Consider the following 576,716-nt stretch of genomic DNA (forward strand, 5'->3'; position numbering starts at 1 on the left):
ACAAAAGACTGTAATAGCTCTCTTAAGGGATCTTTCAAGGCCCTTCCAAGTAGAAATATAAACTCTATATGCCCAGCCCTGTAATGCTGACAGTGCTTGGGGCAGATTGGAGGCAAGGCAGGAAGTTACTTCACCGCACACATAGGACTGGAATGGCCTCAATGGAATATGGGGCCATTCACAGGATCCTCATTCAAGGAACACAAAAGTGTCCTCAGAAATATCACTCTTTCTCTTTGAAGGCCCTGAATTGCCAACATTCTAGATTCACTCATTTCACTTCAAAGCTGGAATGCTTTGACTGTCAGGAGGTCCTTACTGAAAAGCAGATTATTTTTGTGCAAGGTAAAACCCCTCTACAGTTAACACATAAGTGAAGATTAGTTGGGCCTTTGCTGAAGAGAATTTGAAGGACAAGATAGTGTCTGGATTACCTAGCAGCAGAATGAGAACAAATGGAGAAAGCCTAAGTTTTATAAAAATTCAATTTGTCTAGGATCTAGTTTTTGCAGGGGCTGATACTCTGCTTTTATTCAAAATATCTGTTACTGGTGGCTTCTCAGGGATTACAAAACTATGATTTGGGCCTCTCAAAATAAATATAAAGGCTTTAGGAAATATCTTATCTTCTCCCTAATTGACAGGAACAGGACATGTTCTGCATTTGGATAAACTGCATTCTGATATCTATCATGGAGATTTCTACTAGTCTAGTTTTCAGGAGCATCACAGCGTTGAGATAATTCATTACAAAAGGGAAGCACATCAAAAAGCAAGCAAGAAGTTAGTGATAAACCTGAGTCTTGTCATTCCTATTGCAAAGCTTTTCACCTCCATTTTATTATGAAATATTTCTTAATATTTGTAGTTTCATTAATCGGTAAACCTTCATTGTCTGGGTTAATAGGACATAGCCTACCTGGCTGGATTCTGACTAACTTCTCTGTGTTCTACAACTGTGGGAAGAGATCATTAACAGAAAGGGTGCCAGCTGGGAAAGATTATTATAAAAGGAGACACTAAAACATTGCTGCAGACTTCCTCTCTACAAAGCTCAAACTCATGTAGGTGTGTCCCCGCTTCCAGGGGCAAACCAGTTCCACTATTCTTAACATTTTACCCCCTAGAAAAAAACGCGATATTTACTGAGCCAATTTCAAGAAGGTGATCTAGCCATCCTATCTAGGGTCCATCATTCTCTCTTAGGGCCCCAACTTGAGAACAACTATTGGTGAATTAAATACTTAAAGGATGAGAGATTGTTCTCATCTGCTTGGAGTATAAACTTCTTTAAGATATCAGCATCTCTACACACATTACATTTGCTATCTTACTATTCCCTTTGTGAAGAAGGGAGTCATTGAACAAGTTTCTCTCCTCATAAAACTCTTCAATTAGATTTTTGACATTTCAACTTTTTTCATCTGATCCAAGTAAGAAAAAAATGTCAGAACCCCCAAAATATGGGTAGGATTTCTTTCTCTTCTACTTGGATTAAATGATTTCTACTCTATTTCTAACAGCCTGGATCAGTTTATTGCTGTCCCATTTGGTTGCAGATAATCCTGGATTATATTTTTAAAGCAAAGAAAGAAGACCACAAATATTGGTGTACAATGTGTCACATTTCTGAAACTTTTTAATAGGAGATTTATTGTCTGTTCAAATTTGGGAAAAAATGCTAGGAACTTCAAAGCTTAAAATGCTTTGTAGATTCTTGCCGAAAGGTAACCAGAAGATAGGTAACAAATACTGAATATTAGATTTAGTTGATAAATGTTTCTTCAAATAATGTAAAGTGTTTATCAAATTCTTTTCATCCTAGCTATGTAATGCTAAATTTGCAACGTTTGAAGTTGTGGGTTCCTAGTTACTGAAGCAACCAGTCTGTGGTGCTCAGTTTTGTTTACATTTGGCAAATGGTGTCTTCCTGCTTTCAGGAAAAGAAGGCTTAAGTAGGCTTATGACTACCTAGACATCAAATGGTTTCTACAGACATCTTCCTTCTTAAATATAAGTTAGATATGTATGTAATAATTAGAAAGTTGAACTAAAATGGTCAGAACAAAATGCAGGAGATACTAGTCCAATCAACTCTTACATATTTGAAAGCTCTCTTGAGGGGTTCACAAAATCAAAACTGCAACTGAATTCCCACTTCCTTCACATAACACCATCTTGGCTATAAAAACTTAGCTTACTTCCAGAAAAGGATGTTTACTGGACCAATCCCAGGAATACACAGTGAGTAAACTCTGAACTTCATTCTCAAGGGTTCTTCAAGCCCAGAGAGCATGCAAATGAGACTTTTTAAAGTCTAAAATGATTTTAGTTGTTAAAAATGTGTACAGATTCATATAAATATTTAAATTATAATTATAAATACATATAGCATTATATTATAATAGTTCCCGATAAAGATTGATAACAATTTTATTTTAAAAATATATTAAACTTTTAATCTCCCATCCTTTAGTTAACTCCTTTTTTTAAGCATCTGGCAACTTATATGCAGTTTCTGAAAAGAAAACCTAAGATTCAACACCTGTCTATGTAGGTCGGATTGTCTATCCATGGACAAATGGCATAGCAAAGGAAAACCAAATGAATCTAGACACTGTTAAGGACCAATAAGTCCACCAAGACTAAGGAAAATGCTTGCCACAAGACTTAGCATTCCTTCATACAGTAAAATTTCCCTCATTCAGACTGATATCAAGATGCTTTTAACAATTAAATCAGGAAATTTATGTCTGTGGCAGTTGCAAATATTTCTATCAATCCTGACAGAAGAACAGAGGCCTGAGAAAATCTGAAGAAATGAAAAGAACTCAATCAAACATGAATCCAAGAAGCTCTGAGGATTGTGTGAGATTAATTCCAGGAAGGTGAACAGCAAAATCTAAAATGTCTCTACTCTCAAAGAATTCATGTTCCACCAATGTAATGAATCTTTAAGATGGCCGTCATTTGGATTCAGCCTTAAGATGAAAAACTATCATGCATCCAAAAAAGGTGTTTTTTTCATTAATCTCACAACAGAACATCAAACAAAGCAATTCAAATGGATCAGCTCCAATCCATCTGGAGTGGTCAGACTGTGGGAAGGATTTCCAATCACACAGTGAAGACCATAAATAAAAGCTATATCAAAATATGGTGATCTCCTTCCTCCGTACGCCGTCCTTTCCACCAACTACCTTACCCCATGACCTCAAATAATCACCGAATCTGGGAAACATTAGTAGAGTTGCTCCAGCTGACCTCCATTACTGTCCCCAGTAGGTGAAGGTAGTCTCTGAGGTAGCGAATGTCAAAGTTTAGTGTGAAGTGTAATGTTCATTTCAGACACAAAAACACTCGGTTAGAAATAAAGAGGCCATTGATGGAGAAGTGCATAAATGTCTTACAAGCCTAGAACAATATCCTGGGTGAGGAAGTGATAAATAATAAGTTATTCTGACAACACCTGCTACTCATTAAGTGACAGAAGCCTCTTGGCCACCATTAATACTTGCAGCATCAGCCAGAGGAAATACAGGGCTTTGTAAAGGGAAAAATGTTTTTAAACGGTGGTGGTAGAACTGAGCAGATGTGCATCTATTCGTTGATTACATTATAGTGGGATTTAGTGAATAAAGGTTTAATAATTAAAGCTGAGGCATAAATGACATAGATCAAACACAAGGTATCTAAGAAATTAAAGACGTTCAGTTTAACTCAGAAAGACTTTGTTCTAGTACTCACTCTGCAGTTAACACTGTGTAATTAAAAGTTATTTATTGACTACTGGGACATTCTTCAGAGTTTCTATAAAATGAGATTTCCTATACATAGTTTTTGGATTTAGGGGTTTAGGGTGAAAATGAAGACTATAAATAGGAGCCAATCTTTCCTCCACAAAATGGGAAGTTCACTGCTTGAAGAATGTATATTAGCAACATGATGTGGCCCCATAGCCTCTTACAAGGTGCTGTCACTGGGGAAAGAGAGCAGAGGTGTGGAGATAAGTCCTCTTCATCTTCTCAGACTGAATATGGAAGCTACCCCAAGAATGGTCTCACTGTGCTTGAGAATGAGGACAAGGGAACCAGCAAAAGTGCAGACCTCTGGGAACACTGAAATTTGCACATTTCTCTCTTTCTAACAGGAATCACTGCTGGAACCCAAAATAAAAAAGCTGCATTGGAAAACAGACCCCAGACTGGAGTTCTGTCATCCTTGTGAGGCTACTTCCTTGAGAGTTTGACTCCAACCCTGGATTGAGTCAGAAAAAGAAAAGGAAATGTAGTAAATCTGCAGTGAATTAATTTTCTATTAGAAAATCATTTGGCCCAATTTGTCAGAGTCTGACTTTCTTGAAAAAAAAAAATTAGTAGGAGCTTTAAGTCTTTAGGACCACTAAGGGATAATTTTAATCATTACTGCTGAGCTGCTCTCTGGCTCCAAATCTATCTCTAGTGGCCTTTCAGTGTGACTGACTTCTTCCCAGTGTCTCCATGGGCACTGAAGGAAAGCGATTTGATCACTCACTATTGAAATCTTGATTAAAAGCAAGTGTTCTCTCAGCGTACTTTAGCTCTCTCTCAAGGATCTGATTTTTTTGTTGTTGTTCTATCTCAACAGCTAAGCTTTAATTCTAACTCCTAAATACAACATTTGCTATTTCCAGTTGCAACCACAAGATAGCAGGATAACTTAATTTGAGTTTCAACTGGTGAGGTAATGGATTCTAAAACCTGATAAGATGGGAGGCCCTGGCAGATAGATCACCTAAGGTCAGGAGTTCATGACCAGCCTGGCCAACATGGCAAAACCCCATCTCTACTAAAAATACAAAAATTAGCCGGGCGTGGTAGCACATGCCTGTAATTTCAGCTACTCGGGGGGCTGAGGCAGGAGAATCACTTGAACCCGGGAGGCGGAGGTTGCAGTGAGATGAGATAGTGCCATTGCCCTCCAGCCTGGGCAACAAGAGTGAAACTCCATCTTAAAAAAAAAAAAACTGATAAGAGCAAATTATAGAAACATGATTATTATGTGGTACAAGATGAAATACAATTAGATAAACTTCATTGTTTAAAAAATGTTTTTAAAAATACAATGCCTGAATGTATTATTTTATTAATAGTCAATGATAAAGAAATATTAATATATAGAAATTTATAAATTACATAGCAAAGTGAGTACATTACTAATACAATGATAGCCATTAATATAAAAATCCCTTTTAAGTTGTCAGAGATAAAAATAATATATGTTAATATGTGTGTTTGTTAATAATTTCTAGCCTTTATTATTGGGAATAAGTGTTGCTGTAAAATTTGTAGCTGAATTATAGAACTGACATTAAAAAGAAGAGAATATTATATTGGTTTTTTTTTAATTAACTCTTGAACTGATAAAATGTTCTGTAAGAATATTTGAGCAGAATAAAATGGCTCATCTTAATAGTCATGGATGATTCTTCACAGAGCTAAACTATAAACTTGTCTCAAGAATTTCAGCCAGTCCCTGGAGATTTCACAGAGCTTCCTTCACATCTCTCCCTAAGAAGAGAAGCCTGAGAAAACAGATGGGTCTTCCTCTGTGACTCTGAGATCAGCAGCCCAGCCTCTGGCAACTAATCAAGGGGAAGAATTCCAGGGCCAATGGCCCTTCTGAAAAAAATATTCTGCTTCCTTTTTCCCAGAACTCAAAGTGAAACTCGAATTTATCGAGTTGGTTATCTTGTATCTCAACAAATCACTAAATGTTTCCCCAGATTTAGTACAAAAGAAGAAAAGAAAAAGATAGACAAAGATGGGAGAGTGCACATACACTTAGGTAATACGGTCACTCTCAGGAGAAGCCAAATAGCTCATAAGATTATGTTGCAATTATGAACTGAAGTAAAATAAGAATAAAATGAAGCAAATTAGCCTTGATTGATATCAACAAAAGTGAAGGTACTAAACTTTATAAGAATGAATAGTCAGTACCACAGTTGGGGGCTTAAGTATATGAAGTATACAATATGATGGAATATTATGCAAAATATTTTCTCAGCTTAAGGATTTTTGAAAACATTTGCAAGGATGAGCCAATATATTTTTTTCTCTACATTAGAAAAAAAAACTCAGTAAATAAGTCCTGGAAAGACTATAACCATCTTTATTTTTATTTCTGTCTCCAGAAAGACTTGATCTCCTAAACAATATATAAGAAAAAAGTTTGAGCCTATGACCTGTTTTACAGAATCACAAATGGAAGTAAGGAACCAAAAGATTGTGTTCTACTTTTATCAAAAATGTCTCCTCTCATTGCATTTTAAATACATTATTCTTCAGACACTAACACAAATTATCTGTCATTTCAACTAGTAATTAGAAAAGAACAGATATTATGGTCTCTCTAAAATGCTGTGTGTGTGTGTGTGTCTGTGTATGTGCTGAAAAGAACAATATTCATACTTGAAGGAAACTAATTTCATCTTTCTTGCTCTAAGCTATATAAAAAAGGAAGGAAGAGTTTTGAAGAAAGACAATCTTTTTCTATATTACCTAGAGCAAACGAGATGAAATTAGTTTCCTTCAAGCATAAATATTTTTCTTTTCAACACACACACACACAATGACAAATCACGTCACAGAAAGACTTTAGGCCAGCTTCTCCCTGCATCGTTTTCCCACAGCCATGTTTGTATTTTAATCTAAAATCTGATGAACCCCAAATTACACCTCCAGCTCAGACTGCTCTCCTGCAATCATATTTCTATGTTTAGCTGCCTCGTGGATACCTGGAAGGTCTAGAGGCTCCACAAGTTCAGCCAGTCCAAAGCTTTAAGGAATGAATGAGTACATCTTTTCCTGCCAAAGCATTTTATCTTCATTGTATGTTTTCTTCATTAACTCCATTTCCATTCACTTACCAGTCATTCATTCCTTGGGTTCTTTCTCCTCTTCCTCTCTGCCCCTGCATTAAGATGATATCTCTATGCCTATTGTATTCCATCAAAATTTTAAGTTACCTCTGCTGCTTCCCATTTTGAATCCTTCCATTCTCCTACCAAAGAGGACTTTCAGAAAAGCACATCTAGAACAGTTACTCTCTACTTAAAACTCTTAATGGCTTCCGTATAGGAGAAAACCAAAACTTCTTAAGATGGTATACAAAGTCCTCCACACATGCTTACAATTAAGGCTTCAGGTCTAATCCACTCCCTTAACACTGCCCTTCCTTCTTTATGCATTATTCACCTTGTGTTCTAGACACTCAGAATTACATGTAGCTTTCCTTGTGTCATGCTGTTTCACACCTCGAGGCCTCTGCTCAAATTCTTCAGGCTCTTTAGGATTTCATCATTTTTATACTCCTGGATAAACTTCCTTCGAGTACTTTAAGATCCAGATTTCCCAGGATTTCTTACTCTACAAAATTGTCCTTAAGTCATCCACTCAGATTTTATTACTCTTTCCTTTGTGCCAGACTGTACCTAGAACACAATTTAATATTCAAGCATACATTGTATTTTAAAATAATTTCCAGAATGTCTTACCTGATAGGCCTTGAAAACCGTATAACAGAGAAATGTCTTTGTTTCCCCTGCGTATTCCCAATACTTAGAGATGGGTGGTATATAAGAAACACTAAAACAATTTAAATTAAAAAATAGTTAAGAACTGAATAAGATTATATGAGTTTTACAATTTGTATGTCATTATTCTAAGTATTGTGTGGAATATAAATAAAACAGTGTTCTACTCTTCATGAACTAATAGCACATGTTTATAAATAAAAATATATAGCAAGATAGAAAGTGACTCTGCTGTGGGAAATTAGAGAGAGGGTTTTTTTGTTTGTTCTGTTTTGTTTTTGTTTTTGTTTTTGTTGTTTTGTTTTCAATCAAAAGTTCTAGAAAGTTTTCATGGAGAAAGAGGAATTAGGGTAGAGATGGGAATTGAGAATCATGAAACCCAAATCTGGACTGAAGTACATGGGCTTTACCTGGAATTAATCATGAGCCCTCAAAGTTTCACAGCATGAGAATAAATGTTCAGAGCTAAGCTTCAACATGGTTAATTTGAGAGCAGTAGTTAGGATAAATAGAATCAGTGAAGGCTGGAAACAGAGGCCATTTAAATAATTATTATAATTAATCATTATTATTAATTGTTAATAATTATTGTATATTTAATTATTTGATTATAATTATTCAAACTGTTCTAAAGGACTTGATATTTGAATCTCAGAAATGGGGTTGGAGAGTTCTCGAGGGGAAAATGGCGGATAGGAGGCAAGACTAGATTTGAGACTCACTCGCATTATGAACTTTTGCTCCAGAACTACTGCAGGAATATACCAGGAAAGCCGAGAGAATCCACAGATCCTCTGAAGGAAGCGGATTGCTCCTGCAGGACTGGGGAGAAAGCCCAAATACTTGTCTGCCTAGTCGAGGAGGAGTGCCTCCCAGGCTTGGAGGGCTGGTGTCGAGTTGTGGACCTCACCGTGTTGACCCTACCTACCTCACATGTGTCAAGACTCTCATGTCACAAGCGTATCTTGCTGCCCCACCTGCAGCACCATGCAGGACGTGGATCAGCTGAAGATGCTCCTCAGGAAAGAGGAGAGTCACAGCCGACGTCCTGGCCACGAAGTGAGAGAGCACTGCCCAGAAGCACAGCTCGGTTGGCTTCTGAGAACGGGACTCTGTGCTTCAGGGAACATCTGATGGCTGAGATTTGTTTGCACGGCAGCTGCGGGACAAACCGTTGATGCTGAATCGGCAGAAATTGTCACAGAGGGCAGCAGGGACAGGACTGGCAAGGACTTGCAGCCTGGAGACCCCGTCTGGCCCCAGCTGGCCCCAAGCTGATCAAGTGACGGGCAAGTCATGTGACCTTCACCAGACTCTGCTTCCGAATCAGCAAAAGGGAGGCAGAGGCTGCCAGGCTGGGCGACAGAGCAAGACTCCATCTCAAAACAAAAAACAAACAAACAAACAAAGTCTTTGATTCTCAGAGAGCATTTGTCTAATATAATAAAAAAGTGGCTTTCATAAAACCTCAAAACTGTTAAGGCATCTTCTAGGCTTCATGGATTCTTGACATTTAATCGTTCTGTTCAGAAAAGTTTATAGAAGTCAAATAATTCTGTATAAATTATGGAAATCCGCAATACTTTTTTGTTGTTGAGATTTAAAGTTCTAAGGGATTGTCAATAGATATCAAAATATTAATCACTGGACAAACGCTCTTCAAAAACTTGTGGGTTTTTTTCTTCTGTTGTATACATTTGAGTCCTGCATGCTGCGAAATTCTGAGAATAGAAGCATTAAATTGGTTTCTCTCGGGGGAAAACACAAAGAAATGGGGTTGCAGCTGGGAAAGCAAAGAGATAGGAACACACGTGGGACATATGGAGGACAGGATCCTTGAAACTCGGCAAAAGATTTCACAGAGTCAAACAAAAGGCATATGCACCCAAGAAGAATTAGAAGTTGTGAATCTGAGGAACTGAAAGAATCTCCATGCCATTAAGAGAAACAGGGAAAATGTGAAGAAGAGCTTTGGAAAGAACATTACCTCTGTTTTTTGTCAGGAAAAGATTTTGGCCATTCGTACAAAGATATTTAAAGACATCAGAATGAGTGTTAATGCCCAGGAATAAAATGTAGGAAATGTACAAAAGAAGTCTGGGAACAACTTACATGTAAGAAACTGGAGGAAGAAAGGAACCCCAGAAAAGGAGGAGAAAACAGGAAAACAATCATGAGATCGTGATCATTCAACCAAGGAAAAGCAAAGTGTCAGCATGAAGGTGCTGTTGACAAGATCTAGGGACGCTGAGGTATTGAAGCTGTACAGTCCAATACAGTAGCCAATGGCTATGAGTGCCTGTTTAAATGTAAATCAGACTAAATTTAAAATGTATTTCCTCAGTTGCATTAGCCACATTGTAAGTGTTTAATACCCACAAGAGGCAAGTGGGTTGTGTATAAAAATAGTGCAGCTATAGAACAAATTTATTTTGGCAGAAAGTTCTTTTAGATAGTATTGGATTGAGGAATATAAAGACTGAAATAAAAGTCAACATGAAGGTGGTCTCTCAAGGCAGTTAAGGAGTTAAGATTAGATCAGAATTCCTTACTCACTTACCCTAAGTGTGTCCTTCCACAAATTACTTGATCTCTTTAGACCCAATTATTAGCATTTACCTCCTGGAGTTGTTTTTTAAGTGATTAAATAGTAATATGTATGTATTTTATTGTTATTCCTGGACCACTGTTAGTCCTCAATAAAAGGAAAGAGCAGCTGCAGCAGTGGAATACAGAGGGGTTAGAAGCCCTATTGCTATTGATTAAGAAGAAAGTCGGAGGTTAATATGTGGATGCCGCAGGCCTAGACCACACTTTAATAGATCCAGAAAGCTAGGAAGGCAGATTGTGCGGGTAACAGTTTGGGGAGGAGTTCTTTTCTGGTAAGTGTCCCAGAGGAAGTATGGGCATGAGGGGATAACAGAGAAAGTACAGGAAGAGGGAACAAATAGGAAGAAAGCTGGAAAGGATGTGTAAGCATCAATCTATGTCTTCTGATTGTTGAAGGGATGGTTGTGTTGTCTGACAAAGATAATATCACACATCAGTGGGGAGATTGGATAGGGGAATTTTTACTGGGAAAGGGCAAGGAGGAAGTCAAAGTAGGAGCAAGAAGTGTTCCCCATTCTCCCTGAAATTGCATTATTACAAGGGCAAGAATTGGTTTTATTTCTAAAACCTTAACCTGACTTTGTTAGTATTTGCCACCGCCTGAAATCCTATGTTAACAATCATTCTGAGGCTGTATTTGGACTCACTGGGAAGTAGTGCATGAATAAAGAACCATTTCATGGACATAGAAATCTTGCCCTAAGGTCAACAGTGCATATGAACCTGGTTTAACTGGTTTCAAGTGGCCAAATGATCACAGCCAGAAAGAACCATCCTTGGCTTTTTCTGCCCTGAAGGTTTCTTGCTTCTGGGACACACGGACTTCAAGGACTTAGATTCTGCCTCTGGAGAACTGTGCTCTGGTGTCTCACACCCATGTAACCCACAGGTCATATCCTGTTCCTTCACCAAATCATAGTAAATTCCAAGCCCCAATTCCCCATCCTTCCTGTGCTTCAAGACTTTAGATGGCCTCGATGCTGATATTCCTTCCAAAGAGCATTAGTAGCCACTTGAACCTTGAAAGACAGAGAATAGTTCATTGAACCAGTTAAGAACACCTAAGTCATGGAAGATGGAGGCTGGGATGAAAACAGAGTAGTGATACAAAGGATTTAGTCTAGACCCTTTTTTGTTTTCTTGCATTTCCATATAGGAATGAAAATGATGAACGTTGAACTGATATAAAGAAATGCCTCATTAAACATGATTTTACAAATTCAGAACCTAGAAAAGGAAATTTTAAATATTCTTTATTGCAGTCTCCATATATTATTCATTTTTGTATGAACTTTAAGTACCTACTAATGATCAATCAATGCATTTGACACTGGTGATAAAATTATGAACAAGATGCCACTTCTGACTTCAGGGCAATTAAGGCCCTGCATCTAGTGGGCACACAATGATTTCTGTTGCTTTTAAATGAATTAAGGAAAATAATGAGGGTTTTATTTGACTACACATATGGGGAAATTAATTGCAATAATTATGTGATCGTTTACATATATCGTGCCTAAAAACTTCCTAGAACAATAATCATAGTGATCACTAAATGTGTCAAAACAACTTAGTCATAAGATATATTTGATTAGAATATCTAATTCACTTTAATGTATTAGATTCTCTTCATAATTTTTAGTCATAGTCCAGTATCCCCCATACTTGAAGAAAACACAGAGAATATTGCTCACATCTTAGTTCCCAATCAATTAAAAGCCCAGCATAGCTGCTTATTCCTACCCCCTCCCACCCTCTCCAACAAAATATTCAGTTTGGGAAGAAACGCTAATTTTGACCTGAATTAGGTCAAGGTTTGCCAAAAATATAGTGGCGAGACATTAACACACATTTAGCTGTTCTGCTTTCATATTATTGTTTTTTCTTAAATGGAGTCATTTATGATAGGTTCATGGAGAACTCAGAGAAAATGGAAGAATTGGTTTGAATGATTCTGTTCAGTAGGAAAAAGACGGGAGTATGGCTAATCCTTAAGGTTTTATTCTCCATGATCAAATGACTTTGAAAAATTAAAGAGTTTGGAAAATGAGACAAGGAGTATTTAAACTAAAACAGGGAACTCTCAGAAGTTTGTTGAGCTAGACTAAAAAAAAAAAAAAAAAAAAAACAGGGGAATGTGAAATTCAAAGAAGCCTTGCTCTTTGAATCTCAGTGCTGTTACACAGGAGCTAGTGGCTTTTGGAGTCCAACAGAACCTTTCATTTCTCTCTGAGGCAAAATGTTTACATGTAGATACAAGAGCTCTGTAAATCAACCAAATCAGTGCATCAACTCTCTTTCTGTTTATATACACTAAGCATATGCTTCCTGTGACCACTTCAAAAGAAATATAACTTTCTTGAATATTATTTAAGTGCAGCTCGATGGCTGTGAAAGAGAGAAAGTATAACTGACTTTGAATCTTTTACTACATGGGTGGAGAAAGAAGGAAGGAGTGATTGAAATGTTACACTGACCAGTCTAGGAAATGGGTAATAACTTGTGATTAAATGCAGATGTTAACCTGAAAAATTCAGTTAATCACAGATATTAAACATGCCTGGAAGCCATAAAAAGGCAGAAGGTAAACCAATGAATAACCTTGCGTTGAAATCGTGTAGTGACACACAATTCACATTGGAATAAAATAATGGACTAAATTTAAATTACTTCAACTTTTCCATCTTGTATAAATGTTTATGTACAAATGAACAGACCAGTACATGGACTAGTAACCAGGGAACATTGGCAACTTGAATATATCAAAATCAAAATGGAAAGATCCAGGAACAACAGGTATGTAAGTACCACTTGGAAAGGAACAAGCTGAAAAATATTCCATTTGAGTAAGCATAAACCACATTAGAAACAAACATTATAAATAGGTTTTAAAATCCAGAATACCTGTTACATCTAGCGATACTGCACTAATATAAAAAGCAGATCATAATTTTCCATAAGTGGTGCTTGGAAATCACAACTAGGCATTTCATAGCTAATGCTCCACAGTCTAGTACTGGACTTGGGATATAATAATCGACACTCAATAAATGTTGGTTCTGATTTATTGTTAGCAGTGCTCCTCAAAATAAAAAGCCAGAATGTTCTATAAATAAGAAGACTTCAAAAACATTGAAATAAGCAAGTATAATTGCTACTATAATACATATATTCATACATTTTGCCAGCAGTCACCACTCTTTGCCACCTCAAGTTACCAATCTAACATTGTTGACAAGCACCTATATTTCACTTTGAGTTCCAATCAGTCTCGCATTCATCATTTTCAGCTGCTGATTTATCACTTTCAGCAGCTGGTTCTTCAAAGCCCACTGTAAATACAGGCAGGAGCTTGGTGATAGAATAGGATAACCACAAGTTGCAAAGTGGCTTTTGCAAACAGAAAATAAAACGATTTCCCACCATTTCTGCTTTCCAAGCACCCTCCAAGATGTAGTCTAGCAAAATGTGGGGACTCCCCATGTCCATATTTCAAAAAAGTTCAGTCTTGCGAGCCACAATCTTGGTCAAATTACATTAGAGAAATTGAAAGAGGATTTCAAAGTTATGAAGTAATGGACAATCAAAATAAAAAGGAGTTTAATGTTGAAGGAAACCACTGAGACTGAAAATTGTGAATTCCTACTATTATTGATCCAATTGCTTATGGAGTTGAATTTTTTTTCTGGTAGATTAAAAGATTGAGGCAGTGTTGTTGGTGTACAGAGAGAGTTTTGTTGAAAAACAAATGGAAAGGGTAATCAACAGAATTGGCAAATAGTGATTATAATAATAACAGTAATAATGAAAACAAACCCTAATTGCACATGTAATTCTGCATAGAATATAAAGGAAATGGGGTCAAATGGATGACTGAGTGGAAGGATAAGAGCGTTTAAGTAGTCGAAGAACAGTGGCTGTACTAGTTAAGAGTGTAACCACACAGATTCTCTGACCCATGAGACACATTGAATGTGAAGAAGGAAACGGCAGTCTTTTTGTGGCAAGAATGGAAGATGAAGAACATGAAAGTTAAAAGTTAAAAGTTAAAAGTCACGTCTGATCTCATACCTACAGTCTTTTTTTTTTGGAGACAGACTCTCGCTCTATTGCCTGGCTGGAGGGTAGTGGCGCAATCTCGGCTCACTGCAACCTCCGAATCCCTGGTTAGAGAGATTCTCCTGCCTCAGCCTCCTAGTAGCTGGGATTACAGGCACACACCACCACACCTGGCTAATTTTTGTATTTTTAGTAGAGACGGGATTTCACCGTGTTGGCCAGGATGGTCTTGGTCTCCTGACCTCATGATCTGCCCACCTTGGCCTCCTGAACTGCTGGGATTACAGGAATGAGCCATCGTGCCTGGCCACCTACTGTCCTTTAATAATAACCGAAAAGAAAAATTTAGTTAATGAGGCACATGGGACTCCATCAAATGTAATTTCTTGCCCATTCAAGCATACAAACATTTTTGATGGGCCAATGACTGGCAAAGTTCGTAATGTTATCATTGTGTTTCTACAGATCACAGGAAAAAATACTCCACAAAACAGGCTGAAAAAAAAACTGCAAAACAAATTCCAACTCATTTCCTGTGTTGAATTGGAAAACGTAATACCAAAGAGCATTGGTCATCATTGTCACAACTGGAGTCTTAAATGTAACTTCATAAGTTTCAGTTTCTCATTGAGAATCTATGCCTATCAACAAGGAAATATAAATACATTTGTTCAATTAGAGAGAAACTAATTCTTCTGACATTTTTCTTCCTTGTTATTCCCCTGGGCACAGTCCTGAAATAAAAATAGAATTATTCCCATCATCTTTTATTCAATTTAAGTTTAAACTATAATTGGGTATATCCAGGGATAAAATAATGAGTGTATTTAAGGATAGAAATAGAGTCTGTAACCTCTTAAGAATTTAGTGAAATTCTATCCCTTGTGAGTTGCGGTTTACCCAGGCAGCTTTGCCAGAAGATCCCTATTCCATTTGATGAGGTGAGTCACCTTGTTTATCACAGGCTTCTTCACGTTTAAGACTTTTCTTGGTTCATCAATGCTGGCTCCATCACCAGAGATCTTTCCGTGTTTCTTCACCCTCTAAAATCTTTGTAGATTTTGATGCTTATATTTGATCTGAGGTTTCTTTATCTGAAAGCAATGATTCTGTTTGAAGGGATCAGAGTTCACTTTGATGCATCATAACATAAAATAAGAAAGTATCGATGAAGCAGCCTGCAAATATTAGCAAATTGAAATTATAAATCCAGTTGATCTTAGCATACCACAAATGCTTTTATTCAGAAAATACATTCATTAAAGCCAAGAACAAATATATTGTTTGTAACTCCAGTGCCTATAAGAGTGCCTAATTCACAATAGGTGCTCGACAACTATTTATTGACTGACAGTGAATGACTGTTGACAGAAAAATAATTTAGATTTAGAAATGGCCTTAATTGAAGGATCCTGATGCCTATAACATTAACTTGCTGTCCTAGAAAACTGATTGGGGTAGGGGATGGTCGGGGGAAAGTTCTAGATGATTATTTATGATCTTGTCTGAGATTGCTAACTCAGTAAAAGATACAAAGTGAAGCCCAAAACACTCAATTGTGTTTCCACCATGTCTTTTTAAAAAAAATTATTTTGAAATAATTGTGACTCATAAACAATTATAAGAAAAAACAGTCAGAAATTGCACTGAACATTTACCCAGTCTCCCCAGCACTGTAAAATTTCCAACCAGGAATTTTACAGTGATACAATCAATACACCTTAGTTTTACATGCATTTATTTGTGTGTGTATTTAGTTCAATGCAATTTTATCACGGGTGTAGATTCGTGATCCACTTAGATATCTTCTATTATTTTTAACACAATTTTATATCAAAGAAATTTCTGCCAGGGGTGAAGGTACCCTTACGGAAATGACAGAAATCAGAGAATCTACTACTGGATGTGGGTATGTGAGTAAGCACAAAAGTCAAAGTTCAGCTAGATTGTCTGCAGTACTATAAATAGAGGGAGATATGAACAGAATAAGATAAAACCTCCCTGGAGCTACACAGATAAATTAGGAGCTGGTAAAACTCTTATGAAGGAATCACGTAAACTGCAGAATATGAGAGAGGATAGGAACTCGGAAATTTGTTAATATGAAAAAGGCAGGACAGATAGAAACAAAATCCAGATGTTGGTCAATATGGGGAAAATATTGAGGGAAAGATTTAGGGCAATGAAAGAAGGTAATAGATACACAGAGAGAAAGATAGCAAGAGAGATTGATTATAGGGACTTTTTCATTTCTTCAAAAAAAACAAAAATGGGATACATGTGCAGAAGGTGCAGGTTTGTTACATAGTTTGCTGCACCTATTGACCCATCCTCTAAGTTCCCTCCCCTCAACCCCCACCCACCAACAGGCCCTAGCATGTGTTGTTCCTCTCTCTGTGCCCATGTGTTCTCAATCTTCAACTCCCACTTATGAGTGAGAACATGCAGTGTTTGGTTTTCTGTTTGGTGTTCCTGTGTTAGTTTGCTGAGGATGATGATTTCCAGCTTCATCCATGTCCCTGCAAAGGACATAATCTCATTCTTTTTTATGGCTGCAGAGTATTCCATGGTGTATATGTACCACGTTTTCTTTATCCAGTCTATCATTGATGGGCATTTGGGTTGGTTCCATGTCTTTGCTATTGTAAATAATGCTGCAGTAAACATATGTGTGCATGTGTCTTTATAGACACAGTAGAATGATTTATAATCCTTTGGGTATATACCCAGTAATGGATGGAATTGCTGGGTCAAATTGTATTTCTGGTTCTAGATTCTTGAGGAATCACCATACTGTCTTCCACAATGGTTGAACTAATTTACACTCCCACCAACAGTGTAAAAGCATTCCTGTTTCTCCACAGCCTTGCCAGCATCTATTGTTTCCTGACTTTTTAATAATCGCCATTCTGACTGGTGTGAGATGGTATCTCATTAGGGTTTTGATTTGCACTTCTCTGATGATCAGTGATGTTGAGCTTTTCTTCATATGTTTGCTGGCCATGTAAATGTTTTCTTTTGAGACATGCCTGTTCATATCCTTTGCGCACTTTTTGATGGGGTTGTTTTTCCCTTGTAAATTTGTTTAACTTCCTTATAAATTCTGGATATTAGACCTTTGTCAGATGGGTAGATAGCAAAATTTTCTCCCATTCAGTAGGTTGCCTATCCACTCTGATGATAGTTTCTTTTGCTGTGCAGAAGCTCTTTAGTTTAATTAGATCCCATTTGTCAATTTTGGCTTTCGTTGCAATCACTTTTGGCATTTTTGTCATGAAGTATTTGCCCATGCCTATGTCCTGAATTGTATTGCCTAGGTTTTCTTCTAGGGTATTTATGGTTTTGGGCTTTACATTTAAGTCTTTAATCCATCTTGAATTAATTTTTGTATAAGGTATAAGGAAAGGGTCCAGTTTCTGTTTTCTGCCTATGGCTAGCCAGTTTTCCCAGCACCACTGACTGAATAAGAGATCCTCTCCCCATTGCTTTTTTTGTCAGGTTTGTCGAAGATCAGATGATTGTAGGTGTGTGGTGTTATGTTCCGAGGTTTCTGTTCTGCTCCATTGGTCTATATGTCTGTTTTGGTACCAGTACTATGCTGTTTTGGTTACTGTGGCCTCATAGTATAGTTTGAAATCAGGTAGCATGCTGCCTCCAGCTTTGTTCTTTTTGCTTAGGATTGTCTTGCCTATATGAGATCTTCTTTGATTCCATATGAAATTTAAAGTAATTTTTTCTAATTCTGCTAAGAAAGTCAATGGTGGTTTGATGGTAATAACATTGAATCTATAAATTACTTTGGGCAGTATGGCCATTTTCATGATATTGATTCTTCCTATCCATGAATATGGAATTTTTTTCCATTTATTTTTGTGTCCTCTCTTATGTCCTTGAGCAGTGGTTTGTAGTTCTCCTTGAAGAGGTCCTTCATATCCCTTGTTAGCTGTATGCCTAGGTTTTTTATTCTCTTTGTAGTATTGTGAATGGGATGATTTGACTCTCTGCTTGCCTATTGATTCATGATTCGACTCCCTGCTTGCCTATTGTTGGTATAAAGGAATGCTGGTGATTTTTGCACATTGATGTTGTATTCTGAGACTTTACTGAAGTTGCTTTTCAGTTCAAGAAGTTTTGGGGCTGAGATGATGGCATTTTCTAAATATAAAATCATGTCGTTTGCAAACAGAGACAACTTGACTTCCTCTCTTCCTATTTGAATACCCTTTATTTCTTTCTCTTTCCTGATTGCCCTGGCCAGAACTTATAATACTATGTTAAATAGGGGTGGTGAGAGAGGGCATCCTTTTCTTGTACCAGTTTTCAAAGGGAATGCTTCCAGCTTTTTCCCATTCAGTATGATATTGGCTTTGGATTTGTCATAAATAGCTCTTATTATTTTGGGATATGTTCCATCAATACCTAGTTTAATGAGAGTTTTTAACATGAAGCCATGTTGGATTTTATCAAAGGCCTTTTCTGCATCTACTGAGATAATCATGTGGCTTTTGTCTTTGGCGCTGTTTATGTGATGGATTACGTTTATTGATTTGTGTATGTTGAACCTGCCTTGCATGTCAGGGATGAAGCCGATTTGATCTTGGTGGATAGGCTTTTTGACATGCTGCTGGATTCAGTTTGCCAGTATTTTACTGAGGATTTTCGCATCAATGTTCAACAGGGATATTGGCCTGAAGTTTTCTTTTTTGTTGTTGTGTTTCTTCCCAGTTTTGGTATCAGGATGATGCTGGCTTCAAAAAATCAGTTAGGGAGGAATCCCTCCTTTTCAATTCTTTGGAATACTTTCAGAAGGAATGGTACTAGCTCCTCTTTGTATTTTTGGTAGAATTCACCTGTGAATCTGTCTGGTCATTGGCTTTTTTTTGGTTAGTAGGCTATTAATTACTGCCTCAATTTCAGAGTTTGTTATTGGTCTATTCAGGGATTCGACTTCTTCCTGGTTTAGCCTTGGTAGGGTGTATGCGTCCAGAGATTTATCTATTTCTCTTAGATTTTTCTAGTTTATTTGTGTACTGGTGTTTCTAGTATTCTCTGATGGTAGTTTGTATTTCTGTGGGGTCAGTGATGATATCCACTGACATGATTTTTTATTTTGTCTATTTTATTCTTGTCTCTCTTCTTCTTTATTAGTCTAGCTAGAGGTCTATTTTGTTAGTTTTTTCAAAAAAAGAGCTCCTGTATTCATTGATGTTTTGGAGGGTTTTTCGTGTCTCTATCTCCTTCAATTCTTCTCTGATCTTAATTATTTCTTGTCTTTTGCTAGCTTGTGGATTATTTTGCTCTTGCCTCTCCGGTTCTTTTAATTGTGATGTTAGGGTGTTGATTTGAGATCTTTGTAGTTTTCTGATATGGGCACTTAGTGCTATAAATTTCCCTCTTAACACTACTTTAGCCATGTCCCAGAGAATATGGTATGTTATCTCTTTGTTCTCATTGGTTTCGAAGAACTTCTTGATTTCTGCCTTAATTTTATTATTTATGCAGGAGTCATTCAGGAGCAGGTTGTTCAATTTCCATGAAATTGTGTGGTTTTGACTGAGTTTCTTAATCCTGAGTTCTCATTCGATTGCACTGTTGTCTGAGAGATTGTTATGGTTTCCGTTCTTTTGCATTTGCTGAGGAGTGTTTTACTTCCAATTATGTGGTGAATTTTAGAATAAGTCCCATGTGGCACTGAGAATAATGTATATTCTGTTTATTTGGGGTGGAGGGTTCTGTAGACCTCTACTAGGTCCACTTGATCCAGAGGCAAGTTCAAGTCCTGAATATCCCTGTTAATTTTCTGTCTCATTGATCTGTCTAATACTGACAGTGGGGTGTTAAAGTTTCCCACTATTATTGTGTGGTAATCTAAGTTTCTTTGTAGGTCTCCAGAAACTTGTTTTATGAATCTGGGTGCTCCTGTATTGGGTGCATATATATTTAGAATACTTAGCTCTTCTTGTTTAATTGTTCCGTTTATCATTATATAATGCCCTTCTTTGTCTTTTTTTATCTTTGTTGGTTTAAAGTCTGTTTTGTCAGAGACTAGGATTGCAACCCCTGCTTTTTTGTTTGTTTGTTTGTTTGCTTTCAATTGCTTGGTAAATATTCCTCCACCCCTTTATTTTGGGCCTGTGTAAGATGGGTCTCTGAATACAGCACACCAGTGGGTTTTGACTCCTTATTCAATTTGACAGTCTGTGTCTTTTAATTGGGGCATTTAGCCCATTTACATTTAAGGTTAGTATTGTTATGTGTGAATTTGATCCTGTCATCATTATGCTATTTGGTTATTTTGCACACTAGTTGATGCAGTTTCTTCATAGTGTCATCAGTCTTTATATTTTGGTGTGTTTTTGCAGTGACTGTTACCAGTTTTTCCTTTTCATATTTAGTGCTTCTTTCAGGAGCTCTTGCAGGGCAGGCCTGGTGGTAACAAAATCCCTCAGCACTTGCATGTCTGGAAAGGGTTTTATTTCCCTTTCGCTTATGAAGCTTAGTTTGGCCGGATAGGAAATTCTGGGTTGAAAATTCTTTTCTTTAAGAATGTTGAATGTTGGCCCCCCATCTCTTCTGGCTTGTAGAGTTTCTCCAAGAGGTCTGCTGTTAGTCTGATGGGCTTTCCTTTGTAGGTGACCTGGCCTTTCTCTCTGGTTGCCCTTAACAGTTTTTCCTTCATTTCAACCTTGGAGAATCTGATGATTATGTGCCCTGGGGTTGATCTTCTCATGGAGTATTTTAATGGTGTTCTCTGTATTTCCTGAATTTGCATGTTGGCCTATCTTCCTAGGTTGGGGAGGTTCTCTTGCATAATATCCTGAAGTGTGTTTTCTAGCTGGTTTCCATTCTCCCCATATCCTTCTGGTACTCCAATCAATCGTAGGTTCAGTCTTTTTATGAAGTCCCATATTTCTTGGAGGCTTTCTTCATTCCTTTTCATTCCTTTTTCTCTATTCTTTTCTGCACATCTTATTTCAGTAAGGTGGTCTTGAAACTCTGATATCCTTTCTTGCACTTGGTCTATTCAGCTGTTGATACTTGTATATTCTTCACAAAGTTCTCGAGCTGTGTTTTTCAGCTCCATCAGGTCATTTATGTTCCTCTCTAAGCTGGTTATTCTGGTTAGCAATTCCTCTAACGTTTTGTCAAGGTTCTTATCTTCTTTGCACTGAGTTAGAACATGCTCCTTTAGCTCAGTGTAGTTTGTTATTACCCATCTTCTGAAGCCTATTTCTGTCAATTCGTCCATTGGATTCTCCTCCAGTTCTGGGCCCTTGATGGAGAGACATTGTGATCATTTGGAGGAGAAGAGGAACTCTGGTCTTTTGGGTTTTCAGCATTTTTTCGTGATTCTTTCTCATCTTCATGAGTTTGTGTAGTTTGGTCTTTGAGGCTGCTTACCCTTGGATGGGGTTTTTGTGGGGGCCTTTTTTGCTATTGTTGTTGATGCCATTGTTGTCGCTTTCTGCTTGTTTCCTTTTCTTTCAATAGTCAGGTCTCTCTTCTGTAGGGCTGCTGCAGTTTGCTGGGGGTTCACTTCAGGCCTTATTCATCTGATTCACTCACATGCCTGGAGATGTCACTCAAGGAGGCTGGAAAACAGCAAAGATGGGTGCCTGCTCCTTCTTCTGGGACCTCTAACCTTGAGGGACACCAGCCTGATGCCAATAGGATCGCTCCTGTATAAGGTGCCTGACAGCCCCTATTGGAGGGTCTCACCCAGTTTGGTCGCACAGAGAGCAGGACCCATTTAACGAAGCACTTTGTCCCTTGGTGGAGAGAGTGTGTTTCGCTGGGGGGAAACCCACTCATCTGGGCTGCCCAGATTCCTCAGAACTACTAGGAGGAGAGGCTAAGCCTGCTGGTCCACAGAAACTGAGGCCACCCCTACCTCTAGGGGTTCAAGCCCAGGGAGATACAAATTCTGTCCCTGAGCCTCTGGCTAGAGTTATTGGAGATTCTGCAGGGAAGACCTGCCCAGTGAGGAAGGATGGGTTAGGTTTAGGCCTGAAGAGGCACTCTGGTTGAATACTGCCACAGCCAGTGTGTTGGGCTGTGGGGACAAGTCTTAGGACCAAGCCGTCCAGCCTCCCTGGCTCCAGCAGGGAAAAAGTACACCCTGGAGCTATAGAAATGGGCACCATCCTTCCCCCACCAAGGCAGCTTAGCATGTTAGGCAGTTGCCAGTCCCAGTGCTGGCTGCTGCCCCTCCCCCAAGGAGCTCAAATGGCTTAGACAGCAGGCAGCCACACCCAGTGCTGGTCGCCCCTCCCCCCGGGAATTCGGTGGGCTTCAGCAGATTCCCACTGAGAGGCTGTCAGAATCTGTGCATTCCAAGGTTGGGATGCTAGGCCCAGGAAGCATAGGTTTGCGAGTGGGATCTTCCGATCCATGGATTGCACAGTTCCGTGGAAAAAAGCACAGTTTCCCTGGGTGGGTAGCAGGCTCACTCACTGCTTTTCTTGGTTGGGGGCAGGGGGTTCCCCTTCCCCGTGTGGCTTTCAGATGGGCAGCCACACCACACTGCCCTTCCTTCTCTCCGTGAGTCACAACGCCTTCTAGTCAATTTTGATGAGAGAACCTGGATATCTTGGTTGCCAGTGAAGGATTCACATGCTTATTCTTTTTTTTTTTTTTTTTTTCACTTTTCATTTTCTAAAGTTAGCATCTCTCTTGTCCCTTATAGTCCTATTAATTGCATACCACATTTATTTTTAAAGACCTAGTCAACAAAACTATTGGGTTTAGTGAAATAATAAGGCATAGCATTTCATAAACCAGACAAGATATGAGTCACGTCTTTTTTGAAGATTCTTACACACACACACACACACACTCCCAGATACACACGCATGCCGCATGCACAAACAAACTTGGAACTACCCTTTCAAGTAGAAGACTAAACACATCAGGGTAACATCCTAAAATTATTGGTATCTTGTTAGTGTTCCTTCCTTTATTTTTGCATGCCAAAATGAGAGGTAATAAGACAACTGCTATCTCCCATAAAAAGGCTATAAGAACTGGAAAAATGGTGTGTTTATAGAAAAGTACTCCATAAATTTTAATCGAAATAGTATTCTGCTTCCTAAATCTTAGCAAAAATAAACATTCATTCTTTTGATCTATATTTTTCTTCTTCATGAAACTGCAGTTTTATCTCTAAAGTTTTGCTTCTGTAGATCACTTAAGTTAAAAACCTGAAGCCATGCCATTCCCTAGAGTTTTTGCAATGTTCAGATATTCCGACTTCCTAATCAATCTTGCTTACTTGCTGTATAAGAATGTTTGGGGCCAGGCATGGTGGCTCACGCCTGTAATCCCAGCACTTTGGGAGACCGAGGCGGGCAGATCACCAGGTCAGGAGATCAAGACCCTCCTGGCTAACATGGTGAAACCTCGTCTCTACTAAAAATACAAAAAATTAGCCGCGCATGGTGGCGGGTGCTTGTAGTCCCAGCTACTTGGGAGGCTGAGGCAGGAGAATGGCGTGAACCCGGGAGGTGGAGCTTGCAGTGAGCTGAGATAGTGCCTCTGCACTCCAGCCTGGGCAACAGAGCAAGACTCCGTTTCAAAAAAAAAAAAAGAATGTTTGATAGCTTTTCCTGGGCAATCTATTGGCTCTCTGCTCACCCATCAGTCATCTCCCACAGCAACTGATGTAAAGAAATTATTAAACATTTTGTTAATTTCTGCATTCTTTTTTCAACTAATATTCTTTCATTTTTATAATAGCCTATCACTTCCATACTTCTGATCTTCGACCACATTTATAATTAACTATTCACATTCTTGAGGGATTAGACATACAAATTCTTGGGAAGCCAGTACACAGTGCTCTTTTTATCCTCCTAACTGAGCTACAAATAAAAAAAAATTCTTATAAAAATAAGATTTGGCCCTGGGTTTAGAAGAAACTAAAATAAACAAAATGACATTCAGAGTGGGTCCACCAAAAAATAATATGTTAGTGTCATCTTGAAAACTTTGGCTTTCCAAATTCTACAAATTGCACATGCATACACACACACACACACACACACACACACACACATAACCCTAACTTTTAAACAGATAATTAAAAGAGGGAAAAATTGACACTAAAATAAAATGTCACTCATATAGTATAGAAAATTGCAAAGCAAATCACAAAAATTTATTTTAAAAAATACTGGACTCCTAGTACAATTAAGTGTCCCCTGAGGTTCAGGACAATTGGACCTAGGATAAAAATGACTTATAACAGAGTTGTTTTAGTACCTTTAACAGTCTACTTAAGCATGGAAGGAGGTGACATGCTCTTACACACTGTTTCCCACCTTTCGCTAAACCCATGAAACAAAGTTTTAAAAAACTTTTAGAAAAAAATGTTACCCACTAGACTGGCAAAGTAGTAAGAATGCTTACCAAAGTTCAGAGCAGTAAGAAAGGGAAAAGGATTTAACAAAATGTATCAGGAGCCCAATCCTATTCTCTGTGTGAGTTTAAAATCTAATTCACACCAAGCAAAAATTTATTATAAAAACTAGCCCGGAATCAGAGAAACTCATGGAGGTCTACTGTAAGCAAATTTAATCCATCCTTTAGCCCTGAGTACCAGTACTTATGGGTCAATAGGAGCTGAAGTTGTAGCTGCTACCAAATGACTGCATACAGGGCAACCATGGGAGAGAACCAGCAGGCTCAAGAAGTAGCAAATTTTGTACACAAAGGACAAAAAGTATTCTTTTTAATCAGAGAGAAGCTCTAAATAAGTAAATTTAGAATATTATAAGAAAGAAAGGAATAAAATAGAGAAATAATAAAGTGTCTCCATAGTAATAGGAAAATGTAAAAAAAGACTAGAAACTGGTTAAAATGGAATGTTTAAAAAAGAGAAATACATACGTGTGTCAGGGATCCCCAAGACCACCCTCAGGCTTGGTGATTTACTTGAAGTATTTACAGGACTCAGAAAAGCCACTACACTTTTGGTTACAGTTTAATACAGCAAAAGAATACAGATTAAAAGCAGTAAGAGAAAAAGGCACACAGGGTGAAGTCCAGGAGGCACCAGGCACATACTTCTATGTGTCTTTTCCCAGTGGAGTTACACAAACCTGTTTAATTATGCCAACAATAATGTGTAATGACACGTGTGAGGTGTTGTCAGTCAGGAAAGCTCACCTGAGTCTTGTGTCCAAGGTGTTTATTGGGGGTCAGTGATGTAGGCATGTAGTCACATAAGCACCTCAGCTACTCAGATTCCAGCCCTGCAGAGCAAAAACAGGTGCTTGACATAAACCACAGTGTTAGCATAAACTATCTGATCAAATTGTGTCCCTTGCCTCAGGCACACAAAAGCTATCAGGCAGAATATTCCAAAGATTCAGAGTTCATCTCCAAGGAGCTGTCCAAGAGCAGGTTCTGAAGACAATTCCTTTCTGAAGGTGTAAGTTTTGAGCAACTCACACCTGCAAGTTAACCCTTTCCTGCACAGATTTATAAAATTTAAAGAAAAAAATATCAGTGAAAAAAACACAAGAATAAGACACAAAGAAAATATAAATGGATAAATTGAAAGACAAATCCAAGGACGCCTCCCAGAATTCAGTACAAATTGACAAAGGTAAATACAGAGACATGTGGCCCACAAGGAAGAGCTATGAAAAGATAAAATAGACAGAATTAGAGAAAGGCTCTCATTGTGCAGAGAGATGCGAAGAACAATAATCTCAGTGTAAGGGAGAGCACCAAGTCGCCAGCAGAGTAAGAGAAGCAAATTCATATCTAGACCCATCTAAATACTCCTGCAGAATATTATGGAAGAATCTTTAAGCTTACCAGAAAGAAGAGACTCATTATCAAACGAGGCAAGATAATTAGACCTCATATTTTACATCAGTAAATGTCAGCTAAGAATAGAATTTTAGAAAAGGAGAATTTTACCCTTCAAATTATATTATTCCATTGTCTTGGGCATTCTCTGTTGGCCACTTTTAAGAGTTTCCCTGTCTGAGAAATTTATTTATCAAATCTGCAACTCAGATTCCTCACTTATCAAATGGAAGTAATAGCTGTAGCTTTATAAAATAGAATCCAGACATTTTCAAATACACATAAAGTAATTATGGTTTGGTAGGCCTTTATTAAAAGAAATGCTAAAAGAGGTGTTTCAACAAGAATTGAAACTAAAAGAAAAGAGAAGAATGTAAGAAATAAATGTATTTTCAAGCTTGTTGGTAAATATAAATAAGTATTGACTATAAAATATGTTAATGATGAAATGAGGAGGCAATGTTAAAATAAGTTGGAATTAAAATATTAGACAATAGTAATATGAGACAAATCAGACTTAAATAGTTGTAAGATGTTTATATTACATGAATATTATATAGGAGAGGAGTAAAGACACTGAATAATTTCAAACATCCTTGAGTCAAACAAATTCAAATTTAAGATAAACCAGTATTTAAAATGTTTAGTGAAATTAATAACCTCTAATCCAGTGGAAAACAGGAAAAGAGAGACAGAATAAAGAAAATTATGTCAATGAAAATGAAGCAAGAAGAGGAATAAAATAAAAAGGGAGGAGAAGGAGAAGCATCATACAATTAAGCAATTCAACAAAATATATTAAAAATGCAAATTAAGCTGCAACAAATATCTAAATATGTCAGTAACTACAAAGAATGTTAATGTATTGTCTACCCAAAAAGATAGACTATCACATCTGCTTATAAAAACAATCCAGTTATATGCTACTTATGACAGTCACATTTCCCAGTGACGTGGATTTCTGGATTTCACCTATTGTTCTAGCATACTCTTCTTTTTACTCTCAGAAGTTCTGGTTTGGATGATAAATGACACACTAAAAGAAGCACTATATAAGGAAGTTGAAAACAAATGTATGCAAAAATAGATTGACAAAATAGATATTTGCCAAAATAATGCTGGTATGGAAATATTAATAGCAAAAAAATGGAATTTAAGATTAAAATTATTCATAAAGATAGAGGAACATTTCGTTAAGCTAAAAGGAACAACGCACCAAGGAGATTAAGCAACCATTAGTTTGTAAGCCTTCTACAACTTAACCCTAAAATGCTGAACGCAAAAAACAACAGAAGTGCAAATAAATAAGCAAACTTATAATAATGGGAGATTTGAGTAGTCCTCTCTGAGAAACCAATGGATACATTTTTTAAAGTAATAAAGATAAAGATATTTGAACAACACTCTTATAAACTTAATTTTTATAGAAAATGTACACTATTGGCCAGGTGTGGTGCCTTACACCTGTAATCCTAGCACTTTGCCTGAGCTCAGGAGTTTGGCACCAGCCTGGGCAACGTGTTGACACAGTCTATTACCATGAACTGCATAATTTTCTAAAATTATTAGCCTTTCCCGGTAAAGACCTCAATAAGGTATTGTACAATCTTCCCTAAACTTGTACAGCATTAGCATTCTTGGGAAATTGGGTGCACACTATAAAATTTTATTTCTTAGCATAAATCAGTGGTTCTCAAATGTTAGTGTGCAACAAGGAGCTTGATAAAACACAGATTGCTTGGTTGGTCTCACCCATGAGTTTTTGATTCAGTACATCTGGAGCAGAGCCCAAAAATCTGCATGTAAAATAAGTTATCAGTTGATGCTGATGCTGATGGTCTGAAGGCCACAATTAAGAACCCCTACATAGAAAATTTTAATGTATGCTTTTCACATACATGAATGCTTTATGGTTCATTTGGAGGACATGAAAAACATTCTCAGTTTTGCAGGACTCCCCCATTGTTGCATGAAGTCTATCATCCCTAGCACCATTCCCTAAATGCCAGGGTGGTTAGCTTTCTCACATAGTAGTTCAGTACTCCAAGCACGGGTGTTCTAAGAGAGAGGAATGGAAGCTATCAGTCTCCTACATCCTAAGCCGGAACCTGTGGAGTCAAAGATGCTGGCAAGATTCAAGAGGAGAAGTCGATCCCACCCCTCCATGGAAATAGCAGAAAATAAATTGCACTCATCTTTAATCTACCACAATCTACCCTCTCACCACAAATTATTCATATTTTCCCATATGCAACATTAATTAACTGCCCCTTCTAAAATCCCCACTCCTCAAGTCTAAAATCTTGTCTCCATCAGGTCCGGGTGCAGAGGAAACTCCTTAGATAAAGTTTCTCAAGTACAGCTTTCCGAGTACTATTCCTCTCTATGTGAAATCTGCCCGTCACCCACACCTATCATATGATGTTGGGACAGAGGTAAGATAACGTCAAGATATTACCAATCTGAAAGGAGAGAATAGAAGGCACACTGCAGTCACTGGTTCATAGCAATTCTGAAATCCATTGAACACATATTGCTAGTGTACTATGGACTGAATTGTGTCCCCTGTGAAATTAGGATGTTGAAGCCCTAACCCCTAAAGTGATATGTATTTGGAAATGGGCCTTTGTTAGACAATTAGGTCATGAGGGTGAATCCCTCATCATGCCACTAGCGCCTTTATAAGAAGAGACATGAGAGAGATCTCATTCTCTGTGTCTCCTCCATCTCCACCATGTGAGGACATAGCCAAAAGAGGGCCATCTGTAAGCCAGGAAAAGCACACAGCTGAACTGGCCAGTACCTTGTAGCTGTAAGTACCATTGTTAAGGCCTCAGAGGCCATAGATTAGATCAGTGCCTTGAAACCATTTCTTACTTTGATAATATTTTGTTGGAAGAGACTAGGATGAGAAATACCTTTCTTAAAAAAAAAAAAAAACTGACTGTCCTGAATCCTCTACATATCCTTTAAATTCCCCTCAAAGTTTTAACAGTTCTATTTCTCTCATATGGCTCTTTTCCCTATCTTTCATATACAGCTAAAATAAACAATAGGCACTTTTGACATCCCACATCAACACTTTATGTGATCCACCAGTTTATTAGATACAATTTTTACTTGCCATGACTGCAAACAACAACTTCACTAAACGTTCTGCCACTACCATCACAACAGACATCTGTCTCCAGCTTCCAATAACATTTTCTCCACTGTCCTTGAATCCCTCATCAACAGCCTCCTAAAAGTCCCTTCCATTTTAACAAATAGCCTTCTTGGGGCCTTTCCAGTTTCTACTCACTGCCTTGTCATAAAACCAATAATCCATGAATTTTAGGTTTTTATTACAGTATCACCAGGTGTTGAGTACCAAAATGTGGGCGCGTTATCTTTGCCAGATAGCAAACCAACCCCAAATGTTAGTGGTTCCTTCACATACCTATAACCTTGGCAAGGACAGCCAGAAACTGAGCTCCTTTGGGCCTCTCTTCCCATACATTCTCCGAGTCTTCCCACTGGTCTCGCCAGACCCCATGTATGTCGAATCAGGGTTCCCCAAGTGAGTGCTCCAAGAAAGAAGGGAAAGCCAGTAGTCTTATAAGACCGAGGCCCAGAAACCAGTACAATATCTGTTCTGTCAAGCACTTGTAAGGCTCACCCAGATTCAAAGGAGAGAAATAGGGCTCACCTTTCTTTTTGTGTGTGTGTGTGAGACAAGGTCTCATCCTGTTGCCCAGGCTGGAGTGCCGTGGCATGGTGTGATCGTGGCTCACTGCAGCCTCGATTTCCTGGGTTCAGATGTTCTTCCCAACTCAGCCTCCCGAGTAGCTGGGACAATAGGCACAGCCTGGTTAATTTTTTGTATTTTTAGTAGAGACAAGGTTTCACCACGTTGCGCAGGCTGTTGTCTAATTCCTGGGCTCAAGTGATCCTCCCTCTTCGGCCTCCCAAAGTGCTGGGATTACAGCCATGACCCTCTGCCCCAGGCTGGCCTCATCTTTCAATGGAAAAAGTAGCAAAGAATTTGTGTCTGTACCACACCTCCCATCACTAAGACAAACAAAATGCCTTGCCAATTTCAAAACTGCCTCCCAGGGAAGGGAGCACACCCATCAACCTGATTTCAGGAGAATTAGCATTCCCAAGGACCTGAGGTCTTACATTTCCTTTCTGTGAAGGAGCTGTTATCTCTGGGGAAGTGACCACACCCACAATCAGTCCTAGGGTCCTGCTAGGGATACTTCTACAGGGGAGAAAGGATTTTGCAAGACTAACAAGTGCTCTTTTCCTCAGGGTTAATTTTTACTGTTCTTGAGGTATTCGAAGGCAAAAGCTGAAGTGCTTCTATGTTGGCTGACAAATACATTCCTGGCTTATCTCAAGGGAATTCCCAAAGTGAATTTCCTATTTATAAGCTGAATGTCTAGTCCTATAAATCTTCCTATATTTCTCAGGAAAAAGGTAGGGGGCAGGCTGCTCCGAGCTCTGGGTGGTCTACTATAAACTTCCTTACAGAGGTTATGCTTAAATGTTCTTCTTCTTCTGCTCAGCTGGAGTTAGTTGCCTGAGCAATGCTAGGACAAGACAAAATTATTAAAAGCTTCCAGGGATTTAGACAAAAAGAAAGGTGCTGAGGTCCTAAGCTTCTGAGGAGCCATATCTAATGCCACAGCCCAGGATTGGAGATAATCGGCCATCCTTGCTTGTTGATGGAAAAGAAAAAAAATACTGAAGAAGATTCTTTAGGTATTCCTGTATGAAGTCTCCTTTAGCAGAAGTCTTTCAAAACTTCTGCTAAAATACAGACTTTATAACCTACATTTCAGTTGTGTTAACTTTTCCTGAAACTAAGTGTGACCACAGACATTCGTGTAAAGCCAGAAACTTCAGAATTTGGGAGTGTCCCAAATGCAGTACCCTTTTCAAAATGCATGTGACAAAACACCTTTCTTCCCTGAGCTATGAGCTGGAAGAATTTTCTCAGCCTTCATGTAGGTGAGTAAGCTCTTTTCATTTTTTGGTTGTACCTCTTTTACTACTTAGAATTTCATTGTTGTGTCCAGTGAGCTATGATTAAATATTGAGGTCAGCTGCCCTCTGCAGACTGGGGTCACTAAGTTAAATCCTGTCCACTTGCTGGAAATGTGCGAAGTTTCCACTCCAGTTACATATAGCTTCTGTTTGTGACTAGTAAGCACTGAATAAATATTTCTAAGCTGCTTACTAATCCAGAATTGCATGTTTTTCTGCAGATCTATTTCTTCTTTTCCAGGCCTACTAATTCCACATTAGTGTCTCAGTCAACATATTTCAAGCCATCTCGAATCTAATCGCCCCTTGGTGATTCAGGGGACTGAGACACAGGGAGAATGGAAGGTATTGATATTTTGTATCCCTTTGTGTCAGGTCTTCCTTTTCACATTCAGAAGGACGCAGCTGAATCCTGAGTGTGGTCTACAAAAACACACAGACGAAAACAATTAGCAATTTTAAGTCAGTTAGAGGTGCAAAGAGAAGTTGTCTATTTGTTTCTTTAACAAAGAAAAACCTTTGGTTTTCTCTCCTAAGCCCTTAATCATGCTCTAGGCTCTCCCAAGCACCAGGTTGTCACTCATGAACACAAACTACAATGACTGATTTTCTTAGACTTGTTTGGTTCTTGTAAAGTAGCCAATAAACTAATTGCATGAAAAATGACATGTTAAATTATCTCTACTTTTTTGGAAAAACAGCAGATTGATTTTTTTTTTTTAAGCCAAGCAGAGATGAGGCATTTTCTAGAAAGGCACAAGTTTTAATTATAAATTAATGCACAGGAATTTTATCTGTGCCAACTTGAGCTTGGAAGAAAATAGTATAGAATTACTTGTCTCTTTGTGCAGGTCATGTTACAGTGCTTCTCAAAGACTGATCCAATATTCAGTGTGTTGTACAGTAACATCTACAGTGAGAAAGGGGGAATAAAAGCTGAGCTGGTCAAATGCAGTGTCCTCTTTCATGAGGTCAGCCAATAGGAATTTTAACAGCTAATATTCTAGACAGTGGGAATGCAGTAGAGGCTTTTTCCCTTCTTTCCCAGGAGAAAAAATAAATATCAAGGCAGTCATTTTGAAATCCAGAAAAATCACACTTGGAAACACAAAATAAACTATCCTCAACCCTCAGATTCTATCATTTGATGTATTATCTCCTTGAGAGTCCAAATAAAGTGAGACATTAGCTTTACATGGTTTCATTCTGATTTCTAACAGGACCCCAATTAGAGGTAACTTGCTGTTTAGATTAAGGTTTGTTGTATAACTTTTAAAGTTCAATATCACTTATAAATAATTTCTATCCCCTTAGATTACCTTTCAGCAACCTGGCTTTTATTATCCTTTTCTCCTATTCAAGTAAGTTTTTGTGAAGTCAAACCTAGATGCTTTTCTGAATTATAGATTTCACACCTGACATACTTTGCACACATGTGTCTGTTCCCATTCTTCCTCCTTTAAAAGCCCAACTCATCCTCTTGCCTGAGGAAATAGAGCTGAAATGTAAGGATCTTCAAAACCGTTGCACAATCAACCAACTTTTCTGCACAAGCTGTGTCTACTGCCCTTGCTGCCTATTCTGTTTGGAAGCAAGAGAATAACAGAAGAAACAAGTGACCAAAGAATGAATAACATGTCCAGCCTTTTGTATTACTCCTGATATCATAATAAGACATTGTGTGTTTTATTCACATGGATCTTGGCCATATATTGAGTACAGTGAAACCTCACTGGCTTCAATGTACACTAGACCAGGCAAAGAGCAAATAGTGGCACCAAAGCCATCCCTACCGCCCATCCCATGCCCCTTCTGAGCAACACCTGAAAACCTCTGTAGCATATTCCTGTAAATTCTACCAGGTAGTTAACATCTGCTAAAAAATGTTCTCTTCTAAATTGTTGATGCTTATAGACAATTTCAGAAATTCATTTTAATAAAAGCATTCTCCCTGTAATAGTGGTACACAATTTTATGGCACTAACCAGGTACCAGGTTCTTCACATACACAAACTCATTTGAACCTCACCACATTGCTGTAAAGTAGGTATGAGTCCCCTCTCAAGTTATGGTACAAATGAGGAAATTGAGTTACACAGGTATGCAATAAACAACAGAGCTTAGGTTTGAATTCAAGATGTCTTGATTTCAGGTCCATGCTCTTAACAGCCACACTGTGCTGCCTGTCTGGCCACCAGAGGTCAGCTTCCCTGAAGGAATTAGTATTTGACTGAGGTGTGGTGCTTTCCACAGGGAAGCAGAGAAGATTTTTGGGGAATCCCATAGTGTTTTTAGCATCAGTGTTGTACACAAAAGGAGTACACTAACAACAGATGAAACAACACAAATATCTTTTGACTGAGAAAGTTATGGCTACCCAGCTCTGCTGAGGCTTATTTGTGCTAGAAAGACACATAAAACTTACCCATGAATATTGAAGATTTGAAGGCACGAAGGGGATACCCAGATAACAAAAGACCAGAGCTATACATATATGTCTTCTGCTGTTCATCAAGTTAATTCTCCAAACATTTATTAAGCATCTATTATGCATAGCATAATTAAGCATCTATTGTACATGAGACACTAGACTAACAGGGGGATGCAAAGATGAATGCCATTTGTTTGGAGGCTGGAGTGGACATGCCTCATTATTTGATTCAACTTGTAGAGCAATGGTTCTTGAATTTGCCACATATTATAAGCACCTGGGGGAGTTCCAATGAAAACTTCCGAAGGAAAACATTCCCAGACCAGTAAATTCAGAGTCTCTAGGGTAGAACCCAGGCATGAGGATTTTTTTAAAGCTCCCCAGGATTTCCAATGTGAAGCCAAGGTTGAAAATGCTGAGAACTACTGTTTAGAGTAACCCATTGTGTCAAAGCCTAAATGACCTCAGAAAAAAGTTCACTTTTGCCTTGGCATTTTCTTTCTTCTTGAACTGATAGATACTAGGCTGTAGCTTGCTTATTGCATTTTATGTAACCCACTTAGAGTGCCTTTTTCTGGAGCACTTTGCTTGCTTCTAATTCAAAACTGGCAGCAGGGGAGTGGTGTGAGGGGAGGGTGGTCACTGCCAACTGCTTTACATGTCAAACAGTGGAAGATTCCATTGGGAGGTTAGGTGGGGAGCAGCAACCTGGGCTCTGAAGAGAGATGTATCTCAATTTCTCTGCTTGACATTATTACCCTGGACAAGTCACTTAAAAGTCTTGGTTTCCATATTTGTAGAATGGGGTAAACGATGCCTGTTTGTGAGAAGTAAACTAAGTAACTTATGTGAAGTGTGTGGTACAGAGCAGATACTCCACGGAGGCATCTTCTACTTTACTATAATTATCCTGCTAATTCAAGTGAATCCTGCCCTTCTTGAGGCCTTCCTTGCCAGGTTCTTCTCATAACTGCCATGCTTCCTGGGGAATGAAGCCAAGGGGCTACTCTCCCCAACTCAGACAAAAGTCCTTGAAACTCTCCATTTCCTTTAACAGCAATTTCCCACACTGGACCGCTGAAGTCACATCTTGGCTTCATCCTAACAATTTTCAATTCTTCAGATTCTTTTGTCTCTTTCACTTTTTTTCCCCCATATCCTTAGACTTGCCATTTAAAAGTTGTCTTTGCTTCAAGATTTTTCCATACCGTTCCTCCCTGTTAGCTTCCTCTCCCTTTCTCCTTTCACTAGGCTCTCACAGACATAAAATGGACACTAAAACTCTTTTTATTCAAGTTTTTTACTTCGGCTTTTACTTTAAAGGTTAAAGCTATAAACCCAATGAATATTTCATGTGGAACACTTTTCAGCCCTCATTCGCCGAGGTGGATGCAATAACTACCAGAAAGGCTGTAATAAAGTAAAATTGATAAAGATAACCAGACAGAACATATTAAAAGACACAAATTTATGACTGCTTGATGAGGCAAAATGTTCTCGAAGAAGATTTGCAGGTTCCTTTTTCATTTCACCTTCCTTCATCTCCTTTCTCAGTGCTGTTTCGCATCATCCTTTACTCCTCCAACCTCTACTGGCTTCCTTTTTTCTTTTTAAATCTGTAAGTCCCTATTCTAAATGCTTTCTCTTTTATTGATTTTGGAATAGGCTGGAAGCCGTGATCCACTGTGTCCCTCTCAGATGTCTCCTAATATCACAACCCTGGCCGCATTTTATGCAGCAGCTCTGCTTCTTTTCATTTCTCATTTTTCCCACAATTCTAGCCTGATGACGGCTGGAAAATCCCAGTAACAGGTAACACTTGGCCTCCTTTTCATATATATAGCAGAGTCTCCTGGGGGGAGTTTAACTTAATCCTGGTGCCTTCCTCTTTTTGCCAACCCACCCATTCACCAAGGAGATGCCAGGTATAAATTTGTGAGGTGCCAGAGTGACTGACATTTAGATAGCAATGAGCTCATATTCACCATTTTAAAGAAAGCAGCATCATCAGCCTGCCTAATGCTATTTGGCCCATTAATCTTCTTGTTTCTAATTTAGCCATCTTTTCCCGTTTTCTCAGCTTCTTAATGTAGTTTGCAACCTTCCTCAGACCACTGATATCTGTGTCTGTATCCACTGTTGTTTCTGCAAAATTCGGTTTCCATCATAGCTTGTAAAGTAACATCTTCAATTCTCTTTCTCATAAAGTCAGTGAGACGTTAACCTTTCAGGTAACTGTTTTTAAATAATCTGTTTAAACTATTCTATTAATAACTTAAAGATCTTTTGAATTGTGCTCTTTTTGTTTCGGTCTTTTTCCCTTTCTTTAGAGGACTGAAGCATGCATGCCATATACACAGCCTAAAAGCAGATTATCTTTAAGGTAATGCCTTTGGATAGCTGACAGCTGCTCAAATAGGTCCTAGTTCTGGCAATGTTCTCGAAATTCTTCAAGATTATAAATCTTCACTATGTTCAATTTAAGTTGTTCTTGGGAAATTTTGGATAACACTTATCAAATATAACCTCTAAGAACCAGAGATGAATTAATCTACCCAGGCTTACTTGTCCCCAGAAATTTTATAAAATGCATTGCTCCTAGCGTACATAATACTAAATATATTCTCGATGTCTATGTGGTGCCAGAATTGTGGACAGTAGAGAGGAGCTGTAAAAGATCTCTGAACAGGAAATTCCAAGGTGTCAAGGGAAAAATTTCAGTTGGGAAATCATAACATCAACATAGTTGAATGTAGTGAAAATGCCACCTATTTTATTTTAGTCCCAAATACTAAGTAATAAAGCACAGAGCTGGACACACAATAGAATCTTTAAAGAGTATGCAATAACTTGTTTTAATTTGGACAATGATATTTCAGCTAAAATAAATATTGATGGGAAGGTTGGCATCAGTTAAGCTGTGGTCATAATATAAAAATAGAATTGATTACAAATAAAAAAAATACATTCAATGTCATCAAGTCCAGTCAGTGAAAAACCTAAACAAAATAAGAGAGCCCTTTATGCTAAAGACACAATAAGGGATAAAAACAGTGTTTCCAGGCTTGAAGAATGAAAGAGAGACAACAGAGTCTCACATGGTAAGCCCACCCCATCCTCTCCATCTCCATAGAGACTTGCTTGAAAATAACTGATCTAATTCAATATGTTTACTTATGAATGAGGGTACTAAGGCCTAAACAGTCTGTACACCTCACCCAAGGACACAGACCTTGTTAGCAGTGTAACATAAAGAAGAACTGAAGGCTTTCCATTTCTGGCCCACAGGGCTCTTAGTATATCATGTCTCCTTGTCAAAGAGACCTATTTTGGAAACCACACATTTACTACAAAAGAGGCAGTAGTGGAACATGTCAAGATTCTGCTCAAAATTGAGAAGTGTGCACTCCAAGAAAGCAAGTAGACAAGGCCCATCACTGTGTCTGCATACATCCTGTGCTTTTTGCACTCTGGCATTTGTATCCATTCTTATACACCAATAACAGACAAACAGAGAGCCAAATCATGAGTGAACTCCCATTCACAATTGCTTCAAAGAGAATAAAATACCTAGGAATCCAACTTACAAGGGACATGAAGGACCTCCTCAAGGAGAACTACAAACCACTGCTCAATTAAATAAAAGAGGATACAAACAAATGGAAGAACATTCCATGCTCATGGGTAGGAAGAATCAATATCGTGAAAATGGCCATACTGCCCAAGGTAATTTATAGATTCAATGCCATCCCCATCAAGCTACCAATGACTTTCTTCACAGAATTGGAAAAAACTACTTTAAAGTTCATATGGAACCAAAAAAGAGCCCACATCACCAAGTCAATCCTGAGCCAAAAGAACAAAGCTGGAGGCATCATGCTACCTGACTTCAAACTACACTACAAAGCTACAGTAACCAAAACAGCATGGTACTGGTACCAAACAGAGATATAGATCAATGGAACAGAACAGAGCCCTCAGAAATAACGCCGCATATCTACAACTATCTGATCTTTGACAAACCTGAGAAAAACAAGCAATGTGGAAAGGATTCCCTATTTAATAAATGGTGCTGGGAAAACTGGCTAGCCATATGTAGAAAGCTGAAACTGGATCCCTTCCTTGCACCTTATACAAAAATTAATTCAAGATGGATTAAAGACTTACATGTTAGACCTAAAACCATAAAAACCCTAGAAGAAAACCTAGGCATTACCATTCAGGACATAGGCATGGGCAAGGACTTCATGTCTAAAACATCAAAAGCAATGGCAACAAAAGCCAACATTGACAAATGGGATCTAATTAAACTAAAGAGCTTCTGCACAGCAAAAGAAACTACCATCAGAGTGAACAGGCAACCTACAAAATGGGAGAAAATTTTCGCAATCTACTCATCTGACAAAGAGCTAATATCCAGAATCTACAATGAACTCAAACAAATTTACAAGAAAAAAACAAACAACCCCATCAAAAAGTGGGCAAAGGATATGAACAGACCCTTCTCAAAAGAAGACATTTATGCAGCCAAAAGACACATGAAAAAATGCTCATCATCACTGACCATCAGAGAAATGCAAATCAAAACCACAATGAGATACCATCTCACAGCAGTTAGAATGGCGATCATTAAAAAGTCAGGAAACAACAGGTGCTGGAGAGGATGTGGAGAAATAGGAACACTTTTACACTGTTGGTGGGACTGTAAACTAGTTCAACCCTTGTGGAAGTCAGTGTGGCGATTCCTCAGGGATTTAGAACTAGAAATACCATTTGACCCAGCCATCCCATTACTGGGTATATACCCAAAGGACTATAAATCATGCTGCTATAAAGACACATGCACACGTATGTGGCACATATACACCATGGAATACTATGCAGCCATAAAAAATGATGAGTTCATGTCCTTTGTAGGGACATGGATGAAATTGGAAATCATCATTCTCAGTAAACTATCGCAAGGACACAAAACCAAACACCGCATGTTCTCACTCATAGATGGGAATTGAACAATGAGAACACATGGACACAGGAAGGGGAACATCACACTCTGGGGACTGTTGTGGGGTGGGGAGAGGGGGGAGGGATAGCATTAGGAGATATACCTAATGCTGAATGACGAGTTAATGGGTGCAGCACACCAGCATGGCACATGTATACATATGTAACTAACCTGCACATTGTGCACATGTACTCTAAAACTTAAAGTATAATAATAATAAAAATAAAAATAAAAAGAAAAAACAAATGGGCTAGACGGCAGCCTATAGCTAACTCCCTGGTTTCATATGTGTGGGAACCTGTTACTGTGGCTATAGTAACAATGATGGAATTACATAAATTTGTTATGGGACCATTCAGCTGTGTTTAAGATAGGCAAGCTTTAAAGAGCCTGAGAAAGAATATTTTCAGATATATTCTATAACAATCACTGCCCTATAGCTATGACCTAGCCAGTGGTATGAGTTCAACAAATAAACAAATTTCTATAAACTATATATTTCCTGAGAGTGAGACTTTATCCTAAAGCCTCAGGAAGACATTAACAGGACAAATCATGGAAAAAAGACTATGAAAACTTATGTGTATCATTCATAATGATTAAAAGAATGACCCAATTAATCTGAACACCACTGAATTAAAAACCTACAACATGGGCAGGGTGTGGTGGCTCACGCCTGTAATCCCAGCATTTTGGGAGGCCAAGGCGGGTGGATCACGAGGTCCAGAGTTTGAGGCCAGCCTGGCCAATATGGTGAAACCCCATCTTTACTAAGAATACAAAAAATTAGCCAAGCGTGGTGGCACATGCCTGTAATCCCAGCTCCTTGGGAGGCTGAGGCAGGAGAATGGCTTGAACCTGGGAGGTGGAGTTTGCAGTAAGCTGAGATAGCGCCACTGCAGTCCAGCCTGGGCGACAGAGCAAGGCTCCATCTCTGAAAAGAAAAAAAAAAAAAAAAACCTACGATACTTCTAATTAATGTGCATTGTCTTAGTCAGTTTGGGCTTCCATCATAAAATACCATAGACTGAGTGGTTCAAACTATAAAAATTTATTTTCTTACAGTTTTGGAGGCTGCAAGTCCAAGATCCAAGTGCCAGAAGGGTCAAGTTCTGATGAGGGCCCTTCCTGGCTTACAGATGTCTGCCTTCTTGGTGTGTGCTCACATGACACAGAGGGAGAAGGAGCTCTCTGGTGTCTTCTTCTAATCCTATGATATCAGTTGCCATCTTCATGACTTCATTTAATGAGAATTACATCTTTAAAGGCTCTATATCAAAGTATAGACACAGTGACAGCTAGGGCTTCAACATATGAAGTTTGAGGGGACATATTAATGTTTCTCACTGAATATAAAACTTGGAATAAATGTCATAACAAGCCTTTTACATGTATTACAGTTATAAATTATTTTATGTATTACATAATTATATTGAAACCCATATTATAACTATATTTACAATATGCATAATATAAGGGCAAAAGTCATTTTTCAAACATCATGTGGGAATAAACTATTTAGTACATGTGAATTTTTCAGATAAGTAAAAAGTACCATTATAAAAGTGGATGGATCTTTAATATGATAGACATTTAATAAAATTATTTGTAGCATGTTCACAAGTCTTATTTACAAGTTGTAGAGTATATTTTTAAAATAATTCAAAATTATTTTCTGACAATGCAAGGCCATAATTTGGAAGATCAAGTTTTATACTTTAACAATAAAGAATGCAAAAAGGGTGTAAAACTGTTTCCCCCTGCTGATGGAGACCCCAGATTTAAGATCTCCACACTCAAAAATAAACAAACCCAGAGAAAAACAATTCTCATACTTCAAGATAACAGACCTTCTAATGTGTTGTTCTATACTATTATTTATTGGACAACCTATTATATTCAGTTGTTATGTTTCCTTTAACATTCAATTCTGAATCAGTAGAATGTGGCCTAAGAGCCTGAAGTTTCATCCCTGGGATTAGAATATGAAACCTGTAACTTTTAAATTTGTTGCTACATTTAACTTATTTATTTGTACTTTCCAAAAGTTTTGTCTCAAGTATTAAAGTTACTGAAAGCCCAATCATATCTGAAGAGTCATTTTATTTAAAAGTAAAAGCTACTTTAAATTTAAAATATTCTTAAATTCAGTCTTTTTACTAAATGTACTGTATTCATCAGCATCAGTTGGGTTTAACTTAGCATTAAAAAAATGAATGGGAAGCATTATGTTAACATGATTATTATTATTGAAATATAATCATGTAAATAACTCAGTTCCATTGGGAGTAGACTAAGTGCTATTTTTAATGTATGTACTTCCTTTTCTCATAGACTGTACATATTTAAATGATTTAAACTAAATAAAAGCAAATGTTTTTTTATAATCACAAGAATTTAACTTAGCTTTTTCATTACAACAATGCCATTGTATATTTTTTCAATCTTTATTTTATTTTTACTGAGCTAACATGGCTTTGCTAATTCTTTTAAAGTTATTTTGATATGTTTTTATTACAATATTCAAAGCTAAGCCTTAAATTGTATTTTGCATATATGATATTCAATAATTTAAGTAAATTCAAGTATGTATTAATATATAATATATCTATTCATATTTTGGAGTTTAAGAACATACTTTTCCTTCCCTTTTGAAATTCAATATGTATAATTCCAAGGAAATATAAATTGAAATAAAACTATTAGTTATTAATATTTAAGAAGAGATCAGTTTCAGGTAAACAAGAATTTATTTTAAAAGAGATTTGGCCTGTATTTATGTTGAGATTTGACTGAAACTTCTGATTTATTTTCTCTCAAGAATTGTACTAGTGTTTCACTAAAATGTCATTCTTGTTGAGTAAAGTTTGGCCTTAATTTTCACTCTGCCAACCCCAACCTGGTGAATCAAAGCACTTATATTCCAATATAATCACAAAGTAAGCTGTCACATAAACTTTATGGACAGTGATTTAATGAAAAGGTAGTTTCTTTAAGATTATTTCATTGTCACAATCATTGGCAGAAGCAATATAGTATAGTAAAAAGGTTTAAACTTAAATGTCAGAAATTTTGTTTCAACATCATTTGAAAATATGTATCAAGAGATAAAACAATTCATTTCTCTTGACAATATTTTCTCTTGAGGCCCTAATATTGAATATGAAAATATTAATATTAAAACCATATAAATCTTTTTACCCAAAGATAAGAATTGGAACATTATGTTATCAATGCCTGCAAAAATTCAATTTATTGATAGATTACATCTTCATAAAAATGTGGTGTAAAGTCTAAAATTAAGGTCCAATATTATGTCTACCTTGATGTCTGGTGAAATCAGGAAGGCTTCAAATGTCATAACCACAAGTCATCCTCCCCACTCTGCCTCCAGTGATAAGGTTCCAGATCCAAACCTCTTTATCAATCTCTTTATCTTATTAAATCTCTTTATCAAGATGGGAGGAGGCTGGGTGTTGTTTCTGCCTAGCCTTGAGTAACTTTTCAGTTTCCCACCAGCCGCAGAAAATTATTCAAACAAGCAAGCCAATGACATCCTCCTGTGGGAACCAGGGGACACCTTCCCTCTTAATACTACAAAGTCCATCTCCCACAGTTCCTATTACTTATACCGTTCTTGATTGTAACCTTCATGTGGCCCTGCATGGCACAGTGTCCTCCTACCCTGGGCTCCGAGTTTAGGACACCAGTAAACTGCTACCAATCTCATCTGTCCAGGTTGGGTGCCATGTATTCAGCCATCCCATAACCTGGATTCATCCCTCACCAATGGTGTGACTAGCAGGAGATTTAAAACAAACAAACAAACAAAAAAATTCGTATACACACACAAAAAAATTGTTGTTAAATGGGAAAAAGAAGTTATAATAATAGATTAAAATGCATGGCCAAAAATGTATACCAAATACATACTTAATATTTTTTAAAAAATATTTTTCAAAGAACTAGAAAGATGCAACTAATGTATTAATAGTAGTTTCCTCTACACAGTGGGATTCTGTACTTCTCCTACTTGCTTTACTTAACAATAATTTAAAATTTAATATATAAGAACACTTAAAAATAAGAAGCCAATTTTTTCCCCTAGCTAATAAAACTTGGACTGTTAAACTTGCTTTATTCCTCATTTTATTCTCCAATGTGGGGTGTAATACTACCTTCCACAGTCATGGCTACATTCACTTCAGGGTACTTTGAGTCTATCTTATGAATTTTAAAAGGTTAGATAATGTAAGTCATTTTTGTTGTTAATTATTACAGTAAAAACAGAGTTCTTCCATTAACACAGCTAAAACTGGCTAGTTGCGTAAAAATAGTTTCCTGTCTTTCTCTGCCAGCTCTACAAAAAACACCACAGTCATAAGCTGACTTCAGTATGTCACTGCCCTCTCCCAACAACTCAGTGTGAACCTCTCCATGTTCAGGGCTCCCGGTTTTCTCTCAGACAACCCACAAAGGCTCTCACTTCACAATGCAGCTTTTCCCTTCTTCCTACTACTTCTCATCTCATAACAAAATGTACTGAATTTTATTCAAGGCCCTCTAGTTCCTTTTTTCTGCTTTTCATGATAGCAATCAGAAAATCACCCAAACCATCTTTATAATGGATTCAAATGTGTCAATGGCTTATCCAGCCTGGGTAAGACATGTGTGTTTTAACAATGCCTTCTTATAACCTTAACCCAAAGAAGTGACTCAAATGGAATTCATGTATTTTATTCTAAAATTATCATTGTATCTTGTTACTGATTACCTAATGACAGGGATTTGTGGCACCAAAGTTAATCAATGTGGCAAATAACTAAAGGTAGAAGGAACCTCCTTCTCCACCTTTGCCTAATGTATGACTGGGTCCCTCAAGGAGAAAGTCATGGAGGAACTGTGAAAGAAGGCATTCCACAAACTGCCTGAGACAGACTGTCAAGTAAGGGGCTAAAGTGGCCAAACTTCTAAAATTATTACCATGTGTTATATTTTCCAAACACATTAAAAAATACATACTGGGGAAGGGAGTTTTAAAAAAATACTTCTGAGTATGTTAATTTAGTCACATACAAAAACATACAGTATTCTTAAAAGTAAATGAATTTATATTTTCATGTTCATTTTTGCTTGTTATTCTTTTATCTTGAAAAATGTCAGAAAGCTACACTTTTCAGGTAAGTTGCGACTGCTTCAGAACTGGAGCATACACTGTGATTATATGCTACACGGTCGACAGCTGAAGTAGAGAATGGCCATTTATAATGCTATCGGCAACACGCTTCTTCCTTTGTGCTCGGAATTCAGGTGCTTGTATTCTGCCACAATTATTACTTGACATTTGCAATGGGCTGAGGTTTGGGTTATTTTTTTTTCAACTACTGATCATCAAAAGACTACACCAATGATAATTTTGAACATCTGAGGAGGTCTGTTTCCATCTTAATCATTTGATCTCATGTAACTATAGGTTAATACTCTATGTAGAAAGGCTTTGGAAACTGTGGTTCAACACATTCACAGATGTACCTGCTCCATCATACTGGACAATATAACTCTGGAAAAGCAAGGTTAATAACGATAAATAGTTGACCAGAAGATAGTTTAAGTGATAATAAGCTGCTGAGTGAAACTAACTGAAGCAAAGGGGAGTTGGAAGAAAACAACAAAAAGCTGTGGGACCTATTTCAAAGCAAGCTACCACCAAATTGTTTTCTTCACTAAAATGAGACAGATACAGAAAGAAAAAAGCATATAATAATTAAGCAAAATATGTGCCAAGTGATATATTACCTTCTTGCTTTTCTCTCCTTAATAGGTATTTGCTTTTGTATAGAGCTTGCAAATTAATTTCTTTCTGTTAGGAATAAAGGGTAGAAAGGGTCTCTTTTTCCCACATAAATACCACCAATTATCACTTATGTAGGCCAATAGGCCAGTGGCTATTTTTAGTATTGTTTTGGCTAATTTTCTTTTTGTAAAAATGTAAAAATTAACAGAAGTAACTTGGGAAGGCATGCAAATATTTAGATATTTGACTTAAAAAGAGTTCCAAGGGGCAAGGCCCATCTCATGAGATGGCCTCTGCCATCTGATTTATAGGGGTCCAGGCCGACCTCCTGACTCTTCATTTGCTGGTTCACAACACCAAACTCACCACTTTGCCTTCTAGGAAAAGGCTTCCTAGAGTCCAGTGTCTCTAATATTAGGGGCATAAAGTCTTATCTGCAGATACTTTGGGCAGAATTATAATAGGTACCCTTAAATAGGACTTTTCACAGGATAGAAGCTCAGGAGAAAGGAGAGTATCTGGTAAGGAAAACGATGGGGGCTTGAAAGGGAAAGACGTTGACTGTATCAGTTACCTTTCACGGGTTTCTATCAATGCCTTGGATACAAGTTCAGACATAAATATTAAAGTCACACACACACATTTTTTGACACTAATTCCACAATTATTTTCTGATCACTAAGATCATATCAATTGGCTCACTTCAACCTCTAATAATAGATTTGCATTAGTAGTCAGCTCTAGGCATGATATTCATTAAGGCACAAAGACCTGCTATTCTTTCCTAGGCTCAGGAACTGGGACCAATGTTAAAATGTTATCGTAGCCAGAAATGAGTCGACTTAAACTTATGTTAGACAACTCAATGAAAAAATCTGAACAATTATTTCCTTGTTAGTTTTCTTAGACCTGCAATAGCACTGGCATTTGGTATTGCTTTGTTAGGTATATATAGGTGCATCTAGTTGAGTTTTTTTTTGGAACAACTACCAATAACATCCTTTTCTAGATCAATACCACCCTTTTGTTATATCAATACTACTTTTTAAATATTCGTATAAAAATGGTCAGTACTGCCATATATTTTTGAGATAGGCTTCAGAGAAACTTTAAGTCTGTGTACACGCATTACAAGCTTCAATTAAATAATTTATATTTCCATCGATTCACATGACAGAGCAACTAGCAAAGGCTGGAGGAGAAGTTCTCAGTGGAACAAAAATTTGGGTCTTAATGGCAAAGTCCAGAGTTTACACAAATCCCAAACCATAATTCCAGTTCATGCTCATTATGGAAATTCTACATTTTTCTCACACCTCTGCACTTCCAGTTGTCTTTACCACTGAACATGGAAGTGCTCAAATACCAAAGGCATGATTCTTTCATGTTATTTATGGCCTGACCATGGCAGGAAGTACCAGAAACCTCATGAGGATTTCCTCCCTTGTGTTATTTTCAACTTTGTGTTCATGCTGTAAAGGTCTAAATAGTTCACAAGCCTTTCTCAAAAGCAAATGAACCTGAATATTTTTTCAAAAGCAAATTGTAGGGGTCTTCATAGTTGCATTCTCTAAGTCCTGTGAGAAGCTAAGAAGATTGCATCCCAGAAAGCCAATCAAGATTTCCTGACCTATAAACTTAATTCAATAAAAATAGGTTAGCTTAGATTTAAAAAATCTGAGCCTTACTCAAAGTAAATCATGTAACTCACATATCTATGACCCAGGGACCCAAGCTGATACAGAGCACATAGCTAAGTATGCTAATCTCTTTTCTTATTTGGCTAGTCAGAGATTTCTTTAATTCTATCAAAAATACCACGTCATAAAGTTTCCTTTGAATGGAGGCTGTGGAAGAGTGGAACCAGGTTTCACCATTAGCAATCATAAAGGTACAACAACAAAAACTTGGCAAAATGATAAGTACAATAATTCTAACCAAGGCCACTGCTAGTGTTGAAGGGATGAAATAGAACGGATACCTCCACTGGGAAAGATACATTGGAGAAACGATGCCCTTCCTCCAGATAAAGGCATTGGCATTTGAGGGCAGGTGACCTGGGGGGTGGCTCGGGCTGCAGAATCCCACCCTCACCTATCCCCTGACTCTGCTTTTGGACTCAACTACACAATCATAGCACAAGCTCTGCTTTTTACACACAGCCCAGACCCTTATTGTGCCAGACTCCTATTAACTTCAGTAGGGATGGCACCAGGTTCAAGAGTCCAAAAAAGAGACTCAGAAACAGCAAAGGATACACAGGGTTTTACTAGCCTGAAACTTACATAGAGGGGCAGTCCAGTGGCAGTGTGATGGACAGGAGAACTGCAACCGCTTGAAAAAAGCATGCAGTTTATACAGCACCTTCACTGAGCACCCTCCCCCAACAACCTCCACCTGGCAACGTTCATTAAACTCAAAACAAAGGGCCTCAATCCCCTGCATGGCTCTCATTCCATGCGATGGGCTGGGGTGGGGGAGAGGGGCTCAGATGTTTCTAATTGGTAAGGAATGACTCTCCAGGTTGGCTACTCACAGATTCCTTAGCTCGGAACGCTAAACCCTCATTCAGGTGCATCTGCCATACAGGGTCATTCTCAGGCTGTGCTTAAGTTATTGCTGTCAGGTATATTGACCATACAAGGCTGTACAGAGATTTTTTTCTCTTAAAAACAAAAATTGCTATCCTTAACCTAATAAGCTATCTCTTGACACAAATATGAATTGCTCAACAAATCCCTCTACACAAACATGCATCCTCTATGGTTCTCAAATACATATAAAGTCTGGAGAGATTTCCATTTGTCACAGCTGTGTATGAAGGATGTGCTATTGGTATCTAATTAGTAGAAGCGAGGGATGCTGCTCAACAGCCTACACCCCCCAAACATACATAAATACACATGCACACCAAAAAATCATCCAGTCCATATGTCATCAGTCCCAAGCTTGAGAAAATCTGATCTAACTGAAGTCATGTAACAAATCAAATGTAAAAGAAAGTTTGTAGTAAATAACCAGTCTGTCACACCTGGGAAAAATGGACACAAGGTGACTTCGTTTAAATTTTAAATAACTATTCTTTCCTAGTATTTATCTTAAAGACACTGATATAACTATGGTCAATTAATTCACTCATTAAACCCCTCTTTACTGAGCAGCTCCTATGTGTAAAGCACTGTGATAAACACAGAGGATAAAATGGTGAGAAAAACAGACACGGTTCCTCCACTGATAGAGCTTATAGTACAGCAAGAGACACTATTTATCAATTCAGTGACTAGAGTTGTTTGCACTTCAAGTTTTTGTTCTTTACTTAATGTGTGTTTGCTTTGGCCTTACTGAATCCTAAGTACTGGGCTAAATGTGGCTGGGTGAAGTGCAGACCATACACCCTCTGCCTCCATAGAACTTATGAATAATGTGATATGACAGAGGTTACAGGATGCTTTGGTGGTACACGAAGTTTACCCCAGGCTTGGGGAATCAGGGGAGGCTGTCCAGAGATTGTGACATCTCATTAAGACCTGAAAAATGCATGCGAATTGGCCAGGTAAAAAAGACGGAGGAGTCAGGCAAGGTGGAAGAATTTCAGAGAACTGTCAGCACTTCAATGTCATTGAAGCATCAAGGAGCAAGCCTGACAGGTCAGCAGGGCCAGATCGTAAAAAGGTTATATAATATATGCAGATAATTGACTTTTCCCCAAGGACAATTGAAACTATTGAGCATAAATTTCTTTTTTGTTGTTGTTTTTTAGAGTTTTTCCATCTGAAACTTCATTTTGCAATCAAATAAAGTTACTTTTGTCTACTGTATTCCTACCTTAACCCCAATGCTAGAAATAAATAAACACAGAAAAGACATTTAGGATTGGTCAGAGTAGGTAAGTGTGGCTATTTCTATAAGAAAGTGGAGAAATGCCACAAACTAATTTTATTAGCCGTAGTACTGAAAACATTCAGTCTTTCAGAGACAAAAGGAAATATGACTTTTTTTAAAAGCTCACTTCTTCCCAAAACCTGCACATTTTTGTTGTAGATATAGATGAATTACTGCCAGATTCTACTTAAAATGACAAATACACTCAGATAACTGTTGCCTGAGTATTTCAGTGTCATCCCTATGTTAGTAACATTTTTCTCCAGAGTGTCAGACATAACTCTTCACTCAGTACTTGGGAAAAAAAAAATTACAGGAAGTTTCAGAGGAACCAGGGCAGACAAAACAGTGATCCACTGCTCTTTAATTTCCATTCTCATTTTCCCATTTTAAAAAGCAAAACATAAGTGAGCCTTCACGTTTTTGTTTCCAACATTTACTAACTTTTGCACATTAAAAATAAGAAAAGAAAAACTGCAAAATATGGGGGCAAATGGCTCACTAAGAGAGGTGAACAAAATTATTTATTTGTAAAGCCCACCAAACATTTTGTGGTTTGGGTTTGCAGGTGTTAACTTCCTCCCTAAATATAATTTTCTGCTAATAATTATGCCTATTATGTAAAGGAAAAGTTTTTGTCTGAAGTAAAAATGAATACTAAGAATCAAAACAGTAATAGAAGTAAACTTTATTGCTTGCTATTTGGTTACTTATTTTTATTCTACTCTCAAATTCAGTGAAAGATGATCTGGCATATTAGATTTTCTTGCCTATTTTAAAATAAAAGTTGTAGTTGATGGGCTTATACTTTCTTGGGCTAAGGATGCATACTGTGCACATATGAGAATACTTTCCATGGTATCCTTTTTGTGTGTCCATTATTCCTAAAGTAGCCACATGGAAAAATCACATTTATTCAGCTTGTAACAGACATGTATTGCACAACTACAACATGCAAGTCATGGTTATAGCTTCTGAGTTAGATTCAAATATGAATAAGCCATAATTCCTACCCTCAAGAAGCTCAGAGTTTACCAATTTAGGTAATAGATCTTACTGTCCAATAGGTTCCTGTGTCTTTCATTCAACAGATCAGGAATAAAAAGATATTTAAGGGACAGAAATAAATTTTCTGGCCCAAAGTCACATACATGTAAAGAAAAAGAACAAAGAAGCGCAGGCCCCTTCAAAGCTTTAGAGGTTTCCCACAAAACCCACATTGCTTGACCTAGCAGCAACAATGACTAATGGAGGTAGTTAGTAAAACACTAGACATCCTGTCAGATCTTCCCTTTGGGTAAACTTCACAACAAACTTTAGAACAAGGCATGCTATTTGTTCAAGAGATCACTGGTGCTTTCCTGGAAGACACCAACGAGCTGGGCTGAAATGTTCATTTCCTCCTACTGGACTGTCCGGAAGCAGATCACTTGTCCTTCCCACGCACTGTTTAGCTGAAAAACAGCCGGGAACCTTGGCCTCACGGACCCACACATAATTCCAGGACTGAGCATTGCACTCTTCATTTTTATTTTCAAGTTTTACATAATCCATTAAATATGTATTATAAGGTAAGGTAGCAATGTGTACTGCTCTTAGGGTTTCTCCAAGACTCCCCAAGAATGTCCATGCAGAGCAGATGGAAAATTCAAATTCACTGGGATCAAAGGACCTCCGCCTCTCAAAGATCTTTCCATGGGACCCCTCCTACCATCCCCATTTAAAGATGCTCTTCCAGTATTTCCTTACCCCTTTTCCTGTTGCATTTCATTTTTTCTTCTTAATATTTGTTGCTCTCTTACAGGCTATACAAAATGTCCTTCCTTTTCTTTACTGTATCGCCCGGCTAGAATATAAGCAGGACAGATTTCTGTGTCAGTATTGTTCATTGCTGAATCCCCAGCATCTAGATTAGTTCCTCATCTCTAATAGTGCTCAGTAAATACTGTTTAATGACTCATAAATAATCTTATACTGGAAATTGTTGTGTCTGTATTGAATACCATCCATTAACCTGAGAAAGTGTATATAACACGGTGGACCTCTTTCATGAACAAATTTGTTTGAGGAAGTGGTATGGTATGATTGATTATTAACTGCATGACCTATAAACTCAGCCTGTTGAATTTAAGTTCCAGCTCCACTACTACTTGCTATGTTAGCTTGTCAGCACCTGTGTTTTCTCACCTATGAAATGGAATGAGGATGTTATCACTGACTCCCTAGTAGTGAAGATTAAATGAAATATACATTTTGTGTATGACATACTTCTGTTATTTCCAATCAAGACAGTGTCAGTATTTGGCCAAGCTATATTTACAATAGCATATTTTATTCTGTAATGCAAGTATTTTACTATGTAATCTACTAACAGTCACAGTGAGTGACAGCCTTATCTTTATCCCCTCAACTGCCAGACTGACATAAAATCTGGGATCAGTGACCAAGCAGAACACCTGTTTCCTGGTGCCCTTAACAGCTTCAGAAAAGATCATATTCTTTCTAGCAACTACCTTTCCCAAGAACCGTGCCCCTTTTTCAAAAAATAAATCTAGAGTTATAGATTTTCACAGACAAAACAAATTTCTTTTAGATTTTATCTAGGCTGCTCACACCAACCACTATTCTACTCACTCCCATGTATAAACTGGATACCTTTTATAATTTCCCTGTATAAGGCAGCCATGTATGCAACCTCTGCTTCATCTCTTTCAGTTGACTCCCACCCCTTTACAAGGAAGTCTGTCTCATATATGCACAGTATGCATTATTAGAACATCCTTCCTCATACTGAATTAAATCTAGCCACTGGCTTAGTTCTGACTTGCAGGGCCCAGAGTAATATGGCTGCACCGTCTTTATCATGTTTGTGGGATATTTGAAGACAACCTACAGTTCTCTTCCTCTGATGAAACATTCCTGGTTCCTATGACCATTACTCATACAGCAAAATTTTCCAGATCCTTTTTTATTTTGCCTATGTCCGCCAAATTTATTACTCTGAGTGACCTTTTGAATTATGATCCACAGGACATGACCCCAAACTCAAAGAATGTCATGACCTGGTCTATGGCCTGGAATTCCTCTATGCAGGATTTGATATTTTAACCTCTTTAAAGACTATGTGGTCTTGGATAGATATTTCTAGAAATGATGTCATGCTGTTGGATCAGAGCAAGTGTGTGGACACATAAAATCCCCAAATCCATTTTGTGGAAGGTGCTATTAAGCCGGGTTTTCTAGCTTCTTGGTAAACTTGGGCCAGTGCTCTATTTTCTCAGAAGATCAAGAGATATGCTGGATTCACACATGATTTTCTTTTGGCACACTATGCACTATGCTCCAGCAACAAGATTGTATATAAGAAGCCAGGCCAGAGGTTTGGTGTCAGGAGGAAACAAACCTGAAATTATCTAAAGACACTAAAAGGGAAGGTCTGAGTTAGCACAAATAATTGAATAATATTCATGGTTCTGAAATGATTTTGGAAATTCTATCATATAGAAATACAAAGTTCAAAAATTTTTTCTGTCCAGTCATTCTTACCCTTAGATCCATATATACTTCAGGAAGTCTATAACTCTCCTCAAAGGCATGCAAAATTCGTGTAAATATATATTCCTAATATTTTTTCTGGAGAGAGAATTTATAGCTTTCATTAGACTCATAAAAGGGCCAATAACCAAAAGAGCGATTAAGAACCACTGTCAACTTAAAGGCATATTTGGTCATTCTAGGTGTTAAGAAAAGTACTCAGTCACATAGCTGATAGGTGATAAAGTATGAACTATAACCAAGGTCCTCTAAATCCCAGCCAAAGCTCCCTCCACTGCCAAATGCAATGGTAGGAAAGCATTACCAAATACAAGAAAAATATATGTGTGTATGTAAATGAATATATATATTTGATATATACATATTTAACATTGTAAAACTTACATTAGTCAATTTTAGATTAGCATATTCAAATTGCTAATTGAAAAGGATATTAGGCACTGCTAATGGAAGACAGACATAATTAAAAACATGGCTAGTGATACAATATAGGAAATAATGTCTTCTCATGGTTGTTATATAATAGTCTTCTCTGTGCTTTGTAACTGATGACTTGAACATCGTAAGCTTCAAAGTGAAACCTGTACTTCAAAAGTTCAAAGGGATTAACACCAAAAGAGTACTTAAATATAATCAGCTTTGTTTTATTTCTGTGTATGATACATAGTGCTTAGAAATATTAAGAATCCACACCACATTGTTCTAAGTAAAGGGTGGGTGCCCTTTCTACTGGGGAAAAGTAAATAATAGTCCTGTGGTATTTGCAATTTACGAATTTAACACATACTATTTCACAAGTAGGAAATTTTATATTTCCTAGTTTTATTCTCATGTTAGTTTGAGTTTTTAATAATATATTGTTTTACTGTGAACCTCATGTTTCTGTTACCCACTTTGAAAAGCATGCATACTGATATAGTACTTAATGGTAACTTATTGGACTTTAAAACTCTAAGTTACAAAATCACTTAAGAAAATAACCTACAAAATGAGAGAAAATTTTTGCAACCTACCCATCTGGCAAAGGCCTTATATCCAGAATCTACAAAGAACTTAAGCAAATTTACAAGAAAACTACAAACAACCCCATCAAAAAGTGGACAAAGGATACGAACAGACACTTTTCAAAAGAAGACATCTATGCAGCCAACAGACACATGAAAAAATGCTCATCATCACTGGTCATCAGAGAAATGCAAATCAAAACCACAATGAGATACCATCTCACAGCAGTTAGAATGGCGATCATTAAAAAGTCAGGAAACAACAGGTGCTGGAGAGGATGTGGAGAAACAGGAACGCTTTTACACTGTTTGTGGGACTGTAAACTAGTTCAACCATTGTGGAAGACAGTGTGGCGATTCCTCAAGGATCTAGAACTAGAAATACCATTTGACCTAGCAATCCCATTACTCCCATTACTGGGTATATACCCAAAGGATTAGAAATCATCCTGCTGTAAAGCACATGCACACATATGTTTATTGTGGCACTATTCACAATAGCAAAGACTTGGAAGCAACCCAAATGTCCATCAATGATAGACTGGATTAAGAAAATGTGGCACATTACACCATGGGATACTATGCAACCATAAAAAGGATGAGTTCATGTCCTTTGCAGGGACAAGGATGAAGCTGGAAACCATCATTCTCAGCAAACTAACACAGGAACAGAAAACCAAACACCGCATATTCTTACTCATAGGTGGGAACTGAGCAATGAGAACACTTGGACAAAGGACAGGGAACATCACACAACTGGGCCTGTTGGGGGGTAGGGGGCTGGGAGAGGGATAGCATTAGGAGAAATACTTAATGTAAATGATGAGTTGATGGGTGCAGCACACCAACATGGCACATGTATACCTATGTAACAAACCTGCACGTTGTGCACATGTACCCTAGATCTTAAACTATAATAAAAATAAAGAAAATATCTTTGACAGTAATGAATAGTTCAGACATGAATCATAGATTTCTACAATCTTTTATTTGGGAGGGACTGGAACGATGTTTGGCTGTGGCCTCTTATTTCATAAATGGGAAAACTAATACCTGAAGAGATAATGTGACCCACTTTAGCAAAGTCACACTAAATGTTAATATCAGTGATGAAGTGGAAAGTCAGATTTCAGTCTAGATTATAATAATTCCAATGATAGTAAACTGTTTAGTCTGTCAAGGTATATTTGAAAAGATAAAAGTAGTAATGTCATTGGCATTTATTTTATCTTAGTCTCATTATTTTGATGAGGTCAGAAATTATACAAGTCCTCAAAATGGGCTTCATTGCCAAAGGAATATGCACCACAAATAGTAAAAGTTTCAATCCTCTAGATGTTGACCTAAATATGTGTTCAAAGTTTCTGAAATATAAATGATCTTAGGATAATAGGTTATTAACAATGGAAAAAATGCTGTAGATTGATCACCCAAACCAAAGACTTCATTTTATAGATATGTGGCACCTGAAATACCAAAGAGTTGCATAAATACCTCAAAGTCACAGTAGAAGTAGCTCTGCTCGCTATCACTACCAGCAATTCTTTCGGGGAATTTGTGCTTCTTGTTCTCATAAATATGGACTTCGTAGGAAGAGCTCCATCAAATCTTAAGCTACAGCTTCTCGCTGGTCACCTTGAACTCAAGGTTTTGAGAGACCAGCAGGCAAGGAAAGGAATAACCCTTCTCTCAGAGGTATTGGATACTAAATCATCAAAAGCTGCTCTTAAACAATGAATGCAGGAAAGGTTTGTCACTGAGCTGACCCACCTGACAATCTCTTAGTACTCGCATGTGCAATTTTTCAAGTCTTTATTTTTAGAACAGTTTTATGTTCACAGCAAAATTGAGAGCAAAATATGGAGATTTTCCATAAACTTTCTTCCCCAACACATACATTGCATCCCCTAGTATTAATATCACCCATCAGAATGATACACTTTTTGCAAATAATGAAACTATGTCAACATATGCAACCATATGTCGATATAAACCATATTGAGTATATGGTTTTAATACTCAAAAACCATAGTTCACATTAGGGTTCAATATTGGTGGTGTCCATTTTATGGGTTTAGACAAGCATGTAATGACATGTATCTATCATTATAGTACATTCAGTGTAGTTTCAATGCCCTAAAAATCCTCTGTGCTCTGCCAATTCATCCCACCCTGCCTGCTAACCCCAGTAACCACTCTGGCAATGTTTTTATTGTCTATATATAGGTTTTGACTTTTCCACAAAGCCATATGGCTGGAATCATACAGTATGTTGCCTTTTAAGATTGGCTTCTTTTACTTAGCAATGTGCATTTCAGTTTTTCCCAGTACTGTTCATGGCTTGGTAACTCATTTCTTGTTAGCACTGAACAATGATATATTTATCATTGCCTAGGTATACCAGTTTATCCATTTGCCTACTGAAGGACTTACCAAACCTTGATTCCAAGCTTTGGCAATTATGTATAAAGCTGCTACAAATATCTGTATGTAGATCTTCGTGTGGACTTAAGTCTTCAATTTGAAAAATACTAAGGAGGCCAATTGTTGGATCATATGATAAGAGTATGTTTACTTTTGTAAGAAAATGCCAAACTGTCTTCCAAAGTAGTTGCATCATTTTGAATTTACCAAAAATGACTAAGACTCCCTGTTCCTCCATATCCTAGTCAGCATTTAATATTGTCAGTGTTCTTTATTTTGGCCCTCTGATAGGTGTGAAGTGTCATCTCACTGTTGTTTTAATTTGTATTTTCCTGATGAAATATGATGTGGAGCATCTTTTTATATACTTATTTGCCATCCATATGTCTTCTTTGGTGAGATGTCTTTTAATTTTTTAATCAGGTGGTTGTTTTCTTATTGTTGAGTTTTAAGGGTTCTTTGTATATTTTGGAAAACAGCCTTCATAAGACATGTCTTTTGCAAATATTTTCTCCCAATCTGAAGCTCTTCTTTCATTCTTTTCACAGTGTCTTTTACAGAGCAGAAATTCTTTATTTTAATGAAGTCTGGTTTATCAATTCTTTCTTTCATAGATGTGTCTTTGGTATCATATCTAAAAAGTCATCTCAATTTTTCTTCTATGTTATCTTCTATCTTCTAGAAGTTTTACAGTTTTGCATTTTACATTTAGTTATGTGATTAATTTTGAGCTAATTTTTATAAAGGGTATAAGGTCTGTGCCTAGATTTACTTTTTTGCATGTGGATGTGCAATTGTTCTAGTACTATTAGTTGTAGAGTTTTTCTGCAATTTCTTACTATTGCCCCTTTGTCAAACATCTGTTGACTATATTCATGTGGATCTGTTTCTGTGCCTTATAATAGATATCATTTATTTATTTATTTATTCTTTTTCTAATACCACACTGCCTTAATTACTGTAACTTTATTGTAAGCCTTGAAACCAGGTAGAGCCAATCCTCGAACTTTGTTCTTCTCTTTCAGTATTGTGTTGTCCATCTGGGTCTTTTGTCTCTCCGTATAAACTTTAGAATAAGACTGGCAATGGCCAGGCAAGGTGGCTCATGCCTGTAATCCCAGCACTTTGGGAGGCCAAGGCAGGTGGATCACCTGAGGTCAGGAGTTCAAGACCAGCCTGGCTAACATGGTGAAACCCTGTCTCTACTAAAAATACAGAAATTAGCCTGGAGTGGCAGCAGGTGCCTGTAATCCCAGCTACTCAGGAGGCTGAAGCAGGAGAATCACTTGAACCCGGGAGGCAGAGCTACAGTGAGCCAAGATCATGCCACTGCACTCCAGCCTGGGTGATAGAGTGAGACTCTGTCTCAAAGAGGAAAAAAAAAAAAAGAGTAAGATTGGCAATATCCACAAGGTAATTTGGTGGTATTTTTATTGGGATTAAATTTAATCTACAGATCAAGCTGGGAAGAACTGACATCTTAACAACATTAGATTCTTCTACTCATGAATATGAAATATCTCTCCATTTTTTATTTAGGTTTCCTTGACGTCATGCATCAGAGCTTTGTAGTTTTCCTTATATAGGTCTTGTCTATATTTCATTAGATTTATACCTAAGTATTTCTTTTGAGGGGGTTCTAATGTAAATGTTGTTGTGTTTTAAATTCTAAATTCCAATTGTTCATTGCTGCTGAAAGTGAATGACTTTTGTATATTAACCTTATATCCTGCAACATTGCCATAATCACTTAGTAATTCCAGGAGCCTTTTTGTTGATTCTTTAGGATTTTCTGCATAGATAATCATGTTATCTGAGAACAAAGAGAGTTTATTTCTTTCTTCCCAATCAGTATGCTTTTGTTTTATTTTCTTGTCTTATTGCATTAGTTAGGGCTTCCAGTTCAGTTTTGAAAAGAGTGGTGAGAGATGGTATCTTTGTCTTGTTCCAGATCTTAGTGGGAAAGTTTCTAGTTTCTCACCATTATGTACACTGTTAACTATAGGTTTTGGTAGATATACTTTATCAAGTGGAGGAAGTTGACTTCTATTCCAAGTTTATGGAAAGTTTTTATCATGAATGGATGTTGGAATCATATATCATGTGATTTTTTTTTTGTTGAGCCTGCTGATGTGACAGATAACATTAATTGATTTTTGAATGTTGAACCAGTCATTCATATCTAGGATATATTACACTTGGTCATGGTACATAATTATTTTTATACATTGTTGGATTCCATTTGCCAATATTTCATCAAAGATTTCTGTATCAATGTTTGTGAGAGGTATTGATCTGTATTTTTCTTTTATTATAATGTCTTTGTATGGATTTGGTATTAGCGTAATGCTGGCCTCATAGAATGTATTAGGAAGTATTCCCTGTGCCTCCAACATTTGGAAGAGATTATAGAGAATTGGTACAATTAAAAAAATATATATTTGCTAGAATTCGTTAGTGAATTCATCTGAGTCTAATGCTTCTGGTTTGGAAGGTTTTAACTATTGATCCATTTTTTTTTCACTGTCAGAGCACTATTAAGATTGTCTATTCCTTCTTGTGTGAGTTTTGGCAGATTATCTTTCAAGGAATTAGTCTACTTTATCTAGGTTATTAAATTTAGGGGCATAGAGTTGCTCCTAGTATTCCTTTATGTTTTTTTAATGTACATGGGATCTGTAGTGATGTCCCCTCTTTCATTTTTGATATTAGTAATTTGTTTCTCTCCCTTTTTTTCTTAATCTGCCTGACTAGAGGCTTTTTAATTTTATTATCTCCTCAAATAGCCAGCTTTTATTTTTATTGATTCTGTTAATTTGTTTCTAATTTCATTGATTTCCGCTATAACTTTTGCTATTTATTTTCCTTTTACTTTGGAGGTAATTTCTTCTTTTTCTAATTTCCTAAGTTGAAAGCTTAGATTCCTTCTTTCTTTCTTTGTTTCCTTCTTGTTTTCTTTCCTTCTTGTTTTCTTTCCTTCTTTCTTTCTTTCTTTGTTTCTTTCTTTCTTTCTTTGTCTTTCTCTCTCTCTCTTTCTCTCTTTCTTCCTTTCTTTCTTGTTTTGAGATAGGCACTCACTCTGTCACCCAGACTAGAGTGCAGTGGCACTATCACAGGAGGGGCAGACTGACACCTCACACAGCCGGGTACTCCTCTGAGACAAAACTTCCAGAGGAACGATCAGGCAGCAGCATTTGCAGTTCACCAATATCCGCTGTTCTGCAGCCACCGATGCAGATACCCAGGCAATCAGGGTCTGGAGTGGACCTCTAGTAAACTCCAACAGACCTGCAGCTGAGGGTCCTGACTGTTAGAAGGAAAACTAACAAACGGAAAGGACATCCACACCCAAAACCCATCTGTACGTCACCATCATCAAAGACCAAAGGTAGATAAAACCACAAAGATGGGGAAAAACAGAGCAGAAATACCGGAAACTCTAAAAATCAGAGCGCCCCTCCTCCTCCAAAGGAACGCAGCTCCTCACCAGCAACAGAACAAAGCTGGACAGAGAATGACTTTGACGAGTTGAGAGAGGAAGGCTTCAGAAGATCAAACTACTCCGAGCTAAAGGAGGAAGTTCGAACCAATGGCAAAGAAGATAAAAACTTTGAAAAAAAATTAAACGAATGGATAACTAGAATAACTGATGCAGAGAAGTCCTTAAAGGACCTGATGGAGCTGAAAACCATGGCACGAGAACTACGTGATGAATTAACAAGCCTCAGTAACTGATGCGATTAACTGGAAGAAAGGGTAGCTGCGATGGAAAATGAAATGAATGAAATGAACAGTGAAGAGAAGTTTAGAGAAAAAAGAATAAAAAGAAACAAACAAAGCCTCCAAGAAATATGGGACTATGTGAAAAGACCAAATCTACGTCTAATCGGTGCACCTGAAAGTGACGGGGAGAGTGGAACCAAGTTGGAAAAGACTCTGCAGTATATTATCCAGGAGAACTTCCCCAATCTAGCAAGGCAGGCCAACATTCAAATTCAGGAAATACAGAGAATACCACAAAGATACTCCTCAAGAAGAGCAACTCCAAGACACATAATTGTCAGATTCAGCAAAGTTGAAATGAAGGAAAAAATGTTAAGGGCAGCCAGAGAGAAAGGTCGGGTTACCCACAAAGGGAAGCCCATCAGATTAACTGCTGATCTCTCAGCAGAAACTCTACAAGCCAGAAGAGAGTGGGGGCCAATATTCAACATTCTTAAAGAAAAGAATTTTCAACCCAGAATTTCATATCCAGCCAAAATAAGCTTCATAAGTGAAGGAGAAATAAAGTACTTCACAGACAAGCAAATGCTGAGAGATTTTGTCACCACCAGGCCTGCCCTAAAACAGCTCCTGAAGGAAGCACCAAACATGGAAAGGTACAACCGGTACCAGCCACTGCAAAAACATGCCAAATTGTAAAGATCATCAAGGCTAGGAAGAAACTGCATCAACTAATGAGCAAAATAACCAGCTAACATCATAATGACAGGATCAAATTCACACATAACAATACTAACCTTAAATGTAAATGGGCTAAATGCTCCAATTAAAAGGCACAGACTGGCAAATTGGATAAAGAGTCAAGACCCATCAGTTGCTGTATTCAGGAAATCCATCTCACGTGCAGAGACACACATAGGCTCAAAATAAAGGGATGGAGGAAGATCAACCAAGCAAATGGAAAACAAAAAAAAGGCAGGGGTTGCAATCCTAGTCTTGGATAAAACAGACTTTAAACCAACAAAGATCAAAAGAGACAAAGAAGGCCATTACATAAGGGTAAAGGGATGAATTCAACAAGAAGAACTAACTATCCTAAATATATATGCACCCAATACAGGAGCACCCAGATTCATAAAGCAAGTCCTTGGTGACCTACAAAGTGACTTAGACTCCAACACAATAATAATGGGAGACTTTAACACCCCACTGTCAACATTAGACAGATCAATGAGACAGAAAGCTAACAAGGATATCCAGGAATTGAACTCAGCTCTGCACCAAGCAGACCTAATAGACATCTACAGAACTCTCCACCCCAAGTCAACAGAATATAAATTCTTTTCAGCATCACACCACACTTATTCCAAAATTGACCACATAGTGGGAAGTAAAGCACTCCTCAGCAAATGTAAAAGAACAGAAATTATAACAAACTGTCTCTCAGACACACAGTGCAATCAAACTAGAGCTCAAGATTAAGAAACTCACTCAAAATTGCTCAACTACATGGGAACTGAACAACCTGCTCCTGAATAACTACTGGGTACATAAAGAAATGAAGGCAGAAATAAAGATGTTCTTTGAAACCAACGAGAACAAAGACACAAACATACCAGAATCTCTGGAACACATTCAAAGCAGTGTAGAGGGAAAATTTATAGCACTAAATGCCCACAAAAGAAAGCAGGAAAGACTGAAAATTGACACCCTAACATCACAATTAAAAGAACTAGAGAATCAAGAGCAAACACTTTCAAAAGCTAGCAGAAGGCAAGAAATAACTAAGATAGGAGCAGAACTGAAGGAAATAGAGATACAAAAAACCCTTCAAAAAATCAGTGAATCCAGGAGCTGGTTTTTTGAAAAGATCAACAAAATTGATAGACCGCTAGCAAGACTAATAAAGAAGAAAAGAGAGAAGAATCAAATAGATGCAATAAAAACCGACAAAGGGGATATCACCACCGATCCCACAGAAATACAAACCACCATCAGAGAATACTATAAACACCTCTACTCAAATAAACTAGAAAATCTAGAAGAAATCGATAAATTCCTCGACACGTACACTCTCCCAAGACTAAACCAGGAAGCAGTTGAATCTCTGAATAGACCAATAACAGGCTCTGAAATTGAGGCAGTAATTAATAGCTTACCAACCAAAAAAAGTCGAGGACCAGATGGATTCACGGCCAAATTCTACCAGAGGTACAAGGAGGAGCTGGTATCATTCCTTCTGAAACTATTCCAATCAATAGAAAAAGAGGGAATCCTCCCTAACTCATTTTATGAGGCCAGCATCATCCTGATACCAAAGCCTGGCAGAGACACAACAAAAAAAGATAATTTTAGACCAATATTCTTGATGAACATTGATGCAAAAATCCTCAATAAAATACTGGCAAACTGAATCCAGCAACACACCAAAAAGCTTATCCACCATGATCAAGTGGGCTTCATCCCTGGGATGCAAGGCTGGTTCAACATACGCAAATCAATAAACGTAATCCAGCATATAAACAGAACCAAAGACAAAAACCACATGATTATCTCAATAGATGCAGAAAAGGCCTTTGACAAAATTCAACAATGCTTCATGCTAAAAACTCTCAATAAATTAGGTATTGATGGAATGTATCTCAAAATAATAAGAGCTACCTAGGAGAAACCCACAGCCAATATCATACTGAATGGACAAAACCTGGAAGCATTCCCTTTGAAAACTGGCACAAGACAGGGATGCCCTCTCTCACTGCTCCTATTCAACATAGTGTTGGAAGTTCTGGCCAGGGCAATCAGGCAGGAGAAGGAAATAAAGGGCATTCAATTAGGAAAAGAGGAAGTCAAATTGTCCCTGTTTGCAGATGACATGATTGTATATCTAGAAAACCCCATCGTCTCAGCCCAAAATCTCCTTAAGCTGATAAGCAACTTCAGCAAAGTCTCAGGATACAAAATCAATGTACAAAAATCACAAGCATTCTTATACACCAATAACAGACAGAGAGCCAAATCATGAGTGAACTCCCATTCACAATTGCTTCAAAGAGAATAAAATACCTAGGAATCCAACTTACAAGGGATGTGAAGGACCTCTTCAAGGAGAACTACAAACCACTGCTCAATGAAATAAAAGAGGATACAAAGAAATGGAAGAACATTCCATGATCCTGGGTAGGAAGAATCAATATTGTGAAAATGGCCATACTGCCCAAGGTAATTTATAGATTCAATGCCATCTGCATCAAGCTACCAACGACTTTCTTCACAGAATTGGAAAAAATTATTTTAAGGTTCATATGGAACAAAAAAAAGAGCCCACATCGCCAAGTCAATCCTAAGCCAAAAGAACAAAGCTGGAGGCATCACACTACCTGACTTCAAACTATACTACTAGGCTACAGTAACCAAAACAGCATGGTACTGGTACCAAAACAGAGATATAGACCAATGGAACAGAACAGAGCCCTCAGAAATAATGCCACATATCTACAACTATCTGATCTTTGACAAACCTGACAAAAACAAGAAATGGGGAAGGGATTCCCTATTTAATAAATGGTGCTGGGAAAACTGGCTAGCCATATGTAGAAAGCTGAAACTGGATCTCTTCCTTGCACCTTATACAAAAATTAATTCAAGATGGATTAAAGACTTAAACGTTAGACCTAAAACCATAAAAACCCCAGAAGAAAACCTAGGCAATACCATTCAGGACATAGGCATGGGCAAGGACTTCATGTCTAAAACACCAAAAGCAATGGCAACTAAAGCCAAAATTGACAAATGGGATCCAATTAAACTAAAGAGCTTCTGCACAGCAAAAGAAACCACCATCAGAGTGAACAACCTACAGAATGGAAGAACAACCTACAGAGTGGAAGAAAATTTTTGCAGCCTACCCATCTGACAAATAGCTAATATCCAGAATCTACAATGAACTCAAACAAATTTACAAGAAAAAAACAAACAACCCCATCAAAAAGTGGGCAAAGGATATGAACACTCTTCTCAAAAGAAGACATTTATGCAGCCAAAAGACACATGAAAAAATGCTCATCATCACTGGCCGTCAGAGAAATGCAAATCAAAACCACAATGAGATACCATCTCACACCAGTTAGAATGGCGATCATTAAAAAGTCAGGAAACAACAGGTGCTGGAGAGGATGTGGAGAAATAGGAACAGTTTTACACTGTTGGTGGGACTGTAAACTAGTTCAACCATTGTGGAAGTCGGTCTGGCAATTCCTCAGGGATCTAAAACTAGAAATACCATTTGACCCAGCCATCCCATTACTGGGTATATACCCAAAGACTATAAATCATGCTGCTATAAAGACACATGCACACGTATGTTTATTGCGGCACTATTCACAATAGCAAAGAATTGGAACCAACCCAAATCCTCAACAATGATAGACTGGATTAAGAAAATGTGGCATATATACACCATGGAATACTATGCAGCCATAAAAATGATGAGTTCGTGTCCTTTGTAGGGACATGGATGAAGCTGAAAACCATGATTCTCAGCAAACTATCGCAAGGACAAAAAAACCAAACACCGCATGTTCTCACTCATAGGTGGGAACTGAACAATGAGAACACATGGACACAGGAAGGGGAACATCACACACCGGGGACTGTTGTGGAGTGGGGGGAGGGGGGAGGGATAGCATTAGGAGATATACCTAATGTTAAATGAGGAGTTAATGGGTGCAGCACACCAACATGGCACATGTATACTTATGTAACAAACCTGCATGTTGTGCACATGTACCCTAAAACTTAAAGTATAATAATAATAATTTAAAAAAAAAAGAATAGAGGCCAGTACGCTGGTGTCACATCACAGGCACCCATCAAGCTGATGAGCAGGTTCACGTGAGCTCATAGGAGTATAACCCTACCAAAATGAAAATCCATGTGGTCCAGGCCCAGAGATGTATTGTCTTTAAATATAGGCAGAATGGGAATTCCAATATTTGTTTGCATCTCTCAAAAACATCTAGAGGGATTCTAGTACATTATGCATTCCCAGCAGTTCTTAATAATATCTGATCCTCATCTTTCTTTCATCCCCAATAACTCTCAAATGCTTTATATTCTTCCTTCCCATATGAATTCAGCATGGCTTGCTACCTGATAACCTCCCACCTTCAAACAATATCTTCCCCCATGAAATACTCCCCTAACTTGCTCAACACTTAGAGGTTAATTTTTTAAAAAAATCCTGTACACACTTATTTGTCCTTTCTCTCTTCAAGGCCAGTTGTCTGTGGTGAAGGAACAGTGTTGTGAAACTCCTAATTATTAATGTTGTCTCTTCCTACTAGTTTTGACCAACGTTGTAGCTGGAGCTTTTATTCCTTTTGGAAAAACCTTATCACTTAGGATCAATTGGCCCTAATGGCCTAAGGCATCCATTGTAAGCAATGAATTAACTCAATCCTCTATGCATGTGAAGTGGCACCCACGATCTACCATTCTTGGAAAAAACTGAGAAAATAGTCACTCAAACCATGTCTGTACAGACTAATTCTTATGGAACTAACTGAGAAATGCTGTTTTAGAGGGCAGATGAAGGTTGTATACAATAGCTACTCTACAAGATCCATATCTAGGAGTTATGACTATCAAGTTTCTCACAATCCTGAGTGCCTGACCCAGTGAACAGCATTCAATAAATACTTGAGGCCAGGCATCGTGGCTCATGCCTGTAATCCCAGCACATTGGGAGGCCAAGGTGAGTGGATCACCTGAGGTCAGGAGTTGGAGACCAGCCTGGCCAACATGGTGAAACCCCGTCTCTACTAAAAATGCAAAAATTAGCTGGGGGTGGTTGTCCCAGCTACTCAGGAGGCTGAGACATGGAGAATTGCTTGAACCTGGGAGGCAGAGGTTGCAGTGAGCCAAGATCACGCCACTGTACTCCAGCCTGGACAACAGAGTGAGACTCGGTCTCAAAAAGAAAAAAAAAAAAAGACTTGAAGGAATAAATTAATGATTCAGGACTTGTGATTCTATCTAGATAAACAAACCATAAAAGTCACAGTCCTAAAGTAAAGGGATAACAGAGAACACCTGAAAAAAATTCACTTGTACTTTAACCTGTGCCAAGAAATTTTTAAACATCACACCTTCCTTGTATTAAACCATGGCCATAGTGTACTCCATTGTTCCCTTTCTCTGCAGAAAGGTTTAGTTGTGAACCTGGACAGATTGACTGTATGAGCTGGAACACAGTGTGTGATATCAGACAAGGGACGTGTTCCAGAGAATAGAGCAGGAGAAAACCCCAAACTTAAGTGTTTGCTTTTGATAGATACTTGTTCTATTTTTACTCTGGAACCTAGTACATGAGGTTGGGGGTGGGGTCAATGTCTGGTATTATGACATTTCTAAACCAGTCACTGCTTGCTGTTTCACCTCAGCTATCAACAGCTTCCTGTTGTTTCATGCGTCAGATGCAGTCTGATAAGCCCAAGGTGAGCCGTGTCCTGTTTCTCATCTCTGATATATGGGAATCCATCTTCATACAGGATGCTGTGGTATGTAAAACAAACCACGGTGAAACAGTCAAGGAGTTGCTGCAATGTTTTAAGCTTCTGTATTTTGCAGCATTCTCTCACCACGTTTTGGAGTCAAGGCAATGAATACTCCTTAACCTTCTTCTTCCTCTACACCCCTATTAGCCTGTGAATTCTTAAACCTTCAGTACAACATGGACCTGCAAGAGGTGCTGCACCTGTGCTTTTGATCAGATTCAACAACATCAATAATTACAGAAACAGAACATTAAGTAAAAGGAAGGGCTATAAACAATGGGATCCTTGAAGGCAGCCAGTCCCTCGGCCTTGAATCAGTGCTTACCACAGTATAACGCTAATAGCTGAACACAGGTGGAGCACAAAAGGCTCAAGCTGCCCAACAGGGTCTCCAAGCAGCTGCTAGCCTGTAAGGTCAAGTACGGCAATATGTTCAGACTTTCCAGAAAGTTCCACTTCTGTGTGGAAAAAAAGTCCCACATACCACACTTTTCAAAAAGTGGAATAGGCTACAGCTTAACAAATGAGTTCCAGCTGTTTAAAATTAGACTGCTAAAAGAAATTCCATATAAGAATATTCTCTGGGACTATCACATTTTCATTAATTAGAACCTGGATAATTCCTTCACTTAAAGAACTGACCTCTCCAAATTGAAGGTTGAGATAGTTAAATAATTGTTGATAGGCATGTTGGTTGTATTAATGCCATCTCCGTTACTTAAATTGCTTACATTAGTTTTAAAGTTGTATGTTTTTAAAAGTGAAATGCTTGCATTTCCATGCAGAAGACACTGACCACACTAAAACCATTTGACTCATGGGAGGGCAACGGAGTGGAAACTGGAAGAATTTTGCACCAGCACTTAGGAACCTGGGTGATGATTCCTATTTTACCATTCATTGTTTTCATGCACTGGGAAAACTCTCTTCAGCTCCTCTGTTCAAGTATAATATTGAAATTATGTGTATGGAACATCAGGGTTGTCCAAAGTCCATCCCAGCTCTCAAATTGAGAATGCCATGACTTTTCTGGTATGAATTGTATTTTTAATATATGTCTTAATATCAAACATAGACATGTGTAACTTGGCCCCTTAAACTAGGGTAGGGGTTTCTCTAGATATACCTCATCCTTCTTCCTTCTTTCATGTCTATTTAATGCAATAAAGTGACAAGATCCTTTCTAGTTTCTATTTCCCTGGTCTTAGAGTCTGATCTTATGGTGATATTGGTCTCTTCTAAATCCAAAACCCACCACTCTTTGACACGTTGAAAAGTATCCATTGTTACTCCTCTCCCATTTAGGAATACTTCAGTGGGAAAGTTTGAGGGGAATAGATCTAAGGAAATCTGAGAGTGTCTCTTCTTTGAAAAACAAAAGGACTTACATAATACAAAATATACATATCCATTTTGCTCAACAATATAGATAACTTGCATTATAAGCTTATGTCTGAGTACATATTTTTAAGTCCTTGGAGTTCTCTCTGCCATTGAGCTTTTTACTGCCTGCTCACTTGTGCTGTTCATCTCTTTGATATCTTCCCCAGCACACCATCTCAGAGCCTTATAAGGCTACCCAGATCCTGACAAGAGATTAAATGTTTCTTATGCAATATTTTTCATCTTTGTCAAAGCAATTATCTTTAGTTTAGGAAAAGTGCAAACCAAGTTTTTCCATATGCTATCAGCAAGATCAATTAACATTATTTATATAATGTATGATTTACTTCAGTTTAATTTTGTGAAAATGAAACTGTCAAGGATTTCAAATTTTTCTCTATCTGTAATAATAAAAAAGAAAATTATTTATCTTTGTGCATGCACAGAGTTTCATACACAATATAATTCTTAGAACAAACAAAAAAATTATCCTGAGATAGAGAGATAGTTCCTGAAGGGAACAGAATAGCAAGATAAATATCACCAGGAATTTGGCCTTTCCCTCACTGTCTAATTTCTGGCATACAATAACTTTCTCTAAAAATGGCATGCAAGCTTTCTCTAAAAAAAAGTTTTGTTTACAGAAGGCCAGAATAGGTCTGGCAATTGTTTCTCCTTCATATCAATGAAGCTTCGGTCACAGAATTTACATGGTCTGTTCTTTGTTTGGAGAACAACGCTGGCACACTAGGTGTGGAGACGAAAGGAGAGAGGATACCAGAGAACAGCGCCAGTTTCCCTCTGAGTCAGACACTGAAGGGCTGTGGGAAAGGGAGCTGGTCTCGAGGGCCTTCCGATCTGACCACTTTTCCAAGCCACTCCTTTATCCTGCAGGAAGGAGGAGGCTGAGCTTTCTTGCCACCAGAGAAGATCAATCAGGATCCCTTTAAGGCAGGGAGAGCCACATATCCTAGTCTTCCAAAGACACAGGATGAATTTCAAAGGAACAGAAATGGCAAGTCACCAAAAAATAGATCCATATGTTGTTGTTGTTGTTTTTTAAAGTGAAAATAGCTTGTTTTTTTTTTTAGTAGAAAAACTACCACATGCTTATTATGAAAAATTCAGACAACACATAAAAAGACAAAGAGTAGAGCCAAAATTTGAACCCAGGCAGCCAAGCTCCAGAGTTTAAGGTCTGTACTTTGTAGTAGTTAGTTACTACTGCCCCTTGGGTCTTCCCAGAATTAAACAAGAGCTCCAAGCTGCTATTTGAATCACAGTTTGGTGAAAGGGAGTGAATTTTTTAGAAGCTGGAGACCCGGCACCAAAGAACAGACTTATAAAAAGGGTTATAATAGTAATGACTCACATGCTTATCAGGCGAAAGGCTGTTAGCCAAATAATATGTATGTGTATGTGCATACACTGTGTATGTGCACATACACAGTGTGTGTATAAGAAATCTCATTTAATCCTCACAATAATCTGTCAGTTACAATTTACTCGCATCAATCTAGATGTGGAAGCTGCAGCTCAGAGTTTTAAACAATTTTCTAGAATCACAAAGCTTATACTCTGTAATAACGAAGTTAGGACTACAATCTGTCTGACCAGATTCCCAGCTCTCGACATGAATTTGTTGAGCGTCAAAAGTATGCAGGTATTGTTAAAAAGAAAATAAATATAGAAAGGAAAGGAAAAGTCACAGATTATTTCCCCTACAATGTGCAATAATGACTGAACACCAGGACACCTGCGTTTCAATCTTAAGTTAGCCATGAATGAACTACACGGTGATGGGCAAATCACTCAGTGTTTGTACTTTGGTTTCCCGTCAAAATTGGCAGAGTGTGATAGGTTAGTGGTTCTAATTTTTGGTGATCATAAACCATTTCCATGAATTCAATGAACTCTCCCTCCAGAAAAATGTATAAATGAACACAAGACGTAAAACTGCATTCAATTCAGTAATGACTTCCTAGTATATATTTATTGTCAGGCCTTCCCACTGAAATGAAATATGAATGAGGGCAAAGGACTCTGTGTTTTCCTGTCTATATCCCCAGCTACTAGAGCATTACTTGGAACATCATAAGCTCTGGAAAACTATCAACTGAATGAATACATAGATGAGGGCTCCTCATCTCCTTGAAGTGGACCCATACTCGACCCAGTTAAAAAACCCATGGATTGAATTATTTATGAGACCCTTTTTGGTTCTGAAAGACCTAAGCTTCAACCAAATGAAACAGCCAAACACTCTACTTCTTTTGACCAGTAATATTGGTAATAACATGTGCTTCAACCTAATATGTTAACTTGCAATTTTACCAACTTGTCTAGTAGTGAGCATGCACACACGCACTATCATACATGGCACTAGTTTTTTAGCATTAGTCCTGCTCATCTGTGACAGCTGTTATTTATCTTGCATTTACCACATGATAAAACCCAGGCAAACAGATAAATGTGTAGTATTTTCTGCTTCTTGGAAACTGCCTGTGAATGCAAAGTCCCTTACTGTTTAAAGTACAGTTCAGTTGTATTTTCTTCTTCTTTTTTTTTTTTTTTGAGATGAAATCTTGCTCTCACTGCAAGCTCTGCCTCCCGGGTTCACACCATTCTCCTGCCTCAGCCTCCTGAGTAGCTGGGACTACAGGCACCTGCCACCATGCCTGGCTAATTTTTTTGTATTTTTAGTAGAGACGGGGTTTCACCTTGTTAGCCAGGATGGTCTCAATCTCCTGACCTCGTGATCCGCCCGTCTTGGCCTCCCAAAGCTTATTTTCTTCTTAAATTACATAATTTAAAATTTATCATGACCTAAATAATTCCAAATGCTTTCTTAATGAGTTACAACTAAACAGATTACAATTGAATTTAATATAAGTAGGTCAGTGATATGGTTCGGCTCTGTGTCTCCACTCAAATCTCACCGTGAATTGTAATCCCCATAATCCCCACATGTCAAGGGCAGGACCAGGTGGAGGCAACCAGATCATGGAGGCAGTTTTCCCCATGCTGTTCTCATGATGGTGAATGAGTCTCATGAGATCTTATGGTTTTGTAAGTGTCTGGCATTTCCTTTACTTGCACTCACTCTGTCCTGCTGCCCTGTGAAGAAGATGCCTGCTTCTCCTTTGCCTTCTACTATGATTGTAAGTTTCCTGAGGTCTCCTCAGCAATATGGAACTGTGAGTCAATTAAATCTCTTCCCTTTATAAATTACCCAGCCTCAGGTATTTCTTCATAGCAGTGTGAGAATGTATTGACACAGTAAATTGGTACTGGGAGTGAGGTGCCACTGTAAAGATAACTGAAAATGTGGAAGCGACTTTGGAACTGAGTAACAGACAGAGGTTGGAACAGTATAGAGGGCTCAGAGGAAGACAGGAAGATGTGGGAAAGTTTGGAACTTCCTAGAGACTTGTTGAATGGCTTTGAACAAAATGCTGATAGTGATATGGACAATGAAGTTCAGGCTGAGGTGTTCTCAAATGGAGATGAGGAACTTGTCGGGAACTGGAGTAAAGGTGACTCTTGCTATGTTTTAGCAAAGAGATTGGCAGTATTTTGTCCCTGCCCTAGAGATCTGTGGAACTTTGAACTTGAGAGAGATGATTTAGGGTATTTGATGGAAGAAATTTCTAAATGGCAAAGCATTCAAGAGAAAGCAGAGCATAAAAGTTTGGAAAATCTGTAGCCTGACAATGCGATAGAAAAGAAAAACCCATTTTCTGGGGAGAAATTGAAGCCAGCTGCAGAAATTCACATAAGTAACATGGAGCCAAATGTTAATCACCAAGACAATGGGGAAAATATCTCCCCAAGAAGGGCATGTTAGAGACATTCATGGCAGCCCCTCCCATCACAGGCCCAGAGGACTAGAAGGGAAAAATGGTTTCATGGGCCAGGCCCAGGATCCTCCTGCTATGTGCAGCCTCAGGACATGGTACCCTGTGTCCCATCTGCCTCAGCTCTAGCCAAGGTTAAAAGGGACCAAGGTACAGCTTGGACTGTGGCTTCAGAGGGTTCAAGCCCCAAGTCTTGGCAGCGTCCATGTGGTGTTGAGCCTGTGTGTGCACAGAAGTCAAGAATTGAAGTTTGGGAACCTCTGCCTAGATTTCAAAGGATGTGCAGAAACACCTGGATGTCTCCCAGGCAGAAGTTTGCTCAGGGGTGGAGCCTTCATGGAGAACCTCTGCTAGGGCAGTACAGAAAGGAAATGTGGGGTCAGAGTCCCCACACAGAGTCCCCACTGGGGCACTGCCTAGTGGAGTTGTGAGAAGAGGGCCACCATCCTCCAGACCCCAGAATGGTAGATCCACTGACAGCTTGCACAGTGCATGTGGGAAAGCTGCAGACATTCAACCCCAGCTCATGAAAGCAGCTGAGAGGGGGCTGTACCCTGCAAATCCACAGAGGCAAAGCAGCCCAAGGCCATGGGTGTCCACCTCTGGCATCAGCATGACCTAGATGTAAGACACAGATTCAAAGGAGGTCATTTTGGAACTTTTAAGTTTTAATGACTGCCCTATTGGATTTTGGATTTACATGGGGCCTGTAATCCCTTTGTTTTGGCCAATTTCTCCCTTTTGGAATGGGAGCATTTACCTAATGCCTGCACCCCCATTTTATCTAGAAAGTAACTAACTTGCTTTTGATTTTACAGGCTCACAGGCAGAATGGACCAGCTTTGTCTCAGATGAGACTTTGGACTGTGGACTTTTGAGCTAATGATAAAATGAGTTAAGACTCTGGGGAACTGTTGGGAAGGCATGATTTGTTTTGACAAGTGAAAGGACATGAGATTTAGGAGGGGCCAAGGGTGGAATAATGTGGTTTGGCTCTGTGTCCCCACCCAAATCTCACCTCAAATTGTAAAACCCATAATCCGCACATGTCAAGGGTGGGACTAGGTGGAGATAATTGGATCATGGCAGCATTTTACCCATGCTGTTCTCATGATAGTGAGTGAGTGAGTCTCACAAGATCTGGTGGTTTTATAAGCATCTGAGATTTTCCCTGCTTGCACTCACTCCAACCTTCTGCCCTGTGAAGAAGGTACCTGCTTCTCCTTTGCCTTCTGCCATGATTGTAAGTTTCCTGAGGCCTTGCCAGCAATGCAGAACCGTAAGTCAATTAAACCTCTTTCCTTTATAAACTACCTATTCTGGAGTATTTCTTCATAGCTGTGTGAGAACAGACTGATATAATCAGACTTCCAAAATAATTTTTAACATGAGAAAACAGTGTGCTCAACCAGAAGCAAAGCTTTTTAAAATGCATGCTGAACATAAACTTTGGGTGAAAGTGTAGACTCACTACTCCATTGTGTGACTTCTGTATTTGATCATGAGACATCAGGTTTAGCATTTATTCAGTTCTCATTCCAGGTATTCTGTGATCTCCAGTGTCCACTGCTCAAGCATTGCACATTATGAATTTTTTTCTAACATAGTCTTTTTATGTTGTCCAGGCTGGCCTCAAACTCCTTGGCTCAAGTGATCCTCCTGCCTCAGCCTCCTGAGTATCTGCGACCACAGGCACATGCCACCATGCCCAGATCTTCATAAATTTTTAAAGACCTCGAAAGATATCTACTGTAGAAGACTCTTAGTTTTTTTAAAAAATTTTTTTAATTAAAATTATTGAAGTGAATAGTATACACTCTGAGTTAACTTGATGTAGTATAACCATTGTGATAGTATTTCTAAAATATGCTATGGAATATGTTGGCTAATTAAGTCTTACTTATTATTTACCTGTGGCAATGGCAATTTATTTGGATTTGTGAGAAAAAAAATTTACAGTGTATGAAAGTTCTAACATATGCTAAGACTACTCCTGCTCCTTCTTAACCACAAAAATTTAATGTAAGGTGTTTCAATGGGAATTCCACCAGCCTCCTCCAGCTAAATGTTTTTCTTCTAAAACACTGTTTTAGGGAAGTTTCCATTAAGATGGGTTGAGGTAGAATTAGGATTAAAATAATAAACCAAAAAAACTTTATGCAGAAAAAGTGAAAGCTAAGGGAAGTCCAGGGTATGTCAATGATTGCCGAATAAAAGAAGAACGGAAATGTGATATGAATGTGTAACTTTTAGCATGTATTCCCCTAAACCATTCCTACCGTCTGCTATATTCATTATCAACTCCAAAGTGGGGAAAAAAGAAGTAAAAGGTTTTGTTGTCTTGCTCTACTAGCTGCGTTTTTAAAATAGTTGGCTTGTCCTCGCTAGTTGGAGGTGTCCAAAATATCATAGAATTGGATGAAAGAAATGAATATTTGAACCCTAAAGCAATTCACATTCCTGAATTGTGTGTGTGTGTGTGTGTGTGTGTGTGTGTGTGTGTGTGTATGTGAGAGAGAGAGAGAGGGTACTAAGACAAAAATTAAGTATGTTTATTTAATTAATCTAGTAAATAGTAAAATTATCCAAAGATACTGAATAAAAAGGCACAGGCACAGGAAAAACAAAGGAATTGTATTATCTAACCCACAATTACCAAACTGAGTAGTCTTTTTTTAATTCTTTATAGATGCTCTCCTATCATTCAGTTATGGAGAGGTCAGTCTGAATTTATTTTCTAAGAAAATAGATCTTATTAACATACCATATAACTCTTCAAGGCAGCTCTTTCTAAAAACAGTATTACCACCATGCAGTCTTAAGTACCCATACTCTGGGAACTCTTAGAGGGAATGAGATGATTAGGGGAAAAAAAGATGGAAATCAGATCTACTCGAAAGAAAGACATTATGAGGAAACTTGAAACTATTGAATACAGAGAAGTTTGAGAATCTTTCTTAATCTTAATTATTTGTTCTGTATTTACCTCCTTTTATCACTGATAATGTAGTTTTCTGTACCCAATAAAGGTAAATGTAAGCATTATGTTTAGAATGTAATTGTATATTTCCTCAAGGAAATGTGTTTCTTTCTTTTCCTTTTTTTTTTTTCTTTTTTCTTTTTTTTTTTTTTTTTGAGATAGAGTCTCGCTCTGTTACCCAGGCTGGAGTGCAGTGGCACAATCTTGGCTCACTGCAACCTCCACCTCCCAGGCTTAAGCACTTCTCCTGCCTGAGCCACCTGAGTAGCTGGGACTACAGGTGCGCATCACCATGCACGGCTAACTTTTGTATTTTTAGTAGAGATGGGGTTTTGCCATGTTGGCCAGGCTGGTCTGGAACTCTTGGCCTCAAGTAATCTGCCTGCCTCGGCCTCCCAAAGTACTGGGATTACAGGCATGAGCCACCATTCCCAGCCATGGAAATGTCTTTTCATAATAGAGAGTAGAGTTTAGATTGTAAAATTATTAACTACTTTAATGGAGTATATGTTACCAAGTGTCTTGAAAACCAGTGGTCTAGAATTCCTTTCTAACGTACACTCCTACTTCTCTCTGATCTCCTTAGGTCATTGAAAATTCTGAAGAAATACAATAAAGTGAATTATTTTTGGAGTTTATCAACATTAAAATTATAAAAATATTAAAAGGATAAGAGGAAAAATAGAAAAGTAGAATACAGGAGATTTCTGCATAACCCCGTCTTTATTATAGAGAGCCACAAAAACCATGAAGATGTGCTTTTATGAGGTCATGTGAGAGAAGGAAGAAAAATTGTGAGAAAATTTAACATTTGCAAATTGGAAGCAGGAGCTAGAGCCCCTCTGGAGCAGTGATGTCTCTCTTCATTACCTTATCTCCCAATATGAAAGGGAGCAGAAACAAAGGCCAGGGTCTCTCCATAATCAGTAGCCAGAAAACCAGCTATAAAGGAGAAAAGATACAACTACCCTGGAGGAAGGTGTAAAAGATTTCTACTACATTGAGAGAGAAAGGTTACTGATCAGTGCACCATGGTTTACATTTTTTAAAATGTCTCAAAAGAATCAAAGAAAGCAAGGGGGAGAGTAAGGAATGCTAAAACAGAAGTCTCGTAGACAAAATACTAAAACTTAAATATATTTCGTCCTCATTTGACCTAATGAATAGTAAAATTATAAAGAGGTACTAAATAAAAGGGTGAATTAAAAAAAAACAGAAGTAAAATATAAAAGCAAAAGGCATCATTAAGTCTTTTCCTCACGATCAGTTGGCAAAAACTATAAAGAGGAAAATAGAGTCTCAGACGATGAAATGGCAAAATAATCTTCAACTTGAAACTGCAAAACTCCATTGCAGAAAGCATCTCAGATTACACTGTGCTGGTTGCCTGCAATGGTTCCAGGCTCAGATTGTCATAACGATTCATAGGAAAAGTTTGTTTCCCTTCCCCAGATCATGACCATCAAGATAATACAATGCCTTTGAGATTTTTATCAAAAGAGTGAACCACAAGAGCCACTAAACTCTCTAATTTAGAGATGAGAATGACCTGAGGAGCTTGTTAAGCATTCTGATTCACATGATCCCTCCTTGCCAGGGATGCTATTTAATTATCTGAGAAGGAGGCCCAGGGATTCGCATTTTTAACTGGTATCTAAGGTGATCCTAGAACAGGAGGCTCCTGAATCTCACCTTAAGAATCTCTGCATTCGAAGTTGCTATAGTAATCTCTTGGTTCTTCTTTTTTTTTTTAATTATTGTATTTTATTATTATTATACTTTAAGTTTTAGGGTACATGTGCACAATGTGCAGGTTAGTTACATATGTATACATGTGCCATTCTGGTGTGCTGCACCCATTAACTCGTCATTTAGCATTAGGTATATCTCTCCTAAAGCTATCCCTCCCCCCTCCCCCAACCCCACAACAGTCCCCAGTGTGTGATGTTCCCCTTCCTGTGTCCATGTGTTCTCGTTGTTCAATTCCCACCTATGAGTGAGAATATGCGGTGTTTGGTTTTTTGTTCTTGCGATAGTTTACTGAGAATGATGATTTCCAATTTCATCCATGTCCCTACAAAGGACATGAACTCATCATTTTTTATGGCTGCATAGTATTCCATGGTGTATACGTGCCACATTTTCTTAATCCAGTCTATCATTGTTGGACATTTGGGTTGGTTCCAAATCTTTGCTATTGTGAATAGTGCCGCAATAAACATACGTGTGTATGTGTCTTTATAGCAGCATGATTTATAGTACCTTGGGTATATACCCAGTAATGGGATGGCTGCGTCAAATGGTATTTCTAGTTCTAGATCCCTAAGGAATCGCCACACTGACTTCCACAAGGGTTGAACTAGTTTACAGTCCCACCAACAGTGCAAAAGTGTTCCTATTTCTCCACATCCTCTCTAGCACCTGTTGTTTCCTGACTTTTTAATGATCGCCATTCTAACTGGTGTGAGATGGTATCTCATTGTGGTTTTGATTTGCATTTCTCTGATGGCCAGTGATGATGAGCATTTTTTCATGTGTTTTTTGGCTGCATAAATGTCTTCCTTTTAGAAGTGTCTGTTCATGTCCTTCGCCCACTTTTTGATGGGGTTGTTTGTTTTTTTCTTGTAAATTTGTTTGAGTACATTGTAGATTCTGGATATTAGCCCTTTGTCAGATGAGTCAGTTGCGAAAATTTTCTCCCATTTTGTAGGTTGCCTGTTCACTCTGATGGTAGTTTCTAAGGACTTCATGTCTAAAACACCAAAAGCAATGGCAACAAAGCCAAAACTGACAAATGGGATCTAATTAAACTAAAGAGCTTCTGCACAGCAATCTCTTGGTTCTTAAGCTGCCCTGGGTAAGTTATGTTGGTGAACCTAAGGAATGTTAGTCTGTTCCCTCTAAAAAACAGTGAGCACAAGTTTAGTTGCTCCCATATTTGCGTAAAGGAAACAATTTAAGGTATTTCCCAGCAACCTGTGCAACTACTAGCAGGCCTTCTCCCTGCTAAAGCCAGATATTTTGCAAAATTTACCAGACTAGTATTTTCCAAGGTTCAAAGGAATAGTGTGCTTTGAGAGCCGTTTTCAGATTACGTCTTAAGATGCTATGAAAACAACCTATGTAAGTGTATATTTAAGTACATCGTGTTAAGGGCAAAATATGCTACTCGTTAAAGTCACCACATGAGGTTTTCAGTACCATATACTGGCTTGATTTGAATGAAAATTTCTAGAAATAGGATCTTAGAAGATTACCTTCAAATAATTAAAATTCCAAAGAAAAAAATGGACAGTCCTACATTTGTTTCAACTTTACTTGTTTCTGATGACTCTCATCTCTCTAGATTTTCTTACTGTTTTATGCCCCTGACTTTCTAGTAAGGTCTTCTGAGGTACAGTGGGCTGTTTACAGGCATTTATGTTTGTGAGAATATCAGTACATTATCAACCGCAGATCAAAACCCCCAGATAACAGTCTTGTTTTACTGACTTAAAAGGAACTTGTAATAAAAAGCCCCTTTTCAATGGGGGCCTCTGTGTGTTACTTTGTTCCCTTCATCACTGTTAAGGTATATTATTTGGCCTCAGGTTAATCTACCTTTTTAGAGACCAAAAATGACTTTCTTTACACTCTGCTGTGTTTTTTCAATTATGGGATCTTACAGTTTTCGTGTTAGCTCTCCATGTTGTACTGAATGCTCAATGACAGATATTTTCTATAAAATAAAATATAAAATATTACTAGACTAATTAGGTCTTTGTTTTGCTGTGGTCATGATGGCCTATCCAGACATTTCATTCTTGGTTTAATATCAGATGTGTTAACGCATTTCTTTTGTTGTTATTGAAACAGTGGATCACATTCAACACTTTTGGGAGAATCTGAGGTTTATATTTATATGATAATTTTGCATGTTACTTAACATCACTCTTCATTTTTCTTATGTCCTATCCGTGGTAGCTGCAGCAAGTGTTTAGCCTAGATTTTCTGAGATAGTCCTAATATTAAATATTTTTCTCTTATTTTCAGACTCTTTATTACAGTGTCAAGACAGGGATGGCAAATTTTTCTTTGGAAAATAAAATTACAAAGTCAATACATGCCTTAGAAATGACTGACCTAATTTGAGCATTTCTGGGGCAACCTTCTTCTTACTTCTTCTCCCATTCTTGGGCTCTGTTAGGATGCCGACTTGTAGAGGTTGGCATTGACCTTAATGCTCAAGGCCTTGGGAAGCTCTTGATCTGTAAATAACATCATCTGTTTCCTGCCTCTGCAAGAGGAGATTTTCTGCTGAATAGACTGTGCCTTGGTTTCAAGGCTCTCTTATCTCTTGGACAAGTGTCTGCTGCTGCTCTCCTGGTAATTTTTCTAACTGTGACCTGGAATTGAACTCTGGTTTTCATCTTTTCTCTTCTTCCTCTTACTCAGCCACAGCCTCCTGGTTTACATCATCAGGGATTTTTCCATCTCCATTACTCTGGCCCTTCTGGTTCAAGCTTTTAGCCTTAAAAACCAATAGCATCCTGACTTGTGACTCAGCTCAACCCCATCACCTGCTTTCAAATTCTCCTCCATATTAACTCCCACCTACAGACTTTCTCATGCTCTCTCTCACTACACAAAACCCATTTCCTTCCTTATATTTTCTGTTCCAATCTTTGGTTTTCTCTTCTCTGCCACTGCATCTATGTTTCTCAGATGAATTTCAGACCATTGAAGCTACAAGTAACAGAAGCAGAGATCTACTCAGAAATTAGCATTTAAAAAGAAATATATGTAATCCTGAGAAAAATGTTGATATTGAACTTTGAGAGTTCAGCTTCAAAAGATGAGTGCTACACATTAATATATTTAGCTTTTTTTCATACACAAACCAGTTTGTTTTAATTTATTCATTAGTGAAAAGAAATACCAAGGTAGTAAAAAGGCTTGTAAAGTTAATTATTCAACTGACTTGAGAGCTTTTCTAAAACCAAATTTTGCAGGCAATTTGATCTGAATACCAAGCTTGTTTGAACATATGGCCCAGTCTCAAAAAAATACACATATCATAGCCAAGAGCCTCATATGTTTTTAAACTATTAAGTGTTAGATAAACTTATTAGCCATCAATAATAACCCAGGTAGTTTCCAGCTTTTCTAATTGTGAGTACTTTCCTATGTGCATATATTGCTTATTTTATACCTTTTTATTCCCCAACAATATCTAGCCTGACCTGTAGTTCATGACAAAAACACTAATGTCAACTCCCCTTATTTCACATACCAACATGGTTTTTCAGTAGCTGTCCGTCAAAACACAAGGTGATTGTATAATAAAGATGCTATTTCCAATGAGATAAACCACTTATATCAATAAGGAAGCAAATTGCACTCAAATTAATGAAGAAAAGAAATCAATCACCTGGCCTTTTTAGTAGTCTGCAGACTATATTGGTTTCATTTGAAATATATGTTTTTGGGCTAGGGCTTTCTCTGGAAGGCTAGAGCTTTGAGGAGTTACCAATATGGTAGTTGAAGTCATGGGGTTAGATGATATTTCCAAGAGATACTCATTGTTTGGCATTAAAAGAAAAGTCAGTGTTTCGTTGGTAGGAGATAAATTTAAAACAGGTAGGATCTTTTGTAATCTCCCAAAGTCACATTACTTTATCCTAACTGAGGTCAACTCTTGAAGTTGAAATGTCTGTCTCTATGTGCAGGCCTCTGCACACACACAAGTGCACACATACTTATGCAAGTGTACATGTGTGCACAAATACACACACACATTACATCAATCATTTGAATTACTTATACACATAAAAAAGTATGGCATATTTATATAAGACTGTTGAGCAGAGAGGCAAAGTCAAGCCCTCATAAATATGGGTAGAGAAGGGTAAGCATTTGTTGAAATCCCTGTGGTAATCATGGTTGAAATGCGGGATAACAGAAGAACCCAAAATAAATAGCCTTAAATATTATGAATCTTTTTATATGCTGTGTGGATACCAAACACACACACACACACAAACACAACACAAACACACACACACACACACACACACACACACAAAGGCTCCACAACTGCGTTCTTAGCTGAACATAGATGTTTAATGGTCTTAGCCCCTAGTAAAATTGTAATATGGCTAAAATGCATCCCTGGCACTTCAGAAATACAGAGCTGAAAGTACCTAGCAGTCATTTAACCTAAATATTAATTTTACAGATAAGAAAACTAACAATCAATATGATGAAATGATATCTCAAATCTCACACAGACCATTGCTTCCTCAATCCATGCGACATTTTCCTCTTGATGACAGGAAGCAGCTGTCTTTTGGGATTTTCCCTAGGGCAAAAGCCACATCTGATTTATATATGTTCCTCTACCCCAGAGTGTTGGCTAATTTTAAAGTCCACACTTAGTTTTTGTAATGGAAAAATGCCAGCACTTTACATTTTCCTCATGGGTGTAACAGTAGCTGCCACTCATTGAGCATTAAATTGGCCAGGCCTCGTGCTAGGCACTTGATTCATTGTGTCTCATTTCATCCTTACAATAATCTTGTATATTGGATATTGTATTGTAATTTTATAAATAAGGACAATGAAGCTGAAAAAATAGAGATTATGCCTCAGACAGTATACTAGAAAGGTGATAAAATCAAGATGTAAACCCAAGTCCATCTGATTACTAAGGCTTTTCTGTGCTTCTTTCATCACTGGATTCTATTACCAGGGACCAGGGATAAAAGAAGAGCAACAGAGGGCACCCAAACAGAATCACCTCTGTAGAGTGCTCAGAAGAAACACTGTAGAAGCTCTCCTGACACAGCTACGTGGCCGGCCAGCTCTTATTTAGGAGAATGGTAGGTAATGCTGTTCCAGCACTTAGAAACACATGCTTGATGGAAAGGAGTGGGGAGACACTCCAACAAAGTCTCTCATGATATCACTGGGTTCAGTTTTACCAGAGCAGACTTCAGTGCCTGCCTACATCAAATTGACTGGTAGAACAAAATATCCTGCTACAAAATTCTAATAATTCTGAAAAAGAATAGATACCAATTTGGGATATTGCCTAATTGAAATTATTTACATATCTGAATTTAAGTATCAAACCTAATCCAGCATGGGTTTTTTTTGTAATAAATTCTCAAACTCCCAAATATTAGGAAATATTATCCACAAATTGTTGGGGACAGCTGGAAAGTAAACATTTTGGGCTTTAGCAATTTCTTTGGCATGTCCTTTCAGGAGCCTTAAGAAATGGATTGCACCTTGATAAATAAGAGGTAAATTTCACACGGAATCTGAAAAGTAACGAAGAGTAGGTGGGATCAGATCCAAGGAATTATTTGGTAGGAGTTATGGATTTCAGTTTGCCAATATGTAAAATATACCTCAGAATGTGGCCAAGGAAAAAGATAATGTTTGTCCCTCAACCTTTCCACTGAAGATCAAGAATCCAAATCCCTGTGAGAACATCATGCCAGCTGACATGCTAGATTCTGTCACTCCTTGGCTTAAAACCCTTCAGTAGTTACTCATGGTTCTTAGAATAAAATCTAAACTGTTACGTATGGATTTATGGCTCTCCCTTATTGTCTCTTCTTCTTTATTTTCAGCCACACCACTTATTCTACTCTCCAGTCATAGTTTCTTTCCTCTCCAGTTTCTGTCTCTTCTTCAAGCCTTATCTTACAATATTCCTTCTTGCTGGGACATTCTCTGCTGCAACGCTCTCCTGCCCTCCATATTCCTTCCATTACCCACACAGCCACTCCTGGCTGGTAAGCCCCATTCATCCTCCAGTTTGCACTTGGACACCACTTTTTGCAGAAGCTCTTCCCTGACTCCCCGGGTCTGGATTAAGTGCCTCCCTGTGAGGCCCTCACTTCCCTCTGTAATTATCATAGTTCACTATAACTTCTTGTTATATGGTTTCTTTTGCCAGTTAGACTGTAAGTTCCAAAATGGCAAAGACATGCTGCCAATTAGCAAATATTTTTCATGTTCACTCTATGCTAGACATTTGGGATACTGTGGCACACTAAATATAAAGTGTGCCCAACATTGCGTCTTAAAATGAGGCTTTTCCTCCCAGATGTGGTGCATTTATGATAGAAGACATGCCTAGGGATACCATGGACCTTTTTGTTCCATGCATATACATGAGGCAGGGCAATTTCTAGAGGATGGAATCACATTCTCCTGGAAGGTAGAATTAGGGTGCAACCATTGGAAATTGCCTCTGCCTGGGCTAGATAAGGCGGTGCCAAGGGTAAAATAACTTTGGTGGATTTTTGAAGTACTATGTGTCAAACCCTATGCTGAAAACAAGAAAGAGATTATTCTTGAACTGAAGCCAACATGTCTCAAAATACTCTGAGCACGAATCTTAGTGGTCTTTATGGTGACAGTGTTTGATAGTACTAACCCATTATAAGATTACTTTCCTGTATGTACTTCCTGCTAATTTATTTAACAAAAATCCTGATATGTGATATACCTGCCAAGCAATTAACGAGATTAGAAATGAAGTAGTCCAGGAATATAAACTGCAGAAGAAAGCAATTTTCACCCCAAAAGTTTACATTTGGCTGAAAAGCCACAATTTAGACCCCATCTCACTGGTCTAATAACACCTGAACTAAAGGAGGCATTTCATTTAATTATCCAAACATATTGGCATGTAAATTCAGGCTATCAGTAAAAATGAAGCGAGATGATGAACTCATCCCTTAGGACTCGTGATTTTGAACAGCTTTTCTCTTTTTAGGATAATTTGTGCTGCTTTATCATCTCAGAAAATCTTTCATTTGTCATGGATGAACTGAGATAAGGGAAGTTATTGCCACCTGGGTGCCTCTCTAATTTTCTAGTATAACAATTGGTATATATTCACCCAGTGAGCAGATTATACAATTTTACCTCTTTCCCTCAATCTAAGGGCCACTGGGAAAATGGAAAAAGTTGAGAGAAAGGGAGAGACAGGCAGAGAGAAGGTAAAAAAAAAAAAAACCCAAAAGAGTAGAATTTTATATTAGATGTTTGACATGAGATTTAATGAGTCTACCTCTGTGGTGGCTTTGTGAGAGACATCTGTTAGTCTTAAGTCCAGAAGAGATAAATTTATTATTATTAAGAGGAATTTGGGGCCTCTGAACATACATGTTAACTTCTTTTTCTTTATTAAATTACTTTAAAATTATAATGTAGAAAAAGTGGTATTGATACTGCAAAGTAGATATAGGACTGGTTACTGACTGAATAGAGCAAAGGAAGTGACTGCTGAAGTCTCCACAGGGGAAAGGCACCAAAGACCGTGAGTCATTTCCCTCTGCAGAAGCCTTGAGGGTCTCAGGGTTTAGGGCCACTAGAGATCAGGATAAGCAAGGCCCTGGGAAGGCACTTAGCTAAAAATAGAGTGATTATTCAAAGTCTGCATTATAAACTGAGGTCTTTTCAAAAAGGCAATGATTAACTCTAGGAAAAGCCAAAAGTTGTCTGAGAAATAAACTTGGAAAAGCGATGGATGTTATTTATGTAACCATAACCATGCTAACATGCTTGTTTAAAGAGAATGTGTGGTAGAGCTATGCTGGGAGGCTGAAGAAAAGGCAAGTCGGGGTGTGGTGATGGCAAGGGAATGCTGAGAAGCGCAACATTTTTCAATGACTACCAAAGGAAGCTAGTAAATCATACATAATCGTGACATATGAAGACATATCAGTAATATTATCTATAAATGTGGAGGAAATAGGGTGAAAAAGTTGAAGAGTTGAAAATGGTTGCTCTGGGGCCTAAGGCTGGAGCATTGGGTAGAGTGGGTAGGAGAAGGGACCACTGCTTTCTAACAGGGCACTTTTATCTCTATCTGATTTCTTAAACTCTGTACATGTATAAAAACAAAAACGTTTTTAATAATTAAAAAGAAGAGAAGTGGGTGGCTTAGGTTGCTGGAGTAGTGGGGATATTAGCCTGGAAGAAATTTTTGATCCCATACCTTTTATTCATTAGCTTTATATACTCAGAATTTCAGGATCTTCTGTGTCAGTAAGTAGGTGATACATACTCAAGCCTGAATTGGTTCATCACTAAAGTAATCATAGCAGTTTGCAGCAAAGAGAAGACAGCACAAAAATTCAAGCCACAAAAGGTTGCACTGTGACTCTTCTGTAAACCTCAACCCAGTGTCAGACGGCTGTTTTTTCCTTTCTTACTGCTATATTTTCAGTGCTAGCACAGTGGCTGACTCACATGGGTGCCTCAGAAGTAGTTGACAAAAATGCACAGAGATTACAGAAATGTTAGTTAAGAAAAGATTGATGAATTAATTGGCATGGATTGGGAGGAAGGAAGTTCTAAGGAAGACTCAACTTGCAAAAGGCCAAATATAACTGGGAGCTAGGCCAAATTTTATCCCTTTTAAGGAATCAAAACCAAGGTTAAGCCAGGGTCAAACCACTAATAAAGGAAAATGAGAACAAAATAAGTTCAAACTGGTATATCTGTGAATTTAATTTGCTTGCTAAGCACGTTGTGTATGAAGTGGGTGGAGTTTGTGAACTGAGGGTGTTCCGTATCTCATATATAGTCCATATCTCATATACATTATTCTAGTTGATATTTCAAAATATAGAAAAATGACAAAGTTTTCATCATTCAACTTATTTGGATGGTCAAGAAAATATAGAGACTATGTGATAAGTGACATAATCAATCAAGTTCAAAATATAATTTTGAAAAAAAGAAGTGGTCTTCTGTCTAACTAGGAATACAAATTTTATGTTTAACAGCATGCATTGTTTACTAGGTCTGCCTTAAAAAGTACCGCACACTGGTTGGCTTAAACAACAGAAATGTATTGCCCTGAAGGTTTGAAGTCTATATTAGTCCAATTTCATACTGCTATGAAGAAATACCCGAGACTGGGTAATTTATCAAGAAAAATAGGTTTAATAGACTTACAGTTCCACGTAACTGGGGAGGCCTCACAATCATGGTGGAAGGCGAAGGAGGAGCAAAGTCACTATCACAAGAACAGCACAGGAGAAACCCACCCCCGTGATTCAATTACCTCCCACTGGGTCCCTTCCACAACACATGGGGATTATGGAGCTACAATTCAAGATGAGATTTGGATGGGGACACAGCCAAACCACATCAAAGTCCAAGATCAAGGTGTTGGCAGGTTTGGTTCCTCCTGAGGTTTCTGAGAAAGAATCTGTTCCATGCCTCTCCCCTAGCATCTAGTGGCTTGCCAGAAATCTTTGGCATTCCTTGACTTATAGATGCATCACCCCATCTCTGCCTTGATGTGCACATGGTATTCTTCATGTGTGCATTTATGTATCTAAATTTCCCTTTTTGTAAGGACACTAGTCATATTGAATTAGGGGCCTACCCTAGTGTATTAGTCAGGGTTCTCTAGAGGGACAAAACTCTCTCTCTATATATATATATGGGGAGTTTATTAAGTATTAACTTACATGATCACAAGGTCCCACAATAGGCCATCTGCAAGCTGAGGAGCAAGGAGAGCCAGTCTGAGTCCCAAAACTGAAGAACTTGGAGTCCAGTGTTCAAGGACAGGAAGCATCCAGCATGGGAGATAGATGTAGGCTGGGAAGCTAGGCCAGTCTCGTCTTTTCACACTTTTTTCTACCTGTTTTATATTCTAGCCATGCTGGTAGCTGATTAGCTTGTGCCCACACAGGTTAAGGGTGGGTCTGCCTTTCTCAGCACACTGACTCAAATGTTAATCTCCTTGGCCACACCCTCATAGACACACCCAGGATCAATACTTTGCATACTTCAATCCAATCAAGTTGACATTCAGTATTAACCATTACACCTAGTCTACTATGACCTCATCATAATGAATTACATCTTCAGTGATGTTATATCCAAATAAGCTCACATTCTGAGGTACTGGGGTTAGGACTTCAACCTATAAATTTGAGGAGATACCCACTATAATGAAGAAATCATGTAGTCTAGGTTTTCTAAAACAATAATCTTAGAGATAGACAGACTATCCAAAAGGGTAGATGACTGGATAAATGGAAGTGTCTGATTCTGATTGTTAGGCTGGGTCCAGCCCAGAAGATGATGATGATGTGTGTCCTTGGGAACAAAAACTAGTAGAGTAAGTGTCTCTTATCTGGAAACAGCACTAACAGCCAGGTGAAAAAAATGCAAAATATTTGAATAAAATGAATTGGGAAAGGAATAAGGTCCAACAGCAGAGGATCCAACTGCAGATCACAAAATCAAGGAGAGCCTACAGCTGAGACACAAGACAAAATGAAAAAGCTAAAGAACTGAAGAGCTGGTGAAATGAAAACAGAATACCGAAGACTGAGCACAGAAATCAGAGAGCTATGGGGAAATACCTTAGTTCAAGCTATAACCTGCTATCATCCTTTGCATGTCTGTGGCAAGCGGTGTGAGCAGATTAGGTATATTTAAAAGTCCAGAACCAAGAAGCATAATAATTATTTTTCTGTCCAACCATAAGACTCATAATTTTCATATCAATGTGATATTTGAAGAACTTAATATCAAATTGCATCTGAAGTTAATTTTTCCCTTGAGTAATAAAAGCAACTTAGAGAGAATCATAATTTGTATGCTTTGTGCCCCAGAAAACCTCTGTGTGGCTACAAGTAGCAGGAAGCCAGACCTAACAGAGTTATGATCCTTGTCTCCAATGTCCCTCAAATTGCACCACAGTCTAAACGGCATGTACTTCTGACCCCACATGAATATCAAGTTATTACAAACTTATGTGACTTTAATGACCTTTCAAAGATAATGCAAACATGAGAACATTCCTAAGTACATGCCATGAAAACTTATATCCAAATGGATGTTGCACTTCAAAGTCACCCTGCAAAGAAGTTATTTTATTTCACAATAGTTCAACATAGTTGCAGTGCTCCTAGTTTGGAATTTATATCAGAACCAGTGTTCGAGGAGTGACTCTCATCCTACAAAGTACTTAAATAGGCCAGAAGTGTCACATTACTTTGCTTTCTTTAAATTTAATTAAATCTAACAGAATACTTACCAACATGGGCTTGTATGACAACCAATATTAGTTATTTCTGGAGGGTTCTTTCACAGTATTCTCTAATACTAATACTGACCACAAGAACATGTAGATCTTGGAAATGTTATATAGGAAAAATATGCACAGGAATCTTCGCAAAGAGTGGGATTATAAATACTCAAAACCCACTCACCACATATGTGCTGTGAAACAACCCCTCCTTCTGCTGTCAGAGAACAAACTAAAAGCTCTCCTAAGACAAAAGAACCAAAAGAGCCTGGATACTCTTTAGAAACTGGAAAGGAAAAGATAACCTTAGAACTAAGCATGCGTTAATATTTCAATACATTTTCACTATACCAATTTCCAACTACCATTAAGAAAGTAACCTCAATAAATTATACTTTACTTCTTTTAATAAGATTGTAATGACCTTTAAAAGATACCACAAACATGAGAACATTCCTAAGTCCATGCCAGGATTTCTGAATCCAATTCTGATACGAGAAGTTTAAGAAATTTCTTGACCAATAGAGGTGTCATTCATCATTGAATTTAAGTCTCAAGAGTGATTTTGTGAAATGATGGTTGTTGATTAAAGAAAAAGTTGCTTTAAAGTACTGGATGTTGTCATGAATTACTTATGAATGACTTGAATCTTTTTGATTATAAATAAAATTCATTTTCCTATCTCCTGACTTCTACCAGGAACTTCCTTTTCCTTTCACCATTTTTTTCGATCAACCCCTCAATGCCTGCCCCTCTCCTACTACTACTTCTAGATATCAGGTCTGATGATAGCAACCATTCCCAGAACAGGCAGCAGCAGGTTCTGAAGTTGGAGATGTGGACCATGGTAAAGAGAAAATAGCACAAGAGAAACTACAAAACATCGTTGAAAGTAATTAAAGACGACCTAAAAAATAGAAATAATTCTTTGTTAATGGATTGGAAGACTTTATTTTACTAAGATGGCAATATTCCCCAAATTGATCTACAAAATCAATGCAATCCTTATCAAAATTCCAACTACTTTCTTGTTCAGAAATGAACAAGCTGATCCTAAAATTCATATGGAAAGACAAGAAATTCTAAATAGAAAAACCAATCTTGGAAAAGAAAAACACAATGGGAGAAATTTTGAGAAGTTTCCTGATTTCTAAACTTGCTACAAAGCTACAGCAATCAAGACAGTGAGTGTGGTCATGGCATAAGGACATTATATAGACCAATGGAATACAATTGAGTGTTCAGAAAAAAACCCATACATTTGTGACCAGTTAATTTTCAACAAGAGTTCCAAGACCGTTCAATGAGGGAATAATAGTCTTTCTAACAAATAGTGCCAGGAGAAGTAGATATCCACATTCAAAAGAACAAAGTTGGACCTCTACTTACACAAAAACTAACTCAAAATGAATCACAAACCTAAATGTAAGAGCTAAAACTATAAAATTCTTAGAACAATACATAGTTGTAAATCTGCATGGACTTGGATTAGCAGTTTCTTAGATATGACACTAAAAGCCCCAAAACCAAAGATAAGTACATAAATTTGTCTTCATCAAAATTGGAAACTTTTGTGCTGCAATGAACACTATCAATAAAGTTAAAAGTTCTCAGGATGGAAGAAAATATTTGCAAATCATATATCTGAGAAGGATCTGGCATCTCCAATATGTAAAGAATTATTATAACTCAACAATAAAGAGACAAATAACCCAATTAAAAATGGGCAAAGCATTTCAACAGACATTTCTCCAAAGAAGATATAGAAGTGACCAATAAGTACATGAAAAGATACTCGTCTTTATTAGTCATCAGGAAAATGCAAATCAAAACCACAATGAGATAGTCTTTCACACCCACTAGGATAGCATCAAAACAGAAAATAACAAGTATTGGTGAGGATGTGGAGAAACTGGAGTCCTTATGCATGCTTGTATAAATGTAAAATTGTACAGACCCTTTAGAAAACAGTCTGGCAGTTTTTCCAAATGTTAAAGACATATTTGCCATTTAACACAGGGTCCCACTCTTATGTATGTACTCAAGAAAATTAAAAACATATTTTCACAGAAAAACATGTGCATAAACGTTCATGGCAGCATTGCTCACTACAGCCAAAAAGGAGAAACAACCCAAATGTCCATCAACTGATGAATGGATAAACAAGGTGTGGTATAACCAAACAATGTAATATTATTCAGCCATAAAAAGGAATAAAGTACTGTTTCATGCTACAGCATGGAGGAATCTTAAAAGCATTACACTAAACAAATGAAGTCAGACGCAGAAAGCCACATATTGTATAATATCACTTACATGGAAATTCCAAAATAGAAAAATCCATAAAGAAAATAGGTTAGTGGTTGCCAAAAGAGATGAGAGAAGGGGAAAATTAGGACTGGCTGCTGAAGGATAAGTGATGTTTTTGGAGTAGAATGGAAATTAGTGTTTGGAACTGGATAGAAAGATAGCAGCACAATATAGTGAACATACTAATAACTACTAGATTGTGTACTTTAAAATTATGAACTTATGATGTGAATTATATCTCAATTTAAAAAAAGAAGTAACAGTTCATTTTGTGCTCCTGCATCATAGTTATTTGCCTACATTTTAAACAATAAAATAGAAGTCATGTTGTCCATAGGACCTACATAAGAGTTACTGAAAAAAAGTTCCTATATGAGCCTGAGCCAGGTGGCTACAATGATACCTATCTGGGTGCCCAAAGACCAAATGTGGAGGAAAGAGGATATCACACTTAGTATAAATAATATAAGGAATATAAATGGAATTCAGGCACTATGTGTGTCACCCACACATGCTTTGAAATATGACCAAGAGTTGCTCTTTTGAGTTTCCCTGGGCTACTGGCTGTCTCTTTCCCTGCACCCAGTGGTTTAGATAGATGTGCATATTAAAGAGCAGCTAATTCAACTCAAGCAAAGAACAAAAGAGATTTCATGCTTAAACTTCAAAATTAACATGAGAGCAATTCTAGGAATCTGTCTCTCTACCAAACAACATCAAGAGACTAATAAGACAGAACAACTTTACTGGCTTTTACCCACACAGTTATAGACAAACTGAGAGAGAGGTACAGAGGGGTTTTGAAAACAGAATTTAGGGAGCCATAGATTGCAAAGTGCTGCCCCTTCCCATTTTTCTCTATTGCCTTTTACCGTATTTTCTCATACAATTTGGCAATGGTTTGGGCCTCTCTTAGGGAAGATTCCTCAGAAACAGACTCTGAGATGAAAATTTGCTGCAGGAATTTTACAGGTAAACACCCACGGATTAACCTCTGTGGTGATGGAGGAGGCAGGTAAGGATGAGGTGAGTTGTGGTAAACACACATGGATTAACCTCCGTGGTGACGGAGGAGGCAGGTAAGGATGAGGTGAGCTACAGTGCAGTGCAAGATAGGCTTTGGCCAGTCCCAGGAGAGTCAGATGGCCTAGGGGGAAGGGGCTGTGGCTTTATATGTCCACACCAACCTGCCGTTACTCATGAGTGAGCAACTTTGGGTTGAAGGTAATTTTTGGAGAGCAACTCAGTTAACGGCCATAAGCCACCTAAATTTCTACCAGCTGGGAGAATGAGCTCTGTCATCCTGAGGGGAACCTGGATAACGAGCTACAGGATCCACCACAGAGGTGTCTATATACCAGAAAAAAATGGATATCTCATTCGCAAGTTGAATTGTGTTATAGAGCAGTGTCTGTGGAACACAGAAAAGGCCTAATTATATTTGATAGGATGTTATTGTAGTCTCCTTTCTCCATTTTTTTGTGGACCAAACATTGGCATTGTGGGGAGACCTGGGTTTCCTAAAAGCTGAGAGAAAGTTGTAAGTAGAGCCCCCTTGGTGGGAGAGCAAAGGAATGGGGTGAATCCATTCCCTATATGAGTCTGAGCCAGGTGGCTACAATGATGCTTATCTGGGTGCCCAAAGACCATCAAAAAAAGCAACAGGACAGACCAGTATGAATTCCCAGGGTTCGAGGACTGCGGCAACCAGACCCATAAGGAAAGGAAATGAGGAAAACCCACATGAATCCCCATTCTCACTGACATGCTCCTCAAACCCCTCAAGAATGCACACTCTGCTCCTCTCCTCTCTTACTAAACTTGTTGCAAGAAAATAGTGTATCTGAGGCTCTCTGGGAGTTTTAAGTCAGAATTTATTAGGTTGATGCAAAAGTAATTGTGGCTCTTGCCATTTTAAAATGACAAACCTAATAAAAGGGAGGAAGGATCCAGGAATTATTAACATGAACTAATAAAATGATAATAGCAGAATTTGACTTAATATTTACCTATGAGTAACTGATTATAAATAGAGTGACTGAAATGGAGTTCCTGGAATGGCCTGTCTACATATTAGAAGAAATTTAGTTTTTCTGCTGCCAAGTGGGGATGAGGGATTGCCCAATAGGAGCATGATTATATATGTATGTGTGTGATTGTGTGTGTGTGTGTGTGTGTGTGTTCAGCTTTAGGTTTCTACATACCTGAGGTGTACTTGATGTGTGTCTGGTCATTTATATCTGCTGCATCCAATGTGGTCCTTACGAATTCCTTCTATGCAGAAAGGAAAATGAAGACATAAAAAAATTTTCCCTTTGTCAAAATGGCTAGTAAGTGACAGAACTATGATTCAAACCAAGTCTGTCTAACTCAAAAGTGTTTCAACTATTCTAAGGTACCTTTTTGGGAGTTTATTGACATCTTAAGCTGTCCAAGTATCTTAGTCATTTGTGCTGCTATAACAAAATATCACAGACTAGGTAATTTATAAATTAATAGAATTGGTTTTCACAGTTTTGAAGGCTGAAAAGTCCAAGATCAAGGCCCCAGCAAATTTGGTGTCTGGTGACGGCTGCGCTCTCTGCTTCCAAGATGGCGCCTTGTTGCTGCATCCTCCAGAACGGACGAATGCTGTGTCCTCATATGGCAAAAGGTGGAAAGGCAAAGGGGACAAACTCTCTCTGTCAAGTCCTTTAATAAGGGCACCTAAATCCCATTCAATCACTTCATAAAGGCCACACCTCTTCATACTATTGCATTGGGTATTAAGTTTCAACATGCAATTTGAAGAGAACAAAAACATTCAAACCATAGCACCAGGTAAAAATAAATACAAAGGATAAGAAAGGGTCAGAGGACCTCTGGGCCACCTCTAAATCTTACAGAGACCTCTCAGGACATCCCAGGACCAGGACTTTGTGTGAGACATGTAAAAATGGACCATGCACAGTTAGCCTGCTTGTGGCTGCTACAGGTTCCAGCTCTGGGCTATGAGTCTTGTGAGGCAGCTGCCTAGAGAAGCATTCAACAGAAGATCACTAGGAAGGAAGAATGAATCAAAACCCAAAGCACAATTTCTATCTTTGGCCAAGTTTAGTAAAGGAAGAGGGTGGGGTGGAAATATATGGAAATAATTTTGGTTTTGTAAAGACCATTTTTAATGTACTTAATTTCATATAAAGAAATGAACTAATAACTATGTATCATCCATTCTCTGGTCATTTTTGTTATAACCTTTAAAAATATACAAAATCAAAAAATCATAAAAGACTGATTTAACATTGCCATATCATTTTCTTCTTTATTTCAGAAATGTTTGATCTAGTTGTTTGGCTATTTTTGCTCTCCTCATGACAGTATTTATTTCATCAAGCAGTTGTTCATCACTTTCCATTCTCTGAAAGGCAGTAGTGTATTCTGGGCTCTTGTGCTCTGACCTTTCAAATAGTTTATAATTAAGCTAGTTAATGCTGTTCCCTATTTTCCAGCCTCAAAGTTAGCAAGCAACTGCTAGACTAGTCTCTGACCTATAAGAAAGAATGTGAAAAAGCTTATAATTATTACAGAATTGTCCTCTTTTGCAAAGCAACTAGACGCAGAACTTCTTGTTCTAGAGAAAGTAAATACTAGAATAAAAAATTCTCTGTAAAATTCTGTACGATTTATGATTAAAGTTATACTTTAACTCAATCAGAAAACATTTTGTCATTTATCATTTTCAATATATGCCCACTATGTGCCAGATACTCTGCTCAAGACAGAGATTTGGAATGAATAAGGACCTCAAAGTTTAGGGGTAGAGAAAGACATATAAACAAATAAATTTAAATTCATTTTGATAATCGTAACAACAGAACCATGCACATAATACCGGAGGAGGGGCTGCTTAATTCTGAAGAATGTCAACAATATCCCCACAAGGTCACATTTTGTAATTATAGGATTGCATGGCACTTTGACTATCATGACAGCACTGGTCACAGGGGCATCCCTCCATTTACCCATAGATTATCCGATTAATGCCTATCTCCTCCATTAATAAATAAGTTTCATTTGGGCATGAAGCATGTTTGTTGTTGCTCGCTATTAAATGCTCAACACCCAGGATAATGTGTACAAAAGTCTTTCAATTAATGTATCTTAAACATTGTCGACTATATGTAGGAAACATATCCTTAAAGGAATACATCCGGATACCTGACTTAGCTGTTGGAAGAGTTAGGAGTTTCTCATGAGAACAAGGCAAAAAGAGGAGGACATTGCAGGCAAGGGGTAGAGGCAGTATGTGCAAAGAGGTGGAGGCATGTGTGCTTGGTGCTGGGTGTAAGATGGGGTTTGAAGGTGAGTGTGATAGGGAGTGAAAGAAGGAGTGTGCAGAATATGAGAAATGTCATACTAAGGAATTACAGCTTTTATCTCACAGGTGTGTGATGGGGAGTCAGTAAAGCATTATATGCAAGTGACAAGCATAACTAGACTTTCCTTGAAATGTTAGAAGGACTAGTTTTTTGCAGTGCTCTGGTCATTAGGTTTTTTTTGTTTGCAAGTAACAGAAGCTCACTCAAGTTATACAAATAAGGGAGGTTTATTATAAGAATAAGCATGACAGTCGGGAGGGGTAATATTAACAACCAAAGAGAAAATACGGAGAAAAATTGGATGTCTTCTTTGACTTGGCAAGAGAAGTTACATTGATGGGAGCAGACCCCTGATTATAAGTAGAAGTCTTAATTGATGGGAAAGAAATGGAGATACTGCAAATAGACTACTTTTTCAAGAAGCTTGAAAAAAGAGAAGGAGGCTTCTGGGCCAACAGGATGCTGAGAATGTATGCTTCAAGAAACCTTCTTCCTAACACAGCAATGAATGATAAAATGTTAAACACACACACACATGCACACACACACACACCACACACCACAGCTGGACTCAAATATAAGACAAATATCTACATGGGTGAGAAACAGAACAGAAACAGAGTGGTGAATCAAAGCTGAAGTCACAATTTTCTAAGTTACGTAGTTGTGGCAAAGCACTAAGCAATGGTAGCTCAAAGGTCAATAATAGTAGTCCTCTCATAATTGGGGAGACTTGAGCTTCACTTGCTGCTGAAATCTGGTGAGCTGCCTCCCCTTGCAAAAGGAAGTAGGAAGAATGTAATGTCTATTAAACGTTATTAAATGTAGCTGAATAGAGCTAAGGGCACATAGAAATTGTGGGTCCAAGGAGTCACCGAGGAAAACAACCACAATTTCATTCTCTAAAACTGAATCAAGCTGCGTTCAAGCTGCAGCCTAGATTTCTCATATTCCTCACTGCTCCATAGGGCTGCTAACTCCAAACTGTGATGATAAAACCTAGTCCTGTATTGGAGACTAAAAGTGTACAGAGGCAACCACAAAATGCCTAGACCAGGAAGAGTGAGCAGCATGGGAACCGGGCAGAGGAGGGTGTGTGTGTGTGTCTGTGTGTGTGTGCGTGTGTGTGTGTGTGTGTAGAGTGAGAGAGAAAGAGAGAGAGAATATTCAAAGTAAACCAGCATACAAAAATTTTAAAACATATGTAGAAAATACAGTCAACAAAATCAACAATCAAGCTAATGAAGTTTTCTATATGATATGTATTTCGAAGAAGAGTTTGGCAAAGACTTAAAAATGTTGAGGTTGTCAAAGAGATAACAGAAAATATAGCTATTTAAATAGAATACAAAATTATTGAATAAAAGTAAACATGAACACAGCAAGAACAGAAATGACAGATGATAGATAGATAGATAAATAGATATGCTAATTAGAAATTTTGGAAAGAAAAAAAACTGTCAATGAATTTGAAAATGCAATAGATGAGAAATTTTCTGACAAAATAAAGCCCAAGAATAAATTAATGAGCTGGAACATAGAACTGAAGAATTCTAGCATGAAAAGACAAAGAGGTAAATAGGAAAATATTGTTAAGAAGCCAGATTGAGAGTCTCCAACATTTACAAAATAGGAGTTCTTGAAGGAAAAAAAGTAATAGTGAAGATGTAACCTTTAAGGAAATGATTATTGAGAAGTTTTTATAATTACAGAAGGACTAAATTTTCAGCTTCAGAGGGAGGCAAAGAAACAAGGCTACTAAATAAAAAATAAATCTCTGCAAGAATACATTATAAAAATCATGAAGATATGATCTCAAAAGTTAGCAGAGGAAAAAGAATGATTACTTATGGATAATGACAGTAAATTTAACAGGATATTATTTATTAGCAAAATGGAGGCCAGAAGAAAATAGGTAAAAGTAGGCAAGGGAAAATCAATGCCGAACTATAATTTTATACCCAGTCTAAAAATCATTCAAAACTAAAATATCTTTAGATATTTTCACATATACAAAGTCTACATACACACGCACACACATACATAATCCACTCAGTCACACTCATATACACTCACACATACAGATACACTTATGCTCACATTCACACACACACACACACACACACACACACAGTTCTTATTTAAGATGTGCTTTAGTTGGTGGACAAGTGAATCTGGAAGAAGAAATATAAAACAATGATAAAATATGTTAATTGGCTATTGATTATGAAAAATAATTTCTAAAGTTTAAAATAATGTTTAAATTTCGGCAGGGCCCGGTGGCTCATGGCTATAATACCAGCACTCTGGGAGGCCCAGTGGGTGGATCACCTGAGGTCAGGAGTTTGAGACCAGCCTGACCAATGTGGAGAAAGCCCGTCTCTACTAAAAATACAAAATTAGATGGGCATGGTCGTGAATGCCTGTAATCCCAGCTTCTCAGGAGGCTGAGGCAGGAGAATAGCTTGAACCCAGGAGTCGGAGGTTGCAGTGAGCCAAAATCGCACCATTGCACTCCAGCCTGGGCAACAAGAGCTAGACTCTGTCTCAAAAAATAAAAATAAAAATAAATAATGTTTAAACTTCAATAAAAACATAAAATTGAAATTTCAAACAACAGTAATGAAGTGACGGGGTGGAAGGTTATTCACTGGGTAAGTAAACCCTGACAGCTCTTATCATAGTTGAGAGAAGAGAGAATTACTGCACTGGACAGCGATAAATTTTTTAGATGGTTTTATATTTTATTATGCATATCCAAGTGTAGATAGTAAAAGAAAAAAAAATCAATCATGAAGCAGAAGAGATTTTGCTGAGATAAACCATTATCCCTGATCAGCAAGTTTTCTCCAGGTGGATACAAGTTTTCTCAAGGACAAAGTAGAGGTTGGTTGATCTTAGAGAAATAGGGGGCTATTCGGGCAGGGTGACAATTAGATGTTTCTTTTAAAAGATAGCAAGCTTCAAGGAAGTGAATTTCTGTCTTCACCAGTGAAGATACCCTTTGAAGTTGGCCTTAGAGCACTGTGATTGACACTGGATGTTTTTGCAATAGTTGCTACCATAGGGTGCTGGAGTGGAATTTTCATAGGGTTTCTTTAGGAAAAGGGAATTTCCCAACTCAGGGATAGGGCTTTCAAGCTCTCCCTGCCCAGAGTTCACAGCTTGAGGTGAGCTCTTGGGTTTTCCCTCAAAGCCATGCATCAGGGCCTGGGTCTGTCCTTGGAACACCAGGTCAGACTGAATCAATAACTCCCGTCACACTAAGACACAACTCTGTTGTTTCCTCCCATTCTCTTGGAAATCCATTTTTTCAGTGGAGAGAATCAGGCCAAAATGGGTCTTTCTATAGAGCTCCCACCCCCAGACTCTCACAGTAACTGTCATTTATTTATCTTACTGGAGCCTACCCTCCATGGTGCCGGGGTAACATTCTGTCCCTGTCTATGCTGTGATTGGGGGTCATATAGAATGCTACAGAGGAGAGAAAAAGCTGAAGCAGTATTTTGAGCCCTCCCTGATGACACTGCTGACCCCAGCTGGTTCCAGGCACTGCTGCAGGGGGACATAGAACACTTTGAGGAAAGCATTTTAAAGTACATGGCTCTGTGAGGCACAGGGTCCCTGCTTGCTCAGGTCTAAGGCCAGTACTGTGCAATGAGGAAAATGCTACGTAAATGTTCAGGAATGAATTTGACCCCATTTCTCAATTCTGGCTGGGTTGAATGGCCATAGGGCTTAGGACTTAGGTTGGTGAGGGCAGTAATAGAATCGTTCCTCCTGGAGCACCAGAAGATGGGATATGATATACAAGGCTGCGGGTTGGTTATGAAAAGAGAAATAGGACACTTCAAACACATTGTTCTTATTTTGCATTATCACTGGATGTTGATTATTTCAATATTCATGTCTAAGATTCTGTTGAATGCAAAATCATTATTACCACTTCAATAGCTGCTATTTACTTACTTTGCCTTTCAATAAATTTACAGGAAGATTTAATTAAGTAAGAAGGCCTTGACAAGACGATATATTTCTGAGACATTGTAGCATGCTACAAATGGTGACATAAGGTCAAATGCCGATGATTTTATCCTCAAATGAACTATAATAACTTCCCTGACATGCACTCCCTGGAATTTTCAATTGTTATGAAATGGAATTTATAATTAAAGGAAGAAGCTAATACCATGTGCTGGACTAGAATAAAAATAACAAAACCTCTACTTATTAATATTTTTAAGTGAAAAGAAATACAAAGAAGGAACTAGAAAAGAACTAACATTTATTCAGAGCTTATTATAAATCAGAGTGTGTATTAGACAATTTAACTTTGAACACTTAAGTTAGAATTCACAATGACTCGATATAGCATGTTCATTAAAAGGACAGGAGATTTCAGATTTAAAGGCATACCAGCAATGTTCCCCAGTGAATGGATTTGTCAAAGGGGTTTGTGGGGATAAAGAACAGGAAATATTTTCAACAGCCTGATGACCAGACATCATTCAAGGAATTGAAGGACTGTAATATCATTTAAGATACAGCTACACACGCAAATCCGGCCTCAGGGATGACTAAAACGCCACCAATTCTCCTGTTTGCTTGCGTATACAGTTTTGCCCACAGGCACCATTTGCTCCCCTATTATGATGACTCAGGTAGACCTTGTCTCAGTTTCTACATCTCCTTCTATAGCTCATATAATATTTTCTATAGGGCTTCAAATATAAAGAGAAAAGTAGAGTAAAGTGTAATCTGTTAGAAAGAAAGCAAACATGAGAGTAAAAAAATTCCGTGTGACCCTGCTTATAGGCATGACTCCAATAAACTGAGCTTCAGTGTACTCAATTTTGAGTATACTGAATTGAGGTGGCTCATGCCTGTAATCTCAGCACTTTGGGAGGCCGAGGCAGGCGGATCACCTGACGTCGGGAGTTCAAGACCAGCCTGACCAACAGGAAGAAACCCCATCTCTGCTAAAAATACAAAATTAGCCTGGCGTAGTGGCACATGCCTGTAATTCCAGCTACTCGGGAGGCTGAGGCAGGAGAATCACTTGAACCCGGGAGGCGGAGGTTGCAGTGAGCCGAGATTGTGCTGTTGCACTGCAGCCTGGGCAACAAGAGCAAAACTCCACCTCAAAAAAAAAAGGAAGTGATTGCATAATAATTGATGTAAAGTGAGTCGCAATGTATAGTAGGAATTTTGTAATTTAGTTTTGAACTGGTGTTACTGGCCAAACACCATCCAGTATAAGGAGTGAGCTCTACAAGCCTGGATACCTTTCAGTGTATTAGCCAACTTTGGGCCCACTGTAGACCCATCAATGATAGCCAGAGTAGTAGGGTCATGGGATCCGCTATGCTAGTAATGACTGTCTGGCGGGGCTACTTCACAAAGCTCTGGATGATGTCAGATGTTATCCTAAAGTCTGATGGCACTCAACTGTAGCTTTGCTTGCTCACTGCATTATCACCAAGGTGACAATTAGTGGTGGGCTTCCCCAGCTCAGATTGTGCCCTTTTGAAGAGTCTCAACAGTGTGTATGGTCCCTAGTTTGCAATTTACATACAAATGATAATTAATAATTGAACATTTTTACTGTAAACTATTCAACACTATCCTTTCTCTTTTTAGAAGAATTTGTTAATGATCTAAGCTCCATGAATGAAAGAAGATTTCCTGCCAAGTTTGACACCCACTCTAAATGGACAAATCTGAGCTTTGAAGGCAAAACAAAACATTTGGGATTCTGTGATACTTTACCAATGACCAAACCTAACTTCCTCTTTTGGAGAAGAAATTTAATGTAAACCTTCATGTGAAAATTCCCAAAGATTTTTCAGATACCACAGTCCTCTTCAAACCAAAAGCTGGAAGAACAAGTATAAATACACTAAAACATGTGGGATTTGTTTTCTTTAAAATGTACATTAATTTTTTTAAGTTCAGGGAAGGGTCATTTGAATAATTCTATGAGCTGTACCAAGCCAAAGCCAAGAATACCTCATGGCAGTGTGGTGAGGCTCTTGATTTCCCACGCCCACATATGCACATAAGATTGCCTTTAACAGATATTTTAAGGAATAAAGGTAAAGGCCATGTTTGTACAAACATAATAGTAATAATGATAAAATAATAATAGTGATAAAGCCCTTGGAGATGTAGCTTATGGTCACTGGCATAAGAAATTCCCAAAGATTTCCACATAAATAAGGAAGGACAACTCACCTATGGTGAAAACTTGTTCATATGAATGGCATGGTGACCCCCCCAATTCTGACTTCCTCTCACACAGGTGAGCCGCACTCTCCAATAGAACTTTCTGCAATGATGTCAATGTTCCTCATTCTGCAGTGTCTAATACAGTAGCCACTAGCCATGTGTGGCTATTAAATAATGGAAATATGCCTGGGACTAAGGAGTTGAAATTTTTGATCTTATTTAGTTTTAATTATCTTTAAATTAAATAGCTTCATGTGGCTAATGGCTACTGTAATGGGCAGGATAGCTCTACAGAGCAGGAATAAACCCTTGATTAAATCATTGTTACTCCTTGAATACATCTCTATAATTACAACCATAATAATAAATAATTAACATTTGTTTAGCACTTGGGGCTTTACCTGCTTATTCCTCACAGAGCAAATTTCAACCATCATTCATGCCCCAGGTATTTGTAAACTTACTCTGGATAAAATCCTATTGTAACAACTAAAGTGAAGACTCGGGTGATAAGTGTGATGATGGCCCTGGATCCAGGGAGACAGAGCATATAAGTTGGTATAAGGACTGGTATGAATCAGCTCAGGGCACCAGATGGACAATCACATGCAAGGGTAGCAAAAATCAGAGAGAAATTTATGGACCATATAGGATAGGAGGATGGTGAACTCATAGGAGTAGATAGTCCCCTTGTAACCCAACAGGCTGTAGGTAATCTTGATGTGGGTCCCAGTCCTGGCTCTGATCTTATTATCCTCTGAAACGAAGAGGGAACAACGGGCTACTGACAGTGAACTCCAAGGAGTGTAATATAATCACATACTTTCACAAGATGTTGAGATTTACACAGAAATATTTGCAAATAAGAAAGTTTGCCTTTGGTGACTTTGGAGTCACACTCAACAACTCTCTTTCTCTCACACCCCACATCTGATCTCTTCAAGCAAATATTATTGACTTTATCTTTAAAATACATTCAGAACCTAGCAACTTCTCATCACATTCACCATGTTCTGACCACTATCATGCCATAACAGGATTATTGAAATTGTCTTTTCACTTCTCTTTTTGTGTCAGTCCTTGCCACAGCACAGTATTGGACATATAGTATATATTTCCACCAAGCAAGCAGATGGAAATAGAAAACCTCAGCAAAGTTTATTGCAACAGCTGGATTTATCATTGATATGATTTGGATGTGTCCTCACCCAAATCTCATCTTGAATTGTAGCTCCCACAATCCCCATGTATCAAGAGAGGGACCCAGTGGGAGGTAATTGAATCATGGGGGCGGGTTTTTCCCTTGCTGATCTAGTGATAGTGAATAAGTCTCACAAGATCTGATGGTTTTATAAAGGGGAGTTCCCCTGTACATGCTCTCTTGCATGCCATCATGTAAGATCTGACTTTGCTCCTTCTTTGCCTTCCACCATGATTGTGAGGCCTCCCAGCCATGTGGAACTGTGAGTTCATGAAACCTCTTTTTCTTTTTAAATTACCCAGTCTTGGGTATTTCTTCATAGCAGTATGAAAATGGACTAATACAATCACAGACATGATCAAATGGTTGTAATTATATTTTACCTATATCTAATTATATTTTCTACTTATGCAATTTTACCTACGCTGTCTGAAAAATCAAAAATAGTGATTACATAAAATTCCACTAAAACTGTACGATATCTGGAAAGAGCACAGAGTGATGCTTTAAAAAAATGTGTCTGGCAGAGCCTCGTGTCTCACACCTGTAATCCCAACATTTTGAGAGGCTGAAGCAGGAGGATCACTTGAGTGCAGGAGTTTGAGACCATCCTAGGCAACATAGCAAGGCCATGTCTGTACAAATATAATAATAATAATGATAAAATTTCTTTAAAAATGTATCATCTAATGCTACCCTTCTACCCCAAATCCTCTACTAGCTTCCATCTCTGAATAAAAGCCAAATCATCTAAATGGCCTTTAAGTCCCTATATAATCTGACCTCATGTTTCTACCACTGTCTGCCTAAATCACTCCATTCCAAACAGAGTGGTCTTCTGAACTTCCCAAGGATGCTCTTGCCTTAGGGACCTTCTGCTATAAGTTTCTTACCCTACATTCTAGCATAGACCTTCTTATAGACTGAATGTTTGTGTCTCCCTCAAATTCATATGTTGAAATCTTAATTTCCATTGTGATGGTATCTGGAGATTGGGCCTTTGGGAGGTAACAAGGTTAGATTAGGTCATGAGGGCAGGGTCTTCATAACACAATTAGTACCCTTATTTAAAAAAAAGAAAAGGCAGTAACACAGGATCTCTTTCTCTATGCTCTCCGTTATGTAAGGTTTCAACCAAAAGATGGTCATCTGCAAGCCAGAAAGAGGGCTCTCAGCAGAAATGAGATCTATTGGTACCTTGATGTTGAAATTTTCAGCCTCCAGAACTATAAGAAATAAATGTTTGTTGTAGAGTCACCCAGTCCATGGTAATTTGTTGTAACAGCTAGAACTAAGATAGACCTTCCTCCCACCTTTGCTCAAACATCATCTTTGCAATGAAACCTTTCCTGATTACCGTGTCTTAAATTTGCCACTCACACCCCTCACATACACCCTTTTCTCTAGTTCAGCTTCATTTTCCTCCATTAAACTATTAACTATCTAAAATACTATTTTTTATATTTTATTGATTGTCTATTTCTCTCCACCAAAATATAAGCTCCATTAAGATGGGATTTTGTTTTGTTTTGTTTGGTTCATTGCTTTATCCACAACATATAGAGAATTTCTTAATAGGTAGTAGACACTAAAACAAATAAATAAAATGAAGAATAAAGCTTTCTGAGTGGAAAGTTGATGAAAAAGAAGTTTTAAACCACTAAAGGTTTGTTGTTAGGACAAAGTTTGCATGCATTTCAACTATTGCACTTGTCCTCCAATGTTTTTTTCCTCAATTTCAACAACAGAAATTAGCCCACAGCTATATTTTGTTTGTAAGAGAATTTCTCTCCAACTAAGAGGTCATGAATCTTGCTTGGCCACAGTTAAAAAATGAGAACACTTGGACACAGGAAGGGGAACATCACACACTGGGGCCTGTTGTGGGGTGGGGAGAGGGGGGAGAGATAGCATTAGGAGATATGCCTAATGTAAATGACAAGTTAACGGATGCAGCACACCAACATGGCACATTTTTGCATATGTAACAAACCTGCACGTTGTGCACATGTACCCTAGAACTTAAAGTATAATAAAAAATATGTATATATATAAAAGAAAATAATACAAACATTATACATGGAAATTATGTCACTTAGTTAAAGTAAAACATACATTTATTCCAAGATGAAAAAAAAATTGTAGACACATCGAATGTTACAGCTGGGAGAGGCTATAAGAAACACTACTCCAGTGGGCCTCAAACTATGTTCCCACAATAGCTAGACCAAGTTTTCCCACCATAAAATAAAGTAACACAATATTTTATCCAATTTTCCGAAAACATAAAGCTAATAGAAAAAGTTTTCTCAATTTTTTTTCTCATAAATTTCTCTTACGGTATTGGCACTGCAATCACTTAACTAATGATATGGTTTGGCTGTGCCCCCACCCAAATCTCATCTTGAATTGTAGCTCCCATAATTCCCACTTGTTGTGAGAGGGGTGAGGTGGGAGATAATTGAATCATGAAGGCAGTTTCCCCCATACTGTTCTCATGGTAGTGAATAAGTCTCATAAGATCTGATGGTTTTATAAGGGGTTTCCCCTTTCACTTGGCTTTTCATTCTCTCATGCCTGCCACCATGTAAGACATACTTTTCACCTTCCTCCATGATTATGAGGCCTCCCCAGCCACATGGAACTGAGTCCATTAAACCTCTTTTTCTTTATAAATTACCCAGTCTCAAGTATGTCTTAATCAGCAGCATGAAAATGGACTAATACAACTAACAAGCATTTTAAGATGTCAAAAATTAATAAACAAGAAGCAAGCAGATAGAAATAGAAAATCCTAGAAATGTTTATTGCAATAGCTGGATTTATCATAGACATGATCAAATGGTTGTAATTCTATTTTTGCCTATATTGAATTACATTTTCTACTAGGGCAATTTCCCCTACTTTGTCTAAAAAAAATTAAAAATAATGATTACATGGCATTCCACTAAAACTATAATATCTGGAAAACAGAATTCTAACTGTAGGTTCTCTAAGTTGAGACAAGTTTGAAAACATCTGATCTAGTCTAGGCCTTAATTTCACAGATGCTGCAACTTACACCGAAGGGAGGTGGCTGGCTCAAAGTCACATAGTGACAAAAATATATAACTTGACAAATCTTTTCTGCTTACCTCTTTCTTCCCGATTTCAAATCTCAAGGATTTGGTTTGTTTTTCTTTTTTTAAGATCTCACTATTTACTTTATTATAAGAGGAATATCTGCTCAAAAATCAGTCTATTAAATTGAGTTTCCCTGGAAGCCAACTCCTTTTCAATCTCCCAACAAGCCCACTTTTCTAATCACTATGTGTATTAGGATTGTCAGAGAAACAGAATGAGTAACTTTATATATATAGAGAGAGAGAACTTTATATATATATTTATATATATAATAACTCATATATACATATATAGAGATAGGTAGATATTATAAATATATGTGTGTGTGTGTGTGTATATATATATATATATATATATATGTGTGTGTGTGTGTATGGAGACAGAGAGATTATGAAAAATTGGCTCATGCAATTGCGAAGGATGAGAAGTTCCAAGATCTGCAGTTAACAAGCTGGAGATCTAGGAGAGTTGGTAATATAGCTCCAGTCTGAAAACCAGTGGTCTTGAAACCCAAGAAGAATTATTGTTTCTGTTCAAGTCCATAGGCAGGAAAAAAACTGATGTTCTAGCATGAAGGCAGTCAGGTAAGAGAAGTTCCCTCTTATTTAGGCTTTTCGTTATAATCAGGCCTTCAACTGATTGGATGGGACCCACCCACATTAGAGAGGGCAATCTGCTTTACTCAGTCTACCAACTTATGTTAATCTCATCCACAAGTACCTTAAAGACAAGGAATAATGTTTGATCAAATATCTGGGCACCCTGTGGCCCAGTTAAGTTGAAAGATAAAATGAACCATCACAATGTGTAGGTAATAAAGTCTTATTAAAAAAAAAAGAGATAGAGAGTTATAAATCTACGAAAAATATAAAAAGAAAGGGAGAACTTTAGCATATCTTCTCCAAGACATGGCTAAAAAGCTAGAAAACCATGGATAGTTTTCAACCCCCCAAATAGGTTTCCCTTGAAAAATTTTTCCTGGAGGATTTCAGGGGAAGAAAAAAAAGCACATAAAAGAAGACTTCTAATTTTAAAACATTTCAAATGTCTTTGTTTTTTAGAGCACTGGAAGATCTTGCAATACAAGCCCATTTCTTAAATGGCAGCAATCAATTGGATCAAGTAGCAACTACTCCCTTTATACAGGCCTAGAGTTTTCTGTTCACCCCAGTTCTCTCTGTCCTTTTCACCAGAAAATGTTAGTTTCCAATCAATACTAATTTGATCATCATTTTTATCTTACTAAAGTAGAATAGTTTTGTGTCTTCATGTCATCATCAAAATTGGGGAAAAAATAAACTAAGGTGATAATGAATTTAAAGAATACAGTGAGAAGAATCACATTTATTTTATAAATTAATTATATTGTATTAATTATATTATTATGTTTTAATATGCATACAATATGTTTCTGTGTAGAAACAACTAAAATTAGTTGTTTTTTTTCATATATTAGCCCATAGCCTTACTTGAGTTTGTGATTCCTATTTTATAGTCATGATTATTAACTCACTTCATATATAGTAATTGAAAGCTGTGGGCTTCCTGTTTGCTTTCTCCTCTAAAGACTATTACTAATACTCCTAACTCATAGTAGACACATCTCATGCCTAATGTCTCTGCAGCTTCCTTGCTCACCACCAACCCATCACACAACACACATTAACACCCACCAACTACACAATAAATGAAACAGTTGTAAGTTGTTCCTTGCAAAGAAGTAGCCATTCATGGTGACATTGCCAGGCGCTTGGCCTAAGGGCACTACAACTTGAACCCACTAAGCTAGGGAGTGACCTAGCTTTTTATTATGGCAACCAGACTTGCTCTGTTTTGAATTTTTGATGTTATAAGATTTTAATTTTTATATGTTTAAAATTTCAATTTTAATTTAATGAGATTGTCCAGATAATAATGAGAATAGAGGAGACAGCCAGACAGGACAAAAACAGAAAGTAAGATGAGACCACATGGTACATAAAAAAGCTGGCTGAGCATGGTGGCTCATGCCTGCAATTCCAGCACTTTGGGAGGCTGAGGCAGGAGGATCACTTGAGCCCAGGAGATCACGGATGCAGTGAGCTACGATTGTACCACTTACTCTAACCTGGGCAACAGAGTGAAACCTTGTCTCTGAAAACAAAACAAGAACTACTGAGAAATTCATGTTTTTTTAAAGCTTCCTCTGTGACCAAGAGATTATTCCCTTTCAGAATATAAATATTAGCCTAAATTAGATTATATAATTATATTTTTAAAAAGTTTACTTTTTTTTTTCCCACATCTCAAGGAACTGCCTATGCTAAGGGACTCCTAACCAAGTCGGCCTCTTGTTTCAGGTAATTTTCAACAATGACCATGTCTATTAGTCAGGGTTCTCTAGAGGGACAGAACAAACAGGATATATGTATATAGGAAAGGGAGTTTATTAAGGAGAATTGACTCACGATCAAGAGGTAAACTCCCACGATATGTCGTCTGCAAGTTGAGGAGCGAGGAAGCCAGTGGTGGATCAGTCCCAGTCTCAAAACCTCAAAAGTAAGGAAGCTGACAGTGCAGCCTTTAGTCTCTGGCCAAAGGCCTGAGAGCCCCTGGCAAACCGCTGGTGTAAGTCCAAGAGTCCAAAAGCTGAAGAACTTGGGGTCTGATGTTCTAGGGCAGGAAGCAACCAGCACAGGAGAAAAGATGAAGACCAGAACACTCAGCAAATCAGACCCTGTCATGTTCTTCTGTCTGCTTTTATTCTAGCCATGCTGGCAGCTGATTAGATGGTGTCCTCCCCGATTGAGGGTGGATCTGCCTCTCCCAGACCACTGACTCAAATGTTAATCTCCTTTGGCAAGACGCTCACAGACACACCTAGAAACAATACTTTTCATCCTTCAATCCAGTCAAGTTGACACTCAATATTAACTGTCACATCATGTAACCAGAAATCCACTAGTGTGGGTTGAATCTTTTATTCCTAAAATTGATAAAGAATATTTTTCAGGACTCACTCCAATTCTGAATCTAGGTTAACATCACCAAAGATGACTTTCTGATTTATGTTGGTAATTTCTAGGTGTTTGGCCATAAGCTGAGTATATCATTAGTTTCAAAACAGATATACTCATCTCCCAAATGGCATTAGTATGTCATCTTGTTAAGAAAAGTTCACTTACAGTTTGTCATAGTTCATTTTCTTTTGCTATAACTGAATACCACAAACTGGGCAATTTATAAAGAAAAGGAATGTATTCGTCACATTTCTGGCAGCTGAGAAGTCTAAGAGCATGGTACTGGCATCTTGTGAAGGCCTTCTTGCTGCCTCATATCATGGTGAAGGGCATCGCATGAGGAGAGGGCAACAGCATGCCAACTCAAGTCTTTCTTCCTCTTCTTACATAGTTACCAGTCTCATCAGAGGGCCCCACCCTATGACCTTATCTACTCCTAATTATCTCCTATCTCCCATCTCCAAATACCATCAACATAAGATTTGGGGAATTAAGTTACCAACACATGAAATTTGGGGAACACCTTCAAACCATAACACAGTTTCATCAGTTTCTTTGGATATTGTGGCTTATAGATATACCACATTTCTGTAATTATTAAAAAAAAAAAAAACTTGAGCTTTATTTTCCAAGAGCCTCTGCCAGAACTTAAAGTGTGTTTCAGATTTCTTGTAACTTGAGAACTTCCTCTATAACTGGGCCTTTGTTTACCCCAACATATCTGTATATCTAGGCAATCTATAACTCTACTGAATTCAGGGAATATCAGAAAAAGGAAATAAATGTGCATTGAGTCAATCCACAAGTTCAGTTTGAATGTGAATATTTCACTTCCTTAAAGAAAGCAGAGCTATTCTTGTCTAGCTTATTTGTCCCTTAACTTTAAGTTTAATCTGTGGCATTCTCTTCTTACATCAGTAAGAAACAAGAATCATACTATGAGTCCTGGGGGGTCCGACAAGTTGGTTCTTGCAGATTTTCTGAACTCCAAAAATTCCTTGGTATCAATTTGTAGTTTAAATTCTTTTCAACATGCTTTCACCTCCTATCTTCCTGATAGCACAAAAATTAGCAAATTTTTCATACTTTGCTTGAAATTCCTGCATAAACTGGTAAGATATGGTCACAGGCAGAAAAATTATTTACAATGGTGATCATTTCCTTTGTCATATAATGAAATGAACCTAGCTTGGAAAATCACAGCAAAACTTGTCTGGTGAATTTGGACACTAGGCACACCAACATTCTCTTGGAATCTGAATAAACTGTTGAAAGCTTCTTTCATCACAGTGCTCTATCTGAAAAAAGCAAAATTAATTTTTCAAAGTTTGAGCCAACTTCTCAGCTTTCTTTCTGGTAAACACTTACTTCATTATTTTGGTCTTTAAAATATTGCTAAAAATGTCAGACTGTCTGCACTGGAAGTCAGATGGACAGAGTTGACCTGCTGTAGAATATTTCTTTACAACCTCTAGCTCCTCTTATTTACCCTGAGCTTTTGTGCACCTGTATCCTGTATGCTGCAGTGTTTGTTTGCCACAATACAAATGTCACCCACCTACCCCACCCAAAATAGAGGCAACAGACAAAAGTATTGCCTCATATGCCAATAATTTCCTATGATCTAAACAAAACCCATTTATAAAATTCTAGACAACCTAAAATAAGCAAATATTAATACAATTTTGCCCACATTCCTATTTGATTTATGACTGAACTGTTGGCAGAAACATTATTTTATTTATTATTATTATTACTATTTTATTTATTTACTTATTTTTTGAGACAGAGTCTCACTCTGTCTCCCAGGCTGGAGTGCAATGGTATGACCTCGGCTCACTGCAACCTCCGCCTCCCAGTTTCAAGCAATTCTCCTGCCTCAGCCTCCCAAGCAGCTGGGATTACAGTCATGCACCACCACGCCCGGCTAATATTTCTAGAGGGGGGCTTCACCATGTTGGCCAGGCTGGTCTTGAACTCCTGACCTCAGGTGATCCGCCCACCTCGGCCTCTCAAAGTGCTGAAATTATAGGCATGAGCCACTGCGCCCTGCCAGAAATATTTTAAAGCCAGCACAGCACATCACTATTTGTGATCTAGGAATCCTAATCCCTGACTTTGAATTTTCTCTGGCTCATGTCATGATCCCTCCACAGCTGTGTTATAATGTGGAAATTTATCTTTCATGTGGGTCTGACTTAGCCTTTACTTTTTTTTTCTGTCTCTTACTTAAATCATGATGTTTGAGTCTCATCTTTCATGTTTCTTTACTATTTTCTCTACTGATCTTTGTAATTCCTGGGTTTTCCTAACTACTGGGCCAAACTGAAGGCACATTAATCCATGATTCATGATCAATCCATGATCACCTTTTGAGGTTCTATAGAGAAGACGGTATGGTTAAGATTCTAATGAGTACATATGGGAAAAACGTTGGTCAACTTTTCTTTTTTTAAGATCCCGGGCCTGGCGCGGTGGCTCACGCCTGTAATCCCAGCACTTTGGGAGGCCAAGGCAGGTGGATCACGAGGTCAGGAGATGGAGACCATCCTGGCTAACACGGTGAAACCCCGACTCTATTAAAAATACAAAAAATTAGCTGGGCGTGGTGGCGGGCACCTGTAGTCCCAGCTACTCCGGAGGCTGAGGCAGGAGAATGGCGTGAACCCGGGAGGCAGAGCTTGCAGTGAGGCGAGATGGAGCCACTGCACTCCAGCCTGGGCGACAAAGCAAGACTTCGTCTCAATAAATAAATAAATAAATAAATAAATAAATAAATAAATAAAAGATCCCGCCAAATAGTCAGGGTTTCTGGGCTATGAGGAAGTGAACTAATTTATTAACTGTAAGGTTGACCTTTGTAAGCCATAAAACAGATATCTGACCAGTTTCTTCATATGGCTTTGTAGTCATTGATCCTGTATGTCTACCTAAGCACAACCGTTATTTTTTATTGATGCAGTTTTTATATCTGACTAAAGGAGACTGTTCCTAAATACGGCACTCCAAAACATTCAAATAACTTGGTTGCATAATCAGTTCATTCAATGATAGCCAGAAAAATAGGAGAACAAGTTTTATTGTTCCTATGCAAATAACCACATTGTTATTAATATGACAGAGAGGGAGAAAAAGAGAGAAAAGAGTAGAAGATTTATTTCTGAATTCTGAGGGTCAGTGAGAACATGAAACTAAATATTGTACTAAATTAATAATTAAAGAAAGATTAAGAATAAACAAAAAGAGTGTTCAGCTTAGGTTCAGAAAAGGTGTTCGGCTTACTTTTCTTCATCATTTACAGATGGGCTTCTCAGATCTCAGCTTTGAGGTCTCATCTTGGAGGTTTCCGCTTCTGAGAACCTTTTGCTAACTTCCTTATACTGGGCTAAGTGTCCATTACATGTGCTTTTGTTGCACTCTGTGTACCCGATTAGGTACATGAGTATGTCAATTAAAACACTGTTTATGATAAGAAAAATTTGAAATTACTTAAGTGGCCAACAGAAAATAACATGGCAAATTTATGTAATGAAATGTTGTAATTAAAAATGATGGTGTCAATGTATATTCAATGGCATGAACATATGTTCATAATTAAAAACAGATTACATAGTGAAATTACATAATAAAAAACAGACTGCAAGAACATAATGCACGTAATATGGTTACATTTTTATGACTACATATATATGTATAGAACATTAACTTTTTTTTTTAATTTTAGAGATGGGATCTCACTCTTGTCACCCAGGCTGGAGTGCAGTGGCATGATCATAACTCACTGCAACCTCTATCTGTTGTGCTCAAGTGGTCCTCTTCTCTCAGCCTCCTAAGTAGCTAGGATTACAGGCATGAGCCACAGTACCTGGCTTTTGCGTAGAAAAAGTTCTAAAGGCTATAAATGTTACTAATAGAGGTTATCACTTAATGGCAAGACTATACATTATTTTCGTATTTATTTACTGTCTAATTTTTGCATTTTTTTAAGCATGGATTTATTTTGTCTCAAAAGGAACAATAAAGACTATTAAACACTTTCTTAGCAAAATATTGGTAATTTGAACAATAGAATGTGATGCATTAAATCTTCACAAAGATGCTTTAATACCCCTTACACCAAATGGAGCATAGTGTTTCAAAATGGAGTTTTGCAAGATTTGTGTTTTTTCTGCTTAAAAAAAGGAAATGCCTTTCTTTTCCCCCTTTCTTCTGGGGAAGGCTAGATTCCAGGTAATCCTCATAAACAGACATTTAAAATTAAACCCACAGGTTTTCAAAATACTAATGGATTCTCCACTCCATTTCTCAAGGCCAGGCATGGTTTTTCTGCTTGGACACTTGGCACAAGTGTTCTGGATTGTACAGAACAGCGCTGGTACAGTGCTGACTCTGAACATGAGCCAAATTCACCTGTTGTTGTTGTTGTTGTTTTTGTAATTTCAGCTTATGTACCACAAACTATAATTGGAAAACAGTTGGTTCATGGATTTTCCTAGTTAAGTTTTAAGCATTCCAGTTAGTAAGCAAATTTATTGCTGTGAGTTTTTTTTTCCAATTGTAAAGAGCTATTGATAAGTGGCTCTGAGATGGAGAATGCACCCTAACAAGCCACGGCCCACTGGAGGCTTCACATTCAGACTTCTGCGAAAGATAGAGAAACCACAGTGTAAAAGAGAAACTGATACTTTCATACTAGTTCACTCATAAAAAGAAAAGAAAAGAAAAGAGAAATCCATTGTCACTGTGAAGAGAGAGTCAGGAGGCATACAACTGGATTGTTACTCACCTCTTCTTGTTGATTAAAGAATGTTTAACTCTAAGATATACATACTCAATTTAATTCTTTAAAGTTACTTTTCACAAGATAGAATACAATTCCAGATTCTAAATAAAATGATAACACTAACTGTGGGTGAAAGTGACCTGAATCTCCTAACAGTTTCCTCCTCTCCCTACGTAAATAGCACATGCTCTTTGTTGAAGTCCTGCACTTGCTAATACTTTGCATCTTCAGGTCTGGAAGAGAGAAAGATGAGAAATAAAAGGGAATCGCTGTTTTTTTCAAGTTCTTCTTCTTCTTACAACCTCCACATATTCATGGCATGATTCATTTTTACTTTATATTTGCCTCGACAAATAACTCACCTTCAGTGCAACTTGCTCCTGGAGTTATTTCTCTAATAATACTTTTGCTCAAAATCTATACATATTCACCAGCCTTCTTGAACAAAGGTGTACACATTCATTAAGGAGGGGTAAAGGGAAATTTGGGACATTAAACAATTTTGTTTAGGTTTACTTTGTTTTTGTTTTTCAGATAAACTTAGATGATCCTTATGTGATCTTCACAAGGCTGACTTCTTGTCATTCAAAAGGCACATTAAGTGTTATTTTTAGACATGTCTTCTCTGACTATTCAAATGAAAGTGGCCACTCTTCTATTGTAATTATTTGTGTAACATTATTTCTATATGACATGTTTTCTCATTTATGTATTTATTTATTTATTGTTTATCTCCTCTCAACCACAACAAAAATTAACTTCATGAGGGCAGGGACTTGTTGATCTTATTTAATACTCAAGAATGGCTTCAGGTATAGTAGATGCCCAATAAATTCTGAAAACTAAATGAATAACTATGTGTACAAATCCTCTTCTCCAAGAGCAGCAGTCACTTAACTAGCAGATTAGTGTTAAACAAATATTGCACATTAGATAAATAATCTTCATCTCTACCCAGTCCTGCCATACTCTTGTGGACTTAATCAATGCCAACAGGGGAACAAATGTGATTAATTAATCTCTCTTATTAACTGATGGTCCAAAAACCAGAACTCAATTATAACACAGACTGCAGTAGATATATTCATCAACAGCATGTAAAATCTTGGTTCCAAAACTAAAGCTCAATAAAATGACAATATAATGTGATTTGAGTAAGCTACTGGGTTAAAATACTCCCAGTAAGTCATCAACACAGCAAAAAAAAAGTTCTGTTAAATGACAGTTCATTCTAGCAGAAGTTATATTAGAAGGCACGGATTAAGCAAGGCAGGATTTTAGATCTTAATTCTGACTTACAGAAAATTATTAGATATGAACCTAAACTATAAATGTGGGTTTTTCAGAACAAAGCTTTTCTTGGCATATATGAAACTTTATGCCTGAAAAGTTTCATAACGTAATCTTGGTTTTTAAAAATTTGACATCAGTACATTCTATCTATTAAAGGTCATTTGATTTCTTGTAAATGTAGCTCTTTTGAGTGACTGAAATAATAAGTAACACACTCAGTGATCACCAGTTATTTAGTGTCGCACTACATTATAACAAAAGCCATTACATCCTGTGTGACAGGAAAATGGGTGGAGGACCTTGTATATCAAACTTCCAGAAATCCTTGTTTACAAGGCTGAGTTTTTATGTCATAGCGTGGCAGTCCAAAACTTTTTCAGCAGGTCATGGCTTTTTTTCTAGGAAAGTTATCTTTATAAAACACCTTGATAATTGTTTCCTTTTTGCATATATAACAAAATATCTAAAACAGACACTAGCATGAAAAAAATCTTATCAAATTAAAGGAAAAATGGATATTAAGTGATATCTTATGGCAGTCTTATAATGCTTTGCATACAGTAGGTACTCTGTAAGTATTTATTAGTTTAGTGAATTAGATAAAAAATTAAAGCGCAAGCTTCCCTGATTCTCTCCACTGTTCTAAAGACTGCATGCAGGTTCCTAAATAACAAGTGGTAGAACCTAGTGATAAGCAAATTTAAAGGTTTATTGATTATATGAATATATGTTTAGAAGTTTTAAATTACAATTTCAAACTGCATTTAAATGAACTTCTTCCACTTCAGACTCTCTCTGCACAAGATTACCTCTGTGCCACCCCTCTTCCCTGCTCTGTGTCCCTGTCTCGGTAGTTCAGCTTTTTATCAGCCTCTCTCAAGTGACATAAAAGCACTGATTTATTTGTGTTCCCCTTGACCCCAGAGTTTTCACAACTGAAACAAAATTCCGGGTTTCAGAGTCCTGTTCCTGCATGGGAACGTTTCATAATCCTCTTGTTCAGCTACTCAGAAAAACATATTCATTGTCCCTTCCTTTGTGCCCTCACAGCAGGTTGTGATGCCTTTAGGTTGCGCTGATCTCCAGCTACCTCCTTTGACTTGTCTGGCTAGGCAACCAGCCCTTCCTTAACATTTCCTGCCCTTCGTCTCCATGCCCCCACCCCTGTCTCTACCACAACAATTAAAAGAAGACCTCATTGTTTATCACTGGGTTGATAAACAATCCAGTTAAAATCTGAATTTAAAGACAAGATTTCAGCTGATATTTCGTGATCTTTCTCTATATACATTGTAACAAACAAGATAATTTTGAGTACTCTGAGCCATCAAGCAGTAAAATCTCAAGGGCTGCTCATTCACTCATTCTACAGCAGAACATTCTTATGTCCTTATTTCCTCTATTTTGTAAGTTTTGAATGTTTTAAGCATTCTCTTTTTGAATTCTTTTCTTCTTTAATTTTGTCATCCAGCCTGGCCAACATGGCGAAACCCTATCTCTACTAAAAATACAAAAATTAGCCAGACATGGTGGTGGGCTCCTATAGTCCCAGCTACTCTGGAAACTGAGGCAAGAGAATTGCTTGAAATCAGGAGGCAGAGTTTGCAGTGAGCCGAGACCACGCTACTGCACTCCAGCCTGGGTGACAGAGCGAGACTCCATCTTAAAAACAAAAACAAACAAAAACAAAAATCACTATATTTTTGACTAAGAGAAAAACTACAGGACATACTGTAGTAATAGCAATCACAAATTTTTTGGTCAAAATTTTCTCCATATTTTGGAAGAATTTAATTCTGCTTAACAGCAGTACATTGGATCAACGGTGTCATTCAGTGGAAAGTAGCGGCTAATTTCCATGCATTAGCTACAGTTTTTCCCTGATCTCTTAGAGAGGTGAGTCTGATAACCTTCAAAGCATAGGCAAAATCAGATTCTTTAACAATGTTTAGTAATATTAAATTATCTTCATGTTAGCCCATGTTTACATGATACCAAACAGATCATATTTTTAAGGACTATTCCAGCATCTTGAAGCAAAACAGTTTCTTTCTTAAAATGAGAAACAGAGCAATACACAAAAGTAATACAGAAAAGTTTATTTCATATATATACATCGAAGAGTGTATACGCTCTGAACCTCTAGTGTTAACCAAGATCGAATAATGAGTTTGATATAAAAAATTTTTCATTTTATAGAAACATAATATTTTGGAGCTTTGGACAAGGGCCTTACTAGCCTGGTGAATTTTTGTCTCATTGGAATACATACACTGATGTTTTGAGCACAGAGTACCTTAGCACCTCTGGGGAGTTTCTACTAGCTGCGAGGTATGAACCAATATGATAACCAAAGTCCTTATCTAATCGAAGTTACTGGAGAGGACTGTGGCCCACATGAGTTAAAGGTCATTCTGGGAGAATAACTGGTCTCCATGAAAGTGAATTGATACCTAGTTCTGTATAAGAACCCCCAGGATCTCTCCTTCAAGATGATTACTGTCCTGACTTTGACTCATCCTGGTCAATTAACTCTGGGAAATGGGGAACCTAACTTTAGAGGGAAGTGTTGGAAAACACCCCCAAGCACCAATACCCATAATATGAGGTCTAGGGCTTGAAAGCCGGGACAGAGGGTGACCTTGCCTGCTTTCATGTTGTAGCCCCAGATAAAGGAATGGTCACTTACCTAAGCACACAGTCAGAGCTGTGAGAGGTTAGTTTGCCTGGCCAGTAGGCAGCCAAACTGAGAAAATGAAGCACTGGAGACGGGGGTTGGTTATTTTCCATTTGCTGCCACTGCCCCCTAGATCCATTCTGGACCCTTTTCCACCCAGCTTTTTGTTGCAGGAGGACTGATCCATATGGATGGGATCCCCTTGCCGCCTGGAAGCTTAGGCCAGTGGGAGCCAGTGGCAGGATATTGGAGGGCAGAAAAAGAAAGATGTCAAACATTTCTTATGCCCTCCCTAGCTCCCTCTAACCCTACACACAACTTTACCCTCCCCCATCTCAAACCACTGGCTGGCGCCTTCCACAAGGACAGCTTCTATTGGACACCCACTCCCTTTCAAGACTCTAATTCTCACTGGTAATACTAGCTCCTTCCTTTGCACTTTGAGGTCTGGGGGTGCAAAGAGTTGGTGACTCAAGATGGTTTGCTGGTTTCCTCTTATCTGTCTACACCTCAGTAAACATCTCCTTTATTTCATGTTACCCAAACTCCTGCTGCTGTAACTTTTAATACCTGTTGGGACATGGCTGACAGAGTGGGAGGTGAATACATATATAAATGCATGCATACATATATATTTACATGCATATGTTTATGTGTGTGACCAGAGAGACTTCATTCCTAGCGAGGGATCTTTGATTTCTACAAAAAAGAGCCAAAGGCTGCAGAAACTTTCCCTTGAAGGAAGTGAGAAAGGGAAGGAAGAGAGGAAAGGAAATAGAGATAATTTCATCTTTACCTTAGCATAATTTTTTAGTCCTTGATGTCTGATATGTGTTTAAATATTAATAGTTTCCATTTCAAATAAGGAATGTTAGGCATGTTTTCTCATCTAAAGAATTCTAATTTTCAAGTCCTTAAAATAGATCTTTTAAGGTGTTAAAAAATCTAAATTAATTTAGATTTCCTAATTTCTTAATTTAAGCTATCTTAATTTAGCTAGTTAAGATCAAAAGGCAAACTTCAACAAACTATTCCAAATCAAAAGTTGGCAACCTGCTTATAACATAAGATTATTTTAAAACGTACACTTGTTTAGGAATGCGTTCTGGTCCTTTAACCAACTGCGTTACCTAAAAGAAAGAATAATATATGTATATATGTTGCACACGCATGGGTGTAAACTTTTGAAAGCATCTTAAAATTAACAAAAACAATCTGGGCAAGTATTTAAGAAATGTTTAGCATTTTTAAGAAAATCACTGAGTTATTTGTTGAAACTCTAATTTACTGTTATTGGTAACCATATAATTTCAAGGTTTATTTCCTAGCTGAATATATTCAAGGTTTGCTTTATTTTATAAAAGCTTTTGAAATAAATAATCAGTTCCCACATTAGCAGTGAGAGCTGAAAAACATCATCGCTGCTGCTATTGTCATTTCTTGAGGTTTTCAAATGTCGATTTTCATTCCAAAAGCTTATAACATGATGTGCACAATGAACAGGAAACAGATGTGTCCTAGAGATTTATTTTGATATTTTGTGTATATTTACTACAAACAGACAAGAATTAAAATATCAGCGTAGTGGAAATTATCTAAAAAATGATCTTTAAAATGTTCCTAGATTGTGGGTACACAGAATTTAAAAAATATATATACGAAAAATTTCCAGATTTGGGTTTCAGTCGTAGCAATTCTATTTATTATGTTGCTCTGAATTTCTTAAAACTAGGCTATCTACCTAGCCTTCCTAATGGGAATGCTGAATTCAAATATAACTATAAATGGAACAAATTCTAAATTAATTATAAAACGTCATGCAGATAATACTTATTTTTTCTGTGAGACTTTATGAACTTCATAACTTCTTATGAACTTGGTAACTTCACAAATTTGGAAAGAGACTAAATCTTTTCAAACAATGGTGAAAGACAATATTACTTAGAAGCCTATGAACCAGTAATATAAAGTCACTAAGGGAAGAAAAAGAGAGAAATATTGCAAAGATTCATTCTAAATAGGTAAGCATTTTAAAATAACCTCATCTTGTGTTTCTGCATAGACCGTTGCCATATTGTGGGGATTATGTGCTGAGGGGTATGTGTGTGTGTGTGTGTACACACTAACAGTCATGTGTGTGTTTCAAATGTTAGGACACAACCAAACTGACTTTTAACTTGCTGACTTGATTGGGGGTTTTTTTAGCTTTGAAATTTAGAAACAAATTTTATTTAAGATATGAAATACAATTTCTAAAATATCTTTTTCAGAAAACCATGGCTACACAGTAATAATTGCCTTTATCATGTTAGAATGTTCATTAGTCTCAAATAAAAAAACCGTGAAACAAACCACCATCCTTCAACAATTTGAGCAAAGATAGAATGCCTAAGGAACAACATAGGTGGACTTGAAGAGGATGGGCTGTTTTACTTCAACAACCATTAAAAAAACAAAAAAGAGCAAAAATGCATGGGTTTTGGGGTATATACATTAAGTTGAACCTTTGGCAGTAGGAATCAGGGCATTTTGTCACATAGCATTAACACATATTAGAAAATTGTGGGCCGGGTGTGGTGGCTCACAAAATTTTTTCTAACAAATCCAACATTTGGGATTCCTAACAAATGATTTCTATTGCTGTTTTCCCCCCACTTTGTTTAGGTTATACTTTCCTATTTCGTTGTAGTATTTTTTTGTTTGAACTGGAAATTTAAAATGTTACAATATGAAAAATCTAATTCAGATTCTTCACACTGGAGCTTATTTTTATTGTTGTCTGCTGTTGCTGTTGTTGCTGCTGCTGCTGATGATGATAATGATGATTTGTGTTTATTTAGTGACTTTCCTGGACTAATTCTATAAAGTCTTTTTGTGGCTACTTAAGTCTCTCCTTCATTAGCTTAATGGTTAATTAATAATTAAATAGAGATTTTCTTTAATATCTTAAAGAAACAATCAGTCTCCTAACCTTTGCTGAAGGGCTCTCTCTCTGTGTTGCAAGTACATCTTCAATGTGCCAGTGGGCATTTCACAACTCTACCTTAGCTATTGCTTCCTGATGGCACAAAGCCTTAAGTTCAGCCAGAGGTGAGAGATTGGGATCTCAGGTCTTTCCAGGCCGTATGCACAGACCCACACATGTACATGTACTTCTTGATTTCTGGAACATGTACAACCTTTCTAAAGTTCCCTATGGACATCTTTCAGATTACTTGGTCACCAATACCTTGACTGGTATTGCTGCCTCAGATTGCTGTGGGGTTATACAGTTGCCACGGATTTTTTTTTTTTTTACTTGAAATATAGCTGCTTTTATAGAGCTAGCTCTAAGACAGTCCAAATAAAGATAACTCTTGAGAATGGAGCTTTTCAAGAAATTGCCTGCAATACAGGTCAAATAGCAATACTTTTCTCAGGATGGGGTTTTACAGGAGCTCCAAAAGTGGCTGCTTTGTCACCTCCAATGGCTGCTAGACAGACTACTGTTCCATCACCTCCAGTGGCTGCTAGACTGCTGATTTTCAGGATTCCAAGGCCATTCACCTTCAGAGCTACCACAGAGCTAGGAAGTGAGGGAAAATGGAAATACAACAAATTAAAATGTCACAGAGTTTTCTGTTTTTCAAGATTTGGCTGTTTTGCTGGATTTCTTTGTTAATTTCTTCAAGTCTTTGGTTAATTACAGAGTTCTGAAAAAGTTGATTTTGACCATTTTTGCCAATATTCTCATTGCTTTTACGGAGGAAAAAAATTTTGGAGGTTATTCCTCCACAATTCCAGAAATATTTCTATACCTTTGTTTTAATATTGCACAAATATGCCTATTATTATAGTCCATACAAGACAAGTTTTTCATTAAAATATTTTAATGAAATTAAAGTATCATTTTTATTCATAAGACTTGACTTTGATTAACATAAAGTAGAAAATTAATTCATTTCCCCTAACTCCTGGTGATATAAACTACAAAACAATCTCAAAACTAAGTATTGTGGATATAATAAGGAAAATCTAAATATTGCTACTCTAGTTAGACTGAATTTATATTTAAATATTTTATACTATTTGAGTTTTTTGTTTTGCTTTTTTTGTTGTTGTTTTTTAGCGATGGGGACTCGCCCTATCACCCAGGCTAGAGGGCAGTGGTGCGATCATACCTTACTGTAACTTCTAACCCGTGGATTCAAGCAATCCTCTGGTTTCAGCCTCCTGAGTAGCTAAGACTACAGGTGTATGTCACCACATCTGGCTAGTTTTTTTAAAAAAAATTTTGTAGAGATGAGGTCCCTCTACGTTGCCTAGGCTGGTATCAAATTCCTGGTTCAAACGATCCTCCAGCCTCAACCTCCCAAAGTGCTTGGATTACAGGGTGAGACACCACACCTGGACCTGGGTTTGTATTTTTATGAGAGGTGTGGGTCATAGTAAAAATAAATTATATGATCTTGTAAAACATTAATATAAATATCCAGTTATGATGTAGTCAAATGCCAGGTACACATTGTTCGTAACTGTCCAGGCCTTTTTTCTAAGCATTTTAATACCCAACTTTGCTAAGCACTAATAATCATTCCTAGACTAATTAAATCCATTTTTTTTTTTTTGAGGCGGAGTCTTGCTCTGTCACCCAGGCTGGAGTGCAGTGGCGCCATCTAAGCTCACTGCAAGCTCTGCCTCTCGGGTTCACACCATTCTCCTGCCTCAACCTCCCAAGTAGCTGGGACTACAGGCGCCTGCCACCATGCCCGGCTAATTTTTTGTATTTCTAGTACAGACAGGGTTTCACCGTGTTAGTCAGGATGGTCTCGATCTCCTGGCCTCGTGATCCACCTGCCTCGGCCTCCCAAAGTGCTGGGATTATAGGCATGGGCCACCACGCCTGGCCAATCCAATGTATTTTTTATAAATGTACAGCAGATGCTTTCATTCTGTCCCAAGTCAAATGAAGACTGAGTCTGGCTCCAGTCAGTCTCCTTCAAACATAGGTAGGTTGGGAGGGAGAAGTTACTTTCCTCTCTTTATCACAATCACTTTGCCAGGTGTCTAGGGCCCACTCTTAAGGTGTTTTAAGTGCTGTACACTGTTGAGAGTTATGTTATCTTCAGGGATGGTCAGATGTGAATTGACTCAAGTAATAGCCAGGTCAACACAACAGCTGGCCATGGCTGATGGCGGACTTTAGTTTACTGGGTCTTAAAATAAATGATATATTTTGCTTTTTCAAATAGCAACTGATAGCCCATGAGTAGCAAGAAGGCACTGAATGGGCACCCGAACAGCTACCAGGTGCTACCAAATGATGCTGCCGCTTTAAGTATGGTTTGGGCCATGTTTGGATGCTCTTTCCACCCTTCTCTGCAGTCACTCTCCGTCCAGATCCCCCATTACAGGATCCACCAATTTCTCTTCATTCTTACATCCCTATGAGACTCTTTTTCATCCCAAAGTGTTCAGTAACATTCTGTAGCTCCTGGAGAAAAGAAAACTCACTCTTTGGCCATGTAATCCTCCATTTTTCTTTTCTTCTCAGCAGGAATTAATTTTGTTTTTAATCAATTCCAGAAAAAAAAAGAGGAGGGAGAACACTAAATCATCTATTAATATTAGGAGCTTGAGAGAAAAATGTAGTCTTAAAAAAGTTCCCTTTTTAATACGTCTTCTTTTTCTGACCTTGAGATATTTCCCTTCTGTATAATCATGTAATTGTTTAATTAATATTATTCTCATTTTACTATTAGCCTTGCTAATATTACAATTACCTATCCTATTACTTTTTATAGCTCAGATATATTTAGCCCTAATTTCACGGTAGAGTCTTAAAACTCTTGCCCTTGTTGCTCTGTGGCATATCTGGGCCCACATTGGAGGAAAAAACAAAACAAAAACAAAGACCTGAGCAGATCCTAATATTTACAGCCTTAATTTTGAACTTTCCAAACCTTCCGGTCCAAACCTTGCTCTACAGTGCTTCATCTTCAATTCGCATTTGACTCTTCATTCTTGCTTTACCCTGGTGTCTTCAGTGGTTTTTAACTCCCAATCTGCCCCTATCCCCTTGGCTGCCTACACTTTCCTTTTCTGGGGAGCAATCAGCTAGTCATGGGTATTTTTCATGAAGAGTCCTGAGCTTTCCTCCAACCACGCAGGGCCTTTAAAAGCAGTCCCCACCCCACAAAACAAAGACCTGGATGATAATGATTTAATGGCCCCTCCATCCCAGTAATTTACTTTGCCTTCCCCTAAAAAACTTAAAATGGCCAATATTGATGGCATACATTTACTAATGTTTAAATATCTATCATATGGTGTTCAATTAAAGTGTTTAAAGCTTTTTTGGGTACCATTACGAGTTGCTTCATTTTTATCTTCTTCCAATTTTAAAAGAATCACCAAGGATTATTCTTCTAGCCTATGCTTTCTCACCAGAGACAAATGTCCACTTTTACAGCTTTATTCTGGTAATGCAAATAATTTTATTTATAATAAATAATAATACATTTATTTACAGAAGGCATTACATTAAATTTCATTGTATAAAAGTTTCACAGTATACTTCTTGCATATGATATATTTCATCCCCTCTACTACAAAACTAAGATAAAAATCAAGCCACCTCAGAAAACAAATAAGAGAGAAAAACAAAAACAGAATAAAAAACTTGTTTGTATATGTCAATAAGAACTGTGAAAATATTCTGTGCTTATAAGAAGCCCAAATTCCCTGGTATCTTTCTAAGATCCTTTCCAATCTGGTCTCAGCTTCACTCACTTTTCTTAACTTCTATTCCAGTCTCTTCATCTATTTTCATGTTACCTCTGCATAGAATGCCCATTACCTTTTTCTCTACCTATAAAATCCCCTGCCCACTCCCTGCAAGGTTAAATTTCAGTGCCATCATCTATTTGAAAGCCTTGACTTTATTTATTCTCTATTATAGGGATCAGATGCAATTAGATCATTCTATGTATGTTGTCTCTACGTAGCCTGTGAATATTCCTGAGGTTAGGGCCTAGCACTTCAACATCTCTGATTCCCCAGGATCTAAGAGACTTCCTCCTGCAGAGAAGTAACTTTGTAAGTGTTTCAGTGCATTACATGAGCACAGATGCTGCAGAGAACAAACATTAGTAATTACTATCATTGTATAGATTATGATCTAGGAGAGAAGATAAAAAATGGTCACATTATTGTAAAATAAGCTATGTAAGTGTTATTATCTCAGAGCCAAATAATAGACTCCCTTCCCTTGATGCATTTATTTTGTATTAAAGACAAATGGTATTTCCCCACACATGTGTTTAGTGACCCAGTCCTACCACAAGAAATGCCAGTCTCCTTGGTTTGAAATACTAATTAATCATTTTTTGTTGTAATTCTGGGATTTTAGAGCCCACTTACTTTATTTAACTTTTTACAAATTGGTTAAAAGAAAATAATTAAATCAACCTGTTCAAATGATCCTAGAATTGCATAACAGCTTAAATATAATTAAGTCATATTTCAAATTAAGGGACCCAGCAATGCAGCTAAAATGTTACTGCTCATCAGTGGTTGTTATTCTGAGTCATAGAATGCCACGAATTGAACATTCCTGCCAGGGCACCACCCTGGTCCACCCTCCCCTGCTGCAGCCCTGGTGTGTCACTCATGTTGAAGTCTGCCAGTAAGTCCAAGGAAGTTTCCTATAGTGTTGAGAACTGTTCCTCACCAGGATTCTGAAGTCAAGTATTTTGTTTTTTTGTTTTTTCTTAAGTACCAGTTGCCCAAATGTCTTTGGACAAGGTTTCTGGCACAGGCTTGTTCAGGAAATAGGGAGGGAGAAACACCTATTTTATATTTTAAGTGAAAAAACACACAGGAATATTACGTAATAACAAAAAACAAATGGTTGGCTCATGGTGAAGTTTAAGTTCCATATCACTGTGACTTTATTTTGGTCAGAGAGGAAGCAATCATAGGTTCTCAAGGTATATCAACAACAACTATTAGGATAATTTCACTAGACTGTTTAATTTAATAGGCTTAAAATGAAATATGCCAATGTTACAATTGAGCACAAAACTACTTATTTTCTCTTCCTAGTTACAAGTGAAAGAAATTAATGAACAGCAGGTTTGCAGTGGAATAACAACTGTTGTATCCATTTTTGCCTCTGCAGAACATAGCCCTGGAGCCCAATATATGCCAGAAAATTAAAAATTATTGAACTAGACTAAGTTTTCCATATGAGTTAGCTTTGTGAGTTAGCCCCACTGTTTTGGGGTATATTCCCCTAAGTGCTTACATACTAAAACTTAAAAATCCAAATCTTCATAAAATCTTTGTAAAAACGGAAGCAGTTCTGTACACTTCCACCTACCCCTAACACCTGAGAGTGGAGGGGATGGGGTTGGGGTAAAACCACACTTTGATGCTACCTTAAAATGTATTTAAAATCTCATATTTGACTTTTAAAAAGAAAACATGATTTAAAAATATTTCTTATAAAAATCTGTTATTTTAGCAAACAACAATTTTTAAATTATTTATTTTTGAGTAAAATCAGCACCACCCCCACTACCCAGGTGGGAGTACCTTATTTATCCTGTAGCTTTGAGAACCTATAATCTTACTGCTAAAGAACCCTGGCATACATTAGACACGGAGTTCTAGAACCTCTTCTATTCCCCCAACCTCTTAGCGGAATGTTCTTCTCTTGTAAAAAAATTAAAAAAAAAAAAAAAAAAAAAAAACCTCTGACGGCCAGCCAATTTGAAAAGCAAATTCATGTGAACGTTATAATGGGTTCTGATGTCTTCATGCATACCCATTTTATAGAACTATCTTCAAGATAATTCCCTAATCCAAGGTAAATATTTTTAAAGCGAGGATTCCAGAAATAATAATAGGAGTTGATGGAGATATTTTTAGGCGGACATTAAAGTTCCTCTTCTGATGGCCATCAAATTTCACCACTTCCTACAGGGTCTACCACACGCAGAGCCTGCCCTGTTTACATGGTCTGTTTAATACCAATTCTTCTATTTACAGAGAAGAATGATTCATACTAACCGAGCACTTACTTTAATCCAGGCATTGTGCTAAATGCTCAGAGGCTCGGTTCATTTAATCCCCACAGCAATTCTCAGACCAGAAGTAGTACAGTATTTTCATTCCCACTTTACATTTGAGAAAACTGAGGCTTAGATAAACTTGATGACGTTTCCCAAATCACACAGCTACTATATTGTGGTTCCAGGACTTGAGTCCAAGCAGCGTAACTCCAGAACCTTACTTACTCTAGTTACTTTACTCAGTATATTAGATTAACTCCAAGAAGAATACTTTGGTTTTAAGTATATGTTTTTCTTTTTGAGATTATTGGTTAATAATCTCAATTACTCTTGCCTCATTTCATAGACATCCACTTTCCAAATTCTTAATCAGTTCAGTCTCTAATCTTTCAGTGCAGCCATCCCCAACCGTTTTGGCAGAGAGACCGGTTTCATAGAAGGCATTTTTTCCACAGACCAGGGGTAGGGGAAACGGTTTCAAGATGATTCAAACACATTACATTCATTGTGCACTTTATTCCCATTATAATTATGTTATAATATATAATGAAGTAATTATAAAACTCACCATAATGTAGAATCAGTGGGAGCCCTCAGCCTGTTTTCCTGCAACTAGACGTTTTCATCTGGGGATGATGGGAGACAGTGACAGATCATCAGGCATTAGATTCTCATAAGAAGCGTGTGCAGTTCACAATAAGGTTCATGCTCCTACTCATGCTTCCAAACCCTTAAAGAGATCTGATCAAATCAAGTCTCATTTAAAATAGAAAAGTATGTAGTATAAAGTCTAGAGCTGAAACATTTGTCATCAAGTGTCTCATATCAATAACTAGTTTGTGACTCTGGGCAAGTTTCTGTCTTCTCTAAATCTTTACTCAATGACATGTCTTTCTGTCAGTCAGAATAAAATTGGTTAAGAAAATAACCGGCTTGACATTTATTTGTATTTGGGTTTATTGAAGTTCAGAAAATAAGCACTGATTCTAAAATTAATTCTCTAACCATAGTTATCTCTCAGTCTCTACATTTGTATTGACTAGACATATAAAAGATTCATAAATATGTAAACATGTAAACATAAAATTTGTAACTTGTGAAAATTAATTGTAACAATATCACTGTTAGTGATGGTTATCACCAATAATTTGTAAGTCCTAGAGGAAATAAAAATATTAAAATTGAAATTATATATTAGCCCCCAGAAGAAAGGTAAATTTCCCAGTAATTGTAAACTTGAACATATTATATGTTAACCCTACTTTATTTCAATATTTTACAATTTCTTTTTGTTTTTTCTAATGAAATATATTGCAATTTGCTAAAATGCCATATATGTATTTGCATATGTATGTATATGCTGTACATATATATGTACACATACATACATACACATGATTGTGTATATATAGACACACTATTATATGTTTTTGAAAACTAAGCAATTTGGAGAAATATCATTGGGAAAGTACTTACTATGATTTTTAAATGTCTACGAATTAATCAATATCTATTGGTTACTGTTCAAAGCACAGAGAGTCATACTGAGAGGCATAAGACATAACTGATACTACCAACAGGGAAACGAGATATACACAGGAAATGAATTCCTTGGCAGGGTATGAGAGCATTGAACACAAACAAAGGAACTTAAGTAAAGTCCAATGGGATTGAACTGTGACCCAACATAATACAATTTTTCTAGAGACTCATTTGTGTAAATTTGAAGACAGAACTGAGAAATGACATTATAAAAACTAAAAACGGGAGAACGAGATTTTTAATGTATTTACTAAATAGTGAATCAGTTCAGATACATAATAGAAAAGGAATTTCTTGATTAATGGGTCAACATACTGAGATCTGATGGCCTTCAACCTCCTTGGGTCTGCCCACCCCATTTTTGACGCTCCTTAAACTTCTTCAACTTTTGTCTTCTCCAGCTTTTAGTTGCTGTGATCCTCTATCTGGCAATGTATCCAGTGAACCCTGTGGGCTTCTTCCTTCCTGTCCCTCGTGTTACCTGTTCTGTGCTACCTGTGTTGCGTTCTGCTCAACGAACCCTCCTTTGGGTGGCACTCTTGTCCTGCCTAGCCCTAGTTCTGCTAGAGATGCTCAATTAGTTGTTGAGTTGAAGAATTGAATTGAACTGTTTCCCTCAGATTCCTCTAAACACAAATCCACTTATTCTTTCTGTCTTTGAAATTCTCAAAACCGCTAAGACACAGCTATTTTGAAAATAGCCAGCATTGGTTGAAGCTAGGGTGAATATGGCTTTTGACTCAGAGAGGTTGTTCAACTCACCAGGAAAGGGAAGCATTGCAAGTTCCTAAGCACTTCTGGACTCTTAATGCATTTTCACTCGTGAAAGTTTCAAGCAAGAAAAAAATAAAGTAGTGCCCCGAGTTCTTTATTAGATTCAATTACCAGCGTACAAACATCCTAATTCACTTAAACAAAATAGCCCACACACATTCCATTTCCAAGGAGGCTGCTTTTCTTCCTCTCTTCCCTTCTCGCTCTCCCTCTTACTGTTTTTCCTCCGTCTTGCTTCTCCTTTTCTCCCCTTATCCTAGTTATCTCAAAGAAAAGCTTATCTGCAACCACCCTTTAACCACGAATTACCATAAACGAAGCAACCCCCCCACCCCCCCATAAGCGAAAGCAAAGCCCTCAGTGGAGCCTGTCGGGGTGGTGGGGACGCCCCCTTTCGTGCAAAACGACTTCACGGTGAATTTCAAGTGTCCGCAGGGGATGGAAGGGGGGATTCCAGATCCTCGCATTTTCACAGACGGCCTAATCCCTCTGCGCAATGGACCCGGGAAAGCTGCCTCCCGTTAAGGGCGCCCAGGCACTGTCAAAGCGCCCTCCCTGCCCGGGCCGGGAGAAGTAAGGGGTGTGAAGGCGGAGCCACTGGGCTGGCAACACCCTCCCGAAGGTCCAGCCCTTACCCGCCTTCCTACCACCTTAGGGGATTTGGCCCGGAGAACGAGATCACCCTCTCAATGAAAGGCAGATGTCCCTTTAAGGTTTGCTTCTACAGCCCGTGGACTTTAGCCTAAACACGGACCCGCGAAGCTGGCTTTATTTGTCCATGTCTCGGACAGAGCCTGGGAAGCTGCCAGTGAGATTTCAGAGACCAAGAGCGCGAAGGGGCGGGCGATGTGGCAATCCGTCTGGGATGTGAAAAGCGTGGAGCGCATTTAGAGGAATTCGACGAAAACACAGGAAATCACTCCTCTCCCGCTCCTGGGCGCCGCTGCCACTGGGGCAGAGGACTGGGAACCGCGGCAGCGGGATAAGTGGCCCAGCCAGAGAGCGCAGCTCCCGCGCCCGGTCCTGCCCTGCGAACCAGCGCGGCCCCCTGGCGCTGAGGCTGCTCCGGCCATGGCCCCTCGGCCCCGCGCCCGCCCAGGGGTCGCTGTCGCCTGCTGCTGGCTCCTCACTGGTGAGCGACTCGCTTTTCTCTGAGCATCTCCTGCTCGCGGGCTTGGGGCTTGGAGCGGGGAGGGAGGTCCTCAGAGCCATGGGCCAGATAGGAAGAGAGAGCGCCCATCCACTTTCGGGCATTCCAGGTACTCAGGCCAGGCTACGGGGCAGGCAGGAGTTTCGCGTTCTGGTTTTGATATGAATTAGTTTTCGTGTCTCTCCAAAGTCCTTCACCCTAGGAGTAGGAGTGAGGCAGCACTGAAAACCTTAGAAGGTAGAATTCACTTTTAAAATTAAAGTTGTTTTTACAATACACATTGTATATTAGGACTTTGCTGAATATTTCCTCCCCTCCACCCTTTTTTATGGCATGGGATGGGAGGGTGATGCTTATAGGGCGCCTGATACATATGCAAAATTCCTACCCTCGGGTTGTTCCAGAGTGGACATTATTGAATTTTCTTGCTGTCTACTATTTAGGCTTTTTTCCCATGCAGAACAAGAAAAGGCAGGGATGCAAGACGAAACTGCCACTTGTTCCAAAATGATGTTTCTATGTCAGCACCCAAGAGGAGGGATATTTTGAAACGTAGAAAGGAATGGTGAACATTTTCTCTGTAAATATCACAGGGCAGTCTACTTTTAAGATGCAAAATATAGTATTGTTATTTGTACATAAATGTGTATTTTTAAGGAGGGGACTTAAAAACATAGTGGAAATGCAAAGTTGTATCCAATTTAGAAAAAGCTTGAAATATAGCATTTTGTAAGATTTTCCCAATAATGAACTCATGGTCAGATCTTTTTTACCAGTTACTGATTGGGGTGGGGGAAAGTTGAAATGGTGAAAAATGGAAGAAGGTGGGGGGAAAGTGTATCGATAGAATCTCTGTGTGAAAGAAAATCACCTTATTAATGGGTTAATTAACAGCTGGCTTTAACATATCATTGATATTCAATTGTTCAGTGTTTTTACTGCTGGCATGGTTATTAGTACTAGTTAATTTAGCATTTTTACCACTAAAAACAGGGTAGAGCCAGCTAGTTTAGACCTGCCTTAGATGGCCAAGCATTGTTAAGTTTTATGAAGATGATTTAGAAGTTGATTATCAGCAAGCAGAGCTTTTTTCAGAAGGGAGGTAATGTAAAGAGAGTTAATAATTAGCTACTGGCTTTTCATCCAAACATTTCCCACTACTCAGGAAATGTCCAATAATCCAAACAGTGGTAACTGCTGAACAGCATTATAGCCGGTGAGTGGTTTAACTTACCAGCTACTGCCACTACTTTTTACACATATTTGACCTATGATTCTTCTCCAACTCAAATTTTTTTAGATTGTATTTTGTTGTTTTTGTGCAAAATCTGAATACAGTAGTTTACTATCCAAGTTGTACTTTTTCATTCTACCAAATAAGCAGTCTCTAGAGTAGAAATGATGAAATGAGGTTTGCGTATCCTCTAAAAAGACAAGAGTGAAACTTGAAGTAACAGAGAAGTTTAACAAGTTACAATTTCATATATATGTTGGTGAAATATACATTGGTGAATCCAGGAAGAGACTTAAAATATTTAGAAACCTTGTGTGCACTATATTTATGCCCATTTCGCAACACATGAGGGATCTGAAATTGGACTGCTTTCCCATCAGTCATTATATTCTGTAGGCTCTTCTTTAGCAATCTCTTTCAGATTTGGAAACTTCTCATCAATTCAGAGTCCGTTTGTAACCTGGGGACTCATCACCATACTTATCCATGCACACTACTGTAGAGCTTATCTTTCTGTCTTCAATTTGAACCCAACTTCCAGTCTACCCTCCTAATACATCATTTTTACTATATCTGTTTTTAGTCAAAAATCTTTGGTGGTTCTTTGTTGCCTTTAAGATAAAATCCAAAATTCTCAACTGACTGCCCTAATCCAACACCCTCTCTCTATCTCCTACTACTCCTATGTCAGTTTCTTATTGCTGTTGTAACAACTTGCCATAGATCACCAGCTTAAAACAACATAAATTTACTATTGTACAGTTCTGTAGGTCAGAAGTATCACTGGGCTAGAATCAAGATGTCACCAGGGCTGCATTTCTTCTGGAGGTTCTAGGGGAAAATCAGTTTCCCTGTTTTCACCAGCCTCTGGCCACCACCTGCATTCTTGGCCTGTGGCCCCTTTCTCCATCTTCAACCGAGCAGGGTAGAATCTTCAGATCTTCCCCCATGACTCTGCTTTATCATCACATCTCCTTCTCAGACTCTGACCCTACTACCTTCCTAAGGATCCTTGTAATTACAATGTGCCTACCAGAATAATCTCCTCATCTCAAGATCTTTAATTTAATTACATCTTCCAAGTCCCTTTTACCATCTAAGATAACATATTCACAGGTTCCAGGCATTAGGTCATGGATATCTTTGGGAGACCATTATTCTGCCTACCACAACCCATAAGCATAAACTGTCCATTATAGCCAATCACTTTTCTTTACTTTCTCCATAATCCTCATGTTCATTTTGCCACTGAAGATATGACCTTGTTTTATACATCGAGAAAAGAATTCCACCTTTCCATCCTACCACCCTCTGACATCTAAATAAACTCTCTACAGCCTTCCAAACTGGGTTTACATCAGAACAACAAGCCACCAGCATCCCAATAAACTTCCTATTTGATTTAGACTGTCTTATATTAGCTCCTTACAACGTTTACTAAAATGATTCATCAAAAAGATGTCCTTATGTCCAAAGGATTGTTATTTTATGTATGTCAAAGTCTCAGCATAAACTGATGTCACATATAAAGGATTTAACTGAAGACAGTTTCATAAAGTGACAGTTTAGAGAGGCCTTAAAGGAACAAGAAAAGAGGGTGGAGCATCTAGCGCAAGCAACAGTAGGGAAAAAAGAACCTGAAGCAAGGTGAGAAGAAAAACCATGACCATTCCTAGGCCTGAGGAGGTGGCAGTGTTAGTTTGATTATGAACTCTAGTTATGGGAGGGTGGCCATTAGACTGGAGTTGTGGTCATAAAAAGGAATGCAGCTAGTGACAAAATTGAAGCCCAGCAGAGAAGGAGTAAGGAAAATAAATATACCTCCTTTCCTCCCACCCTCTGATGTCTTGCTCAGCCTTCCCATTGGCCATCCCCAAATGGCAAGATCCAACCTTCCAGAGAACAAAGGGCAAGACAATCAATAACAGAATAGCTAGCACAACTTAACCCCGAAATGTATTATGTGCAAGGCACTGTGCCAAGGGCTTTGCATGTATTATTTCATTTTAATCTAAAAAATTAAGTTTACTAATTGATCACAAGCAGTCACAGATTTCTTTGTTCTTTTTTCACTCCCTCAGCTTGTTGATTAGCCTTGAAAAAAAGAAAAGAAAAAATTAAAACTTTATAACTATTATCAATATTTTAGAGATGAGGAAATCAAAATATAGTATTAAGAAGTTAATTTCATTTGTCCAAAGTTGAAGAACTAATGACAAATCTACTCAATTCATATCTCTGACCTCAAATTAAATGCTCTAAAATAATATGCTATATTGGCTGCCTAAAGATAAGTTCATTCTCTCTTGCTCACTCCTCTAAATGTGAAATCCAAACATAGTTGTCTAAAATACTTGGATAAAGACCTAATTAATGATACAAGTCAATCTTTTATTTCCATGATTTTTAGGTGTACAGCATTAAGTGTAACTCAAGTAAGACTACTATTTCTCGTTATTAAGAATATAAATATAGAATTAGCCCTAATTAAACTATATGTCTCTCTTCCCTAGAAACATTTTGGTTGGCCTAGAAGCAAGGGTCTTCTTTTCACAGGCAAGATTTCCTATTCAAAATGAAATCCAGTGAGGAGATGGGAGATGGCTGAATATGGGGAGGAAGTCAGCCACTTATTCAAAACAAAGAATGACTCCCAATGGCAGACAATGTATTGTCAGGAATTGCTGAAGATGGTGAAAATTGTCTTACTCATTGTGATGTTTGTAAAGGCAGCAATGAATTCACGGGATTTTTGTTTGTTTAGTAAACAGGCAATGAGAGTAACCATGAGACACATATATATGCTATACTAGTTTAACTATTTCTCTTCCCTCCTGTCATAACACTTACCCAGCTATTTTGAAGCATGAGCTCTTGGGCCACAGCTTATCACTGATGTTCTGACTTCAGTAGATAGATGCTCCTCTAACATGTTCCTCCACTTCCAACCCAATAAACTTCCCACTAGATTTAGAACTTGCTGAATTTCCACATCTTAACATATTTTAGTAGAATAAAGTAGCTCATGTTTAAAATATATTTAGAAAAGTTGGGGACTAAAATGCTATTCTTTACCTACACTTCTCTTCTGTTGTGTGAAATACAAAATAGTGTACTCAAATTCATGTTAAGAAACTGAGATGAAAGATATTTTGAAACTGTTGCCACAGTGCTAAAGTCAGAATAGATTGCCTATTCAGAGCAGTCTGTGACTGGAGAATTGTATTCGCCCTCAAAGCAAGTACAGTAGAGTATCAAGAGATGCAAATGACTGCATATATTTCTATCTTCAAGATTATTGAGCTTCTTTCAGCTCCTTTATTATGCCAGCTACTCTAAAGTCTCCTTGGGGACTTTGCATAAGTAGTTACTCCCACTGCTACTGATCTCAATCCCTGAATAAACGTCATTTCCAAGAGATACCCTGAAGTAGATTGGACCCTACCTTAGGACATGTGTATCCCAGCACCTTTGCTTCTATTATATAATGCACCACGGTATTATAATTAACTATCTAATTGCCTGTCTTTCCAGCTTGCTGTATGCTCTGTGAGGGTAGGATCTTTAACCATAACACCTAGAAATAATAGGCACTTTTTAATTGAATGAATCGCAAAAGAATTGACTATTGACAAACTCAGAAAATACTTAAGGGATCAGATTGTCCCTTTATTATATACCTCTGCCTTATTTTATTATACCTCTGCCTGAAATATTTCTGTCTATCCAAATTTATAAATAATGGAATGGAAGACACCATCAGTTGAAAGATGCACCATTATTTTATGTACCACTAAAAAAGACAAGCCACTCCCAATCCAATTATAATTGCTAGATTGTTAGATAGTTCCTAGTTTCAGAGATGTCAAAATTGGGAAAATGTGCGTCTGAAAATTACAATCAATAATATACAGTGTATGGTACTTTTTACCATGGTACTTTTCTATTTGTTTGGACACTTAAAAATTGTGTCATAAGATTTTGAAGAGGCTAGTATGTGAACCCCATCTAGATACAGAGATATAACATTGTTCCTCTCAGTTCTCTTCAAGTGCCAAGTTTATATCTGATTTAGGGGATAATTGCTCCTCTGGCACCAACAGCCTCACCAGATCCCAAAAACAGAGCTCCCTCCAAATGCTCTATCTTTAGAAGAGAGCTTCAGGAGAAAGGTGACAATAAAGTAATCATATAATGTTCCAGTTGCACAGGATTAATGACTCTAGCTTTGGCAAACTCTTAACTTTTTGTCATGTTGGTGGTAAGCTCCAGGGTTGTGTATATAGGAAGAAGACTAATTTTAATCAAAACTTTCCTATGATTTAAAAGGAAGATAAAAAAGTCAACTAAGTTTTAAAAGGAAATTAAAATGCATATGCTGGTTGGTGTTAGGAATTCACTTTATGTGTTAAAAAAAATCAATTTTATCCAAACAGGAGATCCCTATTAACAAGATAAGTAAGAGATCTGAAATGAGAAATCATTGTAATTCAAATATGCAAAGGAGTGGATACACATACTCTTTTTGTATGAATTATATGAGATCTCCTAAAATAAATGCAAATTCTTAAATTTAAATATAGCACCTAAGTCACTTTAAAACATCAATAGTTAAGATGGTTTATATATTTTGTTACAAATCATATATCCTTACTACAAATTAAATGTACTTTCAAAATTATTTTATTAATTAGACTTTTATTTTACCAAATACTAAAGTCTAGAAATACATGGGTACTGGCCAATCCTTAAAAATATCTGTGTAACACATTTTACTTATAATATTTTTGGTGAAATGATCTTATGCCGTATAAGAATACATGCAAATAGAAATACACACACACACACACACACACACACACACACACACTTCTGTTCATAGGATTTTGTTTATTTGGTAGGAGGTTTTGTATTATTTTGTGACAACTGCAAGTAAGCACTTTCCATCATGAGAAATTTAGATAGTGAGTGAGTACAAGTTCCTTAAAAAAAAAAACAAATAAAACAAACAAAAAAAACCACTTTCCCTTTTACCCTTTTGTCTATATTAGCTAACTAATCCTCCCAGTCATCCACTTAGCTTTGCTGGTGGAGGTCACATGGGAACCTTTGCACAATCTGAGGTTTGCACATTCTCTCTAAATAAACAATTGCGTTTATCACTAGATATTCATAATTGGAGCTCTGGCTTCTTATTTTGTAAAGTTCACTTTCCAAACCATGTATAATAAAACTAATTGCCATTATGTGTTATTCTAAAATATTTTAAGAACTTTTCCTGGGGAAGATGTATTTTAAATTACCATTTTCTTACCTAAGCACGGCTATCTCAAATATTGAAATAGGCTTATACAAACTTACCTTAAGAGTAACCTTCTTTTTAAGTTTTTAGTAACATTATAAAACAGAATGTGATTTCCTAATTTTAGAATGTCAGTTACAGACAAGTTAAAAACTCTGAATTAAAGAAAAATTAATAACCATTAATTTTTGCATACTAAAAATATGAGTATGTGCCACTTGTTATGCTGTGTTCCAGGAGAACAAAGACAAATAAAAGGTAGTAAGTCTCTGCCTTTACTGGTGGAAGAGGTAGTAGACATGGAAAGACACAATGGTGGGAGAGGCTCCCAAGGTGCTTTATAAGGAATAACAAAAAGATTAGGTTTGTGTTGCAGGAAAGTAAGCCTTCCAAAATAAAATACAAGATGAAAACAAGAAAATTTATACAGCCCCGACTGTTTAAGGGTCACAAGCTAAGCAGAGGGTATTAAAACAAGATTTCCATCTTTCAGGAGCCCATAATTCCATTTCATGTCATACAAACCATTTCTTTTATATTATTATAATAGGAAAGATAGTAATTCAACTCACCAATGAGGTCCATGAACCATTTTATTCAGTAGAGCTGAATAACATAAATAACATAAATAAATGTACCCCAAAGATTATCCATCAGTCAACTCTACCAAACCAGTTATTTTTCCAAGGCTGAATAATTATGATCATGTTAAAATGAGCTCTTGTCCCTTGTTTTGTCTGATCCAGTTTTCTAGCTTCAAGCCAGGCATTTTTAGAGCTCTATAATTTATTAATATCAAGTATCATAATATCACTAGGACCTCATAAGGATGGTCAAATGAGAGAGCAGGACAAATAATCTTATTTATCATTTAGAATGAAAAATAATTAGCTTTATTGCGGTCTGGGACTTATTTCAAGTTGGTAGAATCCATCCAGGAAAGACCATATTTGAGGTCTGCCAATTCTTGGTCCACAAACAAGAAACTTTGAATCAGTCTTTCACCTCTGAAATGGGTCTTAGAAAAATCAGATTTGAAAGATAGCACGCAAAATTGAAAACAAATATGTTAGGATGAGATTATAGGTGTTGTTTAAACACTTAAAAAATATTACTGCAGCATAATTTTTAGTTAGAAATTTAATTATTGAATTCAATTCCCTCAATTCTTCAGTGAAATAAATTGGGTTCCAGAGAGACTGAGTACTGCCAAAAGTTACAGTAAAAACAATTGAAGAGTAAGAGCTACAATCCAGGATGCTTGACTTCTAGCCCAGTTCTCTTCTTGAGACACTGGAAGTGTCTCAAGAGCAACAAATTAAAAACTTTTGGAGGTAACAATACTTTTTTCCCCTTCTGGAGAGATTAATATAAATAAGACATTGTAGGGAAAATAGATATAATTAAAGTTACTGATATAAAGATTTATACTGATATAAAGTTACTGATATAAAGTTTTCTATTTTAAACAGCCAATACATAAGTATAAAATTAGTATTTAAAGCAAAAGAGCTAAAAGCCCTGGTATTTTTCTCAATACTTTGCTCATTTGGAAAAAAATGAAAATAAATATATAACTACAGCAGTTTCTGAACTACCATTATTAAGTGAAATACAGTCAATAACAATATAAGTAAGTGCCTTAAGAAATGTCTTGAAATGTCTGTAATAATGTTAAAATAGCTGCCATACTTTACATTTGACTCACCTAGCTTATCATTAATATATGAGTGCCTACTATGTGCAAAGGACCTTTAAAAGGACAAAGGAGTATAAAGATAAATCCTTCCAGAGTTCAACAAAAAAGATACATGTTTAAATTAACATGGATTCAAGTTTACATGGTTTCAAGTTTGAGATAACATTTAAGCTGGACTTTAAAGATAGGCAGCACTAAAGGAAGCAGGGATGAAAGGAAGTGACATTTTAAACAGAGAAGTTAGTATGAGTTAAGGTAGCAAACGAGAAAGTTCCTAGCATATGTAGGGAACAAAGGTTACTTTCAAGGTGGAATATAGGGTGCCCTGAGGGGAAAAGTGGGAAGTAAATTTGTAAGGCCAGTGCAAATTGGGATTGTAGACGTTAATTCATAGGGAATGGGAATCCAAAATGAATCAAAATAAAAATATAATGATTGGTCTAGAAATACTAAGCCATAAACAAAATCTGGGTGAAAACATCTAATAGTCAACTACAGGCTTAAATTACTAAGGAAAAAAAAAAGTTCCCAACTATTGCAGTTGTTTCACATACAACAGTAATTCTATGAAAGATTTTATAGTATACTGAATTATGGAGGCACACTGATATTTTTTAAAATGGCCCAAAGTGGTTTGCCTCATAACTTAAAAAAAAATTTTTTTAACCATGGATTTAAGAGTCAATAAGGGTTTTTCACAGGTTTCTAATGTACAGATAAATATATGTATATTTTTCTAAAGTAGAACATTAGATCTTTCTCTAAGAGTATGATGATGACCTAGGCTGGACAGAAGGAAAAAAAAAAACTATGTAGAAGAGAAAAGTATAATAATTTTAAGAGGTGATAAAAGAGCAGGAAAGGGACTAGTGCCTTTCAAATCCTCTAGGTTGGTTCCCAAGCTGTGAGTTTTTGTTTAGCTGGTAAAGGTGACAGTTGAGGGGAAGTGACAGTGGATAATAGCACATAATTTGCAGTGAAGGAGATGATTACAAACATTCATAATATAGGATGGTGGTAGTAGAAAGAGAGGGTATGGAGTTATGCAGGCCTGAATTTCAATGCTAGTCATGTGATCTTGAAAACATTTCTTAACTTCCCCATAGTTGATTTTCTTCTATAAAATTAGGATAACAAATATTTACCTTACAGGGGAGAATTAGAGCATAGGAAAGAACTTGATAAACATTCAATACGTGATAGCTCTTCAATAAAAACCTTTTGTTAAGATCCCACTGTGTGCTTACCACTGTGATTCTGTGGCTTTTAATCTTTGGCAGACTATGGGAAAGATAAATTGTACTTAGAAAGATGATCAAGGAGCACTTCAAAGCCCCAGTTCAAAATTATCTCCTCATTCTCTCTCTCTTTCTCTCTCACAAATACACACACAAGCACACTTTCACCCTACCAATTAGGAATTTTAAGTTAACAAGATACTTTTTTTAAAATACAGTGTCCTTTGGATAGGCAAATCACCTTCACACTTGAGTGTGATTAGTTCTTTGCTTAGTGAAAAGTTGCTGGGTTCTCCTGGAATTGGAAGAAGGCAATGTGAATTAGGAACTTCTTGAGGGTACTCAGTATGATAGGAAGGTGGGAAGAAGGAGGAAGTAAGGGGAGACATAGAGAGCGAGAAACAAAGAGAAAAGAGGCCACAAATATTAATAAGTAGTGGTTCTTATTTGGACTTTCCCCTTGGAGGGGACCTTTCCGTCCCCTGATAATCTCTTAGGAAGATAATGACACTTAAGTTTAAATTGTGAAGCCTGTCAGTTGAGAAAAATGTTGAGACAAGTCTCAATCATTTTAGGACGTTTATTTGCCAAAATTAAGGACGTGCGCGGGGAAGACAGGTCTATGCCTTTCTGGGAAGATGATTTTGAGGGCTCCAAATTTAAAGGGGAAAGGGTGGGATACTGAGAAATACAGTTTTCATGTGAGAGGGTAGCAGGGGGAAAATAGTCATTCATGCCTCTGTCTGGCTTAGTCAATCTGAATCTGCATTTTTACGTAAGATAACATAGACAAATGGGGCAGGGGAACAATCAGATATGCATTTGTGTCAGGAGGGCAGAGGGGTGACTGTACCTGAAAACAGAAGCTATCTATTTACATTGCCATGGTAAATTTTCATAGAAACACTTTATGGTAAAGATCTTGGCGCTCACTGAGAATTTCCTTGTGGGCAAAATATGAGCGAGGTGTGTAGCTTTTCATCTGGTAGCCATCTCATTTAAAAACCAAGAGGCAAGGCAGTTTTGCGTGACCCAGTTCCCAGCTTAACTTTTCCCTTTGGCTTAATGAGTTTGGGGATCCGAGATTTATTTTCCTTCCACACGCCTATGCCAAACTCAGATTCCTTCCTTTCATCCCTGTTTCATCTGTTCAGGCTGGTTAGTTCCCCTTTCCAATCCACACAGAGAAAGACAGAAAAGACAGTGAGAAGCTATGTGTGCAGGACTTCTCTGCCCTCCACTCCATCTAAGCTCTCAAGAAACTTTTAGATTCTTTTGTTTTTTCTATTCATCGGTCTCTTAAAGAGGCAATCCCACTTCTCCATTTCCACTTCCTAATAAAGAATGCTAAGTAACTTAAGGATTTTCTTTAAATTATGTAGCTATTCAATCAGGGTCAGTCCTAGTTAATAGTTTTTCCCCACTTCCCATAGCCTCGGCTTTTAGCTTAGCTTTGGCAGTGAAGATCTGGCCCTAAGCTCTTGCGACCCAACCCCCAACCTAAACATTTCACAGGCTACTGGGCTGCGGAAAGCTGAGGCTGCCAACTTTGGAGCCTAGGATTCCCAGGACATCAGGTCAAGCAACTGAGAGGTCCACCCAGGGGTAAATTCCACACATAGTTTCTTCTCTCTTGGGACCAGCGCTTTAACATCTGGGTGAATCAGATCGTGCAGACACGGTAACTAGGCGCAGAAAACAGCTGGACACGTTGCTGGGAGCCCAGACAGAACGTGACCAGTAGTTCTCAGAAACCGCTTCTAAATACCAGCTCCAACAGGCTTGTAGCGTCCGAGTGCGGATAAGGCAAGAGCAAAAACGAGCATAGTTTGGGCCGTTGGGGCCAAATCTGCACTTCTGAGAGCTACTTTTACTGCTAAGCTTTGAAATTGGATTTACCCAGAGGGAAGCGTTGCAGTGGCAGCCGCAGGCAGGTAAAACTAGTATTTGCACTCACACACTCCCCGGATTCTTCACAGACAGGGATGGAAGAGAAAACTTAGGAAGTTGAAGTTTGGCATTAAAATAAAGGACTCGCCACCACTCTGTGCACCTTCTTGAGGGAGTTCATTCGTCCGGAGCGCCTCACAGCTTAGTGCGCCTGCGCACGCGCGAACTGCGGCCCCGCCTCTCCTTTGGGGACGGGAGACGTGCGTCGGGTCGCGGGACGGGGGCTGCGCATGCGCCTTCATTTCGTCAGCCCGCTGTTGCGTGCTGCCAGCGGGAACTGTGTAGGGGTAGATTTTCGCTGCAGTGTTCCCCGAGCCTGTTAGACGCAGCGCGCCGGGAGACTGAGAGAGGAAAGGATAGAGGAAGTGCTGCCCTAGGCTGCATGAGTCGAAGCAAGCGTGTTTCCTTCCCGCCAGGCAAGTGCCCTTAGAAACCGGGCCCCGCCCCCTTCCTGGCCTGCATTCCCATCCCCTCTCCCGGGGCGGAGGTGAGGACCTCCTTGGTTCCTTTGGTTCTGTCAGTGAGCCCCTTCCTTGGCCATGAAGCTCGTGAGGAAGAACATCGAGAAGGACAATGCGGGCCAGGTGACCCTGGTCCCCGAGGAGCCTGAGGACATGTGGCACACTTACAACCTCGTGCAGGTGGGCGACAGCCTGCGCGCCTCCACCATCCGCAAGGTACAGACAGAGTCCTCCACGGGCAGCGTGGGCAGCAACCGGGTCCGCACTACCCTCACTCTCTGCGTGGAGGCCATCGACTTCGACTCTCAAGCCTGCCAGCTGCGGGTTAAGGGGACCAACATCCAAGAGAATGAGTATGTCAAGATGGGGGCTTACCACACCATCGAGCTGGAGCCCAACCGCCAGTTCACCCTGGCCAAGAAGCAGTGGGATAGTGTGGTACTGGAGCGCATCGAGCAGGCCTGTGACCCAGCCTGGAGCGCTGATGTGGCGGCTGTGGTCATGCAGGAAGGCCTCGCCCATATCTGCTTAGTCACTCCCAGCATGACCCTCACTCGGGCCAAGGTGGAGGTGAACATCCCTAGGAAAAGGAAAGGCAATTGCTCTCAGCATGACCGGGCCTTGGAGCGGTTCTATGAACAGGTGGTCCAGGCTATCCAGCGCCACATACACTTTGATGTTGTAAAGTGCATCCTGGTGGCCAGCCCAGGATTTGTGAGGGAGCAGTTCTGCGACTACCTGTTTCAACAAGCAGTGAAGACCGACAACAAACTGCTCCTGGAAAACCGGTCCAAATTTCTTCAGGTAAAACAATCTTACCCAGGGATAATTAAGAATGGGCAGAGGGATTGGTATAAACTACTCCTAAAGTTTTAGAACTGGGAAAAATAAGAAGAGAAAGTCTTTACTTAGCTGGGATTTTCATGAGATAATGAAATAAAAAGAGAATGTTAAATGTCTAGCAAATTTATGGAGTAAACTTCGCTGAAACATATGAAGCCTTACTAGCGCTTTTGGCTTTAAGCCTTTGTGAGCTGATTAATGGGTGTTCTAGGAGATTATTTTGCCTAACTTTTGTAATTGTGATTCTAGGTACATGCCTCCTCCGGACACAAGTACTCCCTGAAAGAGGCCCTTTGTGACCCTACTGTGGCTAGCCGCCTTTCAGACACTAAAGCTGCTGGGGAAGTCAAAGCCTTGGATGACTTCTATAAAATGTTACAGCATGAACCGGATCGAGCTTTCTATGGACTCAAGCAGGTGGAGAAGGCCAATGAAGCCATGGCAATTGACACATTGCTCATCAGCGATGAGCTCTTCAGGCATCAGGATGTAGCCACACGGAGCCGGTATGTGAGGCTGGTGGACAGTGTGAAAGAGAATGCAGGCACCGTTAGGATATTCTCTAGTCTTCACGTTTCTGGGGAACAGCTCAGCCAGTTGACTGGGGTAGCTGCCATTCTCCGCTTCCCTGTTCCCGAACTTTCTGACCAAGAGGGTGATTCCAGTTCTGAAGAGGATTAATGATTGAAACTTAAAATTGAGACAATCTTGTGTTTCCTAAACTGTTACAGTACATTTCTCAGCATCCTTGTGACAGAAAGCTGCAAGAATGGCACTTTTTGATTCATACAGGGATTTCTTATGTCTTTGGCTACACTAGATATTTTGTGATTGGCAAGACATGTATTTAAACAATAAACTAAAAGGAAATAATCTCCACGTACTACCATCTTGATTAAATTGTGTAATTTTTTATAGGAATTATGAGTTATCTGTAGTACTTGGAAACAGAAAATGTGTGTATTTAAAGACGATGCCTATGCAGTATATTGTTTGGGATAGATTGCAAAATTTCACACTGCATGCTTTGAAACAGTTTTCCTTAGAAAAAGCTTTTGCTATCTTATCCTGTTTACATTATTTCTTTATTTTAATTCTGCTTGGTGTTCTTGCATTGCATTTAATGATCCCTTTTCTCCCCACCTCCACACACTACATTTTTTTTAGATTTAAATAGTTTTACTATTTTAAATGATTGCCGTACAATTAGTAGACTTGAAGACAAGTTTTAAATATTTTTCTTCAAAGGCTTGTTAAACCAATCATGTTAAAAGGAAATTCTTGGTTTTGGTTTGTTGTTGTTAGCATTAGTCATATTTGATTTAGAGGGTAACTTAAATCAGTTATTTTTAGCTTTTTAGAACTTTGATCTGCTAGGGATTGTCAAAATAATCTCCTTGAGGCATCTTTATTTTTAAAATGAGATTAAAGTATGTGATTTGCTTGTTATGTGGCTAATTAGTGGCAAAGCTGGAAGTCATTCCCAGTCTGGACTTTAGTTCTTTGCGCCAAAACATGCTATATTATTTATTTATTTTTTTGCTTGTCAAAGTTATACTTAATTCTGTTTTATATTTGTATGTGGCATTAATTTGGGTTTGCACATTTTTATTGGACTATTTTAGTTGTGAAGAAGCCTGTTCTAAAGTTTAAGTCACATGACTAGTATGTGGCAGTTGACTTAAACTCCAATACTCTTTACTATCATTGACTTAAACTCTGATACTCTTTACTATAATTATGGAATTGTGCAAATACCTCTGAGTTTAAAATATTATTTTTATTATTTTTGGTGCACATTCCTAAAAGTTAAGGAAGGAGCCTCAGTAATGGAATTGCTTCTTGACCTTTTGCAAACCTCAATTTAGCAAAATAATTAGGAACGATCTAATAGTGATGATACAGTTTTTAACTGCTGGATCAGCGACGCCTATTTCAAGTAGTGATACTAACTAAACTTTCGCCGGTCTTTCCTGTGTCTGTGGGCCTTCCTCCTGGTGTGACAGACTTGGGGATTTCTTGTAAACTTCCTAACTAGTCTGAACCTTTTTATTTCTTATTGGGAACTGACACTTCCCTATACTTTAAAACTCACATATGTATATTTTTGTACATCTATCTCCTAATTCAAAAGTAATTGAGATTGTCATTTCATTATAATTCCGTGAGTATCTTTAAATTACTATCAAATATGTTACTAAATAATTTAATAAGAATATAGAAATGAAGCCACTGAGATCCTTAAAGTTGAAACCTGATTGTTATTATATTTTCAGTAAGGATTTGGAGATTTTTGGACATTTTTACTCTCATAATCTATGCAGTACTGAAATGAGGTCTAATAAATATAACCAATACATGTTAGGCCATAGGTTCTTAAATTTAGCTACCTGTTCACCTCAACTTGAGAGCTCTTAAAACCCTCAGTGTCCAGGTTGCAGCTCAGACTAGTTAAATAACGTTTTATCCCTAGAAATGTTTTTTTTAAAGCTACCCAGATGATTCCAATAGGCGTCAAGGCTAATAGCCACTGATTCAGGCCTTGCTATTCAAAAGTATGGTCCGTAAACCAGCAGCATCCCTGAGAGCTTGTTGGAAACTAGAATTCAGGGATCTTTTGTAGACCTACTGAGACAGGCGCTACCTGTACCAACATCTCTAGATGATTCCTGTGCATAATAAAATCTGATAAACAAAGGCAATAGGTTATTCTTCCTGTGCTGGTAAATCTCTGGCAGGGGTCCCCAGTCAGGAAAAAGATTTGAGTATTAAGGTCTTTCAAAAAAGTTAACTGGCCATACTCAACTGTCTATAAAACCTCTATAAATTTCTGTTTTTATGTCTATGAATTATTAAATAAAATTTAACTCATTTTTAAGAAATTACATTTTCTGTTATCAAGAATACAATTCTTACTAGATCATAGGTGAAAATGTCAATAATGATAGGAGCAAATTAAAAATTCAGATAATTATTTTTGACTTTTCTAGAAGACATAATTATCTCTGGAAAGCATATACAGTAGTCTAATTCCAACTGCTACTCATTAAGTATTGGATATGTGATAAAAACTCTATCGATAACTCCAATGTACCTTCTCTAATGTACTGTAAATTTCCATTTCCTATCATGTGCTTGCAAACAAAGATTTCCTATGCCACTAAACTCAATAAGTGAGAAGCTTGCACATTATTTCATTTTGCTATAGCTACGATACATATCAAATGACAGCTACTCCTGGTCCCTCATTTGTATGTTAAATTCCTTGTTAATTTTATGACAAGATTGTTGATCTTGGATTTCACTTTCATTACCGTCTTAGAAACAAATTGGATTTTTCTGCTCCCAGATGCCACTAGAGTAGCTTTGTAAAGCTCATTTTTCTTATCTTTACTTAGTTTCTGTCTCTAACTTTAGTTTCCTTTTTCAGCTTCCCTGACTAATTCTCTTAACCTCCAATTATCTTTAACAGAAGTTACTAATTCTGCAATTCATATATTCTGGAACTGGAATTATCTTTGTTCCTAAGCAACCAAGTATACATATGAAACGGTCTGTACATTAATGCCTCATAATAGCAGCTCTTATTTGGGAAAGGGTTATAGTACATTTAAACCATGTGGTTTTCCAAGCAAGTTAAGACTGGCTATTTGTGTTTAGTGTCAGAATATGTTGAATTAGAAGTTGAAGAGTTTCTAAAGTGATTTTAAGGGCTTGAGGAGAGATGAACCCTTTTGCTTAGAGCCAGAACTTAGATATGGGGTGTAAATATTTATATTACACTAATCATTAAGAGTAATATATTTAATTTTATCCATTTTTTTAGTGCCTTTTTTGAACCAATCACTGGGCTAGATGTGGGGAGGACAAACATGTAAGCAAATCACTGTTAGAAGTAACTTGTACAAAGTGTGTAAAAGGACACAGTGGTGAAAGGGGTGACTTTTAGGAGAAACTTTATAGAGCAAGGACCAGTAAGTTTACCTAAAAGGGGAAGAAGAAATATGGAGAAATTAAGTGGGAAGATGGGGAGGGGAAGTGTGCTAATCACCTAAGAACCTCCGTGCTACAAGAAGGAGTTTGGGTTTGACCATTAGGAGAAACAATTACAAAGCTGAAGCAGCATGCTAAACTGCATTTCACAAATACCACTTTGGCAGCATCAAGGATCGATTGGAGGAGGCAAGACTGGAGGCAGGAAGACTGGTTAAAAAAATGCATATTAGGAAGATATGAGAGAAAAATGATAATGGCCTTATCAAAGGCAGCAATAATGTTCCTTGCAATAGGAATGAACAGAAGTCAACAGGAAATATTAAGAGATGGGATCAAAAGGACATGACTGCAGATTGCTGTTTAGAGTTATGGAAAAAAGTAGAATCCAAAGGTAAATCTCAGATTTCTTGAGTGGTGGGAGAGATGATGACACAAAATGTAACTTTAAAAATGGTAATTAAAAAAAAATGTTTTATGCAGTGGTGGTTAAATTTACTAAAAGATTTTTTCAGGATTCCCATAGTGCAGGAATTAGCAAGCTATATCTCATTCAGGCCAATCAGTTACTGCTAGCGGACCCCATGGCCTTGTGCTCCCCATCTTAACATAGTATCTCTGATTTGTCTCACCAGACAAATCAGAGATACACTTCCCCTTTTATTCCGTGAGGAACCACAAGAGTCTGAACTGTGGCATCAATTTTGCAGTTGGATTTACATCTTTCTTAATGATTTGAAAATAATTTGTTTCAAAAATTGATTTTGACCAGCACACAATTTTGCTGGTATATCATGTTTAAGTAAATGAATTCTCCAGCAGTGAAGCACAACTAAAGTGAAGAGCTGAAGAGCAACTTAAGAAAGAACAATTAATTCCAATAAAGTTGGTAAAATGCTCAGTAAAATAATTTTCTTCCAATGGATGTCAGCATATTTAAACTTTGTGGTGTGATTCAGTTTATATACTCTAAGAGATTCAGTATTTTAGAAAAGTGCTCTTCAAGATTTTCCTAATGTATTATATGTATCTCTCATGAATTGAATTGATTTAGAAATTTAGTGTAAAAGTGTTACACACAGCCAACATGATTTATAAAGGATCTAGGATGCAATTATAATATTTTTGTGAATCAATTATGCCTTTTTAGGAAAAGATTTAGAAGTTAAAAATGCAGCTAATGAAGCTGTTAGAAAATAAAACCTGTATTAGTAGTCTTGGATTTAACAAGGAGAACAATCAGGAGTTGCTAAATATGGTCATCAAGTAGTAAACTTCACGTAGAAATAAAAAAATTGACCAAGTTCAGTAAAGAGATATTTATTTAGGTTAAAAATACCATTCAAAAACATTGGGAGAAGGTATTTATTAATGGAGATACCTTCTTCAGTGGCGATGATAAAGTCTCATTCATTGTTTTTCTTTATATAGTAAGAATTAGTCCTTTTTAGGAAGTGTGTGATATATATCACCATCTGTATTCTCATCCACATGTTACACTATTATTTCTAAATTTCCAAGAATAATCTGTAAAATAACTATTTTGCAGTATTTAATATCTCTATTTTCAGTAACATGTTATTATATTGTGTTGAGATAAATAACACTGATTAATAAATTGGAATATTATGAATGTTTTAATTTAAATTGAGAAATGAATGAGTTTCTGTAAGGACAAACACCTTTGTGTGTAGTATTATAGTTGCATACAAATTTGAGGCTACAGTGTTTGCTTTTTACAATGAATATTTTAACTCTATAATAATTGACATTGATATGGGAAGGTCTTAAATTTTCAGATTTCAGTGCTAAGGATGATAACATTTATGATAAATTGTGGAGACTTGGATATCAGTCTTCTTTTAAATTTCCTTTCTTTATTTCCTAAAATTGCCTACATTAAAACCCCATTCTTTAGAATGTTAGTTCAATGGAAGTGCCTGTTTTCTATAATGTCAGAGATTTAAGGAATTTAAAGCTTATTTCTATTTGGGTGCCACATTTGTTTTCAAAACACCCAATACTGAGGCAAGAGCAGTATTTGCCAAGTAGCAAATTCAAGAGCAAAATGTTTTGGCAGTCATATTGCCTGGCTTTGCCCAGGGTTGGTACCACTGTCCCCACTCCAGGAATGGACAACCTGTTATAACAAAAGTAACTGTGTGCTTATTAAGTGTCAGGTCTTATGGTAAGTGCTTTAAAATGCATTAGTCTTTCAAGAACCCAGTCAGAAGGGTTTTGTCATTACTATTTTCTGATGCAAAAAAAATGAAATTAAAGAAGATTAAATAATTTATCCAAAATAACAGTTAGTGGGTGTGATGAGGTGCTCCCTCAGCTATCACCCTAAAAAATCTAAGAATGCCAGTTCTTCTCAGCTTTCAGTTTGGAGTAGGCAAACATGTATCTAAAAATAAAAATAAATTATTTGATGACACTAAATTTTATATAATCAGCCAAAGTTTATGCAATCATTTTTAATGTTTTTATTCTATTATTTTGTCATCTTATGAAAAATCAGGAACTCAATTCTGTGGTCCTCTAATCTACCTGGATCATAGTGGAGAATTAGAAAGCAGAGAAAATGTGGCAAATCTATGTATTAAAGCAATCCCCTCAAGCACTATCCAGCATTCATTTATTGTTATTTCACACCTAGTTTCAGCAAGCTTTTTTTGTTGCTTAATTTTAAACCTACAATTAAGTCATGCACTATTACAATAAACTTTTTTTTAATGACTCACCTTAAGTAGCTAGAACTATGCTACCCCTGGGTATGCAAGGATGAATTAAGACAGTTTTCCCTGCCTTTAATCTAGAAATTAGATATCAGCAGGAGATGACCACAAGTGGCCAAGTTGACAGAATTGACAGCAGTTAAAAGTGACAGCTGATAGTGGGAGTGGATTCTGAAACACTGTCAAAAGAAAAAAAGCCTAGAGTATTATAGAGTATTTCACTGGGACTTGAGGATGTTACTGAGGACAATACCAGTACCTGGTATTCACACTGAGGAAAAGATTAAATTACATTCAGTGTATTCTGTTAAAGAAGTCAAATAAATGTAATGTCTTTCAATGATTTTCATCCAAAAATAGTGGTACTTTAAAAAATCTTTAGCTGTCATACCTAGAATGACTGTTCCAGATAACCAGAGTTTTACTATGCCTTAATAGTCTCAGTAATAAAACTCAAATAATTGTTGAAGGATGAATTTTTGTTAAGGAAAAAAATCCCAATAGATTTTAGTTGTACAATTTATTCAGAGATAGGAGGTCCTTCTGAGTTCAAGTCTACGTTCCAGAAGTTTTATGTCTGGAATTTTTCATCAAGTCCTAGTGTAAACATTGACTAGAACTTTTTGTTTGACACCATTGTGAAAAATTGCTCTGTGGATAGAAAACATTTTAATCTTGTGTTTCAGCTCATTTGATCTGATGACCATAATTTATAGTTTATTTTTCCTCCCCAAGTGTGTTGTTGACTATGGTATAATTCTTTTTTTCTTTTTCTTTCTTTCTTTCTTTTTTTTTTTTTTTTTTTTTGTTTGATGAGTTTGAAGAGGAAGCTTAAAATACATTTCAGTACATGGCTCTGAATCACTTAAAATCATAAGAGGTTAAAGCTGTAAGGAACTTTATATATCATCGGACCTAGTTCCTTCATGTTACAGATTTAAGCCAGCCCAGAGAGGGTTGGTAACTTGCTCAAACACAATAGGAGTTTTTCACAGGGTCCACATTCCTGTTTGATATATCTGATTCCAATGTCACCTACTTTTTGTCACCTATTCATATTGAGTCATTTGGGGTAGAGGAACAAGGAACAATGCAGGATTCAAAAATGCCTTAAACCCTCCTTATTTATCAAATTATCATCTTGTGGCAAGGCAGTTTTTCTCTGAGCAGCATTGCTGAGACTCAAACTCAGTTTTGAAGTCTTGTTCATTCCTTGGAGGAGTATTTATATTTCCCTATAGGGAACTCTTCCTGCCTTTCTTCTTCTGAGAACCATTTCATTTTTCTGAAAATCATGTACTAAGTACCTACTATGTGACAGGGACTCTAATAGCCCCCAGTGATCAGAAGTAAAGAAAGATCACAGTCTCTTCCTTGCAAAAAAACACAGTCTACAATGGGGAACGAATGGTAAAGCAGTAGTAATAGCAGTGCAATCTGGCACAGGAACATGGGAGCTCAGAGGGCTAACTCAGCCTGGCTTTAGTGAGGAGGTATTCCCAGAGTTTAAACTGGCAAGTTCCAGAAGCCCACACTGATCTTCCATTAGTTTCTAGAGAGATCAGGTGAAGGGACCTGAGATTATTCCTCTTTTAAGGCCTCTCAACTTTACTTTTTTTTTTTTTTTTTTTGGAGACAAGAGTCTTGCTCTATACCCCAGGCTGGAGTGCAGTGGCCTGATCTTGGCTCACTGCCCCTCTGCCTCCTGGGTTCAAGCAATTCTCGTGCCTCACCCTCCCCAGTAGCTGGGGATTACAGGTGCGTGCCACCACACCCAGCTAATTGTCATATTTTTAGTAGAGACGGGGTTTCACCATGTTGGCCAGGTTGGTCTCAAACTCCTGACCTCAAGTGATCTGCCCATCTTGTCCTCCCCAAGTGGGATTACAGGCGTGAGTCACTGCACCTGGCCTCAACTTCACTTTGGTAATATTTTTCTTCTACAGAGTGGTCTCTGTAATCCCTGATCTCTCTAAATGTTAAATATTTACTGTGGAGTCAACAAACCTGAGAGGAGACATCATGGAGAAGGAGATTCCATTACCTCCTACCCTCATAAGAAAATGAAAATCAAATACAGACCAGGGACCATGACTGAAAGGACTCTGAAAGATTGTGGAACCTTTGTATAATAGTATCCATGTTTTTGTTGTCTCCTCTGCATTTCTTACATGACTAAGCACTGACTGGTTAAACCAGAAAAGGAAGCTTAGCTTCTTTCGTTTTTAGGACAGCAAAGATGGGGATGGTGACAGGGGAGTTTGAGACATTCTGTCCCTTTCCATAGCCATTCCTGGAAGAAAGAATGTCCAGGATTAACTGGTTGGTGGCACAGCCACCTCAGGGAAAGGGAAACTGACCCCTGGGGACTGAAGTCAGGAATAAAGAAGTGACAAGGAGCTAGCTGGGGCCTGGGGAAGGCCCTGGGGCTGGACACTAGAAAGACCCACCGGGGTCTTTTCTATTTTTATATTCAACATTTTATCTTTCGTTGTAAAACTCAGGAAAACACCTTTAACAAACAAAAATAACTTCTCTCTTAAGTTGTTCATTTTACTAAATGGCCAACATGGATTGGATATGGTAGAAGGAAAGAACATTTTCTGCAGAAGGGAGAAAAAAACCACAATCTATTTTATGAGGAGGAATGAACTCTGGGAATAGTTCTCTGACCCTTTGTGTGTCAGTGTGTTCTCAGCCTGAACTGGAAGAAAATGGGATAGCATGTGGAATGTGGGAAAGTGCGAAGACTGATGCAAAATTCACTATCTGCCTCATTAAATACACTAGTAGGTTTTCAAGAGAATGAGTCTGTTATCACCACAGTAAATTTCTCACTCTGGGCCTAACTCCTTATCTAAAACTTAATAGAGCTTAATAAGTTCAAATTTTTCCTGTCTTTCTGGGAATCATTTTCACCTTTATCTCTGATCCTGTACTTTCCCTAGGTCAGAGTAAAATATAATGGGAAACGGGCAAGTAGGTAGGAAATGTGGAGAAGGTCAAGGCCTTTTTATAATGGTTCATTGTAAATTTAAAATTCTTAGATATGTATTTCATACAGATTCACATATGTTCTTCTGGATGAATTAGAAATTTTAATTGTGAGGATCAATAAAGTAGCGCAACCAGCTTTCACATCTGTATGAAATTTAGGACTTTGCAAAGGATGTTGCACACCAAAAATTACAAAATAATTCAACGATTATTTGCTACAGTTACCAAAGATTATAATATTAACATTTGCAAGAACATTGCATTTGTGAATAACCAAGTATGATACAAGGAAGAAATCATCCATGTCATTCTCAGAGGATATGGTGTAAGAACTGGCCCATGACTCATGACACCAGGCCCTGCCACTAGGTTGTGTGACTTGAGGAAATAATTTCATCTTTTTGAGAGTTGGTTTCTTCATCTGCAGAATGAGCAAAGAAGGGTGGCTCTTGACTTCATAATCTCTCTTGCAGATATCTGATTCTACTTGGTGCAGTAACAATAATTGCTTGTTATTTTTGCGATCATGTCTTTCCAGTAAAATAAATCTTTAGTGACTCTCAGGTTTAAAAAGAATCTTTTTTGCACCCTATTTTAAAAGCTGCCAGATTTGGGGTTTGGCTGACTACTAAGGAGAGCAGCCTGCTAGAAGGAGCAAATTCCAGAGCTGAGGGTCATTTATTTGGAATGCTTTGCCAAACACTCCCCTATTTTTAAAGTTGTTGGGGGACTTTAAACTTGAATATAGGGTGGTAGGACAATTGTTTGAACCACTCTGTAAATACGTGCATGAAAATCTTGAGGTTTACAAATATTTTTTAATAGTTTGCCACATTTCAATGGCATGTCAAGTTGCAGGGTCCTGCCACTTTTCTTCTTGTTATTTTCCTCTTCTATCAACTTTGCTCACTCTCCCAAAGAAATAGGCAATGAGAAAAAACAGGTCTTAATTTTTACTGGAATGCTCTTTCCATTTGGCTAGAGGTTTCTCAAACCAGGCGGCACCAATCACCTAGGGAGTTTTAAAATCATGGTGATGCCTGAGCCCTACCTCAACTAAGTCAGAATATTTGGGAAAGGAGCCCAGGCATCTGTACATTTTAAAAGCTCCTCAGGTGCTTCTTATCTGCAGCCAGGTTAAACCAGGAGTGTCATCACTGAGTAGGACTATTAGCTTTAATGTGTCCTGTGACCACAATACCAATCAGCTCTCTGGTTAAGAAAAGAGATGAACATAGACATTCTGAAAAGGCAACTTTATAAAGTTGAGGGGAATGTATTTCTTTAGCTTTAATGCCTCACTGTGGGATTTGTCTATACATTTATGTATTTTTAAATTACTATCATAAATTCACAATTAGTACCAAAACCGATCAATTTGTGAATATTTATTGATGCCATTTACATGCATATGTGTTGCTAAATACAATGGGAGGGGGCCTACAGAAAGGTAGAGAACCCAGATCCCACCCACTTCTTGAAGCTTATAATCATTTTGGGGTGCAAGGATTGTGTAAAACAAGACACAAAAATCACACATGTTACAGAAATTAAAAGCTAATATCACTGAGAACAGGAAGACATTACAATTGGCTAGAATCACCTCAGGAGATGGTACTTGGATCTGGGCACCCTTTGAATGTTTTTCACTTATCCGGTAGGTAAGGACATTAGCTCTGGACTAGAAAATCTTGGATCTCCCACAGGTGAGCTCTGTGACCTTGAGCAAGTAATGTTACCTTTATGATTCTCAAACTTAGCTTTGTGAGCTTCAATTTGTAAAATGGAAAAAATGATAAAACTGCTCTCATAGAGTTGCAAGGAATAAATGATATGATGTAAGCAAAATATCTGAAAATTCCTAAGAGCGCAATTTAAGTTCATTTTGTTCCTTCTTATCGCTTTTTTTTTTTTTTTTTTTTTTTTTTTTGCCAAATACACCACTTGGGCAACAGATCAGCCATGGAAATATGATGCAGAAGATCTGCCTCATGCCTGTTCCTAACATAAATCTCTCTCTACCAAAGCTGTCTGTCAGAGATTGTGTTCAAACCAGAACAAGTGGACCCACTCAGTCCAGAGTTACCCTCAACATGAGACAGGCTACCCAGCTGGTTCTCTGTCTTTATAATATTTTTATTTCTTTAAATTTGATGAAAGACCCACTTTTGTGAGTTTTACACACAAATGAAGAGGAGTACAGAAGAGCACATTTCAATTGTAATGTTCATGCCAGGAATAGTAACCTCTTCAAGGATACCACTGAGTGCACACAGAATGCTGGGAGGTCCTGACTCTGCTTATGGAAACCACAGAAACTCATCCCTGAAACTGGTTCTATAGCAGCCATGACCCTCATTAAACTTCCAATCAAGTAAAATTAATATTAGCTATTAGGTTAGATGTTAGGTATTGTCTTTGCCTCCATTTAATCATCTTACTTCCTATGGTACCTGTTAATTATGATTTGAATCTCCTTAACTGCTCAGCCTGGGTGTTTCAGCCATATATAAGTCATAAACAGACTACAATTATCTTACTATTTCTCAGTTACTTGCAAACAACAGGAACCAAGTCTGATAATACAAGAAATGAAGAAATTTTCTGGAAGAAGGCAAAGAGGCTCAGATAGGAACAAAGAGGGGAGGCACAGTCAGAACCCTGCTATAGAAATCACCTGTGTAAGGCAATGCAGCTGATGGAATAGCCACCCCCAGACAACCATCACCAATACACTGGGGCTTCTGAGAGACTCAACCAGAGCTTCTGAGAATAATCTCTGAGTGTGAAAATCAGATTGGCTATTGAAAGGTCACATGCCCACATTCTATGAACCAGGAGCAGGATAACGGACTATTCTATATGCCTACATCTCCTCCTCTCATTCACATCTCCTATGTACCTTCCCCAACCAGGAGGAATTTGTGGATTCTAGGTAGCCAAAACAAAAGAAAATATTCACTAACCATTTTAAAGAAGTTGAAGTAAGAGAACTAACATTTACCAAATACCTTGCAAAGCCAGCCATTGCATTGGTATTAGGGGAACTGGTAGACTGTGCTGTTATTAGTACCTTGCAGTCAGACTGGCATTGTTCAAATCCCAGCTCAGCCACTTGCTGGAAGAAACAATGGTCATGCTGAGCCTGGACTGGCAGGACTCCAGATCCTGATGACATATCACTGTTTTATGTAGCCCTGTTGGACTGATTTCACTTCTTTTTAGTCTCAGGATTTAATTCACAATGAGTTGTTTTTTGGTTTGTTTGTTTGATTTTGAGACAGAGTCTCGCTCTGTCACCCAGGCTGGAGTGCAGTGGCGCGATCTCAGCTCACTGCAACCTCAGCATCCTGGGTTCAAGCGATTCTTGTTCCTTAGCCTCCCAAGTGGCTGGGACCACAGGCATGCAACCCCTCACCCAGCTAATTTTTGTATAGGCGGGTTTTCGCCATGTTGACCAGGCTGGTCTCAAACTTCTAACCTCAGGTGATCTGCCTACCCCAGGCTCCCAAAGTGCTGGGATTACAGGTGTGAGCACTGTGCGAGCCCACAATGAGTTTTTAACACTTACTGTTCCTCATCAGAGATGCCAATTTGTTAGGAAAACAAAGTGCATCCCTTTCAGGCTTCATATCTGCTTAGAAAAAAGCACAATCCTATAAATTACGTAATCATATAAATTAGTTGAGTAATACAAAATTATTTTTCCTTTTATCTGACTTTTTTTTCTGAATAAATTACCTTAAACCTGGCTTCAGTTTGCTCATAAGCTCCTGATATTTGAACAGGTATCTGCCCAACAATCAGAGAGAATTAGTCCTCTGCACCTTCTGAGAGGTATTAAAAAAAAAGGGGGGGAAAGAAAAAGAATCAGTCCAATTGGTAGATTTTAAATGGCTCATTTAAATACTACAAGTTTATCAGTCTCTAAATTTTCAGCCTAGGAAAATTTCAGCCAGGAATTTGATATTAGTCCTGATGCATCACGAAAGTACGGAAACTCAGTTTCTACAGACCCAGGGCTTCCTGGGGTTACCTCAGGCCACTTATATCTCTTATCTGTGCTTTTCCTTAGCTGACATTTGGTTCTAGAATGAAATGGAAGTCAGGAAAGAGGAAAATGATGATGTACTTCCCCACTCCCAACACACACTTGTCTTTAGCCTAAACATTGTTTTCCAATCCAGCTGTCAAACTTCAAGTATGGAAGAGGAGGAGAAAAATCAGCTAGCAAATATATCCAGATTTCCTGCTGGGCACCAAATGCTAAGCAGGGTAGGCCAAAAACATTTAATCAAAAAAACAAGATCCACCACGGTTTTTACTCTCCTAAAGTAAAATATAAATTTGGAGGTGAGCCAAAGTTAAAAATATAAAAATATAGCCAGTGTTTCTCTCCTACTTTCCTAGGGTTGCTAGGTTTTGGGAGCCTGGGATGGGGGAAAACAGTAGAGGAGACATACTTATTATAAAACATTCAAAATAGTGAATGGGACATACTTATTCTAAAAATTTACTTGCTGTTTATCTGAAATTCAAATGTAACTGAGTATCTAGCAACCCTACATCCTGATATTCAACTTTCCTACTCCCCTGGTCATGACTGGCTTGGGCAGGAGAGATCTTTGCCTGGGTAGATGTTGGGAGGAGCCTGGTGAATGTATTCCTTCCCAGGATTGGTCTTGGCTCTAGTTCTGGAGCCTCTGTTGGAAGAATGGAGAAGGGCTCCATTCCAAAAAATGGAATAGGGATCTCCTTCCCTATGTTTGGAAAACACTGGTCTAAGGCTTTCAACAATAGCCTTGAATATCAATGAATGTCTACTTAGCAATCATCTTTTCCAGATGATTCTTATGTCTTAAAATAATGTTACTTCAAGAAGGTGCCTAATTGTAAGACATACTTACAGTAATAGTAGTTGGGTTGTGATGCAATTTGATAATGTGAGATTCTCTTAGAAAATAAAATTAGTAATAAATAACTACAGCTGAGTTTATAATCTTAATAAATTAAGGTAGCTTAATTTAAAATGTATAACTAAACAAAAACTAAGTCACAAAAACTCCTTGATGACATGAATAACATACAGCAGGGAGACAGTAGTAAGTAGTGGCTAAGGGGAAAGGCTGTGGAATTACACCACCTGAGTCTAATATCTAACACTGATTATTGAGGTGACTTACTGAAGTTTCCTCACCTGCAAACTAAGTTACAACCTATTGTGTTTTTTTAATTGATTGAGATTATTAACACTTTTTATAATGCCTGGTCCAGAGTAATGCTCCAAACATTTTACCTATTTTATATGCTAAATTTAAACTTAATCTTTTTGGGACTTAATATATATCCATGCACATCGAGCATATTTTAAATTCAGAAAGGAAACCAATATGCCAGCAGAAATAAAACAAATATTCTTGTTTTCAAATAAAGATCATTTCTTTATGAGAAAGATGAAAATTAACGATCTTTTAGAGATAGTTCAATGTTAGCCACTCACAGTCACAGGTTTAAACCGTGAAGTTAGTGTTTATTTTTATGAATCTAAAAACAATTGTTCCCAGCCATGGCATGAAGTCTTCCTATTGCCCCAACCCACATAAACACACTAGAAATTTTCATTCTTAGGGAGGGATAGGGAGGCTGGGGGCTACTGAATGGACATTTTGTTAGTTAAGAGCTCACTCACAGGCTGAAGGAGTGTGGAATAGGTCCACCATTAGCTATTCTGGCCATACCTCTCTTAGAGATTGGGGTCCTGGTTACCAACGAAGGACCATGTGGCCATATCCAGAGGGTTGGAGCAGGTCTCAGGGCCCATTGCCTGGCACACCTCCTCCCAGAATTCCTGAGGTATAACCTTCTCAGGAAGATAGCAGAGCTCTTTTCTAACACTCCGCTATTTCTGGAGAGTAGTGAGTATATTCCCCTCCAGGCCTTTTCACTTTTATTCAGAAACACAGGGAAAATAATAAAAGTCTGTCTGTATTATGACTAGCTACAACAGGTGGGGGTTTTCTTTGCAGTAATATTTTCAAGTGGTATCACCTAGCAGCTGGATTCCTTTGCCTTAACAGAATTGGCACCCTAAAAGCAAAAGAGATGGAAGCACTGGGAGTGATAAACTTTGTCAGTTTAGAATCAATTTAGATCAGTTTAAAACCATTCAAACTTGACACATTCAAAAGCTTTCAATGCTATCCACTAAGAAATCATATTTGAGGAATTTTTTTCCATTAAACATTTAGTCTGGCTTAAATATAGTAAGATGCTAATCTTTTCGAAACTTGTTTTTCTTTCTTTTTGTAAAAGTCAGTTGAGTTTAATATAACAAAAGGGCTGAATACCAGAGGTAGAGAAGGAAGTGTCCCAGGCTTGGTTTCAAGACAACTAGGTCCTGGATTCTACAACTAAGTGATTTTGTGACCTTGAGCATTACTAGCCATTGTGAGCCTCATTTATAAAGGAGGGATAAAGATTAAAATTATGAAATCTTTCTGTAAGTAATTGGCACACAGAATAGACGTTCAATAAATGTTAACTCTGTAGCCTAGGAGTGATCTGGTTACAAGCTTTGTTAAAACTCCTTCTTTAAGGAAATGTAAAAATAAATTGGTACTGTCAAAGCTTTTATGCCCAGGCCATGTAGAGATTATCTTCCTTCCAAAGAAACTAAAATGGATTGAGAAGACAAATATCATTCCAAGGAAAGGCTAGAAGTCTGCAAAATTATACAATTGTACTTTAGTGCACCAAAGATTAAAAATAATGCAGTCAGAATAACATTTATTTCATCTACCAGAATGTTACCCTATTTCTTGCCTTTGATTAGTTTAAGAATAGGAAACTAAGATAGTACAGACTTATAAAGATATAACGTATTTATAAATATGTATCTTTGCATATGCAAATTATAATATACATATTTTAAAAGTTTGCTTCAGTGAAATTTAGAGCATGAGCAGACAACCTATTTTTGGTGAAGAGTCAGAGATAATAAAGTTTTTAGCTTTTGCTGGCCACACAAGCTCTGTAGTGACTACTTGACTCTATCATGGTATGGCAAAAGCAGGTCTCAGGGCCACAGACAATAGTAAATAATAGGATATGATTGCGTTCCCATAAAACTTTATTTACATAAGCAGGTAGTGGGCAGGATTTGGTCTGTAGGACACAGTTTGTTGAACCCTGGCCTAGAGCATGATATAGAGTATGCTTACAAACTGGGCATAATTAAGATAACTATTCTAGAGGAAAAAGAATGTATATGCTTAGATTAACTCAGCAATTACATAAACACAACTGTAGTACATACATCTATTCTTTTAGCATCAAGGCTTGCTGAGTTGAAAAAAAAATGGTATGGTTCTCTAACTATATTCTGTTGAGTTGCTGGTGTGTAAATCACATTGTAACTGGCCACTATTACTTTTTGGAGTTCTAACATATGCTTATTTGCACATTAGGGTTTACTGTTTTTCTGTGATAGACAAATACTGAAATTTGATTCAGATCCATTACACAAATGGCCAAGACAGGATATTCTGTGAATTTCCTGGGAAGTATATTCAAGTATCACTTACCTGACAGCATCTGAGCCATTGTGTTATAAGGAATTTCCTGCAGGGATTGAATTAGTTAGGCTTAGCCCTCAGTGGTTTTGTAACTATTTCCCGCATTCACCTTAAACAATGCCTTTTAGAAGTGGTTTTTGGGTGATTCTTTTTCTCCAGGAAGAGATTATAAATAATGAAATGATTAGACCATTAGAGAATTTAAATCAGTAGAGAATGCTAATTTCTTTTTTTGTCATAGTAACAGAGCAAGCCAACTTAATCAGTGCCCTGACAAAGCATCCAGCACCAACACATACATTAGAAAGGTATCTAATTCCTCACCATTTTGGTATTCTAATTTTATAAATTTTAATTCTATTCCATTTTGAGAGTATCTAGGGATCAGAACCTTTATGGAAGACTAATAACTAGGTAAACACTATTACCTAGCTTAAGAGACCCTAAAATGTCAGTGACTTCATACCACAATGGTTTATTTTGCTCATGTATCTCATTCCTGTGTGAGTTAGATGACCCCAATCCCTCCTGTACTATGCCCTTGGGAACACACATCTCTATGGTTACAGTCAAAGGAGAGAGTTGTAGATAGAAAACGGCACACTTCCAAGTCTTTGCTATTGTGAATAGTGCCGCAATAAACACACGTGTGCATGTGTCTTTATAGCAGCATGATTTATAATCCTTTGGGTATATACCCAGTAATGGGATGGTGGGGTCAAATGGTATTTCTAGTTCTAGATCCCTGAGGAATCACCACACTGACTTCCACAATGGTTGAACTAGTTTACAGTCCCACCAACAGTGTAAAAGTGTTCCTATTTCTCCACATCCTCTCCAGCACCTGTTGTTTCCTGACTTTTTAATGATCGCCATTCTAACTGGTGTCAGATGGTATCTCATTGTGGTTTTGATTTGCATTTCTCTGATGGCCAGTGATGATGAGCATTTTTTCATGTGTCTTTTGGCTGCATAAATGTCTTCTTTTGAGAAGTGTCTGTTCATATCCTCTGCCCACTTTTTGATGGAGTTGTTTGCTTTTTTCTTGTAAATTTGTTTGTGTTCATTATAGATTCTGGATATTAGCCCTTTGTCAGATGAGTAGATTGCAAATATTTTCTCCCATTCTGTAGGTTGCCTATTCACTCTGATGGTAGTTTCTTTTGCTGTGCAGAAGTTCTTTAGTTTAATTAGATCCCATTTGTCAATGTTGGCTTTTGTTGCCATTGCTTTCGGTGTTTTAGACATGAAGTCCTTGCCCATGCCTATGTCCTGAATGGTATTGCCTAGGTTTTCTTCTAGGGTTTTTATGGTTTTAGATCTGACATTTAAGTCTTTAATCCATCTTGAATTAATTTTTGTATAAGGTGTAAGGAAGGGATCCGGTTTCAGCTTTCTACATATGGCTAGCCAGTTTTCCCAGCACCATTTATTAAATAGGGAATCCTTTCCCCATTGCTTGTTTTTCTCAGGTTTGTCAAAGATCAGATGGTTAGATATGTGGCATTATTTCTGAGGCCTCTGTTCTGTTCCATTGGTCTATATCTCTGTTTTGGTACCAGTACCATGCTGTTTTGGTTACTGTAGCCTTGTAGTATAATTTGAAGTCAGGTAGCATGATGCCTCCAGCTTTGTTCTTTTGGCTTAGGATTGACTTGGCAATGCAGGCTCATTTTTGGTTCCATATGAACTTTAATGTGGCACATATACACCATGGAATACTATGCAGTCATAAAAAATGATGAGTTCATGTCCTTTGTAGGGACATGGATGAAGCTGGAAACCATCATTCTCAGCAAACTATCGCAAGGACAAAAAACCAAACACCACATGTTCTCACTCATAGGTGGGAATTAAACAATGAGAACACTTGGACACAGGAAGGGGAACATCACACATCAGGGCCTGTTGTGGGTGGGGGGAGGGGGGAGGGATAGCATTAGGAGATACACCTAATGCTAAATGACGAGTTAATGGGTGCAGCACACCAACATGGCACATGTATACATATGTAACAAACCTGCACGTTGTGCACATGTACCCTAAAACTTAAAGTATAATAAAAAAAAAAAAGAAAAAGAAAATGGCACACTTGCTCTTGACTCCCTTGGCCGGAGGTGGAGGTAATACATTGTTAGTTCTGATCCTTGTTCATTGATGAGAACCAGCCCACATGGCTTCCACCTACTGCTAGGGACTCTGGGACATACAGACAAGCACATAATTATTTGGTGATATTTGGTGAGCCCTAACTGCCGCAGAAAAACTTTTGAAGCATTTAGTTCTCTCCCGAGACCAGAAATCAATCAGGTAAACATGAATAAGAAATTTATAGTATTATCTCAGTTTTTTTTTATTGGCTTTAACAAGAGCATATGCTGGGAGGATATTTGCTATATTCTGCTAGTTTCCCCAATTTAAGGTTGTCTGTTTTGATTAAAACCCCTTAGCCCAGTGGAAAGATGAAACTCTCATCTATTTAGTCCTTAATATCTCTATCACTAAATGGATAGGTTTCATGTACTCTTCAGTATTGATAGCCTACTTTCTAAGTGTGTGTGTGTATGTGCATGTGTTTCTGCCATTACAGTCATTGTATGAAACAATTATGTATTCTGACAACAGCTAGCACAGATTTATCTATTTAATAAATGTTGGTTGATTAATAGATAAAGGCACGTTTATATATACCAGCAAATACGAAGACTTGGATTCAGTAAAGTTTGATACCATTCAATAGCATTAAGATTAAGGATGACTGTGACGGCCTTTAGTTTGCATTTTTAGACTGCTTAATTTGGGTCAATGTTTCTCAAAGTTATCTCCAGTGGTCTAAACTGTTAAATCTGTTCCGAAGTCTAGGAACCTATGTCAGTCAAAAAAGTATGTTTTTAGACAGCTCTCCTCACCCCATTCCGTGTGAAGATGGCCCCACTGATATTCATAAAAAATAAGAATATTCCCTCCCAATGAATGTTGCTATAAGGAAATTTGCTCATACAGAATTGGTAAATGGAAAAATGATGTCACTATAATACATAAGTCACTATAATTCAGTTTTCCCTAGCACCTTAATGTTTATACTACCAATGCCACCACTTGAATGCCAAATACACTAAGAGTTGGACACAGTAAGCATATACTCATACAGTATTGTAAGGAATTCCCATTCTCCTTGTATTCTTCCTCTTTGCCTAGTTTTGCTGTGTGTGATTTCTTGGAAGGGCTTATATAATTGGCCCCAAACTTAGTTCATTTTGCCCTTGTCCCCACAACTATTCAGCCTTAACATTTTCTTACTTCATTCCACTGTAATCATTTATTTAGTATAGAATTTATTAGGAATCTAAATGCCTTTAAAATTATGCTAGTATTTTTATTTGAGTTGTTTCGACTTTATGTTTTAGCTAAAAAGGTGTATGGACTTTGAGTTGACTGCCCCAACTCTGTTTTTATCATAAGCTGTATGATTTTTATGTGTGATTTTGTAGAAAACACAAGATTGCTTTTAGGAATGAATATATCACATTATAATAGAAATATCTGTTTTCTTGCAACTTAAATTGCATATATTTTATGAATGGAAGAATGTCAACAACAAAATTGGCAATGGGACTATTTGAGAATTTGCCATGTGGAGGCCGTTTCCTGACCTTTTATCCTTTATATGCTAGAGTGCTTTAGAGTTTCCAAATGGTGTTCATATGTGGAATTTTATGTCAATCCTTGAACAATACTACAAGGATCATTATTAACATTTCTACTTGATAGACTTGGAAATCAAGGCTCAGAGGAGACAAATGTTTTGCCTACAGTAGATTGGTGACAACATTCTGGCTATAATTAGTTACTCTATTCAAATAAACATATTTGAGCTTCGATTTTACTTAGGGCACTGGGGATACAAAGATAATTAAAATGAAACTCAGTCCTCATCCAACCAGTTGCCTCTCTTCTTCCTCCCACTGATTCAGGGACACTTCCGTTTGGACTGGGCAGAGCTAGACAATCTCAAACTCATAGAGGCATCTGCATTGCTAGTTTCCTAGAAGAGCTGGAGGCTGAGTATCCGGACTGCTCTGCATAGGGGATATGGGACACTTAGGTGGCTCCTGGCCAAGTGGCCCAAGCCTGTTGCTGACTGGAAGTCTGTCACTTGGCTCTCCTCCCTCGCCAGTTCGTATTGTAGCCTCTACCCTTGACACTGTCTCACCCAGTGGAAACACAGCTGCAAGAGCTGCAGAAGGCCTATTACTTCTAATCTTTCTGCTTCGTATGATCGGTAATTACACCCCAGGGACACATAATGAAGATGGTTCATCACTGCTTTTTATGTGCTTCATAGTGTGAGATAGTGGACTGGGAACTTGAATCAGAGCAAGAAAATTGTTTTCTGCTCTAGGTTTGGTCACTTAAACTAGCCACAGTATATTAGGCAAAATATTTCAACTGCTTGGGCATCAGTGTTCTCATCATTTGAGGACACTGTCTCATTAGATGGTCGAATAGGGACTTTTCCAGCTATAGCCTTCTGAGATTCCTCAAGGACACATCGAGTTTGTATTGCATGGTCAAAAGAGGGCTCCAAGGAACCAGGTCTAACAAGCTTTAAGGTGAGTGAGTTCTCTCAATGGTGCCCCGACTTTCCTGACATCCTTCTGAATCTTAGACAAGCCTCGGAGAGAGATACTCATGGAATGACCAAAATGGTAGCACCAGATCTGTATGAGGTATTTAATCATTTTATTTTATTTTAATTTTTAGACAGAGTTTTGCTCTGTTGCCCAGGCTGGAGTGCAGTGGTACGATATTGGCTCACTGCAACCTCCGCCTCCCGGGTTCAAGCAATTCTCCTGCCTCAGCCTCCCGAGTAGCTGGGATTATAGGCTTGCGCCACCATGCCCAGCTAATTTTTGTATTTTTTAGTAGAGATGGGGTTTTGCTCTGTTGACCAGGCTGGTCTCAAACTCCTGGCCTTAAGTGATCCACCCACCTCAGTCTCCCAAAGTGCTGGGATTGCAGGTGTGAGCCATGGCACCTATCCAAATCATTTTAAATGGTGATGATTATGTCCAATAAGTCCATCTTATTCTCTTGGGCATCTCAACCTTTTCCTGCCTTAGGAAAATGGAGGTCCTCTAACTCCTAAGATCTTGTCACATGATCCTGCTGTAGGCAGAACCCACACCAGTTAAATGTTTATTTACTTGATCAATGTTTAGCCTGTGGTTGGCTTTTAAATATCCCAACGGAGACTGAGAAAGCAGTGCAGAGAGTGCTAAAATACAGACAAAGGAAAAGAAAGAATTGGAAACTAGGAGAAAACAAGGAAAAAAGAAGGGGAAAGTGCTTTCAGCATTTCTTTTCAACTTCCTCTACATGCTTAGAAAACAGAATTGACTTTTGTATGTCTGTGGTAGCTTTACAAATAAATTAAACATATTATCAACGTTTGCCAATTTATTTTACAAGTATACGGAATATCATTAGCACATTCTGGTGATAGTATGTCAGATATTTAAAGAGCTCTAGCTTGAAGAAAATGGGCCTTACTTTAAGAGTGCTATATTTGTTTTATGTTCTCATACTTAATGATCTGGGACCTAATTTTCTTCAGCCCTGATTATGCTTTGTTTCATGACCTTTAATATATATATATAGTAATCATTAAATCAAATAATTATAAGTCACTTACCAAAGGAATTAAATATGGAAAATGCATTTGAATATGTACATGATTCATCCACATTTTAATATCTATCCTTACTTCTGTTTCCTTTTGTCTCCCATTAATGATAAAATAGCTGAGAAGATTGTTCTCTCTTTTCTTTCTTTTTTTTTTTTTTTTTAGACGGAATCTTGCTCTGTTGCCCAGGCTGGAGCGGAATGGCATGATCCCAGCCTATGGTGACCTCTGCCTCCCGAGTTCAAGAGATTCTCCTGCCTCAGGGTCCCGAGTAGCTAGGATTAAAAGCATGTGCCACCACGCCCTGCTAATTTTTGTATTTTTAGTAGAGATGGGGTTTCACATGTTGCTCAGGCTGGTCTTGAACTTCTGACCTAAAGTGATCCGCCTGCCTTGGCCTCCCAAAGTGCTAGGATTACAAGCATGAGCCACTGTGCCCGGCCAGATTGTTCTCTCTTAATGGGCTGATAAGTAACCAAGTAAAACATATTGTACTTTTACCCCATGCTAGAGGCAGCAAGCCCAAGCTGCAGAATGCCCAATTACACAATCCTCTATTAGCCACCAAAGAGAAGATACTTTTAAATTTGTATTACATTATTTAAATAGAAAAAATAAAGACAGAAGATCCTTTAAAAAGCAAACTGGATAAATAGTACTTCAGAATTCTATATATTATTTGTTACAACTGCATGTAAACCTATAATTACCTCAAAATGAAAAGTTTAGTTTTTAAACAAAGCCTATTATTGTATGATTAAGGTGGATAATTGAGCTGCTTCTTATTTTTATTATAGTAAAATATACATAAAATAAAATGTATTATTTTAACTGCTTTAAAATTGTAATTCAGTGGCATTAAGTACATTTACAAGGTTGTGCAATATTGTGAACCACTGTCTGTTTCAGAACTTTTGTTACTACATCCAGTGGAAATTCTGTATCTGTTACTCTTATTCCTCCCTTCCCTCTGCTCCTGGGAACTACAGATCTGTTTTCTGTTCCTATTAACATGCCGCTTTAAATAATATTTCATATAAATGAAATCAGACAATAAAAAGGTATTTTGTGTCTGGCTTCTTTCACTTAGTGTGATGTTTTCAAGATTCATTCATGTCATAGTATGTATCAGTATAGGCCCATCTTGTTTTAATGCACTTCACTTTATTGTGCTTCATAGATACTGCGTTTTTCACAGATTGAAGGTTTGTGGCCCACTCTTCACTTGAACAAGTAACAGCAAGTGCTCATTTTGTGTCTCTATGTCACATTTTGGTAATTCTCGCAATTTCAAAATTTTTCCTTATTATTATATCTGTTATGGGGCCTTGTGATCAGTGGTGCCAGGAACTGTGCCTATATAAGATGGAAATTTTGATAAGTGTGTGTGTTCTGACAGCTCCACTGACCAGCTGTTTCCTTCTCTCTCTCCCTTTTCTTGGGCCTCTCTATTGCCTGAGGCACAAAAGTATTGAAATTAGTCTAAAATAGGCAGGGCACAGTGGCTCATGCCCGTAATCCCAGCACTTTGGAAGGCCAACACAGGCAGATCACAAGGTCAGGAGATCGAGACCATTCTGGTCAACATGGTGAAACCCCGTCTCTACTGAAAATGCAAAAATTAGCTGGGCGTGGTGGCGCCTGCCTGTAATCCCAGCTACTTGGGAGGCTGAGGCAGGAGAATCGCTTGAACCAGGGAGTCAGAGGTTGCAGTCAGCTGAGATCATGCTACTGCACTCCAGCCTGGGTAACAGAGTGAGACTCTGTCAAAGAAAAAAAAAAAAAAAAGGAAAGAAGTTAGTCTAAAATAACCTTACAGTGGCCTCTAAGTGTTCAAGTGAAAGGAAGTCACACATCTCTCACTTTAAATGAAAAGCTAGAAATGACTGCGCTTAGTGAGGAAAGCATATTGAAAGCCAAGATAGGCCAAAGCTAGGCCTCTTGGTCCAGTTAGCTGAGTCATGAATGTAAAGGAGAAGTTCTTGAAGAAAATTAAGTGCTACTCCAGTGAACACATGAATGATAAGAAAGCAAAGCAGCCTTATTGCTGATATATAGAAAGTTGAGTGGTCTGGGAAGGTCAAACTAGCCACAACAGTCACTTAAGCCAAAGCCTAATCCAAAGCAAGATCCTAACTCTCTTCAGTTCTATGAAGGCTGAGAGAGGGGTGGAAGCTGCAGAAGAAAAGTTGGAAGCTAGCAGAGGTTGGTTCATGAGGTTTAAGGAAATAAACCATCTGCATAACATAAAAGTGCAAGGTGAAGCAGCAAGTGCTGATGTAGAAGCTGCAGCAAGTTATCCAGAAGATCTAGCTAAGATAATTTGGTAAAAGTAGCTACACTGAACAACAGATTTTTAGTGTAAATGAAACAGCCTTCTAGTGCAAGAAGGTGCCATCTAGGACTTTCATAGCTAGAGAGAAGTCAGTCTGGATTCAAAGCTTCAAAGGACAGGCTAACTCTTCTTAGGGGCTAATGTAGCTGGTAACTTTAAGGTGAAGCCAAAGCTTATTCCAAAAATCCTAGGGCCCTTAAGCACTATGCTAAATCTACCTACACTCTATAAATGGAACAACAAAACCTGAATGACAGCATATCTGTTTACAGCATAGTTAACTGCATATTTTAAGCCCATTGTTGAGATTTACTGCTGAGAAAAAGAGATTCCTTTCAAAATATTACTGCTCATTGGTGATATACCCAGTCACCCAAGAGCTCCAGTGGAGATGTACAGAGATAAATGTTGTTTCAATGACTTCTGATACAAGATTCATTCTGTACCCATCTATCAAAAAGTAATTTTGACTTTCACGTCTCATTATTTAAGAAATACATTTCATAAGACTATAGCTGTCATAGATAGTGATTCCTCTGATGGATCTAGGAAAAGTAAATTGAAAACCTCCTGGAAAGGATTTACCATTATAGATGCCATTAAGAACTTTTTTTTTTTTTTTTTTTTGGTTTATGGGAGGAGGTCAAAAGATCAACATTAACAGGAGTTTAGTAGAAACTGATTTCCAACCCTCATGGATGACTTTAAGGAATTCAAGACTTCAGTGGAGATAGTAACTGCAGATACGGTGGGAATAGCAAGAGAACTGGAATTAGAAATAGAGCCTGAAAATGTGACTGAATTGCTGTGATCTCATGATAAAACTTTAGTGGATGAGTTGTTTCTCATGGGTGAGTAGAGAAAGTGGTGTCTTGAGATGAAATCAATTCCTGAAATCAACTCCTGGTGAAGATGCTGTCAACATTGTTAAAATGACAACAAAGAATTTAGAATATTCCATAAACTTAGACGATAAAGCAATGTCAGGATTTGAGGATTGACTCTAATTTTGAAAGAAGTTTTTCTGTGGGTAAAGTGTGATACAAAAGATGCTCAACAGCATTAATCATTAGATATTCAACCGTGGGTAAAATTGCATGCTACAGAGAAATATTTTGTAAAATGAAGAGTCAATTGATGTGGCAAACTTCATGGTTTTATTCTATTCTGAGAAATTGCCAGAGCCACTGCAGCCTTCAGCAACCACCACCCTGCCCAGTCAGCAACCATCACCATTGAGGCAAACCCTCCACCTGCAAAAAGATTATGACTCACTGAAGGCTCAGATGATTGTTAGCGTTTTTAATCAATAAATTATTTTAAGACTAAGGTATGCATATTGTTTTTGTAGAAATAATGCTTTGTGTACTTAATAGATTACATTGTAGTTCAAACACAACTTTTATATGCACTGGAAGACCAAAAAATTTGCATCACTTGCTTTATTGCAGTGGTCTGGAACCAAACCCGCAGTATCTCTGTGATGTGCCTGTACTTCATTCCTTTTTCATAGCTGAATAATATTCTATTGTATGGATATACCACATTTCATGTATCTATTTAGCAGTTGATGGACATTTGAGTCATTTCCACCTTTTTGGCTATTGTGAATATTACTGCTATGAACAATTGTGAACAAGTTTTCTCTGAACATATGTTTTCAATTCTTTGGGGGTGATATACCTAGGAATAGAATTGTTGACTTGTAGGGCAACTCTATGTGTAACTTTTTGAAGAACTGCCAAACTGTTTTCCATAGCAACATTACCACTTTACATTCCCACCAACAATATATGAGAGTTCCAATTACTACACATCCTTGTCAATCCTTATTTTCTGTTTTTGTGTTTTTTTTATTATGGCCATTCTACTGGCTGTGAAGTGATATCCCATTGGGGTTTTAATTTACCTTTCCCTAATAATTAATGCTGTTGAGCATCTTATTATGTGCTTATTGGCCATTTGTGTAACTTATTTGGAGAAATCTCTATTAATATTTACTCATTTTTTAATTGGGTTGCTTGCCTTTTTGTTGTTGAGTTGCTTCTTATTTTAAAAGAAATCAGACTCAAGAGGACTTTAGTTGCATGGGAAATATTCTAGGTCTGGGTGATGGTTTCATGGATGTGTTCACTTTGTGATAATTTGTGCACTTATATATTTCTCAAAAATGAGCATGTGTTTCCTTTCTTGAATGTATTAGTTTCCTAGAGCTACTGTACCAAATTAGTACAAACATTAGTGGCTTAAAACAATATATTGTCTCACATTTCTGGAGGCCAGAAGTCCAAAACCAAGATGTTGGCAGAGCCATACTCCTTCTGAAGCCTCTATGGGAGAATCATTCCCTGCCTTTTCCAGTTTCTGATGGTTCCTGGCAATCCTTAGCATTGCATGGCTTCTTGACACTTGATACTAATCTCTAACTTTGTCTTCACATGGTCTTCTTTCTCCCTCATGTTTCTGTTTTTGTATATAGGTATCTTAAATACTCCTCTCCTTTCTCTTATAAGATTACCAGTCATTGAATTTTGGCCCCACCATAAAAAACAGGATGATCTCATTTAGACATCCTTAACTTAAATACTTCTGTAAAGAACCTATTTCCAAATAAGGTCACATTTACAGATACCGATACCGGGGATTAGGACTTAGACAAATTTGTGTGGGGGAACACAATTCAGCCCACTATAATGAACATATATTAGGCTTCAGTTTTTAAAAGATGGCTTTAAAAAACAAAATGGAAAACAATTTTACTGGTCAGATGTGGTGGCTCATGCCTATAATCCCAGCACTTTGGGAGGCCGAGGTGGGTAGATCACTTTAGGCCAGGAGTTCAAGATGAGTTTGGTCAACATAGTGAAACCTGTCTTTACCAAAAAAAAGTAATAATGATAATAAACATTTAACAAAAAGAAAAAAGAAAACTACTTTAGAAAAATGTGGTAGTCTAGGTTTCTGAGTCAAAATATCTGTAGGTTAAGGAGGAAAAAAAATTCACGGGATGCTCACCACCATAAAAGTTAGAAATTCTTAATTTTTGAAAAATGATCTCACTGTTTAAAAAGCACAGTTAGATGGAAAAGGGGACTTATATAAAAAAGACTTTCAAAGGATATTTATCTGTTGTGGGTTTTTTTTTCATTTTTTGGAGAGGAAGCTAATGAAAACAGTTCAATACTCATTTATGTAGAGAATATCTTTCAAGACATTAAAAAGCATATTTTTAGTATTGCCAAATACAGAGATTTCTATTAAAATTTCCAGAAGACATTTTTTTGTGTGTGTTCACACTGTTACCCATGGCACATTCCTGGTTTTTTGTTTTTGTTTCTGTCCTTAAGTGATCAATAATATTGGTATTTGGTCATTTTGAACATTGTGATCCTTACCTTTGGACTTGTTAACAACTGGCTGAGGATTCAAGGCATAAAAGGAATATTATGCTTACTATTGAGCCTCAGCACCTTTGTATTTTAATATGACATGTGGCTGATGATCAACCTTGCTGGGTCTCATTTCATATATCAGTTAAATAAATATATGAATGAAGTAATATTTTCTTCCCAAGAGTGATATTTGATTCAATAGATTAAAAGTTATTTGAGTCCCTAAACATAAAAAAGCCAGTAGGGTATAGTAGCTCTGTGGCAAGCAATTTTAGTATCAGAACACATGAATTTAAAACTTTGGACAATGGCCTTATTCAGAACACTAAAAGCTTAGAAGCCTACTCTTTAGATTGTAGTGCTATTTTGGAGGCATATCTTTTTTCTTTTTTTCTCTCAGTTTTTCTTTTTTGGATAGTATTCCCTGTTAAGAAACAGATGATGAGGCTTTAATTCAGTACATTCTCAAATTGTTCCCACTACAAAACTTATTTCAAAGATAAACTTTGGAAGTTTTCATAGGTAGGACTGTAAGAATGTTTTAAATAAATCCTAATCATTTTACCAGAGAGTATACCTTAAAACAAATTTTTCTGGCTTTATTTGACAGGTTTTTTAAAAAAAATAACTTAGTCATTTTTAAGTTGATTGTAGTTCATCCAGAAAGTTACTCCATGTTGGTAAAAGGTTAAAAATTAAGAGAGTCCAATTTTTGAAAATTTTCACAAAGTTCTTTTTATACTTTTAAATTAGTCAAAGGCCAAGTATTTCATAAAGTGTTGATGTAAATTGTGTTACTGATCTTTGATCATAATGTGGAATAGTAGTTGCACTCAAGATATGAAGGAAAAATATGTTACAGGGTTTGGCTTTGAAATAACTGACATACAGCAGAGGCACTCACCCTAACATACTTTCCATCTATACGCCAGGCAGGGCTGTCAGTTTGTGGAAAGGCAAACTGGGACCTCCCTCAGCTCTGCCCTCCTAATAAGACCATCCTGACACAAAGCAGCAATTATTCTTTGATGACATCACCACCGTCTTGCCCTTATTTTTATGTGCATAATGGAAGATTTCAACTTTAAATCTGACCTAGCCATGAAAGTCAGTGTGAGTCCTGCATCATGTTTTCATCCTGCTATGTTTTTACTTTCTGGTAGTGCTTTTAACACAGAGAGTTTCCAACTTGAAATATAGAGACCTTTTAGGAAGTTTTTTACATAGGAATCACCTGTCTAATCAACTACAAGAGGTCACACTTTTTTTTTTCCTTTGAGATGGAGTCTCCTCTGTTGCCTAGACTGATGGGCAATAACGAAATCTTGGCTCACTGCAACCTCTGCCTCCTGGGTTCAAGCGATTCTCATGCCTCAGTCTCCCGAGTAGCTGGGATTACAGACGTGCACCACCACACCTCGGCTAATTTTTGTATTTTTAGTAGAGATGGGGTTTCACCATGTTGGCCAGGCTGGTCTCGAACTCCTGACCTCAAGTGATCTGCCCACCTCAGCCTCCCAAAGTGCTGGGATTACAGGAGTGAGCCACTGCACCCAGCCAGAAAGTCACACAGAGGGTTACCCAAACTAAGTCTCAAGATACCTGTTTCTAATGACTTTTAGATAGCATAGACCTCTTTATTGATTAAATAGGAAAGAGAAAAGAAAAAAAAACTCTAGAATTTTTAGGATTCATAAAATTGGCATCACAATAACAGTAATCACTTATGGCTCCTAAGAATTTTTTCTTTTTTTTTTTTAACCTTAAAGATTAGTTAATTTAATTACATCTTAAATACATCTCGCAAGTGACTACAAATTCTTTGAGGGCAGAGACAATATATTTTTTTTACCTTTTAATCCCTTAAAGACCTTCTACCTTTCCTTTCACATGGGACTTTTATTAATGTCCGCTGAATGAATATAACATATTCATAATATAGTCATGTCTATACATTGATTAACATATTTGTTATCAACTGCAGAGTAGGCCCAGTCTTTCTCTTTTACTCTCTGTCCTTTTAAGAATTTTAAGAGCTTTTTGGGGAAAATAAAGTAAGAAGAAAACAATGAGTCATGTCTTTGTAGCCATCTAGATTTCTTAGCTCTGTTGCCTCATTCTTCCTCCTCATTCTTCCCCCAGCCACGGTGGAGAAATAAAGTTGTCTGGGGGCTCATTACTGGACTACCCAATCTCAGTTCCCTTCTGTACTTTAGAACTCTCTCCTTCCCTCATCTTGATTTCACTAGGCCACACTATAACCCTGCTTCCTGGAGAGAATCAGACCCATGTAAGCTCTTGAGCCTCCTGTTCCATGGATCTCTCCACCAAGACAAGAGCCTACTCCAGGCTGCCAACCTGAGATTAGAGAGTTCATACTCTGATTGGTCCCCATAGAATTAATCAACGGTGGCCAAGAGTGTAGGTAACTAGATGGCTCATTCAGATCTGATACTCATTCCTGGACTTGTCAGCTGTGGCCTGGGTGGCAGAGTCACTTAAAAACATTGCAGCATCTTCAGAAATCTTTGGTTGGAGTAGAATAGATGCCAAAAAAGGTAGTTGTTGGCTTCTGATGAAATGGAAGGGTCAAATTAAATAATAGCTGAGGTCTCATCCCTTCTACCCATAAGATTCTATGATTTATCACTAAAACAATCACATATTAGGAGGTCATAAATAATTCTACACAAGTTCTTCTAATCTCCATATTTTCTTACACCTATGGTCAAATACATCTCTCTTGCAAGAATTATATAACCAAATATTACATACACTATGTTAGAATAAAGAATGAACACTATCACTAGAACTTGGAAGCAGATTTAAATACTGAAAAATATTATAGGTATCGAAAAGACCCTTTTTATTCTGGCAGAAATATATAAATCTGTGTGTGTGTGTGTGTGTGTGTGTGTGTGTGTGTGTGTGTGTGTGTCTTCTGGTGCTATTTCTCAAAAGAGTTTTTTTTTGGTAGATTTTTTTTGGTTACTTTTTTATTTCATTTTGTTAAGCCATCAAAAGCTTTGAGATTGGGCTGGGCATGATGGCTCATACCTGTAATCCCAGCACTTTGGGAAGCCAAGGTGTGTAGATCATTTGAGTTCAAGAGCTCGAGACCAGCCTGGCCAACATGGTGAAAACCCATCTCTACTAAAAATACAAAAATTAGCTGGGCATGGTGGTACACACTTTTAATCCCAGCTACTTGGGAGGCTGATGTGGGAGGATCACTTGAACCCAGGATGTGGAGGCTGCAGTGAGCCAAGATAGTGCCACTGCACTCCAACCTGAGTGACGGACCGAGACTCTGTCTCAAAAAAAAAAAAATGCTTTGAAATTAGCCTTTACCTGTGTGTACTACAATTTAAAAGGCCATCTTTGAAAAGACAGTAAAACAGACTTTTACTATGAAAAGCTACCATCTGGAACCCTTAGTAAACTGACTGTTGTCTCATAAAGAGTACAACCAAGCCTAATGCAACTTAATTGTTCACACAGTTATGTAAGATGTACTTCTTCTATAACTCTACAGGACTTAAAAGAACTCATAATACTATATGATTGTATTATGGGTTCCATAAAACATTATGACAATGTATTTTCTGGAAAAATGTTTCCTAGTGAACATGCATACCCCAGACATTTTACCTTTCTCTTAAATTATTCCATCTGATTTTACTACCTTGCTCTTGCTAGAGTTAAGAGTTTTCTGAAAGCTTATTCAGTGTTAACTAATGTTACTTTTCCTGGGCCATTTTTGTTGGTATTGAGTTTTTTCTTTATGTGATCATAAAGTTATAGTTTAGAACAAGGTTATTTTGTTGCAAGAGTCTATTTAGGTGTAATATTTTTTAAGCAAATTGAAGTTGTTCTGATAAATGTTTATCTAAATTAAAATATAACTCCATAAACTATGATGTGGCCATTTAAAGGGGAGGTATATTAACTTTGTGGAATTGTGCCATTAAAGACAAAGAAAAAGAAAAAAGAAAAGCAGTTGGCTGGATGAAGTAGTATAGAATTGCAAACTTACATGAGATAATAATTAGAATCAATAAGACACCTAATGGAAAAAGAATATTCATATGATATATTCATTCATTCAACAAATTTTATTAAACACATCATCTACCAATGAATCTATGAAGATCAGGTACTTTAGCAATATAGAACAATGTACAATAACACATAACATAAGACAGTCCATGTGAAGGCAGTTCATTCCTGGTGTGGTGGCTCTATTGTCAGCATAACCCTGTGTTACTTTCATCTTTCTGCTTCAGCACCTAGCACATCACTTCTGTTCAAGTTCACTTCATAGTCCAACAGGGCAGTTGAAGCCTGTCTTAGTCTGCTTAGTTGCCATAGCAGAATACCATAGACTGGGTGGCTAATATAACAGAAATGTATTCTCCCTCTGCTCTAGAAGCTAGAAGGCCAAAATCAAGTTGCTTTCAGCTTGATTTTTGATGAGGCTTCCCTTCCTGTCTTGTAAATGGCCATCTTCTTGCCGTATCCTCACACGGCCTTATCTCTGTGTACATAGTGGAGAGAGACAGAGAGAAAGGGGGTGGAGAGAGAGAGAGGGAGAGAGAGACAGAGAGAGAAAAAGAAGGAAGGAAGGAAAAAGAGAGAGAAAGAAGAAAGGGAGAGGAAGAAAGAGAAAGAAAGAGAAAGAGAGAGAGAAAGAGAGAAGAAAGAAAGAAAGAGAGAGAGAGAAGAAAGAGAGAGAAAGAAGAAAGAAAGGGAGAGAAAGAAAGACAGAAAGAAAGAAAAAGAAAGAGAAAGAAAGAAAGAAAGAGAAAGAAAGAAGGGGAAGGAAGGAAGGGGAAGGAAGGAAGGAGAGAAAGAGAGAGAGAGATCTGGTATCCCTTTCTTTTATTATAAGGACAATGGTCCTATCAGATTAGGGCCCCAGTGGTTGTGATTTCATTTAACCTTAATTACTTCCCTAAAGGCCCTATTTCCAAATGCTGTCACTTTAGCGGTTAGGGCTTCAACATATGAATCTCAGGGGACACAATTCACTCTATTGAGTGAACGCTAACTATTATACAAGAGTTCATAACTGAGAGAAGGACAAAGAAGAAAGGTAGAAGAAGGATAAAAGAGAAAGTAGAAGGACGTAAAAGGCATTCTGAGTTGAATCAGTTCTGCACAGGGGATTTCTGGGATATCCCATACAATACTTCCACTTACTTTTTTTGGGCCAGTATTTAGTCGTACAGCTATGCTATCTACCTGTTGTCTTCTGGCTGTGTACACTGCTGCCCCAAGTAAAGATTTTATTACTAATGAAAAAAACGGATATTAAGAGCTAATAAGCCTTCTTAATCATATCCAGAACTGTGCTAGGCGTTGAGAATGAGAATATAAGTTCTTATTTTTAAGTACTCTAAGGAATTCCCAGTCTAACAGGAGACTAGTACATGTAAACCAGTTACCTTTAATATAAAGCGATACATCCTATGGGATAAATGTGTACAAGTTCTGCAAAAACAGAGGAAGAATGATTATCAACGGGGGAGTTGGGGAGAGTTCACCAGGCTAAGAATTGAAGAAAGGAATTTCCAGAAGTGGGGAAAACTTTAGCAGAAGTTCGATTGAGAATACAAGATGTTTCAGGGAACTGCGCATATTGAAGGGTGGCCATTACTTGACATTCTGAGCCAGAGTAGTAATGAGATTGGAAAGGTCAAATGAGCCCTCATTTTAATGGGTCTAAAATGGTGCTTAAAAAGTGGGACAGCATTTATTGGGTGATGAATTTATAGATGTGTGTGTGTATATATTTTGATACAAGAAACCCTTCTGAAGAAATTAGTTATTAGATTCCATTGATGTCACAAGGTGTTCTTTTTGTTGTTGTTATTGGTTCGTTTGTTCTAATTTCTGCCCTTTTCAAGATTCAAATCACAACTTAAAAGCAAGGAGTTGCAAGAATATATGGAATGGTGAGAAATGATTGATGTTAGAAAGCTTTCGAAAATTGCAATACATAAGGAAAATTGTCCAATGCACATTCTTATTTATCTGCATTTATCTTTCTATATCCTGTTGAACTTTGCCGATAATTGTAGAAACACCTTGGCATTTCTTTCTTCCATCTTTATATTTTCTTGATATCATTAGAAATAGATGTTCAGTCTACCTCTTGCATGCTGACCAATCCTAAATTGGGCGATGACCTATTTATTTTGCATCTTCCCTGAATGCTTAATCTTCATGAACTAGAAATGGCCAGTAGAAAGTCAGTAAGTGTTACTTAATTTACTTCCGTATTTATTAAATTTCTCCCAGAGTAAGGAATTATGAGTTCCTGGAGCAGCACATGTGTCTCTTTCTTACAGAAAATTTCAGTTCCATGGTGAGGATTATTTGCACATCTCTGAAGAGGCAATGGTCCATCCAGACAAAATAGCACAGAGCCAGTACATAAAATAAGAAAGTGGACTGTGGACAAGTCCTGACAAAATTATGGAAAGAGGAACTAGTGAAAATTCTAGCAAGTCAGTATCTTTTCTGGCCAGTACATTTGTGTAAGCAAATTGAACTTTAATCATAATATAGTGCCAATTTGATTTCCAAAATCTTTGTCTTTTTTTGGTCCCGCCTTGGAAGTTGAATCTCAGTCATGTACACCAGAATATGAATGCGAGATGACAGCTCCCATAACAAATCACCCTTGGCCAGATTTCCGCCACTTGGTTGTTCATTTTGCCTACCTCTGAAATTAGCAAATCTCTGCCTTTGTCTACTTGTGCCTTCTCAGATCTGCTGCTCCTGGCCCATTCCTTGATCTCAATGTGGCTGAAAGTATTAAGATTTTAGAGCATGTATAAAGATAATAAAGGTCATTCAATCAAGCTCTTCTATTTTGTGCATTTTTTGCTTCTCTAAGAAGCAAGAATGGCACTGTGATTTCATTGTTGAAATAGTTAAGAAAATAGGGGACAATTTTGATAAAATTAGAAAATCTTAGAGAAGTATCCTGTTACTACGTCTTCAAATGTATAATGATAATTATACAGGAAAATTTAAAGGCATTTTTATCATAAAATGCTTCAAGCAAACGAGAAAATTATGAGGAATAATATATCAAATAGCAATGTGCCCTCTACCCAGCTTTGCAAAATCTAAACATTTTTCTGTAATTGTTTATTTTTCATAAGAAATAAAACTTTATTAGGATTTTTGAGAAAGTCCAGTAAAGACCAAACCTCTTCCTCACTTGAGATCAGAACCAATTGGGAAATGACAAAGAATCAGACTGATGAATCAGCATGGCTGATGAATTAAATTCCCACTACTGAACCGTAGAGGAGGCTGTCTACACTCCAGCGCCAGCCGAGAGCCTGACACTGGACGAACAAAGCAAAGCATTTTCTTAACGTAGGCAGGCTCAGTTCTAAAAGAAAATGAGAAAGAGAGGATGGGGCTGGCCACACAGTGTCTCCTTCCAGACTCACCAATCAATTAGTGTGAAGGAAGGGCAGGTTGAGAAATAGCCGAGAAGTATTACAACCGGTGAGGCACTCACCCCATGGAAGGAAATGTCAGAAGTGGAAAGTTAGCATTTCCCTCTAAAAACATATAAAGTTAAAGCCATGTTTTTATTCCCTTTTAGACCCTATTTTTTCCTCCCCTTCTCCCATGCAAATGTAACCTCTACCCTGAATTTTAAGATCCTTATATATAACAAATACTTAGTCACTAGTGTTGTGATTCTAAGTATCAGAATGCTTCCATTTAAGGGAAATATTGGCTGCCGGTTCTTGGGGATATTGACTATAACATCTGCAGTTACTTCAGTTTCAAGATACTCTTGTAGACTAATGGAAAGAATGTAAAAGATGATGCTACTAGATAGAAATAGAGTTTGGATCGAAGGATGTTACTGCCCAACTAATGTTCTAAGTGCTGAAAGATCATCCTGGTCTTAGCAACAGCAATTATAACTAAGAAAACAAAGTTTAGAGTTATCTCAAAACAGAAAAGAAAGCATCAAAAAGTTATCTCTTTCCTCTGAAACAAAAATAAGCATTCTAGTGACCCTTGCCTTCTGAAATATTTCAACATTCCAAGCTACTGAGACTTTTCTTATTTTCTTATAAACAAACTTTAATGCCCTTTAAAATACTTTCTGATTTCTTTTCTAAGCGTTTTCAGGTGAATAACAAGTTACATTCGTTTGGCTTATTTTCTCTTCATAAAATGGACAAGTTTTTAGTTGAGCAGAGGAACCGAAAAACTTCTGAATGAAGGAAATATTTGGTAGTGAATGATATAATGGAAAATTGCTATAATAAGTAGCTGGGAAGAAGCAAGGAAGGGAGAGAAATTATACAGAATCATTTTAGTTTAAGTGGCAGTGTATGATTAGAAGCAGTACTGAGACATTGAGAAAAATAGTCTATTACATACCATAGGAAAATCAACAATGGCATCTCTGAATATGGAATTGCTAGTTAAAGCTACTAGGTGACTCTAGGATGGACAATTTTTTTTAATAGGTTTTTGGTTTTGGTTGAGGTACACTGTCAGAGTGTGCACAGTATTTCATTTTGTTAGTTAGCTTCATGAAGACCTTAATTTATTAATGTTAATGATTGACCACTTGTGTGTTAAACCAGAAAGTATTTAGTCAGTTGAATTCCATCACAAAAGAAATGTTATGAATCCGTATATTTTGCCTCCTGTTTCTGAGAAATATGGCAAATAAAAAAAGAGAGGTCAAACTAAATCTAATACCTCTTTAAGTCCCACAGCAAAATAAAACATAGGTAGGCCTCATTTTATGTTTTGATTATGTCTTGAAAACCTTGTATACAAGTTAAAACATTTGTAAAAGTCTAGGCATGCTTCATTTTTGAAATAATGTGGTAGATAACTTAAAATGCCAGTAATTATTTTCCAGTCTAAATAATCACAACATTGAGTCAGGTGTGGTGACTCACGCCTGTAATCCCAGCACTTCAGGAGGCCGAGGCAGGCGGATCACTCGAGCCCAGGAGTTCAAAACCAGTCTGGGCAACGTGACGAGCACTTTTCTATACAAAAAATACAAAAATTAACCAGGCATGGTGGCATGTGCCTCTGGTCTTAGCTACTTGGGAGGCTGAGGTGGAAGAATCACTTGAGCTGGCGAGGCCGAGGCTGCAGTGAGCCATGATTGCACCACTGCATCCTAGGCTGGGTGACTGAGTGAGACCCTGCCTCAAAACAAAAACAACAACTACAACAACAACAACAAAGTCACAACATAATTTAATAGATTTTTTCATATGTTGGAATTTCACTAAGTGAAGAATACCTGTTATATGTTATATGTTATAGGTGATACCGTAAGGCATATGAATGATCATATTTCTAAAAAACTTTTTACTTTGGCTCCTAAATTTCAATAATCTAAATAAATACTTTGAGGTATATTTGAATATGTTTTTTGTTTTCATTCATTTCTATTTTATTTTTATTTACATCTGAATGTGTTTTCACGAAACAATTTTAGCTCCAAACTCCAAATTGCACTATTAGGGAAAGGGAGAATAGCTTTTGGCTCTTCTTGTACTATTTGAACATTAGGTAACTGGTTACTGTCTTCTGCACACTTTTAGGATGTCATTGGTTCAATCTCAGGGTCAAGTCTTACCCAACTGTCCTATGTACTCTGTCCATTCATGCCTTAAAAGAAAGAACCTGAAGAAAAAGTTGTACCTTTATTAGCAGGTTCTTTTAAATGAATTTTATTAATTAACATATAATTTCTTCTCAGTAAGATATGTGAGCTGGCAACACATTGCCAATCCTATGGTTATTTTTGTTAGTATGCACAATAGGTAGTTTCATGGGTCAGGAAAGCAGAAATAGTATACAAGGTTAAAGAAATGATTTTCAGTTCTCTAATTTCCACTGGAATTATTAAACATATAAATAAACAAAAAAGAAGTAAGATAACTCACTGTCCCTAGGTGAAGCAATGAAAGTAAGTGAAGTAGTAACTGTGTCTCCTGTTTCACCCTCATGCTTGGAACATGTGTATGCCTTCAAAAGCTCACATCCAAGTCATCCAGAAAAATTAGCCTGTTAAATAGTATAGGAGAATCAACAATGGAATCTCTTAGTGCCTGGAATTTGCAATTGCCAGTTAAAGCTAGTAGGTAAATTAAAAATAATTTATTTTACAGTGTATACTACCTCTTTGCTTTACTGACCCTCAAAAACGCCTGCTGTGTATACTAACAAAAATACCTTTATAACTGGCAATATCTTACTGAGAAAAAGTTATAAGTAAATGAATAAAATTCATGGAAAATATTCCACTAACGAAAGTACCACTTTTATTCAGATTCTTATACATGCAAAGGCTTACAATATCATATTTCTGGGTAAATACTTAAATAGGATGCCACCCTGCTTTGTTTTGAAGCGTAGTACGCCTTTCCGTATGCAGTGCTCCATGCTGTGCAGTCACGGAAATTAATGAGTTCAGCGTTCAGGATGCCAGGGCAGCTGGAGAACAGAGTTCTGTGCTCATGTGGCTTACACAAACACACGAGTTGTGTTTCCCACAGTGGGATCCAGGGACCCCTGAGGTTCTGCAGCTTTTTTATTTGGTGAAACATAGATCCGAAAGATGATGCTGATGTGGTGAAGGGGGTTGGTTTCTGAAACTGTTTAAGAATTTTAGAGATCAAGAGTAGGTCTGAGAGGAGCTGGCAAAGCAGGCATTTATTTGTGGTGGGAGGATATGGGGAAAGAGCAGATGTCTGTAGATACTACAAAGGAAAATAAACACCATGAAAGAACAAACTTATGTAGAAAAATTTTAAAGGAAGATTTTTTAAGAAAGGATGTTTGGGAAACACTCTAGGAGTTATTCTGGGTAGCACTTATAAAATGGGACAACTTCTTACAGCCAGAATGACCTTTATACTGAAAGTCTTCATTTCTTTTGATTTATTCCATCCTGTCCCATTTAACAAACTTGTATTAAACAGCTACTTTGTATCAAGAACTATACTTCCTTGCCTCCTTTCCACCAGACACAGATATACACATATACACACACTCACTTTGAAGTTCAAATACCATTTGTAATAACTGGAGACCCACAGGACTTTAGCACTAAAAGTCAAAACAATTCGCTTGCTATGGCAAGATGAAGTTAAAAAGCAGCTTCCCAGGATGAAACTTGGAAAATGCTTAAATACTGAGGTGTTTATTTGGATTTGCTTTTCTAAACTTGTTGATGGAGGTAGGTATCTTGCTGACATATTACATCATTTCTGATGAAAGAATTTTAGTAAGATTTCTTGAGCCAGATTTTCTTCTTAACATTAATTGTATTGGGAAGTTCCAATTGTTTGAAGGAGACACTGAGTTGGATATATTATTTTTTACATCAAATATAAATTTTCTGTATTTGAGATTATGATGTCATTTCCAAATGGTTGTGTTGCTTCTGTACTCATTGGCCAAGGCCCTATAATTATTTGTCATATTTTAATTCTCTTTGTTCCCCATATCTTTACCACTAGAGGTCTGTGGCTCCTCCTTCTCAAGGTTATGGTGCTATAAAAATACTCATTTCAGATTTCAAACCAACTAGAATGATGTAGTACTATAGAGTTTTTGGATTCAGTTATACTTTGAGTCAAATTTTATCTTTTACAGCAACCATATACATCCACACTGAGATCAAACTCACTTAACCTATTAAGAGTAATAAAACTGATTAAAATTTCCAACCCATAAGACTAATATTATAAAGTTGTTATACATTAAGGAAAAGGGCTTCCAACTTTCACAAACTCTTATTACTAAAATGTTTTTCTTCCAACCTCCTGTATTGCCTCAAAATGGAATATATTTCATCTGAATTTAGTAGGTAAAAGTAAATTTGGAGTTATAGAAAATACTTAATATATCACCTTTTAGTTACAGTGAGAATATATGACTTTAGGAGTTTATACCATGTGAATGGGGTGAATTAACTCTTTCCACCAGGAGGCTTTGGCAAGAGGTAAGAGCTACCAAGAATGTACCAGGGCTCAGGCTTGGGGAAGAGAGGGGCCTCTCCAGCTCTTCATTATAGAGCTCATACTTTCTAGATATGCTGTCTGATTCTCAGGTGGTTCAGGTCGGTGAATTCCTTAGTAGAATATTAATATACTAGAAAGAGTCACTGCAGGGTCACCCTGTCCTTGTAATAGACTTGCAACCCTTAAAATAGGTTAGAGGGGAGTAAATTTTCATTAGAGTGAAAGAAGGCCCAACTTGTGATTGGCTCAGATCCTAGGTGGTATCACAGATATGCATCATGTTTTGAGCAACTGAGATGAGAATCCAAGGACTCTAACTGAATGGAATGGTGTCATCTGTACTCCTCCTCCCTGGCTAGCTCTTCCACTTAGAAGGCCTGACACCCTCATCTTAGATTTTCTTCATGTATGTCATTGCAGCCAAGTTTAGAAACAGGAGATTTGCTATGAAAATAAGTCCATGAATCTGCTGTCTCATCCCCACTGATGTAACATACCTGTATTGTGTTTCAAGATACAGTCATCAAAATTAGGGAAAAGTCCTCTTTTGAAAGAAAAATCAACTGCCAAATGGTATACTGATTCTTTGGATTCTACCTACGAAATCAGTTAGCTCATTTTTTGATTATTCTCTTTTGCTAAATGCATAATTTGTATTTCTTGCAGCAATTAATACCTGAAAGTTATTTGTAAGCTCATTTCAAATGTGATAAACTGAGGTTCATAGAGGTGAAATCACTTGCTTTTTTTTTTCAGGAGCATCATCTTTTTTTTTTTTTTTTGAGATGAAGTCTCACTCTGTCACCCAGGCTGGAGTGCAGTGGCACGATCTCGGCTTACTGCAACTTCTGCCTCCCAGGTTCAAGCAATTCTCCTGCCTCAGCCTCCTGAGTAGCTGGGACTACAGGTGTGCACCTCTATGCCCAGCTAATTTTTTTTAATGTACTTTTAGTAGAGATGGGGTTTCACCATATTGGCCAGGCTGCTCTTGAACTCCTGAATTGAGGTGATCCGCCTGACTTGGCCTCCCAAAGTGCTGGGATTTCAAGTGTGAGCCACCGTGCCTGGCTTAGCATCATCTTTTTATGACTGTATTTCCAGGCCCTACCATATATTCAATTCAGAGTAAACACTTGGTTATATTTGTGGAGTAGTGGAATATATGAATGATTGAATAAATAATATAGATGAAAAGATTAGTTCCTGTATCTCCAGGGATCACTATCTTTCTATACCACCAAAGAATTTGCCCTAAAACCATTCACTGTAAAAACATAATTATGATTATATCTTGTCTTAATCTTATGTCATTATTTCATTCCTTATGTTAAAAATAATAAAAATAATGTTAATTCTATGATTTCTCCTATTTCTAAATTGCATAAACATATGTAAGAAGCTACTGAAATAAAGCAATAGCATTTTAATACATTCCCTTGTCACCATTTATTTGATACCCTCTTGCCTTGGCTTGGAATTTGCAATATTCAGAATTGCATTTGTTGTTGAATATTCCTATCTGGATATTACTAGATTGGGATTTCTGACCCACCTAGTCCAAAGACAGAATTTCTTTATTAAGAAGCCAACAACTAAACAGGCTACAGTAATACTCCTTGGAACTCAAGGATGCGTACAAGAGGGTGGCTTCCTTCAATCTGTCAACAGCCTCTGTCACCTCCATTTATCCTTTTTCTGCCAGTCCTATTCTCAAATACTCCAGAGCTACAAGATGATTAAGAGCCATCATGAGACTTTTGAGGATTGTTGTGAGCTGGGTTGTTATTTTTATTTTTATTTTTATTAATCAGACCAACTCAATAGCACCCTAGTTACAGAAATCCTATGATTTGGCCTCATAAGATCAATGTTGAAATCTTGCTTCTGTCATTAATGCAACCTGGCTTTTGGCAAATCACTCAACCTCTCTGAGCTTCAGTTTCTTAATACACAAAAAGAGGGGAATGTCTGCTGTCCTGCCTCACCTCCTCAAATTATTGAATAGCTCAATATCATTACTGTTATTATTATTATTATATTTTAAAATGTTTGTAAGCAGAAAGCACTGCAGAGCTGTAGGTTGCTTCTCCCTCTTTCTCACTTAGTTTTCTTACATATCAAATTCCATCCTGGGGTAAAGTAATTGCTCACAATTTCTTTTTATAAGAGATATCCTTCAACACCAGCAATTTCATCTTTCTCTTTTTTTAACTCTTGCATATATAGCATATATAACCATATTTGAATGGGAGCAAGTCTTTTCATTTCTTTTCTACTTGGACCTATAAGTTCTAGCTGAAGTCCTTCAAGAAGTTAGATCTGGAGCTCTGTGGCCAGGACTTTTCTCCTTACTCAGACTTTCCAGTCATTCCCCAAATCCTTTCCAGCCCATTGCTATTGTAGAAAAGTCTTCTCCCCAAATTTGCCTCTCAGGAGATGCAGTTATGCAGACTAATATGTGGCTGTCTTCTAAGCTCATCCTCATATCACTTTGTACTAGCCCTTTCTAGTTTTAGGACTAAGATGTAAAAATTGAATTAATATGAATAGTGGTTACTACTTTGGATTTGGAAGCCTGTGGAAATGTGGGCACATTTCTCTGCCTTCCCAAGCTTTCTTCTCCTTATTTTCAGAATGATGATAGTAATGGTATTTAATTATAGAGTTGCTGGCAAATTAAATGAGAGTAACACATGGTTAGTACACAATATAGTTATTATTTATAAGGGGAAAAATTACTGGTTTTCAATTGCTGGTACATGTGAAATCAGAATTTCTTTTGACATCTGTCTTATCTATGTTTATTTCCCATTATTTTTTGTATTTTTTCTATATTGTCTCTGAAGCCACCTCTGTGTTTTGCTTTTCTGGGAGTGGAAGTGGAGGCTCGGTTGTGAATAAGTACAATTTTGCTTTACTTCTGGTACATAAAATTCCAAGACAACTTAGTATAACAAAATTCACATTGAACTAAAAGTTATGAAAAGCTGCTTTTACTGTTTACTCACTCCTTTAAATCAAAAGAACTGGATGTAAACTATTTTTTTATGTCATCTCCTGTTCTTCAGGCTCTTCGGTGCCTCAGAAAACATAAAAGAGTCTGATTTACAATCATTTTGGGCAAATTGCCTGTAGAATTCTAAGGACAGGAAATGAAAAAAGAAGTACAGCACACACCCCCAGACATTCCACACAACATGTAGAATAAATAAACAGCCCCAAAAAGGAAACCAAAACTGCTTGGTCTTATGTTGAGGAGGGGGTACCACAAATGGCTTTTGGAGAAAATGTATTAAAGATGATGACATGCTAGAAAAATCCTTCAGGGGGGTGAAATTGACCCTGATTAAAGATGATCCTTTTCCCCTTTTCTCTACAGCATAGTGAGTATTTTTTATTTAGATAACTTCCATTACCTGTATTGACATTATGAAAAAGAAATACCACGTTACAGAGCTGTGCTTTCCAAACCTTAATAGGCAGGGCTGCCCTGGGGATCTCGTGGAAGCGTAGGTAGTGATTCAGGGAATGTGGATAGGGCCTGAGGTTCTGCATTATTCACAAGCTCCCAGGTGATACAGATGCTGCTGGTTTATGAGCCGTGGTTGGTTTTCGGTCATCTTCTTCAACAAAATAATTGGTGGTGATGTTCTTGTCTTCATCTGTTCAAGAGTGGTTTTCAACTGGGGACAATTTTGGCCTCATGGGAATTTGGCTGTGTCTGGAGATTTTTGATTATGACAACTCATGAAGTGCTATTGGCTTCATGTGGGTAGGGGACAAGGATGCTGCTAAACACTCTATAGTATAAAGGATAGCCCCTTATAACAAGAATTTTCTGACCCAAATGTGAATAGTTCCAAAGTTGAGAAACCCTGCTGCAGAAGTATTATTTTATGCATTTCTTGTATCAAAAAATACTTTCTTGAAATTGTTCAAAAAATAAATACACAAAACCTGTGAGAGCAAAGAATAGGAGCATCTACTACAGTCATGCATCACCTAGCACTAGGGATGTGTTCTGCAAACTGTGTCCTTAGGTGATTTTATCATTGTGCGAATATCATAGAGTATATTTACACAAATCTAGATGGTAGAGCTACACATCTAGGCTGTATATCGCCTATGTCTTCTAGGCTACAGACCTCTACAAGTGGTTACTATACTGTATACTGTAGGTCACGGAAGCACAATGGCGGCCGGGCGCAGTGACTCACACCTGTAATCCCAGCACTTCTGGAGGCCAAGGCAGGTAGATCATTTAAGGCCAGCAGTTTGAGACCAGCCTGGCCAACATGGCGAAACTCAGTCTCCACTAAAAATATAAAAAAATTAGCCAAACGTGGTGTCAGGCACCTGTAATCTCAGCTACTCAAGAGGCTGAGGCATGAGAATAGCTTGAAGCCGGGAGACAGAGGTTGCAGTGAACAGAGATTGTACCACTGCACACCAGCCTGCACAACAGAGTGAGGCTCAGCCTTAAAAAAGAAAAAAAAAGTAAAGCATTAGTGTGTCTAAACATATCTAAACATAGAAAAGGTACACTAAAGCTATTGTATTATAATCTTATGACACCACCATTGTATATGCAGTTTGTCATTAACCGAAACATCATTATGCAGTGCATGACTATTTAGTTTAGAGAGTAAGCAGCATTTAAAACTGTCTTCAAATATGTGAAAGACTATTATGCAGAAGATGGTAACCAGCTGTTCTCTATCACGCTGGAAGAATGAACAGGAAATGTACATAAAAGGACCCGTGCAATTCACCCATTCTTTTTCTGCTTCCTTCATGCCAGCTAGACAAATCTCTTCATGATCTTGCAACCATATTTGTCCTGGCCTGTGTCTTAATACTTGCAGAGACCCTCCCAAATCCTGGGTACACATTTTCTTTTCACTGCCAAATCTCATCTCTTTCTCCCTTTAAAAATCTTAATTGAAAATTTCTATCTCCATAAAATCTTCCTTAACTAAGATGAAATAGTTGCCAGTTCATCTTTAACTAGAGCTGGCATACTTCTTCCTTCAACATGTTATCTGTCAGTCTGAAAATATGTTACTGCCCATCTGTGTACAAGGAGTTGTGCTAGATTTTGATAAAGGATTAAAAAAAGGTAAGTAAGAGAGTCATTGTTTTTAGGAATTTTCCAATTTGGGGGGAAAAATCTGACACAGATAACTATATAGTATTTAATAATTATCTCCATGAGAGGTTTCTTAAAAAATAAGAAAGGAGGTTTTAGAAGTTTAAAGATTACTTCTAGGTAGGGAGGTCAAGAAAGACTTTACAAATAGATATATGGGTGTATCTTTTTTTTTGTTTCTTTGATGAATTTATTCTTCAAGGAAAAAGCAGTTACTATTGTCGCCAAAATTTAAAGATTATAAATTAGAGTAGTGTGGATTTAAAGTATATTTATGAAAAAAGTTCATAGTGAGCAAGGGTTAAAATATTAGAGTGATTTAATCCACTCACAATTTATAAGACTAGGAAAGATAATTTTTCAGGATCTATGTGGCTATATGGTGGTTTTAACAAAGAAGACTGAATTTAGCCACCTCTGAATGTACCTGATGAGGCTCTGTAATTTTATAAGACAGTGCTCTTTGGAAATAATTTTGTTTGTTTGTTTGTTTGGTTTGTTTGAGACAGTCTTTCTCTGTTGCCCAGGCTGGAGTGCAGTGGCACAATCTTGGCTCACTGCAACCTCTGTCTCCCAGGTTCAAGCGGTGCCCCTGCCTCAGCCTCCCGATTAGCTGGGACTACAGGGGCATGCCACCACACCTGGCTAATATTTGTATATTTTTAGTAGAGATGGGATTTCATCCTGTTGACCAGGTTAGCCTCAAACTCCTGACCTCAGGTGATCCACCCACCTCTCAAAGTGCTGGGATTACAGGCATGAGCCATCATGGCCCCCTGGAAAGAATTCTTAGTTACATCTAGGAGAAGAATATTTTGGAACTTCACAAGCATACTTTAAAAACCAGTACCAAAGCAGGAATTTGGCACCATCCATTTGAGATGGTGATTCTAGAACTTCTTTAGGAGACAGTCTTACTTACTAAGAGTTTCCACAACCTGTACTATGAGAAAATTAAAAAGAATTAACCCTCATCAAATATGTAGTATGTGCCAGGCACTGGGTAGACCCTTTAGATATATCATGTGATTTAATCTGGATAACAACTGGTGAATTTATCAACACCAACATTATAAGGAGGCTTCAGAGAATTAGTATAAATTTCCATCCAATTAAGGAAGGGAAACAGAGCAAATCTCAGGCCTGCATAGGAAGCCATCTCTGAGTGGAGACCATCAGCTTGCCTTTTCCTTTTGAAGCAGCAAGGACAACATCTATTTTTATAAAGCTTTACATGGTGATATGTGCATTCTCTGTAGTTGAAATGGGAAAATGAGCTGTTCAGAGTTCATTGATGGCCATGGTTTTCTGCAGGGCTCACTGCTGGAAAACTATCTGCAACTGTATTAGTCATATATGAATCTGAGTTTCTGCCTGCTCTTTTCCACACATTCTGAAAACCTCAGCTCTAGGAATGGTACAGATATTAAATTAGTATGGAATTTTTTTGAATGTTAATATTTGTGTTCTTTAAAGTCATTATGGTTTTTTATTTTTTATTGTATTATTATTATTTTTTTATTACACTTTAAGTTCTAGGGTACATGTGCACAATGTGCAAGTTTGTTACATATGTATACATGTGCCATGTTGGTGTGCGGCACCCATTAACTAGTCATTTACATTAGGTATATCTCCTAATGCTTTCCCTCCCCCCTCCCCCCACCACACAACAGGCTGCGGTGTGTGATGTTCCCCTTCCTGTGTCCAGGTGTTCTCATTGTTCAATTCCCACCTATGAGTGAGAACATGCGGTGTTTGGTTTTTTGTCCTTGAGATAGTTTGCTGAGAACGATGGTTTCCAGCTTCATCCATGTCCCTACAAAGGACATGAACTCATCCTTTTTTATGGCTGCATAGTATTCCATGGTGTATATGTACTACATTTTCTTAATCCAGTCTATCGTTGATGGACATTTGGGTTGGTTCCAAGTCTTTGCTATTGTGAACAGTGCCACAATAGACATACGTGTGCATGTGTCTTTATAGCAGCATGATTTATAATCCTTTGCATATATACCCAGTAATGGGATGGCTGGGTCAAATGGTATTTCTAGTTCTAGATCCTTGAGGAATCGCCACACTGTCTTCCACAATGGTTGAACTAGTTTATTTGGTTTACAGTTAGTAATACAGTTAAGAGTGGAGACCTTCCTTGAGTTTTCATTCTTTGAGCTTCTTTTTTTTTAATAGAAACAGCTTTCGATGGTAACCTTAACCATGCCTTCCATAACTCAAAACATGATGGACTCTTAGTTAACTCTATGTAACTGGATTTTGTTTTTCTCCTAAAGTTGTTCTACGCTGCTGCGTATCATTCAATGTTGATGTGAAAAATTCAATGACTTTCAGCGGCCCGGTGGAAGACATGTTTGGATATACTGTTCAACAATATGAAAATGAAGAAGGAAAATGGTAAGCCAGTGGGTTTTGTTGTTGTTATTTACTTATTTCACAAGGTAATGAGAAATATTATTTGACTACAGTTTCTTTTATGAATGAAACTTTAACAGAATGAATTATTTATGGTAGAAAATGCAGTCTAGTCATTTGGCAATGGAAGCTAACTTAAAGTAAAAAAAAAAAAATTCCTTGGCAATATTAGAGGAAGCGATTAGTGATTTCTGTTGATGCCTGGATTGACCTCAAGGAAGGTCTGTATCCAAAAAAGCTATTGTTCCATAATTATGTTTTTTGGCAAGAATTCTTTAATTGTTCTCATTTCAGAGTAGCTTAAATGCACTTGTTTGAAATTCAGTAGGAAGGATTCGGAGGCAAATGAGATGGTGCTCTGAAAGGGTTTAACACACTTCCGTGAGTTTGGTCTTTACTGATCTACTGAGCTTGGTCTAATGTTTATAATGAACTTTATTGGGTTTCTGGTATCTACCTTCAAACCCTTTAATATTGGTTAAGTTCATTGTAGATAGGATTTTTTTTTTTTTTTTCTGAGATGGAGTCTTGCTCTGTCACCCAGGCTGGAGTACAGTGGAGCGATCTCAGCTCACTGCAACCTCCGCCTCCTGGGTTCAAGTGATTCTCCTGCCTCAGCCTCCTAGTAGCTGGGATTACAGGCGTGTACCACCATGCCCGGCTAATTTTTGTATTTCTAGTAGAGACACGGTTTCACCATGTTGGTCAGGCTGGTCTTGAATTTTTGACCTCGTGATCCACCCACCTCAGCCTCCGAAAGTGCTGGGATTACAGGCGTGAGCCATAGCACCTGGCCGTAGATATGATTTTTAAAGTATATTTAACTTGTTGAAAATTATATAAACTGAATATTAGAGTTCTTTTGCTTAATATTTAATAGAATTTTTAGTAAATGCAATTTTTGTTTAATTGGACATTCTAGGAAAGAAGAGCAGTAGCTAAACTTTAGTTTAATAACTTAAACTAAACAAGCCTACATTTTTAGTAGCTGTAATAATAAGCAAAAAGAGATTTATATCTACTTGGATAATAAAGATCTATGAATCACTATAATTATTTCATTAATAAAAATATGTGGATTTTCTGCATTTTGTTTTATCTTTTAGACTTGGTTAATTTGATAATAATGCCCTAAAGACTATAAAAAGTAATGAGTTCTCACATTTTTTAAGTACATTATTTTATGCTAGGTATAAACTAGAATTTGTTGAGATACTTCACTCTTTTATTCTCCTTACAAATATCTCAGATGACAAACCCAATGCTACATGCTAAATTTTTAAGTTCCCTTTCCCTCCCTCCTATACTCTCCACCCATCCCATTCCCCAATTTTTAAGGTTAAATGAGTACAGCCCTCCCTCTAGACACCAGCTTTATTCTTTTAGGAATTATACCTTCAATTCAGGTACCTCTGGGAGAATAATGGTGAGTAGACCAACTGGTCAGACTTTGTGCGTAAGCTATAATAAACAGAAATGCAGTACATGTTATTCTTAAAAAGCTTAACTTTACATAAACACATATAAAAGTTAATTTTCACTAATTACTAATAGTTACACAAATTTTAAAGAGGAGTATAGCAAATAGCAAGCTTTAAGACTTAAACCACCTACTTAAAATGAAGTATCTCTTTTAAGGATGGTTAAATATTGCTAAAATATTTTATGAAATTCTCATTTTCAATTTCTGATATCAGAAAAACCTGTATGTTTTCTTTCTTATCCAGTCCTGTCTCTGTGATTTTAGAAAAATCTGATGTCAGAAGTCCTTAATTATATGAATGAACCTTAGTAGAGTGAAAAGGGGTTCATATTTCTTTTTAGAAGCCTTAGTGCCCCCATTTGATCTCTTTAGTCACTGTTTCTCATGATAAGAACCTATCCTATTGTGAGATTTCCACCCTCTAAATTCTACAGTCCCTCCTTTCAAGGCACCAGAAGTCAAAGCAATGGAAAATTGAAAAATCAGGCCTGAATGAAGCCTTGATGTCATGAGGAATGTCCTTCCTAAGGTTATTCTATCTTTGTAGAAAGTTAAGGTATGGATGAGGAAAAAGAAAGACAGCCAACACTGGTTAAGGAACAAAAGAGTGCATAGATTGGATAGTAAGAATAAGGTTGCAAGAACGATGTTGCTAATGGTCTGTCTGAATGAATCTACACTGGACTGAACCATCACAATTCTACATACATTTGTGAGGTAATGTTAATAAGAGATCGGGGACTATGCCTTATATCTTGGTTTACCCATGAAGCTGAGTTGAATTGTCTCTGAAAATATTTGTTGGTGGGTTAGGTTTTTTTTATTTAGCCATAGCATAAATGTGGGTCAGTCAATCAACATGTATTTATGTAATACATTTTATGTGTCTGGCATTATGCTAAATTCCATGGGAAATATTTATACATAAAACAAATATAAAAGCTTTAACCTAGTCAAGGACATACATGAAATGTTTAGGAATAGAGAATAGTGCCAACAACCAGTGCAGAATAGACTATAAATTCAATGGGAATTCAAAACAGGAGGAGATGATTCTTGGTTCTTGACCTAAGTCTTGAAAGATGACTTAACTTTCAATATGAGAAGAAAAATGTCACTCCAAGCTTGGGAAGCCACAAGAGCAAGGGCCCAGACTTGAGAATAAGTGAGGTGAGTGTGTTGGTAAGTAAACAGGTCTCATATTGGGATGAAAAAAGAGAAAAGGATGATGGCAGATCTTGAAAGACAAACACAGGAGCTTGGACCTAAGATGAGGACGTTGAGAAGCCATCATAAGTTGTCATTTTATGAAACTTAATTTGGGAATTTACATATAAATTGGATTGGAGAATGGAGTTCCTGAAAACTAGGAAATATATAGACTCAAGAACTATAATCTGGTACTTAAGGGATGAGCCTTCAGGCTGTATTAGGGGCAACTGGAAGAAAAAAGAAAGGTGTATTCAAGACAAATCAAGATGAATCAGTAAATCTTGGTGGAAGTTTGGAAATGGTCAATGAAGGTGTAGGAGAGGTCAGATAGATTCCAAAATTTCTGTACTGGCTCATTGGGAAATGGGTTGTCATTGACAGAGAAAGGGAAATTCACTTATCAGGAAGTGGGTAAGTCTATTTTTAAATAGCTCCAGTTCAAGGTGATTTCTAGGTAGTTGGAAACCTCAGACTGGAATGCAGGTAAGAGGGAGAAGTTAATGTGTTAGTGGAAATGCCTAGAAAACAAAGACTGATTTTGCAGCCCACTTGCAACCCTGGGCACTACCCCACATCTAGCATGAGGCCTTATACATAATATGCACTCAATCATTATTTGTTGGCTGAACAACTAAATCTAGTTTAACACTCTGTTATCATCAATTAAAAAAAAGCTGCATAAAAAATAAAGTTAAATGTGACTCTCCTAGGGAAATGCAACTACTTAGGACCAGAGCTGTAATAGATTTCATCTCTACACTCAGTCTTGTGCCTTTTTCTTCATTAGAACTATATTTAAAAGTAAATGTTGTTAAAAACTATCTTTGTGGTAGGTACCAGACTTTACATATTAATATGTGTGTAAGTTTGTAAGCATTTGAATGTAGATGATATCAGAAACCTAAATCTCACGTTGACATTTATTATTTACAATGATTTTATGGAAAAGTTGTGAAAAATCAGAGCAACCAAAAAGATGTGGGCAATTGAATTTAAAAGTAAGCAAATTACAAATACCTAAATTTCCAAACTTTTAAGGATAGCATGGTAGCAGCATATTGTTCTAAAGAAATCTGGGATCTGGTAGTGCAAAATAACCTGTAGAAACATGTTTGGATGTTCTGTAAGTGTCTATAAAAACAGATAGATTGCAGACTTACTTCGAGAAATGTGCTACAGAATAATTGACATATTTGGAGGAACATGGATTTTGTTATTTAATTATCTCTAGAGGTAGGCACCTTCATAAGTCATATTTACTGCTCATGCTTTCGAATTTCATAAACTCATATTTAAAAAAATCATCCTGACCCATCTTACGTCGTGACTATAGTACGCCTATAGAAGGAGCACTTGTTAGCCCATGACAAGTACAGTCTGTGTATTTGAAAAACATAGCTTTAATTCTTTCGAAAGAAATATAAGTTGACAGAAAAGGTAGCCTTATGTCCTCTTTACTGTTCAGAAGTTTGCTCTGAAGTGTAATTTATATCTTTTGCTCAGAAGCCACATGCTTTCTCAGTAGCAGAACACATCATACATCTGATTAAGATCAGCTGTTGTTCATTATGTTTAGCATGAGCTGGAGCATCCAAGTAATTGCAATGTGGTTCAGAAGAATTCAGAAAGAATATAATTGCCTTCATAATTTTGCTTTGAGGAAAAGAAATTCAAACATGCTCAGCACAGCACAAGCCTTCCAGATTTCCAGATTTAGTGGTAAACATCAGCATGGCCAGGTCTCAGCCGAACGGGAAAATGTGAGATGTCTGTTTGGGGCTTTCCACTCTAATCTGTTGCTGCTTTGCTTCATTCCTTCCAGCATGTGTGCCTACCCTTTTAACTGCCCTTCAAGCAACCTTTCTTGGGGGTTTCAGTGACTTCACTGGACCTGTCTGATCTCAAAGTAGATTTTCAGGATCCACCCTTGCCAACCTTCAAGCCAATGTTTATCAATTATCTTGACTTCATGCCTTTTCTCTAGAGGATCCTGCTTTATGCCAGGTCAGGGTACCAATGGGCTCATGTGATTGATGCCCTATTTCCAATAAGTCTGTGTTGTAAAAGAAAAAAGAATCCCTGCTAATGTAGAGCTATTCCAGACTGGGGAGGAGAGACATTTTAAGGGTTTACACAATTTTCTGTAACAGATTTTAATATGCTTATTTTACATTGCTTCTAACGCCTTTTGAAGTTGAAATTTCCTCATTGCCAAACTTGTCATTTCTTTGGCTCCCCTCATTTCCACCCCTCCACCTTTTATGAGCAAATCACTGCAGTTAATGGGTCACTGTGTAAGTTTCATTCTCTAAGATGAAAAAATGCTTATTCCATTTATTTAAAAAGAAATTGGCGAGCAGAATTTGCTTGGCACTCTGAGAGTGACTTTGGCTTGAACTATGTATTAGACATCAAGGCAGAGTTAGTTGAAAAGGATGTTAATGAAATAATGTAAATATAAGACACTCTTTTCCAAGAAACTATCTTTTGCAGGGAAGAAAACATAAATATGAAACAGAGACATCAGACACCACCTACTCTTCAAATAAATATAATAATGGGCATAATAACAAGATAACTATTGTGAATAGCAAATATTTCTGCTTACTAAATATTATTATAATTGTAGCTTATTCATGGAGAAAAGTGTTTCTCTCACTTTGATGATCCTTGAGTTGATCAGATGTTTCTCCAGAAATGAGTAACGATATCCAGAACATGTTTTGATCTTCTCAGTCTGCATACAGGTCATTACAAAAATGCCATATAAAAAGCAAGATCTAATAGGAATAAAACGTAATAAGTTAAAACTAACTTGCATTAAATTTTAAAATAATGATTCTCACAGTTTATAAAACAATGTGCCTGGGCCTTCACCTTGACCCTGTGGGTTTGGGCGGATATCATTGTTATCATCTGTATTTTCTAGACAGGAAACTGAGACAGAGAATGAATGTCCAAAGGTTTAATATAGCAAGTATGTCACAGGGTCAGGATATGGAACACCAGCCTTCTGACTTTTTAGCCAATTCTCCCCCTTTAGCAACAAGGATTCTCTAGCTGTTTGACCTGGAGAAATGCCTCTGGTGTCACTCAAAGGCATGTATAGCATCCCACTTAAGCTGAATATATATTCTCTAAAATGGAAAAAAAAAGATTTTACAATCCAGACCTCTTGGCTGGTCACATAAGTATAAATTCTCAGGTCTGCCTTATTCAGATTTTTAAGTACTTGACACAGTCGTTAATTCATTCATTCAATAGATATTTATTGAATGCCTATTTTGTGCTTGGTACTAGTATGAGCACTAAGGATGTGTTTGTGAACAAAATAGAAAAACCAATCCCTACTATTGTGGAGCTTATATTCTACTGGGGAATAGAGAACAAAAATTAAATAATGAAGTTAATAAACAGGTAGGTTACATCAAATGCCAGAATAGGATCAGTGTTGTGAGAAAAAACTGAGCAAGAGAGTGGATTGAGAATGCTGGAGATTCCTGAAATTCTGTAAACCCTATGCTAATACTTTTCTAGGATCTTGTTATTTTGATGCAGTTGGAGAAAAGTGAGGCTTCCTTAGGATTCAAGTGGTAAGATACACGTACTTTCAAGCTTGTTATTAAAAGTTTCATGTTTGTTTTCAAAGAAAACAGATACTAGGAAAATACAGAAAATTAGCAGTCCTATGATCTGCTAACCTGGTCTTTACTATTGGTCCCAACTCCCAAACTCCCTGTCTCAATCCTGGGCTCCTACACTCTACCACTTTCTAAGTTCTCACTCCGCAATCTTCACTTATCTCAGAATATGCAATAGGCCGTGGTTGAGATTGCTGTATCAGGTCAGTTTCCAATTATCACCATATCCTAAGTGCTTTCTCTTGCCCTAGAGATCAAACATAAACTCCAGACCTTTTCCTCCAGAGCCAAATGCTTGCCAAATCTCAAGCTCTCTGTTCCTGTCTATAAGCAAGCTTTATTCTGAGTTCTAGCCACCCATACTTTCTCATTATCTTCCCTTTTCCATCTTCATTCTCCTGTCTCCACACTTTTCCCTGGGCTATCCATATCTCCCTTTCCTTCTGCCTTACAATTCACAATAGCTCTCCTATTAGCATGCTGTACAAGACTCACTTTTCATCAGTTATCCTAGATTTTCCCCCACTTGATATTACATGTTTTCCAACTAGTGAGTCAGTTCTTCTCTACAAACTTATATTTGTTCTATTCAGATGATGGAATCTTAGAACTGGAAAGGACTTTGAGGGCCTAACTCCCATCCACTATAAAAACACCTTCCGAAACATCCCTGGCCAGCTGCAACCCACCTCATCTTGACCAGAGGAGCTGCCTGACAGACCTACGTATGCCTTATCAGTTTAAATCTTCATCGCTCTCTACAAGCCCACCACCCTTCTACCTCCTCTGTAAATCTCACTAGACAACTGCAGCTATTATTTTCCAAAGAAGAAAAAGAGACAGAGAGAGAGAGAGAGAGAGAGAGAGAGAGAGAAGCCACTAGGTCAAAATTTAATCCTCACTTCCTGTTTCAGTTAACTATTGCTGCATAATAAGTCATTCCAATACTTAGTCACTTAAAGCAGCAATGGTCTATAAATTCTCAAGATTTTTGAGGATTGAATAGGTATTCCCCTATTGCCTGGGCTCATCATCTGGTCCCTCAACTGGGGCTGGAGTGTCCAAGCTGGCTTTCCTCACACGAGTGGAAGTTCATGCTGTCAGCTAAAGCACCAATTCTGTTCCACGTGGCCTCTTATCCTCTGTTAAGCAACACTGGGCTTCTTCACATCCTGATGTTCTCAGCTTTCAAAAACAGGTAAAATGGAATCTGCAAAGGCCTTTTAAGGCCTAGCCTTAGAAGTCATAGTATCATTTGTGCTGCATTCTATTCATCAAAACAAATCCTAGATTCAATGGGTGGAAAAACAGATTCTACCTCATGAAATAATAAAAGTCAAAGTCGTGTTGCAAAAGTGTACACAATTCCAAACCATCGACCACCCTTGCAAACTGCTCAATACTGGGCTGCTCAGCGTGCTGCCTAGGGAATGGTCGCTCTTCCTCATTTTTAAGACAAACCTCTCCTTCTGGATCCACCCTGTCTACCTGCTCAGAGATTCTACTCCCTCTCCTGTGAAATCAGGATTTCTCTTGTTACTGTTTCTTTCTTGCCATCATTTAGCCATATGCAGATTGCCTCCATGATAAATTTGGACACATCTCAAGCCCTTAATGGTTTGTCATTGCCCTGAAAAAAAAAAGCCACATTTATTAACACTGCCCATCTCCCTCATTTTTAGCCAAGTTACTTGAAATGAAATCTGCCACAAACATGTACCTCTCATTCTTGCCTCCTATTCTTTATATTGTTTCCTTCTTTGGTTTCTGTGACACTGCTGTTTTCTGATTCTTGCTCCCTTTCTGATTACCCTTGCCTAGTTTTCTTCCTTTGCTCATTGAAACCTTAAGTGTTATTTCACCTTCAGATGTCAACATTTAGTGCTCTTCTCACTATATTTCGAGGTGGTAATATTTACTTTTAGGGCCTCAACCATGCTCATATCATGCTCATACATGTTCCACATGGTTTCTGAGATGTTCCCCAGCAAGACTGAGCCCACTTGCCTACAGAAGTAACTCATTATCAGTGCATCCTTTCTTGGCCTTTCTTCCTTCCCACTCTTCTTTTCCCCATCTCTATACTTATGCATACTTGGAATTGCCTCCAAAAAACTTACCTGAACCAAAGTTTTTGTCTTGGATCTACTTTTGGAGAAACCCGAACTAAGACAGCTTATATCCTAAATATTTATAGAGTTAGTCCTTCCATCCTCTGTACTTCCTGAATCCAAATCCTCATCTGGATTACTTTAGGAATCCATATCTTGTCATTTGACTCTAATTTTGTTCCTCTTCAATTTACTTATGACACTTCAAGCAAATAAGCTTTGTAAATCAAAAAGGTGATCATGTTACACCCCTCTTTAATAGCTTCATTGGTTCCCAACTTCCCCCTACATAGAATAAAGCCAAAGTTCTTAAAGCTGACTATGAGAACATTCATGATCTGGACTCTTTTTACCTCTCTAGCCTCAACTTCTACTGCAGTTATACTGAGCTACTTGGCATTTATCAAAGGAGTGGTATTCTTACTTCTAAGACTTTGCTGAAGTTGCATCAAGTTCAGACCTATTCAATATTGCAATAGTACATGTATAGTTGTGCTTCTCTCTCTAAGTTATAAGCAAACTAAAAATTGTGTTTTATTCACTTTTGTATCATTTTATATCCTCAGGACCTGGCATAAATGCCCAGCATGTAAAATATTGTTAATAAACATTAATTACTCCAGCCTCAAATTAAATACTTTCTAAAATCGTAGGCTCATTTTTTTCTCTAAACTGTTTTTAACTGTAAAACCAATTTATTCCATTACGTATTTTACAACTGAAAATATTAGGAAAAAATAATCGTAACCTCATTAATATAATTTGTTATATTCTTGATGTATTCCTGATTAATCTTTCAACATCGATGTTAGTTGTTTATTCATCTGAAATAAATACCTAATAATAATAAGAACTAACATTTAGATAGCACATACTATAAGCCAAATACTGTTCTAAGCATTTTATATACATTAACTTATTTATTTTTTTGATGATCCTCTGAAATGGATCTCCATTTTATAGATAAAAAAACTAAATCACAGATGGAGTAATTGACTTGTCCTAACCATATAGCTAAGTGAATGGTAAAGCCATAATTTGAACTCATATAGGCTGGCACCAAAGTTCATGCTATATTTCATGGAGAAGATTAAATTATTTAATACACAGAAAGCACTTAGAACAGGGCCTAGCACATGGTATAAATTCAATAAAGCCTAGCTGCCATTATCAGTGGTAGTATAATGAACATAGTAATTTGGTGTCTTTCATGTTAAATTAGGGCACAGATTTTCACTAAATTAGATAAATTTTCACTTTGAGTTCGATCATAAATAATTTTTCATCCTACCATACAATGAATGTACAATATGCTATAGAATGATCCTGAAATAATTAGTTTTTATTTACCATATTTCTTTTACTCTTTCATAATTATATATAACACTATGAGCATTATCTTTGTGCATTAAGCTTTTCCCTCTTACTTTAGGTCATTTTATTTAGGATAGATTCCCAGAAGTAAAAATTATGTATTAAAGGGTTTGAGCATTTTTGTAGTTCTTTATACAAATCAGAAATTGCTTTCCAAAGGCATTATATTAAAACCATGTTTTAGAGTCTCAATAGCTTAATATTTACAATTGTTTTATAAAATTTATTTTCATTAATACTAGCATGCCTATAGGGCCTACACAAAATAAATCCCATTTCTTTTCAATATGACAGACTTTCAAATATTTAAATTTTCAAAATGTGTGCCTAATCAATTTGTACTTCAATGCAACTTCTCAGTTCTCCTGCAGACATTCTTTCTCCATGCCGAACATCCCCAACTTTCCCAGCATCTTTTGTCTGACAAATTTACCAGACTCCTAACTATCTGAGTCATAGTCTCCTAAATACATTCCATTGTGCATATGTCCCTCTTAATTTAGATATTTCAGACATGGCCTGACCAGCACAGAACACAGGGGGACTATCACTGCTTGACCAGGGCATCTATTTCCAGCACTGCAGACTAAAGTCACATTAGCATTTTTGGCACTAAAATACGCTGTTGCTCATGTTTATGTGCTATCATCTAAATCCCCCATGCCTTTTTCACATGAACTCCCATTAAGTGAGGGCTCCCACATCCTGCACTGATATAAATAATAGTATGCAGCTGAGCGAAGTTATTTATGTAGGTTCTAAGTAAACTTTAGTTTATTTATGTTTATTGTTCCAGAATGTTGAGATTCATCTGAATTCCTAAGTATGTATATTGATATACTTGATAAGTATTTTTTTCTTGCTCTGTCTTATGGTGCTGATTGATAACTATATTTATACTTTTTATATCTTGACTAAAGTCATTAATAAAGTTGTCATCTGGCTGGGCGTGGTGGCTCATGCCTGTAATCCCAGCACTTTGGGAGGCCAAGGTGGGCGGATCACGTGGTCAAGAGACCGAGACTATCCTGGCCAACATGGTGAAACCCTGTCTTTACTAAAAATACAAAAATTAGTCGGGCGTGGTGGCGTGCACCTGTAGTCCCAGCTACTTGGGAGGCTGAGGCAGGAGAATCGCTTGGACCCAGGAGGCGGAGGTTGCAGTGGGCCAAGGTCATGCCACTGCACTCCAGTCTGGCAACAGAGCGAGACTCCGTCTCAAAAAATAAAAATAAAAAAATAAAATAAAAAAATAAAGTTGTAATCTAACACAATCCCAAGTACAAAATCTCATACTATGTAATTAAGTCCTTTGATTGCTAGCAGCCAGAGTTTTTGGATATGGCTACTCAGCCAGCAATAAATCAGCAACTGTGGATCCACCCAAGTATCTTACTATTTACTTTAGTTCATCCGATTCCTGAAGATATCATGGGAGACTTAAATGACTTGTTGGAACTAAAATCAGTTGTGATTATATGTTTTTTCCATTAATTACTGTTAGAATGGTTTTATAATTCTGTCTAAAAGGAAAGTAAGTGATTTTAACCTGGATCTCATAAACTATCCTTATTTTCTAAGCACTTATAAACTAGCACATGCTAATATTAAATCTTATGATGTTCCAATGTTTATATTTCCTGACTTCTCTATAAAATTAGCAGTTCATCATAGGAAAAAGTCACTTATACTTCCACATGTGTTTTATAAGTTAATACAGTAGCAGACTTAGCCAATAATTATTGATTATTTCAGTACCCCAATAAAAAATATGATAAAGTAATATAAACAAAATAATAAAGCAAAATCTCTGAAATATCTATCCTACATATACACACACATATACATGTATATACACACATATATATGTATATACACACATGTATATGCTATATATGTATATTGTATATGTATGTGTGTGTGTGTATATATACTTTTTAATCCACATCAATATGCAAGAGGTAGGCTCTCTGCTTAGTTTACATAACATTAAATTACTAATAGCATGATTATTATCTGATTATGAGTGTTATTGTCAATTATCTTAAAATCAGTCATAAAACAACTCATATAAACTGTTTCTCAATGTTCAAAAATGTTTACTGATTTATTTAACTTCCAGGGTGCTTATTGGTTCTCCGTTAGTTGGCCAACCCAAAAACAGAACTGGAGATGTCTATAAGTGTCCAGTTGGGAGAGGTGAATCATTACCTTGTGTAAAGTTGGATCTACCAGGTATGTAAAATTAAAAAAATCTGGTTTTAGGCCAGGTGCGGTGAGTCACGCCTGTAATCCCCACACTTTAAGAGGTCAAGACAGGCATATCGTTTGAGCCCAGGAGTTTGAGACCAGCCTGGGCAACCTGACGAAACCTCATCTCTACAAAATATACAAAAATAGCTGGATGGGGTGGTGCACTACTGTAGTCCCAGCTACTCAAGAGGATGAAGTGTGAGGATCGCTTGAGCTCAGGAGTTTGAGACTGCAGTGAATGGTAATTGCGCCACTGCACTCCAGCCTGGGTGACAGAGTGAGACCCTGTCTCAAAAAAAAAAAAAAAAAAAATCAGGTCTTAAATTATGCCCAGTATTCTCACTGAAAACAGATTTTGGGCTGGGCGCAGTGTCTCACACCTGTAATCCCAGCACTTTGGGAGGCCGAGGCAGGCGGATCACCTGAGGTCGGGAGTTCGAGACCAGCCTGACCAACATGGAGAAACCCTGCCTCTACTAAAAATACAAAATTAAGCTGGGCATAGTGGTACATGCCTGTAATCCCAGCTACTTAGGAGGCTGAGGCAGGAGACCTGCTTGAACCTGGGAGGCAGAGGTTGTGTTAAGGCAACATCACGCCATTGCACTCCAGCCTGAGGAACAAGAGCAAAACTCCATCTCAAAAAAAAAAAAAAAAAGAAAAGAAAAAAAACAGATTTTAATCAACTCAAGAAAATATTAGAAGTAATCTGTGTGTCAGAATGGTCGAGCGGTCTAAGGCGCTGAGTTCAAGAAGTAATCTATAATCATTTTTCATATAATCATTTATAATCTATAATCATTTTTCTATAATCATTTATCTTCCAGATTGACATAGAATGCCATTTTGATTCCCTCTGTCCTTAATTTGCTTTAGAAAGTCATCAAGGAGCATACATAAATTAGAATACCGTACTAATTTTATAACTTTTAACTCTCTGCATTTTTCAGAATTCTTTCTAATTCAGTGGTAATGTGAAAGAACTTCTCCAAATAAACCTGCCCACCACATTCCCTCCACAAAATTTAACTTAGTGCCTGGTTTTCAAGAGGAAATAGAATCAGAGGAATTGTAATAGATAAATTTAATTTTAAAAATAGAATCACACAAGATAAATTTATATTGAAATAGATGTATTTGACATAAATAGTAGGAATGTGACCGGAAAATTCCTACTAAAATTATCTAGAAATTAGAACCCTGTCAATGTTCTATACAATATTACATACTATGGAAATTATTTATAGCCCCACAAGTTTATTTCACATATTGTATTTTTCAGTTCTCCTTTTTTTGAATTTTCTATTTGTTTGTTTTTATGAACTTTTTTTCTTTACATGCATAAGCATACTTATAATAGCTGCTTTAATATCCTTGCCTGATAATTCCAACATCTGGAATATCTCAACATCACTTTCCATTTATTACCTTTCCTTGAGGTTGCATCACATTTTCCTGTCTTGTCTTGTAATTTTGGATCATAACCTGGATTATATTTTTGAATTACAGGTGTGGAGATTCTAGATTCTGTTATATGCCTGTGAATAGTCTTAACTTTTTTTATTAGCAGGAAATTTACTTGGCTCAACTCAATTTCCAAGCATTGACTTTCTTGCAATGACAAGTAGTTAAAATCTCTATTCAGGTTTTATTTCAGCTGGGCTATTTGAAATATACTCTGCGCATTTACTATTCAAGTCATCTAGTTATTTGGATAAAATATATATGCATATTATAGAACTGTTGTTTTGTGGCTCTTTTTCTAAGATATACTACTCTCCTCCTCATTTTGCAGCTGCTGTCATTGCCCTCAATCTCTGTTCTCTTTTTATTCAGTACAGTAAGACTAGGAGTTCTATTTGAGTTTTAGCCACTGACCAGGGCCTTCCCTAGGTTGGGGGTGGGTTAGGGGTGGGGGACAAAAACAAAACAAAACACAAAAGCACAAAACTCATTTAGTGCCAGTATCTTCTTCCAAGTATGGATTCCCCTCCATTTTCTGCCACCTTTCTAGTGCCTTCAGGTGATTGTTTCATGTATTTTTTTTAATTCTTCCTAGAATTTATAGTTGTGATTTGCAGAGGAGCTGTTTTGTTAGGAGTTACTCCTCCCTTACTGGAAATTGGAATAGTTTTAAAATTAGGCTAGAGATTTTAGCCACATCAAGTACAGTAGGGAAGTTTCCACTGTAGTCCCTAATTGTCCCAGGAATGCTTTTTCTGGGTCAAGCTTTGTATATAAAACTCTAATCCAGATTATACAAGATCAATGCATACAATCGCCCAGCTCTAGGTGCTTTCAAAGCAAACCAGACTAAACTCTTGGACAAAGGCCATTGCGCAGATCAGGAAGTCTAACTGACCATTCCAGAATCTCTGCTTCCATTCCCCACTTTAAATCCACATACAGTCTTAACATGAAAACAACCTCTGGAACAAACAGTGAGACAAATCTTTCTCAACCTGAATTTTGCCTCTTTCTAATATTCCACTCTACTAAGCAGATTTAGAAGTTCTTGTTTTTCCTGTCCAGTCTTTTTTTCTTTTTTAGTGTGAGAAAGTGAAACTTCTTGCCAATATTGTTAGGCTGGCATGCTTCATGCTTCAGGACCCAACATTCCCTTCAGAATGTCAAATGCAGTCTCTTTACTGTGTTTCCTTTATCAAAACTTTCTGGACACTGCTCTAATATTCCTCTAGTTTCCTTTGTCACCCAAAGGATGTCCTCATGATTTTGGAAGTCATGGTCAAAAAACTGGTGTTTGAGTTTTCTTTTCTGATCTTCTACCCATTTCCCCTTTTCTTGCCAAAAATCGTGTTTCATCACTGGTCATTTATAACAAAGTTATAAGATTACATTATATCTACAGTATTATGAGATTAAAAACTTTGCTTTAATTAGCAAGAACGTGCAAAAAGCAATCCCACATTCTCATTGCCCTGCTAGTTCTGCATTCTTTCACAGTTCAGCAAAACTATCTGAAATAGTTTCTGGGACATGAGCCAACTCTTCAGCCTTAGCTTGTTCATTATATTCCTTAAGAAGACTTGGAAGACTAATTAGTTGAACCAAAAGAAGAATGTGCTATGATATGAGCAAAACAAATAGAATGTCTTAATGAGAGATGCTTAAAATTTCACTTTGTGAAACTTTTCCTCCCTCATAAAATTTTGTTCTATTTTTAGTTAATACATCAATTCCCAATGTCACAGAAGTAAAGGAGAACATGACATTTGGATCAACTTTAGTCACCAACCCAAATGGAGGATTTCTGGTAAGAATGGAGAGAATGATATTTATTGACAACAGATATGCTATCATTTTAAGTCTTTGTAAGATCTGTTATATAATTTTCAGTCTAATGATTTCTAATTTTAAAACAATTTTTTAAAGGCTTGTGGGCCCTTATATGCCTATAGATGTGGACATTTGCATTACACAACTGGAATCTGTTCTGACGTCAGCCCCACATTTCAAGTCGTGAATTCCATTGCCCCTGTACAAGGTACAGATTTTATGCAATGTTCTTGCATGTTTGAAAAGCCTATGCAATGAATGAGACGTATGTATACAAAGGAACATACCAAAAAGCTTAAAGTATTTTCTTAGCTACCAGCATTACCAATTTAGGTAAATGTTTGCTTTGCCAGTATATAACAAAATCTGACTGCTATTTTTGGAATTGATATTAGTGTAAATAACTTTACAAAGTCATTTTTAAACATCATAGATAAAGCTGTCATGCTGCTTATATTTAAAGAATGAGTCTCTTTGAAGAAAGAAGTAACTTCATTTGAGATATGCTCAAAAACTGTTTTATAAAAACTTATATAAAATTCATATTGAGAAAATTTGCAAAGATAACTCTCATACAATACTAATTAAAATTCAGTAGGTATGAATTTTATCCCACACCAATTGTTATTGAAAGCAATGAATATTTTTATCATCTTTACTTTTTCGAAAACTATTTTTTATTGCTAAAACAATGTGTCTACTTTGGAGAACATCAGTTCATCTTTTAAAATGAACTTCTTTCAGCCATGAAAGCACTTCATATGCCTCTGAAAAAAATAGATTCCAAATTTGACAATTGACTCCTTTTATTGCAGAATGCAGCACTCAACTGGACATAGTCATAGTGCTGGATGGTTCCAACAGTATTTACCCATGGGACAGTGTTACAGCTTTTTTAAATGACCTTCTTGAAAGAATGGATATTGGTCCTAAACAGACACAGGTATGTGACTTTGTGTTTTGATTTCTGTTGTTCTAAAGATAAAAATGCACAAATTTTTAATAAAACCAAATATTCTGAAAGCAAATTAATCAATAAAACTAAAGTTGAGAATGAATTTTATATCCATTTCCTGTTCTTATTTCTGATAAAAAGGACATTACTTTAAGCTGTGTTATTTTCTATTTTTTTCTTTTTTCTTTTTTCTTTTTCTTTTTTAGACAGAGTCTCACTCTGTTGCCCAGGCTGGAGTGCAGTGGTGCAATCTCAGCTCACTGCAACCTTCACCTCCCAGGCTCAAGCAATTCATATTTCTCAGCCTCTCCAGAAGCTGGAATTACAGGCATGCGCCATCACACCTGGCTAATTTTTTAAATTTGTAATAGAGATGGGGTTTCATCATGTTGGCCAGGCTGGTCTCAAACTCCTAGCCTCTGGTTGATACACCTGTCTCTGCCTCTCAAAGCATTGGTATTACAGGCGTGAGCCACTGTGCCCAACCTAGGCTGTGTTATTTTCTAAACAGAAAATATTATGAAAGCTGCCATTTTTAATGCACTTGAAAAATAACTCCTATAGAGTTCTATAAACTCATAGTTTAATTTTTACTTAAAATGGATATAGCCACTTTTGGTAATGTCAGAGCCGGGTGTCAGAGTTTGTAAAAACTAATCTGACATCCCAAACAACCCATCACATTATAATCTCTCCTCTCATATTATACAAATAAGTTAGTAACTGACCAGAGGATACTACTTAAAGCCTGTTGTCCTTTCTGTTAATAATTTCTTTTCCCTAAGTTAAAAGAAAATGCCCCTGGCTATCTCTGCATAAAATCAAATAGTTGTTTGTTTATCCCCCCAATTAATATCTATTTCTAAACACATCTCCTTTATTGCCACTAAATGAAGTGGAACTTCTCACACAGCTTTTCCACTTTAGATACTGAGTTTAATTTAATTACATTTAATTAAATACATTTGACTGATTTAATGTTTATTAAACTCATATGGGCATATATATTAAAATACAGGGCAGACATAATGGATAACAGGCAAATAAAATGTCAAAATGAAGTCAATGCCTCAGGTCAGGAATTAGCCCTAGAATCAGAGCCTAAAAGATTGTTGTGTGGTTTGGAGGCTGTAGAGAGCATAGGAGACTTTAAGATTATAGTACTGCAATCAATACAGTGATCTTCCTTTTTTTTTTTTTTTTCTGAGGACTTTACTTTGGGAGAAGTTTCTGAGGCACTGAAAAAGCAGACTGACTGCGTTAATGTTTGCCACACCTACATTAAATTTGGAACATAATATGTGCACATATATATACATACATGTGTCTTCATGTGTCTGTGTATATTTATGTCTCTCTTAATATTTTGATATCTATGTATATATAATTTTCTAAAAGGATGGTGGTTGAAAATTTCAAAGTTGAACTCAAACTTCAAAGTGAAATGTATTGCTGCATTCCAAGGCTGAATAGGTCTCTGTAGAGAGTGAGTGGAAGGGTAAGGTTATAAATATCCTGCTGGACAATAGAGAACTTGTTGAAATCAGTGTAAAATCATTAAAAATGAAATGGGCTTTTACGTATCACAAAATGTAATTTTCCCTGGAAGTGACTTATTTGCAATTGACCTTCTCAAGTGAAATTACTAGTGGATGGTAGGGGACCTTTTTATCCCGTCTTGCTACAGGGTACAGGGCAGCCTGCATCTTAACAGACCAACTCCAGGATGTGACTTGCTCTTCCTTCTGGCACCTGTTCCTCATGGACCTCCTTTTTTCCCTTCTGAGACCACTCTTCCTTCCTCCTTTCCTCGCTTCCCCTATCCCTTCTCTCCTTGGCCAATAAGATAGCATAGAGTCATAAGATTAAAGCTGGAAAGAATCTTAAAGGTCATTTGGCCCCCAACCTCAATTTATGAAGGAGACACGAGAGGCTAACTGATTTGTTTAAGGTCTTTCTGCTTGCTGATGGCAGATTAGAACACACACAGCTCTCTAATTGTAGCCCAGTTTGCTGTTGTTTTTTTTCTTTCTGAGGGCTCTACTTCTAGAGAAGCTTCAGAGCCAGTACCATCTAATGCCCCTGAATAGTAGATTTCAATCCTTTTCTATTTCATGAGGATGACTGTCCTCATCCTTCCTCAGGCAGCCTCTTGGCTGAAACCGTGCTAGGCTTGGCAATGACTCACTGCCTGGACTAATACCTTAAATGAAATGGCTTGTGTTCCCGCTTTCTCCACTTTTGCCCATGATGTGCTTTCTTTCCTTCTTCTTGTTTTGTCCATCCCATTTGATCTTCTTACCTAACTTTTTCCTTCCAAAGCTAATAACATGCTTGAAATATTTTTTACAATTTATTATACAGCCATCTAAATATTTTATTTTACCTTTAAATTCACTTATGTATATTACTCTTAAAAATTAATTTATTTGTAGCTATTTGTGAAAATTAGTGCAGCTGTGACATGTCTGAAGTTGGTCCACAACTTTAGAAAGAAAATCCATACGGCTCTTTTAGAACAATAATTACAGCTTCTGTGAAGATCTATGCCAGTGACTCCATTTTGTAAAGAAATAAATAACAGTCAATTGCTTATATGCTCAAGCTATTCTTCTGCAATTTCGATGTTTTTCAGTTAGAACTATAATTAATTTACATTTCTGTGTTGAGAGTCCTAAAAGAGGAGCTATTCTGCCTGTCCACCAGAGGAATTCTAGCCTGCCAGAGTGGGCAACATGAAGTTATATGTATTTTCTGGAGGGAACAATGGCTCTATTCAGACAAATTCAGGAGGGCCCTTGGGGTCCAGATGCTACCAGTGAATGGGAGGAAAATGAACTTACCCTGCAGCAGAAGAGTTCAGTTACATTTACCAAGATCCAGGACCTCAATCCACAGAGAAGAATATTTCTGAATGAAGCACCCTGCACAGTGTCGTTTACATTATCTTCTGACTTCACCCAAGGGAACCTGATTTTTAAAGAGAGAAGCTGATTATATTTCTGAATTTTTATGTCACATCTTGCTTTCATCATTGATTGTGGAGCTTAACCATATACATTCATTCATTTATTCAGATGTATGTACTAAGGGCTTACTATGTTCCAAGCTCTATGCTATAGCTTGGGTAATAGTGGGGAAGATGACAGACAAGGGTGATGCCTTAATGGTGCTTCTGTCTAATGCCATGTTTCTCCAATTATGGCTCATGGAATTTCTGCTTCCAAATCACTGGGATGCTTGAACTATACCCCAGATTTTCAAAATCAGAATCTCTGAGGGTGGGGCTATAAGCCTGCATTATATATAAGCAACCCATATGATTCTTTTCTGTTTGTTTGTTTTTTTGACAAGGAGTTTCACTCTTGCTACCCAGGCTGGAGTGCAATGGTACGATCTTGGCTCACTGCAGCCTCCACCTTCTGGGTTCAAGCAATTCTCGTGCCTCAGCCTTCTGAGTAGCTGGGATTACAGGCATGTGCTACCATGCCCAACTAATTTTTGTATTTTTAGTAGAGATAGGGTTTCGCCATGTTGGCCAGGCTGGTCTTGAACTCCCGACCACAGATGATCCGCCTGCCTCGGCCTCCCAAGGTGCTGGGATTACAGGCTTGAGCCACTGTGCCTGGCCCCATATGATTCTTAAACAGATTAAAGTTTGAGAAACACTGGACTAAGGCATAATTATTATATTAGTGTGCGTGAGTGTGTGTCTGTCTATCTGTGTTTGCTGCATACTGTAGATAATAGGCACCTCAAGAGCAAAGTCTGCATCATCTTCTTATCTTCGTCAGTGGCCAGCCCAGTGGTTTACTGTGGCACAGTAAGTCCTCAATGAGCACTTGTTGAGTAAATGTTTGTATCATATTGAGTCCAGTTTTGTATTTTTCTCTGATTATTGGACATTTAATGAGTCTTTTTTCTATAACTGGTATTTTAAAAATTATTTTAAGTATATTACTTTATACTTTATTCTCTAGTATTCAGTCTTTTCTAATCTTTTTTTTTCTATTTTGGCTTATGTTTTATCAGTGACTAAATTCATAAATAATTCTCTAAAATGAAGAGATTGGAAAGGACATATTTACCAAGCCATTGCTTTTGCTAAATAACATTTAATAGGGTTTTAAGTATAATGCATGTGAACTCTTTTTAAAGTTTGATCATCTTTCAGTGGATTCAGAAAAGAAATCCTGTCATAGAAAATTTGGAAAGACATTTCCTTTTCAAAGAAAATATGTGCTGAAAAGCATGCTTATCTTTCATGTAGTCTTACAGTAATTCTTTCCAAAAACTGTTTACTTGACAATCAATTCTTTTTCTTGATTGGTTGCTAATGTAATTTAAATCCATTTGATTTGTTTGTTTGTTTGTTTTTAGTTTTATTTGTTTCTTTTAATGAAAGCATTCAATTCCACCCTATGATTGGCAGAATTAACTTCTGGAATTTATTCTCCCCTTTATGTATTCTATCTCTGTTTCTGAAAGGAACAGATGTAAAAATGAATTGTGAGAAAGATTACCCAGAGGAGGGTGCAAAAGATAGAAAGCTAAGAGCTGGACAGAGAACTTTTAGACTCCTCATCCATACCAAATTTCTAAAAGACTATGAATGTAGTTGTAAGATTTGTAGAGAGGATTTCTCTGTAGAAAGAGCCTACTCAGAAAGGCTTCAGTGGGGTCATACACATCTTAGTATGTGTATACTGGAGTTGGGACACATAGTTGATTGACTAATGCCTAACTCCTGTCTGAATTGTCAGAGCATGACAGCAGCTGTTATGTCTAGCTGCTGACAGGGAAGTCGGAGCAGAGGTCACTGCACTGGAGTCAGCCTGCATCCCCAGAGATTGTTAGAATGCATGTGTTTTCCCAGGATTGGCATGGGTACTCAAAAGCAAGAGCCAGTGTGAGGTCATGTCAGGGCCTGTCCTTAGGGATTACTGGAAGTGAGTGGCTGCCTCTGCAGAGAATGCAGAAGATCTCTGTAATTCTTAGGAACTGAGGCAGTGGGATGCATTCACTCAGGGCAAGGGTGTAGGTGAGATATCTCAATGAAGGGAGTTCTCCAAAGAACCCTTGAAAAACTTGTACATACCTATTAGGACCTGATTCATCTTAGGATAATACCAATGCAGTAATAATTTCTCTATCCTTATTTATCTTCCCTACCTCTGTCCCTGGAAGGTCAGAAATCACAGTTAGCACTCTAAGTGAAAACAAGTAGGAAAACAAATAAAAGCCAGTCATGCATCTTTCTCAACTACAGGCTTCTTACCTCGTGTAAGCCCTTAGTAGAAGTAGGAGAGAAGATTTAACTACAAATGCGCTTTGATGTTTCGCCTTGTTGGTTTTAATTTAGACAGAACCATATGAAAGTATTGCTGTTTGATCTTTTTTTTCCCAACCTACAAATACAGCAATTTCATTTGGTACAGCCTAAATTAAAATATATAACTTTTTAAATTAACAGACATTTTAAAACTAAGAATAAAAAAAAGTCATAAGATATTTATCTTTCCATCTAGGGATAGCAAAATACTTCACTTTAAATAAATTTTGAAGGACTGGTGGGCCACAAATAAAGGTTATATTCTAATTACACCTCCTGTATTTTTGTTTGCTGTATTGATTAGTTACACATTTGGTACAATAGATATAGATTGAATATGATTCCTATTCTCTGCAGTCATAGATTTGTCATTTAGTAATTGCAAGCAATAAAAGGCAGAGTCAAAGATATGGAATATTTCCCAAAGTAACTGTTACCTCCAAAAAACAAAAATAAAAAAAAAGAAAAGGAAAGGGGGAAGGAAGGAAGGAAACTTACATTAAGTTTTCCATGTGACAATTTAGTATACATTAGGGAAATACAACACAACGATGGAAACATTCACTCTAAAGAGTTACTCAAAATCCATTCTATGTTTCTGTGTGGCCCAATTAAGACTTTTGCAAGCATAGTCAAGGAATTTTTGTCAACCAATTTTTTACCCAAGACAGAGTAAAGGCTATAAAATTGCCTTTTAAAAATCACCTATAAAAACAAACCTGAAACACTCTGAGCTTGCCATTAAAGATATGATGGTGTAAACATTATGGAGGTCTTATTGATCCTCAATACCTAAACATAACATTGCTTTTAATAATAAATGAAGATAATATAAATATGTCAAATAAGTGTGCATTACCCTAAATAAAACCAGTAAATTGTGAGGCTTGATATAAAAGTGAAATATACTAACGGAACAATGTCTAGATTGTTCACATCAAAAGTGTAGCATAGCATTAAACCAAGCAAAATGAAACAGAGAAATTAATTAAATTTTAGGAATATTATTTATCTTTCTTTTTACTGCTGATTTTATGGCCATTTCCCTAGAAGCCTTAAATCTGGGGCCTGATTCATTGTTTGTAGGTCTGAAAAGAAGCCTGAGGGAGACATGCAGCCATACCTTTGTCAGTCTGCTTACAGTTTCCGAATGTGGGGTAGGGAATGGGGTGAATCTTCTCTCTCACTAGCCTCTAGTCTCCATTCTCCCACCCCTCCAGCCATCAGGCACTAGAATAATCATTCCGAAGTGAGTTCAGAACATTTCCCTAATAACAAACAAAAAAGAAACAAATAACTCTTCTTGTTGCCTGCTAAATAATATCCAAGCTCTCTAGTGGACTAACTGGCATCTGACCACCTGGCCCAGCCATTTCTCATGCATCCTGCTTCCCCTTACACCCGCCTCAGTCAATTTTTTTTTTTTTTTTTTGTGGGTGGAGGAGATGGAGTTTTGCTCCGATCTCAGCTCACTGCAACCTCCGCCTCCCGGGTTCAAGCTATTCTCCTGCCTCAGGCTCCCGAGTAGCTTACCCTTCAGCCATTCCTGGGCCCTTGCCTTCCTTGTTCATGAAGTGCTGTGCTCTTGTTACTTGCTTTTCCTGTGATTCCCTGCTCCATCTCAAGCGCTGTATTCTAGGAGAATTTCAAATGTCACTTTCTCTGTAATTTTCTATGATTATCCTACCCACTGTTCTTGAGAAAAATGCCTTCCTCTCCTATGTTCCCATAGCAGCTGCAACCGTGAGAGCACATTTCCTTACTGCTCTTATCACTCAGTAGCATTGCTCTTTGTTTTTTGGGTCTGTCTCTTCTAGTAGACTGAATTACATGACGACAGAATTGTGCCTTAGTCTTTTCATTTATGGAAGATAGTCTAGGGTTTTATGTTTCCTAGCACATGACATGAGCCATTTATGTTGAAAAAATGGGAGTTTTTGAATTTTCACCTTCTCATGTATAAAATCGTTGTTTTTAGTGACCTCTTTCCCTTACTTTGCTTCATAAAGTCATATTGATCCACTGAGCTGGAAGGTACTTGCTTGTGGGGGATTCCCCTGGACAACCCTTTACATTGTATTTCAGTCTTTTCTTTGCAGGTGTTTACCCACCTAGCCCTATTCCCCTCAGCCCTAATTTCTCCTATAGCCCTTGCCCTTCTCCACAAACACAGTGAATTAACTTTGTTTTAACCTCTCCTATCTTTGCATTTTTGAGCCTACGTCACTTTCATTGTAGCATCTTCCATGAAGCAAGAGTCCAGATAAAGATACCCTTTTTCTAGAACCTGTATCTATTATGTATCAACTTTATTATGTTTCTGAACACTTGTTTCCTTAGGAAATAATCATCTACCTGTAAATCAGTCCCATTTATATCCCTCTTTATAATGACAAAATGTTAAACCTAGCCTCTGCTAACATAGCTTCAGAATGGTTTGTGCTAACAGTTAACTGGGATTGTATCCTGTATTATCACTACATTTATATCCTGACTTAGTCACACTGGAAGCATGTTGTAGGGTAGGGCTTTGTACCATAGTTTGATAAAAGGAAATATACATTGGCCAGACATAAAGCCTGAGCTCTTTTCATATTAGGCAATTGTGCATCTTACAGGAACACACAAAAACACCTCATTGTTTCACCTTGTCATTACTTCTGTAAAGGAACAATTGACTTGGTAATATTAGTTATTGAATGAAAGCCCAGAAACTTAGCTTATGCTGGGCATTAAAATTTGGGTGCTGGTGTAACCCTGACTTAACAAGATAGATATAGAAGATAATAATATAATTATTAATTAATAGATAACTCCATTCCTTCATAACTCTTTGACTAAATATACTTATCCTAGTTGAGTTTCTGTTGCTATAACAAAATACCCAAGACTAGACAATTTGAAAAAAAAAAAAGGTGGATTATTTAGCTCATGATTCTGGAGGCTGGGAGGGCCAAGATAGGGTGGCTGCAGCTGTTCAGCTTCTGGTGAGGGCCTTGCGCTTGGGTCATAACATGGTGGAGAAACAGGAATGGAAGCAGCCACGTGCAAAAAGACCAAACACAAGAGGCAGCCTCGCTTTGTAACAACCTGTTCTCTTGTAGTAACTAATCCAGCCCCACAAGAGTGAGAACTCACTCCTGTGATAAAGTCCCTCTTGACTCCTCTTTTTGCCTCTTAAAGGCACCACCTCCCAACACCACTCCATTGGAGACCAAGCATCAACATGAGTTTTGGTGTCTCGGTGGGGACAAACCATATTCAAGCTGTAGCAGAAACATAGCTACTTTAGATACTTCTTTTTCTTAAACACTCTTATCATTTAAGATAGTTGTTAAAATCTTAAACATGACTTTCAGTTTCATAAGAGACTAATCCAAAAGGCCCTCCTTTCAGTGTTTTCTGATAGTGTCCTTCCTTTCATGTTCACACACTCACTTTTCTCCCTCTTTCTTCTCTGCACCCAAAAGAAATGAAGTCATTGGATAATTAATTTGCTTTAATTGAGCAGATATTTATAAAGTGTCTGGACGATCAAGTATTATGCTAGGTGTCAAGAGCAATAAAAAAAATCACTGAAATGTTGTTCCTGATTCTAAAATCTTCCAATTTAGAAATGAGGTAAAATAATATATTGGGACAGCTACAATGCATGATGGTATGTCATAAATATAATGAAGGTGAATTTAAAACACAGAACAATTAGTTGATCTTGACAAGTAAGTAAGTCTTACTGTTGTAGAACATTGTTTCCCAGTCTGAGGTGTTGAATATGATCCTCACAAAAAAATATTACTTTAAATAAGAATAAAATATACCAGGTCTTCCAATTAGTAATCCACAATGCATGTTTTTAAAGACTCTGAGAAAACTTTCAAAAGAATTTGCTTATAAGTCTAAATAGAACAAGTAGGGATAGGAGTAAGAGAAAACCTTACTCTTTTGCACCATTTGCAATTTGTGACAGTTTTCATAGTGATAGGAGAAAGGTAGAGATGGGGAGGAGTCTGCCGTAAAGATATATATTTAACTTTATTTTACTCATTGTTTTCCAAGATTATTTGACCATAGAATTCTTTTTTAAATCAAACTTAGTAACATACAAAGGGATGCTAGTATTCCCAAAAAAAAAAAAGTGAGTGGATATTTGTGTGGGGGCTTACCAGAAAATATGATTGTAAATCTCATATTTAAGTGGAATGTTCTAATAAGTGTTACAAACCTCTTGTTCATGTAACAAAATTCATAGCCAATTGTGTACCTGATGTATGCCATAGCCTGAATCAGCCTTTAGGTCTCTTTGGCCTTGGATTGTAATTATCTACCCATCTATTTATTTTGTTCTACTTAATCAAGAGGTTTAAACCACATCTCCCCAGGAGGTAAATGTATCCTTTCCAGTTGTCTCTGAAAAGGAATTTTCCTTCTGCATGTGACTCCTTATCCCCCGTGATATTATAAGAAACTGTTCTTTCTATATTCATCTACTCTTTTACTGATACCACAAACTGCTCTTTACAATCTCTGGGAAAGAATGTCCACATTTAACCCGGTTGCACCTTTTTAGCTGTCATCCCTGCATACCCATTTCTATTCATCAAAATGCCTAGGATATTTCCACCTCCATGATTTGTTGTCATCAGCTCTCTATCCAACTTCCACCATCTGACTTTTGTATCATCCCAACGTAATTGGCTACTTCAAGTCAAATATTAGGATTACTGGTTTTTTTTTTCCTTTTTCCTCTCAATTTCTAGGATGACTTAAACTCCTTTAATTATCATCTTTGACATATTTTCCAGGCTGAGGGCCACTTTGTTTCCTTCCATAGTACTTTCATAATCTCTTGGCTATTTTTGAGCTGGCTTTCAGATTCAGGAAGCTGAATCCTCCTTCCTCCTTGAGGATTTTCACGTGGGAGAGAATAAATATGCTTGTGATTTTCTCTCCTCTTGCTTCCTCACGATGTTCATCACTTGGCTCACTTTTTAACTTGCTATTTAATTCTCATACTTTATTTGATTCTGCTACATACATTTACATTATGCTTGTTTTATTAGCCTTAAATTATAAGCTAAGGTGAAATGGGAACTATCTCTGTTGAATTGAATCTCACCAATATTCAGCACAACATTACATTTGTTTGTTTGTGATTTGACCCTTGTCTGTAATGAAAATTAACACTAGGTTAGTGCCAAAGTAATTGCGGTTTTGCCATTATTTTTAATAAATGGTACCCTTTTCTGGGGAAGACTCACAGCACACCTTACTCTTTCTGGTTCCTAAGAAAACAAGCACCCCGGTATCAGCCAGGGAACTACATTGAATGTCATTTCCCTGAGACTTGAGTTTTTCCACTGCTCCCTCTTCACATTTCCCAGACTTCGTTGTATCTCTCTTTTTCTGCTTATCATTATTTCCCTGCTATCTCGGTTTTCCATTTGCTTATGCGAAATGTTACAGTCATCTAGTAAGAATGTCTTAGGGTCAGCTGTGAGCAAAGCAAAACAGCAGTGAAGGATAAGAGAATATCAAAAGCCATGACATAGTCCATACTCTTTACCCCTGCCTGTCCCTCTAAAGTTAGGATGTACTTGGGAAGATATAGTGTGCACTCAAACAGTTGAGAAGAATGCAATACTCACAGACAAGTTTGTTTCAGAGTTCCAAGAAGGGGAAGCTCAATATGGGCTATCCTGGCAACAAGGTAAGAAAAGTTTTGCAGAGAGAGTGGAACTGGAATTAAATCTTACAAGATTAGCTTAGTAGGAGGGACAAAGAAGTGCATTTGGTAGGAGTGGAGTTCATATTGGGGAGTCCTGAAGATGGGGGTGAATGGAGAATTTAGCATTGGAATATTAAGGGACTGAAGGTCAAGAGGAGAAAACTGGATTTTAACATATGGACCTAGTATTTCAAGGAGTAGCTTGAAGTTTTATCTATTTTTAAAAAATTAGAATAAAAATCTATCTTTTAAAGTATATTTCGAAGTCATTGATACAGGCAATGGAGAGTTATTGGAGGTTTTTGAACAAGTATGTTATAGGATGAAAGCAGAGTTTCAGGACAGTTAGTCTGCCAGGAATATGTAGAAGGATGTGAAGAGAGTGGAAATGAAGAGAGGGAGATCAGCAGCAAAGAGACTGACCATTGCCATGGTCCAAGTTCAAAGCAATGATGTCTGGCCTGAGCTAAGGTAATGAGGTAGGAGGCGAGACTTGACTCTGGAGTCGGGCTCCAACACCAGATCAAATTGAGGACTAGATAAAACAGGGATGAGGCAGAAGATGCCTTCCATAAACACGCCCACCAGGGTGCCATGTTAGTTTACCATTGACATGGCAACAACCAGGAGTTACTGTCCCATTCCATGGCAATGACCCAAGGACTCAAAAGTTATTACTCCTTCCCTAGAAAGTTCTGCATACACCACCTCTTAATGTACATGTGATTAAAGTTAAGTATGAATATAACTGCAAAACTGCCCTGAGCTTCTCCTCTCTGCCTGTGAGGTAGTCCTGCCTGGCAGGAGCAGTCACGGAGCCGTAAGGCCACCAGAGCTGTAACGCTGCAGCTTCAAAATAAAGCTGTTTTCTTCCACCTCTGGCTTGCCCTTGAATTCTTTCCTGAGCAAAGCCAAGAACCCTTGTGGGCTGAGACCCATTTTGGGGCTCACCTGTCCTGCATGAGTAGGAATGCAGGGACACAGTTGACAGCTGCCTTAGATCCAGCTCCCAGAAGCAAACCCTGAGAGGACGATTCACATGATAGTGATATATTTGTGAGGAAGCATTTCCAACAGAAAGCAGATGAATTGGGGAAGCAAAACAAGGTATCAACAGAGGACAAAGGAAAGTGTAATTTCAAGTGGAATCCAGGCCTCAGCTTGATATGGAAGGGGAGTTTCTACTTGAGTCAAGGGGCTGATTTCTCATTCCCTGCACTCACCATTGCCTGTGGATCAGGGTGATGGGGAGCTGAGGAGGACGGGGGACTCCCAGACACTCCTGGTTTTTTCAGTCTTTGGGGTAAAGCAGTCTAGTAGCTCAAGTGCAGTCATCTGAAGAGAGTCTCAGGTAGAGTTGTTAGAAGCAAAGTATCCAGAGCAGATAAGGGAATAGGCAGTTATAACTCATCTTATATTTTAAGATTTACAAAGAATAAGCTTTTAGAAGCCAGGCACATATTGGAGGTGGATAGATGGATGATAGAGATGTAAAATTTAAAGCACTGATTTCTGACTTACCAACATTTTGAGTTTTTTACTATTCCTAGTGTGAAGATAATTTTTCCGGACAATCCAATGGTTCATAGTAGGTTCTTTAAGATATGTAAAGTGTGTTGTAAATGTAAAGTATTAACACACATGTGGCAAAAAGCAGTCTTGTTAAGTTGGCATCTCTTCAGCTCCTCTCATGTGAGCTCATCCCCACATGTAAGTGAGATAACCCTTTTTCCCAAGGAGTTGGCAGTTTACGACAATTAGATTAAAACCAATAAATGAGAACAACGTGGACTCATTAGTAAAAAATAGTTGTAGTGTTTGACAGCGCTCAAATATGCAACCTCCTTTGAGATTCATGGTCATTCCTTTAAAAGGAGACCAGGTTACAATTTGTGTGACTTGTGTCTAGCAGCATTCAAAGCCACAGAAGCATATAGAGAGGAGGAGATAATTGGATTTAACCCGAGTTGGAAGTTAGCCAAGTGAGTCATTGGAGGGAAAAAAAGGTTAAATGAGTTAAATGTTTGCAAATAAATGATTATAGTCATTGGACCATGGAATCTAGTCTAAGTACCAAAAAAAAAAAAAAAAATGGCAGTATTAATGAATTAGTTGGAGGTCTTGATATGGTCAGGGAATTAGTGAAATGAGCCAAAGTTAATGTTCAAAAAGAAGGACATTTGAAATTGGGATTGACCTGCTGACAAGGTCTTCCAAATGACAAGGTCAAGGATAAGACCTTGGGAGAAGATGGCTAGAGGAAAGATTACTGATGCTGGGGAGGTCAAAGAAATGAGAGACTAGGGTATTCCACAGATTATCAGTGGATACTAGATTAATAGATTATTAAGTAGATGCCAAAATTTTCAAGAAAAACAACAGGAGTAGGAGGGAAAATTTTCAAAGTTCTTTAGCCTCTTAATCAAATAAAAACAAAGGGGAAGAAAAACAAAGCAAACTGTAAGATGTCCTTAATTGATGAGCAATTAACTTCCACAACAGTGTTTGTTCACTTTGATACCTAGAATTAGCCATAATGATTATCCAAGTAACAAAACCATTTTGCTTTTATTTACACTGAACATTTATATACCCAAAGACATGTGTATCCATGGATATGTCCCTTAATAATTATTCAGTGTTTCCAAGGATTACTAATCAAAAACTTTAGGGTCATTGAAGAAAAGAATTTTAAATTTATGCAGAGGGTAATAAAAATGTTCCTCACATTTTATTATAAATAAAGAAAATATCCTGAATTGCAGTCATAGATGTGTCTTTATCCACTTTATTATTTTTGTGTAATTAGTTGGCTGTATCCTATCTTGTTCCCAAAGGGTCTTTTGGTCACCTTTATTCCAAATATAGTAGCTCTCTCAGAATAGGTGGTAAAGGATATTGGGTGAAAGATAAACTCACAGAACAAGGCTAACCTGGACATGAATTGAGCAGAGTGCATGTTCATTCAGCTGATGATGTAACCTCATCTTACAATTACATATATTCTCTAGTTATTTCTTATTTATCTTATACCTAACTAAGCAACTTTAGGAGAGAATTCATATGTTCTATTATTTTTTACAAAATATGATATATGTATTTATGTGTTTGTTTCATCATATACTCTAACATATCTCAGTTAACTAGCTAGTTAAGCAAATTCATTGAGTAGCCATGAAGTGGCAGTGGCACTCAGCAGAAGCTAGCAGGTTGAGGTGACTAAAGAATGGAGGATTTTAGATAGATGCCTTTTTACTGAGAGGAAATAGGGTGATTGAAAGAGCCCTTGGATAAGGGATACACATCTTAGACTAGACCCCCCTTCCACCACTTCACTATAGGGATTGGGTGTTTTCAACTCAGTTTCCTCACTTATGAAACATTATCATGTTTCTGTTATTATAATTTAAATAATTAGAGAAGAAAGTTTTAAAAAGACCATTAAATATATATCATAGTATTCTTATTTAAGCATAAGGACATAATTGCTCCAACATAACCAGTGTACTCTAGAGGGTAACTCAAAGATGATAAAAATTGCTTTAAATTTGGGCTTCTCTTATTTGTTTCTAAAAACACACCAGAATATGCTTTTAGTTTCCAAAAAGACTTAGTGTGAAAATGTACATATAAACAGACATGAAATTAAGACTAAAGCTTTCTGACATCAGTGATTTCAGCAGAGGAGCCTGGAAACCAGTTACTGAGCCTTCATGCTACTTAAGAATAAGGTTAGACTAAGAAATAGGATTTGCTCTAAAGCAAGTAACAGAGGCAACTTCACCAACAGGCAAAGTAGGCAATTGCCTTGGAAAGAAGGCAGGCTTGTTGCAAATTACCTCCCTTACCCAAGTAATGAATCACCTGGAATTCCTGAATTAAAGAGACATTCCTTTGGGCAAATAATTTTCTGAGTCTGGATTTTGAGATAGGATGGTTAAACAAAAAGTCATCTTCAGTCACAATTTTTAATGCAGATTAGTTTATTGGTTCACATCAACCTTTAAAGGGAGATGTGGAAAAAGTGTAGGAGAGATAGCCATTACTGGGGCCAGGAGGCAGGTGGGAAGAGGAAGAATATGGAGCAAGGGAAATCAAATCTGGGGGCACTTTCCCTCCTGTATTTCACTGCATGAAGGCTCTGCAGTTAGCTGCCTGCGTTATCCAATCTGTGGACTAAAGGGAATGAAAGGAGGAAGGCAGTAGGAAAGGAAGACAAAACAAGGAAAGAAGGTGGAGTTGGGAAGGGCTGATTTGGGAGAAATGAGGCTGCAGCAAGGTTAGACAAAGCTCACTGCTCAAGTGTGTAACCCTGCAGGCTACATAACCTGATTATTCCTCCAGCTTCATGGTGCCCTCTTCTTTCCTCACAGCCCTGGCCATGGCTCACTGCCTTTCTTTCCATTCTTAGGGTAGATCTATCTCTTTCCCATCCTGGTCTTCTTCACATACACAGTTTCCCCTGTATGGACGCTCTGCCCTTCTAGCACTCACTCTTGAAGTCTCAGCTTCTGAGAAGCCTTCCCTGGACCCCCATTTTCAGTCTGGCCTCTAGATTATATTGGCTGATTAGGGATTTTCCCATACAGTCCTTTCCACAGTTTGCAATTGTTCATGTATTTGAATGATCACGTGTTTAATCTCTCTCTCCTTCTAGCTTTAGAGAAGCTCCATGAAGGCAGAGACCATATCAGTGTGTTTCATATTCTACCCACCAAGGCCTACCAGAGTTACTCTGTAAAATCTGTTGAATTAGATAAACCAATCGTTTGAGAAGTTTAGTAACAGCATGTTTGCTTTTGTTCTTTGGACTACGAACAGTCACAGAATGGCTATGCTTATTACTGTCAAAATAGAAGCATTTGTGTACTGATAGGTTTGCAAACTCATCTGAAATGTATTATATCTGATTCACATGGTTAACCTGAAGAAATCTGAACAGGAAATTTGGATTGACGTATAACTCACAGTGGCTTGGTATTTCAGGTTGGAATTGTACAGTATGGAGAAAACGTGACCCATGAGTTCAACCTCAATAAGTATTCTTCCACCGAAGAGGTACTTGTTGCAGCAAAGAAAATAGTCCAGAGAGGTGGCCGCCAGACTATGACAGCTCTTGGAATAGACACAGCAAGGTATATGGATAAAAAAATAAACTAAAGTAAAAGACTGCAAAAATAACTGCTCATGATTTAGCCTTTTGGCATATCAATTGAAAGTTTAATATGACAATATTTAAAGCCATTTTGTTTAAAATGAGATTCAGAAGATTAAATAATGGTTACAAGATCAGATGTTTGTATGACACAATCTCACCATCCTTCTTATCCTTCTCTTGTTACAAGGGTTTAATTGATAGAGAATCCATTTTAAAATATCACTGCATCTATATTTTCATGTTCTTGGGTACTAAGACAATATTAGTTAATATTTGTTTCATTTATTTTTTGTTTTCAACTTCTAAGAGTCTCAATCTAAAAGAACGGATTAAAAATAGGTCTACCTCTACTCAATATATATTTATATTCTAGAATGTCCATGTATTTTCAGTACTTGATTTACCGTTATCGAAGCTACTAGATAAGAGGTGTTAAGGCGCCAAATTAAATATTGTCTATTTAAAATCATTTTTAGTGCAAAGTTTGAAAGAAATGGAAAGGATATTATCATTTGTAATCCTCTCTCCTTTTTTACTTTCTTTAGATTCCCTCCAATTTACAACCCTTCCTTTCTTCCATCTGCAGTTTTCCTTATGGTGAACACATAACTCAGTCTGTGGTTGAATTTCATTTTATAAGAACGAACAGAATTGTCCTCTCTTACAAATGTAGAACACTTTATTTCCTGTGTGTTCTCTTATCTCATTCATTAAACTAGCAAACTTCTGAACAAATTCAAAACAATACAAAAATCACAGGAAATGTAATAAGTAGTTTGATTAATGTTAAGAATCCTTCTGTTAAATGTCTTCAACTTCTGAACTCTTGCCTTAGGTGGAAAGCTAATTACCCATGCTCTCACTTCATCTGCCTGCTAAGATGACTGTTTTAAGAAGGTTAAAAAAGTTAATAATGATCCTGCAAAGAATGGATTGGATATTCAAAATTTTATAATTTCATGTACAGCTTTTGCCTCATGAATATTAGAAAATCATCTGGCTCTAGTTATATGGGGCCCAAGAGAAAATAACCACAAACAGATGGAGGTAATTGGACATTTACCTACCTATTGGATCACCTATTGGATCACCAATTTGTATACACAAAGAGTGCACATGTTTAGGTGTACCGAATGCACCCCCATTCAATAATCAATTAAATGTGACTGCACATTCGAAGTAAGTCAAAGTGTTCTTTGAAACCTCTGAGCCTGTAGGGAGCTGTACGTTTTCCAAAGGCAACCATTTAAGAATGAATATTCATCTCTGAAAACTAACTGAAGAAATATTCTGGCTGCTTTTGCTTCTGCATAAATACGGCTCTAAATACCATGTCCCTATGTGTTTTTTGCCTCTGTGTTTCACAAAGGGTATAGCTGTGGGACACAGAGTTTATTGAATTTTGATTATACATTAAAATTCTGTAGTGATAGTACCAAGTATTTTTCTCCTACATTAATTACCTTTTCATGTTTAAGCACATTTTAATTGTTTTTTATTCCTTTCAGGCAGAAGTTGCAAACAATATTTTTAATATTTTTAGAATTCTTTACCTTCATTTTCAGTAAATCCCAGTTCAAAGTTTTGTGTGTGTGTGTTCCCTTCTTCCTATCCCAAATTTTTACTTTTGTCAATAAACTTACAGTATTTAATCATGAGGCCTGGATTCTCCTGTCTTGAAGAAAGGGACACTCTTGATATATTTTAATTTTTTAAAGCATGCAGGAAAGTCAATGCTTAGTGCCAAGAAAGGACACTGGATACTGGTACTTTGAGGACAATGACAATTTTTTAAGGAATGTAGTTGAAACAGGAAAGGTGTACTCAGGAGTTCTGTCAATGTCTAATCTTCCAATATTACATAAAGCCAGCCCTGAGTTTAGAACAGTCACATTTTATTTATGAAAGGCCTTTTAATCATCTCCTTCAGCTGATGTTCATTCAATTCTTTTGTAACCCTGATATTTAAGAGAATTAGGAAGTTTTAGTGACCTAAGGAATTTGAATTTCAAAAGTGATTGAATCTCATATGATATTCGCATACAAAGATCTGTTAAAGACTAACATGTAACGTCTGTTTTCACCTTTGTTTGTATACTTTAAAAAGTCAGAAAATCGGCTGGGTGCAGTGGCTCGTGCCTGTAATCCCAGCACTTTGGGAGTCTGAGGCGGCTGGATCACCTGAGGTCAGGAGTTCGAGAGCAGCCTGGCCAACATGGTGAAACCCCATCTCTACTAAAAATACAAAAAAAATTAGCCGGGCGTGGTGGTGGGCGCCTGTAATCCCAGCTACTCAGGAGGCTGAGGCAGGAGAAGCGCCTGAACCCAGGAGGCGGAGGTTGCAGTGAGCCAAGATCGTGCCACTGCACTTCAGCCTGGGCAACAAGAGCAAAACTCTGCCTTAAAAAAAAAAAAAAAGCCAGAAAATCTACTTGTATAGTATGTTAAAAATTATTCATGATATTTGTTAAAGATTGTAAGGAAGACATCACTCAAGAGGAACCTTTATGATGAAGGTATTGCAGTAAGGAAGAGAGATAGGGCTCAGCTTTGACTACAGTGAGGACAAGTGGGCATTTATAGTCAAGGAACAGGGCAGGGATTGGCAGTAACATCAAGGCTAGGGGGATTCTTGCTAGACTGGCTCAACAGGATTCTTGCTGAAGGCAGATAAATAGTAGGAAAAATAAACTGTTTTTCTCTTTCTATATTCTAAACACTTGACATGTCACTTCTGATGCCAGATGTGTGGGATTTTTCCCACATCGACCAGTTATCTGACATCAGCTGCATGTTCTAGAATTCAATTCAGTTCTGACACCAACTAGAGTTTATGCAAACCTCCCACAGATTAACGGCTCAGTCCTTCAAGAATTCATTCCAATTTAGAGCCAGTAGGTTTCCAGGTACCCACGATTTGTCCAACGTGGCTACAAATTAGACCCCTTACTTGGGTTTGATTATATGCTAGAGTGGATCACAGAACTCAGTAAAGTATCTTACTTACTATTATTAGTTTATTATAAAAGGATACAACTCAGGAACAGCAAGAGATATGTAGTGCAAGCTATGAGGGAAAGGTGTCAGAGCTGCCATTCCCTCTCATGGTGTACCTCCTTCCACCTGTTCAGCAACCTGGAAACTTTCTGAACCCCGTAGTTCAGAAAGTTTTACAGAGGCTTGATCACAGGCATGATTGATTATTAACTGATTCTCTAGCCCCTCAATCTTTCCTGGAGAATGAGAGCTGGGGCTGAACGTTTCAAGCTTCTGATCATGGCCTGGTCCTTCTAGTGATCAGCTCCCATTTAGGAGCCCACCAAGAGTTACTTCATTAGAACAAAAGATACTCCTATCACCTAGGAAATTCAACAGATTAGAATATCTATGTCAGAAACCCAGGTTAAAGACCATATATTAGAACAAAAGATACACCTCTCACCAGTATTGCTCAGGAAGTTATGAGAGTTTTAGGAGTTCTGCACCAGAAACCAGAGGCAGAGACCAAATATATATTTATTATTTGTTAAAGGAAAATTTTAGACAAATTAAATTTGACAGAGTTTATTTGAGCAAAGAATGATTCATGAATCAGGCAGCAGTCAGAACCATAAGAAGTTCGGAAAGATCCATTTTAGCAGTGTGAGCAATGGGCTTTTACGAGCTGAATGCAAAATCAAATTAAAGAAATGACTTGATTGGCTATAGCTAGGCATTTACCTTATTTGGGTATGATCTGGTGGAAAGTTAGAGGTTACTTGCCAGGTTCTGATTGGTAAAGTCTCTAGTTAGAAGTTAGTTGCAGTTTCTAATTGGTAATGTTTAAGTTTTGTTTTACTGTTTACATTGAATTGGACTTTGGTTTGATTATATAGGAACATACGGCACTGGAGCTGTCTCAGCCTAATTGCCTATAAATTCAATTCTTTTAAAAGATAATATCATGGAACAGCGTAATAAGATTTAGAGGGTGGGGAATGAGGAATGTGATCAGATACCAAGGATGAGGGATTTCCACTAAATTGATTAAGCCAGATTCTTGCTTAAACTGGACTAAGTGGGTAAAGAACACAGCCCAGGGTCAGAGCCCAGTCTAGAAGAAGATGTAAAGGAGCCTGACTCGGTTTTGGTCAAGGAGAGGGTCTTTGTCAAGTATAGAGGGCAGAGAGACTCAAAGAAAGTAAAAAATTAGTACAACTATATCCTGTATATCCACCACTCAGAACTGACAGTTGTCAACATCTTGTCATATTTGCTTTAAGTCCTTCGAAAGGAAAAGTCATCACATAGAATCCTTTTCCCCATTTCACCAGAATCCTCTCTTCCTGCTTAAAGATATCAGTTATGGTATATTTAGTGTGTATCTGTTGTGCAAACTCTTTGGAATGTTAGCTTAAGACAGGCGTTTCCTTGGCAAATCTATCCCAAATGGCAGCTGTTTGTCTGTACAACCAAATATCTAAATGGACCATTCAGTACAATGATTGCTGTACTTTGTACCAAAATCCTAGAAATATATGAAGTCTTTTCATTACTTTAGTCCTAAATAAAATATACTCATCTCTTCCAAGACTCCAGAGCGAAAAGGTTTGAGTAAAAGGAAATAAAGGGGGAGGGGAGAAGTGTGTGTATATATTTATATAGAATACATACAAAACAAAAATTTTCCATTTCCCTGTCTTCTGTTTCTTTCCATAAGTGCTGTTCAATTAAATTCAAATTCGGTTTTTTGTTTTGTTTTGTTTTTGAGACGGGAAGGTGTCTCGCTCTGTCGCCCAGGCTGGAATGCAGTGGCGCGATCTTGGCTCACTGCAAGCTCCGCCTCCCGGGTTCACGCCATTCTCCTGCCTCAGCCTCCAGAGTAGCTGGGACTACAGGCGCCCGCCACCGCACCCGGCTAATTTTTTGTATTTTAGTAGAGACGGGGTTTCACCTTCTTAGCCAGGATAGTCTCGATCTCTTGACCTCGTGATCTGCCCGCCTCGGCCTCCCTGAAATTCAGGGTTTTTTTGCAGTTAGGTTATAGCATTTTCCCCTCCTCTCCATTGCCATCTTCTCCCATCCTGCTCTCAGCAGCCTGTGTGCTAACACATAGTTCAGGCCAAATGTTTTGTAACTCCTTCAACCACTTTTTGCTCCCTAAAACCCAACTGACTACTCCATGGACTCAGAGCATCACCATCTGCAGTCTATTACTCCCATGTGAAAGACTGCAGATGTCCCTATCCCCAGGACACTCTCAAGCACTCACAGCCCCACTAATACTCTGTTCTCTCTCATCTCTCCTCCCCAGATTAGAGGATTTTCGAGCCATTCTACAAATGTCAGAGTAGCTGTGGGGGAAGCAAAATCTCAAGCAAAAGTTTCTGCTAGACGCAGAAGAAAAGAGGCCTGTTAAATGAGAGAAGGGGTGTTTACAGAGAAAGGAGCACCTGGGGGAGTGTTTACAGATCTGGCCTTCTCTGACCATGATGTATGCCTCAGTCACACCCTCCCTTTGAAATTTCCAAAGAATGAAATACTGCTGCCTTTTTATATATAGGATGTGTGGTGATTAGCAAAACGGAGACCTCTCCATCATCTGAAATAAATCTAAAACTATTACAAACAAGGCTCATTATGCCTCCCAACTTGAATGATGGGCATTGATGCTAATTTTGGAGGGAAGCACCAGGCTACCTAGAGTAGTCAGTGTTTTTGTTTAGTTTTTTACTTTGTCTATTGTAAAGTGGTGTCTTATCAACCTCTCTTTTGTTTGTGATTACTTTAGAAAGGAGGCATTCACGGAAGCCCGGGGTGCCCGAAGAGGAGTTAAAAAAGTCATGGTTATTGTGACAGATGGAGAGTCTCATGACAATCATCGACTGAAGAAGGTCATCCAAGACTGTGAAGATGAAAACATTCAACGGTTTTCCATAGCTGTAAGTGTGTTGCCGGAGATATTTTCAAACTCTTAGGTGTAGAGAAGAGCTGTGTGCATATTGGGTAATTTTATGAAAGTCACACAAACCAGGTTGGAAAAGAGAAAGGTCTCCATTTGAAGGTAAGCCCTGGGAGGACAGACTTGGATCTTGCTCCCTCTGGGTCCTTAGTACCCAGCACAATGCCAGGCCAAACAGACACTCAACAAACAATCATTGAAAGGAAGGAAGGAAGGAAGAAAATAAGGAAACATGAAAAGAGGAAGAAGGAAGCAAAAACATAAGAAGGAAGGAAGGGTGAGAAAAAGAGGACTGAAAAAAAGAAGAGGAAAAGAAGAGGAGGAAAGGAAGGGAAGAGGGTGGGAAGGCGGGAAAAATGCCTTTGCCTTTAAATAAGAGAGAGGATTTGTTCAGTATAACAAGAGCAGTGGCCATTGGGCTTCCCTTCCCCGTCTGAGCAATTTTCGACTCTCTTTTTCATTAATTATCTTCCCCCATCACTTAGCTAAAGTGGGGGAAAGTGCCAGTTGTCTCTGTTTAAATATTAACAACTTCTGACGTTTGACACTTGCTTTTCAGCGAAGTAGACAGGAATTGAATTTTTGTTTTCTGATGCAATTTATAAGCTCCTGGTATAGACCTTTCGACCTAAAATGTAGACATTCTAGTGGGGAACAAGTTCTGAAATAAAAAGTTACCCAAATGGTATGCCAATTACTTCAGAGCTAGCTCTAGTTTTAACAGTGTGCTTCTTCAAAACAGCTTGCAGTTCTTCTCAGACATTAGTGCATTACTCCTGTAACCTCATTATTCCTATAGCTTCATGGAACAGCAGGTGAGGGAGCTGAGAAAGAGGCAAGGGCACCCAGTGACTTGGGTGGTCCCAGAGGACAGGGGCAAAGTGGCTTAAAGTCCTCTGATGAGACGTGTGGTATTTCCTCTGGGATGGTCACTGATACTCCCCAGGGAAAAGGATGAGGGCTTTACTGAAGCAAAAGAAAAGAATTGAGAATAAATCTGCCACTGCCTTCTCTCTAGTAAGGAACATTCAAAAGCCACTGCACTGCCTTCAAGACTCACTTTCTCACATTAACATTGAGTGTACATTATAGTATTTCAGTTGCTGCTCTAAACTACTATCCATTTTTTTTTTTAAATGGAGTCTCGCTCTGTCACCCAGGCTGGAGTGAAGTGGCACGATCTCGGCTCACTGCAACCTCCAACCTCCCAGGATCAAGCAATTCTCCTGCCTCAGCCTCCCAAGTAGCTGGGACCACAGGCGCACACCACCACACTTGGCTAATTTTTTTATTTTTAGTAGAGATGGGGTTTCACCATGTTGGTCGGGCCGGTCTTGAACTACTGACCTCAGGGGATCCACCTGCCTTGACCTCCCAAAGTGCTGGGATTACAGGCGTGAGCCACCGTGCCCAGCCCACTATGCATTTAATGATACAAATAAACAAGTCTTTCGTAGATTATAAACAGCAGCACTTTAAACAGTAATTTTAGTTCTTTTCTAACTTTCTATAAGTGAAAAATCTGTATCCTTCTTAATCAAACTATCAGTTTTTTAATCTACCATTCTAAATCTAACTTTAAAAAACTACATGTAGATGTGCAGTGGGGGTGAGCTACTCAGATGGGTAGGGGGAGCCTCAGACCTGGAGGAAAGGGGTGGGGGCAGCCCTCAAGCCCATTGCCCTTGTGCCCACTATCCTCCCAGGCCACAGTGCAGAACCATGGTCGGAAGGGTGCTTGAGGTCTGTTTTGTAACAGGACTTTGAAGGCAGCACCATGGAGCTCTTCGTTTTTAATGATGCCAGACAAGGCTATTATTGGAAAAAGAAATGTGAAGCCAAAAAATTCCTGTACCTTCATGGTCACTGGAGGCCAAGACTCTCCTTCTTCTTAGAGGATTTGGATATTCTTAAAAAAAAAAATCAAGCAATAGCAAAGGGCTCAGTGTCTTTCCTTTATTTTTTGGATTCCAGGAGCATAGCCTTGAATTAATCCGATCCTTGCTTCGTTCAGGCCAAATTGTAATCATTTGTTGAAACAAACTTTATTTGTTTCTCTGTTTAGAACTATATCTGTGTATTTATTTTAATAATATTATAAGCATCCATGGACCTACCACCCAAATTGAGAGCTAGCTCTCTTTTTTGGTAACTACATCTGAGCACATTTACCACCTGCCTTCCTCCACCTGGGTAACCATCAGTCCACTTTCTACATTCCTCAACCCTGGCTCTACTTTTCAAAATAATATTTAGGCACCCATACATATCCAAAAAAATAAATTTTAAGAATATTTCATTGTTTTTAACATTTTAAAAAGAGTGTAATGCTGTATATAATATTTTGGAACTTTTAAAACTTAATACTATATTAAGATTCATCCATAATGTTGCATATCTGTATAGTTCATTCTGTTTTTAAAAATTGAAGTGATATTTACAATACAGTGAAATGCAAGGTTTCAGTGTGAAAAGTGTGCACGAAGTGAACAATTTGGTGAGTTTTGACAATTACGTGCACCCACATAAGACTTAATCAAGATATAGAGCAATTTCATCACTCCCAGAAAGTTTCCTGTGCTTTCTTTTTTAAAATGTATCTTTAATTTTTATGGATACACGATAGCTGTACATATTTACCTGGTACATGTGATATTTTGATACAGGCATACAGTGGCTAATGATCAAATCTGGGCAATTGGAATATCCATCACCTCAGACACTTATCATTTCTTTGTGTTGGGAATATTCCAAATCTTCTCCTGTAGCTATTTTGAAATATACAATATGTTTACTGTAGTTGTCCTATAGTGCTACTGAACACTAGCTCTTATTCCTTCCATCTAATTATAGTTTTAAATCCATTAACTAACCCCTCTTCATCCCTGCTCTTCCCCACTACTCTTTCCAGCCTTTGATAACCACCATTCTATTCAGTATGTCTATGAGATCCACATTTTCAGCTCACACATTTGAGTGAGAACGTAGTGATATTTGTCCTTCAGTGCTTGGCTTATTTCATTTAATATAATGTTCTTCAGTTCCATCCATGTTGCTGGAAATGACAAAGTTTTGTTCTTTTTAATGGATAAATAATATTCTGTTGTGAAGATATACCATGTTTTTTTAAATCCATTCATCCATTGATCCATACTTAAGGTTAATTCTATATCTTGTCTATTGTAAACAGTGCTGCAATAAACAGGGGAGTGCAGATATTTCTTCAATATACTATTTCCTTTCTTTGGGATATATACCCAGCAATGTTTTTTTTTTCTTTTTTTTTTTTCATTTTAAATACACACCTCCTGTAGTAACCACTGATGTGACATACCACCATAGCTCACTTAGATTGCCAATTCTTGAATTTCAAATAAATAAAACTGTATAGTATGTACTGTGTGTTTAGCTTTTCACTCAACATAATTATTGCTTGTGATATTTTGTGTACTGGGGATTCATTTTTTGTTATTGTTATCTATTTTATAGACCACAATTTGTACTCTACTGTTTATAGACATTTTGCTTGTGTCCAGTTTGAGTTATTGTTATAAATGTATCATGAACACTAAAAAAAAAAAAAAAAAAAAACCAAAGTGATAATCTTCAGGTAACACTTGCAACTATGGTAAAAACTAATTTTTTTATTTATTACAGAAGTGATTTTTTATTATAAAGTTTTAAAAAAAATATTGAAGCAAATATAAGGAAACACCTAGTGTCCTAATATACAGAAATACAAAATAATATATTATGATACACATTTTTTCACATTTTTTATGCCCATGTACTTATGTGATTTAAAAAATAGAATTAGGTCATATCTACATATTGGGGATTTTTAAATTTTTTTGCATGTTAAATTTTACATATTGTTTTAAAAATGTTTTCATTATCTTGAACATTTTTATATTAAAAACAGTTTTAACATAAAAAATTTTTACATTAAAAACTAATTTTTTTAGGCAGAAAAAGTACAAACCTCAACAAAGCTAATTAGTTGGACTTCATCAAAATGTAAAACTTCTACTCTTCAGATGACACTGTTGAGAATATGAAAAGACAATCTACAGACGGGAAGAAAACATCTGCAAAACACATAAAGGACTTGCATCCAGACTATATACAGAACTCTTACAACACATTTAAGGGAAAATAAACATCTCGTTTTCTTTTAATGGGAAAAAGATTTGAACAGACACTAACTACACCGAGGAAGAAATACTATAGCAAATAATTGTATGAAAGAGTCTCAACATCATTAGTCATTAGAGAAATGCAAATTAAATAAGACACCACTATACGCTAACACAATTGCTAAAACTAACAAGTGAACAAAAAAAACTGACAATAACAAGTATTGACACGCATGCAAAGCAGCTGGATCTCTTAGACATTTCTGATGGGAATAGTAAAATGGCAAAATGGGACGATTACTGTGGAAAGCAGTTTGGCAGTTTCTTAAAAAGTTAATCATTCACTTATTGTATGACCCAGCACTTTCATTTCTAGTTATTTACTCAAGAGAAAAGAAAATATATGTCTATTACAGAGACCTACATGTGAATATTTACAGCAGCATTATTCATAATATGTTGAAGCTGCAAACAACTCAAATGTTCTCATTAAGTAAATTGTGGTGCATCCATACAATGGAATGCTACTCTGCAATAGAAAGGACCCAACTACTGCTACATGCAGCAACACGGATGACTCTGAAAAGCATTGTACAAAGTCACAGAAGCCAGACACAAATGGCTACATACTATATGATTCCTTAAATCTGACATTCTGGAAAAATCAAAGCTATAAGGACAGATTATTTATCGGTGGTTGCCAGGGTTGAACGAGGGGAGGAAGGGATTGACTATAGGGGCAGGAGGGAACTTTTTGGGGTGATGTAAATATTCTACACCTTGATGTGGCAGTAACACAACTATATTGGTTTGTCACACTCATAGAATTGTACATCTAAACAGGGTGAATTTTACTGTATATAATTTATTGCAATAAACCTTACCTTAAAAAAAAACTAAATGTTTGAGAAAACCTGCTTGGACATCTAAATAATTATAGTTAACAATCATATATAACTCCTGCTTCTCTCTCCTCTTCATAAAAAAGAATGCCCCTGTCTCCAGCATTTGGTTTCAAACAAGAATATCTCAATTGTTTATTTTCCAGATTGCCAATTTAGATTACCACTTAGTCCAGTATGTGTTTAAAATATATATGTGCTGGACTGTGCCTTGGTAATAGTTTCAGGAAGAATTGCTCATTCAAAAGCAGGCAACTCACTTGCTGATTGCCTTTGCCAGCAGATAATGACATCACTAGCTGGAATAATATCAAAGACATTCAGAAACTATGAATATAACATTACTTTTGAACTGTCAGATTTTAAAAATACAGCTGTTAGTAACAGGGACACAGAGTACAAGAGGAGAAATTTTCACAGACATACAAAATTGCCCTTTATATTTTTCTACACCAATTGTGGTGTTTATATAACAGTTAATATTAGGGAGTCTACAAATTTTGAAAATCACTCTTCCATAAATATGAAAGTACATAAAAATTCCATTATGCTAAGGTACTCTACACTGTTGTTTACTGACAAAATGCTTGAGATCCTTTATTTAACACATAGAATTTAAAATATATTCTTGCTGTTTCTGTTGTGTCTTAGATTCTTGGCAGCTATAACCGAGGAAATTTAAGCACTGAAAAATTTGTGGAGGAAATAAAATCAATTGCAAGTGAACCCACTGAAAAGCATTTCTTCAATGTCTCTGATGAATTGGCTCTAGTCACCATTGTTAAAACTCTGGGAGAAAGAATATTTGCCCTGGAAGGTATGTCTATTTATCTTATTGCTGCATGTTCTCTCTGCAATTCAAAATCAGTATAATGGGATTTTTGTATTTATTCCTAATACATCAGTAATACTTTTTTTTTTTTTTTACTGTGTACAATATCTAGCATGGAACAATGCTCTTTTATATAAATCTGCCATTAAGATGGCTGTTTCTCACAACACTGTGTCTGCTAGAGACTCTCTTTGTAAGGGCATGGTAGGGCAGTGCTGATGGGACAGCCGATGAAGACAATGGTCAATGTAGATGTGCCAGGACAAAAATGTTTCCATGTGCTTTGTTCCTTTTCTGTTACATAGATTTGGAAAATGAGGGTACTACCTCTGGTTTGGGTTTTTTTTGTTTGTTTGTTTCTTCATTTCATATTGAGCTACTACAAGAGTGCTCTTATGCAATAACTTCTTTGTTCACTTATTTTCTCTGTATTTTGCTCCTTGCCCATTTTAAAGGTCTTCATGGAAATTTGCCTTAAAATCCATGGCAATGAAACATTGGTTCACTGTATTTGTCTAAATCATGTTACTTCTTTGCAGATTTTTCCTTGAGTTTTCAATGGTGACTGGCTGTTGAGGATAACGAGTTATGGCATTCCCTATTCTGCCTTAGGTAGAGGATGTCAAGTAGCTAATTACTTTGGAACTCGATCTTTCCTAAAAAACAAAAAAAAAAAGTCTTCAGAATTGTTATGCCAGGCAAACTGGCAAAGCTTCTTTCTTCACATTCTTTGATGATCTCTAGTCTCAGGGAACATGCGCCTTTTCTCCAACTAGGGAGAGAAACCACCAGAGAATTCTTTTCCCCTTAGGCTACATCCAAATCCAGTTGACCCTGTCCTTGTGAGGACACACTGAAAGACTGTTGTTTCTACATCTTAACAATAGAAATTTAAAAGCACTTTCTCAGTTTCCCTGATTTGATTGATAATAGGAAACAGAAAGACAAAATGGGAATGAGACACAACTGAAAAAAAGTAGACCATTTTGATTGAGCGTCAAGGGGCTGGGAAAATGCAGAAAAATTAGAATATGAAAATGTACAGAAAGGAAAGATAATTATTTAGAGTTATGGCTTTCAAACTTTTTTTGAGTGTGACTCACGATAATAACTACATTTTGCTTTTTGACCCAGTGCACATAAATATATACATATAAAAATAAGGCAAAGTTTCACAAGATAATTCTTATTACATGTGATGCACTGTGATGGTTTCTCATCAATTCCATTCTACCCTAATCTCTTTCAATGAAAAAAAAATGCTGGCTATACTCAGTCTGTTGATTTCATGACTGGGTCACAATCCGTACTTAGAACATTTGATTTAGAGGTGATAGGAATCTACAGGCCAGCCAGACTGAATTTCTGTGCCTCCCTTTTCCCCTGGCCTCTTTCCCCTGTGCCTTTAGAAACAGAACACTCTAATTGTTTATGAGTCTGGAGTCCCAGCTGCTTCTGAAGAACTCAGCTGTCTTGTGCTCTGTGTACAAGTCATTTTTAAGTGGCTTTGGTCTCTCAACAGCTCTCCCGGTGTCATTTACCAATAAACCAGATTATGAGCTTGGCTGGCCTTAAGGAAAATACATAAGGTCTTCCAACTAATTGTGTACTTTTAATTTTTAATAACATGGGCTAAGATATGATAGAAACAATCTGTAAAAATAATTTAAAAGAAAAGTTACATAGTTACATTTGATAGTTCAACAGAATACAGTGTCATTTCTAAATCTCCTTTTAAGTAAGCAAGTAACCTAAAACTGGCAAAAATGAAGCCCACTTCAGCTAGGGGAGGGGGAGATCAATTGCCTGAAATGACATTTCAGATTATTTCTAACCTAACTACACCATGGATTAAAGGTGACAGGTTGAAGAGCCCAAACACTCCAAGAAGTCTCTATATTTAAATATGACATCATTTTATAAGGAACTTTACAGATTACAAATGTCTTCTATATCATCTTTGTTGCTACACTACACCAAAAGCAGTGTTTTGACTAGACTATTTCTTATTTTTTTCATGAGATATTTAAAAAGGCTTTATTTCTTTGTTGCTCGGGAAATCTCCATTTCCTGTCAACATGTATCTTAAGATGACAAGTAGCTGTGATTATGAAATTTCTGTTTGCCAAGGACAGTGCCATCTATTGAGGCAAGTATGCCAAGGACTTGCTTAGTACATCAGAAAATAGTCTACTGTCTCCATTTCCCGTTGAGCACTGGGAGAAAATGCCAACATTTCTAACCAGAGGCTGCACAGTGGTTAGAGTGGCTGGCCCAAACACCCATGAACAGTCCAGGGAGAAGTTTGAAGCAAGAAGCCCAGGAGAATATAGTGGTCTATTACCATGATGCCACTGCAGCAGGAAGAACATCACATAGCGTCCTTCTGTCTGTTCTCAGCTGAAGGCAGAATAGCGGCAGGGCAGGTGCTGAAAATAATGCAGGTTTCCGTTGCTGCATTCTTATTGATCTTGCAGATAAGTGAGAAAACACCTGAAAGCATTGTGGACTGAAAATACATGTTTAAATTAAAGTTAAAATGCATCTCAGTCATTTAAATTACAGGGCAATTCACACAAGAGATTAAAATGATATATTTGAATTCTTCACTGCCGCGTCTAATCTAGTCCTACAAAGGTAATTACTGATGTATTTGTTCACAATTTTATCCATGTAAATAACTAACAAATAGTTACATTCACAAATTTGATTATTCTCTTGCCTCAACGAAAGGGCAGACTGACTTTCTTAAGTGCTATTTTTAACTTATCTGCAAGGCCAAATAAATCAGTAACCCCTAGTGCAAGCAAATAAATCAACATTCCATCAATTCCCTCAGGAAATTGTGGCTTTGGGTTTGTGAATATTTTGAGAATAATTTGAGAGTAGCAGACTGCCATGGAATGCTCTGAATTATCTCTGCATTTCAGTAAAGAGCTTCAAAATGGGTACAGGATCTTTTAAAAATGTATGATTGAATGGCATGTGGGCAGCCCTATCACAAAGACCCCTCTGGATCTGTGAGTGATACTTACCACCAGTAATTAGAGCAAATAAATGCATACTAAAATACCTAAACCCTTTATCACACAATGAAATTCTGACAGAATCTATGGCCTGAATATGGGTGGGACTGATGGAGTTGAGAAACCTCTTTAAATATGTGAATGAAATTTTTTTCAGTCCCATAACATATTAAGGGAGTTTAGCCTAAGGGCTCAGCAGGGTTCCCAAGGCATGAATTTGGACAGGAATTTCCTACTGTAGTACATCCAACTTGAGCCTTGTGGACCCAAAGCACCATAGGATCCACAACATGCTACAGTATAAGAATGGAGATTTCTCAACCCCTCTGGCGAGGACAGGGCTGCTAATGAACAAGAATTTGAGACATGAGCCCTTTGACTATTTTTCTCTGTCTTCTACCCAGGCCTACCTAGAAATTTTGGGTTGAGAAATGTATGGCTGAAAATGCCCTAAGATGTTTGAAGTTCTGGTTGGTAAGACCACAAGCTCTACCAGGTATCTGTATTCTGCAAGTCAGTAGTGCATGAAAAGGCATTGTTACTTATTTACAGTGATATTTTCCTATGTTATAGCCACAGCTGACCAGTCAGCAGCTTCATTTGAAATGGAAATGTCTCAGACTGGCTTCAGTGCTCATTATTCACAGGTATGTTGACCAGTTGGTGAAAAATGAAATATATGTTTGCAAGACTTCCCTTCCCAAAACCAACATCTAGCCATCAGTATGTAAGTGCAACGTGCAGTTCATAGCTTGAACAATTATGCAGGCTATGATGATGTTTTCTAATTCAAATAGGAAAATATCATTTCACAAGCTTCTTATTAAGAAAATATGTTCTCTCACACAGTTCACTACATTGTACTAATAGTTGTGAATCAGACAGTGTGAGCTTTGCCTTGTAATTATGTATCTGTCTAAATGAAATAATTTAACATATTTGCTACAGATGTGGAATATTTTTCCACAGGTCAAGGAATTCAAGGGTCTTATTAGAATTCCATGTTCAAGACCTAGGATGCTGGGCACCCAGAATAAAGTAGAAAGACAAGATTAGAAAATATATCATTTGCAGTTAATGAAAGAAAAGGCATAATGGTCCTTGCAAAAGAATATTGACATTTCCATGTGCAATTTTACTGTATAACTTGGGTAAGTTATTTGTGCCTTGATTTCCTTTTCTGTAAAACAGGTATGGTAGCAATAGCATCTAACTCATAGAGTTATCATGAGGATTATATAAGCTAACAAATGTAAAGCACTTTGAACAGTATACCTATACACATTGTTAATGGTGTTTAAGTATTTCCCCTTATTATTTTTATTAAATATTATTATCTTATTTATTTGCATGTAAGGACTGGGTCATGCTTGGAGCAGTAGGAGCCTATGATTGGAATGGAACAGTTGTCATGCAGAAGGCTAGTCAAATCATAATCCCTCGAAACACAACCTTTAATGTTGAGTCTACCAAAAAGAATGAACCGCTTGCTTCTTATTTAGGTAAGGTTTGGATATAATTATAAAAGAGTTGTTTTACTTTTCCATTTTTTACCTTTAGCATTATTTGCTTATGTTTCTATAGGCTTGCAACCATATAGCAGGATTATTTCAACAAGTTGGGTATTTTCCAGAACCCATGCAAAGTTTTAGGCCTCTGAGCAGCTTTAGTTAGTCAAAATGACATACATGGGGGTCCTTTTTTGTTAGTAGGGCTGTCTAATGCAGGGAATGGTTTAGGTTGATATGTGCCCTTTCTGATATGTTCAGTTTCTCTGTGTCTGGTATCAACTTTAACTTCAAGGAGAACTTTGAACCTGGTGGACAAGAAATGAGAGTAGAAAAGGAAACCTCGACTTCTCCTATATCCTGAAAACCAAACTCATATTGTCTTAAATGTCTTCTATCATTAATTTCTCTCTATGGGTCCTAATTTGGGAAAAGAAAAATGTATTTTGTCATGTAACTTCTTCTTTAATAGCTCCATTCACAATCAGACAAATATTGAACTTAAACCCAGTGATATAACATGATCTTGTTTCCCAGTGTCTTGCCAGAAATGAGGAGTTGTATGTCTGGTACCACTTTATTTGGGATCTATACCAAGCTGAGCAACACCTGGGGGATGCCAGGGAACTCTCCCCTCACTGAAAAAAGATATTCACCAACAGTTGGGAGGACCTAAAATAAAAAGGACCATCAGGATATGGCTTCCCAGCTCTTACTCACTCAACAAATATTTGGGGGATCCTCTTTTGCCCCAGGCATTGATCTTAGTGCTGGGAATAAAGTGATAAAGAAAACACATACCTTGGCCTGGAAGCATTCACAGCTTCACGTGTTAGCCTTCCTCTCTGGGATCTTTCTGTCCCGGAGACAAGTCTTTTTCTCTCTGTCCCAGTTGCTTTCTATTTTATCAGGAAGGTGGCAGGTCTTTACTGCGGTGTTTATACATCTCCTTATTGAAGGACACCTATTAAAGCTGTAGGAGCAGCAGGACTTAAGAAGAATAAAAGGACTAGAGTTTTAGATGACTAAAAATGTAACAGTCAACAGCAGCTGCACTGTGACTGCTAAAATCTCTTAAGACATGTAGAACTGCATGAATGAAAGTCCAGTCTGTTTCTCATAGAAATCCTGTTACATTCCACTCTGGTCAGACAACAGCTAGAGTATCTGGTTGTTCTAAGTATCACATACTACAAGGAGAAAATGACAAACTAGGATGTGCCAGTAAAATATTACACAGAAAAGTCAGCTCCCGAAGCAATTCCCTGCTACAAGTCTCACTCTCTCGAAAACTTAAAGAAATTGAAGGTTAGAAAACAAAGTGTGCATTGCATGTATTTTAGGTATTTGGAGGATTGTGATATAAAATATAGGGGTTAGGCTTAAAATTCATTTCAAATTTTAGCATTAAAAGAGATCCTATGGAGCATGTAGTCTTAATTTCCAATCAAGAAACTGAGAGATAGAACAATTATGTCCCAGCTGCCTATGGCAGGTGTGAAACCACAATTGAGGCTTCTTGATTCTTATGTCAGTGTTTATATCACGATACCAAAATAACTGATTCTGGGTTGATTAAGAAAGCACTGCACAAATATTGAGTACCAGCAATGTGCCAAACACTGAGTTTATAGGGAATAAAAAGATAGATGGGGCAGGTCAGTTCCTACACTGATAAACCTTACTTTTTTGGGTGAGAGACAATAATGAAACAAGCAATCACTATCAGTATGATATGTGCTATGACACAGAATACCTAAAAAAGAGGGCTGGGGATTAGATTAGATATCTTCTAAAAGTTCATTACATCCTAAGGTTCTATGAGACTGTTTATGTGAAATACCTTGGAATCAAGAACCAGCTTAACCTGAGGCTTCTGTTATATGTAGAATAAATATAGAACATTTATCTTCCTATATAATGGATGACATATAAATTAGTAAAACTCCTTATGAAAGGCATTTGACAATGTGTTTACAGAGCTATAAAAAATGTTCGTACCACATTTATACAGAAATTTCACTTCTGTGGACCTAACCTAGGGAAAAAAATCCAATATTTAAGAATGCCAAGTGAACAATGATTTCCATTGTATTATTATTTATGTTATTGGGGGAAATGCCATTATCCTAAATGCCCGAAAATATGCAGGTAGTTAAGTAAATAGTAAATCCACTTAATGAATATTACACACCCATAAAAATAAAAATTATAAAGCTGCTGATTCTATGATACTAAAGACTTGAAGCAGTTATGGTACAAGGTGTACAATTAGCGATAGCGATGAGGTCATAGAGACTTGAGCTTGTTTTCTGATTCTGCCCCTGGCTATGGCTTTAGGCAAATTACTCTCCCCCTCAAAGCCTCAATTTTCCTATTTCTAAAATGGAAATAATTACACCATATATATCATTTGGGTTGTTAGATTAAGTAATGACTATATTTAGTACTGTGCCTGACACACAGTTAACACTCAATGGGTGTTGTCTATTATTTTATTATGTAAATGTTATTATGTATTTTTTTATTGTGTAATGTTATATAATAAACATTCCTCTTATTAGTATTGTGGTAGGCAGAATAATGATCCCCAAAGATGTCCATGTCCTAATCCCTGGACCCATACTTTGCATGGCAAAAGGGACTTTTCAGATATGATGAAATTAAGGATCCCGAGTTGGAAGATTATCCTCAGATATCTGGCTGGACCTGATACAATCAAGCATTCTAAAAATCAGAGAACCTCTCCTGGATGTGGCCAGAGGGAGACAGAACTATGGAAAAATGGTCAGAGAGATGCAGTGTTGTTGGCTTTAAAGATGGAGGGGGGCCACAAGCCAAAAACTGTAGATGGCTCTAGAGCTACAAAGGGCAAGAAAACCGATTCTCCTTGATAGGCTCCCGAAAGGAACACTGACCTGCCAATATCCTGATGTTTAGTCCAGGAAGCTCTATGCCAGACTTCTAATAAACAGAATGGTAAGATAAAAAGTTCATGATGCTTTAAGCCACCAACTTGTGGTAATTTGTTACAGCAGCAGTAGAAAACTCATACATAATACAAAATAATAATAGTAGCTGACATTAGTACTATTACTAATAAGTATTGAGTATTTACAAATTTAAAGACACTGTGTGAAGTCCACAAAGATGTGTATGATATTGTTGCCACTCTTAGGAAGCCCACACATTTTAATTGATAACACTGTAGTTTTTGGTATTCTTAATTATATGTGATTAAATTCCTTTAAAGTAAATAAACTCTTAAGAATCCTAAATTTGTCATTCCCAAAAACCTTTGGTTAAACGTTGCTTAAAGCAGATGTGGAGAATTCAACTTAAAGATGCCACTGCAAGTAAGAAAATATTAAGAATCTTATTTCTGAGCACAGTATTTATAATATATGACTTCTCTCTGTCCAAAAAGGAAATTTTTGGGTATGTTTTCTACAGTGTGCTGAGATTTTCTTTTCTGTTTCAGAAATTATTTCATTAGCTTACTCACAAGTGAGGGTATATGACATTTTGCCAACATAAAGTCTAATACATGTAAGATTTCTTTCAAAATAGAAAAGCATTCAGAAAAGGCAGGACAAATACCTTGTGTTTTTTTTCACCCAAAATAATATTCTAAATCTGAAATGAAGTTTTCAAAATGTTTCTTTGTGGGGGTCACAAATTGAGAAGAGACTGAGTGTATTTTTTCATAAACTGTGTGGATTGCAAGTTGTAAGGCTATGAAAAATCTTATGAAGGAAGCAGAGGCAGAGGCTCTGTTAGAAAAATCCCATGCTTATCAATAAGGATCAGGAAACTGTAAGAACTCAAGCTGTCAAACATCTGTCTCAGGACATAGTCCTACCCCATCTTTCTATTACCCAAACTGCCTTATGCCAATACAGGCATTGCAAGTGAATTTGGTGGTGAAAATACAGCTGGGATTATGTTCCCCTGCCTCCTCCACCCACAGTTTGCTGAATTCTATTCCTGCCATACAGCTTCCAAAGGAGAAGGAAAGATGTGAGGCAATGTCATGGCATCAAGACAGATCATACCTGTTTCCCATTACCTCACTAGATCCTGGCCCTTTTCCCAAGAAGTGAATTATGAGAGCTGACAGAATTCATTCTTCATAAATCCATGCAAAGGGCTATGCCATCCATTTTAGCCTTTTTTTCCTCTTTTTTTTTTCTCTTTATTTGAGACAGAGTTTCTCTCTTATTGCCCAGGCTGGAGTGCAGTGGCATGATCTCTGCTCACTGCAACCTCCACCTCCTGGGTTCAAGTGATTCTCCTGCCTCAGCCTCCTGAGTAACTGGGATTACAGGCGCCTGCTACCATCCCCGGCTAATTTTTTATATTTTTGGTAGAGACCGGGTTTCATCATGTTGGCCAGACTGGTCTCGAACTCCTGACCTCAGGTGATCCACCTGCCTCGGATTCCCAAAGTGCTGGGATTACAGGCATGCACCACCGCGCCCAGCCCTTTTCTTCCATCTTATTCTTTTCTTTTTCAGGAAACACTATTAAGCTTAAATATTTATAATTATTTTCCTTCTTTTAAAATTAGGCTTTACTTGGCTCTGGCTCTCTTTTTCTTTTCTTCTTTCTTGTCTTTAGACACCCAAGCCTCAATTAGTAACTACGCTAACTGGTAGTTACTGTCCCTGAGATTATTTCAGCTAATATTTTTAGTTATCAAGTATAAGTCATCAAAGAGAGTTAACTAAATAATCTCACAACTCCTAGCCTCAAACATAATTTTTAACTCATTTTTAAAGGAGGCCTTTTATCAAGTTACATTCACAGCTCTGCAAATTACACACACACACACACACACACAAACACACACGTACTAACACTCTCATTCTACTCCCTTCTTTATATTTCTTAGCAGAGTGGCATGAAATAAAACAGCCTTCATTTTGCACATTCTTCTTTTCCATTTTATGTATGTATAAACATGGCCTGAAAGATTCATTTTAAAACAATATTGTGGTTAGTAATACAAACATGTAACACATTACATGTTCGAAAAAATATTTTAGATTCTATTATGTATAATAATAAAAAACCCTCAAAGAAAGATGAAGGAATGAGAATGTGAGGAATATTCATAAAGGATAATATGCCTGAGGAATAGTGTTCCTTTAGCACTTGTAAGAATAAACATACTGTATAAAAACTTTTGTTCCTTTTTAACATTTTTGAAAGAAAGTCAAACCTACTTTACAGTAAAATACTTGGTAAGTGAGTTAGAAAAATGATCTTTTTCTCAGTGAGAAGTGCTATTCTGTGGCATTTTGAAAAATAATCTTACTTCTGCTCCACTGAAGAAATCTGGTTATTAAAAGAGTTATTCCTTTTATAAAATCAAAATCTGCATGTGGCAATTTTTATTCATTGATATGGCTCTCTTCTCAAAACACAAAGAACAAATCTAACTTTTCACTCAAAAATTAATCTTAAAGACACAATTTATGCTCTTCCTGTAAGCAGCCTGAGATGATCTCTTAAAATGGTTTACTATTCACTTGACCCAGAACAACCCAAAAAATCATTCAAATCAAGAGATTGAAATCTTCGTGTTCACTTTAAGAACATCCATGAAGCTACCCAGGCAATCAAGGGTTATGTATATCTGAAAAGCCACCAAGTATCTGAAAGATGTGACTTTACAGAAGCAGTGTGTGCCGTTCCATCATTGCAATGGTGGAGCTGGTAGATGTGTCCAAAGCCAAACCGTGGAGCTGGACAGAGGGTTTATGGCCCCAAAAGAGTGCTGAAAGTTTGTTGCACATGCATACAAATGTAAAAAGCAGTGCTGATCTTAAAGGTTTGTATGTAGAGTCTCTTGATCATTGTGTACATCTAGGTGGGCGAAGCACCCAAGATACACTGGCTCTGTTTACAGGGCTCATGGTCAGATTAACCCATACGTGACCTCCACCCCCACTATCGCACCCACCGCACTGAAATGATGCTTACTGAAATAGAACAAATTTTTCTAAGCCAGAGGAGGAGGTTGCATAGAAGAAAAAGGTATTCCAGAAGAAACCGAAGAAACAAAAATAATGACCCAGGAATAATTTCAATATAAAATATATGCAAATAAAATCAAAAGTAGAAAAAAGACAATCAAAATTTTAAAGAGCATGGAAGCTCAATTAAAATAGAGGAGAGAACCGGGCACAATGGCTCACGCCTGTAATCCCAGCACTTCGGGAGGCTGAGGCGAGTGCATCAGGAGGTCAGGAGATTGAGACCATCCTGGCTAACACGGTGAAACCCCGTCTTACTAAAAATACAAAAAATTAGCCAGGCGTGGTGGCGGGCGCCTGTAGTCCCAGCTACTCGGGAGGCTGAGGCAGGAGAATGGCGTGAACCCGGGAGGCGGAGCTTGCAGTGAGCCGAGATCGCGCCACTGCACTCCAACCTGGACAACAGAGCAAGACTCCATCTCAAAAAAAAAAAAAAAAGGAGGAAAGATCAGATACGTGAAAAATGATTCAAGCTCTGTGTTGAATAAAGTCACATTAAAATCACAGAAAGGTACTGTTGTTAGACAATGTTTAACACCTATTAAAACATACACAAATTTAAATAATAGTGATGATACACAAAGCCTGGGACAGTTTCATGAAATTGTCTTTCATATGGCGGTTCATAGAACAAAGTAGTACAAATTTTCTGGAAACAATTTTCTAGACACTATAAGAACCATTAAAAACGTGATCCAGTGATCTATTCCTTGAAATGTACTGTCAAAAAATCCAGAAGAGGGACAAATTTAAATGCTCCAAGGTGTCTTTGAAATCTGAAGCATAATACCAAAAATATTAAAACCACCTGAATTCTAGTGTTTTATCGGGAAATGGCCATGTAATATAAATGCAATGTCTTTATGCTTTAACCAAGAGAAATCATCTTCAATTATTTAAAATTACAATTTTAAAAGCTAGTAGCAGCACAGAAAAGGTTTACATTTTCTATGATTCCAATTATATGAAAAGTGTTAATTTCTGTAGTGCAGACACATATATCCAAATGAAATACAATTGATTTATTACAAATTGGGGTGGGGATGTGCAATTTTTTATGTGTGTCATCATTGTTATATCATTTGTGATTTTAAATAATGAAAAACTCAGATTGGGGGAAAATAACTTCTCAGGAGAAAGCAGTTGTGGTAGATAGAGAGCATATTAAAAGCTTCCACCAAAACAAATTCTTACGTGCATTGAAGAAAAAATATTATTTTCAAAATATAACCATATAAAAATGATTATCTTGGCCATTTAAAAAGAGTCTTAATTTATTACATGAAGCCTTTAAGGGTCCAGGTGGTATACCTGGAATCTTTCTTTTGTTAGGTTACACTGTAAACTCTGCTACTGCTTCTTCTGGAGATGTGCTCTATATTGCTGGACAGCCTCGGTACAATCATACAGGCCAGGTCATTATCTACAGGATGGAAGATGGAAACATCAAAATTCTCCAGACGCTCAGTGGAGAACAGGTAAACTTGAAAAATATTCTTTTATTTAAATTAATCTATTCATACTCTATGTATATTTACTGTCTATTGTCCTAAACTTAAAAATGCAATACCCACATATTCAGTAACAACTGGGAACAGGGCCCTGTGTTAGGTTCTTTGGAAGGATGTATAGTGTCTGTATCTTTGTCTTCATGTTGGATGGGTGTGGAGGTAAGATATACAATAGATGTGGATACAGATGTACAAATATATACACAAGAAAAGAGATCCAAAACATTAAGAGGCATGAAATTACCAGTGGCCCAGACAATACAGTCAGAATATGATGGGATTGCTTTAAGCTAGGATTGGTGCAGAAAAGCTTATTAGAAGATGAAATTCGGGCTGAATCTACAAGGGATGATAGAATGTGGATAGGTAGAAAGAGCAGTGAAAGAGAAAGTTAAAAAGATAACATGGACCCATATGATGTGAGGTTTTGAATGGCAAATTAAGAGCTTGGATTTTATCCTGGAGGTAATGGGAAATTGTCTGTAATATTTAAAATTGAAAAATTCTTATTAGGTAGTATTGAATATTAAAAGAAGTTTGGGAAATGATACATGAAATAACATTTACATATGTATATATAAAAACTGAAAGAAACATCGTAAATATGCAAACATTTACACACACACATATTAACTGAAAGAAAGATCTAACATGCTTTTTGTTGTTGTTATTTTTGAATTGTGATAGCTTGGGAACTTTTGTTTCTAAAAAGTTTTCTGTATTTTTCAACAGTTCTACAAGGAGGATTTATTAACTTTATTCCACAGTCCTTTTACAGAGGGTGGGAGAGGGGTTCTTCTTAGCCTTCACTAAATATTCCAACTCTCTAGACTAGAGGGGCAGGACTGCATCAGCCCTCCTGCTCTGCAAGAGTCCAAGCTGCAGCCCAGCGCAGCAGTAAAGCTCAGGTGCAGGGATACTCACATTAGGCAGGTCCACAAACTGCACTCGCTTTAAAGCCCCATGCCCTGCAGGAGCAGTATCTTTTATGACAACACCATAGACATAGCTTCCAGGGTGTCTACAAAGGGCAGGCCGGCTACAAGAGTAACTGCACTCTGGGAAGTCAAAAATATGTCATCTTCATCAGGTACTTATAATTCATTTATAGTTCCACACAGCCTGAATACAATATTCCAGTAAGAGGTTATTTTTACCCCTGTCAGCGTTGCTTAGCCTTAGTGGTAAAGTTGAAATCCCAGCCACAGCAGATTCCCAGGGCAACAGAGTTAGAGTAGCTAAAGGTCAGCTCCTCAAGTATCAGGTGAAAGGGTTTTATTAACTCTTTGCCCACATTTACGCTTGGAAAACGCATAACAGTTAGAAAAAGGCTATTGTTGTAGCTCAAACTGGAGGTAAGAGAACGTAAAATAAGATGTCAGCAGTAAAAATGGAAAAGGAAGGGCCATGACAGATATCAATAATAGGAAGTTGACAATAGTAAAATGAAGCATTTTAGATGACGTCTTTGATCCATTATCACTCCATTAATTGTATACAAGACAAGAAGTGTCAAATTTTATGAAAATTTGCATATGAAAGTTGAGGAGAGTATCATGAATGATTTAAATCGTGAATGATTTCAGTTTCAAGCCTGGGAATCTGAAAGAAAGGTGGCTCCATGATTAGAATGTCAACACCTCAAGCAATTTAGATATTTTTTAACAATGACGTTTGGCTTTTAGACATGTTCCTTGTAACAGTAAGCACAAATTCAGATATTTGAAGGTGCCAGTAAAGTAAAATCAAAATAGGTAAAGTCAATGAGTAAAGCTGCTGGGCAAAAAAACACAGGAAGTGGTGGGAACCATGGCCCTGGGCAGCTTGTGAGCTTCCACTGAGCTCCAGTTGACGGTTGCCATGTGGGGAGGAAAGCCCAGAGTTGCAAGATCTTCTATTTTATTTATGTTTATAATTAATTCAACTTTTAAAAAAACCTCTCAAGGCCCTCAAAAGCCTGTGAGAAAAGTGCATTCAAAAGTCAGTGTCTTTTGCCCACATGCCTAGAAGCAATGTCTAGGACTGTAGAACTGAAGCCTTGAGAAGGAAGACAGAATGATGTTTGCAATTGCCTTAGTAGAAATTTTTAAGAAGGATTGGTCATCTAGGGTAAGAGAATGGAAAAAGGCTACAGGTCTGAGCTTTAGAAGAGGCCAAAATTCAGAAAATGAGAGTTGGGGAAGAAGCCAGTAAATATGAAAAGGGTGGTCTATGCCACAGGGGCAGAAGCAAGAGAGTAAGAGTAAAATTGCAGAAGCCAGTACAGGGAGATGTACCATAAGATAATTGTTAAGAGCATCAAATATTAAACATAGAATAATATTTGAAAAAATTAAGCATTTAGGTAATGAAGTATAAGTTCTCTGCTTTTCTCTAAACAGATTTCTATCTTTAAATGAGAAAACATATTGCTACAAGGGATGATACCCCTGCAATCCTTCCATATTTTTCTATGTCCCATAGCTGCTGGGATAAGGCTTAACCATTTCATTGAGAAGACAATCTTCCAAGACTATGAGGTGAAATATGCCACACCAGTATTCCAGGACAACTCAGCTCCTTATAATGTATTTAAACATATATTCAGCCATTGCAGCATGCATTCTACTGCTTATCTAATTTTATTTCCTTAAAAAATCACTATAGTATTACTGACCTTTTCTGATTTGTGGAGAAGAAAGAGAGGTTAGAGTGAAATCTAAAGAAATTCATTTTGTTACTGTCAAGCGATGAAATCTGTAACAGCTGTTCATCCTCAAAGATGGAACCGACTGATATTCTTTATCCTCATGAAAGAGCCAATAAATAACTTTCAGGGAGCATCAATTTTTATCTTTCATTTCCTTTGCCAACTAGCTCCTCTTCTAGATTGCTAGAAGTAAAACAAATGTAGATTTCAGTTTCCTTGAGAATTTCTGTTGTTCATTGGGCTGTTTTGTTTCATTTTGTGTCCTAGATTGGTTCCTACTTTGGCAGTATTTTAACAACAACTGACATTGACAAGGATTCTAATACTGACATTCTTCTAGTCGGAGCCCCTATGTACATGGGAACAGAGAAGGAGGAGCAAGGAAAAGTGTATGTGTATGCTCTCAATCAGGTAATGGTGTCTGAGTTTGGTAGAAATCCAGGAAAATCTCTTCCTTCTCTTCATTTTTTAATAATAAATTCCAATTTTTCACTCACTTTGAAAAAACAGAGCAAAGAAGCTATCAGGATTCATTCACTCCACCAACCCCTCAGTTTTGAAATGACCATTTATAATTCTAATAAAGTAGCTCCAACTCTTAGATATTTTCTGCTTGGAAATGTGAATTATGTTTAACAATATATAGGATAAAGGAGGTAAATATAAATCTCACTAAACTGCTAAATAAACCCACAAGGCTTATTTAGGCTGGGAGGCTTATCAGCTCTGGCTTGGAGATAGATAATAACCTCAGCAGTTAAATCGGATAGGGTGGAGGGGGAGAAGTCATGAGTTTCAAGGCAGCAACACTGCAGGCTTCCAGGAAATACTTCACTGGGCTGGAGTGAGATTTTGTCTTCTGTTCCTGACTTTAGACATCATTTTTTAAGTTAAATAATTTTTAATTTCTTCATTAGAAGAGTGTTTTGCTCTTTATAGCAAAGCCAGTGTTTATCTATTTAGCTTTTCCAAATATGTACATTCTCTCCTAAATTGATTATTTTAAATAATAAATCATGTGTCTTTCTTCCTATCATTTTTTGGCTTCCTCCTGTCAACTTTTTTTGTCCTGGGCTGTTTTGTCCTTTTTCCAAGAAAGTGTATTCTTGATTACCTTTGCTAGTACTTTCTGTCTGGGTTTTTTTTTTTTTTCCTTCCACTCTAGGCAGCTTTAGAGAAAGTTTCCTTTCTGAGCAGAATAAATTTTCGCTTTGCACAATATTGGGTGAAGAAGGGATAGTGGCACAAATTAAGGATATAATATTATTTGGCCTGAAAAAGATGCTCTGAATTGTATACTCAATTGCATTAAAAAGAGATTCCATTAAAGTATGTCTCCCACACTTCTACCATCTGCTCTTTGGAATCCCTAACTTTACTCTCAGATAGGCACACTTTTTAAGAAATTTTACCAACTTTACCACTAATGTACAAATGGCTGTTAATAGCACTGATTTAGTATACTTTAAAAATTCTACTCTGCTGTAGTAATGATGGAAATACATAAATATCCTGTTTATCTTTCTTCCAGACAAGGTTTGAATATCAAATGAGCCTGGAACCTATTAAGCAGACGTGCTGTTCATCTCGGCAGCACAATTCATGCACAACAGAAAACAAAAATGAGCCATGCGGGGCTCGTTTTGGAACTGCAATTGCTGCTGTAAAAGACCTCAATCTTGATGGATTTAATGACATCGTGATAGGAGCTCCGCTGGAAGATGATCACGGGGGAGCTGTGTACATTTATCATGGAAGTGGCAAGACTATAAGGAAAGAGTATGCACAAGTAAGAATTGAAACCTACAGATTCCCACCCTTCAGTGATAAGTCGGTTCAATGCCAGGCATTACCTGTCTAACTTCATGAGTTATTTAATTTCTTCCTCCTGACCTTATTGGGAAACTGGATTTAATTCTCTTTAAGTGTTTTTTATAGATTAGTTACTATATATATATACACACACAAACAAACTATAAATATACACATAGTATGTATATAGTATATATAGTGTATATATAATGTGTATATAGTATATATATATACACACTATATATACTATATACACACTATATACTATATATGGTATATATAGTGTGTATATAGTATGTATAGTGTTCCTTATAGATTAATTACTATATATACACACTATATATACAAATAGTATAAATATATAGTATATATAGTGTATATGTAGTGTGCATATGGTATATATAGTGTATATATACACACTATATATAGTATATATGGTATGTATACTATATATAGTATATACGGTATGTATACTATATATAGTATATATGGTATGTATACTGTATATAGTATATACACTATATATACTATATATAGTATGTATACTATATATAGTATGTATACTGTATATACTATATATAGTATGTATACTGTATATACTATATATACTATACATAGTGTATATAGTGTATATATAGTATATATAGTGTATATATAGTGTATATATAGTATATAGTGTATATATAGTTTATATATTGTATATAGTGTATATATAGTGTATATAGAGTACATATTGTATATATAGTGTACATATAGTATATATAATATATAGTGTATATATAGTATATGTAGTGTATATATAGTATATACAGTGTATATATAGTATATGTAGTGTATATATAGTATATACAGTGTATATATAGTATATAGTGTATATATAGTGTATATAGTGTATATATAGTATATAGTGTATATATAGTGTATATAGTGAGTATATAGTATATATAGTGTATATATAGTATATAGTGTATATACACTATATAGATACTATATATAGTATAGATACACTATATATAGTGTATCTAGTATATAGATACACTATATATAGTATATATAGTAGATACACTATATATAGTATATATATCTATATATTAGATACATATACTATATATAGTGTATCTACTATATATACTATATATATAGTGTATCTACTATATATACTATATATATAGTGTATCTACTATATATACTATATATAGTGTATCTACTATATATACTATACATATAGTGTATCTACTATATATACTATACATATAGTGTATCTACTATATATACTATACATATAGTGTATCTACTATATATACTATACATATAGTGTATCTACTATATATACTATATATATAGTGTATCTACTATATATACTATATATGGTGTATCTACTATATATACTATATATGGTGTATCTATATACACACACTATATATAGTATATAGATACACTATATATAGCATATCTAATATATAGATATATATATTATATATATAGTGTATCTACTATATATACTATATATACTATATATAGTGTATCTACTATATATACTATATGTATAGTGTGTATCTACTATATATACTATATGTATAGTGTGTATCTACTATATATACTATATATGGTGTACCTATATACACACACTATATATAGTATATAGATACACTATATATAGCGTATCTAGTATATAGATACACTATATATAGCGTATCTAGTATATAGATATGCTATATATAGCGTATCTAGTATATAGATACGCTATATATAGTGTATCTAGTATATAGATATGATATATATACTGTATCTAGTGTATCTACAATATATATTATATATAGTGTATCTACTATATACTATATATATTATCTATATACTATATATCTACTATATACTATATATTTCATATATAGTGTATCCAGTATATGTATTATATATAGTGTATCCAGTATATGTATTATATATAGTGTATCCAGTGTATGTATTATATATAGTGTATCCACTATAGGTATTATATATAGTGTATCCACTATAGGTATTATATATAGTGTATCCAGTATATGTATTATATATAGTGTATCCACTATAGGTATTATATATAGTGTATCCACTATAGGTATTATATATAGTGTATCCACTATAGGTATTATATATAGTGTATCCACTATAGGTATTATATATAGTGTATCCACTATATATTATATATAGTGTATCTATATACTAGATACACTATATATAGTGTATCTATAAACTATATATAGTGTGTGTATATAGATACACTATATATATAGTGTGTGTGTGTGTGTGTGTGTGTGTGTGTATATATATATATATTTTTTTTTTGAGACGGAGTCTCGCTCTGTCGCCCAGGCTAGACTGCAGTGGCACGATCTCAGCTTACTGCACGCTCCACCTCCCAGGTTCACACCATTCTCCTGCTTTAGTCTCCCGAGGAACTGGGACTACAGGCTCCCGCCACCACGCCCGGCTAATTTTTTGCATTTTTAGTAGAGACGGGGTTTCACCGTGTTAGCCAGGATGGTTTTGATCTCCTGACTTCGTGATCCGCCCACCTCGGCCTCCCAAAGTGTTGGGATTACAGGCGTGAGCCACCGTGCCTGGCCGTAATTACTTTATATTTTATACATTTATCTAGTTTCCTTTCTGTTGTTATTTTCCATATCTCCAGGATTTGACTTTTTGAAACAGTTAAAAAAAAGAATACTTTGTAACAATGCTGTTTAACATCTGTTAAATTTAGAATGGGACATTTAGTGTGTCCCGTTCTAAATAGAGGGCACTGCTTTCTGAATAAGGCAAAAATAATTGTATGACTTAACCAATAAAGGAAATTAGATTCTTGATTTTATATTTAATGTCCATGCTGTTATAATAAATTGCATTAAATTTATATTTATCCATTAAGTTGATATATTTTCGTCAAGTGAATTACGATTTCTAAAGGTTTATAATTTTCTCGCAAGTAATCCTTAGAAAAAATAAATCTGAATATTAAGTTTAAGCTGCAGGGAACTTCTGTTATTCCTGTTTGTAATTTGTTGTCAGTTAACAGCTCTAATCCATAAGTGTATTTTTTTTCCTTCATTAGAAAAATAACAAGTTACAAAAGTGCTTAATGCACTACACTATAAAAACAAAAGAATTTAAAGGAGTTTGAATGTAATTGTCTGCTCTCAAGTAATCATAGTTGGTTAGATATTGAACAACTACTTACAAATAAAACAGAATTCACTACCTTCTAGCTTATATAATTTGAAAAGAAATTAGAATATTAATTATTTCATTTTCTATTTGAGTGTTCTCTTTGGTTCTGTAGTCAACAGAGCTCTCAAAATCTATTCATGTAATGCAAACATGAGTGATTTTTCATAAAACCATAATGACAATAGTGAACAGAATAAAGGGCTTATTTCAATAAGAGCACTTGTATCCATTTGATAAATAATTTGTTTCTGTTGAAAATCTTTATGGCATTATTTACTTAACAAGAGACAGGCAATATTAATGACTGGGGCATGATGGAATTAGGAAATGCAGGAAGAGAGTTCTTTCTTATATTCTAATACTTTATTCCTTCAGCATCAATCCTGTAAATTTAATGGGGTAGCATTTGAAGTAGAAAAGGAAAGCTAAATCATTGTCAGATGAAATAGATTTGTCATAAACAACTTGTTTTCTAAATGGTGGTAAATCAAGATGCAACTTTAAACAAAAACAACAAAAAGAATATTAGAGTTGGATTTGTTTAATTACTGGCAAAATGTTTTTCCAAGGAATAGGTGAAGATGTGCTTACTCATTTCCATGAGAACCAGAGATGCTGCTTATGTATGGGATAATCCAGAATCAATCAAGCCCATAGAACCAAGGAGTCAGATATCTCCTGAATTCTTCACTTAAAAAAATGAGGAGGATTGCTGGGTGCGGTGGCTCATGCCTGTAATCCCAGCACTTTGGGAGGCCGAGGCAGGCGGATCATGAGGCCAGGAGTTCGAGACCAGCCTGGCCAATGGTGAAACCCCGTCTCTACTAAAAATACAAAAAATTAGCCGGGCATGGTGGCGCGCACCTGTAATCCCAGCTATTCGGGAGGCAGAGGCAGGAGAATCACTTGAACCTGGGAAGTGAAGGTTGCAGTGAGCCGAGATAGCGTCTCAAAAAAAAAAAGGGGGGGAAATACTTTCAAACGAGCCTCACCTGTTTAAGGATGAAAAATGTTTCCATTTGGTTTGCCTTAGTAGGCTTCTTATTTTATGTTATTTATGTGGAAAACAAGAGGCTCAGAAGACTTGAAGTTTAGGGAGGGTTTGTAAGTCCTGACTGCTTGCCATGGGCTTCTGTTAAAAGCATTAGCTTAAGCTTGAACCAATGCTAAGTCAGGAAGTACAGATATCAAACATACTATGTATGGTAATGTGCACAGATCAGTCTTCAAGACATACTCATTTGTGCCATCTCAACGTTGTGAATACATCTGAGTGGAATTGAGTCTCTTGTGCCCTCAACTTTTAGGACAATTTTTGAAAGACAGTAGAGATTACATATTGGAAAATGTATTTGATGGGATGTGTTATTTATACCCAGCCACAAAGTTCAGTGAACTCCAAATTGACCCCTAGGACAATATTATACTCCCCTCCCCCCTTTGCTGATATGATATGTTTTCAAGATTTCCAGTACCTTTAGATATGTCTGTGTGATGGGATTGGCTAGGAAGCAGAAAGCACAGAACCAATTACTCATACTGTTTCCTTTGAGGATTAGACACAATGACACTATATAATTTTTCCCTCTCTCTGGTGTCAGTGACCTTGTAATGATTTTGTCTGTACTATAAAAACAGCAATATCCTCTGGGAACATCTGAGTATTTCCTCTTATCTCCACATGAGGGACCTCTTGGGCGGATTCCCAAATTAACAAAACTGATTATTTTGTTAAACAATTTAAATTCTCAGATTTATTTGAAACTGTTTTGAACAGACTCTTCTCATATGAAACTCTTTTTTTTGGATTCTCACAGCGTATTCCATCAGGTGGGGATGGTAAGACACTGAAATTTTTTGGCCAGTCTATCCACGGAGAAATGGATTTAAATGGTGACGGTCTGACAGATGTGACTATTGGGGGCCTTGGTGGTGCTGCCCTCTTCTGGTATGTATTTTAATAACATCCTGTTAATCTGAGACTGGGTCACTTGCAGAGCTCCCAGTGTGATTGGAGCTCATGTCATACCAAATATCTATTTCCTTTTGTGTTCCACTATGCAAATACAAGTTATTCAGTTGAGTGAGCTGGAAGAGTCAATACATCTTAAGAACAAAGAAGCTATATGAAAGAAACAAGTAGAATGAACTCTTAATTTGGTGTGTCTATTATGTGGTTTACACTAAAATAGGTATTCTGTTTTAGGAGAGGTATAGGGGAAGAGAAGATCTTATAGAGGATGTATATAAACAAGAAAATATCCCTAATATTTGGTTGCTTACAAGGTTTTAGAGATAATCGACTTTGTATTCATTTACCTGATACATAGAAACAGATAATCGCGTAGCACTCTCTGACTCTGTTTATATTGTTGGTCAAGCCTAGAGGCATCTTAAGTAATATCTTCGCTCAGCCTTTAAAATGCCTAAATCCCCAAATTGGCCCAGTTCTTTCAGATACATACATTCATAATGCTTTATTAATTATGAATAAATAATAATTTAGTAGGCAAAAATAATTATTGCTTACTAAATATCCTATCTCAAAAACTAAATATCCTATTTCAAAAACTGTTCTGTTTGAAAGAAATTACTAGGAAGTCAAGAATCAACTTAATGAGAAATCCACATGATAATTTTGAAAAATATATAATAAATTTCATTAAGAAATATAAAGGAAGGGTTTCATAAATAAAATCTATTTATGCCAGGTGACTTTATGGGAAGTCCGCATGTTGATTCTCCTAAATTAATGCATTGGTTTACTGTAATTCGGGTGGAAACATACATCAATGCTCTTTTTCCCAAAAATCTACCTAGAAGAGTAATAAAGTATAAAAGAAAGGTGAAGATAGAGAGGTGAAAATAGATGACTTTGCTATAATTTAAGATAATGCTTAAGAACTAATGGTCAAATTAAAATGGTACAGTAAATTGTGCACATACAATAATCACTATTTAAAAAAAAAACCTTTACAATAGAGGGGAAAGAAGACTGAAGGGTGATACCTAAGAAAAGGGAATATTAGGCAGCACAGTGGCTGGGACTTTGGGGAGGACTCACCAGAAGCCAAGGCTCAAAACCAGAAGTCAGCAGTGTCAGGGACAATGGATATACTTCAATTTTGTTTGAAATGTTAATCCTGAATTAGTTTATTATGCTCCCTTTAGCTCACAAATATTTATTGTATTAATTCTCATATTAAAAATATGTTTTCAGGGTTTTTATGCTCCAGTTTTGTTTCAAGGCTTTCTTGCAAAGCTTTGCAAACTTATTTATGGCCTCTCCTGCCCCAAATCAAGGCATTGATGGCCCAAAATGATAGTCATTTCCCTATCATAGTCCAGGCTCCACTGACAGCAGAATGGACCAAACCGATATACTGGGACACGAAGACTAAGATTCACAATGCCTAACAAGAAGTGAGAGTGGATACAAGTGACAGATGATAGGAAAAACGTTTGGAAGCAAATAGTGAGAGTCTTGTCATGAGACCTGGACTGACTCCCAAGAAAGATCTGGCTGGGGCAGAGAGGATGTGTGGGGTGGACAATGGTCGAGGCAGCTTCATGCCTGGAGAATCCATATTACTAAGCAGGAAACTAGGCATGTTCATTCATTGCTGATGAAAGGGTAAACTGGCTAAAACTCATTCGAAGGTCTTTATCAATAAGTGTTTAAAAGCATTCCAATGTTCCTACTTTTTACCAAGGATTTAACTTCCTAAAAATGTAAAGATACAATCTAGAAGTACAATTAAAGGTGTCATCACAGCACTGTATGTAATACCATCTTTTAATAATGTTAAATTTACCACTATACTCAGAAACCTTTTTTTTAAATTAAGCTAAATATCCAATGAGATGGGATTGAATGCATAGATTATGGTATGTGCATATGCTGGTATAGTCTGCTTCCATTAAAAATAATAAATCCCATTAAAAATAATGTTCTCAGAAAAATGTAAATATTGGAAAGCTGTTCATTGTAATATAATGTTTTAAAAATTTGTAGGCATACATATGAAGATGTGCTTTTGTATATATGTATGTATGCATGTGTGTACGTGTATGCATGTTTTCTTCTGTAAAGAAAAAACCACTGAGTGTACTAAATGTTAATGATGATTATTGCTGAGTGGTAGTATAACAAGTTATTTGTGTTTTCTTTATGCATTTCTATGATGTTTATATTTTCTATGAGTCCATTGTTTTAACAGAAAAAAGAAAACCACCTTTTTTTAATGCAAAAGCATAAGTAGTGACCTCATTATTCACAACATACACAGTTATAAGGGGCTAGCTCTGGCCACAAGGCAGAAACCAGGTAAAAATGTGCAGTAATTGTTCCGGCTTGGATCTAAGACAATGACCTCAGTATCCATATATTCTCCATGTCTGAGATCTTACTCTGATCTCATTTTGGATTAGTAGACATTACTGGGCTTTCGAGTTAAAACGACTGAGTTTAAAATCCCAGGTTTTTCCTCTTAATAGCTTTTGACCTGGCATAAAATATTTAACTTTTCAGAGCCCCAGTTATCAAACGTAAAACAAAAAAATGATGTTGCTTATAATTAACCTTAAGAATTAAATGAAATAGCATCCATGTCTAGCACAATGCCTCAAATGTTATTTTGCTTTTCCTTCCTAGAAATAGAGGAAGAGCTGAACTCACAAGGACAGACAATATTACAGTCCAGACAAGAGATAGCAGGGGTCTACGGGCTGTTCAGGGACCTTTAGACTTCTTTCAAATTTGGAACAAACTCGTAAATCCCCAAAATACAGTTGATTCTGGGGTTTCACCTGGACACTTGATTCCATCTCTTTTCCATCACAGGAAAAACTAGATCTTTGGTGTTTGAACCAAAAGCCCCAAATGGTTTCCAAATATAACCTACATGTCTTAGAACATCAGATATAATCTCTTCTGTAACAATGATTAATTAAAGAAATGGAGTCCTGAGCGCTGTATTATACATGAAGCAGAACCCTCTTCCATGCACTCACTTTGCACTCCCAAGTTGATGACATTCATTAAATGTAAAAATGTGTGAGTAATCCCATTGTTTTTGTTTGTAGGTCCCGAGATGTGGCCGTAGTTAAAGTGACCATGAATTTTGAGCCAAATAAAGTGAATATTCAAAAGAAAAACTGCCATATGGAGGGAAAGGAAACAGTATGCATAAATGCTACAGTGTGTTTTGATGTGAAATTAAAGTCTAAAGAAGACACGATTTATGAAGCTGGTAAGCAAAATAATTATAGCAAGTACTTTTGGGTAGAGGACAATATATTTGCTCTAGCATGATGAAGTCCAGTAGGATATTGTATTTTCCCCACATGGTGAGCTGCACGTCATATTTGCCCCAGTGAAGATGCAGAACCTTGAAAAAAAATTCTGTTGCAAAAGGAATAGGTTATGGAACCCAGTCAATTCTGGAGCAGAAATTACATGTTTGTATGCAGTGCCCTCAACACTCCATAGTTTCTGTCTGGCTCTCCTACTTGCTATGTACAATGAGACGCTTAAGAAAAAAATACCGATTCAGAGGTAGAGTTTAGAAATTGAGCTACAAATGGGCCCAGTTTTCCTTCCTGTAGGTTTCTACCATGACTCTTCTCTCCCTTCTCTTGCCCCCTCTTGGGAAAGACTGATATTGCAGAGAACCCTAATACTTTACCATTCCCACATTTCCGAGATCCTTTGTTCCATTGAGGTGACCCTAGTTTCCGAGAGTCAGACTTGTTCTGTGTGTGTGTTCTCAGGTGCATCAGGTCAGCCTGTGCTTCCTCTTCCTCCCTCCGTTCTCCACTTTCTAAGGCAGCTTTTTAATGATGTTGAAATATGCTCGAATCAAAGCTATAAAGGCCATTGGCTAAAGAAGAGAAATTTACTCTGTAACCAAATACAAGCAGAATGAGAAAAGCCATTAATCCTTAAAATCTGTTTTTCTTGATTTGTTCCATATGTGCATGTATATGCTCTGAAATAGCCTCCTGACTAGAAAGATCAATGAGGTATAAGAACATAAAATAATGATTTTGAGTTTTATATGTAACTTTATTTCAGTCTTATTTAATTTTTGCAAAGTAATTAAGTGATCAAATAAGGAATATTGTAGCCTTCATATACAGTGTAAGATTTCATTTATTTTCTTTATTGTGGTATGCTTATTTTATTGAACCTTAATAGTGGTTTGACCATAAGCTGAGATAATGTCATTTTATATATAAATAGATTAAAATGTATATATTTGTAAATAAATAACTAAAGTATATTTTTGTCCCTATTGAAATATAACATAATCAATATTCTAAGCAGGGTTCCAACATTTCTAAACTTAAAAAGAATGTTTTAAGTGAAAATATAATAAATACAGTGGTGGCCTGGCAATTAGATGATAGGCAGGTGTGCATGTGTGTATAAGAATTATAAACAATAAATGTAATTAGACACTGAAAGCACAGTGAACTCAGAGACCAGTTCTATAGAGTTCCTCAAGGTTATCTTCATGACTGCTAATATCATTGTTATAACAGTGTGGATATGCTGAACAATAGAATCTTTTTTGATTGATTGCCAAAGAGATTTTTCTATAATGCTAATTTAATAATCTGTACAATATGAGAATCACTTCAAATAAACATTTCCATCAATTATTTTTTAAAATTTTTGTAGATTTGCAGTACCGTGTCACCCTAGATTCACTAAGACAAATATCACGAAGTTTTTTCTCTGGAACTCAAGAGAGAAAGGTTCAAAGGAACATCACAGTTCGAAAATCAGAATGCACTAAGCACTCCTTCTACATGTTGGCAAGTAAATCATATATCGTTGCTGCCTTATTCCAAATCAAGAATACAGTAGAGATGTCTTATTTCAAGTCAATCAAATTCTTACTGTTTTATTTCAAAATGCACTTATGATGTCATAAAGGAAATCTTGTTTGTTCATTTTTATCATAAAATCGCAGGTCTAATTTTCTCATTTCCAAATATTTGTAAAACTATCTCTAGTCTTCCCTGTCTGCATTATCAGACATCCATATATTATGGAACGGCAGGAAAAGACACAGTGTTCTAGTTGACAAGAAACCTTATTCATGTCTTCATTTCTTTCACTCATTCATTTATTCCTTCAACTTGAAAACATTTAATTTCTGTGGGCCTTGTCTGTCAGTTGTGGTTGGTAAGTGATTAACTGCTCTGGGGGCAGACTGCTGGGCTGTATGCTTTCTGGGATCCATGTAACTACATATCTCGCCGTTTGATTTTAGAGCGAAGGGGAAAATTATCTGGTATTTTCTATCATCTGTAGGCTTTGTGCTACTTCAGTTTTTTTTTTTTTTAATTTTAGTGGATGAGGGAGTTTTGGAAATCAAACTATTAATGTTTAGAGATGGCTGGTAAGCCAGTGTGAATCATTTAAAATGTATTTTGTTGGGACACTGTGTATATGGGGAATGTTCCCAACAGAGGGCAGGAGTTTCCTAAACATTTTCTTAAAATGTACATGAGAGTGATAAAAACAAGAAGCAGCATGAAGGTAATGAGGAAACTGATTTTAGTAACTGACATTAAGACTTAGAGACTTGACGGTAAACTTGGAGCTTTAAAGGAACCAGGCCAATTTTCCTACTTCTGACTTATTTCTGTATTATTGATATATTCATAGTCTGTATTTTGAAAATTGTAGTTCAGGGGCAGGGGAGTGACAGAAAATGTGCACCCTTTTGTGCCACATTTGTTCTTCCTCAGTGATTTTCATGTTGATATGCTTCATGATACTTATCATGAAGCTTATTCTGTCAGGACCAAGATCAATCTATTATTTGGTAAAATAACACTGGAGTTGCCCCTCCTATTTAGTTAATCAGAACTGAACACTTAGGAATTAGAATGTGGATAAAATTTGAATGGGTATGAAACCAGATATGGCATTGTCTCCAACCTGCTAAAAATCATCTCAGTCTATGTTTGTCCACAAATTCAGTGTCTAAGTTATGTCCAGGTACTGGTGTTTAAAGGACTGAAATATTTTCAAAATTTCGAAAATTGTTTTGGATTTTGAAAGAAGCACTTTGAAATTTGTTCTGGAGTCAGCCAGTGTAGAATTTGTATCCCAAATATTCCACATTCTGAGAGACTTTGGCAACGTCGTTTGGTCTCTTAGAGGGTCAATCTTTCATCTGTAAAATAAGGACAATAATAGTTACTCATCTTAGAGGACTGTTGAAATAATTTGCAATAATGTATATAAAGCTCATAATTTTGAATACTATAAATGATTATTGTTATTGGTGGCATGTTAACAGTATTAATCATATTCACATCCTTTCCAAATAATTTTACATTATAAAATTCTTGGCCAGGCATGGTGGCTCACGCCTGTAATCCCAGCACTTTGGGAGGCTGAGGTGAGTGGATCACCTGAGGTCAGGAGTTCGAGACCAGCCTGGCCAACGTGGTGAAACCCCGTCTCTACTAAAAACACAAAAATTAGCTGGGTGTGGTGGCACATGCCTGTAATCCCAGCTAGTCGGGAGGCTGAGGCAGGAGAATCACTTGAACCTGGGAAGTGGAGGTTGCAGTGAGCCGAGATCGTGCCGCTGTACTCCAGCCTGGGTGACAGAGAGAGACTCTGTCTCAAACAAACAAACAAACAAACAAACAAACAAAAACTTATAGCTGTAGGTATATATTATATTAATGAAATGTAACTCATTTTATAGAAAGTTTGCCCTTCTGAAGTTGGGAAATGTTCCCGGAAGTGTTACATAATGATCTTTGGCTTGAGGTCTCAAGAAAAACTATATTGTGATGCAGGTAGCTCCTATGTTGACACAGCCAAGTGTGATGTTGCCATCACTCCAGCAGGGCCCTCTGAGGAACTGGAAGTGAGTCAACAGGTCATACTCTGAAACCTCCACATTCCCCTATGCCCCTTGTCAGAATGCCAATCCCTCTCCAGGGAAGCAAAAGCCTGATGAGATCATATGTCAGATTAGATGCACAAGAATGCTGCAGTAAGCCTGACCCTTGGGAACAGAAGAAGGAGACATAACAAGATCAGAACACCCGGTAAATATGATACCAGTGATATATTTTATGTTTCACCCTCTAGGACAAGCATGACTTTCAGGACTCTGTGAGAATAACGTTGGACTTTAATCTTACCGATCCAGAAAATGGGCCTGTTCTTGATGATTCTCTACCAAACTCAGTACATGAATATGTAAGTCAGATTTCTTTAAAATACAAAATACCAACTTGTGAACATTTTAATGTCACTAGTAAACTGTGTTTTTTCACTACTCTGCATTGATCACAAAGAACGAACAACTAACTGGAAGAAAGAAAAAAAAGGCAAGCAGATTTTATTCCTGGTCAGGAATGGAGAAAGAGGGAGCTCTTGCTCTAAAGACCTTCTCTTCAAGCTGTGAAAACCTGGGGAATTTTAAGGAGTTAGATGTGGGGCAGGGAGGTATATGTAAGCATGTCCAGAGAGGAACTCCAGATGTACAAGTACAGCTCATAAACATGCTTCCTTATACAACATATGTTCAAGAAATGGTGGCCATTTTCTTCTATGGCAGGGACTTTAGCATTATAATGACATGTTAATGATCTAAAGGTAACAAGGGGTTGCTGGTTCTTGTTTGCTCCGTTTTCTCAATGGCTTTATCTTCCTCTGGTAATTGGCAAAGGGTCCTGAAGCTCCCAGGCCGTCTATAGTTGTTTTTCAGCAAGCTTACCTACAGATAAATAGACTAGAAAAAAAAAAACTGTTTAAGAAAAAATAATGCACTTTCTCAGCTATCTACTGTTTAACAAAATAATGAACTTTCTCAGTTATCTACTCTTCAAGAAAATAGTAAACTTTCTCAGCCATATCTCCAGGTTTGCCCTGGTAACATTAGGAAAAAGCTTGAAACCCATGCACACATAACCCTAAATCAATTTAAAATGTTTTAAAAAAGAATTAGGCTCTTCTAGACTTTTTCCAATCCTTCTAATTTCCTATTGTTGGAGTTTAAGAAAACTAATAAATGACACTCATTTTTACCTCATTTGAATTTAGGACCAATGGAAAGAAATCTCCCCCATTATTCTAATAAGCACTGGATTGCAGTGTATGGTTTAGGTATAAAGGGTGTCCTCACGCTGAAGCATGGACTTAGACCACCAGTAACCACCTAGGTCATCAGCAGTGCTGATCCATCTCTGTCCTTCTTCATGGAGCCCACCTTGTAAAACTTGTCAAATGGAGTAGAGCCAAATGTGTGCTTCCTGTGGGTACAGCTGCTCTGAGAATAGAAATGAGAGAAAGGGACTGAGTTGTGTTCACTTAGTTCCTGTTCCCAAAGTTAGAGTCCATGTGCCACCCCTGAGAGTGGAGTGAGGGGAGAGAAGAGGGAGGGTGTCACTAGCGTGGCTCCAATGGAAGAGATATGAGGGATGGGGAATTCTTTTTCCCCATACACCTATCTTCCATTCTCCCTTCCTTCCTACCAGATATATTGATTGTCTTATACATACCAGGCATTGGAGCTTACAGTCTAACACTGGAAACAGGTATTAAGTAGTAATTAGAGCATATGCTATGGAGGAGGATTTCAGAGCTCTCTAGGAACTTCCACCTAGGCTGAGAAGTCAGGACAGCCCTCCTGAAGTTGTGCCATTTCAGTGGAGCCCTGAAGGATAGGGTGATTTCCACCCTATTTAGGGGAGTTTGGGGAGCAGAGGGGATGCTAAGTGTGAAAGTCCTGAGCATGAAGGAAACAACGACATTCGCTAGTGTGGCTGACGCTAAAGAGCAAGAAAGGAGGTGACGTGAGGTGAGGCCGGAGGTAAAGGCAGGGGCCGGGTCATTCGGGACTTGGTGCCACTGCACAAATTCTAAACTTTTGAAAGAGCAGTGCAGTGCTTTTGAAGGTTTTTATTTGGTTCAGCCACACGACAGGATGCAGCAGAGTGAAGAGTGGTTGGAGGGAAACAGGTGGATGTGGGAGCCCCGTGGGAAGCTATTACTTTAGTTCAGGGAGGAAATGAGAATGCTTGGGTGTGAGGTGGTGGTGGGACTGCAGAAGCAAGAAAGGATTGGAGAGATATTTAGAAGAGGAGTAGAATGGACAGGGCTTGGTGAGTTACATATGGTGGTGGTGGAGAGGCGGTCAATGAAGAAGAATCAAGCAAAACTCCTAGATTTGTGGCTTGACCGTTTTCCACCCTCTCAACTGAGCTTTATGATATTCCTAAGTATTTGATTAATTTTAAGAGAAAAATCTCATGATTAGAGTTGAGTAGATTTAGATCTTGCAGTACTTGACTTTGTATTTCAAAACTGTCCTTCCCTGGCAGACAAAAGCCAGTGCAAAGCACCCATGAAAATTGTGCGTTCTTAAAAGGACAAGCACAATTTACATTTGTAAGTAAATGTTTACTCTTCTCCCCTATAAATTACAGGGATAAATATAAAATCCCTTAAGATTTTTGCAGGGAAATTCTCCTTATGAGTTGCTTAACTTACTTTGGCTGTATGCCATTTTTGTTACACAAATTGATGGGTAATTTTCAACAATGCGTAGCTAAATTTTGAAAAATTCTTTCCTGTCATCATTTCAGATTCCCTTTGCCAAAGATTGTGGAAATAAGGAAAAATGTATCTCAGACCTCAGCCTGCATGTCGCCACCACTGAAAAGGACCTGCTGATTGTCCGATCCCAGAATGATAAGTTCAACGTTAGCCTCACAGTCAAAAATACAAAGGACAGTGCCTATAACACCAGGACAATAGTGCATTATTCTCCAAATCTAGTTTTTTCAGGAATTGAGGTAAACTTCCAGTTTTTCATTTATTTGTTCTCTTAACATCATTTACCTGGCCTACTTTTCATGCTACTGAGATAATTGCTTTTATTAGATTGATTTTGAAAGAATAGAAGGAATTTTTTACATTAGTCCTCACCAATGGTGAAAGTATTAAGCTTTTTAAAAAAGTTTTGTTTTATTTATTCAAATATGTATGTCTTTTCTTAGATTCTGTGTGAGAAAAGGATAGCTCATGTATAAAAACTGTGTGTTTCATAAAATCCTTAAACCACTGAAACTGAAACAGAGTCAAGGAAAATAATAACAATCAAAGCCAAAACAGTTAACAGACGTACAGAGAGGTACCTCTGTGTTAAGCAAAAAAAATTTACCTGCAGGAAAATCAAGATACCATATCTCCCTTTCTATGCAAAATCCTTACTTTGGCAAGATATTTGTATTAAATAACTGTGTCTTATTGATTTGTAACAGAGGTTTCTTTTATTACATTGGCAATAAAATATATTAATCTGTGTAAGATGCTATATCAGAGGTAATCAGTGTTTCCAAATGTGAACTTTGCTCTTAATTCTGATCTCCAAATGAATCCCACTGAGTTAAAATTTTGTGTATATTTATATTAATTAATATTACATACAATTTATATTAAAAGCAATGCACTTATTAATATTATACATAGTATTAAAACACTATTGTCTACTTTCTGTAAACTCAGATTTCATGGACGTTTCTCTCTATCTGTTAGGATATCACTTAGAGACATGATGACTAAGACAAACCTAAAAATAATGTCATATATTACTATATTTTGGATTCAACTAAGAATATTAATTACAGGCTGGGCATGGTGGCTCATGCCTGTAATCCCAGCACTTTGGGAGACCGAGGCGGGCAAATCACGGGGTCAGGAGATCGAGACCATCCAGGCTAACACGGTGAAACCCCCTCTCTACTAAAAATACAAAAAATTAGCAAGGCATGGTGGCACACACCTGTAGTCCCAGCTACTCAGGAGGCTGAGGCAGGAGAATCACTTGAACCCGGGAGGTGGAGGTTGCAGTGAGCCGAGATTGCACCACTGCACTCCAGCCTGGTGACAGAGGGAGAACAAGACTCTGTCTCAAAAAATTATTATTATTATTATTATTATAAATACAAATGTACAAAGTAATCTTGGGGAAAATATTACCACAGAATTTTTCTCTAGTAAAAATTATTGCCTGTATCCTCCTATGCTGACTTAATGGCCTGGCAGAGAGGCATAGCTAAAAAATCTGACAGTGCATCTCTTCTGTGTATATTAACAGTAACAACAGTAATAATGATGGCAACCATTTCTTGAGTCACATCATGGTTTAGGCCCTGTACTAAGGATTTCACTTATTTCATTTTCATTAATTCTTTTGTAAGTAGGTATGACTGTACTGCAGAGATGCGAAGATAAAACCTTTTTTTCATGTTTCAACATTCTTGTAATTGCATTTTACAATTGATAACATGTTTATTTACGTGGCAGTGTTATTTTTACTTCTTATGGGTATGTAAAAATAATGGCATATCTCATGTTCAATGGCATTTTAAACTGGAAAAAATAGAGTATATGACTAAACCACTTGATAGAAAATCAGTCCCAGAGAGGTGAGGAATCTTAACAAGGATAAAGCTAACAGTGGTGCAGTCAGGGTTTAAATTCTGGTGGTCACGGGTCAGAGCCTATGCTCTTATCCACTGCACTAAACTCCTCCAATGACTAGCATTCACTGAAGACTGCTCTGCACCAGTCTTGGGTGTCTGGATTATTTTATCCAGCCACCGCAATCACTCTGTGAGGGAGGTGCTATTAGTACTTCCATTTTACAACTGAAAACTTAGGTAGGATTGTGAGATATGCTTTGTCTTTCAGGCACCCACAAGTGATGTTTTAGGATTTCCATGAGTGTAGAACAGCTGGTCCCAGAATTCTGTGCCTCTTCCAGCTAAATCGAGACAAAAATAGTGGCAAGGCAGTCACCAAGACACATCTGGGAAAATTCTGAAAGAACACGTATCAATATTTCACCTGCTTGTCCACTCTGATTCTGTTTGCTTTCTCTTCCTAGGCTATCCAAAAAGACAGTTGTGAATCTAATCATAATATCACATGTAAAGTTGGATATCCCTTCCTGAGAAGAGGAGAGATGGTGAGCAGATCATACAAAATACATGTAGAAATTGAATATGAAAAGTAATATGTGCAAAGACAAATATATAAATCCTTCCAATGGTAGTTTAGGATAATACGGATGAAAAATGTTCAGTTCAAAATTGTGACAGATTGGAATATGCTATGGTCAGAATGTTTGTGCCCCACCAAAATTCATATGTTAATACTTAATCCCCAATGTGATCGTAGTAAAAGATGAGGCCTTTAGGAGGTCAGTAGGTCCAGAGGGTGGAGCCCCCATGAGGGATTAGTGTCCTCATACGAGAGGCTTGAGGGAGACTGCTCACCCCTTCTACCATGTCAGAACACATAGCAGGTGCCATCTATGAGAACTGGGTGTTTCCAGACACTGAATCTGTTGGTGCCTTGATCTTGGACTTCCCAACCCTCAGAACTGTGAGCAATATATTTCTGTTATTTATAAAATGCTTGGTATAAGGTATTTTGTACAAGGTATTTATAAATAACAGAAACATATTTAACAACCTTGTAACAATTCTTACACAGGCAAACTCGAACACCAAGACAAGATTTAAAATTTATACTACATAACATATCTAATTTATACTACATAACATATCTGATAAAATGGAGCTGGGAAATTCTGTTATTGGAGTCTCCTAGGTAGTAGGTGTCTCTGGCCTTCAAGAAAAAGAATGCTTCAAATAGATTGGTTTAGAACTTAATCAGAAATTCTCCTTCCATCTCTCTCTTTCTAAAAAAAAATTGCCTTATTGAGATATAATTCACGTAGCATGGAGTTCACTCGTTGAAAGTGTGTATTTCAGTGGGTTTTAGTATATTCACCAAATTATAAATTGTACAGTCATTACGACAATTGATTTTAGAACATTTTCACACACCACAAAGAAGCCACGTATGCATTGGCAGTCACTCTGTTTTTCCTCAACAGCCTTTCTCCCAAGCCCAGGCAACCACTAACCTGCTTTCTTTTTCTATGGAACAAATTGAATTTCCAAATATCAATTGACTTTTATTGGCAATTCTAGAATCAGGCAACACCTTATTCTGTAAAATAAAATGAATGGTGGATGAGCTGAGGAGAGGAAGTTGACTTTATAGAGAGAAAAGGGCTGAAGAAAGCAGAAACAGAACGAAAAGTTGATTGGTCATTTCAAAGTTATTTTCCTTGTAAAAGTGAAAGCAGAGGGGATTTTCTTATCATGCTGTTTGAAACTGGCTTGATTGGGGATTTGGTGATTATCTCTCACTTTTCTCATCTCCCAAAAAGTCAGACAAATGACTTAATTTCGGCTTTGTGGTGTGGAACTTAAGCATTATTTAGTCTGTTGGGCCTAGAGCAAGAGCTGTCCAAACCAATGACCTCCTATATGTTTTACTTAACATGTTTCTTAGTCTATTCTGGCTGCTATAACTAAATACTATAAACTGAGTAGCTTAAAAGCCAGAAGTTTATTTCTCACAGTTCTGGAAGCTGGGAAGTCCAAAGTAAACACACTGGTAGATCTAGTGTCTGGTGAGGGCCCATTTCATGCTTCATAGAAGATGTCTTTTCAATGCATCCTGAGATAGCAGAACCAGGAAGGCAGCATTCTGAGTTACAAGGGTACTAATCCCACTCATGAGGGCTCTGCCCTTATGATCTCATCACCTGCCCAAAGGCCCCATCTCCTAATATCATCACATTAGTGTTTAGGTTTCAACACATGAATTTTGAGGGGAAACATTCACATTATAGCAATATGTAAAACATGGTAGACATTCACATTGAAAAAGAATATGTATATTATATGTTATTCTATCTATTTTGAGATACAATAAGGTTTCATTTTGTAAGACAATGTTTCTCAAATAACTTCATAATTTGAGTTTAGGTAATGTCATTTATGGAAATTGAATATTTTAGTCAAAGTAAATTTCTTATCTGTTACTAAAGACATATTTTTATTTTATAGGTAACTTTCAAAATATTGTTTCAGTTTAACACATCCTATCTCATGGAAAATGTGACCATTTATTTAAGTGCAACAAGGTTGGTTTACATGTGTATAAATGTATGTATATGAATGTATATTGCTTCTTCTGTGTATGTCGAATATTTTGCTCTATAAACTCACTGACAGTTTCTTCCAGGTTGTAGGAGATCAGTAGAAGTGGAAGGCAATTAACCACTTTGCTTCACAAAAACACCCTTAAGAATAATTAGCAAAATAAAGAAATTTTCATTTAATAGAAATAATTCACCTAGATTAAAGCAATGGTTCTATGAGCTATAGAAGATACCATAATCACACATCATTTATATCTGCCAAATTGCATTTAAATTCATAAAAAATTTACTGATAATTTAAAAACTTTCACTGGCTGCCCATCAAGGTCAAATGAATCATTAGATGGACTTAAAGTTTTATGATATCCTTTTGTAATTTAATATACTTTATTCAAATCAGTCAGTACTTCTGAAAGGTATCATAGAACACACAGACTAACAACAGCAAAGGCTCAATAAGGAAAGTGAAATAGTGGTCTAACTTTCTTCTAATTGTAATTATCCACTGACCTGTCTGCAGTGAGATGGTGTCTTTTACTGTTTTATTCACAGTGACTAGCATTGTGCCTGCCATATTATAATCACTACATAGATGTAGACGAAATGAATAAATTAGAGAAATGAATTAATGGATTAATTAATTCTGTATGTTCAAGTCAACTCAACAAATATTTATTTGACATCTATTATGCACAAGATATTGAGTTAGTCACTGTAAGGAATATAAAAATTACTAAGGGCATGAAACTCCTCATAGGGTAAGTATTACAGTAGGGGGTTGAGTCTAGTATAAAATTATTGTAACCTGGGATAGAATAAAAACACTCCATTATAGAGATAGAAAGCTTTGTCAGAAAATTAATAGAAGCTGAAATAATATCTACTTGGCAATGGGAACCCAAGAAAGCTTTATCAAGGAACTTATAATTGAGAAAGACCTTGAAGGGTAGATAGCATTTCACAGAGAGGTCACTGAATAGCACCAGGTGGAGCATTTCAGGCAAAATATATAGCTTGATTAAAAAGGTTATCAATTTTAGCTGAAATATAAAGAATACATAAAGTAGCAATGAAAATAAACAGGGAGTGTGCATTCTATCATATTACGCTAGGTACTGAATGTCAGTCAAGGTATTATTTCTTAATTGAACAGACCTTGAAAAGCCAGTAAAGTTTTTGAGAGGTAAAGTCATCTGTACAGAGCTGCTGCTTATGGAGATGAATTTAGGAAGGCTGCAGTGTGGAATGGGTGAGAGAAAAGGGGACCATTCATGCTAAGAGCTGAGTCACACAAATACCTATAATCCAAGGCAGCATGCTGCTTTCTCTGTCCTGCTGCTTATGAGCCACTTTATACATTTGGGAATAAGCAGAGCCATTAAAAAGTACTCTTATGCCCATTCTGTGAGACAATATGTTAGGTGCTTGGTCAGTTGGTGGAGGGGTATGTGTAAAATAATAATGAAAGCTAACACTTACTGAATATTTCCTATGTCCTAGGCACAATCTTAAGCACTTTATACTTATTACTAATTTAATCATCATTTATTACTCATTTGATATCCCATTTTATAGATGAAGAAACCAAAACAAAGACAGATAAGTAATTTGACCAAAGTGTATCAGTGTCCAAGAACAATCTCATTCTCTGGCCCCAGAGCCAGTGTTCATTACTCGTTATATCATTTGTATGTGTTTTCTAATACGAGGAAGTATGTATATGTGTGTATGCACATATATACATGTGTTTACATAATATATAATTTAAATGATAACCAAAATCAAGAGAATAAATCAGTGTTTAACAAACAATATGATCATCAAGTACTTAGTATGGAAAGACTATTAAAGAAGAAAACAAAAGATTTTAGATTTACTCTCAGCTGTGTGACCCTAATCACTTATCTTTACTAAGTCCTCATCTGTGATAAATAAGCATCACCTGGGGGCAGATATGTGGTTAAAAACAGAAATTCCTGCACCCCAAGTTGGAACCCCTAAATCCATATTTCTAAGGGAAGCCCAGTAACCTTTGTATTTTAACAATTAAACTGAGGGATTCTTATCAATATTGTCATAGAATTTTGAAAAACATAAATCAGTGTGATTGTCAAGTCTAGTCGCACATCAGAATCAACTTGGGAACTTTCAACCATACCAATCATCTCTGATCTCCTTCTTCACCCCAATTAAAAAAATGATTAAAAATTATACTCTTACATGCTTTTATTTAGTTGCCAGGATAAGCTTCTCTTTCAAACACTTAGAAATGTCTTTAAATAGTCAAGATTTTAATGGTTTGTCTGAATGTGCCGTGTATTTTCTAGTGACAGCGAAGAACCTCCTGAAACCCTTTCTGATAATGTAGTAAACATTTCTATCCCGGTAAAATATGAAGTTGGACTACAGTTTTACAGGTAGGAGAAAACTACATTTTTATGTGGATGCCTTTCTATTAACCCAGTGGTTCTGAAAGTGTGGTCCCTGCCTGGCCAAGGGCATCAGCATCACCTGGAAACTTGTTAGGCAAATTCTCTGGCCCCACCAGAAACCTACCAAATCAGAAACTCGGAGGATGGGGTTAAACAAGCCTTCCAGGTAATTCTCATGCATCCTAATGTTTGAGAACCATTATACTAAATAACCCAAAGTGTTAGGTGTTAGTGATACCGGATTGCATTTGCTGTCCAGTCTTAATTCCCGAATGCAAGTTGAAGACCCAGAAGTCCTTCGCAAAACACGATATTTTCTTAGAGGCCGCCAGCATATTTCTTGGTCATCGTTCTCATCCTGTGGAAGCTGATCAGTCTTCTCAATCTGGACACACAAGATTAAAGCATTTCTCATTGATAAGAGCTGTTTATTTCTTCCACCATTCATAAACCATTCTTTCTCTTAAGAACTTCTTATCTATCCCAACACAAACCATGTTGACAAACTTTCCCTCTATAATTTCCCCTGCTTAAGCAGAACTCCAAGCTTTTGCCAAATAAACATGTGCAATATACTTAAAAGGATAAGAATCAGTGGCAAGTAGGTTTATTCTAAAAGTCTTATCATTTTATTAATTTTTTAATAATAGTGGCTAACATTTATTGAGCCTTTGTGTTCTGTCTTATGTGATCCTCATGATAACACTATGGTTCAAATACAACTACTATCTCCATTTTCCAGTTGAAGAATTTGAGGTTCAGAGAGGCTAATTTACCCAAGGTTATATATTCAGGAAGTGTTAGTTTAAACCATTTCACATGCTTTTTTTTTTCTTTTAATTTAAAAACTGTTTTAAATTGACACGTAATAATTGTACATATTTATAAGGCGCTTGGAGACGTTGTGATGCAAGTAATATATAGCAACTAAACAGGGTAATTGGAACATCCATTGTCTCAAACATTTATCTTTTTTTTGTATTGGGAACATTCAATATCTTCTTTCTGGCTTAATAATTTATTATCTATGGCACTCTCTCTTTACTAAATGGAGACTACAAAAATGGCATGATTATAGGACATACATGTAGATTGTGCTAATATTTCTCAGCCTTTAAATTCTGTCTCCACTTTTCTGTATTTTTCTGTATCCACTTCTATTGGTGCACTGACTTTTCCCCAAGAGTTTTCCATTTACTTAAAATCAAATTTTGGCAAACACTTATAAATATTTTTTGTCTTCCCTTGACTGAAGTGCTGCTTAAAAACATACTATTTTACTCTACCAAGTTCATCCAAAGAACATGATGAAGCTGTGTAGAGAAGATTGAACTTTTAAGTTTAGCAGTAAATATAGGACTTTAAATTATGAAATGGTAAAAATTTTTAATCTATTTAGAATTCAGCATTACATTTTAGTTTCATTTTTCACTAGGTATAAATGGTATTAGTGAATTTACAGAAACTTTTCACTTGTTAACCATGAAATTTTAACTTTTAAAACTCATATTCTAGCATTTTGGGGTCAAATAAGCATCAGTGACTATTGAACTAAATTACATAATCCTTCTCACTCTCCTCAAAGATTTAATTTTACGTTTCAAGGTAAATGAATTCCCCTATGATTTGAAATCCCTACAAGTATTTTTGTGGAATTACATGATATGGAGAAAGAAAATAATGAGGCCAAATAAAAGTTAAACTTTGTTATGTTTTATTTTTCTTCTAATTAATTTTTTAAGCTCTGCAAGTGAATACCACATTTCAATTGCTGCCAATGAGACAGTCCCTGAAGTTATTAATTCTACTGAGGACATTGGAAATGAAATTAATATCTTCTACTTGGTAAGAAATTACCTCTAAAATAGTATTCTAAAGGAGTTATTTGTAAATATATAAATTAAAGTATTAACAGACACATAAAAATATGTTGCTTCAATGTTTAATCTCTATATTCCAGCATATTTTCTTTATAATTTCATAAATATAAATATAGACATATAATATATAAATATAATTTTCAATTTATATTTTTCTTTATAATTTCACTGAAGATTTAAATTTGTTGTAATTATATTTTCACATCAGTTTAGAGATCTAAGCCTCTAATTTCCTCAAAATAAGATACCACTAGAATGACTTTCTAGAAAAAAAAAATAAACTATGGGACTAGATAGATGCTACCGATAAACCTGTAGACTTTACTTACATTATTTTATCAGTGTGACTGAGAAAAGCACTTTTTCATTAATTATGACTATATCAGAAATTTGTTATCACAATTGTCTTGGCAATTTTTTTTACTTAACAAATAAGTATGTATCACATTCTCCTTATTGTTACCTTTCACATGCATTGTACTATAAATTACTCATGTTGGTACTACCACCTCCTTAAATGATGTTTTCTATTACATTTATTTTTCCTTTTAAATCCTTCATAACAAACTCTATACCACTATAGCAAACAATCACGGAATTTTATTTTAGGTAATGCCTAGTTACTGACACAGACTCAAGTTAAAATCACTCAAGGAAAAAAGAGAGCACAATTCAAATAATGGATTTAAATATGTATTCAAAAATATGAGATAATGCAACAAAATTATAAATGAAGACAGCCTCAATCCTTTTGGGAATTGCCAACCACAAAAAAAAGTTCTCTCATAGAGTATAAATAAACGTATACTCCCAAGATTAATTTCATTTTTTAAAATTTGTACTCTTTGCTAGAATTCCTATGACAATTTATGCTAATTTCCCTGGAAATTAGCATAAATGCCAATCACTCTACTGGATTCTAGGACAGATTTTTGGAATTCAGGCTATCAGATTTCTCCAGCCCTATTCACTTTCCCTGAACTAGAAAATTCAGCAAAAAAAGAAAGAAAACAAAAAGACTTTGTTGCAGAACTTTATATATTGTAACTTATTAGGGTCCAGATTTGAAATAGGTACTCTCTCTTATAAAAGTGTTGATATGAATTACATTGCTAAGAATATTCCTGAGCATAAAACTTTGTGTGTATCTCTGATTATTTTGCTGAAGTAAATTCTAGAATTGGAATAAAGGAGTTTTTTAAAAGAACTTTTTTTAAGGTGAAACCCGGTAAGTTTACTGCTCGGAATTTTCCCTAGGAAATTTTTGGTGATAGAAACAAAGATTTCAGGGATGTTCTTAACAATATTATTTATAATAGTTTAAAAATTAAAGCCTGGGCACAATCTAAACACTTAACACAATGAAATTACTTACATTATCATATATTTAGTGAAGAGATTATCATATATTCAATGGAGAGACAACGTAATATTTTAGAAGGCACATTTTGGAGTAAGAAACCATAATGCTGCTATTTACTAGCTTTGTGATCTTGGAAGTTCTTAATTTTCATTCCAACCTTCTTACCTCATAGATAAAACAAAGATAATATGAGGATCTGCTTCCTGCAGTTGTTAACAGGGTTAAAAGCAATAATGCATATAAGAAGATTAGCACAGCATGTGGCACATAGTCAACAATATTGATATTGTGGTTGTTATGAACAGTCATATTCTCAATAAACTTATACATTTAAAGGAAAATGCCATAGCATAATACATTTTACAGACAGGGTACAAAACTGTATTTTATTGTGTTACAAATTTTATAAATATGCATATATGCAAATAGGACAGGTAACCTACACTAAAATGTTACCAAGGTAGTTGAAGTATAGGAAACGTTTATTTTCAGTATTTTCCAATGTTTCTACAAGGAACATTTTTTAATCAGAAAAAAATGGTAATTACAGAACACAGGATTTCTTTTTTTTTTTTTTTTTTTTTTTTTTTTTTTTTTTTGAGACGGAGTCTCGCTCTGTCGCCCAGGCTGGAGTGCAGTGGCGGGATCTCGGCTCACTGCAAGCTCCGCCTCCCGGGTTCACGCCATTCTCCTGCCTCAGCCTCCCAAGTAGCTGGGACCACAGGCGCCCGCCACTACGCCCGGCTAATTTTTTGTATTTTTTAGTAGAGACGGGGTTTCACCGTTTTAGCCGGGATGGTCTCGATCTCCTGACCTCGTGATCCGCCCGCCTCGGCCTCCCAAAGTGCTGGGATTACAGGCGTGAGCCACCGCGCCCGGCCAGAACACAGGATTTCTAACTGAATATCAGGAAACAGAATTTGACTGGAAATCAAGAAGATAAGAGTTAGGGAGCATGTTTAAGGGTCCAGGTGCAGCTGGTCAGGAACCTCCAGAATTCCAGAATTAAAGGATGTATTTCGTCTTTACAAACCCAGGAAACTGCTTCAGATCTGAGGAGCTCTCAGTCTGGAAGGCTCAGTTGGGTAGATCACTGGCTTTCCTTGGGTCTATCTATGTAGATCAAGGCGTTCCCTACCCAGCTAAAGAAGCTGCACAGGGATGCCATAGGTTTCAGGCCTGCAGATTATGCTTCAGCAGTAGGAAGGGGACAACTGCATCTGGTTGTCCCAGTTCAGTTGTACCTTTTAAGCAGGGAAGGACCTCTGGATAGTGAGTTCAGTTTCCTGTTGAACTTTATCCTGCCCACCTTTCCCTCTGAGCTACACTCACTACTGGTAGCAGAACATGATACTAAGTGGAAACTTTGGGTTAGTGGATAAAATCGAATGGAGACTGAGATGAAAGTAAATCTGACTCTCATAAAACCAGATTATCAACAGCCAGTGTCACGGTAGCCCTAGCTGGGGGTAGAATTGTGAAGGGAAGCAGATGGGAGTCTGGTTTTCCTGTATAGTGGTGGCAGATCCCATCTAGCCAGGATTAGAGATGATTTATGGGTTTAAGGAATTATGGCAAACTGGGTAAAGGCAACCAAAAATCTAAATTGTTCCGTGGTCTCCCTTCTTTCCAGTTTCAAAAAGACTGGTATGTTAAAAAAAAAAAAAAGAAAGAAAAAGAAAAGAATGAGCATGGCAAGAACATAATAACAGACAAAAACTTCCAATTCTGGTCTTCTGTTAATCCTAGGTCTATTAAGAGAATGGGGGATGGAGGAACAATATGATTATAGCTGATACATACGGCTACTGACCATTAAGTGTCCATATTTTCTGCTGGCTGAATTATGCCAATTCTCTGTACAGCACCATAAAGGATCTACATTTGTTTGGGGATTCAAAATATTACACAATTTACTTCATCAGCTAGAAAACAAAGCCCTACATAAGACAGAAGAATTCTATTAAAAGAGGAAGAAAGATTACATTTCCATTTTTTTCTTGTAGATTAGAAAAAGTGGATCTTTTCCAATGCCAGAGCTTAAGCTGTCAATTTCATTCCCCAATATGACATCAAATGGTTACCCTGTGCTGTACCCAACTGGATTGTCATCTTCTGAGGTAAGTCATGTGTGCCTTGGAATTATGTCATTACTGTTATCTTTTCCACTTTATGTTTAAGCCTTTTGTTCTGCATGATACTTGTAATAAAGAATTTTACCAAAGTAACATGGAGAGGTATTTAGATAATTAAAAGCAAATAATAATAGATGTATTATTCCCTAGAGCTGCTGTAACAAATTATCACAAATTGAGTGACTTAAAACAACACAAATTTATTCTTTCACGGTTCTGGAGTCCAGAAGTCCAAAATCAAGGTGTTGACAGTGTTAATTCCCTCTGGAGGCTCCAAGAGAGACTCTTTCTCATGCTGTTTTCCTAGCTTCTGGTGACAACTGGCAACCCTAGTCGTTCCTTGGCTTGCGGCAGCATAGCTCCTATCTCTGCCTCTGTCTTCACCTGGCCTTCTCTGTGTTTCTATGTGTTCTCCTTCTCTCTTTGTGTTTCTGCACACTCACCATTAGATTTAGGGTCCACCCTAAATCCAGAGTGATCTCATCTGGAGATCCTTAATATAATTATGTCTGCAAAGACCCTATTTCCAAGTAAAGTCATATTTACTAGTTCTAGGGAGATTTAGGCATATCTTTGGGGACCACTATTCAATCCACTAGAGTAGATTTTAAATAATTCATTGTTATGAAATGTTTCTTACACTTTTCCTTGATTTGTGGTAATCAAACAACTCTATAAAGTGACTTCTTAATTGTACCTAAGCATGCACAGCTGCAAACAAAATAGTATAATTGTATTTACTCACATCCCAAATAATAGCAATATTGCACCCCCTTTATATTTTTAGCTTGAATGAGACTATATGATGGTTCATTATGGTTTAGTGCCTAAAACAAAAAATCACCATAAGTATTGAATTAATGTGTGCATGATGTCAGAATTTGGAAATCTGTCTTTTCATGCATTTTTTAAAGTGTTCCCAGAAATCAAGAAATAGCAACAATGCTAATTGGCTTGTGATCACTTAAATGTTTTCCTAAGGGCAAGGAAAAAATAAGCCTTTGGAATTTCCCTCTAATCCAAAAAAGCAGGTTTGTGAAAATCCAGAAGAGAAAAAAAAATTGTACTTTTCATACTGCTTAGGAAACTTTAATCTTATTAACTTTTGTCAAGGATATTGACAGTACTGGGGAAGCAAAAGGTTTACTAGGTTAAGTCTAGAACCAGCTATCTTATAAATATAGCATTTTAACATAATATATTAACATCTATAGGGCTGTCTGCTTACGTCTACCTCCCATGTAGACTGAGTGTCCTATCCTTGGTGTGTAGGGAATCAAAAGTATTACTGGATGAATACATAAATACAGATGAAGGTCTCTCGCTTTTCAATTGTTTCATGAGCCATAATATTGAACAAGTATTTTTGTTGTTTTTGTTTCCTTTTTTTTGAGACGGAATCTCTCTCTGTCACCCAGGCTGGAGTGCAGTGGCGCGATCTTGGCTTACTGCAACCTCCTCCTCCCATGTCCAAATGATTCTCCTGCCTCAGACTCCCAAGTAGCTGGGACTACAGGCGCCTGCCACCACACCCAACTAATTTTTGTATTTCTAGTAGAGATGGGGCCTCACCATGTTGGCCAGGCTGGTCTCGAACTCCTGACCTCAGGTGATCCACCCACCTCGGCCTCCCAGAGTGCTAGAATTACAGGTGTGAGCCACTGTGGCTGGCCGTTGTTTTTGTTTTTATCAGTAGAATTTAAATGCTTTTCTCTCTCTGTAGTATAGAATTTATAAGCTTATCTTTGATTAAGGTAATAATGAATGTATTAATCACGTAATAGTAAGTTCTATTAGCATTCTTTCTTTTCCATTACAACCTCACTAGTTTCCATTACAATTCAAAAGTAGCATGGTAAGAGTACATATTATCTTGGGGTGGATATATATGTATGTATGGCTGGTGCATAACAACCTTTCCCATACAGCACACTTACAAAGATGGATCTCTAATATATGGCAATGGCTGTCATTCACAGATTCTTTACACTACTGCAGCAAGTCATGTTTTTCCTCTGATATCTGGCATTGTCTGATAAATGTAATATTTTCATTTCTAGAATGCAAACTGCAGACCCCATATCTTTGAGGATCCTTTCAGTATCAACTCTGGAAAGAAAATGACTACATCAACTGACCATCTCAAACGAGGCACAATTCTGGTAAATTAAGACAAGTGCTATTTTTACCTTTTGCTTTCCAAATGAATAAAATTGATATCAATCTAGAAATAACCATCTGAAGAATTTAAATATAGATATTTGATAAAACGGCAAGAATACTGATATGTATCTCTGGACATTTAAACAGGACTGCAATACATGTAAATTTGCTACCATCACATGTAATCTCACTTCTTCTGACATCAGCCAAGTCAATGTTTCGCTTATCTTGTGGAAACCAACTTTTATAAAAGTAAGTAAATACATAGTTCTATGCACTTATTGAATAATATCAATAAATATTCATTTACCACTTAGAATATGCAAGGCACTGTGCTGCTTTTGGAAAGAATGTGCGACTGGAAGTATAAGAGGATGTGACCAAGCCCCAGCTCTACTTAACCAGCTATGTGTGTCTCATCTTCCTTGTCTGTTAAGAACTAAGATATTACCAAGGTCCCCTCTGGAGAGATATACTTTTTTCAATCTCTCTTATCCTTTTTCTTTGTACTTTAAGAGATAAATACCTTTCCAGTACCAAAGCTTGCACTTATCTTAATACTTTGGAACTCAGTTAATGTACAGAGTATAATAAAGTGGCAACCCTTGACCCCAGTAACAAAGGAAAGAGCTAACATATACCATAGACTTACTGTGTTTTATCAGACTGTTATTATATGTATAATTTTATAATATATAGGTATATATGAAGCCTTTTTTCTTTTTTTTTTTTTTGAGACGGAGTGTCTCTCTGTCGCCCAGGCTGGAGTGCAGTGGCACGATCTCAGCTCACTGCAAGCTCCACCTCCCGGGTTCACGCCATTCTCCTGCCTCAGCCTCCCGAGTAGCTGGGACTACAGGCGCCCACCACCACGCCCGGCTAATTTTTTTTTGTATTTTAGTAGAGACTATGAAGACATTTTTAACCCCTTATAAAGCCAAATCTGTCTGACAATAAGCTACTTTAAAACTTTTTATTGTATTTTGTATTATTTATTTCTCAGGAAGTATTTAGTTGAACATATGACTTTGCCATTTTTGAATTTGATTATAGTAAGTTGCTATTTTTATGTCATTAACTGTTAATATTGGCAATTTCATTTTTTAAATTTCAACTTTAATTTTAGATACAGGGAGTATACATGCACGAGTTTGTTACATGGGTATATTTGCAGGATATTGAGGTTTAGGGTACAGATTCCATCGCTCAGGTAGTGGGCATAATACCCAATAGGTAGTTTGTCAGCTCCTCCAAGTAGTCCATGGTGTCTACTGTTCCCATCTTTATATCCATGAGTACCCAAGGCTTAACTCTCACTTATACGTGAGAACATGTGGTATTTGGTTTTCTGTTCCTGTGGAATTTGCTTAGGATTATGGCCTCCATCTGCATGTATGTTGCTGCAAAGGACATGATTTTGTTCTTTTTTATGGCTGTGCAGTGTTCCATGGTGTATATGTACATATTTTCTTTATCCAGGCCACTGTTGATGGGCACCTATGTTAATTCCATGTCTTTGCTGTTGTGAATAGCACTGCAATGAAGATATGACCGCACGTGTCTTTTTGGTAAACAGTTTCTTTCGGGTATATACACCCAGTAATGGGATTGCTGGGTTGAATGGTAGTTCTGTTTTAAGTTGTTTGAGAAATCTCCAAACTGCTTTCCACTGGCTGAACTAATTTACATCCCCACCAACAGTGTATAAGCTTTTCCTTTTCTCTGCTGCCTCACCATTTTCTGTTATTTTTTGACTTCTTAATAATAGCCATTCTGACTGGAGTGAGATGGTACCTACCTCATTTTGGCTTTTATTTGCATTTCTGTAATGATTAGTGATAATGAGAGTTTTTTCATATGTTTGTTGGTCACCTGTATGTCATGTTTTAAGGAGTCTATTCATGTCCTTCGCCCATTATTTAATGTGGTTATTTGTTGATTGATTGCTTGCTGAGTTGTTCAAGTTCCTTATTCTGGATATTAGACCTTTGTCAGATGCATAGTTTGCAATTATTTTCTCCCATTCTGTAGGTTGTCTGTTTACTCTATTGATAATGTCTTTTGTTGTGCAGAAGCTCTTTAGTTTAATTAGATCCCACTTGTCAATTTTTGTTTTTGTTGCAATTGCTTTTAGAGACTTAGCCAAAAATTATTTGCCAAGACCAATGTCAGAGAGGGTATTTCCTAGGTTTTCTTATAATATTTTTATAGTTAAAGGTCTTATATTTAAATCTTTAATTTGTCTTGGTTAGTTTTTATATATGGGGAAAGTTAGGGGTCCAGTTTCATTCTTCTGCATATGGCTAGCCAGTTATCCCAACACCATTTTTTGACTAGGGATTCCTTTCCCCATTGCTTGTTTTTGTTGGCTTTATCAAAGATCAGACGGCTGTAGGTATGTGGCTTTATTTCTGAATTCTCTATTCTGTTTCACTGGTCCATGTGGCTCTTCTGTACCAGTATCATACTGTTTTGATTACCGTAGCCTTATAGTAGAGTTCGAAGTCAGGCAGTGTGATGGGTCTGGCTTTGTTCTTTTTACTTAGGATTGCTTTGGCTACCTGAGCTCTTTTTTTAGATCCACATGAATTTTAGAATAGTTTTTTCTAATTCTGTGAAAAATGATGTTGGTACTTTAAGAGCAACAGTGTTAAATCTATACATTGCTTTGGGCAGTATGGCCATTTAATGATATTAAATGAAAGGTTTTTTCTTTTATTTGTCTCATCTCTGATTTCTTTCAGCAGTGTTTTTTAGGTCTCCTTTTAGAGATCTCTTACCTCCTTGGTTAGCTGTATTCCTGGATATTTCAGTGTTTTTTGTAGCTTCTGTAAATGGAGTTTTTTTTTTTTTTTTGAGACGGAGTCTCGCTCTGTCGCCCAGGCTGGAGTCCAGTGGCGCGACCTTGGCTCACTGCAAGCTCCGCCTCCCGGGTTCACGCCATTCTCTTGACTCAGCCTCCTGAGCAGCTGGGACTACAGGCACCCACCACCATGCCCGGCTAATTTTTTTTTTTTTTTTTGTATTTTTAGTAGAGATGGGGTTTCACTGTGTTAGCCAGGATGGTCTCGATCTCCTGACCTCATGATCTGCCCACCTCAGCCTCCCAAAGTGCTGGGATTACAGGCGTGAGCCACCGCACCCAGCCCTGAGTTGTGTTGTTTATTTGACTCTCACCTTGAACATTATTGGTGTATAGAAATGCTACTAATTTTTGTACCCCTATTTTATATTCTGAAACTTTACTAAAGTCATTTATGAATTCTAGGAGTTTTTTGGCAGAGTCTTAAGGGTTTTCTAGGTATAGGATCATATTACCAGTGGAAAAAAGATAGCTTGACTTCTTCTATTCCTATTTGGATGTCTTTATTTCTTTATCTTGCCTTATTGCTCTGGCTAGGACTTAGAGTACTAGGTTGAATAGGAGTGGTAAGAGTGGGCATCCTTGTCTTATTCCAGTTCCCCAGGGGAATGGTTCCAGCTTTTGCCCATTCAGTATGATATTGGCTAGGATTAGTTACAGATGACTCTTATTATTTGGAGGTATGTTTCTTTGATGCCTGTCTCTACCTAGAGTTCTTGTGCTGATTCTTTCTCATCTTGGGGGACTGATGTTCTTCAACTGTGGTGTAAGTTGAGTGTAGTCATTTGGGTTTGTTTCTGGATGCTTTCAGAGGGCCAAGTCTCTGTACAGGATCTTTATTTGTGGGTGTATGCTCACAGGAGTGTTTATTAGCAAAGTAATTTTTGGTGTTGTTGTTTGAGCTGTGATCCAGTAGAGGGCAATTAAGGGTAATGGGCAGTAGATAGGCTCTTAGTCTTGCCACTCTTGTATTTGCTCATGTTTGCAGGGGTGCTCTGCAGTGGGTAGGGAGAGGCCTCCTCCAATCACTGGCACTGTACCCATGTTTCTTTTGTTAGGTGTTCTGGGCCACAGGCTCTCTCGGGCAGAGGCCATGGCAGGTAGATAGGTGACACCTTTTCCGAACCAGCCCTGTGGAGGGAGTCATGCCCTACTCCAGTGCTGGCCCACGCTGGCCCACGAATCCATGTTTGTTACCCATCTCAGTGCTCTGAGATGGGGGCTCCTCCCCTACTTGAGTGCCAGCCATAGATCTCAGCTTGGTACTCCTGAGACGGACATGCCATCTCTGGGTCTCCAGGACACCCCGCAGCTCAGAGTCAGGCTCTGGTTGCTTTGGAGGATCCAAAGTCCTCCCAGGTCACAGGGAAAGTACTCAGGTGGGGCGCAGCACCCAGGCTGGGCGGCAGAGACTGCGCTGTGCACATGCTCCTGTGGGGCAGTTAGGCAGGGACTCTGGGAGGGTCTGGCAGGCGGGAGAGGCTGCAGAACAGACATGCCCCAGTCCCATGGGGAATGCCTGCTTTCTCCTGGCTTGTGGTCACCTGGGGCTAGAGCCTCTCTGAAGGAGATGGGGAGTCCGAGGGGATGGGCACCTATGTCTGTGCTCTGCTCACAAAAGCTCCTGGGCTCCATGCTAGCTGAAGCCCTGTCTCTACCTGCTCCCTGGGAAAATCCACCTGCCAGCTCACACATCCATTGGAGATGTTGGGTACTCTGTAGCTTAGATCCCAGATGTCTGTGGCAAGAGTGAGCTGTCCCTCAGTCCCCTCCCTCACCCCTTCTCCAGGAGCCATTTAGGGCCAGGAAGTAGCCCAAGCATTCAGGTACCCTACGCAGGGTTCCCAGCTTCTCCCTCTTCAGCCTCAGCATCTGTGTTGCCTCTCCACACACTTGCGGTGTTTTCTCCCTAGAGATCAGATCTGCCCAAATTATATTATTTACTTGATAATTTGGGATCTCTTAGTGGGAGAGATGGCTGTGTCTAGTTAGCCATCTTGTCCCCCTAGATCATCAATTTCATTTTTAATCCTAAATAAGTGCCTAGATAAACTTCATCACCAGAATGTAGTTGTTTCATGTCTTGCTACATTAAAGGTAGGCAGAGTTTGAGGTTTGTTTTTTCTAATGATAAATCAATACAAAATATTTTTAAAATTTTTTTTCATTCCATAACGAGGATCTAAGTAAGGATTTTCAGTGGCAAATGAGGGAGGACAAGTGCACGGTTATTATTTGATACTACCAGTTCCATTTGGAAGTTAACAAAACTGGAATTTTTAATCTCTCAGAAAAATCTTAGCTTTTATAAATGTCCTACTCAAACATGACTAGCTCTCATTTTGATTAGCATCATATATTAAGAACAAATCCTATTTGCTTTTCAGTCATATTTTTCCAGCTTAAATCTTACTATAAGGGGAGAACTTCGGAGTGAAAATGCATCTCTGGTTTTAAGTAGCAGCAATCAAAAAAGAGAGGTAAGTGCAACATGAGTTTTGAAAACATTATGCATTTCACTCTGAATTTTGTGACATAATGTTTTATAATTGTTGATAGTCCCTTAAGCAGTGACTGGTATTGCTCTCGGTAAGTGACAGACACTATTTGCTTCAAATTATACTTCATTAGCTTCAAATGTGATTTTAGTCTTATTCATCCTTGTAAGACACTGGGAAAATCATGATATTTACAATTCACATGCCGCATTTGACTTTATCACTTATAACTATCACGGTAAATGGATGTTTTTACTTTCACTTTGATAACAAATGATGCAGTTGTAACTTTCCTCCTTAAAAGCTGACATTATAAAATGCAGCTGATATCTGAAGAGCAGCCGCAAAAAACAACTTCTTTATAAAAAGTGCCTTTATACTGTACAGGAAAACATGTACATTTTTTAAAGTTTTCTTTCAAATTTCATTGAGAAATTTGAAACAAAAAAGTGATGGTATTTCCTAATACAAATTCAGACTTGAGTCCTCAGTAAAAATAGAAAGGTTTGAGTTTTTAACTCTTGTCCTTTTTATAAATTAATAAGCCAAGGTGACGGAGTAAGACCCCATCTCTAAAAAAATAAAATAAAATAAGTACTTGTTACACATGCAGGCACTTCAGCATGATCTCCCCCCTTCTCATGGGAGACTTTAAATATCCCATGTGGATAACAGCACCATGTGAATCATAAAATTCAATTTGGAAGCTCCCTAACTTTCAGATGTTCTTTTTAAATTGCTTATTTCAAATTTTTCCAATATCAATGACTTCTGATAAGTATACGCTTTTCAAGAAAAAGGAAAATACATGCATATAATGTTTACTTATGTCATAAAGAGCGCTTAGCATAAGCAATGCAAAATGCAAAGTTGTTCCTTACATAGAATAGCCAACATTTCACTAAAACCTAAAAAATTTGAGTATGGTTTATGTTGGAAAAGTACATATGATTCCTAAATTTATGTGTTAAAATTTTATAATGAGTTTTATTTTCCCTAAATATTAGTTAAAAATTCCCCTGGAAATATTTATTCTACATTCATCCTAAAGGAAAAATTATATCTATATTGATAAAATTACTAAAAGTGATCATTTTGTAATTGTGTGATCTGAGGAAAGTCACTGATCTTATCTAGATTCCGGTTTCCATATCTGTAAGTTCAGGGAATTGTTTTACATATGTTTAAAATCTGCCTTGCTGGGCTTAGTGGCTCATGTCTGTCATCCCAGCCTACTCGGGAGACTGAGATGGAAGGATCACTTTAGCCCAGGAGTTTGAGATCAGCCTGGGCAAAATAGTGAAACCCCATCTGTGTTTTGTTTTGTTTTGTTTTAAGAAACTGTCATAATGGTCTGATGCTGTATATGTCTACATTCTTGCCAGCTCTGTCACCTACCTGGAGTGATTTGAGAGGTTTTGATTAGTATCATGCATATACAAATCTCTCCCCTGTTAGTTTCTTTTTCTACCCTAATCTTCCCTCTAGGTAAAGAAATTGAGGTGTTACTGTTAAAGGCAAATACAGGGCTTGAACTATTACTAGCCATTGATATCTACCCTAAATTAATTTTTTTCAAATCCCCCAGGGATGAGACACAGAGCAGATAGGTTTCATTGAGGTTTGAGTGCCACCCTGAGAGAGCTTGAGTAGCTGGAACACTAAAAGCGGTCCATTTTACAGCTTTGCTTCAGTTAAAACCTGATTTATACATGTGGACCCAGTGATAAGTCAAGTAGAAGAAACATTGTGGTATAATGAAGAGCACACTGGGAGTGAATACATATGCAAACATTCACTTACCCATACACTTGACATGTATGCATTATACTTTCAATTTATAAACAAAAAATTATGCACACTAGAAATAAAATAAGGAGACTTTCTCAGGTTCTTATGACAACAAACTGCGACATTCCAATCTAAACTAATGCTATTGTGATAATACAGTAGTGTACTAATTAATCTTTAACACACATAATACTTTGGTTCTCCCTGAGTTAAACAGAAATTCACTCCTCCCCTTGAGCATTCCAATCCATTGACATTTAACCCTTTATGTATAAATTTCAGAAGGATAATATTATAAATACCTTTTGGTAATAATAAATTTGACATAGTTAGAGATTTAGACTAGATGAAGAGCATTTTCTAATGTAAATCTAATGTTTTCTCATTATATAGTAACGAGATTAATGCACTGGTAGAGAATTGTAGCCTGCAAGAACTCAATGTTCCAGGAGTTCTAATAGGTGTTTATTATGTTAACAATCTTGTTTAATAATTTTCAGCTTGCTATTCAAATATCCAAAGATGGGCTACCGGGCAGAGTGCCATTATGGGTCATCCTGCTGAGTGCTTTTGCCGGATTGTTGCTGTTAATGCTGCTCATTTTAGCACTGTGGAAGGTAAACACCAAAATTCCTTTGACTCTCTACTTCAATCATCAACAGCAAACTGGAGAAATAAGCTCTGATATATTCAGACTATGTAATATAGTATTATTACAGCAATGAAACAAACGTTGAAATGATGACTAAGGGAAAGAAAAAAGAAAAATGCGTATTTCAAACACTGCACACAACTTGACCCAATTTTTGTAAAGGAAAAAAAACTTATTTTAAGTTAGAAATAGTCAAAAATTCACAAAAGTATCTTTCTAGAGTTTAGTATGATAGGGGACTTTCACATGTGTAACAATTAAAATTTTATAATAAGTATGTATTTCTTTTATAAACAGAGAACAATGAAAACTGTCTTTTATAGAGAAAGAAAAAATGAATTCCTATGTCAATTTAAGGATATATAAGCAGTAGATTCAAGGTTAAAATAAGCCTTGTTTTAATCACATCTCCATGTGTCTTAAATATCAAATAATTCTTTAATGTTTAAATATATATGGCACATTTTATGTAATAAATTGTGTGCCTGAGTGGAGGATAAGGGATCAGCTGATGTAGGGGAGATCTTAAAGTTTCACAGACTCCTATTTCAAATTCTGTGGTAAATGTGAGTAACCACCTATTTTGTGTCAAGTAACTCTGGATATTTATGTAATGTTTTGCTTAGGCTGAAATAGACATGATTTTTAAAACTCTTAGCAGCTGTATAATTTTCACATTAAGTAGAATTGAGATGACAGCTTTTGGGATAAGTTGAATAGAGAATAACATCCCATACAGAGTTGAATGTTTTTTCAATTAAATATCAAATAAGCATTTATTCTAGCATAATATCCCCCTAGATTTTACCTATTGTTTTGTTAAATAGTTAAATTATGTTAAAAATATAGGTTGTGGCTACATATTAATTGTTCTATTACCTGAGCAACATAATTATTTAATCAAATAGTTTAAATAGCAAGTTTCTCTCCCACTGAAATACCAACTGTTCCTATCCTTTCTTACTCTCCTATGACTCACTTCCTCTTTTGAGGGGCTTAGTCTCAGAGGAGATGGTGAACAAAGCCAGATGTAGGTCAGTGGCATTTAATTCAGTAAATAGAATCCATGGCTTTTCTCTAGCAAAGTTCCCCAAACAAAATTCTCCACTATAGCCAATGTCCAGCTCTTCCTTCTACTTTATAAGGGATCAGTGTTCTCTCTGTAATACCTAGCTTTGCCACACTGTGGTACCCAAGGCCTGGCTTATTGGTGTCAAGGTTGTACTTGAAATATAGGAAGTGGTTTCTTCATTTCTATGCACCTCTAATAGAGAGTGTTACTGTTGATTTTTTTCAGCATAGTCTTCTGTTCTCAGCACTGCACTTACCTCTATGGTTTTAGAACACCGCTGGCAGGAGAAGAGGAAAACCAGAGCTGATATTTGGATAGGTTCTTTCAGGCCTTGTACCTCTGTTTCAGACAAACAAATAGGAAATTTCAGTCACCTATTTTTCAGTCAGTAGTCTGAAAAAGCATAAATGTAAAACTAAGCTCATTGTTTCATCCAGATAATGATGTGTTGATACATTCTGACAGCTTCTTAGGTTATTATTAATATTATTATTATTGCAGGCCCAAAAGAAGATCATTTGACAAACTTTGGGCTGTCTTACCCGGTAGAAATAGTTCAGCCACTTCATTGGGAGGCCCAGCAATCAGAACTGTGATTCTAAGGTAGAAGGGAAGAAACTAGCTCTTATCGAATGCTTACTATGTGCAGGGAGCTATTTTAAACATTTCTGCTTTAAGCATTCCCACTTAATACTCATATCAACCTTATGAGGTCGTATGAACCTCCTCTTTTAAGTGAAGAACATAAAATTTAAGTATATTTCCCAAAGACACATAGTGAGATTCAGAGTAAGGATCTGAATTCTGTGCCAAAACCACTGACTATTATCACTCTGTGTTCTCTCTTGCTTCCATTCACTCTGGTGTCCTTGCAACAATCTTTTCGACCAAGTATTTTAACTACATTTTACACCTGAGGACATTAAAGCAAAGGGAGGTAAAGTGACTCTCCCATGATTACTAGCTAGTAAATGACTGGATTCAAGGAATGATCTACAGAGCTCTTTCTTTTTCCAATATATCCTACTGCTGCAGGCTATAGGGTAGGGCTCTTTACTCTGGAGCTCCAGGAGTTGGGTTTTGTTCAAGAGAGTCATGAACTCTCTTAAACACATAATACTGTCTTTGGTTTTGGAATGAGGGTCCCTGGTTGGATTCAGACTTTCGGTAGTTCCATTATATCAAGAAGGCTAATCCCACTTCCCCCTACTTTAAAGTTCTGTTGGAAGCTGCCTGAAGCATGAGTTCAGTTGCAGTAGGTTCAGAAGAGCTACTCTTATCCCAGACATCTTTTTTATTCTAACTAGATCTGGATCAGACACCTCAGGACTATCCCTTCTTCCTTCCTTTCCTGAATCCCACCAGTTTGGAGTTCATTGGAACTCCCAAGTCTGAGTCTCTGTGTAAGAGACAGGCCAAAAGTTTCTCTTAGAGCAGAGATTCACTTTCAAAAGACACAGTCTTTATATCTTTGTCTTCATCATACACATGGCAAAAATTAAAGCTTGACAAAGTGTTAGTAGCTGCTTAATACACTTCATGATTGATGGGAGGAATCTTGTAGGGGACGTAGGTTTAAATAGGTGGAGAAACTTGTCCTGAACTGTGGTACCACATGCCGGGGGAGATGCCAGCACACCAGGAGCCATGAGAGACTCAGAACATTCCTCTCTCCTAACTTGATGTCATAATGATGCCTGAAGTTCCTCAACTGATGATTTATTTATTAATCCTAAAGCTTTATTCTTCATCCAATATACATGTTCTGGGTGGGTGTGGATGGGGACTGGTGTCTCACCACTTTTTAGTCTTTTATACATTAGTATGAATTTATTCATTCAGCAATTATTCCATGTTATATTCATTAAGCACTTACTTTTCTGACAGTTATCACCTCATTAGAGCCTTTGCCATAGGGTTTTGAACAAGGGATCATGAAGCAAACACAGGAAGGAAAAAATGAAAGCCAGTGCTGCAAAGAAAGTGTTGGGGCTGAAAACAAACTCTATTGGTTTCAAATTTGGGCTAGGATTGGCCCAGTCCATCTTGAAGCTATAAACTATTTTCTCCTAATCTCCACTCTTTGCCACTCAACTTCTCTTAAAAACCCATGTTAATTGGTTGGGTGGAGTGCTTAGATAACAGAAGTTATTTTAAAATAGAACATTTAATGTGTAGAAGCCAAGGAGCATTGTAAAGAAGCAAAAAGAGCTGTGAGAGATCAGAAGCAAAGCAGAGTGGGAAGGAGAAAAAGTCTTAGAATCCACCACCTGCTTTTGTGAAAGCCTTGTCTGTTTATTTTTGACTCAGGACATGCAGGCACAAGTTAAGAAGCCTAATGGTTTGTGAATCTGGAACTTTTATACTTGGCTCATATGAAAAAGCCTGAGACGTGTAGGAGAGCTGGCATTTGGGGAAGAAAAACTTATTGTTTTCATGTGTATTTGTTCCGTTACCGCCTTTTCTTCATCTACCACCAACTAGATGATGGCATAATAGAAGACATGAGCCCTGAATAAAAATTTTCCAACCTAAAAGTGCATATTTTTGAGGGTTTATCCCCTCTAAGCCCTCAGTTGTTTAATAATTATTTTATAAACACATAGTTCCCTGGCATAATTTGCCATAATTTCGTGATTAAAATGATGTAGAGGTGCCACACTTTTAAAGAATTAACTCATTGCCTTTGCTCGATCTATTATAGCCCCCTCTCAAATTTAAAAAATATATACAAATTTGAAAAATCACTTACCTATGACCCTTAATTTTCTTTTTTTAAAAATAAGCATTTTAGGTTAGATAATTGCAAAGATCCCTTCTATCCCCCATACTTAGTTTTGTTATTCTATAGGATGGGAAACAATTGCAGCACTTATAACTTTTTATGATGCCCCAAATTGCAAAGCATAATGAAATATGGCTCACCATCCACCACGATGTGAAATTTTTCTTATGGTCAACAACTTCATTTTTTATTTCCAAATGATATAGTGTGTTTTCAAGAGGCTTTTTATATCAAATCTATATAAGCAGACGTCCTGATGCATTTAAAGTTAATACAGACAACTCAGAAATCTCCCTAACGCCCTAGCCATAATATACCTGTCAGATTCCCTACCATCTCTAATGACCTCAACTTATGGTCATCGATCATTTGATGGAAATTTCTCTGCCACATCCCTGAAAAAAAAGATGATGGCAAAGAAGAGACAATGCTAGCTAATTGCAGTTTGTCTCCCAAAATATTTTCCCAGAAGCTTTTAATTAGTTCAATGTGTATACTATATTTTACTAGGGGTCATGGTGTATTTAACCAATGAAAATATTAAAAATGAAACCGCGGCCCGGCGCGATGGCTCACGCCTGTAATCCCAGCACTTTGGGAGGCCGAGGCAGGCAGATCATGAGGTCAAGAGATAGAGACCATCCTGGCCAACATGGTGAAACCCCGTCTCTACTGAAAATACAAAAATTAGCTGGGCATGGTGGTGCATGCCTGTAGTCCCAGCTACCCAGGAGGCTGAGGCAGGAGAATCACTTGAACCCGGGTGGCGGAGGTTGCAGTGAGCGGAGATCACGCCACTGCACTCCAGCCTGGTGACAGAGTGAGACTGTCTCAAAAAAAAAAAAGAAAAGAAAAAAAAAGAAACAGCAATTTAATAAATGTCATTTTTTGACATTGAATATTAATAGGTCAATGAGAAAATATTTCTTAATTATATTAGTTGTGTGCCCAGCATTGCCAATATACTATTAAATTTAATTCTATCCAAAGGATTAATATTTGCTACCTAAATTAAAATAGTTAATTGTGTTATGTTTTGTGTTTTCTCAACAGATTGGATTCTTCAAAAGACCACTGAAAAAGAAAATGGAGAAATGAAATATTTTATGAAAGAAAATAATAACAATTATTCAATAATCTATCCTCAGGTTTGCCTCAAATATGTGACAAGAAATGTATAATTCATGACATAGTCATGTAACTATGTAATCCATCAGGGATTCATTACTTGGAAAATGACAGGTCATGCATTATCCAAAAACAATACCAAAAAGACATATTTTATAAAATGACAAAAAATATTTTACATAATTACTCATTTTTGTTGAGTAAGCAAAATTACAAAGTGTTTTTAAAAAAACCTGTACAAATATGTTTATGTATTAAATCACCATCCAAAATATTTAAGGAATATATAAAAAGATTTTTATGATCATAGAAACATCTATTTTCAAAACAATATAAATTAAGCTTTTCCCCTTGATTCCTGTTGGATATCCATGTTCAGCATGACAGTCAGCACTCGTAAATGCCAAGAAAAGAATTACCTGAAAAAGATCATTTCTCCCTATTCAAATGAGAATATTTTCCCTTGGTAGAATCCATATACAATATGGATTGAAAATTAAGTCACCAAGAATACATTTAGCATCTTTGTGTTGGGTTCTATACCTAAAAATTTTCCCTCCCTGCCCAAGGTGATTGGAAAGTACTGCAATTGAGCTAAAATTTTATCTAGGATGGAAAATCAGGATAGACTCGTTTAAAAACAAGTATATTAAATGGGTTAAATTAAGCTTTTACAGAACATGCTTAATTTTGATATTGAGCTCTAAATGCAAAACTCTTTTATACTGAAAAAACACTTAAAGTAGTTTTGTGTGGCATCACAGTGATTTGTCATGAAAAGCCATATATGGGGGACATGCTAAAATGGCTTCTGAATGAAATACGACAGCAGAGAAAGATGCCACTGAAATGCTGAAATTATCTTTGCTGAGCAGCTTTTGAATGCTAAGGGTTCCAGTATGTGACCCAAAGAAAGAGTTGTCTCAACTCCTTGGTACAGGGTTCATTCAAACCCCCAAGCTGTGAGAGTGTGTTTATTTTTAATTTTTTAAAAGGTATTTAATTTCCAACCACACTTCTTATTTTTTTGAAAAGACAATTTTCCATTTCAGTATTACATTTTACCAAGAAGTCACTGCTTTTTAGGTGTGTTGCATCAATATTTAAATAAAATCCCAGAAATGTATTTTAAAGAATTTCAGGTTTGAAAACTCAAACCAACAGGAAGATATCACACCTTTGTATGTGCTTCTTTGTTCTTGAAGTAGTCATTATGGTTCATTGGAATCTACTGTAGCATAAGCTCCTAGGTTGCTCCATTTCTTAGGAAAATAGCAATGAATGAATGTATAGTAGCTGCATGTGTGAACTACTGCTGTAAAGTTTGCTGACATTTCTGCAACAACATTTCTCCATCTGATTTACCAGAACCTGTAACAAGACCAGAACATGTATTCATCCAGAAACTCCTGGGCTCTGCTTTGTTCAAAGAGGAGCAAATCCACATAGAAATTAAATGTTATAAATTTATTTTTTTAAACTAATTTCCAAAGAATTTAGCTGAAGACTCAGAGTCAGCCTACCTCTTGACTCTCCACATCCGCATCTAAGATCCTGAAGGCCAAAGGAATGCGCCTGTGGGATGCCAAAGCCATCAGTAGCTGGAAGAAAGAATACCTCTTTCTAGAGGTTTGGTGTCCTCTTGCTGGCCTGTCATTATTTGGAAATACGCGCTTTTGGAATTTCCTTCATTTTCGCTATTTCCAGGTTCAGAAATCATACCTACCACTTGTTCTTTCTTTGCCCAGTAAAACTCAGGGTTTCTCTTATTCAGAGTTACCATGTTGCACACCCCCAGTGCTCAGCCTGCCCAGAAGCCCTTCTCTGATCTCAGCAAGATCTTAGTAGTAAAGCTAACGGATCCATTGAAATTCATACTCAGCATCTGTGACTACTAGACAAAGCCCATTTACTGAACCATAAGTGTGCACTTTTAAACTAAATTGTTAACTGAAAGGGAAAAAATAGAAATGAGGGCATTTTGAAGTTTTTAGAAAAGAGAGGAAGAGCTGTTGGCCAGATCAAAGAGATACTTATAAGCCCGGCACAATTTTTAACATAAGTCATTCCTGGCTATTAAGTAAAATATTTCATGAACCAGAAGTCCTGTTTCTCTAATATTATAATTTGTTGAGGTTTGTGTGTGTGTGTGTGTGCATGTGCAGACACATGTACACATATAAATTGAATACAAAAATAGCTCTATAACACCAAAAAACAGAGTTTACAGAAAATAAACACAAAAGCTATATCTGCAAGACAAGTTTGATTCATCTAGTTTCATATAGTTTCATATAGTTTCATTTTTATTAATATTTAGGTTTAACTTATAGTTCTGCAATTATTTAAAAAACAAGTACAGAGCGTTTGATTAAAAAAAGTCAACAAATGTTTCAAAACAGCTTTGTACAAATGTTATAAAACATATTTAATGATTAAGAAATGTACTAGACTCTATCATTTACTTTTAAAACATTTAATTAGAAAAACAGGTGATATTTAAGACTATTTATAAACTTATTGGCCAAATTGCCAAAAAGTTTCTTTTTCTCTAACTTTGGTATTCTAAATAATTGATTATTGCTCCCATTGTAAACTGAACCATGTATGCACTCTCTTTTCTGACCAAACTACAATGGTATATTGGTAAATTATTTAACAACACACTGTCCAGGAGGGAAAAAAAAAACAGTCTCTGATTTGTATCATTTGCCAATTTCCATGGTCCAAATATTCTCTCTCCATTTTCAAACTACCAAAGTGACCCTAATCAGCTTACAAAATTCCTGGAAATGTATCTGCCACCTCTTACCAACCAGTGTGAGCTGACTTCAGCACACCACTGAGACAGATTACACGATAGACAGATAGATAGATAGATAGATAGATAGATAGATAGATAGATAGATAGATATTGATAGAGAACATGTTGTGTCTATATACATATCCAATGACACACAGTATAATCATGTTTTAAATTATGCCAAAAGTACTGATTATATCAAGCCCAGTAAACATAATGCTACACAGCACCCATTCTTTAATTTTGATTTCTAAAATTATAACCTTCCTTTGATATTAATAAAATGTTATGAACTTGCAGGAGAAGGAAGGAGTTGAAAGAAGGAAAATATAAAGGGTGATCCACAGTGAAAATCAGACCTACACAAGCCACAAAAAAATTGTCTCATTTTCCCAAGGAATTCAAAGTCCTGTGATACACATTACAAAAGATGACACTTTGTAAATATTTTGAACTTCTATGATCCAATTTCAACTTCATTGGTCCAATTTGTCAAACTATTTTCCTCTGAGCACTAGATTCATGGGCAATTTAATCTCTGAATATTTTCTGTGTCATAAGTGTGCTTGAAAAGAGGCTTGTAGTAAACAGATATTTTTACAAAATTTGATGCTTCTGCAACCATAATAATTTTATCTATAAATGCGTATATACATATATATATATATATATATACACATACACTCACATGCAGATATTTACATATATAGATATTCTCTTTTCCTTTTATAAAATCAAAGTCTAGGCTCAATTGGAAAATGGAAATATTTGCACCAAAAGAAAAAAGTGCCATTGTTGTGATCAATGGAGTAAAGCTGGGGTATAGTAGAGGCTGGGGAATCCCTGCCCATGTTCTCTCCAAGGCCACAGCTTGCACACCGTGAATGGTGGCCCCACTGGCTCCATGGAGTGTGCCTTCACGCGGGGGAATGTCCTTGTCCAACACGCTGTAATCTACTCCATGGGAACTGACTGTCCTGCTTTTCACAACATTGAGAAACAGGCCCAGAGCCTGTCTCATGTGCCAGGTGCAGTCACATTATTGTTAAAATAAAGTGGCTTCTGACAAATCAGTTTTTCAAAATAGCATCCTATGTACTTTTCATTTCTTCCAACAACCCTCAGGCCCCCTTTTGCCAGTTTTCTCCCCCAGGGGAGATTTTCAAGACTACTGGAGAAAAATCTGTTAATAAAACATTTGCTCTGAGTACCAGCTTCAGTGACTCAATCATTTATACAGGATTTCAGTGTTTTGTTCTGCAGCGGTGTTCTAAAGGGTTCACATAGTATAATGGAGGAGGGACAAAGCAGAATATACTTCCAAGCTGGAACATCTTTAAGACATTTACAAACTGTTATGGGACACTATCAGCAACTACGCCTGGGGAAGCTAGCAGGATTTAGCTCTTCAATGGCCCTCCAAATGCACCCAACAATCGCCAACCTCACCCATGGAAATCATCTAAAAAATGAAAAGAAGGGCCTTAAAGTCCTCACATGGATGCTGTATTTATAACTAAAATGTACAGTTTAATTCTAAATAGCAGGCTTTTAAATGCAAACAGCTTCCAGGTGAGTCCTCTGGCTGCCAATCAGACTGCTGATTCTAAACCATTCTCACACAGAATTTCTGAAACCAACACCAGGTATTAATTGTTAACTGCAGTGAAAGGAAACCAAGGCACATTACAAAAGGCTAAATGCTGCTGTTTCTAAGTGGAAGCACTGTTGAACAACACTCTTAGGTGGAATAAGAAAATTAGGGTTAAACTGTAACATTGTAATCGGACGAACAAATCAGCATCTTTGATCCTCAGGTTAAAATTTAATCTTAAATTTAGAAATTCAAAGTAACAGCCTTTAACCATTAACCTTGAGGAAAATGTGAAGTAGCATCTGGAGTCTCTTAAGCCCCAGCCCTGTTGTCCCCTACAGCATCTCCACCCAGGAAGTCCAGTTCCTAACTAATGGGAATGGATCCTTTTCCCATTATAAAGGGCCGATGCTTAACCCTTGAACCCACTACTGTTCTTATGCCCCAAGATCTGCACCTTACATCAGGCACCCGGGAATGCTTCTCATTGAAATTTTACCATACCAAAAAATATGTAAGGGTGACTCATCACTCCTAACTTTGGACTCCTTGCTTTGAGATCGGTATTTTTTTCTCTCTCTTTACATATAGCAAAAGCTTTCCCCAGTAGCTGATGAATTTAGAACTTTATACAAGACTCCCTAGCATTTTCCTCCTCCCACAGGCTGGAGAATTTCAGTGCTATGAGACTGGGCAGTAGGAGCCAGAGCCAATTTGCAGGATCTCTTTTCCTTCTGCCTTCCAGTTGGCTTCTCTTCTCAGCTGCGTGGTGGGGATGATTTGGGGTTTCCTCAGCAAGGCCATTCTCTGCCTTGTGCCCATAGCAGGGCCTTGGGTGGTGACATGTTATCTTTGTTGGTGAGCAGACACTCAGAGATCCTTTAATTATCTGACACACCAGGGAAATCTTGGCAATCAACTAAGGACCTGTGACACTCATAACTATGTTTACATTTGGCTTTAGCATATTTCAGGTAATATCTTTATGAAAAAAAGATGAAGTATGGAATTGTAGGAACTCTTTTGCAATAGACTGAGATCCAATGTTTAAATCTTTTTATTTCAGTTTGATCTGTGCCTTTAGATTGGGGACAAAATTTTAAAAACAAATCTTCCAAATGACACCACAATGAAAGCCAGTTGTGGTCTTGAAAAATCTCTCTATTGCATTACTTATCCTCACCCTTGTTTTTTAAGAGGTAGAGAGAGATTACTGGGAAGCAGTGAGCCAACATAATTGTCCTTTCCTCTACAGAATAGCTGTGCAGAAGGGGACCACCACACTTAGGACCAGTGCCAGGTGACAATCTTTCCGTCATGCTGCTGCAGCATTTTGCACCTTGAGAGACAGGAAAAAAAATGGGGGTGAGGGAGTGGAAGATGATGAAACTATTTCTCTTTTATGTCTACATCCTTACTCCTCAAAATACTTTAAGCTCACTCAGACCCCATATACCCTGCCCACAATACTAACACATGTACTTTGCATAAGTAAATTGTTGATTAAATAAGAGCAAAACTATATTCTTATGTGTAGATTAACCAAGGCTAATTTCCTGGAGTTTAATACACTTTGGATTCAAGTAAAAACAATCACTTAATGCAGCAACATCTCAGACCCTCTTCACTCTAGAACCGTTTTATACAAGAGAACTCAACATTTACTGTTTTATTTCTGATATTGCCTGCCATTACTCAGGATGCAAGAGATGCTCTGCATTCCTTATTAGGAAAAATTGGCCTGTAAGGAGAATGGTATACTGCGTATTACTACTGTGAGACTGTAAAATTGTTAATGGACAGTGTAAAGAATTGTATTCATTTTATTAGCAAGAAAAATATTGCATACAAGAACTACTGCCCTGAAATATCCATCACTCCAATGAACTGTTCTGCCTGATCTAACATAAAGTTATATTTCATTGCTCATTTTTTTTTGCCTCACTAAAATGACTAACTTAAGGGAATGTGCATTTCTACAAGACTTTAATTGGATAAACTCATTAGAAGAAAATGTTTCGATTGCATTCAGGAACAAAGAAGCATAACCTTTGTTGACTCTTGTAATTTATTATATGCTTCATTTAAACCCATTTTGTAAAGAAATCAGGTAACAGTCATTTAATCTGATATAATTAGAAATAGCTGAGAGAGTAAAAAAGCATTTTGAATGTCCTATGTATGGCATATCCTGTACACCAATTGAAGGTCAGAGCTTTGGTATTTTTGTATAATTCTGTCTTATCTGGTGCATCAGCTGTGTATTTTACGTCAAGGTAAATGAGCATCCTGTTTTATATGTTAAATTTTAAAAATGACTTTTTCAAAGAAGAATGTGATTGCTGTGATTTTTAAGTGTGTATATTTTTTCCAAAATTAATGTGACTTCTTCTGAAGCTCCGACCTTTTTTTTTTTTTTTTGATGCTTTGGCAGGTTTTCACTCTAATGCTCTAAAAGGAAAAAGCAAAAAGTAAATTAAGTCTGTCTGTGGTGTTTCCTGTACAAGATTTAGCAATGTGATTAGTTTTTTTGTGAACTTGAGACAAAAACCACAGGATCTATAATACTATATATCTTCTTCTAATGAGATGTTTTAATAATAAATAGTCTGCAGTATAAACATAGATTATACCACATAGGTGATATAAAAAAAATCAAGAAATTTAAACGTAGTTATTTTCTTTATTCAATTTATACTTTATTATATAAAATTATTTAACATATTAGGGCTAGAAGAAAATACAGGAAGAAGTTTTAGTAAAAATAACACATGGTCATCTTATTTAAAATTTCACCCTCAAACTATGCTGTGGGGTGAGTGAGAAGCTATTGTTACAGAAGACACAGACTGAATTATGAAGGGGTTATTTGTCAGGTCATCTACCTAAGTTTTGGCAGAGCACATTTTCACTGCCCTATCTTTTCTCTCTTACTGTAAAGTAAGTGCTTTTTCTCTCTCTTCACCCCTTATCCAGGAAGAGAATACAGTGGAGTTACTAAGGAAGAATCTGGATATATTCACTGGAAAATAAATGGTATACCTCAAGATTTATTATTTGTACATCCAGAGAATATCACAACATTTACTTCCTTACCTTCATTTACTTTGATTATAAAAATAATGTGATCCGCATAGGCAGATGTCAAGTGTAATTTCACCAAACAGAAGTGATCATGAATTAAGAAGACTGAAGATTATGTCTATTTATTCTTTATAACAGCAATATTATTTTAATTGCTTAAAAATATGTGAATATTAATTGTTAAGAAAACATTTATGGTAAAAGGGGGATGTATACACATGTAGATAATTTGAAAACCACAAGAAATAATTTTAAAATAGCCATCATACCAGTACCAGAAATTATATGCTAAAAATCATAAAGAATATAGTACCCTGTACTTTTAAAAACTATAATATTATATTTCTTAATTTTTCTCTAGTAAAAAAAGGATGATGGTCATCAAATACTTTCCCTTGCTTTGAAGTTGACAATAAGGAAGAAAATTACCCACTCGCCTCCTTCTCCTTCTGAGCCAATAACTGCTATACACATACACATACACATATGGCACACTAGAATTCTCCATAGTCTGCATGGAGAATAATTACTTCTTTACCTACTTCTTCAAGCAAAAGTGGGATGGGGCAAAGAGCAAAGAGTGATGGGGGAAAGATGGGTAAGATAATGTCACTAAGAATGATAGCATATTTGGCCTTGTTTATTATGCAAACCAACTATATTATTTTATTAATAATCCCAGAGAAAGAAAGAATTTTTGCCAGAAACAAAAGACCTGGCATCATTACAAGCATTAGCAAAAAAAAGACAGTAAATAAGGAACAGAGGAACACATGAGACAGGAGACATATAGAAAACAAACAGCAATATGGCAAATATAACTCTGGCCATATCAATAATTACATTAAAGGTAAATGATCTAAACACCCAAATCAAAAAGCAGAGATTTTCAGACTGATAAAAGAATAAAGTTGATCTACATGCCCTCTAAAAGAGAAAGACTTTAGCTTGAAAGGTGCAAGTGGGTTGAAAGAAAAATGATGGAATAAAAATACACTACGCAAATAGTAACCATAAGAGAGCTGGAGTGGCTATATTATATCAGACAAAATAAACTTTAAGATGTGTCTAGTTCCAGGCATAGGAAGATTCTAATCTTGTGAAGGAGACAGGGACCCATGGAAATCTGCTAAGCATGTAGATATTCTAGATTTTTGCTTGGATTGACTTTGATGTCCTGTAGATTTTCAAGGACCATTGACACCTGAAATAAAACTCGGATGAAGGAAGAATCCATGGAGTCACCCCACTTTGAAATTTGTCTTAAGTTCATGTGTAGGGGGATCCCTAACCTACACAGATTCTGGTTGCCATGGTCTAATTGCTACCCCAGTGGCAGGAATAATAGAACAGGCATCATAGTCCATAGGCACCTAGGCTTCCAAGCAGTTCACAGATTTTGGTCATGTGCCAGGTCTCTAGTTAGTACTTCACTGGCAAGTGCTGGCTTGAATTAATAAAAGCAGCATTGAAATATCTGTGGGTTTTGTCTTTAGCTTCCACTTCACTCAGCTATTTTTTTGTTTTTGTAGTATCTTTCAACTGATTGTGTGGCATGAATTCATTTAGATACCACAACTCAGAATGGCATTCCAAAGGCAAGAGTGGAAATGTCTCAACTTGGTAAATAAAAATAGCAACCAGATTCAGCCATCAGACGGTAATTAGTGGAGCTGGAAGCTAGCCATTCCAAGGACTAACTATCCTTGATAAAACGCCCAAGGCTCTTTAGCTTTGCATGCTCAATCTCTCCTTTTCTGTTTTCTTCCTTCCTTTACTCAGATTTTTCTATTCTATTTCACTCAAGTACCATCTGTTATTCCTTTTCACACACTTTTCAGACCCTTCTTTTATTCCTGCCCATTCTGCATACCTCATCGTTAAAAGGCGGGTAATTCTACAAAGATTCCAATTAGTGTATTGTTTGACGGCTGATCAGGTTTTCCCCCTTTTAAGATGAACCACTGAATAAATGGTGTAAAGAATGTAGTCTTGTGTTGCCAACATCTTGTCAGAATTTTTTTTGAAGTTTGAGTTCACTATTGTCCACTTGAGTTGCCATTAAGCATAATGTATATCTCTGTGTGAACATGTCTGAGCCCATATGTGAGCAAACACGTGAATGAAGATTGTATTTTTAGATGGAAAGTCATTTGAATTCTGAAAGTGGCAGGACATGTAAGGCAGTAATACAGGGAAAGTAGGTAGTTTTGAATGAAACTGATGGTGACTGGTGAAGTCTCCCAATTTTCTATGGGGAGGGGAAGAAAGGTAAGAGACTAACATTTGTTGTCTGCCTCCCACATGCCAGGCATTGAGCTAGGCAATTTTCCAACATCAAGCCTTTTAATCCTATCAGCAACACTAAATGGTATTATTATTATTATTCCTATTATACAGATGATGTAATTGAGACCCAAAGGACCTAAGGAGCTACTTCAAGGCTATAAAGCTAGTAAGTAGTGATGTAGAAATAAAAACCAAGATCTATCTGAGTCCGAAGCTGCTTCCCCAAGGACAGGAACTTGAGAGGAAGTCACTGGAAGAGAAATGAAAACACAGAGGTAGAGGAGAACACACATCTATTTTGGTAGTACTTGGCACATAGTAACTTTCAGTAAATATTTGTTTATTGCTGAATGGATGCAAAAATTGATCAACTATATTAGTCAGAGATCTCCAGAGACATAGAGCTAATAGGAGATATATACATATATATGTGTATATAGGAGAGATATCTATCTTACACACACACACACACACACACACACACACACACACACACACACACACATATATATATATATATATATATATGGAGAGAGAGAGATTATAAGGAACTGCTTCACATGGCTATGGAGGCTGAGAAGTCCCATGGTCTACGGTCTGTAAACTAGAGACCCGGGAAAGCTGATGGTATAGTTCCAGTCCAAGTCTGAAGGTCCAAGACTAGGAGAACTGATGATGTAAGTGGTGGAAGAAAGCTGGTGGTGTAGTTCTAGTCCAAGTCCAAAGGCCTGAAAGTCAGAAGTGCCAGTGGTATAAGTCCCAGTCCAAGTGTAGGAGAAGACTGATATCCCAATTCAAACTGTCAGGCAGAGAGAGCAAATTCTCTCTTACCCTGCCTTTTGTTCCATTCAGGCCTCCAACAGATTGGATGAAGGCTAAAAACACTGGCCATCTGCTTTCCTCAGTCTACCAATTCAAATGCTAATCTCACTCAGAAACACCCTCACAAATATAACCAGAATAATGTTTAACCAAATATCTGGGCACCCTATGTCCCAGTCACATTGACACATAAAATTAATCATCACAAGTCCACCTCTGTCAACTTGTCACCCATACACATCTCCTTAAGCCATACTTAACCTCAAAATAAAGGCAATAACAAGGTCATAATTTCACCAAACATGATACAATTATCCTGCATACCACTAAAAATGCACTAACCCCTTCCCCAGAAAAGGAGGCAAAGTCTTTGAAATTCACTCTTCTCCTTGATGTCTAGTAACTGAAATACTATGATTGAAAATTAACAATACTTAACTATGATATAAAGTCAATACATCTGCAGTTACATGACAAAAGAATCAGAGAGAGTGAAAATCAAAGATATTTTCTTAATACGTACAAATATAATTATATTTAAAACATATTCACATTCTAAACAAAATAAGGAGGACTATTCATAACAATTACAGTCCTCTTTTTTTTGTAACTGGTCACTTGTAGCTGATACTTACAGCTACCTTCTTCCACTAGCCACTCTATGTTCCTTTTCCCTTCAGCAAGCTCCTTATTTGGTCATGGTTCTTCACCTGGTAGAATGACCCAAATCTTCATTCCTGAAGAGTCTGAGCCATTAGTAGTCCTTCCTGGATTGGGCTGTTGTAGCTTTCCATTGATTATAATCACAAGGTAAGGTAATACTCAGTGACACACTAAGGGATCTCTTGGAATTCAAGCATGTTCTTTCTTACCTCAATTGTGGAGTAGCAGTTGAATTTCTCTTCTGTAGCGAGGATCAGCCACCTCACCCAGTATAATATTATAACTCACTTCTTTGCCTATTGATTCAGAGTCATGAGAAGCTCAAAGGGGCCAGGTGGCAATCTTAATTTCCAGTTCAATGGAATCATTTTTGTGTCTCCTGGTGGGAGCATTCTTCCCTTAGGAACTGAGATCCCTAGGCCACCAGAGCATAAGGTTATGAGAACAGAAAGCAAAAATTTTGTTAGTGGGTCCCTGCGGGTAATAGTGAGTGGAGTCACTCCTATTTCCACCTTTGATTCCTGGACTCATGAATCCTAGTTATTGGAGAAACAGCACCATATACTGGACAGTGATTCAGAGTATATTCAGCCTTGTAGAGAATCTTGTCCATGCCCTCTGATGTACTGCCACCTAGCTGGTGCTATAGCTGAGTCTTCAGAAGGACATTCCACTGTTTCATCAGACCAGCTGCTTCAGTATGGTGGAGAACATGGTAAGACTAGTGAAGTCTATGAGCCTGGGCCCACTGCTGCACTTACTTTGCAGCAAAGTGAGTTTGTCAGTCAGAAGCAATGCCATGGGGAATACCATGATGGTGAATAACGTTTTATAGTTATATTTTTCCAGCTCACTTACATCTCTTTGGCAAGGAAATCATGAACATACAAAATGATCACTAATCATAGACTTGAACCCTTGGAGGCAGTTGAAAAATCACCCAGTACTGGAAACTTCTTTACAACATCCCAAACAGTGAAACCTGGTCTATGCTTGGGCACTTTCAACCGTAAGGTCCTCAGTATCCCAGCTGTAGCTTCTGTTCTGCTTTTGTGAAGCACTAGTTATTTGAAAGTATATCTTTCATTTCAAATTCTAATATTTGCTATGCATCAACAAAAGTCTCTGTATTTATGTAAGTGTTCTTTAACCTATTAAGTATAACTTAGGGCAATGAGTTCCATAAACTTACTACCTATCGTGCAAAGTAAGATTTTATTTAATTTTTCCATTTCCTTATTAATTTAAGATCTAAAATCGCCTCTCCAGTTAATGTCTCTCAATGTATTTACCCTCTACTAACTGTCAGAACTCTCAAACCAGTGTTTTCATTCATCCAAAACATAAAGAAGCAGTATTAGTAGACTGTAATATTAGGATAAAATATAGCAATATTAGAATTATTACTATATAGCCGGGCGCGGTGGCTCACACCTATAATCCCAGCACTTTGAGAGGGTGAGGCAGATGGATCACTTGAGGTCAGGAGTTTCAGACCAGCCTGGCCAACATGGTGAAACCCCATCTCTAGTAAAAATACAAAAATTAGCCGGGCATGGTGGCACATGCCTGTAACTCCAGCTATTCGGTAGGCTGAGGCAGGAGAATCACTTCAGCCCAGAAGGCGAAGGTTGCAGTGAGTCAAGATCACGCCACTGCACTCTAGCCTGGGTGACAGAGCGAGACTTCATCTCAAAAAAAAAAATGATTACTATATAATAAACTATTAAACTATTATAAAAATCAAAACAACATATAATAGTGCAAACATAAGTAAGGCATAGTTATGATGCATTTTGCATCTAATGATCTTTTCTCACAGTGACAATACAAGCGGATCCTTGACAGAATTATTAAAGTTATAAGGTGACAGAAATGCATTTTACAAATAACATAGTAGCTTGTAATGGTGCTGATCCAAAAAATACTACCAATTTAAGGTCTTAGATCTTTGTATTATTATGAGAATAGGTAAAATGTTTTACCTCACAACTATTTAACATTAGCCGGCCTGCTTACATCTTTAATACAAATTGAAAACTGGTGAAATTTTTAAATTATTATTATACTTTAAGTATACATGTGCAGAACGTGCAGGTCTGTTACACAGGTATACATAGGTATACACATGCCATGGTGGTTTGCTGCACCCATCAACCCATCATCTACATTACATATTTCTCCTAATGCTATTCCTCCCCTAGCCCCCCACCTCCTGACAGACCCCGGTGTGTGATGTTCCCCTCTCTGTGTCCATGTGTTCTTATTGTTCACCTCCCATCTATGAGTGACAACATGCAATGTTTGGTTTTCTGTTCAAGTGTTAGCTTTCTGAGAATGATGGTTTCCAGCTTCATCCATGTCCCTACAAAGGACATGAACTCATCCTTTTTTATAGCTGCATAGTATTCCATGGGGGCATATGTGCCACATTTTCTTTATCCAGTCTATCATTGATGGGCATTTGGGTTTGTTCCAAGCCTTTGCTATTGTGAAGACTCCTGCAATAAACATTCGTGTGCATGTGTCTTTATAGTAGAATGATTTATAATCCTTTGGGTATATACCCAGTAATGGGATTTCTGGGTCACATGGTATTTCTGGTTCTAGATCTTGAGGAATTGCCACACTGTCTTCCACAATGGTTGAAGTAATTTACACTCCCAGCAACAGTGTAAAAGCGCTCCTATTTCTCCAAAATCTGTTGTTTTCTAACTTCTTAATCATGGCCATTCTAACTGGTGTGAGATGGTATCTAATTGTGGTTTTGATTTGCATTTCTCTAATGACCAATGATAATAAGCTTTTTTTCATATATTTCTTGACCATATAAATGTCTTCTTTTGAGAAGTGTCTGTTCATATCCTTCACCCACTTTTTGATGGGATTGTTTGTTTTTTTCTTGTAAATTTGTTTAAGTTCCTTGTAGATTCTTGATATTAGCCCTTTGTCAGATGGATAGATTGCAAAAATTTTCTTCCATTCTGTAGGTTGCCTGTTCACTCTGATGGTAGTTTCTTTTGCTGTGCAGAAGCTGTTCAGTTTAATTAGATCCCACTTGTTAATTTTGGCTTTTGTTCATTGCTTTTGGTGTTTAGTCATGAAGTCTTTGCCCATGCCTATGTCCTGAATGGTAATGCCTAGGTTTTCTTCTAGGGTTTTTATGGTTTTAGGTCTTATGTTTAAGTCTTTAATCCATCCTGAATTAATTTTTGTATAAGGTGTAAAGAGGGGTCCAGTTTCAGTTTTCTGCATATGGCTAGCCAGTTTTCCCAACAACGTTTATTAAATAGGGAATCCTTTCTCCATTGCTTGTTTTTGTCAGGATTGTCAAAGATCAGATGGTTGTAGATATGTGGTGTTATTTCTGAGGCCTCTGTCTGTTCCATTGGTTTATATATCTGTTTTGGTACCAGTACCATGCTGTTTTGGTTACTGTAGCCTCATAGTATAGTTTGAAATCAAGTAGCGTGATGGCTCCAGCTTTGTTCTTTTTGGTTAGAATTGTCTTGGCTCTTTTTTGATTCCATATGAAATTTGAAGTAGTTTTTTCTAATTCTGTGAAGAAAGTCAATGGTAGCTGGAGGGGGTTGCATTGAATCTACAATTAGTTTGGGCAGTAAAGCCATTTTCATGATATTGATCCTTCCTATCCATGAGCATGGAATGTTTTTCCATTTGTTTTTGTCCTCTCCTATTTCCTTGAGCAGTGATTTGTAGTTCTCCTTGAAGAGGTCCTTCACATCCCTTGTAAGTTGGATTTCTAGGTATTTTATTCTCTTTGTAGCAATTGTGAATGGGAGTTCACTCATGATTTGGCTTTCCATTTGTCTATTATTGGTGTATAGGAATGCTTGTGATTTTTGCACATTGATTTTTGTATCCTGAGACTTTGCTGAAGGTGCTTATCAGCTTAAGGAGATTTGGGGCTGAGACGACGGGGTTTTCTAAATATACAATCATGTCATCTGCAAACAGAGACTGTTTGACTTCCTCTTTTCCTAATTGAACACCCTTTATTTCTTTCTCTTGCCTGATTGCCCTGGCTGGAACTTCCAATACTATGCTAAATAGGAGTGGTGAGAGAGGGCATCCTTGTCTTGTGCCTCTTTTCAATGGGAATGCTTCCATCTTTTGCCCATTCAGGATGATATTGGCTGTGGGTTTGACATAAATAGCTGTTATTATTTTTAGGTATGTTCCATCAATACCTAGTTTATTGAGAGTTTTTAGCATGAAGGGCTGTTGAATTTTATGAAAGACCTTTTCTGCATCTATTGAGATAATCATATGTTTTTTGTCATTGGTTCTGTTTGCGTCATGGATTACATTTATTGATTTGTGTACGTTGAACAAGCTTTGCATCCCAAGAGTGAAGCCAACTTGATTGTGGTGGACAAGCTTTTTGATGCGCTGCTGGATTCAGTTTGCCAGTATTTTATTGAGGATTTTTGCATCAATGTTCATCAGGGATACTGACCTAAAATTTTCTTTTTTTGTTGTGTCTCTGCCAGGTTTTGGTATCAGGATGATGCTGGCCTCATAAAATGAGTTAGGGAGGAGTCCCTCTTTTTCTATTGTTTGAAATAGTTTCAGAAGGAATGGTACCAGCTCCTCTTTGTACCTCTGGTAGAATTTGGCTGTGAATCCATCTGGTCTGGGCTTTTTTTGATTAGTACGCTATTAATTACTGCCTCAATTTCAGAACTTGTTATTGGTCTATTCAGGGATACAACTTCCTGGTTTAGTATTGGGAGGGTGTATGTGTCTAGGAATTTATCCATTTCTTCTAGATTTTCTAGTTTATTTGCATAGAGGTGTTTATATTATTCTCTAATGGTAGTTTGTATTTCTGTGGGATCAGTGGTGATATCCCCTTTATCATTTTTTATTGTGTCTATTTGATTCTTCTCTCTTTTCCTTTTTGTTAGTCTGGCTAGTGGTCTGTGTATCTTATTAACCTTTTCAAAGAAACAGCTCTTGGATTAGTTGATATTTTTAAGGGTTTTTCGTGTCTTTATCTCCTTTAGTCCTGCTCTGATCTTAGTTATTTCTTGTCTTCTGCTAACTTTTGAATTTGTTTGCTCTCGCTTTTCTAGTTCTTTTCATTGTGATGTTGAGGTGCCAATTTTAGATCTTTCCAGGTTTCTGATGTGGGCATTTAGTGCTATCAATTTCACTCTACATACTGCTTTAGCTGTGTCCCAGAGATTCTGGTACATTGTGTCTTTCTTCTCATTGGTTTCAAAGAATTTATTTCTGCCTTAATTTTGTTATTTACCCAGTAGTCATTCAGGAACAGGTTGTTCAGTTGCCATGTAGTTGTGTGGTTTTGAGTGAGTTTCTTAATCCTGAGTTCTAGTTTGATTGCACTGAGGTCTGAGAGACTATTCGTTATGATTTCTGTTCTTTTACATTTGCTGAGCAGTTTCCAATTATGTGGTCAGTTTTAGAATGAGTGTGATGTGGTGCTGAGAAAAATGTATATTCTGTTGATTTGGGGTGGAGAGTTCTGTAGATGTCTAATAGGACCGCTCGGTCCAAAGCTGAGTTCAAGTCCTGAACATCCTTGTTAATTTTCTGTCTCGTCAACGTGTCTAATAGTGACAATGAGGTGTTAATGTCTCCCACTATTATTGTGTTGGAGTCTAAGTCTCTTTGTAGGTCTCTAAGAACTTGCTTTATGGATCTAGATGCTCCGGTATTGCGTGCATATATATTTAGGATAGTTAGCTCTTCTTGTTGCATTGATCCCTTTACCATTATGTAATGCCTTTCTTTGTCTTTTTTGAACTTTGTTGGTTTAAAGTCTGTTTTACCAGAGACTAGGATTGCAACCCCTGCTTTTTTGCTTTCCATTTGCTTGGTAAATATTCCTCCATCCCTTTATTTTGAGCCTATGTGTGTCTTTGCATGTGAGATGGGTCTCCTGAATACAGCACATTGATGGATCTTGAACCTTTATCCAATTTGCCAGTCTGTGTCTGTTAATTGGAGCATTTAGCCCATTTACATTTAAGGTTAATATTGTTATGTTTGAATTTGATCCTCTCATTACGATGCTAGCTGGTTATTTTGCTGGTTAGTTGATGCAGTTTCTTCATAGTGTTGATGGCATTTAATATGTTTTTGCAATGGTTGGTAATGGTTTTTCTTTTACCATATTTAGTGTTTCCTTCAGGAGCTCTTGTAAGGCAGGCCTGGTAGTGACAAAATCTCTCAGCATTTACTTATCTATAAAGGATTTTATTTCTCCTTCACTTATGAAGCTTAGTTTGGCGGATATGAAATTCTGGGTTGAAAATTCTTTTCTTTAAGAATGTTGAATATTGGCCTCCACTCTCTTCTGGCTTGTAGGGTTCCTGTAGAGAGATCTGCTGCTAGTCTGATGAGCTTCCCTTTGTGGGTTACCCAACCTTTCTCTCTGGCTGCCCATAACATTTTTTTCCTTCATTTCAACCTTGGTGAATTTGATGATTATGTGTCTTGGGGTTGCTCTTCTCAAGGCATATCTTTGTGGTGTTCTCTGTATTTCCTGAATTTGAACGTTGGCCTGTCTTTCCAGTTTAGGGAAGTTCTCCTGGATAATAGCTTGAAGAATGTTTTCCAACTTGGTTCCATTCTCCTCGTCACATTCAAGTACACCAATCAAACATAGGTTTGGTCTCTTCACATAGTCCCATATTTCTTGGAGGCTTTGTTCATTCATTTTCATTCTTTTTTCTCTAATCTTCTCTTCACTCTTTATTTCATTAAATTAATCTTCAATCTCTGATATCCTTTCTTCCACTTGATCAATTCAGCTATTGATACTGGTGCATGCATCACGAAGTTCTTGTGCTGTGTTTTTCAACTCTATCTAGTCATTTATGTTCTTCTCTAAACTGGTTATTCTAGTTAGCAATTCCTCTAACCATTTTTCAAGGTTTTTTTTAAATTTTTTTATTATACTTTAAGTTCTAGGGTACATGTGCACAACATGCAGGCTTGTTACATATGTATACATGTGCCATGTTGGTGTGCTGCACCCATTAACTCGTCATTTATATTAGGTATATCTCCTAATGCTATCCCTCCCTCCGTCCCCCTACCCCACAACAGGCCCTGGTGTGTGATGTTCCCCACCCTGTGTCCAAGTGTTCTCATTGTTCAATTCCCACCTGTGAGTGAGAACATGCAGTGTTTGATTTTCTGTCCTTGTGATAGTTTGCTGAGAATGATGGTTTCCAGCTTCATCCATGTCCCTACAAGGGACATGAACTCATCCTTTTTTATGGCTGCATAGTATTCCATGGTGTATATGTGCCACATTTTCTTAATCCAGTCTATCACTGATGGACATTTGGGTTGGTTCCAAGCCTTTGCTATTGTGAATAGTGCCGCAATAAACATACGTGTGCATGTGTCTTTATAGCAGCATGATTTATAGTCTTTTGGGTATATACCCAGTAATGGGATGGCTGGGTTAAATGGTATTTCTAGTTCTAGATCCCTGAGGAATCACCACACTGACTTCCACAATGGTTGAACTAGTTTACACTCCCACCAACAGTGTAAAAGTGTTCCTATTTCTCCACATCCTCTCCAGCACCTGTTGTTCCCTGACTTTGTAATGATTGCCATTCGAACTGGTGTGAGATGGTATCTCATTGTAGTTTGATTTGCATTTCTCTGATGGCTAGTGATGATGAGCATTTTTTCGTGTATCTTTTGGCTGCATAAATGTCTTCTTTTGAGAAGTGTCTGTTCATATCCTTTGCCCGCTTTTTGATGCGGTTGTTTGATTTTTCTTGTAAATTTGTTTAAGTTCTTTATAGATCCTGGATATTAGCCCATTGTCAGATGGGTAGATTGTAAAAATTTTCTCCTATTCTGTAGGTTGCCTGTTCCCTCTGATGGTAGTTTCTTTTGCTATGCAGAAGCTCTTTAGTTTAATTAGATCCCATTTGTCAATTTTGGCTTTTCTTGCCATTGCTTTTGGTGTTTTCGTCATGAAGTCCTTGCCCATGCCTATGTTCTGAATGGTATTGCCTAGGTTTTCTTCTAAGTTTTTTATGGTTTTAGGTCTAACATCTAAGTCTTTAATCCATCTTGAATGAATTTTTGTTTAAGGTGTAAGGAAGGGATCCAGTTTCAGCTTTCTACATATGGCTAGCGAGTTTTCCCAGCACCATTTATTAAAGAGGGACTCCTTTCCCCATTGCTTGTTTTTGTCAGGTTTGTCAAAGATCAGATGGTTGTAGATATGTGGTATTATTTCTGAGGGCTCTGTTCTGTTCCATTGGTCTATATCTCTGTTTTGGTACCAGTATCATGCTGTTTTGGTTACTGTAGCCTCATAGTATAGTTTGAAGTCAGGTAGCCTGATGCCTCCAGCTTTGTTCTTTTGGCTCAGGATTGTCTTGGCAATGTGGGCTCTTTTTTGGTTCCATATGAACTTTAAAGTAGTTTTTTCAAATTCTGTGAAGAAAGTCATTGGTAGCTTGATGGGGATGGCATTGAATCTATAAATTACGTTGGGCAGTATGGCCATTTTCACAATATTGAGTCTTCCTATCCATGAGCATGGAATGTTCTTCCATTTGTTTGTGTCCTCTTTTATTTTGTTGAGCAGTGGTTTGTAGAGGTCCTTCACATCCCTTGTAAGTTGGATTTCTAGGTATTTTATTCTTTTGAAGCAATTGTGAATGGGAGTTCACTCATGATTTGGTCTCTGTTTGTCTGTTATTGGTGTATAAGAATGCTTGTGATTTTTGCACACTGATTTTGTATCCTCAGACTCTGCTGAAGTGGCTTATCAACTTAAGGTGATTTTGGGCTGAGAAGATGGGGTTTTCTAAATATACAATCATGTCATCTGCAAACAGGGACAATTTGACTTCCTCTTTTCCTAATTGAATACCCTTTATTTCTTTCTCCTGCCTGATTGCTCTGGCCAGAACTTCCAATACTATGTTGAATGGGAGTGGTGAGAGAGGGCATCCCTGTCTTGTGCCAGTTTTCAAAGGGAATGCTTCCAGTTTTTGTCCATTCAGTATGATACTGGCTGTGAGTTTGTCATAAATAGCTCTTATTATTTTGAGATACGCCCCATCAATACCTAGTTTATTGAGAGTTCGTAGCATGAAGGCTGTTGAATTTTATCAAAGGCCTTTTCTAAATCTATTGAGATAATCCTTTGGTTGTTGTCTTTGCTTCTGCTTATATGATGGATTGCATTTATTGATTTGAGTATGTTGAACCAGCCTTACATCGCAGGGATGAAGCCAACTTGATCGTGGTGGACAAGCTTTCTGTTGTGCTGCTGGATTCAGTTTGCCAGTATTTTACTGAGGATTTTTGCATCAATGTTCATCAGGGATATTGGTTTAAAATTCTCTTTTTTTGTCGTGTCTCTGCCAAGCTTTGGTATCAGGATGATGCCGGCCTCGTAAAATGAGTTAGGGAAGATTCCCTCTTTTTCTATTGATTGGAATAGTTTCAGAAGGAATGGTACCAGCTCCTCTTTGTACCTCTGGTAGAATTCGGCTGTGAATCTGTCTGGTCTTTGACTTTTTTTGGTTGGTAGGCTATTACTTATTGCCTCAATTTCAGAGCCTGTTATTGGTCTATTCAGGGATTCAACTTCTTGGTTTAGTCTTGGGAGGGTGTATGTGTCCAGGAATTTTTCCATTTCTTCTAGATTTTCTAGTTTATTTGCATAGAGATGTTTATAGTATTCTCTGATGGTAGTTTGTATTTCTGTGGGATCAGTGGTGATATCCCCTTTATCATTTTTTATTGCATCTACTTGATTCTTCTCTCTTTTCTCCTTTATTAGTGTTGCTCCTGGATTCATTGATTTTTTGAAGGGTTTTTTGTGGCTCTATCTTCTTCAGTTCTGCTCTGATCTTAGCTATTTCTCACCTTCTGCTAGCTTTTGAATGTGTTTGCTCTTGCTTCTGTAGTTCTTTTAATTGTGATGTTAGGGTGTCAATTTTAGATCTTTCCTGCTTTCTCTTGTGGGCATTTAGTGCTATAAATTTCCCTCTACACACAGCTTTGAATGTGTCCCAGAGATTCTGGTATGTTGTGTCTTTATTCTCATTGGTTTCAAAGAACATCTTTATTTCTGCCTTCATTTCATTATGTACCCAGTAGTCATTCAGGAGCAGGTTGTTCAGTTTCCATGTAGTTGAGCAGTTTTGAGTGAGTTTCTTAATCCTGAGTTCTAGTTTGATTGCACTGTGGTCTGAGAGAGAGTTTGTTATAATTTCTGTTCTTTTACATTTGCTGAGGAGTGCTTTACTTCCAACTATGTGGTCAATTTTGGAATAGGTGTGGTGTGGTGCTGAAAAGAATGTATATTCTGTTGATTTGGGGTGGAGAGTTCTGTAGGTCTATTGGGTCTGCTTGGTGTAGAGCTGAATTCAGTTCCTGGATATCCTTGTTAACTTTCTGTCTCATTGATCTGTCTAATGTTGACAGTGGGGTGTTAAAGTCTCCCATTATTATTGTGTGGGAGTCTAAGTCTCTTTGTAGGTCTCTAAGAACTTGCTTTATGAATCTGGGTGCTCCTGTATTTGGTGCATATATATTTAGGATAGTTAACTCTTCTTGTTGAATTATCTCTTTACCATTATGTAATGGCCTTCTTTGTCTCTTTTGATCTTTGTTGGTTTAACGTCTGTTTTATCAGAGACTAGGCTTGCAATCCCTCCTTTTTTTTGGTTTTCTATTTGCTTGGTACATCCTCCTCCATCCCTTTATTTTGAGCTTACGTGTGTGTCTGCATGTGAGATGGGTCTCCTGAATACAGCACACTGATGGGTCTTGACTCTTTATCCAATTTGCCAGTCTGTGTCTTTTAATTGAAGCATTTAGCCCATTTACATTTAAGGTTAATATTGTTATGTGTGAATTTGATCCTGTCATTATGATGTTAGCTGGTTATTTTGCTCATTAGTTGATGCAGTTTCCTCCTAGCCTTGATGGTCTTTACAAGTTGGCATGTTTTTGCAGTGGCTGGTACCGGTTGTTCCTTTCCATGTTTAGTGCTTCCTTCAGGAGCTGTTGTAGGGCAGGCCTGGCGGTGACAAAATCTCTCAGCATTTGCTTGTCTGTAAAGTATTTTATTTCTCCTTCACTTATGAAGCTTAGTTTGGCTGGACATGAAATTCTGTGTTGAAAATTCTTTTCTTTAAGAATGTTGAATGTTGGCCCCCACTCTCTTCTGGCTTGTAGAGTTTCTGCCGAGAGGTCAGCTGTTAGTCTGATGGGCTTCCCTTTGTGTGTAACCTGACCTTTCTCTCTGGCTGCCCTTAACATTTTTTCCTTCATTTCAAATTTGCTGAATCTGACAATTATGTGTCTGGAGTTGCTCTTCTCAAGGGGTATCTTTGTGGCTTTCTCTGTATTTCCTGAATTTGAATGTGGGCCTGCCTTGCTAGGTTGGGAAGTTCTCCTGGATAATACCCTGCAGAGTCTTTTCCAACTTGGTTCCATTCTCCCCGTCACTTTCAGGTATCCCAATCAGATGTAGATTTGGTCTTTTCACATAGTGCCATATTTCTTGGAGGCTTTGTTCATTTCTTTTTACTCTTTTTTCTCTAAACCTCTCTTCTCACTTCATTTCATTCATTTGATCTTCAGTCACTGATACCCTTTCTTCCACTTGATTGAATCGGCTACTGAAGCTTGTGCATGCGTCATGTAGTTCTCGTACCATGCTTTTCAGCTCCATGAGGTCATTTAAGGTCTTCTCTATGCTGTTTATTCTAGTTAGCCATTTGTCTAATCTTTTTTCAAGGTTTTTAGCTTCTTTGTGATGGGTTCGAACATCCTCCTTTAGCTCTGAGAAGTTTGTTATTACAGATCATCTGAAGCCTTCTCTCAATTCATCAAAGTCATTCTCCATCCAGCTTTGTTCCATTGCTGGTGAGGAGCTGCCCTCCTTTGGAGGAGAAGAGGTGCTCTGATTTTTAGAATTTTCAGCTTTTCTGCTCTGGTTTCTCCCAATTTCTGTGGTTTTATCTACCTTTGGTCTTTGATGATGGTGACGTACACATGGGGTTTTGGTGTGGGTGTCCTTTCTGTTTGTTAGTTTTCCTTCTAACAGTCAGGACCATCAGCTGCAGGTCTGTTGGAGTTTGCTGGAGGTCCACTCCAGACCCTGTTTGCCTGGGTATCACCAGCAGAGGCTGCAGCACAGCAAATATTGCAGAACGACAAATGTTGCTGCCTGATCCTTCCTCTGGAAGCTTCATCTCAGAGGGGCACCCAGCTGTATGAGGTTTCAGTCGGCCCATACTGGGAGATGCCTGCCAGTTAGACTACTCAGGGGTCAGGGAACCACTTGAGGAGGCAGTCTGTCCGTTCTCAGATCTCAAACTCTGTGCTGGGAGGACCACTACTCTCTTCAAAGCTGTCAGTCAGGGATGTTTAAGTCTGCAGAAGTTTCTGCTGCCTTTTGTTCAGCTATGCCCTGCCCCCAGAGGTGGAGTCTACAGAGGCAGGCAGGCCTCCTTGAGCTGCAGTGGGCTCCACCCCGTTCGAGCTTCCCAGCTGCTCTGTTTACCTACTCAAGCCTTAGCAATGGTGGTCGCCCCTCCCCCAGCCTCACTGCTACCTTTCAGTTCAATCTCAGACTGCTGTGCTAGCAGTGACCGAGGCTCCGTGGGCGTGGGACCCTCTGAGCTAGATGCGGGATATAATCTCCTGGTGTGCCATTTGCTAAGACTGTTGGAAAAGTGCAGTATTAGGGTGGGAGTGTCCCAATTTTCCAGGTACCATCTGTCATGGCTTCCCTTGGCTAGGAAAGGGAATTCCCTGACCCCTTGCACTTCCTAAGTGAGGCGATGCCCTGCCCTGCTTCAGCTCATGCTCCATGGGCTGCACCCACTGTCCAACAAGTCCCAGCTAGGTTGGTGTCTGCCCAAATGGCTGCCCAGCTTTGTGCTTGAAACCCAGGGCCCTGGTGGTGTAGGCACCCAGTACCTCAGTTGGAAATGCAGATGTCACCCATCTTCTGTGCTGCTCACACTGGGAGCTGTAGACTGGAGCTGTTCCTATTTGGCCATCTTGAAATCTCCCCTTTTCAAGGTTCTTAGCTTCCTTGCATTGGGTTAGAACATGCTCCTTTAGCATGTTCTACTCATGTTTGTTATTACCCACCTTCTGAAGCCTACTTCTATCAATTCGTCAAAATCATTCTCCATCCAGTTTTGTTTCCTTGCTGTTGAGGAGTTGTGATCCTTTGGAGGAGAAGAGGTGCTCTGGTTTTTGGAATTTTCAGCCTTTTTGTGCTGGTTTTTCCTCATCTTCGTGGCTTTATCTACCTTTGGTCTTTGATGTTGGTGACCTTCGGATAAGGTTTCTGTGTGGATGCCCTTTTTGTTGATGTTCATGGTATTCCTTTCTGCTTGTTAGTTTTCCTTCCAACAGTCAGGCCCCTCTGCTGCAGGTCTGCTGGAGTTTGCTGGAGGTCCACTCTAGACCCTGTTTGCCTGGGTATCAACAGCGGAGGCTGCAGAACAGCAAAGATTGCTGCCTGTTCCTTCCTCTGGCAGCTTCATCTCAGAGGGGCACCTGCCAGATGCCAGCTGGAGCTTTCCTGTATGAGGTATCTGTCGACTCCTACTGGGAGTTGTCTCTGAGTCAGGAGGCACGGGGTTCAGGGATCCATTTGAGGAGGCAGTCTGTCCCTTAGCAGAGCTCAAGCACTGCGCTGGGAGATCTGCTGCTCTCTTCAGAGCTGGCAGGCAGGAACGTTTAAGTCTGTTGAAGCTGTACCCACAGCTGCCCCTTCGCCCAGGTGCTTTGTCCCAGGGAGATGAGAGTTTTATCTATAAACCCCTCACTGGGGCTGCTGCCTTTCTTTTAGAGATGCCCTGCCCAGAGAGGAGGAATCTAGAGAGGCAGTCTGGCGACAGTGGCTTTCCAGAGCCATGTTGGGCTCTGCCCAGTTTGAACTTCCTGGTAACTTTGTTTACACTGTGTGGGGAAAACCACCTACTCAAGCTTCAGTAATGGTTGACACTTCTCCCCCCACCAAGCTCAAGCTCCCAGGTTGACTTCTGACTGCTGTGCTGGCAGCGAGAATTTCAACCCAGTGATCTTAGCTTGCTGCACTCCATGGGGTTGGGATCTGCTGATCTAGACCACTTGGCTCCCTGGCTTCAGCCCCCTTTCCAGGGGAATGAACACTTCTGTCTCACTGGTGTTCCAGGCACCACTGGGGTATGAAAAAAAAAAAAAAAAAAAAAAAAAAAAAAAACTCCTGCAGCTAGGTTGGTGTCTGCTCAAATGGCTGCCCAGTTTTGTGCTTGAAACCCAGGCCCCTGGTGGTATAGGAACCCAAGGGAATCTCCTGGTCTACAGGTTGCGAAGACCATGGGAAAAATGTAGTATCTAGGCTGGAATGCACTGTTCCTCACAGCACAGTCCCTCATGGCTTCCTTTGGCTAGGGGAGAGAGTTCCCCAACCCCTTGTGTTTCCCAGGTGAGGCGATGCCACACCCTGCTTCAGTTCACCCACCATGGGCTGCACCCACTGTCTAACCAGTCCCAGTGAGATGAGCTGGGTATCTCAGTTGGAAATGCAGAAGTCACCCGCCTTTGGCGTTGATCTCACTAGGAGCTGCAGACTGGAGCTGTTCCTATTCGGCCATCTTGCCAGCCAGCCTCTGAAACATTTTAAAATGGTGTTTAGAGGATGGGGAATTGAGGCTTTGAAGAATTCCATCACTAAAAGTGCCTCTAACATTTTTCCAAAGTTTTAAACACTATCAAAGCTATAATACCCAAATATTACAAAACATTAAGACAAATCATCTTCCATTATCAGAAAATTATAAATAAGCATTTATTTGGCCTCATATAACAGAAAATTCAATTTAGGATGGCTTAAAATTGAGTGTAATTAAGTAAGTTGTGATATTGCCATGCAATGGAATACTACTCACCAATAAAAAAGGAAAGAACTACTGATATTCAACAACATAGTTTAATCTCAAAAGCATTATGCTAACGACCACATCAAACACCACATATTGAATGATTCCATCTGTATGAAATCTAGAAAATGAAAAACTGTAGTGATAGAAAGCAGAAAGGCAGTTGCCCGTAGCTGACATAAGGACAGGATTGACTGCAAACAACCATGACAGAAGTTTTTTGAAGTAATGGAAAAATTCCACGTTGTTACTATGATGATTCTTACATGACTGTATACAAGTCAAAACTCTCTAAATTTGCACTAAAAATTAGTAAATTTTATTTTGTGGACACAAAGCTGATCCCTACAAAGCTGACCAAAAAAAAAAAAAAGAATTTTCGAAAGGAAATTCTAAGTACCTACACATCTACGAAAATCATCAGCTCAAAGTGTGATAATGAACCTGAATGTCACTATTCCCTCAACGAGATATCATAGGATACTTTATTAGTGCAAAATTCTTTTCTGACAATTCTTTGGAAGGTGCTTTTTGCAGAGATTTGAGTTAAATGTCAACTCTAGAGCTCAGATCTTCTCTTTCTCAGGGAAGTCCTAAAGCAGGTTAGTCTATGACTTCTCCCTCCTCTGAATTTCAGTGGCAATTACAGTCTGCCCCAGTCCTTATGGCATAAATTGTATTTTATTTATCTGCATTTACCCATATAATATCTATTATAGGCCCATGTGAAGGTAAAACTGGGCTCATATGAACAGTCACAAACATCCTTGGATATATGGACACTCTATGAACTGCAGTCTCCCTGCTCCTGGCCCTTAGAAATAACCTCTTCCAATTCTTTCTGCTCTTTGTTGTAGCTCACCAACAGAAGCCAGACCAGGCACTTTTCAGTAATCAAAGTAGTCCTTTCTTTCAGATTCTAGATCATTGCTTTGTCTATCTTCTTAATTAAGGTAAGTTCATCATTCATGAGGCTCCTCAATCCAGAGAGCAAGTTGACTCCCAGGGAATTCTCTCACCAATTCAGAGTCAGAGGCTGTTACTGCATGAGTATGTCTCACTCCACAGCTGATCATCAGCTTCCTGAGGAGAGGGCGCATTGCACTTCTGGTTCTCCCTCACTGTGCTTTCCATGCAGTATGTTGGCCACAATAGGAACTCAATAAATACATGCTGAATGGAAGGAAACAGGACCTACCTAGCATGAAGAAAGAACCATTTCTTACCGCACAGGGTTCGAAAGTTGGCTGAAGGCAAAAATGAAAATGAACACCAGATTTTCCAGCACATGATTGAATTGCATTTGATGGTATTGTCAGGGAGGCTTCTTTGGACTAATAGAAATAATTAAGGAAGACAGACTGCTTCAGACACCCTAGGGGCTACTTAGCTCTCCAGTGAGGCATTTTGCTTTTATGTTTAAATATTATTTTCACTGATTATAAAAAGAAACATCCGTTCTCTTTTATCACCTTCTAGTCAAGGCAGCCAAATGTGCTTAGATAGATGGAAAATGCCTTTTAAGTAAGTGATTACCTATGAAGAATTAGTCTCTCTTCTTTCCTTTCCTAGACATTGTGGCATTAATATTGGCATTTTGTTTCTTTAAATTGCATCCTAAGGTCCCGTTCCACCACAGCTCCTTCCCAGACGGCATTACTGTAGACCAGACTTTTTACCCTGCTTGTCTCCTTTTCTAAAGACTTTTATTTTCTTTTTAGTTTGCACTTTTCAAACTCCAGCCATAATTATTGGGGTATAATTTATACATAGCAAAGGTTATCCTTTTCAAGTCAACAGTTCAATGAGTTTTGAAAAATTGATATAGTCATGTAACCACCACCACAATCAAGATATAAAATCTTACTATCACTTCTAAAAGTTTCCTCATGCCCCTTTTGTCAACTTCCTCTCCCCATTCCCAGCCTCTGCAACTGATCTGATTTCTGTTGCTTTAGTTTTGGCTTTTTGAGATTGTCATATGGATAGAGTCATAAAGTACATCACCTTTTGTATCTGCCTTTTTTCATTTAGCATTCATTTGTGATCGTGATTCATGCACGTTGTTGAATGTATCAATTGTTCATTCCTTTTTATTACTAAGTAGTATTCCATCCTATGGATATATTTTGTGATTAATGTTTATTAGTTTGTTTTCTTGTCTGTAATATTTGTATGTGTGGTGAGTTGGAAGAGATTTTGTTTATATCATAGTTGGATTTTTTTCACTTTGTATTTCCTATCAGACAATATGGTCTGCTAGGAAGACTCATGCCTGGTATTGAACATATTTACATGCCTTGCATTGTTCAGGCAGATATGTACTCAGTTCCTATATGCTGTATAAATGACCTACTGCATATGTGTGATGATTCTTCCTGTAGTTTTGAAGAGTGTGATCAGGGATTTTGTATCTCAAATTGTGCAATTTAAAGATGTGCAGTTTATTATTTAGTTATAATTATATAATTAGTTATACCTCAATGCAGCTGTTAAATAAAAATATACAAAATCACTGTTAAAATCTTATTCTTAAAAGAAAAATTACACATGCAGCAGGGGTTTGTGGTAGGGCTGGAGCTGAGATGTAGTGATATATGTAATGTGGAAGTAAGTAGTTGGAGAAGGCAGAGAATGGCAAAGAACAGAAACCAAATTGCAGGGAAATATGGAGGGAAAATTCTGAGCCAGATTCAGAAATGGAGCCAAAGGTCAGGAGGAGATAGTGTTTCTGAGTCTACAGTGGTTCCTCTCATATGAATGCTGGTGACCCAGCTATTCTGGATATACACAGGTACCCTGCCAGTGGGGCGTGGGGGAATGACTACAGGTAAATAAGAATGTGTAACACATTGGGGTATACAAAAGACTTCTTTGGAATCCCTCTAAGAAAATGTTAGTCTGAGGGAAAGCAGCAGTCTCCTCATTTTCAGACAGACTCAAGAGCAGACCTGGAACAATAACATCCAGTGTCATCACAAGTTGTTGAAATGGACAGGGATCTATTCCAATTTTGTGATGGATAAGTACATGGGCCGCCAAATAACAGGCCAACAGCAGCTAGGACTGATCTCTAAGCACAGCGAGAAATAACTCAGGGGTTGAGGAACTTAGTTCATTTGTGTTGCTACAACAAAATACCACAGGCTGGGAATTTATAAAGAACAGAAATGTACTCTCTCACTGTTCGGGAGGCTGGGAAGTTCAAGATCTAGTCACCGATATCTGGTGAGGGTCTTCTTGCTGGAGCCTCACATGACAAAAGATGCAAGGACAAAAAGGAGTCAACCTTCCTCTGTCAAGTCCTTAATCCATTCATGAGAGTGGAGCCCGCACCTCAACACCTCCCCAAAGACTTCACTTCCCAACACTGTTATATTGGGGATTAAGTTTCCAACACATGGATTTGGGGGGACACATTCAGACAATAGCTGGGCCCTATATATACAAGTGGAACAGTGAGAGGAGGACATCTGGGCATTTGCATGGATAGGACCTCATTTGTACTGAGAGGCTGGTGAGGCTGATAATTTTCAGTTTACAAATGAGTAAAAGTCACTACCTCTAGGTCTATGGGCCACAACTCTAAGAAGAAAATGGGCCTCTATGTGTAGGTTACAACTACAAGAAGAAAATAAACTGCATTACCATGATATACCATGTGAAAGTTTATGGTTTTAGGGGCTTTTAAAATGTTAGTTCCTCTCAAGTTCAAGCCTTAGAATGTCTTCATTTATCTACACATACAGAGTTTTTTGATGGTGCAAGCCATCTTCCATATAACTGTACTTTTATAAAGGTTCCTGATGCATCTAAAGAAAATGTGCCTAGGCTGGGCATGGTGGCTCACACCTATTCCCAGCACTTCGGGAAGCCGAGGCAGGCAGATCATCTGAAGTCAGGAGTTCGAGAACAGACTGGCCAACATGGCAAAACCCCATGTCTAATAAAAATACAAAAATTAGTCAGGTGTGGTGGTGTGTGCCTGTAGTCCCAGCTACTTGGCTACTTGGGAGGAGGCTGAGGCAGGAGAATCACTTGAACCCAGGAGGCGGAGGTTGCAGAGAGCTGAGATCATGCCACTGCACTCCAGTTTGGGCAACAGAGTAAGACTCCGTCTCAAAAAAAAAAAAAAGGTGCCTAAACGTTCTCTCATTCCACTGAGTAGCATAAACCAGACTGAACTTCCATTTGTTCTGCTCATATCCAAGCATATTATTTCAGCTAGAACAAGACTCTGAAGACAGTATCTGGTAATGAGATTTCAAGCCCATTGAGCATAGCCACTGAGGGTAGTCATGACTAATTCTCAACACTGTGCTTGGCTCAATACTTTGCACATTGTAGATGCTAAATAAATATGTGGTAAGTGAGTGAATGTTACAAAACCGAAGAGATTGCAAGATTCTCAACTTAATCCAAATGACGGATAATGTTAGATATAATAAGAATCTGTGAGAAAAAAGAGATAGAAAGTCTGGAGAAGAATTATGCAGAGAACTCAGATTCTCAACTTAATCCAAGTGAAGGATAATGTTAGAAATAATAAGAATCTGTGAGAAAAAGGGATAGAAATTCTGGAGAAGAATTATGCAGAGAGCTTAGAGACAAATATTAGGAGACCATGAAATAGGCCACCATTTGTGAGCCAGGAATACTAGCTGTTGCTTTCTCATACTGCACAGTAGGAAATGTGAAAGCAGAAAATATTTAGATTGTGATTAAAACTGAGATTCCTGGAAAAACTGAAGTTCAAAATCTTTCTGGGCTCTCCCAGCTTCACTGATTCCATTCTTTTGATGGGCAAGCAAAGTTCACTAGTCTGCCAGTCAAATAGATGCTAATGGTAAAATTGGCTCTGTTTGACTTTTTGATGTTACACATTTGAAATGTGTTTCCATCTAAAAGGACAGGCTCCAATCTAAATGGTACCAACAAAATTACTTCAAACAAAATAGGAGTTCATGTCACTCAAGATGCACTAAAAGTTAAATTGCAAAATGGCTGAAAAGGAGAGGTCTTGGCTTCAGAAAAGAATAATAACTACCTAAAGAACAAAAGTTCGTGTTCTTGGCAGGAAATTTTAAAAAAAGAAAAATCATCTGGTGTGGTCATACAGTGTATCAAACTGAAGAAGACCCTTTCTTTACTGAGTTAAAATTAAGTCTATAGAATCCTAACTGGAGACAAGCCATGGAAAACTAAAGGCACTTGCAAGTTGAAGTTACAGGGCAATGGAAATGATGAGTAATTAAGGAGGAAGTCAGCCTACAGAGAAGACAATAGAGCAGGTACACACAGAGAAGCAAAGCCAACAAGTCATGAATTCCCTAAAAGTTGCAGAGAGTTAATTAGGTTCTTATCTTCCCAGTCTCCACTTTAAGTACCCAAGGGCTATAATTCCTGTCTTTGGGTTCTCAGAAAGTTCTTCATATCCTTGCAATTAACTATTCTTTGACTTGGGCTAGTTTAAATATGATTTATTTTTCACCCCTGAAAAATAACTGCCCTCTAACTGGAACATGCAAGTTTTCCAGACAGAGTAGAGTAGCAGATAGCCATAAGCAGCCTTAATCCTTCATATGACACATTTCTTTAAAAAAGTCTAAAGTATGGATGAACAATGTTTCCCCTTCATTGAACTTTTCCATGTCCTAAGAGATAAAATTCTTTTTTTTTCGGGTTCATCTTAACAAATCAAGACATTAGTGACTAGTTGAAGAAGTATGTTTATTCATTTGGGGAACAAACATTCATTGAGCATCAACTCTGTGTCAGGCTCTATTTTAGGAACTGTGAGTGAAAGAAGTTAATGAGACATGTTAACTTGGAAGTCCTTAAGATTTCCCAGAAGAGAGACAGATATGTCTTAAACGTAGTCTAGTACAAGGACTAGAAACCTGCTCAAATTAGCTTCAGAGAAAAAGAGAAACTATTATTAGGTTGGTCCAAAAATAATTGTGGGTTTTGCCACTGAAAGTAATAGAATGATACACAGATATTTCATGGATGTAAACCCAGGAAGAACAGTCAGATCTCACACAATGGCAAACAAAATTAAAAGACCTAGAACAATCTCTCTCCGTGTCTCTCTCTTTCTCTGTCTGTCTGTCTCATGCATGCACACCTCAGTTTCTTGGTCTCTCATATCTGTCTCTGTTTTTGATAAATGGTGCAGATTGGCTTTTTCTACACTCATTGAAGAAAATGAATGGGCTGGGCATAATTCCAACACTTTGGGAAGGTGGGGCAGGAGGATTGCTTGAGGCCAAGAGTTCCAGACCAGCCTTGGCAACACAGTGAGACCCCATCTCTATAAAAAGAAAAATTAAAAAATTAGACAGGTGTGGTGGTGCATGCCTGCCCAGCTACTCGGGAGGCTGAGGTAGCAGGATCACTTGAGCCCAGGAGTTTGAGGCTGAAACGAACTATGAATACCACTGCACTCTAGCCTAGGCAGCACAAAGCCCCATCTCAAAAAAAAAAAAAAAAAAAAAAAGGCGGGGGGGAAAAAAGAAAGAAAATGGTTGTACAAAGTGAACACAAATTTCCATTTCATGTGATCAGCAAAGATTCTAGAATCTGTATACCATGAATGTAAATCCCTAGGAGATTGATCGAGCTTGGTCAGGTGTTTGGCTTAGCGACAAGGAGGCAGGATTATGTGACTCAGTGACTTCTAGAAGGGGATCATGGAAGACTCTGAGAAAGCCCTATTGGCAGAGCTGGCAAATAGCTTTGCATGTCTGCCACAAGCATGAAAACAAGTAAGGCCAGTCAACCGTAGTTGTGCTAGAATCGAAATATGAATATGATTCATCAGTGTATTGATGGGTCCAGGAAGCTAGGAAATCTAGAATTATTTTATTTGTTTTGTTTGTGTTTAAGTTAGGAGTGTCTCTTTTATTTTGGCCATTATGCACCCCAGCCAGTGCTTAGAGACTTGTGTGTGAGTCAAGCTCAATGGATTCTAAGCTTTACTCACTCATCCCATGGATTCACTGAGTAACATTTGAGAAGCCACTGGTTACTTCACTTCAAAATTACTAGGACTTACCTAGAAGTTCATATTTACCACCCTTTTCAGGTCTAGGGAGAAGAATGTGGAATTGTTAGGAAACTCATTTCAATGTATTATAATAACTATTAATATTTATTAGAAATTTATTTACTAGGTATAGGACTAGACTCTTATAACAAAAATGTATAAGATTTCAGAGACCCAGCATTTAAATGAGAAGGTAGAATATACACATATAACTCAATAATATATTACTCTGTAATACATACAAAAGAAAGTTTATTTGGGGGAAAAAACAAAAACAAAAAAAAAAAGCTAGAGGAAACCAGAGCCAAGAAAGAAGAATGATTAGTTCTCAGTGAAGAAAATGGGAAAGGCTGGGCTAATAATATAGAATTTGACTGGAGCCTTGAAGTAGAATTTGAAACAATGGAAGAAAAAAAGAAAGCTATTCTAAGTAGAAAAATAAGGAATTGACAATGAAGAATGGGAAAGGCAGGCCAGTGAACTCGTGAATTTGGCCTAAACATAGTGTGCAAGAGGGAAAGATAGCCACGGAGCCCACAGAGGTGAGTTGGAGCCAAATCGTGACCTTAAACCCTAGGGTACTTTGAATGTCCTGAAGACATCTAATGATTTTCAGCAGATCAGTCCTGCATTTTTGGATAACTGTGACAACAGGTATAAAAGATGAACTGGAACAGGAGAGAAGGAAGCACAGAGAGATTATATGGGAGTTTGTCACCATGGTGAAAGATCAAAAGGGTTTGAACCAAAGAGAGATTAGCAGTGGAACAGAAAATAGGAGATGGCACAGAAAACCCTAGTAGGGTGTAAAGACAGAATTGGAATGGGATGTTAGCAGGGGGCTGGTGGTGCACCTGGGGAAGAAAGCAGAGGTTTCTGGTTTGGGTGATTGTCTATATGAAAACGGGATAAACAAAGGAGGGCAGGGCATGACGATACAACAGATCAGAAGGAAACACTGGGGAAACTTATCTGAGCCGTGTTCCCCAACAAAACTCTGTCTTGAGCTAAGGAAAAGAAAAAGAGGGGAAGGCCTCACTTCACCCCTGAGTGCTTTTTGGAGTAGGGTCTCTGGGTCTCTCAAGATCCTTTCAAGTGGCCAGTGAAGTCAAAACTATTTTCATAACAATACTGAGACGTTACTGCGTTTTTCACTGTGTTGACATTTGCCCTCATGGTGCAAGAACAAGGATGGGGACTGGTGGTCATTGTATTCTTCATCACTGGGCACTCACAGGAAGAGAAAGGGAGAGGGACACGGAGAGGCCAGCAGATCAATGAATTTTAATGCCACGGAATAGGAAAAACCATTGATATGGTTTCAGATTCCACATTGCAACTTTAAGAAACTACCACTTGTTGAGTTTTGGTGTAGTATCAGGGGATTATCCAGAATTATCTCCTGTTTTTCTAAGTCCATATCTGTGTAACACCAGATTAATCAATATAATTTCACCAAAACTACATGCCGTAACAGATTGGATGCAGAAGCAGATCTGAGAATCCAAATGTCTGTTTTTAAGCCAGATATTTAAAATATTAGCAAAAATGTAAAGCAATGCCACTCTTCTCCCGGATTCTTTCATTTGGAGAAATATAGTTATTTTTCATAAAATGTACATTATTTATGTTCACACATAATAGGATTTTTGTTAAAGGACTTACTGAGTAAAGGGCTCTTGAGACCAAAGAGTTTGAGAAGCCCCAGCTTAACCTTCCATATTTCCTGCTCTGAATGTGGTGTCCCTCACAACTGCAACTAGGCAGGAGAGCACCCTGGAAGGGGTTCTCAAACTACTTTGTCTCAGGAACACTTTATCCTCTTAAAATTAATGTGAGGCAGGAGTTTGTTCTTTGTTTCTAAAAGTTTTGCCTGGCTCTGGAAAATCGTAGCTCCTGACTTATTCTGCACTTCATGACAGTGTAATGTTAATTTGTCCAGTTCTGAGAACAAAAACCAAGAAGGATGCATGTTATTTCCCCCCACCCCCAGAGATAAAACACAAATTCCTGTCTCACATTAAAGGAAGTGTCCTGCCTCCCAAACACAGGTCTGTTCCAAACACTTACTCACATTTCAGTGAGTCAGAAGGAAACAGACAGATATTCATCTCCCTGAAACCTGGCTGACTTCCTTCAAAAAGTCTGTAAGGAGCGTCAAAATCGTGTCACCGGTTAGTGAGCAGCCACCTAAGAGCTCTCAGGTGATAGCCGGAGTTTTAGTAAGCAGGTGAGTACCCCAGACAATTCAGAAAAAAATGCCTTCAGGTGTTTGTCAAGGTGAGTAAGTGCAGCCAGTAAGTGACTGATAAGAAAACAGGAAAGAGCCTGGGACTATATAATTTGGGTTCAAAGGGTATTAGTCATAAGCCATCAGCAGCAACATCTGATGCATACCAATTTAATACTTTAACAATGTGACACATCAGCCCTATCTATAGTAAAGAGAAGAGCTTGATTTTTATGAATTATTAAGTCCTTCCCACCTTGAGCCACTTTGCTTCCTAGAGGCAGTATCTCAGGCATCCCATTCAGCTCATAGTAGCATTCCATGAAGATCTGGAATGATGACAATAATGATGATTATTAGACTCATAACTCCTTAAGCTTGATTTATGAAAACAGTTCGTTCCTTCACAAAAGTAGTCACTGGAAGAATTCTGGTTTCAGCAATGTGCTGGAAATTTGTGGCCAAACTTTTGGATAAAACATAAGATTCAGACAAGAAAAATTAATATCCTATTTCTTAGGTTTTTAACTAAAAATCTCGGATATAGAATGTTCTCTTTCCAGATGTGAGACTGAAATAATGGAAGAAAATGGTCACAGTCTATGTCATGGTGTAATGTAGACAGGGAGAGTCACAAGTGCATGTATGGGCTCTCAGCCTTTTCTCTGGCCTTGAAGTTAATCTCCTAAACTCAGTCATTAAATCAGCTCTTAATTATCTCGGAGGAGAGGAAGTAATGATGATTTCTCTCTCTCTGTCTCTCTGTCACACACACACACACACACACAGCTCTTGCAGCAGGTATTGCTTAAATATCACCTTGGATAATCATAACTTGTGAGCAGATCTTCTTTCCTGATGAGTTAGTTTCTAACCTGGTCATTCTGCGCTTATTTTTGTCCCTTTCTCCACCCACTTAGGAAAAACAGAGAAAGGGACGCACCGCGCAGCCCCTAGGCACTGTGGTTTAGGGCTAGTGCCCTCGGCACCCGCTGCCAGGAGCCGGGCGCTGCCAAGGGCTGCGGAGGGGCCACGTTCTCCCGGGGACTGGGGCATCTCCTGCGTGCTGGCGACAGGCTGCGGGGGCGGAGTGGTGCCAGGGCGGGCGCTCGCCCGTCGGATATGCCCACCCGTCCCGTCCAGGGCAGGAAAGCCTGCCAGGGCGCCATCCCCATCCCCACCGCCTCCAGGCTGCCGGGGCTGGGCCGCTGTACGGGAGCCAAGGTGCGGTGCCCCGCGTGTGGACGAGCCGAGGTGCAGCCCGCGGGGCCGCAGGGCCGGGGTGGGGCGGGGCGCGGCCGGAGCAGATCCGGTGTTTGCGGAATCAGGAGGGGCGGGCTGGGGCGGGCCCTCGGCGCTGCAGGAGCTGCCCAGAAACTTTTCCCTGCTCTCACCGGGCGGGGGAGAGAAGCCCTCTGGACAGCTTCTAGAGTGTGCAGGTTCTCGTATCCCTCGGCCAAGGGTATCCTCTGCAAACCTCTGCAAACCCAGCGCAACTACGGTCCCCCGGTCAGACCCAGGATGGGGCCAGAACGGACAGGGGCCGCGCCGCTGCCGCTGCTGCTGGTGTTAGCGCTCAGTCAAGGTAAGCGGGGATTTCGCTCTGCATCGGCTGCAGGAGGGACCCGCGCGGCTTCCTGGGGCTCGCTGGAGGGATTGGGCGGAACTAGGGAGCGAGCTCCGTGTGTTCCCTCGGATTCCACGTGGACTCGGGCTCCCAGCCACCAGGACCTGCTTGGAAAGAGATACTTCTTCGTTCCCTTCCTGCTATCCCAGGCCTTGCGTCCCCATTAGGCGCGTCTCGCCCTGTCTGTTAAGCACCCTCCAAAGTCATCTCAGTGAGTGCTTTGTTTTAGGTACACACACGCACACACACACACACACACACAGACAGACACGCACGCACTCAAGCATGGACAGTGTGGGGATCCGCGGGTGTCCTGGAGACCGCGAGTCCTGCAGCCCAACTTCCCCTGGCTCAGACAGGTGCCGCGCCTGCCAGAGACCAGGGAAATCCGGAATCCATTGCTGATGGCGGCCTGCAGCTCCCCAGCGCGGTGCTTGCTGGCTTTGCAGAAGCCTGCGAGCCCCAAAATGCTTATTTTTCAACCCAAGGATGTGAATAATGCCTCTATTTCTTACTTGAGGACGAAGCGCTGTGTTTCTTCCCGGGGGGACTTGGAATAAACCAAGCGCCACTTAAATACTTGGCAGAGGGGAATTCTTCCTTCCCTTCTGCCTTCCTCTTATTGTTGTAACATTGTCTATTCGACGAATGTAAACTTAGGCTAGGAAAAGTTCTTTTCACTTCTGGATCCTAGATGCCGCAATGAGAGAATAAGCCGGAGCAGCCGCTCTAACTGTAGTGCTGTGGCAGTGGGGCCCGCCCACCTCCTGAGTTCTTTTACACTAAGAGGAGGAAATAAGGCTGGGGTGGAGAGCTTTTGTGGGACCATCGCCTGAGTACTTTTTCCCTGACCATTAGGCAGAGCTAGAGTGTGGTCAAATTTAAGAATTTTAGTTTATTTGGAGGGAGAAGGAGACACGTTTGTATAATGTAGTTTGAACAGCGATCAAAACAAAACAAAAAAGTTGTCTCTGATTTTAAAGTGTGTGTGTGGTTTTTTTTTTTTTTTTTTACAAAGAAGATAAATATTTCCTAAGCTGTCCTCCTTTGAGACTGACATTCAGCCACTTGCTATTCTTTATTGTGGAGGAATGAATCCTAGTCCACGTCAACCTGGTGGCATTTTCTCCAGGTCAGAGATAAGAGAGAAATAGCACCACTGTCCCCAGCCCGAGCAGAGAATGGGCATCTTAGGTTTTCTGTCTCACCTGTATTGGGTGCTTCAGATACTTTCTCCGGGAACCAGATGAGTTGTTTTGAGGGGCCACCAACCCTAATCTACGGATTTCAGGTAAAGTTGTACTTGACATTGAAAATGAGTCTCTGGAATACAACTAGAGCTAATAGAAATATAAACCCAAGCTTTTCATCTCTCTGTAATTACCCAGTATTAAAATAAGCTGTGGAAACATAACATCATTTTCTTATCTTTGAAATGTTGAGGCTTGTTATGTAAAGAGCAGTGAGAAATTCTTTAATGGAATGTAACGCTGCAAGGCATGAAGTCAGGAACAGAGACTTAACCTGGAGTTAATAAGGACACCTCAGGGCAAGCAAGCAGAGATGATCGAAAATAACATCTGCAAAAGTTTTGTGCATTTATTCCCTCCTCCTACTCCAGCCATTTGTATACTCAAGGAACAGGTTTTCTCTTAATTTAAGATCCTCATAAGAAAGCTCTCTCATTTGTGATATCACTTGAGGTTCCTGGAGAAGCAGCATCGTTTTTTGGTACCATGAGTATCCCAGGTTAACATGAATAAGTGAAATCTCTAGCTCAGTAGTATCTAAAATTTTGTATGGCATTACCCTATCTGTATAAAATTTCTCATTCACTATCATTACACACACACACACACATAACTGTTATAAAATTATAGTATGTACAATTGCATCATATCACATACAAAAATTCAAATTTAAAAGCTATGTATGTGACAGAGCTTCATTATGATGATCTTAAATTAAGAGAAAACCTGTTCCTTGAGTATACAATATGCCGTGTTATGTATATACAATTGTATATACATATATATACCTGTTAATATGTATAAAACACATGTGTGTTTAGACATCTTGTATCATCTCTAGCATACATGCAAACCACTTTAAAAACATATCACCTTCAAATCTTATTTTAACACTTACATTCAAATTTGCTTTCCAGAAACCTTTTCACAGGTGCTTAAGAAGAAAATGTACTCATAGTTTAGTCCTATATTTATCACCTTTCAGTGCTCATTTCTAAGTGCTTAATACCATGAAAATGGTAAATGGGCAGTCTGAGGATGAAAAAGAGAGAACATAAGAGGCCTAGATAATCTATAAACTAAATATAGGCCATTAGCAGAAGGCAAATGTAATTTTGAAATGAAGGCCATCACGTATTTTCTCCAGTATGTTCACAGGTCAAGGATAGTCCTTCCACCCAGGTTCTAGACCACATCTTTTCTTACTATCCCTGAAACCCTGCCCCAGCACTCATCCCTCTTCAGTGCACGTCTTCAAATTCTCTCCCTAATGTAACTTCCCCTCAGTCTGTAAATATTCTAATTTTTCTTATTGTAAAAAAAATATTTCTTTTGATATTTAATTTCCTCCTGAAACATCCTGTACTTCTGGCTTCTGTTCTCTTCCTGTTTTTCTCCTCCTTTCCTCGCTGCTCTCCCGTCATCTCCTTCACAGGCTCTTTCCTTGTTGGTGTTTGCAGAGTTTCATCCTGAATCCTCCTCTTCATTCTGCAGATTGTCTCTGGGCCCATTCCCTGCACAGGTCCCTATCTCCAGCCAGCCTCCCCTTCTGAGTTCCAGATCAGTATTTCCATCAGCCACCAAATTTCTCCAGCTAGACAGTCTGTAAGTAAGCCAGATTCAACATTTCCAAAACTGAATTTAATACGTGTCCTCCAGAATTTTCTCCTCTATTGGCTACCATTGTTTAATGGCAGTATTATTATCACACAAACATGAAAGCCAGGAATTTGTCCCCATGTTTTCAACCTCACAGCCACTCTCCAAATTCTCTTGGCTCTCCTCCCATCCATGCAACTCCTGCCACCCAGTCAGTCCCTCATCTTATGTCTGTATGTAACTTTTAAACTGGATTTTCTTTTCTTATCTCTCCAACCCATTCTCTTCATTTTCACTAATGATATCTTTCTAAGACACTTATATGTTTCCAATTACTGCTTTGTTTCAAATGTTAGTGGCTCCCCATCTCAGGTAGGGTAAAGTGCCAATTTCTTGGCATGTCATAAAAAGGTACATTCTACCTATCCAATCTTTTCTTTACTGTATGCTTTCCTGAACACAAATACACATTCACACACACACACCACACACATGCCCACACATGTACACACTCTAAAGCCATCTATATACACCATTCTTTGTTATGACTACACCTGATCATACCATATTTAGTGTGAAAATATTTTCCAAATACTCCCTTTGCCTTCATTGCATTGTTGCTTTCACCCCTTTTCACTCATCTCTTTGCAACTGACCATTATCCAATGCTAGAAGGGTCAATCCCAAGCAAAATTATAAAGTAGAGAACTTTTACTTTTGCAACAAAAAGGAAAGCTTGAGGTAACCTACCTTTGCTGGGTCCCACCCTAAACCACCTCTCTGGTCTCATCCTCAGCCCCTTAATGGGACTTAGGCCGCCCTCTGATAAAGTAACTTTGCTCCCCTATGGCTTAGCAGTTATACCTGCCCAACCTCAGCTAAGCTTTGCTCTCTTAATACTAGGTCCTGAGCCACTGTTTGACTTAAATTTATGGACTGGGGTTTAGGATTCAGTATTTACAATGGCTCATATATTTCTGATGTATGGTCTGGTTTGGAAGTGATTGCTTAAATATCATCACTGCCTCCCCACTTTCCTAAGATTAAAATTCCAGTGTTACCTACCCCTTACCACCTTGTGGGATGATCACCAAGACAGGTAGATTTCAACATCAAGAGTTAGTGGCTGTGAGCGGCTGTGTCAGTTAAATTCCTTCCGAAGTGGATGATGACTACTCCCTGTCTTCATGTGCTGACAGCCCTGGAGATATTAAAAGGTAGAAGCTTGTTAATGTAAAGAGATGAGCTTCTCATGATGTAATTTTAGACATTCAGCAAAATAAAGACACATGTTCAGTCAATGTGTATAAAGTCAAGAATTTCAGGAAGAATGGGGAAAATATTTGGGGCCAAAAGTGTCCAGGCATCACATAAATTCTACCACTAAAGCCATAAGTCTTGACTACCAACACTGCTCAGCTTGGGATATTAGTAAAAGATTTAGCACAGCATAAAACAAGAGAAACCATGAAAGATCACCGCTCTGATTGGCAAGTGAAAGAAATGGAAGGTTGGTGGAGTTCTTTTTTTCCAGTTGTTCAGTGACCAATCATTTACCAGCAGAACATACAGAAGAGTGGCTCCCTACAGGGGAGAATCCTAGCACTGCAAATCATGAGACAATAGACTCTGTGTATGACAGTGATTCCTATGCCCCTTCAGGTGATCCATAGAGGCTTTATTGATCTGGCTACAGTGAATTTCATAAAACTAATACTTGATAATATTCTTATAAGGTATCTACTTTATGTAAGGCTGTGTGTTAGGCTCAAGGTGGAATCAGAGAAAACTTAAAACATGGCTGAGAGAGGTTGGAGTTTATTTGGAAAAAAATCCAAACATGGGGAAAGGAAATTGTCTCAGCCCTGAAGCATACTTAACCAATTTCAGCCCCTTGTCATCTTCCTTTCTAGCAGAAGTCCATTTATTGAGTTACCATCCTCTTCTGCATAGCTAAAAAATTGAGGTGATGCTGAAGGGTGATTAGGCTGGTCCCAGGCATCTGGGCTGTGTCTGATTTAGCCATGGGCATGTAATGCAAGGTTGACCAATGAGATCTGCTGGGTGACTTATGGGAAAAGAATTTTCATTCCTAAGAGAGATATTTGTTAAAGAAAATATTGTCAAGTTTATATGTGAAATTTGGAACAACTACAGCCATCTTGCAACTGCGATGTCAACTAGCTTAAGGATAAAGCTAGTATATTGGAGTTAGCCTTATGGAAAGAAATGGACTTTGATGTTGTCTTTGAACTTCTGAATTATTGGAATTTAAGACTATAGTATGTCTTGGTGTCTTTAAAATTTTCATATAATTTAAAACTTGGTTATATCATTTTCTATAACTTAGAGAGCTGTAACATCAGTTTCCATAGCATAATAGATGTCATGTGTTCACAATTAATGAGTGGTACAGATAACATGTTGAATTCAGAGGATGGAGAGATATCATTGTGATACATTGAAGTGTCTAGCCTCCTGAGATGTCTTCATGGAAACAGGTAAGAATCATTACAATTTAGATCTGCCATGAAGAACCTCAGAGATCCTGGAGTACAGTTTCTACCTTTTAAAATGGATGTAAGTGATACTAGAAAAGCAAGCAACATAACTAGCAATAGGACTCGTCTCCTAGTTCCTGGGGCAGATGTTTAGGTTCTTGAATAGAATACTGACGCAATGAAAACAGAAGGTCCTTATGCCCACAATGTGGTATTCAAGTTGTTCCCAGAGAGTGAAAGCTGAGTTGCAGCCACCAGACCTTGAAGGGCCTTGTAAGTCATGATATAGAGCAGGGGTTTTATCCTGAGAACAGTAGAAAGGTCTTGAAGGGCCTTGAGCAGGGGAGTGACATGATCAGATGAGGAGAGTGGGTTGGATGGAGGCCAGGTGGAAAGCACCAAGATCATTTAAGAAAGAATATGTTTGGGTTTTAGTTTTAGTTTAGGAGACCAGTTGTGAGATGATGGTGGTAAAAACTCAGATAGTGGCAGTAGGGAAAGAGACTGGAGGATTTATTGGAAAGGCATTAAAGAAGAAGAGTGAACAGGATTTGATGATTGATTTACTATGGAGGTGGAGAGAGAGGGAGAAGATAAGGCTGATGCTTAGGTTTCTGACATGGACAAGTCAGTTGATTTTGTGCCATTCACTGAGATAAGCAGTGCTGAAGGAGAGCAAGTTGGAGGAAAAAGATGATCAGTTCAGGTCAACAGATTGAGTTTGAGACATCTGGATGTACACCTGGATGTATATGTCTAATTAGCAAATAGTTATATGTAGTGGCGTTAGGAACAGGCAGGAAAGTAAGATGGGGATAGAGATTTAGGAGTCATTGGCACCTAGAGAATAACTGAAGATAGGACATTAACAAGATGAGTCAGGCAAAGGGACTAGAAGAGGGCTTTGGCCATGGCTCAAGGAACTGCTTTAGAGGGTCAGGTGAGGAAGAGGAAATGTGAAGGGAGAGAGTAGGAACAGCTGGAGAAGTAGAAAGACAACTGCAAGAACTGGGGTAGCACAGAACTATTTGGAGAAGGAAGAGGTAGTGAATAGGGTCAACTTCTTCAAAGAAGTCAAGCAAGTTGATAGTCTTGAAGGGCAGTCTACATGGAGTGAAAAAAGAGAAATCAGAACAGAGCGGCCAGAGGAGTAATGGAAGATGAGGAAATGTAGAGAGTGTGAGAAAGTTTGGTATGATAGTAAAAGGGAGGAGAGAGTAGCAAGAGAGGTAAAATGGGAGCAGCTGCCTTTAAGCAAACATGGGAAAGGCTTGCATAAAAATTATTATAAGGAGATTTTTTATTTCTGTTACTTATGGTGCTGCATGGTACACTTGTAATGTTTTAAAATTGCATTGAGGTATATGTATGTGGCAGAGATTCATTGCACAAGAGAAACTGAGGGAAGGGGAGGAGCTTTGATGACTATACAAAGGATATTATCAGAGAGAAAGGAGAGGAAGAGAGTTAGGTGTCCAGCACTAGTAACAGCTCTGGCAGAAAGGAGCCCCTGCTTAGAAGCTGCAGGTTATCATGGGAAGGTAGGCAAAGCAGACCCTGGGCTATGAAATAGAGAGGATATTAACTAATCAGGGAAAGGTGTGAAGTTGATCCAGGTATGCAAAGAGGGAAAGAAAGCAGAGGTATGGAAAAAGGTACCTCCCATCCTCCAGAGTGGCTGCTTAGATTGATGAGCCCATGTATACATTTTGGTTTCAAACATCTTTTCACACTAATGCAGTTATGATTAATAAGCTGTTTTTAGGGCATGTAATATATAACACTCCAATTCCAGTGGCATAATTAATATCAGTGCGTTAGTCAGATTTCCTAAAAACCAAACAAGTTCTTTTAGAAATATAGATTTATGTTTCTCCAGTTAAGCCTTCAATTCCCCTTATTTCTATCTAGTTTAATAAAGATCCCCAAAATAATCTTGTTAGAAATAACAGTCTCATATATCACAGAGAAATAGTGTTGTCTCTGAAAGATTTTGCTAGTAAAATGTGAAAGCTGTTTGCCCTGTAACTTAGTGTTGTTTTCAAAGCATTTCAAAACATTTTCATTGAATCATAAATTAGAAAAGAAGTTGATGTCTATTCTTAATTTTGTTAGTCATAATTAAAGTGCTTATATTCAAGTGTTTTATCCAGTCTATGCCTGCTAACTCTTGAACACGTAATTTACATTTTAGAACCAGTATAAACTTGAACTGCATATTTGGCTAATGTTTTCAGCTCCATAGACTGTTGGGACAGTTAATGATTTTCAAATATATTTTACTTCCTTTGAGAGACTTGTCTGTTCTGTTGCCCAAATAGGTAACAGAAACTTTGCAATTCTGTCAGCAAAGATTCCTGCATTATTATCTTGTTCTGAAAAGGTGACTGAAATTCTTCCATTTATTAAAGTGTCTAGAGACAGTTTTTGCTACAGAAGCCATATATAACTCCTGACCACTGAAAGGCTTTCTGTATAAAAATGAAGTTAATTTTTAAACAGAGCAATGGAAATAAAAGAGTGTTCAAAAAATGGAAATAAAACACAGCAATGGAAATAAAAGAATCACTGTATTGTCAGTGCAAGAGATTACTTCATTGTGTTTTGAAAGGCGAGCAAAGCTATTGCACCGATGGACGCCTTGAACATTGGCAGTTGTCATTCTCCCGGATTCATTTGAAGGTGGCCTTTGTTTGTCTTTGTGCAGGCCTGATCTCATTTCCATGGATACCATGTAGAAATGCAGACTGAACACAAGCTGGCTTCGGGTCAGTTCAGTCAGACAACTCTATTCCAAATTGTTTACCAGTTGCCTTCGAGTCCTTTAGCCAACAGCTTCTTAGATGCTTGTTAGAATAGAGACCCCAAACCATCCTGGATTTCATAACCTCTTCTAAACCATATTCTGAATGCTGGTGCATAAAAATAGATATTTCAAAATAATTGACTTAGTGTTCTATGGTGGAAGAGGGGAAGGAAAAACTTAGCCTTGGAAATTGGGGCACTTTTATGTAATCTTTATTATTTTTTCAGTATAAAAATTTAATAAATAGCCCTAATGAGAAAATCTAATGCCACATTGAAAAATGATTAAAAATTTATGGAAGTAGTCATGGTAATTAAGAAATGCCTTTATTATTACACAGTATTTAATTTTTGCCCCTCAAATAATCTGCCTTTAATATATTAGTGTCATTTTATTATTTTTTTTGCTATGGTTCAAGTGAGCTATCACCTTAACTCTTTTTAAAAGTGAAGTCCCAGACCGAGTGCAGTGGCTCATGCCTGTAATCCCAGCACTTTGGGAGGCTGAGGTCAGGAGTTCAAGACCAGCTTGGCCAACATGGTGAAACCCTGTCTCTACTAAAAATACAAAAAAATTAGCCAGGTGTGGTGGCAGGTTCCTGTAATCCCAGCTACTCGAGAGGCTGAGGCAGGAGAATTGCTTGAACCTGGGAGGCGGAGGTTGCAGTGAGCCAAGATTGGTGCCACTGCACTTCAGCCTAGGTGACAGAGCCAGACGCTGTCTCAAAAAAGAAACCCAAAAAACAAACAAACAAAAAAGGCAGAGTCCCATGAGCTCCTGCCTTTTTTCATGTCCTCTCTCTCTTTCTGGAATACTCTTTAGCCCCAGCCTCCATTCTGTGCATCGTTTAAATCTTAATTTCACTGAGATTCATGCACCCTAGGAACCCTGCCAATCTTCTAATTCAATTTAGGTATCACTCCTCACTTGGACCCTTCCATAGCAATGTTACATTCTATTTCAATAACCCTTTCAGAACTTGGCTATAGTTCTTACTGACTGCAAGCTGAGAAGACAGGCCCATATCATCTTCACTTGTATCAAGGGTTCTTGGCACCATTTTATTCAATGAGTGATGAATCTATGAGCCATGTATGACAGCTACTGTAAGGGGATTAAAGACACACTTTCTGAATGAAGGCCAAGCTGAAAAATTTCTACTTCTTTCCAATTAGTATATGCAAAAATAATTCTATTTGTAAGTGTATCTGAATTTGCTAAAATATTCCTTTAGTTGATAAATTTGTTTTCACTTCTTTGACAGAGTTTGTTTGCTTTTAAAATGTTTTTCCTTTTTCATAACATGTCTAACTAGGATAGCTCTGTTGACAAGTAACAAGATGAATGAAAGTATTAGGACAGTACAGATATCATTTTTTCCCCAAACCCTTTTCTGTTCCCCTTTTCTGTTCTCATAAAGCAACACCATAATTTATCTTCAGCTTGACTCTCTCTCCCACCGAATACATTCTTTAAGATTACCTTCTGTCCTATTTATCATTGTATTTCAGGAGCCTGGCTCATAGTAAGCACTCAGAAAATGATGTATTAAAAAAGAAAAAAAATCAAAATTCAAATACAGTAAATTTTAAAACTTTTATTTATTGTAAAATGTAACATACATGTAGACAAATGCATAAAAGGTAAATGTACAGCTTTTTAGGGCTTGGGTTTCATTTTACTCTACTTAGAATTAGTAATTTTGTTTGTTACTATTTCACGGATGCTGCCACAAGACATGAAACTTCTGGGTAAGAGACAAAGGTCTTTATTACTCATTGCACAGCAAGTAACTTGATCAGCATATCTGTGTTGATACCCTTTGCCCACCAAGACACAGAGGGGCAACACAGAGGGCCCAGATAGATGCCTAAACATGCAGTAAGTTGCATTACAGAAAAGGAACACTGAGCATGGTGAATCTGCTGTTTTGTAGCAAGTCAGAAAGCCTGTTCTTTGTCCCACAGGGAGATGTTACCTCATTCTTCAAAGATGCTCACTGCAAAGACATCCCTGAGAAATGCTATGGTAAACAGTCATCAGGGTCTTGCATCTCAGGCATACTCAGCAGATATGTAGGTGTGTTAGATCTCCATGGAAGCATGTCTCCCAACACAGCTTAACACATAATTTTTTAAAATGTTGTGTAAGCACAACTCAGATAAAAAAATAAAAATAAAAGATTTCCAGGATCCCAGAAGTCCCCTATATGTTCTTTTCCAATCACAAATCCATTTCTCTAGTCTTATTTTTTTGGCAATAATTTCCTTGCTTTCATTTATACTCCTACTAGTTAAATATACCATCTACACTCAAGGGTTTAATTTTGCTAGATTTTAAGTATACACACACACAATTATACAATACATATTATTTTGTTTTTGAATTTTTTAACATTGCAATTGTGAGATTAATCTATATGTTGCACATAGATATAGTTCTTTTGTTTTCACCACTGTACAGTAAATAGTATAGTATTTTTATCACACAGTTCTTCATCACCAGATTGCTAAGAGATTTTTTAAAGTGACAATTGAGTATTAATTTTATAAATATTTTTCTGCATCTATTGGTTATTACATAAATTTTTCTTCTTTATTAATGTGGAAAATTACATTGATTGATATTAAAATATGATGAAAACCTGGTATTTGTGGTATAAACCCAAGTTGATCCACATGTTCTTTTTATAGGTTGCTGGATTTTGTTTAGAATTTTTGTATTCATGTTCATGAGTGTGATTATCCTATAATTCTTTATGTTTCTTACTCTCTCTACTGTATTGTCCCTCCATATGTCTGCCTACACTTCATTCTGGTTAGTTTCTTTTATCCTATATTACTGTTTACTAATTTTTGTTTCAACAGTGTGTATTCTGGAGTTAAAACATTCATTGAGTTCTTAATGATGGTTATTATATTTCGCAGTTTATGAGTTTCTATTTGGTTCTTTTCTAAATTTCTTTGCTAAGATGTTTAAGTTTAGCTTGTCCCCTTCACAACTTTTGTAAAGTTAGTGCTGGTTCCCATTTATGTTGCTTTCTTTCCCCTGGTGCCTGCTTATCTTAGCTAGACGTTATATTAGAAAAAATTATTTGACAAAATTGTTTGAGGCTTGGGTGATATTTTTCTACATAAAGCATTTTCTTTTTTTTCTTTTTCTTTTTGTTTTTTTTTTTTTTTTTTTTTCTTGATGAAGTCCAGCTCTGTTGTCCAGGCTGGAGTGCAGTGATGCAATCTTGGCTCACTGCAACTTCCAACTCCCGGGTTCAAGCGATTCTCCTGCCTCAGATTCCTGAGTAGCTGGTAATACAGGTGTGTACCACCATGCTGGGCTAATTTTTGTAGTTTTAGTAGAGATGGGGCTTCACCATGTTGGCCAGGCTGGTCTCGAACTCCTGATCTCAAGTGGTCCACCCACCTCAGCCTCCCAAAGTGCTGGAATTACAGGTGTGAGCCACCACACCCAGCAATAAAGCATTTTCATTTGCTTCTATTGAGACAATACCCTAGAAGTTTTGCAGTGGCAGTGTGATGACCAATGAGGTTTATCTGAGGTGCGATTATTGCTAATTGAAGCAGTGCCCTGGAGGTACTAGAATTCCTTATCAGTTTCATACAATTTCAGGGCTTGATTTTTTATAGGTTACCCAGACAATTCATTCAAGGGCTGCTTTACTTACGGTTCACATGTCATGTAAGGAGCAGTGGTTTTGAGCATAAACTCTATTCCTGGGATTTATCAGATACCCCACTTTTGACAGGTCTTGGATTTCACTTTTCAGATCCTTTTTAGGATTGGCAAATCGCTTTCTTCACTGTCCTCTAGCAAGACAAAAAGTGATTCAACTCCCCAGCACTTTGGAAAGCCAAGGCAGAAGGATTGTTTGAGGCCAGGAATTTGAACCTAGACTGGTCAATATAGCGAGACTCTGTTTCTACAAAAGAAAAATTTAAAAAATTAGCCAGGAATCGTGCTGCATGCCTGTAGTCCCAGCTACGCCGGAGGATGAGGCAAGAGGATCATTTGAGCCTAAGAGGTCAAGGCTGTAGCAAACCTGGATGACAGAACAAGGCCCTTTCTAAAAAAAAAAAAAAAAAAAAAAAGTGATCCAACTGTCTGCCTGAGTCATTTCTCTGAACTTCTTTCTTCACCCCATCTTCTTAGCAATTTGATGCTTTAGAAGACATCTTAAATATCTTGTTTTATATTTCTTGCAATTTTTCAGTGATCTTCAGTGGGAGAGTTGGTTAAAATAACAAAGTCTTTTATTGCCAAAGGAGAAAATCTGGAGTAGTGTTTTAGAGTCCCCTTTTAAAAAAATATTGATTTTTAATTTTCCAAATTCTCCTCATACTATTTATTGATGTGGCATTTTAACTGATAGAAAATTAGATTTTTTCAAAATAGATTAAAACAATATTCAATATTGGTTAGTATTCTAAAATTTTAATTTTATAGTATAAAACATTTTTGACCAATAAATTCAACTCACTTTTTAATATATATCTGTATATTTGCTTGTATTAATTACTCCCTTTTCTTTAACTGTGAAGTAAATGTGTCCATTGAAATACTAAACTTGATTAATAATTTTATCTTGTGGATTTTCTTTATAAAGTTGAATATTTAAATATCTTTAGAGAAAAATGACACATACTAAAATAATTAACAGAAAAAATATTTATATTTCTTTTGATATTTACATGTGATTATATGAATATAATCTTTTCATAGATATACTCACTATATGCAAATGAATACTGCACTTTTATCACTTAATATATTTTGTATATACTTTTCCATGTGAGTTTTATATTTATAACTTTAATGCATCCTGCCATGCCATGGTTAACTATTGTCCCATTGTTGGATATTTAGGTTGTTTCCTGTGGGATATTTTGCCCCCCACTGTAAATAATGTGGCTATAAACATCATTGTACAAGAAGTTTTTTCTTTTCGTTTTACTTTTGGATCATTTCCAAAAGGGGCATTACTATGTCAAAGAGTGTGTGTGTTTTTTAGCTCTTGTTGCATATGGAACAGTGTAGCCATCTGTAATGTGGAATTTACCAATTTCATCAGCATTAGATTTTCATTTACTTCTTGAAGTTTGATGGATATAAAGTGGTGCTCCATATTTATTTCCATTCTTTTTATTCATGAGGGTGCATTTTTTCAAGTTACGATTTAAAAATGCCTATCTTTTGAAAAAAAATATTTTTAGATTAGGGTATTCTAGAAATTTGAGCTAGAAGAAACCTCAAGATATCATCTAGTTCAGTGTCCTGCTTTATTCTTATGATAACCAGCCTTGAAGTGACTAAAGACCATGACTCCAACCTGAACAGAACACTCCAGCCAGTATAGTGTCCATCATTTTAAGCTACCCATTGGGGCTCCCTCTCAAAATCTCTTTGACAAACTGCCCTTTGTCTTTTATTCCCCACAGGCTGATTACAATCCATTTTCACTTGAGGCATGGCAATCTTCTAGTTAAAATTTCCACACTTCCATGGGTCAGAACCCTTTAAGGGAGAGGGAAGACATTCTCTCTGCCAGAGCACTTGACTGTGAGTAACTGAATCTGTAGACTGTTCTGGTTACCCCTTGACATGTAACCAGTCACCCCAAAATTTAGTGATATGAAACCACAACCTCACTTATTATCTCTCATGGTGTCTTGGGTCAGGGCTTTGAGAATGGCTTGGCTGGACCATCTCACTCGAAGTCTCTCACATACTGTTAGAGGGAGGCAGCTCTCCCTCTTCCTGTGGTATCCTCAAGCCTCTCCACATGGTGCCCTCTGAGTAAGTTGACTTCTTGCATGGTGGGTAGGGCACCAAAGGCAACCATCCCAAAAGAAACTGGCAGAATGGATGGGCTTTTATAACCTTGGCTCAGAAATCACATAACTGCATCTATTCATCAAAGCAATCACAAAGTCTCACCTAGATTCAGGGGGAGGAGACTTAAGATTCCACCTATGGATGGGGAGTGTCAAAAGATTTCCAGACATATTTTTAAACAAAGTAGTAACTTAATAAACTTAATGGTCCTCGACCATTCATTGTTTTCTTTTTCTTTTTCTTTTTTAGAGACAGAGTCTCACGACGTTTGCCCAGGCTGGTCTTGAACTCCTCAGCTCAAGCGATCTGCCCTCCTCAGCCTCCCGAAGTGCTGGGATTACAAACTTTTGAGAGACCATGCGAGGCCCCATTTGTTGTTTAGACCAGTGTTTGGGCATGGATATTATTGACAATTGGGGCCAGATAATTTTTTTTGAAGTAGTAAGGTAGGCTGGGGGTGTCTGGTCTGTGCATTGTAGGATATTGATCATCAGCCCTGTCCTCCACCCACTAGATGTTAATAGCAATACACTACTCCAGCTGCCCTAGAGTGACAACCAAAAATATGCCCAGACATTACTAAATGTCCTCTGAGGGATAAAATTACATCCAGTTGAGCACCACTGCACTAAATGAACATATATTAAGCACATTTAATGTTCATGGCAACATAAAAGAGAACTCCAACTCTGGAGAGTAAGTTAAATCCCATCATTTTTCTGAGTAACTTTAGATAAGCCATAGGCAAACAATTCCCTACCTTGTTGGGTCATTGGGAAGATCGAAGGGGATTATAAGTGAAAAAGTATTTTTCATATTGTAAAAGCATATGGAATATTATTTAAAAAAAAATCAGTACACTTGGTATGCATCCATTTTTATCATCATTCATTTATTTAAGGGACCTTCTTAAGGGACTTTTATGGAGTGCCTATTGTATACCCACAGAGTGTCAGGCCTGGGGCACTGGAGGATTGAGGCAGCCAGCCCCCTTCCAGAAGCTCTTCTTTCCATTTCTAGCATCACCTGGACAGGAGAATAGTAGCACCTAGATCCTTAGTGACTGTAAAGTTTGACACTTAAAGCAAGGACTTTCTAAGAAAATTGCATCTTTCTTTTTTTAATAAAAGTAAGGGGAAATGTTATGCCACTGCATTCCAAAAGCAGTTGTAAGGGTCCTTTTGTGCTTTTGGTTTTTGCTCTAATGTTTTGTTTAAGGACTAGAGCCATAAACCAAACATTGCAGAACTTAAATCTTTACACAGTGTGTGGTCATTTCCAAAAGGCCTACAACTTCTAAGTTTAGTTGCTTTGTTTTTTTTTTTTTTTTTTTTTTTTTTTTTTTTTTTTTTTGGAGGGGGAGGAGAGGACTTTCTACTTGCATTACTGTCCTTTCAACATGAAGACAATGCTATTGGAAAATGAGATTTCCTGTGGTGATGTATGTGTTCAAAAGATCTAATGTGACCTATGATCATTTCCCGTTGCCATACACATTCTGAGTAATGATGAGATACACTTTAGAGTTTGAAGTCTATTTGCTTAGGTTCAGAGTCAGGGTCTGAGTAACCCCACTTCCTGTTTGTGTGACTTCCTGGAGGGTCCATGGAAGGATAATATTTTCTTGGCTTTTGTGGTGTGCTTCTCGTGTGTGTCAGCAAAATGCAGCAACGTGTCATCCTCCTAACCATTAGACAGCAATTTTCAGAAATGTGAATATAAATTTGCTCAGGATATACTTTTTATGTTAGAGATGAAAGTGGGGGCCAGGTGGGCAGATCACTGGAGGTGAGGAGTTTGAGACCAGCCTGGCCAATGTGGTGAAACCCCATCTGTACTAAAAATACAAAAATTAGCCAAGCATTGTAGCAGGTGCCTGTAATCCCAGCTAACAGGAGGCTGAGGTAGGAGAATTGCTGGAACCCGGGAGGTGGAGGTTGCAATGAGCCAAGATTGCACCACTGCACTCCAGCCTGGGCAACAGAGCGAGACTCTGTGTCAAAAAAAAAAAAAAAAGATGAAAGTGGGATAATAAATTGCTATGCCTTATTAAATTTCTCAAGAAGTGTGCCCCCCTCAGTAGTGTATAATGATACTAATCGTAAAAACAAAAAAAATCTACTAAGTACTTACCATTTGTTAGACACTGGGTTGAGAGTTTTATATGCATTGTCTGACCACAATGAGGTAAACATATACATGATATCTATTTTACAGATGGGAAAGGAATGGCTTATACAAAACAAGGAACTTGCTCAAGGTCACAGTACTATTCAAACCTCAGAGGCCAAGCTCTTAGGCACTGCGATATACTACTGGCTTTGCTCAGTAAATGGACCTTTCAGCTTAAAAAATGCTGTACATCACAAACTAACACAGAAACAGAAAACCAAACACAGCATGTTCTCACTCGTAAGTGGAAGCTGAACAATGACAAGACATGGACCCCGGGAGGGGAACAACACACACTGGGGCCTGTCGGTGGGGGCGAGGGGAGAGAGAGCATCAGGATAAGTAGCTAATGCATGCTGGGCTTAATACCTAGGTGATGGATTGATAGGTGCAGCAAACCACCATGGCACACGTTTACCTATGGAACACAAACCTGCACATTCTGCACATGTATCCCAGAACTTAAAATAAAAAGTTACAGTTGTGAAATTTTTTAAAAATGGTGTACATCTCTTAATGGTATTAGCATACTTCTGCCATGCCATCACCCCGTAATATAGTCAGTCTTCTTTTTAGGGTTCTCCTATAGCTAGATTCTTGAAAAAGTTAAATGTTCTGTCAAATTCTAAATAGAAAATACAATGTGTTTATTTGCATGAACATATGTGTATATAGGTATGTATATTTTAAATTAATCTGTCTTTTAATTCATTGATGTATATACCTGCACAGTAGCCTGCATTCAAGAGGATTTATTAGTTAATTAAACTGTTCTTTATTAATCTCCTATTATATCCGTAACTTATTGTTAGGTGGAAAGGTGAAGCAATCAGTGTTTATTCAGTAATTATTATTGAACCACGACCATGTGCAAGGTATTATTCTAAGTGCTGGGGAATATATCAGTGAACAAAATAGACACAGCCCCTCTCTGTTAGGGTCAAAGGCATATTTATTATAAAACAAGTGAAGCCGAAGTTTCAGGGGCCCTCCCTGTGCACTTCCCTTCCTCTGTTTTCACAGTGCCAGATATTTTCATTCAACATGCAAAAGGTTAAGGTCACCGTCTCTTTTCTATCCTAACACAACATATTTCAACAACAAAAACATAAAAAAAAATTCATTAATCAACTTCATCAATTCAGAGGTTCTGGATTAATCACTATAAAACAAAGCATGAGGTGCCTTGAAATGCTGTAGCTCCTATGCAGACTTAGAAAACAGTCCTAAACATGTGCATGGCATCACAAACAGGGAGGTGTGAAAGTGAAAGGAGCTTTTCCTAACTACGAATAATGATAATTTTAAAAATTCAATGTAGCATGCTAGAAGAAAAAATGAATTCTCTTGTTCTCTTTAGAGAATAGGACTTAATAAAATTGCTGTCATGTGAAGAGGTGATATAGAGCAGAGCCCCAAACTAGGAAAAAACGAGTTGCATAAGTGTGTCAGGCAATCAGTTGGATTTCCAGGAAGTACACTACAGTAAGAGCTGCCAATAGTGAGCATCAAAGAAGTTGGAAGAAAGGTATGCACAGGCTAGGATGGTCAGAAAAGACCCTAACCAAAATTTATAGAGAAGTGGCTTGTGAACAGGGTATAATAAAAGAAATACTAACTTCAGTTATGTCTGTTTTTTCCATATATTGCCTCAAGATATGTGAGACATATCCTGCTAATGAGCAAGTTAGGTGACAGGCACTGACTTGCTAAATACACACAAAATATGCTATTTTGAGAGAGAGAAACGGGGAGAGAGAGAGAAAAAAAAAAGAGAAAGTTTATCCTTTCACATAGAAGCAATTTAGGAAGAAGTGGAGAAGTAGAAAGTGACTTCATGAGATGGTATTTCTAGTAACTCTTGGGCCAACACACTTTCTTCTGTATTTCACTGTCTTCCTCTCAGCCACTGAGAGACGGCAAGTCTACCAGATGGTGGCTTACCCTCCAGCAATCTTATGAAAAAGAGAGAATCTATTGAGTTGTTAAGAAGCACTAAGTCATAATAAATGGACATTAGAGGCAATTGCAATGGGCTTTTGGAGATGTTCCTGGCCTGAAGATTGAATTTTTGAAATGTGAAAGGGCCTCCAAATGATCTAAACACATGCCACAGTACTCCAGGACTTGATGCAGTTACAAAACAAAATGAAAACAACTTTGGATTGTTTTCACACAAAATATAAACCTTAAATGATACAACTGGAATTATTGTATATCTGTCCTTATATTTATATCTGTGCATAAATGTATGGACAGAATTATCTTCAAAACCTGAAATAGTAAATTGGAATTTTCTGGTGTAATATACTTTCTCCTTGTATTAGTCAGCTCGGGTTATCATAACAAAATATCACAGACTAGGTGGCTTAAACAAGAGAGACATATTTTCTCACAGTTCTGGAGGTTAAAAGTTCAAGATCAAGGCTCTCTCAGGTTGGTGTTGGTTTCTACTGAGGACTCTCATCCCGGCTTATAGATGGGCACTTTCTCACCATGTCCTCACATCACCTTTCCCTATGTGGGTACTGAGAGAGAAAGATCTCTGGTGTCTCTTCTTCTTGTAGGGACATCAGTCATACTAGATTAGGGCTTCACTCTTAGGACCTCATTTGACCTTAACCACTTCATTAAAGGCTCTGTCTCCAAATACAATCACATTGAGGGTTAGGGTTTGAATACAGGAATTTTGAGAGACACAATTCAGTTTGTAACACCCCCTTTGGCTTAATGGTTTAAGGGGTTTATTTCTGGTCATGGAAGTGACGCTCATGTATTTCTTTGATATGAACACAAAGTAAGTGTCAAACATATGATATATGGACACACTGTAAAAAACAAATAGCCGCAAATCATGAAGCAGGATATTATCGCCAGATGTCAGCTAGAGTCTCTCTCTCTCTGCCTCTTAAAATTGAGATAAGATTTATTCAAATCCCTATTCCATTCTTATAAGAAAATGCAGTGCCCTCTCAAGATTTCCGTGAACTCCCAGGAGATGTGCATTTTCATTGACTTGGGCCCTCACTTCCTGACTGCAGAGTGTTTATTCTCCACTCTGCCAGGTCTGGTATTTGATTTTGACCCTAGGTACAGTCAATACATTAGCCTGATACTGTCTCATGGATGCTACAAGATGCCATGACATGCATGAGTCAGAGAAGGACTTTATTACTCACAGCACAGCAGGCAGCACGAGTATGAGCATGTGTCTATCAGTTCCCCTTTCCCCACTCTAGTCTCATAGTGTTACATGAAGGGGCCCAGACAGACACCTGCACACAGTGGGGTGCAAGACAGGAAAGAAACAATGAGCTTGGTGGACCTGCTGCTTTATAGCAAGCAGTCAGCAAGCCTTCTCTTTGACCTGGGGGAAGAGATTATCTCACCCCTCAATATTATTCATCATAAACACAATGCTAAGAAATGGCCCAGGTAAATAGTAGTCAGGGCCTTGCATTCTTGATATACCCATTGTATTAAGTTGAATGGTAGTCTCCCCCAAATATGTCTCTATTCTAATCCCCAACACCTATGAGTATTACCTTATCTGGAAAGAGGGTTTCTGTAGATTGCCTTGAGGAGACTGATGGTAAAAACATGAAGGCTCAAGCTACTTCTGGTGAGGGCTCAGAAGGAAACCAGGAATATGCTGTTGGAAACTGCAGAAAATGTCCTCATTATACAGCGGCAGAATATTTGACCTAATTGGGTCTTATTGTTGTTCAGAAAGCATACAACTTTTAAGTGAGGAACTTGGATATTTAGCTGAGCAAATTTTCAAGCAAAATATTCAAGGTGTAGCCTGTTTTTACCTGCTAGATATAGTAAATTGTGAGAGGAAAGAGATAATTTGAAGGATCACCACTTGATGATCTGGCAAATTCTCAGCCTATCTAGATTGATTATATATTTTATATATATATGCTGAGTGTTATGGACTGAATGTTTGTGTCTCTCCAAAATGCATGTGTTGAAATGCAATCCCCAGTGTGATGGCATTTGGAGATTGAGTCTTTGGAACATAATTAGGTCATGTGGATAGAGCTGTCTTCCTGCCTTGTGAGGATGCAACAAGAAGTCAGCAGCCTGAAACTTGGAAGAAGGCTCTCACCAGAACTTGACCATGCTGCACAATGATTTTAGACTTCCATCTCCAGAACTGTTAAGAAATAAACTTCTGTTGTTGGCCACCCAGTCTATGGTACTTTGTTATAACAGGCGGAATGAAGACACTCATATTAGGAGTTTCACTGTTAGAAAAGCATCCTCTGAAAGCAAAGGGTGTGGCTAGACATCCTTTTGTGGAAAAGATTAGGTATGTGGTTGCCAGATCCTCTCAACCATCTCAGCAACAATCAAAATAGTGATGAGGTTATCCAGGAAAGATTTCCTGTGGAGAGCTCTTTTGTTTAGTGGCATGAATCCTGCATTACCTACATAAGAAACCTGCAAATTTTTAAAAAAATGTTATCTCAGCAGAAGCATTGCCATCTTTGACTGAAGGTGATAGAGAGGCAGAGGCCAGAGGAGCTGTTGAGAGCCCAGAGGCCTATGGTTGACAGCCCAGAGAACAGAGGCTCGAACAACAGAGGATTATTCTCAGGCCTTGAAATCTAATTGAAAATTTCCTGCTAGGTATTAAATTTGTTTAAGGTTGGTGACCCTTTTACTCCTTCCAATTGCTGCCTTTTGAAATGGGAGTGTCTATCAGATGCCTGCCCCACCATTATATTTTGGAAGCAAATAACCTATTTTCTAGGCTCACAGGCTTAGAGATGGAGAGGAATTTTGCCCCAGGACAGATCATGCCTGGCATCTCACTCACACCAAATTTAGATGATGAGATTTGGGACTTTTGAGCTGACAATATTTAGATGAGATTTCGAGCTCAGAGTTAATTCTGTAATGGGTTGAGCCATTTGGAAATGTTGAGATACCTTAAAGAATGTATTTTGCATGTGGCATGAATGTGAATTTTGGGGGGCCAGGTGACAGAGTATAGTGGCTCCCAAAAAGATATGTCCATGTCTTAATCACTGGAACCAGTAATTGGAAAAGGGGTCTTTACAGATGTGGTGGTTAAGGATCTTGAGATGAAAACATCCTGGATTATCTGGGTGAGAGCTAAATCCAATGACAAATGTTTTTGTAAGAGTGGGGCAGAGGGAGATTTGACACATGTAAAGGGGAGGAGGAGATGTGACCACAGACATAGAGATTGGAGTGATGCAGACACAAGTTAAGGAATGCTCACAGCCCCAAGAAGATAGAAGAAACAAGAAATGGATTCTTCTCTGGAGCCTGCAGAGGGAGCAGAGCCCTGCCAACACCTTGATTTTGGACTTCTGACCTTCAGAACTGTGAGAGAATAAACTTCTGCTGTTTTAAACCACAACGTTTATGGTAATTTGTTACAGCAGCCAGAGAAAACTAATGTATCCATTAAGACATATAGAGGGGCCAGAGACCCATAGAGGACTGTCTTTCCCAGCTGACTAATCCTGTAGTTGTTCCTTTATTTTGCCTAAAAGGTTGAATTTTCTTCCTTAACTTTCCCACAAAATCATTCATACAATACCTTTGTGTGTGCAATGAGCTTTTGCCAAGGTGTGGTGAGATCAGAGGCAAGCCAATTACAGCAATACAAACAGACTAAAGTACTGTTAGGCATCCCTGTTGCTGCAGGTTTCCAACCCACCGCTATGTTGCTGGTCATCCTTTCTTTCCCTCTTGTCATTGTTCCTGCCTCCCTCAAAGTCCTATTCAGCTTCCTCCTTAGTGGCCCTGCCTCTTTATTACTGATGCCCTGAAAGTTTTATCTGCACCTCAGTTTATCAAGGATTTTTCTACACAAAGATAGTTTCTCTCTAAAATATAAGTATAAAATATTTTCCCCATTAAATAATAAATGATTGCATCAGAGTAATAGTGTTTAAAAAGAACTTTGAGAGATTCATTGTAGTGATGGTGAATATGTGAGTGGGGGGGAGTGAGGGGAGTGGTAATAAGGAAGGAAGGTAGGATGGGACCAAGAAAACCCGGACTCAGAAGGATGTTGGAATTAGAACCAGTCAGAGCTAGAGAAGCAAGGTCCTCAAGGCTGAGAATATGTTCTCATGCATCCAGACATCAAAGTTACAAAGTGGAAGAATTTGCCAACTTAAAATGTAAGTAATGAGTGTATTTGAAAACAAATTTGTCATCACTGATTTTAGCAAAATCTGTGTAAATTAAGTACAAAGAAATTGTCATGGTTATAAAAAAAATCCTTGGGAGCAGTAAAGGGTTATTTATATGTAAAATATCATTATAGTCTTAGGAAGTTGAGCACAGCCTGGCTTTCATTCTGCACCACAGACTAGAGTGGAGATTCCCTCAGGATGAGGACTGTATTTTAAATTTCATTGATGATTAACACTTTCTACAGGGTGGGAAAATATTCTCCTACTGTACACTCTTGCTGAGAATTTGTAAGGTTTGTGGATGCATTTGGATTTATTTGGATAAAAAAGGATGAGTTTGTTCCTAATACACATGAGATAGATTTGGTTTTCTGTTCCTGGCACCAGATAGCAACATTATATCCAAATGGTGGCTTGGATTGACTGGAAAGTTTCAAATAACATTAAAAAAATTAATTTCTATTTTTATTTTTGGAGAAGGAAGAAATGATTCTGTCTTAAGCATCAGCATTTATTGCTTTCTATTATTTTTATTTTTAAACAATACCATTGTTGGGCTACCTTTGGTGGGCATTTAGGTTGACTCCATGTCTTTGCTATTGTGAATAGCACTGCAATGAACATAGGCATGCATGTGTCTTTATGGTAAAACAATTTATAGTCCTTTGGGTGTATACCTAATAATGGGATTGCTGGGTCAAATGATAATTGTGTTTTAAGTTCTTTGAGAAGTCACCAAACTGCTTTCCACAATGGTAGAACTAATTTACGTTCCCACCAGCAGTTTATAAGTGATCCCTTTTCTCTACAACCTCACCAGCATGTTATTTTTTTACTTTTTATTAATAGCCTTGCTGACTGGTATGAGATGATATCTCACTGTGGCTTTGACTTGTATTTCTCTAAAGATCAATGGTGTGGAGCATTTTTTCATATACTTGTTGGCCACATGTATTTCTTCTTTTGAAAGCATTGGTTAATTTCCTTTGCCCACTTTTTAATGGGGTTGTTTGGTTTTTTGCTGGTAAATTTGCTTAAGTTCCATACCGATTCTGGACATTTAATCTTTTTCAGATGCATAGTTTTCGAATATTCTCTCCCACTCCATAGGTTGTCTGTTTACTCTGTTGATAGTTTATTTTGCTGTACAGAAGCTTTTTAGTTTAATTAGGTCTCACTTGTCAATTTTGTTTTGTTATAACTGCTTTTGGCATCTTTATCATGAAATCCTTGCCAGAGCCAATGTTCGGAATGGTATTTCCTTGATTATTTTCCAGGTTTTATACTTTCAGGTTTTGCATTTAAGTCCTTAAATCTATCTTGAGTTGATTTTTGTGTATGGTGTAAGGAAGGGGTCCATTATCAATCTTCTGCCTGTGACTAGCCAGTTATCCCAACACCATTTAGTAAATGGGCAGTCCTTTCCCTATTTCTTTCTTTTTTTTTTTTTGTCAACTTTGTCGAAGATCAGATGGTTGTCAGTGTAAAACTTTATTTCTGGGGCTCTCTATTCTGTGCCATTCATCTATGTGTCCATTTTTGTACCAGTACCATGTTGTTTTCATTACTGTAGCCTTGTAGTATAGTTTGAAGTTGGATAATATGATGCCTCTAACTTTGTTCTCTTTGCTTAGATTGTTTTTGCTATTTAGGCTCTTTTTGATTCCATATGAATTAGAATTAGTTTTTTCTAATTCTGTGAAGAATGTCATTAATAGTTTGATAGGAATAGCATTGAATCTATAAATTGGATTGGGAAGTATGGCCATTTTAACAATATTGATTCTTCCTAGCCACAAGCATGAAATGTTTTTCCATTTGTTTGTATCATCTAGGATTTATTTCAGAAGTGTTTTATCAGTCTCTGTAGAGATCTTTCACTTCCCTGGTTATCTGTACTCCTAGGTATTTTATTCTTTTTGTGGCTTTTGTGAATGGGATTATTTTCTTGTTTTGGCCCTCAGCTTGGACGTTATTGGTGTATAGGAATGCTACTGATTTTTGTATGTCAATCTTGTATCCTGAAACTTTGTTGAAGTTGCTTATCAAATCTAGGAGCTTTGAGCAGAGACTATGGCATTTTCTAGGTATAGAATCATATCATCTGCAAACAAATAGTTTGACTTCCTCTTTTTCTATTTGGATGCCTTTATTTCTTTCTCTTGTTTGATTGCTTTGGCTGTGACTACCAGTAATATGATAAATAGGACTGGTGAGGGTCAGCATCCTCGTCTTGTTCTGGTTCTCTAAGGGAATGCTTCCCACTTTTGCCCATTCAGTATGATGTTGGCTGTGGGTTTGTCATAGATGGTTCTTATTACTTTGAGGTATGTTTCTTCAGTGCCTAATTTGTTGAGGGTATTTAACTTGAAAGGATGTTGAATTTTATCGAAAGGTTTTTCTGCATCTATTCAGATGATCATGTGGTTTTTGTTTTTAGTTCTGTTTATGTGATGAATCACATTTATTGATTGGCATTTGTTGCACCAACTTGCATCCGAGGGATAAAACCTACTTGATCATGGTGGATTAGCTTTTTGATGTGCTGCTGGATTTGGCTTACTGGTACTTTATTGAGGAATTTTGCATCTATGTTCATCAGGGATGTTGGCCTGAAGTTTTCTTTTTTATTGTGTCTCTACCAGGATTTGGTATTAGAATAATGCTGGCTTCATAGAATGAGTTAGGAAGGAGTCCCTCCTCCTCAATTTTTTGGAATAATTTTAGTAGGAATGGTACCAGCTCTTCTTTATACATCTGGTAAAATTCAGCTATGAATTCGTCTGGTCCTGGGCTTTTTCTGGTTGGTAAGCTTTTTATTACTCATTCAATTTCAAAATGCATTATTGGTTTATCCAGTTTCAGTTTCTTTGTGGTTCAATATTAAGAGGTTGTATGTTTCCAGGAATTTATCTATTTCTTCTAGGTTTTCTAATTTGTGTGCATAGAGGTGTTCATAATGGACTCTAAGGGTTTTTAGTATTTCTATGAGGTTGCTGACAATATCCCCTTTGTCATTTCTGATTGTGTCTATTTTAATTGCCTCTCTTTTTCTTTATTAGTCTAGCTAGCAGTCTATCTATCTTGTCTATTCTTCAAAAAAAAAGAACTCCTGAATTTGTTGATCTTTTTTATGGGTTTTTGTACCTCAATTTCATTCAGTTCTTCTCTGATTTTGGTTATATGTTGCTTTCTGCTAGCTTTGGAGTTGGTTTGTTCTTGTTGTTCTAGCTCCCATTGGTGTGATATTAGGTTGTTAATTTGAGATCTTTCTAACTTTTTCATGTGTATGTTTAGCACTATCAACTTTCCTCTTAACATTGCTTTTGCTGTGTCCCAGAGATTCTCATGTTGTATCTTTGCTTTCATTAGTTTCAAAGAATTTCTTGACTTCTACCTTAATTTCGTTGTTTACCCAAAAGTCATTCAGGAGCAGGATGTTTACTTTAGATGCAATTATTTGGTTTTGAGCAATCTTCTCAGTATTGATTTCTATTTTTATTGTGCTGTGGTCCAAGACTGTGGTTGGTATGATTTTTTTTTTTAATTTGCTGAGAATTGTTTTATGGCTGATTGTGTGGTCAGTGTTAGAGTATGTACCTTGTGCAGATGAGAAGAATGTGTATTCTATTGTTTTGGTGTAGAAAGTTCTTAGATGTCTATTAGGTCCATTTGATCAAGTGTCAATCAGGTCCTAAATATCTTTGTTAGTTTTCTGCCTCAATGATCTGTCTAATACTGTCAGTGGGGTGTTGAAGTTGCCCATTATTATTGTGTGGTTATCTAAGTCTTTGTAGGTCTCTAAGGACTTGTTTTATGAATCTGGGTGCCCCTATTTTGGGTGCATACGTATTTAGGGTAGTTAGGTCTTCTGTTGAATTGAACTCTTTACATGATATAATGCCCTTCTTTGTCCTTTCTGATTGTTGTTGGTTTAAAGTCAATTTTGTCTGAAATTAGAATAGCAGCCTCTGCTTTTTTCACTTCTCTGTTTGCTTGATAGATTTTTCTCCAACTCTTTGCCTTTGAGCCTATGGGTGTCATCACATGTGAGAAGGTTCTCTTGAAGACAGCATACACTCGGGTCTTGCTTCTTTCTCCAACTTGCCACTCTGTGCCTTTTAATTAGGGCATTCAGGCCATTTATACTCAAGGTTAACATTGATTTGTGCGGATTTGATCCTATCATCAAGTTAGCTGATTGTTATACAGACTTGATTGTGTAGTTGCTTTATAGTGTCAATGGTCTATGTACTTAAGTGTGTTTTTGTGGTAGCTGCTAACAGTCTTTCCTTTCCATATCTAGCACCCCCTTAAGGACCTCCTGTAAGGGAGAGGTCTGGTGGTAACTAATTCCCTTAGCATTTGCTTATCTGAAAAGATCTTATTTCTCCTTCACTTATGAAGCTTAATTTGGCTGGAAATGAAATTCTTGGTTGGAATTGCTTTTGCTTAAGAATTCTGAATATAGGCCTCAAATCTCTTCTGGCTTGTAGTATTTCTGCTTATAAGGTTCGTTGTTAGCCTGATGGGGTTCCCTTTATAGGTGACCTAGCCCTTCTTTCTGGCTGCCTTTAACATTTGTTCTCTATTTTCGACTTTGGAGAATCCGATGACTATGTGTTTTGGGGATGATCATCTTGTCTGGTATCCTACAGGGGTTCTCTGCATTTCCTGAATTTAAATGTTGGCGTCTGCAATGAGGTTGGGGAAATTTTCACGGATGATATCCTCAAATATGTTTTCCAAGTTGCTTTCTTTCTTTCCCTTTCTTTCAGGGATACCAATGAATCATAAATTTGGTCTCTTTACATAATCCCATATTTCTTGGAGGTTTTGTTCATTCTTTTTTATTCTTTTTTCTTTATTTTTGACTGAGTTAATTTGGAGAACTGGTCTTTGAGCTCTGACATTTTTTCATCAGCTTGGTCTATTCTGCTGTTAATACTTGTGATTGTATTATGAAATTCTTGAAGTGAGTATTTCAGCTGTATCAGATGAATATTTCTTTCTTGAAATAGTCATTTTGTCTTTCAGCTCCTGTATTATTTTGTTGTATTCCTGAGATTCCTTGGATTGGGTTTTGACTTTTTCTCCTGAACCTTGATGATCTTCATTTCTATTCATATTGTGAATTCTAGTTCTGTCATTTCAGCCACTTCAGCCTGGGTAAGAACCATTGCTGGGGAACTAGTGCTGTTGTTTGGAAGTAAGGAGACATTCTGGCTTTATGAGTTGTCAGAGTTCATGGGCTGTTTCTTTGTCATCCGTGTGGGCTGATATTCCTTCAGTCTTTGAAATTGCTACTTTTTGGATGGGTTGTTTTTTGCTTTTATCTTCTTTGATGCACTTGGAGGATGTGATTGTGGTGTTTAGTGAACTGGCATTGTCTCTGTAAGATTATAGGGAGCAAAGGCTCAGCCCTGCACTCCTAGGCTTCATACTCTAACTCTGAGGAACTGGCATTGGGCCCCCCCGCTTTGTTCTCTGGTCTTTCAAGGTTAGGCATCTGCTGCACTGGAGGGGCCAAAGTGTTCATGCTCTATATTGTCCACAACACTCCGATGGGGGAATGCCAGCCAAAGCTCTTTGTTGGGGTGGTGGCAGCAGGATCCATCGTCACTTTTATGTGACAGCAGCTGTGGCAGCATGGCCGTGTGCCCATGTGTCAGCTGGGGTGGGGCTCCAGAAGGAGCAGGGTGGCAGCAACCTGCTGGCGGTGCATGGTAGCAGTACAGCAGGGGCAGGGCACCAGTGGGGATGAGGTTGCCAGTATTCCTGTGTGCATTCATGCCAGCATAGCAGGCTGCCCACACATCAGCTGGGGGTATGGTAGGATGAGCATGCACTGGCAGGGGAGGAGAGACAAGGTCTTCTGGCATGTGTGGGCCAGCAAAGCAGTGTTGGGGGGATGTGGAGGGGTGTGAGGCATGGGTAAGCGCATGCTGGCAAAATGCTGGGGAGAGGCTGCGGTTGGGGAGGCTGTGGCTGGGGGAGGCTGCAGGTAAACCATTATGCATCGGTAGGGGCTGTTCTGCTGGAGCCCTCTGATGGCCAGGCATGGTCTGTCAGTGCAGGAGCTCTGATGAGGTGCCCTAGGAAGCACTCTGGTTGGGCATCTGAAGCTGCTCTGCAAGAGGCCATGGTCAGGCTGGAGCTCCAGGAAAGGCCAGCAGACAGGAGATGCTCAGATAGGACTGGCCCCATCCCACGGGCAAGACTGCCCTGCTCTGTCCGGGTCCAACAGTCACCCTAAGGCTAAAGTCTCCTATAGGAGCACGGCAGGCCTTGAGGGATGGGCGTTCTTGGCCATATTCTGCTGTTGTTAAATCCTCTGGGCTCCCCACTGGCTGGAGTCTGCCTTTGCCACCTCTCTAAGCAGCTGTCTTTGTGTCAGCTCAGGTGTCCGTGGGGGTCGTGAGTTCCGCTGCTAGGATGCTGGAGGTCCATGGCAGGAGCAGGCCACTCCTCACCTGTTCAACTGACCCCAGAAGTTGCTGGGGACCAGGAAGGATTCCTGGTGCTGGGCAGCCTCGTGTAGGGCTCCTAGCTTTCTCCCCCTTCAGCCCAGCATCCGTGTCCTCCCTCATCCACTCTCAATGCCTTCCCTGCAAAGACCTGTTCAGAGTGTGTGCCAGCCTTCCCAATGTCCTGGTTTCTCGGTCGGAGAGGTTTCTTCGGGCTGCCTCTAGTCAGCCATCTTGGCTCCCGTCTTGGTATAGTTTTTGAGTAACACAAAGAGGATTATAGAAAGCATATAAAATATTTGTAGAAATTACATTTATTCTTGAAGAGGTCATGTCTAAAATTAGTGAAATACTCTTTAAAACATTTTGTTTTTTAGGCTGGGCACGGTGGCTCACGCCTGTAAATTCCAGCACTTTGGGAGGCCGAGGCACGTGGGTCTCCTGAGGTCAGGAATTCGAGACCAGCTTGACCAATATGATGAAACCCTATCTCTACTAAAAATACAAAAATTAGCAGGGCGTGGTGGTACACGCCTGTAATCCCAGCTACTCAGGAGGCTGAGATATGAGAATTGCTTGAACCCGGGAGGCGGAGGTTGCAGTGAGCGGAGATCGTGCCATTGCTCTCCAGCCTGGGTAACAGAGCGAGACTCCAGTCTCAAAATAAATAAATAAATAAATAAATAAACGTCAAATAAATAAATAAAACATTTTGTTTTTTAAATGAAAATAAAGGGTACTTTAAAAAAATAATTTTAAAATAAGTTGAATTATTTAAAAATGATTCAATGATTTATTGAACCACAAAGGATAAAAGAAGTAATTCATATAAATAAGCAAACTCATTAATTTTTTATCTTGAGCAAAATATATAAATTAGTTACCCACGGTCACCTGTGACCTAAAAATATTAAATGGAAAATTTCAAAAGTAAATAAGTCATAAGTTTAAAATTGTGTATCGTTCCGAGTAGTGTGACAAAATCTCACTCCATCCTGCCCAGGATGTGAATCGTCCCTTTGTCCAGCAGGCTGTCTGAGGCCCCTGCCCATTAGTCATGTAGGAGCCATCTTGGTTATCAGATCAACAGTCATGGTATTGCAGGGCTTGTGTCTGAGTCACCCTTATTTATTTATTTAGAGATGGAATCTTGCTCTGTGGTCCAGGCTGCAGTGCAGTGGCATGATCTCGGCTCACTCCAACTTCCACCTCCTGGGTTCAAGCAATTCTCCTGCCTCACCCTGCCATGTAGCTGGGAGTACAGGCATGTGCCACCATGCCCAGCTATTTTTTGTATTTTTAGTAGAGATGTGGTTTCCCCATCTTGGCCAGGCTGGTCTTGAACTCCTTACCTCAGGTGATCTGTCCACCTCGGCCTCCCAAAGTACTGGGATTACAGGCGTGAGCCACCATGCCTGGCCAAGTCATCCTTATTTTACTTCATAATGGCCCCAAAGTGCAAGAGTAGTAATGCTGGCATATTATTATAATTGTTCTGTTTTATTATTAGTTGTTGTTTTTAATCTCTTGTTGTGTCTAATTTTATAAGTTAGATGTTATTATAGGTATGTATATATAGAAAAAACAGTATATACCATATAGGGTTTGGTATTACCTATTGTTTTAGGCATCTACTGGAGGGATGGGAGGATCTTAGAACACATTCCCTGAGGATAAGAGAGAATTAATGTAATTCTCATTCCTGCACTAAGAACAATGTTTACCACATCATAAATACTCAATAAGTTTATTGAGTGAACAAAAAATAAATAGGAAAATAAAATCTGTTTATTAACTGTGTGTATAAATTCATTAGTTTTGTATTATGGACAGTTTTGAATAGAGAGAGAAAAAACATAGAATCATGGAGAAAATATCACAAGTTATCATACAGATATGAACAAGTTTATACAAGACTTATTACAAACATAGAGTTCCATGGAATTGAAGTGTTATTATGTGACCATTTGAGTTACTGAGATGAAAGACATTTATAACCATTGCACTTTTAAGTCTATAGGCATAAATGTAGGGATCCCATTCTTAGGACATGCCTAGCAAATGAAAGTAAGAGTCAAATGCAACCCAATGGGCCAGAGTTTCCTTTATATATTGTAAATTATATATTTGTGCATGTGACAATAAGATTACACACTGCAAATGATGTTGAAATAAAATAGCTCATGCTTATAGTCCTTCTAGTCCAGGGTAGGAGAAGCAATTTTCTTTCTTCATTATTTTATCCTGATTCTTATTTTTATTTTATTTTATTATTATTATTATTTTTTTTTTGGTGAGGTGGAGTTTCACTCTGTCACCCAGGCTGGAGTGCAGTGGCTCGATCTTGGCTCACTGCAACCTCCGCCTTCCGGGCTCAAGTGATTAACCTGCCTCAGCCTCCCGAGTAGCTGGGACTACAGGTATGTGCCACCATGTCCGGCTAATTTTTTTTTTTTTTTTTTGTATTTTTAGTAGAGACGGGGTTTCACTATGTTGGCCAGGCTGGTCTCAAACTTCTGACCTCAGGTGATCCACCCACCTTGGCCTCCCAAAGTGGTGGGATTATAGGCATGAGCCACCGTGCCGGCCTTTTTATCTTGATTCTTATACACTAAAGGAAAATTTAAAAGCAGCTACATTACACTCACAATTGTACTGTTTGTTGTGTTACTATTCACATATATTTTACCTTTTTCTTCTATTCTGAATATTATTTTTGTTATTTTATTTTCGTTAAGCACTGTCATCTTCTTCACAATTGCTGTTTTTTTAATGGCAGGATAAAACTCTGTCTAGTTTATATGCTACCATTTGCATATTCACGCCCCTAATCTTGGACATTCAGATAATTTTAATGGTGGTTATTAAGAACTAATTTTTTTAGATTGCTAGAAATTATTAAAGCTATTTAATATGTATAAAGTGTGTTTTCTTAGGCCACCTAAGACTGAGAGATGACATAAAATACAAAATTTTTATTAGCAAAATAGAATTTCTGTGGCCCAGCCACCTACTTACACACACAGAGAGCCTAAGTGCCTAAACACTGTTTTCTCATTCTTCCGGAGTAGATAACATTCTCCCAGACTCTAGAGCATGGTTCTCCTGGAAACCTTTGCTGCCCCTAATTGTGTCCCCTGTGTCCTGATCACTATTGCACCACGGCCCCTGCCCTCGGCATGCTCTAGTTGCTCACTATCCTCTGCCCTCTTCCCTGTCAATCCTTCTGCAGCTACTGAGGACCAGTCCCTCAGGCATGGGAGAAATGTGCTCCACCTTCTTAAAGTAATGACACTCTGTGCTCACAGTTAGAGATAGGCCTTACAGTTCTTATGTTTTTGTTCAATATTTAATGGAGACATTGTTCCCCCTAGAAGTGCAGTATGCATCTTCAGGAATGGGCCAAATTGCAATCTGAGAGGCTGTGTCAAAACCACACCTCTATTCCCAAGTCCACCTCTTGCTTTTGGCCTTTGCTCTCTTCTCTTAACCTGAATTTCTTCCTATGTATGTCCCTGGGCACGTTTTGCAAATGAGTCCCTTCTATGAAAAACCCATCCCTGCCCCTGGCCCTTCAGTATATATAGATATGCTCAAATTTGCATTGACCACAAAAGTTAGACCCTTTTATTTTGCCACCCTTTACTACAAAATGCATCCTTTAGTTCTGACACTGATATCATAGACATCAATAAACTTCCCTTGCCAAATTTTTGTGGTTGAATATAAAATGACATGTTTTGTTTTATACATTATTTACGCTCTTGTTGTTAAAAGACTTTTTCCTTTCTGAGTTTCACTGCATTTTTTTTTTTGGGGGACAGGGTCTTACTTTGTTGCCCAGGCTGAAGTACAGTGGCACAATCACAGTTCACTGCAGCCTTGAACTCCTGGGCTCAAATGATCCTCCTGTCTTAGACGGCCATTGAGATTACACGTGTGAGCTGCCATGCTCAGGCTTTGCTACATTTTTAGAACAAAAGTAGGTTAACTATATCAAATCCCCAATCATATGTTTCTCTTTTGAATTATAACTTAAAATTATGCTCCAGAAGAAAGTAGGAGAATAAATTTCATATTTACTAAAATTAATTCTTAAATTATTGTTTCCAAAAAAATTATTTCAGAGATGGTCAGGAATCCTCAGGAAAGGAGATCCTGTAAATTTTTGTTTGTTTGATTTAGAGACAGAGTCTCTGTCACCCAGTCTGCAGTGCAGTGGTGCCATCATGGCTCACTGCAGCCTGGACCTCCTGAACTCAAGCAATACTCTCATCTCAGCCTCCCAAGTAGCTGGAACTACAGGCATGCACCACCATGCCCACCTAATTGTCTATTTTTTGTAGAGATGAGGTCTCATTGTGCTGCCAAGGACGGTCTTGCACTCCTGGATTCAAGCTATCCTCCTGCCTCAGACTCTAAGAAAAATAAGAAATCTACATGAGTTAACTTATGCTTGACTATCTGGTTTACTTATGGATATTAAAATGGCAACCAGCCTGTTATAATCTAGGATGAAACAGTATCCCCTTTTTATTGTGAAAATAGAGGAAACTAGTTAGCCCTGCATGAGATAAAATGTATTTGGTGTAAGCTTTCGTGAGATTTACTGGAATACTTTGGCCTGGTTACTGTCAACACGTGTCTGACAAGGTCACCTTTGTTAAATATGTTGAGTTTGCGATGCTATTATTGCCTTTCCAGGCATTCACATGAGGACAAAGAAGGAAGATTTATACTCTGGGTGATAATAGGCTCCTGGCAAAGCCCAAGTCAGTTGAAGACTCACTGCATCTAATAGAGAACTGGAAATGTATAGATTAATGAAGCAACCTATGACTCTCTGTGCCAGACTTTTCACCATTGCCGTACTCTTCTCTTTCACACCCTATGCCTACGTTTAACATGATGTTCCCGGTGCCTGGGATGAACTTTGCCTTCCTCTTTATGTAGTGAATTCCAACTTGTCCTCCAAGATCCAGATTAATTGCCATCTCCTCTGTGAAACCTTTGAACTTAGATTTACCCTCTTCTCAATACTGAGCTCAAGGTTCTTTTTACCACTCTTTATTTTAACACTTATACATTTTGATGCCATTTTTTTTAGTAAAATTACCATAATGGAAATGCAAAGAGAACAGGGAGATTTTAGTTTTATTTATTTGCAGTATCCTCAGGACCTTAAAAAACGCCTGGTACAAAGGAGCTGTATAAACATATGTTGAATGATCCATTTTTTAAGTATGTATAGACACATGGGCATGGTTTGGAGGAAGGAAACAAGATGAACCAAATATGGTTCTTATTATCCATATGATTCAGTTGAACTATGAGGACAGACATCAGAAGATATAGGCACTGGGATTGCAAAGAAGAAATACATGTTGAATTAGACAGAATACTTCCATTAATTTTTTATGAGCTATTTAGATATCATATGCCAAGTGTGAAATGATGACAGAGATCTGAATTGTAAATACATATTAAGAGAAAAAGTATAGAGAATTGAGATTGTCCAGATTTATCAAAAGAGGCAGGATATAAAGGGAAAGATTTAAGTAGCTGAAAAGAGATTTAGTATCAATGGAATGAAGGGATGGTGATAAAGAAGGTCATGCTTTGTGAGGAAAAATGAGCAGATCATTTATGAATAGAAATTCTGGACAATAAAGTTGAGAGATGAGCCAAACCTAGACTCAGAGTGGGTGACATTGCGCAAGAAAGACATTTAGCCTTCATGAGTTTCAGTTTCCTTATTTGTAATTTGTTAATAATAGCTTGGTTTTGCTGTTCCACAGGATTGTTGTGGCACTCAAATGAGTCAGGATGATTCTGACATAGGCAGACATAAGCATTAAGAAACAGTAAGATGCGAGTTGGAATAAACATTATAATTTAAATAGAGGAAAAATACTGGAAGGAAATACATCTGAATTAACTGAACTTACAGTAGAAAGAAAAGATTATGAATGATTTTTCCCTTGAGTTTTCTCTATATTCCAAATCATTATTGAAGAACATATAGTAATTAAAATGCATTTTATTAAAAAAAAATCCTAGGTGCTGAGAAAGTAAGAGTGAATAAAAGAAACAAGGTTTGACTTCTCAAGGAGCTTACATTTTAGTAGGCACAGACAAAAGAATATGGCTATATAAGATAATTTTGGATAATTGCTCTAGTAGTGATACAGTGATGAAGAAGGGTGCTGCTGCTACACAGAGGGCCAAGGGAGAGCAGAGACCTATTTGAGCAAAGTCCTACATGCCGTATTAGGTGAGGATGTTATAGGCAGTGGAACAGGCAGCTGCAAAGCGCATAAGCAGAATGAGCTGCATGTGTTCAAAAAACAGAAGGAAAGTGAGTGTGGCTGGAACACAGGGAGGGAGGACGAGAGTGGTCGGAAGTGAAGTCAGAAAGATACACCAGGGCTCAATCATGAAGGACCTTTGAATTTACAGTGAGGACATTGGATTTTATTCTCAGTTCAATGGCAAGACATAAGTTAATAATATATATCTATGCATATATAGTAACACATATATGCCTATATATGTGAATTGCTGTATAATTGAACTGCTAAATGATAAAATGAACTCCATCATAATTTCCTGCCATTAAATGATCTGCCCAGGTCTAATTAATGGGGGAAAATGAGGTTGTTTTATGTACAGTCACGTGTCCTTTCCAGAATTAGGTATTTTAAAGGTGAAAGCAGTTTGGCATCATCTCTCCACGCTAATATGTTAGATGATTGATAACATATTCAAATAGCATTTATTGAGCTCTCCACAATGGGGTGAAGATAAATGTTGGTTGAAAACACCAGGTATTTTGCATGCCAATTCTGGATCTCTGCTTAATTTGCTGTTATTTTCTTTTGCATTTTTTTATTATTCAAAAATAAAAAGGAGCAATGGAGCATATGAAAAATAGATGTTAAGGAGAAAATTTGCAGATGTTAAGCTTTGCAGATTTTGCTATAGAGTATTTCAGAATGAGTATTTGTGTTTCTCTTCATGGCAGCACATTATTTGTAAGAAATAAAAAGCTGAATTCCTTGTGTGGACAAATCCCTGATACAGTGATTTTGGCACTTACAGAGGGACGTTAACTACTTAAAGTCCCCGTTGCTTCATCATTGACTTCATTATCATTTTGGAGCACTCTACAGAATCTGCTCCCTGAAATGCAGAGGCGCAATGGAAGAGCAAGCCTTTTTCTTCCGGCCTTTCAGTGCCTAAAACAATAGACATATGAAATACCATGCACTTGCAATGCTGCCTAGAAAGTAGGACATTTCTTTGTGAAAGCACATGTTAATGGAACTTTGATGTCAATTTTAAAGAGTCCATTCTGTCTTCAGTGTCTGCGAAGGTAAATATTGATCTTAAGCAACATGAGGCATATTCCCATCTCCAGAGAGAGCATTAATATCCACACAACCTTCTTTCTGTAGGATGAAGAACTGGCAGCATTAATGCTGTCAGTGTCATACAGAGAAACATGATTTGCCTTATTCCTTTCCTTCATTCCCTTTCCATCAGAAATAAGAATTTTCAAAAAAAATAAAATAAAATCTATCAAGGCTTTATATGCCTTGGTCTTTGTTCTGTTTTTTGAAATGATTAGCATTTCTCAATCATTCAGAAAGAAGCATCAAAAACAAAACACTTTTGACAGTTCCCACTGGAATAAAAAAGATATGACACCAATCCCTACATTTTCATCCTCAAAAATGATAATGATCACTTCTGAAAGAAAATGATAACAATTTTCAAGGAGCTGTGATTTTCTATCTCCTTTGATGTAGTCATCAATGCCTTTTCGACAGATGTTTCATATAGAGTCCATGTCAAGATGTTCAAGGTGATTCAGAATAAATAGATGATACCCTTCAGCCCTTGCCCTTGGGTGGCTTAGAGTCTTGTTGTTTTGGGAAGGACAAATATAACTCAAATTACTTAAGAATACTTAGAGATAATTTAGTTGTTTTAAGTCTTGTGTTCAAATTTTGTCTTCATCCTTTCCTCTTTCCAGCTGTGAGATATACTTGTCCCCTGGAACCTCAAAATTCTCTGCAAAACAAAGATAATATTAGTAACTATCTTCTAGCATTTCCATGAAGATTAGTAAGATAATGAATTATGCATATATAGTATTTAGCTTGGTGCCGGGCCTCCAAATAAGTACTTAAAAAGCAGTAGTTATTTTTTCTGGGTAAACGTTGATAAGTAATAATTATTAGGTCAAGCAAGTTTTCTTAAAAATGGCCTTTGAGAATTATACGACACACTTATATTCATGAATTGTAAATATGTGCTATTTCATATTTTTCTTAATAGGCATTTTAAATTGTTGTTTGGCCTACAATGTTGGTCTCCCAGAAGCAAAAATATTTTCCGGTCCTTCAAGTGAACAGTTTGGCTATGCAGTGCAGCAGTTTATAAATCCAAAAGGCAACTGGTAAGAATATTCTCTTCTTTATGATTTCAGTAAAAATACAAAATAAATTTCATATTTGACTTCAATTGCTTTTTCAAATTGGTGCCTGACTGTACTATAAATGGGTGGCCCTCAAATATCCTTAAATGAACAATCTTTCTTTGAGAGTTGACAACTGCAGACTGATCATTAATGGGATGGTATAATGGTTCATTTTTAAAAACCTGGATAGAAAGTTTTCTCTAAATATTCAAAAGCAAATTTATAATACCAGTTTTGACCATTAATACATAGGTAGGTAGATTGATAGAATGATAGATTTGTCTTCATTTCTGATCATGTAAACTGATATTCATTGAACTTTGTAAATCATTACCTAGTTATTAATGCTATCTCTGGACCATTTCTAAATGGTAGAATTGTTTCCTACATTTTTTTCTTTAGCAAGGTTTTGTCTACTTGCTTCATTCTAAGTTAGGCTTTTGCCCTCCTTGTGGTGAAGGGTCCTCACAAATATCAATGCAAAATGTACAAAGGTGGCTTTCTCTAGCATATTAACACCTTTTGTTTTTGCCCCAAAGTGCTCCCAGTTTTTACATGCTATGTGATGGTTACATTTTCAAACCATGGCTTTTCTACCCAGGTGAAAAACAACCACCTCAATGGAGATGGAAATCTAGTTCCCATAATACTAATGCAAGTGAACCCAGAGAAATGAGGTAATTTGAAAGTTGTATTTGGGAAGAAGCGCTGTAGCTCCTATTCTGCCAGAGTTCATGCCCACTGGTGGACACAGGTCCTGCCATGGGGACCTTATCTCCTTGTTGCAGCAGGAGGCTCCAACCATCCCCACTCACCCTGGAACTTCAGATTCTGAATCTCCACTCTCTAGAGCTCTTTTCAGTGATTAAATGGGCTGTTGTTGGCTTATCAAATAAGAACCGTAATGTATGGCCAAGTGCAGTGGCTCACGCTTGTAATCCCAGCACTTTGGGAGGCTGAGGTGGGAGGATCACTTGAGCCTAAGAGTTAGAGACCACCTGGGCAACACAGTGAGACCTCATCTCTATTAAAAACCTGAAAATCAGCTGGATATGGAGGTGCATGCCTGCAGTCCCAGCTACTCAGGAAGCCGAGCTGGGAGGTTGGCTTGAGCCCAGGAGTTTGAGGCTGCAGTGACCTATGTTGGCACCGCTGCACTCCAGCCTGAGTGACTGAGTAAGATCCTGTCTCAAAAAAAAAAGAGGAAAAAACCGTAACTGTAATTCATAAGCCTTTTTTTCTGTGTGAACTTCCATTTGATACTCTAAACAATTGAATTCAAAGAAAGGTTCAGGATCACATGTTGGGGCATGCCTGTCTATTTGATGAGGAAACAAAATGAAATCATCCCCTGAGAGGGCAGCATTTCTCAGCAGGCATCTTGGAGGATGTAAATCGTGAGCTGGGTTTTAAGTAGTGAGGATGAAGAGGCTGGAGATGAGTGTTAACTAATGTGAGGAGACTTAGAAAACAATGCATGTAGATACAGTTTGTCAATTGTCTAGAAGGATAAGAACATCTGGTTGGAAACCAAAGATTGGCAATTATTGTAACCATTTGGGATACGAGAGAGAGTTGCATGTCTAACAATTATCAAATGATGCTTTGATAATCATAAAGTGGTGAGGAGGCTAGAAAGACAATATGGTCGGTATATTTTGACCTTGGAATCTAGCAGATGAAGTAGCTAATGACCCACAGTTTTAAATATTCAGCCCTAATTTTTTCCCTCAGACTGCTATATTAAACAATTCATTCAACATCTCCACTTTAATGCCCAGTAGACATACCAAACTGAACTGGGAGAACACAAGTATCTGATTTTCTGCACAAGCTAATGAGGCCAAAAATCTTTGACTTGTCTTCTTTCTCCTCCCCTATATCTTATCCATGAGCCAGTCCTGTTAATCCTATCACCAAAATACCAATTATACCTGGCCGTTCCTCACTGTCTCTCCTGATGCCACCCTGATGGAAGCCAACACCAGCTCTTACAGGCACTGCTGCAGCAGCTTCTCCACCTGCCTTCAGCTTCCCTTCCTGCCAGCTTTATTCTGCTGTCTTTGCTCTAGCCAGTGTGAACTGTTAAAAACATGGCTCGGCCAGGAACGGTGGCTCATACCTGTAATTCCAGCACTTTGGGAGGCCAAGGCGGGTGGATCACTTGAGGCCAGGATTTCAAGACCAGCCTGGTCAACATGGCGAAACCCCATCTCTACTAAAAACACAAAAATCAGCCAGGTGTGGTGGCGGGCGCCTGTAATCCCAGCTACTCCAGAGTCTGAGGCAGGAGAATCGCTTGAACCTGGGAGGCAGAGGTTGCAGTGAGCCAAGATCAAGCCACTGCACTCTAGCTTGGGTGACAGAGTGAGACTCCATCTCAAAAAACAAACAAAAAACACAGCTCATTCCCTAGATTAAAATTCCTTAAAGGATGCTCTGCGATTGGGTGTCAGCCTCTCTCCTATTATCATCTTTTACACCTTCTCCTCTGCTTTCTATGCTCCAAGAACTAAGTCTTTTGTCTGTTCCTTGAACATGCCTAGCTCATTCCTGTTGCAAAGCTTTTGCAAATTATTTTCTCCTGCCTGGAAGAGTCTTCCCTAAGATCATCACTCAAATGGTTTTCATCTTTCAGTCTCAGCTCAAATGTTTCTTCCTCATAGACCTTTCAGAGCAACCCTATCTATATAGCACTCGACTGCTCTCTGAGTCACTCCAGCCTTACAGGTGGATTTATTTTCTAATGATTAGTACTATCTTAAATGATCTATACTTGTTTATATGCTCATTATCTGTCTCCTGCCACTGTCTCTGAGTTCAGGGACACTGTTTTGTTGACTGCTGCATTCTCCACACCCAGAGTGATATCTGGCACTGAGTAAAGGATCAACAATTATTTGTTAAATGACTAAATGGAAGTCCCAATTCTAAATGATTCATCCCAAGTGCTATACAAAGTGAGCTATAGTAGACTGACTTAAGATGTTTGAGCTGAAAGGGAGCTTCAGATGAACTCCACTGTTCTAGTTCATAGACATGGCCTAGCTGAGGACATCTGGCACCGAGTTTGAAGCAATTCTTTTAAGTAACAGCTTTCCTGGACAGAGTAAATCTAAGAGCCACCATCAGTAATAGACATTATTGAAGGTGATAAGCCTTTCAAGGATTGTAAGGGGCTCAACCACTGGCCATGCTGCTGGTTGGAAGTTGAACAAGACGAAAAGGGACACAGAGTTGAGAGGATCCCACCAGGCAGAGTTCTGGGAACATGAGAGGCAGCCATATCTCCTTTCTCTGTCCAGGATTACCTCTAAGTATCCAAGACATTGTTGAAAGACAAGTATATTTGTAGTTTATAGTGAGATCCTAGTGCTGGTAAGACCAGGGACACTGGACATTTCTAAATCCTGCCTGGACCTTCTCATGACATCCCTGAATGATGTATAAACACAGGACAATAGGTCTGGGAAGCAAGGCACCACTCTATTATTGGCTGGGCCAGGGCTTTGAACTCCAGTATAGAGCTTTCTGGCAAGGTGTAGCACTGAGATTAGGCTCAAGGCCTAACCACCAGATGATACAAGCATACCCCACCATGCAAGAGGAAGAGACAGCACCTGTCTGACCTGAAGGGCTGAACCATATGGAATTCAGAAGCAGGAAGGACAGAGAACAAAAGTTGGCCAAGCAAGTCTGTCTGGGTCCTTTTGTTGATCTGGTCTTATGAAGCAAAGAAACAAGAGAGGCAAAACCATGGGCATGATTTTCTAAACTACATGAGGTGCAAAAAATGCAAAACATAGTTGTTGGCCTTAAGGAGTGTAAAATAGAGTCAGTGAGGAAGATTTATATGCAGAATAGGCAACTTTGAATAATATAGAAGACATCAGTCAGTGTAAACCCCTTGCAGTTAATGGTGTTTGTTTTCTTTCAGTGTCACTAGCTATAATAACTTAAGAGCTCATTTTCTTTTCCCAAGGCCTGGGTCATTAGAGAGACAAGGTTTTCTCATGACCTCTGTCATTTGCCCAGCCCTGCCAAGGTACCTTGCCACAGAGGGCAGGGCTGTGGCCAGGATCCAGGTGAATGGGTTATCCCATTACAGTGCTAGAGTGGGCCATGTTAGGACAAGCAGTCTTCACGACTCTCAGGCTCAAGGAAAATTATATGAAACTTGGAACCCAGAATTGCCTGTTTGTTTTGACAGTGGGCCCTGTGCCCTTCTCTACTCTTAATTTATGACAGTTGCATAGGCATTATGGAAGTAGCAGATGTGGGAAGGACTGTTTAAACATTGACTTTCCTTCTGATACTAATCAAGTTAGTTTTGGACACAGAAATTGGTATGACCATGAATTATTCCTTTAGCAAATTGCGAGTTCTTTTTCCATGGATTTATCATGTAATACATGCACACACACACAACTTTGTTTTCTTTATTCCCTTACTGCTTATTCTGAAGCTGTCATTTTGGTATCTTTTTCCTCTGCTTACTTTGACTTTCTTTGTAATCTTTCTATCTAAGTCCTGACTTCACTCCTTTCCCTCAGACAACTCACTGAAGGCTCTAGTCTGAGTATTCTTAAATCACACTCTGTTATTTTTAAAGTACAATTTTAGCTCTGTCATGTGTGCCATGTTTTCTAAGAATTTATGGGCATATTTACATCAGGATCTACCAGATTTTAACAAAATAATCTTAACTCTTTTGCTAGTTTCATTTATGAGACTTTCATTGCACTATGAACTTCAACTCTAGAAACAGTGGTGACATGGCTTTGATAATTCTGGAGCCTTTTTAACAGTCTCAAGTGAGCGGGATAATTTTAAAACAAGCTGACCTCCCAAGTAGAGTACCTGGGCAGCCCTCTGGCTGTAAGTAAGGCTGTGGTCTGTTCTCTTTTCGGTGTAGGCGGAGGGCCATCCCGCTTCAGAGCCCTCACTTCACACACAGGATGTTCCAATGTGGATGATGCAATTCTTATCACAAACAATCTACAAAGGATTGAGATATGTTTAAAATCATTTCCTGGAGTTTGTGGTGATATGCACTCTTTCTGTTTGTCTAATCTGAAGGCCTGTTGCAAGAACAATCTGAGCTCATTATGTGACTCAAAAACCAGAGAGAACTGCAATCTCTCTGTGTGATGAGGACTGACTGGGAATTAGGGTATTTCCAGTTGTAGAAATGTCTTTCATTCTAACAAGGACTAGTGCATTCTTTTTCCTTAAAGAGAGAGGAGAAATAGAAAGAACAAGTGTCATAGCAAAAAATAAAAATAAAAAAAATCCACCTATATATGAGCTTATAGTTTTAACTTTTTAATTGAGAAAAACTTTAATAAAGCTCTACATGTGTTATGAATATAGCATTGTCATCCACAGATGTGCCTATAGGAGAACTTTAAATAAAAAAAAAAGTTTAATTCTATAACAGACATCAAAGATTATGTCACGTGATACTTTGATAATAACACCACCTGGTATTTATTGAGTACTCTTTCCTTGCCAAACATGTAATACCCATAATTACTCTAGGAGCTTTGCAAAATTATTACCCCCTTTACAAATGAGAGGAGTGTGACTCAGAAATGTTAAGTAATTAACCTAAGATTACAGAGCTGATAATTAATAAAGATAGGGGAAGCTAATGCAAAATGAGACAAAATGTTCCAAACGTACATATTTTTGTAAGTATCCAAGAAGGAGAGTGACAGGATGTAGTTGGCATTTATAAATAATATTTAAATTTTATTTTAACATAAACTTTATGAAGTAAGAGAAACTTTCAGAATCTTGAATGAAAAATTCTGTTAGAGAATTTCCAATGTTAGCATCATTGGCTTTACCATCAGCTGTTTCCTGGGCAAAGATGATAGTTACCATCCATCTTTTCATCCTATCATAGACAGGAATTTCTTGTATGAATATACTCAGGAGCCGGAGCACAAGGGTTTTACCCTCAGCTTCCCCACCACTCCCTGGGTGACTTTGGGAAAGTCACACAACTTCTCTGGAGCAGAAAGTATGCCATCCTTATCAAACTGGAATGTTATGAGCACCTTGTGTGAGAATAAAAGTAAAGCACTTCAGGGCTGGGCTCGGTGGCTCATGCCTGTAATTCCAGCACTTTGGGAGGCCAAGGCGGGCGGATCACTTGAGGTCAGGAGTTCGAGACCAGTCTGGCTAACATGGTGAAACCCCATCTCTACCAAAACCATAAAAAATTAGCAGGGCGTGGTGGCAGGCACCTGTAATCCCAGCTCCTTGGGAGGCTGAGGCAGGAGAATCACTTGAACCTGGGAGGCAGATGTTGCAGTGAGCTGAGATCATACCACTGCAGTCTAGCCTTGGCAACAGAGGGAGATTCCATCTCAAAAAAAAAACTGGGTCCTCCCTACCTCTTCCTATCCCCTCAACCAATTCTCATCTGTCATGGATGAGCTTCCATGCATATTGGATTAGCTTCATGAAGTCCATTTCTTCTTCTTGGCCAAGAATGCTATTCTATTCCAATCCTCTTTCCAAAATAATCATGTCTTTGTCTTTTATGATATAGCCTTTTAAATATTAGCCAATTATCATCCTTTATATCTCTTTCAAAGATAAAAGTCTCTTACCATTAGGTTGTCCTGGCAGTGCCATTTAACATGCCAACTTCATTTATTCACAGAGTTTGCTTATATCTTATTTAATTAAATTAATTAATTAATTAATTAATTTGAGACAGAGTCTCAGTCTGTCACCAAGGCTGGAATGCAGTGGCTCAATTTTGGCTCACTGCAACCTCTGCCTCCTGGGTTCAAGTGATTCTCATGCCTCAGCCTCCTGAATAGCTGGAATTATAGGCATGTGCCACCATACTAGGCTAATTTTTTTTTTTTTTTTTGAGACGGAGTCTCACTCTTTTGCCCAGGATGGAGTGCAGTAGGGCAATCTCGGCTCACTGCAAGCTCCGCCTCCTGGGTTCATGCCATTCTCCTCCCTCAGCCTCCCAAGTAGCTGAAACTACAAGCGCCCACCACCATGCCTGGCTAATTTTTTATATTTTTAGTAGACACGAGGTTTCACCGTGTTGGCCAGGCTGATCTCGAACTCCTGGCCTCAAGTGATCCCATCTCAGCCTCCCAAAGTGCTGGGATTACAGGCGTGAGCCACCGAGCCTGGCCCTCCTTTTATTTTAAATTCATAACATAAATATTCCTTTTCTTCTTCCATTCAATTTTATTTTTTACTCATAACTTAGTCCAGTGTTTGATTCTATAAAGACATTAGAAATCCAACTGTAATATATTCTTACACTTTTATTTTAACTTTAAATACTTACTGTTAAAAATTTTATAAATACTTATTATGCTATTGCTGTACAATTAAGCCATCCTCAGCACTATTAATACAGGTATCCAAAGTGGCATGTCTCATCTCAACAATGACAACCCCCCAAGAGGCGGAGGTTGCAGTGAGCCAAGATCACGTCACTGCACTCCAGCCGGGGCAACAGTGAGACTCCAACTCAAAAAAAAAAAAAATCTATAGTAGGAAGGACACTTTAAATATCTCCTGATTTGCTTCTTCGTTCCTTCACTCTGGATACAAGTTTGTGTGTGCACCTACAAACACATGAATACATACACACCCATTGTTTGTGACTTGCACGTGGGAGAGATATGTTGCTCCAGAATGTCTGCTGTGCTTTAATGATCTATAAAAATCCTCCATGCCTCACCAACAAGTCTTATAATTTTAAGCTTTCCTCTGTGGTAATGTGTGAATATCTGTTTCTGGAATAAAGTTCATTTACAAAGGTGACTGGGACTTACACACACACCTTCCTAGTATCTAGTTGTCTAAGACATTTACATCCATCTAACTCCATCTAAAGAAGGATCTGGGGAATGCTAAGTGGCACAAGTGGCAACTATTTATTAACTTGCTGTGCCCCATATGATGGGAAAGCAAACAGTGCTTCTCTAGAAGAGTTCTAAGGGAACTTAATATGGTAAAAAGAACCAGCAATTTTGAGCAAAAGGGCAGGGGTGCAGATATATAGGTTTTGCTTTCACTTAGACCCTTGAAGTCAGTTTCTTTAAATGAAAACATAAATAGTTATACACTTGACCTCACAGAGTGTTTATAAGGATCAAAGGAGATAATGCACATAAAAAATGCTTTATGAGCTATAAAGCAGTTTACAAATGTTGCTATTCCAGTTTTTATCATTGATGAAACAACCATCTGCCAAAGCACCTAGTTGAAAGGTACTAGCTCATGAGCTTTGATTTGCAAAATGTGATGGTCTTAAAATTATCCCCCTCTCTCCCTCCAATAGCCAAGAACAGGAATTTGTATCATCACAAGGCTTTAGGGTTAGTATTTTAGCTTTTGATTTTAAATTCAAGAAAACTGCATGTCGGATGAGAGGAAGTAACATAATTAGTTTTTATTGATTATATTTCTTCTAGTGCCAAAGCCAATTTCTGGAATTTTTATGAGACAGAACAGTAAGCTTAAGATGTTTTAGCAATAGTGAAGTCAGTGGACTCTTTATCGTGAAACGGAAAGATGCTGAGGATCTAGCCATCCCGCTAACTGAGGAGACAATGTGGAAGCCTAAGAAGTCTGAGGCAGCATAATGAGGCCTAAATACTAAAATTGCCTTTCAATATATGCCAAAGAATTTAACTATTAAATTTATGATAGCAGTATTTCCAAATAAAACCTAAAAAATGAAATGACTCTTTTTACCTGTCTTCCTTCTTCCCAGAGACGGGCAGCCTTCACGGGTGAATTCTTTCCATCACAAATTCATTTTATGTTTACCAGCAGAAAGCAGGTACCATTTAGAGCTCACCAAGCACCTTGTGTTGTCCGTGGCCTGGAACTAAACAATATAAGAAACAATATTTATATTTATATACTATAGACTTGGAAAATTTTTACGTGCATGTAGATACAATAAGTTTCTAATCCAAAGTAAAATATCCCCTTGGATGGCTCATAGACCTCTCAAACTTAAAATATCTCACAGTGAACTCTTGAGCTCCCCCTATCGCAAAATCTTGCTCTACTGACAGCATCCCCTTTAATCTGATGGTAGTGACTAGTTTCTTTTAGCTTCTCAGCCAAACACCTTTAGGCTGTCTTTGACTCGTATTCATTCATTCATTCATTCATTCATTCATTCATTGAAAGACCAACTCCTCAAGAAGTCCTGCTGCCCCTACCATCACACTCTATCTAAAACAAGACCACCTCTTACCACTTTCCCTTCTGCCAGCCCTGTATGAGCACTCCATCATCTGTTGCCTGGATGATTGCAGTTGTCTTCTAAGTACTTTACATGACTCACCTGTGCTTCAATACAATGATTCCCAACAGTGTGGCCTTCAAAATTCTTCTACAATATGTCAGATCACATCATGCTGTACTCAAAACCCTCCAATGGCATTCTCATTTCCCTCAGCTGGAAAGCTGAGGCCTTCTATTAATCATTACGTACAAGTCACTACATGATCTATCATTACCAGTAGGACTACCATCTCCTTCCACTATCCCCCTCACTCATTCTGTTCCAGCCACAGGGCTTTTGCATTTGCTGTTCCCGCAGCCTAGACTATTCTGCCACTAGAGTCTTAAGGTTTACTCTTTAACCTTCTTCAAGTTTTTACTTAAATATTACCTTCTCAGTGAGGCCTTCCCTGACCATTCCGATGAAGATTATACTGCTCTCCACCCCACACTCCTAACTCCAGCCTGCTTATTTTTCTCCCAAAGCACTGATCACTACCACTATATGGTTTACTTACTTATTACATTTACTGTCTATTTTCTCCCACTAGAATGTAAGCTCCTCAGGCTAGAAACTTTTTTACTGATTTATTCACTAGTATATCCTCAGTACCTAGAATGAGGTCTGGTACATAATAGGTCTGGCCACCACGTATAGACTCACAGATTGTATACTGCACAAGGCCTGGACACACCATTCAAGGAATGGTGTCCCCTGGGGTTGTGTACCATTTCAGTCCCCAAGAGCCCAATAAACATTTGTTATAAAATTGAATAAAACAAAATGTTTTGCCCTACTATTTTAAGTACATCTCTGTCAGTAATCTCTGGTAAAATCTCTAGTATTGAAGAAAACACTTGGAGAATTTACAGACTCACAGACCAAAGGAAGATATTTATAACAGCCCCTAGATTGTGGGTTTAAAACTGTCCTACCTACACCACCATAAATACTGCTTGCTAACTAAACAAAGTATTTTGAATTCCACTGGAGGTAGGCAAATTGGCTGTGTTTTGAAAGTCTACATAATCACTATTTTCCCACAAGATAATTGAACAGTAAGTGTTATTTAAAGTAGTCTTGGAAGAATTCCCAGTTTCACTGGAGGAAAAGAAAAGTTTATATCTTGGGATTTTGTTTTGTTTTGAGAATCAGCACACATGCCTGTTCATGCAACTCTTTTGTCTGGTTGGGATTAAATTAAATCCATTACTTCAAAGAGGTTTCGCCATACTTCAACAGGTATACTCACCAACATATCCAATTTCCCACCTTGGTAACAGTTTCTCTTGGTGTGTCTCTTCCTGCACGTAAAATTTCATAGAGAAATATAACAGCCTCCCTCATCTTCCTGTCTGATTAATTTAAGAATGCCACAATTTTCTTGGAATAGCCTCTTGGTGATGTCCTAGCCTCTTCTTATGAGGGTGAGTTGTCAGGAACTAGGATTTCACCGAGGCCTTAGGGTGTGAATGAGGAGGAGAGTCTGCTGGAAATGTTTCTAATAAAGAAGGTAAGCAAAGGTCAGTGACTTCTCTGTAGTCACCAACATGACCTGTAGCCTACTTATTAATGTGGTTCACAATATTTAAGAAATGAGTCATATATGATGAGGAAACCCTTGTTCTTCAAGAGTTACCAAAGTGGTCTGGTTTTCCACTATTTTCTATTGCCTTGTGTTAAGAGTTTAAGATAGCATAATACTGTCAGAGATGTATTTGCATGTATCTTTTAGGGAATTTCAAGTGCTTCCACATCCTTCTTGTTAAGTGCCACACAACTGCACAGATGCTTACTTTTCTCTTCTTTCTGATTAAATTAGAAGAGCTGCAGTTTTCACAGAGGTGGTCATGATGTTATGACCCCTCCTGTGCTGCAAGGTTATCAAATCCTGAATTCTTAGAAAAGGTGGTAGGAGGTGACAGGGAGAGTGTCCAGGGAGTGCTTAGTTGAGAGAAAAAAACCAAACAGTCTTCTCAGGAAGAAAATAGCTAGTTGTTGCAGCTTTGCTACCAGAGGCTCTGATAAAAAAAAAAAAAAACAGTTAAATTTTAGATCAGACACACTTCTCTGTTGTTTCTCAGCAAGCCTCTCTCGGGCTGTGGTGAGGATGGTTGGAAATGTGCATAATAGAATCACCTGAATTTGGTATTTGCATTTGGTATTGTCTGAACATACCCTGTTCCTACCTGTCATTGGGTTTGTATTTGGTGTTGTCTGAACATGCCTTGTTCCTACCTGCCATTGAGAACAGTGTAGCCTAGGCCCCACAGTATGGATGTACCCTCCCAGGACAGCTGTGCTTCGTGTCCAGTCTGCAGCCCCTTCATATATCACACAGCCACACACCCCTTCACATAAGTGTGGCCTGACTCCCTGTGTCTGGTTTCTAATCCATGCTAGTTCTAGAACCCACCTCATCTGCTAAGATCATTTTCCCAATCTGGGCCCTCTGCCAGGACTTCCTGCAGCTAAGAGGAAGGACACTAGCCTAAGCGTTAAGAACCTGGGCTTCCGCACTTGGTTTTCACTAGCCATGGGAACATGAGCAAGTCACTCATCAATCTGTGTCTCAGTGATTCCATCTGTAAAATGAAGTGTAAAATGGGGATAAGATCATCCCCGGTGGCCAGGCACAGTGGCTCACACCAGTAATCCCAGTGTTTTAGGAGGCCAAGGAGGGTGGATCACTTGAAGTCAGGAGTTCCAGACCAGCCTGGCCAACATGATGAAATGCCATCTCTATTAAAAAAGTGCAAAAGATAGCTGGGCATAGTGGTACATGTCTATAATCCCAGCTATTCAGGAGGCTGAGGCAGGAGAATTACTTGAACCCAGGAAGTGGAGGTTACAGTGAGCCAAGATCATGCCACTGCACTCCAGCCTGAGTGACAAAAGACGAGACCATCTCAAAAATAATAATAATAATTTCTGGCTTCTTCTGCAGATGAAATTAGATAATCTTTGGAAAGGCTTACACATAGTACCAGATGTTGTAAAATTTACTATAATTAATAGGAATTAATTAATGAATGCCAAGGGGCAGAGCCACACTTCCTATGATAGTTCCTTGCTATAAGGTGCTATTTTGTTCTCTACATTTACTCCATAGTAAGCTTTTGTTTGAGAAAAAAAATGCCAGTTTGGTGCGTAGTAGATACGCAGAGGCTGAGAAAGGAACAGATGACACAATAACACAATGGTAACAGAATGTATAATGCTTCCCTCTCAACTTGGTTGATTTGTTTTTTTTACATTTACTTGGACCAAACAAGCAAAAATACATGCTCCCCAGAAGAACAGAAATAAGGATTTTCTTTGGGAGGTGGAGGCGGGCGGATCACCTGACGTTAGGAGGTTGAGACCAGCCTGGCAAACATGGCAAAATCCCCTACTAAAAATACAAAAATTAGCCAGGTGTGGTGGCGCGGGCCTGTAGTCTTAGCTACTTGGGAGGCTGAGGCAGGAGAGTCGCTTAAACCCGGGAGGTGGAGGTTGCAGTGAACCAAGATGGTGCCACTGCACTCTAGCCTAGGCAACAGAGTGAGACTCCATCTCAAAAAAAAAAAAAAAAAAAAAAAAAGTAAGGATTTTCTGCTTAACTTTTCCTTAATCAGGAAACTCTTTTTTAAATGATAGCATAGAATCATCCATTCATTTGCTTGTTCATTTGCTGTTGTTTTTTTTAACTCATTTGTTCAACAAGTGGTTATTCATTGCTACAGGCACAGAATTCCTAGCCCTCATGTACCTTTCCTCTCTAGTGAGGGATTTAGTCAGTAGGAAGGCAGCTATGGGGCAATATGATTTTTTTTAATGGGATGTGGAAAGGTCAGAGGCTATGTAGGTACTTAGGGTTACCTCGAGTTAAAAGAGCCGGGGGACTTCCTAGAGGAAGTGGTGTCAAACAGGAGATCAAACTAATGAGTAGACATTGCCAGGCAAGAAACAGCATGTATGAAGGTTTAGAAGCAACAGAGACTCTAATTTGAAGGAGAAGCTAAATTCGATATGACTGAAATGTGATTTCAGGAAGACACATAGAAAAAGCCAGGGTTAGAGAAGAAAGAGTCAGATTCTTTCCTTTTTACACTTTAAGATATGTCCAGCATGCAAAAATCAGAGTTAATGCTGTGTAATACTACTATGAAATGAAGACCTGTACAGATGGAGAAAATCAAGGCTCTGGAAGACAATTTTCTTGGTACCGACTCTATAAGATTCCTAATTTCTTCTGAGCTATCATGAATTTGAAAGACATCAGATATGCTCAAACACGCGTTCCAATTCTGCACTGGTTCCCTCCCTTCATTAAAGTGGCTATTGGGACTTACTAACATCCAACATTCAGATTTCTATCTTTTTCAAAAGCCTTAACCTATCTGCCTGGTATTATTGTAAACCTAACTATGGTAATATTTTAAAAGGTAAATTATGGTAAATTATTAGCTCATAAGAAGAAAAAATCTTTCAACTCTAACGTTAAGGCTGACTGAATTAAAGTGTGCTAGAGTGTTCTATCTTAGTTTGAGAATAATTTTATAAGATGAACGAGGAGAGAACTTATTAATGAACTATTAACTTTCAAAATAATCTGCATTTTCCTTTTTCCCTAAGTGTTCATGCTATTCTGTCTGCTAATACTTCAGGTTAAAACCTTCATCCTTTGGTGTCCATTTTTGTAACCTTGGACCATTTTAATGTTTTTTCTACTGGTAAACTAGATCATATATTCCAGGTCATTTGGATTTTTATTTTACTTGTCACATATATCTAGTTTTACTAGATTTAGAAGACAGCAGTCTGCTTTAATCCTTTTGTATCTACCGTACCTCAACATGGGGCATATGTTGTTTAAATGATAATTATAAAATATATATACAGAAGGCTCATGAAATAATTTTAGTTTCTTTGATATTTTAACCCTTCCCAATACTGACATGAAAAAAAATGGAAGCAAATATGCTTCCGTATTAATTGAATGCTGCTGAGTAACCTGCTGCAGTTTCTAAAGATCAAACTGATACCTGGGCTCTTTCTGTGCAATCTTCTGTGGTTCTAAGTGTCAGGTGAGTGCTTCTGCAAGAAAACCCATATTCTCTAGGTGAAGTTCTGAAGGAAATGAAACTAACCGAAGGAAGGATGTAAACACCAATCTCATCCTGTATTCTAGATATATGCACTTTGTTACACATAAAGATAGCTTGTAATGTATTTGTTCTGTATTTTTGCTAAGTATCCTCTCATAAAGACAGTTAGCATAAAGCCACTAAGATAAGATATCTGCTCTCTAAATGAGTCAACATATGAAAATGCTTAGGGCATAGAAAGCACTCAGCAAAGGCTAGTTGTTGTTCTTGGTTTAAATTTGGTTTCATTCTTTAGAGCTGTGCTGAACAATACGTAGCCACGAGCCACATGTGACTACTGAGCACTTGAAATGCTACTTTTCCATATTGAGATGTGCTCTAAGTGTAAAATCTACACTGAAGTTCAAAGACTTAGGAAAAATGAATGTCAAATATCTCATTACTAATTTTGATATTGCATGCTAGTTTGGATATATTGAGTTAAATAAAATATATTTTTAAAATTAATTTCACCTGTTGCTTTTTATGTTCTTAATGTAGCTGGCTACTAGAAAATTTGAAATTATATATGTGGCTAATATTCGTAGCTTGCATTATATTTCTATTGGACAGCATTGCTTTAGAGAGACTTTCTAGGGTGTGTGGCAATGCAGCAGTGTTACAGACATTGATCAAAGCTCTTTATCAGCTAAGCAGAAAGGCAGCAGGTCAAATCATAGCTGAACAAATATAAACTGTTCACATTGAAATTTAAATGTGTTTTTCACTGTTTGTGATCAGGTTTATCTTTAAGAAACTATACTTAACACTTTGTGTCTAATAAAAAAAATGTGTTTCTAGGTTACTGGTTGGTTCACCCTGGAGTGGCTTTCCTGAGAACCGAATGGGAGATGTGTATAAATGTCCTGTTGACCTATCCACTGCCACATGTGAAAAACTAAATTTGCAAAGTAAGTTTAAATTTACTTGCAAGGCATGTGATTTGTCTTAGACTCAACTGAAAAATAACATCAGAACAATCATTGTTCTGTCTTAAAGAAATACAGACAGCTTTTTTTTGCCCTTATGTCTTTAGTAATATGGGGCACAATCATATCCAAATTTCCAAAACAGTTTGGAGACTTGACTTAACAAGATGCGTGGAAAATGTGCTATCTCCTGGACCATTTACCTATAGACCATGGACTGGTTTCCATCAACATTTAGAATAATTTTGATGATTACTTGCAGAATCAAGGCTATCCTTGAATCCGAGGCTATCCATATTTCTTTCTCTCCTCTTTGCAAAATAAACCATTAAGTTTGGAAACATCAGTACAAGGGCTGAGTTTGGAGGCACCAAAAACACTCTGTGTTTCTTGTTATGTCTAAATGATGGCATTCTAATAAAACAAATCCACAATTTGGAATTATTTGCTGTTTTAATTATCCCCATCTCAGATGCCTCCTATTAATGCCAAAAATTTACTAAAGGTTCAAGGGTAGACAGCTAAATGAGTGACATTTCCATGTAATATGCTGATACAAGTAAAAAGTCACTCAATTTGATCATCATTACATCATCAGCAGCAGCAGCCTAAAAAAACAGCCCTGAGGAATCACGGAGTTCCTCTGAAGAATTGAGGCATGAATTAGAAAAGAGTGTTGTGAAAATCAAGGGAAAGAAGAGTTTCAAAAATAGTGATTAAGACTTGGAAACAAGGGAAGTGGTGTTTCTTGCATATCTCTGTAGACCTAATATCTAGAATAATTTATGGCACATAATAGGGCTCAATAAACATATTTTCAGTGAAGTAGAAGGAATATCAGTAGTGTCAAATGCTACAGAAGTTGAAGGGGATGAGGACTGAGTAAATGTCTTCAGCTTATTTAAGCAGGTTGTGGGTGATCTAGATCAGTGATCTCCAAATTTTTTGAACACTCAGTATATATATATATATATTTCTAATAACACAAATATATACATTTGGAGTGAGTGTTCAAAGCTTTATTATATAGTCCAAAAATTTTAGTATATCACCCCTAACATTTCATATCACCCTTAACTTCTGAACACTCATTCTTAATGTATATATTTTTATTATTTTTAAAGCTATATACATGTACTGGCCTATCTTCTCAATAATACCTTCACATAAAAATAAATTTTAAAGAATAACAACATGCCCATAGAAGTTCTATTATTTTCTGTCTTCACTCTAACAGATCATATTTTGTGTAACTTACTCACCTAGAGGATAAATCCACCAGTGTTATGGGGAGAAAATAGATAACAAAGAATTTAGGAGTGTGTCAGTAGTGAATGTACAAGGAGTGAAAGTTGACCTCCATTTCCAGAAGTTCAGCAGTGAAGGGGGAGCTGGGAAAAACAATTCTATGGGATAGCAGTGTGAGAAGATTTTTCTAGTAAACAAGAGATGATACTTTTTGTAGGGAACATGGAGGCAGCAGTAAAAAGGGATGATTTGTCCAGGATAGAGTTAACTGATTAAAATTAATGTCATTTGTACCTGAGAAATAGAGTCTTAAAAAGAGTTCTTCCTTCTCTAAGACACAAAGGAAGGAGAGAAAAATTAGGAGTTCTAAGAATGATCTTTACACAATGATTAGAGAAACTGAGATTACCCTGGAAGTCTGATTCATCTTCTCTGCAGTAGTCGTTATTCACTGAGTGATGGGATCTGAGTTGAGGTTGGAGGCTTGAAAAGAAGGGGTGAACTTGGCTGGGCATGGTGTCTCACGCCTGTAATCCTAGCACTTTGGGAGGCCGAGGTGGGTAGATAGCCTGAGCTCAGGAGTTCAAGACCAACCTGGGCAACATGGTGAAACCCCATCTCTACTAAAATACAAAAAATTATCCAGGTGTGGTGGTGTGCACCTGTATTCCCAGCTACTTGGGAGGCTGAGGCAGGAGAATTGCTAGAACCCGGGAGGCAGAGGTTGCAGTGAGCCAAGATCGCTCCACTGCACTCCAGCCTGGATGACAGAGTGAGACTCTGTCTCAAAAAAAAAAAAAAAAAAAAAAAAAAAAAAAAGAAAGGTGAACTTTTACAACAGTCACCCTGGGAAATAAGGGAAGGAATCCAATTAAGAATAAGTGACAGAGGCAATGATAGCTTGGCAGAGATGAGAAACATGACTGAATGATGGTATTACTAAAGAGAATTGCAATGTTCGATAACTCAAGAATGGATACAGTGGTTGATGCCCTAGGTCAGTGGAAGACAGGAGGTGGAGAGATTTATTTAGTATATTATATGACTCGTCTAATTTCCTTTTAACATTCACCCACTATTGCTTTGAGCCAGATTCTATCATAGGGCATTCTTTGATAACACTTCAAGGATATTTTTACTGACCCAGAAAAAAAAAAAGGCATTAGATAGAGCTACTGTGACTTTCAAAAGAGAGGCAAAAATGATGTCCTCAAATGTGTTTTGTTTTGCTAGAATATTGTAAAAAAAATCATAATTAAACATCTATAAGTCATACCCTCTCCAGAGCCCACTCCTTACTGTCTTATGCTCTGCAGCCTCACACATTAATGTGCGTTACCAGATCACTGAAAGCATCGCGTTTCCCCACACTTCATTATATAACTCAAGTACCTATATTGATGACACTAAATTCAATGCTACATGCAAACATGGGTGTGCCTGTTTTCTTTTAATATCTTTAAGTAAACGAGGAATTTTTAATCACTTTTAAAAATTGTTTTCCCTTTGAAAGCTTCAACAAGCATTCCAAATGTTACTGAGATGAAAACCAACATGAGCCTCGGCTTGATCCTCACCAGGAACATGGGAACTGGAGGTTTTCTCGTGAGTGTTTACTTTACAAATCATTATTCCTCTCAAGAAAGTACATAGACAGTAGTGTCTTCTCACCATCCCTCCCAATCTGAGGATTTAGATGTTTAGAACTTGCTTTTTGATAAATTATGCTATTTATTTGGCTATCCAATGTTGAATATTCAAAATAATGTTGATGTGTAGACTTTTTAGGATATTCAGCAAAACCACTGCTACTGAATGTTTTGAAGAAAAGGGAACAAAAAGAACCCTGATTCTTTGCCCTTGGAAAGTGTGCTGAGTATTTGTTGATAACAGCAGAATCCCAAATCTCATTTCTACTTCCTGTAGGATCATTCAAGATAGTTTCAAAGCTAAAAAGTATTTTTGGTTTTTAATCATTTCCTGTAATTGTTGAGTAATCTGGTGTTATCTGAGGCATGGAGCAGTCTCTCATGTCAGTGCTCACTTTCATTTAGTTACAAAAAGAGTAAAAAGACATCACTAATCAGTGAAATAGAATGCCTTATTTAACAAGTGCTTTTGGAACAATTAATTGATTAATATTTACATATCCAAATACACTGTCAAGTGAATTGAAAGTTAATATAAAAAAACTAGAAAAAAATGGAAATTTTCTGAAGGATGGAAAAATTTCTGAGTTTAGAGCTAATAGAAAAAATAATATAGGAAATTGTTGAAAGGATTTGACTATATAAAAAAAGGGAAAAACATCACACACCAAAAAAAAAGTTTGAAGACAAAAACACAATCTTATTTGAAATTTCCATTGACTCATATAGGTATGTGTATGTATGTATAACCCTGTTAAAATTGTCTTAGAGAGGTTGGGCGCGGTGGCTCATGGCTGTAATCCCAGCACTGTGGGAGGCTGAGGCAGGTGGATCACATGTGGTCAGGATTTCGAGACCAGCCTGGCCAACATGGTGAAACCCCATCTCTCCTAAAAATGCAAAAATCAGCCAGGAGTGGTGGCACACACCTGTAATCCCAGCTACTCGGGAGGCTGAGGCAGGAGAATCACTGGGACCCAGGAGGCAAAAGTTGCATGCACTGAGCCGAGATCGTGCCACTGCACTCCAGCCTAAGCGACAGAGTGAGACTCTGTCTCAAAAAAAAAAAAAAAAAAAAAGAAAAAAAAGTCTTAGACAGCATAATTCAACTTTACACTAGTTTTATCTGAACCATTGGCACGCTTTCTTAAAAATCCTATGTTTTATAACTGTATTATTCTAAAAATGTAATCAATTTTCAACGTCATTCTATTTTTACTAATGGATATTATTATTCTGATGACTGTGCTGCCAGTAAGTGAATTAGATATTGCTTGTGATATGTGTTAACATCAGTGCATAAATGAATATTGCAATGGATCTTTATGGTTTATGATATTCCAAGGTCTTTACAATAAGGTTGCTTTAATCTTTTTGTTTTTTGATTTTAAAGTTGCAAAAATTTAAAAAAAGAACATACTGATATTTAGAGATTACAGAATGTGCCTCAAAATTTTTAATCTATAACTCCAGATAAAGTAAAAAATGAAAGGTAAAAAGCAAGAGAATTTGAGAGATTAATTAGCAGTCCAGGTAGCAAGCAGAGAGGCAGAAAGAGAGAGAGGAGGAGAAAGAAAAAAAGAAAAAACCCAAAGTTTCCTTTACATACTTAGAAGGTCAAAATCATAAGATACTCTTAAGAATTATGTGGAAAAGACTGACAATCATCACATTTTTTTGAAACTTCTTAAGTTCTGGGCTTAAAGTAGGAATGTAGTTCTGGCACTTACAATTGGCATATTTTAATTTCAACTTCTTAATGCTGTTTTCCATTGCTTTTAAAACAAAAAAAAATTTTGAATACTTCATGAGTTCTTTTTCAAAGTGATTTTAAAAAAAGCTTAGGAATGGGGATATAGAAACCAATAATTAGTATCTGTTATTTGGTAAACTAACCAAAGACATTAATAATGACTTTCTTCTAATTAATTGGCAAAATAAATCAGTTTTATAGGGAGAAAACTATGCCTTGTTCATTGCACATGAAATATGGCCAAAGCTGCTTCCCCTTTGACAGTTAAACTGGGTCAAATAAGTTTTCTTTTATTTTTCCAATTACTTCTTGCAAGCCCATACTCTTCTGTTCAGTTTTATAACTGATTCACAACTTTACATAACGTTAAATTCTGTAGGCATTTTTTAGGATCTTAATTAGATTTCTCTTTTGCACTTGTCTCCTTTTTCATGTATCAATTTTAAAGTTATTTAATCTAATGTTTCTTGTGTCATTTAATCATGATTTAATCAGGAGTTTTTGGCATTCAAGGACTCCTGAAAAGGAGAGAATTGGGATTGCATTAATGGAGATATTAAGGATTGGAGCAGGTATAATGTGAGCAAGAAGACAAGTGCCATTCAGCGTTAGTGACTGCAGTTAATTGGGAAGTGGCCAAAGTTAAAAACTGGTAGTCAGTGAACCTCATTTGTGTTTGCTTAGCATATGGAGTAATTTTGAACTGAATTTTCACACAACATTTGCCCTCTCGACTCTCTTTTACAAATTAGGGAATCTGGCAACACAACCTATTTCATACCCGTGGGCAGGCAGAAAACATAGTGGTCTGTACATAGGCATGGGTTCTTCATTCACCATGATGTCTATACCTGACCCCAAGCCCTCTTCAAGCGTTACTGCCATTAGGTTTATGGTTTCTGCTGAGCAGTATGAATGGAAGGAACTGCAGAAAACTAATGTTCAGCAAGAACAATGATAATGATGCTAGCTAACAATATTATATGGCATTTGCTATTTACCTGGCATTGTTCTTAGTGTTTTGTATCTATAGACCCATTTAATCTTTACAACAATCTTAAAAGATAGAATGTGTGGTTATCCTCATTTTACAGATGAATCACCTGAGGCCCAGGTAAATGAGAGACAAAAAGTGAACCTGCATGCATTCTCCTCCTTGGTGTTCTCTGGAAGGAAAGCACCTGTTTTATCTAGCTTGTTGGGAGACCTCATAGGCTCCTCCCTTCACTGACACCTGCTCCCAACAGTCTCAGCACTCCTCCTCCCGCAAGGCTTGCCACTGGGCACAGAGCACCTGCCACCTTCTCCATCACTTCTGCTTTCCCCGAAGGCATTACTGACTCATTGGTTTTGAGTTGACAATTATTAGTATCTTAGAAAAGAGTAGAGATGATTTCTGAGCTCCATAATGGAGAGGTAGAAGGTTTGCATTTTTCATGTGTTTCCATTGATTGTTTTCTCATTTCTTTGAAGACATGTGGTCCTCTGTGGGCACAGCAATGTGGGAATCAGTATTACACAACGGGTGTGTGTTCTGACATCAGTCCTGATTTTCAGCTCTCAGCCAGCTTCTCACCTGCAACTCAGCGTAAGTTATTAATGTGCAGATGGTCTGAGCAATGCCTTACAGTTAAAGGAGGGGGAAAAGGTTATCAACTAGTGGCACCCAAACCCTCCTTAAGTCTCATTTTTATATGGCTGTGAAATATGACTTACCTGTGGAAATCTGCTTCTTTCCTCTTTTCCTGTGTAGCCTGCCCTTCCCTCATAGATGTTGTGGTTGTGTGTGATGAATCAAATAGTATTTATCCTTGGGATGCAGTAAAGAATTTTTTGGAAAAATTTGTACAAGGCCTGGATATAGGCCCCACAAAGACACAGGTATGGCTAACAGAAATGCATAACTAACTTATGGCTTTCTTTCTGAAAAAAATATTGTTAGCTATGAAGTCTTAATTTTTGTATTTGCCAAATCCCCATTTTAAATGCATTTGATGGTAGTTTTTAAAGTTAATTGAAACTTTTACTACATTGGGTTATTCTACCTATGGCTTTGCCCAGTGCTGGTCTTTTGACCTTAGAGTTCTATTTCTGACACAAGCATTAAAGGTATGGGACATAACTTTTTTTTTTTTTTTTAAGACCAAGTCTTGCTCTTGTCACCTAGGCTGGAGTGCAATGGCACGATTTAGGCTCACTGCAACCTCTGCCTCCTGGGTTCAAGCGATTCTTTTGCCTCAGCCTCCCGAGTGGCTGGTATTACAGGCTCCTGCCACCACACCCAGCTAATTTTTGTATTTTTAGTAGAAACAGGATTTCACCATGTTGGCCAGGCTGGCCTTGAACTCCTGACCTCAGGTGATCCACCTGCCTCAGCCTCCCAAAGTGCTGGGATTACAGGCATGAGCCACCATGCCCGGCCAGGATATAACATTTTAATCTTCCTTTAGTTTCCTGTCTTTCCCTTCTAACCCATGAGTTACATTTTAAAATTCAATATGTATTTTTATGTCCATTTGGACCAATAATTAATTTCTTTTGTTTATTCCTTGCTGGTAAAACAATTATTGAATTCTGAAATTTGTATAAATAAGTCACTAAGCATAGTTCCAGCATTTATGATAATATTTTATAGTTATTTATCATATTCCAGTTTAGCTTGCCCTTTTGCCTACAGAAAAGGTCTTTTCAATAATTTTATATAGTTCTTTATATTTTAAGAAGTCTTTAATTTGCTTTTACATCTTCTTGAGGTAGGCACCTAAAGCTCAATAGTATTATTTTAAAGTTCAGTTTCTGGTTTTGGATTTTTTTTTTCCTTTCTGATTGAATCTGCCATTTCCTGAGCCATTCTGGTTGTAGCAGTATACTGAACCAGTGTCAACCCGGACCAGTTCACTGTTACCAGTGTATGCTCATGGATTGCATCTTATACTCTAATGTCCAACATCTAATACAAATTGTTGACATATTTTTCCCTAAATGCTTTCCAGCTATCTTTATTGAAATTTGCTTCTCTGCTTTCCTGTTCACTATTATAACATGTTGTTATATGTTTCTCCCATTGAAATTGCTTTTCAGTACCAAGAGTATCTCAATACCCACAGAAGCTTTGGAAATTTCCCTGTGGGCATTTTCCAGGACATTCCGCTAAATAAAACTACATATAGCACTGGTTTCCAGAAAGCACCACTCTTAAAGCCCCTTATAAGTTTTCATATGTATCTCCTTATTTCCTCTGTTTCTAAATGAGTTACCCTCATAATGTGACTAATTTTATTTAAGTCTCCTATATAGAATTCACAGTCTTCCTCTTTTGTGTCTTCCTACCACAGTGCATCTGATTCCTCTCTAGAAGTGGTTTAACTCAATCTCTTTTCTTACAGCCTAAATTTGACCTTCCTGTAAGTTCTAACCTACCACATTTCTTTAAATCTTTTTTCTTCTTTTTCACACAGAAGTCCTGGGGCTCTGTCGTGGGATTACTACCATCTTCCTCTCGTATTGGACTTTGAAATTCTCAGTTATTTTTTATTCTTTCCTCCCTCTCAAGTCTTACATCCCTAGAGAAAGGGGTCCAGGAATATTATATTTCTCACTATCTTCCCAGTGCCTAGCTCACTGCTCCCTTGGCAAAACACAGCAGATGGAACTCAGAAATCCAGTCCTCACCGCTTCCACCTCCTTACATACTGACCTGTATTTCAGAGAGCCTCTTATTGCCATTCAGAGATCCCTCACTGCCACTCCTGTTCTGGAAAGCCCATCTCCTAGGCTTAGAGGATGATCTCAATGCCTGCAAACAAGGACATTAACAGAAGGGTGTGACCTTATTGATCTCTAGGATTAGGGAATGCTCCCAAACATCTTGTTCAGAAATTCTTTCAAATAAGATGCTCTCCAGTGGCATTTTCTCTGAAAGCCAGAAACTCCCTGCCCCATATGCACATATAGCATCTTCTTTCCAGTGTTGTTGAAGCCCATAATAGAGGAAATTCAGCACAATAAATAGACCTCAATTGACTACGCTGATTAGGAGCACATTGGTTTTTGTTGTATTCAATTCTAATTATTTATTACACAGTTACCATCCTTTGATGAGATGTTACTCTTCATCTGTGATTGCTTATAGTTGTTCGCGAGCTTCTGTCCATTGGTAATTAGAAAGTTTATTTATATCAAGTTTAATCTTCCTGTTAAAAACAGTGTTCTAATAGTCATCCATATTAAAATATTATATGGCAGTATTAAAAACTACAAATATTACTCTTGGGAATCAAATCATACACTGTAGCACATCATCTTTCTTGGCAATAGTACTGCTGTTGTACACTGATGGCCTCTAACAGAGAAGAAATCATTCCATTGAAAGAAAAGTAACTATCAAGAACAAAGTTGGAAGTGATGCCTTAAAGCTACCGGCCCATGTCTAAATGTACTTTTGATTTTTATTTTATTGGTTAAGTAGAAATTATTTTTAATGTAATGACAGCCCATTAATAAATGTCTCCTCTGTTGAAGGTGGGGTTAATTCAGTATGCCAATAATCCAAGAGTTGTGTTTAACTTGAACACATATAAAACCAAAGAAGAAATGATTGTAGCAACATCCCAGACATCCCAATATGGTGGGGACCTCACAAACACATTCGGAGCAATTCAATATGCAAGGTAAGTTTTGGTGCTAATAGGCCAATGTTTTCATAATGTAAAACATTATATTTATGTAATAAATATGAAAAAGTAAGGAAAAGACAAAGAAAAATAATATACCTGGTACCTAATTTAAATCAGAACTAATAAAGAAAAAAACATCAGAGCATTCTATGTCTTGAATACTTTGAGAAGGCAGCTGGGAAAGTTAAATCTTTGATTTTAGGATATTTATAAGATATCACATGATATTTAAATGAATTTATGTGAAGTAAATGAAATGAGAAGACCTTAGATTAAAACAGTAGGAAATGGGGCAATCTGTCATAATTTGTTAATATTCATCAGAGATTCAGACAAATTGAGCTCATGGATCACTTGGTGCAAATTAACAAAGACCACAGAATCTTAAACATACGAGTTTAAGTTTATTATGCTTATTACAATCAGTGGGAAATGTGAAATTATAACTATACAGGACTCTCTTGATTCTTATCTCAATTTCTCTATTTTCTCAGATCCACTGACCTTTCTTTTCACTCTATTTTTTATTTTATTTTTATTATACTTTAAGTTCTGGGATACATGTGCAGAACGTGCAGGTTCATTACATAGTATACACATGCCATGGTGATTTGCTGCACCCATCAACCCATATCTACATTAGGTACTTCTCCTAATGCTATCCCTCTCCTAGTCCCCCACCCCTTGACAGGCCCCAGTGTGTGATGTTCCCCTCCCTGTGTCCTCATTGTTCAATGTGCTCTCATTGTTCAGCTCCCACTTATGAGTGAGAACATGCAGTGTTTGGTTTTCTGTTCCTATGTAAGTTTGCTGAGAATGATGGTTTCCAGCTCCATCCATGTCCCTGCAAACCAGATACCTTCACAAAAATGCTAAACACACTCCGGTTGTTAAACAAATTAATGAGAACAACAAGCTTGCCTTCCCTTAAACCTATTCTCTCTCTTTGTCTTGTGCATTCCTTCTTTTTACCACCATAATTCTTTTTGAAAAAAGCAACTCTATTCCCTCCCTCTACTTCCTTGAAACTTACAGTTCTGCCACTAGATAAGCATGACCCTCTTCATCCCCCAACCCTGTGGTCCCACCTTAAACCTCATCCTTTCTGGCTCCTCTGAACATTTGATAATGATGAACATACGCTGCTATTCCTAACCAAGTTGCCATGACACCACAAACTTCTCGAACTCCTGCCAAATTCTTTTGCCTCTTCACTAGCTCCTTTTCCTATTTTTTCTTCACTAAACAGAGCCCTCTCTTCTTTACTGCTCTTCTCCTGTAGGGATTCTATCCACTGTCATGGCATCAGCAGCAGCACTGTTGGGTTATCTCATTGCTATGTTGTCAGCCCTACACTCTCTCCCAAAACTCACACTGGCATCTAGCTGATGATGAATATTTTTATTTGGAGTGTTGGCTCACTTACCAAATTCAATCTGTCCCACACTGGCCTTATTCTTTTCCCTACCACTCCTCATGAACTTGCCATTTTGATTCATGCCACTGTCTCTTGCCTAGTCAGTCGAACTAAAAATTTGGTTTCCTTTATTCTTTCCACTCTTCCTTATGTCACACATCTGGTCAGTGGCCACATCCTGTCATTTCTATTTCTGCATTTCCCATTTTATCTGTCTTCTTTTTCTGTGTGTGTATTTCAGTTGCTACTTCCGTCAACTGGTGACAATCCCAAATGTCTCAAAAGCAGATTCCCCACAAGAGAAGATATGATTGGTTTGGTTCATCATTACTGTCTCTATTCAGGGACAATAAAGGTTTTTTGGGCCAGGCCATCTCATAAGCTGCTGGCCAGTCAATAGGTCAGCTGCCATTAGGTGAAGCGCCCTTTCTGGACACAGCAAACTGGACTAAAAGGACAAAGAAGTTGAGATGAAAAATGGCTTTCCTGGAGTTAGAAACTGCAACGGCCCGGTTTTCAGCAGGGAAGGTGGGAGTAGCATTTTTCCCTGGAAGGAGCCTGGGGCCCTGGCGAGCTTTGTTCTCCAGGACAATGGCCACTGTCCATTGAGGAAGGACTTGCCTGGCTTTCATCATGTTTCAAAACTTTGGTTTTCTCCCTTGGGCCATTGTCTATCTCCCTCTTCCCACTATTTCCCAAGCTAACAGGTTTTAGTCTGCCCAGTGCTAGGAGAATCACCCAACATTTTACTCATCCCTCCTAGAATGTAATTGCCTGTCTCTCTCTCTCTGTCTGTCTCTCATCTCTTTCTTTAAAACATTGAAGATAATCTGAAATTATTTCAGTAATTGTTGCCATGTTTTCATTCACCTCATTTCATTCAATGCCTACAGTTGCAGTTTATTGTTTTAAGCACTGCGGGTAATTAAAACTAAATGAGACACAGTTTCTGTCCTCAAAAACCTTAGAATCATACATGAAATTTACAGTGTATCATAAAGAGAATGTGACACTCAGAAAGGATCTGATGTGGATAGTGTAATTCAAATTTGGCCGAAAAATGCAGAATATTTTCTATGTTTCTATAGTCTACATTATAGAATACAAAAAAGATTTTAGGAAATAAAATGATATGCTCAGTTTTATAATAAACTGAAACTCATATGTTTAAGATTCTGTGGCCTTTGTTAATTTGCACCAAGTTATCCATGAGCTCAATTTGTCTGAATCTCTGATGAATATTAACAAATTATGACAGATTGCCCCATTTCCTACTGTTTTAATCTAAGGTCTTCTCATTTCATTTACTTCATATAAATTCATTTAAACATCATGTAATATCTTATAAACATCCTAAAATCAAAGATTTAACTTTCCCGACTGCCTTCTTAAAGTATTCAAGACATAGAATGCTCTGATTTTTTTCTTTATTTGATACTATCTATTAAAATTTGAATTGTGTGTATCCTGTGTCCCAATAATTTTACTGCTAAGATTTTATCCCATTTGAAAAAGTATGCCAAGATATATACACAGGGATATTTATTACAGCCTTACTTGTAAAACTCAAAATGTCCTAAGCATCCAATAATGGGGAACCGGTTAAATAAACCAGTCTTCCTTCATATGGTCCTCCAAATAAAATATTATGCAGACATTTAAAAAAAGAATGAGACCTTCATGTATATACATGTGCTGATATGGAAAGGTCTCCATCAAAGTAAAAAACAACTGTTTAGAATATGCCCTCATTTGATGCAAAGGCATAAGAATGATACAGTGGACTCTGGGGACTCAGGGGGGAAATGGTGGGAAGCGGGTGAGGGATAAAAGACTACAAATTGGATTCAGTGTATTCTGCTCAGGTGATGGGTGCAAATCTCACAAACCACCACTAAAGAACTTATTTATATGACCAAATACCACCTGTTCCCCAAAAACCTATGGAAATAAAACATTTTTTAAAAAAGAATATGCCCTCATTTGAGTAAAAGTTTAAGGGGTAGACTATGCCTGTACCTATATTACATCTAAATAAAACATTTTCTAGAAGGAAATGCAAGAAACTGATAATGGTGCTTACCTGTGGAGAGGGGTTTAGTGTCACATTTGGTTTATACCTTTCCAAATACTTTGATTTTTTTTTAACTGTGGATATCTATTACTTTTAAAAAAATAAGTATTGATAAAGTAAACACAAGACTAATGCATAAAATTTATAACAGAAATATCTTTGCTTTATTAATTCATACTGATTAATTCAACTTTCTTAGAAGAAAAGAATTCTAAGGAATACTGGGATAAATACATGCACACATATACACACATATGCCCTGACACACAAGACATTGTTTTTAATGTCAAGCAAGACTTCCATTTGTATATGTTTCTCTACAAGCTACAAATGGAACATTAAATATGTCCTCAGAATTAATATGGAGTTACAATAGATTGTGTTTAAAGAAGCTAGTTTCATGTTTCTATTTTAAACCAGAGGTTCTCATATTAACTTCATATTTTGATAGCAAGTCTTTATTTAATTTTATCTGCCACAGAAAATATGCTTATTCAGCAGCTTCTGGTGGGCGACGAAGTGCTACGAAAGTAATGGTAGTTGTAACTGACGGTGAATCACATGATGGTTCAATGTTGAAAGCTGTGATTGATCAATGCAACCATGACAATATACTGAGGTTTGGCATAGCAGTAAGTGGCTTTTCTTTTCACTTGTCTTGCCGCTATTGGGTAAATCTTTCTTTATAGCATCACTTCTCAAGGCTGCACTTTCCCATTGGCTGTTCATAGTTGAATATAAAAGAAAGTTCTTACTCTATCTCTGCTTCTTGATGATTTTCAATCCTGTCTACTAAATAAAGGGTTATGGAAATGTTGCTTGATTTACTTTTCCAGAGGGAATATTGTGTTCAAAATAGGCTAGAATGTACTCATAGGGAAAATGTACAGCAGTAATGACTGCACATTCTCTTCCTCTATTTTCAAGGTTCTTGGGTACTTAAACAGAAACGCCCTTGATACTAAAAATTTAATAAAAGAAATAAAAGCAATCGCTAGTATTCCAACAGAAAGATACTTTTTCAATGTGTCTGATGAAGCAGCTCTACTAGAAAAGGCTGGGACATTAGGAGAACAAATTTTCAGCATTGAAGGTAAAAAAAATAACCTCCTTTCAAGAATTTTCTTCAAAATGTTTAAATAATTGTTTATTATCACATATTTGCTTTACTAATGTTAACTTGTATACCATGTATAAAAAGAGCTACTACAATCAGTAAGAGAAATGGATGAAAAACATGAATAAATAGTTTATAAATGATAAAATACAAATGACTGATAAACATAAGAAAATATTCCCAATTTACAAAGTATATTTCTAAATACTTTCAGTAAGTATTTAAAAACATAAATTAAACCGACAATATGTTTTGCCTAAAAGATGACACAGAATAATAATGTTTAATCCTGGAGAGATTATCAGGAAGCAAAGAAGCTCATACACTGTTGATAGGATGATAAATTGTTATGACTTTTGGGGGACAATGTATGAATATCTATCTATTAGAATCATAAATAGTTTTACCTTTTTACACTGTGTTATGTAAGTTCTAAAATTCTTGAATTTGTTTACAGTAAGCATATATATTTTTAAAATTAGAAAAATACAGCAAAGATTTTTAATAGTTCAGTTTTTGAGGAAGCATTTTATTTATAGGACCTAAAATAATTTACTTAGGTGGCCTTGGAAAATCTAGTTAGTGCAGAAAGATCACGTGTTCAGGAGCTCACTGTGTGGGGGACTAGCACACACTTCACAGTTGGTTAAAAGAAAAAAAAAACACACATCACCCAAATCCTAGTTCTTGATGGTTAACCCGAATAACTCTTTGCAATAAAGACCATATGTTATTGGAAACCTATGTATCAGGTACAGCCTTAGAGTCTGGGGCTAAAGGAATTGCATAAATTATTCATTCATATACTCAAATCTTGATTTGATTATCCATTGGAATTACCCAAAAAGCATTATTGCTTCTTCAGTATCCCATGGTGCTTCAAAGTTGTTTAAATAACCATTTAAATCCAGCATACCCTGAGATAACACAAAATCACTAGGCTATCCACACTGATAATTGTATTTGTTTGTAGTGGAATGAATGAGAACAATTGCAATCTACAAGCTAGCTAGAAATGATTTTGAGCATTATTTGCTATTATGGACTTTGGGGAACATTATTCTATTTTATTAAAAAGTATCTCTACTCATCCTGTGTAAATTATTTTATCTTCTAAATAAGACTATGTTGTACAGTACAGTTTGTCTTCTTTTCTATATTAAAGTGTGAGTCCAGTAATTTAGCTTCCTTTTGTGAAGATTAGTGAAACGTAGCCATTTTGATCACACTGTATGGAAAATAAGTACCAATTGCATCTTACAGTGTTAGTGACACAGGCAAGCACATATACAGAACCAGAACAAACTTCCCAATTGGTAAAATTCCTACTCAGTCTTGAATTCTGATTCCTAATAGCTAACTCAGTTATCTCCCAGCAGTCTTCACTACAGATCAATTGCCCAGCCCTTCCAACTGCATCTGAGATATGTGTACATTATCAGTACCCATATTTCAAAGCTAAAAATTCAGTTAGTTTCTTAGCTAGTAATGATCAAGTTTTTAAAAAATTATCATCTCAGTTTTCACCTTACCTTATACCCTTTGTTGAGTGTCCTTTGGTATCAAGAACGTCATACATATTCTGCTAAATACATTAATGTTCAATTAAAGTTAATGCCAACTTTGAACACTACCTTGGAAGTGTTGTTATTTCCATAACCTGCTAGAACACTTTCTTAGTAATTTCTTCTTCCCAGAATATGCAAGCTCTGTATTTTTGGGTGAGTATTGGAACAGTGTGTGTTTGTGTTTGTGTTTGTAGGCATGTGTGTACATACGTGCCTGCTTGTGTTTGAAAACTTGATTTAAAATTACTGACAGTAATACAATTTTTAAAATTGAATGTTCCAGGTACTGTTCAAGGAGGAGACAACTTTCAGATGGAAATGTCACAAGTGGGATTCAGTGCAGATTACTCTTCTCAAAATGTGCGTATATCAGATAGCTTCAAGCCATGTTGTCATTTGGCATAACACTTCCAGACACAGTAGCCTTATACATAAAATGGGAAGACAGCCATCTAGGGATCAGCCCTTCTGATTCCTAGTCACGGTCATTTAGTTTCTTTGTGCTGCTGATTTACCTCTAAAATTTGAAGGATAATAATGTCTTCCCTTCCCTGTTTCACAGGGATCTTATATGGGGGAAAACTGATAGTATACCAGAAAGTCTTTGAGTACCCCAGGGCACAGACTGTATATTAACTTAAGGTATTATTCCTGCAGGAATTTTCTTTGAATCAATTAACTACTGGAAATGTTTGTTAAAAACACGTACTCTTGTCATCACCGTCATGGTCGAATTCTGAATGGTCATAGTATCTTTTTCTAAGAGCAGACAGAAAAGAGTTGAAAAAATAAGGAGGTAGGAAAAACGTGAGGTGGAATTGGAATACAACACTGTCTTTTCAGCTCGGGGAAGTCTATTTCTATCTCTCAGAAACATCCACCTCCTGGGCCCCTGATTCTAATTTGAGTCAGGAGGTGAGAGAGATAGTGAAAGGAGGCGAAAAAAAAAAGAAAGAGATCCTGGGAATTATTTAAGGAACAGTAGGAAATCCCAGGATTTGATCGGCAGGTCAGAGGACCAAGAACAGCTTGTTTTCTATCTAGAATCAAAGGAACTGACTTTTTCTGGATCATCAATCCTTAGAGATGCTCATAGAAGTTATGGATCTTTCCCTCAGAAAAAATGTAAATGAATCTATGCACGGAGAATTTTGCACACAATCCCATGAGGTTTTTGTACATACGCTGAAGTCCTTTCATGCACCCCAAATCCAGAGTCCCTCAATTTACTACAGTCATTCACATAACTTCATGGTCTCTTATCCTCAAAGTAGAACACATCTTTTCCTTACTTGCTATTTTTCATGGCTTGTATTTTTTAGTCCAACATCTTATCTTTGGTACGCTCTAAGATAGAAGAACAAAAAATTAAAAATAGTGTATCTCATCCTCACCAAATCTGCCTCGTTTGATGATTTATAGCATTGAGTGTTTAGATTGGGTTTCAAGTCAATCCAGAGTAGGCATCTTCCTTTGCCCTCCCCACAGGGCTGACAAATGGTTATTTTCCTTCCAATAGATTGAATGTCACAGCTAAAGTTGCCTCTTGTAGCTGTGCTATTATCAAATAGATGGAATATAGGAATATACTGGAACATTTGAGAAGGGGTCAGGAAGAGAGAGGAAGAAAGCTGAAAGTAGAACAGGTCAGAAGAGGGCCTCCCGAGCCGTGTCTGGGATAGCAGAAGTATCTCCGTCTCTCCCGTGTCAGTACTTCTGTTTCTCAAGCATGTCTCATATCCGGCTGTGAGCTTTCCTTATAAATATGTGGAGTGAGAGACTCACTTCTGACTCCTTTGTAAAGTTCATAAGGGTTTACCATTGGCAAATATATGCCTTTGAAAGGGAAATTTGAAGATGGCTCTGTACCTGTCCTGTACTACAGGTTATTACAAAGGTTTGTCTGTATAACATATCATACTAAATAAAGTCCAAAATAACACAGCCAATGGGAAGGCTTGTTCTCTAGCACAAATATATTAAGACAATTCTACAATATGTCAATATATGTTCATATATATTTCATCATTTTTAATAAATCTAAACAACTTATTTCAATGTTTTGCCTACCCTGCATTCTTATGTTTTAAAGGTGATTTGTTTCAATGATCTTCATTTTTCAATTATTTTAGGATATTCTGATGCTGGGTGCAGTGGGAGCTTTTGGCTGGAGTGGGACCATTGTCCAGAAGACATCTCATGGCCATTTGATCTTTCCTAAACAAGCCTTTGACCAAATTCTGCAGGACAGAAATCACAGTTCATATTTAGGTAAGGCATGGTAATAATTGGCTCAGCAAACTTAAGTTCCCTTGCTTTAAACCAGCTCTTTGTTGAATCTCAGGGTGAGTTCAGCAAAATCCTTGAACTGTCATCTAATTATCATATTTATTACACATACATATGTTGTCTCTTTGCCAATCGGGCCTTAAGGCATAACTACTTATTGGAATACTATATTATACTCACTAGTTTCTTCTGGCTGGTCAAGTGGTTGTAATTCCTGGAACATGATTGTGTTCCTCCAAAATGGAAATAGTTCCCAAAAGTCAATACAGTAAGTGATAGTCTTATAGTATTTTAGAGCTCTTAGTCTTCTTGTTCTTATAATAAGCAGCCACTGATTTTGCAGACTTACTATGGGACAGTTCCTGAGCTGCTAGTCTATCTACATAAACATTTAAATCTTTCCAACAAGTCTTTCAGGGATGTTTTGCCTTTGAGAGATAGCAAGATTAACAACTTGTCTAACGTTCAACAACCTAGTAAGCGGCAAATCCAGAATCTGAACCTCAGCCTGTTTCCAAGACCTGTGTTCTTTCTACTGTGCAACACTACCTTTTAAATACATTTATTCATTCGTTCAAGAAATATTTTTTGAATGCCAGGTTCACAGGTGGCTGATGAGAACAGCGTGGAATCTAGAGGCAGTTTTATAGGTAGAAGTCCCACCTGCAAAGGGAAGTGCTGCAGGTCAAAGGACAGGAGCAATTCATCTTAGAAAAAGGAAGACATGTCCTCAGTGATGTATTCAGGAGCACTAGAAACTTTGCATCACATCTAACACAAAAGGATCTCTGGTCACCTTTACTCACTTCTTTTAACTTTATTTTGCTCAGATAGTCAATGTTAATCACTCTGTTGCTCCTTCCCTTTTAGGTTACTCTGTGGCTGCAATTTCTACTGGAGAAAGCACTCACTTTGTTGCTGGTGCTCCTCGGGCAAATTATACCGGCCAGATAGTGCTATATAGTGTGAATGAGAATGGCAATATCACGGTTATTCAGGCTCACCGAGGTGACCAGGTAAATCTCACTGTTTAGCAGGTGAAATTAATTTTAGGGGCAACTGGGCAGGTGGGGAGTCAGGTGAACAGAAATGGAAAACAACATGGCCTGAGTGCCTACTCTGTGATTGGCTCTGTAATCTGAGTTTACTTAGTGTATTCCTTAAATCATCACAACAATACCAAGAAGACAGCCCTCCCTTTTGACAACTTACTGGGAATTTAGCTAGCTTTCTAAGGTCACACAGCGTCCATGGATTGAGCTGTCATTAAAACTCAGTCCTTTCTGGACTCAGAGGCTGTCCTGAATGATTACATCCCCTTCATGTTTTTGACTCCCTGGATTAATAATGCATGGATATTATTTAGTTGTGATGGCAGGCATGTAACCACTGCTTTGTAGGTAAGCACACACTAGGAACAAGGATTTGGAGAGGAAATAATGAGAAGAAGGGAGCAGCACAACATTATAAGGACTGAACTTTTACATCTGAACCTGTCAGAATGTCCTGTTGGTTTTGAAGATTCTAAAAGTAAAACAATTATCTTCTCTGCCACTTTCAGCTGATGGGTGACAGTTTGGTAGTTAGACCCTATGATGAATCCCAGATATGGCCCACTACAGCAAAGATCTGTTGCTAGAGCAAAGGCCAGCTGATTGCTTCCTGTTTCCTTACTAAACAGTTTTGACCCAGGGGCTTGACACACATTTAAAATGAGCATCACTAATCCCTGACAACCAACAAAAAGTGGTTTCCTTCTTTAAGCTGGAGAAACTTACAAAGATTTCTCTTCTCTGAGATTAAGTGTGATCCTGCTGTTCCTATGGATTTTCTAGGAGTAAGAAGACCCGAGTTCTTGACTTCCGTGACCACAAATTAGCTATGGTCACATACTTTTCTCTCTTTTTTAATATTTTAAAGAAGTTCTTCTTTAATTTAGAAAATAACAGTGACAGTGTTATGGAAGGAATCATTTCTTAGTCATTTCTAAATCCTCAAAAAGTGTTCACATAGGCATGCATTGAACGTTGTTGAATGGGATGAAGGTTCAAAGTCTCAGCTTTTCTTATTTTAATTTATCTCCACCTTGTCCTCCTGTCCCAATCTATCCAGCAACTACTTACCTGTCTCATATCATGCCATGTACACTTACATCATCATATGTGCTTTCCCACTTCCCTCTGCCTAGAAAACTCCATGTCCTTCTTACTTTGCAATTTGAATGATATTTTAACTTTCTAAGCCTTCCTGACTCTCCTGCTCTCTGATCACTCAGCCTTTGGGACTTGCCTCTATTACAATTTATTTTACTATAGAAGCTTAATTATTTATTCTCCCTGCCTCTACCCCTCCTGCCTTTTGCTATGACAAACCTCACATACCTACAAAAGGTTTGCCTTATAAGTATGTCTTTGACCCCCTGGCATCAGAAACACCTGGAATGCTAATTTAAATTGCTGTGTTCTGGATCACATCCTAGACATTACTTCAGAATCTCTAGAAATGGGTCTCAGGGATCTGTATTTCAAAGGCATTTTCTTGGAGATTCTTGTGCACACTAAGATTTAAGAACCAGGTGTTAGATGGTGTTAGAACCTGAGGGAAGGAACTGTGCTCTCTGTCTTCATGTTCCAAGCACTTTGCAAATAGTAAACACTCAATTTTTGTGTATTGAATGAGCAAGTAAATGTTCAGTGTAATATTAGAAGTATATGAATCCTAGGAATTCTAAGTTTAACATGTTTTATTACTCCAGATTGGCTCCTATTTTGGTAGTGTGCTGTGTTCAGTTGATGTGGATAAAGACACCATTACAGACGTGCTCTTGGTAGGTGCACCAATGTACATGAGTGACCTAAAGAAAGAGGAAGGAAGAGTCTACCTGTTTACTATCAAAGAGGTAAAAAAAAAAAAATAAACTAATAGTTTAATTTGCTTTAGTACTGGTAATTTAACTTGCATTTGGAAAGAAAAATTTATTATTATTGAATGATAATTTGCACAGATAGTATGGTTTACATTTCATCATTTTTGAGGATGTCCCCATTAAGTTATGATTTTAAAAATCACATTAACAGGAAAAACTAGAGTTGAATGTATAGTGTACTGCCATTTTCCATGAGAGGTCTTTGAATATATAGTCTCTTATGCAAATAAAGCCATTATAAGTGCACATCGTTTATTGAAATATGCACACACACAAACATTTGTGTATTTCTCTAGTATCACATGTAATTTTTTGCGATAAAGACAACAATAACAGGGCAATGCTTTCTTGTTATCAGTTGACAGTGAAAAACAGAAGTTTTACCAAGCACTTTGTAAATTCCTTGTGATCTCAGATGCTTCCTACATTAGTTTGTCAGGAAGTGTCATTGCTTAGTGTAACATTTAGGCATGTATCCAACTCTTGAAGTTTCAAGTCCTTCCACAAAAAAACACCATACATTAACATGGCAAAGCATAATTTTTCCAATTTGTGGACTGAACTCTCTAAATCCATGTATATAAGTGTAGTGAACTCCATGAAATAAAAAAAGAAAACCAAATTAAAGGCACAGATTGACATAGAAAATTATATGCTCCTTAGTATATAAGAAAAGGAGAAGCTGATGTTAAAATAGTAAATACTATGTTTAAGTATTGTGATATTTTGTACCACCTGATTTATTGATATTTATGTAAAAATTAATCTTTTAACAGAAGTAATTAATTAAAACAATTCTAAAGCAATTATACATATAAAGAATGTGTAATTGAGTATCAACAAAGGCTGGACCTAGTTACTTGTTGAAAAACTGACAAATCCCCCCTTCTTTAAATATTTCTTACTTGTGAGATATACTGAATTATCATTAATTGTTGAAAATGAACAGATCTTTTAATACCGTGTCAAACGCAGTAAAAATTTGTATAAGATTATATTAGAGGAGAAAGAACACTGACCCAGTTTCATGGTTGAGAAACATTGCTTTCTTGTGAAGTCATGAAATATTTCCATACTTGATCATAAAATTGAAGAAAAAAACTGTGTTTTACAAGGAAACGTCTTTTCCTTTGCACAGAATTATTTAATGTTTTTAATAATGGAGATATTAACAATCTCATTTTCTACTTCCTGTACCACTATAATTATGTCACTATTTGGTAATTTTTACAGAAAGCCTAAATTAAGATATTGTGTTTTATTTTGTTCTGTGTCTGCTTTAATTTCATTCAAGATATTAGTAATTTTCACCAGAAAAATTTTAAATCAAAAGGTTGGAAATAGATGAAGATCGTATTATTGAGAGGAAAATGAGACCAAGAAATGGATGCTGTTCAGCTACAGTAAAGAGAATTATCTCCTTTGACCTTGGTTTATGAGCAGATATTTATGACCTTACTGAAATTCTTATTTATAATTCTGATCATAAATAGTTCAGGTTTAAAATTCTATCCATTTTTAATATTAAAAAATTAGTTTGGTCATCGATTGCTCTGAATTTTATTTTCTTTTTTATTTTATCATATTTCTTTCACTTTTTTAAATAGATGGGGACTTGCTCTGTCACCCAGGCTGTAGTGCACTGGTGTGATCATAGCTCACTGCAGCCTCTAATTCCTAGGCTCAAGCAATCCTCCCACTTCAGCCTCCTGAGAGCTAGGACTACAGCTGTGTGCCACCACTCCTGGCTAACTTTTTACAAAAATGTTTTATAGAGACAAGGTCTCACTATTGCTCAAGCAGGTCTCAAATACCTGGCTTCAAGTAGTCCTTCTGCCTCAGCCTCTGGAGTCTTTGGGATTACAGGCATGAGCCACCACACCCAGCTGCTCTGAATTTTAATTATACAAGTTGTAAGGTTTGCTTTAATCATCCTTTTGTTTCCCCTTTGCAAGGGCATTTTGGGTCAGCACCAATTTCTTGAAGGCCCCGAGGGCATTGAAAACACTCGATTTGGTTCAGCAATTGCAGCTCTTTCAGACATCAACATGGATGGCTTTAATGATGTGATTGTTGGTTCACCACTAGAAAATCAGAATTCTGGAGCTGTATACATTTACAATGGTCATCAGGGCACTATCCGCACAAAGTATTCCCAGGTAATCCATGAGCTGTTATGGTGATGTATGTATTTGTGGGTCTTATCATATTAGACATAGAAAGCGTCATGTAAACCATGCAATCCGTCCGCCTTATTTTGTAACTTCATTCTTTCACTCAGCAAATATAAAGTGAGCCTCTACTGTGTGCCCAAGCACTGTTCTAGAGTCTGGGGATGCTATAAGAACAGGACAGACACAATTCTGATCTTTGTGTGCCTTATATTATATTGGAGGAGACAAATAAAAAGAAAGAAGTAGATAAGATAAAGTATTCCAGATAGTAATAAAGGAATTTTTAAAAAAGCAAATGAAACTAAAATAGGAAATAAAATTTCAGCAATAGGAGTATCAGGTGGTTGAAGGGGTGACTAATGAGGCCTCACTGAGCAGCCAATTTTGGAGTAAGACTGGAAGGAAAAGAACTAGGAAATTAACCCTGTACCTGAACTTGCATCAATTTGCTCCAAGTCCACTGATCTTTTCACTGGTTTATGATTTTTTATTAAAGATTTATGCTGTCCCTTCGATGAAAATGTGGCTGTAAGAGTGATGCAGAGATCAGATAATAAGATGTGATTAAAAAATGAATCTTTAGAATTTGTAGAGAATAAACACAATCTGGGACATTACTATATAGAAAATATAATAATGAAATTCAGAGGCTGCCATTTTCTGGTTCAGCTGTTGTGTACTATAATTTCGTGTCAAACCTGCTCTTTTAGAAAATCTTGGGATCCGATGGAGCCTTTAGGAGCCATCTCCAGTACTTTGGGAGGTCCTTGGATGGCTATGGAGATTTAAATGGGGATTCCATCACCGATGTGTCTATTGGTGCCTTTGGACAAGTGGTTCAACTCTGGTGAGTCAGGAAGAGCCAGACACAAACTAACTAAAAATTACCTGCTAAGAAAGCAGAACAGATGTCTGTACTGGTATTATAGAAATGCCACATGCATTCTATAAGACTATAGGGAATCGATGTATCATAGTTTGCACAAAGGAATAAATGTGTTTTTCCAAGTAGGAAAAATAGATATATTTGCTTACCATTAGAAATATAGTTCTCTCCTCATATGGTGAGTAAAACAGTACATAGAAAACATAAAGTTCTGGAAATGGTATCCAGGCTATTTCTGAATGTTATCTTCCTATAAATAGCCTTATCTCAGCATACAGAAGGGAAACCTCATGAGAGTGCATTCAAAAATACTGAAAATTCAGACCACACAAGTAAAGTGTAACTTCTATGTGACTGAATGGTATATTTTAAAATTATTAGTCATAAACAATAAGCCATTATTTAGGTTTAGCTGACCTCTCATTGACCTCCACAGGAGTTGAAGATTCAGAGAGAACAGTGTGAAGGTCATGTGATTCAAGGTCAAAAATAAGTATATTGGGCCGGCAAGGGAATAGAATCAGAAAGAAGTTGTTTATTCAATCAAGAATCTCCATTCATTTGTCTCTGTCAAAAAATGTGCTTTAAATGTACAAATATTTGAAGAACAGAAAAATAATATTCATTGATTATTTTTTATTTCTGAGTTTAATGATACTATTTACAAATCTCACTTGTGCTTTTAAAGAATGAAGTACATTATTTTTATTGCAGAATGAAACTTTTATGTGGAAAAAATAAAACTCAAGAATAATACTTAAGACTTTAAAAAAACAAGAAAATATATTTACTGAATAAATCAGTTAAAATCATTTCAGAGTAGCATATCAAGAGTAAATACACATATCCCAGAACCTAAAGTATAATAAATAACTAATATGTTAAACATGTATTGTGTTAGTGATGCAGTCACAAATTAAAAAAAAAATTATCTCTGTCTGCCATCTTAGAGCTTTCAAATATATACTACTGCTAAAGTGCTTTGATAGAGAGTAGAGAGAAAAATTCAGTAATGCTGGTACTGGGTCCTCTATGATAAAGGATATAATACGTGTGCTCAGTAATAACATCCATCCATCTGTTACTCTTTATGTCTTTTAGGTCACAAAGTATTGCTGATGTAGCTATAGAAGCTTCATTCACACCAGAAAAAATCACTTTGGTCAACAAGAATGCTCAGATAATTCTCAAACTCTGCTTCAGTGCAAAGTTCAGACCTACTAAGCAAAACAATCAAGTGGGTGCGTAGATCTGAAATAATCTGTATAGAAATTGGTTGGCTTACAGAGTTTTAGTCCTGAATATAACATATTTTGGTTTGTAGGCCAAGAGAAATAAGGGTTTTAGTTATAGACACTTAAGTTTCCTTACACTGGAGATGCCCGAGAATGGTTCACTAGTCATGGAAGATTTGTTTAGATCTTCCTTCCACATCTCTAGAAGGTTCTGCTGCAGAAAGTTGTAATCTCTATGACATAACCAAGGGCCCTCCTGCTTCCATCCTTTGAGTTTCTCTTACCTCCATTTCTCTTACTTAAAACCTTGAGCATACACAGATTATGCTGAACTGCCACTCAAATGACTATATCATGTTGGCTATGCCATGATCTATATAGGACAGGTTCAGTAAAAGTATCAAGTATTTTTCCTGTCGTTGAGGAATTAATAAACATGAAATAATGAAAGAAAACATGAAAAGCAATATATAACTTTTACCCAGTGTTTTAAATGTTCTAAATAATACAGAGAAATGAGTAAAAGTCTGAATTATGTCTCATCAGATGGGGAAGGATGAGGAAATCATTGTGGGCAAGCATCAGCAGGAATTGTTGTCTTTTCTCTTGGGCTGGCCAAGTTGTCTTTCAAGGCCTGGCAGAGGTCCTGCCTCCTCTTCAAAGCTTTTTCTAAGCACACTATCTCACCTTCATCTCTTCTGCCCCAATTATCTCACCATGCTCAATGCATAGCTTGCAATTTAACACTTGATTCAAAGCTACCTTCTTTCATTAACTGCTGCTTCATGGGTCCCAATTCCCATTCCGTCAGAATTTGGCTTTAAACTTCAGAACTTGTAGTTCCTATAGGAATTCAATTAAGTGACAAACATATTAACTTAAAGCTGAAAATACAGAAGCAGGTTATTTGCCATAATTCATACCAAGATACAAATAAGATGAGAACACAAAGCAAAATTAGATTCAAATCTTAACATGCTTTCCATATTTTCCTACTTTTCATATCCATTTGGAAGTTTTCCATGCAGATGTTCAAAGATTGACCCAATTTTGAGTAGCATATGTCACTTGACCTGCCATGTAGCACATCTAACTGAGCACACATGATAGTTAAGTCAAAAACCGTTGCTGCATAAACATTGTGGCTAGTCTGCCTAATAGGTTAACTTGGGAAATATATTATTTGGCAGAAACAGCAAACTGGTCAGCTCTTCTGGCCCCGAAGCATAGAGGTGTCTCATGTATCTTCCCTTTTTGACTATACTTCAACCCTTATGGTGATGCACACTCAAAAATTCTACTTTCAGAGAATTTCCTTCCCATCCACAGGCTGCCGAGGGTTTCTGGCCTTTCTTACTATTGGGCATCTTTCCCTTTAAATCTTTTTTCCTGATGCCTTCAGGTCCACAAAGACAAGCCAAGTGAAATGATTGTGAGCTCATTTGTCACTTCATTGCTTGGCAATAATAGTATGTAAGACGTGAATCCCATCTTCACAACTGTGGAAAGTGAATTTATAAAGCATATGGTTTCTATCATTTATTGCATCAGGTGCACACTTCACTTTAAGATTAATAACATAGCCCATGAAGCGATGTATCATTTTTATAAAGCTGCTTGAAAAAAAAAGGAAAAGCATTATAATGTGGACTAACTTTGTCCTAACTGCACTCACCTCCTTGCCATTGTTTTTCCTTTACATCATCTTCACAACTTATTTTTAGTTTATTTAATTCTTTAATATTTTATCTATCTTTGTTGGCATTGTTAAGTCACTGGAGCAAGAAAAATTGTACAACATATATGATAGATTTTTTTCAAGGTAACATGTAGAATTCATGTTTTGGGAAGTATATACAACCTTTAAAATATTGAAAATAATAAAGTAAGATAGAATAACCCCAAATAAGGCAATAAGGCAGCTGATGCTGTGAATGGCACCAGGTGTTCTCTCTCAATTTTGGACACACGGCCAGTGGACTTTAGTTGAAGGTAATAATTCTGATAGTTTAGACATCGGCTACTGACATCAGTTATTATCACATAATTTTTTTTCATGAGTTGGTATTAGGAAACAGAGGTTCAAAGAGGGTAAGTAAATTGCCCCAAGTCACAGAGCTCATAAACAGCAGAATTAGGATTCAAACCAAGTCTGCCTGACTGAGACTTTATTGCTGCAGTGTTGCATGCATTTCCCTATGTGAGCATCTAGAATAGGTCAAGCACTGTCCATGTTCCCTTAGAGTATCTCAGTTAATCTTCACAATAACAATTAATTCTTACAACTGGATGGAAGCAGAAAGAATATGAGCTCTTATTTCAAAAATACCCAACTTTTACTTCTGACTAGCCATGTGAACTTAGGTGAATTATTTTACATCACTTATTCTAGTACATTATTTGAAAAATAAGATAATAAAATTCACTTTCCAGATTCATTGTAAAACTTGTATGGCATACATGAGAATGTGTCCAGTTGCAGGCGCTCAGCAACTGTTCCTTTCCATTCTGTGTCTCCGTGTTATGAGTAATGAAACCCGTGCTTGTGGGAGTGAGCAATTTGCCCAGGTTCATCACAGTAGGTTTCCTGGCGGCAAGTCTAGTTTCCTTTCCACTGCTCCCAGCCACATTTCTCTGAATCACATTTCTTTGTATGCACAGTCACCTACGTCACATCAGAGCTAGAATGACAAATGCTTTGTGGTGCTAGCTATGGTTCACAAGCCACCAATATGAAGACTATTTCCATATTTTCTTGATGTGAGATACTTTGTCCAAGAAGACACAATAAAGCAAAGATGCTTTTTCCTATAAGTTGATTTGAAATAACATTTCTTTATGATTTTTTTTATCATAGCCATTGTATATAACATCACACTTGATGCAGATGGATTTTCATCCAGAGTAACCTCCAGGGGGTTATTTAAAGAAAACAATGAAAGGTGCCTGCAGAAGAATATGGTAGTAAATCAAGCACAGAGTTGCCCCGAGCACATCATTTATATACAGGTAAGGCCTCAGGAACATCCCTTTTGACTTTATTTCTTCCTAAAGACGAGAGAGTGGTAAAAGTCAAAAATGGAAGCTTATGAGTTAGAAAATGCTCACCCTTCCAATGAATGCCTTTCTTATGTAATTCCATAAATAAGAAGCATATTTACTTTATGCTAATATTTATGGTCACAATCTATTATATAAGTCAGCAACATCAAATTTCATTTAGAATTGCAATGAAAGGGCTAAAAATACAATTCTTAAAGAAATCATAGATACAGTGTTTTCTTAAATGTTTAACAGAGAGAACTTTCCATTGGCAATAAATGTTATTTTGATATTTTCCTATCAGGGAAAAATTTTATTTATTGTTCAGCTACTGAAAAATAACTCCAATTGTGGTTTCTACTATTAGATTTAAGTTAACATAGATGAAATATAGTAGATTATGAGATAACAATTATTTGTTCTAATCGTATGCTGTAATTACTGTATTTAACATGGATTTTGAAAATTTCCCAAGTGAGAAAAATGCTTTTCAGGAGAAAACTTCCAGCCGGAAATTTATTTTATAAATGATGTGAATATTTCCACCTTGGAAACCACATAATGGCATTTGAAAGGATAATTTACTCAGGAAATCACTTTTTTAAAAGGATATTTAAGTACTTTCTTAGAATACAGTTCTCAGAATTTAAGGTGCGAAAGAACTGCCAGGGAAACTTTTGGGAAATGTATATTCTGGGTTCTTACCATCAGAAATCTAGGTTTGAAGGCCCAAGGAATATGCAGATCTAAGGAGCAACCCAAATATTTCTGATGTAAATGGATGGTACAGAGAGATCTTACTTCAAGAAATGCTAAGTGTAAACACTAGAAAAACATAAAGTTGACGGTTAGATGAATTAAAATCAGTTGAGTTGTTTAGTTCATTTTTCAATTTGAAGGTTTCTTGTTTGTGAAGACGTAGACTTCTTTTTTGTTAAAGTGACAATTTTATAGATTCCTTAAAGGAAAAAATCTTATTTCCCTTCTCTCCCATCCTGTGCTGACTGGTGGATCAGATTATACATGCAATCCCTAGTGAGGAAATGGAGACAGCCAAGCTGTTTTTCTTTAAAGTTTAAAAAAACAAAATCCTTTTTCACTATTTGATATCAATGCCAGTTAAAGTACATCCTACTTGCTAAGCCCGCAGCCAGCCAAGGAAACATCTCCTCATAGTCCAGAGCTGTCATGGTAGACAGGCCCCCAGAAGGAATAAGTCCTTCTGGGAGGACTTCTGGGAGGCCCCCAAGAGTTAAGAGTAAGTCCTGCCTGTGAATGGACTAAAGAATACCAAGATACCGCTTCTGAGGAAAAGGCAAATTCAAATGTTAGGGTTTCATTTGTATAGACATAGTGCTTTTTTGACAAGAACTGATGAGCTTAACTAAGAATCCCTGCTTCAAATTCTTACTAGACCCAAGTCTCTTTTGGTTTCTTAGTAGAAGAGAGGCTAAAAGCAGAATTAGGATGGAAGAAAAGAAGCGAGAGTCTTGATTATTCACAACAAAGATATTCTACATAATTGAGAGCTGACTGTGCTCTAAATTGTAAACACATTTGGAATCATTTTCTTGTTTTAATGTTGCTATGCTCTAATAAACTGACTCTGTCTCCCCCTGTATGTTTGTGTGTGTGTATGTTTAGGAGCCCTCTGATGTTGTCAACTCTTTGGATTTGCGTGTGGACATCAGTCTGGAAAACCCTGGCACTAGCCCTGCCCTTGAAGCCTATTCTGAGACTGCCAAGGTCTTCAGTGTAAGTGCAGCTTACACTTCCTGGATTTAGACTGGCAAATAAAGTTCCACAGTCACTGCAATAGTGTCTGAAGGATGGTTAGGATGCAGCCTGAAAATTCTTAATTTTCTAAATGAACTACAATTACATATGCATAAAGTTCACTAACACTTAAGTTCCATGACAGCAGGGATTTTTGTCTTTCTTGTTCACTGCTGTGTTTCCACTCCCTAGAGCAGGGCCTGGCCCATTGTATGTGTTCAATATATATTTGTTGAATAAATAAATAAAAATAAAGTAAATGCCTTGTGCTCATACTCAAAAAATATTACCAATACATATGAAGCTCTGCGTATAGCTGTCCCCGCCATAGACACTTTCATCTAGCTCCCCCTGTGCAAATGATTATCTTGAATTGTGTGTTTATTAATGCTTTTCTTTATTATTTTGTTAAACATTTATATATTCCTAGAACATTGTTTGGTTTTGTACTTTATGTAAATAGAATAATATTCTATGTATTCTTCTGTAATTTGCTTTTTCAACCCAAGAGCAAATGTATGGATCTTTTTTCCTTTTTCGTAGATTCCTTTCCACAAAGACTGTGGTGAGGACGGACTTTGCATTTCTGATCTAGTCCTAGATGTCCGACAAATACCAGCTGCTCAGTAAGTTTTACTTTAAAGCTTGTTGTAAAATGTAGAAATAAAAGACATACTAGATTACTTTATTCAAACGAATGTTTATAGAGTTTTTCTACAAAAGAAACATTCATAACTCATAAATACCTTTAAAAACTAAATTTCAATGTCTACCATCCACATAGGAGTAAAACAATAAGAAATATAAAATTATCTGTATTTAAATGGTTCCATTCCCTCTAATACAATAGCAACAAAGAACAATCCAATTGCATTTACTTATTTGTTGTCAGTATCATTTTGATGCAAAGATAGTTTATTACACAGCAATTTTCTCAGTATTCTAAGTAAGTCTAAAGAGTTTAGTTTTTTAATGAGTGAAATTTTAAAATACTGGCCTTTTTATTTAACAGTAATGGCTTTTCCCCCCTCCTTTTTACTTTTAACAGAGAACAACCCTTTATTGTCAGCAACCAAAACAAAAGGTTAACATTTTCAGTAACGCTGAAAAATAAAAGGGAAAGTGCATACAACACTGGAATTGTTGTTGATTTTTCAGAAAACTTGTTTTTTGCATCATTCTCCCTGCCGGTATGTGATGAGACCCTGTACTTACTTCCACCATGCTTCCTACTTATAGATCACTGTCTTCTCTATGTCCTCTGAGTTGTTTAAAGAAGCACCTTAACCCTCAACATGATCAATCTGAACTTTGTGGCTTCCGACTAGTTAAACTGCATGAGAACATAGTCTGGCTCTATATCTAGATTCTGCTTGACAGCTTGGGTCAGTTTTTCCCTTATCCTGAGACTTGGCAGCAGTAGCCAGACACTCCCATAACTCTTCTTGAGCTATCAGTGTGATGAGGCTGCTGCATTCTGCACAGATGTGGTGCACTTGCTCTGAGACATTTGAGTCCCAAAGCTTAGCCTGAGCTTTGCAACTATGGTTGTTGCTGCTGCCAAGATGATGCACGCCAGCAAAGCCAACTAATCACATTGACTTGATCATTATACCAGGAGCACACTTGACTGTGAGTGCTCCCTGGTCCCTCCTCTACCACCAAATTATGAAGAAAAAAGGGAGAGAAGGAAAAGCTGAGATTTTCCAAATGAGCTATCTGATTAAAGGATTAAACAATGATTTCATTTAATTTAGAGTTAATGTGATCTTAATAGGCTTAGAGTTCTAAACCTAACCTGACCTTGGTGTTTAAACACCCTGTGCCAAGTGGCAACTACTTCCTTTAAAGGGAAAAAAAAACCTGAAGAAAACTAAAAAAAAAAAAAAAAAAAAAACCCTCAAATTACTTAAAATACAGACAAACACCAACATATGATTTTACTTTCTTCTCTTGAAAATGCTTCAAATAAATTGAGAAGAACATATTCCTAAAGCCAGCATTTCAAAATATTGAATTAAAGCTATTCGTGCATCTGAAAATAAAAACTATCATTTTTTTCTGGGGAAAAAATACAGTATTTAATCTTTTCTTTGTTTTGTTGGATGTTCTAGGTATCTTTAGGGTTAGCAATAAAAGTAGTATATTAGCCACCTGGGCAGTATAAAATTTCAAGTCTTGAGGTATAATAAATTATTTCAGTATGAACCAACCTTACTGCTAAAATGCCACTGTACCTCTTTTACCAGGTGCGTGCATACACACACAAATGTTGTATGCCAATTGATCATTGTTGTTTCCTTGGTCTTGTTCAGGTTGATGGGACAGAAGTAACATGCCAGGTGGCTGCATCTCAGAAGTCTGTTGCCTGCGATGTAGGCTACCCTGCTTTAAAGAGAGAACAACAGGTACAACTTGCATTTCATCCTCCAATCCATACAAGCCCTCCTTAGCACATATGCTAATTTACCAACATAACATCTTGCTATCATGATTTGATAGGCATCACAAAATAACTAGCTGCATACTTAGGGGAAGTTTTCAATATCTAAATGTTTTCTTTAAATTATTAATAAAAATGGGATTTTCTCCATGCAATTCATTCCAAAAGGTACACATACTATGGAAAGTTCTTTTTGTCTAAATATGTTGAGCAACATTGGTCAAAGCACTATACACAGAGTCACAGAGATCATTTATTAACCCCTAGTAACAAGTTTCACATCAGCTCAAAGCTTCCAAATTCAGACAGGTATATACGCCTGGATAACTTACATGTGTCACTTGGAAGTCAAGCTTCTCTAATTCTAATGTGAGGCATAGTAAAACAAGGTGGACAAATAAAGATATTCCACAAATTTGAAAGCTTAAGGTATATAAAATTCAGAATCAAATTTGAGTGAGTTTACTTTTATGAGAAACATTTTTTTTTTCACGTTGGCCTCTGAGTATGAAGCATCATAGACTGAGAAATTTTAATTTTGTCTTTAGGTGACTTTTACTATTAACTTTGACTTCAATCTTCAAAACCTTCAGAATCAGGCGTCTCTCAGTTTCCAAGCCTTAAGGTAAAACATAATGAAGTCATGAATGGAATGATGGATAGCTTTGTATTTCTCTTTAAGTAATTTCCTAATGTTTCTTTCTATAGTGAAAGCCAAGAAGAAAACAAGGCTGATAATTTGGTCAACCTCAAAATTCCTCTCCTGTATGATGCTGAAATTCACTTAACAAGGTAGGTGAAGCAGTGGGTAACCTGCTATCACTGACACCAACTCTAGATCAGAAGATTTTTGGCTCATGGCTAAAGAAGTCCTCTGTATGCTCATTCTTAACTGAAGAATTTGAATTAAAATTCTTGTCAACTAAAACAGGAGTCCACAGACATATTGGTCCCTAGGAAAACCTTGAGTGACTCGTTAGGCTTATTAAACCAATGAGAGTAGCCCAGAAAGGCAGAGAAAGATCCCCGTAGCCACACATCACAGGCACACTCCACATTGCAGGCCCTCTGAGTAGCTGCAAACATTCTCAAAATGTTGAAACAGAACTCTCAAAGGTCCTGAGAGTTGTCTTCACTTTCTTCTCACTGCCTACTTCCCATTGTATGTGAGATCTCAAGCAGTATCCCCATTCCTGGACATTGAAGCCCCAAGCACAATGTTTTGCACAGAGTAGGTCCACAATAAATATTGAATCTAGTCACTGTTTGAATATTCAAATATTGGAACTAGATCAAGTCTAGTTTCTGAGGGAAAAATTCCTCACATATCAGATTAGGGTTTTCTTCCAGCCAGGTGGAAATGAGGTTTTTTCCAAAGGATGTTATCCATAAAGAAATGCTTTGTTCCCTGTTTTTACCTGCCCAAAGCAAGCAAACCTGAGAGCAGTGGTGTAAATGTCACTGGTTGATACAGGCTGTCTTTAATTGTTCAGAGGGACAGGTGTCTTGGTAAGTGGGTAACACACAAATTCCACAGGTTCTAATAGGTCGATATCACTTTAACTCACACTTAGAAGTAAGGTGAGTTCATGGCACAGACAAACTGGAACACAGTTGTGCAGATGCACTGGGCACAGGTGATGCCCTCCTACAGGCCTGGGAACCAGAGTTCTCTACCTGGTGAAGCAATAGGACAGCTTCCCAGCACAGATCAATGACCCCTGAATAGCACACTGCAGCACTTTCCCAAGAAATCCAGTGACAGCAGGTTTGTCTAACTTCTACCACATCACTCCAGCCCCTAAGAGCATGGAATCTGTAGATCATCCAATAGCTCTCTGAGCAAAAACAAAAAGGAAAATATGTCATCATGTCTAGAGCTTGAGCCAAACAGCAAAGATGAAAAGAATGCTTCTGTATCAAGTGAGTTGCAAATAGCACAAGCAGAAACAAAATTCCGTCCAAATAATACATCTCTGAAAAAGTCATCAGTAACTGCAGACTTCAAAGGATCCCCACTTGCTAAAATAAGAAATTGGAAACAAATGCAACCAACCCAAATTGATGTTACCACATTACCTGAATTTTTTCCTTCTTATATTTGATCCTTTCTTCTAAATATTTTTTGTCAATACAGTCTTTTTATTATTCTACTCTCCTACAATGGCCAATATTTTCCCAGATATTTAAGAATGAAATAAATATAAGATTGAAATGAGACTTTACTTTTACTAATTATCATCTTAGGCAGGTATTTTTGTAATGGCAACTTGAATTCAAATGTATTCTAATGTTCTTTAAAATATATCCTCAAAAAAATTAACGTAGGGAATTATAAAGAACAAAAGTTAAAATGGGTCCTAGTCCTACTACCTAGAAAACCCAAACATTGGAGAAAGGTAGACAGTGAGAAGTCATCCCTCCCCACCTTCCCTAGTGCCACTCCCCATAAGAGACTGTTTTCAGAATATCTTCCAGATACAGGGTTGCTTATCTACCAGGATATATGCATGTAACACACACATACACATATATATACACACACATGTGCACATTTTATTACCCAAAAGGAATGATAAAACACTCTTCTGTACCTTGCATTTTACATAATCTTAGAAAAGTTTTCATATGAGGACATACAGATCTAACTTATTCCAGTCCTGGCTGGATCATAATTTATGTAACCAATTCAATATTAACAAGACATTTGGTTGTTTTGCATTTTTATTTTGTTTTGTTTAACCATCATAAGCAATGCTGCAAAAAAAATAACAAACATCTTTGCAAACTTTTGGAAAAAATCCTACACAATAACTTAGTGTATTTCTTAGCAACAACTTTGATACTGTATAACTGTACAGTTATATTGTAAAAAAAATGATGGGTAGAAATAGCGATAATAGTATTATTTCTGAAGCAGGATCCCCCTGAGTATAGATATTTACTATTATAAATATATTGATCAACACTTAAGTAACAAATGGAAAAGTGTCAGATCTCTTTAAAATGCAAATGCAGACCATATTAATTTAGAAATTGGCCCCATTTAGGATCTCACACAAAGATCTTCTGGAAGGCATAGGAAATAATTCATGCACACACATCCAAGCTTTCTGTTTCAAATCCTAGTCAGTTTTCCCATTTTCCATGTCAGGCTGACAAATCATTGTTTCCTCTCATATATAACCTTGACAAATACATCCACTCAAGTCTCCCTGTGACATATTTTCCTTTTAAGGATATGGAAAAAATCATTAAGGCATAAAAGAGGGAAAGACAAGGTTTTAGTAAAGAAACCCAAAAAATTCTACTTCAGAAAATATCCACCCCAAGTTTTTAAGAAATAGAATCAACATTCTATAATTAACGTAAATTGTCCAGTGGGAATAAATGGAAAGGATATGCACAGTGTTCTCAGACCCCTACCCTCACTGCTCATCCCCTAATCCCCCACGCAAAGAAGCTACCCTGGTTGGAATCCCACCTCAGAGCCCCAGAAATGAGTGAGGAGAGGGGAGGTCCCCAGTTTCATTCTAGTCTGAGTGGTCCTATGAGGGTTTCTCTGATCTCATCATCACTTTGCTTGCAGAACTTAGTTGGCAATCTTAAGCAAAGAAGTTAAGATCAATCCAGTGGCTTTAGGTCCAGAATACTAAAACCTCTGGATCATCCATCTTAAAGGTGGTCTCTACACTAATGGTGGAAACAGATTTGACCAACCTCATTCAGACCCAAACCATTCAAATTGGTTTGCAACTAAAGAAGGATAGGAAGAACGAATAATACAGGCATCCAATAATGAACACTGAAGGAGCTCAATACCCTATTATTATATTTTAGCCACACCAAAGTGAAAACCCCTGGCTTATAAATCCATTCATTCAACTAACAAGTACTGATTGTCTACTATGTTAACATACTAGTCAATATAACAGTAATCTTGGGAAGACTTCTACTATCAATTCTAAAGTAATACTTTTGTACTTATTTAGAAACTTGAGAATTGGTAGACATGTAATGCACAAACTCTTAGCAGAAAATCCACAAAGAAATATGTTTTCAAAGGAATTTATGTTAGTCTTAGAAACATACATTGGACGATAAGCCCATAGGCAAGCATTTCTTTTTATTTGGTGCTTTTGTAACTAAAAGTAAAATTTACTTTAACCTAAGCTATAAGATACTTAAATAAAAGAAATATTAACCTTCAAGAACAAAAGCAAACTAAAATATTTGGCTTTACAAACATCATCCAACAGATCTACCAACATAAATTTTTATGAAATCTCTTCGGATGGGAATGTTCCTTCAATCGTGCACAGTTTTGAAGATGTTGGTCCAAAATTCATCTTCTCCCTGAAGGTTGGTAAGCCTGTCATAAGGATGGCAAATCCAGGAGAAAGTGAGAAGAAAAAAAATGAGTCTGGAAATAAAAGGAGAAAGTAAAAAGAAATTGAAAGAGATCCGTGGTTCTCAAACTTGGGTGTGCATTACAATCACCTGGAGGAATTGTGAAACCACAGATGCTGGGCTTTATCTCCAGCGTTTCTGATTCAGTAGGTCTAGGGTGGGCCTACACATTTGCATATCTAACAAGCTCCCAGGTGATGCTTATGCTGCTGGTCCAGGTGCCATACTTTGATAACCAATAGGCTAGATCATAGTTAAGTAAACAACTGGGCTTTGTGCATAGTTATGTGTCTTGGGTAAGGGATACTTGATATATTTTGAAGGCAAATGTTCAACATTAACCAACAGAGCATTACTATAAAGGAAGGTATTGCTGTGGGTAAAAGTCTTTGGCATATAATTATTATGCCAATTTATCCTCAGAGACCACTTCTGTTTGAGTTTACCATTTGTATACAAATCTGTACAGTAATACTAGGTAGTATCTAAAAATATTTTTGAACCAAATTCTATTTACTATTAGTAAGCGATTATTAATCTAAAGATTACTACCAGTTAAAGATAAATTAATTTGTGAAAGAATAACTATTTTATATTGTAATTAAAGTTAAAGAAACTTTGGAAAGTAAAAAGAATTTATCCACTATCCTAAGCCAATACCATTTTATTTTTGTTCATTTCTCACTTGTTTGTTACATGGTTGCAACTCTGCAATTTTGTGATAAAAAAAATCTTTAGAAGAATCTTTATGATCTAGATACTACAATAGAATTTATAAAATGTGGATGGTATTTGGCAACTACATTCTTTAATGGGGCATCTATTCAATTCGCGGTAATAACATTCATAGAGTGTGTAATAAGTATACACCAGCCATGGTATCAAGTGCTTTACATATGTTATCCCATTTAGTTCCCAGATCGGTTATGAGCTTGGTATTATTATTCCCAGGGATGTTATTTAAAATATTTAAATAACCAGTAGTGTATGAGCCCTGGCCAATTAGAACAGAAACCCCCACCCATGAGAACAGATGCTGTACCAGTGCCCTGTGCCAGCACATACATACTGAATTTCTGATCATCTTTATTTTACAAATAAGAAAAGCATAGAGAGGTCAAGTTCCTTGCCCAAGCCACACTGCTAATCAGCAGCAGACTGGGACACAACACTCCGGCAGCCCAGCTCCACAGATGGCATTTTTAACCATTTATACCACATGTCTCACAAAGTCACAAATTACTTACCCATTAACATTGTAGATGTTGAGTTTTTTTCCATTGAGCCATTTATGCCCAGTGTTCCATTATTGGCGCACTAAGCATGTGGGAGTTACTTATATCCTACTGCTCAAGGTCATTGCCAAGGTATGATCGAAATTTCAAAAAAATTGCAACCTCAGGCATAAATGCGTTTTAAGAGGTGAGACACAGAGACCTGAAGTGTGACTATAAAGTAATGGCTGACTTTCATTTGGACTCAGTCTTACCACCTCGTAGTTGCCCTTCATCAACACGGGGTTACTGGTGAATTTCCTTGCATCATGTACATCCTGTTGCAGTACTGGCACATTTTATTCTCTACATAGGTAACAACAGGAAGTGTTCCAGTAAGCATGGCAACTGTAATCATCCACATCCCTCAGTATACCAAAGAAAAGAACCCACTGATGTACCTAACTGGGGTGCAAACAGACAAGGTAAAGATTAAAAAATTGCCTAAAAATGTGTACTTTCAAGATGTAAATAACCCATGAGATTAGGGTGATCATGTCTGACATTTTACAGATGGGAAACAGATGGTAACTCCTATGCAGCCTGGGTGCCAACTGACTAGCAGTTAATTTCATATTAGAAAAAATATTGTTACAAGAAAACAAATGGCTGAGTCTAGGGAATTGCAGGTGGCAGAAATTATTCCAAAAACCCCATTTTGGCCTGGTGAAGATCTGACTTTGACAGGCCCTGTGAAGGCTGGGAGGTAAGGGGCTGGACCTATATGGGGAGCATAGCAGGTCTTCACAGCTGTGATAAGGAGCTGGTCTTCAAGCAGCCAGCCTGGACTTTCGCCTGGTAATACTCAACCCTGGCTGTTCATTTTAATCCCTCTGTTCGCTCTTTTAAATAACAGTGCCCAGACCTAACCCAGGCAATTAAATCAGAAGCTCTAGGGGTAAGATTCTTACACCAGAGTTTTTCTTTAACCACCCCCACTCCATCCACACCATGGTTCTAACACGCAACCTGGGCTGAGAAGCGCTGCTCTAGCCAAACCTCTTGACATTGGCTCATCTTCAGTCCAACAGTTGTATTATTCAACAGTTGTATTATTTCTGTAGTGTGCATAGGAGGCTACAGAAAAATCAAAATCCTAAAATGTTCCAGAGAAAATTACCCTGAATTATTCACAGTGTTTAGCTATTGCAGATTTGCCTCATCATATGTGGGCTATAAAAACCTAGCCCACCTCATCAGTTCACATCAGGAGCATTTAAATACTTGATGTTCACCTAGAGATTATATGAAGTGTGGCCAGGTCAGTGGCGTTGAAAGAAGCCTAACAGCCCTTCCCAGACCCCTACAAGTGACAGTAGGATTTCCTAACATGTTGAAAGGAACATCATAAACTGTTTTGCTTCTGAAGTCTGATCGGGTGTTCTTCTTTTATAGGCTGGTGACATCAGTTGTAATGCAGATATCAATCCACTGAAAATAGGACAAACATCTTCTTCTGTATCTTTCAAAAGTGAAAATTTCAGGCACACCAAAGAATTGGTGAGGACAAGTTAACGTGTGAAAGCTCCCCTCATTCATTTATTTCACCTGTGATCAGGACGCTGCTTTTCTCCTACCAGCTGATATCATAGAGCTTTCTTATTTTGCCTTTGATGCTTATATGAGTCAAGATTTAGAAAATATTAGGTTGGTGCAAAAGTAAATACGATTTTGAAACCCACAATTTACGTTTGCACCAACCTAATATGTGGTCAAATCTAGGTTACTGGAATTATCTTATGCCACTTCTTACAAAATATAAGTTCCAGACTTTATGACATCAGAAAAACTCATGTGAAGCTATTGTGTTTATGCGTTGTGCACTTTGGAAACAAGGCAAAGAGCTGTGAAGGAACTAGCTGTGTGCTACAGAGGAGAAGCCCCTTAAATCCCCCTTCCACATAATACTGATGTTTTTTATTTAGCTGTGAAATATGCTGCTGCACTTCTCTGTTTTTCAATATTTTGTTATTTCCTGTTCTCAAGCTATGCCTGCTTCTTTGGGAAAGAGACTAGTCTAGCATCTGGCATGGTGCTCGGCACATATTAAATATTCAAATAAAGTAAACCTTTAGTAAGCAATAACTCCTAAACAAACCTCAGCTCTCCCCTATGAACAATATTGGAATTCTCCTGGTTTTCTTTAATTGCAGTTGTTTTATTTTGTGAAGGATGGGGAAAACAGGAAACCAGAAGAATAAAATTATTTCTTTTAATGTGTATTAATCTACAAGTAGGTAAATGCATGCTGTAACTGAAGTGGGCCACGCTACCTTTTGGCCTTGAACATAGGCCAATGTGTCATAGATTTTCAATTAATGACTTCATTTTTTAATGCAGTTTTACATTCATGGAAGAATTGAGTGGAAAGTACAGAAGTTCCCATATACCCCCTGTCCCACACAGCCTCCCCCACTATCAAAATCCCGCACAAGAGTGGTATATTTGCCACAATCGATGAAACTACATTACTATATCATTATCAACCAAAATCCATAGTTTACATTAGGGTTCACTCTTGGTGTTGTTAAAATCCACGCTGTGGAATTTGACAAATGTAAAATGACATGTATCCACCACTATAGTATCATACAGTGTATATTCACTGCCCTACACATCATATGTGCTCTGCTTATTCATCCTGCCCGCCCCACTAGCCCTTGGAACCACTGATCCTTTTTCTGTCAACTTGTTTAAAAACCTAGGGAGTCTATAATTAGGTTTAATGACAAATTGTAGTACATTTTGTGCATGTTTACTAATTTATTTAACTAGTACATTGTTGCTAAACAAGTTACAGTTTTGGGGGGGGTTGGTTTTTAGGTTTTTTTACTCTTAGAAATAGTAGTGCAATAAACAGGCTTGGGGTACTTTGTTCCACATATTGCTGATTATCTCCTGAGGCTATCTATACAGACAGGAAATGGATGGGGTAAAGAGTGTGCACTTGGTACATTTTGAGATATAGTCCCACAATCCCTTGAAGGAGGGCGGGAGAGTTAGAACTACTAATAGCTCATGAGATTGCCTGTTTCCCTAGGTGTGTCCCAGCACTGAGTTTTATCTAGCTTTAAAATTTTAGCATTTATTTTTTAACTCTTACTAACTTGCTCTCTCTTTTACCTTTGACTCAATACTATAAGAACTGCAGAACTGCTTCCTGTAGTAATGTTACCTGCTGGTTGAAAGACGTTCACATGAAAGGAGAATACTTTGTTAATGTGACTACCAGAATTTGGAACGGGACTTTCGCATCAGTAAGTATCAGTTTTATTTGTTAGATTTATCAATAGCAAGGAAACATAAGTCTGCACTGACAAGTTCTTCCCCTTTGACAAAATAAGTATTCTGGCTAATGTCTGCAATGGCCAAATAACCCAGAGCATTTTACCCTGAAAGGCAGCACACTTCCATCGCTTTCCAATGCCCATCCAATTTAGCAGTGCCTCAGAGTCATCTGGGATACTTGTGAAAGGGTCTGTTTCTCAGACTCCATGCGACCTACCACATCAATGGGAATGGTGTCAGGGTCATCTCTGCGGCCCTGGGCTACAAGGGGCAGCCTGCTTTGTCCCCCTCTAGGGGTTCCTCCACTCTCCATCTTCCCAGTCTCCTGTGCCACACCCAAATCAAAATGTCTGTGTCTCTGTCTCACTCCTTGAGCTCTCAGTTAATTGTATGATTGATCTCAAACCACCTAGTAGATGAATCTAGCATAAAGATATGTCTTCCTATATTACAGCCAGGTCATCACCCTGCTCTCCTGTTTTACCCTTTTCCTGTTGGGAGAGCCCAGTGGGCACATGACTTTCTAAATCATCTCAATCCCCATGAAAGTTTGAAGAAAAAGCCAAAACAATGTCATTGTTTTTTTCCATATGGCAACTGTGAGTCTGCTCTAGTTATATTTGCTTTCAGCAGGGATTTTGGTAGCTAGAATTTCAGTCTGGCATGAAAAAATATAAGGATAGACAGGCCTCCTTAAACTGGACTGCTTGTGTGGCTAGCATTCCTTTTACTGACATGGGCTCCAATTGAGGAAGAAAAACAGAAATTAGTCTGAAACCTCCTGGGGATCTTTGTAGCTCTTACTAGATTTTTTTTTTCTTTTTAACAAATAAATCAGTTCCCAAGGTGCTTACAACCAAACGCTACTCATTTTTTTTTCTGTTTATCATTTCATGATCTCTCCAATAAATCCACTTCCTGCTATAGAGTTTTGTAAAACTGGAGAACTCAGCACCCTCCAAACTCATCCCTGGAGTCAAATATAAGCAATATTCTTGGACAAAGACATAGAAGAAAACGGAATAGTAAAAGTTAGAACAAAATGCAGAATTGGGGGAATGGGGAAGTGAGGAGTTGAATATTTCTTCTGGCTTGCTTGCTTGCTTTTACTTTGTTTTCTTGTTAGTTGCATTTGCTTTCAAGTCTTCAGGACAATTCTAGGTCCTTTAAGACGTGAAGCGTGCCGTTAGTTGTTATCACCTTCCCAGCTGCTGCAGTGTGGTGCTCAGTTTTGCTCCATTGGTTCTTGGCTCCTTGGATTTGAGGAACAAATGTTTTCATAGCAAATTTTGCCAACTGGAAGGAACACTGACTGTTGCACATCAAAATGCACACATGCCAGCTCTGTAAAACACATTTGGATTTTCTTGAGTTTAAGACTACATCACTTTAACTGTGAAACTTTTTAAAGTACCTTCCCAACGATCTTCAGAAGCAGTTTATTTCTGGGAGTAAACTTCCTAGAAAGTGTAGTATTTATGCTGCTTTAATGTGGCTATGGTGGTTAAACTAAGAAAACACCCTTGAGATGTCAAGGTATGTCAAGTGACATACAAGGATTGTGTCAAGTCCTACATATCTTCCTCCTTCATGAAAAGTCAAATGTTTATCCTCACCTTGCTTCCAGCAATTTAAGCAGCAAAGTGGATGTTTCTCAGACCACTTAGGAGATCCAGTCTGAAATATGGATCTCATTTCCTGTATTTGAACCCATTAATGCACTGCCTTTTGTTGCTACCCTTTCTCTGATGTAGTGCAAGGCAACTTAACATTTCAAGTAATTTCATTACAAAGTGATTGATCAGGGCTCCAAATTGATGATAGAGTTGCTGCCATTTGTAGGGAGAAGCCTTGTTGAACGCTAGCAGGTGCGTTACTTCACTCTCCAGATGTGTGTGGCATGCTTACCTCTACTTGTTAACCCTGCAGGATATTGTATGCCTGTGAGAAGGGCCTATTTTGAGAATGCTATAAGAAAAATTCTTTCATCTTTAGTCTTTGGGGATTATGAAACCAGCATTTACTTAACTGCTGCTTTTTTTCTTAAACTTAAACCATTATCAATACTCTTAATGTTTCCCCCAATAATATGTTTAAGAGACTGGTGAGCATGGTTAATTTCTGATCCAATCATCTATATTGAGAAAATTAACAGTAACCAGAGACTGAGCCAGTGGAAAGGAAATAAATTGCTCAGTTTTTGGAAATACATTCTTTCTGGCTCCCAGATATTGTTTAGCAAATTACCTCACAGAGTATGTCCAATAATGTGCCCTAGTAACCAGAAAAACTGAGTCCTAGTAGCCACAGCATGTGAAAGCAGCTCTAACATCTAAGCGCTGCATTCCGCTTCACAGTAGCATCAGACCTAATGTAGAGAAAATAGTGAAATATACACATCAATAATGTTTCTATTGAAAAAATAGACTTTTTTTTTTCCCCCAGACAGAGCCTTGCTCTGTTGCCCAGGCTGGAGTGCAGTGGCTTGATCTCAGCTCACTGCAACCTGTGCCTCCTGGGTTCAAGTGATTCTCCTGCCTCAGCCGAGTCGCTGGGATTACAGGTGCCCACCACCATGCCCGGCTAATTTTTTATATTTTTTAGTAGAGTCAGGGTTTTGCCATATTGACCAGGCTGGTCTTGAACTCCTGACCTCAAGTAATCTACCCACCTCAGCCTCCCAAAGCGCTGGGATTACAGATAGAAGCCACTGTGCCCTGCTGAAAACTAGGCTCTTTTTCTGTAACTAGATGGAGGAATGAATGTAAAGTTATTTCGAATTAGTAAGTTACCAGTGACATCAGCATAAAATATCCTTCCTATATACCTGCCCCAAATTAAGTATTATTTGATAGAAACACTTAGATAGGAAATCTGAAGTTATACTGATGTGATATAACAAGCTGAAAGGTTCAGGGCCATGGGTGGTCAAGTTCAAGTGCACTTTTAAACACTATCATTTTACACACATGTACCCAGAAGGAAAGTTCTCTTACCTTTTAAATGTTGGTTTTCCATTCCATTGTGTGACTTATTCAGGTAAGTATACAAAGATGCCAAGTTTACAATTTTCTCTCATGTCACAAACTTATTTTTTAAAAAATCTGAACTGTGATCTTCCCAGTTAGAAATATTCATTTTTAAATCCTCACTTTTCAACCCAGTTCTCAAGTTCAGATCTCCTCAGGGAGATATTTTAACCTACTCATGTCTGGATCCCACCCCAGAGAGTTGATTTGTGGTGGCAAGGTGCAGACAGACATGTATTAAAATTACCCGAGGTATTTCTGACGGGCAGTCCTGTTACACAGCACTGGTTTAAGCACACACAGATTCTGGATGGGTCTTCAGAACCATTTGCTCTTGTCACATTCCACCAGGAAATAAATACATAAATCATAAGCATGCCAGCTTCTCTGCATTTGCTGCTGCTACGATAAAACATATTCCTTATTCTTATGTTCCAGTCAACGTTCCAGACAGTACAGCTAACGGCAGCTGCAGAAATCAACACCTATAACCCTGAGATATATGTGATTGAAGATAACACTGTTACGGTGAGCATATCACACCCTTCCCTGTGAGCCTCAGGGTCTGTGATGGCATTCCACTTCTAAAAGCCTGGGATAGTCACTCTTCTTACCTACATGTATGTAGAAGTATCTTACTAAAACTTTAAAGATCTGATGTTTATTATGTTGAGATTTTGGCGAGGGTGTGTGCTACTTAAAAAGTTCAGTGATACACTTGCCTTCCTCCATGCCCCCCACTCATGTCAGCAAAGCTGGCTTTCCTAGAGGTGGTGATCCAGTGAGAAGTACAACAAAAGGGGCTCTATGTTCTTTGGGACTCCATGGTGTCTCTTCTCATGACTAAGCCAGCAGCACCAGTTCTTCCTTTCTCCTCCTGCTTACACAAAATGGTCTGGAGCTTAGGCCACAAAACTTAATCATGCTTATTTAAATCATAAATTGTATTTTGAAAAATTTTTAAAGAAAGGTACTGAAGCATGCTTAATAAATAATGCATTTATTAGAGGGTTTTAAAAAATAGTTCTCCTTACAACTAGACACTGACACTGTGTGGCATGTCCATTCATTAGATCTTACATTCGGGAGGACTATAAATGGTCCCCTTGATAAAAAAAAAAAAAAAAGCTTTTACAGAGAAATGTACTTTCACAGAAAACAAAGGCTCTCTGTTCTAAGAGCTGGCATGAGATAATTTTCCTCTGCACTGACTCTGGTTAGAATATGCCATGTTTAGATACAGTGGGATTTCCATGCCCAGCTAATCTGCTGGCAGAGCCCTGAGCATTTTCCTCCCAGTGCTTGTGTTAGGAGTTGAAAGCCAGTTTAAGAGTCTGCCCCCAAGGCCAGCTTGGCAGTTGGCCTCAGTCCACTCCTCTGGCTTGGTCAAAAAGTTATGGCCCCATGAACTATGGGCCTCCTCACTCCATGCCTGAGAGTGAAGCTCACAGCACTGGAGCCCCACTCTTGTCCAAGGGAAAATGATTCTACGCAACAGAGCACACTTCTCTGCCTCTGGTTTAGGAGCCTCAGTGAAAGCCTACACCCTCTCTTCAGACACTGGGGCCTGGAAAATCAGAAATAGAGCCAAAGGAAATGCAGACTTCAAATTCAAAATGCTATGAACTTAGCATAGGGGAGAAGTATTATAGATTTTTTTTAAAAGCTCATTTTAGAAAAACATAGTGTTCAGACAATATGTGAAACTCTACTGAAGACTGTTTTTAGAAAGCAGTATTAAATATATCAATTGGAAATTCAAATGAACAATTTTAATAAATCCATTAGATTCCTCTTTTATTGGTTTCCTCTGAGCAATACTAATAAATAACAGAAGCCAATTACTAGGTGCAAAAGTAATTGTGGTATTTGCCATTAAAAGTAAAGAAAGGCTGGGCACAGTGGCTCAAACCTATAATCCCAGCACTTTGGGAGGCCGAGGCAGGCGAATCACCTGAGGTTGGGAGTTCGAGACCAGCTTGGCCAACATAGTGAAAACCTGTCTCTACTAAAAATACAAAAATTAGCTGGGTGTGGTGGTGCACGCCTGGAATCCCAGCTACTCAGGAGGCTGAGGCAGGAGAATCGCTTGAACCTGCGAGGCAGAGGTTGCAATGAGCTGAGATTGTGCCACTGCACTCCAGCCTGTATAACAGAGAGAGACTCTGTCTCAAAAAAAAAAAAAAAAAAAGTAAAGAGAAAGTACTTTTAATGGCAAAGACTGCAATTACTTTTGCACCAGCTTAATATTACTCAGTTGTGTCTATGAAAAATTTTTTAATCTAAACAATAATTTGGATAAATTTTTGAATAAGGTATGTAACCTAAATAATAACTTCACATGTTCCTAAGTATCTGTTAATTTATTTGAATGCCTGGCCCACTTAAAAATCTGATCCACAAAATGCTATAGTCATGGGTCCATAGGGATCCGTGGTTCCCTGGGTTAGAAAGCTGTGGAAAAGAGAGAAGTAGGCTTATGACTGCCATTAAGCAGTGAGCTACAAGAATTTATCATCACTTTATTCATAAATTGATAAAGCCTTACATTTTAGCTCTTGAAGATACAAATGAAAGGAAATACAGTCACCAAGGCCAGTTGCAAGTTTAGCCCAGCCCATAAATTTATGACAAAAAGCAGCTCATCTGCCATTGCAATTTAATGTTACATCAAGTAAATAAAACACATATTATCCTCTTCTTTTGCTTCTAAATACAGCTCTTTAGGAATATTTTCTAAAGAGAATGCTTGAGACACTTTCCCCAATTAATTAAATTTCCCCTAATTAATTAAAAACTGAATATACAGTTTTACTGTTAACACTCAGGGCAGCCATTCCATTACAGCATCTCAAAGATTGCCAGGAAGCAGATACAAAGAATCCTAAGTAGCCTGAAGGACAACGTTCCCACTGAAAAGGTCAACTTGACCCTTGAGATATTATTTCTACTTTTCCAACAATATCAACTTGGAATGAGGTTTAAGTGAAACTAGTATTTTAGACACCCAATACAAAGCTGCTGTTTCATCACCATGAAGTTGGGTTAAAGAGTTTCTTCGACTCCCTTCCCCAAAGCTGTTTGCTTTCACTTGATGATGCTTTCACTTGATTTGAATGTATGCCAGAAATGGAAGTTTCTATTTCATAAGTAAGATAAGCATCTGAGATTGTCAGGCATGATGTAGCCACAAGACACTGATGTAGTTAAAGCGGAGAAACTAGAAAAGTTGTATTTTTTAGCTGGTTGGACTTTGCAGGAAGATTTTCTCTAAAATTATTCTGACAATGTTTGAGATACGCCATCATGAGCAAGTCTTGTCACCTTTCTAGAGCTGTAGACCTTCACTTACAGAATTAGAGAATTGGACTAGACCATCTCCCCCCTTTTTTGTGGTATTAAAATAACTCAACTGTGAACTGACATTTCCAGATTCCCCTGATGATAATGAAACCTGATGAGAAAGCCGAAGTACCAACAGGAGTTATAATAGGAAGTATAATTGCTGGAATCCTTTTGCTGTTAGCTCTGGTTGCAATTTTATGGAAGGTAAGAAAAGCTTTATATTTTAAAATACAGGGCTCCTGAAGGCCAGCCTTGAATTTGCTTACAAAACATCAACTTCAGGTTTTATATGGTACCTTCTCTATCACAAGGAGAAAAGAAATGCAAATTTGTTTATAATTTCTTACTCATGTCATTAAAAACAACCAGTAAGGATTTTTCTTCTTTTAAACCTTCCTTTCATCCAGAGCCCTGAATGTTTTGTTCAGCTTCAAATAAGTAGACGCTGAAAAATGTAGCTTTATGCAATGCAGCTGAGCTCTCTGGATATAAATTTCCTTCTAGCAGGTGGTAGATATCAGGTCATCAGTCTGCACACCTCCCTTCAGAGCCTCAGGGATTCCCAGAGGTGCATCAGAGGACGTGGGCAGCCAAGGGGGTCAGAGGCACCTTACAAAATAAGCCACGGGTGGTAACATTCTTATATCATCACCTTTACAGCTCGGCTTCTTCAAAAGAAAATATGAAAAGATGACCAAAAATCCAGATGAGATTGATGAGACCACAGAGCTCAGTAGCTGAACCAGCAGACCTACCTGCAGTGGGAACCGGCAGCATCCCAGCCAGGGTTTGCTGTTTGCGTGAATGGATTTCTTTTTAAATCCCATATTTTTTTTATCATGTCGTAGGTAAACTAACCTGGTATTTTAAGAGAAAACTGCAGGTCAGTTTGGAATGAAGAAATTGTGGGGGGTGGGGGAGGTGCGGGGGGCAGGTAGGGAAATAATAGGGAAAATACCTATTTTATATGATGGGGGAAAAAAAGTAATCTTTAAACTGGCTGGCCCAGAGTTTACATTCTAATTTGCATTGTGTCAGAAACATGAAATGCTTCCAAGCATGACAACTTTTAAAGAAAAATATGATACTCTCAGATTTTAAGGGGGAAAACTGTTCTCTTTAAAATATTTGTCTTTAAACAGCAACTACAGAAGTGGAAGTGCTTGATATGTAAGTACTTCCACTTGTGTATATTTTAATGAATATTGATGTTAACAAGAGGGGAAAACAAAACACAGGTTTTTTCAATTTATGCTGCTCATCCAAAGTTGCCACAGATGATACTTCCAAGTGATAATTTTATTTATAAACTAGGTAAAATTTGTTGTTGGTTCCTTTTAGACCACGGCTGCCCCTTCCACACCCCATCTTGCTCTAATGATCAAAACATGCTTGAATAACTGAGCTTAGAGTATACCTCCTATATGTCCATTTAAGTTAGGAGAGGGGGCGATATAGAGAATAAGGCACAAAATTTTGTTTAAAACTCAGAATATAACATGTAAAATCCCATCTGCTAGAAGCCCATCCTGTGCCAGAGGAAGGAAAAGGAGGAAATTTCCTTTCTCTTTTAGGAGGCACAACAGTTCTCTTCTAGGATTTGTTTGGCTGACTGGCAGTAACCTAGTGAATTTCTGAAAGATGAGTAATTTCTTTGGCAACCTTCCTCCTCCCTTACTGAACCACTCTCCCACCTCCTGGTGGTACCATTATTATAGAAGCCCTCTACAGCCTGACTTTCTCTCCAGCGGTCCAAAGTTATCCCCTCCTTTACCCCTCATCCAAAGTTCCCACTCCTTCAGGACAGCTGCTGTGCATTAGATATTAGGGGGGAAAGTCATCTGTTTAATTTACACACTTGCATGAATTACTGTATATAAACTCCTTAACTTCAGGGAGCTATTTTCATTTAGTGCTAAACAAGTAAGAAAAATAAGCTCGAGTGAATTTCTAAATGTTGGAATGTTATGGGATGTAAACAATGTAAAGTAAGACATCTCAGGATTTCACCAGAAGTTACAGATGAGGCACTGGAAGCCACCAAATTAGCAGGTGCACCTTCTGTGGCTGTCTTGTTTCTGAAGTACTTAAACTTCCACAAGAGTGAATTTGACCTAGGCAAGTTTGTTCAAAAGGTAGATCCTGAGATGATTTGGTCAGATTGGGATAAGGCCCAGCAATCTGCATTTTAACAAGCACCCCAGTCACTAGGATGCAGATGGACCACACTTTGAGAAACACCACCCATTTCTACTTTTTGCACCTTATTTTCTCTGTTCCTGAGCCCCCACATTCTCTAGGAGAAACTTAGAGGAAAAGGGCACAGACACTACATATCTAAAGCTTTGGACAAGTCCTTGACCTCTATAAACTTCAGAGTCCTCATTATAAAATGGGAAGACTGAGCTGGAGTTCAGCAGTGATGCTTTTAGTTTTAAAAGTCTATGATCTGGACTTCCTATAATACAAATACACAATCCTCCAAGAATTTGACTTGGAAAAAAATGTCAAAGGAAAACAGGTTATCTGCCCATGTGCATATGGACAACCTTGACTACCCTGGCCTGGCCCGTGGTGGCAGTCCAGGGCTATCTGTACTGTTTACAGAATTACTTTGTAGTTGACAACACAAAACAAACAAAAAAGGCATAAAATGCCAGCGGTTTATAGAAAAAACAGCATGGTATTCTCCAGTTAGGTATGCCAGAGTCCAATTCTTTTAACAGCTGTGAGAATTTGCTGCTTCATTCCAACAAAATTTTATTTAAAAAAAAAAAAAAAAGACTGGAGAAACTAGTCATTAGCTTGATAAAGAATATTTAACAGCTAGTGGTGCTGGTGTGTACCTGAAGCTCCAGCTACTTGAGAGACTGAGACAGGAAGATCGCTTGAGCCCAGGAGTTCAAGTCCAGCCTAAGCAACATAGCAAGACCCTGTCTCAAAAAAATGACTATTTAAAAAGACAATGTGGCCAGGCACGGTGGCTCACACCTGTAATCCCAACACTTTGGGAGGCTGAGGCCGGTGGATCACGAGGTCAGGAGTTTGAGACTAGCCTGGCCAACATGGTGAAACCCCATCTCTAATAATATAAAAATTAGCTGGGCGTAGTAGCAGGTGCCTGTAATCCCAGTTACTCGGGAAGCTGAGGCAGGAGAATCACTTGAACCCGGGAGGCAGAGGTTTCAGTGAGCCGAGATCGCGCCACTGCACTCCAGCCTGGGTGACAGGGCAAGACTCTGTCTCAAACAAACAAACAAAAAAAAAGTTAGTACTGTATATGTAAATACTAGCTTTTCAATGTGCTATACAAACAATTATAGCACATCCTTCCTTTTACTCTGTCTCACCTCCTTTAGGTGAGTACTTCCTTAAATAAGTGCTAAACATACATATACGGAACTTGAAAGCTTTGGTTAGCCTTGCCTTAGGTAATCAGCCTAGTTTACACTGTTTCCAGGGAGTAGTTGAATTACTATAAACCATTAGCCACTTGTCTCTGCACCATTTATCACACCAGGACAGGGTCTCTCAACCTGGGCGCTACTGTCATTTGGGGCCAGGTGATTCTTCCTTGCAGGGGCTGTCCTGTACCTTGTAGGACAGCAGCCCTGTCCTAGAAGGTATGTTTAGCAGCATTCCTGGCCTCTAGCTACCCGATGCCAGAGCATGCTCCCCCCGCAGTCATGACAATCAAAAAATGTCTCCAGACATTGTCAAATGCCTCCTGGGGGGCAGTATTTCTCAAGCACTTTTAAGCAAAGGTAAGTATTCATACAAGAAATTTAGGGGGAAAAAACATTGTTTAAATAAAAGCTATGTGTTCCTATTCAACAATATTTTTGCTTTAAAAGTAAGTAGAGGGCATAAAAGATGTCATATTCAAATTTCCATTTCATAAATGGTGTACAGACAAGGTCTATAGAATGTGGTAAAAACTTGACTGCAACACAAGGCTTATAAAATAGTAAGATAGTAAAATAGCTTATGAAGAAACTACAGAGATTTAAAATTGTGCATGACTCATTTCAGCAGCAAAATAAGAACTCCTAACTGAACAGAAATTTTTCTACCTAGCAATGTTATTCTTGTAAAATAGTTACCTATTAAAACTGTGAAGAGTAAAACTAAAGCCAATTTATTATAGTCACACAAGTGATTATACTAAAAATTATTATAAAGGTTATAATTTTATAATGTATTTACCTGTCCTGATATATAGCTATAACCCAATATATGAAAATCTCAAAAATTAAGACATCATCATACAGAAGGCAGGATTCCTTAAACTGAGATCCCTGATCCATCTTTAATATTTCAATTTGCACACATAAAACAATGCCCTTTTGTGTACATTCAGGCATACCCATTTTAATCAATTTGAAAGGTTAATTTAAACCTCTAGAGGTGAATGAGAAACATGGGGGAAAAGTATGAAATAGGTGAAAATCTTAACTATTTCTTTGAACTCTAAAGACTGAAACTGTAGCCATTATGTAAATAAAGTTTCATATGTACCTGTTTATTTTGGCAGATTAAGTCAAAATATGAATGTATATATTGCATAACTATGTTAGAATTGTATATATTTTAAAGAAATTGTCTTGGATATTTTCCTTTATACATAATAGATAAGTCTTTTTTCAAATGTGGTGTTTGATGTTTTTGATTAAATGTGTTTTGCCTCTTTCCACAAAAACTGTAAAAATAAATGCATGTTTGTACAAAAAGTTGCAGAATTCATTTGATTTATGAGAAACAAAAATTAAATTGTAGTCAACAGTTAGTAGTTTTTCTCATATCCAAGTATAACAAACAGAAAAGTTTCATTATTGTAACCCACTTTTTTCATACCACATTATTGAATATTGTTACAATTGTTTTGAAAATAAAGCCATTTTCTTTGGGCTTTTATAAGTTATATATTTTACTATTTTTATCTTATACATTCACTTTGCTCACATCCAAGACTCAATTTAAGAAGACTGAGGCTATAATTAATTTGCCATAAGTGTCCAGTCTATGTTTCTAGCAGTGACCACAAGGATCTTCTTTTGTAAGACTCTTAAACTGCCTTCGAAGTTTTGAGACAGTGTAAAGCATTGCTCCTCAAAGTGTGGCCCAGGGACAGATGGTGCTGCATCACCTGGAGCCTGTTAAAAAACACAGATCTCAGGGGCCACTCAAAACTATTCAAGTCAAATTGTAAGTTCTACAGCATCCCCAGGTGATTCATATTGCATTGAAGTTGAGAAGCACTGCTCTAAAGCTTACCTTTTGAAATAAAATGTGTGCTTGGAATAGAGAGGGAAAAAAAATCAGCCAAACTGCTGCAACATGCAAAAGCAGAGTCATCTGCACAGTTTAAAAAAAATCATAATAAGCAGGAAGGTTTAAATATTTTTAAAGAGTAAATATGCTGAAATAAATATGCTGTAAGTTATAAAGTAAGTACACGTTGGGCTCACAGACTGCCATCGCTGTACAGATGGCAGAGTAATGCAAAGACAGGGTGGAAAGTGTGTGTGTGCTGCCATAAATAGCGATGCACCAGCATCTCCATTCATGTCTGCGGCGCTCTCTCACATGCCTCCCTGCCCATCGCAGTTGTGCTGAGCCGTCTCAGGAGGGCAGCTCACTGCAGCACAACCATCAATAAGTGTGTCTGCTATATATCTCACATTAAAATACAATCTTGGAGAGCTGAATGTGGGAATTGCAGCTACTTGGGAGGCTGAGGCAGGGAGGATCCTTTGAACCCAGGAGTTCAAGGCCGGCAACATGAGACCCCCCCCCTCCCAGCTCTTAAAAAATAAAATGTTAGAGAAAGAGAGCACTAAGTTTTATTTCTTTGTTTTTCACAGAGCAGGTTAGGAAATGCTGTACAGGTTAGGAAGACCTGTATTAAAGCAATCATTTATATCCCATAGTTAACTGGAAAATAATTTTATACTTACTTTTTAAAAAGTACTTCTTTTTATTTATTCTACATCACTTGTTAAAAACTACAAATTGCATTTTCAAAAACTCCTTCCTGATCCTATCATAATCTTTTAATATTTTTAAGGTGTCAATTAAAGATTGGACATCATCTTACATAAAATCAGGGCCTAATTTTCATTTCGGAACCACTACAGCCTGACTTTAAAGAAAATGGCTACTAAACTGAACTTTTGGTTCTATGCAAAATTAAATCTAAGTAAGACTCAAGTTGCTAAGAGCAACTTTACTATAACTTTTACTATGGCTCTGGCTCTACTGCCCTCTGCTGGATGATCCACCGAACTACATCACACAAATCATTCTTGAGAGATCTTCACTGTACCAGGTGCTCAGTAACTGTGTAAGATGTCTAAATCACTTATTTCTCAAAAAAGGCTGAAAATATATTGTGACTCTATACATCATATCCAAAGGACAAAAATGTCCACAAAATAAGTCACTCATTGAATATCTGCTGTTACTTTCATTCAAAGATGATAAAAATCAATTTCATTTTACCACCTGTTCAAAAATACTTGAAACATAAATAATTTGAATTTCCTATTTCTTAAGTGAACTTACCTAGCAATCATGCAAAGTCACGGCTTTAAAGTGACCAAGAAACACTGCAGGCAATCTGATTAAAGGCTAATTATTTTTTTTAGATTACTCTTCTAGTTACTTGAAGCTAAGTTACAGAGATGATAGAAAAGCTACATATCAGAGTGACAGTAGCCCCTTAATATCTGAACCACCAATTAACTCTGCCACTCCTAAGTAAGCAAGGGTCAGTAAAGATCCTATCTAAGTCAAGTGCAATGCACTAAAATCTTTCAAGGCCATTCCATCCCAGTTCTGGCATGCCCCAGGTTAACTCCTTAACCTCTCTGTTGGAGACTTTAAAAGCATAACAGTCTCAGTTCCAAACTTAGAATAAAGCCTACTTAATGAAGGCATGATTCTTTTAAAACATAAAGAATGTTCTATGTTCTTTAAAAACATCATTACCCTCAATAAGGAACTTCTAAAGAAATATCTAAGTAGGAAAGTCTTGAAATCCACATATACCTATCAACATTGCATATGACATAACATCCATTTAACAACCTATGTCCAAAATCCTAGAAATGTCCAGTGACCCAGTAACCCCATGATAATGTGCTTTTAGATATAATGCAACAGCCAACACCCACCCCTTCTCTCCAATGGGGACAGGCGGAAGCTCGATGGCAAGCCAGAGTGACACTGAACTGTGAAGGTAAGGCTGAGACCAAACAGGCAACCCGAACCCGGCAGAGGAAGTAGGCGGAGGGTTTGTCTGCCCTTCCAGTATCCTTCTGGCCCAATCTCTCCAGACGGACTAATGAACAAGCATCAACTGATGTAACCAGGTGATTCCTAAAGTCAGTGTGGCTGTCCTATGGGTCCCAGCCACAGATAAGATGCAGAGTGTTCCTCAAGGTATTTTAGGTTGGCAGAAAAAGATCACTGGGTGGGTGCCTGGCACAAAACAGGCATTCAATAAATATTTGTTGAATAAATGGGTTCCTTAGGTAAAAGATGTTTTCACTACATATAACAAATAGGATTACTACGTTTCTTATTTGTCCCAGACATAAGAAAAAAATCCTTCAATCTAAGTGTCTGAAAGTATAGCTTTTGTTCTTAATATGCATAATGCAAATTTTGTGATGATGCCGACTGCCCAAATTTTGCCTGTATTTTATTATTTTATGAGCTATGTGTTTACCTGAAATTTGCTGAGAGTAGACCTTAAATATTCTCACCACACAGAAGAGGGGACTATGTGAGCTGAGGAATATGTTAATTAGTTGGATTATGGTAATCACCTCACAATGTATATGTGTATCAAAAATCACATTGTATACTTTAAATACATACAATTTTTGTCAAGTATACCTAAATAAAGCTGGAAAAAAAAATTTAAGAACTATATGGGACTTATATGTACAAGTCTATCAAAATACTATAAAGCTTAACCAGTTAAAAATTGGGGCATTGTTTACCTAAACATTTCAACACAAACCACCTTGTTGCTAGTTAGCTTTATGACAATTTTGTGCTGATTTGTATATTGATACAAAATTAACAACTAATAAAAAACAACAAAAAGTTTTCTGGTAAGATTATAGATTCTGAAATCCCAGAAATCTCCATAATGAGAACTATTTTAGGCAATTTAAAAAAAAAGAAAATACTCTTTTTAAACTTTTGAAATCATGGGTTTTAGTTTATTATTTTTAATATATTTCTGAAAATGTATAATATCAAGACTGTCTGATAATGCTTTTTTAATACTTTCCAGTTCTGCCAACATTCCTGTCATGCATCCTTAATAACAATGCTCTCCCAGAACCGGGATGGGGGGCGGTGAGGTGGGGTTGGTGGGGGAGTACGTTTCTGAGCTAGTTAAAGTCACTGAGGAGGGCCCATACCTCAATGTGTGTTGAGTTACAATTAGAAATTAGTCATGGAAGGACATGTCTACCACAGATATCTTTCCTCACATTTAAATTATTCCATTTCTTCCTACAGTCCTCCTTCTATCTTTAGTTCCATTTTAAATAACCCTTCATCCTACATACCCATTTATCTTGCTTCCTTTTTCTCCCTTTTGTCCCACTAGTATAAGAGATTGTGCTTCAGTAAACTATCCTGATGTGGAGAGAAAAAAATCAAAATGTGATCAATAATAATAGTTTAACAAAGTTAAGATTGCATGCTCTAAAAACATAAGTGATTAACTGTTGGATGCCCAAAAGCACTCTTTGTTTCCTTTCCAAGTTGATGACTCTTCGTATATTTCCTAAAAAACAAAATCATAACAGGTATTAAAAATAGACCATTCTACTATACGAATATAAAATATATTTGAATAAATCAGACAAATGAATATCACATCTATTTCAATGGCTCCTCTTTTAACAATCATGACGAGAGACATCATGGGCAAGGTTACATAGGGGAAGACAGAAAGTCTTTAGTTTTAAACATTTTTTTTTCTTTCCAAACATACCTACTACTTCAACATTTCTAAATATGCTTTTCCAAAGGCAGATATCTTCATTAGCTGTTGAATTAAGTGGTCACCTCTCAGAAGTTCCTAAACAAGTTTGAGCTGCCCTCTGGTATGAGCTGTTCTTTGACATATGCACTCTACCTACCTGCCACCCTTCCCTATATCACAGATGATCTCAAAGCACAGGCCGAGACTAGAACCAGACTAGAAGTTACATAGTTTGTGGAAAGGAGGGGTAAGGAGAACATATCACTTTCTCTTCTCACTCTCTAGTCACATTCCATTTCTGTAGGGAGAGGAATTCAAATTCAACTGTCCTCTGAACTCCTGCACTTCCTCGGACTCTCTATGGACAAACAAAAGCAAAATACGAAGCCCAACTAGTCCTCAAAGCATGAAAACAAGAATATGCCCCAACTCCTGCTCATTACCTGTATTTCTGGGGTTGCTCCCATCTACTTTCTGTCCACTGACTGTGCACCCTTTCCTCCCTGGTGAAGAAAGCTACCCCTGCCTTCCAGGCTTGCAGCTGATCTTAGAATGCTCTTCCTACCTCTCGCTCTCTGGGGGCCTGCCTCCTGTTGTGTCAGCCTTGTTCACAGCAAGGGAACAATATATCTGAGCTTCACTAAGTTTCCTTTCACACATATTCTATCCTCTAATCCCTACGTATTCTAACAATGGGCTTCAATTTTATTCTGAAAACATGGTCATCAAATTTCCCAGGCCCTGGTTATGAGTCCAACTTGCTTATTTCTACCACTGACTGAGGCAGGTCCCCTGGGAAGGAGGGGAGAAGTGCCCTTTAAAAGCCCTGGCTCTCTGCTCTGGTCTTTTCATCTACTGAGCTGTTCATTAACTCCTCAGCTTTCTGTCAACCACAACGCTGTAGGCAATTCTAGACAATTCTAGACATTGAATGTGCAACCACAGAACAATCCCACTGTTAATGTTACTACACCAGGGGAGAAACTAGGGAGTTGGGCCTTTTCATCCCATCAGAATGCTCTATTTAACCAGAGAATTACTTGCCCTTATTGACAGAAAACATGCCAGAAGTTCCTATTTCTGTTTTTAAATCCACTCACTGCATTTTCTCAGAGGGAGCAATATCTCACCATTTTTTTTTCTTCCCTAAAAAGGACCTCTAGGAAAAGCCTCTTTCACTTTAAAGAATTTCTATTTTAGCCATTACCTAAATAGCTAATGCATTATTCTCACTCTCCAACAGAAAGACCCTCTAATTCAAGGGAATTATAATCCAAGGAAAATAACTTCATGTATGAACCCCTCCAACAGTCCAGACTAGGAATTCTCACTGTTATCACTCATTGAGGCTTACTGTGTGCCATGCATTCTTTGGGGCACATATTTTTCATGCTTAACAAATCTTGGAAAGAAGATATTTCACAGATAAAGAAAACAAGATACTACAGTCAGTAAAAAGTCCATAAATATGGGGGGATTTATCTAAAAATTCCTGAGAAAAATCAGGTCCACATGCTAAAATGTGTTATTTTCTTAACTTACCTTTTTCCATATGGGCACCTTGGCTTTTAAAGTATCAATGGCATAGCTCACAGCTTCAAGAGATGCAGCTCTGTGGGCTGAGGACACAGCAATGATTATGCTTGCTTCTGACACTGGAACCAAGCTTTAACAAGATGAAGAGAAAAAAAAATCACCATCATCTCTGAATCTACGTGTTAAAGAATCTGCTAGACAGATGAAAAAAAATCCAGGTATGCAGTCTTAGAATTATACTGTAGTTCTATTTTACGTAAACATACAGTTAGAAAAGAGTAATTAATTGCAGTAGCATTCAGCAGAGGCAGTAGATGAGGCTGATGCTACAGCTAATTTGTTAGAATCTATCCACTAAACCCTCCTGATGGGCACCAAGGAAAATCCTTTCATTGATAGAGCAAACATCTGACTCAACAAGGCACAGTGCCAAGTAATGCCTAGAAATACAAAGTTATGTCCTAACGAGTATAATACAAAATTTAAAATAATACATATCAAGTAATAGGAGTGATAATAACCATTAATAAAACTACTGGTTATTAATAACAAACTAGTAACTAACAGAGTATGATAGATACAGTCTCAATTACTGGCTTCTTTTTAAAGCCAAGAACTCTTCTCTTTTTAGGGGTACAAAAAGGCAAACCACTCTAATGACTTTCGAGGCATTTATATCAAAAAGAATCTGTCACAGATTGTCATAGGGCCTGCAAGTCTTGGCACAACTGCAGTTTGTTACAGCAACAGAGGCAACAAGAGCTCTCCCAATATCAAAACTCACTAGGCAGTCCCTAAAGGTACTAACAGCCATCCCTATTGTCCTCCAAAAATAATACATGAATATTCCTCTCATGGTAATATAGAATTACTAAGAAAGATTCAAGAATCAGAGTTAGTACAAAGATGGAAAACAATTACACTTAACTTTTAGAGTGATAAAGGAAATCATACCCAAGTCTATGGAACACTGCTATGTGTTTGACTGGCCATTTCTGCCTAATGTCACTACAAATCTTTCTGACTTCATTTTCCGCCATGGGTAGATATGCTTCATATTCTAAGCTAATGACTTTTTTCCCTTCAAAGTTATTTCTTGTAGTCCCTTTAAAAATGAAAAAAAAGAAAAAGAAAACAATTAAAATAAGGTTTTTCCCTACAAAAGAAATAGCACGTTAATAAAAAAGGAATATTTTTAATAGTAAATTAATAGTAAACAAGCAGCATACCAATTCTTCTAAAACTACTTTGAAATCTTCTAAAAACAAAATTTGATTAGGAAAATAAAACAGATCTTCACAAAGATGAGCACTGATTAAGCAAGCTTACTAAAAACACTCACCTGGCAAACCGGGCAATATTCCTCTTCTGACTAATAGATACTTAAAAGGAAAATATTTATGTTCCCAGGACTATCAAGTACATTTTTACCTTCAATTTTGGAAAATCTAGAATTCTCTCTCCTAACAATGACTTTTATCCTACTTTTCAAAATGCCTTGTAATTTAATATAGGTTAATTTGAAGGTTACTAAAACAAAACAAGAACTAAAAAAAAGTCTACCCACCATCATCGGTAATCTTGGTTTAAAGTTCAGTATTTCAAACTCCTCCGTTAACACTGAACATGGAAAGCACATGCTAATTTCTATTGTCTTATACAGTGATAGATGCAATGAAAATTACAACTCACCTACAAATAGGGATATTGCACCACAGAGCGGAGAAATCACCAACTGTGAGACTTCATCTACTGAAAGTTTCTCGGCAGTAAAGTTTATAACATCTTTAGATTTCTCTTCAACTTCATCCATATCTTTCCTAGAAATAATACATTAACAAACCTTAACAGAAGTCCTAGGGGTAAAACACTCAACAACTTATAGGCTCTTTCAATTTATATTTTTTTCTACATTATGTCGATGTAAAAGGAAGAGGCTGTGGCACAAAATATAGTTTACATGAGTCAAATCAAGGACAGTGGCCCAGGATGCTTCTAAGATACCTTGGGGAGTTCCTTTGGGGAGCACTCCCTCGGCCTTTGTTGCAAGCAGGTTTGTAAAGGCAAAGGGAACAAAAAGTGGGCTGATACAATGATACAAAGTTTCACCAAGAATTCTCACTGGCATACAGAGATAATGTTGATCACTGATTGGCTGTACACTGTTGAACTATAGGGTGGGTACAAGTTAGAGTGTCCAGCATATGGACTTTATGGTTTCTTAGCTTCAGCTAGTCTGCAGCCCTCATAATAAGTGGCTTCAAGGGACCAGTGGCTCACACCTGTAATCCCACCACTTTGGGAGGCCGAGGCGGGTGGATCATTTGGGGTCAGGAGTTTGAGACCAGCCTGGCCAACATGGTGAAACCCCGTCTCTACTAAAAATACAAAAATTAGCCAGGCGGTAGTGGCACACATCTATAATCCCAACTACTTGGGAGGCTGAGGCAGGAGAATTGCTTGAGCTTGGGAGGTGGAGGTTGCAGTGAGCTGAAACTGATCATGCCACTGCACTCCAGTCTGGGCGACAAAGTGATACCCCATCTCAAAAAAAAAAAAAGAAAAAAAAGGTAATGATGCAGCTTAATGGGGAGTGACATGACTGCCATTTCATTCCAGTGCCTTTCTGTGCCTCTTAATGTTTTATCTGACGGGCTCACATTCCTCAGATAAAAAGTTTCTTTTCTTTTTTTCCCCACCATTAAATGTGTTAGGAGGCATGATTTGATCTGAATGATAAAAATAAGCAAGTGTAAAAATTAACAAAACTCAATTATGTGTATAAATATTCATAATGAATCAGGCATGACATAAAAAGTAATCCATTATTAACATGATCACTAAAATATAATCTGTCTCAATGCCAATATATTCCAAATTCTGTAACTGCTATTCATATCTCCCATCAAGATACAGTGGAGGTATTGCCACTTTCACCTACATGCCCATCCCCTCTCACCACTATGGTACCAAGCACCACACCTAAAGCTGTCTTTTTCTTTATCCAACAAAAAAGGAAGAACAGAAGTGACAGTGATTCTACTGGAACTGGGTTCCCTTCACAAACTGGCAAAACCCCAGGTAAGTAACTGAGGAAATAAGGGAATGAACTGCACACTTACTTACTAGGTATTGTGCAAAGCCCTTTGCCATGCATTTCTCATTTAATTCCTCAAACATTACTACATACTCACTAAGGGCCAGAGACTAGGGCCAGGCACTAGATATCAATCAGGGGAGAAAGAAGCTCAAGCTCCTTTCCTCAGCGTGCTTACATTCAAATAGGAGAAACAAAGCATTACAGGAGAAACTCAGAATTACAAATAGGGATAACTTATGGAAGTAAATAGGCTTCAGAGACAGAACCTGGGGTCTGGGGGAGATTTCTCTCAAGAGCCTCTATGAAAAGTTGCGACCTGAAAGATAAGGAGGAAGTCTTGTAAAGAAACCAGGGCACAGGCCCCCAGGCAGAGAGAGGGAGTGGCCAATGCCAAGGCACTGGGACAAGAAAGGGTGTGATGTGCTCCAGAACCTAGAACGAACGGAGAGAACTGGGCAGGCTGAGGCTGGACAGGTAGGTAGAATCTTGCAGGCAATGAGGAATATAATTATTAATCCTGTAAGGTTTCATCTGAATTGAAAGACGAGAGAAAGAAGGCTCAGAGAAGTTAAGGAACTCACTCAAGGTGCTGAAATTCCAACCAAGGAGTACTAGTTAAGCCAATGTTCTTTTTCCTATCTCCTTTCCACCACGGAAACAGCACAATTCTTTATATACCACTGGATTCCAGGATTTTTCATCTGCTACACAAGCCGCCTAAGTGTCTTCCACCTCTTTTTCTTGCAATAAAATATAGGTAATATAAATATGGTCTACGAGTTTCAAACCATACTGAGTTCCCACAACTTCTGATTTTACGAGACTACTAAAACCTAGCTGGCAGGTTTTAAAAATGCATAATACCAGTCCTGCGAAACACATTCAAGTAACACACAATGCTTTTGAGTAATCTTCGTAACCTTTTCAAAGAACAGCTGTAATTACCACAAATATCCCTTTAATGGTAGCCTATAGTTTTCTGAATAAATTCGAAATTCCAAAAAACTGCATTTTTAGAACCTCCTGAAATCATGGTGGTGATATGGTGACCACAGTTTCTAAATAGCATTGAGATACATATCTGACAAGAGATTCTTCTATTATTTCCAGATAGTAGGCCTGAGAAAGAAGCCTAGTGTTGACATGAGAGGCAATCTGTTTTACAGATTGATTCTTCATTTCTTGTGGCACTGCCCTCCAGGAGGGTGGGGAAAAAATGGGTGAAAAAAGATAAAAAGGCATCCTTGGCTTGCTCCTTTCTTTAATGGAACCAAGTTTTTGCCATTAAATATGATATTTACTCCTGATTTTGAATAAAAATCCTATCAAATTAAGAAAGTCTTCTTTCATTCCTAACTTACCAAGAGTTTTTATTCAGGGATGACTGTTAATTTCTACTGTTTGTTCCTCAGCTGACAATAAATTAAGCCTCATTCTGTCTGTACTTATAAGAAGCCTGATCTCTCCACACTATACTGAACAATGTTCTTGTACATTATCCTACTTGAATATGGACTAAGTTGTTTAGAAAGATGACAAGGTAGCATGGGTCAAAGAGCCACCTGCAACACAGCCATAACAATAAAGCTATTCCTTTAGTCCTGGGCAATGATTAGCTCTCTTTTCAGGCATTATTAGCTGTGAAATTTTTCTACATTTTCCATGGCCGGGAGAGCTATTATCTAGTATTAGTAAGTGTGGTTGGAAAAAAGTACACAGACAGTCCAATAATATGAGTTCAAATGCTGTCTTTTGAAAACCTCTTGAATCCTCAGCAAAAAGAACAAAGCTGGAGGCATTACACTACCCAACTTCAAACTATACCACAGGGCTACAGTAACCAAAACAGCATGGGACTGGTACAAAACAGGACACATAGACAAATGAAACAGAACCCAGAACCCAGAAATAAAGCTTCACACCTACAACTATCTGATCTTCAACAAACCTACAAAAACAAGCAATGGGGAAAGGATACCCTATTCAATACATGGTGCTGGGATAACTGGCTAGCCATGTGCAGAAGACTGAAACTGGGCCCTTTCCTTATACCATATACAAATATTAACTCAAAATGGATTAAAGACTTAAATGTAAAACCAAAAACTAGAAAAACCCTGGAAGACAATCTAGGCAACACCATTCTGGACATAAGAACAAGCAAAGATTTAATGACAAAGAAGACTCAAAAAGCAATTGCAGCAAAAGCAAAAATTGACAAATGGGATCTAATTAAACTAAAGAGTTTTTGCATAGCAAAGGAAACTATCAACAGAGTGAATAGACAACCTACCGAATGGGAGAAAAATTTTGCAAACTATGCATCTGACAAATGTCTAACATCAGCATCTCTAAGGAATTTTTTAAAATTTATGAGAAAAAACAACCCCAATAAAAGTAGGCAAAGGACATGAACAGGAACTTTTCAAAAGAAGACATACATGTGGCCAACAATCATATGAAAAGAAAGCTCAACATCACTGATTATTAGAGAAATGCAAATCCCAACCACAATGAGATACCATCTCACACCAGTCAGAAGAGCTATTATTAAAATAACAGATGCTGGCGAGGACGTGAAGAAAAAGGAATGCTTATACACTGCTGCAGGGAGTGTAAATTAGTTCAATCATTGTGGAAGACAGGGTGGCCTAGAGACTGAAATACCACTCAACCCAGCAATCCCATTACTGAATATATACCCAGAGAAATATAATCGTTCTGTCATAAAGACACATGCACACGTCTGTTCACTGCAGCACTATTCACAATAGCAAAGACATGGAATCAACCTAAATGCCCATCAGTGGTAGACTGGATAAAGAAAATGTGGTACATATACACCATGGAATACTATGCAGCCATAAGAAAGAACGAGATCAAGTCCTTTGCAGGGACATGGATGGAGCTAGAGGCCATTATCCTTAGCCAACTAATGCGGGAACAGAAAACCAAATACCAAACGTTCTCACTTACAAGTGGGAGATAAATATTGAGTACACATGGACACAAAGAAGGAAACCATAGACACTGGAGCCTACTTGAGGGTGGAGGGTGGGAGGAGGGAGAAGATTGAAAAAATAACTGATGGGCACTAGACTTAATACCTGGGTGACAAAATTATCTGTACAAGAAACCGCCATGATACAAGTTCCCCTGAACTTAAAAGTTAAATAAATTCTTTTTAATTTGGCTCTTTCACTTATTAGCTATGTGATTAGCTATGTGATCAAAGGCAAGTTTTTTAAGTCTTCTGAATTTGTTTTTTTACCTGCAAAATATGGATATTAATATGTCACTGTGCCTGACACATAAGATCTCAATAAACCATGTTAAATGAAACATATCAAACTGATATGTTTATTGTAATTAAACTGCTTACAATAGACTTGATGCAGAAATGGTGCTAGATATTCATAAATCTGTTGGCACCAATGAAGAGTTGCTGCATCAATAAAGATTTGGTACAGACAGACTTACAAAGAATATACATTAACAGCAAACCACATACACTTTATCATCTGTATGATCCTTCCCCACACGACTGATTAAGAAAAACAAATCTCACATACCTAGATGGCTCAAAAGCACTATCCTCCACTAATGGGGGGGATAACGGCAATTTCGTCTCCAGGCTGAAGCACGAGGAGCTGATCTCCAAGCTCGACATATTCTTGACGAACAGCAAATATTATCTGATTTCTAACATCAGCCAATCTAAAGGGGAAAAAATATGACTCAAAGTATCAACGCTATGATAGACCTCAAATCGCTTCAGCTGCAATTAGAGATATTACATAGATATAATTATATAAAGCATCACCTGCAAAATTACCAATTAAATTTACACATAGTATATGGAGAAAGGACATATCCACTGAAGAACATACTTATACACCACAAAGATACGTTAAACTGCTGTCAACTCTTTATTGGATGTTGTATGCCTTGGGGAATTAAACAACAAAAAAATGCACAAAAAACCCACCAGACTGGAGGCAACACTCAAACCAGGTCAAAAGAAAAGTTTCCAATCAGTACATGGCCTTTCCAGGGTCCTTCTATCCATGTGTTCAAGCACAAGTATAACTGCCCACAAACTATGCCTGTACACATTATCCTACTCGAATATGGATTAAGTTGCTTAGAAAGATGAAAAAGATAGCATAGGTCATAAAGCCACCTGCAACACAGCTTTATTAGCTGTTCCTTTATACCTGAACAATGGTAAGCTTTCTTTTCAGGCACAGTGAAAACGTATACAAGACCTGCTGTCTCCCTCCAGGTAAAGCAGAATGGGAGACCCCACTGTGTTTTATTGATTATCAGGCCACTGTAAGAGCAACTTAAAAGATACGAAATCATGAAGTGGTTTGCTTTTAAACACTTATTATGGAGTATCTTTTACACAGAACTAGGACTTCCAGGTTAAACACCTATACAAGCTAAGTAACACCATTAATATTCCTGAATCACCCTCAAATAAGTCACTTTTATATTTTGTTCCAAAAAGAACTTGAAGTGGGAATGACATAAGTAAAATTATAGGTTTTTCAAGAACCAGAAAAAAAATTAAATATTACAAAAACTCAAATTCAGCAGCATCTAGGATTTGTTGTAACTCATTTTTCTTTCAATCTTAGAAATTTCTATGTTGAGCTCTCTAAAGAGAGGGGCAGAACAAAATGTTTAAAGCACACATTTTTAACAGAATTTGTAACAATTTCATTTAATGTTATAAAATTGCAGAAGTGACATGTGCAGTGTTTTGTAAATTATCAAAGAGAATATAATCATGTCCCTCTGCGGTTCACTGTGTTTTGGGGTAAAATATCTTTAACCTTTCTTAAAATACGGTGCACATTTAGAGTTTTTCAGGTGTTCCAAAAAAAATACAACTAACGATTCTTTTTGACATTAAGCACGGAAATCGAAATTAACCTTTTTACTTTTATCATTTATGTATTTTGAAAATATCTAAGTGTTACTCATATGCATTCTACAAATTTTTAACTACCCAGGATGTCGAGTTTCTATCTCCTTCCACAGCTGCAACGCTTTTATTTCTTGAGGCACAGAAATGGTCTCTGAACGAACTCCTGTTATTTCAGCACTTTTTGCAAAATACAATACTTCAACCTGAAAGTAAAGAAAATGCTTTTAATAACAACTCATACTCGTTTTCTGACTGTCAATGTTGAGCAGTTTTCTCATTTTCCAAATGTATTGCTTTAATCAAAGACAAATTTTATAAAGAAAATTAAATAACCCGTAAAAAATTTCAGTATACCTACAAGTTCAAATTCTGAAAACTTGTTGTTTTAAATACAATTCAGACTAATTTCTGGATGCCTTTTAGTTTTACAAACTTAAGTGTGCCATCATTAAAATCCTAAGTATTTATCTTCTAGGAAAACATGTTAAGCCTGCCTTAATTGACATAAAAGTATAGCACCTTTTATAAATATGTAAGCAAAGAACAAATGTTTGAGTCAAGAGATGAGTTACACAAATAAAATAAATGAATAAATAAGCGAAAAACCTGTTTCTCACGGTTGTCAAATGACCTTAGATTCCGGTCTGTATAACATCGTCCCCAGACGCTAAGGATTAAGTTATGCAACATAGTAAATCTGACATTTACAGAAGCAAGTAGGTTTGAAACACACGACAGACTGGAATTTGCTAGAACAAACTTGTGCCAGCAGCCTGGTATGTAAGGGATCCGACGAAGTAAAATAGGCACCTGTCACTCCGTGCAAACAACTCTTTACGAAATAATTACAGGTTTGCAAATGATCAAGGGTGTAGAAATCCACAGATGAAGCACAGTTCTTCACAAGAATTCTCCATGAGGTGCATTTCTTTTTAGATTAAAATTTTAGCTTCATCAAAACGAATAATCTGGGAAAGAGGTGGTCATAAAAGGTGGAGGCGCCTTCAGAACGAGTCCGTCCTTGCTGCCGTGAGCTGACAAGAGTTCTCGGAGAGGACCCGACTTCTGCTGGGGCAGTCGCAGTAAAGCCCGGAGACAGGAAGGGCCCGGGGGCGGGGGCGGGGGCGCCCCCGAACCCAAGACGCCGGCCAGGTTGGGGGCTAGTGGGGAGGTCCGACTGACCAAGGCTGGGTATGTGGAGGGAAAGGGCGGGAGAGACACGTCGAGGAGGGCTCCGCACCCAGGCCCGCACGCACACCCGCCACCCTTACCTGGCACAGCGGCACCATCCCGCCTAGGACAGCGGGACCGAATCACGGCCGCAAAGGCGCAGGCGCGGGCTCACCCGGAGCGCAGGCGTAACCCGACGGCGCTCAGCCCCCGCCTGCGCCTGCACGGAGCATGCGCACAACCAGCTCCGCCCCGCGCCGGGCTCTAGCTGTTTCCCTCAGGCGGCCTGTTCCACGCCAGGATTAGTTTTGCTTCGCAGATGGGCCGTGGTGGTGAGAGGAAGCAATCAGTATGGAAATGGAGAAATGGCTTACCATGCATGTCCTTCTCCCCAGGAGGGAGGTCGTGGTGCAGGCGAGCAGACGCCAGACTCCTGGACACTTGCCGCCTGCGTTATGGAGGCTTAGCTAATAACCTTGCAGGGGTCTTCAGGCTTTTCCACTGGCTCACCTTTAGGCTTCTGACACTTTTACCTACGGTATGTGAACCTCGAAAATTTGAGACAGGTCTCAGTTAACTTAGAAAGTTTATTTTGCCAACGTTGAGGACATGCCCGTGACACAGCCTCAGGAAGTCCTGAGGACATGTGCCCAAGGTGGTCAGGGCACAGCTTGGTTTTATACATTTTGGGGAGACAGGAGACATCAATCAATATGTAAAAAGTACATTAGTTCCTTCCAGAAAGGCGGAGACCGTTAAAAGCAAGCCCCGCCCCCCCCAACTGGGGGCTTCCAGGTAGGTAATAGACAGTAGCATTCTTTTGAGTTTCTGATAAGTCTTTCTAAAGGAGGCAATCAGAATATGCATCTATTCTTTGTCAGCAAAAGAGGTGACTTGGATAGAATAGGAGGCAGATTTGCCCTGAGTAATTCCCAGTTTGAAGGGGCCCAAGATTTTTTTCTTTCCCAGGTATATGATTAGTGTTTCTTAAAGACAGAATATCCGCCTGGTCAGAACATTCGAACTGTATGACTTTTCCTGTTTATTGGCTGCTCGGTAATTGTATACTGTCCGTCCAACTTTCCCAATTCTTGCCAACAAGAACTCTTGGCTTTAAATTGCTTGCGTCGTTAAGTGGATGTAAGTTACACGTCCCTTTCCTTGGAGCTCACAGTCCTGGGTAGGAGAGTTTTAAATATGAATGATAATTCCCTGTAATACTAAGGATCTGTGTTACATTTCAAGGGTGGAAGGGGAAAGTGGTTGTGTCACCTGGGGAGTGAGAAGATGCTGAGAAGGTAAATCTGCTAGAATGGTGGCAGTAAATGACAAGAGTGGGAGTAGAGCACGAAGAAATTTCACTTGCCTCTGACAAGCCACAGGGATATGAAGAAGCATAATAAGTTCACAGAAGGGCAAGTAGTTGGCAAGGCAGGTGTGCCTCCAGCAAAGGAGGTGATGAGAAGTGAGGCTGGAGAGTCCTTGGTAGGAAAAATTGACAAGGAGCAATGAATACCAATGTGTATCCTGGTAAAGTTGCTAAACATAAAGGATAAAGACTATATTCACACCCAGGCATAAAAACAAGGGAATGACAATAGTGGCCTTAGACTCCTCAGTGGCATCTGATGGCAATGTGCAGTGTGTAAAAAAGGCTGAGAACAAAAGCATGATCCCATAATATTACAGCCAAACTGGTGGGGCAGGATTCTCCTAAATCAGCAAAAACTCAAAAAACACAATACCCAAGAACCCTTCTTAAAAATCTTTCTTGGGCAAAAAGTCCACTCAATCAAGAGTAATCAAAGTAAATAACTCAGCAATAAAGGTATTAATATGGGAAAAATGAAAAACTAAAAAAACTGGCATTGAGATTTTAACCCATTCAAACGTAAAACTAAGATATCAATTATGGGATATGATTATAAAATAAAATGTAAATGACATCAGAATATTAAAAAAAAATGGAAACTGTCCAAAGTGGGAACATATAGTTACAAAATATCAATTCAGGTTTCTTAATATTTTTCATAATCTTCTTTATTTTAGAAAATATTTTAGGAGCAACTATCTTTTACAAATAAACAATAATCTGATGATTTATAATCCTATCAGTTTCACCAGTTATTTTGTTGATAAATTCAAGTAAATATAGGTCAATAATATTGCCTTGCTTTCATTTTTTTATTTTCTAATTCCTAATGAGGTGAATCTTTTCATATTTTCATTGAGCACTTATACTTCTCTGTGAAGTTTCTGTTCACATCGTTTATTCATTATGCTGTAGATATGACACAGTTCTTTTTTTTTTTACAAAATACAGCCCCATCTATAATTTGTGGATATGCAAGCAAAACTGATACCAAAATATTCCAGGCTTATTCCATAGGCTTTGATTTTACTTTTCTTATGAATTCATTAATTAAATCAGTGAATCATCACAATGGTATATAAATTATTTTAGTAATAGCAAAATGACTTTATGAACATTTGCATTTCACTTAAGCTACAATTTTTTGTGAAAACATAGTTGGAGCCACCATTTTCCCAGTTATTTTTACCATAAGGAATCCTATTTGGTTAAGAAAAAAAACAAGTTGAGGCAAAAACATTTCCATTTTGTTTTCAGATTGAAAAAAGACGAGATTCCATGAGACTAGAAATGTAGGAGCATCTCAGACCTTCACAGAACGCTCTGTTAGAAGATGAGAAACATAACGTTGCTTGTGAGAGGTGAAGCCAGCTGGACTTCCTGGGTCGAGTGGGGACTTGGAGAACTTTTCTGTCTAGCTAAAGGATTATAAGTGCACCAATCAGCACTCTGTAAAAACACACCAGTCAGCGCTCTGTGTCTAGCTAAAGGATTGTAAATGCACCAATCAGCACTCTGTAAAATGGACCAATCAGTACCCTGTAAAATGGACCAATCAGCAGGACGTGGGCAGGGACAAATAAGGGAATAACAGCTGGCGCCCCTAGCCAGCAGTGGCAACCCACTCGGATCACCTTCCATGCTGTGGAAGCTTTGTTATTTCACTTTTCACAATAAATCTTAGGGTTGCTTACTTTTTGGGTCCATGCCACCTTGAAGAGCTGTAACACTCACCACGAAGGTCTGAGGCTTCATTCTTGAAGTCAGACTAAGAACCCACCGGAAGGAACCAATTCCAGACACACGTGTAGTAGCAAATTATCAAAAATGTTCATTGCCTTTTCTGAAAAACAATTTTCCCAGAAACACCTGGCAGAATCAGAGTTCATTGTGTCAAAAGAAAAACTTTGGACAAATTAAAATGAGCAAAGAACAATTTGTGAAATGTGCCCCTCTCCCAACCAGAACAGGTTCAAAGAGACTCCAGTGCTGCCACATGATCAAAGAATTATGGACAAAAAAAGCAAATAAATTACAGGAAAAGAAAATGAGGTACAGAAACAGCTGGATTGGTTACAGCTTGGTGTTTACCTTACTTGAACAAGGTTCGAACAGTTGGCTGCCTTTGATGGGCTGCAACACAGTGATTGGTATAAGAGTAGGTTACAGCCTGTTTACACATGCAGTTAGGTTACAATTCACTGTGTGTTGAGAAACCTTTAGGCCAAACTTAAAATTTGTAAGGAGGCAGCTTTAGGCTTAACTTGATTTAAAAGTTATTAGATGTTCCATCAGTCGTTTCGCCAATAGGTAATAGGTTTTTTTGGTTTTGTTTTCTGTGCTATTAAAATAGTATATAAAACTTGTCATCATTGATTCTGATTTATCATGTTACAGTTCAGTCTCTAATTGAACTGAGCCTATTTTTTTCCGTAAAATCCAACCTATTCATCCATTTATACAGATTTTTTAAAATCTAAATATTTTATATCAAATTGCTAAAAATGTTTAGTCACATTCTTTTTCTATTGCTGCCCATATATTTTCTGCCATCATTTTCAGCTGCTAAATAGTATCTAGTCCTAGATATCTGGTTACCCATTATCAGGAACTCTTCGTGAAATGCTTTAGTGACCTTGTTTAAGTCAGTAATAAAGTTGAGATTTATAATCATATTCTATTACCAAAAAAAATACAGGTAATAGATTTTCAAATGTCAGCCCATGTCTACTCCTTTATTTCCCAGTGTGGCAGAATTTTTGAACAGTGAAAATATTTCTGTCTGAGGAAGTTTGGACTATGTGGTGTGAGATCCGTAGACATTGGACTAATGTCATTAACATATTTTAATATTTAAATTTCTTATTAAAAAATAGATAATGCAGTAGTTACTTTTTGAAGGACGACCGAAGCAGGATATTTCCCTGACCCCTTCATGGGACCCACGTCAGAGGTGTTTACTCAGCCTGCTGCCCACAACTCCTCACAGGAGGGAGCGCACAAGTGAACGAGGGTGAGGACTGGAGAGCACCAGCACTGGAACAACCCGGCCACTTCGGCGCTACTGGGATCAAACTCCATCACTTGGACACACTGTGTTCCACCCCTCGTGGGAGGGAGCATGCAGGTGAGAGGATGCAGGAGTCAGGGTGAGCACTTTTGGGCTCCAGCAGGAGCAAACTCTGTGCAGGGCCCTGCAGCAGTGACTGAGGGGCGGCCTGTGACTCCCAAAGCCCCAGAGGACATGCTACAGTGCTCTTTTAGCTCTACCATCCGTAGGTGGCTTAAGTGTAAACAGCTCAGTGGGCCCTTTGCCTTTTTGCGTGAGGCAGCTGCCCTAGGCAAGAGTAAAGGGCCAGTGTCACAGCCTTCTGTATCTGCACTCATGACTCCTGAGCTCTTGTCCTGCATTCAGGGAAAATGAGGTTACACAAAAGAATTCACAGATGGTAAATGCGGGGTATTTTATTCCCAGTGAAAGTGGCTCTCAGCAGGAAGGAGAGCAGAAAAGGGGATGGGCTGGGTAGGTAACCTTCCCCTGAAGTCCTGCCATCTCTGGCTGGATTTTTCTCCAAAGTTACACCATCAAAATGTCCCTCTGAAATCAAGCCACTTCTCTCTGACATCCAGCCGTAGTCCCTCACGTCCAGTTGCTTCTCCTCTCTGCTGGCTGAGTCTGTGGTCTTTATAGCACAGGATGGCGGGCAGGGTGGGCCATGGGTAATTTAGGAAAAAGCAACATTTGAGCAGACAAAAGGGAGAGAAGTTCTCTACTTTGGGCTGCGGTTTCAGGCTTTTTGGCTTGAGGGTGGGGTTTTGTCAGGGACCCTCCCTTTTCTGCCTAAAATTTCTCTGCCTCCTGCCTCTATCACTGTATCACTAGTTTGAAGTAAACCCATCTGGAATTACTGATTTTAACAAATCACACAGAATTTCAAGCACCTTTCTATGCAAATGACTTGTGAAGACATAGAGTATAGTATGCCGTTAACAAACAGCCCAGCAGTGTGCCTTGCACCTTGTAGGTGTACAAAATATTAAGTCAATTTTATAATTGAAGGAGGTAATTTTAAAATGCTACATCCATGTTGTGTAATTTTATTCATTGGTCATTTTAAATAAAAACAAAAGCCAGAATAAACCATATATATTGTACTTGTTAGTTTATTCAAGGAAATTTAGGTCAAAAGAAGCACACCTCCTTGTGGTTAGTTATTCCAACTGCAAATCATTCACCTTAAAATGAAAGAACATGGCTATAGGAGCTTTTTGCAAATATGTTCTTCACTGATGATTTTCTAAAATGTATATATCAAATCCCCCAGTTTCAGATGCCAGAGGAAAGCCAGATCTTGTAATTTCATTTCTGCAAAAATCTAAGATATGCACAACAAATGGATTTTAGAAACAGAAAAATATACCACACAGATGTTGAACAATGAAAACCAAAGCTCTTTTTTTTTTTTTTTTTTGAGATGGAGTCTCACTCTGTCACCCAGGCTGGAGTGCAGTGGTGTGATCTCAGCTCACTGACACGGCTGCCTCCCGGGCACAAGTGATTCTCCTACCTCAGCCTCCCGAGTAGCTGCGATTACAGGCATGTGCCACCACGCCCGGCTAATGTTTTTGTATTTTTAGTAGAGACGGGGTTTCACCATGTTAGCCAGGCTGGTCTCGAACTCCTGACCTCAGGTGATCCGCCCACCTCAGCCTCCCAAAGTGCTGGGATTACAGGCATTAGCCACCGCTTTTAAGGAGCATATTGTGGGCTCTAGAAAGCTCCTAAAACTGCCTTTTCAGATGTGTTAAGAAGGAGAGCTGTGGAAAAAAGTCTGCAATATCTCACCAAAGGGAAGTTGGTGAAGCAGAAGTCTTCATTAAAATAGAAATAAGAACTGAGGCAGTGAAGGTAAGAAAGGGCCTGAGCCCAGAGTCCTTGGTGGATGGCCCAGGTAAGGTTCTTCTAGTCTTAACAGTGCTCGGTAAGGAAGCCACATCTACCTTTTATTAGCCTTTCAGCTCTGGCCGTAGAAATGATTGATGCCTGAGTATAGGGCAAGAGTATAAACTGAGCTACATCTCCTTAAAAGTAGCAGAATTCAGAGGTCCAAGTTGAACTAAGGATTGAGGATTATCTGAATCTCAAGTTTATTCCTGGACTGAAAGAGAATATACCTGGTGATGTGATGTGTTATGAACTGCATGTCTGTGTCCCCCCAAAATGCATAGGTTAAAATCCTAACCCCCAAGCTGATGGTATTTGAAGGTGGGCATTTTGAGGTAATTAGGTCATGAGGGTGGAGCCCTTATGAATGGGATTAATGCCCTTATAAACGCGACTCCAGAGAGCCTGCTTACACTCTCTTCTATTTGAGAATACTGCAAGAAAGTTGTCCATTGGCAACTCGGAAGAACCCTCACTAGAACCCAACCATACTGGCACCCTCATCTCAGACTTCCAGTCTCCAGAACTGTGAGAAATAAATTTATGTTGTTTATAAGCCAACCAATCTATAGTACTTTGTAATGGCAGCCCAAACTAAGACACTAAGTAAACCCAGACTGAAGACCTTTAACAAAACTGCAAATGAGAAACAGCCCAGTTTGGCTAATGGAGGATGTCTTCCAAGTCTATTCTCACCCTACCCCATGCCCTTGGGCTACAGATAACTCTTCACTGCACTTCAGGGGTCAGCACAATTTTTTGTAAAAGGCCAGACTGTAAATATTTAGACTTCCCAAGCCGTGTGATCTCTGTCACAACTACTGAGCTCTGCTATTGCACATGAAAGCAGCCAGAGGCAAAGAGCAAAAGAGTGAGTGTAGCTCTGCTTCAGTGAAATTATTTGCAAAAAGAGGAGATGGGCCAATTTGTCCCACAGGCCATATTTGCTGACCATTGCAGTGTAGTTCATAAAGTAAGGAAAAGAGAAAAGAAGTAAGGGAGAATTCAGCCACATTACCAGCAGGATAACTAGGTTTGGACAAATAAGTTTCAGTAAAATGAGAAACAAACAGGAAAAACATAAACCAGTTTAAGGAGGGAAAATATATATTTCAGCCCAAAATAAATAAAGCTAATATGAAAAAGGTAGTGTGCAAATAATAGACCAAAGGATATGTTCTAGTGGAAAGCAAACCTCCTCCCAAAGGGAAAATTCCCTAGTGTACTTCACACCCCAAGAGTTTACAAGGACACTAATTTGTATAAGAAGACTTTGAGGATAAGATAAAATCATAACATAGAAATAAAAAGTTATAAGAAAGTATTAAGGACTAATATGATAACAATTACAGAAGAAAGCAATAAATAAATGAGAAAGAGGAAAAAAATGCCACCACTGGTAGAGACTCATTATTGCTTGAGAACAGCACTGTCCCGAAGAACTTTCTGCAGTGATCGTGATGTTCTGTAACTGTGCTGTTCAATACAGTATCCACAAGTGCCTACTGAACACTTAAAGTGTGGTTAGTGGAGTCAAGGAATTGAATTTTAAACTTTATAATTTATTTAATGAATTTAAATTCAAATAGCCACACTTGGCTAGCAGCTATTGATTCAACTGCAGTTCTGGAGGAAACACTGGAGTCAATTTCAATGAACACAGAAAAAAAGAAAATAGGTTAAACAAATACAGATAACATGATAAAGGGAGAATAGATACAAAACCCACAGAATATAAAGTTAACCTGTGTCCCTGAGTAAGAATAAGCAAATGGAATATGACATACATTTTAGGTTATAATAGAAGACAACTTTCTTAAATAAAGGAGGAATTTACATTACAGATTCAAAGGACAGTGTATTCCGGTAAAATTTAGAAACCTAATGAAATATTTCCTGGTCTTTATTGGATTTTAAGAATAAAATGTCTTCAGGTATCTGGGAAGAATATAAAAAGTTACACCTGAATGAAAATTGAGCTACTTTGTGATTTCTTCACAGTCACATTTATTATCAAAAGGCACAGAACATTGTCTGCAAAATGCTGAGGGAAAGAAACTGAGCCTAAAATGTCTTACATTCAGACATATTATCATTAAGCTATAAAGACAGCAGGCAAATATGAAATAATTTGGGAAATACAGTACACATAGGACTATCTTATGAAACCTTCCATATAATAAAATCTAATCAAACAGGAATTGAAGTGAAAGCCATTGTAAAAAAGACCAATGGCAAACCGAACTATTTAAATATACAACCAAGTTTAAATAAACATGGAAATTATGGTTATAGAATATAAATGCATTTTAACTTAAGAGGTGAATATTACAGTATGCTGAATTACCTTAGGCCTGGTTCCCCAGAAGTACCACCTGAAATGCGAAAACAAAGTCATTTATTAAGGAAATGCTCCCCAGAAATACTGGCAAGGAAGCGGGAAAGGTAAGTAGGGAAAGGGGAGAAAGCAAACAAGGATACAAAGGTGCAATTTCAGGCAAAACTCCAGCAGAGCAGAGATGAGGATTTCTGATTAAACACAGCAGGTTGAGCACCTGTTTACCTCTTCTCCCTCTGAAAAATGATGTTAAAAGGCATAAACCCACAAGGATGAGGAGGCCAGGAGAGAAAACAATAGAAAAATGTTGGAAGCTAGATAGTAGATGGGACAATGCCAGTTCTGGTCATGATGGAGTAGCTGGATTCATGCTTACCTTTTCACAAAAACTGTAAGAAGTGAAAAGATGTATTAAACAACTGTCTTTGATGCAGGATTTTGGCTCCTTTGCTCAGCTAGGTCCAGGTTCTTGTTTCATGACCAGGAAGAATTAGGCACACAGACATCAAAGAGTGAGGGGAGTTGAATTTATGAAGCAAAAGGAAAGCTCTCAGCAAAAAGAGGGGATGTAGGGGTTGGTTCTCCTACCTGAAGACAGGAAATTTCCCCAATATGGCTGAGCTTGGGGCTTTTTATGGGCTCAGAATAGGGAGTGTGCGCTGATTGGTTTGTGAGTATCCAAAAAAGGTCAAAGTGAAGACGCCACTCAAATATGGGCGTGACAGTGTAGAAAACTAATTAGGAAAGGGTAGATATGTGTAAAATAGGTGTAGAATGGGGAACAATCAGAGGAAAGTGCGCCAAATGGGAAGGTGGGTTCTCAATCCAGTTGGAGGATATCCCTAGGACAGTTTCCAGCTTGAAGGTCAGGTTTCACTGGGGACCCACCCCAACTGCCTAGGCATTATCTGCCTTCTGCCACTATCATCGGCAAGCACCTGATAGCAAGGGTTAAAGTTCCTGAGAGAAGGAAAACACACATGGCAAATCTCATATTCATTTTAGCTTTTTTCTTTAAGGACATTTTCTAAACGCTTGCACAGGGAAATCAAGCTAGGGAAAACAGCAGGTAGATTGAAAACAAATTAATGGAGATACATGGTGTAAACACTAACCAAAAAAGCCAATATGACTATATTCACATGGAACAAAATAGATTTTAAGGCAAGATGTAGTATTAGAGAGAAAGCATGATATTATTAATACATAATAATAAAAGGCCCCATTCAAGCAAAAGACATAACAATCCTAAATTAACTCTTTTGGGATTTACTTGTATATCTTGTTAAGCAGGATCAAGCCAGTGTTAGTCTAGGGTTAATTTTACCCACTACTGTGGCAGAATTCTTCTGAGTACTCTACCCAACATCTTGTGAATTATGAGGTTTTTCCAGTCAGCTGCCAGGGACAGGCACTAATCCTGGACCTGTGAGTTCTATGGATTTTTTTTCCTTATTCTCTACCTTGGTTCTTTCTCTGGCCTTGGGTAGTTTCCTCACACATGTACTGATCAGGACTCAGCTGAATGCTTAAAGGAGCCCTCAGCATGTCTCCAGAGCTCCCCTCCTGTTCACATCCCTCCTCTCTGGTGGTTTAGCTTACTTGGCTTCCCCAGATTCTCATCTCCTTCTTCCTAATTCAAGGAAACCACTGGTTTCTGCCTGGTTTCTCTCTTATTTGCAATCTGGAAATTCTCACCAAGCAGTGAGCTGTGCCAATTGTATTGTCTACCTCATCGGTTTTCCATCTCTCAGGAGTCACTGTTCTTCAGTCCCTGTTGGTCAGTGTCCTGCAAACTGCTGTTTCATGTATTTTGTCCAGTTTCTTAGTTGTTTAAACCAGAAGGGTAAATCTGGTCCATGTTACTCCATTGTGGCCAGACAGGCTTTTTCTACAGCATTATATGAAATAAAAGCCAAAGAGATCATTCCAGTTTGTTTCTTAGGATCTAAGGGTCTGGATACCTGGATTTGTATGCATACTGACAGGTTAGTGGCTGAGAATTTAGGGTCAATTTTTCTAGGTATATATCTTCAGTTGACTCCTATATTTTGCTCTGCATTCTCACACCCACACACCTTTGTGCTTTATCTCACACTCCAGGTTTCGGAGGCATAACCAGAGCCTTCTCAGTTGTAGCCCTTTGTTTAAACACTCTAGACTGTGTTCCAGCTCCCTCCATCCCATTCCTCCAGCTGCTTTTCCTCTTCCAGGTATCCACTGAAATCTCATTCTCTCTCTCTCTTTCTCTCTCTCTCTCTCTCTCTCCATATATATATATGTATCTCTTCTCTCTCATTGTGGATATGTCCTGTTGAAGTTTCTTCAATTTTATTTAAATAAGCATGTGGTCAGTCTGCTATATGGCCCATAAAACCCCACCTTTACATTTTTAATGCTAGTCAATTCTCCTAGCACCTTATCTATTTATTTTCACTCAGGGAATCAATCAAATTATTAAGTAGAGTGCTAAACAAAGCAAAGCAACCTAATACTTATTTAACATTATCCAAGTCCAGCCATCATCACATTTCACTTAGCTTCAGGAATCCATTTTAACATTAAGTTCTTATCACAAAAATTAAATTACAGGGTTATTGCCTTTTATGTATATTTGAATTGCATGTACTAGAAGTCATCCAAATAAAAAACAGTAAAAGTTTAGTTTTGTATAACATTTTGAACAATGGTAACTAAAATGAAAATAAATTCATTAAAATCAACAAAATTATCAAAATCAATTAAAAATTAATAAGAAATTGCTACTTTTAAAACGTGCTGTCTGAATACATGCTATTTTTGTTCTTGCCACATGGTGATACTACTTTAGCTAATAAATTACAAATACTATCCTTCAACAGTATGTCTTAAATTATGCATCCTTTGAATACTACTAAGTCTTCAGAAGTGAATTCCTAGCATGAACTGTGATCACCAAGTTTATAGACCTAACCAATTCCGTAGTTAACTGAATTATTGAATAGTCAGGGCTCAACTACCAAGGTTTCCAGGGATTCCTCACTGTAGAGAAGAGAAGCTGTTGTTTCCTAAAAGTGTTTGCTTTCAGCTTTCAGAGATGTCCTTAATGCAAAGGCTAGGGAGGTCAAACTTACAAAGATCTGCTCACACAAACATATGAGTCCAAGTTAGCTAAGAGCACTCACACTGTCTGAATCTAAATGCTGAGAGATAAAAATGTGCCCCAATCAGTAATCAAAGATTATTAGAAAAATATTGTAAAATATTAGGGAAGATGGAGATCTCGTCCCCTGATTCATCAGGTAAGGTTATCAGGGATAATCAGTGAACACAATTTAATTTCATATATGAAATATTTGTTTAGTTTGTCCCCCCTGCCCCCAGCCCCTGGCTATTAAATCCTTAAACATCAAGGACCCTTTCTGGCCATAAGAAAAGCTAGCCCAACCTGAGCAACACAGTGAGACCCCCATCTCTACCAAAAATTTTAAAAAGTAATCAGGCTTGGTAGTGCACACCTACAGTCCTAGCTACTCGAGAGGCTGAGGCAGGAGGATGGCTTGAGTCTAGAAGTTTGAGGCTACAGTGAGCATTGACACTGCACTCTAGCCTGGGCAACAGAATGAGACTCTGTCACACACACAAAAATAAAGGCTGAAGGAAGAAAAAGACAAACAAACAAAAAAGTAAAGCTAGCAGTTTTTGAGAGCCTTCTTGGATTAAGTATTATGCTCTGTGCTTCTCATTGTTTTTTATGCCATTTAATTCTTACAACAACCCTGTGAGGTAAATACAATCATTCTTATTTGACAGATATGGGAGTCTCAGATACCTAGGGCCATTCATGTAACAACAAACAGAACCAGCGTTTGAATTGGATTGTTTGTACCCCAAATCCCACACTTGTCCTTCATCTCAGGATGCTTCATGTCTCCCTTGAATATGTGCCCCTATGCCTTCTACGTTACACATTTCTCTGTCTGAATCAGCATCTCACCCTTAATTATACCTGACAATTATCTGCTGGAGATAACCTATATATTCCTTGATTATTTATAATTGTTTAAAACTAATGATTAAAGGGCCTCATGTCACTATTATGGCCGAGTTCCCTAATAAATATGCACTGGTTTGTTTTCTGTTTGTTTGTTTTTTGGAGACAAGGTCTTGCTGTGTCACCCAGGCTGAAATGTAGTGGTGTGATTATGGATCACTGAAGCCTCAACCTCCTGGGCTCAAGCCATCCTCCTGCCTCAGCCTTGCAAGTAGCTGGGACCACAGATGCACACCACCACACCTGGCTAATGTTTTTTATTTTTACTTTTGTAGAGATAAGGTCTCCCTATGTTGCCCAGGCTGGTCCCAAACTCCTGAGCTCAAGCAATCCTCCTGCCTCAGCCTCCTAAGGTGTTGGGATTATAGGCATGCATCACCTTGTCTGGCCTAATGTGCACTTTGAATGGCCCTTTGAAGGTCCTGATGGTTTACTTGAAAGAATAATTTCGGGGGAAGATACAGACCAATGCTGCAAGGACTATGTTAAAATCTTCATGACCATCTCAGAAATAAAAGAGGAGCAATGGCAGTGATTAGTTCATTCAGAGGCACTGGCCATTAGACTAAATAGAAAGGCTTTAGAATGTCAGATTGGAAGGGACCATGAAGATTATTGAGCCCAAATAACTAACTGAACTTGAACACATTCTGTCAATTGCCTACTAAGCAGTTAAACATCCTATCTTTGAATAGCTTGAGTACCAGAAAATTCTAAGCCCAAGAATTACTTTCACTCTTAGACAAGTGTGACTGTTCTTTTTTATATACTCTCATATAGGAAAGGTGACTGGCCACTAAGAAGGTGGAGGTGAGCCGGGTGTGATGGCTGATACCTGTAATCTCAGCACTTTGGGAAGCTGAGGCGGGAAGATCGCTTGAGACCAGGAGTTTGAGACAAACCTGGGCAACATAATGAAATCCTCATCTCTACAAAAAAAAAGCATGGGCATGTTGGAGCATGCCTGTAGTCCTAGCTGCTTGGGAGGCTGAGGCAGGAGGATTGCTTGAGCCCAGGAGTGCAAGACTGCAGTGAGCTATGGTCATGCCACAGCACTCTAGCCTGGATGACAGAGCAAGACCCTGTCTCAAAACAATCAATCAATAAAAATTGGAGGTAGGAAGGGTGGCTGACATTCCTGGAGGATTTCACATTTGGTCAGAACTGGTTCAGGTCTGGGTCAGAACCTATCCCCCGGGGAGGAGGCATCAAGAGAACTTTTGGCAAGGCAGATGCTAGAGGAAAAAAATACAGATAGGGGACACCACAGTTTTAAAGCTTGTAAAAAGTACTTTTATTTGTATTTCTGTGTACTTATCTAGTTCAACCTTTTGAAGTGAAATATAAATTAAAATTCTTAGACTAATTGAATCAGATGACAGCTGAAGATCTACTTAAGAAAAAAATGTCTTGAGAATAAATCTGCAGTCATCACTGTGCTGCATGTTAACATCTTCTCCTAGACTCTGTGTATAAACAAAAGTATACAATTAATTTGAAGTCATCAAGAGTGTGTGGAAAAAAATACATCTATGATAGGTGTGCCACCATGCTGCTTGTGTAAGATTTTCTTTTCCAATATCTAAAATAATCATTTCCACAAGAGGGTGCTAGTTGATATCTTATTCTTAAAATAAATTGAATCTCATTTTGGAAATAAAAGGCTCTTGTTACATTTATATTTATGTAGTTACACCAAATATTTCAACATAATTCATGTAGTATACTTGGGAAGATTACCTTCATTGTTACTGTCTCCCAAAGAAACAAAATTTTAGATCACAGAAAGTCACAGTTTTTAGTTGATATAAAAAAGAAATCTCTCAAGCATAATTCTAGTATTATTTATTTAAAAAAATAAATTTTGGTTGGGCACGGTGGCTCACACCTGTAATCCCAGCACTGTGGGAGGCCGGGGCAGGTGGATCATCTGAGATCAGGCGTTTGAGACCAGCCTGGCCAACATGGCGAAACCCCTCCTGTACTAAATATATAAAAATTAGCAGGGCATGGTGGCGCATGCCTGTAATCGCAGCTACTTGGGAGGCTGAGGCAGGAGAATCGCTTGAACCCAGGAGGTGGAAGTTGCAGTGGGCTGTGATCGTGCCATTGCACTCCAGCCTGGGTGACAGAGCAAGACTCCATCTCAAAAAATTAAAAAAAAAAATATCGTAAATAAATAAATGTTAAAAATGCATTTTAGAAAAGTGAATTTATGTCGTCAGTATTTTTACAATTTACTTAAATATTAAATTTGAGCAAGATTGCTTCGCTTTAAATGACACCACAAAAATGCCTTGATTTTCCTCTTTTTGTGGAAACATATCTAAGAGTAGAAGGCCTCAGCAACATCTTGCAGTGTTGCTAAATTCATATGTGTCTCAAATTTGGCATAGCCTGCAAAGTATCCTGTGTTACTTTTGAGAAATGATCAATGAATCTCTGCTAGCATAATCCTAGCATAAACATCTTAGTCTCACACACACACACACATCTATACATATGTATGCATGTACATATATACACATACACACATCTATACATATATATCCATATACACGTATGCAGATATATATATATGCATATACACAAACACATCAGTGCTTAAGACAATTCATATACTTAAGTCTCCTTCACCCTCCATCTCTCATACTAGGTTCTCCATTTGCTATTTACAAATAATAATAGGAGAAATGGCAGGATAATTTGCTTACTGCCTGGGATAACTATCAAATTGGCCACTTCTAGAAACTACAAGGAAAATCCTTCATAATTTAGCATGGTTTTCCACAGTATTGCTCTGTGTGCCCGGAGGAGAAAGTACTTAGCAACAAAAATAGTACTTATTGTGCATCTCCTTGTGCCAGACATTGTATAATAATATATGTTATATTATTATATAAATTGTATATTGATATGGTTTGGCTGTGCCCCCATGCAGATCTCATCTTGAATTGTAGTTCTCATAATCTCAGTGTGTTGTGGGTGGGACCTGGTGGATGAATCATGGGGGAGGTTACCCCCACCCTGCTCTTGTGATATTGAGTGAGTTCTCATGAGATCTGACGGTTTCATAAGATGGTTTTCCCTCTTTGCTCGGCACTTCTTCCTCCTGCTGCCTTGTGAAGAAGGATGTGTTTGCTTCCCCTTCTGCCATGACTGTAAGTTTCCTGAGGCCTCCCTAGCCACGTGGAACTGTGAGTCAATTAAACCTCTTTTCCTTATAAATTACCCAATCTCAGGTATTTCTTCATAGCAGCATGAGAACAGAATAATACATATATTAATATATCATATTTATTATATAACATATGTTTATATATTAAGAAATATAATAATTGTGCCAGGTATTTTATTTCATCCTTTTAACAACCCAATGATTTGGGTATTCTCAATACTCCCATTTTCTAATTGGGGAAACTGAGTCTCAAGAGAAATTAAGTACTTATCCAAGGTTTCTTGCTCTGGTGAAGCAATCATTTGGATCCAGGCCTGTCTTACTCTAAGGCCCTACATTTTTAACTAATCTTACTAATCTTTATGCCCGTCTGAAACCCAGAAATAGCTACATTATGTTACCAAGCCCATACCTTCAACTCAGGTCCTAGCATGTATCTAATGCCCTCAATTTATGTTTGGACACATTTTGATCTGGAAAATCCATGGCCTTCTTTGATGGATACCAAAAGAGGTTAGAAGGAATGGAGTGAAGTTATTTACAAACTTCAACTGACCCTCAGAGTGGCATCAGCTATCACTGAGCACTGTGAGACAATCAGGGATAGGCACACAACCCAAGTCATTTTCCAGGACTTTTGTTTGCACAACTGGGAAAGCTGGCTTGTAATGATGTGAAACTTGGGGGCCTCCGCAAGGACCCCACAACTCTTCCATCTACTATTTCTTCATCCAGAGGAAATGAAGTGGAGCTAGGGACCAGGAGATGTCCTTTGAACCAGGAATCAATATGGCCTGAAGCCAGATCTTCCCATTTGGACTTTTTAGTTAAGTGATACAACATACTTCCTCATTGCCAGGGCCATTTTGGGTCAAGTTTTCTGCCACTCAGTGGTAGACCCCAGCTGATTCAGCCAGCCTAAAGAGAAGAGTGTAACAAGATGTTGAACAGGGTTTCTCCAGACTTGGCACCAAGGCTCATAACACAGAACAACATGTGTGAAATTGTAAAGCCCCTTTTTTTCTGAAGAGAGCAGCCAATCATGAGACGTTCCTCAAGCCTTCCATAGAGTCTGCAAAGCTGAGCCTACCACATGTGACTGTTCCCCAATTTTGTCTTTATGAAAAAGGAACGGAGAGAGGAAAGTGTGAGCCTCAATGGAGAAACTGGAGAATCTGTAGGATTTGGAATGAGAGATGATTCACCTCCCCTCCCCACAGAGAGAAGAGATGATTCACCTCCTTTCTCCTCACCAAGGCAAGACAGAAGAGCTCAGAGGCTGGGGGCCTGCAAGATTGGCAACCTCAGTGGAATGGATGGATGTCCTGGTTAAACATCTGCTTAGGTCATGAACTGGCTAATTTGTCTCTACGTAAATCTGAATTGGGGGAAGAAGCACCTAAAGAGAAACACTAGGAAGGAGAGGGTTCTGATCTGCCCTACCACTGTTTGTGGCAAAGATGAGTGAGTTGACTTTGGGTCAGAAAATAGCCAGGTTGTAGACATCTTGCCCTGCCCACAAGGTGGTTGCCTGAGTAAGTGCAGGGATTGGGGGAGGGCAGTAACAAGAAGCTTTGTGGTGGGGGCATGTGCTGATGATGGTAGGAAGAAGAGGTGGAGTTCAAGCTGGATCTCCTGGTTAAGAAACTGTGGAGCAAAAGGGTCTGCACAGCCCTCTGAAAAACCATACAAGAAAGATCCAAAGGAGGGAAGAGACTTAAATCAAATTTGAGGTTGATGCTTTAAAATAACAGAGTTTTAATGGCTCAGCATGACTGGAAATTTATGGAATCTATCCCAGATAGTATAAAGTGACAAGAAACAGAGAATGAATTAGGTATGGCTAAAGGCAGTGACTGGAAGAAATAGAATCTTTATATATGTATACTCCACTGAATGGGGGGGCTGCTTAGTAACTCTAATGGGATATTCGAGAATTTATCTCTCATCATACAGACATCTGAAAATGGGCCAAAAGCCAATAGAAACTTTGTCATGAGTGGCCATGGCAAATCTAATGTCAGTATCTTTGTCCACAGTTTCGTTGCATTGTTGGTCATCTCATAAATCCTATTTCAGAAGGCTTTGCTAGAGGAGCCCGGGGTCGGGGAGGGCTAGGCTTAGGGGAAAGTCAGAGTTTATGTCCAATGGTTTCCCAGGTTGCACTAAATTGGACAACTAACCAGAATCTATTTAGATTATTATTTTGAAAATATATGAGAAGTTGGTCACTCTTTTCTATGTGAAAGTTATGTCTCTTATTGTTTTCCATATGTTGGGAGGTGTTATTTTTATTTTAAAATATAATTCTAAAAGATTTCTTTCATTGTCCTGAATAATTCTTCAGGGGCATTGGAGGGCCCTAGAATAATCTGGAAAGGATAGTGGGATGTGGGAGAATGGGAACGGAAACCATAAGTGTCACACTTAAATGTCTAGAGGGACCAGCAGGCAGGGAATTTAATGGAGCATGCACCAGGCTGGCTGAGGCTGCGGGGAACTGCAGAGCACCCTGTCAAATGACTACTCAGCTCTGGTTGACTGTTGCCATAGAATCATACACACCTGGTTTGGCCACGTCTTCCCATTTTTCAAGAGAAGTGAAAAAAAAAATCAGTTTTTATATAAACCTCATCATTTTTAAGTGTCAGCAACTATTCAAACAATTTTTTTTTTTTTTTTTTTGAGACGGAGTTTCGCTCTGTCGCCCAGGCCGGACTGCGGACTGCAGTGGCGCAATCTCGGCTCACTGCAAGCTCCGCTTCCCAGGTTCACGCCATTCTCCTGCCTCAGCCTCCCGAGTAGCTGGGACTACAGGCGCCCGCCACCGCGCCCGGCTAATTTTTTTGTATTTTTAGTAGAGACGGGGTTTCACCTTGTTAGCCAGGATGGTCTCGATCTCCTGACCTCATGATCCACCCGCCTCGGCCTCCCAAAGTGCTGGGATTACAGGCGTGAGCCACCGCGCCCGGCCTATTCAAACAATTTTAAAAGCACCGTATGGGCTAAAGAGAACACACTGTGAGCTAATATGGCTGGTATGTAGCCAGAAACCTCTGGCATAGGTAATGGGAGAAGGTGGTCAGAACTGAAAAATGGAACTAAGGCTCAAGGCCTGTCAATCATTATTCTTTGTAAAAGGAGTTCTGGATCAGCAACATCTCTCAGACTGGAAATACGAGCTTTTAAGGAGATATAAGGGGTAGAGGTAGCAAGAAAATTCAGAGAATGCTAAAGAATGAGGCACTAGTGCCCCTAGGAGGATGTCATCCACCACAGGACACATACCAGGTGCAGAAAGACTCATTTCAGGCAACAGGTAAGGAGACTGAGTTCCAAATAAAGCCAGAACTGACTTTGGTAACATATGATTGAATGTGCTACAGGTAAAACCAAAAGAATTTTTAAAAGGATGAAGAAAGAAAAAGTTACAAATGCAAGTTTCCTGCAAAAAACATTTGAAGCCCAGAAGAAAAATTTTTGAGAGCCAAAAGGTTGAATGTTTCTCCCCTAGGATGGTTTCATAGGGACTATCTTGGGTATAGTTGGATTAGGAAGAGATTGGTCCATGTACAGAAATGAGATCAGGGAAGGTTATGAATGATTCTGAGAAAATACTAAACCCAAAAGCTGGCTATGAGGTAAGCATCATGGTTAAATATCTAACCCAGACTGGACTGAATGTATATATTTCTTTCTTTTCTTTTCTTTTTTCTTTTTGAGACAGTCTCACTCCGTTGCCCAGGCTAGAGTGCAATGGCGCTATCTTGGCTCACTACAACTTCCGCCTCCTGGGTTCAAGCAATTCTCTTGCCTCAGCCTCTCGAGTAGCTGGGATTACAGGCGTGTGCCACCACACCCGGCTATTTTTTTATATTTTTGGTAGAGACAGGGTTTCACCATGTTGGCCAAGCTGGTCTTGAACCCCTGACCTCAAGTGATCTGCCTGCCTCGGCCTCCCAAAGTGCTGCGATTACAGGTGTGAGCCACCGCACCCAGCCTGAATGTGTACATTTCTGAGACAATAACTCATCTAGCATTTGCACTATTACAATGGATTTAAAACTGTTCTCCCTGTTTATGAACTTAACCCTACAGTCTGTGGCTCAATGTAAAAGTTAAAATGATCCTTTTAAAACTTAAATCTGATCATGTCACTTCACTGCTAAAAGTTCTTCCATAGCTTCCCATCTCACTTGGAATAAATGTCAAAGCCCTTAAAGTGGACACCAAGGCCCAGGTCTGGTCCCAGCTCTGTTTTATTTGATGTCATTTCCTCCATCCTCGAACACATTGCACATTCTGCTCCAGCCACAGTGGTCCAGCCGTTCCCTGAACACATCAAGCACACTCAGGACCTTTTAAATTCCTGTTTCCTCTGCCTAAATGGATCTTTTCCCAGATATCTGCATAATGCACCCCTCACTTCCTTCAGGTCCTGCTCAATGAATAGTATCAGAGCAGTATTCACTGACCACCCAATACAAAGCAGCAGCCCTCCCACCCAGCTTTCTCTTTTCCACGAACTCGGCTTGTTTTTCTCATATCACTTATCATTACTTGGTAGATTGGATTTTGTTTTTAGTTGGTCTGTTTATAATCATTTCTCCCCTCTAGAATGCACACTTTCTTAAGATTTTGTCCACTGATATGTCCCCAGAGTCCAAAACAGTGCCTGGCACATAGTAGGTACTTGATAAACACTTGTTGAATGAAAGAGCGAATGAATAAATAAACAAACAAAGGAAACTTTCAATGACATCGAGAAAATTAACAGTCATAGAGTAGGGAACTACACAAATTTGAAAGACATTTAGTACTTGGGCTCTTTCCAAAATTAAAAAAAATTATAATTACCCTCGTCTGTTCCTCCACTGTGATGAGTAATGTTAGTGACATGAAGTTGAAAGAATGGGTGATTGCTTTCTGGAAAGAAAGAAGGCCGACTCCTTGAAAACTGTTGAAAGATCAGAAAGGAGTAGATAGGGTTCCAGGCTTGCATGAAGAAATTGGCTCTGAACTTCACCAATAAAGGACCCATATGTGGGTTTACAACTAAGAGGACATTATGTTTAAAAACTGTCATTGAAATTGTGCCAGAATCTGTAATCAGGACCTATGACTTTTCTGGTTTTCTTAACTTAAAAAAAAAAAAAGTCCATGATTTAGATATATTTCTTCAGAATGTTGCCTGTCATCAAGACCTAGTAGTGACAGTGTCCTTAGGGATTACTAGTGGGCTTTCTTAATTTGCTGAGCGTTTTTTTCTTCTGTAATACATACGTATAAAATATAATAGGAAGAGAAAGACAAATATTTGAAATATTTTCTCTGAAAGCTTTTTTCCCCCCCTCTCCCTCTTTGATACCATGGATATATTTGTTTGAACATATGTATAGTGAATTTCCCCTCATGGAGTTGTTTATCCTCAGCTACCTTTTGCTGCTAGAAGTAGGTGCGAAGGGGCTAGGCACAGCATGAGTAACTTAATTTATTACATAATATTAGGCATTTAACATAACATTAATCAAACCTCTCCAACTGGAAAAGACCAAAAGACAAAAATGAAAACCATGCTGCTGTAACAAATATCTATATTTGAGATGGGCGAGGCCTTACCATTTTTAAGACTTAGATTTGCTTAATGTTTTTAATTTTAACTTTATTTAGTGTATTAGTTTGTTCTCACACTGCTATGAAGAAATACCCAAGACTGGGTAATTTATGAAGGAAAGAAGTTTAATTGACTCACATGTCTGCATCATTGGGGAGGCCTCAGAAAACTTATAATCATGGAGGAAGGGGAAGCAAACACATCCTTCTTCACATGGCAGTAGCAAGGAGAAGTGCAGAGTGAAGGGTGGGGGGAAGCCCTTTATAAAACCAACAGCTCTTGTGAGAACTCATTCACTATCACAAGAATAGCATGGGGGTAACTGACCCCATCATTCAATTACCTCCCACCAAGTCCCTCCCATGACATGTGGGGATTGTGGGAACTACAATTCAAGATGAGATTTGGGTGGGGACACCACAAAACCATATCATTTAGTTTCAAAGGTTTTTCAAGTACAAATGTTGAAAATATAGCCTTGTTTTTAGAGTAATTTATTTTAATTCAAGTTTAATAAACTCAAGATGGGAATATGACTCAAGAACAATGAAATGTGTTTTTCTAAGCAAGCATATTAGATTATAATACAAAGAAAACATGTGAATAAAACCACAAAGAATACAGTTTTTAATTAGAATATTTTATGGGCCCAGTTCTCCTTTTAGGGTTTATAGAATTATGTGCCCAGTTCCCATTAAATGTAAAAAAACAACTAATGCACAAAATCTCACCACACACTACAGTCAAAATGTGACTTGAGACCAAAGAGTTATTCCATTTCTTGCATTGACCAAAACCTCATTTTGTTGTTCTGTACCTAGATGAAACTTTTCATGACCTCTTTACAGTAATAAAATACTCTGTCCTTTGACTCTATCTATGGAGTCCTGTCTATTTCCCCACTTCTCAGTTCTGGTACTCCTAACCTACTTTATACTTTGGACACTTATTATCTGTTTCCTTTGTTCATTTATCCACTCATTTAAGAAATAAAAATTGATTGAATACCAAAGTCCAACCCCTCCCTAAGGGGAAAAAAATAATGTATCAATCCAATTTCAGTCGACTACAATTTAAAGATGAGATGACATGTTCATCAGTAATTATATTCTGGGGTTTGGTGTGATCTTTAGCTGTACAGAGCCAAGTTCCATAGGAATTCACCTGTGTAACCTCCAGACAGATCATGAAAAGTTTTCATCAGGGAGATGAAATGTAAGCTGGACTTTGAAGACTATACAGCAAGAGTAGAGACAGAGAAGGGAGGTCACTGTTGGTGGAAGAATACCAAAAAAAAGGAATTTTGAGGGGAGGAAAGAATGTTAGCTAAGCTGCTAAAGCAGGAAAGTCCAGGAAGTGTTCTAGATAATGGAAACTAGTGAAGATTTTTGTGGGGATTCAGTAGCCAAGTAAAGGTAGAGGTGTATGAAATGATAGCTTCAAATTGGATAGTGTGGGTATCTGAATGCCAAAATGAATTAGCTAGAAATAATGGCATCCATAAGAAGCAAAATCTGGCAAAGCGTGGTGGCTCATGCCTGTAATCGCGGCACTTTGGGAGGCCAAGGTGGGCAGATCATTTGAGGTCAGGAGTTTGAGACCAGGCTGACCAACATGGTGAAACTCCATCTCTTTCTAAAAATGCAAAAATTAGCCAGGTATGGTGGCGCACTCTTGTAGCCCTAGCTACTTGGGAGGCTGAGGCATGAGAATCGCTTGAACACAGGAGGCAGAGGTTGCAGCGAGCCGAGATGGTGCCACTGCACTCCAGTCTGTGTGACAGAGCAAGACTCAGCCTCAGAAAGAAAAAAAAGAAGCAAAGTCTGATTGAAATGATAAACATATTTGTTGTTTTTCTAAAAAGAAGTCCAGAATGGCAGTCCCAAGGTGTGTCAACAGCTCCCCAGATTTCTGATGGACCAGAATCTTTCCACTTATGCTCTGCTATCCTTAGGGAATTTTAACCCATATTCATTTCCTCATGGTCATAAGATAGATGCGGAAGCTTCAGGCATTACATTTATATTCAAGACAGGAAGTAGAAAAAACATAGCAACAACCACATATGTTTTTCTTATCAGAAAACCAAAGGCTTTCTCAAAATCCCTCAGTAGTTCTATCTCATTGTCCAAAAATTAGTCAGTGCCACTTGTAGTTGAAAGATAGGTAGAGAAAAAAATCTATCTGCTTTCCAGCCTTTCTGGTGAGAATGTCAGTGAAGAAGTGTTGGGAAAGGCTGTTGCCCTAACTAGCCAACCTGCCCAAGCTAGGGGGAACTGTATGGAACTTGTAGACAATAGGCAGTCATTAATTTTCAGAAGAGAAACAACACAGAATAAAGCTATAATATGATTGATTCAATGGTGTTGTTGAAGAATGAATTAGAGATCTGAGAGGGTAGAGGCAAAAAGAAACATTAAGAACGTTCTTCCTTTTAGACATGTTACATTTGAAATTTTATTGAAAATATATCCATTGTTGAACTATATATACACATATATGTATATATACACACACACACATATATATATATATATCTCCCCATTGAAAATATATCCCAGGTGGGACAGACTTTGAAAGTATTCATAGTATTTGAAGAATTTGAAGGTAGGAATATGAGTTTGTGTTAACTTTTGTCTTCTGTCTTTGAGTAGGTTGAAATCACACTATGCCCACCACACTTTGCTGTAGGTGGGCAACACAGAACCAATGTTATAGATGCTTACCTCTCTGGCTGCAGACATTTCCACCTGGATATTCCACTATAATTTGCCATTTATCACTTCAAAAATGGATTTAAATGGCCACTATGACTAAAATAATATATGGCTTAAGGCATATTTTTGTACTCTGTTGAAGCATTTCCATTATTAGAATGACTAGGGATTGCATTTGCATCTATTTTAGAGAAACATAAAATAAACACGAGTAACACTTAGGCCAAATTTGAATGGGAACAAATTTTAATCATTCTTTGTACTATCCACAATTACAATATGTTTTCATTCAAGGATAACATTTTATTATATGCAGTGCAAAAATTGAGACTGTGTTTACGCTTAAGTGACATAGGAAACTTGCCATTAATTCTATTAAAAACATGGATAATTATGAAAGAGTTTGTTAAAATTTCCATATCACATTTTGAGTCTGGTTTTCAAATTTTAAAGAAATAAAAGTTATCATTTCTGTCCCATGAGTATGCCAGGTGTTAGAATGACAGATGGAATCAAAGAGTCTACTCTATCCCATCACTTACTCTTCTTGCTCTGTTTATACTATGTAATTGGTAAAGGCTGCTTCCAATTGGTTTTAGATTGAGATGGAGATAATTAAGCTAGTAAATAAGAAAAAGGTATGTTAGAATTGTTACAGGATCAGAAACCTGGCTTTCATAGTAAGTTATGATAGAATCTGATGCCTAAAATGTAATCTGTTGCAACCATGGCACAAAGGAGGCCATTGTTCCTACATCCTTAGTATAGTAGAGTAATGAGGGGGAAGGCCCCGGAATCAGAATGTCTGTATTTTAATTATGGATCCATCGCTTACTGGCTCTGGGAAAATTAGTTAACATTTCTGTACCTCAGTTTCCTCATTAATTTAAAAGAGGATTACTGGGAGGGTTCAATGAGATAATCCATACAAAGCACATGGAGCGGTGCCTAAGCATGCTTCTGCTATTGTTGCTGCTGCTACTACTGCTATTATTACATTGCTACTACTATTACAACACTATTGTTACTACTATTATTACTGTTACTAATATACTGTTACTAGTATACTACTGTACTACTACTACTGCTACTCTTGTGACAACCAAGATGGAAATTTTTTTTGATAGACAAAATGACAAAAAAGTCTCAGTTTGTTTTTACAAAGATCTCAAATGATCTGGCTGGCAGTGATCTCATGTGACCTGTCAGCAGTATGTGGCAAAGTGAATCATTTCTTGTGCTTCAATTCACTTTCTTCTGTAGACCTCTAAAGACACTGCACTCTTTCTGTCTGCTTTTTCCCTGTATCACTGGCTGCCCCTTCTCAGTCTCCATTCCTGGTTCTTCTTCTTCTTCTTGAACTCCCAGTACACTGAAGCATTAGCATGAACTTTAGTATGAGTGTATTCTTTCCAGGTCTCGATTCGTGGTCCTTTCCTTTATCTTTAGTCATGCCTGAAGTGATATTGTTTGGTCCCATCATTTTAAATATCAGCTATAATCTGATGACTCCAGCCTGAAACTATCTCTCAAATTTTACCCTCGATATCAAACTGCCTATATCACATTCCTACCCATATATCTAGCAGACATGTCAAGTAACATGATCAAAATTCAATTCCTGATCTTCTCTCAAAAATCTGTTCCACATACAATCTCCCCTTAATCTGGGTATGGCAACTCCATCATTCTAGGGGCTCAGGCCGAAAACCTCAGGCCCATCCCTGCCTCCTCTCCTTTCCTCCTTTTCGTGCCATGCCTATCTATCAAGAAATCCTGTTGCATCAACCTTGAAAGTGGGTAAAAGCTCTGACCGAGTCACACCCCCTCCACCTCCCACCCCAGTCTGCAACCACTATCTCCCACCAGGACATCAAAAATGGCCTTGATGGAGATAGTTTACCAATAAATTACCTCAGTTATTCTCCTTGCTATATTACACTCCTTTGTAATGTGATTTTTGTAGCTTCTCCTATCAGGACATGGAATCTAGTCCTCCAACCCTTCACCCTGCATACATCCAATGTCTTGCTTCGACTAATAGAATACACCTCAAGTAATCCCAGCACTTTGGGAGGCCGAGGCAGGTGGATCACCTGAGGTTGGGAGTTCGAGACCAGCCTGACCAACATGGAGAAACCCCATCTCTACTAAAAATACAAAATTAGCCAGTCGTGGTGGCACATGCCTGTAATCCCAACTACTCGGGACGCTGAGACAGGAGAATCGCTTGAACCCGGGAGGTGGAGGTTGTGGTGAGCTGAGATCCCACCATTGCACTCCAGCCTGGGCAACAAGAGTGAAATTCCGTCTCAAAAAAAAAAAAAAAAAAAAACCCTCAAGTGATGCCATGCTAGCTTTGAGCCTAGGCTAGGCCTCAAGAGACCTTGCACACCTCTGTGCATTCTCTTGAAATTGCTGCCACTGAGTGAATAAGCACATGGCCTGGTCACCCTTATTTTCCAAGCCAATGGTACCCAGCTTCCTGAAGCAGAGCCTCCTAGCTGATCTGTAGCTGGCTGTGGAGAAGACCAGAGAATGACCTGCCTGAGCCAATCTTAATTTGTCCATCCCCCAAAGTTTGAGCTAAATAATGACTTTTGCTTTGAGCAACTAAAATCTGGGGTGGTGTGTTACTCAGCAATAGCTAGTGGACACATCTTCCTAACTCATCTCCCTGCTACTACCTTTGCCCACTAAAGTCTATTCTCAGCATAGCAGGCAGGAAGGACTTAAAAAAAAACACCATCAGAATTACATCACTCTTTTGCTCAAAACTTAAAACAGCTCACCTTACAGTGGCCTACAAGGCTCTAATTCATTTGGCTTCTTGTTACTGCTCTGCCCACATCTCCTGTTAATCAACCTTTTGTGCTCTCCATTCCAACCACAGTGCCTCCTCGCTATTTTGAACACACCAGGAACACTCCTGCCTGAGGACCTTTGCCCCAAGTGTTCCTGGCGGTTGCTCTGCCTTAAACGCTCTTTCTTTAGATAGCCCCTTGGCTAAGTCTCCCGATATCTTTCAGTCTTTTCTCAAATCTCACCTTCCCAATGAGGTCTCCCCATTTCAAAAGACCATTCTGATCCCCATTTCTAGCCTTTCCAGCTCACTTTATCCTGTTCTACTTTTTCATTTTTTTCACACCTATCGTCTTCTAATGTATCATATAATTTACCTAATTCTTATGTTTATTATTTATTGTATGTTTCTCTGCATGAGTCAGGGTTCTCCAGAGAAATAAAACTAATAGCAATAGGATAAGTGTGTGTGTGTGTATATGTATATATGTGTGTATACGTATATGTGTGTATATATATGAGTGTGCATATATGTGTGTATATATACACACACATATATATGTACACACATGCACACACACACACATCCTGTTGCTATTGGTTTCATTTCTCTGGAGAACCCTGACTATATATACGCACACACACACACACACACACACAAATATATATATTTATTTTAAATAAATGTGTGTTTTTGTGTGTATATATACACGCACACACATATATATGCACACGTATCTAAAATAAATAAATACGTGTGTGCATATATGTGTATATTTACTTATTTATATGTATATGTATTTATATTTATTTATATGTATATTTCTTTTTATATGTATGTATTTGTATATGTTTATTTATATATGTATATATATTTATATATTTATTTATATATATATATTTATATATATATATACACACATTTACTTATTTTAAGGAATTACCTCACATTATTATGGGTACTGGCAAGTTTACATTCTGCAAGGCAGACTGGCAGTCCAGAGATACAGGAAGAATTGATATTCAGCTTAAATCTGAAGGCAGTTTGGAGAAAAAAATTCCCTCTTCTGTAGGGGGCCTCAGTCTTTTTCTCTGAAGGCCTTCAACTGATTGGATGGGCCCACTCTCATTATGACAGGTCATCTGCTTTACTCTAAGTCTACTGATTTAAATGTTCATCCCACCAAAAAATATCTTCATGGCAACATCTAGACTGGCATTTGACCAAATATCTGTGTACCATGGCCTACCCAAAGTGACACATAAAATTAACCATCACATTCTCTTCACCAAAATATAAGCTCTTTGAGAGAAAAAAATATTTATTTTGTTCCTTAATATATCTCAAGTGTCTAGAACTATGCCCAGCATATGGTTAGCAGATATGTCAAATGAATCAAGGAAGTAATGATTGAACCTTAAAAAATAAAAGGAAAACCCAGCAGGAATATTTGAGAGTGGCTGGAGGCTGGTGGGGTCAGTGCAGAAGGGCCCCTGAAGGATGTGTGTTCTACACATAGTTTTGAAAGGAGGATGGGATATAATTTGGCAGAAGAAGGAGAGGAAAAACTCCAGGAAATCAGAATGATGTGTATGTTGGCTCAAAGTGAGGAGAAAGCAAACAAAGTGTACCCTCTAAGATAACCACATCTTATGTCAATAAGAAGGACATTTTTCAATTATTCCTGAAAAACTAAACACTTCCTTATTATCTGTTGAAATTCCAATGCATCATTTATCTGTCTATAATAGTCAAAAACTGTGGTCTCTGGAACATTTGAGCTTTTTCTAAGTGAAATAAAGCATTTATACAAAGCATATGCATGCAACATAACCTTCAGTCATGATTTTCTTGTATGTACCCCCAATAAGACCACTACAAATAGAAAAAGCCATTCCTTAGATCAAACCAGCACTTACAAGTCAAATTCAATTTAATGACAGTATTACAAGCATCAGCCAAACCTGGGCCATTTTCTGCATGACACGCAGAATCTCTGGAGCAGACCTCCTGCCAAATTTACTCAGGTATAAAATTCTCTTAATATCTGACACTGATGAGGGCCTGGGAGACTCCCAGGCACCTATTATTTCTACTCAAATCTAAAACTACAGATTGCCTGGAGAAGGTGTTTTTAAAAATAATTACTTCTCATTGTAGTTAATTTAACCGTCACAAAAATAATCTCTGGAAACTGTCTATTTAGGAATCTCTCTACTTAAATATCTACCCATCTTTCTCTATTTACCATGCTCCAGTGTTTTGTACACTGTAATTATCCATCGGCATCCAAATTATAATATAAACGTAAGTCGTCCCTCTGCTCTTTAAGTCAAAGAATGGAGTGCTTGCTAGATTCAGAGTAAGAAGAGTCTGCTCATCAATGGCACGTCAATTCAAACTGCTCTTCAGATTCGAGTGGCTATAAATCTCTCTATGACCACAGTTTAGAAAGTGGTCTTGGCCAGGCACAGTGGCTCACGCCTCTTATCCCAACACTTTGGTAGGCCAAGGCGGGCAGATCACTTGAGGTCAGGAGTTCGAGATCAGCCTGGCCAACATGGTGAAACCCCGTCTCTACTAAAAATACAAAAATTAGCTGGGCGTGGTGGCGCACACCTGTAGTCCCAGCTATTAAGGAGGCTGAGGCAGAAGAACAGCTTGAACCTGGGAGGCAGAGGTTGCAGTGAGCTGAGATCACACCACTGCACTCCAGCCTAGGCAGCAGAGTGAGTGAGACTCTATCAAAAAAAAAAAAAAAAAAAGAAAGAAAGAAAGAAAAAAAGTGGTCTTTACTTTGTATGCTTTTGGGAGACTGCAAAAGCCCTATTCTTTTCACAGGATAAACTGCCAGAACTGTACCTAACATGCGAGAATAAAAATCTGCAAAGTCAGGGTGTCCAGGAAAGGCAACATCTTAGAATATTTGCAGTCCCCTTTTCTCCAGCAATACTGGGTCAGATTATAAGACTATGGCAGAACTATTTTTTAACAAGATATAACAGCCATTCCTTTATGCACTTATTAGATATTTGTATTTAAACTATCTGCAGATTTTTATTTAAAAAGCTAAATATTTAATACAAAACATATACTCAAACACTAATTCTACACTTAAGTACTTACACTTTGACTCAAGGTGAGAAGGTGAGTATAAATGCAGGCAAGACACATTGAAATTTATTTTCAATATTGATTTACTCAAATAAATTTAAAACATATTTCACAGGATTGATTAGCATCATCTACTAATGATTAGCAACTATTTTATTGCTAACTGAGGGAAGCAACAATAAGCATTCTAGTGCAACCAGGTATTCAAGTGGCTACCGAGAAAAATTTTTGTAAGTCAATGAAAATGTTAGTGTATATTAGTAGTGTATGTAAAGTGTTAGCTATTCATTTCCAACAGCATAAGCCAAGTTTATCCCAGAATCTCTATAAACTCAAGATATACTTTTCTGATCCTCTGAGTTGTCTGAGCTATTAAGATAAAGTTCTGTGTGGCTTTTGCAATTCAACTCCATCTTATATTGTTGATTACCTAGTACTAGAGTCAGAAAAATAAAGCTCAGGAAAGAAAAAAGTAACAGAAATCATGTCCAAATTATTCATCTGATAAAGAAGGGGGAAATGATGAGCATTTTATTGTTGGCACTTATAAGTTTTCTCTTCTTTTTCTTAGATCTTAATTTGCTTGATGCCAGACTTCAACCCTGATAATTCTCTTGCTGGAAATTTGTTCTGTATAATGAAAGAATATTACCAATAGTCTTTGATAAATAATTTGCAGGCTCACAACCTCTTACTGTATAATTTGTAGCTAGGTAGCTTCTCCACCCAACAACCTTCTGAAAAGCAGAAACCTCTTTAGCAGACCCTGTCTAGACATTCACTGTGAATTTCTTCTAAGTTAACTTGTGTTCGGATTAGTACATGCAACTAACCTAACTTTCACCTAAAGTTGGATTGATGCTGGGTATTTCATCTCCTTTTTGGACAGTTTTAAGAAAGCAAAATAAAAAATTTTATAGTGGCTGGGAGTAGTGATTTTTCTGAAACACTTTACCCCATTAAGAAAATAATATGGGCCGGGCGTGGTGGCTCACACCTGTAATCCCAAGAACCTTGGAAGGCCAAGGCAAACAGATCGCCTGAGGTCAGGAGTTCGAGACCAGCCTGGCCAATATGGTGAAACCCCTTCTCTAGTAAAAATACAAAAATTAGCTGGGCATGGTGGCAGGTGCCTGTAATCCCAGCTACTCAGGAGGCTGAGGCAGGAGAATCACTTGAACTCTCCCCAGACCTGTCCTAAGTGGTTGAAGAAGGAAGAGCATTCATGATGCTACACAAAACATCTTAACATAATTTACCCTGCACTTGGGCTCCAGTTAAGAAAAACAGAAAAGGTAAAGCTGTATTTTAAATTCATCTATTCCAGAAGAAATATTTCAGGGGCGGAGGAGCCAAGATGGCCCAATAGGAAGAGCTCCATTCTACAGCTCCCAGCCTGAGCAACAGAGAAGACAGGTGATTTCTACATTTCCATCTGAGGTACTGGGTTCATCTCACTAGAGAGTGCCAGACAGTGGGCACAGGACAGTGGGTGCAGCGCACCATGCGCCAGCCGAAGCAGGGCGAGGCATTGCCACACTCAGGAAGTGCAAGGGATCAGGGAGTTCCCTTTCCTGGTCAAGGAAAGGGGTGACAGACGGCACCTGGAAAATTGGGCCACTCCCAACCTAATACTGCACTTTTACGATGGGCTTAGGAAACTGCGCACCAGGAGATTATATCCCGCACCTGACTCGGAGGGTCATACGCCCATGGAGTCTCGCTTATTGCTAGCACAGCACTCTGAGATCAAACAGCAAGGCAGCAGCGAGGCTGGGGGAGGGCACCCGCCATTGCCCAGGCTCGCTTAGGTAAACAAAGCAGCCTGGAAGCTCAAACTGGGTGGAGCCCACCACAGCTCAAGGAGGCCTGCCTGCCTCTGCAGGCGCCACCTCTGGGGGCAGGGCACAGACAAACAAAAAGACAGCAGTAACCTCTGCAGACTTAAATGTCCCTGTCTGACAGCTTTGAGGAGAGCAGTGGTTCTCCCAGCATGCAGCTGGAGATCTGAGAAAGGGCAGACTGCCTCCTCAAGTGGGTCCCTGACCCCTGACCCCCGAGCAGCCTAGCTGGGAGGCACCCCCCAGTAGGGGTAGACTGACACCTCACACAGCAGGGTACTGCTCTGAGACAAAACTTCCAGAGGAACGATCAGACAGCAGCATTCGTGGATCGTGAAAATCCATGGTTCTGCAGACACTGCTGCTGATACCCAGGAAAACAGGGTCTGGAGTGGACCTCTAGCAAACTCCAACAGACCTGCAGCTGAGGGTCCTGTCTGTTAGAAGGAAAACTAACAAACAGAAAGGACATCCACACCAAAAACCCATCTGTACATCACCATCATCAAAGACCAAAAGTAGATAAAACCACAAAGATGGGGAAAAAACAGAGCAGAAAAACTGGAAACTCTAAAAAGCAGAGCGCCTCTCCTCCTCCAAAGGAACGCAGTTCCTCACCAGCAACAGAACAAAGCTGGACGGAGAATGACTTTGACGAGTTGAGAGAAGAAGGCTTCAGATGATCAAAATACTCCGAGCTACAAGAGGAAATTCAAACCAAAGGCAAAGAAGTTGAAAACATTGAAAAAAATTTAGATGAATGTATAACTAGAATAACCAATACAGGGAAGTGCTTAAAGGAGCTGCTGGAGCTGAAAGCCAAGGCTAGAGAACTACATGAAGAATGCAGAAGCCTCAGGAGCCGATGCGATCAACTGGAAGAAAGGGTATCAGTGATGGAAGATGAAATGAATGAAATGAAGCGAGAAGGGAAGTTTAGAGAAAAAAGAATAAAAAGAAAATGAGCAAAGCCTCCAAGAAATATGGGACTATGTGAAAAGACCAAATCTGCATCTGATTGGTGTACCAGAAAGTGACGGGGAGAATGGAACCAAGTTGGAAAACACTCTGCAGGATATAGTCCAGGAGAACTTCCCCAATCTAGCAAGGCAGGCCAACATTCAGATTCAGGAAATACAGAGAACGCCACAAAGATACTCCTCGAGAAGAGCAACTCCAAGACACATAATTGTCAGATTCACCAAAGTTGAAATGAAGGAAAAAATGTGAAGGGCAGCCAGAGAGAAAGGTCGGGTTACCCACAAAGGGAAGCCCATCAGACTAACAGCGGATCTCTCGGCAGAAAGTCTACAAGCCAGAAGAGAGTGGGGGCCAATATTCAACATTCTTAAAGAAAAGAATTTTCAACCCAGAATTTCATGTCCAGCCAAACTAAGCTTCATAAGTGAAGGAGAAATAAAATACTTTATGGACAAGCAAATGCTGAGAGATTTTGTCACCACCAGGCCTGCCCTAAAAGAGCTCCTGAAGGAAGCACTAAACATGGAAAGGAACAACCGGTACCATCCACTGCAAAAACATGCCAAATTTTAAAGACCATCAAGGCTATGAAGAAACTGCATCAACTAATGAGCAAAATAACCAGCTAACATCATAATGACAGGATCAAATTCACACATAACAATATTAACCTTAAATGTAAATGGGCTAAATGCTCCAATTAAAAGACACAGACTGATAAATTGGATAAAGAGTCAAGACCCATCAGTGTGCTGTATTCAGGAAACCCATCTCACATACAGAGGCATACATAGGCTCAAAATGAAAGGATGGAGGAAGATCTACCAAGCAAATGGAAAACAAAAAAAGGCAGGGGTTGCAATCCTAGTCTCTGATAAAACAGACTTTAAACCAACAAAGATCAAAAGAGACAAAGAAGGCCATTACATAATGGTAAAGGGATCAATTTGACAAGAAGAGCTAACTATCCTAAATATATATGCACCCAATACAGGAGAACCCAGATTCATAAAGCAAGTCCTTAGTGACCTACAAAGAGACTTAGACTCCAACACAATAATAGTGGCAGACTTTAACACCCCACTGTCAACATTAGACAGATCAACGAGACAGAAAGTCAACAAGGATATCCAGGAATTGAACTCAGCTCTGCACCAAGCGGAACTAATAGACATCTACAGAACTCTCCACCCCAAATCAACAGAATATACTTTTTTTTCAGCACCACACCACACCTATTCCAAAATTGACCACGTAGTTGGAAGTAAAGCTCTCCTCAGCAAATGTAAAAGAACAGAAATTATAACAAACTGTCTCTCAGACCACAGTGCAATCAAACTAGAACTTAGGATTAAGAAACTCACTCAAAACCACTCAACTACATGGAAACTGAACAACCTGCTCCTGAATGACTACTGGGTACATAACGAAATGAAGGCAGAAATAAAGATGTTCTTTGAAACCAACGAGAACAAAGACACAACATACCAGAATGTCTGGGACACATTCAAAGCAGTGTGTAGAGGGAAATTGATAGCACTAAATGCCCACAAGAGAAAGCAGGAAAGATCCAAAACTGACACCCTAACATCACAATTGAAAGAACTAGAAGACAAGAGCAAACACATTCAAATGCTAGCAGAAGGCAAGAAATAACTAAAATCAGAGCAGAACTGAAGGAATTAGAGACACAAAAAAACCCTTCAAAAAATTAATGAATCCAGGAGCTGGTTTTTTGAAAGGATCAACAAAATTGATAGACCACTAGCAAGACTAATAAAGAAAAAAAGAGAGAAGAATCAAATAGATGCAATAAAAAATGATCAAGGGGATATCACCACCGATCCCACAGAAATACAAACTACCATCAGAGAATACTACAAACACCTCTACGCAAATAAACTAGAAAATCTAGAAGAAATGGATAAATTCCTCAACACATACATTCTCCGAAGACTAAACCAGGAAGAAGTTGAATCTCTGAGTAGACCAATAACAGGATCTGAAATTGAGGCAATAATCAATAGCTTACCAACCAAAAAGAGTCCAGGACCAGATGGATTCACAGCCGAATTCTACCAGAGGTAAAAGGAGGAACTGGTACCATTCCTTCTGAAACTATTCCAATCAATAGAAAAAGAGAGAATCCTCCCTAACTCATTTTATGAGGTCAGCATCATCCTGATACCAAAGCCGGGCAGAGACACAACCAAAAAAGAGAATTTTACACCAATATCCTTGATGAACATTGATGCAAAAAGCCTCAATAAAATACTGGCAGAACGAATCCAGCAGCACATCAAAAAGCTTATCCACCATGATCAAGTGGGCTTCATCCCTGGGATGCAAGGCTGGTTCAATATACGCAAATCAATAAATGTAATCCAGCATATAAACAGAACCAAAGACAAAAACCACATGATTATCTCAATAGATGCAGAAAAGGCCTTTGACAAAATTCAACAACCCTTCATGCTAAAAACTCTCAATAAATTAGGTATTGATGGACATATCTCAAAATAATAAGAGCTATCTATGACAAACCCACAGCCAATATCATACTGAATGGGCAAAACCTGGAAGCATTCCCTTTGAAAACTGGCACAAGACAGGGATGCCCTCTCTCACCACTCCTATTCAACATAGTGTTGGAAGTTCTGGCCAGGGCAATCACGCAGGAGAAGGAAATAAACGGTATTCAATTAGGAAAAGAGGAAGTCAAATTGTCCCTGTTTGCAGACGACATGATTGTATATCTAGAAAACCCCATCATCTCAGCCCAAAATCTCCTTAAGCTGATAAGCAACTTCAGCTAAGTCTCAGGATACAAAATCAATGTATAAAAATCACAAGCATTCTTATACACCAATAACAGATAAACAGAGAGCCAAATCATGAGTGAAGTCACATTCACAATTGCTTCAAAGAGAATAAAATACTTAGGAATCCAACTTACAAGGGACATGAAGGACCTCTTCAAGGAGAACTACAAACTACTGTTCAATGAAATAAAAGAGGATACAAACAAATGGAAGAACATTCCATGCTCATGGGTAGGAAGAATTAATATCATGAAAATGGCCATACTGCCCAAGGTAATTTATAGATTCAATGCCATCCCCATCAAGCTACCAATGACTTTCTTCACAGAATTGGAAAAAACTACTTTAAAGTTCATATGGAACCAAAAAAGAGCCCACATCGCCAAGTCAATCCTAAGCCAAAAGAACAAAGCTGGAGGCATCATGCTACCTGACTTCAAACTATACTACAAGGCTACAGTAACCAAAACATCATGGTACTGGTACCTAAAAAGAGATATAGACCAATGGAACAGAACAGAGGCCTCAGAAATAACGCCACATATCTACAACTATCTGATCTTTGACAAACCTGAGAAAAACAAGCAATGGGGAAAGGATTCCCTATTTAAGAAATGGTGCTGGGAAAACTGGCTAGCCATATGTAGAAAGCTGAAACTGGATCCCTTCCTTACACCTTATACAAAAATTAATTCAAGATGGATTAAAGACTTACATGTTAGACCTAAAACCATAAAAACCCTATAAAAAAACCTAGGCAATACCATTCAGGACATAGGCAAGGGCAAGGACGTCATGTCTAAAACACCAAAAGCAATGGCAACAAAAGGCAAAATTGACAAATGGGATCTAATTAAACTAAAGAACTTCTGCACAGCAAAAGAAACCACCATCAGAGTGAACAGGCAACGTACAGAATGGGAGAAAATTTTCACATCTGACAAAGGGCTAATATCCAGAATCTACAATGAACTCAAACAAATTTACAAGAAAAAAACAAATAACCCCATCAAAAAGTGGACGAAGGATGTGAACAGACACTTCTCAAGACATTTATGCAGCCAAAAAACACATGAAAAAATGCTCATCATCACTGGCAATCAGAGAAATGCAAATCAAAACCACAATGAGATACCATCTCACACCAGTTAGAATGGCAATCATTCAAAAGTCAGGAAACAACAGGTGCTGGAGAGGATGTGGAGAAATAGAACACTTTTACACTGTTGGTGGGGCTGTAAACTAGTTCAACCATTGTTGAAGTCAGTGTGGCAATTCCTCAGGGATATAGAACTAGAAATACCATTTGACCTAGCCATCCCATTACTGGGTATATACCCAAAGGACTATAAATCATGCTGCTATAAAGACACATGCACACATATGTTTATTGTGGCAGTATTCACAATAGCAAAGACTTGGAACCAACCCAAATGTCCAACAATGATAGACTGGATTAAGAAAATGTGGCACATATACACCATGGAATACTATGCAGCCATAAAAAATGATGAGTTCATGTCCTTTGTAGGGACATGGATGAAATTGGAAATCATCATTCTCAGTAAACTATCGCAAGGACAAAAAACCAAACACCCCATGTTCTCACTCATAGGTGGGAATTGAACAATGAGAACACATGGACACAGGAAGGGGAACATCACACCCCGGGGACTGCTGTGGGGTGGGGGTAGGGGGGAGGGATAGCATTAGGAGATATACCTAATGCTAAATGACGAGTTAATGGTTGCAGCACACCAGCATGGCACATGTATACATATGCAACTGACCTGCACATTGTGCACATGTACCCTAAAACTTAAAGTATAATAATAATTAAAAAATAAATAAATAAATAAATAAATTTATCTACTCCATAGAAATGCAACTAACTTGATTCTCATAGTGGAAAAACAGAGGTAGTGAACTAATCTATACCATCCAGTTGATCACAGAATGCAAAAGTTTCAATGGTCCTTATATATCATTTACTTTAATCTCTTCATTTTTCAGATGCTAAAAGTGAAACCTGTAGGGGTGATATAAGATGTCCAAAGTCACGCAGTAAGTGAGTTGCAGAACTACAGCTTCAAATAATAGTTCTAAAGACAGTCTCTTAATTCATCATTATTTATTGATTATCTATGTGCCTTACACTGTCACAGAGAATATAGCTTTAAGTATATGTAATTTAGTACTGTATTTTAAATGCCATCTTATTAATTGCACTCATGCTGTGCAAGTGAAAAATAATACAAGAATAAGGTAAAACCCCAGTGTGTGAAGTAACCTTTTTATTTTCTCAAAGTATAAACAAGAGCTGCCAACAAAGGAGTAAAAATAACAGAAACTAAAGGCAACAAATAACACCCACTAAATTATTGATAGGTTAAATAAGAGCCCAGAGATTAAAACAGCCCATGCTTTTGCTCCTTAGTGCACCTGCCTGTTTTGCAGGCAGAGGGAAGAAATAATAATATCTACTATAGTGTAAGAATGCAACAATGACCATTTCTGGCCCAAGTAAACATGTATAAAATTTGGAATTTAAAATATAGAATGTTTAGATTCAACATGTCTTATTGATATTTAAAGATTTAAAAGGGTCATCCATGAATCCACAGGAGTATTAAAGAATCATTCCATCTAGCCTTGATTCTGAAATATTCTATATATTTTGAGAGATAATCCATACAGTTCTTTTCTGTAGAAGCCCTTCTTTTTGGATACTCCATCTGTCAAGTCATCTCAGTAGAAATGTATTCAACAAATGTTGGTTGCCTACCACATCAAGAACTGCTGGGTGCTGCTGGAGAAATAAGGTTGGGATAGCCTCCAGCCCTGAGGATTAGATAATCTAGTTACGAGAGATGAAGGAGTATAGAAACGCTCAGCTATGATTCAAGTCACCTGGAATCCTTTCTAGAACTAAATGGGCTGTAATTTTTTTCCTCCATAAGTCAATGTAACTTCATATTTTTAACTATGTAAGCTAAATAGAAGGTAAAATAAAAGTACAAATAAAGTATTATCATATTATCCAAAACAATGTCCAATAGACATCACAGTATTTGTTTTCTGTCCCTATGTCTGTCTTTTACATCATTTTGTTGTCAGCCAGTCCTAAATGTATCTAGAAAACAACATTCTAGGGAATAGAAACCACTTGGTTTTAAAGCACATCAGGAAGAAAATGGCATTTTCATATAATTAAATGTTGAATTTTACTTAATGAAGCATAATTTCTTTGAGCAGTTAAATACTCAGGGATTTTAATTTTGTGGTTAGACTAAGTTTTTACATCAGAGGGTGAAGTGTAAGGTAGTCAGACTTTAAGCCAGACCCAAGTTGAAGTCCAGTTCTTCTATTACATGTCTGACTTGAGCAAATCTCTTAACTTATTAACTTCTTGGAGATTTAGTTTCCTTATCCAGATAGTAAGACCCTTTGTAGGGGTTGCAAGGACAAGTAAATAGAAGGTATTAAATAAATAGCACCTATTCCATTGAATTTACTTCCACAAAACTCTAAAGGCAATACCAGGTAGAAAAAAGTTTCTTTTGTAGAAAGAAAAGAATGAATTTTAAATGTCTTTCCATCTTCACACCACCAACCCCAACCAGAGTAAATGAATGATAGTAAAACCTGAGGATGAAAACTCCCACCAGGCCCATAGTCTCTGCATTCTCTGAGACTTCTGAAGCTATGTGCTATTTCTGTCAATACCACCATCATTATGAAATGGCTCCCTCCCCTTCCTCCTCCACTCTTCTACCAACTGGGTTTATCTTTTTCCTTTCTCCTCCTTTCCTATCTTCCTTTAGGCTTTCCAATAGCACATAACTGGGACCCGGGAACATTTTCTCAGTTACTCACTTGGGAATAAAACATTTATTGGCCTTAGCAGAAATCTCAAGACTCTGCTTTCTAAGGCTATGGTAAATACCCCTGAACATTCAGTTGGTCAGTCGTTGGAGCAGGACTGTCATTTATCCTTATTTTTTTCTGAGTCCCTCTGGCCTTTGGTTACTTTGAGGAAGCTGATGCATTCATCCACCAGCCAACCCTGCAGCTTTGCTGAAAGTGTTCTAATGAGACAGAGGGTACTAGGTCAATTACATGGGTTGCATCTTTCTCATTTCTGTAGTCACAGTTTTCCTTTAAAAAAAAAAAAAAAGAAATGAAAATAAAAGAGAAAAAAATCCAAAATAGAGTCCTATTGAATTTAGCTCCCCAGGATTCATGAGTTGTTCAGAGGTGGCTTGTAGTCCAGCCTTCATATTTCAGAACTGTAGGGAGATGAGCTCAATTCCTGATCTCTCACATGGCATGTGCCTCAATACTTTGGCACAGACCCCCATGATCCGCTTGAAGCGGGAAGCATTAGTCTTTAATTTGTCTTTAAACTTTTATCTTTAATTTGCCCTTTCATGACACTTTAATGTGATCCTTGTGTTTTTATATGAATTAAAATTTATAAATATAAAGCCTCACTCATGAGGCCCTTTATTTTCCTATCAGCTGGAAGAGAGGATCTGAGTAATTCAGCAAGGCGAGGTTTGTTTAGCTGAAATGAAAAGGGAAATGGTCAAAGATGAAATTGTTTAATTCTTTCTCACCAACTAACTGCAGAATTATAGATGTCTCTTGAATGCAATAAGTTAATTTCAGTCATTCTGCTTATTTGTATACACGTTGCCAAAGTAAAAGCCTAATCCAAAAATTAATGATTTGAGAATCCATTGGGTATTCTTCTGGGCCTAGTCCAATTATTTTTTTTTTTATGTGAACACCAAAACTCTCCTACAGTATGATATGTAGCCAACTGAGTGATTGACTAGTAGCTAATGCATATCAAGGAACAGTTAAACTTGCAGCTTTAAGCTAAGGCAAAGTTCAGCTACTTAACTTCAGTCATCTTTAAATGTAATTAAGTCTCCTGGGCTCCAGTTATGTGGAACCAGAAACTAGAAAGGCTGGGTTTTTCAATGGAAATAACAACTGGTTATAATCCACCAGCAAAAGTAATGAAAATATTCAAGGGAAGAAATTTTTGTTAAAAAGAATCAGATGTCATGTTATTGACTGTTTAAAAAGTACAACAAACTGTTTCATAATATGCCAAATAGTACCCACTATGTAAATTAATAAAAGCACCACAGATTAGTTTGGGGGGAATCTGATTAGGATAGGAGTTGAAAATAATGTGCACTTCGCTAACAGATGTACTCTTCATCATAGCATCCTTTATATCCATATCCATTCTGCTTGATAGGAGGAGACACCCACTGTTCTTAAAGCTCAGCGTGCCACCAGGCAAACTCTATTGGAGCATTGCTGCAACACAAAGTCCTAAAATTCCTGCTGTAGAACTGGAAGAAGCAGGTTGTGACAGCTTTTCATTTGCCCCCTGCTTAATTCTCTTAGGATAATACTTATAATTACTTTATGTAGGGAAGTCCTTTTGGCCCCATAGTAATTTTTATCATGCCAACATCTAGCACCATCGGTCCACCCTTCTCCCATTTGCTCAGGTCAGACAATAGAAGACTGAAAGTGTCTGGCCTGCAAATTGTCCTCTTAGTAACAAAATTCTATATGTATGTAAGTAGAAATTTTGTATCTATTGGTTTTTCAACAAAATTACTTCAATTTTACAAAATTCCTGCATACAGAGAAGGAAGTTCTTGCTTGCATTACTGACATGGTTTGGCTGTGTCCCCACCCAAATCTCGTCTTGAATTGCAGCTCCCATAATTCCCACAGAGGAGGGACCTGGTGGGAGATAATTGAATCGTGGCAGCAGTTTCCACCACACTGTTCTCGTAGTAGTGAATAAGTCTCATGAGATCTGGTGGTTTTATAAGGGGTTGCCTTTTTGCTTGACTCTCATTCTCTCTTGTCTGCCACCATGTTAAGACATGCCTTTTCCTTCCACCATGATTGTGAGGCCTTCCCGGCCATGTGGAACTGTGAGTCCATTACACCTCCTTTTTTTTGTAAATTACCCAGTCTCAGGTATGTCTTTATCAGCAGTATGAAAGCAGAGTAACACAATTACCAAGTGATTAAGGAAATATTGACAAGTTTGGATATCATTATGACCATGATACAATTTTAGAGTTTAGAAACATGACGCTCTAATGTTGATGAAGTAAAGCTTTATTAAGGCTCTTGCTTGGTTTTCTTGGAAAGACATTCTACTTGCTATTTCTTGATTTTCCATCCATAACATGATGTAAGTTATGAGTTTTGAGTCTTTAGAAAGAAGGGGTCAAAATGGTGTAGGAGAATGGTGATGAGTAGGAAATCTCAGAGGTAAGGGAGGCTGAGGAAACCAAAACCACTTCGAAGTTAGACACACTTAAAAAGGCTTTGAATTCCACGGACTATGAAATGTGGAAGGCTCAAGCAGCATGGGGCCTTCCACTGACATCTGAGTCACACTGATTGACATACCATTGGCACACTGCTACTGCTGTCTTTGGGAGACTTAAGGAAAAATGGCAATTTTGCACTTTGACTAGTTAGAAAAGGAGATCAGCACATTCCTGGTGGCTTGGAGTAGTGGGAAGCAGTGGTACTGTTTTGGTCTGCTACAGAGCTCATGTGCTGCCCTGGAGCAATGCCAACCCCTTCATCTGAGTCAGACTTAAAGTTATTCAGCAAATATATTCCTTCTAGAATTCAGCTTCTCTTCACATGTGTATGATTCTTTCTTTAATAAGGTAGGGCTAAATACCAGATGGATTTCCTATTATACCTTAGCTGCCAGGATGCTTAAAAAGCTCAATTACTATCATCACTCTGGGTGTCATCAGCATCTATGCTGAGGCTTGTTCAACATCTCTTGCCTTCCTTAGTTGTAACAGTTTTCAAATTTGCTGCACTTCAGCACTGAGTACCCAGACTGGTGATCCATAAAAGGCTCTACTCCACTATATACTATTGCATCAAGGTAGGCATTGCCCTCAGCTGGAACCGAATGACCTATGAAAGTGTAAACTCTGGCATATCAACATCTTTCTATAACCTCTCATCCCTCCATCTCTCTTACTCTCTAGCTCCCAAAGCACTTGGTCTTAGGTATCTGGAACCTCATTTTTCTTCCCAGAGAGTCACCTCCTCATTGTTTTCCTTCCTTCCTTTCCACCGTAATGAATCACACTATAATCTGACTTGCCAGGACCCTGAACATTCTTGCCCCATTTTTTCCTCTACACCTACTCTGAAAACTTTTACTTTTATATCAGGTTTTAGGCCAGCCCAATGGTGTGTACTATCATCCCTGTCCCCCTGAAAGTCAATCACTGCCAAAGAAAATGCACATAAATCAAATTGACTAGTAGTGTCAATGCAAATTTGGGGACTTCAACCTTGACTTGGCTTTGGCATTCAGCACTTCTTGATGTTCTTTGTGCACATGGTCAGCTCTCTTTCTCCTTTTTCCAAAGCAGCTATTTCAAACCTTCATTATTTTCTTCTTTATGCACCACCTTATCTGTTCTTTTCCCAGACAAGTATGACGCTTTAAAACTCAATTTATGCTCTTCATATTGCCTTCTTTAATTCTCAATCATATTTCAACTCCCCCGTGCTTTAGTACTCTTTGAAATTGCTCTAGATAAAATTTTTAATGTGTTCTTTGCTGCTAAAATGAATGAATATTTTCAAATCCTCATCTTACTGCATTTTTGTACTCTTCCTTATGAAGCTGTCCTACCCCTGACTCTTCAGTTATTTTTTTCTTTTTATTATTATTATTATTATACTTTAAGTTTTAGGGTATCAGCTATTTTTTTTTTCTATCTAACTGCATCTTCTTAGCCTCCCTTTAGAACTGCTCCTCCTTTGCCTTCCCTTTAGCTATTGTTATTCCCTGGGCATGGTTGTCTTTTCTTCCCTTGCTCATATGCCAAAAACATACTAACCCTACATCAGTAAGTACCAAGTCTGTACAACAAATCTACCCTTCTTCTCTAGGCTCCAGACCCATACATCTCACAATCCACTGGAGATCCAGGATGGTCTCTCTTGCTAACAAGAGTAGTTAGTTCAGCCTTGAGAGCTCATGCCGTTGGGCTCTTACATAGCTTTCATCATTACCAACATGGCCACTCCATTCACGTGTCCATTATGACAGCATTGGGGTGGCTCATAACAGAATCTGGCTGATACCTACTGCCAAGTCATTTTGATTACCTGATAGTTTAGTGCCTCTTCAGTGAGAGATGCTTCCTGCTAGACACTAACATGCGATACTTTATATCTACTTCTATATGTCCACTTGTCTCCAGCTTAAAACTTTCTTATTTCCAGGCTCCTGAGGACTGAACCAAACCATCTCGCACTGTAAGTATGTCCATGTGTATGGCATATATTCTAACCTCAGGCTACTTGTCTTTCCACTCAAATTAGATAACCAGGTCTACTGCTAGAAGCTCTGTCCATTATAAAAATTTCTCTTTTGAGGCTGTAGTGTAGTCACCACCTGTGTTTGACTTATACTCACATTCCTAATCTGACCAAGCTTAAGCTTTTTATTTTCCTTTATTTCCTGGTCACAAGGGATTCCCCTATAGGTATAAATGGAGGTAGGCACAGGAGCAACAACAGTAGATGACATGGGGATCTGGGCTACTTGCTCACGATGCTCGCATTTCTCTTATTGGCCCTACTTGTCCTTTATCTGGGAGGCACCACTCATACTAATATTGTGGAGACACCACAATATTAAGATTGGTGTTGGGCCTACTTGACTTGAGGGTTTGATGGGTTTGACAATACTCATGAGAGTAGATCTGGTGACATGGTCTGGTGATTTGTCTCTACCAGGGCCCCATTGCACACCTGAAGCTGTCTGTGAAAGGTATATAATTTCACACTGCAGATGGCATGGCTTTGCTCCAGAACCCAACAGATCTACATGATGATTACCCCATTCAAGATTGCCATAAAATCCAGAGAGTGTATTTTCCCACCAGCTATATTTCTAATAACATAATGTCTTACAGATCATATGATCATAGCAGTAGATCTGCTTATTTTGCAACTGGGAACTGATGAAGAGCCTTTTCCTGTTCTGGACCCCGTCTTAAATCTAGCAGTCTGTAGTTTCATTCAATGTGTTAGTTGAAGCTGTGTTAATAAGAGTGGTGTTCTACCTTTAAAATGTGAAGAGGTGTACTAGACATTCCTTTTTGGAGGAGGGTGAAATAAGCAATTATGTGTCTATTAATTTTGTGTTTTTGAAGAGGATGTTCCAGCATGCCCCAGACTATTAGATATCTAAAATAGTGGTGTGTCTCTGAATTTTTATACGTTTTATCACCCTCCCTCCAGAGTGCATGTATCTTATGAACATCTCTGATGTACTCCCACTTTGTGCTCATTTGGTACAATTAGCATGACATCACTGATGTGATGTTCTGCAGGACATCCAGTAAACCCAGGTCTCTGGACCATGCAGAAGAGTTGATCTAGTCCTGAGACAAGACAAAAGATATAAATTGTGGCTTTTTCCAAATGAATTCAAACTTATTCTGAACTTCTTTTCTGATAGGGATGAAAAATAATGCATTCACCAAATCAATGGCAAATTAACCTGTTCCTCAGTTTGTGTTAATCTGCTCTGGTAAAGATACTGTAACTGGCACAATAATTTCAATGGGGACTACTGTTTTGCAGGTTTCATAGTAGTCTACTCTTATCCTCCAGGATCTGTCTTATTTTTGGAGGATCAGACTCTTGAATTAAACAGGCTTATGATAGGAACCGTAAGCATTGCATCTTTTAAGCTTTTAGGGGTAGCATTGGTGCTATGGTTTGAGTGTGTTTCCCAGATTTTATGTGTTGGAAACTTAATCCCCAAAAGGATGTGTTGAATGAAGGTTGGTCTTTAGAATTAGATAAGGTCATCTGGGTGGGCTCTCATGATAAGACTGGTGGCTTTATAAGAAGAAGAGAGATCTGAGCTGACATGCACACTCTTGACCTGTTACCATATAATACCCTCTGCCATGTTATGACATAGCTAGAAGCCCCTCACCAGATGCTGGTTCCCTGATCTTGGACTTCATAGCCTCCAGAACCATGAGCTAAATAAACTTTTCCTTATAGATTACCCAGCATGGGATTCTGCTATAGCAACAGAAAGCAGACTAAGACAACTGATTTCTGTGATAACCCCCATATTTTATATTGCTTTCGATTTACTCTTTTGGTTTGAGGGGCGATAGTTTCAGAGGCTTCTACTTGGCCTTTCTCACTATGATCACTCTTACTCCATGGTCCAGGGAACCAATATGGCTTGTGCCAACTACCAATTTGTTCATTTTGAAATTTTTATTTATTTATTTATTTTGAGATGGAGTCTTGCTCTGTCACCCAGCCTGGAGTACAGTGGTGCGATCTCAGCTCACCGCAACTGCCACCTCCCAGGTTCAAGCAATTCTTCCACCTCAGCCCCCCAAGTAGCTGGGATTACAGGCACACACCACCACGCCTGGCTAATTTTTGTATTTTTAGTAGAAATGGGTTTTCACCATGTTAGGCAGGCTGGTCTTGAACTCCTGAACTCAGGTGATCTGCCTACCTTGGCCTCCCAAAGTGCTGGGATTATAGGCATGATCCACCACACCTGGCCCAATTTGTTTATTTTAGTTATGCATTTGAGACCAGGGAAATGGCCAAAGGATAGTCCATGGATCCAGTAAGCCCACTGGGAGCCAGATCTCCCTTTATTACCTGTGGCCTACCTGCCCCTACTCTAGCCAGGTCCCATAAAGGCACTTCAAGTCACCAGATATCAATGTCAACTCAGACCCTGTATCCAAAACTTCTCAAAATATCTTTGAATTTTCCTTTCCCAGAGTACCTTTACCTTAGTAAATGGCTGAGTTTGGGGGGAAGGACTATAGAATTATTGTTGCCTACATTTATTATGCTGTTGCAAATCCTTCCTTCTAGAAATTTGACCTTTTCTTCAGTCTGTGTATTCTGGGTCTAAGAACGGCTTCAGATCTGAAAATCAAGTAACTGTCCAATCTCTTGATTACCCATCCTTGATTCCTTTTGCCATTGGGAACACCATGCTTTTTAAACCATAGCTATAACTGTCTGCTGGTTAGTGCCTCTCCTCTTCTCTTCTTGCTACTCATTACAATCATTGCATCCACTTGTATTCTGTTGGTAAATGGTGCCACCTGCTCTACATTGTCCCAGGGTCTTGTTATTCACTTTATGTTGAGCCTGGTTCTCTGATGGTATCTCCTATGATTCTTCTGACCTACAGAGAGGCATCACCAACTGAGCTTCTGAGTGCTTGTTCCATTTACGTCTTTTGCTTAAATTAGTAGTGCATTCTCCACTCCTTCCTGTGGAATATAGTCTTCCAGTGGGCTTTCTGCCTTATAGTATATTTACTCCAACATGCCCACTTCTCTGAGCCTTTCAACATCTTCTTTCAATATCAGCAATGGTAATTTTGTCACTTAGAGTGAGCCATCACTTTTCCCATGCTTTCAGGGGCCATTCTAGTAACTAGTGTGTACCATTCCCAGGGTGTTAAACATTGTATCCTAAGAATGTAATCCCAAATTGATAACTTCTCTCTTTTCCAACCTTATTCTACTCTTCCCTTGATCAACACCCTAAAAATTCAAACCAATGCATACTGTCCTTGTTCGTGCCACCATGCAGTGGCTAAATCCTGTAGCTCTTTTGGGATGTATCCCATTGTCAACAGAACAATAGTGGGTCACCCAGCTCCAAAATTACATCCCAGCATCTGCTTTCTCAGAGTATTCCTGGCATCAACTACTAAGGTTTGTTTTCTCTGTGGAGCAGACTCTGATACCAAGATTAGCATATAGGATGTTATTAGGTAGTGCTCTTGAGATCAAGAGCAGGAAGGAAAGGGAAGGAGCAAGATCAGTCAGCGGAAGAAGTCGATTTGCAATACATTTCAACAGAAGCCTCAGGTGATCCTCTTGGTTATTCTGAATAGGGAATAATCCTTTAGATACATCCTAAATTGGGGAGAAGAAGCTAGGTAGGCCTTTACAACTCCCCTGCAGTGAATGGTGGCAACCCCAGAAAGGAGGTATGGCACTGGACTAGGCTGCTGTCTTCAGCTGAAAAAACCCTGAAGGAGGCTGACAGCTGAAGGCTGTTTTTAATAGTATACCCAGCATCCATGCTTAATAAATCCTTCATTCCTGAAGGGGAATCTGGGCGATGCATCACAGCTTCCACCACACACGGTGTTGGAGTGTACTCATACTAAGCAACGCATGTCTGCAAAACCATTTATCACTTTAAAAAATTAGATGAAATAAAAAAAACCTCTGAATGGCACCCCATGAATTAACCCAAGAGGTTGGGAATTAGGGAAAGTACTTAGTGTGGCTGAAAGATACTCTGATCACTTTATTATCCTTGCCAAACACAAAACCAAGATGGCTACACATGCTCCTGGCTCCTATGATCCCAGAACTTTGTTTATCCTGAAATAAATACATCCTGAAGAGAAGCAACAGAGGTTCCTCAGGTTACCAAGATCTCCCTCTGAGATTGGCAGTAGCAGGGAGCAGAGTTTTGATGTGATTGTCTAAAGTAGTATTGACATGGGTGGAGATCTCTTCCTAAGTTTAGAATATGCCATTAGCCATCAAGCCTAAAGCCTTAATCCAGTGGCTTTCACTGGATTAAGAATGGAAAGGAATCTTGGAAAGCTTTCCTATGGTGACAGTACCCAGGGGTAGGAGGAAGGTGAAAAGGGGGACTCTTGTGTCTTGCCCACTCTGAGCTCTTTGGAAGGAAGGAAAATGTTAAGGACACTCTGAACTTATTTAGACAAATCTTGGGCTTAAAATGCTTCACTAGATTCCTATATTCTACAGCCGTAGTTCTCAATACTCCCATCTTTATAGAAAATATTTATTAATAGTCCTCTTTTTATTATCCTGAAATAAAATTCATAAGTGTAATCTGCCTACATATATTTAAAATAAAACAAAACAAAATGAAAAACTAGAATTTTTTCTAGCTGGATTATGAAAGAAAAATAAAAGTACCATAGTAAAATAATATATTTTTCATTAGTAAATGCCTAGACACAAAAGCAATAGAAGACATAATAAAGCAAACAGATTCTTACACCTGTATGTTGAGTCACTATGCATGTGACAGTTACATATGCTGACTGATAGAGGCATACATATTGGAAAAACAAACACCAAGAGTGGTTTTATTGTGCCAACATGATTTTCTGAAATTGTAAATAATGTTTGGACACTAAAAAAATATTTTTGATCACAGATGATCCTAAAGATTTCATATACAAATATAGTCTTGTTGGAGTTGATAAATGAATTTAGCAAAGCAGCAGGATGCAAAGTCAAGATGTAAACTTTGGTTGGATTTCTATATACTAATAATGAATGATACGAAAAGGGAATTATGAAAATTCCATTTACAATACTCCTTGCTATTGTAAGGAGTGAAGGACTTGTAAAATGCAAACTGTGAAATATTGCTGAAATAAATTAAAGACATAAATAAATGGAAACAGGCCAGGTGTGGTGGCCTTTGTTATCCCAGCACTTTGGGAGGCCAAGGTGGGAGGATCACTTGAGCCTAGGAGTTTGAAACCAGCTGGGCAACTTCAGAAGATCACATCTCTACAAAAAAAAAAAAAAAAAATTAAAAATTAGCCAGACGTGTGGTGGTGGCCCACAGCTGCTTGAGACGCTGAAGCAGGAGGATTGCTTGAGCCTGGATAGTTGAGGCTGTGGTGAGCCACGATTGCACCACTGCACTCCAGCCTGGGTGACAAAACAAAACCCTGTCTCAAAAACAAAGAAAGAGGAGAGAGAGAGAAAACAAAATAAATAAATAAATGGAAACATATCTCATTGGAAGACTTATTGTTAAGATGCCAATACTACCCAAAGCAATATACAGATTCAATGCAATGCCTATCAAACTCCCAAGGACTTTATTTGCAGAAATAGAAAAACCCATCCTAAAATTCACACAAAATCTCACTGGACCCTGAATAGCCAAAACAATCTTGAAAAAGAACAACAAAGCTGGAGGACTCACACTTCCTGGTTTCAAAAACTTACTACAAAGCTACAGTAATCAAATCAGGGTGGTACTAGTATAAAGACAGTTATATAGACCAATGGAATAAAATAATAAGCCCAGAAGTAAACTCTTGCATATGTGATCAAATTATTTTGAACAAAAACAACAAGACCATTTAATGGGGAAAAAAACAGTCTTTTCGACGTATGGTGCTAGGAAAACTGGCAATCCACACACAAAAGAGTAAAGTTACTTAACATCGTGTACAAAAATTAAATCAAAACAAATCAAATATCTAAATATAATACCCCAAACTATAAAACTCACTGAAGGAAACATAGGGCAAAATCTTCATGACATAGATTTGACAATGATGTCTTGGAAAAGACTGCCAAAGGCAAAGGCAACAATAGAAAAAATAGACCAGTTGAATTTCATGAAAAGTAAAACCCTTTGTGAATCAAAAGACAGTATCAACAGAGTAAAAAGGCAACCATAGAATGGGAAATAATATTTGCAAATGATATGTTTTATAAAAGATTAATATCCAGAATACATAATGAACTCCTAAAACTCAAGAAGTACAATAAAACACTCAATTCAAAAATGGGCAAAGGTTTTTAATGGACATTTCTTCAAGGAAGATATACAATTGACCAATAATCATATGAAAATTTGCTTAACATTCTACCAATCACTGGGGAAATGCAAATCAAAATTACAATAGCATACCACCTCATACTCATTAGGAAGACGACTATGAAAAAAAAAAAAAAAGAGAGACTCCCGCCTGTAATCCCACACCCTGAGAGGCTGAGGCAGGCAGATCACTGAGGTCAGGAGTTCGAGACTAGCCTAGCCAACATGGTGAAACCTCATCTCTACTAAAAATACAAAATTTAGCTGGGTGTGGTGGTGCACGCCTGTAATCCCAGCTACTCAGGAGCTACTCAGAAGCTACTCAGAATTGCTTGAACCTGGAGGGCAGAGGTTGCAGTGAGCAGAGATCATGCCACTGCACTCTAGCCTGGGAAACAGAGAGAGACTCTTGTCTCCAAAAAAAAAAAAAAAAGAAGAAGAAAGAAAAAGGAAAATAACACATATTGGCAAGGACATGGAGAAATATGAATCTTTGTGCACTGTTGGTGAAAACGTGAAATAGTTGAACCTCTATGGAAAACAGCATAGTGATTCCTCAAAAAATTACTATATGATCTAGCAATTTCACTTCTGGGTACATACCAAAAGCATTGAAAGCAGAGTCTTAAAGGAATATGTGTATGCCCATGTTCATAGCAGCATTATTCACAATAGCTAAAATGTGAACTAAGCCATGGTCCATTGATGGATAAATGGATAAGCAAAATGTGATATACACATACAATGGAATATTATTCAGCCTTAAGAAAGAAATTTCTGACATATGCTACAATGTAGGTGAACGTTGAGGACACTATACTAAAATAAATATGCCAATTACAAAAAGACAAATTTGTATGATTTAACCTATGTGAGATACTTAGAGTACTCAAAATCATAGAAACAAAGTGGAATGGTGGTTGCTAAAGGCTGAAAGAAAGGGAGAATGAGGAGTTACATTTAACGGGTATGGAGTTTCATTTTCGCAAGATGAAAAGAGTTGTGGTGACAGATGTTAACGATGGTTGCTCCACATTGTGAATGTACTGTGTTGAATGTTACTGAATGTATACTTGAAAATTAAGATGGTAATGTTTATGTTATGGGTATTTGACCATAATGGAAAAAACTGAAAAATAGATATATTAAGAACTGTATCCTAATCTTACAGAAAACATTCCACATATTTTTCCTTTAAATAATAGTCATTCCGGCTGGGCACAGTGGCTCATGCCTGTAATCCCAGCACTTTGGGAGGCCGAGGCGGGCAGATCATGAGGTCAGGAGTTTGAGACCAGCCTGACCAATGTGGTGAAACCCTATCTCTACTAAAAATACAAAAATTAGCTGGGCGTGGTGGCACGCGCCTGTAATCCCAGCTACGCAGGGGGCTGAGGCAGGAGAATTGCTTGAACCCAGGAGGCAGAAGGTTGCAGTGAGCTGAGATTGCACCATGGCACTCCAGCCTGGGTGACAGAGCAAGATCAAAAAAAAAAAAAAAAGTCTTTCCTAGTACATTAAACAGAGTTCAACTTACAAAAAAAAAAAACAAAAAACCTTTCCTTCAATTTACAGAATAGTGATATTCTGTGTATAGTAAACTTCAGTGTATAGTAAATGATATAAAAACACTTGGTATTTTTTAGGTAAAATAAAGTTTTGTTCTGGACCCAGTTCATGATAAACAGGTTTTTCACCTATACAAATGTCTGGCCAAGGTGAAACATTTCTTCTTTGCATGAGGATTCCCCATGAAGGGGAAGGCGTCTAGCACCATTGACCTCTACCCAGTAAATGGCAATAGCACCTGGACATCTTTGTGACAGCCAAAACAACTACAACAACAACCGTCTCTCAAATTTCCAAAATGCTCATGGCAGCAGTAGTTCCCTGTGGAGAATCCCTGGTCTGCAAGATCAAGTCCAGACTGCCTGGCTTGATTAGTCAGCTCAGGCTGTCAGAAAAAAATACCACAGACTGTGTGCCTTAAGCAACAGAACTTTATTTTCTCACAGTTCTGGAGGCTGGAAATACAAGATCAGATGCCAATATGGTCACGTTCTGATGAGGACTGTCTTCCTGACCTGCAGATGGCCACCTCCTCCTTGAGTCCTCACATGGCAGAGAGAGAGAGAGAGAGAGAGAGAAAGCAAGAGAGAGAGAGAAAGCAAGCTCTCTACTATCTCTTCTTCTAAGGATACAAATCCCATCAGATCAGGGCCCTACCCTTACAATGTCATTTATTTAACCTTAATTGCTTCCATTAAGGTCCCATCTCCAAACACAGTCACTTAGGGGCTTAGGGATTCAACATATGAATCTCAGAGGGACACAATTCAGTCCACAGCACTGGCACATTCTACAAGGCCCTCCATTGTTTGCCCTTTATGGGCATTTGTATTAGGGTTCTCTAAAGGGACAGAACTAATAGAATAGATGAATTTGTGAAGGGGAGTTTGTTAGGAGAATTGACTCACACAATCACAAGATGAAGTCTCACAATAGGCTGTCTGGAAGCTGAGGATCCAGGAAGCCAGTTCAAGTCCCAAAACCTCGAAAACAGGGAAACCAACCGTGCAGCCTTCAGTCTGTGGCTGAAGGCTCGAGACACCCTGGCAAACCAAATGTAAGTCCAAAAGTTCAAAAGCTGAAGAACATGGAGTCTGATGTTCAAGGGCAGGAAGCATCAGCATAGGAGAAAGATAGAGGCCAGAAGACTCAGCCAGTTTGCTCTTTCAATGCCTGCTTTTATGCTGGCAGCTAATTAGATGGTGCCCACCCAGGCTGAGGGTGGGTATGCCTCTCCCAGTCCACTGACTCAAATGTTAATCTCCTTGGGCAACACCCTCACAGACACACCCAGGATCAATACTTTGCATCCTTCAATCCAATCAAGTTGATACTCAATATTAACTATCACAGCATTCCTTCCTTGCAGGCTTGTCCATTGACACCAGGCTGCTCACAGGTCCCCATGCACCTTGTGCTGTCTCATGTCTTTGTGCCTAGGCTCGCACTGTACTGTGTCTGAAACCACTGACCATTCTTTGAGGAAGTCTTTTCCTGCTTTCTAGGCTGAATGATACTGTTTCATTGCATTTCTCTGTTTGACTCTACCTTTAAACTTAGCGAGTTGCATAATTTATATTGTCTTCTTTTTGTGAGTTCCCTGAGGATACTGTATCTTTTTTTTTTTTTTTTTTTTTTTTTTGAGACGGAGTCTCGCTCTGTCGCCCAGGCTGGAGTGCAGTGGCGGGATCTCGGCTCTCTGCAAGCTCCGCCTCCCGGGTTCACGCCATTCTCCTGCCTCAGCCTCCCGAGTAGCTGGGACTACAGGCGCCCGCCACTACGCCCGGCTAATTTTTTGTATTTTTAGTAGAGACGGGGTTTCACCGTGTTAGCCGGGATGGTCTCGATCTCCTGACCTCGTGATCCGCCCGCCTCGGCCTCCCAAAGTGCTGGGATTACAGGCGTGAGCCACCGCGCCCGGCCGAGGATACTGTATCTTATCTCTGATGAATTCACATCTGAACACAACGCCTGGCACCTAGAGGACTCTCAATTTCCATGTGGTGGAATTTTGAGTGGTTAGAAACAGGGAAGCTGATGGGCTCACCAAAGAAGAGAGTGAAGAGAAAGGAAAAAAATATCGCTACCATGCAGTGATAGCACAGAGAAGGAATGTTCACATAGGATGGAGAAAGAGAAATGTCAGTGTGATTGAAAATCATGGGAAGAAATATTCAAGGAATACATGGCCAGCTGGTTTCTGAACTATAGGAATTCAGAAGTTAAGGCACATAAAATAACATCAGGTATTTAAAAAGGAAAATCATTGGTAGTATCCATAAGAAAGTCCCATCAGAGTGGGATTGAAGAGAAACCAGATAATGGAGGTTTAAGAAAAGATTGAAATAGACGGGGAGATGGAGGCACTTGCCATGAACCACCAGCTCAAGGATTCTATGCATACTTCAAAGGTAGCTCTGTATTAATATGTCTGAATGAAACTAACTTTTTTAAAATTACAATGATAAATTTTACTTAGACTATGTAAGCCATACCCAGAAAGCTTAAAGAGAAAGTAAAACTCAACCAAAATTTTACAACCCTTTATATTTTGGTAAATATTCTTCTCCCAGTCACCTTTCTATGCAGTTATAAATTTTTATGAAAATGGAAGATTATTTCTCTTTTTTTAGTACATTTGATTGCTTATGAAGCTGTTTTTAGGATCCAGTGATCACAAAACATTTGTATAGTTTTTGAAATATTCAGTGTCTCATTACTTCATGTGTTGCAGATGATTTAATTAAAGGGTGGATACATTTCATTGGTAATAGGAATGGACATAATTTACCCTGGGAAACTTGGCTTTCAAATGACATGCCTTTGATTAAATAAAACACATACTTTTCTTTGGTTTTAGTGCTTCTGTGAATAAACAACTTTGCAACTCTCTTGTGCTTTGGGGGAACACGTCCTCTCAGTTTCTCATGTTGCCTCACCTTTGTTTGCACTGGACTCAAGCTCTGCAAGCAGTACCAGGAGGGGTGGTCAGGGCCATTTGTCTACCTTTAAATTGTGAATTAATAACTGGTAAAAACAGAAGGACAAAGGACAAGGGCAGAGGGCAAAATCCCTGGCTGTGGTTTTGGAGAGGGTGTAGAGAGAGAAAAGTTGGTTGGCCTTGTCATTTTTCCCCGCTCCCCCAAGCTGTGGAGGGTCTCTGAGACCCCTCTTTGTGCCTTTTACTTACCCAGCTATGTGAGGCAGGTTCCTGGCCTCTGTTCTGAGTGGAATTTGAAGATAGGGCCACACTTATGCTATGAACTCTTGACCTTTCCACCACTCTATGCAGAGGAAAGAGTCCTGCACTGGAAGTTAAAGAAACTGAAGCTTCCTAAAATGAGAGACTGAGCTACATGACCTTTGGATATCCTTCAATGTCCATGACTCTGTGAGTCTCTAATGCAGGAGCTCTGCAGAGGCAAGAATGTTGCTGTTTCTTTTTTATTCAGAAACTCTAGAAGCAAAATTAAGGGTGAATTTTCCAGCCCAGGGTATGTGATGCAGGTCCTCTGTTCTGTATTGGCAACTCCTTCCTTCTTCCTACACTATAGTTTGGTTCCAAAATCAAACATTTTCTGAGTGTGTACAAAAGAAGCCTGAATACCCTAATCTGGTGCTGCAAAAAAGACACAGAGTTGGATGTAACACATGACTTTACCTGGTCGATCTCAAAAAAAATATTGCTTATTCTGATACAAAAAAATTGAAAATTAAAAGAGAAAAGATATGCAGTCATACATTTAGATGCTGCATTAGACATTAGAGATAATTTTGGCCCACCTAGAAATTTCACATATAAGGCTTCACAAGATGAATTTTATTAAAGTTTATCAAGCAGCTATATAGACTCGGAGCCTGGAGTAGAAGCCATCTCTCTAGACAATCTGGTTAGTGCTTTCTCTCTTGAGTCGCTCAGCTTCACACACCACCATATGCTCATTCCAACAAAGCACATCTATGAATGTATATAGGCAGATTTATATGTATGTGTGTGTATATATATATTCATAGTCATCAACTTCCAGCATTTATGCACATAATGGGGTGCCTGGGAATATCTTACTTTTCTCCTTCAATATGCCCACAGCTGTTGATTCTGAACATCTGGGATAATTCAACTCTAAACAAAATACAGTGTGCATAATGCCAGGCACACTTAATCCCTCTTTTGAAGGAATTACCAAAATTAGTGTGAAGGAAAAAATTCAGTAGATCTAATAGAACCAACCTTGAATAGCACTGCTAATATATTGCAAAACAAAAATCTCCCTTGAATGTTCCATAAGATTTATTCATATGGAAGTGCTGTCACATGAGCTGAAAACACGCCAGAGTACCGCATCCAAAAGCAGTGATAAATGGCCATCCCCAGACAGGGGAAGTTGTCCAGTAAGTTCTCTATGGTATTGGAATAAAACCAGGTTAATTTAATATCTTTATTCGTGGCCTGTTAGAGGGTAGGGGGTAAATAGTATCCCTTGCTAATATGATAAATGTGCTACATTGGCAGCTGTTTAAAAATTGTAATGATAGAGGATGTAATGCACCATGGAAAAGAGAAGCTAGAAATATGGCAGAAAATCATGAAATGAGATTCAACTTGGAAACATGAATGCCGATACAACTGGGAATTATAATATGAAACTGGGAAATTGTCCAAAATCTGGCCTGAAGGGAGAGAAAAAAAAAAAAACAAGCAAGTAACAAAAATCAGAGTACTGTTCATTCCCAAACAGGATCTGCCACTTCCAAGTGTGGAGATTCAAATTTTACATATTTACAAATATTCTTCAAGGCAGAGTTTGAAACTGAGAAGGTTGTAACAAGATGACCGGGGGGCATATCAGGTCAATGACCATGTGAGACCACTCTAATAACACCAGAAAATGAGCTGGTGGCACTTCCAGAAAAGCCAGGAGAATTGCATTAGCCAGAGCTATTAGATAGCCTCAGGTGATTGGAAGCTAGTCACAATAGAAAGCTTTCTGGACTCCAGGAAGATGGAGTAGGTGGTGGGTGACAGACATTTTAATGGTCTGCCTGTGACAGTCAACCTATGTGCAATTAAGAGTCAAAACATTAAAGTGGATAATTTAATCCCTCAAATAGAAGGTAAAAATAAAATGCTAATGCCACAACTATTTAACTATGACCAATTGGCAGAATCCAGTCCAATAAATATTTTTTTATGATTCAAATACTGTATCTTCCAAAGAATGCTACTCATGAACAGAAGTAATGTAGAGACCTCAAGCAAAATGTAGGATGAATGAGCTTGCCAGAGAAATGGAGGAAGTTTTTGTTTAAAAAAATCCCCTCTCTAGTCATTTTCAAAGTTATCTGGGAGCCATTGTTTATTTTTTTGTATTTTTCTATAAACATTAACTTTGAAATCAGTCAGATCTAGGTTCAAATCCTAGTTCTACTCCGTTCTACCCAGGTATTACTGAAAGTTTCTTATGCTTGATTTCTTCAGCTGTCAAAAGTGGATAATAGTACTACCTCTCAGGGAACATGCAAAGACTTACACGTAATGCATAAATAACACTGCATAATGCCTATTCATAGAAAGCACTTATAAGGGAAGCAGTGAAATTCTATCAAAACCAGTAAAGTACAGTGGATAAGAGATACCTAGTTCAACTCTCAGCTCTTCCCAGATCTCTAAATTGGGGTGAATTATTTAAACCCAATGCTGTACCTCTGTTTTCAAGTTTTTTCAATGCAAAGAATACCAGTGCCTACCTTTTTTATACGATGATTGTGAGACTTAAACGAGAAAATACGTGTAAAGTACTTGAACCAGTACCTGGCATATAACTACTCAACTGTACTTTTATATGTTAAACTCAAGAGGCTTTAAATTTCAAATAAATAAAATATAATGGGATAGTCATTTTGATTGCATTTCACTTGTCTTAGCTGGGAATCCTGAATGTCATGGCTACTGTTTCAATGTTCGGGTGGCTAGGATGCAGTGGCCTATAGTGATTGATTAGTAGCATGATTGCTGGAGTCAGGCATATATGAGTAAAAATCCTGGCTCTGACTCTCACTAGCTGTGCCACTGCGGACATGTGATTTAACCTCTGGAAACCTCAGTTTCCTTTCCTATAAAAAGATTACCTACTTCACTGGGTAATTGTAAAGAATAAAGAGGCCAACACCTATATGAGAGTGAAAGAACATTGCTGGGGATTGACATGCCCCTGCTGCCTACCACAACAGCCCCACAGGTCCAGAGACAGCTGGAGAAAGTTGGGGAAGTCTCTGTCTTGTGGGTCAGCTTCTCCTGGCTAGTTCCTAAAACTGGGAACAGTTCCAGGAACAAGCTGCAGCTGAGGACACAGAGAACAGAACTGAGAACAGAAACCAGGGACAGTTGGGAGACATAGCTGTGGGCAAATCTAGACCCTTGTGGATGAAAGTTGGCTGGACCTGGTGTCATTGGGCAATGACCACAGGAAGGAACAGATAAACAAGAAACATTGCATGGTCTTAAAGACACAGGAAAAGCCTCAAAATCGAAATAAAGAGCAAGATGATTTCTGTGAGTAGGCCTGTGGGAAGTGGAGAAGGAGGGTGGCTCTGGAGAAATCTCAGATACTGAAAATATCTGTTTTTGTTATATTACTAAGAGCCACATCAAATATGACATGGTTTTTGAACCACTTCTATACCTTCATTAATTAGTTGTGTTTTTGTTCATTCATAAAGCACTGGTTTATCATAAATGAATTAATTCTAAGCATCATTCCTTTTAATCCTCTAAAATAATCAAGTTTTATTGTATACAGTCTTAATTACAAAGTCCAGATGAGGTCACAGAATAGAAACTTTTCACATTAAATATTTCTCCCCCACAGAACACATTGTTTTCTCAGTCTACTGGAGTGGAGAGGAACAGATATAAATTATGTCAAAAGAAAACAAAATGTCTCCCTTAAAAGGGATTAGAAAACTAGAAGGAAGACTTAGAGTTCTGCAAACAGTGGATGTGTGGTTGATGTTATTCATGAAGGATGATAAAGTTAGGGATAATGGAATAAAATGAGGCAAATTGAAGTTAACCTTAGCCCTGAAAATAAAGATCTAAAATATGAACAGTTTATGAAGATATTTATTAGTCCACTCATCTTCTGATCTATAGATCAAAACCAGTGACTTCCTATTCATAAATTACTGCTTGGGAGTTAGTTGGGCAATTTTGGAAGGTTTTCAACTCCCAGGTCATTTGAGAGCTATTAATGTAAGAGCTACTTTGCTAACTGGTACCCTAAGGAGCTTGTAAGAATTAAGAGAGACAGAAGTGACTTCTGCACTTGGAGAATTTGGCCAAGAATAAGACAAATAGGAAATGGGATAGATCCTTTTGTGATTCAGGCAAGTCAAAAGGAGAGTTGAGATTTACATGCCCTTCTTCAGCGATTCTCAATCCCAGTAAATTGCAAGAGAGACAGAAGAGCCCTTATCTTGATTAGTGTCTCCATTCCCCTGTAGCCCTCTAGCAACTTCCTTTGAGACAAACTTATCATTGAGGATTCAGCGAGCAATTGCATTCCCATGTGTTTAATTTGTCATTAGAATATCACTATGTATCTTTCATAGTGCAACATTTATAATATTTTAGTAGAGTATTATAATTAAAATAATCTGACTTGATTGCACAAACTTTATTCTGGCTAAAAGATGCTGTCCCTGACACAATTTTTGTTAAAAATTTAATACTTATTTTTCAATGGAAAAGACTGGTTTCTTGTTACAGCCACAGTGTATTAGTTCACTTGATGATCAGCTGATATAATGCCCCATCACTCCTCCATCCAGTAAGATGGAATTCATATTTTGAACTAACTTCTGTCCTACACCTCAAGTCAGAGCATGCTGATCAAGCCATAGCAGTGCTTCTCCCACACTGGGCAGAAATTCTCTTTTTATTTATGTTTATATACAAAGTACATGCAAGGCATCAACACAGAGAATAGGGTAAGTATGCAATAGGTGTTTGTTGAGTGACTAAATGATGCTTATCATTTCTGACACTCAATACATGGAAATACTCTGCAAAGCCTACACAAAGCATGGCTTTAAATCACTTGTTTAGAAAATATATACAAAAATTTTACCATGTTGTTTTTCATTAAACCAGTTTAATCTCTCTTGTCACATTTCATAATGTAACTTGAATTGTTATATGATGTATTACTAGATAATTATTCCCTTTAAAGCCCTGAGTGTTAGGATTATCAAATGATCGATTCAGTAAGGCGATTGCTGCCTTAGACAAATTTTCAGCATTTCAGGAGGATATTACTAAAATTAGGCCTTCTTAACAGCTAAAGTTCCACTGATTCCTATGTGCTAGGGTGCCCTACAATTGTCCTAAACCCTCTGTAAATTTTGCCTATGTGAAAAGCAGAAGTGGTCTTTGGAACATAAAGAGCCTTTGTAACACGTTTTCATTACACTGGAAATTAACTGTTCCTGAATGCTAGATTTCTTAAACAAAGAAAGTCTTTGATATTGGGGCACCTTCTTATTTCAAAACTTGCCATGGGACAATATGCTGGCTATCTCAGGGTCTGGGTCAAGAAAAATGTGAAAAAGTCTGGGCCATTTCAACGTCTTTTTTGGCTATAGACAACCTCACTTGCATCTAACATACCAGTGATTTTAAGAACTTTGGAGGTGAATTACATTATTCTGTATAAAATATTTTTGTCAGAGGTTTGAACAATGACACTGACAGTGCAATAATTAGGGAGGAAGGAATCTCGAGGAACCCTCTAGTCTATCCCTCCTTTGGAGCAGTCCAGAACCTTACAAATTACTCTCCATAAATAAGGATTCGGGCTGAAATTTAGAGACCTGCAGACCAGAAAAACTGTGGTCTACTCCAGTGGTTTCTCCCAAACTCAATTCCTCACACTGCAATTTCTATGTTATGTGGAAAAGTTATCGTTAGCACGTTGATAGTCTATTAGATGGTAGCATTATTTGAAATATGAGCTATTCACAGGCAATTTTACTTTTTCACTATAATCACCTCAGATCAGATTTTGAATGAGCCTTTCTTTTTTGCTGGGATTAGAGAAGAAAATGCTTTTAGCTGAAGCTTCCCTTCTCCTCCCCCTCACCTAGGGCAATCCAGCTCAATCTGGACAAAACTCAGCTATGCTGAATGATTTGCCACAGGTGTATTCCCCCAAAAGAATGTGCAGTCTCCAAACCTCCAAATGACTGGTGTCATTTGGACACATCTCCATTGGGTGGCAGTACATGTTCAGAACAACCTAACATGGTTACTTTAGCACATTATTCCTGAAATAAAATCTGCTCTTTATTTTCTTAAATTCTAATAACAATCTTCCTTATCAAGTGACAAATCTTCCAATTCAGTGACCATGTAGTTGATAAAAGATGAATATAAATTAAACTGTTTTCCAATGTTTATTTTAATTAATGGTTGTAGAATCTATATATTTTTTGTTCACTATTATATCACTGATATCTAGTTCAGTCCTTGCCAAATAGTAAGCATTAATGATAGCATTTAAAACATAACTTTATGCCAATATAAAATCTAAAGACAAATTCTGAATTCAGAAAAATAATTTTTCTTCTCTATTCAACCTACTGACTAGGGTTTCAGCGTAAGCTATCCCATACTTGGTAATCTAAACCGTATTAAACTCAGTCATTATTTTTATCTGGCATAGTTTAGAGACATGTGCAATATCTTGTTTTTAATACAATATAGGTGGCAGTCGTTCAAGTTACCATGTACCATTAAATCATGTATATGGTCATGCAATCAATTTTCTATTTCTTACAGCATTTGTATTCCACAATAAAGAAGAAGAAAACTAGAACTAGTGAAGTGAAAGCAGCCAGTCATGATGATCTTAGGGGTTTTGATTCCTGTTAATCTCTGTTTTGATGTTTATTTTTATTGAAGATGCTTTTTAAACTAGTTTATTGAGCTAGGGCGCATTTTGGAAAGGGTTTTTGGCTATGGACAAATACCATCTGTATTAAAGTAAACTTGGAATTATTTGTAAGAAAAAAGATTATTAGTACAAACCAAAAGCAGAAAAAGATCCCAAAATGAGTCCTTGGAGAAAGCCAAGAAGAATATACAGGTTTGTTGAAAACATTTACAGCAAGTGGATATTTCAACTAAATAATCGTCATTTAAAATCTATTATTCCACAGTGGTAGTTGTAAGGTAAACTGCCTCACTATTACTTAAATGATTCTTAAGGATTTTAATAGAAAATTACAGTTCATTAAAAAGAAGCTGAGTGGAAATAAACATACATATTATTTTAACATACATACTCATATTTTAAAAGTTTATGTTCATGTGTAAGTAGACATTTTTACACATCATATGAAGGAAAATATAAGATTATTTCTTTGCTATAATTGTAAAAGCTATAATCAAATAGATTTTCAGAGATTTTTTTAAAAGTTTCTTTCAATTTTGCCAGTTAAAGGCAAATTAAACCACAAGTACAAGTTAAATCATGGAGCACTAGATGAGCAACATACCTAGTTTCTTTCTTTTCTTTTATTTCTTTTCTTTTCCTTTCTTTCCTTTCTTTCTTTCTCTGTTTCTCTCCTTTCTCTTCTTCCTTTCCTTTCCTTTCCTTTCCTTTCCTTTCCTTTCCTTTCCTTTCCTTTCCTTTCCTTTCCTTTCCCCTTTCCTTTCCTTTCCTTTCCTTTCCTTTCCTTTCCTTTCCTTTCCTTTCCTTTCCTTTCCTTTCCTTTCCTGTTTCACTCTTGTTGCCCATGGTGCAGTGCAATGGCGTGATCTTGGCTCTTTGCAACCTCCACCTCCCGGGTTCAAGTGATTCTCCTGCCTCAGCCTCCTGAGTAGCTGGGATTATAGGCATGCACCACCATGCCTGGCTACTTTTGTATTTTTAGTAGAAACAGGGTTTCACCATGTTGGTCAGTCTGGTCTCAAACTCCTGAACTCAGGTGATCGGCCCTCCTCAGCCTCCCAAAGAGTTGGGATTACAGGCATGAACCACCGTGACCGGCCCTATTTTACATTTATAGAAGTACAATCAGCATTGAATGCAATGTAAAGAAAGTTAAATTTTAGTTTTCCTTGGCCATTACTTGAGGAAACCAACCAACGATACTGTTTACCAAAGGAGTGTGACATACACAATCCATCAGACAAGAATATAACCCATCCGTTGGTAATAGAACATATAGTATTTTTTTATTTCTTTTTCTCAAACTATGCACAATAAAGAGATTTAATATAATTTTTACAAATATAATTCTTGGTCAGATGATTGCTACAAAGGATGTTTACACAAAAGTACTAAACAGATTAGGCTAAGACTTCAGTCCCTAAAGGCCTGTTATAAAAGGGACGGTTTCTTGCACCTGAACTGGGAAAGTGCTTGTCTACGGCTCTCTGATGCATGTGATAATTACACTGTCTGAGGTGGGAAAGAGTGAATCAAGCACAAATCATGCCTATTGTTCTATGTAGTAGTTCTCTGTTCACCTCCCTGCTTGGAGGTAATGAAAACGGGGTGTGGTTGAATACACGTGGAAGGATTTCAATGTTTCACATTCCCCACTCCTGCCTTGGAGCATGTCTCAAACCATAATCTGCCGGTCTTGTTGCTTGGGTAAACAGCGGAAAGCTGCCGCAGAAAGCAACTGGCAACCCCTAAGAGGACTTTGCCGACACGTGATGTCAAATACTTTTCAGTTGACTTAGAAAGAAAGACTTAGAGTAAGAATCTCCTTGTACATCAGCCAATGTGACCTTTAGAACATTCTGAGAAATGTTTTCTTCATAGTATAATTGGATAATGTTTTCAAATCACCATCAATGGAGCAGGCATATATCCACTAAATACTTGATGAGACTTCTCAAGAATTCATCCTTCGCATAGGCAGCTTTTAAGCAAACCGGTTTCAGTGAGAAGTGTTAGTTTTGGATTGGAAGTAAAGCTACAATTCCAACCTGCTAGTAATTAGTCTCTTTGTATTCTTTCTGATCTTGTCTGAATGCCACTTTCAAATGCTAGTGGAGCGGTTTTTGAGTAGAAATCTGAAGAGGATAGGTCTGACATTAAAGTCTCACCTCTGATCAGGCTAGAAATACTGGACTGACTTACTGTTTTTGTTTTTTTTTTTTCCTGATAACCCAAAAATCCAGTACTTAAAGTTGCCTCTGGTCCATGGGTTCCCTCTGCCTGTGTTTCTCTTTTTCTGGTTCTTCACATGTCAGGTTCCACCTTAAACTTCAGATGCCACCTCGACAGAGGGGCCTTCCCAACCTTCTTGTTAGACACTGAATTTTGTCTCCCCCAACCCACCCCCAGCTCTTATGTTGAGGTCCTAACCCCCAATGGGACTGCATTTGGAGGTAGGGTCTTCAGGGAGATAATTAAAGTTAAATGAGGTCATGGGGTGGAGGGAGGTGGCCAATCCAATAGGAGTGGTGTTTCTTATAAGAAAATGAAGAGGCTGGGTGTGGTGGCTCATGCCTGTAATCCTAGCACCGTGGGAGGCCAAGGTGTGAGGATTGCTTGAGCCCAGGAGTTTGAGACCAGCCTGGGCTGAACATGATAAGACCTCATCTCTACCAAAAAAAATTAAGAAATAGGCATGCATGGTGAAGCATGCCTGTAGTTCCAGCTACTCAGGAGGATGAGGTACGAGGATTCCTTGAGTCTATGAAGGTGAGATTGCAGTGAAGAGTGTTCACACCACTGCATCCTGGGAGACAGAGCAAGAAAAGAAGAAAGAAGAAAGAAAGAGAGAGAGGAAGGAAGGAAGGAAGGGAGGAAGGAAGGAAGGAAGGAAAGGAGGAGGAGGAGAAGGAAGAAGGGGAAGGGGAATAAGGAGAAGGAGGAGGAGGAGAAGACATCAGAGAGATTTCTTCCCCTCCCTCCCTCCCTTCCCACACAAGCACAGAGGAAAGGCCATGTGTGAGCATGGCAAGAGGGCAGCCATCTACAAGCCAAGAAGAGAGGCCTCGCTGGACACCTCCCCTGATAGCACCTTGATCTTGGACTTCTAACATGCAGAACTGTGAGAAAATAAAAGTCTGCTGTTTAAGCCATGACTCTATGGTGCTTTGTTATGAGGGATGGCCTGAGCAGATTAAGGTACTTACCATCTACAGGAGACTCATGGCCTCATCTCTGCTTATCACATCATTGTGTTGATTTCCTTCATCTCATTTATCATAATTAATAATGGTTTTAATTTATTTACTTATGTGTTTATTTTCTGTCTTCCTTCCTAGAGCATAAACTCCGTTAAGATCATTCTGAATGTTTCGTAAATTGTCTATGGGAGGAGAGAGGAAGTAAGGACATTAGGAGGCCATGATAGTTCAAGGAAGAGAAAATGGCAGCTTGCAATAAGGTGTCCATGGGAGAGGAACATGGATGAATTGAGACCTGTTTGGGTGGTATGAACCAAAAGGACTTGCTGGTGATGTGATCTTGGAGGCAGCGGTGAAGGAAAGAGAATAATCTATAATAACACCAAAGTCTGGGACTTGAGGAGGTAGAGAATGGTGGGGTTATTTTAAGAGATGTGAGCTAACATAAGATCATTTCTATCATTATTAACACCATTGATTCTTCTTGTTCTAGCCTAGTGCTCCTCAAAATCGAAATGTAAATAGGAATTACCTGGGAATCTTGTTAAAATGCAGATTCTGATTTAGTATCTGGACACTCTGTCATGTTCAATTGATCTATAGATCTATAGCAGTGTATTCTTCCTCTAATACACTGCTTTATTACGGTAGGTTCATATATAATCTTAAAACCAGGAAGTATGATTCCTTCAACTTTACTCTTCCTTTTCAAAATTGTGTCCTAACTTTGCTAAACTCACTTATGAGTTCTAGAGAAGAATTTTCTCAAATTATTGAAAGAAAACAAACCACAGATCCAAGAATCCCAAAGAAATCCATGGATGTTACATACAAAGGGAAATCCATGGATGATACATACAAAGGAAAATAAAACTAAGCACATCTTACTTGAAGTGCTGTAAACCAAAAATAAAGAGAGCACCTTAAAGGCAGCCAGAATAGGACTCACTCCATACAGTGAAACAAAATGAGAATGACAGTAGACTTCTTGTCAATAACTATGCAAACTAAAAGAGAGTGGAGCATTATCTTTAAAATACAGTCATGTGCTGAATAATGACATTTTGTTCAATGACAGGTCACATATATGATAGCGATACCATAAGATTGTAATGGAGCTGAAAAATTTCCATTGCCTGCTGACATCTTGATAATCGTGAACCTGCATAGGCTTAAAATAATGTGTTTTTGTCTTAGTTTTTAACAAAAATGTTTAAAAAGTAAAAATAAATAAATAAATAAAATTGTAAAAAATAGAAAAAAGCTTACAGAATAAAGATATAAGAAAGAAAATGCTTTTGGACATCTGTACAATGTGTGTTTTAAGCTAAATGTTATTACAAAACAGCCAAAAAGTTTTTAAAAATTAAAAAGTTTATAAAATCAAAATGTTACAATAAGTGAATTTATTATTGAAGAAATTTTAAAAATAAATTTAGTGTAGCCTAAGTGTACAATGTTTATAAAATCTATGGTAGTGTACAATAAAGTCCCAGGCCATCACATTCACTCACTACTCTCACCCACCTCACTCCCCTAGAGCAACTTCCAGTCCTGCAAGCTCCATTCATGGCAAGTGCCCTATACGGTTACATCACTGTTTAATCCTTTATATCTTATTTTTACTGTACCTTTTCTACATTTAGCTATGTTTAGACACACAAATACTACTGTGTTATAATTGCCTACAGTATTCAGTGCCATAACGTGCTGTGCAGTAATATACTGTATTTAGTATAGTAACAGGTTTGTAGCCTAGAAACAATAGGCTATACCACATAGCCTAGGTGTATAGTAGGCTGTACCATCTAAGTTTGTGTGATAGTCACACTCTCTGATGTTCATGCAGTTGACAAAATTACAAAATTGCCTAACAACACATTTCTCAGAACATATCCCCAACATTAAGCAATGCATGACTGTATTGAAAAGGAAGAAAGAAAAAAACTCTCAAGCCAGAGAAGACACAAATTATAAATTACCAATTTCAGGAATGAAAGAGAAATCATTGGCATAGATCCTACAAACTTTATAAGAATAATGAAAAACTATTACCCACCTTCTACATTTCTACTACCTCATATACATAAATTTGACACTTTAGATGAAATGGATAAACTAACTAGAAGGCACAAAATTCCAAAGCTCTCTCAAGAAAAGATGATAATCTGAAAAGCCCTATACCTTTTAAATAAATTGAATTTATATTTTAAAAAGTTCTTATTGATGAATTTTATTAAACATTTAAGGAAGAAACAATACAAATTTTACACAAAATATTTCAGAACGTAGATGTGGGAACCCTTTCCAACACATTTTATGAAGCCAGCATTACTCTGATACCAAAACCACAGACCAATATCTCTCATGTATATCAAGAAAATCTATAACAAAATATTAGCAAGCCAAATCCTCCTATATCATCATGATAAAGTTGGGTTCATCCCAGGAATATAGTTGGTTCAATTTTTAAAGAATCAATCAACATAATTCACCATGTCCATACACTAATAGGAAAAACCATATATTGATCTGCCTAGATGCAGAGAAAACATTTGTCTAAATTGAATATTCATCAATGACAGACTCTCTGCAAACTAGGAACACAAGAAAACTTCCTCAAGCAGATAAATTACATCTACAAAATATCTTTAGGTAAAATCATACTCAATCATGAAAAAACAAATGCTTTCTTTTAAGATAGGAAATGAGGCAAGGATGTCTGCAAAGGAATACAGGTTGGAAAGAAAGGAAATAATTTTCTTTATACCAAAATGACCTGATTATTTATGTAGGAAATCACAAAGAATTTATGAAAAGGTATGTAAAATGAAATTTATCAGAATTTCTGTTTGTAGGCAGATCCTGTGGCAATACAACAAAAAACAGGTATATGTATATATATATACACATATATATGTGTGTATATATATATATATATATATAAAACAGTTTGTAGGTGAAAGAAACTTGATTTGATAAATATTTTCCCAGATTTGACCACAATCCTAAATACTTGCACTGCATAACCAATAACAAGTTATAGAGCTGAAAATTTTCTGAACTCTCAATAGTGAAAGATAATTTAAATCATTTAAAATTTTAAAAAGTTCCTACTAGAAACAATCATAAAATCACAGAATATTTGAGCAGCCCAGGATTTTAGGACTCACTTCCTAGCCTTATTTTACAAAAAAAGAAACTCAGAGGTTAAGTAATTTGCCATAGGTCATCCTGCTAGTTAGTAGCAGATCTTGGTGTTTTGAGGAATCAATATTACTACCTTATTTTTACTGTACCTCTTCTATATTTAGCTATGTTTAGATGCACAAATACTTCTGTGTTGTTACAATTGCCTACAGTATTCAGTGCAGTAACATGCTGTACAAATAACATACTGTATGCAGTACAGTAGCAGGTTTGTAGCCTAAGAACAATAGGCTATACCGTAAGGGACAGACTTAGGAGTCAGAGAGATAAAGTGTTAACTTTCCTGGTGATGAGAATAATTAGAGAAAAAGAAATCTTAGGCATGACACCAAATGGGCATACTAATATTCATTCCTGATTTAGGAATCTTACTTACCCAGTCATTAGGTAGGCAACTTCAGGTGTCTCTTTCTAGATAAAAACCCCTATTACCTCATGGCAAAAGATAGATCACAAAACATGCTCTCTGCCGGTAGCCTGATCCCAAATAGAAGAAGGCGTTGAGTTGTATATGCTTGATTCTTCCTTCTAAATTTATGAATCAGATTACAACCTCATCACCTGGGGTAGGGGCCTCTCTTCCTCCCCTCTCTCATTCACTATTCTGTTCCCATCACCTAACACAGTGCCTGGAACATAACAGGTACTCAAAAAATATACACTGAATGAATGCACGCATTGTAGTTCCTTAAGTAATCTGCACACTCCAGTGATGAGTCAAATGGTATGTAGCCTTAAGAAAGTCACAGTTTTAGAGAAATCAATATATAGGCAAAAATAGTAAAATTATTCAATCATCTAACAAAATTCAAGCCCTGAATTTACTTTTCCATGTATTTTCCAGTCATGAAGCATATCATTTCTGTCTTAGAAACACTGTGTTGAACAAAGACGCTTCCATCTACCCTACTCCCCATATAAATAAACGTGTTTGCAAAGGTTGGTTTGTGACAGTTGTACCTGGCTGCAGTCACAAACTGCCATTTGACTTCTGTTTACATTTGTTATGCATAGTTCTGTGATAGGTTGCAGCATTCTCTTCCTCATGAGTGAAAAGGAAAAACTCGGCTCAAACTGGTCACCAAAAATTAATCATTGTGTGTTCACGCCTTCTCTGGAGCAATATACTTTAAATAAAACTGAAGTTGTATAGTCATGCATTGATAGTCTTTTTAAAAAGCTAACTTTTAAAACTGGAAACTCTACCAAGGCAGAAAAATATCTATGCTGGTCACAAAATGAAAAGGCATAATCTCATTTTCAGTTATCACAAAGAAAACACATTAAACAACTATTCATTTGAAGATAAGAATAGGATTCTGTATCTATCATCATTCAAAAACTCCTATATCCTTTCTCTATAAAATATGCTCAGAATATCTGAGGCAATATCTCACTTTTTTCCTCAGAAACTCCTCTATTAAAAAAGATAAAATTAACTATTTGCAGGTATGAAGGGTTGGTGGAGGGAAAGAAAGGGTGGAGATATATATACCTTCAGACACGCTGGAGAAAGAAATACTTTTAATTTTAACCAGTAGATTTTAACCTCCTCTAAAAAAATTAGTTTGATTTGTTGGAAAGGTAACTTTTATTATTTCAGCCAGCTTAAAAAATAGTCTTACATGACAGATGCAAATCAAATTGTAGTACAGTATTTGTTTTTTCTACCACCGTGGAAGGTAAAGCTTCAGGGGTAGGAATTCAGATGAAAGTTATTCTGATGATACACAGGGTAGAGTAGATAGAAGCCAGGTCACTTTCATAACAATATGGACTTCAAGGCTGACAGTAGTACAACTTGTGTTTGGGGCCAACACGTACTGTCAGAACATACACGCAACCCTCACTGGTGTTGCGTGTGAGTGAATGAGGACATTGGTTGGACCTCTGTCAGCAAACAGATGTGATCCAGAGACACATGGGGAGCTGCAGCTATGGTTCATTAGGAAGATGACATCTTTTACAGAGTCTCTTTTCTAACTCTAATCATGGTCTCAGGTTGATGTGGCCAAACATGGAACTTGGGAGTTTTAACAAAATCAAGCCTGTCTCAGATGTAGTGAAATCCCCCATCAGAAAGGATTAAAGTCATTCATTGAGCAATTTTAAATATCCAAATTATCTTCAAAATGATTCCCTATGTTAACACGGTATTTCTGAAAATCTAAACCAATCTAAAATAAACCCAAATATTTTTGTTTAACCAAGCGACCTCCTCATTAGTTCAGAGCAACGACTCTGCTCTGTTAGAAGGAGGCATACTATTTGATTTCCTGACCTTGTTCTACTTCTATCCCAAATGTTGTATGCCATTCCTATTTTTAAATATGTTACTCTGCCTTTGAAATCATTTTTCAAAACTTTTTGGTTCATTTTGGAATAATTACAGATGTGCTGGGTGCCTTTACATGAGGTTTGAAGAAGAAAAATAAAAATATTGTCTCTAAAATAGACTCTTTTTCATCTAATTAAATAAAGTAAGAGTTAAGTGTTGATGTGGTTTGAGTTTGTGGCCTCATCCAAATTTCATATCAAATTGTAATCCCCAATGTTGCAGGTGGGGGCCTGGTGGGAGGTGATGGGATCATGGGGGCGAATTTCCTCTTCGGTGCTGTTCTTGTGATAGTGAGTGAATTATCATGAGATCTGGTTGTTTAAAAGTGTGTGCCATCCCCACCCCTTCCTCCTGCTCTAGCCACATCTGGCAGTAAAGACGTGCCTGCTTCCCCTTTACCTTCCGTCATGATTATGTTTCCTGAGGCCTCCCCAGAAGCAAAAGCCTGTATAACCTGCAAAACCATGAGCAAATTAAACCTATTTTCTTTATAAATTGCCCAATCTCAGGTATTTCTTTATAGCAGTGCGAGAACAAACTAACACAAGTGTGTCACTCAAAGTTTGGACACAATGTCAGTTTCTACTACTGAAAGAAGAATCAAATTTTAGATATTAATTTACTTGAGAAATATGCACTGAGCTCTAAGTATGTGCAAAGACCTGTGATGAGCATCCAAGATAATAATAGCCCCATCTTCCAATTTGCCTTTCACTCTGTAACATGTTACTAAATGTAACATCCCTGCTTCTGCTATGACCTCAGGCAGAAATAATGACCACCCAATATATGTTTTCCATGAGACAGTGGCTAAAAATGTGATCAGCATAAATGGCTGCTCATGTGGTTCCAATCACTCATCACTCATTAAAAAACAAAGTCTGTTACACACTCGAAAGGCCAGGATTATGTAGAATAGGCCATGGTTTATACAGTGTTTAGATAACTCTGATGAATACATAATGCTTGAACACAAAAGTAGCTGCATCTCTCCCATAATCAGAATCTAAAATTACAGTGAAGGTGAGGTTGATGGGCTGCCCTCCACTCAGCGTCCTAATGCTCATTTATCAGCATTGCCATTATCAGTTTCCTTCCCAAGGTCTTTGGTTCTCTGCTTGGCTTTGTTTGAAATGCGATTTGCTTCCATAGTTTACTTGTTGTGTTTACTATAGACTATGAGCTTTACTGCCAGACGTGGCCTTTCAACCTTTTAGATTTGTGATGCACAACTATGCCTAGGAGGTAATAAGTGTTGAGCAAATCCAATAAATATGATAAGAAAGTAACCACCTCACTGTCTAAAAAATTTTCCTGGCAAGTAGGCTAAATTTTCTTTTCTACAAATTCATATTTATTTATTTCATGCCCTGCTTGGAACTATAGGTCCTCCAGGTACAGTTTGGTTTAGACCCTAGTTCTATATTGTAACCTTCACAGTTTTTACATAAAGTCAACAACAAATTAATGAGGCCAGTGCAGACATTTGGGGGAAGACAATATATAGTCTTCCTATATTTTTCATCTACATAACCAAGCTATAAGATGATATCTTACATATATGACATGCACACAAATTTGTCTGCCACAATCACACAAACTTCTGAGTTAGATTTTACAAATCCTACTCTATTTTGATTCTTTATGTTAATAGTCATTCTCCCCGTCTTTATTCATTTTGAAGTGAAAAAGTTAAGGAAAGAAATACAGAGATCATTAAAAATAAAATAAGAAAAATAGAATAAATTATAGAGGAGACAAAAAAATGCCTAAAATTTACCTAAGTTAAAAGATTTGTTGCTGTTTTTCCTGTTGGAGGCAACTGAAAACCTATCCAAAACTGGCTTAAACATAAAAAGGAAATTATTGGCTCATATATTTGAAAAGTCCAGGGAACTGCTGGCTTCAGATATTGTTTGATGCAGAGACTCAAACACCTCTGGGCCTTAGCTTCTCTCTTTACATTTCTTGACTCCGCCTCCTTGGGCAACCTTACACTTCAAAGAAGCAGGATAACTTCAGCAAGTCTATACTTCACCTCCTCTTTGTTTTATATCCAGGAGCTAAGAGCAAGTCTCTTGCCCAGACATTTCAGCAAAAGTCTCATTTTATTAAAATGGCTCTCACTGGGTCACATGCTGATCCCAAGGGCCATGGAATACAGCACCAATACTCCCAATTTGCCTAAGTTCTTGACCCTTAAGCTAGACGAAGACAAAACCTGTGGGCTGAGAGGAGAGGAGGAGTCATTCTTTAGGGCTAATCTTGATTTGGCTATCAGAAGAAGGGCAAATGAATTCCGAGCAGCAAACACAAGTGATGTCTGCAACAATACCCATCCTTCAAGTCCAGTGTTGGAATTCACCCTTTCCAGTTAAGCATTTCTGAACATCCAGTCTTGAAGCACTCTACACTGAACTCCCAAATATAATCATTGTCTCTGTCACTCCTTGGGCAACAACTTCTGCACAGCCTGTGATATTGTGCCCCAAGTTGTCATAAACTACTGGTTATATTTGTGCTCTTAGCTTTCCATGTGGGTCCTGGGTATTGTACCCAACCTCACATACTCATTGCCAATCTTTCCAGTCTAGATACTGGTGCAGCAATCAGCCCTATGTAGGGATAAACAGGCAGCACTTTGCCTCAGTTCCTAACTCTCACTTCCTGCCCAGGGGCTCTCTGCTGCCAACACTGGGGATCCCACTAAGCCATTCTGATGCCTGGGCCAATCCTGAAGTATGAGAGATCCTTGACCAAGGTGGGGCAGGAGCCACTGAATACATATTCCTCTTCACTGTCTCTTGAACCAGAAATTCCAAGACATATTCTGCATCTTCTCAGTGGATACCCAAGAGGATAGAGCCCCAGTTGCCACAGCAGAAACCAGCTAGATCATGACTATTGGATTGGCTCTTCTTCAGTTCCTGTTTTAAGTTCCTAATACCCCACTCCTGTTCTTTGAAATCCATTGCTCAAATAAACCACCTGTTCTCAAGCCCTTCCCTCAGCATCTGTTTTCAGAGGGATGCTTAGGTTAAGACAGACTAAAAGTTCCTTGTAGGCAACCTTACTGTCTCTAGTACGGTGAAGGTAGCCAGAATATATTTGTTGACATAATTTGATTAAAATTAAAAAGGCAGCAATAAAAATGACTACCAAAGTGCAACATGTATATTTGTGGACAAATATATAAGAAGGCACAGTTTTGAGGAGACACATGACTGTTAAAGTGCAAATATGGGAAGTTAGGCCCAGTAGCCAAAGTAAAAGAATTTCAAGTCAGCCAAACAGTGGAACTAGGAGTACGTCACATCCTCAACATTCTATATGCCTTTAGTCACTTATTCATTCTAGATACTCAATTGCTCATTATTCCATTAATAGTAATTTTCTTTTTTTAAGAATGTATTTTTATTTCTCCTTTAAATGATCATCCTTCAGTTCTTCCTTTACTTAGGATTTTTGACCCAGGGCAATAGAGGATGAATGAATGAAGGAATGAATAAGTGATTGAGATTATTTCTTTAGCAAGGCAATACATTTAAAATTAAGCTATGGACAGAAAGTGGATTTTTCTGATTTGTTTTCACATATCGTGGACTCAGTCAGAAGTTTCCTCTGTAAAGTGGGTAAGCTGCCACTCCATATCTGACAGCTAGATCACAAGGCTGCTGCCTTTAGGTAGAAGATTAAGATTATAAAATAGGGGAAGGAATAAGTAGTCATTGCTTCTGCTTTTAAAGCATTGTGGGTTGCAGAGGGAGAGAGGCTGACTGATGGGGTGGTCAACCACGTGTCCTTCTTTCCCAGTGTTGGAAGCACAGTGGTTTTAGAAAGGGCATAATCATGGAGTTGGCAAGGGAAACAAATAACCCATTCCATATGATAATAATAAGCATAGCTATGGTTAATGAGCCAGACACTGTGCTAAGTGCTTCCTATATCTCTTTGCAATCAAACTTCATAAGAACACTGTTGTAATTACTTTGTTTTAGTAGATAAGAAACTGAAACTTAGAGAAGACAAGTGACTAGCTCAAGTTTATATTCTGCATAAATGGCAGAAGTAGAATTTGAATGGATGTATATCTAAGTAAAGAGCCCACATCTTTAACCACCATGCTGCAATGCAATTTTCAGCAATAGTTTATCTAGAATTGAGTTGCTTTGCGTGCCTAAAAGCCCTACTTCCTTGAATCCCTCCTTCCTGATGCCAGCAAAGAGATCCATCTCTGATATAAGCCCAACTGTGTCACTGTTCCCTTTGGCTCACTCCTGTAATCCCAGCACTTTGGGAGACTGATGTGGGCGGATCACGAGGTCAGGAGGTCAAGATCATCTGGGCCAACATGGTGAAACCCAGTCTTTACTAAAATGAAAAAATTAGCCAGGTGTAGGAGGCTGGGGCAGAGGAATCACTTGAACCCAGGAGGTGGAGATTGTAGTGAGCTGAGATCACGCCACTGCACTCCAGCCTGGCAACAGAGCAAGACTCCGTCTCAAAAAAAAAAAAAAAAGTGCTAAATAGCTCCTTGTTACCTGCCTACCAGATAAAGTCCAAAGTCAACATAGCATACACTGAGGGGAAAAATGACTAAATAAAGTCAGGGGATGAACACTTGTGCAGTGAGAAATTAGGCCCCTTGTCCAATTTCTTTCTTTCTTTCTTTTTTTTAATTAAAGTTCTGGGATACATGTGCAGAATGTGCAGGTTTGTTACACAGGTATATACATGCCATAATGGTTTGCTGCACCCATCAACCCATCATCTATATTAGGTATTTCTCTAATGCTATGTCTCCCCTACCCCCTCACCCCTGATAGGCCCCAGTGTGTGATGTTCCCCTTCCTGTGTCCATATGTTCCCATTGTTCAGCTCCCACTTATGAGTGACAACATGTGGTGTTTGGTTTTCTGTTCCTATGTTAGTTTGCTGGGAATGATGGTTTCTAGCTTCATCCATGTCCCAGCAAAGGACATGAACTCATCCTTTTTAATGCCTGCATAGTATTCCATGGTGTATAGGTGCCACAATTCCTTTATCCAGTCTATCATTGATGGACATTTGGGTTGGTTCCAAGTCTTTGCTATTGTGAATAGTGCTTCAATAAACATAAGTGTGCACGTGTCTTTATAATAGAGTGATTTATAATCCTTTGGGTATACACCCATTAATGGGATTACTGGGTCAAATGGTATTTCTGGTTCTAGATCCTTGAGGAATCACCACACTTTCTTCCACAATGGTTGAACTAATTTACACTCCCAAAAACAGTATGAAAGCGTTCCTATTTCTCCACATCATCTCCAGCATCTGTTGTTTCCTGACTTTTTAATGATCACCATTCTAACTGGCATTAGATGGTATCTCATTGTGGTTTTAATTTGCATTTCTCTAATGGCCAGTGATGATGAGCTTTTTTTCATATGTTTGTTGGCTGCATAAATATCTTCTTTTGAGAAGTGTCTGATCATATCCTTCACCCACTTGTTGATGGGGTCATTTGTTTTTTTCTTGTAAATTTGTTTATTTGTAGATTCTGGATATTAGCCCTTTGTCAGATGGATAGACTGCAAAAATTTTCTCCCATTCTGTAGGTTGCCTGTTCACTCTGATGATAGTTCCTTTTGCTGTGCAGAAGCTCTTTAGTTTAATTAGATCCCGTTTGTCAATTTTGGCTTTTATTGCCATTGCTTTTGGCATTTTAGTCATGAAGTCTTTGCCCATGGCCATGTCCTGAGTGGTATTGCCTAGGTTTTCTTCTAGGGTTTTTATGGTTTTAGATCTTATGTTTAAGTCTTTAATACACCTTGAGTTAATTTTTCTATAAGGTGTAAGGAAGGGTTCCAGGTTCAGTTTTCTGCATATGGCTAGCCAGTTTTCCCAACACCATTATTTATTAAATAGGGAATCATTTCCCCATTGCTTGTTTTTGTCAGGTATGCCAAATATGAGATGGTTGTAGATGTGTGGCATCTGAGGCCTCTGCTCTGTTCCATTGGTCTATATCTCTGTTTTGGTACCAGTACCATGCTGTTTTGGTTATTGCAGCCTTATAGTATAGTTTGAAATCAGGTAGCATGATGCCTCAAGCTTTGTTTTTTTTTTTTTTTTCTTAGGATTGTCTTGGCTATATGGGCTCTGTTTTGGTTCCATATGAAATTTAAAGTAGTTTTTTCTAATTTTGTGAAAAAAGTCAATGGTATCTTGATGGGGATAGCATTAAATCTACAAATTACTTTGGGCAGTATGGCCATTTTTACAACATTGATTCTTCCTATCCATGAGCATGGAATGTTTTTCCATTTGTTTGTGTCCTCTCTTATTTTCTTGAGCAGTGATTTGTTGTTCTCCTTGGAGAGGTCCTTCACATCACTTGTAAGTTGGATTCCTAGGTATTTTATTCTCTTTGCAGCAATTGTGAATGGGAGTTCACTCATGATTTGGCTGTTTGTCTATTATTGGCATATAGAAATGCTTGTGATTTTTGCATATTGATTTTGTATCCTGAGACTTTACTGAAGTTGCTTATCAGCTTAAGGAGATTTTGAGCTGAGATGATGGGGTTTTCTAAATAGACAGTCACGTCATCTGCAAACAGAGACATTTTGACTTCTTCTCTTCCTATTTGAATACTCTTTATTTCTTTCTCTTGCCTGATTGCCCTGGCCAGAACTTTCAATATTATGTTGAATAGGAGTGATGAGAGAGGTCATCCTTGTCTTGTGCTGATTTTCAAAGGGAATGCTTCCAGCTTTTGCCCATTCAGTATGATATTGGCTGTGGGTTCATCATAAATAGCTCTTATTATTTTGAGATACGTTCCATCAATACCTAGTTTATTGAGAGTTTTTAGCATGAAGGGGTGTTGAATTATATCGAAGGCCTTGTCTGCATCTATTGAGATAATCATGTGATTTTTGTCATTGGTTCTCTTTATATGGTGGATTACATTTATTGATTTGAGTATGTTGAACCAGCCTTGCAGCCCAGGGAAGAAGCCAACATGATCATGGTGGCTAAGCTTCTTGATGTGCTGCCAGATTTGGTTTGCCAGTATTTTATTGAGAATTTTCACATCATTGTTCATCAGTGATACTGGCCTTAAATTTTTTGGTTGTCATTGTGTCTCTGCCAGGTTTTGGTATCAGGATTATGCTGGCCTCATAAAATGAGCTAGGGAGGAGTCCCTCTTTTTCTGTTGTTTGTTTGGAGTAGTTTCAGAAGGAATGGTACCAGCTCCTCTTTGTATCTCTGGTAGAATTCGGCTGTGAATCCAACTGGTCCTGGGCTTTTTTTGGTTGGTAGGCTATTAATTATTGCCTCAATTTCAGAGCCTGTTATTGGTCTATTCAGGGATTCAACTTCCTCCTGGTTTAGTCTTGGGAGGGTGTATGTGTCCAGGGATTTATGCATTTCTTCTAGATTTCCTAGTTTATTTGCATAGAGGTGTTTATAGTATTCTCTGATGGTAGTTTGTATTTCTGTGGAATCAGTGGTGATATCCCCTTTATCATTTTTTGTTGTGTCTATTTGATTCTTCTCTCTTTTCTTCTTTATTAGTCTGGCTACGGTCTATTTATTTTGTTAATCTTTTCCAAAATCCAGCTCCTGAATTCATTGACTTTTTGAAGGGCTTTTCATGTCTCTATCTCCTTCAGTTAGTTATTTCTTGTCTTAGTTATTTCTGATCTTAGTAACTTCTGATCTTAGTTATTTCTTGTCTTCTGCTAGCTTTTGGATTTGTTTGCTCTTACTTCTCTAGTTCTTTTAATTGTGATGTTAAGGTGTTAATTTTAAATCTTTCCCACTTTCTCCTGTGGGCATTTATGCTATAAATTTCTCTCTAAATACTGCTTTAGCTGTGTCCCAGAGATTCTGGTACGTTGCGTCTTTGTTCTCATTGGTTTCAAATAACTTATTTATTTCTGTCTTAATTTTGTTATTTACCCAGTAGTCATTCAGGAGCAGGTTGTTCAGTTTCCATGTAATTGTGCAGTTTTGAGTGAGTTTTTTAATCCTGAGTTCTAATATGACTGCACTGTGGTCTGAGAGACTGTTATGATTTCCATTCTTTTGCATTTGCTGAGGAGTGTTTTTTTCCAATTATGTGGTCAGTTTTAGAATGAGTGTGATGTAGTGCTGAGAAAAATGTGTATTCTGTTGATTTGGGGTGGAGAGTTCTGTAGATGTCTATTAGGTCCACTTGGTCCAGAGCTAAGTTCAAGTCCTGAATGTCCTTGTTAATTTTCTGTCTTATTGATCTGTCTAATATTGACAGTAGGTGTTAAAGTCTCCCACTATTATTGTGTGGGAGTCTAAGTCTCTTTGTAGGTCTCTAAGGACTTGCTTTACGAATCTGGGCGCTCCTGTATTGGGTGCATATATGTTTAGGATAGTTAGCTCTTCTTGCTGCATTGATCCTTTTACCATTATGTAATGCCCTTCTTTGTCTCTTTTGATTTTTGTTGGTTTAAAGTCTGTTTTATCAGAGACTAGGATTGCAACCCCCTTTTTTTTTTTTTTTTTTTTTTTTTTTTTTTTTTTGAGACGGAGTCTCGCTCTGTCGCCCAGGCTGGACTGCGGACTGCAGTGGCGCAATCTCGGCTCACTGCAAGCTCCGCTTCCCGGGTTCACGCCATTCTCCTGCCTCAGCCTCCCCAGTAGCTGGGACTACAGGCGCCCGCCACCGCGCCCGGCTAATTTTTTGTATTTTTAGTAGAGATGGGGTTTCACCTTGTTAGCCAGGATGGTCTCGATCTCCTGACCTCATGATCCACCCGCCTTGGCCTCCCAAAGTGCTGGGATTACAGGCGTGAGCCACCGCGCCCAGCCAACCCCTGTTTTTTGTTTGTTTGTTTGTTTGCTTTTGCTTTCCATTTGCTTGGTAAATATTCTTCCATCCCTTTATTTTGAGCCTGTGTGCATCTTTGCATGTATTCAGACAGCACACAGATGGGTCTCGATTCTTTTTCCAATTTGCCAGTCTGTGTCTTTTAATTGGGGCATTTAGCCTGTTTACATTTAAGTTTAATATTGTTATGTGTGAATGTGATCCTGTCATTATGATGCTAGCTTGTTATTTTGCCTGTTAGTTGATGCAGTTTCTTCATAGTTTGAATGGTCTTTACAGTTAGGTATGTTTTTGCAGTGGCTGGTGCTGGCTTTTCCTTTCCATATTTAGTGCTTGGTGGTGACAGAATCTCTCAGCATTTGCTTGTCTGTAAAGGATTTTATTTATCTTTCGCTTATGAAGCCTAGTTTGGCTGGATATGAAATTCTAGGTTGAAATTTTTTTTCTTTAAGAATGTTGAATATTGGCCCCCACTCTCTTCCGGCTTGTAAGGTTTCTGCAGAGAGATCTGCTGTTAGTCTGATGGGCTTCCCTTTGTGGGTAACCAGACCTTTCTCTCTGGCTGCCCTTAACAGTTTTTCTTTCATTTCAACCTTGGTGAATCTGACAAGTATGTGTCTTGGGGTTGCTCTTCTTGAAGAGTATCTTTGTGTTGTTCTCTTTATTTCCTGAATTTGAATGGCCTGTCTTGCGAGGTGGGAAAGTTCTCCTAGATAATATCCTGAAGATTGTTTTCCAACTTGGTTCCATTCTCCTGTCACTTTCAGGTTCACCAATCAAACATAGGTTTGGTCTTTTCACATAGTCCCATATTTCAAGGTTTGTTCATTCTTTTCATTCTTTTTTCTCTAATCTTGTCTTCACCCTTTATTTCATTAAGTTAATCTTCAATCTCTGATATCCTTTTTTCTGCTTGATCAATTCAGCTATTGATACTTGTGTATGCTTCATGAAGTTTTCGTGCTGTGTTTTTCAGCTCCATCAGGTCACTTATGTTCTTCTCTAAACTGGTTATTCTAGTTAGCAATTCCTCTAACTTTTTTTCAAGTTGTTAGCTTCCTTGCATTGGGATAGAACATGCTCTTTTAGCTCAGAGTACTTTGTTATTACCCATCTTCTGAAGCCTACTTCTGTCAATTCATCAAACTCATTCTCTGTCCAGTTTTGTTCCCTTGCTGGCAAGGAGTTGAGGTCCTTTCGAGGAGAAGAGGCCTTCCAGTATTTGGAATTTTCAGTTTTTCCTCATCTTCGTGGATTGATCTACCTTTGGTCTTTGATGTTGGTGACCTTCGGATGCAGTTTCTGTGTGAACGCCCTTTTTGTTGATGTTGATGCTATTCCTTTCTGTTTGTTAGTTTTTCTTCTAGCAGTCATGCCCCTCTGCTGCAGGTCTGCTGGAGTTTGCTACAGGTCCACTCCACACCCTGCAGTGGAGGGTGCAGAAGAGCCAAAATTGCTGCCTGTTCCTTCCTCTGGAAACTTCGCCCCAGAGGGTCACCCACCAGATGCCAGCCAGAGCTCCCCTGTATCAGGTGTCTGTCAAACCCTGCTGGGAGGTGTCTCCCAGTCAGGAGGCATGGAGTTCAGGGACCCACTTGTGGAGACAGTCTTTACCTTAGCAGAGCTTCAGCGTTGTGCTGGGAGATCCACTGCTCTCTTCAGAGCCAGCAGGCAGGAACGTTTAAGTCTGCTGAAGCTGCTCCCACAGCCGCCCCTTCTCCCAGGTGCTCTTTCCCGGGGGAGATGAGAGTTTTAATCTATATGCCCCTGACTGAGGCTGCTGCCTTTCTTTCAGAGATGCCCTTCCCAGAGAGGAGGAATCTAGAGAGGCAGTTGGGCTATAGCAGCTTTGTGGAGCCATGTTGGGCTCTGCCCAGTTCAAACTTCCTGGTGGCTTTGTTTACACTGTGAGGGGAAAACTGCATAGTAAAGCCTCAGTAATGGCAGATGCCCCTCCCCCCACCAAGCTCAAGTGTCCCAGGTCAACTTCAGACTGCTGTGCTAGCAGCAAGAATTTCAAGCCAGTGGATCTTAGCTTGCTGGGCTCCATGTGGGTGGGATCCTCTGAAATAGATGACTTGGCTCCCTGGCTTCAGCCCCGTTTGCAGGGGAGTGAATGGTTCGGTCTCATTGGCATTCCAGGCACCAGTGGGGTATGAAAAAAACTCCTGCAGCTAGCTCAATGTCTGCCCAAATGGCCACCTCGTTTTGTGCTTGAAATCCAGGGCCCTGGTGGCATAGGCTCCTGAGGGAATCTCCTGCTCTGTGGGTTGCAAAGACCATGGGAATATCACAGTATCTGGGCCTGAGTGCACTGCTTCCTCATGGCACAGTCCCTCACAGCTTCCCTTGGCTAGGGGAGGCAGTTCCCCAACCCCTTGTGCTTCTCGGGTGAGGCAATGCCCCACTCTGCTTTTGCTCACCCTCCCTGGGCTGCACCCACTGTCTAACCAGTCCCAATGAGATGAGCTGGGTACCTCAGTTGGGAATGCAGAAATCACCTGCCTTCTGCATTGATCTGGCTGGGAGCTGTAGACTGGAGCCCATTAACAGTAATTTTCTAAGTGAATTTAAATTTTTACTTTTTCAGGGCAATAAATATTTTATCTCAAATCCTTGCGATTTTCTCTCTTGACAGGGTCAGTGAGTTATGAAAATATTTATCTCTTTGTCAAAATAAATGTAAGGGTTGATGAGTCTGTATAAGGTTGAGCAATATCCCCAAGCTTGTAGCCTCGTGCTTTGACTCTTAAATTGCTCCTAAGTGCTACTTGACCTTTGCAATGATTATTCTTCCCATATGCTGATGGGCAAAGGAGAATGAGTAACACTTAGAGAAAACGAGATCAATAGATAACTACTCTAAATCACACACAAAGCCCATTGCCATGCCTGGAATATAAATTGTGGAAAAGAAGCCCTCTCTGAAATATACCACCATTGTGACCTCAACATAGTAATCTTAATGGTTTAGTCTGCATTAGCAAAATAAACAAAAATTATTTCCTGCATTATCACAAAGCTATTCATCTTTGTGTTCTTTTTATTTTTATATTGACAAGTTTGTCTGGAAGACCAAAGCTGTCTAACCCTTTCTTAGGAATAGAAAGAAAGGCCAGCAGGTATAAAGTCTAACCATTCAGATTAAGGCTCTTTGATGCCCCAGCACAAGTATAATACAGAAAGGGTGCAAATTAGCATGTATTGAGGACCTCTGATATGCATAGATCCTCTACATAGTGTAGTAGGCAGAATAACTGCCCACCACCCTGAAATGTTCTAATCCCTGGAACCTTTAAATATTTCCTTATATGGAAAAGGAATCCTTGCAGATGGATCTTGAGAGGGTGAGATTATCCTAGATTATCTAGGTGGGCCCTAGATGTGATCACAGGTGTCCTCATAAGAGAGAGGCAGAGGGGGGTTACACTAAAGAAGATGAGAAGATTATGTGGCCATGGAAGCAGAGATTGCAGTGATGCAGCCACAAGCCAAGGACTGCCAGCAGCTAGCAAGAGCTAAAGGAGACAAGAAACCAATTCTCCTTCAGACCCTCTAGAGGGAGTGCAGCCCTCCTGACACCTTGATTTCAACCCACTGATGCTGATTTCAGACTTCTAGTCTCCAGAACTATAAGAGAATAAATTTCTGTTGCATGAAGCCATCGAGTTTGTGTTAATTTTTATTGCAGTCACAGGAAACTAATACACATACGTTATTTCATTTAATCCTTATGACAAGTGTTTGGGGTAACTATCATTTCTCATTTAAAGATGAGGAAACCAAGGGTCAGAATAAGTGTCCTAAGTCACCTGACAAATTAGTAGAAAAGTGAAGTTCAGGGAAATTCCAAAGCCCAACTTCTTTTCTCATAGCCTGTACTCCAGCCACACCAACCTACTCAGATGTCTTTTCACAGCTTCCTACTCCCCACGTTCTGCTCCCTGAGCCACATTCCCTCTCATACTTGCCCTTCAGGACATGGGTCACTCACTCCACCTTCCTTCCTGGCTTCCATCCCTGGCTCAGGAGTCTCATTTACATGATCCTTTGCTCTGGTCTCACACATACAATTGTCCTTTGGTTGGTGTCTCCCTTGCTAGACTAGGAGATCTTCTTCCTCAGGGACCATGCCTTTATCTTTGCTCTGTAAGTCTACTTGGTGTTTGGTACACAGTCTGTGCCAAAATAATATTTGTTGAATGAATTATGTATGCTGTGTCAACTCCTAAATAAAGACAGGAATAAATAAATTACCATTCATAAAAGTGAGGAACTTTGGAGTCTCATGTTTGAACAAGATGAGATGCAAGATGGGGAGCCATCCCTTTTTATTTCTCTATGCTGCCTTGCTTTCTTCATAGGTAAATGGGTATAATAATGATATCTACTTTGTAGAGTTAGTGTGACAATTAAATATGTTAACATATGTAATGGGCTTAGAACAATGACTAGCACAGGATAAGAGCTATGCAAATATCCTCTACTTTTAATTTTATCATCTCTTTATTGCTCATAAAGAGGAAAGGCTTTTCTTGAAAGTAAATGAATAAATGGTCTAAGACGTTTTGAAGCTGCAACTGATTTTTATAATATTATTTGGTAGAAAACAGAAACAATCTCAAGAAGAAGACAAATTTAACCCTGAAATGGCTATTTAGCTCAGCATCAGTAGTAAGATAAAACTCAAAAGGTCAGTGCCTATGTAGTCATTCACTCAAACTGAAAGTAGAAAAACTAGCATTTTGGAAATACAAAGATACACCACTCCTTGGAATGTCACTGGGGATTTTCCATAGTGGTATATTAGTGTTTCTGAAGTGAAAGGAAGCTTGTTGACTCTGAGTTTTGATGTTGCATTAATTTTTCAATACTTTGATATTTCTAGATTAGCCCCTGCCAGGAACTCAATCCACCACTTTGTTTCTCACTGATGAACAAACTGGTCTAATGTGAAACACGTGGAGAAGAAAGCACAGCTCTTCAGTTTGCATGTGTGAGACCCGAAGTTGTCTTTAATTGGTTAGAAAGTTTTTACATCATGAGTGAAAAACAAGGCTTTTCAGGAGATACACAGATGAAATCATAAACACACTAGAGAGTTTTGAGGCTTTTTTGTTTTATCTTCATTTCTGGTCTCACAAAGTAAACACAAGATTTTTTCACAATGAGCACATATGTCAGGGCACAAGGAGGTACAGCTTAAGACCTAGGATGCAGAGACCATTGCCTGAACTTAAGTAAACAAAAACCCCATTGTAATGCATTGACATTACTAACATGGAAGCGATTGACACCAGTATAGTCTTGTAGTTTTACAGCTATCCCTTCCTTGGTTTCAGGTAAAATGTTAGTTGCACTAAAGGGAAAGATACTAGCCCATTTCCTCCTCGAATAGGCTTATTATGCACCAAACTCCTGTACCAGGAGCTTAAAAATACCTTTGTATTTTTATTTAACAGGTTTTTTTTTTGGTTGACTGAAGTATATTATGACTATAGACGCTGAGGCACATGTTCAGATCAGAAGGGACTAAAGTATTGGATCTATCTAATATACAGATTTTCTCCACAGTCACTGCCAAAGGGAAGGGACCAGAAGCAGCCACTGATCTCTTCCCATAATGAATCATCACTGATATAGAGGTAAATCATCACTGATATAGAGGTAAAATGCTGATGACAGGCTGGAGGAAGAAGAAAAATGGGTAGGATCTGAACAGGACAGAAGAGTGGTAGCAATCTGAATGAAATGGTGTATAGATTCAGGAGCATTTTAGAGGAAATATCGACAAGATTTGTAAACTGATTGGATAAGGCAAGTATGAGTGTTCAGTAGAGAGATGAGTTATAGATGACAGGCTTCCAGGTGAAAAAAAAACGGGTGGGTGTGATGACATGGACAAATGGAGGAAGCTCGAGAGAGGGACAAGGGGAAGGTAAATATCATGGGAAATGGGGAGATAGAATTTGCTTCTGAAGATGTTGAAGTTAAGGTGTTTAAAGATAGCTTTCAAGTGTGGAGGCAGATACCGAGTAAATAGGTGGAAATTCAGAACTGATTCTAGAAACAGTCGTCAGGGCTATAGCTTCAGATTTTTTTTCTCAGTAATATTTAGAGTATTTTTTATAGGACTGGCTGTACATTAAATTGTCTATTCTCACCGTTTTCACTCTTTACTCACACAACAGCTCTGCAAGTATAAGCAAGATGCATTTATTATTTTTATTTCATATAAAAGGAAACCAAAGCTCAGAGAGGTTAAATAATTTGCCCCCAAACCCCAATGACAGATAATATCAAAGCCAGATCAGACCTATAACTTTTGAAATTTATGTTCATAATTTCCTAGATGCTATGCACTGGGAAACTGAAGTCCTACATTTATTGCTTGCAAATATAGATTGCACCTATTGCAGAAAGGTGACACATAAAGCTATGTATGTTGATACATTTCCTTGAGGACTGTCTAGGAGCCAGGGCAGGAAAAGAGGAATAAAATTGTTAGAGAGGGAAGAGTAGAAGCAGGAAGGAACTAAAGTCACAAAAAAAAAAAAAAAAGAAAGAAAGAAACTCAAAAGACCAAGGGGTAAAGGGCTGTCAATGGTATCAAAGATTGTTTCTTCCCTAATTTCCTTCCACTTCCCATATCAGTCCCATCCAGAGTGGGCATAGATGAGTTCTCTCACAGCTAGATGAGTGAGTACTCCTGCACTTTACACAAAATACCTCTGCTGATGTGGATAGAGCACATGTGTGTTTCCAACTTCAGCTCCTTTCCCACAGCTTCAAAGATTTAGCTTGAGAGTTACTCGAATATTTTAAGCTCTACCTCCCAGTGATAAAGCCATCAGTAAATTTCACAAGATTCCACGTGTAACCTTTAGTCATAGATCAATATGTAATAACATACTTTTAAATGAAGATCACATCGGAGAGGCCATGTCTACACAACAACAAACAGATGTTTTGTCAAAGAGAAGAGTCTTCCTATGTTTGTTAGTAGCAGTATCTCATGGTGAGAACCAGTTCCTACTCTTTCCTCATCTTTGTTTTCAGTTTTATTTTAAAGAATTTGTTTCTAATACAGAGAGGTAAGTAAGAGGTCTTATTTCTCTTTTTCTACTTTATTATTTTCTGTCACAGCTTCTAGACAGTCCCAAAGGGAAATTTATCAATGTGCATTGCTTTGTGTGTCACCTTTCTGCAATAGATCCAACAGAGAAGTAAGAGGCTTTCAAAAAGCCAGGTTTCCTTTTAAAGTAGGCAAACAACATGCAAAAGAAAAGCAAAATGGGTTGAGTCAAACAATTTAATGAATTCAGTATAATGAATATTTTGAGTGGTTTCTGTGTATAGAGCACTATGCTAAGTACTCTAGGGATAAAAACATCTAAAAATATATCCCTCAAAGTTTGTAGCTTTGGTAGAGATAATAGTGCCCACAAAATGTTCTGTTTGCTCTCCTGGATTTCTCAGCCCCTTTGGAGTTAGGCAAGGCCATGTGGCTAGTCCTGCCAATGATCTGTGGGTAGAAGGCCAAAGCATGGCTGGCTCTTTACCCCTCTGTCTCTTCTCCCCTTCCTTGACACTCACTAAGACTATTCTAGGTGGGATCATGACACAGTGAGAGAGCCTCTACCACCTGGAATCCTGAGTACCTGGATCAGATCTTCCCACTGTCTCATGTCAGACATACGGTGTTACAAATCTTTTTTTTTTTTTTTCTCCAGTTAAGCACCCAGCTAACATCTAAGCAGGGTCTGAAATCTAGTCTGTACTCTGCTCTCCAGGCTTCATACCCTTGTGCAGAGCTGTAACTGCCAGGGAAGGCGTGCCTTTGTCAAATTTGCACAAAGAATCTTCAGAGGCTATGGTTGACCCCGGTAGGAAACACATATTTTAATTTGATTAAATCCTCACAGCATCTACAGTGTACCAAACACAAACTGGTGGGGAGAGAGGGGTCTTCAAAAAGTGCCTCAAAAAAATAATAGCAGTCTTAATTTGAAATCTTCTGTGAAGAAAAGTTTGAAATCTCTTCTGAAGAGTTAAAAAAAAAACTATAAAAAAGTGGATGTAAAACAGAGAACAGAGGACAAAGTACTATAAAAGTAGTGGATTTTTTTTTGTTTTTACTCATCTCTAAGACACAGAAGACAGATAAAAGCATTCAGGTTATATGGAAAAAGCAAACTCAAAATGTTGTGTGATAACAAAATATGTTTTTATGCATCTCACATCTACAAAGTCTATCTAACCACAGGGATCACAAATTATTAAGGCAATTAAAGGATCTGCCACCTAACATGATATTACCACATGATTAGAAGAAGCCTGTGTAAGCTTTCTTGCCAATTCCAAGTTATCAGGAATGTATGAGTTTATTCTCTTTTTATGTCAATGTTACTGGAAATAAACTATTTTCTCAGTGATATGGTAGAGAAATTATAGTTATCTGTGAATTTTCTCTTCCCTCTTTTTCTCCTTTTCTCCCCTCCATGAACAGTGATTATGGAGGCCAGGGCCTCTTTCCTGCTACTTCTCCAGCATTTCCCTGCATGCAAAAAAAGAGGATGATGCAGATATAGTAATGCAACATAGTGGAGAAATAAGTTATTCCTACTGAGCAAATGTAATAAAAGTCATATATTTTTAAATGTTGCCTTTTGTACATGATAAAACTCAATAGGTGAATGATTTCTATTTGTCATTTAACCTCTCCATTCCTAAGCTATTCTCTCGTGAGCTTTCCATGCCACTTGGGCAACATGCTTCCATTACAACCCAGCCCACTAACAAGCCCAAGCCAAAGATTTATGTAAAAATCACCCTCAAATGACCTCCTGGCATGCAAGTTTTCATTGGCATTTTTATTCATATTTAACCAATATTGCCTTTTCATTCACTTTGTATTGATATATTTATGGCTATCATAGCTTATGTATTGTAACTAGATGAATGGAACTAAGTTTATAATGATCAAAACCATCTTTAAGTACACATTGTCAATATTTCAAAATGTTGTAAGCACAGAGATGAGAGTACACTCCAAAGCGATTTACAGTTTTTAAATTATGAAATACTTGAACTAAGGACAAACTGCTGATTAATGAATGTTTATAAGTAGTCTGGACTACAGAGGTAATAAAAATACAAATAAATCAGTTGATGCAACTGTATATTTTAAGGAAATACACTTTATCCTGTTGAGGACAATTTCTTCTTGAATATCAAAGGCACTGGGACTAAAAACAGACATGTGAAGTCCACAGTTGAAGTTGTCGATGAAAAGAGTCAAACTCTGTAAGATATTTTAAGAGATTTATTCTTAGCCAAATATGAGTGACCGTGGCCCATGACATAGCTCTCAGGTCTTGCAAACATGTGCCCAAGCTGGTCAACATACAGCTTGATTTTATATATTTTAGGGAGGCATAAGACATCAATCAAATACATCTAAGAAACACATTGATTTGGTTCAGAAAGGTGGGACAACTAAAAGTGGGGGCTTCCAGGCTATAGGTAAATTTAAACATGTTCTGGTTGACAATTGGTTGAGTTTATCTGAAGACCTGAAATCAGTAGAAAGGAAGTGTTCAGGTTCAGATCAAGGATTATGGAGAATAAGTTTTATTGTGCAGAGGAAGCTCTCAGACAGCAGACTTCAGAGAGACCAGATTGTAAAATATTTCTTATCTGACCTAAAAGCGTCCCTGGCTCTTAGTTGATTATCTCCTTGATCTGGAAAGGAAGGAAGGAAAACGAAGGGAAAATGGGATTCTCTATAGAATGTGGGTTTTTCCCACAAGAGACTTTGCAGGGCAATTTCAAAGTATGGCAAGGAAATATATTTTGGGATAAAACATTTTGATTTTCTTTCTTGTTATGCCAGAGTCAGACTGGAAAGTAAGTCACCACGTACAGGGTTAAATAAAACCCATCTGACAAGAATTTACAGTCTGTAGGGCATGACTCCCCAGACCCCTCAGATAGGAATTTGGGCAAGATTAAAATAAAAAATCAGAGCTTAGTCCTCAGTCCCCACTCTTGGCTAAAAGGCATTCCATAGAATGCATGTGCAGGCCAACAAACAGCAGCAGGTCCCACGGTGCTAGGAAGGCTCATTCCTAGAGTTGTCTGATTTGGCCATCCGGCAGGGTCCCACAGTGCTAGGAAGTCTTGTTCCTGGAGTCCTCTCATTTGACGGTAATAGTTTTAAGTATTAGCGATTTGAAAATGGGGGGAGGACACAGCCTGACCTGATGTACTAGCCAATTCTTTAAGGGGTAAAATGGAGTCAGGCTTATGGTTTAGACAAAAAAAAAAAAAAAAAAAAAATCCCGGATCAGATCTATTTTCTGAGCTATCATGACCTGGGTCTTTAATTGTGCCTTTCCTTCTGCTCTATTTGGCATAACATTTACAAGAAAATGTCTAGCATAAACATAGTGAAGATTTGGGCATCCAAGGTTATAGGTAGAATCAGAGGGCAATTAACAACCCAATTGCCAGGAAGAAAACCCTGCATGCATCACCATATTCTTTGATCAGACCCACAATGTGTTTACCTTCCTTATTAAGGGTTATTTGAACCCTAGGATAAATCTTATTTGGAAATTGTGGAACCAACATTAAATTAGAATTTAATAAATTTAATCTCTTCTCTGGCCAGTTTATCTCCATAGGCATAGCATCCTGAGGAGGGTATAAATTAAATGCAAGAAATGCCTGGTCCTTGGTGTCTAAATTGTTATAGACTTGTTAACAGTAGACAAATCTATTCCCCCACCCCCACTTTTGTATTGCATCATATATTGGTATTTGGGAGATAAAAGGTTTTGTCACATGAAAGGTCATATAATTCTAAAGTGTCATTTTTTGTCTTGGCAGGACTCCCTATGGCTGAGGGCCTTAAGAGTCAAAAGATTTATAGCCAGTTAATTGTTCTAGGCCAGAAAAGAATGGATGTAGACAGGCATTCATTACTTCTGAAAATTATTATTTTAAGTAAAGTTTAAAAAAGTTGACAATACTGTGGCACTGTGAAATCCACCATCATGTTTATGCTGAAACCAGATTTCCTTCAGGCTCCTTCTAGCTAGTGAAAGGTTCTCCCCAGGGCCTGAAAGCTTAAGGGAATGAATAATTCTTCCCTTTTCAGGCCCAGTCCCAAGGTGCAAGACGACTTGCGCCAGCAGTGTAAGCAAGATAGCAAAAGCAGGAAGAGAGCTGGCCAGAAGACTCCATGAAGACTAACAGAGAGGCCGTCTGGGTACTGCGTAGCAGTTACATCAGACTGAGACACTTCCTGTTTACAGGAGACTATAAAACCCCTGTCCCGTCCTCATTTGGGGGTGACGCTATTTTAGGCCTCAGCCCACCTGCACCCAGGCACTCATTAAAACAGTGTGTTCCTCCACACCGCCTTGTGTTGTTTGTTGGCGTGCTCTTGGGGTTTGAATCAATACAAGAGCCCTGTGTCTGGTGCTGAAACCCAGGAGGGACTCCAGTCCATGTCCCCTGTGGACCTACTCCTCCACCCCAGAGAGCAGGCCACAGCAGCCAGACAAAGGAAGCTCCTCAGCCTCCAGTCGCCTCTGTGCATGCACATTGGTCACTGATCTCGCCTACTGGTAAGTTTCCCTGGGAGCCCAGTAAACAGGAAAAAATCCACATGGCCTCTTTTGGTTTCTCCAGTCCGAAAATCCAACGTTGGTCCAAGAAGGCGTGGGCATGTGCCAGGTACTCACTGATCATCTGGTTTTAGGGAGAAACCTCTAAGCCATTTGATCCCATTCCGGGAATGAAAAAGACAGCAAGGACAATTGCTCCTTTTATTGTCTCCCTCTGGCCATCCAAGATGGGTCTCCTTTTCCCTGTTCTCCCAAACCTACCCTCCCTTGAGGGAAATTCCCAGTCTTCCATTCCAAAGGACAGCCCTCTAGGCTGCCTCATAAAAATACCTACAAACCTTAGGCCTCAAGCAAGATATCTGCCTTAAGCGCCTTGTCTTTTTATGCAATTCAGTCTGGGCACAAAACGAATTGGATAATGGGTCAAAATGGCCCACAAATGGAACATCCAAATTTACAATTTTAACTGATTTAAGCAATTATTGATGACGACTGGAGAAATGGGGAGAAATTCCTTAGGTCCGGGCCTTTTTGCACTCAGATCACAACCTGACCTCTGCAATTCTTGCTCACCTGTTCAAATCTTTCTCCTCCATTCTCGCTGCCCAGATCGCCTTTCTCCTCCCAATCCTACCTCTTTTTCCTCCATCGATCCAGCAGACTGCTGCCCACCCCTCCCAACCCCTACCTCTCCCTCTCAACTATCTTCTTTAACCGCCCCCCGCCAGCCTCCTCTTTTATCTTCTCAGCTGCCATATTCTCAGCTGCCATCTTCCCAGTCACCATCTTCCCAGCCAGCAGTATTCACTTCTTTTTTCTACACCATCCCCTCCTCAGGACAATTCTAGTATTGCCTGTACCCATTCTTCTCCCCCATCTCCCTCTCCTGAGGCTTGTAAACCCGTCCCGCCACCTTACACCCCTATCTATCCTCCACTGCCTGTTAACTCAACCCCACTTCCCCCTTCAAACCCTCAGCAGGAACCACCTCCAGATTCTTCCTTTTATCCCACCCATACTCACTCAGGCACCATCTTTGGCCCATGCCCCACCCTTACTTCAGTGCCTGTGCTACAGTGCCCCCTTTGGGAAGTAGCAGGAACTGAAAGTATTGTTAGAGTTCATGTTCCCTTCTCCCTCACTGATCGCTCTCAAATTAACAAAGGACTTTGTTCATTACCAGAAGAACCTACCTCTTATATTAGAGAGCTTCAGTACCTTACCCAGTCTTATGAACAAACCTGGCATGACCTCTATGTTATCCTCTCTTCCACCCTCACCCCAGAAGACCTGGACTGTATCTGGACCCTAGTTCAGGCACATGCTGATACAATTCATCACCAAGCTCCTGTCCAGCCTACTGGTGCAGAGCCAGTCTCCAACCAGGACCCCCACTGGGATTATCAAGACGGAGCCCCTGGATGCCACCATCGAGACCACATGATTGTGTGTCTCCTTGCAGGACTCAAAAAGGGTGCCCATAAAGCAGTCAACTATAAAAAACTTTCAGAAATCACCCAAGGTCCTGTCAAAAACCCAGCGCTTTTTCTCTCTCATTTAACTGAAGCCATGAGAAAGCATACCAACCTAGACCCAGCTAGCCCAGAAGGAACCACTATCTTAAACCTTTGGTTCATCTCCCAATCCACCCCTGATATTCGGCGCCAGCTTCAGAAGCTTGACGACAGCCCTCAAACCCCACAATGAGACCATCTTAATTTAGCCTTCAAAGTCTTTAACAATAGTGACGTGGAAAGTAAAAGGCAAAAACAGGCAGAGTTTCAAACGCTTGCCTCCGTTATCAGGGGCCCTGCAGGCCATGGGGCCGCAACTCCACACGGAAGCCTCCTAGCAATCCATCTCCACCTGGTGCCTGTTTCAAGTGCAGCAATGAAGGCCACTGGTCCAGACAATGCCCAAACCCAGGTAAGCCCAACAGGCTGTGCCCCCTCTGCAGAGGACCCCACTGGAAGTCAGACTGTGAGCAGCCCCCAGAAGGACCACCCCCATCCCTTCCTGAGCCAGCCAAAACCTCCTACTCGGATCTCATCGGCCTTGCTGCTGAAGACTGACGGTGCCCTAGAATGGAAGCCCCAGCAACTGCCATCTCTTCATTTGAGCCAAGGGTAATCCTGCTGGTGGCAGGTAGGCCTATATGTTTTTTAAATTAATACTGGGGCAACAACAACCTACTCTGCTTTACCTAATTTTTCAGAACCCACCCAGTCCTCCCAAGTCTCTGTTGTGGGAATTGATGGACCAGTCTCCAAACCCCGAGCACCCCCCTCCACTTTTCTGCTCCCTGCACACCTTTTCCTTCACTCACTCTTTTTCAGTCCTGTTGTCATGCCCAACTCCACTCCTAGGCAGAGACAGCCTTTCAAAACTCCACACTACTCTCCACTTCCACATTCCCCATAGTACCCAACGCATCCACCCAGACCCCTCAGGTACTTCTAGCTTTCTTCTACTCCTTTAACCTCCCACCCTAAAACACGCAACCTTTCCTTATCCCCCATCTGTAGTTATCCCCGCTGTTTGGGATACTTCCACACCCTCAGTGGCAGAACACCACAGCCCCGTCCGCATTACCCTTAAAGAGCCCACCCAGGCCGGGCACGGTGGCTCAAGCCTGTAATCCTAGCACTTTGGGAGGCGAGGCGGGCAGATCACGAAGTCAGGAGATCAAGACCATCCTGGCTAACATGGTGAAACCCTGTCTCTACTAAAAAACTACAAAAAATTAGCTTGGCGTGTGGCAGGCGCCTGTAGTCCCAGCTACTCAGGAGACTGAGGCAGGAGAATGACGTGAATCTGGGAGGCTGAGCTTGCAGTGAGCCGAGATCATGCCACTGCACTCCAGCCTGGGCGACAGAGCGAGACTCCATCTCAAAAATAAATAAATAAATAAAAAGAGCCCACCCAGTTCCTATCACAGAAGCAGTATCCAATCCCCCATGCAGTTCCTGTAGGCCTAAAGCCTATCATTTCTCACCTCCTCACCAGTCACCTACTCCACCCAACAAAGTCCCCTTTTAACACACCAGTTCTACCTGTTAAAAAAGCCCAATGGAACTTATCCTTTAGTCCAGGACCTCAGGCTCATTAACCAAGCTGTACTCCCTGTATGTCCAGTAGTTCCTAACCCATATACTTTACTTTCTGCAATTCCTTCCAATACCACCCATTTTTCTGTTCTAAACCTAAGGGATACTTTTTTCACATTCCTTTACATCCTGATTCCCAAAACCTCTTTGCCTTCATGTGGGAAAACCCCACATCAACCTTTCATGTCAGCTCACCTGGTGCATACTGCCTCAAGGTTTTAGAAACAGCCCCCACTTTTTTGGACAGGCCCTTGCTCGTGACCTCCATACCTTACCCCTAAAACTGTCCACTCTCCTTCAATATGTTGATGACCTGCTCCTCTGTAGCCCTCTCAAAAGGATTGCAACACCCATACTATCTCTCTTTTAAATTTCCTGGCAGAGCGGAGGTATTGGGTCTCCCCTAAAAAGGCACAAATATGCACCCCTTTAGTCACCTATCTAGGCCTAGCACTTACCCCATGAACCCGAGGGCTCACAACCGACCACATATCCCTCCTCCAGTCCCTCCCGCCTCTGCAGACTAAGCAAGAAATTCTCTCTTTTCTAGGACTAGCAGGATATTTTAGGCTCTGGGTCCCCTCCTTCACTCTACTTGCCAAACCATTATACCAAGCCGCTAAAGGCCCTCTCCAGGAACCTTTAAACCCTGCACAGCCTATTACCCAACCTTTTCATCTACTCCATAAGGCTCTCACCTCAGCCCCTGTCCTCACTCTCCCAGACCTCACCAAACCTTCCTCCCTTTATACTGATGAATGGCATGGAGATGCACTAGGTATTCTAACCCAATCTAAGGGATCCACCCTCCAGATTGCTGCCCACCTCTCCAAACAGCTCAATGCCACAGTTCTTGGATGGCCTGCCTGCCTCCAAGCATTGGCAGCAGCTGCTGTCCTCAGCCTTGAAAGCCTAAAACTATCTCTTCATGCCAACCTAACTGTTTATTCAACCTTTAACATCAAAGACATGTGCTAGCTTACCGCAGTGTACTAGGTCTCATCTCTGCCCCATGGCTCCTCCAACTGTATGCTCTATTCGTAGAAACTCCCCACATCACCATGCTAACCAGCTCCCATCTAAACCCGGCCATAATCTTACCTGAAGCTACAAACACCCAAGACCCTATACGCTTCTGTGTGAACACTGTTCAAACCTTTCTTATACCTTTTCCAAACCTAACAGACCAATCCCTTCCAGGTGCCTCCTTTACTTGGTTTGTAGATGGCAGCTCCTTCCTACATAAAGGATGCCGACATGCTGGCTATGCTACAGTGTCACCCCCAGCACTATTGAAGCCAAGCTGCTCCTCCTAGGCACAGCCTCCCAAAAAGCTGAACTCATCGCCCTCACTTGAGCTCTCACTCTAGCAGCCAGACAACAGATCAGCATATATTGAAATTCTCATTATGTGTTCCACATAGTACACTCACACTTGTCCATCTGGGAAGAACGGGGTTTTCTAACTGCAAAAAACACTCCTGTCATAAACTCCTTCAAGCTGCCAGGCACCCACAGAAAGTTGCCATCATTCATTGCAGGGGCCACCAAACCCCAGACAATCCTATATCGGCTGGAAATGCGCTAGCAGATCAGGTAGCCAAACAAGTAGCCCTACAACCCATGCAAGGCCAGTTTCTGTCCCTGTCCTTGTTCTTTCCTCTCTATTCCTCAGAAGAAAAGCAGGACTTCTGAGCCCAAAACCTTCAAAAGCAAGGACCATGGTGTCAAGGAAGGCACTTCGTTCTTCCTCACTCTCAAAGTCTTCCTCACCTCCAAAGCCTCCACAACTCTTTCCATGTTGGCTACAAACCTCTCTTGCAACTTCACCCTTTTCTCACTTGTCCTCACCTTTCCAGCCATGTTCGAGAAATTACCCAGTCCTGCTCTATCTGCCAACTGAGTGTCACCCAAGGGCTCCCTCCAGCCACTGCCTTTTCCTACCCACCAAGCCTGGGGCCAGGTACCCGGGCAAGATTGGCAAGTATACTTCATTCCTATGCTGCCCGATTGCAGTGGTGCAATCATGGCCCATTACAGCCTACCTCAGCCTCCCAAGTGGCTGGGACTGCAGGCATGTGCCACCATACTTGGCTAATTGTTTTTGTGTTTTTTGTAGGGACAGGGTTTTGCCACGTTGTTCAGGCAGGTCTGGAACTCCTGGGCTCAAGCCTTCCACCTTCTTTGGCCTCCCAAAGTGCTGGGATTAAAGGTGTGAGCCACCACACCTGGCTACTGGCTTCTTGTGGCAAATGGTCCCCTACAGCCCTGGGCCAGACCCTGCACAGCCCCTGTAACTTCACACCCTGGCTCTGTTCTTCATAGCAGAGTAGGGAGCAGGAAAGAGCAGAACCCCAAGAATTAGGCGGGTGAAGTCCTAATCCTGCTGCTCCCTCTGCACAAGGTTGTCTTGGTCCTTTCTATTCTTTTGGCTTCCATTTCCTCATATGGACAATGAGGATTGAACTTGATCTGTGGTTTTCAAACAGGGTTCCAGGGAAATCTGGCAGATGTACCTCAGGGGTGAGGGGGCCCCATACCCTTCCCTGTTTCATCTAAAAACAGGGAACTCCTTTCCCAGGTGGCTGCTGAAGATGGTGGAGGGGCAGGTCCTGGAGCTTGATGGTCGAAGCCATCTCCCGGGCTTCCTGACTGCCATGGTGGCTAAGCAGGCTAGAAGGTGGGGGTCATACGCTGCAGGGGCATTAACATTTCTGGCAATGTCTATAGAAACAAGTTGAAGTACCTGGCCTTCCTCCTCAAAGGGATGAACAGCAACCCTTCCCGAAGCACTTACCACTTCCTGGCCCCCACCACTTCCTGGCCCCCAGCTGCATCTTCCAGCGGATTGCGAGGCATGCTGCCTCACAAGACCAAGGAGGCCAGGCCTCCCTGGACTGCCTCAAGGTGTTTGACGGCACCCCACCGCCCTATGACAAGAAAAAGCAGATGATGATTCCTGCTGCCCTCAAGGTCATGCGTCTGAAGCTTACAAGAAAGTTTGTCTACCTGGGGCACCTGGCTCATGAGGTTGGCTGGAAGTGCCAGACAGTTACAGCCACCCTGGAAGAGAAGAGTAAGGAGAAGGCCAAGATCCACTACCGGAGAAAGAAACAGCTCATGAGGCTATGGAAACAGGCTGAAAAGAAAGTGGAGAAGAAAATTGACAAATACACAGAGGTACTCAAGACCCACATACTCCTGCTCTGAGCCCAATAAAGACTGTTTATCCCTCAAAAAATAAATAACTCAATAAATAAAGCCAACGATAAAACCAAAAGGCAAAGTTGCAAGACTGACTTATTTTTAACTTTTATGTGTTGAGCTACTGTAAGCTTCATTTCTGTTACAGACTTATAGCAATTAACTATACAAAACATAAACATTGTTCTGAAAAATAAAAATATAGATAGATAGATTTATCTCCACAACTCATAATTGGGAGTATTATACCCAGGAGGCTTTGTTACAAGGTATTTTATCCTGTTAGGAAATATTTTCCTTTAATTTTATAGTAAGCAGAAAATGTTTATGGTTGGGGTGGATGCAAAAGTGACACATAATAATTTAGAAGGCAACTAAACTTGTTTTACCAGCTGTTTAGGCATTTTTTACCATCTTTTGGATTTGGAGGGTTTGATCTTGACCTAATTTTATCCTTCAAAATGGCTCTTACAATTTTATGCACCCACCTCTTCCACGATAGTACCTGGGCCTAGAGTGAGGCAGCTTGTATAGTTTTGGCTGCAGGATATTAGCAGTGAAACAGATCCAGGGCCAGGGGATGCCAAATGAGGGAGATTCATATCTCTGATCTTCAGAATACCATGATTTTGGTTTCCTTGGAAGTAAAACAAGGAGAGATAAATAACATTTATAGTTTGACAGTTATAAGAGTAATTCATATGTTAGAATAGAAAAAGAAACCTATTCCATTAGAGCACCAACTAAAAATATAAAGAAAAATTATAATCTGGTACCTTCTAGAGGATTATTGTAGCCAAGAAATAATTATTTAATCTGCACTTAAAATGTTAGGGCTGAAATCTAGTATTAAGTGTCATGTTCTTCCCTTAAAACAATTATTTTTTAACTATTATTGAACTCATGCAGACAACTATACTGTTATAAAATTACAATCTATATTTTGGAGAACTCAGAAAGGTAAATTTGCTTACAAAAACATACTTTACCCAAACAACTTAAAAGAAAAAGATTTTCCTGATCCTCCTTTAACCAGGGCAGCAGCTTTTAAGACAAGATGTTTGTTTACCTTGGAAATGTTATTTACAAACCAAACAGATAGACAAATAGAGTTTAGCAGCTTCTCACAATTAGTCCTAGGAAAAAGGCTCTCTGCTTATTAGGTAGCAAGATGTATGTAAACCATTTTTTATTTTATCATGAAACTCTTTGGGAAACATTTTTTCCATTAGTATAGGGGTAGCTTCAGTTAATATTTCACAGCAAGGCAGTAAATGCCTCATCAAGTAGAACTTCTCTAGCTCAGTCGGTGTTATTGAAAAGTACTCATAGTTTTTGCCATCAGCCCTGATAAATGCATTACACAAAAGGCTATGCAGTGGAGGATTTACATGAGCAGGTTGACATGTCTTCAGTTTTGTAGTACTAGAAAGGGGAAAACATCCCCCAGTTAGATATAGTACCCATTTTCATAAGACATTTAGGTAAACGGGGTTACAACTACCTTACATAAAGCGTGTTTAAACATTACATTTTATAATTCTATTAACCTTTATGTTTTTCTGTTCTGGTCCCAGGAAGCCTTTTTTTGCCCTAAACTATTTTACCTTGTCTGGTGAAAAGGGTTTGGGTTCCCGTCAGGGAGTTGCATCTGTAAGACTTATGAGGGACAGCAGACTTGATAAGGCTTCTTAAACAGACCTATGATTCTGTGGGAGGGGCACCCATGTAAAAGGAGCCCTCTTAACCCCCAAATTTACCATGACCCAGGTAATGAACATATTTGGTGGGAGGATATCCCAGTTATCATAAATCTAGTCCCACATGGCTTGCATATGAAACATATTAACTGCTTCATCTGGGGTATTTCACTTGGTATTTTATAGGGAAAGTTGGGCAGTCCCCTTCTCAAGGCCAACAGACCTTATAATGGCATTATCTGGTCCACTAGGCTGATTACTTTCTCAGGAATAACACCCTGTGCATTTGGGTCACATATACTCAGTATTCGTTCAGTAATGAGCTGTGGGTCCTGCATTAATCCAAGCAAGCTCCTAAATTCTCTAGCATTTAAAATTAAAAATTTGGTCCTTAAAGTGGTTATTTTTATAATCCACCATTTTTAAAGAAACTGAATGATACCAATCTACAAACTGGAAAAATTCCTTTGCATTACACCCTCTGGTTTTTAATGGTTACTTGGTTTTACTGTTCTCCCATATCAACTATTTTCTTGGTAACCACAGGGCTCAGAGTTAACTGTTGATGCCCTGGCTTTTGTTTTTTTAAATTTATTTCATTTTATCTGTATAACTTTCTTCATTTTAGCTGTATAATTTTGCTTCATTTATAAAGCAACTCTTAAATAGTTTCTTAACCAAAAAGTAACATATTTTTTGAGAATTGACATCCTTGTGTTTATAAAATTCTAACAAAGGCACATTTCATGCTTTTACTATTTTAACTTTTTAGTAACCCAAATTTCTGTGGAAAAAAACCCAAGCATTTAAACATGACTTTAAGGTTTTTAAACTACTGGACAATTTGGAGATTAAATTTACCAAATTAATTTTTACCAAATATTACCAAAGTTATGTAAATAAAAAGAGATCTGAGCTAGCTTTTACTAATCTGGTAAGCATTTACATTTTTGTAAGTTAAGTGATTAGAACTTTTTCATGCAGTTTGGTAGTGAAATATCACCTCTACATGACACATATAAAGATAGAGATATAACAGGCATGCAGAATAAAAGGCATGTTCAAAAGATACATTATTTGCCTGTTTTAAGAAACAATTTTTCTCCCTTACTGCAGATAATTAGTAAAAGTTACAGGAGCCAACAAAAGGTGAAGGAGAGAGCCATCATTCAAGGCCTTTTCAAAAGAGAAAGCTTGGCACTTTTAAGATATCAATCTGAAGAATGTTAAAAAACAGATTATAGAATTTAAAAATTTAAAAATATCTTGCATTACAAATAAGTCAATATTTGTAATAAAATCTTGTTTTTATCAATTATTTAGTTTTGTATTTGTGCATTTTTTAAATATTAAAGACCCATCTCTATAAAGATTATTATGATTTCCTTTTAATTATAGCCAACTGAAATATACAACCCCTTAAAAATTCATTTTACTAACCTTATTATGACTTACACAGACCATTCACAGAAGTTAGACTTTTTGTTTTACCCTAAATATCTCTCTTTCTTGAACAATCCAGTTATTTTATTTTAGGGCAAAAATTCACCACACAAGGTTCTTTCTTATATAAAATTACTTTCCTTTTTCACCTCTTTTTTTAACTAAACATGCCTCTTTATATCTTTCTTGACAGCTCTTATTTCCTGATTCCTTTACCTTACTTCATACATAACCCTTAAATAAGCTTTGAATTAGACAAAGATATTTTACCTTTAATAAGAACATTTAAAAAAAAGTTTTCCTGTAATTCTTAAATTGGAAATTGCCCAGATACTTAATATCAATTAATAACCTTAGATCCTAAATTATGACAAGTTTGTTTACAAGCATTTATTCCATTACATTTACCTGATTAATTTAATAGTTTACCTAGATTATTTACAAAAAAAACTATAATAGCCAATATTCAAAGTTATTTTTCTATTAACCATTTTTATAGCTGTGAATTTTATGTATTTACTTAAGTAATAAAACTTATGGTTACTTTTAAGGGTATTTATACCAACAACTCAATATTTAGCTATTTTCATTTAAGCCAACAATATTTCATAAGCATGTACAAGCAAAGATCATTCTGTCTTGGGCTGGGTTTCATAGTTTATAACCCTTATGGCAAATCATACAGTATTCTGCAGGAATAAACATGAAACTACTTGCTTAATATATGTAAACAAAATGTTTACAATTCTAAAGATATTGCTGATATTATTTTACCAATAATTTCAAAGCTGACTTATTTAGTAAAGATTTTACTTAAGTCATGTGAACTTGGAAAAGCATTTGACTAGTCTCTTTTTTTTAGCATCTGATTTAAGCATTTTTTATAGCCAGTTAATTAGAGCTCTTCATATATTTTTACTAGTGAAAATATTGTGTACACACACATAAATATGTTGATGTATTAGGCATACTGATAGAAGCATATCCTATAGGTTCATAAAGACCTTTTTTTCCTATTTTTAAAAATCTAACCCTAAGCAGTTGTCAGCTAAATGGCCTTAAATTTGCATATTAAAGGCAACTCAGGTGAACAAGAGATAGCAAAATTAGTCTGGTGTGCTAGAGGGAAATTAAAACGGATTCAGTTGCCAATTGAACATAAAATTACAGAAGTCTATTATAAAGGCCTTTAAATATATACACGCACAAATACAAAGCTCCCATAGCTATTACTTCAGTACTTTAGCCATGAGATAAATACAACTTTGCCAACTTGCAAAAACATTGTTAGATCTGAACAGTGGTTTTTATCTCAGTAGAAAAGTTACAGCAGACTTACAGCAGGCAGAAGAGAAAACAGAACCTAGGTACTCTATAGTTTGTAGGTCTACCCTAGGATTCTTTTCTCCCTAATGTAAATGTGCACAAAGACTGTATTAGTTCCATTTTACATAAACTTTGTCAAGTAGAGGTGCCATAAAACCTATGAAGTGCCCAAAAGTGGGTTATTCTCCTTGTTTTCTACTTATTAAATCTTTTCCCGCTTTTTTTTTTTTTCTTAAAAGGAGGAACTGAGCTGTAGCCTAGGGTTATTGTGTGGTGGATGGATGCATGCTCCTTGTGGACAGCACTCCACAGTGTGTCACCACTGAGTCATTTCCACCCTCTTACATGTCTCAGTTTGTCTCTCCAGAGGTCTATGACCTATGAGAGGGCTCAAAACTCTGGGTGATCAGCCCTTATATGCATTTCCTGGATGAGCCATTTTAAAATTAAGTCTTGTTGGGGATTTCCCTGCAGGGCTGCTGCACATCATGGGAGGTCAACCCCCCAGACCCTCCCAGGAGGCCCCTGGTCACTCAGGGGCACCTTTCGGCCGGGAGGAACAAATGCCCTTTCTCTTTGGAGCTGAAAAACTTAGTCTCTCATTTATCTGTGAAAACAACAGTTCCATTCCTCATGAAAATGCACACAGAAAAACCAAATCAAGATAAATTTTAGGATAAAAAGCAATATAGAATTCCCTTTAGAATGCATCTCCAAACTCAACTATGATCCTTAAACAATTTCCTAGGAGAAAACCAGCTCAGAATAAATCAAAGACTGACTATCAACCAGGGGGGTCCAGGGCTCAGGACTTACCAGTTCCACCAGAGGAGAAGCTCTAAGTTGGACAGGCTTTAATGGGCCCCGCTGGTACCTTAGCTCCAAGTTTGGGCAACTCCTTCGGAGTCCTGCATCTTCTCTGAGGTCCCATGTGTTTGGGCGCCAAGTTATTGTTGATGTAAAGAGTCGAACTCTGTAAGATATTTTAAGAGATTTATTCTGAACCAAATATCAGTGACCATGGCCCATGACACAGCTCTCAGGAGGTCCTGAGAACATGTGCCCAAGGTGATTGGGGTAGAACTTGGTTTTCTATATTTTAGGGAGGCATGAGACATCAATCAAATACAATTAAGAAATACATTGGTTTGGTTCAGAAAGGTGGGACAACTCAAAGCAGGGGCTTCCAGGCTATAGGTAAATTTAAACATGTTCTGGTTGACAATTGGTTGAGTTTATCTGAAGATCTGAAATCAATAGAAAGGAAGCATTCAGGTTAAGATCAAGGATTGTGGGGAATAAGTTTTATTGTGCCGAGGAAGCTCTCAGACAGCAGACTTCGCGACAGAAGGTTGTAAAATATTTATCTGACTTAAAAGGGTACCTGACTCTAAGTTGATTATCCCCTGGATATGGAAAGGAAGGAAGGAAAACAAAGAGGAAATGGGATTCTCTAGAGAATGTGGATTTTTCCCACAAAAGGGTTTGCAGGGCAAATTCAAGGTATGGTAAGGAAATATATTATGGGGTAAAACATTTTGATTTCTTTCTTGTTATGCCAGAGATAGGTTGGAAGGTAAATCATGATAAACAGGGTCAAATAAAGCCCATCTGATGAGAATTTATGGTTTGTAGGGCATGACTCCCCAGACCCCTTAGATAAGAATTTGGGCAAGACAAAAAAACAAAGAAAAATCAGAGCTTCATCCTCAAAGTAAAGTGAAGAAAATAATTCCGAGCAAACTTGCTGCAGAAAGATAATCTGACTTAAGTTTGTATTCCAAGTTCTTATTTTGCTTCGGTTAGTCTTGAATTTGATTATAAATCTGTGTTGGGAGCTATTTTAAGTGACTACGTATATTTTGAGCATACTAATGTTCAAAATATGCTTGAAATAAAATTTTAGAAAGCTTAATAGTACTTCAAAGTGTAACATAATTTTTATTCATGAATACATATTTAGGGTTAATAAAATAAGGAAAAGCCTTAATAAAAGATTCTACATTTGCAAAGATACTAGTGTAATTATGAAGCAAAGATTTAGATTATTTTGAAGTCAAAACAATGTCTTAGTTTTCAAAACATAAGGATTACTATTGAAGACTTTTCTATGTAGATCATTTCAAATGAAGCACAGAAAGGAAAAACATTATTTTGTTTGGGATTCCCTAAGGAAATTAAAAAATATATACTGGAGATCATATAAATCAGAATTTATGAATTATTGTTTGAGTTATCCAAAATGCAACAGCAATACTGGGACATGTTCTTGGGAGGATCTCAGAGAATGAGAAGAGGGAGAAAGAGATAAAAGAGATCAAAGAAATAAGTAGTCATCACCCAGCCAGCTCATGGAGTCTTTGTGCTTCAGTGAGTACAGATCCAAGAGAGCCGTTGCCTGTCCTATCACTCAAACTCACAAAAGCTCAGTTCCTGAAGACCTAAAGCACCCTTGTGACAGATCCTGAATAGCTTGTGCTTCCTGAGAGGGGGATCAGGAATGTTTCCAGAGTAGCTTTTTGTTTGTTTGTTTGTTTGTTTGTTTGTTTGTTGAGACGGAGTCTGGCTCTGTCACCCTGGCTGGAGTGCAGTGGTGCGATCTTGGCTCACTACAACCTCTGCCTCCCAGGTTTAAGCAATTCTCCTGCCTCAGCCTCACAAGTAGCTGGGATTATAGGCACCTGCTGTCGCGCCCAACTAATTTTTTTTTTTTTTTGAGACAGGTCTCTCTCTGTCATCCAGGCTGGAGTGCAGTGGCGCGATCTCAGCTTACTGCAACCTCTGTCTTCCAAGTTCAAGCGATCCTCCTGCCTCAGCCTCCTGAGTAGCTAGGATTACAGGCACAGGCCACCACGCCAGGCTAATTTTTGTATTTTTGGTAGAGACAGGATTTTGCCGTGTTGCTCAGCTGGTGTCGAACTCCTGGGCTCAAGTGATCCACCCGCCTCAGCCTCCCAAAGTGTTGGGATTACAAGCATGAGCCACTGTGCCCGGTCCAACTAATTCTTCTATTTTTAGTAGAGATGGGGTTCTACCACGTTGGCCAGACTAGTTTCAAAATATTGACCTCAAGCCTGCCTACCTCAGCCTCCCAAAGTGCTGGGATTACAGGCATGTGCCATTGCACCCAGCCTCCAGAGTAGCTTTTATTGGCTTTATTTTGCTTTTCTCACCAGCTTTAACATGAGTATTGGTATTTAGGTGATAGGATTCCTAGACTGGCTAATTATGATTTTACAAAAGAGTTGACATGTATGTTGTTGGCATCCCAGTTTGTACTGGTTTGCACGTTTTACTCCCAGCTTAAAAGCAAGAGAGAAAGAAAGAGAGAGACTTAAAATTCAGTCATCAAGTGATTGAAAATAAAATAAAGTCCATTCCACCTAAATACCTACTATATTCACTGATATGGTTTGGCTCTGTGTTCACACCCAAATGTCACTGTGATAATCTCCGCATGTCAAGGGCAGGACCAGGTGGAGGTAAATGGATCATAGGGGCAGTTTCCCCATGCTGTTTTTGTGATAATGAGTGAGTCTCATGAGATCTGGTGATTTTATAAGCATCCAGCATTTCCCCTGCTTGCACTCATTCTCTCTCCTGCTGCCCTGTGAAGACGTGCCTTCATTACTGTAAGTTTTATGAGGCCTCCACAGCAATGTGGAACTATAAGTCAATTAAACCTCTTTCCTTTATAAACTACCCAGACTTGGGCAGTTCTTTATAGCAGCATGAGAATGAACTAATACAGTTATAAACCACCTACAAATGGATTCATCAAATGATTGCTTGAAACTGACATCTATGTTCTATATCATCCGTGGTGGTGATTAAAATGTACCACCTGGATGCCTCTTCAGTGAAGGAACCATTGCCTCAGCTACAGGGGTTTGCCAGAAGACAACTAGGGCTATCATTCCCTTCAGGGACTGTCTCATTTGAAAAAAGTCTCCTCAACCAAGGTCATGTCATTCCTGGAGCAGCTGACAGCTAATAACTTCTTGATACAGGAGCATAAAGTCTTGGCTATCTTGGCCTGATGAGGAACATCTCTCAAGGATCTTTCTGGCTTAAAGTTCCTCAGGCCTGCATCACAGCTTGATGTGTCCCTTGGATAAGTGTTGATTCCAGCATAGTCCTAGGTAAATATCCTACACACTAAACTCAGTCCCAGAGTCTCCTTCCAGGAGAACTGAACATGTACTCATATTAGATTCACATTTATGTGTGTTTTCCTTTGTCTCACTGAAGCAGGCAACATGAAAAAATGTATGTTTTAGTAAGGGGCAGCTCATCCTTCCCTATGAAAATTATCCAACATTCCCAAACTTGTTGGCCACCCAAGCTCTCAGTGTCTCTACTTTGTGCTTCTGCTTGAATAATGTGACAGGGAAGTTCATTACTGTGATTAATTTAGTTAAAGTGGTACAGGAAATGGAGATGCCTTTATAACTACCAGTATAATAAAAGTCTTTTAAGTATTTTAACATAATAGAGAAAGAAAGTAATCTCTGTGATCTGCATGAAAAGCTGTGCTGGAGAGTTTTTATACGGCCACATTCTCTAAGTCAGGCTATACTGATAAAAAAAAAAAAAAAGAATAAAGGTGTTAATGAGCCTAAATCCAACTGTTCTGTGAATCTGAGCTAATTAGGTGACAAACACAAATTTGTATGCACCAAGAGAAAGAGAGAGAAACAGAGAGAAGAAGAAGAAAGACAGGAAAGAAGGAAGGAAAGAAAAAAAAGGACAGAGGAAAGAAGGAAGGGAGGGAAAAAAGAAAAGAAAAATGGGTAGGTGGAATAAAAAAAGACACCAAAAGTTCTGATGCCCTCAAAATTTCAGAAGAAGTCATAACCCCAAATGCCTAAACAATCAGGGAGTTGGTGTAAATGTATGACATGGGCTAAGTGTGTGATCAACAGGGAATGTCAGGGACTGTGGCAAAGTAGAAATTGACTGCCCCATCCAAAAGCAGCAGCCACTTTTTACCTCCAGCCCACTCTTTTCTTGGAATAAAATAGAGGTAGTATTGCCAGGTCTTTCAATTTTGTTAAAGAAGACATCAACTCAGAATTTTTATAAAGTTTTTTGGCTTACAAAATATCCTGAAATCCACACCAAGTGCCTTTGCAGGCCAGATGTTGCCCTGGAGCTGTAGTTCACAAATCCTTTCAGAATACTGATTATAATATACTGGTGACTTTTTGGTCACATGTTTCTTAAGGTATATGCAAATCAATCTTTGTGAATGTTACCATATTTTAAATCACAAAATTTCACTATTTAGTGTAAACTCCCTAAAGATTTACCTGTTTGGTAAGCTTTTTTTTTTTTTAAAGTAAAATGTCTTCCTGTTGTAGTGGGATTACTTGTGGATCCCTTGGATAGACCAATTGGAAAGGAAGTAGTTACATTTCTAACGTAATGACATATAATGCAAAATCCATATGGTGTGGAGAGGGCAGATTGAAGGGGCATTCAGTAAACCAGAGTTTACCTTATGCAGAATATCTCTCTCATTTTCTATTTCTAGATGTAACATCACTTCTAAAACATCATTAACAATAACTCATTAGTTGAGCTAAAACCAAACTATTCAATGTCTTGAAACAGCATAATCTATTTTTAAATTGAGATATTATTCATGTAACCATAAGATTCATCCTGTTACAGTGATCCTGTTAACAATTCAGTGGTTTTTAGTATATTTGCAAAGCTGCATAGCCATCACCATTAACTAATTTCAGAACATTTTCATGACTTGCCCCCACTACCCTGAAAAAAAAAAAATTATGATTATTAGCAGTCACTCCCCTTTTCCTTTGCTCCCAGCCCCTGGAAACATCTAATCTACTTTCTGTCTCTACAGATTTGTGTATTCTGAACATGTCATATAAATGGAATTATATATTTGTCATTTTGTGTCTGTCTTCTTTCACTTAGCAAAATGTTTTCAAGGCTTGTCTGATTGTGGCATTAATCAGTGTAGTTGACCCTTGAACAATATAGGAGTTAGGGGCCCTGACCTTTGGCACTGTCAAAAATTCCAGTGTAACTTTTGTCTCCCCCAAACTTAACTACTGATAGCTTTCTGTTGACCAATTGCCTTTCTGATAACATACACAATAGAAATACCTATATTGCATGTTAAATGTATTACACAATACAATCGGTAAAATATATTTATCTTACAATAAAATAAGCTGGAAGAAAATATTATTAAGAAAAATCACAAGGAAGAGAAAATGTATTTACTATTCATTAAGTGGAAATGGGTCATCATATAAGTTCTTCATCCTTACTGTCTTCACATTGTCTGAGGAGAAGGGGGAAGAGGAGGGATTGGTCTCATTATCTCAGGAGTGGCAGAGGTGGAAGAAAATTTGTGTACAGGTGGACCTTCACAGTTCAAACATGTGTTGTTTGAGGACAAAGTGTATTTCATTCTTTTTTATGGCTGAATAATATTCTGTTGTATGGACATACCACATTTTATTTATCCACTTGTTTCTGCTTTGTGGCTATTATGAATAACCTAAGAACATTTGTGTACATGTTTTCATGAAGATATATGAATTCATTTCCCTTGGCTATATACTTAGGTATGGAATTGTTGGGTCATATTCAGTCAGGAGTTTTTCCTGCTGATGCATTAGTGGTCTTGCTAACTTTGAAGAATGAAGCTGCAGACTTTCGTGGTGAGTGTTAACAGTCCAAAAAGAGTCCATGGACCAGGAGAGTGAGGAACAGTGCAGTTTATTGAACAAAGTGAAGGGAAAGCTTCCACGTGGTGGATGGGGACCCAGAAGGGTTGCTGTTGCTGGCTCGGATGGCTAGGGCTTATATCCCTATGTTACCCCCTCCCCTTTCTTTCTTTTTGCCCATTGAGAGTGGTTCTTTTTTCAATCTTCCCTCAGAGTGGTTAATTTTGAATCCTTCACTCGAATGGTTAAGAACTCAAAACCCTGAGTCACAGGGGTCTTTTGCAAAAGTCCTTCAATCGGCCCAGGAAGTCCCACCAACTCTACCCCTCAGTCTCCCCTCTCAACAGGAGAGCCCAACTGCTGTTGGGTGTGGGACGATGACCGCTGAAACTGCTTCCTGCTGAGTAGGGGCATAGAAGGGTCCCTGCAGCTGAGGTTTCCTCATGAGAGGTGGTTTGGGTGTCAATATCTGGGTATGGGCTGGCAGGCTAGTCTAGGGGTCCTTGATAATAGGTGCTGGTTGAAGTCATCCGAGGTTCCATCTGCAGTACCATTTGTAGTTTCACTGATTCTATTCATGAAGAAATGAAACAGATTAGGGAATTGAAAAGACATGGGCCAAAGGTTACTCGTAGAATAATCATAAGGAGGGGACCTAGAAATGGAAGAAGCCAGGGGAGAACACATTGTGAGAACCATGAGGTAGCTTCAGTTGTCCCACCGTGTAGTCTGCTGCCTCTATCCTGAAGTCGTTTAATTCCATCTCTGACTATGCATGATTTATTGACATAAAAACAACACTCCTCATTCAGAAAAAGGCATGTTCCTACCCTTTCAGCAGAGAGGAGATCTAGTGCTCACTGGTTCTGGAGAACCACAGCTGCTAATAGTCTATTCGGTCCCGGATTTGAGTAAGTTGGACAGAGATTTCATCTAGGCTTTCTCTTACTTATTTAGAGAGTGTCAAGGACACTGTGAGTCCAGCGGTTCCAGTTCGTAGGGTGGTAGTAAAACCTAAACCAGCCAATAGAGGAAGTAGTGAGATTGCTCTTGGCTGAAGCTTAGCATGAATGGGCATGGCTACTGCCTCTTCTGAAAAGGAGTAAGTCGAGGAGTTACAATGTAGGCTAAAGTACAAGTTCCCATCCAGTTGGTGGGGAAGCAAACATAGAAGGATTTCCACACACAAAGAAAACTCCTTGCCAGGATTCTACACACCCCGTAGCTGAAAATCTAATAAGGGCTGAGGTCAGTCTGCATTAGTTTCTCATTCTCATGATTTGAGGGTTTGGGACAAATGGCCACTCCTAGAGGTTGGAGCTGAATAGAATTTGACAAGGACATATTATGGGGTTCCTCTAAGGCAAACCAAGGGCTAGCTGCGTTAAGAAAAACTTCTGTTCCGGGGACAGGAAGAGAGAGCAATGGGGTTTTAACCCTTCACCTGTGAGAGAGGGAAAAAGTCCCCAGAGGGGAATAACCTGGGCAAAGGGAAGTCTGCCCCAGCAGTAATTGCTTGTTGTTTTGGCCTCTGCTGGGGGAATTATCTGGCTTGGGTTGTTAAATCTTAATGGATAGGTGACTGAAATGGGATCTCCAAGGAGATCTTGTTTATTTCCACCAAACGTGGGGGTGCCATTAATGGTACTGTAGGAATTAGAATATTTGGACTCTATATCCAAGGCAAGCATATAGTTGCAGCTAGCCACGTGTCCCACATCCTGTGATCCTGGAAACACTTGACAGAAGATACAAAGGAGTGGAGGTCAAAAGAAGGAGGTTACTGTGCCCACAGAACCTATGATTGTGTTGGTTGATATAGTGAATTGTCAGAGAATGGCAGCGGCTGCTTTTAAGACTGCTTGAGCCCTGTTGGGGAAATTGGACCTATCACTAGGATGAAAAAATCCTGGGCCCTTAGAAGTGTTAGCTATGAATAAGGCCAAAGAGGTTTCCACCCATATGTTAAGGGGTGGCTGGAACTGCTGTACATAAGGGGGAATTAAGGTTCATGCAAACCCATCAGGAAGACTTACTCTGGCTGGGATGTGCTTCAAATAAAAACTGGGAGGACATGTTTATAATTCCCTCAAGTTTAGGGGAAAAGGTAGAGTGGGAAAAGGTTAAGACTTAGGCAAAGGTAAGGAAAGTTAGGATGTTAGAGTACATTTTGTTTTTAAAACAAGAACTGAGGTAGAACTTATGAGCACTAATTACTTTCCTGTGGTTTTTCCTTCTGAAAGAAGATAGGTCTTCCAATGGCTTGCAGGTTTAAGAAGGTTTGTCTGACTGACTCTTAGATTCCCGGGCTGATGATTCCACAGGTTTTTCAGGTTGCCATCCAAGGTTTGATTTGGGTGTGATGGAACCAAGACTCTACTCCAACCACCTTGACTGCAGTTGGAGTGGAGAAGATAACTGAATACAGTCCTTCCCACGATGGATCCAGGGATGGGGAGGTAGAGGTGAGGGACTTGGCTAATACTAGATCCCCAGGATGGAACAATCCTTTTCCCTTTCTCAGTGGCATCCCTCAGGTAATGTATTAAGGATTTGTTGGTACCTAGCCAAAGAAGTTATGTCCTTGACTAAGTTGGTAGTTTCTTGATCAAGAAAGAGGTTGTTTTTGAGAAAAGGCTGTCCATATAGCATTTCATGAGGACTGAGTCTATCTTGTGGGGAGAATTTTGGACACTTAATAATGCTATGGATAAGATGGTAGGCCATGGGAGGTGAATTTCTTGTGTTAATTTCCTTAAGTGCCTTTTGAGTGTTTCATTCATCTTCTCGACTTTCCTTGAGGATTGTGGTCTCCAGGTGCAATGAAGGTGATATTGTAACCCTAGTACCTTGGAAATTCCCCAAGTCACTGTGGCTCTGAAAGCCGGGCCATTATCACTTTGTAAACTAAAGGGAAGTCCAAACCTAGGAATTATTTCATGAACCAGGGCTTTGATTACCTCCTGGGCCTTTTCTATTTAAAGGGTAAGGCTTCAACCCAATTTGTGAAGGTATCAACACAGACTAATAAGTATTGAAGTCCCCGTGACTTAGGCATACGAGTGAAATCTAACAGCCAGTCCTCTCCAGGGTAGTGCCCTGTCCTTTGTTCTCCCTGAGGGGCTTCATGATGAACCAAGAAGTTATTCCTTTGGCACACTTTGCAGGCCTTGACTATCTGCCAGACAGTTTTAAGGAGATCTCATCCAGTGAACAGAGATTTGGCCTTTTGACGGGTATTCTCAATACCCATATGGAATGTTTGATGAAGGGTTTTTAGTATTTTCCATTGATTAGCTGTGGGTATGAGCACCTTTCCCTTCTCAGTAGCTAGCCATCCCAAGGGGAGAAAATTATGTCCACATGAAAGTCCCCATTCTGTTTCTGCAGGGGATACTGGGGCCTGGCCTCCTGAAGGAGATTATCCCGTACCAAGGGTCCCTCCATAGGTGTTTCTAATGGGAGGTCCCGTCTTGTGGTGACTTTGGTCTCAGCTTCTGCCTGGCAATTTCCTTCTGCTTCCTTTTGATGGCCTTTTTGATGGGTTTTTGCACTGCCTGTAATAATTTCATACTTTCTTTATGGTATTTAATGGGTGTTACTCCAGAGGTTAGGAACTCCCTTTCTTTTCATATGGCAGCATGGGCATGTAGAACTAGATAAGCATATTTGCTGTCCATCTACACATTTATTCTTTTTCCCTTTCCTAGCTCTAAATCTCAGGTAAGTTCCACTAGTTCTGCTAACTGGGTGCTGGTCCCTGGGGGAAGGGGCTCACTTTCAAGTACTGCTTTATCACTAACTATGGCATATCCTGCCCTTCATAATCCCTTTTCTACAAATGAACTTCCTTCAGTATGTAGGTTGAGGTCAGGGTTCGTTAAGGGGACCTCTAGAAGATCCTCCTGGGCAGCATAAGTTTGGGCTATGACCTGTTGACCATCATGTTCTATTGGCCCTTCGTTTTCTGGGAGAAAAGTAGCTGGGTTAAGAGCTGCACAAGTGTGCATCTGAAGCACTGGTCCCTCAAGTAATAAGGCCTGGTACCTAAGTAGGCGATTGTCTGACAGCCGCAAACCTCCTTTAGCAGTTAGTATGCTGTTTACATCGTGAGTAGTCCATACAGTGAGGTCTCTCCCTTGTATTATTTTGATGACCTCTGATACTAAAATGGCCACCACAGCTACCACCCAGAGACAATGAGGCCAACCCTTTGTGACCACATCAATTTCTTTACTCAAATATGCTACTGGCTGTATGGTAGTCCCTCGAGTCTGGGTAAGGACTCCAATGGCTAGTCCCATCCTTTCTGTGACATATAAACAGAAATTTTGTCCCGTAGGTAGACTCAAAACTGGGACTTGTGTTAGGGCCTGTTCCAGGGTTCTGAAGGCTGCCTCTGCCTCTAGTCCCCATTCTATCAAATGGGTGTTAGCTTTTTGGGTTTCCTTAATTAGAGTGTAAAGTGGCCTGGCCATTTCACCATATCTGGGGATCCATAGTTGGCAAAAGCTGGTTATTCCAAGAAATGCTCATAACTGTTTTAATGTATTAGGGCAAGGATAAGCCAGTATAAGCTGGATAAATTCTTTGCTGAGAGCCCTGGTTCCTTTAGCCAAAACCAGCCCCAGGTATTTCACCTGCTATAAACAAAGTTGAGCCTTTGATTTAGATACTTTGTAACCTCGATCAGCTAGAAAGTTTAAAAGGTCTTGGGTATCCTGATGGCACAGGGTCTCTGAACAGGTAGCTAGAAGTAAGTCATCCACATATTGAAGAATTAGGGTACTTGGGTGCAAGAAGTGACTTAAATCTTGGGCCAATGCTTGGCCAAACAGGTGAGGCCTATCCTTAAATCCATGGGGCAAGACTGTTCAGGTAGGCTGAGATGTTTGATCTCAGGGATCCTCAAAGGCAAATAGAAATTGACAGTCATGGTGTAGAGGGATACAGAAAAGCATCTTTAAGATCCGTGACTGTAAACCACTCTGCTTCTTCTGGTATTTGAGAGAGTAATGTATAAGTGTTGGGTACAGTTGGGTATAAAGGAATTACAGCCTCATTAATGAGCCTGAGGTCCTGCACTAATCTCCATTGACCATTTGGTTTTTGTATCCCTAGAATTGAGATGTTACAGGGGCTGTTACAACACCTTACTAGGCCTTGTGCTTTTAAATGTTTAACAATACCTTGTAATCCCTTTTGAGCTTTGGGTCTTAGGGGGTATTGTCTTCAGTAAGGGAAAGAGATGAGGTCTTTTAGTTTGATTTGGACTGGACAGGCATTCTTTGCTCATTGAATTGTCCTTCTAATGCCCAAACCTCAGGGTTGATTTCTTTCTCAAGTAGGGGACAACAGATAGGTGTTTTGTTCCCTGTATTCCTACAGATGATAGCTCCTGCTTTGACTAATATGTCCCTCCCCAGTAAGGGTGTGGGATTCTCGGCCATGATGAGAAAGACATGCAAGAAAAGTAAGGTTTCCAAGTTACAGCTAAGGGAGGTGAGAGAAATACCTGGTTACAGGTTGTCTCAGGATCCCTTGGATGGTAACAGACCTTGAGAACAACCATCCAGGGCAGGAGAGTAGAACCGAGAAGGCCATGACAGTGTCCAGGAGAAAGTCAATTTCCTGGCCCTCAATGATCAGACTTACCCAGGTCTCTGTGAGGGTGATGACATCAGATGGCGCTTGCCCCAGGCACCCTCAGTCCTGTTGCTGGATCATCTGGTCATGAGCTTCTGGCCCAGAGAACCTTCACCCTCTGGGGCAGTGTTCCTTCAAGTGATCACCTTGACATAGCAGACATGGGCGAGGGGGTGGCTTATTTCTTGTTGGACAATCTTTTTTATTTATTTATTTTATTATTATTATACTCTAAGTTTTAGGGTACATGTGCACAATGTGCAGGTTTGTTACATATGTATACATGTGCCATGTTGGTGTGCTGCACCCATTGACTTGTCACTTAGCATTAGGTATATCACCTAATGCTAACCCTCCCCCCACCCCCCACCCCACAACAGTCCCCGGTGTGTGATGTTCCCCTTCCTGTGTCCATGTGTTCTCAGTGCTCAGTTCCCACCTATGAGTGAGAATATGTGGTGTCTGGTTTTTTGTCCTTGTGATAGTTTGCTGAGAATGATGGTTTCCAGCTTCATCCATGTCCCTACAAAGGACATGAACTCATCATTTTTTATGGTTGCATAGTATTCCATGGTGTATATGTGCCACATTTTCTTAATCCAGTCTATCATTGTTGGACATTTGGGTTGGTTCCAAGTCTTTGCTATTGTGAATACTGCCGCAATAAACATACATGTGCATGTGTCTTTGTAGCAGCATGATTTATAATCTTTTGGGTATATACCCAGTAATGGGATGGCTGGGTCAAATGGTATTTCTAGATCTAGATCCCTGAGGAATCACTACACTGACTTCCACAATGGTTGAACTAGTTTACCTTCCCACCAACAGTGCAAAAGTGTTCCTATTTCTCCACATCCTCTCCAGCACCTGTTGTTTCCTGACTTTTTAATGATTGCCATTCTAACTGGTGTGAGATGGTATCTCACTGTGGTTTTGATTTGCATTTCCCCGATGGCCAGTGATGGTGAGCATTTTTTCATGTGATTTTTGGCTGCATAAATGTCTTCTTTTGAGAAGTGTCTGTTCACGTCCTTCACCCACTTTTTGATGGGGTTGTTTGTTTTTTTCTTGTAAATTTGTTTGAGTTCATTGTAGATTCTGGATATTAGCCCTTTGTCAGATGAGTAGGTTGTGAAAATTTTCTCCCATTCTGTAGGTTGTCTTTTCACTCTGATGGTGGTTTCTTTTGCTGTGCAGAAGTTCTTTAGTTTAATTAGATCCCATTTGTCAATTTTGGCTTTTGTTGCCATTGCTTTTGGTGTTTTAGACAGGAAGTCTTTGCCCATGCCTATGTCCTGAATGGTATTGCCTAGGTTTTTTTCTAAGTTTTTATGGTTTTAGGTCTAACATGTAAGTCTTTAATCCATCTTGTATTAATTTTTGTATAAGGTGTAAGGAAGGGATCCAGTTTCAGCTTTCTACATATGGCTAGCCAGTTTTCCCAGCACCATTTATTAAATAGGGAATCCTTTCCCCATTGCTTGTTTTTCTCAGGTTTGTAAAGATCAGATAGTTGTAGATATGTGGCATTATTTCTGAGGCCTCTGTTCTGTTCCATTGGTCTATATCTCTGTTTTGGTACCAGTACCATGCTGTTTTGGTTACTGTAGCCTTGTAGTATAGTTTGAAGTCAGGCACCATGATGCCTCCAGCTTTGTTCTTCTGGCTTAGTATTGAGTTGGTGAAACAGGCTCTTTTTTGGTTCCATATGAACTTTAAAGTAGTTTTTTCCAATTCTGTGAAGAAAGTCATTGGTAGCTTGATGGGGATGGCATTGAATCTGTAAATTACCTTGGGCAGTATGGCCATTTTCATGATATTGATTCTTCCTACCCATGAGCATGGAATGTTCTTACATTTGCTTGTATCCTCTTTTATTTCACTGAGCAGTGGTTTGTAGTTCTCCTTGAGGAGGTCCTTTACATGCTTTGTAAGTTGGATTCCTAGGTATTTTATTCTCTTTGAAGCAATTGTGAATGGGAGTTCACTCATGATTTGGCTCTCTGTTTGTCTGTTATTGGTGTATAAGAATGCTTGTGATTTTTGCACATTAATTTTGTATCCCAAGACTTTGCTGAAGTTGCTTATCAGCTTAAGGAGATTTTGGGCTGAGATGATGGGGTTTTCTAGATATACAATCATGTCATCTGCAAACAGGGACAGTTTGACTTCCTCTTTTCCTAATTGAATACCGTTTATTTCCTTCTCCTGCCTGATTGCCCTGGCCAGAACTTCCAACACTATGTTGAATAGGAGTGGTGAGAGAGGGCATCCCTGTCTTGTGCCAGTTTTCAAAGGGAATGCTTCCAGTTTTTGCCCATTCAGTAGGATATTGGCTGTGGGTTTGTCATAGATAGCTCTTACTATTTTGAGATATGTCCCATCAATACCTAATTTATTGAGAGATTTTAGCATGAAGGATTGTTGAATTTTGTCCAAGGCCTTTTCTGCATCTATTGAGATAATCATGTGGTTTTTGTCTTTGGCTCTGTTTATATGCTGGATTACGTTTATTGATTTTCATATGTTGAACCAACCTTGCATCCCAGGGATGAAGCCCACTTGATCATGTGGATAAGCTTTTTGATGAGTTGCTAGATTCGGTTGGCCAGTATTTATTGAGGCTTTTTGCATCAATGTTCATCAAGGATATTGGTCTAAAATTCTCTTTTTTGGTTGTGTCTCTGCCAGCCTTTAGTATCAGGATGATGCTGGCCTCATAAAATGAGTTAGGGAGGATTCCCTCTTTTTCTATTGATTGGAATAGTTTCAGAAGGAATGGTACCAGCTCCTCCTTGTACCTCTGGTAGAATTTGGCTGTGAATCCATCTGGCCCTGGACTTTTTTTGGTTAGTAAGCTATTAATTATTGCCTCAATTTCAGAGCCTTTTATTGGTCTATTCAGAGATTCAACTTCTTCCTGGTTTAGTCTTGGGAGGGTGTATGTGTCGAGGAATTTATCCATTTCTTCTAGATTTTCTGGTTTATTTGTGTAGAGGTGTTTATAATATTCTCTGATGGTAGTTTGTATTTCTGTGGGATCAGTGGTAATATCCCCTTTGTCATTATTTATTGCGTCTATTTGATTCTTCTCTAGTTTCTTCTTTATTAGTCTTGCTAGCGGTCTGTCAATTTTGTTGATCTTTTCAAAAAACTAGCTACTGGATTCATTGATTTTTTGAAGGGTTTTTTGTGTCTCTATTTCCTTCAGTTCTGCTCTGATTTTAGTTATTTCTTGCCTTTTGCTAGATTTTGAATGTGTATACTCTTGGTTCTCTATTTCTTTTACTTGTGATGTTAGGGTGTCAATTTTGGATCTTTCCTGGTTTCTTTTGTGGGCATTTAGTGCTATAAATTTCCCTCTACATATTGGTTTGAATGTGTCCTAGAGATTCTGATATGTTGTGTCTTCATTCTCAGATTGGTTTCAAAGAACATCTTTATTTCTGCCTTCATTTCATTATGTACCCAGTAGTCATTCAGGAGCAGGTTGTTCAATTTCCATGTAGTTGAGCGGTTTTGAGTGAGTTTCTTAATTCTGAGTTCTAGTTTGATTGTACTGTGATCTGAGAGACTAGGTGTGGTGTGGTGCTGAAAAGAATGTATATTCTGTTGATTTGGGGTGGAGAGTTCTGTAGATGTCTATTAGGTCCCCTTGGTGCAGAGCTGAGTTCAGTTCTTGGATATCCTTGTTAACTTTCTGTCTCATTGATCTGTCTAATGTTCACAGTGGGGTGTTAAAGTCTCCCACTATTATTGTGTGGGAGTCTAAGTCTCTTTGTAGGTCACTCAGGACTTGCTTTATGAATCTGGGTGCTCCTGTATTGGGTGCATATATATTTAGGATAGTTAGTTCTTCTTGTTGAATTCATCCCTTTACCATTATGTAATGGCCTTCTTTGTCTCTTTTGATCTTTGTTGGTTTAAAGTCTGTTTTATCAGAGACTAGGATTGCAACCCCTGCCTTTTTTTGTTTTCCATTTGCTTGGTAGATCTTCCTCCATCCCTTTATTTTGAGCCTATGTGTGTCTCTGCATGTGAGATGGGTTTCCTGAATACAGCACACTGATGGGTCTTGACTCTTTATCCAATTTGCCAGTCTGTGTCTTTTAATTGGAGCATTTAGCCCATTTACATTCAAGGTTAATATTGTTATGTGTGAATTTGATCATGTCATTATGATGTTAGCTGGTGATTTTGCTCATTAGTTGGTGCAGTTTCTTCCTAGCCTTGATGGTCTTTACAGTTTGGCATGTTTTTGCAGTGGCTGGTACCGATTGTTCCTTTCCATGTTTAGTGCTTCCTTTGGGAGCTCTTTTAGGGCAGGCCTGGTGGTGACAAAATCTCTCAGCATTTGCTTGTCTGTAAAGGATATTATTTCTCCTTCACTTATGAAGCTTAGTTTGGCTGGACATGAAATTCTGGGTTGAAAATTCTTTTCTTTAAGAATGTTGAATATTGGCCCCCACTCTCTTCTGGCTTGTAGACTTTCTGCTGAGAGATCCGCTGTTAGTCTGATGGGCTTCCCTTTGTGGGTAACCTGACCTTTCTCTCTGGCTGCCCTTAACATTTTTTCCTTCATTTCAACTTTGGTGAATCTGACAATTATGTGTCTTAGAGTTGCTCTTCTTGAGGAGTATCCTTGTGGCATTCTCTGTATTTCCTGAATTTGAATGTTGGCCTGCGGTGCTAGATTGGGGAAGTTCTCTTGGATAATATTCTGCAGAGTGTTTTCCAACTTGGTTCCATTCTCCCCGTCACTTTCAGGTACACCAATTAGATGTAGATTTGGTCTTTTCACATAGTCCCATATTTCTTGGAGGCTTTGTTCATTTCCTTTTATTCTTTTTACTCTAAACTTCTCTTCACACTTCATTTCATTCATTTCATCTTCCATCGCTGATACCCTTTCTTCCAGTTTATCGCATCAGTTACTGAGGCTTGTGCCTTTGTCACGTAGTTCTCATGCCATGGTTTTCAGCTCCATCAGGTCCTTTAAGGACTTCTCTGTGTTGTTTATTCTAGTTATCCATTTGTTTAATTTTTTTTCAAAGTTTTTAACTTCTTTGCTATTGGTTCGAACTTCCTCCTTTAGCTCGGAGTAGTTTGATCTTCCGAAGCCTTCCTCTCTCAACTCGTCAAAGTCATTCTCTGTCCAGCTTTGTTCCATTGCTGGTGAGGAGCTGTGTTCCTTTTGAGGAGGATAGGCCCTCTGATTTTTAGAGTTTCCAGTTTTTCTGCTCTGTTTTTTCCCCATCTTTGTGGTTTTTATCTACCTTCGGTCTTTGATGATGGTGACATACAGATGGGTTTTTGGTGTGGATGTCCTTTCTATTTGTTAGTTTTTCTTCTAACAGTCAGGACCTTAAGCTGCAGGTCTTTTGGAGTTTACTGGAGGTCCACTCCAGACCCTGTTTGCCTGGGTATCAGCAGTGGTGGCTGCAGAACAGTGGATATTAGTGAACTGCAAATGCTGCTGCCTGATCGGTCCTCTGGAAGTTTTGTCTTAGAGGAGTACCCTGTCGTGTGAGGTGTCAGTCTGCCCTACTGGTGGTGCCTCCCAGTTATGCTACTTGGGGGTTAGGGACCCACTTGAGGAGGCAGTCTGCCCATTCTCAGATCTCCAGCTGTGTGCGGGGAGAACCATTACTCTCTTCAAAGCTGTCAGACAGGGACATTTAAGTCTGCAGAGGTTATTGCTGTCTTTTGTTTGTCTGTGCCCTGCCCCCAGAGGTGGAGCCTACAGAGGCAGGAAGGCTTCCTTAAGCTGTGGTGGGCTCCACAAAGTTCGAGCTTCCTGTCCACTTTGTTTACCTACTCAAGCCTGAGCAATGGCAGGGGCCCCTCCCCCAGCCTCACTGCTGCCTTGCAGTTTGCTCTCAGACTGCTGTGCTAGCAATGAGCGAGGATCCATGGGCGTAGGAACCTCCGAGTCATGTGTGGGATATAATCTCCTGGTGTGCCATTTGATAAGCCCATTGGAAAAGTGCAGTATTAGGGTGGGAGTGACCCGATTTTCCAGTTGCCATCTGTCACCCCTTTCTTTGACTAGGAAAGCAAATTCCCTGACACCTTGTGCTTCCCAGGGGAGGTGATGCCTTGCCCTGCTTCAGCTCACACACGGTGCACTGCACCCACTGTCCTGCACCCACTTTCCGGCACTCCCCAGTGAGATGAACCCAGTTCCTCAGTTGGGAATGCAGAAATCACCCATCTTTTCTGTCGCTTATGCTGGGAGTTGTAGAATGGAGCTGTTCCTGTTCAGCCATCTTGGCTCCGCCCTCTGGACAATCTTTTTTAAAGTGACATTGTAAACCACACTGATAACAGGCCCTGCTGGGTGATTGGCCTGCTCCAATTTTTCTCCTCTCTGAACCACCAAGGTTTGTTTGGCTGAGGGCCATTACTAAGGCTGTGGCCTTTCTCTTATCCTGCTTTTCCTTTTTGGCTTGTTCCTCTTGGTCCCTACTATAGAACACCATGGTTGCCAGGTTTAATAATGCCTCTAAATTTTGCTCGGGGCCCAAGGCTAACTTTCAGAGCTTTTTCCTAATATCTGCAGCTGACTGAGTAATAAATTTGTCCTTTAAAATTAACTGGCCTTCAAGGGAATCTGGTGACAGGGGAGTATGCTTTCTCAAAGCCTCCCTCAGCCTTTTGAGGAAGGCAGTAGGGTTTTCTTGCTTCCCTTGGGTTACTGTAGACATCATTGAATAGTTCATGGGCTTTTTCCTAGTTCTTCTTAACCTTTCTAGGATACAGGTCAGTAAATACTTGCATCTCCAGGCCCCATGATCCAAGTCAGGTTCCCAGTGGGAAGCCATCCTAGGGACTGCTTGCTGGCCCATAGGAAACCACTCTCTCTCTTCTGATGTCATTCTATCACTTACTGAGGTACCAGGTATCCCCAAACTCTCAGGCTGCTGTTAAAGCAGCATTGTTCTCATTAGAGTTTAGGGTCTGATCAAACAATAACATGACATCTCTCCAAGAAAGGTCAAAAGATTGTCCCAGACCCTGTGGGACATCTGTGTATCTATCGGGGTCATCTGAGAACTTTCCTAAGTCTGCCTTAATTTGCTTTAAATCAGAGAGGGAAAAGGGAACATGTACTCAGGTTAGGCCAAATTCCCCTCCTACAGCTTGAAGAGGACATAGCTGTGGGCCAATGGGGTCTTTTGGCTCTTTGGAGGCTCTTTTATTTGTTCCCTTTTAGGCCATAGAGGCCAGAGAGGGTTCAGCATTAGTAGGAGAAGGAGCCATGGGGTGGCCTGGGTATGGGAGTAGACTTTGAGGACTCCCCATGGGGTGCAGACTATATGTCTTACACAATCATGTGTTATCTCTTAATGAGAAGAAGGTCTGAACATATGATACCTTGCACCACTTGCCTTCTCATTTACAAAAAGATCTCTAGTTTCAGGATGGTATTATAGTTTATACTTCCCTCAGGTGGTCATTGTTCTCCTCCTGGAAGAGGATATTGTGGCCAGGCAGTGCTGCAGAAAAACATGAGCCACTTCTTCTTCAATGTCTGGGGATCAAATTGGTCCCAATTACTCAGAATACACCTTAGGGGTGACTTTACTTTGGAGGAAATATCTCCCATCTAAAAGGACAGCATAGGGATGCCTGCACCCCTAGTCATTCCCAGTGTACACTGGTACTAGGGCATCCCCTACTGTTTTAGTGTCCTTTTTCCAGGGTGCACAATCACCCATGGAACCCTGCTTATCACATTTAATTGTGCTTACTGACTTAGCAGTTTCAACCACACTCTTTTCCCTCCCTTCTTAGCCACAAAGAAGGAGGCCAGGCTGCTGGGTTTATTGGCCTCTTACCAGTGTGCCTGGAACAGTTTTTGTTCCTGTGAGTGGGTTCTAAGTCTGGGGTGTATTCTTAGGTGGTTAATGAGGCTCTAGTTAGCACATTTCTGAGTTTGAAACTGCCCCAATAAGACAAACTCCTTAAAGATTGTACATAGACATAGCAATTTTAAGGTGGGGAGCAATAGGGTGTTGGACCAAGGCTGAAATAACATCTCGTGTACTAGCCTTTTGTTCCCACTTTCCATCATAAGAATATGACTTTTGATTTCCCAGTCAATGGTCTATTATATTACTTAACTCCCATAAGTGCGAGTGGTACCCTGAGTGGAAGAGCTCCATAGTTAGGATTGCTGATCCCAAACAAGAGAGATGATAAGTGAAATGGTTCCCAGTGAGGTGGGGACAACAGAAGGATAAATGTCCTAAGCCTTCCAGTAACCATTGGCACACACTATAGTGTCCTAAGTGTTGTCTCGGGTGCCAAATATGGGGAACAGATCCTGTATATTTGTATTGTTGCCCATCTACATAAGGATAAGCGATGGGACACCAGGAACATGGATCTGAGGGTTGGCATCCTAATTGTTTTAGATTCCTAATCCAGAGGGTTTTCATCCCGGGGTTAGAGAACATCCTGGAAGACACGGTCTCAAGAAAGTCTTCCCTACAGATGTTTGGACCCCGGAGGCATGGGTCTAGAAGGGCGGGTGAAGCACGTTTGGGCAGCTGCTTAACAAAGGTTTCACACAGCACCATGATCTTGACCAAGCAGTGCCAGGAGCTCAGGACTACTGTTTTCCACCCTTGGCCAGCCCTCAGTTCAACCCAGAAAATGCAGCGAAAGTGGGAACTGGTTCCAGGCAAACCAACGCTCCCGACTCAGAAGAGTTGGGGGTTGTTACAGACCCTTTTCTCAGAAAGACTTACACCCGTGTCTTTAGTCTGGCAGCCATGCTTGTCGTTTTTAAATGGCCAATAGGTGCCTAGTGTTTGCTCCTGATTCTAAAGAAAAATAGAGCAGAGTAGCAAGCAAAAGAGGTCCATCCAATGTTACTCACCACTTTGGAAATCCTGGATGAGCCCTCACAATGAGTCAGGAGTTTTTTCTGCTGATGGGTTCATGGTCTCACTAACTTTGAAGAATGAAGCTGTGGGCCTTCACAGTGAGTGTTACAGCTCAAAAAGAGTCCACAGACCAGGAGAGTGAGCAGCAGTGCAGTTCATTGAACAAAGCTTCCACATGGTGGAATGGGACCTGGAAGGTTTGCCTTTGCTGGCTCAGGTGGCTAGGGCTTATATCCCTGTATTACCCCCTCCCCTTTCTTTCTTTTTTTCATTGAAAGTGGTTCTTTTTTCAATCCTCCCTTGGAGTGGTTAATTTTGAATCCTTAACTCGACTGGTTAAGAACTCAAAATTCCGTGTCATGGGATCTTTTGCAAAAGTCCCTGAAATGGCCCAGGGAGTCCTGCCAGCTCCACCCCTGAATATGGTAACTCTATGTTCAACTTTTTGAGAAACTGCCAGACTGTTTTTCAAACTGGTTGCACCATTTTACAACACTAGCAATGTATGGAGATTCCAATTTCTTAACGTCTTCATCAACACTTGTACTGTCTGTCTTTTTCATTATAGCTATCTTTTTTTATTTTTTATTTTTTTGACAAGGTCTCATTCTGTCACCCAGGCTGGAGTGCAGTGGTGTGATCACAGGTCACCACAGCCTTGACCCCCTGGGCTTAAGCAATTCTCCCACCTCAGTCTCCTGGGTAGCTGGGACCACACCACCATCCCTGGCTAATTTTTTGATTTTTTGTAGAGACAAGGTCTCACTATGCTGCCCTGACTGGTCTGGTACTCTTGGACAAAAGAAAACCTCCTACCTCAGCCTCTCAAAGTGCTGGGATTACAGGCATGAGCCACCATGCCCAGTCTGACTATAGCTATCTTAACGTTAGGGTGTGAGAGGTAGCTCATGGTGGTTTTGATTTGAATTTCCCTAACAACAAATGATGTAGAGCATCTTTTTGTGTGTTCATTGGCCATTTGTACATCTTCTTTGGAGAAATGTTTATTCAAATCTTTTGCCAATTTTTAACTGGGTTATTTGTCTTTTTATTGTTGAGAAATGTATTGTCTTAAATGAGAAAAATTGCTATTTTGTTGTCTTGTGAGGATCACATGAGTGGATGACCCTCTTGGTTACTGCTATATAGAGCAAGAAGATGCCCATTGCCCTGGAATTAGCTATTACAGAATGTTGGGGACTTTATCAAAACTGCTCTGTCTTGTGAGAGAGCTAGTATGAGAAGTTAATCATGGGGAAAATGGTAGATTCATTTCAACAATGCATCCAGAGGTTTCCAGGATTAGTCGCCAAATGTGATTCTTTAAGTTAGGGAGACCCATTGGAGTGGATTAAGAACATAAGAATTAGTAAGAATTAGAACAACAATGAGGTCTCCAAAATAATATTGTCCTGAGGAAGGGAGGCATCTAGCTTGTGATTCAGGCTAAACCATATGTCTGAGGATTCACTAGTAAAAGCTAATTTCAGATTTCTGGAAAAACTACTCTACTTAAGTGAGTATGATTGGGGGTGGGGGGAACAGCTTCAATGTGAATTAGTAGTACAGTGACCTTAAACCTAAGGTAACTATGTAATTTCTTCCCCCAAACTATGGCACCTTTAAATAGGAAAGGAGTGGCATTAATAATTCAGCAGACCATAGGAAAAATCTTGTCCTCTTGCAGTGATGTCCCTGCTAGTCTGGGACACTTCTAGATACACTGGCCCCCACAGCACTTCATCCTTGTGACACCACCACAAAAGGACAGCCTTCTGGCAATCAATGAAGAAACAGTCCTTAACAACGACAGAACGTGGAGGTGAGGACCAACAGCAGTTATTCAACTGGCATTTAGAAATAGGAGAAACTGGCTTCCTGCTCAAAGGGCAAATGACTATTTGTGCACTTAATTGTACCCGAGTGTGTGGATCAGATCATGTCAGTTACAAACAAACAGGTGCCAAATTCATATATATATATATATATATATATATATATATATATATATAGAGAGAGAGAGAGAGAGAGAGAGAGAGAGAGAGAGAGAGAGACAGACAGACAGACAGACAGAGAGACAGAGTTTCACTCTTGTCACCCAGGCTGGAGTGCAATGGCGTGATCTTGGCTCACTGCAACCTCTGCCTCCTAAGTTCAAGTGATTCTCGTGCCTCAGCCTCCCTAGTAGCTGGGATTACAGGAACCCGCTATCATACCCAGCTAATTTTTGTGTCTTCAGTAGAGACAGGGTTTCACCACATTGGCCAGGCTGGTCTTGAAATCCTGACCTCAGGTGATCCACCTGCCTCGGCCTCCCAAAGTGCTGGGATTACAGATGTGAGCCACTGTGCCCAGCCTCATATTCTTAAAAATATTTGACATATTTACAGCAGTTCCTATGCAGTATAATGTCTATAAAATGTTTGCATTTTTATGAAACTTTCTATTTTGCTAACTTTTGAGCAGTTCAAAGCAATTTGGGCCAATTAATCTAAAAACACATATCCCAATGATCTGTTTTTAATATGTATTTCCCAATGTAAAATACTTATATATGATTTATCAAGTTTTACCTCATTTGGATACATTTCTATTTATTTTTTAATTACATACTTATTAAAGACTTTATCCAAAATACATTTATTACTGAAAGGAAATAGTCAATGTATCAAATTATAATACCTTTTTACTGAAAACCTTTTACTTACATCTCTGAAATTCAGAAGTCACTGAATTTTATAGTATAACTCTTAATTAAGCTTATATTGCTAAAATGTATAAGAATTTTAAGTTTATATTTCAATTTCCCTGATCTTGGGATCATGACTATTAATTTTACCTGATCTCCCTTGCATAACACAATTTACTTAACAAGTGAGATTATTCTCAAACATTTCATTTTCCTGTAGTTTAAAAATGGCATTTAAGTGAATGCCTCCAGTTGAAAGTATTCAGGTACCCTACATCCTGGGAAAGGAGTGTCACTGCTCATAAATCTCATGTTCCTCTGCCTTTCATTATAATCTCTGTTATAGGGAAAGTACTATGACAGTCAAAGCACCAATCATTACAATTTTATCAAGCACGAGAACACTGTACTTGGTCTACAGCCTTTCACACTTCACTGGTAAGTATGTTACATGTATGGATAGAAAACAAGATGAAATACTGCCAGTGTGATTACCTAGGCTGATTTGCACTTCGATAGAGTGTAACTCCCATGAAGTATTAAGATATGCATGCCAGCTTTGGGATCATCTTATTTAAAGGTCACTTTAATTGCCTTTTTTTCACTAAGTGCGGCCCCAGTTGCTTTCTGGTAGTCCCTTAAGTTCACCTGCCTTGCTGAAGTTGATTTGGGACACCCATTTGCTCCTTACATTGATGGACTTATTGGACACAGTCTAGGTCACATGTTCCAGGAAAATGGGCCTAAGTATGTCTAACACCCAAAGGTTTCAGGAAGGCCTAAGTATGTCTAACACCCAAAGAATTCAGGAAGGCCTAAGTATGCCTAACATCCAAAGATTTTGTGAACCCCTAAGTTGGTTAATTCAGGGGTGTCACCACTTGTTTAATAAACTTCAGGACAGTAATGGTTTTCTCAAGATTTGGTTGACCATTTTGAATCTTCAAAAAATAACAAAACAGCCTGTGTATCAGAATGTTTCACAACATTGACCAAATTCCCAAGTTTGCTGTTCCACTGAACCAAATGAAACTGCAGCATATATCTACTTATGAACAGAAGAACCTGCTCATGGAGGTGGCCCCAGAGCAGACAAAACACAAGCTGGCAGACTCAGTGAGTGATTCTTCAGTGAGCACTGATTGCCCTGCCTATCATCAAACTCTGCATTGACACAGTGACCATTGTTGTGATCCTCCAAACAGAAGTTTGGGCATAGAACAAACACAGAAGTTTAAGGAAGGGTCATGCTTGGCCATTTTTAATTTCGAGATCAATAGAGCACTGGCACTCTTCATTGGCAACATAGTGAGTGTCAGGCCCACGCTT

At 38.1% G+C, this 576,716-nt stretch overlaps 4 protein-coding genes, 4 long non-coding RNA genes and 3 pseudogenes across 24 annotated transcripts, besides 13 other annotated features; 7 read left to right on the forward strand and 4 right to left on the reverse strand.

The window, feature by feature from the left end:
* Positions 1–13,233: 13,233 nt before the first annotated feature.
* On the reverse strand, positions 13,234–140,620 carry PELO-AS1 (PELO antisense RNA 1). 10 transcript variants are annotated; one of them, NR_186448.1, is made up of 9 exons: positions 139,612–139,806; positions 125,342–125,399; positions 110,247–110,423; positions 106,413–106,617; positions 91,260–91,326; positions 29,751–31,516; positions 25,412–25,497; positions 15,196–15,423; positions 13,234–14,979 (listed from the first exon to the last, which is right to left on the reverse strand). It is a non-coding gene; the product is annotated as a PELO antisense RNA 1 (long non-coding RNA). The 10 variants fall into 10 exon arrangements; NR_186452.1 differs by lacking the exon at positions 29,751–31,516 and having other exon boundaries at positions 13,234–15,423; positions 139,670–139,806; NR_186453.1 differs by lacking the exons at positions 91,260–91,326; positions 110,247–110,423 and having other exon boundaries at positions 13,234–15,423; positions 29,751–29,890; positions 139,670–139,806.
* Positions 113,811–114,328: an enhancer, noted in NCBI's record as "NANOG hESC enhancer chr5:52069838-52070355 (GRCh37/hg19 assembly coordinates)". NCBI's record gives its function as "activates a minimal SCP1, AML or CMV promoter by ChIP-STARR-seq in primed H9 embryonic stem cells {active_cell/tissue: H9 hESC(primed)}" and the evidence as "EXISTENCE:reporter gene assay evidence [ECO:0000049][PMID:30033119]".
* Positions 127,411–127,690: an enhancer, noted in NCBI's record as "active region_22544". NCBI's record gives its function as "activates an Ori minimal core promoter by ATAC-STARR-seq in GM12878 lymphoblastoid cells {active_cell/tissue: GM12878}" and the evidence as "EXISTENCE:reporter gene assay evidence [ECO:0000049][PMID:35858748]".
* Positions 127,723–143,851, forward strand: PELO (pelota mRNA surveillance and ribosome rescue factor). Its single transcript, NM_015946.5, has 3 exons — positions 127,723–128,221; positions 139,692–140,927; positions 141,216–143,851. The coding sequence occupies exons 2-3, from the start codon at positions 140,202–140,204 to the stop codon at positions 141,645–141,647; spliced, it is 1,158 nt and encodes a 385-aa protein (NP_057030.3). The 5' UTR covers positions 127,723–128,221; positions 139,692–140,201; the 3' UTR covers positions 141,648–143,851.
* ITGA1 (integrin subunit alpha 1) lies at positions 127,723–299,016 on the forward strand. The gene is made up of 29 exons (NM_181501.2): positions 127,723–128,221; positions 189,172–189,292; positions 201,254–201,366; positions 204,570–204,658; positions 204,778–204,889; positions 205,497–205,624; positions 221,680–221,828; positions 227,622–227,772; positions 233,482–233,647; positions 237,262–237,335; positions 238,046–238,190; positions 245,570–245,715; positions 248,705–248,848; positions 249,969–250,226; positions 255,271–255,401; positions 258,539–258,705; positions 260,139–260,275; positions 262,584–262,694; positions 265,085–265,294; positions 267,391–267,471; positions 269,432–269,508; positions 271,854–271,943; positions 273,701–273,803; positions 277,208–277,321; positions 279,397–279,498; positions 279,647–279,751; positions 284,750–284,842; positions 287,152–287,268; positions 292,214–299,016. The coding sequence occupies exons 1-29, from the start codon at positions 128,161–128,163 to the stop codon at positions 292,256–292,258; spliced, it is 3,540 nt and encodes a 1,179-aa protein (NP_852478.1). The 5' UTR covers positions 127,723–128,160; the 3' UTR covers positions 292,259–299,016.
* Positions 139,732–140,430: an enhancer, noted in NCBI's record as "NANOG-H3K27ac-H3K4me1 hESC enhancer chr5:52095759-52096457 (GRCh37/hg19 assembly coordinates)". NCBI's record gives its function as "activates a minimal SCP1, AML or CMV promoter by ChIP-STARR-seq in primed H9 embryonic stem cells {active_cell/tissue: H9 hESC(primed)}" and the evidence as "EXISTENCE:reporter gene assay evidence [ECO:0000049][PMID:30033119]".
* Positions 140,431–141,130: an enhancer, noted in NCBI's record as "NANOG-H3K27ac-H3K4me1 hESC enhancer chr5:52096458-52097157 (GRCh37/hg19 assembly coordinates)". NCBI's record gives its function as "activates a minimal SCP1, AML or CMV promoter by ChIP-STARR-seq in primed H9 embryonic stem cells {active_cell/tissue: H9 hESC(primed)}" and the evidence as "EXISTENCE:reporter gene assay evidence [ECO:0000049][PMID:30033119]".
* On the forward strand, positions 229,473–229,761 carry B3GNTL1P1 (B3GNTL1 pseudogene 1; annotated as a pseudogene).
* RPL17P21 (ribosomal protein L17 pseudogene 21) lies at positions 243,715–244,285 on the forward strand (annotated as a pseudogene).
* On the reverse strand, positions 270,413–330,093 carry ITGA2-AS1 (ITGA2 antisense RNA 1). Its single transcript, NR_186583.1, has 4 exons — positions 329,897–330,093; positions 328,011–328,083; positions 288,632–288,714; positions 270,413–272,343 (listed from the first exon to the last, which is right to left on the reverse strand). It is a non-coding gene; the product is annotated as an ITGA2 antisense RNA 1 (long non-coding RNA).
* Positions 327,299–328,498: an enhancer, noted in NCBI's record as "P300/CBP strongly-dependent group 1 enhancer chr5:52283322-52284521 (GRCh37/hg19 assembly coordinates)". NCBI's record gives its function as "activates an origin of replication core promoter dependent on BRD2, BRD4, P300/CBP, MED14 and CDK7 cofactors, with strong dependence on P300/CBP, by STARR-seq in HCT116 cells {active_cell/tissue: HCT116}" and the evidence as "EXISTENCE:reporter gene assay evidence [ECO:0000049][PMID:35650434]".
* Positions 328,963–329,112: a silencer, noted in NCBI's record as "silent region_16003". NCBI's record gives its function as "represses an Ori minimal core promoter by ATAC-STARR-seq in GM12878 lymphoblastoid cells {active_cell/tissue: GM12878}" and the evidence as "EXISTENCE:reporter gene assay evidence [ECO:0000049][PMID:35858748]".
* ITGA2 (integrin subunit alpha 2) lies at positions 329,159–434,586 on the forward strand. 6 transcript variants are annotated; one of them, NR_073105.2, is made up of 30 exons: positions 329,159–329,339; positions 366,555–366,675; positions 381,919–382,028; positions 384,808–384,899; positions 388,170–388,284; positions 388,450–388,577; positions 391,218–391,366; positions 395,345–395,495; positions 395,791–395,956; positions 397,832–397,908; positions 399,681–399,819; positions 400,708–400,853; positions 402,593–402,736; positions 404,719–404,922; positions 405,607–405,784; positions 406,925–407,064; positions 409,916–410,067; positions 411,745–411,855; positions 412,420–412,502; positions 412,925–413,066; positions 414,192–414,284; positions 414,868–414,944; positions 415,028–415,111; positions 418,579–418,681; positions 420,318–420,428; positions 421,399–421,503; positions 423,147–423,260; positions 426,759–426,848; positions 429,753–429,869; positions 430,326–434,586. NR_073105.2 is itself a non-coding variant. In NM_002203.4 (30 exons), exons 1-30 carry the CDS (start codon positions 329,276–329,278, stop codon positions 430,404–430,406), a joined length of 3,546 nt encoding a protein of 1,181 aa, NP_002194.2. In that variant the 5' UTR covers positions 329,159–329,275; the 3' UTR covers positions 430,407–434,586. The 6 variants fall into 6 exon arrangements, 1 of the variants encoding a protein (NP_002194.2); NR_073106.2 differs by having other exon boundaries at positions 405,648–405,784; positions 423,155–423,260; NM_002203.4 differs by having other exon boundaries at positions 405,648–405,784.
* LOC124900974 (uncharacterized) lies at positions 363,354–375,575 on the reverse strand. The gene is made up of 2 exons (XR_007058767.1): positions 375,445–375,575; positions 363,354–366,287 (listed from the first exon to the last, which is right to left on the reverse strand). It is a non-coding gene; the product is annotated as an uncharacterized LOC124900974 (long non-coding RNA).
* Positions 381,297–381,386: a silencer, noted in NCBI's record as "silent region_16004". NCBI's record gives its function as "represses an Ori minimal core promoter by ATAC-STARR-seq in GM12878 lymphoblastoid cells {active_cell/tissue: GM12878}" and the evidence as "EXISTENCE:reporter gene assay evidence [ECO:0000049][PMID:35858748]".
* MOCS2 (molybdenum cofactor synthesis 2) lies at positions 435,486–449,564 on the reverse strand. 2 transcript variants are annotated; one of them, NM_176806.4, is made up of 7 exons: positions 449,519–449,564; positions 448,329–448,450; positions 446,884–447,028; positions 441,904–442,031; positions 441,166–441,316; positions 440,218–440,341; positions 435,486–438,474 (listed from the first exon to the last, which is right to left on the reverse strand). In NM_176806.4, exons 1-3 carry the CDS (start codon positions 449,534–449,536, stop codon positions 446,902–446,904), a joined length of 267 nt encoding a protein of 88 aa, NP_789776.1. In that variant the 5' UTR covers positions 449,537–449,564; the 3' UTR covers positions 435,486–438,474; positions 440,218–440,341; positions 441,166–441,316; positions 441,904–442,031; positions 446,884–446,901. The 2 variants fall into 2 exon arrangements, with proteins under 2 accessions (NP_789776.1, NP_004522.1); NM_004531.5 differs by having other exon boundaries at positions 449,058–449,564.
* Positions 449,303–449,592: a silencer, noted in NCBI's record as "silent region_16005". NCBI's record gives its function as "represses an Ori minimal core promoter by ATAC-STARR-seq in GM12878 lymphoblastoid cells {active_cell/tissue: GM12878}" and the evidence as "EXISTENCE:reporter gene assay evidence [ECO:0000049][PMID:35858748]".
* Positions 449,649–454,933, forward strand: MOCS2-DT (MOCS2 divergent transcript). 2 transcript variants are annotated; one of them, NR_034107.2, is made up of 3 exons: positions 449,649–449,955; positions 452,047–452,841; positions 453,666–454,933. It is a non-coding gene; the product is annotated as an MOCS2 divergent transcript (long non-coding RNA). The 2 variants fall into 2 exon arrangements; NR_104654.1 differs by lacking the exon at positions 452,047–452,841.
* Positions 453,950–454,449: an enhancer, noted in NCBI's record as "H3K4me1 hESC enhancer chr5:52409973-52410472 (GRCh37/hg19 assembly coordinates)". NCBI's record gives its function as "activates a minimal SCP1, AML or CMV promoter by ChIP-STARR-seq in primed H9 embryonic stem cells {active_cell/tissue: H9 hESC(primed)}" and the evidence as "EXISTENCE:reporter gene assay evidence [ECO:0000049][PMID:30033119]".
* Positions 458,659–459,117: a transcriptional cis regulatory region, noted in NCBI's record as "candidate enhancer chr5.1275 targeted for multiplex CRISPR interference". NCBI's record gives its function as "positively regulates MOCS2 gene expression with high confidence in K562 cells {active_cell/tissue: K562}" and the evidence as "EXISTENCE:mutant phenotype evidence [ECO:0000015][PMID:30612741]".
* Positions 460,072–460,244: a transcriptional cis regulatory region, noted in NCBI's record as "candidate enhancer chr5.1276 targeted for multiplex CRISPR interference". NCBI's record gives its function as "positively regulates MOCS2 gene expression with high confidence in K562 cells {active_cell/tissue: K562}" and the evidence as "EXISTENCE:mutant phenotype evidence [ECO:0000015][PMID:30612741]".
* Positions 546,348–547,011, forward strand: RPL13AP13 (ribosomal protein L13a pseudogene 13; annotated as a pseudogene).
* Positions 551,818–551,907: an enhancer, noted in NCBI's record as "active region_22545". NCBI's record gives its function as "activates an Ori minimal core promoter by ATAC-STARR-seq in GM12878 lymphoblastoid cells {active_cell/tissue: GM12878}" and the evidence as "EXISTENCE:reporter gene assay evidence [ECO:0000049][PMID:35858748]".
* Positions 559,178–559,257: a silencer, noted in NCBI's record as "silent region_16006". NCBI's record gives its function as "represses an Ori minimal core promoter by ATAC-STARR-seq in GM12878 lymphoblastoid cells {active_cell/tissue: GM12878}" and the evidence as "EXISTENCE:reporter gene assay evidence [ECO:0000049][PMID:35858748]".

Source organism: Homo sapiens, chromosome 5 (genome assembly GCF_000001405.40).
Source record: "Homo sapiens chromosome 5, GRCh38.p14 Primary Assembly".
Lineage (NCBI taxonomy): Eukaryota > Metazoa > Chordata > Mammalia > Primates > Hominidae > Homo > Homo sapiens.

Coding starts and splice junctions, on each gene's coding strand:
- ITGA1 (NM_181501.2), top strand. CDS start 128,161: ATGGCCCCTCGGCCCCGCGCCCGCCCAGGGGTCGCTGTCGCCTGCTGC. Junction 237,336..238,045: donor TCAGTGCTCATTATTCACAG/GTATGTTGACCA, acceptor TTTGCATGTAAG/GACTGGGTCATGCTTGGAGC. Junction 248,849..249,968: donor ATGTGTATGCTCTCAATCAG/GTAATGGTGTCT, acceptor TCTTTCTTCCAG/ACAAGGTTTGAATATCAAAT.
- PELO (NM_015946.5), top strand. CDS start 140,202: ATGAAGCTCGTGAGGAAGAACATCGAGAAGGACAATGCGGGCCAGGTG. Junction 140,928..141,215: donor ACCGGTCCAAATTTCTTCAG/GTAAAACAATCT, acceptor TTGTGATTCTAG/GTACATGCCTCCTCCGGACA.
- ITGA2 (NM_002203.4), top strand. CDS start 329,276: ATGGGGCCAGAACGGACAGGGGCCGCGCCGCTGCCGCTGCTGCTGGTG. Junction 405,785..406,924: donor GGACAAGTGGTTCAACTCTG/GTGAGTCAGGAA, acceptor TATGTCTTTTAG/GTCACAAAGTATTGCTGATG. Junction 415,112..418,578: donor GCTGAAATTCACTTAACAAG/GTAGGTGAAGCA, acceptor ATCATCCAACAG/ATCTACCAACATAAATTTTT.
- MOCS2 (NM_004531.5), bottom strand. CDS start 446,981: ATGTCGAGCTTGGAGATCAGCTCCTCGTGCTTCAGCCTGGAGACGAAA. Junction 442,032..446,883: donor AGTGCTTTTGAGCCATCTAG/GTATGTGAGATT, acceptor TATTATTTCTAG/GAAAGATATGGATGAAGTTG. Junction 441,317..441,903: donor TGCAATATCCCTATTTGTAG/GTGAGTTGTAAT, acceptor TCATTTTTAAAG/GGACTACAAGAAATAACTTT.